The 576,716-nt window shown below is 36.0% G+C and overlaps 1 protein-coding gene, 2 long non-coding RNA genes and 2 pseudogenes across 4 annotated transcripts; 3 read left to right on the top strand and 2 right to left on the bottom strand.

The window, feature by feature from the left end:
- Positions 1–97,454: 97,454 nt before the first annotated feature.
- Positions 97,455–387,780, bottom strand: GBE1 (1,4-alpha-glucan branching enzyme 1). Of its 2 annotated transcripts, none has more exons than XM_086675703.1 (16): positions 387,485–387,780; positions 334,321–334,490; positions 300,749–300,864; positions 259,600–259,725; positions 258,661–258,796; positions 256,397–256,487; positions 252,736–252,945; positions 203,968–204,083; positions 199,538–199,665; positions 195,125–195,223; positions 189,894–190,004; positions 185,821–185,992; positions 150,219–150,403; positions 148,441–148,571; positions 127,622–127,739; positions 97,455–104,480 (listed from the first exon to the last, which is right to left on the bottom strand). In XM_086675703.1, exons 1-16 carry the CDS (start codon positions 387,616–387,618, stop codon positions 104,436–104,438), a joined length of 2,088 nt encoding a protein of 695 aa, XP_086531829.1. In that variant the 5' UTR covers positions 387,619–387,780; the 3' UTR covers positions 97,455–104,435. The 2 variants fall into 2 exon arrangements, with proteins under 2 accessions (XP_086531829.1, XP_025769227.1); XM_025913442.2 differs by lacking the exon at positions 97,455–104,480 and adding an exon at positions 118,851–119,623 and having other exon boundaries at positions 387,485–387,778.
- Positions 387,781–387,866: 86 nt separating this feature from the next.
- LOC147577526 (uncharacterized) lies at positions 387,867–448,212 on the top strand. The gene is made up of 4 exons (XR_015240369.1): positions 387,867–389,064; positions 390,907–391,034; positions 444,024–444,060; positions 445,976–448,212. It is a non-coding gene; the product is annotated as an uncharacterized LOC147577526 (long non-coding RNA).
- Positions 403,532–406,409, top strand: LOC147577527 (zeta-crystallin pseudogene; annotated as a pseudogene).
- A 40,559-nt stretch (positions 448,213–488,771) lies between the features above and the next one.
- On the bottom strand, positions 488,772–490,121 carry LOC112849339 (tubulin beta-4B chain pseudogene; annotated as a pseudogene).
- Positions 490,122–537,144: 47,023 nt separating this feature from the next.
- Positions 537,145–576,023, top strand: LOC147577525 (uncharacterized). The gene is made up of 4 exons (XR_015255851.1): positions 537,145–537,414; positions 538,948–539,042; positions 543,260–543,305; positions 575,396–576,023. It is a non-coding gene; the product is annotated as an uncharacterized LOC147577525 (long non-coding RNA).
- The last annotated feature ends 693 nt before the right edge of the window (positions 576,024–576,716 follow it).

Here is a 576,716-nt window from a genome sequence, read left to right as displayed (position 1 = left end):
AGATAAACACTAAACCATCCTGCACACCCAGAAAACTTATCTGAGGATTAACACAACTATCTGAACCACAGAATTCAGCAGGTATGCAGCACAGAGAAGTGAACTGGGAGAGAAAGAAGCCGTGGAAGATAGGGAGCCTCTTTTGTATGTGGAAAGAGTATGGAGATGGGAGTGGGGAGGGGCAGGGAATATGGGAAAAGCAACCCCCCCCAAAAGCAGATGGAGAGAAAGTGGAAAAGTGGAAACAGCTGCAGGGACTGAATCCAAAAAGGAGAAAGGAGAAAGGAAAGGGTTTAAATTCCATTAAGACTCTATAAAAAGGGGGAGCAGAGAGTCTGAAACTCTGCAGCTCAATACCTGGTAGTGCTCTGGTGGGAAGGGTGAATCCCCAGGAGCAGAGTGAAGTCGAGAGGTCTTTGGGCCACACACAAGAGGAGGTTCCCCTGCTGGGAGGACACCTGGTAGAGGCTGTGTGGATACCCCAAAGGCAAAGGCACCAGTGGACCCAGGAAAACAACCATATTTGCTGGTGCTGGAACAAGGTCATTGGGGGTGAAGCCTGGTGCCAGATGTGTTGTGATTTGTTATAATAGCTGAAAAGCTGCTGCTACACGATCATGTGAACTTTTTCTGGGATGGGCTGGCACCCAGCTGTAGTCTCTAGGCATTGGCAGCAGCACAGTCTGGTGAACTTTCCTGGGTGTGGCCAGTACCCAGCCATTGCGTGGTGAGACCCTCCTGCAGAGGGGCAGAATGGGTCAAAGCCGCAGTTCCTCAGAAATAAGGGGTCAGAAAAAACAGCCGCATCTGAGATAAAACTCAGGAGGGAGGTTCTGCCTGGGGCTTGGTTACAGACTGTGTAAAAGTGGGGAGTGGATGGAAGCAGAAGACAAAGGACAGGTGAGCGATTGCTGATCCAGGAGAATAGACTGGGTAGCTGGTGGCACCATTATCACTGCTTCCGTGCATGCGCATACACACCTACAAACTCCATAACAATCCACCCCAGTAAGCTAAGCAGGTCCATCTAGTGGAGAACAGAGCCATTACACTAAGCCCTGCCCAACTGGGCTAACCTCACTCTTCAGGAACATGAGTCTCTCTGCCTGCTTAGTTTATGGACTATAAAGTGCTTTATAGTTTGACTTCTAGGGGAAAACAAAGTAATTTCAGTTGTATTTCAGTCTGTTTGCTGGTCCATCTATTGAATTTTCTTTTTTTTTTCTTTTTTCTCTTTTTCTTTTCTTTTTCTTGAATACAGAAAGAGAAAAAAATATTTTTATTTTCAATTTTTATTGAAAATATTTTTATTTAATTTTTTCTCCTATATTTTTTAGTTTGTGTAAATTTTTCCAAATTCTATTTTACTTCCATCATTTCATTTTAGTATACTTCGGTGTATTCATTTTTTTCAAATTTTCAAACGATTTCCTTTTGTTTTCTTTCTTTCCCCTTTTTTCTCTAATCTATCAAGCCCCTTTCAACACCCAGACAAAAACACACCTAGGATCTAGCATCATTTACTCGATTTTGTGTGTGTGTGTGTGTGTTTGTTTTCCATTTTTTAATTTTAATATTTTTTTAATTTTATTTTTTTAATTTTAATTTTTTTATTTTACCTAATTAATTTATTTGCTCCCTTCAAAATGATGAAAGGAAGGAATTCACCCCAAAAGAAAGAGCACAAAGAAACAACAGCAGGGGACTTAACCAACACAGATACAAGCAAGATGTCTGAACCAAAATTTAGAATCACAATAATAAGAATACTAGCTGGAGTCTAAAATTGATTAGAATCCCTTTATGCATAGATAAAGGAAGTAAAAGCTAGTTGGGGTGAAATAAAAAATCCTATAACTGAGCTGCAATCATGAATGGATGCCACAGAGGCAAGGATGGATGAGGCAGAACAGAGAACCAGCAATATAGAGGACAAACTTATGGAGAATAATGAAGCAGAAAAAAAGAGGGAGACTAAGGCAAAAGAGCATGATTTAAGAATTAGAGAAATCAGTGACTCATTAAAAAGGAACATCAGAATCATAGGGGTCCCAGAAGAAAAAGAGAAAGAAATAGGAGTAGAAGGATTATGTGAGCAAATCATAGCAGAAAACTTTCCTAACCTGGGGAAGGACACAGACATCAAAATCCAGGAAGCACAGAGGACTCCCATTAGATTCAACAAAAACCGACCATCAACAAGGCATATCATAGTTAAATTCACAAAATACTGAGGCAAGGAAAGAATCATGAAAGCAGAAAGGGAAAAAAAGTCCCTAACATACAAGGGAAGCCAGATCAGGTTTGCAGCAGACTTATCCACAGAAACTTGTCAGGCCAGAAAGGAGTGGCAGGATATATTCAATGTGCTGAATCAGAAAAATATGCAGCTAAGAATTCTTTATCCAGCAAGGCTGTCATTCAAAATAGAAGGAGAGATAAAAGTTTCCCAAAGAAAAATTAAAGGAGTTTGTGACCACTAAACCAACCCTGCAAGAAATTTTAAGGGGGGCTCTCTGAGGGGAGAAAAGATGATAAATACATACATACATACATCATACATACTAAAAGCAACAAAGACTAGAAAGGACTAGAGAACACCACCAGAAACTCCAACTCTACAAGCAACCTAAGGGCAATAAATTCATATCTTTCAGTACTCACTCCAAACGTCAATGGACTCAATGCTCCAATCAAAAGACATAGGGTAACAGAAAGGATAACAAAATAAGATCCATCCGTACATAAGAGACCCACCTTAGACCTAAAGACACCTTCAGATTGAAAGTAAGGGGATGGAGAACCATCTATCATGCTAATGGTCAACAAATGAAAGCCCGAGTAGCCATACTTATATCAGACAATCTAGACTTTAAAATAAAGACTCTATCAAGAGATGAAGAAGGGCATTATATCATAATTAAGGGGTCTATCCACCAAGAGGACCTAAAAATTACAAACATTTGTGTGCCAAATGTGGCAGCACCCAAATATATAAATCAATTAATCACAAACATAAAGAAACTCATTGATAATAATACCATAATAGTAGGGGAGTTTAACACCCCACTTACAACAATGGACATATCATCTAATCAAAAACGCAACAAAGAAACAATGGCTTTGAATGACACACTGGACCAGATGGACTTAATAGATACATTCAGAACATTTCATCCTAAAGCAGCAGAATATACACTCTTTTCCAGTGCACATGAAACGTTTTCCAGAATAGATCACATACAGGGACAACACATACTGGTGTTGAAGAGATAAAAACCTATATTCATGGGAGAAAATGCCTGGTTTGAAGTTTCTGACCATAAGTATTTGCCCTCTGTAACCACTGGTGGCTCTGAAACAGCCAGGAAACTTCTAAGGGTTACCATGTATTAGAATACATTCAGCTGCAGTATCAACCAGAGCTATCTCTTTTAATTTATTTCTGAGGGATCAGTGAATATTGAGCTTAACATTAGGCCTCTGATCACTTCCAATAGCCCCACTGGAGGCAATCTTGGCCTGCACCCTCTACCCAGAGTGTGGGAAGCACTTGCCTGAATAGGACTAAATCCCTCAGGCTTTCACTGGACCAGGTAGGGCGTAAGGGATAGTAGGGACATATGGGAAAGGTTCAGATTTTAAGGCTTTCTTCAGGCCAACCAACACTGTGTTTGGTTGTAAGCCTATCTTTTCAGATGAAGTCCCAGCAACAGTGAGGTCAAACCACATTTGCCTCCAGGCTACTTTTACAAGCTCTTTATACCTGATTGGCATAGTCTTTGGCTTTTTGAGTTCCCTCTGTCTCAGGTATTTCCCGCATTCCAGACCTGTTCCCAGGACTTGTCAGTTTCCCTCATATCAGCTGATGGATATCAGTTTCCCTCATATCATATGATGGATTGACCATCACCATAAATGTCTTGTACCACAACTGGACTCAGTTTGGAGATTAGCATCCCATACCAAGTGCTGGGGGTGGAATGGAACATCTTGGCTTTCATTTGTACAATAACCGTGATCTGAACAAAGCCTTCAAAGAGAGCATTAAGAAGTCTGTCTCATTCCCAACTCCCTAAGAAATTGTTGTACCTCCCGTATAGATTTCTAGTATAACCATGTGCCCAGGGACATCCCCTCATTGTGCCAAGGCTTCCTGCAGGCTAGAAAATTTTGATTTGTAAGAGAGTAAGTGCCTTAAATACCCTGAGTGCTATGCAGATGTGGCCAGACGACTGTGTGTGGTGATGTTATTCATTCCCTCTTCCTCCTCTATGGTCAGAGAGATGGCATTCCACCCGTATCCCATAGCCACACTAACCATGCCTGGATACTATCCCTAGCCTTTTGCTAGAATTTGACAACTTTATTGTTAAAGTCAGAGAGAGTATATTCTCTCATCATGAACATTTCCTGCACTGGGGACTTCTTTGCTGGCTAGGGTTGCTGTTGCTCTGTTTTGGTTTTCCTTTGTGGTAAGGGCAGGTTGACACAGGGCATCTTGTCCATTTCACCACCAATCACCACAACATCCTGGTCTTCTCTCTTCTCACTTTCCTAGGGATTCCACCTCTTAGTGTTCAAATCAGGCTTTGTCACAAGTTCCCAGAACTTACCTGTGGTAGCTTGTACCTGCCTAGCTTGGCAAAACAGTGCACAAAGTCCTCCAACTTATTATTCTGTTCTTCCACCTTGTCTGCTAGCCCCAAATTAAGCAGAGTGGTGAACAACCACACATCCTTCTCTATCTTCCGCTTTTCTTCCAACTCTTTAACTCAAGTTTCAGCTTCTAGGTGGGCATTGGTGGCTAGCCAAACTATGCACATTAGAGGCCAGTCTGCTGCAGCAACCATTCCCTTCTTTGTCACAGTGTCCTATGTGTATTTCCTCAAACAAGTGAATTAGATCTTTGTTTTTAGGGTATCCCTGTACTCACATGGCGGTTCACAAGCATCTGATATATGTGGTACCCTTCCCAGGCCTTCCCTGAGGATCTCTCTTTCCCAAGACCCATTTCTTCAGTCTCCTGGATAGCTCACCAATTATTGGTTTGAAACTCTGGAACATCCTAGATGAAATCTGAAACTGGCCCCCATAAAAGAGGGCATGGAGAGACTGAAGAAAGAGTCAGGTCACTCCAAATTGATAGCTGGAAATTTTAATAAGCAAGGGGACTTACACACAAAGCTTATCTTGGGACCCTCAAGATAAGTAGATCTCTATACCTGCCCACCAAAACTTTTAAAGTTTATATAGAAGTCTTGGGGCACCTGAGTGGCTCAGTCGGTTAGGTGTCTGACTTTGGCTCAAGTTATGATCTCGCGGTTTGTGGGTTCAATCCCCATGTCGGGCTCTGTGCTGACAGCTTAGAGCCTGGAGCTTGCTTCAGATTCTGTGCTCCCTCTCTGTCCCTCTCCCAGTCACATTCTGTCTCTCTCTCTCAAAAATAAATAAATATTATTTTTTTTTAAGTTTATATAGAAGTCTTAACTGGATTTAGTCACATATACCATCCAGTTGATCTCAGCAATATATTGCTCTCTTTGCATATTTGAAACAGCTCCCAATGTAGGACGATAGGTAGAATGTACATTCCAAGGACAGGGGAGGAGGGGAGGAGCCTCTGATTGTCCAGATCCAGCTCTTGGGTCAAATAGCAGTCACATCTTATCATTAACAACCCCCAACATTCTTCCAAGTGCCAAAACAAACTATTTTATTATAAGCTTCCATTTCAATTGTCCTTTGGGGTGTTTCTATGTCTTTGGTTCAGTCTTAATACACTAAATTTATACTTAGCCTTAAAATTGACAAAATATATGGATTCTCTGGTGTGCCTGAGATGAGTGGGATAAAGTGCATATTTATATAGTAGATCATGCATATGGATTGACTGAGATAGAATATGTGCTTAATATAGCATAGGTATAAGAATAATTATTATTATTTTATAACCTTTTGCTCTATCTTTGTTAGGGTTCAAAGTAGGAAAGCCATGGAATTTGAACAACATGAGGAAGGAGTGAGTATAGGGAAAAAAAAAGAAGAAGAAGAAGATGTCTGTGAACTTCTAACATAAAATGTCAGGTTGATAAAGAGTAACTGGATGAGCAGACACTAAGGAAAAGGGGAACCAACAGAGAATGTGTGCCGTAAGCCAAACACATGAAATGCTTTATAAAAGGGGGGAGAATCAATTTTGTAAAATCCTTCTGCAATATCAACTAGGATGAGAATTACAAGTAGCAATGTGGAGGTCATTGGTGGCCTTGGCAGAGCATTTCGGTCTGTGCACTGTTAACATTCTGATTAGAGTAGGTATAAAAGATTAAGAGAAGTTACCTTAATTTATATTAAGTTTACATCTATAAACGACTCTTTCAAGGATTTTTGTTAGAGGACAGAGAAGTTGGAAAGTTGCTGAAGATAAAATGAAGAAGGATAGATGAAAAGATGCGATAAATGATCTCTAGGCTCCCTTTGAACTGCAAGATTCGTGTCATGGTCATGTGAACAATAGCTATGCGAATACACTATTCTGCCTTGCTGGATTTTTTTTTTCTTCATATAGAGTTTTACCAAAGATTTTAATACATAAATATCATTAAAATGGAATCTTATTTTCTAGTCAAGCACTTTAAATTATGATCCACTCTCTTAAACACCTGCTCACTTGTAATACTCTTCAAAACAACTCATTGTTAAACAGCCAAGTTAACTTTCAATATCTTAACTGGTTAAATACTAGCACTTAACTCCTAAAGTATATTTGCTACAAATTGAACATTAAGTAAAAAGCACTCAAGGCTATTTAGGGCTTTAGTGCCTTCTTATAAAGGTATTGTATTTGCAAACAGATAAGGTTTTCATCAGCTATTATGAAAATAATCCAGAGAACAATTGTTTCTAATTGGTATTGCAAGATAATGTTTCTCTTTGGAGTAAGAGCTGAATCAAGACAAAGATTTGGGTTAAAGTAAATGACTCCCTTATCTCCTGGGCCCATTTATTTGTATCTCCCTTTGGTTGTTTGGCCAGGTATACGCAGGGACCCTGAAATGCAGGTTATATTTAATTGACTCTCTCTATCAGTAGCTGTTTGCTTTGGGAGGCAGGTGAGTGTCTGAGCATCACTGCCAGAGTAAGTAGACCTCTAACCACTCCTTTGACTCCTGGCAGTAACTGCATTACTACTTTTCCTTTCCAATTCCCTGCCCTGCTGCCCAGAGATGAGTGTTAAATGCCCAGGGCTCAAGGTGAAGAGATTGAAGCTAAGGCGAAGAGTTATCCCAATTTCCAGTGAATTTGTATTGTTAACAATTTAACTTTTCAACGGATTTTGGAGTAAAGCAATCAACTCTCTGCTGGAGTTGGGCAGGACACAAGGCTGAGTTTGCTGAATCAATATGTGGAAACCTGACTGACAACTTAGGTAATTTGATGCAGGATTTGGGACAACAACTGGAGATAAATTACTTAACACAGTTGGGAACCAAAATTGTGTTCAGAAAGAGATTCGTATTTTCCTGAGAGGAGTGAGGAGAATTGTACTGACAGAGAAGTGATGGGCAAAAACAACTCTTACAACTATTCCATATGCAACTGCGTAAGCTCTGATGAGTATCTTTGAATTGTCTTTGTGGAGGGTGGGGAAGCATTGTGAAATACATGTAAATCAACAATGATAGGAATGCCTCCTCTTTAAAGTATGCAACTACAGAACAGTTAGGGCTGAAGCAGAGGAAAGAATCTATTTTTGGAGAGAAAAATGTGGACTATAAAAGCCATATTTGTGTTTCTCTGAATCATGATGCAGTGCTTTTAGAATTCAACTTGACTATGACAACCATAAAATGCTTTATTAAAATTTATTTGTATGTTTCACTAGCTTGTATTTGTGGATTAAAGGAAGATTCTTCCCTCCACCCAAACTAACATCCCCCTATAATGCATTATGTGCAGTAGTTGCAAAAGCCAAGATGAACACACCTGGCCAACTCTAGGATATGCGAAGTGAAGAAGGAAAGGAGGATGTAGAGAGAGATACACTCAATTAATAATCCACTCACAGGGGTGCCAGGGTGGTTCAGTCGGTTAAGTGTCTGACTTTGGCTCAGGTCATGGTCTTGCAGTTTGTGAGTTCAAGCCCCATGTCAGGCTCTGTGCTACCAGCTCAGAGCCTGGAGCCTGCTTCAGATTCCGTGTCTCCTCTCTCTGCCCCTCCCATGATCATGCTCTGTCTCTCAATAATAAATAAACGTAAAAAAATTTTTTTTAATAATAATTCACTCAGTCACAGCCAGATAAGAGAAGACGCTTCCTTTAACATGTGTGATCAAACATATTTGAAAGGGGCACTTCATTGCTGTGTTGCTTCAGTGGAGACTTGAGAAAAAGGTAAATGCCTTCCAAGGTGTAGCAGAGATTTGTATTTGACTTTTCAGATTTCACTTCCCTTTTTGAACTGAATCTCAAGGTCCTTTTGAGAAATTACCTTCCACAGTATGGTCTTCTGTGACATATTCAGTAGATGACATACAACAAGAGTTAGACCAATCAGCTGCTTTCTCTTGAGCATCCGGACCAAGAGACCAGAGATAATTGGAATTCATCCACTTCAAAAGCTCTACCTTACCCAGATTGTTAGTCTTCCTAGACTTTTGTTGTGCTTCTTGCTTTCTAGCCTCTGGGGCTACTTGATCTGCTTATTTCCGAGTCCTATGCTAAGATGTAGCATTCCATGAATTCTGTAATCCCCCATTATTTGCCCAATACACTTACTTTTGCTTAATTTAAGTGGAGTTGATTTCTTTCATTTGCAACTAAAACTTCCAAAATTCATACACATGGGGCACCTGGCTAGCTCAGTTGGTAGAGTATGCAACTCTTGATCTTGGGGTTGTGAGTTCAAGCCCCATGTTGGGTGTAGAGCTTACTTAAAAAAAATTCACAAACAAGATCCTAAGTAGTCCTAATACTGAAAATTCTATCCTCGCCCTCAATGAACATACACATGTCTGTGTTTATGTGTACGTGTGTGAAAAATCTCAACATGAGCTCTCCAACACCGTTTTACATCTTGGCCACTTCCTTTAATGTCTTAGCAACTTGTGCATATTGTCATGGTTGCAAAACTGACCCTTCCTCTTGGCATCTTTTCTTGGCGAAATTGATCAACAGAGAGTACAATTACAAATGCCAAATATCTATGAATTATTTAAAATACCTCCCACTCTTGCACTCCCTTTGTCCAATACTTTAACAAGTTTTAGTGATTATAACTTCTAAATATCTCTCAGATCTGTATCCAGGACCACCATTGCTCTGCATGATGATAATTTCCCTTCTGAGGTATTGCAAGTGTTGCCTAAAAGTTCTGCTCATATTTAGTTGTGTAAATCTATTCTTCATATATGGCCATCAGGACAATCTTAATGAAATAATAATTTAAACATATCACACTCAGCTTTAAACACTTCAGTATCCTCTCAGAACTGTTAGGACAATGTCCAAAATCTTTAATATAGCCTTCAAGCCAAGTACTCCACCACCCCTCACTCAGCCCTTTGTTTCACATAACATTGTACACATTGCTCTTTCAACCCCAGGAAAGATCTATTTCCTTACATCATAGGCCTCTGTACCTACCTCGACACATTTTGCCTGGTGGTTTCTCCTGTCTTTTCTAATTAAATCTTAAGTATTCTTCAGATGTCAGCTAAATACCCTGTCCCCAGAAACACTTTCTATCCTGACCACCTAGATCAGATCCCTTTATTATGCTTTCTTCAGGACCACAAACTTCTCTTGACACCACTTATCCCAGTAGTGTTTGATTAACTATTACTCCTTTTCTCTCTCCCAACAATACAGTCTAAGCAACATGAGGTCAGGGACAAAATTAATTGTTTTATTCCTTGTTTCCCCAGAACTAAGCACTTGGCAATAAATGAATAGAGTCAATCTTCCCTATGAAAATGTGAATTCCTTGAGGACAAGAACTACAACGTCTGACATAAGTGTTCAAAGATCAATTACTGATGTGTCTTCCATTAGGGTGTAGTAAAGGAATTCCTTACTTTAACCACTGATGAAGGATATAAACATATTTATCATTCACGGTCATGTACACATTTTGGCCACAATCTGATAGTGCATAATCTTAAAAAGTTATTTTCAGATTTCTTTTGATTACTCAGAATCAACAAGCCAGGCATGTGGTCAAAAATCTTTCATCAACAGTTCACGATATTCTTCTTTGACAGATAACATTTCAGACAACCTGAAATCAACTTCAGCAAAACAATGAAATATTTTCCATTAAAAATTGCTTTATTTGAAATGTTTATTAATAAACTCTTAAGATATTTAAGTAAAACCTCAAATCAAACATCAACCTTATCCCAATTAACTCCATAGGTGTGCCTTAGATTTCCTGGAGGCAACCTAGAAGTGTAGATTCAGATCCCAACACCAATATGCACAATCCTCTCAAGGACTCCTTTGCTTGATGAGCTTCATTTTGGTCTGGTTTTATTTTTCAGGGTTTTCCACGGTCCTCAGATTCTGACTAGTGTTGGCAATTGTCTAGTGTTGGCAAAAGTCTCTCTTTCTGGTAGCATTGTTCACACCTGGACTTCAGTAAGATTCAAAAAAAAAAAAAAAAACCCAAAAAATGTTTAAGTAAACCGAAGGAACCTTAATATCCATATGACACATGAAGTCAGGGAGTATATTTCTATTGTGTGTGTTTGGTATATAGTAGGCCTTAAATAAGTACTTGCAGGATTAATAAATACACTGTACTGGAAAGAGACTGATTATCCTCAGTTATATTTTGCTGTATCCCTGGTGGGAGGGTGCTAGAGTAACTTCATTTAATCTTAACTAGAAGAGGTAGTCAATTTTGTCACAAGAAAGGTTTATTTGCCTGTAGATGCTCCATTCTGGGGGGTAGGGGGGCGGAGAGACATGAAACAAAACAAAAAATCAAAAACTAAATATCTAATCTGCTTACCAAGGAATTGCCAGGGATTCAAGCATGCTCAGAAAGCAGCTATATTGTCACTCCCATCCCTTGTCAGTTCAAACCTGCTTTATTGAACTGGTTATTTCCTAACCCCTACATGAAACAGAATGCACAAGTATGCCTTTTTTTCATTAATCTTAGATAATAAAATAAAATCTATGGACAACTTTGAAGAACTAAACAAATGTTGGGGTTTAGTAGTCATTGTAGCTGATCTATAAAAGCTTATGCTGATATCTAGCAACCTGTCATGATTTCATTAGAGGAAATCTTCCTGGAGCTACTTTGGGTCAGCAGGGGCCAGGCATCCAGATCATGAATATTCTTGAAGAAGATATCCAGTAGGCATTCAGGAAAGTGAACCTTGGAATATTTGGCTGTGATGCTATATAGGTAACCTGTGGACTTTATTGGTTAATGTCTGTGTGGCATGAGGGCAGATAAATTATTCATAAACTGGGTTTAAGCTTTGATTTGATCAGCAATAAGTATGTACAGAGGGTACCTTTCAAATGTGAATTGGAAATAACTCTCTTTCCTAGGTCCTTACCAGTGCTGAATTAGATCCAATGGGAAAGCACTAGAAAAAAAGTCTTTTACAATTCTCTAATTTTATAATTCATTGTCAATCAAGATTAAGCACCATCAATGCAGATGCTCTGTTTCATAGACCCCAATAGGTACTGATAAGAAATGTGGAGATGGGCTGCCAGCCATTTCCCAAAGACAGAGGACCAACTCTCTTATAGGAGAAGGTATGGTTGGCAGCAGCCTAGGGCTATTCTATGCAATAAGCCACAAAAGCTATGAATTCACAGCCCCACATTTACCTTTGCTCTTTCCTACCCTAGATAAGGGATGTGGATGGGTAAAATATTCAGGAGGAAGATTCAGAGTTGCAAACAGCAGAAAGAAGCTATTTTTTCAGCAGTTGTTCAAGTTTTGGGGCTTTCCCCACCACCCAAGGCACAAGGTATGGGGTTGGGGGATTGTATAGGGCAACGGTATTACTCTGGAAGGTTTGACAGCCATCTTGTGACATTTGAAGCTGAAGAAGGAAGCCAAAACCAAGGGAAAGAAGTCAATAGATATAGAGGATATTTAGTCCATGATGAAAATGTTTCAGCCTCAGACCACATTGTGCCCAGGTTTATTAAATTATGTGAGTCAATAATGTTTCTCTTTTAGTTACATCAGTTTGAACTGTTTTTTTTTTTTTTTTTTTTTTTTTTTTTTCTGTTTTATGCTTAACTGACCCAAGATCTGCCAAGTATGGTATGTGGTGGTAGAACTATCTTACTCCAAATTCAAAAACACAAATTCACTCACTGAAGAAAGATAAACAGTGTCATCCATTCCAAAAACTCAAAGAAGACCACCAGAGGAAGAAAGTAACAGGTAAAAGTTTTCTGTTCTTTTTCTTCCTTCACTTTCTCACACTTGATGGTAAGGAGGTCTTTTGATGTTTCACTGTGATTATTTTGAAAGGCTTAGGCCTACTCCTACCAAAGACATGAGGACATAGTTGCTATCAGCTACACCTTAGCCTACCCAGGATTTTGCATGTGACCTTAAGAAAGCTCCCTGCCAGGATGAAGCCAAGACCCTAAGATACTGGTGAAGAGGGAACAGATAATTGGAAAAGGTGCAGAAGAAACTAGGGTATGGGAGTTGGAAAGCAGTGGGGAAAAGAAAGTATGTCAGAGAAAGAGATGGTTTTTAAATGTCTATTTTACCTAGGCACAATCTGTGTGCACTGAAAGGTGACAGTGTGAAAAGAAAAGAATGTTGTGTATCATCTACAGTCTCTGTGTGCTTTCTTTTTTATGAAAAATCAGATTGTGTTCCTTCTGTTAACAGATTGTTCCTGCAAAGCCTTTTAAATTGTGCAAGTCATAGCAAAGCAGTTAGAAAATAAACAGTCCTAGAATGTGTTTAAATGTTTCCTCTCCACTCTTTCAGCCATGGGTCCCATTTCTGGCTCCCTTTAGGGGTGTCTTTGCCTGTTTTGTAATAAATCAATGACTGCATCTAAAAGCTACATATAGGGGCGCCTGGGTGGCGCAGTCGGTTAAGCGTCCGACTTCAGCCAGGTCACGATCTCGCGGTCCGTGAGTTCGAGCCCCGCGTCAGGCTCTGGGCTGATGGCTCGGAGCCTGGAGCCTGTTTCCGATTCTGTGTCTCCCTCTCTCTCTGCCCCTCCCCCGTTCATGCTCTGTCTCTCTCTGTCCCCAAAATAAATAAACGTTGAAAAAAAATTAAAAAAAAAAAATAAAAGCTACATATATCATTTTCTCCAGTGAAGATTTAATATGGAAAAAAAATACCTGTTGCGCATATATATATATATACATATATATATGTATATATACATACACATATATATATGTATATATATATATATATTACTTTCTATAGTTGTCCATCATAAAATTTGTGCCAGAATCCATACTTCATCTAGCATCATTTCTCCATGTTTTGGGCAAATTTCTTCTTGTTTATCTGTTTGTATACTACTTCTCCACCCCTCCCTGCCCTTCAGAATTGTGTAATGGGATTTTTACATAGAAACTGTACTAAGAAGGCAAAACTTCATTGTTTGTTTTAAATACTATAATTATTTATGATTAAAATAACTATATGAATATAGTGTACATTAATAGCTCACATTTTACAGACAGATTCTTAAGCAGCTGTTTCTTAAGGAGCCATAGAAATTTAAATTACTTCCAAATGCAGAGACCACCAATTCCTAAAAATTCAAAGTGGTAAGAAAGGAAATGGGGATATATTATCTGCCCTGTGTCTGGAGAACAGTTGTCTTCTCCCGACTTGCCAAGGAGAGAAGTGAACTGAAAAAAAGCTGCTTACCCAAAGCTGCCATGGGCATGTAGATGCTTTTGGAATTTTTCCAAAGATTTTAACCAAATATTCAACCCATAACAAGTATTCCCTGTGGCACTGTTGAAGCATGCTGCATTTACACATTGTAAATGGAAGCCAAATCACATACTTATGTAAAATGACTGGTATAGCAGAAAAACAAGTTATGTATTTAATAAACAATCTCAAGCTTATAATGTAGTGAAATCCACTTGTAATTTCTTTCATTGTTGGTTTTTTTTCCCCCTTGCACATACTGTTCTTTTTTAAACTTCTCTACAAGGCTTTCATAAAAATCAACTTAGTCGATACACCATCACTCCAATTTTCTTTGCCCATTGCCTTGAAAAACTGTACTCCCATTCACAAATATTAGTCATATCGAAATGCATGAAATGCGGTTGTACAGCATTCCTTAAAGCATGGATTTTACTTACAAAATATGCACATTAAAGAAAGAAGCCCGCAATACATGCTTACACTCCAAATAGGCATACTTTCTATCTTCCCAACCTCTATGATACTTTTACACACAAAAGCCATTTATCTGTGTTTTGTCTACCAAATGAAGGTTGTTATAGTTCATCATATTGACATTTACTACCCCATGATTCTGAGTGCCTTAATGAAGGACGATAATGGACATTTTGGCCAAGATTATTGTTAAAAATTAAAATACTGGATATGGCAGTCGATTCTGAAACAGGCAAACCTGAAATTTCACCAACATATTTAAGCTGTCCATTCAAAGATGAATCTATTTATTGTTTCTTTCAGCAGACCCTTTACTAGCTGGGTTCCCTCTTCCTGAATTACCCATTAATTCCTATGACATTTCACTTTTCTTTAATTAGATAATTATCTAACTCCATTTGAGCTATTTGTAAATGTGTTTTCATGCATCCAAATCCTCAGAACACATTGTTTTCCATCAGAGAGGGGAAAAAAAATTATACTGATAATTAATTTCCCCAATGGGACAATGTTACAAGAAATTTTTCTATTATCAACACTGATTGAAAAGAAAACAGGGCAGTATTTTGCCAGTGAGTGCACATTGGCTTAGATTTACAGTGTATTTTAGATTTATTTTTAACCTTGGCTTTCTGCTTGAGCCAAAAAAGATCATCTTTTTCCTGAGGATTTTTCTCCTCTTTGCTGATTAGCTATAGAATGAGGAGAAGCACCTGACGGGCCACATTAAGAAGGATGCTAAGCGGTTTACAAGTCTCAGTAATTAATGACTATTTTTATCACAAAGAATATAGACTGGCTTCTTCCATCTATCTGAGACTCAATGTAAGCCCCTATAAGCCTCAATGCAGCATAATTGGTGCAATAGAGCTGAAAATGAGATGGAGGCTATAATGCAGCTTCAGTAATCCTGCCTCTAGCTAAAATGGAACAGTAGAAGCCCCTGGCAGCCTCCAATGTGGTTGCCACTAAGATTTAAAGCCAACCAGCTGTCTAGTGCTCCTTGTGAAACCCACATCACTGTTTATATCCCTAAATAGAGTTCAAATGTTTTAAATAATTATATTTATGAGAATGATTTACTGTGGAAAACAATTTGTTTCCCAGCCTTTTGGCTCTAATTTGGTGTTTTCTTCGATTAGGAACAATCATGGACTGTGTACTTATGTCAGTTTTTATTCTGACCACCCTGTGCTTATTATGTGCTCTGAAACCTCTTCGGATGAACAAATGGGTTTTGCCTTCTCAGTGTTGTTATTAAAAAACCCACTCTCTTGTAAATCATAATATGCTAATAATAGGTCTGGGGACTCAACTGGGAAAATGAAAAAAGCTACACATTCATGAAGGCATGCTAAGTGAGAGCACGGTAAGTGCTGGATAATGTGTTTTGTTTTAGATTTGTGACCATCTCTTCTATAGCCTGGATAGCACTGAAATGTTCAAAGCAGCATAATCACAAATAAACTCCTGGTAGGTCTCTACAGTGTGACTGGAAAGAACACTCAAAACAAAAACGCAGAGAGGGGTACCTGGGTGGCTCAGTCAGTTAAGCATCTGACTTGACTTGGGCTCCAGTGATGATCTCAGGGTTCATGAGTTCGAGCCCAATACTACCTCTTTCATTTTCCCATTATGTATAACATGATGGTTCCAATGTGAGTTAGAGTATTCTGACAGATGTTTGCCACTAGCCAGTTCACAGCTATAGGAGTCCTTTGTAGGGGAACAAGTTCATGAGGAGTCATGGGGGAGGGTTTAAGAATGACTCCAACTGTTGAACCAAAAATGAAATGAAACAAAAATAAAACTTGAATTCACTTGGCAAACAAAACATCATAAAAGAACACATTGGGCATCATCTGTTATTTTCCTCTGACTATTCCCACAAAGTTAAAGACTTTGGTTATCATGGTCTCCTGTGATATAGAGATGAGCATATAAAATCCCATTCCCTTTAAACATAAAGTTGAATAGTATTAAAACTCAAAGTTACAGCATCTAGGCAATATTACGGAGGTGATGTGGCACCATGGTCAAGATTACCGGATTCTGGAGCTGGATTGCCTGAGAGTGATGCTTATTTCTGAAGATTTTCTGCAAACATATATGTCATATTCCCAAAATCACACACTCAGGAGATAGTTCAGGTGAAGCTGGCATGGGATTCAGACATGCACTCCGCTGGACGCCCCACACTGACTTTAGAAAAGCACTGATGAGTCTGATGGGAGTAATTCTGGTGATGGAAGTACAGGTGAGTGTAGGGACAAGTAGTCAGGAGAGAAGAATTTAACACAGGTTCTGAACACATAAAATGAAAGGTGAACGTAGAACAGATTAGAAGATCAAAGAAAGGGAACTGAATGTTCCACAGCGGTGTCTGCTCCAATGCTTGATAGGAACTACAATACATTAGCTAAGGCACTTATACTAAATCAATGTGAACAACTGCTTCAGGTGAATAATGTACAAGTTATGTTTGCATTTCATTCTTTCCTGTCCTGCACAGCTATGGCACTTTTCATGGGGGGGGGGGTCCCAAAAAACTGCTAAGCCCTCAGTCTCTTCTAACTAGCATACATCCTGCAACTAGTTTGTCTATTTCAAACACACCTGCATTCCTTTTAAACAGATTTTCAATATTATAAAAAGTAAATATAATGTTTTTCTTCTTTATGTAATTGTTTAGTTTGGTGAACTATACCTACTGTCAAAAAGCTACTGGCTGTTCCGCATAAGAATGCTGATAATATGGAACATTATGCCATATACTTGACTTACTGGTCCCTCCAAAGCATTTCCACCAAACATTGTCTATGCCAGAAATTTCTTCCTTACTGTTATATATTATCAAATGTCACATGACTGTTTTGAAAGTTTTGTTTGTTTGTTTGTTTGTTTGTTTTGCAGTTTGGTACTCCTGCATCTGATTTAAAATGATTTCCGGGGCACCTGGGTGGCGCAGTCGGTTAAGCGTCCAACTTCAGCCAGGTCACGATCTCGCGGTCCGTGAGTTCGAGCCCCGCGTCAAGCTCTGGGCTGATGGCTCAGAGCCTGGAGCCTGTTTCCTATTCTGTGTCTCCCTCTCTCTCTGCCCCTCCCCCGTTCATGCTCTGTCTCTGTCTGTCCCAAAAATAAATAAAAATGTTGAAAAAAAAAATTTTAAATGATTTCCTCACCGGATAACCTCGGCTATATGTGACTCAGAACAATTCTCCACATTTTCTGCAGGACTATCGGAGTATTACATGGTTCTGTTGCTACAATATCATTGCATTAAAATAATAATGCACCCCAGATAGAATCCCAGATTATAAATTTTTTAAGGCAAGAAAATAAATCATTTTCCCAACCTTCCTAGGATTGAATATTTTCATGAGTTTATTGTTATTTGTGTTTAGAATACCTCTACACCAAGCTTCACTTACTTTTTTTGCTTATTTCCTCTTCAGTCTAACACTTTTATAGAGAATTTTGTTACTTATTCTGATTACTGCAGAATTAGAATCAGTGGGTTACTGTTAATAAAGGCAAATATCTAAACTAGAGAATTAAAAAACAACAGAAAATTATTGGTGCCTGGATCTTGTAGATGCCTTAAAAGAAAAAGACTTTATTGCTCTTAAAACATTTAGAAGAAGCAACAAGTCTATCTATCACCAATATTGTAGAGAGGATTCTTTTCTTAATTTTTTTTAACATTTTTAATTTTAATTTTTGACAGAGAGAGACAGAGCATGAGTAGGGGAGGGTCAGAGAGAGAGGGAGACACAGAATCCAAAGCAAGCTCCAGGCTCTTAACTGTCAGCACAGAGCCCCATGTGGGGTTCGAACCCATGAATGTGAGATCATGACTTGAGCTGAAGTTGGATGCTCAACCGACTGAGCCACCAAGGTACCCCTGTGAAGAAGATTCTTGAATCAAATGAAAGGATAGAGAAATGGCCCACTAAGATTCCATGATTCTAAATGAACTCACAATAGATCAAATAATTCAAAAAAAAAAGAAGTAATAATTCTTAGTCTATTTTTTATTTGATATTTAGAAATCAAGTTATTGGGTTATCATTGTGAAAAGGCAATAGTCATCAACTCTGGAGAACTATGGAATTGACTTTGAAAGCCAGATTTGATGTTTATTTGTTACGCAGAATTGGGACATTTACTTTATATTTTGGAAGTACTTTTTTGTAGTTGGTAAAATGAGATTAATAATACCTATTACTTAGTGTTAATGTAAGAATTCAGTAAAATAACCTTTTTAATGCTAATAAATTCTCAGCAAAGAGTGAGTGCACAATACATAGCTGCTATTACAACACATAGAGAAATAAAACTTTTAAACAACACTATTACTGAGAACTTTTAAAAAGTTACAAAATGAGGGATGCCTGACTGGTTCAGTTGGTAGAGCATGTGACTCCTGATCTTGGGGTCATGAATTCAAGCCCCATGTTGGGCGTAGAGCTTACTTTAAACAAACAAACAAACAAACAAATAAAATTTAAAAAGAAAGTTGTAAAATGCAATGCACTATGCTGTGTATAGAAAGGTTTATTTATAAACTTATTTTTTTAATCAGATCAATATATTTATTATGTTTCAATTGTGACTTTTTGATTTGTTAATATTTCTTTGTGTGTTTATGTCATCCAAATCTTTATCTTGATATTCTCTGAAATCACTTTAAATGAATCAAGGATTGTGTTTTTTCCTGTTTGCCGGATTTACCTTTTTGAAAAGTTATAAATTCAGAGACCATTAGCAATGATGGATCTGAAGGAAGTCACAGGGCAGTGCAAAGAGCATAGAAGTACTCACTGAGAAGAACCTGTTTAGTACAGAATACAGAAATAAATGTTGGCGTATACAAAATAAAAGTTGTAAATAAATGCAAGGAGAAAATCAGCCTTAAAATTCTAAACACTAAATATAAAATTAAGAAACCAAAGAACCCAGAAAAATTTAAAAATTGGGGTGCCTAGGAGGCTCCGTCAGTTAAGTATCCAACTTTTGATGTTGACTCAGAGATCAAGCCTGCATTGAGCCCTGCATTGGGCTCTGTATTTAGTATGGAGCCTGCTTGAGATTCTCTCTTTCTCTCTCTCTCTGTCTCTAAAATTAAAAAAAAAAAAAAAAAGGATTTATGGGATAATTAGTTTAAACTGGGGATTATACCCTTTTGAAATACTTCAAATTAATTCATTTTTATGTTTGGATTATAGAATTTTAGCATAGAAGAATGGAGATACCATAAAGTTATCTGGACAACCCCTCTGCCTATATCAGGATTGAAGCATTTCTAGAACACAATGAATACAGGCATCACAGAAGTGGACTACACAAAAATTTTGCCTTGATCCTAAACCATTTCGAGAGTTATTTGTTGGACAAAAGCTACTGAATCATAACATAAATTACCAACAGACATCAGTTGTGTTTTATTTACTAAGGCAGTGGGCAATAAAAATTTATTATATTTCATTGATTTTATTGATCATTGTTGAAAAAAAAGGGAAAATTAATGTCTCCAAACAACAGTTATGTTAAATAAACTGCATTCAACCAGAATACAAAACCCAGATTCAGGTATTCTTAATTTGTATTTATTTACTTATTTATCTATTTATTTATTTTTATCTGAGCATAGTTGACACATCATGTTACATTAGTTTCAGGTGTATAACATAGCAGTTCAGCAAGTTAATGCGTTATGCTATATTCACAAGTGTGGTTACCATCTGTCCCCATACATCACTATTACCATATCATTTGCTATATTCCTTATGCTGTGCCTTTTATTCCTGTGACTTATTCATTCCATAATTAGAAGCCTATATCTCCCACTCCTGTTCACCCATTTTGTCCACGCCCCACCCCTCTGGCAACCATCAGTTTTTTCTCTGTATTTATAGGTCTAATTCTGCTTTTTGTTTGTTTATTCATTTGTGATTTTTTTGTTTGTATCTGTTTTTTTTTTTTTTTTTACATATCACTTATGAGTGAAATCATATGTTGCTATTTTCAGTCTGATCTATTTCATTTAGTGTAATACCCTCTAGGTCCATCTATGTTTTTGATTTTTTTTATAATCTCTAAAATTTGTCTCTGTCAGAGCTTAAGTCACAAAACTGCTTTATTAAAAGCGAATCATTTTTCTCTCTTTGATGTCCACATTACTGTTACTTTACTGCTCCAGAACACTACTCATTGTCTAACATACCTCTTTGGTTCTTCAAATGTGTTCTCTAATCTATGGTACCTGAAGCTTGCAGATTCAAAACCAAAATAAAAATAACAACAATAGTTCAAGCCTTTCTCTGTGACCTTCTCACTAAAGATATTTCTTGTTCTTCTTGCTCATTTTCTTCCTTCTCATATAATGAGGGGCATTCTGTAATTGCAAACATATTTTTGTATTATTGTGTTACAACATAATGGGAAACATGGAAGAGATTTCACTAGAGGCTGGAAGATTGGGAGGGCATTTTTTTAGGAGATTTAGATGTTAGGGTTTGATACTGGTTTTGTTGAAGGTAGATAGGAGAGTAATATCACAATGAACCTTGTATCTTCTTGTGGAGTTTGAGACATGTAGTCAACTTAATTTATTTTGACATTTCTTTTTGGGGGGCTAGCGTTTGTTCTTTGATCAACACAAGATGAAAGACTGCATGTTGAATTATGGCTATATTATCTACACAGCTATACTTTACTACCAGCTTATTGAATTCTTACAAACACAAATGAAAAGAACTGTAAACAATATAGAAGATGAAGTATATTGGTAGTGTTTTCAGTAAAACCTACCCAGTACAGAATCCACCCCCATTTACCAGGCAGCGGTATTCATCTGTGCGGTTATACTATTATAACTGTGCTTGGAAATTAAGTGTATAGTACAGGCTAAATCATATGAAGACACTTAGATCTACCTTGAGGGTTAGGCTATGAATCAGCTTTAGTAGGCACTTGTGTTGCAGACAGACTGAAAGGTCACAATGAAAGGAATTTGAGTTAAGTACAAGAAAGCTAAATTCCAAGTTCAACTGAGTTCCAAGGTACTGCATACCTTTTGCTTTGCCTACTGACTCTCACCATATGAGTGCCCACAGATGAACCTGCATATCCACAAAGTTCTGCCTGGCCTACTGGTTGACATTATCTGCCTGGAAGAAAAATCCAAGAACTGGAAACAGAGAAATCTCTCTTCTGAGTTGTAAGGTGGCCTAGGATGGGCATAACTGTTGCAGCCTGACCCTTCCATCCCCTGGGAGAGTAGTGGAGGTTGACACATATAATGAGCATTATATTAAAAGCTCATCCATACATACATCATCTTTAACCCCTGCAATGACCATATGCAATAAGAACTATGTTTATATTTTATGAATGAAGAAACTGATGTTCAGTGCTAACATTTTCCAAATCACACAGCTAGTTTATTTTAAGGCTAGGCTTTGAACAAAGTAGAACTGAGTGCTTTTTTTGTTTTTTCATATTACAGGACATCCTTTCAGACTTCTTCCCTTTCTTTCACTGCTTTTCCATCTATAAGAATATGCTTTTCTAGACTTTCCACTCTTTCTTTTTCTATCACAACTATTATAAAAGCAAGGACAGCACTATTATTATTGAAATAATACAGCTTATAATAACTTGCTGAAAAGAAAAAGTCTAAATCTTTGGTTTATATAAAACAAATTACCCTAACGATCAGGTTTTGTCCTAAATTTGAACAGCCAGATAACTTAAAAACTATTTTTCCCCCAAGACTGTAATGTCATTAATGAAGTTCCTAAATTGATGTAAGATTTCTAAGTGGCTTTGAAGTCATTAAGGAAATATTAAAATATCTTTATTATGGTATTGATGTTGTGTATATTTTCATTGCATTATAATACCTGGGACAATTTTCAATTTATTTATGGTGCATATAGTTATTCTCAGCCAATTCCCTGATTGTGACTTATAAATGAAAGTTTAATAGAATTGTCTTTATTCAAAGCTGCAGGGTCACTGAACTTCTCTACTGCTTTTCTGTACTAAACTATTTACTTTTAAAGTCCTAGAAATTATAGTACGCAGTGAGAAGAGAAATATTCTTTCTACCAGGGTTGCAAAGTTTCCAAATATAAATTGAAGTAGAATCTGCATAAATATTTAAATGCTCCTTGGCCTATTATTATCCTTGTGTTCATAGTATGAGATTCATCTGTGAAAGGAATCAAAGGCTGAATTTAAATTCTCTACCAAGATAATTACCCATTGCATCTAACTCTGAGGGTAAGTTATTAAAGAATCTGGGGTCATCTACTTGTAGAGGACAGACGTTAGCTAAAATCAAGGTGCGACCCTTCCTGTCATATCTTAAGATTAATATATTTCCCTCATGGTCTTTGTGCTTACTTTCTTGCTGCATTAACCAAAGAGTTTCCAGAGTGTCCATGGAGAACTGATGCTTATTTGCATACAGATTCTTACTGTGAAAAGTTACGTGGTCACGATTCTGAAATAATCCTGGTGGCTGAATGTGAACACACCAGTATTCTCTGGTGATGTTTTTAAGAGATTCCGAATGGGTTAGACAGAACTCAGGCTTTTAAAGAATTTCGAATCTGTATCTACTCTGGGATGCTAGCTGCCAGCCCCAATTTCTTTACTTTTAAAGGACTAATCTCCTTTTAAAGAAGGGCATTAACTCACCCAAAAGGAAATGGTGTGCTTGTAATGACAAATGAACATGACTCTTCTCTTCTACTTGATAGAAGGGCACTCATTCTGTCCAAATTGTATATTCTTTTGTAAACAGACTCTCCAGCCCTCTAGCTAGAAGAATCAATGCCCTGTGCAGATGGCGCCAGACCTTTATTCAGAAATGCATGCACTTGATTTATATTAAAGTTTTGATATTTAACCTTCTGTCTAAACCTTAAATCAGGGCCCTAGGGCAAGGACAAATGTCTTCATCTTTTTAAATTTAAAAATTTGTTTCAAACTATAGAAGAGAAATTAAAATCCCAGAATGATTTGAGTCTGTGAGCATAAAAATAGCCCTCTAGCATAGTATGCATTTATAACGAGAGTCATAATCTAAGGATCAGTCTCACAAAATGAGAATGAGAATCAAAAAGAATTAGAGGGAAAAAGTTGTGTCTGTAGAAAGACATGTATAAAGTCCTATGAATATAAAAACTAAGCCAACCCAATTAAAATTCAAGATTATTTAAATACATCTCTATACCCAGTTCTTCAACATACATACAAATATACACATAAAAAATACAATATACCCTAAAATTATGCTATTTAGAATTTTTTAAAAGTAATTACAGGACTTAACTCATACAGCAGCTAGGGAAATTATCGCAGGTTGTAGCTACTGCCACCATAAGAATTGGTTTCAATTCAGCCTTTAATGAGATCAGCTATTTCTATTCATTTTCATGGGTACCTACTTCTGTAATGAAAAGGATTAATTTGAAGTTCCTAGAAATGCATCACCTAGCTCATGTTGGAGGGTCGCTAGTCGGCTGGCCATAAATATAAATTCTTCAAGTAGTAGGTTGACTATTTCATTAAAACTGATGATGTTTTAGTATTTCATATGCAGAGCCATGCAAACGTTGTATAAAGCACGGTTTTAATATAGAATGTATTTGAGGAGGAAAAGCTGTCATGGAAAGGTGACTGTTGGTTACTCGGAGATGCATGAGGTGGGGCCGGGGATGATCTCTTTGTCAAGCAACTACAGAATAATCTCTGAATCTCAGGTGTCTCCTATGGATAGAACAGGCCCCCAAAACACATTCCCACATCTAACATAGCCAATACAAAGGCAGGAGAAGGCCTCTGTGGCAGAGCTACCCTTCAAACGCCTATGATACTAATTTATTTCACCTAAAAATAATAACGATTAGAGGGCAACATTGGCGGTTTGGGAGAAGGCAGTGTATACAGTAGTGTTACCCAGACCTCCTTGGGTTAGTGCCAGATTGGAAGTTGAGATTTCCCTGCAGTCCTTCTCCAACCCTGTAATCAAGGCCTTTCTGATAGTGTTGGCAGTGGCAGCTCAATGTCATGTTAAATGTGCGGGAAGCTGCAAAACTGACATCAGACCCATAAAGCACAGGTTCTTAAGTTGCCTGAGAAGCCTGCCATGATTCAGAACCCCCTGTGTAATGTAAGTTGTGCATATGTAATAATCGAGCCAGGAATTTAGCCCCAGTTCAATCAATTCACTTAGGAGCAAAAAAATAAATAAATAAAAGATAGGCAATCTCGTTTCATATGAAATCAGGGGCAATTGGTGCCCTGGACTTTTCACTTTTCCGGTTACAGACATGATTTCCAGATTTCTATTTTCCAGTAAAAAAAAAAAAAAGAATTGACTAGGATTTTAAGAATTGACCATTAAAAACATTTGAAATGGGGCGCCTGGGTGGCTCAGTCGGTTAAGCGTCCGACTTCGGCTCAGGTCATGATCTCACAGTTCATGAGTTCGAGCCCCGCGTCGGGCTCTGTGCTGACGGCTCAGAGCCTGGAGCCTGCTTCACATTCTGTGTCTCCCTCTCTCCCTGCCCCTTCCCTGCTCATGCTGTGTCTCTCTCTGTCTCAAAAATAAATAAACATTAAAAAAATTAAAAAAAATAAAAATAAAAAAATAAAAACATTTGAAATATCAAAAATTATTTCTAAAATAGTGACTCGCCATCTACTGTTTTAAAGTGGAATTTTTTTAGAAAAATGAGAAAATGTATATTTCTTTGAAAATTATTTCCAGAAGCTGCTTTGAATCTCAACATAGTATTCATCATCTTGCAAGTGAATAATAACCTATGATTCTTGGCCCTGCTGCAGAAATCCCAATTTGAGACCACCGTCTTCCGTGACAGACATAAACCAATGACAAGACGAGATCACCAATAATGATGTCCTGGACAGCAATCAGCCATAAGGTACTGAATCCATCCAGGGTTATTGTCCTCCCCTGCACCAGACAGGTGAGGAAGGAAACTTGTAAATGATGTATGAATCCTTCTGTTGTACCTAACAGACGCAGAGTGTTTATCTTCCTAAATTTTTGTAAGACTCCTGTCACTTAGATATATAATACCCCGGGAAGACAAAGGGAAGAAGAAAAAGGGAAGTTTAAAAAAAATGTATTTTTGAAGCCATTGTACCAAGGAGTGTCGGGGAAAGGGTGACTGCCAAGTTTGAGTAGCTCTTCAGTGAATGTGTTGATATAAAATGAAAACCATAAATTAATTCAGTGAGAAGAAAAGGATGAAAAGAATCCCATCATTATTTCCCTAATACAACCCAAAACACTGACTGACTTTTTTACACTCAAGTGTTCACTGGTTGTTTTGCTAGTGTCATTGTAACTAAAGTCACAATTGATAGAATATTATATGGAATGGAAGACCATTCGTTGTTTTTCAGCTTTACTGAGGTATAATTGACAAATATTGCTTTCTCTTAAATATCCAACTAGTGTGGAATTTAACCTCTAACAGAACACATTTTTCTACCTACAGCCAAGCAGGGCCCTGTTAATTACTAAAGAGGACGATTTACAGATGTTAGAGCTTAAAGGACCTATAAAATTCATCAAACCCAAACTAAAGCTAGAGTTGAGAGAATGGCACCATCTAAATATAGCTTCTAAAGTAAATCATGATTTTATGGTCATGATATACAATGAATAAAGCAAATACACTTTTCTCAGTTGATGATTGTGTACATTCAATATTCATGTCCCCTTATATGTCTATCTTGTTTATTACATGGATGAGAGCAAGGTGTATAATAAGACCTGGTTTGCAACGTTAGACCCAGTTCCCAAATATAGTGCCTCTACTTCCTAGGACTATAAAAAGGCAATCACTTTATCATGCTATCCTTAGTTCCATCCATTAAATGGAATGAATAATTCTCTAGGTGGCTATAAAGAATAAGTGAAGCAACATATGTAGAGTGAGTAGCACATGGCAAGCATGCAATATTACATGTCATTATATTTTTATTTCTACATGCACCAAATATTTCAATGAATGAATTAGTAAAAATCAGCTTTTCCTTAATTCGTACTATGGATCAAGGGTTAGTTACAGTTTGAAAAAATACAACAGAAGATTACAAGAAACTGAAGATCCAGGTAACTATTATTCACTATAATTGAATTTCCATTTGTAATTAAACTTCAGCTTCTTCATAGCTATGAAGATACTAGAATAATAGGTCATAATATTTGTTGTGGACATCTCCACATGTGAAAGGACAGATTATTTCTAATGGTGAGGCACCAGAGTACTTACACTGCACTTCACAATTAGGATCCCGATGTCAGTTTCTGATTCCATATGTGAATACAGCAGAAAAAGCCTGTGCAATTTGAAACTCAGTGTATAAGCTGTATTTTTGTTTTCCTAAATGGTTCCTTTTCTTATACAGTTAGTTATTAGTTTAGAAAATATATTTTGAACACCTACCATGTGCCAAACACAGTGCTAGTGTTAGCAGAAGATATCAAAGTTAATAAATAAGATTGACACACACATTTGCAATTGATTGAAAAATAAACATTGAACAAGATGATTAACCACAGATCCTAGAGTTCATTAGGATTTTGATAGGTAGAGATTAAGGAAAAGGAAATTATGGGCAGAAAGAATAGCACAAACAAATAGCCAGAGAATGAAAACATGAGATTTGATTTATTCTTTCTGTCCTTTGTCAGCCAAAATCCCATTCCTTCTAAATCTAATAAAAGTTTAAACTGACCGCTCATTTGCCCTCTTACCTTCTTAGTTGTCCTTTTCCCATAACATCTTTCAGTTTGCACAAGTAAGTTAAGAGGTTAAGAGTTCTCTAGATCAAGAACAATGACTTGGCAGGGTTTAGTTCTCTAGGACTTTATGTGATACTTGGCACATAATAGTCACTAAAACACATGTTCATGCCAGAATATGAGGAGTGAGGGAAAATGAAAAGCTGTCATAGTGTTATTATATATATTTGGTCTTTCTCCACATTTTGGGCAGAGCTCCTAAAACTCTTGGAGGTTTCTAAGTTATGAGAATGATAAAGCTCTCTTTTGTTATGTTAATGAGCTGACTGATGGATCCCACCTAAGGAGGGGGGCTGGTTGCCAGGAGAACAAACCATATGATTAGAGGGTTGGAACTCTCAGTCCCACCTCTGTACCTGGGCGGGGGGGAAGGGGGGGGGCGAAGGTTGAATAAAATACCAACAGTTTAATCAATCATACATATGTAATGATGCCTCCATAAAAAAGATCTGGGTTTGAGGAGCTTCCTGATTGGTGAACACAGGGAGATGCTAGGAGAGTGATGCACCTGGAGAAAGCATGGAATCTCCACACCCTTTCCCCATAGCTTGTCCTACCCCTCTCTTCCATCTGGCTGTTCATGAGTTATATCCTTTTACAATTAACTAGTAATCTAGTAAATACAATGTTTCTCTGAGTTCTGTGAGCTGCTCTGGAAAATAATAAAACCAGAAGAGAAGGTCATGGGAACTCCCAATCTGTACTCAGTCCATCAGAAGCAGACATAATAACTTGGATTTATGACCAACATCTGAAGTAGGGGGCATTGGCAATTTTGTAGGACTGAGTCCTCAACCTGAGGAATCTACTATCTCTGGGTAGATAGCGTCAGAATTGAGTTGAATTGTACGACACCCAGCTGTTATCTGGAGAACACTTGGTGCTATTTGGGAAGCCCCCAACCTTCCCAAATTGAAATTGGTGCCAGAACATACTTAGAAGCCAAGTTGACTTCTAGAATTTAAGTTTCAGTGACAGGGTGGAAAAAAGCACAGAAACATGGAGCCCTTGAAAAATAAGGTGTTTTAAATTGAGAAGGAGATTATGGTGATTCTACTTTCGATGACAACAAATAGCCACGTGAAGTTTCTGGTCAATGTTTACATTTATATGGCTAGAATTCAAAAGGAAGCCAGGATTTTAGAAAGAGTATATGAGAGTTGTCCACATAATGCCATGTAAAAAAATAAAAAACAAAAAACAAACAAACAAAAACAACAACAATGAGGAGTGCTCTAATAAAAGAAACCCAAAGAACAACTCTTTGGGGGATAGAAAGAAATGAGAATACAGAAGATTGAGAAAAATTAGAAGGACAGCTAGGAGAGTTTACTTATTGTCAGAGAACAAAATAGTAAAAAAAAAAAAAAAAAAAAAGGAGAGAGATCAAGAAGAACTGAGAAAGAGTTATTAGATTTTTGACTTCTGTGATCATTGGATACCATCAAAAATTATTTGGAGGCAGAATGAAAGTCATTTTAACAGAAAGAATGTTTTAGCCCATGCTGGGTACACTTAGTCCCAGGAACATCACATCACAGAATAGAGTCTATAAAAAGTAATATGATATATCAATAGCTTTATGAGGAGTGAAAAGAAAGTATTTATTCAAAGCAATTTCAATATATTACTGTGATTTGCACATAGTGACACCATTTTAATAGTGCATTAGATGAAGATTTTGTACTTTCTTATGACTTTATAATATGAAATTTTTTAGAAGCCTATTATTATTAACATTTTTAAAAGTTAGAAAATTTACACCAACCATCACAATTAAACTACAGTGAGAAATCACTCTTGATTCAGGAATAAGAAGCCTGCATGCCATTTTGGAATCAGTGGTTACTATTTTTATGAAGAAAAGTAGATGGACTTATGAAATACAGTAGGAGGAAAATCAGGCTAGCCACAGGTAATTTAGCCTGCAGGTGGCCTGAATGTTTTGCATTTTGGAAATTGTGTATAGCTTGATAGGGTAGTAGTGTAAAAAGTGAAGAAATGAAAATACATGACCAGCTACCCGGAGAATCTCCCTGATTCAGTTTTCTGTAAGTATGTAATTAGATGTTTAGAATATCACTCTTAACCTTTAAATTATATCCATTCTGTTGAGAGTGAAAGTCAAATTACAAATTGAAGGAACTGGTTAGTTGAGCTAGTTTAAGATAGAATACAGTCGCATTGAGGATGGACTTTGTTTATTGTTATATAATGAGCAAAGAAAACATTTCCCATAGTAATATGAAGGTGTACATTTTCATGGTGAAATTAGATTTATGTCCTGTGAAACCATGTAGAAGTATATGATCCTTCTACCCTTTGGAATGTATATTTATTCAACCATCCACTGATTTATCCATTCAAATAATAATTGAATGTTTACTATCTGTCATGCACTATGGTAGGCTATGGTCATATAGTTATGAATAAGAAACATCTTTTACTCTTAAGAGCTGAAAACCTAGTAGTACATTCTAGATTTTTCAAAAATTGTCAAAGAAAATTAATAGAACAACTTTTGAAATCCAGTATACATGTCATGAAACTACCACTTAAATATTTCATCATATTAACTAATGCTCTTAGTTCTATGATGATATATCTGATCTCATAGCATACTGAATGCTCAAAAACAGAATCTCTTATGTACTCTAATATTTTTTCTTCTACTCGTTGAGGGTTTTTGTGTTGTTGTTTTTACCAGGGGTATAATTTGGATTTGTCCTCAACATGTTTCTGTAAGTTATGTTTATGATTATAATCATGTAATTGAATTAAATTGAATTAAATCATGTAATTGAATTTCACGACTGTGAAAGTGTTTCTTAGATATTGTTTCTGTAAGAAGTAGGTTAACTGCTTTAAGACTCAAAAAGTCACCAATATGGTTAAATTAGCTTCAGTAGACACAACTTTAAACATCTTAAAGTCTTTTCTTACCTAGGCAAGATTACTTCACAGTGGTATCTAAGTTCTTTCTCCACTAAAAAAAAAATGGCTTTCATATAAGATACATTATGTGTATGATTTATTACAAAAGATGGTGAGCTTCAATCCTTGGACCCATTCTTAAAAAACTAACAAGCAAAAAACAACTTTGGTCTTATATTTTTTAAAAAGTTAATGAACATGTATTTACAGGTTTTAACTTAATAGAAAACCTTTAATGCATGCACATTACAAATTATTTCATGATTTTTCACTATAATCAATTTTTTGAATTAATTGACCTACTACCTACCCCACTTACTTCTTTTTTTTCTAATTTGTTTCTTTATTTTGAGACAGAGTGTGTGAGCAGAAGAGGAGCAGAGAGAGAGGGAAAGAGAGAATCCTAAGTAGGCTCCATTCTGTCAGCACGGAGCCCAATGCAGGGCTTCAACTCACCAACTGAATAGTGAGAGCATGACCTGAGCCAAAATCAAGAGTTGGACACTTAGCCAACTGGTCCACCCAGGTGCCCCTTCGCTTGCTTCTGATGGAAGGCTGTTTGCTATGCTAGCCACAGCCAATCCCAAAGATACATGAATATGGCATAAAGATGTTATATACTAAATGCTTATATAGGTGGATATCATTTTGTGACTTTAAAACAGAGAAAATGCTTTTGCTTCTCAGTGTGAAGAAAGAAATGGGAAGTGATCATTCAAATTACAAAGAGACAACTTACAAGGACCAAAACGACTTCATACATGCACATTTGTCAACTACTTTACAGAAATGAATGCATTTACCTTGTCACACAATACACCCAAATTCTAGGAAATAACCAAATGTATTATTTAAACTCTGTGCTTAGGGGAATGCTTTATTTTATAAAAACATTTTTATTGGGAAGAATAAGAAGTTAGAACTTCATAGTCCTAAGGTCCTATTGTATGCTTACTTCTTAGCAGCCCAATACTTCTCCCCGTTGATGGATAAAAAGTTCACGTAGGGGAGCCATGAGTAGGGTAACATGTCTCTGGTAAGAAATGAGATATGATAGCTTGAAAATTGAGTTTTCTATTGAAAATGTTGAGTTATTTAATTCTCAGTGATTCAAAGTACTGGTAAATGTTTTTACTTGGAATGCACATCCTTGAAGGTTATGTTGTAAAAAATGTTCAGAAAATGGGATCAGAACAATGCCATTTTTCTTCCATTAAGAAGAAAATAAAACAAACTAATACAACAAAACAAAACAAAAAACCAATGTGGTTAGATACTCTTTGCTTTATTAACTTATCATGACTTCATTTGTTACCTATGGCATTTTTATGTAAAACTTTCCTTATTTTCCTCACATGTAGGCATTTACTGGTCTTATTTAGTCTCCACTTATTAGCTGACTTACTGACTTAGTTAATTACAACATAAAAACTCAAATAACAGTATATTATCAAAAAAGAAAAAGGAAGAAAAATCCTCAGAAGGTTTTCTCTTGTGAATCTCTTTGGAAAAGTAATAAGCCTCATTGTACTTGGTCATTTGGTCTAGAAAAGATACAGAATTCAAATTATGACTTCTCTTTCCCATTATTCCTTTCCTGCTTTATCCCAGTTGCTGACTTTAACAAAATTGTCATCTTATTTAGCTATCTCCTCCATTTACTTTTAAATCCAATTGTTCATCAAGTTCTGTTGATTCTTTCTTTTCCATCTGTTTCACGATTCTCAAAGTTGCCAGCCAAGCCAAGGGCCTCTTTTGCTGACACCTGGAGTAGCTGACAAAAGTGTTATAGGAATTCACAGTAGCTCATTTCCTTTTGCTGTCCAAACTGCACAGCATTTCCAGATGAATCTTCCTCAAAAGTTATTTTTATCACTTATTTCTGCTTAAGAATAAGTAAAGCAATCTATTGACAACATCGTGTATCTAAATGCCTCTTCTTGTTATTTGAAGTCTTTCATAATCTGTTCCCACTCAACCTGATATTACAGTCTCTTCTAATCTATTTGTAATTAGGTTAGTTTTGAACATATAGTTTCTTTTATTTAATGTTTATTTGTTTATTTTGAGAGAGAGAGAGAGAGAGAGAGAGAGAGAGAGAGAATCCCAAGCAGGTTCTATGCTGTCAGCACAGAGCCTGACGTGGGGCTCAGTCACACGAACTGTGAGATCATGACCTAAACCAAAATCAAGAGTAGGACACTTAACCAACTGAGCCACCCATGTGTCCTTAAATATATAATTTCTTAATGTCAGCATAAATCCTATAGTTTAAAGCAGTGCTCTGCAAACTATGGCCTGTGGATCAAATCTGGCCTATTGCCTGCTGTAGTATGGCCTGTGGTCTAAGTATGGTTTTTACATTTTTTTAAAGTTTTTGTTTAAAGTCCAGTCAGTTAACATTCAGTGTAATATTAGTTTCAGGTGCATAATTAGTGATTCAACACTGATCACAACAAAGTGCACTCCTTAATCCCCATCACCTATTTAACCCATCCCTCCAGCACCCTCCCCACTAGTAGCCATCAGTTTGTTCTCTACAGTTAAGAGTCTGTTTCTTGGTTTTCCTCCTTTTTCACCCCCTTTTTTCATTTCTTTTGTTTCTTAAATTCCACATATGAGTGAAATCATAGGATATTTGTCTTTCTCTGACTGACTTATTTTGCTTAGCATAATACTCTCTAGCTCCATCCATGTCGTTGCAAATGGCTTTTTTTTATATTTTTAAACAGTTGGAAAAAAATCAAAAGACAAACAGTATTTCATGATATGTGAAAACTATATAAAACCCAAATTTCAGTGTCAATAAATAAAGTTTTGGGGCGCCTGGGTGGCGCAGTCGGTTAAGCGTCCGACTTCAGCCAGGTCACGATCTCGCGGTCCGTGGGTTCGAGCCCCGCGTCAGGCTCTGGGCTGATGGCTCAGAGCCTGGAGCCTGTTTCCGATTCTGTGTCTCCCTCTCTCTCTGCCCCTCCCCCGTTCATGCTCTGTCTCTCTCTGTCCCAAAAATAAATAAAAGTTTAAAAAAAATTTTTTTTAAATAAATAAAGTTTTATCATATAAATATATATAATTAGTTATAAGTTATATTAGTTATAAGTTATTATATATATATATTCCTTTATTCAAAACAATGTGTTTAGTAATTCTTATATTCTACTTTGTGAGTAATTTTAAACATGAATCTTTTCAGCAAACTTAGAAAAATGCTTTCATCAAAATGCTACTTTGGGTTTAGTGAAAAATAGCAGGAGAAAAAGGGAAGAGAAGAGGAAAGTAAACATGGAACAAGAGAAAAATTCAGTGGAACAAAGAAGTAGGTAAGCAGGGCAACAGGCAATAGCTCGTATAGATATCAACAGGGGAAAAGAGAATAAGGATTATTAAAGGAAAGCTGGAACAATGTGCCCACATCTAACCAACCCCCGCCATGTTGCCTTTTCTTCCTATTAAAAACAAACAAACCTCTATTTATTAGCTCTTATTTATAAGATTGAATTATATCATGTCAACTAAGCCTCAAAACAACCCTAACTGAGGAAATGACATTATCATAAGTTACAGATGAGGAATTGTAGGTCCTAGAGAAGCTGACCAAATGACAGAATTGTGATTGTAACTCAGGTCTGGTGCTAACGCCCATTGCTAGAATGCCACACTAACTTCCAATATTTTTCAGTATTGTGCTCCTTATTCGAGTGCATATCTAGTTCTTTAGAAAATCATGCATTTTTAAAATTACTGTGGAATACTGTCAAATTGAAACTCAGCTTGCCTCTTACACTTAATAACCTCAAAACCTTCTTGTAAAATCCAGGTGTTGATTTTTACCTAAGAGTCTCTTGTCAGTAAGAGTAATCGAGATTTTGTTGACACAGAGAAATAAACTGAGAATGGTAGGTTTCAAGACTATTGACTGATGATTAAATATCATCCTAATAGTGAATATGTATTGACCTCTTATTATGTTTCTGTCATTCTTTTCTCACAATAATCCTAAAGTGTAGGTACAATTATCATCCCTATTTGCATCAGATAATTGTACTGCAGAAAGCTTTTAAGTAAGTTGCCCAAAGTTACAGAGCTTGGCAGAAGCTGAGATATGAATTTAAGTAATCTAATTCCAGAGCCATAATATTAACCATTATACCAGACTGAAAAATCTTTAAAGGAGTTAAATATGTAAGACTCATGAAGACCTAAATGCATGAGACTTATATTAGTGGATTCCATTTTCAAAAGAAAATGAATTACCTTTGCTTGATAAGACAAGGATTTTAATATATCATAAGACTATTGAAATGTACGCATTATTTTTGAAGATGAAGCAGGACAGCAGCCTGACTGAAAAAACACACATGTGCACACACATATATACCCTATTACAATCGCAGTAGTGTGATTTGCTGTGGTCAGGAAGATCCCATATGGTGCAATGCTTACCAACTTACCAGTAAATAGAAATGCCTGCTGTGATAAACTGCATGCTTGGACCATAGTAAGAGGAGTTGCTTTAGGTTCAAGAAGTATCTCTCCTTCAGGCAACACTCCCAACTAGTTTCCCTCATCATCAGATCTTGATACTGTTAACATAAAATGTTTGCTATCATTAGTGGGCTGTGAATGGTGCATAATGAACAATGTTCTGCGGGAAGCCACAGTTCATGTGGTCCCCAAACACTGATGAGCACAGAGATTGAGCTATCTGTTCAACCTTATTACTGTTGTTAAGTCGATTTTAAGATAGAAGAAGTCTCTAGAATGCAGCGGAGGAATATCACTGCTGCTGACATCACCTTTTGTGGGTAAATTGCCTTGGATATTTTATCAACACAATACACTGCATTTCACAGGAACTGTAGTATTTAAAAAGACAAACATTAAAATTATAATGTAATATTTAGACACTCCTTTCCTGGAGGTCAGTGTGCGGACACGGAGAATTACACCATAACATGAGATACTTAATTACAGACGTGCACATTACCTCTACTAGATAAAATCAGTTTTACTGTAGCAATTCCTCATTTCTAAGAAACACTTTTTTCCCCTATATAGGAAGTCTGACACTAGATTGAATCCTAAAATCCTGAAATCAGATGTAAATGTGTATATTTAGTGAGGTGATACCTGTCCCCAAATGTTGATTTTAATTCTAAGGTTCTAAGGTCCATCTAACCTGGAAGGCCTCTTGAAACGGGGGGGGGGGGGGGGGGGGAGGGCTGAAATAATCTGATATTAGTATGTTATAGAAATCATTTCTAAAAATTTAAATAAAGCCCTTTGAGTGTTTTCCACGGCTGCTAAAACTTGAACATGTTTGTCGGGATAACATGGAATGCTCCCACCTCCTCCTGACAAAGGGAAACATCAATAGTGACAGCAACCATAACGTTTTGCCTTTCTTACTGCCAGAGCCAGCATCCTGTGACGTAGTGAGACTTAAAAGTTCCCAACCTTCAACTCAGTTGATTGGAAAGTTTTCCTTAGAAATAGGTTCTATTGTGGCCCCATAACCTACATTTTAAAGCTCATTATCCTCTGTTTTAGCACTGATAAGCTGACAACTGTAAAACATTCATGAAAACACAATTGCGATCTTGATAAATGCCTCCACTGTGTAATCTATTGCAGCAATGATCTATGCATTACAATTACTTCTTAAAGTGCCAGAAATTCACAAGTACACATTGTTTACACACACGCACACACACACACACTCACACTCTCTCTCTCTCTCTCTCACACACACACACACACACACATTTGTAAAGATATAGTTCTAGGCTTTAAAATGTAGCTGCAGAATGATGCCTTTTTCTTTTATTATCAGAGATTTTTGCTTTCTCTACTCTTAGAGTGATTTAACATGAATAACTTTCTCTTTCTACCCATCAAGCAGCAGTACTGGCCAGGAATGCAAATAACCCTCAAACAGTCAGTCTTGATAGTCAAGAAAATGTTAATTATTCTATGCCCTGTGGTACATTTACCAAACTGTAATGTACTGTTTTCTATTTTCTCATATAAGGTGAAGAAATTTGCATTGGTTTCAACTAAAAGGTTTCTTATATGTAACTACCAAAATGGTTGTATAAGTAAAAAATAGAAAGAATCTTACTTTCAGTTAAGATTTAAAATTAAAAATTAAAAATGTCCTGTGTAGATTCAATAATAAATGAAATGTTCCCCCCTGTTACCTTAATCTTTATCGTATTGAGACACTAAACATATAATAAATATCATGACTTTAGACTGTAGAAAAAGCATCTGAAAATACTTTCCAAAATATACCCCTGCAGGCCTCTAGATGGCAAACTTTAGTAAATTTTTATGATTGTCCTGAATTCACAGTTTCTTACCAATTCTTTCTAAACTGCCTATTGAAATGATTTTTCTGTTTAATAATCTACTCAGATGTATTTGTGCTCTTATGGAACAATGCATGAGAAACTGAATTATATATTTTTTTTCTAAAATTTAAGCCTTTATTTTTGGAAAACCTCATTGTACCAAGATGGTATCCCAGTCTCTTTGGTGCACTGCACAATCTGGAAAAGTTCTACCTGATGAAGTATTCCAACTGGCTTCTAAAATCAACTATTCCTTTATAATTATAAAGATTAGTTAGAGTTTTTACTGTAGAAATTTCAGAGATCCCAAATAACAGTATCAAAAGTCTTCTTAGAAATGAGGACTTAGAAAAGTCTTATGATATGAAGTAGAAGATACATGTATGAATCTTATTAGAACCCTTTCCAACCCAAGCATGCCCTTTACAAAACAAATATATAACACAACTAATTTCCAAAGCATGCATCATTTTGTGATCTATCATTCATGTCTATTTAATTCTATAATCATTGCAATTCCTTTAGTTAAGTTAGAAAATATGTATTTTAATGTCAATTATATTCAAGAGTTGTTATGAGATGGAGGCACCTGGGTGGCTCAGTCGGTTAAGTGTCTGACTTTGCCTCAGGTCATGATCTCAAGGTTAGTGAATTCCAGACCAGCATCAGGCTCTGTGCTGACAGCTCAGAGCCTAGAGCCTGCTTCGGATTCTGTGCCTCCCTCTCTCTCTGTCCTTCCCCCATTTGCTCTCTGTCTCTCCTCTCAAAAATAAATAAACATTAAAAAATAATTTTAAAAATTAAAAAAATTAAAAATTAAAAAAAGTTGTTATGGGACAAACAGAAATAAAATTAGTAGGGGAGTTGATAAATAAAATGAATGCAAGAGGTGGGGCACCTGGGTTGCTCCGTGGGTTAAGCGTTGGTCTCTTAATTTTGTCTCGTCTTTAGGTTTGTGAGATGGAGCCTCCCCACCCCCTGCCCCCCACCCTGCCACCATGGGGCTCTGTGCTAGGCGTGGAGCCTGCTTAAGATTCTCTCTCTCCCTCTTCCTCTGCCCCTCCTCCCAAAAAAATATATTCAAGGGGCGTTGAAAAGGACAAGTCCACTTTGCATATAACGTTATTACCAATAATGTTCAAGTGTAAAATCCAGTTATAGATAGAATACATATGTTAAATTTTCAATGAGGGCTTGAGCTAATATCCTAAAGCTATCACTAGGTATGAGAAAATCCATCACTTAGTGTGCTGAATATTGGAGAACCCCTGTCTGAACTAGAGTTCCTCCTCCATATACATAGTAACTATAGAAAAAAATATTTTAGCATGACACAAATTGACTGACAACAACTGGACATTTATCCTAGCACAAACATCTGACAAAAGCTGGGACAGAATTCTTTTCAAATTTCAACTTCTGGTTACCAGGATGGGTCTCTGATCCAAGAAGTAGTAAGAGTCCTTCTCTAAAGACTATAAAACTAGAAAAAGGAGAAGAAACCTCTCTCTAACAAACCTCTCCCTGAAACTATAACATATACAAAGATTTAAGGTTTATGAGTTAAAGGCAATCACTCTGGGTTTGGATTGGAGATGTGGAGGAGGTTGCTGGGGGAAGACAGGGAGAGAAACAGGAGGGTAGATGCCTGATTCCAGTATTCTTTGTAAAGATGAGCTATTTTCTTATCTTCCCAATCTTCAAGACAGCCTAGAAGCCATTCATTAAGATTGCATTTTAGTTAAGCTTGTTCCACCTGTATTTTGAACACTTGAAACTAACAGAATCTTAAGTAATATTCTTCGTTCTTTGATAGTTACAGTTTGAAGGTAAATCATTTTGGAGCTAAATCTTTATTTATGCAATTATAAACAGAATAAACACATCTTTTAAAATATGACATAAGCAAGATATACCATCTTATAATATCCAGTTATACTAGTTATTATTTACAGGAAGTAAATAAAGTAATAAATTTAACTTAGGAGACTTCAAAACAAAGAAAAGTTTGTGATCATAGAAATGGACAGGTAAGCCAAGCAAATAAAGATGGTAGGATTTTCTTGCATTTACATTATACGTGTAAATGAGTTTTTCAGGGGGATACATACATGTATCATCCAAGAAAAACAAAGATTGAGAATCTTTATAGCTCTTGTAAAATATTTTGATCTAGATTGTGCATGTTCAACTGAAATGAGGTATAAAGTTTGAGCCCTGGCTTGAGCACAGCTTTCCTATTCACAAGCTGGATGTCCTTTAAGAAAATCCTTAAACTCAGTGTCACATTATTTCAAGCAATAGAATTCCTCTTTTTCAACACAAAACCTTGAGATTTGCTCTGTAAATGCTTTTTAGATGCTCATGGATTTTCTCTTAATTTTGGATGGTGAAAAATGCAGATCATTTCCACTAGAGGCTCCTAAAGCCCTACAACTTGAAGAGCACCTGACTGAGAATTAAGTCCATAAACAGAAAGAAGTAGAACAGATAAATAGAGAGACAGTGTCATAAAAATATCACTTGAGCATGTGGATCCAGTTGTGCCTGAGTCAGTCCTGCTCTTTGACTTTGCATTGATATGAGCTAATAATTTCTCATTTTTATCAAACCACCTTGGGAATGGTTTCTTTAGGAACCAAAGGAGTCTTGAAAAATAGAGTCAACTCCACTTTTCTGACTTATGTTTTTAAATGGAGTCATTTATTCTTCATGGCTCCGAAGAGTAGAAGTAGAGCTAGATGATAAGAGAGAAATGAATTGTCTTTTTAGCATCTTCCTAGTCTTATACAGGAAACTTTACATGTTGATGGCTAGATGGAATTGCACATGGAGAAGCAGCATAAAGATCCATCAGATTACATATCCAGATGTTTATGTTCAGAAAAATCTTATTGACATATAACAATTAACTCAATAAGGTCTTCAAAAATTTTGAGAAACTTGGGGTGCCTGGGTGGCTCAGTCAGTTATGCATCTGACTTTGACTCACGTAATGATGTCATTGCTCCAGGGTTTGAGCCCCGCGTCGCATCGGGCTCTGTGCTGACAGCTAAGATTCTGTCAACCTCTTGCTCTGCCCCTCCCCTGCACATGCTCTCTCTCAAAAATTAGTAAAATTAAAAAAAATGTTTTTTGAGAAACTAAGAGAAAACATGTGGTCAATATTGAAAACGTGAAATATCAAAGACATTTATTTTTAATATATAATTAGTGAGTGCAACCTAACATATTTTCAAGGGGAAAATATCGAGGGTTTTTTTCAAGGAGGTAAAAAGACCTGCACTCTGAAAACTGTAAAACATTGATGAAAGAAATTGAAGATGACAAAAACAATGCAAAGATATTCCATGCTCATGGATTGGGAGAAAAAATATTGTTAAAATGTCCATACTACCCAAAGCAATGTACAGATTTAATGCAGTCCCTGTCAAAATACTACCAGCATTTTTCACAGAACTAGAACAAATAACCCTAAAATCTGTATGGAAGCACAAAAGACCTCAAATAGCCAAAACAATCTTGAAAAAAGAAAAAAAACAAACCTGGAGGTATCACAATTCCAGATTTCAAATTACATTACAAAGCTGTAGTAATCCAAACAATATGGTACTAGCACAAAAATCAACACATAGGTCAATGGAACAGGATGGAAAACCCAGAAGCAAACCCATAATTATATGGTCAATTAATATTCAACAAAAGGGGCAAGAATATGCAATGTGAAAAAGAGAGTCTCTTCAACAAATGGTGCTGGGAAAACAGGACCACTTTCTTTTTTTATTTATTTTTTAATTATTTTTTAAATTTTATTAATTAATTATTATTATTTTTTTTTTTTTTAGAGAGAGAGCATGAGTGGGGGAGATAGGTAGAGGGAGAGAGAGAACCTTAAGCTCCACACACAGCACAAAGCCTGATGCAGGGCTCCATCCCACAACCCTGGGATCATGACCTGAGCTAAAATCAAGAGTCAGATGCTCAACTCACTGAGCCATCCTGGCACCCTGGACTACTTTCTTATAGGTACACACACACTCACACACAGACACAATTAGCTCAAATGAATTAAGAACCTACATGTGAGATCTGAAATCATAAAAATCCTAGAAGACAACACAGAGAGTTTCTCTGGCATCAACTGTAGCAACATTTTTCTAGAGTTGTTTCCTGAGGTAAGGAAAATAAAAGCAAAAATAAACTATTGGGACTTCATCCAGATAAAAAGGTTCTGCACAGCAAAGGAAATAATCAATGAAACTAAAAGACAACCTAGTGATTGGGAAAAGATATTTGCAAAGAACATATCTGATAAAGGGATAGTAGCCAGAATATAGAAATAACTTATAAAACTCAAAATGCCCCACCAAGATAATCTAATTTAAAAATGTGCAGAAGAAATAAACAGACATTTCTCCAAAGACGACATACAAATGGTCAACAAACACATGAGAGGATGCTCAATATCACTTATCATCAGGGAAATGCAAATTAGATCTACAACTGGATGTTGGAAGGGAATACAAACCAGTGCAGCCATTGTGGAAAACTGTATGGAGGTTCCTCAAAAAGTTAAAAGTGGAACTACCCTATGATCCAGTAATCACAGTACTGATATTTACCCAAAAAATACAAAAACACTAATTCTAAGGGATACATTCACCGCTATGTTTATTGCAGCATTATTTACAGCAGTCAGTTTACAGAAGCAGTCCAAGTGTCCATTGATAGATGAATGGATAAAGAAGATACACACACACACACACACACACACACACACACACACACACTGGAGTACCATTCAGTCATAAAAACAATGAAATCTTGCCATTTGCAATGACATGGATGGAGCTAGAGTATAATGCCAAATGAAATAAGTCAGTCAGAGGAAGACAGATATCATATGATTTCATTTACTTGTAAAATTTCAGAAATAAATGAATAAACAAAGAGAGAGGGACAAGCCAAGAAACAAACAGACTCAACTATAGAGAGCAAACTGATGGTTACCAGAGGGCGGGGCGGGGGAGTGGAGTGCGGACTTAAATAGGTGATGGGGATTAGAGTATACTTACCATAATGCTAAGTAATGTATAGAATTGTTGAATCACTATGTTGTATATCTGAAACTGTATGCTAACTATACTGGAATTAAAAATAAAAAATGTAATAAAAAAGAAAACCAAGACCACAAATCTCAAAAACAAACAAAAAAAATGGGGGTGGTTTAGATTATTGCAGATGTCCAAAATGAATGTCAGTCAATGAAATAACGGCAGTGTAATAATGACATTGAGGAGAATATTTTGACTGCTTTTACTTGGTTTTCCTTACTCTGTAATATAATTTTGCTAAATTCTAAGTACCAACATATTCATAAATGGAACACTTGGAGAAAAGTTAGCTAAAAACTGGAATAATGCAGGTCAGAACAGAGAAAATTGAGGGGAAGGACACACACACACACACACACACACAGTACCAAAAGACCTCAAGTTTTTGATTTGTCAATTACAAGAGACATTGTCTTGGATAAGTTGCCTGATATCTCTATGACTCAGTTTCCTCATCCATAAAATTAGATTGCTGTAGCACATAATAGTGTGATTATTTTCCCAACAGCCTATCCTAGACACTATCCACCATTCATATGGCAACTGTGACACAGCTTTGTTTATCAGTGACCTTGGGAATTTCCTGGGTGAAATCTGAAACTGGCTTCCTTACTGGGAGGGCAAGGAGAAACTGAAGAAAGAGGCAGACCACTCCAGGTTGGTAGGGGACAATTTCAATAAGCAAGAGAACTTACATATAAGGCTTGTCTTGAGTGGCTTCAAGATAAGGATCTTCCCATCCACACTTCAGAATCCTAAAAGCTTTTATAGAGACCTTAACTAGGTTCAGCCATGTATACTACCCAGATGATCTCAACATCTTACATTCTTAAGGCTATTTCCTTAAGTTTGAAACAACTCCTGGTGTGGATGGTTGGTCTACTTTTTCAGGTGGGGTCCTAGCAACAATGGGATCAACCCACTTTTACCTCTGAGTTACCTTTACCAGACCCTTCACAGCTGATTGGGATAGCTGTTGGCTTTTAGAGTTCCTCTCTGTCTCAGGTCTTTCCCACAGTTGGTATCTCTTCCCAGAATTTGTCAGTTTTGTCCAGATCAGCAATGGATTGTTCAACATATAAATGTCTTATCCCACAACTATTCTCAGTATGGATATCAGCATTTCATAACAGGTGCTGGGGTGGACTTTGCTTTCATTCCTGAAGTAAATAGGACATGATCAGGGCTTTCAAAGATGGGGCATGGAAAATTTGTCTTGTTCCCAACTACCTAAAAATGTGTTGTGCCTCCTCTATATATGTCCAGGGTCCCATGAGTCAGAGAGATGTCCTTCATTGGGCCAAGCCTCCCTGCAGGCTAGAAAAATCCACTCTATAAGAAAGTGAGTGCCTTACAATCTCCAAGCCATTATGTGGTAGCTGCCAGATGACAGGGTTTGTGGTGATGTTACTCATTTTCTCTGCCTCCTGTCTGGTCAGAGAAATACTATCACTCCCTGTATCCCATAGCTACACTAACCATGCCTGGATACTTTCCCTTGCCTTTTGCTGGAACTTGGTAGCTATACCAATAAGCTCAGTGGGAGTATACTCTCTCATCACGAACATTTCCCGAATGCTGCTCTGTTGGCTGAGGTTGCTGTTACTATGGTTTTGCTTTCCTTTGTGTTTGGGGTCAGGGCATTTTGGTACGTCCATCACCACAACTTTTTCCTCTTCACTTTCCTAGGGATTCCACCTCTTAATTACCCAATCAAGCTTTGTCACAAGTCTTTAGACCTTAATGCATGGCAGCTTGCACCCTCCTAGCTTTGCAAAATAGCACACTAAGATCTCTAATTCATCATCCTGCTCTCCTGCCTTGTCTGCCAGCACTGACACTAGCAGAGTAGCGGACAACCACACATCCTTCTCTAATCTCAGCTTTCCTTCCACCTCTCTAACTCCAGCTTCAGCTTTTAATTGGGCACCAATAGCCCACAGGAGAGGCCAGTTTGCTGTAGCATCCATTCATTTCCCTTCTTTACCAGAGTGTGCTATGTGTATTTCTTCCAACAAGAGCATTAGACCAGATGATGTTTTGGGGATGTCCCCATACTCAACTGGTAGTCTACAAGCATCTGGTATATAGGGCTCACCCCTCCCCACACAGAGTGTGAATGTCACCAGAGTTTCCCCCCTCATATGATAGGATAAAAATAGGATAAAATAGATAGGGAAAGGATTAGGACCTGAGGTCCCTGGGTGGGGAAATACATATTTTGGAAGAATGCTGGGAGTGTCTGACCACAGCAAACCCCCTCAAGGGTAAGGTTCCTCTTAAGAATGTAATGGACCCCACCTATTCCCCCTCCAGCTTCCCTCAGGAATTTGAAAGACCTAAGTATGGCTATAGACCACCGCATAGAATGGAAATGAGCCAATCAGGAATGGACAACCCAGCACCAAGAGTTATCCAGCCAATAAGGGTAGACAGAACCTGAGAAGGAACAGGGGGAAGGAAAAGGAGGGGGGGGGGAGTGACCAGAATCTTATAAAACAAGGACCCTTGCCTACTGTCGTGAACATTCACTTATGAATGCCCCCTCTCTCTGAAGACAACTTTCCTACTATCCTTCCTTTCTGATCTTATATTCTAATAAACTTCTGCCTGCTGCTCATTTGTGTCCACCTCTTCATTCTTTGAAGCAGTGAGACAATGAATCCCTGGTATTGTCGTAAAAAATCCTGCAACTCTCAGAACCCTCTTTCCCAAGACCTATTTTTTCAGTCTCCTGGCTGGCTCACCAATTGTTGATTTGCACCCTCAGAAGCCTCCTGGTTGAAATTTGAAAGTGGCCCCCATATAGGAGGGCAAGGAGAGACCAAAGAAAGAGGCTACCCACTCTATGTTGATAAGGTGGTAGGTTTAATAAGGAAAGAAACTTACTTATGTGGATTGTCTCTGGCAGCTGTAAGGTAAGCAAATCTCAATACCCACCCACCAGAATCTTGAAAGTTTATAGATAAGCCTTAACTGGGTTCAGTCATTTATTCCATCCAGATGGTCTCAATAACATTGCCCTCTCAAGGCTACGTACTTGAAACTGGCTCCTGGTGTGGGATGGTGGGTGGAATGTACATTCCAAGGACAGAGGAAGAGGTGGGGAGCCTCTATTTCCCTGATCCAGCTCTCAGGTCAACCTGTGGTCACATGCTCTTGACCTCCCCCAACTTCTAACTATGTTTGGTCTTAAGAGATACACAAACCTGATTCTGGTTAGTTTATGAGGCCCTTCATGGGATTTGTGAACCAGAGAGAGAGGTCATATGGTCTTCAATAGCCAAAGCTGGCATATAACAGCTAAGAAGCTGATGATAGTTACTACCAAAGAAAGGCATCCTGCTGTAAGAAAGAAGCTGATAAACAGAGAGACAGTTGAGAAATAGAGTCACTTTCTTTTGCTGCCTGAGTCATTCAGAATTCAGCTGTGTCTTGTGATACTAGTTGCCTGGTCATTTACTTTTCCTTGGAATCACTTACTTGCCAGTACATTTCTCCTTTCTTACCTCATCTTTGAAAACGGTATCAATCCCTTGCTGCCAAGAGGATTCCTAATCTGATTAACTTTATATATATATATATATATATATATATATATATATGCAGAATATATATATATGGAATAAAGTAAGATACTGAACATAACAAGACTTCGAAAACTTTAAAGTTCTATCGAATGTAAGACAGTGTTACAGTGGTTATTATCCACAAACAGCCTCAAATGTTTAAAGCACTGTCACGTAAAAGGAGAATTTCTTTTTATAAGTAGTTTCCAATGGTAGCACCAGGGGAAATAGTATGGTAAAATTTAAAGAGAGGAAGTTCAGCTCAATATAAGAAAGCAGGTTTTAAAAACTTCTAGTTTTCTTGTGTTCAACCACAAAATTCTGTGTCACTAAATCTCCATGATTCTATTTCGAAGTCTGCACCCATTCTAGTCTACAGCAATATTTATTTAGCTCTATTTTTCTTTAGATAAAAAAACTATTTTTTCAAGTTTTCCATCCCCTTTGTTTAATATACACACAAATATTAAACATATTTAAATTCTCTCTATATATGTATATAGCTTTTAAACCAGTGGCTCTCAAAAAATAGCATAGTCAATGATTGTTGCTTTCTTTCCAGCAACCACTCCCCTTTGTTGTGGCAAGAATAAAGAATTCAGATTTAATGTAACCATCCTTTCCAATTCTTTGTCCACATTTTTCAGCTGAATCTGAATCTTGGGCTGTGATTGTTCAGGACTAAAGAATGTGGCTTCAATTAAACCCACAGTGTATTGAATTTCCTGCCCATAAAAAATGATTAAGGGACAGGCACATAACCTTAGCTGGGTCAATTAGTGTAAAATCAGAAAGTTGCTCTGGACCAATTAAATGGACCATCAGGAATTTTGCTGAAAATTCTGAGTTTCTCTTTCTCATATTGTAGGTATTTAGCCCTAGAATCTACTGGCCATCTTCATGTACATGACCATGGGGAAAACTATCACAGCATAGGGCTAATACCCACTAAAAGCAGAATAGAGGAATAAATCAAAACTGTGTCCTTGATAACCAGGTTGAGTCAGTGAATTAAACCTAATATTAAACTATCACAGAGTTCAACTTTCATATTTCTTTTTAGGGTTTAAGACAATTTGAGTTCAATTGTCTTTAACTTGTAACTGAAAGCATCCTAAACAATGTGAGTGAAGGGAGTGATGAATGAAATGTAGGAAAATGTGCTATGCCCCAAAAAGCCGCTTTGGCATATGAATTATTTTGACCTAAAGGACATTGAGAACCAGTAATTGTAGGAAAACCTCCTTTTGTTTTCCTTTGGTAAAAGATATTTACATTTATGGAGGAAATCTCCATTTATAAAAGTTTCACACTCCTAACTGATCTTTAGAGAAGGCAAGCCTTAAATCTGCATAACTAACCTTACTAAACAACACTTATTTACCATACTTTTCCTGATCACCTTCCCATAACTTGCTTTTCTAGCCCAAGAGCCCCAAACCCTTTTTCCTTTGTTTAGCCTAAGATGGTATGTGAGTCCAAGTTCTAACCACCCCTTTGGGCTACTCAACACTGGGTGCTCCATGTGTACATATGATACATATGTTAATAAACTTGTCTTAGTTTTTCTGTTGTTAATCTGTCTTTTACCAGTGTATGGGCCAAGGGCAACCCAGCCCAAAATACCTCCCTGACAACTGCCTAACAATAATTTAGATAGAGGACCTGCACTAGGAAGAGAGCTATCACCAAAAATATCTACATTATAATATATGCTATGTATGTTAAATAGGGAGGAACCTAGCAAGGTCTTTTTGACCAAAGTTTTCTACCTCACATTGTTTCTCACTGACCTAGCAAACATTTGTCTACCAAACATATACCATTTTCCATCTTTGTGTGAATTGCATTTCTTCCCTTTGACGTCCCAGACTCCTACCCCTTTGCTTTAGTTCAGAGTGACACATACACCTCATTTTGCTTGTCTTTGGAATCTCCATGTCTGTGTACATGGAAATATATTCCCCATATGCACAAAATTAAACTTGATTTCCTCCTGTTTATTTCATGTCAATTTGATTCTTAGCCCAGCTAGATGGACTTAAGGGGAAAGAAATTCTTGTTCCCCAACATGTCTAATTTATGGGGCCCAGCTGGAGAACCTAAGATGATAGAGGAAAAAGACTTTTTTATTCCTCCCTTTTGTGGACAACACTGTCCCCTCTATGTTGGTACAAACTCCATACACCTGCACACTCTGACATTTTACTCTAGTGACATTTACAAAATCCATCAAAGTAAAGGTTGAGACAGCAAAATTTTAAAAATAAACTTAAAATTTTTCCATAAAAAACTCATTCACATGTCCATGGACTATGAATTGTGTGGTAAATATAACCAAGAAAACTAAAATGTCTGAAGCTCTAAATGAAATTATGTAATACTTAAGTGTTGTCAGGATCATATTCCTCCCCTCTCACTCTTAACTTATGCCTTCTCCTCTGAAGAAACTGAAAATTAGTAACAGGAAACCTCACTAAAATGGAGACAGGAGGTTAGCAGAGAGAGCTCTCATGCTCTACCATTTCTAGTCAATTGCAGACTCAACAGGAGACAGACTTAACTTTAAACAGACTTGACCTTGTACATGGATACTACTCTACTCTTCCAGCAGCAGAAAAAAATGCTTTCTTCCCCCACCTCAAAACAGCTCAGCCAATGAAAAGGCACCACACATCAAACTCCCACTTTCCACCAATAGACTTTACTTTATAACAGTCTTCCCAACTTATTCTTTTCTTCTTCATAAAAGCATACCTCTCCTTGTTCCCTTGTGCCTACAGTTTTGCCACAGCTTGTTTGTCCCTGATTGCAATGCTCTTTTAGTCCCAAATAACCCCCCCCCTTTTTTTGCTGATAAAATAACTGGCAATTTTTATTTTTAAGGCTAACAAAACATATACACAGAATATACACAGACTTTTTGCTCATCTGTAACTACACACAGACAGTGAATACTTCCTGAATTCCAACATCTTTTCTTTTCTCTGCAAGAATTGCATGTGGATGGGTATTGGGGTGGAAAGGACTTAATATTTTCCAATTCCCAGAGTTAGCCACATTCCAAGGGAGTATGACTATGTGAGCCAACAAAAGTTGAACTCCTGTAATAAATGTTTATAAGAACAATTATAACAAAACACAACAGAAACTACTGTAATAGATATAAATCTCCTAGTCCACAGACTTAGATGAAAAACAATACAAAACAAAACTTTATTTTTCCATCACTTAATTTCAATCTGCACTCTTCATTCTATCTCATGACAGAAAACGTATCTGTGCTTGCTTTCTGCCTTCTACTATTGTGTCCCTTCTGGGGAGGGGGATGGAGGTTACAGATTCTGAATTCAGAAATATAAAAAATAAAAACCTGTATCAAAATGTTTTCTATCACTGTTTTAATTAGTAATTTCTAAGAATTAATTGAGAATTCTGAGTTAGTCTGATTTCTATATATGTAATGGAATTTTATCTTAATCCAGTCTCAAAACCTCACTTTCCAAAAATATTATTGGTTTAGGGGTTATACTTGGAAAGACAATACTTAAGAAAGCACAATGAGTGGCTGGTGGTGAAATCTCCAACATCAGTGATTAGAGGACAGAAGGCAGACCCTTCACCCTATGCTAATAAAATGATTCAGAAGAGGGGAGAGAAAGGAAGAACTGTTTTTGAAAGAAAGTGTCTGATAACCAGAATTTGCATACAGTTTCCAGAAAACAGGCCTGATAAAGCAAGAATAGAAGATAATGAGCTAGGACATTTCTTCCTCTTCTGCAAGTCTGTGCAACATCATCAAAATTAAACATAACCTGGCCTGGCTACAAGTCAATTGGTAAAATAAATTATCAAAAATATAATTAAGCAAGCAGAGAGGCCTGGGCAAGCTTCTTGGTCTTTTTTTATATCAAAGCTGTAAAAATGGAGCTTCCTGGGGTCATTCCATCAAAATCACTAACAAAGCCTACATCTGGCTTGACTCTGACCAAAGATCTCTCCTCAGAATCAATTAGGACAATTACAAACTAGTCGTGCACAAGGGCACATCTGTGGTTAATTGAGTAAAACATGCTTAATCAACCTTTCTGAGTAATAAGCATGTAGAAAATCAAAATCCCTAGTGTCCATTGGCTCTAAGTCCTGCTACTTAAAATCTGGTTCTTTTATGGATATAAAGAGGCAAATGTTTGAAGGAGGAGAATGAATGGCTCAGAATGACTTTGCTAGCATAAGAGGGTATTAGATGAGTCCTCTTCTTATCACCACTAAATGCTTTCCTGTATCTCAGAAGACTATTTTGTTTTTGCCTTAGCGAGAACACAAACATGTAAATACAAAAATAACCAATCAAAAGCGGCTAATCTGGAAGTCGCATTGGTCAATAAGCTAAACATAAACCTTGATCCAATATTCTAGCTCTTACATTTTTTGTAAGGATGTTAATTTACTATCACTCTCCTACTGATGACATATTCTGAAAATTAAGTTTAAAAAATATTACCAGATTATTAACTTAGCTCAGCACTCCTGTTTTCAAGCTATTCCAAGAGGCAAGGCCAGAGAGTGCCTGCTTTGGCAAGATAGCAGAAAACATAACTCACGCTGGAATCCAGCATTCTCCAAATATAACATTTCAGAGTCAGTCTCCAACATATCTCTCTCTCTCTCTCTCTCTCTCTCTCTCTTTTTAAAGATAGCTCTGTTATAGAAAGAATAGCCAAAAACCGTTTCTACTGGGCATGGGAGGAGGGGCCCAAGAGCTAATTATAAGAGAATTGGGGTAAACGATCAAAGTCCATAGGTAACACATTTCTAACCTTAGCCATTTGAAGAGTGAGTTCCTTGTATCTATGGAAAGACTACCCTCTAATTGTTATCTAATGCACTGGGCAAATAAGCAAGAACTATTTTAAAGAATCCAAACAGCTCACATTCTCCTCCTGCTGGGTACACTTCTAACAAGTTGGCATTAGCACACACCTTTCTCTGAATGGAAGAGAACAAAGAGAAAGAACAAACGAGATATAAAACAGAAAACAAAAATGCCCTAGGGTTGTTCTGAACTCCAGCAGCTCAGACTAGGTGAACAGTGCTTCATCGGCACAGTGGGAACTTCCTAAGCAGGCAGGTCCCATGCCCTAGAAAATGCCTCTGATGTGGATCTCCAATCAAACTAAACAAAGAATTTTAAAGAGAGGATTAGAAAGGGAAAAAAAAAAAAAAGTAGCACGTTTTTGTGGGAAGGATATTATGTTGCCTCATCTTCTCTGGAATCAGTACTCTTGCACCACACAAGTTTGTGGAGCCTTCTCTCCCTGCAAAGCCAGGCTCCAATTATTTATGTTTTCATTGTGTCCCATTACATGAGGCTACGATGCAAAATAATCAACAAAAAGAAGCCTCAGGTGACACAGATGGTAGCACCAATTGTTTAAGAAAAAAAAAACAAAACAGATCACAAGCTTTGCATTAAAAGTACTCTGACAAATGAAATCATCATAAGAAGAAAATAGAACTTTGATTGAATAATAATTCTGAGTAAATGTCAACCTCCCCCGTATCCACATTCTTCTTCAGCATTAAAGATGGCTTTGGAATAAAATGAGAAGGACGTTGTTTCTTGTTTCACATGAATAGAGATTAAGTAATATGCGCTCCTTAGAGAAGCAAGGAGAATTCCTCCAAGGTATGGATGGACTCAGACTTTAGAAAATGAGGGTACATGTATGTGCAGCCTATAAACACCCCATTCTATCCTTCACACATGCACTGCTTCTTCGTGTTTCCTATCTCAGGTAAGTGGACAGAGAGGTCAATAAAGTAACAGAATATCAGAGAAAAGAAGATGCTAACCTAAGTTGAAATATCCCCATTTTTTCATGGTCTGGATGGAGGTGTCAGTGTGTATAAAACTAACAGATACGTAGAGCATTTAGACAGCCTTCTCTGAAATGTTTATGGTCGCGATCTCTTGTTCAGAGTGTCATTTGGATAGCCTTCATATTTAAGATGTCTCTACAACTCTTTAGCTTCTTGCCCTTTATATTCAGCAATGACACAGATGACAGTGACAGTACCAAATACAGCTGTTAAGTTTGATACATAACCCAGGGTTCTTGTAAACCCTGGGTTCAAATGGCCATAACCCTGCGCTTATAGCTGCAGGCACTCTGGGCAGGTCTTATCTCTGAGTTCCACACTGCTCTTGCATACGCAACGTGGTTTCTCTGTTATTCTTTCTGTCTGTCTGCTTCTAGAGAGCTAAGCCAAAGATTTCTCTTTTGTGAGTCTTTTTAGGTTTTGTTGCCTGCCGTTCTCAGTCTGCCCCTCTTTCTCATGCTATCCATAAGCTATTTTGGCATCTTGCTGTCTTTCCTCCCTTGCACGTGACTTGCCTTGTGAAGCTCACTTACAGCTGCACACTTTCCATGCTGGTTGGCAGGCTAAGCTGTAGGATTTCATTTTTAGTGATTGTTGTGGTACTTGATGTCCCTTCTGATGTAAATAGAGCTCCACTGTTCAGAAAAATAAATGGAGCATTCCACTTAAAACCTTGTGAGTAATGGTAGAAAGCTTAAAGGAGATTAATGAATTTGTCCCACTCTGGATGACTTCCCCAAGTGCACCCAGAGTGAAAAGTTGGCATCCATGACCTGCACTACTGCCTCATTTTTCACCATGTCAAAGGGTGGTCTTGGGAAAGGGGATACTGTTTAATAACTGCCCTATGAATTCTCAAGCTATTTCAGCACCCGCAAGCAAAGGTTAGACCTCTTTTCTCACCTATTGTGATAACAGTAATTTGTCAGAAGACTTACAAGAAACGAGGCTGTACTGACAGCTTTCATTTCTGCATCTCTAAGGATTATCCTTGGCATTGAGAATGGTTGTCGTGGTGCAAGATGATGATGTTATTTCAGTCTTCCAAATGAAGACACTCTCCTATGTATCTGCTGTGGGTGGCTGGCTCTGTATTTCCAGTGAGTTATGGTATATGCAGAACAGTTCTGAGTGTTGTAAAGATGTCCATAATTTTTTGAGCTGTAAGGGCTTCCCCAGAGGCCAAATTTATATTCTAATAACATAATCCTCATTTCTCATCTCCCTAAGCAGGCCTTTAGGAAGAGATGATCCCGAAGCCAAATCTACAAGCTATTTATACTTCTATACCATTAGTAATAGGCAATGGCTCTCATACAGCCCTCCATTGTCATCCACAAGGCCATGACCTCATGTACTAGCTTTGGATAGTAATTAATTCTATTAATATCCATATCTATTTAGAAGTACCACAGTTTTGTCCCACTAATAATTGAAAACACATGCATACAAAGCTCTGAGACATGTATCCAACTATTCATATTATTTCTTGTATTTCTCTTCTATCAAGAGAATACTGTTGTTACTGCAGGCAAAAACTCCCAATGATTCTGCCACAGTTATTTAGCACTGCACAGTAACTGATTGGAAGCAGCTCATTCAAGGATTGTGCCAATGCTGGAGAGAGATGACAAGTCCTGCCGATTGCCGCAGTCAGCATTTTTTTGACTCTCTTCTTTACAGATGGTGATGGCAGGCGTGCTGCATCCTGAGACACATTACCAGTGCTTTATGGGAGGGATCCTTAGAGATGTCTAACAAGCCCCTTCTTGTTTAGAAATCCTTGGCAAGGATGTAGCAAAGTCCAATGGCTTTACTATTTTCATCCACCTTCCCTGTCAACTACTAGCAAAGTTTAAAATTATCCTTACCAGCTTCTTGAGTTTTCTGTGCAAGAGAGAACCTTGTGCATAATGGTAGAAGGCTTTAAGGAGATTGATAAATTATTACTACTAAGCATTCCTTCTCCCAAAGCCCTCATGGTAAAGAGGTAAACCCCATACCATTTCTGTCACTTGATCCCATAAGATATTGCACAGTAACAATTCATGAGGAGCCCAGGAGAGGTGTATGAACATGGACAAAAGCCAGAATTGGGAAAAATGCAGTAGACATGAAGGTCATTTCCTTTAACCCTTAAGGATCTGTCAGAGCTAATCTTCCCATAAGGAACTGATCTCTTTGAAAGGAAGTGAGTTTGGGCAAGGGGAATTTTAAGCTTAAGATTTGGGAGTTTGGGTATTAGCTTTGTCATGAATAGGCTTTATCCTCTCAGCCTCTAATTTTCCATATTTTATTAGATATGTTGTGTGACCATCTCAGGAAATCTGTCATTGCCATTTTTCTAGTTGTCAAGTGTGGCTTACAGTTCAGGACTTGCCTGCTTCTGACTTCAAAAGAGCCATATTGTTGAACAGAATGACAAAACACTAATATTTTAAAATATTTCACAGATGAACAGGACCATACATCATAGCTAGGAAGAACATAGCTCCTTAAGGGAAATAACAATAAGGGAACTCATTAAACACCGGGTTTTTTTAGACATAAGAACAACAGCATTTCTTAAACACTTATTTTATGCTAGAAAGAGTTCTAAGTGTTTTACATGTATTCACAACTTAATGCTCATAACAAAATTAATGAGGTATTTGCTATTAGTTTCCAAATTTTATAGAGGAGGAAACAAGCATGGCATGAGTCAGTAATTTGATCAATGTCAAATTATTAATAAGTGCAAAAATGAGGTTAAAGCTAAGCCCTCTGGCTTTAGAGCATGCTACTTTAACCACTACTCCATACAGTCTATAGTCAACCCTAATTATTGCTTTATTATTGCTTTTTTTTTTTCTTTGGTCCAGGGTATTGCTTAAGATCACCAATCATCATAGGTATGTCAGTTACATGTTGTGATAACACTGCATAATAAACCATTCAAAACTTCAATGGCCGATAACAGTGAGCACTTTTTTGTCATGCATCATTGGGATTCAGCTGATATATGACAGCCTTGACAGGGATTGACTGGACCCATTCATTCTTCCACAGGGTGGTTCTAATTCTGATGCCTCTCCACCAGTCTCTTCTTGCATCTTGTGTACCAACATTCCATTGGCTTAATACAAGTCACCGAAAGAGTTTAGGAGTCAGAGTGTGAGGGTCATACCAAAGGTATATGGTAATAGGTATGGACACAAAAAGAGATAAAGAATTGGGTCATTATGTCAGTCTACCATAATTCATAACAAGGAAAATGAATTGGATTGGGAGCTAAATTCTATTATATTCATTTTCCATTCATTCATCCATTCAGTAAACTCCCTTGAGTTTCATATATAGACACTGTCTTTACATCTTAGACATACCAAAATAAAATTTAAAGTTGTGCCTTCAAAAAGGCTTGCAATCATATAGTCAAGTCAATAATTAAAATATACCATAACATTGCCATGAATATTATGACAGCAAAGGCTAAATTTCCAAAGGAAGGTTGTATTTAAACAGAGGAAAGTAGAGCAGAGAGGAGTGACTCTCATAAGATAATGTTTGGGCTGAACTTTGAAGCAGAGGTAGTTAATAAGAGACCAAAAATAAAGCGTCTATTACATTCATCAGGACATCAGGAGATAGAAGATATGGAAGCCAGATCATGAAGGGATTTACATGTCACCCTAAACAGCTCAAACTTTATCCCAAAGGGAATAGGAGCCTATGAAAGATTTTAAATAAATTATTAAACTTTGCATAAAAAGTATAAACAATGCCTGATGATTTTTGATGGATAATTTAGAAATTAATATATAGATAACTAAGTGCTATCATGGAGAGGAAACCTTCTATAATTTTTTTTTTTATTTTAAAGTTCCCAAAGACACCGTCTTATTGATGTCCAAGAATTGGATCAGGTCTTGAATGACTCGTTCACAGTTACAAATAAACAATATGTAAGATAAGTATCAAAGGATCAACTTATTCTATATGTACTGAGAAATACAACTTTCACACAAACCATGCATACTGGAGATAGCAACATTGGCACATTGGCTCCCAGTGGCCAAATTATATGGTCACGCAATAAACATAATCAAAGCCTGTTTTATTGATTTACTGTGAAATTGTAGTGACAGGACTGAAAAACAGAAAGGGAGGCAGACATGGGAATAAGATTTCTTGGTGAGCACAAAATCAAAACAATGGTTGTTAGATGAATTCATTGTTTAATGGCAACAGAAGAGGAAACTTGTTCCATCTCACTGTGAAGTTGGACTTTCCATTTAGATCAGAAAGACTTGAGGGCCCCTTGTTCCAAATTGAAAGGTCAGCCTTGCTAGGGGGTTATAAATAACTTGATGCCTAATGACTACGGTCTTCTCTTCATTTCATAATGGTTACCATTTCCCAAAAGACATGGCTTTTCCTATGTTACTATGATTCACTAATGCCCCTTCTGTGTGTGGCGCCTTTTTCTTAAAATATGTTAATACCGCAATGAGAAGCCATCTGGTCTGTTGTAAGTCTGCTGATCTGTAATCCAATATTGATTTTATCATTTGTCTCCCAGAAAGCCAATTATTTCCTTCATTGTCAACATCCCTAGTGGGTTCCTTATTGTAGCCTCTTAATACTAAAAGAAAAAAAAACAGAAACAAACAAAAAAGGACACTAATGTATACTCAACAACTGTTAGAAAAACATACTTATGCAGTCAAATTGGAAAAAAAAAAGACAATTTCGGTTATTTAATGATGGAACTTCACTGGTGAGTTCTGACCTATAATAAAAGCATATGAGTTTTCTCTAAGTTATTTAGATCAATATATTCATGAAAACATGTTTTTTTATTCACTGGAAATTTTAACTTCAAGTAATGCATCTTTCTAATTATATAGTAAAGGGCAACAGATACCTCCAGGTAATCTTTGAAATAGGAGAAGAAACAATTTGTTTGTTCTGTGATTTCTCATTCTCTTTCTTATACTCTTTATTACCATGAGAAAATATTTGAATGAAACAGGATTTTTGTTTATAGATGACTGTCTTCTGTCAATGTTGAGAAACCCTCCTGACTCCTAAATAATAGTTTGATTATGTTATGTATATTTCCCTGGAAATGAGTGAAGAAAAAGAAAATAAAGTCAGCAACCTCCAAATTGCTCACTGATATTGGCTATTTATGACTTCAACTATATTGCCATGAGGGAAGCAATTAAAGTAAGGTATTGCATGCACCCATGACTTACATATAGAAAGTCAGAAAATAGTTTACACTCCTATAGAAATACTGCTACTTATGTGTGTCTGTTTCTCTTTCTCTTTATTTTATTTTTTTAATGTTTATTTATTTTAAGAGAGACAGAATGCAGGCAGGGGAGGGACAGAGAGAGAGGGAAAGAGAATCCCAAGCAGGCTCCAAGACATCAGCAGAGAGCCCGATGCAGGGCTCCATCTCACAAACCTTGAGATCATGGCCTGAGCCAAAATCTGGCATAGAGGCTTGACCTACTGAGCCACACAGGTGCCTTTCTTTCTTTCTTTCTTTCTTTTTTTTTTTTTTTTTCAAATATGTCATTTAGGGATTGGAGTGTGGAGGATTACCACATTTATTTTTTTTTTAATGTTTTTTTTATTTTGGAGGGAGACAGAGACAAAGCATGAGCAGGAGAGGGGTGGAGAGAAAGGGAGACACAGAATCCGAAGCAGGCTCCAGGTTCTGAGGTGTCAACACAGAGCCTGAGGCGGGGCTTGAATCCACGAAGGTTGAGATCGTGACGTGAGCTGAAGTCAGACCCTTAACTGACTGAGCCACCCAGGCATCCTAGGAATACCACATTTATCAAAATGATTTTGTTTGCAAATGGTAAAAAATACAACTCAAATAGGCTTAATTAGTAAAGGTAACTTACTGTTTTTGCGGCTGAAAACATTTTTCAAGTAGTACTTGAACAATAGCTTAAACGGTATTACTAGAACTTATTTATGTTTTTTTGTTTTCATCTTGTATGTCTCAATTCCTCTTTCTGGGTGTATTCTTCACTCTTTAGTGGCTTTTCTTCTCATCGTCCAAGATGGATGACAGTGGCCCCCAAGAAATCCTATTTTTGCATTCCTATCCAGCAAAGGAGAACATTTCTGCCACAAACCCCAAATAAGAGTCCAGAGACTCATTCTCATCAGACCAGTTAAATCATAGACCCATCTCTGAATAAGTCACTAGGACCAGGGAGCTCATGAGCCACCTATGTACCTAACAACAGAGTCAGCTTCTTGAACACATGGTCTTCATGGGTGCAGAGGAGATATTCATTAAACTCAGGATAGTATACCAAAAAGAAAGGAAATACATTTAGAAGTCAAGTAAATGACTTCATACTCTAACACCAAACATGCACATTAAAAAATCATTACTATATGCAGTCATGTATTTGGGCAACATGAATAGGGGATACAAAGAAAATAATTTCAATGGAAAAAAAAAGAAAAAAATTCACTTGTATAAAGGATTAATGGGAATAATGATAGAATTTTACTTAACTAGATTGAGGTAATTGATATTTACCTTCACCTACATCAGAATTCCATAACCATTTCCATTTGCCTTTAGGGTATCCTGAAGTACCACTGCTAATCATTACCTAACGCAAGCTAAGTTCAACTTTCCTTTTTATCTTCTAGGTAGCCATAATTTCACTGTCCAGTTTTGCTTATTATCTTCTGTTATCATCCTTCTCTACACCAGTGAAATGATGAAAAATAAAAAACCAGGAGGAACTCCAACTAGTCACTGTCGAGGAACAAATGGCTCACCCAACTTCAAGATGCTGAGTTTGCAGTCAACTTAGGAGATTTGGTCATTTAAAAACTAGAAAGCAACTATTGCATGAAAAGTGAGACACATCTCTGCATTGTAATAGTCTACTTGTCTGCTGTTTCCTCCATATTTCACTTTGTTTTACATTGCTTCTACTGAGAGATTTCCACCTTAAATTTTTCCTAAAGTACTACCAATTAACCTTAGGTAATGACTAATCTAAAAGTCTGAATCTCTGTCTTCAGGGTTATTTAAACCTGTTATGTCTTTATTTGTTTCTATTTGCCAGCCAGCATTTATCCTATTTCAAGTGGCACAGAAAACTTACCGGTTCCTGCAAAAGTAAGTTCTTTTGAATGCAATTTAAAAACAAGTTAAAGGGACTTGACACGTCTCCTCTTTATCTCTTTCCAAGATGGATTGCCATTTCCAGGTACAACTTGCCTGGAGTGGTGGGACAATTTCAAGATACCCACCTCATAGCATCTAGACTTTGCCAAACGGAACCATCAAGCTGTTCTGTGCATTAAATAAATTGTACATTGGCAATGAATATTTCTCTAGTCAAGGTTGGTGTTACAGGATTTAAGATGCCGAAACTCAGCAATAAAGTGTATATATAGCCAATAGCCTTGGGAAAGAATTGATTAAATGTGGGTTTAAAATCAAGTTTTACACAATTTCACGAGTGCTTAATGAGGTATTTGGTATTTTATTCTAACAAAAACTTGAATTCTATGCTAATCAACTAAGGAAAGATGTATTTGCTTTAGATTAATACTTTTATGTAATATAACTTAATTTACTTCAAAAGCTCCTGTTTTAATTTTTGCCAACTTATACATAATAAAGGAAAAAAATGTTGTCAGTTACTGTTAACTATCTGAACTAGTAAGATATTCTATTGTTTAATCACAACATAAAACTCTTTATCCATATGTATTTGTTATAATCATAGTTGACTTCAGATGAGTTGTTGATACTAAAGAATGCTTAATTCATTGTGAATATTAAATGAATACTCAAGATAAAGAAAAAGACAATAAATGGAAAAGAAGGTTCCATAGTACATTTTCATAATTAGTATTCAAATTCTTTAATTTGTCCCCTATGATCATCCTACTCAAACTACCGTCAATATTCCAAATTCAGAATAGAAGCTACTGCCTGCAGACTGGTCTTTCCAACTTCACCTATTGACGACCCAGAAGTGTCGCCCACTTCTCCCCTTCAGGAGTGATGCACATATTCCTCAGTTTCTGAGAGCCTAGACTGCCAGCAATTTTCAGTTGAGCCCCTCTCCAAAATTTCCGAAAGCCAGTGGTTCTCAAACTTTAACTTGCATTAGAATTATAGAAAGAGTTTAATGCACAGATGGCTGTGCCCCCAGATTTCTGATTTAGTAGATCTGTGATGGGGGCTGATATTCTTCTGCCTTTCTCATGAGCACCATGGTGATGCTAATGCTACTGTTCTGCGAACCACACTTTGAGAACCACTGCCTTAACCAAGGTCACACCTTCCTCCTTGGAAGCAGCCCAGATCCCTTGGGCATATAAAAACCAGACTTGCTTGCAAATGAAAACAGAATTTCATTTCTATATTCCTCTCTTATGTCCTATGTCCGTTCTCCCCTTATAGGGGCTGATCCTATATGTACTCTAAGACCCAAATTGATCTACTTAAAATACCTATCTAATTATTTAGTGGCTCTCCAATATCTCTAGAATGACATCCAAACTACTACCTTTTGCATTCTAATTTTGGATTAATAAAACTACCTAGCTTCTACTGGCTATTGAATGCTGCTGAGGAAGATGTGTACAAATTCATAATGTTCAGTTCCAAATGAGCCCTCTATACTGCATGATAGTACTAGAATATGTGTGGGTATCCTTCTCACACTTTCCACATTAATGTTTTTTCTATTTTTTTCTCATTTCTCCCTACTTCCTATTTCACCATTTCCTACCACTCTCAGAAAATGCCCTTTCCATCCCCTTACCAATTGCACAAACCATATGCCAACGTCATCCTTCACATCCCTTTCCCTTAAATCCCCAAATCTAGTCCAATATCAAGTTCTGGTGAATCTATCTACAAAATATTTCTCCAATTTTTCCACATCTCTGTTTCTCACTGTCTATTCATTCCCTTGTGCAGGCAAACATTACTTTTCACTCTGATAACACAAAAGACCCAAGGTTTTGTCACATCCAATCTATTCTCTCCTTTGGCGGTGTTTCTAAAACAAAACCTTTCATTTCTCCCTTTTAATGAACTCCGTCTACCATAAACATCCTCATGACCCACCCCCACTCCACACATACACTTATTGATCTTAGAAGAAAGTTCAAAATTCTTAATTTGGCTCACAGGTTGTTTATGTATGTATTCTGCTTATATCTCTTGTCTCATTCTGTATTCCTATATACGGTACAATATACTCCAATTTATGCTGAACAATGTGAAGTTCATGAGCTCTTGCATAAGCTACACTACTAGAAAAGTATGTCTGAGTTCCCAAGGCTATGAAAACAAGCAAACAAACAAATAAAAATGTATGGTAACAAATTTTAAAACTTTCTTTTTTTAAGTTTTTTTTTTTTTTTTCAACGTTTATTTATTTTTGGGACAGAGAGAGACAGAGCATGAACAGGGGAGGAGCAGAGAGAGAGGGAGACACAGAATCGGAAACAGGCTCCAGGCTCCGAGCCATCAGCCCAGAGCCCGACGCGGGGCTCGAACTCACGGACCGCGAGATCGTGACCTGGCTGAAGTCGGACGCTTAACCGACTGCGCCACCCAGGCGCCCCTTAAGTTTTTTTTTTTAATGTTCATTTATTTTTGAGACAGGGAGACAGAGCGTGAGTGGGGGAGGGGCAAAGAGAGAGGGAGACACAGAAACTGAAACAGGCTCCAGGCTTAGCTGTCAGCACAGAGCCCAATGCAAATCGTGAGATCCCACAAATCATGAGATCATGACCTGAGCCAAAGTCGGACGCCCAACTGACTGAGCCACCCAGGCGCCCCTTAGAGCTTTCTAATCCTTGAGAATATATCCTCAGACCCTGAGAGGCTGGTCATGAATCCCAGGTCATGAATCTATACTGTTACAGATGCAATTCTTTAATATATAAACAAAAAAAAAAATTACAGAATTTTAGGGGTAGAATAGACATTCAATAAAAGAAAGTCCAACTCTCTTATTTTCCAAATGAAGAAATCAATGCTCAGAGAAGTTAAACCATGTACAGTGGTTATTAAAGGGGTCAGACCAAGGTTAGAAGGAGGGTGAAAAAAATAGAAGGAAATCTAGAAAATAAAATACCAAAGAACTAAAAAAATAAAAAAATAAAAAGTTGAGGGGGTGTCACTATCAATTTTGAAATTCAATAGAGATAAACTCAATGTGTATGTGAGGTAGAAAAATGGGGGACGGAACCCCAAATGCTCTCCAAGACTGACTGTCTTGTTCAGGGGCATTGTTGTCAATGAGTCCTTGTTAAAGGCCATGGAGACTTCAAATGGGAGGGTTTACCTACATTCTCATCTCTCTGAACACGCTGGGCATGGCTGTGAGAGCTAATATCTCAGGAAAAGGTGTATTTTATATTATTAATAGTATACACACATGAAGAAAACATGCCCATACATACAACTAAATAATAACAATTTTCACAAAACAATGTTCTGATGTTTTCTACCTTATTTCGCTCTATTCTAAATCATCAAGAGAAGGGCTAATTATGACTTGCTTCATTGTTTTCACAGTCCATTAATGGATTATGACCTACAGTTTGAAAAATAATATATACTTAATTTCTCATTATTTAGTCTGGATTTGAGGTCTTCTTTGTTTTCTCTTATCCATAACAGCAGTAATACTTTATAATACCCCTTCATGTATGTTGCCTTCTTGGTAAATTGCATTTGGTCCCATAACAATCCTTCTTATTAAGATTAAGTCAGGCAATAGGAAGAAGAAAATAATGGCCTTACTCAGCTTTGGCTACCACAGTAAGATACCATGGACTGGATAGCCTAAATAACAAAAATGTATTTTTTTACAATTCTAGAGGCTGGAAGTCTAGGATCAAGGTACCAGCATGATCAGGTTCTGGTGAGAGAATTCCTCCTGGCATTCAAAGAGCACCTTCTTGCTATGTCCTCACATGGAAAGAGAGAGAAAGGAAGCACTGATGCTTCTTTTTATAAGAACACTAATCTTGTCAGGAAGCCATTCTTGTGACCTCCTCTGAACTTAATTACCTTTCACAGGCCTCACCTCCAGGAGCACCTGGCTGCCTCAGTTGGAAGAATGTGTGATTCTTGACTTTGGAGTTGTGAGTTTGAGCACATGATGGGTAGAGATTACTTGAATAAATAGAACTTTAAAAAAATTCTAAAAAACAAAGGACTCATCTCCAAAAAGCATCCACACAGGTAGGATCATCTCCAAATACCTACCCCCATGGGGTAGGGCTTCAACATATGGGTTTCAAGGGACACAATTTAGTCCATAGTGTTACTCTTCAAAAAAGAGGTCTTCCAGTCCTAGTGGAAAGGAAAACATGGGGAAAGTAAAAGTCCCATCTGCCTTGAGATCAAAATTCTAGGATAGGTTGTTATAAATACCCATATTAATGGACAAGGGCTTATTCCTCATTTTTAGATTAGAACTTATAAAATTTCAAAACCCTTTGAAGAAGCAGCCTGACCACACAAGGGAGTATGGCGGCATAACATAGTTAGAGAATAGATCTTGAGATGGTAACGTCTTCTTTCTCTACAACCTGGGGAAAGAGAGAAAGAAATCTAGCAGTTTTTGTGTGACATCTCAATGGTCATGTGGTAGATAGCCCAAAGTCAGAGATTTTGATATTACAGTATCGGAAATCTTTGCTAGGATTTCTGCAAGGATTAACTGAGCTGTGTGTCCTGGAGAATAGAAGGAGATCGCTAGCATTCCAGGAATTTTCTTGTGCAGAGAGAGGTGAAATTAAGACACTTCACAGAAGACATAACAAGAACAGAAACTAAATCTGGAAACTAGACAAGATGATCTACATCTGAACAGGAGCTACCCAGAAGCCAACAGATAAAGATAATATAATGCTATATCTGTTCTCAATGTGCCTAAACGTCATCTAGAGAAGGAGTAAAATGAGGGGATGGAGACAAAACCTGCAAATCTGGATATGTAACACAAAGATATTGGAAAAGGCAGAAAAATTGTTAAATTGAAATAGACTCTGATATATTTAATTGCTAAGTTTGTGACTTACAAATGTGACACTGTTATACTTCACTTTTCTTTCTATGCTCACTCTCCATTAAAGTATTCTGACTTGTCATTATAACATAAGAAAATTATAAGGTGATTTCTAAAAATATAACATAGGTTATCATAAGAAGCTTGGGTCAAAAACAATGTGATTTTATGCTAATATTTTTGGAACCAAGTAGTTAACTCCTCACTTCCCTTCATTCCAAAGATGATAATAGATTGAGTTATGTCACATGTAAATATTACACGTGTCGCATGGATTTTCACACAATTCTCATTTATAAAACTGGCGTTCTTTGTACAGTTCTATATAAAAACTTCTTTTGAAAGTCCTTCAAAACATATGAAAAGATAAATGTAAAATAAAGGTTAAATCCAAGATAAACAGTGACCCATTTCTGGATAAATCTGTAACTTAGAATAGAATGAACTCCATTTGGTCATGGAGTACTATAACACTTTAGCTATCTGTGCAACCCTTAACTATTTCTAAGTCATCATTGACTGACTTTATGCCTACTGTGTACTTACTGCTGTGATAAATAGGCACTGAAGGCACAAATTGATAAGGACAGAATTCCTGCCCTGTCAAGGCTGATTGCCTAAATCCAAAAAAGAGAAAAATTAAACAGTTACAAACCATGAATATTGCAATCTGTGGCATGCTTCATGTGCTATGGGAGTGGGAAGCAGGGTCTTTGCTATGCAAGGGGGCCATGTAGGGAATATTACAAAGGACATCTTCACAAAGAGGTGATAACTGAACTAAATGTTATGTTATAGAGAGGAATGTTGTGTTAAGGTTTTTTGTTTGTTTGTTTGTTTGTTGTAATATTCCTTTTCCATACTGGAGAAACTTGGTGGAATCAAGTGAGAATTTTAGAATGGGGAAAATTGGTGCCACAAAAAAATATGGAGATTTATCTTTGTGTGTTGGGTGCTATGACAAATAAGCCACATAACAATTACTTTTAAAATCCATTCAGTAGTTATTTTGAGGAGACTGCAATATAAGCCTATAAATATGAACAAATTCCAATTGTCCTAATATGATCAGAATGACTGCTTGTAGCTTGGAAAAAAATATCAAGCAACGATATCATGTACTAATTCAAATATTTTTTTTTACTTTCATTTTAGAGAGAGACAGAGAGAGAGAGTAAGTGTGAGCATGGGGGAGAGGGGCAGAGGGAGAGAGAGTAAGTCTTAAGCAGGCTCCATGCTCAGCACAGAGCCCAATGCAAGGTTCAATCCCATGACCCTGAGATTATGACTTGAGACAAAATCAAGAGTCACTCAACCAACTGAGCCACCTAGGTGCTCCCATTTTGATTATTTTTGTGCGTTAAAATAATTAGACAGATAAAGACAGGGTAACCAACAAACTTCTTGATAAAAATGGTTCAAGTAATGTTGTTGAGATGGTTGTAGATGCATAATACCTTGACCCAGGTTCAGCCAATCAAATTCACTTTCTCAAGAATGTTTAATCGGAATAGATTCTAATTGGCTTTGAGTTCTGGCCTCTGCAAATCATGTAAAATTAGGACTGGGACAATCTTATTTGCCTACCAGCTTTGGTGGGCAAGCAGTGAAAGTCCAATTGCATAAAAGTAAAGTGTGGAAGAAAGCAGAACTAAAGAGCCACATATACCCAAAGAAAGGGTGGGAGAGACAAGGATTTCTGGGTTGTCTTGATTGCCTTGTTTTCGGTACTTAGTTATTGTCCCTTACAGGTTCCGGCTGCATTTCTCATGCGTGGATTTCCTGAGATATGCCAAGATTACTCCAGGTTTTGCCAGGTAATTATGATTGGATTTTGTTGCATCCCAGCAAATAATACACTTGTGTCTTTAAAAATACATATAGAAGGTAGGTAGTCCCAGACCAAGTAAGAAAAGGTAACAAATTGTTCATAGCACAATATATGCAATATCCCTATCATTTTTAGTTATTGACTTCACTGAATGAAAAGCAATAGAATATAAATAAATTCAAATGCTCTCTTTATAGTCCCCTGAGGCATACAGTAGAACTAAAATCATATGTAATCTTAGCTGAATGAGATGTCTCTGTAATTTTAACCATAATATTCAGTTTAGAGAAAAAATATTCATTTTATCATTTCCATGTTTATTCTTTTGTTAAGTAGATTAAACTAAAATGCTCGGGTGATCCTGGAATTTCATTTAGGATTATGATTCTTTCCATCTGGAAAGAAGGTTAAAAGAAGAGTAGTTGATTAGTCATTTATTTCCAAATACTTGAATATATTGAGAGTCTAATTGAATTTTCAATTATCTAGATGTTGGACATATGTAAACCTTAGAATAAGCAACTGCTGCTTGATAAGTCTAGGTTAGGGTAGCAGTGGGCATAGAAAGAACTTTGAAAAGACAAATGTGGCCTTAATAACATCAACTAATTTTCCTATTGAGTGGCTACCCTCATGATCCTATTCTATTATTCAGGAACTTTGTAGAAGCTCTCCTTGTCACTGGCCCTCTCTAAATTCCCTTTCATATTAACTCTTCAGAAATTTATTCACACAAAAGGGATTGATAGTTGCTCAGTGTAAGCCCTCCCAGGAGAACTGTCACTTTAAGCCTTTAATTAAAAAGAGCAATCTTTTAGTGTAGGATTTTTCAAAACGTAGTCGATAGAAAAGAGAATATTTGAGGAACAAGGAAGCCTCCCAGCTGCCTCTTACCATGCCACATAGGTGACTGTCCACTCTATTTCTCTCCTTAACAAATCAGGCTTTGTTCAGCAGAAAAAGTCTCAAGCAGAAGTAGTTCCTATATTAATTCTGTCTTATTGTAATCATTACCATTGCTACTCTCATTCATCAATCATTTTTGTCCCTTCAAAGTATATATATATTCTTCCAAAAGGAGAAGAGGAAAAAAAAAGTTCAATTGAACTTCATGAAGCATTAAACAGATGATATCAAGGAGCAATGGCACTAATGTCAACTTTTATGAACACATAGAAAATAAAATTAGACAAACGATAGTTCTAACGTACATAAAAGGTAAGAGGTAACTTATTCAAACTTATTTCCTGCATGTTGCTCTCTTGCAAAGGTCCATGAAAACTAAACTCTCAGTACAGATGCTTAAGGCAAATAATGCTGGTAGAGTACTGAACCAGTGAATAGGTGGCTTGTCTACCAGATTGTATTAACTGTAGCAGTAGAGATAAACTCTAATCTACGATTGAGTCAGGCAAGAGCTGGTACTCCCCAAACCAAGACAGCTGAGGTGGCAGGTGATGCCTTTGGCCAATACATCACAGAGCTGTAACCACAAGGGTTGGACCAGTGATCACGACGGTTTAAAAACCCCACTGCCTAAGAGCTGAAGTCTCTCTCCCAAGTCAGAGATCTGTTTCAGTCAGCGTGTAATGGACAACAGGAAACCCCACATCTGTGAATCCTATTGTCTTATGACTATTCTATATAAATGCTTCTTCAGAATAGGCATGTGTGAGTTCTGATCACTTACATTTGTTTTTATGAAAATATAAAAATGTAAAATACAATACATTTAATATATGTGCATCTGCATTGCTTTATCAAGTATTTCCTCTTCATTCATTTCTCAGCAAATAATTTCTGTGCCAGAAACTGTTACATACAATACATACACATGCTTCGACACAGGGCAAAAATCAAGAATGTGCTTTGGAATTAGGGTGACGAGAGCTTGTTTTGGCAGCACATATACTAAAATTAGAATTAGCATGACTAATTCCAATTAATTAGGGTGACTAATTCTGTTGCTGGTGACTGGCTATATGACCTGAGCAAGTTATACTCTCCAAGTCACATTTTTTGTTCCATAAGGTAGATAGCTTGTAAGGTTGTCATGGGAATTAATGAAAACATATGTATAGCGTCTAATGTTAGCATGATAACTAGCATTCCACCTTGATCAATTTGTTTATATTATTACACTTTTTCTGAAAAATAATTCTGGTAATCAGGACACATACATACATTCTTAATCTCAAAAACTTAGATGATCAGGCAGACAAATTAAAATAATATTGGTTTAGATTAAAAAATAATCCTTTAGTAAAACATGGCAGTGGTAACTTTTATCGAAAGCCTATTTGAGTATGGATGCATAAAACTAAAACAGTATTTGTAAATAGTTTCTTCCAAAATTCACACCCTAATTGTAAATTATTAGGCCATTAATCAGTGGGAAATATATCCATTCTTAGTAACAACAACAACAAAAAAAAAGGTGGGAGGCTGCTCAAGAAATCTCCTCACACACAATTCCATAGAACACATCTAAATAAGTCAGCAGTGTGGGTGGGTTGCTAGGAAATGCTGTAGCTTCGAGGACTTATGCTATAGCTTAGAAAACATGGGTCCTGTGGAAATTTAGTTATAAGAATTAAGTGGTCACAGCCATCCACAAGCACATATTTTGAAGATATTGCATGCTGTCACAGATTGTATAGAATATCCTACTTGTAAGCTGTAATAACCAGGTGATTTCTGCCTGCAAGAGATGCCCATGATACAGCTGAAAAGAGGCTCACCATTCAACAGGAATAGACTTTGTCATACTTTGCTCTAGTTGCAGCCTAAAGATCCCTACATTTAAGCAAACAAGCCCAAAGCTTCTGGTACAGGGCTCTGAATACAGAGGTTCCTCAGGGATGTTAGGTAGAAAATTAACTAAACTGATTTATTCCTAAGGAAGTTACTGTCTAAAAGTATTCCTATTCGTACTTATTTTTGAAGAATTTATTTCCCCAAATTATTATCATAGAATGAAGTTAATTCAGAATATATTTATAAGAAAGCATAAAGAAAAAAATGTCTTTTTAAGAAAAAAAAAATCACACTGTTTACCTACTTTTATGAGACACACGTATTCAAATACAGGGCCAGGACATTTTTAGCATCCAGTGGGTACTCAGTCAGTTAGGTTAGATGTTTCTAATACGATTCAGACTAATAGTAAAAGCTCAATATTTACAGGTGCTTTGCAGAAAAAAAAATTAAATAAGTAGAACACATCGCCTTCAACTAAATAAAGTGTTTAGAAGCACAAATACATAACAAACAAACAAATAAGTCAATCCCTAGCCTCTGATGCTTTAAATATATGATCCTTTTTCACCTCCACGAGAATTCCATTTTACAGATGAGGAAACTGACACATCATGAGCCTTTCTTACCCAGAAGGCAGTGCTGGAATGGCAGTATTCTAGCTCAGTCACAACCTCAAATCAATCATCATTGCAAAGGACTGTTGAAGAGATACATAAAACACAGTCCTGCAATCTAATCATGGAAGAAAAAAAGATGACAGAAATGTATTTCCTATTACCAAGACAGAATAAAGAAAAATGATCCAATCAGTGGCATCTAACTTGACTGGTGAAACACAGAACGAGACTGCAGTAGTTGAGTCTCCATATGAAGGTACATAGGCTATACTTGTAAAGGGATTAGGTATTATTTCTTAAAAACAGTGAGTTTCACCTTGATGCGCTGTCATCTATACTGCTTCCTTCCTTACCTGAAGAAAGTTAAAGTTATTACTTTTCCTTAAATAAAATAAAGTTCATAGATGGAATACATTTTTGAAATTAAGATCTGTAATAAAGAATGGATTTTATAGAGCTTCTATAGCTTTGCTATCATTTTTAGAGTACACAATTGAATCAGCTGAAGGCTTGGAAAAAATACACTCCAGGGAGCCATTTGGTATTGGCCCAAAAAATACACTCTGTTTTAATGGGTGGTTTTTGTTGTTGATTTTATCACTTGTTTCTAAAATGCTATGATCAAGCCCTTGGAAATCCTGACTTCTCAGTTTCTTGCATGGATTCTATGGAGTGCAGAATAATTTAAGCTTTTCATCTGAGTTAGAATCTTCTGTAGTTCATCAACCTTATCTGTCACGTATATGTCACTGAAATGAGAAAAACCTTAGAAGGCAGGAAAAAAATTAAAAACAAATTAATGTGGGAAGATGATATAAATCAAGTGGTGAAGCCAAGAGTGAATTATCAAAAGATCTTTCATCAGGAGTGAATACATTTTTCTTTCTCAAGAGGAACCCATTATGTGTTTTTGTTTGCACTATTATACATCAAGTGGCATATTAAAGAAATAGATTTATTAGGATTTAGAATGTGTTTTACTCTGATAGGAAAGAATAGTGGTCCTTCAAATTTAATTTGAAAAGGCTTAAACCGTGAAAGTCTACAAAGACCCTGTCTAGTAATGAATGCTAAGAAAAACAAATAATATTTTTAACTTGAAAGGCATGAATGAATCCTCTCCCATAAGAAAAAAAAATACAAAAACAATTCCATTTTAGAATAAGCATTATTCATTCTATCTAAAATCTTCAGAATTCATTTAGTCAAATATGGCAGTCTGGCATTTTTGTGGTAAATCATGCTCTGTTTACTGAAAGGGGAAAGAAACAATTAAAACAAGGATTTTCTAAGCTTGTTTTTCTTCTGGGGCAAACTGATTGGCTTTATCAATGGGTTCTTCTGACGGGCACATCTATGTAAAACAGACATCTAAGAGTTTGAGATTGCCAAGCAATTTGGGAGACATTCAGAGACAAAGAAAAATTTGCTTTTCTGTGGTAACCTTCTTGTAACTTGCTCAATCACCACACCTATTCTTTTATCAGAGAAATATAAATTGGAGTCTTTCTGGAGAGACAGACAGACAGAGATAGAGAGAGAGAGAGAGAGAGAGAGAGAGAGAGAGAGAGAATATCAGTTGTTGGGGAAGAAATGTGTAGACATTTAATTTGGCCTAATGTACAGGGAAGTGGTAAGATTGGAAGACAGAGACTATCACAATACAGAGAATGGTCAATCAGACATTTGTAAATGTCTTACAAGTCAAGCAGAAAATGGCTTTTCTTTTCCAGGGAGAAGTAAATAGTCTAGAAAGAACCATGTGTGGCATTGTAGGATTAGGGGTATCCTGATGGGACAGTAGATCAGAGGATGTTTTACTGTGAGACCAGCCTATTCTTGACCAACACTCTTAAGGTCTGGTTATATGCTGGCTCAGGCTGAAGGGGAGTCAAAGTTCAGGTACCTGGGAAAGAAAAAAAATTTAGTTAACCATCATTTTGTTCTGACTGCTCAGAGGGGACAAGCTGTTCATCTAAACATGTATGAGGCAAAGAATGAAAATTTGGAGAATCTGTGTTTGGCCTTGTCCTAGGTAAACAAGGGGCCATCTGAGTTCTATGGAAGTCACATCCCATAGGGTGGTTCTCTGTAGGATACAATTTCCTGGAACACAAAGGGTAGGGGAAATTTTTTAACCTCCTCTGTGTGTCACGATCACAGGGCTAGGGCAAAAATTCAACACTGTCAGGCCTCGATGTCACTCTCTCAGCTCTGTCTTTCTCCTTGAACTTGTCCTAAAAAAAGAAAGGCTCTCCCTTATCCTTTCCTGCCAGAAAGATCCTGGAAGAACCAGTTCCTGGTACCAAAGTGCTAGGGCAAGGGTCAGGAAAGAAGAATGACGTTGGCAAGTCTTTAAAGAGGAAAGGGACTAGAGACAACAGTATCTGAGCTGAGAATGGCCTCCTAAAAATGATCATGGTCCCTCTAACAAGATAAAAAGCACCTGGAAGGGACGTATCATATCACAATATCCTCCCAGCTGATCAGAGGGTCACTGCTGGAGTGTGTGGCTTATTTGCCGAGCTCTGAGCATGGGAGGCATTAGTTGCAGCCTCTGGGCAGGCTGGCAGAAGAAAAAGCAGAGTACAAGGAGTTAAGTGTAGGCTTGAAGCCTCTTCCAAGCACATGTTGGTGACCACGTTTGGTCTGAACAAAAAGAACAAAAAGGTCACATCTGACAGCAGATTTCATCAGGGTGAGAAAGTATATACCAGTGATTTTATTATGTCCCAGAGGCTCAGAGTCAGGAGGCATGTGAAATTAAGCGGGTGGTGATTTTTTTTCCCTCCTGGGAAATAAATGCTGCATAAACTTGAGTAAAGTTCATAAACCTTTGAACTCCTTGTGTTTCATTTTCTTAATCAAGAACTCCACTTACCACTTTGATGACTAGTAAAGTTTATCCTGTGAATTCACAGGTGCATTAGAGCTTGAGATAGAAGTTCTTCAAGGTAGAACACCAAGGATTGTCATTGTTACATACACTACTACCATCAAAAGCAGCAAAATGCATCATAAATTATATAATTAACTCCATAAGGGTGAAAAGAAATTAGTTCTGCTCATAAGTAACACAATGCTGGTAACCCGCATTCAATTTCCCTGTTTAGGAGCATTTAGACCTTTTATCACTATTGTGATAAATTAGAAGTAGGAATGGAGTCTGTGTTTTCTGTAATTTTGCAGTAATAATGCCATTTCTGACATACTTTGTCTCTGTCATTAGGTAATATGATTTCCTTCTTAATTACATTTCTGGGTGAAAGTAAAATAACAAAGAACCACACCAATGAATTCATCTCCTTATAATACATGTTGCAGTGTGAGCCTTGGTTAATACTAAAGAGATGGAGAGGAAAGAGGCTCAGGAAACCAGATTCGATTTTCCCTTTCTCTTACTTGTCCTAGTTTACAGAATGTTATTCTGCATTCGATAAATTAAATGTAATTACATTTTACTGTCATCTCCATTTCTCACAATGTTAAAGTGTTCATTGTAGTTTACCAAGGAGCCTTAAATGTGGGTGCACAGGAAGCGGGAATGAATAAAATTATTCCAACCCTGCTTCCTGTACCCCATTATCCAAACTTCATTTGCTGCTGTCCTAGAGGAGGGGCAGTCACACCAAAATTATACCACCAACTAATGCAGATCACCTAGAGAGACTCCAGAAGTCTCATGCACAGTAATTTTAGAGATTTTCCATTATCCTCTATTCAACAGTATTCGCGATACCCATCTCAGCGTTCAGTGAGTGGTTCTGAATCCGAAGCTTCATTTTCTCCCCTAATCATCACACTATAAGGTCAGTAGGTTCTATCCCCCACCAGGTATTCTCTTAAAGCTGCCACATCTTTGTACTGCTTGCAGCATAGACTCTAGCAGCCAGCAACAGCAGACTAGAAAAAGATTCTCTTCTTCCTCCTCATTCTCCACCTGGAAGAGCCAGCTGAGGGCAATACGGTGGGTCAGTCTGACCTCAGCTGAGCCTCCAAAAACATGTATTTAGCACTGCAGTAGATGTGACTAGAAATAAAGATAAATAAATACAGGGCCCAAGCCCTCCAGAAGCTGACAGTGTATTAATCCACTTGGGAAGATTTGATAAGTTTATTCACACTAAACTGTTATTAGCTGACAAGTGTTAGTTCCGTCAGGTGTGATTGCAACAGGTTTCTTAGCAACACACTTTCTCTTTCCTCCGTTGGTATGTAGCAGGGGGAGAGGATGGGTTACTGGCTATTGTGTGGGAACTGCTTCAGAGAAAATCTGTCAAAGGATTATAAAGTTGCCCAACAGAGGCTCCAGAGAACTGGCTGTCATTTTATTTCATCCTGGACCTTTTACAGAATTGGCTCCTTGAAATGTCCCTTCACAGATTCTCTGCCAAACTAAGAGGGCAAGTGTGCAGGGCTGACCTTGGAGCCAGAAGTCTTAGGAGACTCATTTTCTCATTAAGGATTTTATTCCCTTTAAAAGCACCATAATGTAGCTTGAAAAACTACTTTCCTTTAAGAGCTTGTTTCACAGCCTTATGTACTTTTTGGGGTAATGGCCACAGAATTTAGGTTCAACTGGCAGTAAACCCAAAGGCCACCATATCAAGTGTTCAAAACACGAGGAATTTTAGGCTGGAAATAAAGTGGCCTTCTGAGTGAATTTCACATTTCAGTGAGTAGATAGCAATGTGTACTGAAATAAAGCTTTTTGGGGAAAAAAAGTCTAGATGGACTTTTTATGGGACATATCTGTATTTCTGCCTGCTTATCTGTCTATAGATAATTTTATATCTATATACCCAAAATACCATATGTGTATATATACATATAAAATTTCTTTTAAAAAAATTTAACATTTATTTATTTTTGAGAGAAAGAAACAGAGTGGGAGCAGGAGAGGGGCAGAGAGAGAGGGAGGCACAGAATTGGAAGCACGCTCCAGGCTCTGAGGCACAGAGCCCAACACGGGGCTCGAATTCATGAGCAGTGAGATCATGACCTGAGCTGAAGTCAGATCCTTAACCGACTGAGCTACCCATTTGCCTCTACATATAAAATTTCTTATATTAATTTGTGGTTATTTAACAGTGAAACGAAGAAATGAAAACCAGGGGCCAACCTGCTTACACAAAAATTGTAAGATATTTCTTTTATTTGGCCTATAATTATAAAACAATAAAAATATAAAATAGTAAGAAAGAAAAAGAAAACTAGGGGCCAGACTATCAAAAAAAAAAAAAATGATGATGGCCTCTTCTATAGTTTAGGCAGGCCATTGAATACATTTGGGTTTAAAATGTATGAAGTCTGCTCTGTAGGTCAAGGCCTTGGGCGGTTATCTGGAATAAGACTTCTTTCACCTCTGAACTTACAGATTTAATACACTGTTGTTCATAGATACTATCCTGTCTTCCCATGTCCTAATATCAAGGTGTAATTAAGTGGGGAAGAAAAAGAGTATGGGGTATTCCATAGTCTGTGTATTTTGTAACTTGTCATGATATTTTCCACATAATTGCTACCATGTAACATCCAGTAGAAGTTATGAGATGCCGACTTTTCAATGGCTCAAAATAGGAAATAAAGTGTTGTAATGGATATTTATATTGCCTGCCATGTCAAGTACAAAGAAAGGAGATGAATCACCTCGGGAACAGAGAGCAAATGTGTTGGAGGAATTTGTGGGAGTATAAACACTCTGTTTTGAAGGGGACTGGGATGGGTGAGGAGTTGGGATGAGATTAGCAGCTATTTCCAGTTCTTCTTGGAGCCCCACCACCACAGGATTAGAATCTGATGTATAACATGGTGACTGTAGTTGATGACCCTGTATTGTATAATTGAAATTTTTGCAAAGAGTGTACCACTTAAATGTTCTCACCAAAAAAAAAAATTTTTTAAATAAGATAAATATATAAGGTGATGGATTTGTTAATTTGCAGAGGGGAATTCTTTCACATTATATGAGTATATCAAATGAGCACACTCTACACTTTAAATATCTTATAATTTTACCCTCCAATTATATGTAAATAAAAAATTTTTTGAAAGAAAATAATGTGTACTATATCTGAATATTAAAGTTCTCCAGAGGAGAAAATAAAATAATTTTGTTAGAAAGACTCTTCTGATAACTATCTCCTCAAGTTCTGAAGGTTTCACTGAATCTTAAGAGAATTAAGTATTAATTAATCAAAGCCAGACAAGAGGTGAGAGGCTCTGACCTTAATTAAGAGATTCCGTAAAACAATAACATATATCAAAATAAGTAGTGTATGGTAGGCACTCAATAAATTTTTTTATTAAATAATAATATTAATAATAGACAATGTCATTGAGGAATATACTGTGTGTTAAACACTTGGCTAAATACTTAGACTCAGGTGGTTCCAACTCTGAAACATGTATTTTTTTTTAAGTTTGTTTATTTTGAGAGAGAGAGAGAGAGAGGGAGAACATGAAAGTGAGCACAAGTGGGGAAGGGACACAGAGAGAGAAAGAGAGAGAATCCCAGCAGGCTCCACACTGACAGCATGGAGACCAAGCGTTGCTCAAACTCATGAACCATGAGATCACGACCTAAGCCAAATCAAGAGTCAGACGCTTAACCACCTGAGCCACCCGGGGTCCCCTGACACATATTTTTTTATAACTCATTTGACAGTAACACCTGACCTGAACTTTTATGCAGCTATATCTTGTCTTTACTTAGTGTGTATATTCACATGCTTTCCTAAAGAATTGTTAATATGCTTGACTGTGCTGCCCAATCTCTGTGATGGGGCATTGTGTCATTTATTGTATAGACTCCACATAACCTTTCTTTGAAAATAAAAATTTCTTCATTCTAGGATACATCAAGTCTCAAGGGTTTTAGACAACGGTTGTAGACACTAAGTTCTTCCAATAGCCTTTGATTTAGTGTTACTGTTATATTTATTTTGTTGTTGAGAAACTGAAGTACAGAGAGGTTAAGTAGATTTTCTAAGGTCACAGCACTAGTTGGGGTTCTAACCTCAATTTAGCAGTTTATAACCAAGACCTATGATTTCTACCCACTATTTTATACTGCTTCTTATATAGATAATAAGACAGTAGAAAAATGACTAAGTTTAGGAGAATAATGGAATGCCTACATGTAAGCAATAAGAAAACATTTTATAAATGCATAGAAATACTTTCTGCTACATTTTTGACAACTGGTCTAATGTGTTAAGAGCTACAGGCATGAGAAAGCAATAGTAGATAGAAAAGAAAGTTGTGAATGGCAGGGCCTGGGAAACACAGGATGTCAAAAAGGAAACAACTATTGAGGTACATCTTAGGAACATTTGTGTTAGAAGCTTGGAGAAACCTCAAAGGAGCCACTGAAAAGCAGGTTCCACAGAAATCAGGAGAACCACAGTCCCACAGAGGGATTGTGGAGGAGATTGAGAATCTCTGTTTCCTCTTTCCCTTTACCTGAAAACTCCACAGGGATTGCAAGGGTCTCAAGCAGCTCACTACTGGAGGCCTGTCCTCTTACTTTCTTACTTTCTTCCAAGAGACAAACACACTTTGGGTCAAGGAGCACTGTCAGTGTGGAATGCCCCTCATTCCCTATATGTAAACGTCACAATCTGTGAAGGCTGGTGCAGACGTTACTGGGAAAAAGGGAGACAGAAAGAGTTTGCATGAGACTATTCTTCTTGATAGCATCTCATCGAAAAAATGTCTTCTGCTTGTTTTTAATATTTAGGAATATCCTTACAATAGTAAAAAAAGAAAGAGGAGGTAGAGAGGTGGAAAGCAATGTTTTCAGTGACAAAGGAGAGCGAAAGGGCCCTTTGCAATATACTTGGCTACCCGTGACTGCAAACAGCCGCAGAGGGCACGCAAGGAGGAAGCTGAAAAAAACAGATGCTAATGGCCATAAGATAAATGAGTTTTCCAGAGAGTTCTGTTCTATCGTGGTATGGTAAGTTCTGAAGCTAGAAGATGCTAAGGTGAAATATCTGTACAAGCGAGGAAAGGATAATTGAATTTGCTAGTCTCCGTGCTAAATGCTGGCCAAGTAGAATGGATTGCTTAATGCACCATCTGGAGTGGTGTCCAATTTATTCTTGGACTCTCAGGTTCTGACTACGGAATTAGGAAGGCAAGTTTTTAAAACCAAACAAAGATGGTATTGAAGTACAAGGCAATTCATTTTCCAGAGTGTTTTTCTATTATGTCATGGTATTTGAAGATTACCCTTAGAGTGTGCTGAGGACAGTGATGTATTGTGGTAGCCACACTGATCCACAGAAATGTAAGGCCATTTTGTCAAAATGAGATCAAAAGGTGATGTTAAAACAATCTTGCTAACCTCGAGGTAATGTTGGAGTTAATTTATATGTGGAGTTTGGGTGATTTGAATCAGAGACTGAAAAACAACTTCAAAAAGATTTAAACTCGCCTCTCCTTTACCCATATAAAATGCCCTTCTCCAAAGAACTCTGATGAGCTTCTAATAGCAAGTTCTTACAAGGGTGACAAATCAGCTAAATGGACTTTTCTAATCACTGTAAAAATGAAGCAAACTCACAGAGATCAAAACGCCCATTATTTTACCTAAAATTTCTCTCAGAGAAATTACATCGTAAACTATCAAAACCCAACCTAGAACTGATTATAGCATATCAGTGTGTCCATATCACTGTTGCTAGTGGCCTGAAACGTTATTGAAAAGTTAAAAACTAGACATTGCTTGATATCCAACCACATGTCAGTTTTAATGAGACAAACATGACATGGTGTCAGTGTTTTCAGGTAAGCTCTGAATATTCATTTTACATCAGAGACACCTGGAAGAATGTTGCAAGAAGAACCTGGTTATGTTTTTGCTCTGGAACAACAGGCAGGCAAAGAGTAGAGACAAAAAATATGGAATGAGACTTCTCTTAGACATAAGTACTTCAGCACGTTTATCTAATTTAGCTATTTGATTTACTCAAATGTAGTAATAATCTCTCCTTTTGTCTGTTTAGCAGGTAGTTTCCCTTTTTCTGGCTATCAGCAAGTCTATTTTTCTTTGCCAATTAATTCAGGTAAATCCGGCCCCAAATCATCCAGCTCTGAGGGATAGGAAGTAGCCTATACCCAAAGAGTTGTACAATGAGTACCTCAAGGACAGGCATGTGACTGTGGCTGAGTCAGGAAGTTAAAACCAAGACGTTTTTTTTTTTAGAAATAATTGGAAAGAGACGCCAAAGGCTTCTTCCGTATGGTGAGAGTCTGCCTGAGAATGAAGCCAAAACGGAGAACAAACGAGCTAAAAGATGGATAGAAGTGGTGACTAAAAAGAAGAGTGGGAAATGGGAAGAGACTGATGAAGCGCCAAGGGTCACTGGATATATATAGCTCTTGCCAAAGCTAGCTCTTTTCTTCTGGATTGTTCTGTTATATAAACTGATAATAATCCTCTGTATTTTTTGTTATCTTAAGCAAGTTTATAGTTGGGATTCTGTCACTTAAAGTTTAAAGATTTAAATGTACAGAAATTGATACTTGCAGGTGAGGTAAAGTGTAAACTTTTGAATTAACTGAGTCAAAGTGGAATATGAGAAAGCTATAATTTGTCTACCTCAGGGAGATAATCGATGTTACCTATCATGCAGTAACAAAGAATGGTTAAATTATCTCTTGCTATCGAAAGGAGGGAGCCAAGATGGCAGAACAGCATGGAAGTTTTTTGTGTGTCTCGCGTCCATGAAATACAGCCAGGTCAACACTAAACCATTCTGCACACCTAGAAAACTGATCTGAGGATTAACACAACAATCTACACAACCTGAACCACAGAATTCGGCAGGTACGTGGCACGGAGAGGTGAACTTGGGAGTGAGAAGCCGTGGGAAGGGAGGTGCTTTTGCAGGGGAAGAGGACAGAGATTGTGGGGGGAGAATACAGGAAAAGCACCCCTCTCCAAAAGCAGCTGGAGAGAAAGTGGAAAATTGGAAACAATCGCAGGGATTAAACTAAAAAGGGAGAAAGAAAGGAGAGGGTTTAAATTCCATTAAGACTCTAAACAAGGGGAGCGCAAGTCTGCAACTCCGCAGCTCGATACCTGGCAGTGCTCTGGCGGGAAGGACGAATCCCCGGGAGCAGAGTGGGGTCCAGGCGGTTCTTGGGCAACACGGGGCGAAGCAGTTCCACTGCTGGAAGGACATTTGGTAGAGGCTGTGAGGCAACCTGGGCCCAGCAGACCCCAGAGAACGCCCACATTCTCTGGTGCTGGAACAAGGTGGTGAAAGGTGAAGGCTGGTGCCAGAGTGTGTTGTGATTTTCCATAATCCCTGAAACGCTGCTGCTACACTATCTCATGAACTTCTTCTGGGGTGGGCTGGCACCTGGCCGCAATCTCTGGGCTTCGGCAGCAGCAAGGCCCCACAAACATTCCTGGGTGCGGTAGGCAACAGGCCATTACTCGGTGAGACCCTCCGCAGAGGGGCAGAACGGGTCAAAGCTGCAGTCCCTCAGAAGTAAGGGGCCAGGGAATAGAGCCGCATCTGAGACAAAACTTGGGAGAGAGGTACTACCTGGGGCTTGGTCACGGACAGTGTAAAAGAGGGGAGTGGACGAAACCTGAAGACAAAGGACGGGTGCATGAATGATGATCGGCGAGAACAGAGTTCCAAAAGGAGACACAGGCTGGCTGGGTAACGCCATTTTACCGCTCCTGCTCATGCGCATGTGCACCTATGGGCGGGCACCGCAACAATCCACCACAGTAGGCTACAAGTGCCATCTAGTGGAGAACAGAGCTGTTACACTAAGCCCTGCCCAACTGGGCCAACCTTGCTCTTCAAGAACAGAAGTCTCACTGTCTGCTTAGTTTATGGACTATAAAGCTCTTTATACTCTGACTTCTAGTGGAAAATAAAGTAATTTCATTCCTATTTCAATACATTAGCAGGTCCATCTATAAATTTTCTTTCTTTGTTTTACTTTCTTTTTTCTTTTTTTTTGTCTTTTTCATTTCATTTCTTTTTCTTGAATGCAGACAGAGAAAAAATTCATTCTTATTTTCAGTTTTATTGAAAATATTTTCTTTAATTTTTTTCACTATATTCTTTACTTTTTTGTAAAGTTTTTCAAATTCAGTTTTACCTCCATCATTTCGTTTTAGTCTACTGTATTCATTTTTTCAAACTTTCAAACAATTTCAGTTTTTTCTCTTTTTTCTTTTTTCTCTTTTTACTTTCTTTTCTTCTCTTGAATACAGAAAGAGAAAAAACTCATCTTTATTTTTAAATTTTATTAAAAATAATTTTCTTTAATTTTTTCCTACTATATTTTTACTTTTGTGTAATTTTTCAAATTATAGGATACTTCCATCATTTCATTTTAGTCTACTTCAGTGTATTCATTTCTTCAGATTTTAAAACGATTTCCTTTTTTTCTCTTCCTTCCCCTTTATTCTCTAATCTATCAAGCCACTTTCAAAACCCAGATCATAACACACCTAGGATCTAGCATCATTAGTCAATTTTGTGTGTGTGTGTTTAATTTTTTAATTTTAATATTTTTTAATTTAAATTTTTTTTATTTTAACTTTTTCTATCTCATTAATTATTTTTCTCCCTTCAAAATGATGAAATGAAGAAATTCACCCCAAAAGAAAGAGCATGAAGAAATGACAACCAGGGACTTAACCCACACAAATACAAGCAAGATGTCTGAAACAGAATTTAGAATCATGATAATAAGAATACTAGCTGGAGTTGAAAACAGATTAGAATCCATTTCTGCAGAGATAAAATAATTAAAAACTAGTCAGGATGAAATAAAAAAAATGCTATAACTGAGTTGCAATCACGAATGGATACCACAGAGGCAAGGATGGATGAGGCAGAACAGAGAATCAGTGATATAGAGGACAAACTTATGGAGAATAATGAAAAAAAAGAGGCAAAAAGCACGATTTAAGAATTAGAGAAATCAGTGACTCATTAAAAAGGAACAACATCAGAATCATAGGGGTCACAGAAGAGGAAGAGAGAGAAATAGGGGTAGAAGGGTTATGTGAGCAAATCATAGCAGAAAACTTTCCTAACTTGGGGAAAGACACAGACATCAAAATCCAGGAAGCACAGAGGACTCCCATTAGATTCAACAAAAACCGACCATCAACAAGGCATATCATAGTTAAATTCACAAATACTCAGGCAAGGAAAGAATCATGAAAGCAGAAAGGGAAAAAAAGTCCTTAACCTACAAGGGAAGATAAATCGGGTTTGCAGCAGACCTCTCCACAGAAACTTGGCAGGCCAGAAAGGAGTGGCAGGATATATTCAGTGTGCTGAATCAGAAAATTATGCAGCCAAGAATTCTTTATCCAGCAAGGCTGTCATTCAAAATAGAAGGAGAGATAAAAAGTTTCCCATAAAAACAAAAATTAAAGTACTTTGTGACCACTAAACCAGCCCTGCAGGAAATTTTAAGGGGGACTCTCTGAGGGGAAAAAAAATGAAAATATAAATACATACATACATACATAGCAAAAGCAACAGAGATTAGAAAGGACCAGAGAACACCACCAGAAACTCCAACTCTATAAGCAACCTAATGGCAATAAATTCATATCTTTCAGTACTCACTCCAAACGTCAATGGACTCAATGCTCCAATCAAAAGACATAGGGTAACAGAATGGATAACAAAACACGATCCATCTATACGCTGTTTACAAGACCTGCTTTAGACCTAAAGACACCTTCAGATTGAAAGTAAGGGGATGGAGAGCCATCTATCATGCTAATGGTCAACAAAAGAAAGCCAGAGTAGCCACACTTATATCAGAAAGTCTAGACTTTAAAATAAAGACTGTATCAAGAGATGAAGAAAGGCATTACATCATAATTAAGGGGTCTATCCACCAAGAAGACCTAAATATTACAAACATTTGTGTGCCAAATGTGGCAACACCCAAATATATAAATCAATTAATCACAAACATAAAGAAACTCATTGATAATAATACCATAATAGTAGGGGACTTCAACACCCCACTCACAGCAATGGACAGATCATATAATCAAAAATCAACAATGAAACAATGGCTTTGAATGACACACAGGCCAGATGGACTAACAGATATACTCAGAACATTTCATCCTAAAGCAGCAAAATATACATTCTTCTCCAGTTCAAATGGAACATTCTCCAGAATAGACCACATACTGGGACACAAATCAGCCCTCAGCAAGTACAAAAGATTGAGATCATACCGTTCATATTTTCAGACCACATCACTGTGAAACTCAAAATCAACCACAAGAAACAAAGGAACAAGAAACAAATTGGAAAGGTAACACATACTTGGAGACTGAAGAACATCCTACTAAAGAAAGAATGGGCTAACCAAGCAGTGAAGAGGAAATTAAAAAGTATATGGAAGCCAAAGAAAATGCTAATACCACAACCCAAAACCTCTGGGATGTAGCAAAGGCAGTCATAAAAGGAAAGGATATAGCAAGCCAGGCCTTCCTAAAGCAGGAAGAAAGATCTTGGATACACAATTTAACCTTACGCCTTAAAGAGCTGGAAAAAGAGCAGCAAATAAAACCCAAAACCAGCAGAAGACAGGAAATAATAAAGATTAGAGTACAAATTAATGCTATCAAAACCAAAAAACAGTAGAGCAGATCAATGAAACCAGAAGCTGGTTCTTCGAAAGAATTAACAAAATTGATAAATCACTAGCCAGTTTGATCAAAAAGAAAAAGGAAAGGACCCAAATAAATAAAATCAAGAATGAAAGAGGAAAGATCACAACCAACACAGCAGAAATAAAAACAATAATAAGAATATTATGAGCAATTATATGCCAATAAAATGGGAAATCTGGAAGAAATGGACAAATTCCTAGAAACATATACACTACCAAAACTGAAACAGGAAGAAATAGAAAATTTGATCAGACCCATAACCAGTAAGGAAATCGAATTAGTAATCAAAAATCTCCCTAAATGCAAGAGTCCAGGGCCAGATGGCTTTCCGGGGGAACGCTACCCAACATTTAAGGAAGAGTTAACATCTATTCTCTTGAAGCTGTTCCAAAAAATAGAAATGGAAAGAAAGCTTCCAAACTCTTTCTCTGAGGCCAACATTACCTTGATTCAAAAACCAGACAGAGACCCCACTAAAAAGGAGAACTATAGACCAATTTCCCTGGTGAACATGGATGCAAAAATCCTCAACAAGTTATTAGCCTACCGGCTCCAACAATACATTAAAAAAATTATTCACCATGACCAGTTGGGTTTATACCTGGGATGCAGGTCTAGTTCAATATCTGCAAAACAATTATGTGATTCATCACATCAATAAAAGAAAGGACAAGAACCATATGATCCTCTCAATAGATGCAGAGAAAGCATTTGACAAAATACAGCATCCTTTCTTAGTGAAAACCCTCAAGCAAGGAGGGATAGAAGACTCATACCTCGAGATCCTAACAGCCATATATGAATGACCCAATGCTAATATCATCCACAATGGGGAAAAACTGAGAGCTTTCCCCCTAACGTCAGGAACAAGACAGGGATGTCCATTCTCGTCACTGTTATTCAACATAGTATTGGAAGTCTTAGCCTCTGCAATCAGACAACACAAAGAAATAAAAGGCATCTAAATTGGCCAGGAGGAGGTCAAACTTTCACTCTTCGCAGATGACATGATACACTATATAGAAAATCCTAAAAATTCCACCAAAAAACTGCTAGAACTGATACATGGATTCAGCAAAGTTGCAGGATATAAAATCAATGCACAGAAATCAGTTGCATTCCTATACACCAATAATGAAGTGATAGAAATAGAAATCAAGGAATCAATCCCATTTACAGTTGCACCAAAAATGATAAAATACCTAGGAATAAATCTAACCAAAGAGCTGAAAAATCTATACACTGAAAAGTATAGAAAGCTTATGAAAGAAATTGAAGAAGACACAAAAAAGAAAAAAAATGGAAAAAGATTCCATGCTCCTGGATAGGGAGAACAAATATTGTTAAAATGTCAATACTACCCAAAGCAATCTGCATATTCAATGCAATCCCTATCAAAATAACAACAGCATTCTTCACAGAGCTAGAACAAATGATCCTAAAATTTGTATGGAACCAGAAAAGACCCCGAATAGCCAAAGTGATCTTGAAAAAAGAAAACCAAAGCAGGAGGCATCACTATCCTGGACTTCAAGCTATATTACAAAGCTGTAATCATCAAGACAGTATGGTACTAGCACAAGAACAGACACTCAGATCAATGGAACAGAATAGAGAACCCAGAAATGGACCCACAAACTTATGCCCAAATAATCTTTGACAAAGCAGGAATGAATATCCAATGGAATAAAGACAGTCTCTTCAGCAAGTGGTGCTGGGAAAACTGGACAGCGACATGCAGAAGAATGAACCTGGACCACTTTCTTACACCATACACAAAACTAACCTCAAAATGGATGAAAGACCTAAATGTAAGACAGGAAGCCATCAAAATCCTCGAGGAGAAAGCAGGAAAAAACCTTTGATCTTGGCTACAACAACTTCTTAACACCTCTCTGGAGGCAAGGGAAACAAAAGCAAAAATGAACTACTGTGACCTCATCAAAATAAAAAGCTTCTGCACAGTGAAGAAAACAATCAGCAAAACTAAAAGGCAACCGACAGAATGGGAGAAGATATTTGCAAATGACATATCAGATAAAGGGTTAGTATGCAAAATCTATAAAGAACTTATCAAACTCAACACCCAAAAAACAAATAATCCAGTGAAGAAATGGGCAAAAAACATGAATACACACTTCTCCAAAGAAGACATCCAGATGGCCAACCAACACATGAAAAAATGCTCAACATCTCTCATCATCAGGGAAATACAAATCAAAACCACAATGAGATACCACCTCACACCTGTCAGAATGGCTAACATTAACAAGTCAGGCAACAACAGATGTTGGTGAGGATGTGGAGAAAGAGGATCTCTTTTGCATTGTTGGTGGGAACGCAAGCTGGTGCAGCCACTCTGGAAAACAGTATGGAGGTTCCTCAAAAAATTAAAAATAGAACTAACCTATGACCCGACAATTGTACTACTAGGTTATTTATCCAAGGGATACAGGTGTGCTGTTTCAAAGGGACACATGCACCACAATGTTTATAGCAGTACTATCAACAATAGCCAAAGTATGGAAAGAGCCCAAATGTCCATCGATGGATGAATGGATAAAGAAGATGTGGTATATATATACAATGGAGTATTACTCGGCAATCAGAAAGAATGAAATCTTGCCATTTGCAACTACGTGGATGGAACTGGAGGGTATTATGCTAAATGAAATTAGTCAATCAGAGAAAGACAAAAATCACATGACTTCACTCATATGAAGATTTTAAGAGACAAAACAGATGAATATAAGGGAAGGGAAGCAAAAATAATATAAAAACAGGGAGGGGGACAAAGCATAAGAGATATGGAGAACAGAGGGTTACTAGATGGGGTGCGGGAGGGAGGATGGGCTAAATGGTTAAGGGCATTAAGGAATCTACTCCAGAAATCATTGTTGCAGTATATGCTAACTAATTTGGATGCAAATTTAAAAAAATAAAATTAAAAAAAAAAATTATCTCTTGCTATCTTTCAGGAGCCCGGTGATGTACTGTAGCTGGAATTTTAGGTTATTAGGTATAAAAATGTCAGGAAGACAGCTAAATCTTTTATCCTGTGTTCTTAAAGATAAAGCATATGGCCAAACATGGCACATGCCTGAAAGCAGGCATGAGGGGGAAAAATACTGTTCTTATTCATTTATTCATTTGTTGCTGTGAAATTACAGTAACCAAGACAGGTCAGTATTAGTAGAATGATAGACAAATAGATTAATGCAAGAGAGGAAAATCCAGAAGTAGACTTGGATTTTTCACAAGGCACATCCAAGCAATTCAGTGGGGAAATGGAAAGTCAGGGAAAATGGCATAAAGGTATGAAAAAATACTGACTTTGCACCATTATCTCATAATAGTAAAAAATAATTTGAGATGTTCATAGACCTAAAACAGTAAGCCAAAACTGTAACATTGCTTATAAGTAAACAGAGACATATATCTGGGGATCTCATGCAGATAAAGATTTCTGAGAAGAGGAGCACCTGAGTGGCTCAGTAGGTTAGGTGGCCTACTCTTGATTTTGGTTCAGGTCATGATCTCATGGTTCATGAGTTCAAGTCCTGCATCAGGTTCTACGTTGACAGTGTGGATCCTGCTTGGCATTCTCTCTCCTTCTCTCTCTGCCCCTTGCTCTCTCTCTTTCTCTTTCTCTCTCAAAATAAATAATTAAATATTAAAATAAAAGATTTCTGAGAAGATCTTTTCTTTTAAAAAGCACTAACAAAAAAAAAATACAATGGACTTTATCTAAACTAAAAGTTTCTGCTCATCAAAATAGGCCATAAGAAAATGAAAAGGCTAGGGGCGCCTGGGTGGCGCAGTCGGTTAAGCGTCCGACTTCAACCAGGTCACGATCTCACGGTCCATGAGTTCGAGCCCCGCGTCGGGCTCTGGGCTGATGGCTCAGAGCCTGGAGCCTGTTTCCGATTCTGTGTCTCCCTCTTTCTCTGCCCCTCGCCCGTTCATGCTCTGTCTCTCTCTGTCCCAAAAATAAATAAACGTTGAAAAAAAAAATTAAAAAAAAAAGAAAATGAAAAGGCTAGAACAATATCTTTAATGCATATGTCTAACAAAGGATTTGAATGCAAAATATTTAAAGTCTTACAACTCAGTAAAAGAACAGTAAAACTAAAAGTGGGTAAAATATTGAAAGACACTTTACAAAATAATAAGTTTAAGTGGTTAATAAGCACATAGAAAGGTAATTTATATCATTAGTCATCAGGAAGATGCAAATTAAAACCACAATGAGATACCACATCATATCAATTAGAAATAAATTCAAGGAAATGATACCAAATGTTGGCAAGGATGTGCAGCTATTGGTATACTCACATGTCGGGAGATGGCGAAAAGTAGAACCACTTTGGAAATATGTTTGGCATTTCTTGTAAAGCTAAACATTAACTTACCTATGTCAAAGATATTCCTTCTCTGCCCCTCCCCCACTCACGCTGTCTCTGTCTCTCTTAAAATTAATTAAAAAAAATACTTGCTGCACAGAAGACTGTGTGTGAATCACAGTCTGAATTGCAGTGACTGAAATACGGAAGTGTTAGTGACTTAAGACCTTTGCCATTTCTGCCCTAAGCACCTGACCCATTCTGTTTCCTCCTTCTCCCCCAGGAGCCAGTTTAGTATGGGAGTGGGGAGAGAGTTGGAGGAGGAGTGAAAGAACTGAACTTATAACCTCTTCCCCCAGCAAGTGCCTGAGCCTAGTCCAGGATTGCCTGAGCTTGGGACTGGAGGGAAAATGAATTAGAGATGATGCTGAGGGTATTTGTTGGAGGGGTCCAGATATAATATCTGGAAGTGGTCACAATTCACTTTCTCTTAAAAATGAAAATGGCTGGAAGGTGATATGATGGGGGAAGGAGATATGACAGAGCAGGTTTAAACACAGTGATGGAGAAAAATGATATTTTCCCCTGTTCTACCCCTTTGAGTTCAGACTGTTCAATGATCTACTTACAGCATCTGCTTCCTGCCTGCTATGATGATTGAAGGTTTAGTTTTCCATTTTTCGGTCATCACCACCTACATTCCATCCTTTAGTCACCAAAAGGAGTCTACCACAGTATTTGATGCAGCTCATTTACCATTTACATCATCATGACTATGTAAGTATTGTTCATTGCCGATTCAAATGGACTACTATGCTACAAAAGTTTGCATTTTCCCCCAGTTATATCTTGCCTTAACTTTTTGAGACTCAACCAGGAAATCAATAACTATGTTTTTAGCACAATAAAGATGCTTAATAATCTTTGGGAATGCATGTACATTTGCTAAAATACTAGCTGTGCACCAAGCTACTTGTGTTTATTTGTATCGTTTGTTTCAGTGTTTGCTTTTGAAATTAATGTGTTGGGTATTCTGAGTATACGGTGGTTAAGTTCTAGCATTTTGACTATTTTTGGCTTATGCTTAATTCCTGGCCATTTGCATTGGCTTATTGAGTGAACTAAAGGGAGTCTTCCTATATAGGCTACACTGTTTTTAAACAGTTCTGCATCTACCTATTTTCTGTGGCCATAAAAAGTTACATAGATGGAAAGATAAATAGATTGATATAAATATATATAGCAATAAATGTAAACAAGTATTATATATGTAAAATGATTCATGTAAAATTGAGATAAATTACTTCATAGTATTCTAAGGACTTATTGAAATAATTTATATAAAAAGTAGTGCTTGTCAAATAAGTGCTCAATAAATATTGTTTACTATTTTCGGGGTAATGAATATAAAATCATTCTCTCATACGACAGCACATTAAAAAATATGGACACATTCCAATTATTTGAAAAGTACAGATGTTGAGGTTTAGAAGACATGATTCTTAGTTGTATCTTCTACAACCAGCTGACTTTGTGATTTTTATTAAAATGTTCCACCTCTATGGGCTGCAATTTCCCCAAGTATAAAATTAAAATTCTGTTTTACCCTTTCTCTTTAAATTCTACTTCAGCCTTTGACTTCCATTATTTTCTAACTTCAATAGCTTTCCAACCAGGGAAGATAAAACTGAAAAAAAAAAAAAAAAAAAAAAAAACTAAAGGGGAAAATTAGAGGCAAGGAGTAAGTTAAGAAAATGCATTTTTCAGGAGCCAATGATGCAATAGACTCGAGCAGGAGAAGTTAAGCAATAGTTTGGGGTTATTACATTTAACAACTGCTTACTGGACACTCACCATTAGCAAGGCATTTGTGCAGCACTGGACTCATGGCTGGGACACAAAAGGATTCCTGCAAATTTAAGGATTATATCTCAAATAATATTTTCTATTTATTAAAAATATATCTTTAAAGCTATAGGTACAGCACCTTATTTGTACAGCTCTAGCACCTTCAACTCAGACAGTTAAAGGACTTACATGCTAAATTCTAGAATGTGTTTCTCTCCCTCGTGACGTCTGGATACAAGCCCTCTGTCATTGGCTGACTCTGCAGAAGCTGAAAAACCACTTTTTTGAATGAACATTGCCAGCTCTTGCTTCTGGGCTGATTTCTAATAGATTGCCTCCCCTTGTGAATCCCTTCTGCTGCCCTCCTTTGCACTAATGAAAGGAGTCTCATGGCCACTGAATGTATCTGTGGAAAGCTATGTAGATCAGTAGATGAGAGCACATCTGGATTAGGATGGACTTTCTCCCCTGCCATACAAATGCAAGGTACCTCATTGCAGCTTACACACTCTGCTTCCAAGGTGCCTGCAAAGGACCTGGCAATTTGATAGATTTAACACAGTGACACAGGACCACAGGACTGAAATTAGGGCATTAGTTTGGATATAAGCTGTTACCATTAAAAACACTTCACAAGTGGCCACAAAAAAAAAATGTACTTGGGATAAAGTGTCCTAGTAAAGAGTCTGAAACATTGAACAGTAAACCACATTTGCTCCCTTTGGGATTATACTGTACCCGCAATCAAGATTCTGATTAGGACTGACTTCAAATACCCAGTTTTAGGAAGTTCTTATTATTCTCACCAATGGTGGGCAAAAGGGTAAAATAACACATGTTTACTTCAGAGGGCAAATAATTTCATCTGATAAATGCTGTGTTCTCACACAGCTTTTGTACAATAAGTACAAAGCTAAATAAAAATGGAAATTATTTTGCAAGCTTTCCTACAACTTGAAAAAAATGAAAGAAAGATACCTTGGGACTTATTTTCGAGATACAGATTCTTGAAATTCTTTATTCTTTTATCAGCTCTGTTGCCCAACGGGAAATCTGTACAACAGGCATCATATGTCTTTAATAATGAAGCAAACTACTGTAGCTCAAATCTTTGGAGCAGCTAAAAAACCCAATTGTGTGTAGGAAAAGCCAGAAGAGTTTGTTTTACTAGAGCTATAAATTCAGCAACATTCAAGGGCTAGGCTCATTTCAATTGAAGGCAGAAAGGCAAAACTGATGAAAACATTTTAAAGGATAATCCATATGGACTGAGTCTGAGGGAAATTTCCCATGAAGCAAATTCCTTCCATATAAACCCGAGATTTCTAGAATCCTCCCCTTACTTTCTTTTGTTTAGAGGCTCAAACTCCACAGGACTTCACAAAACAATCAAAGTTTCATCCTTCTTAAAAAAGGAAAAGAAAAAAAGATATTTGTTTTTAAAGCTTCTGGTAAAATTTCTCCAAGTGAAATGTTTTCTCTTTGATCCAATTTACATCTGCATCTCAGATCAAAAAGTGTAAAATTGGAGTTAGCAAATTAGATATTAAAGATTTTGCTTCTAATAACACTTTGTTACACCAGACAGCACATTATATGCCTTAGCTGGAGCAAAAACAAGGACTAAAGGCTGCTATTAAACAAAGTAGATACATTAAAGATAACCATAAAAATAATTGTATTTAAAGCTTTGAGTAAACATTTTAGTCATCATTTCCATATGGTCTTCCTGGAGCTTCAAATTGATGTCAGAAAAAATACTATCCATTGAGAGCTAAATTCAACCCAAAGATGTTAATTCAAAGTGTTATAGATTTAAAGAGTATTTAGGCCAATAGTTCACTTTTCTTTCAAAAATATTCATTCAGCTGAAAAAGTGTAATTTTAGTGAAAGAAAAGGAACACTTTTACTACATGTTTTTGTGTGGGAGATCAGAACACTATGAACAAAATGGTACTGATAACAGACCAGCTCTGTCATTAGCTGGGAACAACTAACGAACCCCATTAAAACTTAGTGTGCATTCAGTAATTTGAAGGATCATATGACATCTTGACTAATGGGCCTTCTAGCTCAAGATTCATCACAGATCCAAATTTTACATGTCAGTTGGCAACAAACCTACTTCAGGGCAAAATCCAAATTAATTCAGTGTAAATATTACTAAAAACAATCCCTTCAATTTTAAGAGATTTAACAGAAAAATCCCTTCCACACACAAGTGAGCTCTTTATTTTGTAATTAGCAAATGGTAAGATAGTTTCTCCTGACTCCATCTGTCCTGAAGTATTTAAATAGCCCACATGAAAAAACTCAATGTCTTTATTCCAGAATTTGGTATATTAGGCAAATCCCTTACTAAAAACTCTTGACTTCCTTTTTAGACACAGTTCTAAAAGCCATGCATATTTGATTTTCTAATCTAGAACAGGTTAAAAGTAGAGTGGATATTTAAAAATTTATTTTCCACTAATCTTTGGTTGGTTACTTATATTGTTTGTAAGGGCATTGTAATTAAAGCTCCATGTCTCAAGATTGTTTGTAACATAAGTAATATAAGAAAAGATAATAAATAACTTAAGTTTGAAGGATACATATTTGTTTAGATAGCTGTATATCCAAAAACAATGAAAAGTTTCTATTGACTTAATACAATGGTGCTGATTCCATTTCTCTGTAATTCCTTAGCTTGTCCTTCCAGGGCCATTGGCTACAGGACCAGTTTCTTTCATGTTTTCAAAATGCCTCCAGTAATACCAGGCTTCACATGTCTGAAAATCAAGATGGGTGGCAGGGCAGAGAACATATTTTTCCCTGACTTTTCTCACATAAAGACTCAGTAGACCTGTTTTCTGTCACTCCCAGGAAAACTCCGTCCAATTTCATGGTCATGAGTTACATTAATCCTGGTACCTGAGCCCTGTGGCCAGCAGAAGGCCATCACTGACTGACTTCAGTCAGGGTCATTGAAATAATCGCTGGGGAATTTCGCTGATAAAATCACCTTAACTGCAGAGGAGTCAATACCCATATAAAAATTACATTATTAAAAGGATGAGGGAAAAATGGAATGTTAGGTGGTAATGAACATTGACTGTTACATTAATTTGGACATTTTATGTAAAGAACCTTCTCTTTTCCTTGGATTTCTTCTTTAGTATAATTTGTTATACATGATAAAAACAACCTTTGATTTAATAATTTAAACCCATTTGGTCACAATGACTGGAACTCTTTTGAATTTGTTTACACAAATGAGGAAATATTTTGGATTATGTGAGATACATTGATTGTCTTGTTTTTCCAAAATAGTGCCCTACCTCCTTCGTTGGAAAGTGTTTTGAAGGGAGCAGGATTATTTGTTATTTGTGTGCTTGTACTTTCCTGGCAACAGTGACTTGTTGAAGAATGAGCACCTGATCCAAGCTCAGCCTGTCATAGTTCCCTACATCCCTAGCTAAACTGTGATTCATCCAGGGGATAGACACATGGTTCAAGCCAGATTAAGACATTTTCCCAAGAGCTGTGTACCTAGGGATTGTGGAAGTCAGGGAGGGGTGGTTGCAAACTGATTTCATTTCATCTTTAAAACCCATATGCCCAGAGCTACTGGTGACCACAGCCCCAGTCTTGTGGGTTTCAGGGAAGCTAGAACACAAAGATTAGCAGAAAGAGAAGGTATTAAAGTCTTGAAGGCATTGGCAAAGATTCTCTTCTCTAACAAACTCTACTCGGGCTCCCCTGAACTTTTACAATGAGGCCTCCACTTTTGGGCTTCCATGTTTGTTTCTGCCTTGTCCATTTTTCACAAGAATTCTGCTAAGTTGGTTTAGCTAGAGTCTCCCATTCTCTTCATCTGATCATCCTCATTACCTCATTGAGTTTCTTTATCCTCTACCATCCCCCAGAAAATATCTGATCAACTGGCCTGCCTTTGCCAAGACTCCTTTTAGGTTAGTTTAGCCAGAATCTTCCCCTACCCCTGATGTTTCCTCTTAGCAATTTTCCATACACTGACCCACACTATGTCCTTGCATATAGATTCCCAGTTGCCTATGCTGTATTTGGAGTTGAGGCCAATATCTCTCTTCCATTGCAAGAACCGCTCACAATGGTCCCTATTTCTATCCTAATGGCATCTTTTGAATAAAGTCTTTCTTATCTTTAACAAGTGTCATTGACATTTTTTTTTTCTTTAGCAACATCCAAGCACCTAATTCTAATTGTGTCCAGCAACATTCTAGCCTTTCCTATTTATTGGGCTAGACAGTTTCCAGAAATTCTGTTTTCAGTTACTTCTATAGGTATCTGCTACATATTGCCAATTTGCTTTCCCAAAATGTTGTGACTTACAATGTATTTTTTTCATAAATCAGCATGTATCTGTTATTTAAAAGATCACATAATGAATACCTGTGAAATGCATATAGAATCATAGAAAAGTAGACATAGTAGAAATCAGTTATAGTGGAAGGAGTATAGTCTTCAGGATCAAGCAAACCTGAATTTAAAAATCTTTTCCTCCTGCTTACTAAACATGTACTTTTTGGACAGTTACCTGAGCATCAGTCACTTCAGTTACAAAGATAGCATATTAATGCCTAGTCAGTGTCCAGTTAAAAACCCAACATTTAATAAATATCTTTTTCTATTTTTCAGGAAAGTAAAGATCTAGTCTATTCCTATGTTAACCAACAATTGCTTGGTCTAGAGAATTCACATTACCTACATCTCTGTACATCATTACCTTCATGTTACTAAGAAACTTAGAAATTTCTTTAAAATGTATTTTTGATAATTGGTTTAATCTTCAGGTTTATAAATATTATTATATCTTAACAAAATTAAGTGTGAGTAATTTATATCTATGGAGAAAGAAGAGTCTTTATTTTAAAAATTATTACTTAGAGAATAAGTAAGTAATACTTGTCTCCATGGAATTTCTAACTTCTTCATATTATTCAATTGTTCTTTGAACCATTCATGTGGCTGGCTTTATTTGACTGGTATCATTAAGCCAAGTCCAAGGTGACAAACTGCAAAAGGGTTGGTATTTCTGAAAAGCCATTTTCAATCTTTGTATTCTCTGCTTCTTTAGGTAATACTTTGTTGCAATAAATTTATATATTTGGGGATTTAAGGGTACATTTAGAAAAATGGAAAATCTACATGTGAAATCACTGGCTTTGTGAAGTTCCCAATTATATATTCTCTCTCTCTCTCCATATATATATATGTATATATATACATATATATATATTCATATAAGTTTCATGTGTTAATGGACTTTTATAATAAAATCATGAATCTGTATGATTTATCAGTATTCTTATATCGATAGCTATTTTTTGTAGACTTTCTCAAGTTAATTTGCAAGCTGGATAAGAAATATTCGTTAGTATATATTCTTGAAGTTTGAATTATTTTTAAGGATTTAATGAATCATTTCAGCAAGTTCACTTTAATTCAAAGAGAATACTTTATTGCTTAGCCTTAAATTTTAAATTTATATGTATGCTCACTTCAGGAAAGCACCTTAATTATTTAAAGCTTTCCTTAACATATGCAGATATAAAACAATAGTTTTTTGAAGGCCGAACTATTTTTACATCAGAAGAGACCAGAAAAAAAAAATGGATAAGAGTAGAAACACTGCTGTTTTTCATTTTCTTACATGCTTTGTCAGCTAAAGGTTACTTTTCAGGTCAAGAAAACTTGTACGTTAATCCCTTCTGATGAGAGAATCAAGGAACCATGTTGGGACTTTGGTTTTCTTAAGTAAAAGAATATTGTACTACTCAGAATGGTAGAGACATGCAAATATGATGTTACATTTAATTTAAAGTTTCTTTATTATACTTTAGTTGGGTATAAACATCAATAATCCACAAATACACACACACATACACATGCACACATACAATGTAAAACTTATCCTTATTTTTTTTCATTTATTTAAAATTTTGCTAAACAGGGGAGCAAAGTTTTCAAGTCCTGAATCCTTTTGTAATTCTTGCACTGCCCACACATAATCTGGAAAACCTCTAGGCACGTTTATTCTATGGGGAAAAGGATGAGACATTGCACAAAAGTAGAGATGCAAGGGGCGCCTGGGTGGCTCAGTCGGTTAAGCGACTGACTTCGGCTCAGGTCATGATCTCGCTGTCTGTGAGTTCGAGCCCCGAGACAGGCTCTGTGCTGACAGCTCAGAGCCTGGAGCCTGTTTCCGATTCTGTGTCTCCCCCTCTCTCTGACCCTCCCCCGTTCATGCTCTGTCTCTCTCTGTCTCAAAAATAAATAAACGTCAAAAAAAAAAAATTAAAAAAAAAAGTAGAGATGCAAGGGGAAGAAACTTGAGAAGAAAAAGTTGTTAAAGGAAATTGGGGGCAGAGTGTGAGGGTTGATTTACAGTAAAATTAGCAATTTGATTCCTCTTTCACGTAATCTGTATTATTCCCTAAGAAGGAACACACACATGTATACCCATGAACATGCACCACACAGAGCTCACTATAATTAGAGAAACAGCCACTGGCAATGTGCTATTTTTTTCAGACGGTGGACAGATATATTAGGCATATAAGATATTTGTATTTTCTTCTCTATGTGTATTCTTGAATATGAGGAACTGACTGAGATGAAAGATTGTGGGTATTCTCATAATATATCTCTTTTTTAATTTTTTTTTTACATTTATGTATTTTTTTTTAAAATTTTTTTTTTCAACGTTTATTTATTATTTTTTTGGGACAGAGAGAGACAGAGCATGAATGGGGGAGGGGCAGAGAGAGAGGGAGACACAGAATCGGAAACAGGCTCCAGGCTCTGAGCCATCAGCCCAGAGCCTGACGCGGGGCTCGAACTCACCGACCGGGAGATCGTGACCTGGCTGAAGTCAGACGCTTAACCGACTGCGCCACCCAGGCGCCCCTACATTTATGTATTTTTGAGAAACAGAGTGAGACAAAGCATGAGTGGGGGAGGGGCGCAGAGAAGGAGACAGAATCTGAAGCAGACTCCAGGCTCTGAGCAAGCGGTCAGCACAGAGCCTGATGCGGGGCTCAAACCCACAAACTGTGAGATCATGATTTGAGCTGAAGTCAGAGGCTCAACCGACTGAGCCACCCAGGCGCCCCTATAATATATCTCAAATAGGTAAGGGAACGTGGTAGATTTTGGCATAAATTCAGGATTGGAGCTTTGCTTTGTTGGCATTGTGGGAGGTCTACAAGATGGTTGAGGGTGTAAGTATGTTATTACGTACTTTTGGTAAAAGCAAAAACAGCTAACAGTCTTTGAGAAATTGTTGGTACCAGCAGTGTAGGTATGAGAGAGATTGAATGAAGACAGATTATGGTCACACAAAGGCATGTTGGATTTCAACATTTCAGGGGAGAAACAGCGGCTCCTTGTATCATATCTTAGATACAGGAAGCAATGACTAAGGTATTAATGTGTCAAAAATGTGCGAGAGTAATAGGTAATTGAAGAATAATAGCTATGAAGAGGGGTAGACTGTGGCATGAAACTCAAAGAAAGAAAGGATTCTGCACAAGGGTAGAAGAATAAATATAGGGAAATTGTAATGTTTTATATGATAATGAAAAAGATTTGATCCCTGTTTGGCAGTCACGAAGAGCATTCTGGAAAACATAATGGGTACGCATTCTCTTGACTGAGAGCAGTATCAGGTGAGGCCACTTTCCTGTTATTTGCCAGCCTCTTACATACTGGTTTGACATTGATACATTACCTTTTAATGAATAAATTCATTGAACAGTCAAGGTGATGGGGCTAGGTAAACACACCGAACATTTTATTACTCATTAGAGATATTTGGTCATTTGTAAGGTTGGCATATTGCTGACTGTGTTTTCACTTCCATTTTCTTCACCTAAGTTGTAATACTCAATTGTTTTTTTTTTTCCTTGTATCTCTTATATTTATACATTCCTCTCCATTTCCTTTTCTCACAGTCATTCACAGTTGGAAATTTGTAACAATTTTCTCCAACTTTCACCTCTCTCCCCTTTCAAGTCATTTTAAACTTTTTTTTTTTTTTTTAAAGTAGGCTCCATGCCCAGTGTGGTGCTTGAACTCATGACCCTGAGATCAAGAGTTGCATGCCCTGCCAATGGAGCCAGCCCGGCACCCCTCCCTTTTCAATCATTTTAATGCATCAATCTGATTAATCTTTGCAGGGGAGTGATGTCATTAACTAATTCCACTGCTCAAAACACACAATATTGATTCTCCACTGAGTACAATATTCAGTTCTTTTAAGTCCTCTGCAAATCTACATCTTCAGCCTTGTTCCCCGCCATGCCCACCAAGCACAGTCTCTTTCACTCTGGCTGATGTTCTCTCTGTCCTTTGACATACAATGTTCATGCTAACATTTGTGTCTTTGTTAGTATTGTTTCATCTTCTGTACCTGACCTTTCTCATTGATGACCCCGAATTCTGCCCTGCGCTGTGGCAAAATTAGAATCCAGTTTCAAAAAGAAAAAAAAATTAAATAGTCAAGCCTATCATAACTTCTCCCTTCTCTCAATTTTATATATATAACCATTCTCTTATTTTGTATCTCCAAATATATTTTGAGCTATTTGAAGGAAAGTGTCACGTACTTTTCCTCCTTGCCAGAGTGCCCAGGAACATGATATTGGTAATCTATGGTGAATCACACCTTGCTGTCATTGTGTGCTTAGTATGCCATTGGAAACACAATACATTTCTTGAATGATCGCCTTGACAGTTTTTAAAGAATTTCATCAAATATTGACTACTTAGTAGAATGCTTTTTATGTCACTCAGTTCTTCTTCATATCAGAATTTGCCGAAAGTACTGCTAAAGTCAGCTCGTAATAAAGTCACCACTAAAATTATCAAGGCCAAAGCACAAATGGACTTTGATTATAGGTGGACGTTAGCTTTCAAAAAGAAAGCTTTGACTATTCAATTCTTAAGTTTCCATTAAAAGACACCCTATGACCTCAGCCTTAAGCCCTAGGAGAGTCAATTTAATTTGTACTTCATAACCTAGGAAGGCTAGATTCTAGTTTACTCAGTTCTGTGGCAGAAAGATATTCAGAAGCATCTGAAGGTCAATCACGAGGAAGAACTCAAGCTCAATAAAAGAAATAAAAAAATGAATAATTTAAAGTGATGCATAACACACCATTTCGTTGCAGTTAATTCTATTTTCCACCTCTTTACTGTAAGACAGTCCAAACATAAGAAATTCTAATTCTTTTCATATGCCGGGAAACATTTTTATGAAGAATTAAGTGTGAAAGTGACTTAGGTTCAAAAGTAATGAAATTATTCCTATGCCTCAAATTTATATTGTAGAAAATCCAGACAAATTCAATTTTTTCCATTCAGGTCAGAAAACAACATATTTCAGCATAGACAATAACCCTGCATAAATGTTACGGGGCTTTTGTCCTGGTTGTTGCTACTGTTTTCCTCCATTGTCTTCAGGAAGTTAAAGTCTTCTGAGTAAACATGCTTGTTTCCTCACCTGCAAAATGAAAGAGCTAAATCCAATCAGCCCTCCTAGTTTGAACCACTGCAAAATGAAAATTAGATTATCATCTCAGTATATCAGAGTCAGTGACCTGCATTGCATGAGCTTTTTGTAGGCAAAACATTGAGGAGATAAATAATATATTTAGGTGAAAATTCTCTCTTCTATTGGAAAAACTATTTTTCCACGCAAAAATTAATTGAGCATATTCTCTTGTCACTCTGCAATACATTGCATTATGAGTTGAGAGAGGAAGGAAGGAAGGAAGGAAGGAAGGAAGGAAGGAAGGAAGGAAGGAAAGAAGGAAGGAAGGAAGGAAGGGAGGGAAGGCAGGAGGGAGGAAACCATAGCATATTAGGAATTGAGCTTCAAGGTTTTGTAATACAGAGGTCCCTGACTTGTAATGGTTCAACTCAAAATTTTTCAACTTTATGATGGTGTGAAAGTAATACACATTTAGTAGAAATCTTATTTTGCATTTAAAATTTTGATCTTCCACTCTAGCAATATGCGGTCCAATCCTCTCTCATGACTCTGGGCAATGGCCTTGAGCCACAGCTCCCAGTCAGCCACAGGATCACGAGGGTAAACAAATATACAACCATTCTGTACGTGTACAGCTAGTTTGTTTTTTACCTTCAGTTTGGTATTCAACACATTACATGAGGTATTCAACATTTTATTATAAAACAGCCTTGTTTTAGATGATTTCGTCCAACTGTAAGCTGATATAAGTGTTCTCAGCACATTTAAGGTGGGCTAGGCTAAGCTATGATGTTGGGTAGGTTAGATGTATTAAAATGCATTTTTGACTTAGGACATTTTCTTTAAAAATTTTTTTTAAAATGTTTAGTTTTGAGAGAGAGAGAGAGAGAGAGACAGAGAGACAGTGTATGAGCAAAGGAAGGGCAGAGAGAGAGGGAGACACAGAATCCAAAGCAGGCTCCAGGCTCTGAGCTGTCAGCACAGAGCCCCAATGCAAGTCTCAAACCCACGAACTGTGAGAACATGATCTGAGCTGAAGTCATATGCTTAACCAACTGAGTCACCCAGGTGCCCTGACTTAAGATATTTTCAACTTATAATAGGCTTATCAGGACATAACCAAATCATAGGTTGAGGAAGATCTGTAATATGGTTAAGGAAAAAAGACACAAATACATGAGATGCTCATAGTAATGAACTACAACACTTAAAAAAGAGAAGTCACTAGGAAATGTTACATGTTGTTAGTTTAGGGAAATCGGTGGGTCAAGAAATCAAATTCATTTCAGTTGTTGTATTAAAAACCACTACATCCTATATGGTAGATGCTCTTCTTACGTTATCTTCTTTAAGGAAATTCAAAGTGGGTTTTGAGCAAGAAGACTTTGGCAGGAAAGGAAGATGGAGTCAGATGGGACAGCTGAAGCATCAGCAGGTTAGCAGGAGCAAAGAGAAGTCTGGACGTAGGGGCATATGGAAATCAGTCTAGAGGTGTACACAGAAATTTAAATACCTTCAATCCCTTCATTGCTGCTAAATTATTGTCTTCCTGAGACCCCTTTACCAGCTTATCCACAAAGGTGTAAAAATACTTTTTTGGGTTTCTAAAGCATTGTGTAATGAGTATTCTTTCCTTGCCACTTGACTCAGCACATAAGTAGCAAGTGCCACATCAAAAGCATTTTTTAACCGAACTTTTGATAGTTGTGAACTGCTGTGCTTCCCAGGGGTGACCTCAAGAAAAGTTTAGAGCCTACACTTAAATAACGATATTGTATGCACATATTCATATATAGATGTATTTCTTAGCCATTTCTTGTTTATGCTCAGTCTCTTGGTTGGCGGCCTCAGCATGTGTATCTTTTCTTCTCCCACTATCCTCTCAGTGTGCTATGGTCAGATTTCTTCATTCATAGACCAGACACCATATTCTGGGAATAGAGTAGTTAAATCCAAAAAATTACTGTTATAACTTTGGCAATTATACAGAGTCCTCAGGTTGATTGTGACTTTACTCATATCTTTCTTGAGTATATCAAAGTTCCAGTTTCTGATTTTTAATATATGTACTTCGAATATAATTTAAGTTCTTTGATCAGTGACCATTTAAGACGTGAGTCTATACGTAATAGAATGAATTTCTCTTTATTCTCAGTAGCTCAAAGCTTCATCCCAGTTAGGTTTCCTCTTTTAATTAAGTGTTTCCTTTTTCAGGTGACTCCAAAGCAAGAATGGCAGATTTGTTGATAGAACTGATGTGTGCACATCTATACCAAGCTCACAAACAGATATGGCTCATCCTCAGTTCATGGTTTACCAAACAACATACCCAAATGAAAAAAAAAAAAATATTACGTGGGAGGAAAGATACTGGTAACTTGTTTCTCCCAGCTCATGAACCAAAAGACATGAAGCTATTAGGTTCTCTTAAAAAAAAAAAAAGGCAAAAATCTCCCTTTTCACACAATAATAAGCTTTTTTTTCTTTTAAAGCTGTGGGAAAATCTATTGGATAGAAAAGAAACAAAAATGAAGTTACATTGAATAATGTCACCAATGAGTCCCATAGAAAAAACCTTCCCAAGACAAAAGTAGAAGATCCAAGAGTCTGACATAATTCTCTGAAAAAGAGATAAACACGTGCAGGGCTTGAACAGGCACCCTAGAGTTGTATGAATATAATTACGTATTTGAACTTGAAGATAAAGTATTTGACATTGGTGAACATTCACTGAACACCTGTAAAGACAAATTCTTTTTTTTTTAAACAAGGAATTGCTTGCCACTCCTTAATAAGCTTGACGTTCACTGTCACCCTGTCCTATAGTCAACATATGTTCTCAATTCTTTCATACTGGTTTTACACTTCTCATTCAGACATCCTTTTAAAAATTTTATCCTAACACTAAAATATCACTTTCTTGCTTAACTTTCTGCTAAATCATGATCCCTTGAGAAACACTATTGTTCCTTTTTTCCAATCCAACTTTCAGGTAGCTAAGAACTGAAATAGAAAAAAATTTCATAAAAATTCAACTTATCCGTGAGTTCAAGTCATGTGATCTGACCTACCAGATGAGGTCACCCAAGTACTGAACAATTCCTTTAGATCTGTTTTACCAACTCCTATAACAAATATTATAAACGATTCTCAACTCTTCACTAGTTCTCAACTTGACATTGCATTCTTACTCTTCAAGGTGAAGAGAGGTGCTAATGAAGGCTCCACATGTTTCCATCTTTTTCACCTAAAAATCTTACTTGCTGTCTCCTTCTTTTCTGTCTCTCAAGAAAAATTACCCTTACTCATGTCCAAGTCACGTTCCATCTGTTCTCAACTCTGGCTTTCTCCACTTCTTCTGAATCTACATCTTCAATTTTTATCTCGCTACTGGCCCCTTCTCTGCAGCAAAATGTATACTTTCCTCTCTTAAGGAAAGAGACTATGCTTTTCTTCTCCAGGTGTACTACCAAGCTCTCCTTTCTTCCTGTAACCAACATCTCAAAAGTATAACCCACATTTGCTAGTCATCAAGGTCTACTGCCCACTTCTCAATGTTTTCCTGTCTCTTTTCATCCTACCTCCCATCATTTCATTGATCGTTTTCTCATAAAGAATCACCATGGACATTCTAAATGAGAGATCTAATAATGGTTTTTTACTGTGGACTTGCCTTGCTTCTCAGCACCATTCCTTACCATTGCCTTCCTGTTGTCATTGTTGCTGTTACTTTTGTTCTAAAAACTCATTTCCCTTTGTCACATATTTTTTTTTTTCCTTTCTGACTTGATTCTGTCTCTTGGGATGCTACCATCTACCATTCTCTTGGTTTCTTATTTTCTACATACCAAATATGTGTGAGGGCTTGGTATGTGTTCAACAACTATCTCCTAACTTCATTTACAACCATATTGTGGATGGTATTCAAATTTATATCTCTGGTTCCTAAATCTCTTGAAATATAGATTGAAATTATAATAGCCTGCTCGACCCTTCCACATGGATTAGCCTCAGGATCTAAAATTTAACAGGTTCAAAATCAGTATCCTCATTTGTCCTTAACATCTCTTCCACTAGTTTCCATGTCACTTATTTGTGTTAACATTTTTCCTCTTTGAATTTTTAAAGTCATCATTGATGTTTTATTTTCCTTTCAACTGTTACTCCTGACACAATTATAGGACCCCAACTGGTCACCAAGCCAGGTAATCCTTCCCTTGCAAGGTCCCAGTATATAAGAATTTTGGTCATCATCCTTTAGTTACATGATACTAGTTCCCTTTTTTTTTTTTTTTTTTTTTTTTTAGGTTTATTTTTGAGAGAGAGGGAGCACAAGTGACAGAGGAGAAGAGAGAAAGGGAGACAGACGTTCCAAAGTAGACTCTGTTTTGAGTGCCGAGCCTGATGTTGGGCTTGAACTCACAAACCGTGAGATCATGACATGAGCCAAAGTCAGACACTTAACCAACGGAGCCACCCAGGTGCCCCTAAATGTTACCAGTTCTAAACAAGTTTCAAATTTCAGTTGCCATGGTCTATTGGCCATGTAATTGCATAAAGTATGAACTTTCTGATAGCTTTTTGGTCTATAAATCCTTATGTAAGTAACATCTCTACATCATGATTAGTGGCCAATAACATCACTTCTTTCAAAGTATGTTGGTTATTCATCACTGTATGTCTGGTTTTCCATTCATGCAAATTTCATATAGTTGTGTTGACTCCTTGTCTTCCATGATAAATCCACAGGCTATTTTCACAAAAATGGATCATTGGAAATGGGAATTGTACAAGAAAAATGAAAGTATAGGAAAGAAATGGTAAGTTATAAATGCTGGAAGGAAAATTAGAATCAAATGTAAGTGAAGTTCTGGGAAACAAATCTCTGACTGTGGGAATGCTGCCACTACCAACATTCAAGAGACTCTTGATGTGTAGCTAGATACTCACTTATCTACTGAAGGTGGCTTATTGACATAAATGAGGCAAGTGGTTTTGGGAAAAAGGATAAAGGTGTCCCAGAGGAAGTGATGCTGGCCAAAAAAACTACATTCAAGGAATCCTCAGAGATATTTTATGGCACTGAAAGTTCAAAGCATAAAATATTGGCAGCTGATTTTAACTGATAAAGGAGTACAATTCGCCAAGACATAGAAACAATGTTCTCTCCATATCGGAAGTTATAGGATAAAAAGGCAAGTACTGTCAAACTACTCTTGACGTGGTTTATGCAGAGAAATCGAACACATTCATTGTCAGTGTTTCAAGTGTTTTCAACCACTGTGCATCAAATAAATATTAGTTTTGCTACTTTTTTTTTCATTTTCCTTTACATTTATCACCTAGAGTAAGAGACATTTTAGTGCTTTGACAAAAAATTTGCAAGGTTGTAAAACAATGAAAACTTTCTTCTTGATCACAAGGTGCTTTTGCATGGTTTCAGCTTGTTCAGTCATCTTTAGGATTTCTCATTACTGTGCAAGCAAGGACTGGGTACACGACCAATTCAGTTCCAACAGTGGTTGCTTGTGTCCTGTGCTGTATTTTGGTATTTTTGCTGAGGAACTTCCTCACCCTTCTCAGAGAAGGTCATTAGCAGATGGCAGGAGGGGGGTATTGCCAGGGGCTTCTAGGCATTCTCCTGAGAATTACCTACGTTAGTGCTGTAGGCAGCTGCAATAATCAACCGCAGCTTCTAGCAGTATCTGGGCATCCTCCTGAGAATCACTGGCTTTGGTGTTGCAGAGAGCCAAGTTTATTAGTAGTGGCTTTTCTGTAAGTCTTATATTTCTGGAATTTCTGAAAGCCTGAAGTAATCCTCCTTACCTTTGCTTTACCAGCCCTTTCATGTTCTTAAAATAAATCACTTTGTATTTGTAATACCTGTAGTGATGTGTGTTTTCCTGACTGCCCCCGACTGATACAATATTTGGCACCAGAAGAATATCCTAGGTAAAGAGCCACCTAAAGATGAATCTTTGCATCGGTTACCCTGCATAGTAAGAAATGAAGGTAATAGTGACTCCATCATTAGTGAAAAATGAGATGGTAGTCCATACGATACAGTGAAAAACATTATTTATCATTGGAAGTTACCCGGAATGTAGAGCCCAATGAAAGCAAATATGGGGACTCTAAGTCCAAGTGACTCTTGGAAAATAATGGCAAGATATAGATGAGCACAAGGACTATAGGAAAGATGCTTACTTCTGAGTGCACTAAAATTAAGGGGGAGGGGTGCCTGGGTGGCTCATTCAGTTAAGTGTCAGACTTCAGCTCAGGTCATGATCTCGTGGTTGGTGAGTTTGAGGTCTGTGTCGGGCTCTGGGCTGAAAGTTTGGAGCCTGGAGCCTGCTTCGGATTCTGTGCCTCCCTCTTTCTCTGACCCTCCCCCACTGTGCTCTGTCTCTCTCTCAAAAATAAATGAACATTTTTAAAAAGTTTTTTTAAATAAAAAAATAAAACTAAGGAGGCAAATTCTCAGGGTTTAAATTCTCCAGCCAAAACATTACCAGGAAATTAGCCTGGAATAATCTTTCATCTCTTATGTCCTCAGGACTGATGAGTCCAAATGTCCGACTGAACGTTCGAGGCTACAGGTTGCAAAGTCACAGTGCAGGTTCAATTTTCGACCTCACTAGTTCTCTTCAGCAAAAAGTAGGGCACTGATCTGTGCCTAAGTCAGGATGCAACTGGAAAAAAAGAGAGACCATTGGACTATTTAAAACACAGGGAATTAAGAGCAGGAATTTGGTTACAGTGTCAATGAAAGGGGATTCAAATGCATTTAGGGTGATTGACACATGTTCCTACCTGTGCAGTGGTACTGAAGCTACTCTGGCTTCAGGCCATCCCCGTGTCTGGAGCAGCAATCACATTGGACTTTACAAGCAGTCTCCCAGTCACCAACATTTCTCCCCTAAAGAGTATACTTCAGAGCTTCCTCCCGAGGCACAGTGCTATGTGCACCATAACATAATGGAGCGATTTGGCTCATGTTCTGTAAAAGTGTGGTCAAATCTTAACTATAGTGGAATCATGGGCAAAAGGCTCCTCTGAGCCAACATTTTCCAATAAGTAAAAGGGAAAGGATTGGTATAAGTTGGTAGATTTCATACTTTTGTTTGCCTTGGAACATTCTTTTCAAAAAAGCACTATGTGGAATTACAAACAGGGAAAAGTAGAGTTACTCTAAATGAGAGATATGGTTTACATAGACTTAATGACCCCGAATTCTTTGTCCCAGACCTCCGACCACCTTGTAGTTCTCATGGGGATCCCTCAAAGCACATTTTGAAAACCACTAGAGTAGTAGATTTTAAGGTCCATCCATTCATCTCTAAATATTATTTTTTCTTACGTTGTGAATAATCCTAATGACTATATCATAAGTAAAATAGAATTCAACCTTCTTAACTTAGACACTGAAGGACACTGGTCCTGATTTATCATTCTATCGTTATTCTTTATCTTTTTTTTCTAGTTAGACTTTGAACTAGTAACTCATGTTGAATGAATTAATATGTGTTTAGAAAATGCTTAATGTAATTTCCTCTTCTAATATACTAATATACATTCTTTCTATATATCAACAGCCTTATTCACCTACTGGAATCTTATATATATGAGTCCTAGCTCTTGATTTTTTTCATCAATTTGATCATTTAGTTTCATTGATAAGTGAATCATTTATGTTTGGATTAACTACATGTAACAGAAAAATCTTAAATAGATTAGTAATATATAAGGGCTGATTTTTCTTTTACAAAAAATAAATCCAGGGGCGCCTGGGTGGCTCAGTCGATTAAGCATCCAACTCTTGATCTCAGCTCATGACTTCAAGCCCTGTGTTTGGCTCTGCACTGGGCATGAAGCCTACTTAAAAAATAAAATAAAATAATAAAATAACATAAAATAACATAAAATAAAATTTCTAAGTTTATTTATTTTGGGAGAGACAGAGACAACACAAGTGGGAAAGGGGCAGCTAGAGAGGAAGAAAGAGAATCCCAAGTAGGCTCTGTGGGGCTCGAACCCACAAAGCCATGAGATCATGACTTGAGCCTAAACCAAGAGTCGTATGCTTGAGCTAACCAGGCGCCCCTATAATAACATAAAATAAATGTGGAGTAAAGGTAGTCCATTGTTGTATGATTGGCCTACAATCATCAAGAATCTAGCATCTTCCAACTTTCTCTTCTACCATCTAGCATGTAAAGATGTCTCATGAGCTAAGAGAGATGTAGATCTCCAGCCATTTAATCCACATACCAAGCAGCTGAAGGAGAAGGTAAAGGTTGTTATTAGTAAATGCCTTAATTGTATATTTTCCATTTTAAGGAGACTTCCTGGAAGTTCTACCCAACATCTTTGCTTGGAATTTAGTCACATGGATGGAAATATGATGTCTTTTGGCAACTAAATAATTATTCTATTATTATGGAAGACAGAAGAATGGGCATTGGATAGAAAAGTTATAGACTCTGCCACAACAACAAATCTATTTGCTCCTTTGAGACTACAGTCAGCATACTAAATTGTGAAATTCTATTACTTATTTATCTTTACATTCCTAGCACCTGGCACAGTATCTCAATACACAAATGAACAATAATGAATGAATAACAACCTTATCTTTTTTTAAACTGACATTTGGCTAGCCAGCCAGAAAGTCAAGAAGGGGCCCACATAATACTTGTACTAGGACTATGAACAATACCAGAAATAACTGGCCAAAGGGGACAAGAATCATTTGTTTTTGGGAAAAGGGGATAAGAATCATTTGTATTTGGGAATGCTCCTTCAAAAGAAAGAAACTAAAGCTGAATATTATTAACTTCATTTCTGTAACTGTCAATAAATACATATCATTTTACCCAAATTTAATTTTTACTTTTGTCCAATATTGAGTTTATGTTAACTTTTTATATTACCTTCAGATTTCTAATATAATACATTTTAAGGTACATATGTATATATGTATTATATAGAGAGAAGTTTGTAAAGTACACACAAGAATTTATTGTTTTTGTCACACAAGGAAAATTCATCATTTTTTCATATATATTTTAATATGTTTCACACATTATAATTAGATTTAACATCCTGCTGCCACAATATTGGGTAGAAACCTTCACGAATCTAGAAAATCCAGGTTTTAGATTAATGAAATATCAAGGGAAGCCCCTGTACTTCTCATTACCTCTAAGTGGTTCCTCAGCAACTAGTCGCAGAATACAGAAACGTATAGCTACAGACTATGCCATCAGAACAACAAAAGCCATATTTTAAAAATTTATGCCTCTATCCATCCATCACCTATTGAATCTATAATATACCTACACATCATCTATTTACTTCCTTACCCCAAAAATGATTTCGGTGGTTTACAAATATATACTACGATAAGCAAAATAAAAATGATACTTAAATGTATAGATAACAATAATCAGGGCAAAGGAAGATACGGGCAACAAAAACCGAGATCAATTCAGAAATTAGGTAATGAAATGACACGCATACCAGGAAATCTTACTCTTTCCAGAGGAAGTCAGCCATCAGTCTGGTTCTAAGTTTTCTCATAACCAGAGAAACTGGTTCCAGAGAACTTGGAGATCAGTACAGGTATGCCTCAGAGATATTGTGGCTGCAGTTCCAGACCATTGCAATACAGCTAATATCTCAATAATGTGAGTCAAATGAATTTTGGGGTTTCCCAGTGAGTATAAAAGTTATATTTACATGATACAGTAGTCTATTAAGTGTGCAATACCATAATTTCTAGAAAAAAAAGTACATGCCTTAATTTAAAAAAATAAAAAAAGTACACACTTTAATTTAAAAAATACTTTACTGCTAAAAAAAGCTAGCCATCACCTGAGCTTTCAGTGAGTTGTAATCATTTTGCTGATGGAGGGTCTTGCTTTAAGATGATGGCTGCTGACTGATCAGGGTGGTGGGTTGCTGAAAGTTAGGGTGGCTGTGGCAATTTCTTAAAATAAGACAACAATGAAGATTGTCACATCAATTGACTTTTCCTTTCACAAAGGATTTCTCTGTAGCATGCAATGCTGTTTGACAGCATTTTACCTACAGAACTTGCTTCAAAATTGGAGTCAGGCCTCTCACACCCTGCTGTTGCTTTATCAACTAAGTTTATGTAAAATTCTAAATCCTTTGCTGTCATTTCAATAATCTTCACAGTATCTTTCCTGGGAGTTTTCATCTGAAGAAACCACCTTGTTCATCCATAAGAGGCAACTCCTCATCTGTTCAAGTTTGATCATAGGATTGTAGCAATTCAATCACACCTTCAGGCTTCACTTCTCATTCTAGTTCTCCTGCTATTTCCACCACATCTACAGCCACGTCTTCACTGACGTCTTGAAGGTCATCCGTGAGGGTTGGAATCAACTTCTTCCAAACTCCTGTTCAGGCTGATATCTTGACCCCTTTCTAGCTTTAAAAAAATTTTGTTTAATGTTTATTTATTTTTGAGAGAGAGAGAGAGAGAGAGAGAGAGAGAGAGAGAGAGAGAGAATCTGAAGCAGGCTCCAGGCTCCAAGCTGTCAGCACAGAGCTTGACCCGGGACTCGAACTCACCAACTGTGAGATCATGACCTGAGCCTAAGTCGGATGCTTAACCTACTGAGTCACCCAGGCGCCCAACCCCTTTCTAGCTTTTAAGAAATGTTTTTAATGACATCTAGAATGGTGAATCCTTTCCATAAACGTTTCAATTGACTTTTCCCAGATCTATCAGAAGAATCACTATCTATGGCAGCTATAGCCATACAAATAAACACTTCTTAAATTGTAAGATTTGAAAGTTGAAATTACTCCTTGATCTACGGGCTGCAGAATGGATGTTGTGTTAGCAGCCATGAAAACAACATTAATCTCATGCATCTCCATCAGAGCTCTTGGGTGACCAGGCACATTTTCAATGGACAGTCATATTTTGAAAGGTATCATTTTTTCTTAGCAGTAGTTCTCAACAGCAGGCTTACAATATACAGTAAACCATGTTGTAAAGACATATGCTGTCATCCAGGCTTTGTGTTCCGTTTTATAGAATAGGCAGAGTGGATTTAGCATAATTCTTAAGGGCCCTAGGATTTGGGGGATGGTCAAGGAGTCACCAGCTGAATTCTGCCCGGAAAGCAGCGTCAGCCTGTCCTTGAGGCTTTGAAGCCAGGCATTAACTTTTCTCTAAGTATGCAAATCCCGGATAGCACCTTCTTCCAACGTGAGATTGGTTCATCCACATTGAAAACCTGTAGTTTAATGTAGCCACCTTCATTAATTATCTTAGTTAGATCTGCATAACTTGCTGCATCAGCACTCATTGCTTCACCTTGCACTTCATGTAACAGAGATGGCTTCTTTCCTTAAGTCTCATGAATCTGACTCTGCTAGAGTCAAACTTTTTCTTCTGAATCTTCTTCATCTCTCTCAGCCTTCATAGAATTGAAGAGGGTTAGGGCTTTGTTCTGGATTAGGCTTCAGTTTAAGGGAATGTTGAGGCTGGTTTGATCTTCTATCCAGACCACTAAAACTCTCCATATCAGCAATATTGGTCTTTCATTTTTTAATCATTCATGTGTTCCTCAGAGTAGCACTTTTAATTTCCTTCAAGAACTTTTCCTCTGCATTCACAGCTCAGCTAACTGGTGCAACAGGCTTAGCTTTCAGCCTATCTCACCTTTCAACATGTCTTCCTACTACACTTTATCATTTCTAGCTTTTTAAACATGTCTATTTATTTTTGAGGGAGGGAGAGAGAGAGAAAGAGAGAGAGAGAGAGAGAGAGAAGGGAAGGGGCAGAGAGAGGGGGGCAGAGGATCTGAAGTGGGCTCCACACTGACAGCAGAGATCGCGAGGCAGGGCTCGAACTCATGAACCATGAGATCAGGACCTGAGCTGAAAGTCGGACACTTAAACCAACTGGGCCACCCAGGCGCCCCTCATTTCTAGCTTTTGAATTGAAGAGAGATGTGTGACTCTTCCTTTCACTTCAACACTTAGAGGCCATTGTAAGGTCATTAATGGCCCTAATTTCAGTATTATTGTGTCAGGGAATAGAGTGGCCTGAGGAGAGGGAGAGAAATGGGTGAATGGCTGGTCAGTGCAGCAATCGGAACACACACAACATGTATTAAGTTCACCATCTTATTTGGGCACAGTTCATGGCACCCAAAAACAGTTACAATAGTAACATCAAAATTCACTGATCACAGGTCACCATAATAAGTATAATGATAATGAAGTTTGAAATATTGCAAAAATTACCACAATGTACCACAGAGACATGAATTAAGCAAATGTGGTTGGGAAAATAGACTTGCTCCACGCAGGGTGTCACAAACCTTCAATTTGTAAAGAACACAGTATCTGTCAAGTACAATGAAAGGATGCATGCCTGTACTGAAGGACTCAGTTAAACACCTATCAGGAGAATTCTGAACCTAGGGAAATTAGATTGCCCACTGATGGTTAAATTATGAGATCAAGAAATGATTTTAATGGAACAATGACTCTGAGATAAGCTGACCTTGAACTGAATACATACATACACACACACACACACACACACACACACACACACACACACAGAGAAGATTTTGAAAGAAGAGTTATTGGCCATAGAAGCACAGGAAAAGGAGAGCCATACATTTTCAAGTTATTGTATCCAAATGGTGTTTATTTTTTTAAATTTTTAATATTTACTTTTAAGAGAGAGACAGAGCATGAGCAGGGGAGAGGCAGAGAGAGGGAGACACAGAATCCAAAGCAGGTTCCAGGCTCTGAGCTGTCAGCACAGAGCCTGACGTGGGGCTCAAACTTACGAGCGAGCCATGAGATCATGACCTGAGCCGAAGTTAGACCCTCAACCGACTGAGCCAACCCAGGCACCCCCCAAATGGTGTTTAAACAAATAGAGAGGCTTTTTTTTTTTCAAGATGTTTATTGAGGTTCCTTGAGGATAAGAACTGAGTTGAACAATATTAAATAAGTTTGGGAAACACTGATTTAAACAATGTTAGGCCAGTTTCTTTATCCTAAGAATTCACAGGGTATTTAATATTTAATTTGCATTATGAGTCTATAAGGGGGATTAGGTACATAAGATTTTCCAAAAGTAGTTGACAATTATGGCAGGTGCTAGGCTATGTTTTCATTGTACTGTTCTCCCTTCCAAATATAGAGAGATCCAGCCTCTTTCACAGTGGGCAGGCCAATGTGACTGACTTCCAACAAGGTGGGACAAAAGGGGTATAAACTACTTCTAAGCCTGGACTTATTCTTGCAATTCTTCAGTTTTCTCTTCTTTTCTTGTGACTTTGGAGGCCACATATTCCAGATAGCCAGCATGAATGAAAAAATACACTTCCATTTTGTCTCTTGATCAAGATTTTAGGGTTTATGTATAATTTCAGCCTAGCTTTGCCTAGTCTGCGGATTGTGGTCAAGCTCTTAATTTTTGGAGAACATTTACAAACATTTTATATCTTAACATGAAATGTTTTTCTAAGATAAATCGTTGCAAAATATATACCCGAGTATCTGAATGAATTACTTTGCATATAAGCTTGCTAATAAGTTACATGTGGAAGAAGTTTTACCAAAAATCCTGTGTATTGGTTTCATAATGTTTTTATTTGCTCATTTGGAAGCCACGACCCAAATACTAAGTATAATATCTTGGAGGAAGTAATCCAACACAGACCAACAGGACAGAAGTTTTAGACATTTACTTCCACATAGTCATGATTTTAGACTTTTGCTTTGTCTCTTGGTCAGGAAAGAAGATGGCAAAAAGACAATTGGTCATCACTATTTCTGTCACTTTAGAAAATTGCGGTCAGGCTCTTAGGCTTCTACGCTTGGTCTCTTTTCAGTCTTGGCTTGTCTCCCTGGGAACACAGATGTGATCCGTGGTGACACTGTCTTTTCTCTATAAGAGAGAATTGTCTGTGAAGGTATCTGTCTTCTTTTACACATTTTTTTTTTTTTGTAAATTATTAAGTAATCTACATCTTATTTGAATTTCACTCGTTTTCCCCTAGTGTTTCTTGTTTCAGAATTTTGGATATCACAGTACATTTAGTTGTCATGCTTAGTTAACCAACTCTGGGCCAAGATAGTTTCTCAGACTTGTCTTGTTTGGCATTCCCTTGGCTAGGCAGGTATCTCTGTGATGGTTACTCTTATGTATCAACTTGGCTAGATTATAATACCTAGTTATTTTAGTCAATATAGTGGTTAACATCTGTAAAGAGTTGACTTTATAAGTATGGGGCACCTAGGTGGCTAGGCTGGTTAAGCATCTGACTCTTGCTTTTGGCTTTGTTCCTGAGTTGAAGTTCTGCATTGGGCTCTGGGCTGATAGGGTGGAGCCTGCTTGGGATTCTCTCTGTCTCTCTGCCCCTCTTCTAACTGCTATCTCTCTCTCAAAATAAGTAAAAATAAACAACAACAACAACAAAAAGGAATTGACTTTATAAGATTACCCTTGATAATGGGGGCGGGGCCTCATCCAATCATTTGAAGATCTCAAGAACAAAAACTGAGGTTTTCCAGAAAAGAAGTAATTCTGTCTTAAGGCTATAGTATCAGTTCTTGCTCAAGTTTCAGTTTGCCAGCCTACCCTGCAGACTTCAGACTTGCTTTAAAATACAACTCTTTATATATGCCTTAAATATTATGCAGATATATACACAAGTATATGAAATCTTATGCACACATATAAACACAAAAGCTTGTATGCATGATCTCCTGATATATAATCTATACACACACAATCCCTCAAAATTTTTTTATTTTTTTTCATGATAAGACTAGCGTTATAGATTCAGAGGATTGTTTTTTTTTTTTTGTCATTCTCATTTCTTCATCACATTTTATCAAGAGTACGTGCTATCAACATGACCCCCTGATGGTGCTAACCACAATCACATGACTGAGGTAGTTTTCCAGGTTTTCCCGCTACAACTTATTTTTCCCCTTTCCTTACTCTGTTCTTTAGAAGGTGATCACTAAGTGCAGTCCACACACAAGGGAGAGAGTTGCAGTGGGGAGAGTCAAGCTCTACCTTTTTGAGGGGCAAAATTATTTAGCATTCTCCTGTGCCAAAGATTTCTCTCTTCTCCCCCATTATTTTACTTATTCAATCATTTATTTATTATGAGTATGAACTCATGGATATTTATTTTATACTTTATGCAGTAATACATTATTTATTTTGTTGCTCAAACTATTTCAGGTGCAGCCCTTGGGTACCTTTCAATTGATTCCTGTGTCCCTTTGACATGCTCCCATTCTTTTGATTTGGAGGCACTTCCTTACTTTCTGGCACTACACGGAGCTCCGGGCACATCTTGTCTATTCCCTGCTCCACCTGTAGAATCAGCCATCTCTCCAAGGAGTCCTAGTTCCTTTTACTGGAGAATAACATTAGAAAGTAGGAATTGGGAGCTGGGTTCACGATCTTTTAACTTTTTATTTTGATGAGATTCATGACAAAAATAATTGCTGGAACTTGAACACCATCAGACAACAGAGTGTGGAGCATTACACGGCCGGGTGTGGTTTCAAATGTCACCTCCTTCCCTCACCAAAGACATTCAAATCCAAAGACAAAGTAATGATACAAATGAGAGTTAAATGTTGACCCCTGATCTCGAGATTGCCAAGGATCTCCTGCGGAGGATGGCAGAGTACAGTAGGATGAGCAGGAATGATGACTGGAACAAGGGTGATAATCATCATTTTGCAGTTTAAGAGACTCAGTGATATGTAGAAAGTGCCAGCACAGGGCAGAGTAAAAAGAAAGCACTCAGTACATGGCAGCCAATGTCTTCTAAAAAAATGCATATATTTGGTAAAGAATTAGGCATTCTACTGCAGTTTTGGTATAACAGTGATAGAGGCGATAGAGAGTGACCCTGTGTGTCTGTTGGGACTTCTACATCACATGAGGTTTTAAGCAATAGTTGACAACAAGGCTAGAGCCATTCATGAAATGCAATTACATGCGGTGTTTTTCATTGTTTATATTACTGTTGTGGATGGAAAGTGACACTACAAACTTAGTTAAAAAGAATTCCTACGGATATACATAAAGAAGTGATCGAGGTATTTCATTTCCCTCCTCTTCTTTTTCTAAAAGAAAAACAAGACTCATAGCCAAGGAGTTTGGGGTGAGAAATTCTCAAGAGGGTGTGAAACATTCACTGAATTTCATTCCAAGGTTTGAAAACTTCTTTAGATCCAAATAAAATCACATATTTAGATTTGATGTTCATAATACAACCAGGAAAGCGTCTAAAACTGGGTAGTATCACACATAGTGATTCTTGGGTTCAAGACAAATACTGGAATCGGTGAACTTCATGGGTTTTCAGGTTACTTACAAATTACATATGTATGCCTACATGTCTTCATATAGCCCTATATATGTTGTAAATACATATATGCTGGATGGATTTATTCATGCATTTACAGTTTTCTACTGCCTGTATTACTGGAGACAAGCATGCACAATTTGACCACATCTCAATTTATATCCTCTGCAGTGAAGTAATTTAGGGTGATAGCTTTTTTGCTAGTTTTCTGCTAGGCACTGTCTTATTGTAAATGCCAAATGACTGGAAGTTGCAGATCAATGATTGATATCACTCCCCCTTCTTGAAAAAAAAATTACTATTTAGTTGTGCAAACCTTTATTTAATGAATATGTGTATTTCTGATGAGAATACGGACTTCCAGTTCGAAAAATGATGGGCTAAACTGTTTCTAACCTACGAGCTCTCCTTTGCAATTCTTGTTTCCTCTGGAATTTATTCCTTCCATTAGTGGAGTGAGCAGCAGGGGAAAAGGGAGAGAAACACGGACCCTGGGCACCTGTGGCTATTTCACTGCATATACAGTTTACCTAGTTTACCTTGCCCTACTGGTTACCATAAAGGGGTTGTTAACTTTCCCTCACAAGGCTGAGTTACAGAAGTGCAAAGTCTGAGAGTAATTGGCACACGAAAGGGGCAGAACACTGACTGCCTGGGAATGGAATTCACTGAAATGTCCTCATACACTCAGAGAAAAAGCTAAAATAAGCAAATGAAAGCAGCGGTGGAGGAAGATTGACATTTTGGTCACCTGCATCGGTGGAGGAAATGCAAAACCCCCTTCTCTGTAAAGCAGCCCACACATCCCAGCCTGGGAGAGGGTGGTTAACTTAGTGCAGAAGCTTTGAAGGATAGACAGGTGATGGTGACAGTGTGTCCCTGACAACGAACTCGGAAGATGTCTCCACTGACTCACCATCCATTCGGCTATTGATCAAACAATACCATTTACAAAACTGATGTCCCCCCCTACCTTTGTCTTATTGGTCTAAGTAAGAACTAACAGTCTGTGAGTGCTTTCTAAAATGCGGTACTGAAAGTAAGAGCTATAACCTGAACTCAGGCCTTCTGACCATTATATCACACTGTTCTTTTAAAATACAGTGCAGCTTTCTAGGTGAGACTGTCTACACAGAGTATGTGAGGGCCAAATACCTCTCTCTGGCCCAGCACAAATCATAGGAAAAACTGGAAATCATAAGTAAGGTTCTGAATGACATGCCCTGTAGCATAAGCATTTCTACCACAAAAATACATTTTTTCATGTAAATAAACATTACATTCTCTGCACAGTTCTTGCCAAGGGTTAAAATCCAGATGTAATGTTTTAAATTACAGAGAGACAAAAAAAAAAAAAATACTTACAGCTACTGTATCTTAATTTCTCATACTACCAATTAAGAAATTCTGCCCTAAACTATGAATGTTTCTCTGCAATTCTCTACAAATCACCATTAATAAGATAATAGAGCAGAAAAATTAGTAGGGAGTTCATTTGATTCTTTTCCCCCCGAAGGCTGGCTTTAGTGGGAAAATTTATCTACATTTTAATTCTAACGCATCGTGAATGATAAATGAACTCTACTGCATAAAGGACATGACATTGGTATGCTTAGATTTCTATTTTCTTTCATCAAAACATTCTACCTAGCAAAGTTCATAGCTCAGTGCTTGTCTCTCTGAAAGGAATATATAGATGAATGAAACCCACGACTCTAAAGGACCCCCCGTTCAGGACATGACTCAAATAGGCAAAAAGAAATCATCTCAGAGGTGTGAGGCCAGGCAGAAAGCTGTGTTACCGTTTTGGTTTCTATAGGTATGTCTGCACTGGCTTGTTCTAAACAGGAAGAGCAACAGGAAACCTATTTTATGTTGCTTTCATCACCAGATCCAATGGCTGCAGAACCAGAGACAGTGAAAAGATATTTGCCCTGCAGCTGCAGCTGAACACGAGAGGAAAACATATTACCCTTCATCACTTCCCCCAGATCTGTCTGCGCTCTCTCCTGTATTATTTGAAGAATAGGCTCCTTATTCAGACAACCTCCTGTATGATCCCGAATAGTAATGGCTATAACCCTGATGGTTGACAAATGTTGAATTGATATTGCTAAGGGGAGTGCTCGAGTCAGAGGAAAAAATACGTGCATTCTTTCACTGTTGCCACAAGAAAAGTCCATTTATTGTCACTGGTTATTTTTTGAACTTGAGGAACATGGTGGCTAAATCCCTCATTTTATGTTGGAGATGAATACATCAGTTAAGAACAGGGCAAAGTGAAAAACATCAAATGAACAGGAAAAAAAATATGAAAGGAGCTGACCGTCAGAGTTCAAGTGTTATAAAGTGGGAAACATTCTAGGGAAAATGTTTACAGTTCGAGTTTTGGTTATCAAAGACAGGTATTTTCTGAGTAAGCTAATATTAAAGGGTAAATATTAAGGGCTAATATTAAGGGGTAAATTATTTTCTGGGTAATAATTACTAACACTCCTTAATATTAAAAAATGATGGAAAGAAATCTTTATGTTTTCTAGAACATCAAAGATTAGAAATGGTAAAAACACTTATTCTAAAATAGTCAACAAAGGGGACTCTTGGGGCACTTTGGTGGCTCAATCGGTTAAGTGTGATGCTTGATTTTGGCTCAGGTCAAGATCTCACAGTTTCTGGGTTCAAGCCCCATGTCAGGCTCTGTGCTGATAGTGCAAGCCTGCTTGCGATTCTCTCTGACTCTCTCTCTCTCTGCGACTCCCTCCGACTCTCTCTCTCACAATAAATAAACTTATAAAAAAAAAAAAGGTACAGGACTGTCATTTTTTTTTTTTTTTTATTTATTTTTGGGACAGAGAGAGACAGAGCATGAACGGGGAAGGGGCAGAGAGAGAGGGAGACACAGAATCGGAAACAGGCTCCAGGCTCTGAGCCATCAGCCCAGAGCCCGACGCGGGTCTCGAACTCACGGACCGCGAGATCGTGACCTGGCTGAAGTCGGACGCTTAACCGACTGCGCCACCCAGGCGCCCCAGGACTGTCATTTTTTTAATGCTTATTTATTTGTGTGTGTGAGAGAGAGAGCACACATGGGAGGGGCAGAGAGAGCTGAATTGTTACCTGAACTGAAATCAAGACTCGCTCAACAGACTGAGCAACCCAGGCAACCCCAAGGACTCTCATTTTGATGTGACTGATAACCACATCAGAGAAGTAGACATTATCATAAGGCACACAGAGTAAAATTTTGCATCTCTCTGTTGTGATTGTTGAAAATGTTTAACCAATAAAAAGAAAGAACTTCTCACCTAATTATATAATGAGAATGTTATTGTTACAAAAATTGAGACCTAAAGTGAAATACGGTACATTACAATGTTCTAGAAAGACTGTCTATTCTGATAGGAAAAATAACAACAGCAAAAAGCAACAGCAAAAAACTACATCTATGTTGGACTCTTAATATTTTGTTTGTGTGTATTTTTTATAATTTCTACAATATCCACTTATTGTTCTCTTTTTTTTTGGCGGGGGGAAACACTTGATAAAGGCAACTTATATTACACTGTTAAATTCAAAGTTTACACTGTAGAATCTAAATATCATATTACTAAGGTAAATCACTACAATGAAAACATAGCATTGTTATTATTCTGGTCTTTTTGACTTTGCCACAGAGGTCACGAGGGAAAGAAAATGGGTTTTAGATGTGAAGTAATTTCTGGTTATTTTTAAAGAGCTATGATAGAAAATTCCCATAACTCTTCATACATAAGAAATGAAAAAGAAATTATAAAGAAGAACACAAAGCATCATGGTTGTATGTTGTGCTGTTATCCATAACAGGTACAGTACACAAATCATGAAACTGTTAAGACATTAATAACATTCCTGTAACAGGAAAAGAATCACAGAAGGTTTTCAGTAATGTTCCCTGGTATGTATCGTCATTAACTCGCATCACGGATTCTTTCAGGAAATCAAACTATTACTTTACTTTGAAGTTAAAGCAAACAACATGTTTCAGACCCAGATTCAAGGCTTTACTCAAAAAAAGTTGTAAGAAAGATGGCTAATATATAATAGGTTTAGCTATAAAAGTCTCCTTCGCTAACCTTTTCCAGTACTGAATAAGTTTTTAATAGAAAGACATCCAAGTACTGCTCATTAGTCATGAACGATCAGGCTAAAAACATACAACAACAAAAAGAAGACGTCACTATTAATGTATTAATGTAAAGGCGCAAGATAAGACCTTTAAAAAACGTGAGATACTTTGTCTTATAAATGCATCATAATTTCTCAGTTATGAATGAATTATGTATCAATGATTTTAGACTTGTGTCCTACTATTTAATGAATTGAGTGGCGATTTCATGATTGAGTGTTCCGCTTAGTATGAGATAGTTAATTCAGCTTCAAAAAGTGTTCAGGTTTACAGCTGGAGAGTAGCCTGGATATCTGAGTTAGTTAGTATAATTTCACATTACAAAATAGTACCTAAAGACAAATATTATTACCTCCCATCCCCCATGCCTGGACGATTGTGCACATGTGCATATATGTGGGGAAGGTATCAGAGCTAAGCTAAGGCATTTTAACATTCGTCCTAAATTAATCTTCACAACAGTACAGCAAAATAAACATTAGCAAAGGCAATTTTGCAATTTTTAATTTTATTGATCTAAAGTAAAAGACATTTTGTGAATTGTTACAATTACTATTTCAGGCCTTCAGAAAGACTGAAATATCAGCATCCACAAAGATACTAAGTGAAGCAGAGATCATGAGATAAAACTTATGCAAAATGAAGCATGGATGAGTTTATAGATAAAGAATTTTATGTTATCTTTGATTCAATTCTTAATGTTATATTATTACTACATATTTATTACAGTATTTCTAAACACAATTTGAAAAAAAAAACATAGTGACAATCTTGGCACTTTGTAATTTAAACCAAGAGATACTTAGAACAAATAAAGTCATCAAATATTCATCTTAAAAAAATACTGTATATATTCAACAGAAATAATCATACATGACACATGATTCAAATTTGAACTTTAAGTATCAAATATTGGCATGGAAAGTAAAGCTGTTTAAAGACATTACATATAATACTTCATTTGAGAATCCTAGCTGCTCAGATGCCTGGAAAATATAGTCTAGAATCCTTGAAATTGCAAAAATATTTCCCCCTCTCCTTCGATAAAAGTCTGACATTCATTTGCATAAACCAATATTAAATTTCAGACACCTGATGTTTCGTCTAGACAACTGTATTTTGAAAGGCTTACACACTACAAGCTCTGTGACAATGAGAACAGGAAAACAAAGCACACATCTTCTGGTGAAGCTGAAACCACTTCTCTTCAATTGGGCATATCCACGTTCTGAAGGATGAGGCCCACTCGGTTCGGAATGTACACCTAAGTCAACACAATCGTGTCAGTGCAATGGAAAGAAATACTGAGCATGGTGACATTATATCAAAGGGATAAGATTCAGCCTCCCATTTGCTTCAAGTTACAGTTATCTCCAGTTATAGTCTGCAGGCGCCGGGGAGACAGTTCTACAGTTCCTCAGTCCTGGCAGCAACGTTGAGGCTCCTTTGAAGCAATCACCACTAGAGGGCTCCATACACTTTACAAAACCCAGTGTTCCTCAGACATAGGCAAAGAAAGGACACTGGCTGAGGTTGAGGCACTTATCTGGTGGTACAGGGAGGCTGCCCTAAGGTCACAATGTTATTCCATTCAGGTGAATAAAAGTAATATACAAAACACTGCTCTACACCAAGACACCCGTCTGTCATCCTGTTTTGCCTTCCATCATTTTAAGAACTAATTAAATGTAATATAAGGGATCCTAAAGGTTTTTAGGTCCCTCCCCAATTTAAATCAATCCAAATGCTTGCCACTGCATTTAAAATACAAAACACATCCTCTCCCTGCCTGCAGGGTCCTGACTCCCCTTCTGGCAGAAATACAATAGATCTTCCATCTCAGCTCAGTGTGACACTTGTCTCTTCTCCCCTCACACCAGGCTCCAGCCACAGGGGCCTTTTGGATCCTTAAACAGGTCACATCTTCCTTCCTTTGGGTCTCTCAGAACACTCTTTTTTTTTTTTTTTTTTAATTTTTTTTTTCAACGTTTATTTATTTTTGGGACAGAGAGAGACAGAGCATGAACGGGGGAGGGGCAGAGAGAGAGAGGGAGACACAGAATCGGAAACAGGCTCCAGCCCAGAGCCTGACGCGGGGCTCGAACTCACGGACCTCGAGATCATGACCTGGCTGAAGTCGGACGCTTAACCGACTGCGCCACCCAGGCGCCCCTCTCAGAGCACTCTTTACCTTGCTAGTTCCATATCTCTTGCATCTGAAAAAAATCCCAGCTCCATGGAGTGGTGTCCCTTGCGAACACTAGGTATGATATTTTTCCAACTTCATTATCTCTTACAGCTCCATTTATTTTGTGTGTGTGCATGTGTGTGTGTGTGTGTGTGTGTGTGTGTGTGTATGTGTATATATATATATATATATATATATTTATTCATATATTTGTACAACCTTGGATGTGTTGCTTTTCCTCTCTGGGTCCCAGATTTCCCTTCTTTATGGTGAGGATGCAAACCAATAATGATAGCAGCTAACAGTTACTAAGTGCTTAATGGGTGCTGTGCATTGTTCTACCTGTCTTTTAAGTACTTGCTCATTCACCCTTCACAATGACCCAAGGACACAGTACTATCATTATCTCCTTTTTGCACATGAGGAGATGGGACGCACAGGGCAGTTAAATAATTTTCCCATCCTCACACACTCAGTAAGTGGCAGAGAAAAGAGCTGAATCCAGGTCCTCTGGTTAAAGGGCATTTTTATTTCTTTCTGAACACTTAACACAATTTGTGATTTTGTTTTTCAAGTTTATGATCTGAACTCCCTACCAGACTATGAGCTTTACGAGGGCAGAGCCCTGTGTCTTCATATTTCTAGCTCTTAGTAAGGTGCCAGTAGACAAAGTAGTTGCCAAATGATGACTAAATAACGAATAATGAATAAAAGAATAAATAAAAGTGGGACCAATATGTACATATATCATAAACTATTACTTAATATGCTTCTATCTGAAATACTTCTAATAAAAATGGGAAGTGATCTGATGTGTATCTATCTATGTGCTATTTTACATATAACATGCTTACTGTTAACAAACAGTCAAAATAACATTACAGACTGCTGTTGTCATTGTGACAGTTATCTCTCCATTTCCGACATTGAGAGTATTTTATTATTTCAGTCATTTTATCTTTAAGTGAAAGTCTGACTGATGGTTAAAAAAAAAAGAAGAAAAAAAAAGCTTTTATGGTTTAGAATCAGAATGAAAGAGGCAAAGCAGAAATGGCATAAAGAAAAAAAATGAATAAAAGAAGAGAATAGCTGATTTTTACTGAATGAGACTATTATATATCCAATATATCTCAACTCTGCGAATGAACACAATGTTTTCCCTTACAGTTTTTGTGATAACACAACTCTTAAAAAAAATCAGATATACCAGTATAGTTGGTTAGTTTTGAATAATAAAGATTGAAGCAATTGTAAAATGATAGCATTTTAAGAAATGTATATTATGAATGCAATAACCAGAGAACAGTTTTTCTAATCTCCAATTAATAGTGATTTAGAAAATGATCACCATCATCTGAGAAAAAATTCACAAATGCTAACAGTCACTGACTGGTTCAATTTCTCACAGTTCGATTTGCTTCCAATACTTCCAAAAGAGAAATATTATATCCTTGCAGTCATTAAGTGTAGGGAAACCCTTTACATCAATGCCATAATCTGTTTCCCTACAATTTTCCTATAATTTACAGGTTCAACCAATTCTCTCTCCAACTTTTATCAAAATAGGCATGAGTCAAGAGACACTTCTGCCCTTTCAAGGTTTGCCATATACTTACTCTATTACTCTGTGTGTGTAGTTTGGGGAATCATAGAAAATAGGTATAACTAATTAGTGGGACAGCAGGTTAGAACACAATGATTCTGAATTTTTCTAAGCATTTTAAAATTGAAGACCAATCTAAATTTTTCAGTAGCACCAAAGTTGGACAAAAGATTTTCAGTTCCCTTTACCTGAAAAACATTTCTCTGATATAAGATATGGGCTTCTATGCATATAAGAGGATTCTGATAAGTCCAAGTCTCTTGGGAAAGATGCAATGAATCAAGTCAGGCCTAAATAAATGCTGATAGGTCTCTGCCAGTGTGGCACAGTGATATATCAGGACAGGTCACATCAATCTCCTACTTGAATCCTACACAGTTTTGGTATCTGCTCTGCTTGGTGTATAACCTCGTAGGTAATTTCATTAATAAAATACAATGATAACTATAAGCCTATGATTTAGAAACAACCTTACTTTCTGTGATCTTTTGGTGTTTCAGCCACCCCCAATTTGAGAGTAAAACAAAAGGATGATAGAAGAAGTTCAAGGTTTGCAATACATGCATTGAGTTTCCTGTTTTGGCATTTAAGGGTTAAAAAATGATCCAAGAACTCTTACTAAATGATGCTGGTCATTTTATGTAAGGAACTTTATGATGCCAATTCCAGTCACAGAGACCTCTTAACATTATCTGCTCAAAAACCTTCAGTTGATAATTGTATAGTATCATTAACGGGAATATTATGTAATTATATTTTCCACTGCAGTGTTAATTACTACAATGTGTTTATGTTGCTCTAGAGTCCTTGCAGTACAGGCAACATGAGAGAATTTCCCCAAGCAAGTGATTTTTCTTAACTATGGCTATTTATGGAATGTTGAGTTTTCTTCTTTATTAGGGTTCTGAGTATGTAAATCAATTTTCTTAGTGGTTAGGAAATGACTACCAATTATACTAAAGGTTTAAGATGATCAGAAGTAATCCTTATGATGGGACAATTACAGACATGAACAGTTTGGGGGCTCTATAATTTAGGGCTAAGTATTGACTCTGTAACTCTCATTTTATAATTTTAATTCTAAAAATAGTTTTGATTCATAGAGCAAGGGAAAAGAAATATGAACATAATTTAAGTAGGTTTATACATAAATGTTTACGTATATTTAAATACAAACAATTGATATTTAAGTACATGTATATAAAACTGTTTAGTAAGCACATCACAGATAATATATGCTGATTAACATATATGATGCTGTTTTAGCCATTAAGCCTTAAGGATTTTGTAGTTAGGATCATATTAAGAACATATGAGACAATGTAATGTATGGCCATGAATTTCATTTTTTCTAGCTATACTTATAGTCAACACCTCAGAAGAAATCAGACTGCCACAGTATAATCCAATTCATTTATTAAGAGGCAAAATGCATTATAACCTACCCAGTTACTTTGACTACCTTAGTGATTTAATCACTATGCCAACCACTAACATGGCCAAAAAAAAACCCAAAAAAACAAAAAACACCCCAAAACCCCACAATGGAGCACACAATAATCTACTATATTATGTCATCCGGGCAAAAGTATTATGTTCTTCTAGGATCACAACTGAGCTGCAAAAAAGTAATTACATATTTTTGAAAACAGGGTGTCAAAATTAGAATCACAAAATCTTAAAATAATTTTAAATAAAAAAAAGTTTAAAGATTTTCAATATTTACAGCTGAGGAAAAATAAAAGGTACATCTATGCTGAATTCCCTATTTTAACCAAAAGTCTACGTTTGAATTTCCAAATTTAGAATGAGAATAAATAGACTACTTCTTAATAATAAGGAGCCTAACTGGCAAAGTAATAAATGCGAAAACTATTGCCTTACTCAAATTCACCCTTGAGACTACCTGAGTTACTGTAAAGGAAACTAATTCATTTTTGATTCAATAATCTGTTCTTCCATTTGTACCACAGAATTTGAATTTATGAACCAGAGAAGAGCAAGCAAGCCTCCCTGCTCCCACCACACTGGCTGACATATAAGTAACATCTGAACTCATATAGGTTCCTATATTAGAAACCAAAATATGGAGAAATGATTGTGCTAAAATGGAGTTTCCCAATAATTGTCAGTAAAGCAAATAGAGCAACTCTGCCCTATCACTTCTTGGCATTTGTGAATGCTCTGATCTTAGCAGATATGTTTCAATGGTAGCACACACATGATTCTCCTCTGGCTTCACAGTTTCAACTGATGGAGTACATACAGAAGACGCGGGAATATGGTACCTGCTAATGCTGCAGCATGTATGGCTATTTTAAGATTCCTTCAAGCTCTATTTGTTACTGTCTTTGAAAACAGATTTGACACTTATTCAGGAGATCCTTTGGATGACTGAGTTTGCAAATTAAGCTTTAGTAAATAAATACTGTGTAGTTGTTGTGATGGACAGAAGTTTCATGGAGAAGGAAAGAAGCCTTCTCTTCTGCCCTTTATTCAAGGCATGTGGGAGGCAAAAGTGATCTCTCACTGGTGGTGGAATGAGACCTGTAGTGCCCATAGTCATGTTCAAGAAACCTGACTGGATCCCAGTACCTATGAACCAGTTTAATAAGGAATTCCATTATAATGAGGCATTCTTAGAATAGGTTTGTCTTTTAATGCATTCCTCCCCCCCCCCCCACCCCCCCAGCTCTTCAAAGGATAACTCTGGCATGAAGGAACATGTTTTTACTGGATTTTCTAGTCTATTTGGGCTGCTTTATTCTTATATTAAAGCCAGTGTTGTTGAATTCATCTGGACCCTAAAGACATTTAAATGAGTGTTTCCTGAAGCACCGGTAGTCATTGAAAACAAGATGCTGCTGCTGCAAAGACAGAGCTAATCTTTACCTTTTTGACAGAGTTGGAGAATTCTGATATGGGCAGTGGTTAAGCTACGTTCTCACGTGCTTATGTGGGGCTTATGTGATACTTTCCACTCCGCCTGCTAATTTAGAACTGCACACATCTTATGTGGAAGATAAATTCAATTAGTACATGCAAAATAATCTCCTGACTTTTGCTGCCACTGGTCAGTTGGCTTGTTTTAATTATGACAGGATACTTTTGCTCTTACAAAATTGAAAGGATGGCAAGATATTTTCTGCCCATTCTCAAAGATTAGGAGTCCTTGCCTAAGACTATAATTTCCTCCAAATTGGGAGAAGGTCTTATTAACTGCGTGTCCTCAAAGCATCTAGTAACTTGATGTGCTTAAAATACACACAAAGGTAACTGAAGAGCCCTGACAATAATAATCTAAAAATACATGTGCGATAGCATTTTGCAGTTTCTAAAAACCCTGGCCATGGTAATGAATGAGTTTATGCCTCCTAAGAATCTCTGGCTGTAGGGAGGATACCATTACTAATTCTCATTACACAGATGAGGGAAAATGCAGCACAGAGAAGGTTAAATTACTCAAGGTCTCACAGCTAGGAAATGGCAGACAGGGGGCTTGATCCCCAGTTCTCTGCTGAAACATTGTGGTTTTTTCAATGTGTTACCAGGCCTCTCTCCCCGATAGAACCTCCATTGGATACATTTAGGTAAGCAATTGCATACATTTTGAATCACTGAATTCAAAATTTTAGAATGTTTGCTATATACAAATTTTGCCTGAACTTTTCAAATTCCTTTCAGTCTGGTTTGATTGGTTCAAGTTCAGCGTTGTTGCAGTCAGTTGCTGCTTCTCCATGATTCCTCTTTGCAAGATGAATGATCTTCCCTAATCCCTCAGGGGCCTTTAATTCTTTCGGTTACTGCAGAACTTTAAAATAATTTTACAAATTTATTTCAGAACTTATTTTTTATCAGTCTTTACATGGCAAAACTTAATATTCTGAAAAACTACAATAGTTTTTCTTTGTGGAAAGAATCTGATAGTATCATTAAGCCCTCCCTCTTAAAAATGCATATGTATCTATACTTGTATCTAAAAAGTATCACCACCATCATTGCATACTGTTAGTGTAACACTCAAGTCTCCTGTGGCCATTGAATTTTCCTCAGAGTTAATAATCCACAGCTCAATCTTGCTCATTTCTGCTCTGCTCATTTATTTATGCCACTGTCTTTGACAAGCCAGTCGGCATATAATATGGTGACTTACCAAGTGACATACTTGCACAACTTTAAGAGGTGGGAATATAGTAGAAAAATGAAGGAATTAGGGGTTCCTTATGAATTCTCCTTTTTGACTTATACCTAAATTTTTGAAAAAACAAGAGAATTTAACAGCTATGATAACACTGTCTATACTTTTGTTAGATATATCCTGGCTTCATAAAAGTGAAACAAATCTTAATCTAAGACCTCTCATGGTGAAAAAATTGCAGATTTGAGCCAGAGAGAGAGAGAGAACGAGGAAGAGAAAGAGGACAAGAGGGTGAGAGAAAGCAAGAATGAGTTAGAGCTAGCAAAAGCATGAGAGGGAGAGAGGAGGGAGGTATATGACTGGTCAGGAAAAGGAAAAAAAAAACAAAACAAAGCAACATAATGTAGATGTATGGACTTGAGCTTACTACCTGGACACGAAGTAGACAAAGAATTCTTCTTCCAAATCTAGAGAATTTCTAAATTCTACATTTTTAAAAGAATCTAAACCTAGTAATTTGAAGCAATATTCTTTCAGGTGTTAACAACACAAAGTAAAAATGAGTTATATAATGTTTTCCTCAGTAATATGAAGAAATAAGAAAATCTTATAATTAGAATGAATTCAGTCTTTAATTGACTACAGGGAAGAAAAAGATATATTTTTTATTTACCCTTTTAAGGTGTTTTAAATTACACTTCATTAGACAGTCAATAATGGAGAATTCTGCTTGATGCAAAATATTACACAGAGAGCAACAACAGAAGGGAAGTAAACTGTTGTATAAAAATAGAAAAAAAAATGCCTTCCCCTTATTTTTTGAGGAACATTTTTAATCCTATTAATAAACAAACTTCCCCAATTGTCCACCAAATACCTCCTGCTATTATTTTCCAAAACTGAATTCAGCTCAGTACCACATACACTGCCTCTGAATATTTCAACTCACTTCTTCTCTATCATCCCTGACCCCATTTCTTTTGTTTGTTTGTTTGTTTGTTTGCTTTTGTTTTCTCTTTTAGCAGGTCAAAGACTTGTTGTTTCTTTGGATAAAAACATCACCTTAAAAATAAAGGGTTGGGGCACCTGGGTGGCTCAGTTGGTTAAGCGTCTGACTTCAGTTCAGGTCACGATCTCATGCACACGGTTTGTGGGTTCGAGCCCCTCGTCGGGTTCTGGGATGACAGCTGGGAGCCTGGAGCCTGCTTTGGATTGTGTCTCCCTCCCTCTCTGCCCCTCCCCCATACACACACACTCTCTCAAAAATAAACATTAAAAAAAAATAAATGGTAAAATTGAAATGCAATGAAAAGATCTTAAAAAGCTTACTTACCAAAAGAGAACAGGGACGTTCATTATGTTTAAAAGGTTGAGAGAAAAACTCGGTACTATGGTCCAGTCTCTGGTGCCCTCCATACTCTGCTGCATCTGTATCTAGCACAATTCTGAATGTAAAGCTTTTAAGGAATCACAATGGTTCAGTGGTTAAATGAGACATTATAAAACACGTTCTGAGACGGCAATTTAAAAGCGAGTATTCTGAACACTGTTAAATCATGATTTGTGTTATATACACACTTCTTTTCTAATATTTCAGAGATTCTTATGTTTGAAAGGGGCGCTGGAGACTATCTGGTCCACACACCCATTTGATCCTTGCTATCCTATCACAGCTTATCACATGATCATCCAGCCTGGGACACACTATACATCTTAACAGAGAATCTACTTTTCTCTTAATGTGACCTATTCTATTCATTAGGAATTCACCTCTTTAGTAAGTGGAGATTTTTGACTCCTTGGGACTTTTCAATCCAGAAAAGCCATAGAGAACAGATTCAAAATGCAGTAACCTTTCAAATATTTAATAATAGTTATGCTATCTCCATGTATCCTCTGCATCTATTACTAAATACATACTAAATACAATCTCAGAACCTTTAATACTTCCTCATTTGAAGTGTGTTTTTATGCATTCCCCATCTCTGAATTCATTCCAGTTCTAGATCCTGGTTATCGAAGTGAGGAACACAAAAGTGAACCAAGTGTCCACATGTGTCTGAAGATGCAGAACTAAGTAGGCCTCCTGTGCACACACAGGATCTCGTAAACATACTCCCCGCCCATGCTACAGGTACATTCATGTTGCCATCCTGTGTTCTGCTCCAGTGTAACATCCGATTTTTCATGCTGAGCTATTAGATATGTTTCATTATTGTCTTTGCAACAAAGTAAAAGCTACGGCTATTATGTTCAAATTTATGATCAGATTTTCATTAAAAAGTATCACACTGGGGTGCCTCAGTGGCTCAGTCTGTTGAGTGTCAGGCTTTGGCTCAAGTCATGACCTCACGGTTTGTGACTCTGAGCCCCACATCGGAATTTGTGCTGTCATGCAGAGCCTGCTTCAGATCCTCTGTCCCCCTCTCTGACTGCCTCTCCCCTGCTTATGCTCTTTCTCTCTCAAAAACAAATAAAAAAACATTTTAAAAATATATCACATTAAAAGTACATGTGGGTGACAAACAATGACCATAATTTCTTGCTTCGGGAACCTCTGTCTGGGTAAGAGATGCAGAAGAATTCACTAAAGGAACTGTTGCTGGGAGGGGTGGCTGCATTTCATTCAATCTAGGTCAGCCTGCTCTGACTCAAATTCAAACTGATAATCAGATTATTGGCATTTAATGAGAGAGGAACAGAGAAAGAACAATTGGTTGAGATTCAAAAGATGACAATTGGGCACAGGCACATTCTAAAGTCACTCAGTACAGCTGAAAATGACTTGAGCACACCACATCACTTAATGGCAAAACACAGACAGCGAAATTAAATAACTGGAGACATTGTAAATAAATGGAGCCTTGTGGAATGAAAGGAACTATTAAATTTACAGTTTAGTTTTGCTCATCCTAGTTCATTAAATACTTTACAAATCCTCAAAAAACAAAAAGAAGAAGAAAAACAAGTACAATTTTAGAGAATAACGTCCTAGAATACTTTAAAAACTTTTGTAATAGAGTATCAATTATTAGATTACTAGTTAAAATTACATTATTATTGGTAGTAGTGTCTGCAGACAGAAAGTATCTCACCGAAAGCAGGGGTTCCCATTGAGTGGGCTGATATTCACTGGTAGCTGTGTTATTATAAGGATCTCATTGAATGAGTAATTATGTTACTAGAAGGGACTGGGGATCTATATTTGCTTCAGATGTTGTCTGAAGACTACATTATATTATTACATACATCTGATACTGTATTTCAAATAATATGTATTTTTTGATTAATAAAATGCAGATTCATTTAAAAAGTCATAGGACTTAGAGTAAGGTTTTGCTTATATATATTTTTTTCAATCAAGGATGCTGAAAGAACAATTGTTATAAAATAATCCATTTCTTTTTGACATTGAAAGGGATCATCACACTTAAAATGGCTGGAATCTACTCACTTAATATATATAATTTGTAGCTATAAAGCAAAAGCTTACAAAAGCCATAATACAACTTTCAAAACATCAGTTTGGACCTGTTTCTCTGATCTATAATTTAAAGGAAACATTCTGCTGTGGCCACTTTTGGAATTACCCAGCCCTGTGTCCATATTACTCAGGGAATACAATAACGTCCTTTGGGAAAGCAACCCTTAAACTCCAGAAATGACAATAATTTAAAACACTAGATTAAAAGTAATAATTGTGGAAGAGTCTTAGAATTGTGAATTACTACCCACATACTATTCAAGAATTAAGAAACCCATCTTTTAAGGATGGTGCTTAGAAGGACAACAAACAAAAGCAGTTATTTGAGCAACTGGGTTGATTGACTCTTGTGCTCTCACTTAGGCATTTCCATACTCCTTCTTCCTCACACGCACATGCATATGCACACACACATGCACAAACACATGTGACAGGGCACTCATACAGCACCAGTATCCCTGCAAACCCCCGTCATCCACTAAAGAACATCTCTCTGAAAACATAACTCAGAGCCAATGTACACTTATTTAAAATTATTTTTTAAATATGGCTTCCAATTCCAAATCCACAGGATACTCTCAGCAGGCCTTCTTTCATTCATAGCTACCTCCCAACACTGAACAGAATATCTTTTCATAAAAGCTTCTCAATAGATCTTTGAAACATTCAGGACAATTCTGATTCACCAAAAAAGGCCAAATTACATATTTTATATTTTTGTATTAAAGGAAAGAGGAATAAGTTCTCTTTACTCTCCCACTAACTTACTGGATACACACAATGTATAAGGCACTGTGCATGATAAAAAAATGACTAAGATATAGTCTTAGTTTACATACAACTTGCAGCCTGTAAGGAGAGATGATACGTGCACATGAAATGTCTATAAATAAAGCAGAAAGCAATATGCAATGAGAAGTAGAGCCAAGGAGGAAAGGTAGGATTGATTGTCTATAACGGGTTTTGAAAGCCGGGCTAGGCTGTTAGGATTTAGTTCGGTAATTAAGTATGAGAATGTTGAAGCCTGGTGAGAAAGAGTTTGACAATTAAGAAAATTAACCTAGAGGTCAGGGTAGAATAAGACGGACAAAGGAAAGACCAGGTCAGAGAGAACACTCAGGAGTCTTACAAGGGTCCAAAAATAGTAGTATGGTTAAACCTGGAGAGAAGGAATGGAGAGGGAGGCAAAGATATATCAATGAGATTTTGGATGGAAAAGTAAGGACACTGATGCACAATTTGGGGAGACAAAAGTAGAAGGGGAGAATGTGTGTGTCCAGAAACATGCCACCAGTTTAGTAGCAGAGCTGGGATGAATATACCAGTCGAATGTAATCTAATTACCTTACTCTCTACATCGGGGCATCTATTTTATACAGAGAAGCAGGCAGAATCATTTTGTAAACTGTTTCTTGTTTAATTCTAAAGGTGAGATTCTAAGGATAAAGTGACCAGAATGAATAGGATATGAGAGGAATAAAAATTTAAAAAGCAGATAAAGTGATATTCATGGAAATGATTAGTCTAATTCAATTTAAAAGATTGATGTTAAAAGACTGAATTCTTAACATTCCGTATGGTGTCTGAATATCTGACATTTATTGTATTTGTTCTAGATCCACCTTTATTCATTAGGTTCATTCAGTCATTTTATTGGTGAATACAAAATATTGGACCGAAAACTTTACCTTGCTCAATTTGGCAAATTACAGTAGGAAAAAAAAAAATGATAGAATGATGGAATTATTTTATGAAGATTTTTCTAAAAAAGAGATCAAATAGGTCCCTATCCATTTGAATGTCATTTAAAAATATTATGATTTCTTATTTTAAATTCAATAGCTTCCTAAGTATTTGATGTATCTATCAACAGGTTGACATAGATAAGTTTTAAGCTTTATTGTATAATCTATGTCCTTAAATTTGAACCAAGAAAGAGCCATGTTCTGGAGACCTGTACTAATAAGATTAAAGAAGAGTGAGGGCATGAAGACTCTTAAATTCAATGGCTCTTCAAATACTTCAAAAGCTGCTGTGTTTGCTCAGCCACTTGATAAAGTGTCTGTTCAAAGTATAAGGATTTTGATGTAAGAAGTACTATCATTTATATCATTCTGTACTAAACTCACTTCACTCCTGCTGATGAAGCTAAGGAAATTTATGGTAAGGTACAACCCCCAAGGTTTCAAATTGAGCAACAATGAAAGGGGCTCTCCAGCCACTAGGTGACCATAAAAATGGCAAAGATGGTAAGTTACCATATATCTTTACATCTAAGCCATCATCAATTTTAAGATGAATTATTTTATATATCCCCAATAAAGAGAGAGAAAAAAATCACTACCATGGCATTTATTGTAGGACATACCCCAATGGAAGACGTGCTAAAATGTGGAAAAAAATGCACCCCTTAGAATATATGCATTTATTATGTTATTTTCAGACCTGATTCTTTAATCAACCCACCCACATTATTACAGCTGCAATAACTTCTGGGAGCTCAATGATCCCAGGAGAGAGAATCTACGTCAAAGGCAGGAAACATCCTGTAAGAAATTTAAGGAATTGTGAACAAACATCTGGTAGAGAAAGAACAGGTGCTGGAAAGCAAAGACAAGTTTATATTTTTAACAGCCCAAAAATAACTACCAGCACAGGACTTGGCACAGTGTTCTAACATAATCCTCCCATTTTTATGTTTCATGAATTTAATTTTTTTATTGCCAGCTACATTCCACAAAATCTTCAGTTACACCTGTTGACCATCTTAAATAGACGTCCCTTTATTTTATAAATATTGCTAAATTGAGCCGAGGCAATACTCTGGGTGATACATTACAACTTTTATTTGCTCTCTCTGGTCTTGTTCCAAATACAAAACTAGCAAAGACTTGTGATGTGTAGTTATGTATATTATTAATCTGTATGTGTGTTAATGTGAGGTGTGTGTGTGTGTGTGTGTGTGTGTGTGTGTGTGTGTGTGTGTGATTTAGGCAGTCCCACAATTAATTCTGTGACCTTAAATATATATTAACTTAAAAATTCATTGTTGAAAAGGAATTTTGGTATTTTAATTATTTTTTCAAAACTATTTTATGGCAATGTGGCATTTATGACTACATTACTTTTGATGGAAAATATCCATTTAATTTTTTTTCTTTTCTTTAGTTTAAAAATCCCCAAAGATTATGTTTCTAAAACAAAATTAAAACAGGGAGAAATGTGAAATACATAAAGGAATTTACTATTGAATATAACCAAAGTATATTTTAAGATACAATAAATGCCACAACACAGCATCTCTCTAAGGTAACCATCTTTTTTTTGTTTAACTCTAATTAGTTCATATTAAAGTTTTGGTATCTGTAAAAAGCACCATCTTCATGCATGAGCTACACATAAGCATTCAAGTTTGTGAGCACTGTCTTCATTAAAAGTTTAAATGACAACCACATGTTTTAATTAAGTACAAAATATATTTCTAGTATATTTTAGGATGTGCTCATCAACAATAGGTTTCTGCAATTAACTACAATTCCTTCAAGTGTACTTCCTTGGCTGTAAAATTTTTAGAAACTGTATAATGCAGAATAGCAAATAAAACAAACTCAAAGGATGAGGGGCTTAAATACGATCTACCATATTAATTAATGGAGTGCTATGCTTTTTGAGATAAATTTTCATGCAAATTATTAGTTTATTCTTCAGCATGCATGCTTATAATGACACACATCAGTAAATAGCAAATTGAATGATAATACCAAGTATTGTGTGTCACATATCTCTCTATGCAAACAGGAAAATTATTCTAAATACTTTACAGAATACTTCGACTGACCTAACTAGGAACTTTTTATTTGTCTTGGAAGATTATATAACTTGAAATAAAAAATGTCATTGTTTCTCAATAACTCAAGAAAGAATAATAATGAAAAAATATGCCCACAGTTAAAGTCTAATAATGAAAAAAAAATGCCCATACTTCTAGCCTAACCATCCTCTAAAATTGTTGCTTTTTGTCTGTGACATTAAGGATTACCCAAAGAACTTGTAAATTCAATTATTTGATGAAGCAATAGCAATTATTTAGAATTGAAAAAGAAAAAAATAAGATTTTTATTCACCTTATAACCACATACTTTGTCATCTAAATGAGTTTTGACCATGCAGATTCAACATTTTTTACAAACACATTGTGCTTTTGAACTCAAAATAATTTTGACTTAGGCTATAAAGAAACACCTTTTCCCAAACTTACTTAATACAGCCTTCAATGGAATCCAATGAAATATACATAAATGGAAAAGATAATTGGAAACTTCAAAGTCCCTGAAAAATAATGACAATTATAAGCAGTAAGTAAGTGTCATCTGTGCTGCCTTGCAGACAGACTGGGATAGGAGAAATCATCCTTTAAGAGTAAAATATGGTGGGTTCATCCACATGCTTTGGGGACCAACAATTACTTTTGAATCCCAATTCTGGCAATTGCTAACTGTGTGTCTCTAAGAAAGCTACAGAACTTCCTAGAGGCTCAGTTTCTCATTGGTAAAACAGAGGTGCCATATCAGAGGCTGAGAAGATTCACTGAAGCAATGTATAACCAGTGCTTAACATTGTGTCTAGTGTTGGGGAAGATTCTCAAATGATTAGCTGCTGTTTGTATTATTATTACAGACCCCGGACCATTTAAACTGATGTCATAACAGATGAAAAATGTAAAGAGGGTCTATTTATTCTCTATCTTGCTTTTTACACCCAGTTTGGCCTCTTCTTCCTTAATGACATTTACTTTCATGCCCTTACTCCCTTGACTGTGTTCTCACTAGAATTCTAACACTTTTCCTATTATATAGAAATTTAATATTAAGGATTAGTAAGACAGTACATCAATCTCTTTGAGAACTAAATACCTTTTTATTTTTTTTTTTAATTTTTTTTTCAACGTTTTTTTTTTTTTTTTTAATTTATTTTTGGGACAGAGAGAAACAGAGCATGAACAGGGGAGGGGCAGAGAGAGAGGGAGACACAGAATCGGAAACAGGCTCCAGGCTCTGAGCCATCAGCCCAGAGCCCGACGCGGGGCTCGAACTCATGGACCGCGAGATCGTGACCTGGCTGAAGTCGGGCGCTTAACCGACTGCGCCACCCAGGCGCCCCGAGAACTAAATACCTTTTTAAATTTTCAGGTTTTTTTAAATTGTTTATAGGCTTTTAAATATGTTTATTTATTTTGAGAGACAGAGAGAGGAAACACAAACACACACACACACACACACACACACACACACACACACACACACACACACGCAGGGAGGCGCAGAGAAGGAGAGAGAATCCAAAGCTGGCTTCATGCTGTCAGTGCCAAGCCCAACGTGGGGATTGATCTCATGAAGCTTGCAGTCATGACCTGAGCTGAAATCAAGAGTCAGATGCTCAATCAACTAAGCAACCCTGATGCTCTGAAGTTTTATTTTTTTTAAAGAAAAGTTCTCCTCAAGCTTCTGAGAAAGATTGGGAAACTACTCTGAATACTCTAACTGAAAACTAGCACCTCCCTACGCCCTCCTGTTCATGTTCTAGTTTTTCACCATGCCATTATCAACCTTTAATATACTATAAGCTTAACTATTTCATTTTTCTACCTTTCTTTATTAAAATGCAATATCTTTAAGGGATTTCTGTCTTTACCCACTCCTCTCCTTACTTTCCTACTACCTAAGGCCTGGATTAATACCTGACATATTTATTGAATGGATTTTCTTTTCATTAGATTTTCTTTTCATTATTGGAATATAATTTACATCCTCCTTGGGTTTTGATCTATGAGTGTTTTTTGCCAAACCTGGTGAAATAATTTAATACTACTCTGGTTATTAAAAAAACAAAAAAAAACAAAAACCCAACCTTGATTTTCTTTCATTGTGTTATAGAGTTAATATTTCAGATCTGTACAATATCTCTTCTAATACAATCCCATTTCATTATCTACAAAGTTTTACTTGGACATTTTAAAAGATTTATTTCCTTCTTTTTGGAGCAGTCATAATAGTAAAATAAATGCATGTCAGATTGAGCTAGTTAATTCTTAAAGTGATTGGTATGTGCCCTGGAGACAGCCATTTTATATAATTGTTAGTTTAAGTGGATGATTGATTACATATTTACTAAAGTCAGCATATAAAGACCTGTATTATCAACTTGACTGGTTAGCTTTCTTTATACAGATGACTGAACTTAAGCATAGAACATTAAAATGACTAGCCAAAAACCATACATATACATACATACATTAATACATGTATGTTTGTATATAAAACATAAAAAAATACATAAAAAATAATTTGGCAGGGCCAGGGTAGACACATAGGTATAATATGTTCTACCACTCTATCACCATTGCTACTGAAAGACTGAAAAGTGTATGAACATTAAAATACTTCAACATTTGAAAGCTGATTATTTAGCATTGGTAGTAAACATTTTTTTCTTTATTTGAAGTTATAACTTATGTGTGTAGCTAATGTATATTCCCCTTTCTCTTGTAGGTTTCAGACCAAATAGAAAATCATAATACCCTGGGGCTCACTCAGTGCTTTAGAAAACTAAATGAGAATGGGTTGAGCTAGTTTCCCTAGAAAAACTGTAAAGAAAAGCCTGCAGGCCTGTGTGTGTGTGTGCACGTGTGTGTGCGCATGTGTGTGTGCGTGGGCATGTACCCATATGTGCCCCATCACTCCCCGTTATTCCTGAGCACTTCTGGGCACTCAGCCCATAACTATCATAACTGTATCTAGATTGATGACTGTAAGGGAAAAGATTTGAAGTAAACATTTCCCCACAGGCACTAAAAAAATGAGTGACACAGCTTTAAACACACACACACATGTGACTGCTAATAAATACATTTTCCAGGGGCATAATGAATCTGATACAGTAGTTTGCAATCATCTTTAAAACAGTCATATTGGTTACTCTTACTAGGTAGACATGCAAAATAATACAAGCAAAGAGCAAAGCTGAGAAGTTATTTCCGCAAAGTGCTTGCTTGTACAATTCAAAATGAAATAACAAATGTTTTGGTATGATAGTCAGACATGGGAATGAATTATATAATTCCAATGAACAAAATTTCTGGCAGGTTTTGAATCAAATTCTATGTAGATTTAATTATTTTTTCATAGTTATTTCACAAATGTGAGCTTTATTTGCAGTATCCAATTATTATTAAAATTCCAAAGTGATGACACTATTATGGTCATGAGAGAGTTAATCGAATGCAGTAATGTGATTCCGTATACCCTTTAGGTACATTGAGGCAGCCAGTAGACAAAATGTCACCAGGAGTGAATTTCCTACATTCAAAATTATTAAGGTAAGAAAAGGAAATATATACAATTACATGCTTCTAATATAAATCTACACAGAAGCTCATCTCCCTAAATCTGTCCAAGACTGTGTCTCTTGTGTGTGGCTAAAACAAATCAGAACTCCCATGCTGTAAACCTGGGCCGGTGATATGGAGCTCCCATGCATGTCATAACTTCCACCACTCAGGGAAGAACAGGAGCAACAGATTATCAGGAAAGCTGATGAAAGCAGACCTCTTATCCTTCACTTCTTTGTAAGTGTCTTCTTCTGTTCTATAGGATGCTTAATCCTCAAACCCTTTTATTCTTCAGTATCCTTCAGGATCTACACGTTCCCAGTCAGCACTTGAAGCTGAAATATACTTAGGTTTATATCTTGGTTTAATAAAAAAAAAAAAAAAAATGAGTAGTCATTTTTTTTTCTTAAGAAAGTTATTTTACCCCTAGAAAAGTTTACTTTTTTTTTTTTTTTTTAATTTTTTTTTTCAATGTTTATTTATTTTTGGGACAGAGAGAGACAGGGCATGAACGGGGGAGGGACAGAGAGAGAGGGAGACACAGAATCGGAAACAGGCTCCAGGCTCTGAGCCATCAGCCCAGAGCCTGACGCGGGGCTCGAACTCACGGACCGCGAGATCGTGACCTGGCTGAAGTCGGACGCTTAACCGACTGCGCCACCCAGGCGCCCCGAAAAGTTTACTTTTAAAATGAGTATATTTGTTAAAAAAAAAATCCTATTTAAACTGATCTGTGTTTGAGTATGTTAGAAACTAGGATAGTTTAACACTGTGGAAAAATGACATTTAGTCAGGGTTACCATTAACTCTTACAAAGAAATGCAAAGAAAACATAAAATTATAAGTAATTAGTGAGACACCCTTTACTGATTTTAATGGCATTTTGACAGGGCAACAAAAAAAAGTGAATTATCTGGTGCCCATATGAAAGACTGCTGAAATTAAGGGAAGTAGATTTAAATCACATTTATTCACTTAACTAGGAATATGATCTTGTGAAAGTTATAAATCTTTCTAGTGCTCATATTTAGGTTGAGGATAAGAGAAGTCAAGGTGAATAAAAGCATTCACACACTGTAAAGTGTTATGCAGATTTAATTTTTGGTACTAATTTAGAAACCATGTCCTAAAATATATCTTCTAACCCAACCAATTTTATCTAATTTCAATGGGCTGAACCAGGTCATGCTAGGCTTCTTCTACCTCTCAAAAATCTATGCTTCTATGCTGCTTGGTATTTCCCAGTGGTCATTAAATACCACAGAACTATAGTCGATGTAGGGTACACCTCAGCATAGGAGGGGTGATTAGGGACCATCTTCACAGGGTTGAAGCTCTGAGTGTGTGTGAGTTCTTCAAAGGAAGAGCGCAAAGAAGGAAATAAAATAAAAACTTGGATTTGGACCTGAGGAAACAATAGCACAAAGTGGGTACCGAGGAGAGGGGAATCAAGACAATGCTGCAGCAGATGGAAAAATGGAGTGGGAAAGAAAGGTGAGCCAATGATGACAGAATGTGGAGAGGATTTAGCCAGGAGAAGACTGAATTCCAGGATGGTAAAAACATAGAAATCAGCTTGTGGCAGTGAACTGGGGAGCAGGAAATGAACAAAGTAGGACGTGACAATGTAGATGACAGAGGGGATTTGTACCTACTTCTCTCATCCTTTCCTTTCCTTCCTTTCTTAAAAAAAAATACATTTAATTTTTTAAATTAATTTTATTTTATTTGAGAGAGAGAGAGAGAGAGAGAAAGAAAGAGAGAGAGAGAGAGAGGGCATGCACAGGTGGGGGACAGGGAGAGAGAGAATCGTAAGCAGGTTCCACACTCAGCATGGAGCACAGTGTGAAGCCTGATGAGAAGCCCAATGGAGGGCTTGATTCTACAACCCTGGGATCATGGCCTGAGCTGAAATCAAGAGTCAGATGCTCAACCGACTGAGCCACCCAGGCACCCCACCTTTCCTTCTTTTTATGATCAAATTTCTAATGCATTTTTAGGTCAACGATGATGCCAGTAATGTTGGCTATAGCAGGTAACACTGAGCTCATGGCACGTGGAGGACACTATCACTAAGCCTTTCACATGCATTAATGCATTTAATTCTGACAATAATTCCACAAGTAGGTGTTTTAAAGATGAGGAAACCAAGAAACAGTGAGGTTACTTTCATAACACGAATAAGCTTCAGGGAGAACTTGAATGCTTAGACAGTCTTATTCTACCTTCAGAGCACAAGGTTTTAACCACTATTCTAGTAATGAGAACAAATGTCTCTACATTTGCAAATATAAGAACTGGAAATACAACTACTGAGCCATTGGGAGATAAAAATGTTACAGTAAGAGAACAAACTGAAGAAAATAATGTTTCAGAATCAGAAAAGAGGGCTACCATCAGACAAACATATTTTTTTGTGTTTTCCTTAGCTAGGAAGAAAGACAGAGTGTTGAAAGGGAAGGTACTAAAGGGAAAATAATTGACTATCTCTAAATATAAACTGATGGAGAAAAAAAATTACAGTAATGTTTATAATTTTACAGACAAAATAATTTTCTGTCTTAATGTTCCTGTAATGAAACACTTATTGTGCACCAGTAAAAGGTAATATGATTGCATTTCATTAAGCTATACGTTAATTAAATAATTATTCTCAGTAACATCTAAAGAATATTTTCCTTATTCAATAATTAATACCATATAGCAACCAAAAAGAATCAATTAATTTCACAAATAAACCTCACATACATAATAGGAATCATTTAGATATTTTCCCACCGTTCGGCCAACAAATACTATATTAATAGAATTAGAAATGGTTTTTACACATGGTTGTAACTGAAGCCACTGTTTCCAAGAACACACTGTGTATAGCTCTACTTTTGCCACTCTTCTCTGGAGAAACAGAAACTCTTCTTTCGGTGGTGGCATCCATCTATTTAATAAATACATTAATTGTAGTGAACCAGTAATTGTATCATGGTTTAATTTTAAGAAACCTCTAGAGTATTCAGGTAGCATTTTCACATATAAATGAAACACTGACTATTCAACTTGATCCTGTGAGATTCTCAGAACAGCTTAACAGAAAATGATGAAAATGAAAATACCTCACTTATATAAAATCTAAACAGCATTCTGGCATACAGGAGATATTTTACTGAAACAAACAAACAAACAAACAAAAACAAAAGCAAAAAAGCTAATTTCTACTGAGATCCAGAAGGAAAACGTAATTTAAAATTCAGTATTAGAAATCTATTTTAGACACAGGATGTTCTCTTAAAAAAAAAAAAAAAACTGGCATCAGATATAAAGAAAGGTGATGAATACAATTATACAACTTTTTTTTTTTTTTTTTTTTTTTTTTTTAAGTAGTAGAGAACCATCTGTTTTGGACTACTTACTTAAATACAGGACTATTTTAAAAGAAAGGTTAGACATGGAATTTTTCAGGCCAATGTTTTCTTTTTAGATTTTCTCCTTCTATGGTTGCAATGCTGTTCCCTATGAAAGGAAAAGGTTTACTAAGTGAGATAATAAGTGTAAAGTATTTGCAAAGTGCACTGTACATAGGAAGTTTATAAGGGAGGGTAGATCTTATTATGAAAGTCTGTTCAGCAAATATTCGGACAATATACTCTAGTGTGTTAATTTTGAATATTACAAAATCATGATGTATCTTCTTGACAATATTTGATCAAGTTTCCCTTTATACCATTTAATATCTACTTTAAGGGAAAAGCAATAAATTCTAGTTAACTTTTGTGTTTTAATTATTTAATTAAAGAACTCCAGGGGTTCTTTTGCTATTAGGTAGCTGTTATCTTCCATCCATCCATCTATCCATTCATCCATATGTCTGTCCATCCACCCAGCTATCCAACACCCATCCAGCCATCCACTTCTGTCTGCCCATCCTTCTACTCATCATTATCCATCCATCCAACAAAAATTTAGCTTTATGTGTACCCAATACATTTTCAAAAAAACTTAAAACATTTCTTTAAGTTTATTTATTTTGAGAGACAGCACGAGCGGGATAGGAACAGAGAGAAAGGGGAGAGAGAGAATCTCAAGCAGGCTCTGTGCTGTCAGCTCAACCCCACAAACTGTCAGATAATATGACCTGAGCTGAAACCAAGAGTTGGGGGCTTAACTGCCTGAGTCACCCAGGCGCTCCGAGTACCTAATACGTTTTAGCTAAAGATATAATTGCTAATGTGCGGGTAAAACTCTTAGTCTTACATGTATCTTGGCATCAATTTCCACATACTAGTACCTTTTTTTACAGATTAGTAACAATAATCAACCTGGGCACACATGTTTTTCTGCCCATTAGCAATACAATTATTAGGTAAGTATGTATTGTTTTTAAAGGTTATAACAATGTTTCTGATTTCTTTCTCCCTCACAAATGGACAAGAAATAGAGGACAGAAATCTTGACTGAGCTATTGTTAGATGAATTTCTGGAACCAGAGGAGACCATTCCCGCACAACTGAACTATTAAACAAAAAATGCCAGAAATGCTGTTGAATATCTCAGAGCACTGAGTGAGATGCTACATAGCACTCAGACATTTAAGAAAAAAAAAAAAAAAAAAAAGAAAGAAAAGAAAAAAAAGAAAGAAAGAAAAGACAAAAAAACACACTTAAAACCATTTGTGTTTTAAGGGCCTGCTCATTATTCATTACTGCCTATAGTCTTATGAATATATATTAAGCCAATCTAAAATTGTTACAGCAGTGGCAATATTTTAATCATGCAAAATATTTTCTTACTCTGTGATTCATCTTAAATTCCTGGGTAGAAAAATGATGCTAAATCATAGGCTCTTTATTGCCAGTGGAGGTGGGGATATGCATCTGTCATTATCACTAAATCACAGGGACTGTTGGACAGTGTTTAACAATAAAAAATGATCAAAAGGACCTCTAGATAATGTTTAAATGTATTACTATCATCTTGAAACTAAAGAGGGCTAACCTGGCAATGAATGTACATTCACTTTGAAGCTATAAAAACAAAAGTAGGACCTATATTAAATATGAAATTGTAAGTAGGATTATCTCTGCTCACATAAAAAATAGCATCATTAAATTGTAGTATAGAGTAAAAACACACATACACACACACAGAAAAGAAACATGCTTACATCTGTTCAAAGTCATTGTTGTAGATCTTTTATGAGAAAACCTTGTATATTTTAACACATTTTTCTTTTTTTTAACCAAAACATATATAACCTGGAAAACCAGGTTGAGATGCTCTTATTTTTTGGTCCAGAAATTAACCTTTATATATAAATTCTTGATGGAATGTGACATTTAGCTAATCCAAAATTAAGTCCTTTGTTTTTGTTTGTAGCATAAAGCATAGCTTCTATTAAGCACAGTGTTACATAACCATGCTTCAAAGGCTTCTGTAAACTAAGCAACGCACAGCAACCTCTCTGCCTTCAGCAATCACACTCCAGTGAATCATCCAAGTGACCTTATTTGCTCATTAGAAACTCTGTGTACAGGTTGCAAATGTCAGAGTCTGAATTTACATCTTAAAAAGTACATCTTGCGGCAGTTTAATGAAAATATTTCAAAGATCTCGGGTCAGCTTCAACTATTTACTCATCTGTTCCCTTCGCTTTAAATGTTTTTGGCTGGGATTCACATATTTTTCACAAGCCATACTTCATGATCACTCCTCTTAACATTTCAGGATTGTAACAGTTTAAAGCGCCATGTGGAAAGGAGGCCGCCCATACACTATTGTTTCCGCCCCCGTCTCAGCATGGTGACAAATAATTTAAAAACATTTTATTTTAGTGTTGTTCATGCTCTCGGAACAGTGTGAATCTGCACATCCCAAGACACACACATTACAAATAAGGTGTGGAGGCTTCAAGTTGACTCTGAATGTTATACAATAACCTTAAATTGATGTGATGCCTTGAAGGAGTTTGTTTGGCTTTGGACATGGAATGAGGACACATTCATATTCTACTTGAGAATACAGAAAAATTCCCTCGACTGGAGTATGTACATGTTACTCAGGGGTTATGAGGAAGAATTTCTGGGAAAGAACCTTTGGGGGTGATGGCGGGATGCTGAGGGAAGTTAGGTGAAGACAGAGAAGCTTGCCTATGCTGTGAATTTGTGTATAATTTTCTCATGCTACCTACTGCCCCATAGAACTATATGTAAATTATTTCAAGCATTCTAGAAATAAGTCATCATTGGCAAATACCACTATTGCTACCGCCCCTAACCACACGTAGGCACCCATGAACTGAAAGAAGCACCATGGCATAGTAGAAAGGACATGAGCTTGGCAGTATACTGCTCAACCTTTATCAGCTGGGGGCCGGAGGGAAATTAGGCAGTTACTTAAGGGCCTGAGTTTACTGACCTGCCACACGAGGCTAACATAACCTACCTCATAGAGCTGCTGGGAATACGAAACTGGATACTTATTAAAAATGCCCAGGTTGGGGCGCCTGGGTGGCGCAGTCGGTTGAGCGTCCGACTTCAGCCAGGTCGCGATCTCGCGGTCCGGGAGTTCGAGCCCCGCGTCAGGCTCTGGGCTGATGGCTCGGAGCCTGGAGCCTGTTTCCGATTCTGTGTCTCCCTCTCTCTCTGCCCCTCCCCCGTTCATGCTCTGTCTCTCTCTGTCCCAAAAATGAATGAACGTTGAAAAAAAAAAAAAATTAAAAATGCCCAGGTAGGGCACCTGAGTGGCTCAGTCGTTACGCACCCCACTCTTGATTTTGGCTCACGTCGTGATCTCACAGTTCATGGGTTCAAGGCCTGCACTGGGCTTTGTGCTGAGAGCGTGGAGCCTGTTTGGGATTCTCTCTCTGCCCCTCTCCTTCTTGTGTGCCCTCTCTCTCACTCTTTCTCTCTCTCTTAAATAAATAAATAAATAAATAAATAAATAAACAAACAAACATTTAAAAAACATAAACAACTTTTTAAAAAATGGCCAGCAAACACAAGGTCCTCAAAAGAGGTCCCCTAGCATCCACTCCTTCGTATCACTCAAAATGTGGTATCATCATTTGTGTTATTCAAAATGGATTAGAAAGAACAGTTTGTCCTTGGGGGCTTAGCAGTTTTCCTTTTGATTCAATGCTGATTTGATGACATTCTAAGTGAAGAAATGTGATGAAAGACAATAATGATTCTGATAATATTAATGACATTATGGTTTTTTTTCCTTCTTTCTTTCTCTGCAGCTAAACAATATTAAATCGCAGGCAAATATGACAGATTAAGTAAATGTTTTTTTTATCTTCCGAGGTATGAAATGTGTGACCTGCCTACTTGTCCAGTATATTGAGATCTGAGTTCTGCATCACCCGCATTGCTATTTACTAATTAAAGAATGTTGGTGGTTAAAAGACCAAGGTGAGACAGTATATAAGCAAAGGGTATTCACTGGTTTTTTGTTTTGTTTTGTTTTTAATTTTCTGGAATACGGCTATAGATTCCTTTTGCAGAAACATTACTATGTCCCTTAGCAGTACCATTAAGACCACATTTCAAAATCTTAGTGATACACATCAGACTTCTCTTTTAGCTTTCCGAAATGTATCATCTTATTCTGAAGTGATAGTTAAGGGCATCCTTAAAGTGTTTCTTCTACTTTGCCTGGCATTGTCCCCAAAATAGTTCACCTTACAACAGTTTCTTGGGAAGACAGTCACCACCTATTTCTACAGATTTGAGTGAAAGTTGATGTCTTGCTATTTGATAGACACACAGGATATACAGGTTCAAAAAATGGAACTTGCTCAAGGATTCAGACATGTTACCTATTCGTGGTTTATATTTCACACTGACAGAAAAAGTTCAAATGATGTCTTTAGAAACTTTAAGTTTGTTCTGGCACCAAATCCTACTTTGCAGGGAATTAAAAATTTGATGAATTTCTTGACTTGATTAATATAGCCAATCTTGCCACTGTGGATTCTTCACAGTGAAAATCTGTATTCAATTCACTGGCTCAGGAGTTGGAAATACCGATGGCACAGGACAATTCGGCAAAGTCAGAAAACACAGCATAGAAATCCTAATTTTTTTTTTTTTGTACTTTCCATATCTGAAATGATTCTACAATGCTGAGCTACAATGTCTTTTAAAGGTATAGGACTAAACTCAGAAAGATGAAAGACCGAAAAGAAATGAGACTTGTAAAATGCTAAGGATAATAAAGAGAACTCTTAAAGCTAAGCTTGAAACAATAAGAGCTGAAAGAAAGCATAGATGTATCTGCTGCTGATGGAAGACGGTATGATCGAAACATCAGTAACAGAAAACTGTTGTCTTCCCCATTAACAGGTTAGAGGCAAAAACCAAAACATATATTCCAGAATTCCAGAATTCTAAACATCATCATTGAAATTCTAAATATCATCATTGAAATTCTTCTAAACATCATCATTGAAATTCTATGTACCTCCATTTATTAAAATCCCAAATGAAAACTTATATTTTACATACACATATATATATTTTTTAAGTAAGCTCTGTGCCCAATATGGGGTTTGAACTCCCAACACCTAGATCAAGAGTCACATGCTCTACTGACTGAGCCAGCCAGGTGCCCCTAAACTTATATTTTCTATTCCCCTAACTGGTTACTCCACCTTGCTTTGCTATCCTAAATAATTATACCACTACCATTCTTCCCCTTGTTCAAAATGAAACCTTATATTTTCTCTTCTACATCCCAAGTCCAAACAACTGCTGAGTTCTTTCACAAGAAAGCAGTTTTATCCTATTGTCATTCCTTCAGCTCATGCCCTAATTATCTTTTACTGTACTGTAATTTCTCATAATTAATATCTGTACTTCCAATCTGTTTCCTCAAGAAAGCTCTCTTACACACTGGGTACATGAGAACTTTTCCTAAAGCATACATTCTTATCAAGTAGTTCCCCAGCTCAAAAACCTTCAGTGACTCACTATGAAACTATGGAAAAAAGTCTAAACTAATTAATATGGCACTGAAATCTTCTATTAGGTGATCTCAATCTATCTTTTTGGCTTTATCTCTTAGTATTCCTTTTTAAGGTCATCATTCTCCAATTAATTCATTGTGCTATTCATTAAGCATGTTCTATGATTTCCAACAGCTGAGATGGCCTCCCTTACTTTTTTTCTACAATTTTCTACAATTTTATCCTTTTCTCAATGTCCAGGCTTAACAGTCTTTTCCTTAAATGAGTCAATCCATCTATCAATTTCTCTCTCATACTCTTTATTTTTTCTTTTACTTATCTCCTGTCTTCCCATGGAACCTTCCCAGTCACTTCTCATTTACTGCATTATGCCTTACAACCTAGTTTGTTTTCATACATCTCTTCTCCCCCACTGGCTTAGGGTCAAGGACAGTTGCTTAACAAAGGCTGCAATAGATCCCAAGGGTACTGTAAATTGTAAATGTATTTTGGCTTGATTATAAAAATTATATTTTCACTGTATTTTTATTATATCACATTTTCAGGTATAGAAAGATTTAGTGTAGGAAATTAGCAGTTTGGGGCTGAGAAGGGTCATGTTATGAGTTGCTATACATCTAGTATTTATTTGCATTTCTTTACAGAAATGGTGAGTACATTTGCTTCTTGGAACAGTATAGCTATTCTTCAGTGCAGGTAATCCCATCACATTGATGGGAGCATTTTATATGTTAACTGGGGCACATCTGGGCTAGTAGTCACAGCCACAGCCATCTCTCCTATGCTCTGAAGTCATGTGGAACTGTGCTCTGCTGGGAAGGAAAAGGGCAGGGAACCATCGCTCACCACACTCAATGTCACGGAATAGCACAGGGTAGTGGTAACTGCTGTGGGCTACTTAACTAGATAGCACTGTCCTGTTCTTTACTGTTGGGGAAATGGTCTGTCTGGGTAACCACTTCACTTCCAGAATCCTACTTCCCGAGTCCACTTTCTACTTCCTGGAAACCCAAGGTAGTTCTCTTGATCAATAAGCCAGTTATGGTGATATAATTCTACCTCCTAGAAATGTCTTTGAGGACGTGAGACTGAATTCTGGTCAACAGAAAATAAAAGAAAATTTCCTAAAGTGACTTCATTCTTAAAAAGAGGAAAAAAAAATCTATTTGCCTTATGTTGTGTCTGCAGGTTACGTTTGGAATCATAGCTGTTGTCTTATAACTATAGCAGGTACCATCCTGTGGACACTGCTGGCACCTTGAGAGTTGAAAACAAAAGGAAAGAATGAACCAGGGAAGTTCGTGATATTGTCACAGTGCAGGGGTCACGCTACCTCAGGGCTTATTATGTGGCCAAATACATCTTCCTGACCGTTCGAGTCAACTGAATAGGGAGTTTCTTATACTGTAGCTAGAGATACCCTGACACATCGGACTTCATTGTGGCACGAGGCACCTGCTCAGGTGGCAGATGGTGATCACTGGTAGGACTTCAGGGAAGAAGAACGCTATTTACACGGCCTGCTTCAAAATTTGTGTTGGGTTGTTGCGAGGTCCTGAATCTTTTTTTTTTTTTTTCATGGATCTGGTAAATCATAATGTCCTTAAAACACACTGCACTTTCCCTTTTGCAACATTTACCACACTTAAAATTCCTAACATTTTTATTCTTCACTAGTTTAAAAGCTCCATAAGGGCGGTGAGTGTATCTGGCAGGAGAACTCCTGTATTTACGGGACCCAGCAAAGCGCTGACACACCAGTGTTCAATAAGCAGACACTCGGCAAATATCTGGGAAACGAATACATGAATGGCTAAATGAACATCAGAAACATTCTCTCTGTCACTTCCTTTGCTCACACTCCTATGCCCTGGTTCCTCACTGGTTCAGGCCTTCAAAAGTGAGCTATGTCCTGCATTGGAGGAGACAGGAAAGAGCAAAGGGAAGGAAGCCATCTTTACAGCTATCGTCTCCATCCTCGGTGCAGAAGGGGAAAGGAGATGATTCTCAAAGGCAACTTACAGAATATTTTCCTAGAGAAAAACTACGGTCATCTCCTGAAGTGCATATGGGATCAAAATATCATTAAAAAAAAAATGTTCAGAATCATACTTTTTAGAACCAGGATGAAGCTTAGGATTGATTCAGCATAACAGAGCTGAGCAAAGATTTACCAATCAACTATTTCAAGTTCCTCATTTTTCAAAAGAGGAACCGAGAGCTACTGTCACCAAGATCAGCATTAGTCTTTCTTAGTTTCTATGATGTAATAAATAATTGAAAGCAGACAGTAACATTCACTGGCAACAAAAAGGATATTTTCCTGGCAATGTTGTTCCAACTCGGTAATCAGTGTAGCTCTTGCTTGGATGAAAGTTGAAAATAAAAACAAGGCCTGCTCTCTCAAAAGCGATGATCTTATTGCCTTCGTGCTTTTCACTCACATAGGCCTGCAAGAATTAACACATGCATCACATCTAAATAATACCTAGATGCTGTTATAAGCAGATTACGTATTAAAAAGTGTTTTGGTCTTTATTGATAGCCCTGTTAGCTATTAAGTCAACAAGTGAAAATGCCAGTCCATTATGTTTTTTAACATGTTGCAATAGTGTCATATCAAACTGTAACAATAGTCTCAAAAATGGCTTAAAGTATAAAAATCTCACTAGCTATAGACAACTTCAAACAAAGCATAGATGATTAACATTGTGGCTCAGGTTTTAAGAACACAGTATGTATGCTACATGTAAAATGTGTGTGTGTGTGTGTGTGTGTGTGTGTGTGTGTGTGTGTGCGCACGCGCGCGTGCACACGCGCTCGTACGCATGCTGGATCTGTTTACAAGTGAATTTTCTTTAAGACTTTTAGTCTCCAGACTAATGACTTAAGCTACACAAAATTACATTTTAAAATAAAATGTAACATTGTTATTGTACCGAGATCTCTGAAGTTGTAGTTATCTTAAAAACTTTACATTATTGCCCACCTTTGTCAGATTCAATGGCAACATAATGTTCTTTACAATGTATCTCTTTTTTTTCTAATAAAAGAGAAGGTCTAAAAAGAAATTATATCTACAAGGTCTCCCATGTTATACATCATGTTTTCAGTAGGCAGTGAGAAGCCTTTGCTTTTTCAACACCACCCCCTTGCAGCTCCAGCTTTGAAAGGACTTATTTCCATGCATATCAGCAGAGCCACTCTTGGTAATTTAGCAATGTGAACTAAGACTCTAGAGTAAACAGCATGCCTTTTGGTATTCAACATTGTTCCTGTTGAAAAGGAGCATCATTTTGCTCTCTCTTTTGGAAATTGCATTACTAATAAATGTGATTAGGGCATTCGTGTCATGTAGCCAATCTTAGTGAATATATAAGTACCTTTGTTCAACCATTAAAAAAAAAAAATCATAGACACCAAAGTAAAAACACATCAACAGTAATTTCAAACAGCACCAGTAAAAAGTAAATGGATTATAAGTAACACATACTATATGCTAATTTTTGCAAGGGAAAAAAGCCTGTATAAAATTTGCACCTGTTAATTACATTTTCTAAAACTTATTGAAAACGGGGACTTTAATTCCAGAGGAGAATCAAGCTCATGAAAAATACAAAACAGCATGCAGGTGTAATGGCATCTAGTGAGATGACAAGTTAGAGCAGTAAAGGAAGGAGGGGCGGGGGGAAGAATAAAGAACTCTACATGTTGTCCGAGTAGTCTCTTTATGACAGCAAAATTATTTATATAAAGAAAAACAGTCAAAACAATTAAGATGTTTCTACAGCAATTTCCAAAATGGACTCCATGCCGAGCTTTTGTCATTTATTTTAACCAAATGAAATAAAAATTACTAAATTTAAACAGCAACAAACTAAACAGGAGAGTACACAGGGCATTATGTTTAAGATTTTCATTATCTATCGGAGAGACTTCAATGACATGTTTTGACAACCCGAAGTATGTTACAGGGCACTACACACTGAATAATAAAGTGCTGTTTAAAAGATCTGCATATAGATTTAAATCGATTGCCATTCCAAGCATGTACAACATTGGTGACTAAAACATAACATTTAGAATAAAGAGCTTACCTGTGGAGCTGAAAGCCAACCACATCTTTCTTCCAATTTATTCATATCCCTGTCAAAGTTATTTAGGAACTTATAGCGAAGGAGGTCATCATCAGTTAAATGAAACTGCCTTCTGGCATAATGGTAGCTCTCATTATTTCCTTTTCTTGGGAAGTCTAACCATTCAGGATGGCCAAATTCATTACCTGTGTGGAAGAACACATATAAGCCTCACCCAGTAATATTAGCATTTCTTCCTAAGGTGACTAAATAATTATATCTGTTAAAGTCCTTAAAATCAGTGTAGGTTATAATTTACTATAGCTGCACCCTGTGAAGGATGTACAACCCTGCTTCAAAGACAGCACAGGGCAGCACAAAGGGTACCGACCGCATCTAGACCCAGAATTTCAGGGTCTGGTGTTAGTCTGGCCACGTAGCCCTTGCAACCTTTGTAACATACCTTTTCCTCACGCAAAACTGAGACCAGTTTTATCTCTATCATACTTATTTCATCTCTGAAATAAACCCACTAGCTCTGAGTAACTTCAAAAATCTGTTTCCATAATTTCTGTAATCTGTACAATGCTTTACAATTTCCAAAGGCTTTGAAGGCACATTATATTTTGATTCTCAGTGGGAATCTTTGTTATATCCATCTCACAGATGAGAAATCCAGAGCGTTGGACAGTTAAGAGAATTGCCCAAGCTCGCACAGATAATAAGTACAAAAAACAACTATTGCAAGTTAGTTCTTCTGACTAAAATCCAAAGGTTTTAATGAGGTGCTTTCTACCTCATCTCCACATTAGGCAAGTACGTTTTAAACTTCAGGTGCCGTAGAAACCCAAGTCTTCACTCTTTTATTCATTTTTCCTTATTTCTTTCTCAGATCCATGTGTTACCATTAGATGTATATCTTTAATTTCAACTGCATGTGTGTGTGTGTGTGTGTGTGTGTGTGTGTGTGTGTGAGTGTGTGTGTGTGTCTATGCATGTGCTTACCTAGGACACTTGATTTAGAACATTTAAATATTATTTCTCACTATAATGATGAGAACCAGAAAGTCAATACACTTGAAAAATGAAATATAATAGTAACACCCACATATTCTTCATTCTCAAAATTGAATTTAGATATTGGTTGTCTAATAGATTGGCCCTTATTGTTTTCCCCAAGGTGGATTTCTACTTTACAGTTTTTTTCCCTTAAAAATTAAATACTACTTTCCAAAATTTACTTTCATTTGCCACTTTAATGCTGCAATTTACTGAGTCACAAGTTTCTCCTTTGTGTTAGAAAGTACTATAGCCAATACGAGTGTCCTACTTTAATGAAACTAATACAATGATATTCCAATAAGTAAAAACTAGGAAACTAGGATGCAATTCAAAATGATTTACTGTAGACTTGCTTTAAAATGGTAACCTCGGGGCGCCTGGATGGCTCAGTCGGTTAAGCGTCCGACTTCAGCTCAGGTCACGATCTCGCGGTCCGTGAGTTCGAGCCCTGCGTGGGGCTCTGGGCTGATGGCTCAGAGCCTGGAGCCTGTTTCCGATTCTGTGTCTCCCTCTCTCTCTGCCCCTCCCCCGTTCATGCTCTGTCTCTCTCTGTCCCAAAAATAAATAAACGTTGAAAAAAAAATTAAAAAAAAAATAAAATGGTAACCTCTGCTAAGAAATGCTGCAATTTACATTTAACTGTTTGAGACCAAAGTCATTAAAATAAAAATAATATCCAAACAAATATATCTATAGCAGTTTCATAACAAAGTGTCTACAAACATTTTGCTGAATTCTAGCATTTCAGTCTAAATATTTCTTACTATTTTGCCTGCTATGTGAAGAGGAGGGAACTGGATTTCTGATTCTATGGGTCTATATTTACTTTAGGGTATCTTCAAGTGACATAAGGAATTTTCCTCTGCCGTGCTTAGGAGTCCTGCTTAGGTCTGGAGCCTGATTCACAGCAGTCCATGGGGTACCTGCTTGATCATCCATTTAGTTGGCAAACTCATGCACCTTCAGAATTGTAGCAGAGCACATTCTTTACTGATAAGGAAGATACTGCCAGCCTGGGGGAAATTAGATGTCTAAGTACTAGTGAGATTTCAACTAGTGGAGAACTTTGGAAAGACTAGAAATGACAAGATGTAGCTAAAGTTTAGTAGCCTACGTATTGGATCCAGCCTTTCTATAGGCACAATACTTTTACTTTGGTATGGCCGTGATCTCTGGGTTGACTACCATATTAATCAGCAATTCCTTTAGCCTTTTCTGGGGGAGACTTTTATATCATTGCCAACATGATTATCACACAGAAGCAGCAGCAAATGCTTAGTGTCTCTTATTAACTGTCAGGCACATGCATTGCACATGAATTAATTCATTCCATCTTCAACAACACTAAAGTAGGTAGTATTACTGTCCCAAGTTTATAAGTAAGGAAACTACAGCATAGAAAGTTATTAAGTAGAGGGACCTATGAACCCAGACAGTCTGGTGTCAGCACCCTGACTCTTAACTCCACCATATTGTCAGAAATAAATACCAGGGAAATACAGTGCAAAGAATAACCAACCTCTCCTACATGGACAGATTCCAAGCTAATGGAATGCCATGCACAGATGCATTGGAGCGAGAAGGTGAGATGTAGTGAAGAGTTGGTCTAGCCATGAAACAGGGTTAGTGGCGGGGAGAAGTGGGACAGACAGGATTAGGTTAGATTAGGACAGGCCTCATAAAATTAGGACCTTATATTACAGGCAATAGGGAACTAAAGGCTATTTTCTAAGTTGGGGAATGAGGAGTCCAAATGCATTTATTATTAAAATACCTTGACGGTGTGAAAAAAGACACTGGATATTGGGGATAGTTGAATAGTACAAAAACTAACATGGAATCCAAAATATAAGGTAAGAGATGACAAGAGGTAGCAGGAAGAAGGAAAAGAATGATTCAAATTCATTTCATGTACACTGTTGATGGGAATGTAAATTGGTACAGGTACTGTAAAAAACAGTATGGAAAAGTAGAATTATACTATATGATCCCATAATTCCACTACTGGGTATTTATTCAGGGATCACAAAAACACTAATTCCAAAAGATAATGCACCCTATGTGTATTGCAGCATTATTTATAATACCCTAGAAAAGGAAGCAACCTAAGTGTCCACTGATATATGAATGGATAAGATGTGGTGTGTGTATGTATGTGTGTGTGTATAAAGTATAGGAGTATTATGCAGCCATAAAAAGGAAGAGGTTATGCTATTTGTAACAACATAGATAGACCTGGACGGTGTTATGCTAAGTGAAACAAATCCAACTGCAGAAGGCAAATACCATATGATTTCACTCATAAGTGGAATGTAAAAAACAAAACAAAATAAACAAAAAACCCTCAAATCAACAAAAAAGCGGAATCAGCCTTGGAAAGACAGTAAATAAACTAAAGATTGCTGGGGCACAGTGGCCAAAATAGGTGGCTGGAATAGGAGATAAAGGCTTCCAGATATGGAATGAAAAAAATCACAGGAATAAAAGGTACAGCATAAGAAACATAGTCAATGATACTCTAATAGTGTTGCATGGTAACAGATGATAGCTAAGCTTGTGGTGAGCAGAGCATAATGTATACATTTGTCAATCACTATAACACCTGAAGCTAATGTAACATTGTGCGTCAACTGTACCCAAACAAAACAAAAGGAAACAAACAAAAACACAAATGACATTTACGAGGTGGAAAATAACAGGATTTGATGACTGCCTGATCAATGCAGGTTGTAAAGAAAAGGGAACTCTAAGGGTGGTTTTAAAGTTCCAAGCTCGGTTGACTGAGTAGTGCCAGCATTAACTGCACTAGAGAAAAATGGTGACAAAGGAAGTGTGTGGGAAGGAGATAATGAGTTTTTTGGCATGCTAAATTTAAGAACTGAAGAATACACAGGCATCCGTGGATATATAATAACATTGATAAAAATAAGGTACTGAAATTCAGGAGAGAATTGGGGGTGAGGACCAAGAGTAATTTGTTAAGGCCTCACTAAGAGACAGTAGATGTATACACAAAAGGAAAAAGGCCCGTGGACAGCATCCTAAGGAACTGCCAGCAGAAGATTAATTAGAAAAGACTGAGGAACAATGGTTACCAAAGTAAGAGGGACATCCAAAGAAATATATCAAAGGCTAAGAAGAGTTTCAAAAAGGATGGTCAGTGACAAATGCTATAAACTAAGAAACACTAAAAAAAAAAAAAAAACAAAACAAACCACAAAACGAAACAAACCAAACAAACAAAAAAACAAACCAACCCAGAATTTGCTATATTACCATCCATTTGGTATAGGAATAAAATAATGTAAGGCTGTGCTTTTCCATCTATAGTAAGCTCCAGAGGAGGTTTATAGATTCCAAGGAAGCTTATTAAAAATGTCCATCCTCCAGATGAACATTCAGTACCTGATTCATTACCTTTAGGCACAGTCCCAGACAGGAATCTACATTTTCTTCAACCTCCCTGTACTGAAAGGAGGTGGGCTAAAGGCCACACCTGAAGGAGAACCGGGTAGAGATTTGAAAGTTCTTTACATGTCTAAGTAAAAGTTATGCATTATCATGCCCATGGACACAGCAAGACTTGTGTTTTAATTCTAGTGAGCCGCTTGTATATGAATGTAGGCAATCTAATCTCTCCAGTGCTCAGTTTACTCGTTTGTAAAATAGGATAATATGTTTCATAAACACTCTTTTATGATTCAAACATGGTAAATGAGGTGCCGGGCACAGGGTCTGGCAGTTATCAGCTTCTAATGTACAGAAGCTTTCATGTTACACACGTCTGCGCATTACTGATGCTGCTCAGCAAAGAATTACATAAAGGGCAATACATGAGAGTTATAATAAAGCTAAAATCTAAGTGAGGGAACTGATTCACCCTACTCTACAGCAGACATACAAGTAACCAGGATGAATTCAACAGGCAACTAGTTAGTTGACTCCTCTTATTTTTCATGGTACAAACTTATTCCTTTCTTTAAAGTACTGAAATTCTACACCGATGCAATTATTCGTTTTTTTTTTTTTTTTTTTTTTTTTTAAGTAGGCTTTATGCCCAGCATGGAGCCCAATGTGGGGTTTGAACTCAGGACTCTGAGATCAAGACCTGAGTTAAGATTAAGAGTTGGATGCTTAATTGACTGAGCCACACAGCTGCCCCCTTTATTCATATTTTTCATAATACAAACCAATTTCCCTAAGCCAAGTGTTAGTGACGTTTAAATTATCTACTATTTTAGACATTTAAAAAGCAGAATTTAGTGTGAAAATAATTTTGCTATAAGACACCCATACAGATGTGGTAAACCAGATGGCTATGTTAGGAATCCCCTCTCTACTTTCTTCCTTTGTTATTTCTACCTGTTCATTTTGTAAAACCTCTGAATATGTTCTCAAGGGTTATATATATATATATATATATATGTACATATGTACATATGTATATAGGGTTGTTATATAAAAAATATAATGGTATATATACTACACATATACTATATATAGCATATATATTTATATACTATATTTATCATTTACTATATAAGTATACATAGTATACAGTTGGTTACATTCCACTTAAAATTAACATTTTAGGAACCGTCTAAAACTAGAGTTCTGCTTTAGCTGGAACACTATTGACACTTGAGGCTCCCGTATCTCCTAATTTCTCCCCAGCTTTCTAGAAAATGTGACCTCAGGTTATAGCCTCTGTTGCTTGTTATCTTTTCCAACTGCCTTAGGTAGACTAAGAAGGTGAAAGTATAAATTCTCCACTGTATGGTTTAGTTTCTCTCTTAGAATTCCTCCTTGGCAGTACAGTTTTCATCAGTATAGAATGGGATGGTGTTTGACCAAAACTACTGAGGATGGTATGAACCCATTTCATAATCTGATTAAAAGCTAAGTACCTGGTCCCCAGAAACACACACACACACACACACACACACACACACACACACACACACACACACACTGGATATAGCCTTAAGGGCTTATGAATTCCATTCAAAAACTGATACAATGTGAAATCACATTATCATTTACTTCTAACATTCTAGCATGAAAATCCACATCCTTATAATCTATAACATAAATAAGGATTTAAGAGTAGCACAATTACAATGAGGTAAGGTATACAGATTATTTAGAGGAATACAAGACACATAATATGTGACAATAAATATTACTTTATTACAGTATTATACTTTCTTTTATTATGGAAGTAACACACTCATAGACACATTTTAAAAAAAAAAAACACAATTACACACACACCCACACACATAATCTAAAATCTTATGAAATAACCACTTGCTATGGTCTGAATATTACTGTTCCCCCAAAATTTGTATGTTGCAATCCTAATCCTCAATGTGATAGTATTAGGAGGTAGGGCCTTTGGAAGATGTTTAGGTCATGAGGGTGAAGCCCTCCTGGATAGGATTAATCTTCTTATAAAGAAGACTCCACAGAGCTCCACTCCCTTCCACCAGGTAGGGATAAACTAGAAGTCTGAGAACGGGAAGAAGGTCTTTATTTGACCGTCCTGGGACTCTGATCTTGGACTTCCAAACTCCAGAAAGCAGGAAAAATACATTTCTGTCGTTTACAAGCTACCGGCTCTGTGGCATTTTGTTATAGCAGGCCAAGTACACTAAGATAACACTGTTCTCTTTCAGTAAATATTTTATTTATTTTCATTTATATCTATATCTATAATTGTATATCTGTATCTCTACATCCATATACATAACCATCCTCTCATCTATCTTATCTCCCTATAACTTGTTTTGAAGAAACATAGACTTCTATGCTATTTTGAATTTTAATATAAGCATTCTCCATCTCAAGAAGTATATATCTCTCCAGGATGGTACTTCCTTATGTGTATACAATGCAATTTTATTTAACCATTTTCCTCATGTTAGTCATTTTGGCTTTTTTTTTTTTTTTTTTTTTTTTTTTTTACTATTTTATTCTTATAAAATGTGAGCAATTTTATAAATACATCTCTGTACACTTGCCTGGTATTTCTCTCACAAAACTGAATATGTAGAATAGCTGTTGAGAAGGTAAAAAGCAGATATGATTCTAAGAGAAAACATTTCCCAGGTTTTGAATATGACTAATTATTTGAAGACATAGGCACAAATTAACAAGCTGTTACTGGAAATAATGTTCACCACACACCCACAATTATATTCTTCAGTGCATATGTTTAAAATTCTACTTTAAAAGTATTTTTAATCATTTGAATTTAAGATTTCACTTTATTGTGCTCTAAGACTTGTTAACTTTAAACATTCATCTTTTTAACAGCATATTAAAAATTATTAACAATTAATAAAAAGCAGGTTACATGAGGTCAAATTAAGTACTTGAAAAAATAAAAGACAAAGATGAAAGCAAGACAAATGTTTGGTGTCATAATCCAATTTAGGATTTTTTTTTATGTATTTTAACTTTTCACTTCACTTATCCTTTATAAGTATAAAGTCACTACTTTAAAAAAAACATTGCAATAGCATATTTATATATTATGGAAAATGAAATTGAATTTCTAAGTTAGAAAAAAGAGTCATTTAAAAAATTCAAGATTTAATGAAGACCCTATTCTAGTAGAGAATTGTTTATTAATCTCTATTAGAGACTAATTTAAATTTTCTGAAAATCTCCTGGACAGGCTTCTTTTTAAACCAAAAGATAGAGAAAGTTGCATACAACAAAGAAATAGAAAAATTATGTTAGTGATTGCAGACAAAACATTCTACAGGGTGGCTTTTGAATGTTATCTCTGTTGTAAATGAGCTGACAAGGGGCAAATTAAGTTTAATGTAGACAAACGCAACATTAAATTTCATATTTGGTCCAAAACTGTAAACACAAGCATAAAATAAATGGAAGCAAATCACAGAAAGACTTTCAAAGTGACCTTGGAATAATAGTGAACCATTCTCAGACTGAACAGAGAAAACTGGAAAATGCCTGTTAGTATCTTACACTAGCTCACAGCTCACAAACCTAATGAAGAAAAATACTACCATTAAAACAAGTTAAGAATGTTCTTCTCAGCTATGGTCTACAAATTACTTAGGAAATGTGGCAGCACTTGAGACAGTACAGTGAAATATGGCCACCCAAATAAGCTTATAACTAAGGGCTGCTGTATATAAAGATGGATAAGAAATCTAAATTTATTCAGGTGATGGCACAAAAGGTAATTGATTTGTTTTAGCACAGATAACTTGATGGAATAGTAGACACATAATATGAATAAGTATTTTAATTTAACAAAATAAAAATAATGTATGTATATATACTTCCAAATCATATACAAATGTTATATATATATTCATATATAACATATGTATATATTCCTCCATGAATGCAACAAGCATTTGTAACTTGGAGTTCATGTATTGCTAGGGATTTCCTGATATTTCATGCAAAATGTTGTATGCATATTCATCTGTGTGTGTTTCTGAGGAGAGAGATGTTTCCTTCACATTCTCCGGGAGTCTGAGTCTTAAAAAAGGTATGAACTACTCACTGTATTAGTAACTACAAGAATGGGTCATAAAGTAAGAGTTTCTAAACTATATAAAAAAGAAAAGAAAATGTGGAAGCCTAAATTGAGGGAAGCATTTTTAAAACCTTGAGTTGTTTTATTCAACAGATAAGAAGCTTAGAAAAGTCACATTTAAACTGACTCTAGCACACAGAGGCAATGACTGTGACACTCAGGAACAATACTTCTAAGTCAAAAATATGCATTGCAAGTAACTTGGCATTAACCATCAAAGGATGATCTTTCTGCTTGTTAAATTATGACTATGATCACTAATGTAACACATAGAATGTTACTTATTTCCAAATGAAGGGAAGACAGTAATTTTTTGAGCTGTCACTTGGGCTATTTTGTAAGAGAACTCACAGTTCATGCCATGATTCACTGCACTCACTATAGTAACAGAACTGGGTGCTTCCAGAAAAACTGAAAGCTCTGGCTAATAAATAAGTTTAAAACAAAAACAGTGAAGCAAGTGACTAACATTGCTATAGTTAATTAATGATTCTAGAAAATTCTACCAAGTTCCTTCTTTCCTTTCCATTTCCTCTGTAAACAGCACCATTCATGTCTGGTTAATTGTGAAAAACCTCTAGGCACAAAACTCCTATTGGGATTGCTTTTCCTGTAATTAATTTTTTGCTGTTTGATGTAAAGGTCCAAACTATAAATTGACAAGAAGCCAGCTGGTTCAGTGATGAAATTCGAGACAATACAACTAATGAAAAAAAGCCCCAGCTCTATTAGCTGAACATTTTGATTAGCAGGTTTGTGTGTTTTGTTTCTCTAAACTGTAATGCATACTAATTTTACCTAGGAATTAATTAAAGTCTATCACAGCCTCCATACTGTGGATGTTATACTGAATGAACGTAGCTATGAGAATAAGGTATAGTGCTCCTAAAAATGTAAAAAAAAAATTTAGTTCCTACTCCTTTTAACTGTACTGAAGACTAACTCTTAGAAGGAAGTATCTACTTTCAAATCAAACACTTTGGTCTTCCTCTAGTCTGTTAGTGATTACTCAACTCACCAAAGGATGGGGCACAACATAAAATATTTTTCCAAATATAAAAATAAACTTTCTATTCATTCCTCTGTCCCACCTTTGGTACTGATCAATGTGGTTCTGATGGTTCTGATCTCTGGGTTCTGTGGCAGGTGCCACACCCTTTTTTTTTTTAATCCCCCTCCATAGCATGCTCCACTGCACTATACCTACAACAGAGACTCCCTTAATATTTGTTAAAGTTGGATTTTTCCCTCTACAATTGTTAAAGATCTAACATCATCTCTTTTGAGGCACAGAAATGAAAATATAACAATCAGACCCAGAAGAGGGTATGTCAACAGAGGCAAGCAGAATAAAACTCAGCAGTGGTGCTGGGGATTTACCATTACAGTCCACCCCAGCCTCTGTGCTGTGGATTTTAGGTAACTCATGGTTGATGCCAAGTGTATTTATACATACACTTTAAATAAATATAATATGTGTATAAATACATACGGGAGTGCATGTAAATATGTATATATGGTACAGTCCTAATGAAAATAGTAAAAACAGAGTTCAATGTCCTGAAGACTGTTTTGAAGTCAAATGCTCAACCTAGTTTGGTCTCTAGGTCTCCGGGATCCCCCCGTGGAACCTCTCTCATGCACACTCCTCCTTTAAAAGGTACAAATCACTGATAATGTTCTGAGCTCCAGGACTCGTTGTATTGGTCATATGCTCACCTACAACACAAGATTATATTTTTTAAAAATAATGTTTATAATGTGTACTTATTTAGAGAGTGAGCAAGCAGGGGAGAGGCAGAGAGACAGGGAGAGAGAGGATCCCAAGCAGGCTCTGTGCTGTCAGTGCAGAGCTCAACACGGGGCTCAATCCCACCAACCATAAGATCAAGACCTAAGCTGAAATCAAGAGTCATAGATGCATAACCGACTGAGCCACCCAGGTACCCAGATTGATTATAATTTTAAGAGCATTAAAATGTATCCTGTGCATCAGATAACATGCTTACTGCATATCAGCATGATCCCTGTCCTCATAGAGCTCACAACCTAACAGGGGAAGAAAAACAAAATTAAACAAATATAAATATATATATTTCCTTTTGAGAGGGTATGGAGGACAGGGCTCAAAAAAGTGAAAGGATAAGAGTAGTAGGAAAGGAAAGGAGAGAATGCCAACAAATCCCACCGAGTCCTCACCTCCCCTTGCAAAAAGGAAACCGTGGAGGCACTGAGATGGAGGCAGAGCAAGGTAGAGGACAGGCCCAAAACTATGCCATTGGACAGGCAAAGCGGGGAGTGGCAGTCTTAGAAACCTAATCTGTGAATTCTAGAAAATACTTGTGGTGTTCAGAAATAAAAACTGTCTTTGCATACTAGGCATGTATATGGCTTTCAGAAACATACAGGGTAACTGATGTCATGGGAGTGGATGAAACTGCCCGGGAAGAACATGCAGGAAAAAGAGCATAAAGGGACAAAGCCCGAGGAACACTCACATGGCACCATGGGGCAAAGGAAGAGGGGTCTGGAAAGAAACCTGAGGGGGAAGGGCCAGAGAGAGAAGAGGAAAGTCATGGCTAGGGGTAGTGGGGGAGACTGAAGACTGACCCCAGGGAAGGAGGGTTTTGTTGAGGAAATAGTGGTCAACAGCAACAGGAGTCATGGTTGAACTAAAATCTCAAGTCCTATAGCAAACAGACTGAGTAACAAGACAGAATATTTGTGAATAGAAAGGGAGCAATAGCATGATGTATGCAGTAAAACCAAAGAATTGAAAACTGTATGTTGAGTATTAGATGCTTTATTTTTCCTCTTTGTTTATTCTAGGATATTCTGACAGGGAGTATCTAACTAAATACCTAGGAGTGAATGGTCTGCCTTAACTATATGTAAGCTTTGGACTCATAAATTTTAAATTCTGAGGTATTTTATAGTATATAAAATGCACCATATCTTAAGACATTAAAAAAAAAAAGACTAGTATACTATTAGATTTTCTTAGAATTCCTACAACAAATTTACCAACTAATATTTTGAATAAAATACATGAGAAATTCTAGTCGTTAGTGTCCTAGGTAAAGGGGACGGTGACCTGAGTCAAACACCATACGTGCTCTCCCTTTCCATCTAGTATTACCACCCACACCCCTGAAAGAGGCCAGGAATGGTGCTTAAAGTTAGAACCATTGTAGCAATGCTGGTGGATACCCCCAATCTTCTCCTTGATAAATTGTGCATAAAAAGTCTTGAAGAAAGGGCCAAATGAGCTCTGGGCACTTCAAAAAAAAAAAAAAAATTCCAACTTAAACTATGGGTGGACAATGGTCAAACCCATCAATCCCTCTACTTATCTACATGATTACAATTGGTATAAAGAGTAAATTCCTATCAGCAAGGCACGGGATAGTGGATGAAGTAAATGGTTAGGTTAAGCATTTTGATAAGAAAGTTGTCAAAATAAAACAAACATAAAACACTCTTAACTATCAATGTTCACATGTACAATATAAGGATAACTTTATATTGCATATACATGTAGTAGAATAAATGAAGACACACTTATAATCCAGTCTTGCTAGTTATGCTAAAGAATTAGCATTCTTATACTGAAGGGTAAGGACTTATCTCATCATGCTTTTATTTAAATCAAGAATATGGAAGAACATTTTAAATAAATGAAACGTAATCATAAAACTATATTAAGATAATAAAAGCAACAGTAATTCCTTGAGAACCCTCTGTATACATGGACTCTATGCTAGAATTTTAGAAGTTATTTCAAATAATAGTCACAAAAACCTTCAATATGGGGAGGGACTTTATTCCCATTTTCAGACAATAGTTCAGGAATATAATGTGACTTTCTAAGATTATGCATGTATTAGGTGTCAAGGTTGGTATTCAAAGTTAGATTTGTCTGTATTCTTTCTAAGGTATCTGGCACGAGGTACTTAATTTGAGCAACATTAGCTGGAAATCTGTTATGAATGTACAGACATTAGGGAGGATAATAAAAAAGTATAAAAAGATGTGTAAGAATGCATTTCCAATTTCACTATCGAGTTTACAAAGAAAGTAAATTTATTACTGACTTGTGCCTTGCATGTTCTGCTATCTGGATGTTACTTCATGTTTTAGTTGTTTGGTCTCCATGAGGCCTTTAATATCCTGCAGGAAAGCTTTGGTGCTTGAGTTTCCACTTACACTTAGATATATATTTTTCCTTATTGAAGCAATTATTGAATACTATGATTTTTTTGGTGTTGTATCCGCTGTTTTGTTTTTGCCTGTCTCCTTAATAGACGAAGGATAGATACACCATAATTTCATCTTTTATCCTTACTGCCTAGTTTAAGTAATAGCAGGCATATAAAATACACATTCAAGGATTTATTAAATGTGTTGAAAGAAGAAAATGAAGGAAATCATGTCTGCTTCCTATAGTAGGCTATATATTACTTAGAGTAAGTTTTAGCTTACTTTTGAATACCCAGTTCAAAGCTGAAGGACTCAAATAAAGAAAGTGGGTAACAGATGATTCCTTACTGATTGCAAAACTGGTCTTTAGGAGGGTCATAAGAAAACCCGAGGAAGCTAATAACGATGAGAGAGCTTGGGGCAAGCTGAGAGCAAAATACAGGCTGCTCCCCACCCCCGCCAAGGTGGAATATGTGTGATATTCCTTAGACACTTCTGGCTACACAAGAACAAAGGAAACGGGTTTAAGTGCTTGCCATGTGGAAAACTAAGGCAAATGAAAAATTAAAATTCCTTACTGCCTGCAGTCCATTGACAAGTCCTTGAAACCTGCAGAGTGACCTCCCTCTAGGAGCTCAGCTGCCTGGATGAAGACATTTTGCTGGGGGCAAAAGAGAACCTTGGTTTAACATTGTCCCAATCTCAAGGATCTTGTAAATGTACTTCCTTTATCCCAACTGCCCTGGGATATATGCTGCAATCATGCTCCAAGCTTATGGACCCCCATATGCATCTGAGGGGTCTCATGACTGAGGTTTTATTAAACTATGATAAATGGTGTTTCCCTAGCAACAGTTAGCCCCTCAAGTCCTGGAAACCTCACTTCCAAAATTCCTTAGAGACTTACCCTATCCTTGACCCCCTCCCAACCTGAGGGTATATAATGAGTTAAGTATCAGCACCCCAGTGCAGCTCTTCCTGCCCAAGGGTCCTGTCCCAATGCTTTAATAAAATCACCTTTTTGCACCAAAGATGTCTCCAAGAATTCTTTCTTGGCCGTCTGCTCTGGACCACCCCACAAGCCCCCCACCACCCCAAAACTTCATCACTAAGGGGTGGGGAGGGGTAGAAAAAGCAGAGCCTATCCACACCATGGGGTGGGGGGGATGAGTGGATGTAAATCAGGAGAGAAAAGATAAACCATGTTTTTATAGCCCTTTTATTATCTTACCTAATTGTACATTGGCTACTCTGAAAGCCAAGTCAATAAGAATTTCAAATGGTTTCTGTTGCTATGTATACTTTGACCTACATGCAATTTTTGTGGCACAGTTTTGATTTAAAATAAATAATAAAGGTGTAATCAAACCAAGAATAAAGCAATGAACAAAACAAATAAGAGTAAATAGAGAATAACTGTCACTTTTAGGCAAAAATACAAAATTTTTTTTTTTTTTTTAAAAAACTAGACATTATTTTCTTAAGAAAATTCATAGCAGCAGGTAGTGGGCTTTGCCATTCATTCTGAAACCATTTTGAAGCTGCAGGAAACAGAGGACCCAACATTTTCTGTGAGGGGGGAGAAGCAGGGGAATAAACCACACTAAGAAAGAGATGGGAAGAGCTTGAGTAATGCAATCTTAGCTGAATTCAGATTTTTTGCAAGCAAATTACAAATGCCTTAGGAAATGGTTTGTTAATGGATAGGACTGTAAACAGTGTTAACGGTTTGCATGTGAATAGGGCACCAGCTGAAAGACTCCACACCTTTTTAGGTGGTAGAAAACAAGTCAAGAAAACAGGAATGTGAAAAATAATATATTGGCTGATTACAAAATTGATTATACACATGCGATTTTGTGGCTATTCTAACTTTAGGTGTAGACTCAAAAGTTTAGTAATGGAGTCAAATTGTGCTATTTTCCCCTACAATTTGCCTATAATTGGGATATGCTACCACTGAGTCAGAGTTGGTGCCTTTTGCAAACATCCATAGTAATAGAGATGAACAGATTTCCCGAATGAATTACCGAGAGCTAAGTAGAGACATTTCAAGGCGAAGCATATAACCACAGGAAATGAGACTGGAAAGAAACGGCTCACTGAAATCCTCATGTATGGCACAACTGACATAAATTTAATTCAATCCTGGTCTCATTCCAGGCTAGATGAGCACAAGAACCTCAGGCTCTTTCAAGGCACAGCCTGCTGAAGCTTTCCAAGGTTTCAGTCTCCCCTCCCCACAGCCTTTTTTCTGCAGCCGGCAACTCCAACCCCCTAATAGAGACACTTAACTACCTGCTTAACTTAATCAAAGGACCAGTATCAGTTTGCCTTTGGAAGATGCTTCCATTGCTCCAAGTTCCTGCCAACAGCCAGTTAGCCTTCTCTGCTTCCCTGCTGTCAGCTCTTGCTTCCTCTCAGGCCACTGGTGCCAAAAAAAAAATGAGAAAAAAGTTCCAGAGCAGCATGATGGCTTGCGGGGAAACACTGTGAACTTCCTCCCCCAGTAAGAAGAAAAGTTCTCAGTCTTTGCACTGACTGGCTTCAGGTCTCTCTCTCTCTCTCTCTCTTTGCTCTGGGTAACACTGGTTTTGAATTTAAAATATATATATATATAATGACAAGGTTGTGAATTAGTCTATCAACTGTCTTGAAGGAAATTAAAAGAGAGGGTTCAAAATTACATATGTCATTTTAATGTCTTAAAAGTAATATTTAAATTATCATACACAAATGTCCCAGAGAGGATTGATACAATGTATGCACCACCTCCATCACTCTCCACATAAACCATAACATTTTACATTGGTCTGAATCGTTCTCTGCATTTCCATACAAGTTAAAATTCTAAATGAGGGAAACGATTTGGTAAAGAACATAGAAATGAAGCAATACCCATTAGTAATTTAATTAATTTTGTGTTTAACTTTTGTCATACCCAACAATTTCATGAAACTATTCCATTTAGAAATGCTCATCACTATTATTTGTCCCTGGATGAATAAAGTTTCTGTGCTCTCCTTTGACTTTTATGTCCCAATATTACAGATACTGCTTCAAACAGATGACACATGGTAATATGATCATGGCCAATGTTTCCTGCCTGTACATCTTCTTTCTGGTTAGTCCTTGACTTGTAATGCTTGTTTTTGCCTCCAGAAATCCTGTCTATTCTTCAACAACCAGCTTAAGTATCATCTCCTGTGTCAGAAATATATGTCTCCTTCAGTCAGAGAAACATTTTTTTCTTGTTTTCTTTCTTTTCGTTTTTGTCTTGTTTTGTTTTTGTTTTTTTTTTTTTTTTTTTTTTTAGCTAGATAAACTGCTTTCAAGAAAAGACACATTTTGTAAGTTCCATTTATGGCTCTGTGTCTAAATTTTGTCCAATAATATACAAGCAGAACTGTTATGAGAAGATTGTTTGAAAAGAGCTAATTCAAATGGGAGATACTCACTTTTTGTTCCTCTTCCTTCTTCCTTGTGTGGAAAGCGTGTTTGGTACTCTGACTGGACTATATAGGAAGGGCAGCATTTCAGTTTTGTGCCTTTCATTCTATACAGTGAAATGTTTCTACATATAGACATACAGTTAAGTGAACTTAACGTAATTGTACCAAAAGGCCAAAGGGTGTGACAGATACCTAAGTAAACTTCCATTTGTCAGGTTAGAAAGTATTTGTATAGTGCAGAGGGAAACAATATAAAGTATGCTATTTGCAAAGAACATATTAAAGTCAATCTGAAATAAACATAGTGTATTAAATTTTAAATAACATAAAGAAAACTATTCAGAAATAATGCTATAGTTTGCCTAAAGGGTAAAGAAATATCCAAGAGACTCTAATTATACTAAAAACAAGATTAAACTAAGCAACCAAAATTATGGCATAATAGTTATCTGGGTCCTTCACAAACTGTCAAAGTTTTCTCCAAACTTCTTGAAGTTTTACAAAGAATCATTAAATGTGTCAGGTATTTGGGGGGAAAAAAGAAACTTTTAACATTCCAAGTGACAGATGTCAAGACTCATGAATATTTAAATATTCATAAGTTATCAGACATTCTAAACAACTGTCTAGGAATATGTACATATTTGCTTTAATATTATTCCTGGGATCCATTAAAAAAAACCTTATAGGAATAGTGGGAGCACAGAATGAAACATGCGAAGAAAGTAAACTCTACTGACTTACAAAACTACATATTCTATTGCTCAGTTTTATGCTTTCAAATAATTTTCTGAGTATAAATTATGCCATCCAATAAATAAAGAAATTATCTTTAGAAAATAGGCAAAATTGTGTCATGCAGCAGGGGAAGCATGGGATATAGATATAAAAGACACAAATTTTCGGACTCTGTTTTCCACCTATGATATATAACTTCAAGCATATGACTTTTCCTTACTTGCAACATAGTTAGAACTTGGATTCATCAGGGGTGCCTGGTGGCTCAATCGGTTAAGTGTCTGACTTTGACTCACGATTCATGGGTTTGAGCCCACTTTGGGCTCTGTGCTATAAGTGTGGAGCCTGCTTGGGATTCTCTCTCTCTCTCTCTCTCTCTCTCTCTCTCTCTCTCTCTCAAATAAATACACTTAAAGAAAAAAAATAACTTGGATTTATCAAATACTTATTACATGTGTGACATCACTGAAAACTCTTATCATCATTAAATATTTTAATTGTTACAAGGGCCCAGTAAAATAGGTATCATTACTGTAATCTTTATTTTTGAGATGATAACGATGAGGCACAGAAAGATTAAGTAATGGGCAAAGATGACACCAATAGGAAGTAAAGCAGCCAGGATTAAAATTTAGGCAGAGTGTCTCCAAACCTAACTCTTAACCATTATGTTATACTGGCTCAAAATCAACATTACAAAAAGGATACTGACTGCAGTTTTCACTAAGTGAAATCATGCATGTGAAAATAAGTTAAAACTTTAAAAGTCTAAATAAATGCCACACACATAGAAAATGATGTGGGAGTGCATATGGGAAAAAGGACACGAATAAAAAGGATGCTGTGACTTGGCCACTGGTTGAATGTTAAGAACAAGCAAAAGGAAGGAACAACTAAAATGGATCTTACACTTTAACCACCCGCTACTGGAAAGAGATGATAATACTAATAGTAAAAACAATTCTAAAAAGGCATCAAAATTTGTTGGGGGAGGATTTCAGTTTTGGGTTCAGTGACTTTGAGGAGTTGCAAGACACCACATAGAGATCTTAGGCAGGTAGCTTCAAAATTTGTTTGTAGCTTACAACAAAAGGTTGAATTTTGAGTTGCTGGTTTCAGGACTATCTACATTAAAAAGATCTCCAAAGTCTCAAAGTAGATGAGCTTTCTGAGAAATAAAGAATAGGGAAGACATAAAAGAGGCCCAGGACAACAACTGGGCAAATATGAACATTGTAGGGAGAAACAAGACGAAAAGGAGCCTGTGGAAGAGACAGAGGAGGCACCACTGGTCGAACACAGAAGGCAGGGAAGATAAAACACAAGGAAAGCCAACAGAATCAGGTGAAAAAAAGTTCAGGGAGTGGGTGCAGAAATCTGCAAGCCAATGATGTCTTTGGAAACCAGAGTTTCCCCATTGTATAGAGGGCGGCAAGACACCTGAGTGTGAAATATGAGAAAGCAGGGTTAGCACACATAACTACATCACGAAGTGTCGCAAAGTAGTAGAGGGAAAACAGATATTAGCTTCAAAGGTTAGTAACCTATTCCTCAATTTGTAAAACGTGCATTTATGCATTTATTTATTTATTTATTTATTTATTTATTTATTTATTTATTATTTATTTATTTATTTTTTAGAGAGAGACAGAGTGCCCGTGGGGGGTAGGGGCAGAGAGAGATGGGGACACAGAATCCAAAGCCGGCTCTGGGCTCTGAGCTGTCAGCACAGAGCTTGACACAGAGCTTGAATCCACGAACTGTGAGATCATGACCTGAGCTGAAGTTGTACACTTAACTGAGCCACCCAGGCACCCTGTAAAACATGCATTCTAAAGCAGTGTTTAAATTTGTTCTGATATTTTCTCAGATTCATTTCTTATTTTATTATAACTATCTTAAAAAGTGTGTATCAAAATCATGGTGAAAAGGACTACTAAGTCCAGTCCAATGCTTACTATGGATATTGCATGTTTCCAGGCACTGCAAATGGAAACATTTTATTTAAGAACAATTTAAAAACAAAAACAACTTGGGTGTCACTAATGTGTATCAACAATTTCCGGAGGAAATGCTGCTTGGTATGAAATATCTTGTGCTAACGGTCAGAAAAGAGCAAATATACTGATAATTATTTTTTAAAATGCAAAAAGAATTTTTTCTACCAGTAAGTCATAATAATTATATTTGCCTTTTACAATTAATCTTTCCAATATAAAACAAGGTATCAGTAGGAAAATACTCCTGACTCATAAGAAAACAAGTATTCTGTGTACCCAAGTTTACATTAATAGAAAATATTGGGAAACAAGACTGTTTATACAATTGGATTTCAATGTTAAATGCTAGTGTGTATAATGATCATAGTATTTTCTTCTCTAAGAAACTACTTTTCACAATATGCTTATAATAATACAGAGATATTAGAACTGTTTCTAATTTAAACATGTGACCTACAGTCAACTGATTAAATATGAATGGATATCCTTGTCTTTTACTAAAAAAATGATGTGTGTCTACAGGAAGGAAAATTACAATTTAAAAATTGTCTCTCTTTATCTTAAGCTGTCTTGGCCTTTGATGTTGTATTTGCTCAGGCAACTCTTGCCCTCGTTTAGTCAGGGGCAGCATATACTGGCTGGGGGAGGAGAAAAAAAGCAAAGAATTAAGTTGGAAGTAAGCTGGCAGCAACTGAAGAATTCCTCCCCCACCCCTCACTTTCAAAATCATTTAAAACTTAAACCTGTTCATTTTTAGCTACTTGAGAAATATTTTCCAAGGGAATAAGAACTCATCAATACTGGTTGGGAAAAATAGGAAGCCAAAGTCTTCGTTTTATTTTACACAATAGAACACTGAGTCACACGGGAATGGCTGAGCCGGGACTCAAGTCTTACCTGTCTCTCCTACATGTAGAATGTACACATCAAACCAGAAAACTGAAATGATTATCTTGGAGACAGTTTTAAGAAACAGAACCCAGTAGGCAATGCTTGAGTAGGAGGCCCAGGGGTGACAATGAATAATACAGTATTTAGTGTTTTTCAACCTTTTTGTCATCATTGCCCCCCACTCCACACTCACTCTGGAGCCTTTTCAGACATTTTTTTTTTTTTTTTTCTAATTGCTTCCACCTCACAAAATTTAAATACTACAGATCTACTGTGTATGTGTTTATATGCTGCGATGCTCTGGAGGGCAAAAACTATCGTAATATCTAAGATTATTATTAATTATATTTTGCCCTCCTCTAAAATCAATTTTTACCCCCTTCAGGATGATATCACTCCTACTGAAAATGAGTGAAAAACGCGTGTGTATGAAACCAGGCAGCTAGACACGTTGCTGGAAATGGGTATACATGGTTTCTATGTATAAAAGGTGCACATTGTCTGTGTAAGGTAGTCAAGGAATTGTTTAATTATATACCTTCCAAGAACATATAAAGAGATCCTACCTTGCCATGTGATTGCTGCCCCCTGGAATTTAGTTACATCAAGCTCTCTTCAGGAGCTGTCCCAAAGATCTGGTTCCAACAATATTGAGATCAACTAGCAAATATCATAGTAGTAGCTTTCTAACTTTGTAACCAAAAGAACATGTTCGACTATTTTTATTTATTCTGCTGACATTTATTTGGCCTCATTTGTAGGAGAACCCACATACAGAAAGAATTTAAGTCTCCAAATTAAAAGACACACACAGAGATTACTATTAGTTCATAGAGCTTTCAGAAGACTCTTGCTTTAATAAATAAAATGTCTTTCAACAAGCCAATAAATGGATTTTTTAAAATGTACCAGGGTTATAAATGTTTATATGTTCAGCATGTGATAATTAAGTTCTCATGCCATACTACTATTTTAAGGCTAAAGCTAGGGATAAAATAAGCTGATCCTCAAAACAGTATTTTTAAGTGCACAACACTTTTACATTATAATAAAGAAGAAGGAAAGTTAAGAAAATATAAGATGTGGAGTGACTTTTTAACCACATACCTTAATTAACTTTTTTTATTAAACCATAGATAATTATTGGAATGATAATCCACGATATCTGGATGTTTTCTTTGTGGAAAGGTGCTATTAAGGCTAACTAGTGTGGTGGGAAGGCAAGACCATAAAAATAACTCAGTGTGACAAGCACATATTAAATTTATTTACCCGCATTATCAGTTTGTTACTAAATATAACATGAAACTTTAACTCATGACCCATACATAATGAAGCATGACATCTATATGATTAAAGGATCGAAAAGGTATGGATTATCTAGATTTTGAAACTTTTATTTTTCTCATCTCATCTCCCCATCACAAAATGGTCATCTCAGCAAATGTCAAAATGAGACCTTTCCATGAGAGTAGTTTTGGGTGTGTTGGTGAAGATCAAATACCTATCATCTTATGTTATTGAAAGTAATTCATAAGAGCCCATTTAGACCATGGTGTGCAAACAAAATTGCAAAGCTGTTTCTGGGTGATTACTCCCAAGCTAAAATTCCTCTATAAAAATTGAATGCTGACTTATATTTTTAATAATAATAGTTTAAGATTTTTAGTTAAATGTCAATGGATTTCTTTAATGTGTTTTTAAAGGGAAGATAACTATTGCAGGCATTTCTACAATATAGTTATATAAACTATAGTTATGCTTTAAAGTTACACTATTATTCTTTTCTCATTTGTAGTTTCTGCTTCTACAGGTACAACTTACTTAAACAACTTTATTATATGAAAAAGTTTTCATGAAAGATAAATCAGGTGATAATTCTTTACTATATCACAGCGCTCTTTAACAAAGTGTTTTCAATTATACCCCAAAGTATTCATTTTCTGAACTCTAAATTGAAGAAAAATTTTCCAAATGGTAGTTACAGTATAATGTGAGTTATACCTATACTACCGCATATTTTTAAAACTACATAAATCAGGCACCTGGAGCATTTTTGAGTTATGAAATGAAGTACACAGGTTGATTCAAACTTGCTCACCCAAAGAAACACATCTCTTACATGGTCCACATAGGACAAAAAAAACCCTAAGTGTTTGGTTACAGAGGATGCAGTGAAAATAACTTACCTAAGTAATATAATGTTATTTTTATCTAATATTACATAACTTAGAGAGAGTTGACCATTAAATATCTCTTTCATTTCAGTTAACAATCAGTTTCATTTCAGTTAATAATCTGAACGATGCTAGTATCTGTGTGGCCCTGAAAAATGTCCACTTTATTTTCTTCATAATCTTCAGAAAAATATTACTCAAAAAATGAAGTAAATGATTTTGAGCCCATGCACAGGGGATACATCTAATTTACACAGTGATGTGAACAGTGTGGAAAGAATTTAGACCTACAATTTTAAACCAATTTTAAAGAATTCCGGTAGCAGGAAATCTCGCAGTGTTACATTTAGTTTGAGGTGACTGCCCCTCAAATCTATCTTTCACACTTTTAGTTGAGTAACATATCTAAACTGTGGATCTGACTCTGTCAATCTCCTATAAAACCCTTCACTAGCTCTCTAGGACTTGGCCTCCGCTTCCATCTACAGCCTTCTCTCTTACCACTCATGTTCTAAATTAATGGGTCCCTCATTCAGTTTCACCTTCTTAGCTTTGTGTAGGTACCACTCCAGTGAGGGATCAGGATAGAGAGGAAAGGGATACTTCCAACTCAACCCCTCTCACCACAGTAAGCCTCTCCTGACAGCACAAACCCTTCCTTTCCTATCATTTCAGTGTTCTTCCAGAAGTTGGCTCTGTGCAGAATGTTCAGGGAACAGATGTCACCTAACACACCTATCTCTGTCTGCTTTGTCTGTAAGCGAAGGGGACTAACAAGTGATTTGTAAAATTGGCTCAAAATTTGGAAATAGGTCACTTTCTCCCTTGATTTGTGTTATAGATCACCACACAACATGAAATTTGGTGTGCTGTTTTCCTCTTTGATGCATGTCCTCTGAATGAATGTCTCTGGTCAGAGATCTGCCAATACTACCACCCATCTCAGCATTCATTTCAGATAAAGTAATAATACTGGCTTGTATGGGGCAGTGTGTTTTAGAGGCAGACAGAGCTGGGTTCAAATTCTGACTCCCGTATTAAAGATTTAACCTTTCATTTTCCTCATGTGTGAAATGAAGGGAATCATTCCTACTTCTCAGGGTTGCAGGGCTGCAATTCAGACTTAAATGACATAAGTAAAACATTTAGCATACTGCCTTGCTCAGGGTAAATGTTCAAGATGTAGCTATTTTAAGAACAGTATGCTCAAAGACGCTAATGTGACAATAACATGTCAAATGAAGACAAGTCACTCAAATAATCTGCATCCTGCAAACCCTCAAGGAAAATATATTCTCAAAGAGAAACCTATGTTTCTCTAGTGAAAAAAATAAAAAAGACTATGTTTTCCAAAGAACTTAGAAAACATATATTTACTATTCTTTACTATTAACTGAGATTATTGTATATGGTTCACCTTCCTGCTTTGTTTTGGGAGTGAGCTGGGGTAAGGTAAGACTCAGAAAATGATTTAAAGTTTTAGAGACAAAGGAATTTATCTTTTAAATTCTTGCCTCCTTTTGGCAAGTAGCTGAGGAGAAAGGGTGCCACAGCAGATTATTTGTGTTTAGAGCACTCACAACCACATTCTAATAGATGACAACCACATAGCTCACCAGCTCTAGCAATGCAGAATCAATCACATTTTGCATCCTATGGTCATAAGGATATTTACAATCCGCTTGAATAGTACTGGAAGAATCAGCATTTACTCTTTGATCTAAACAACAACAACAACAACAACAACAACAACAACAACAACAACAAAAACTCTCTGATCGATTCTTTATGGAAAGAAGATCTACGATTTCTTAAAAACCTCTAGAAACCTATGGAAAGTGCTAAGAGACTATGAGCCAAATAATAAAACTTACTACGTAATAAAAGTGGAAAGGAGAGAATTAGTGAAGGTAGCAAATAATTCAAGAGCCTAACACCACAGAAGAACTATTTTGAAGCATGAAGAAAATACATACCATGGGATGGGGTGGGTTGAGTGGGATGCTATTCATTTACTGTCATCTCATTTGGGAAGATTCCATCAATAAGATGAGGTTATCACTTAAATAGATCTTTGGGTTGGATTGGGAGGAGGCTTAATTGAAGACATAAGACTAAATTAGAAATTCAGGGCTAGGTATAACGCCCATTATATATTAATTTATCTTTACTCCCATCTCCTAGGATAACATCCTATTCGTCCCTTCTTAGAAAGACAAGCAATGTGATAGAGGATCCTGGACCTAGCTGATTTTCTGAATTTAGGGGAAGCTCTGGTGAGACACTAAAGCTCATGAAGTGACGCTTTGGAGTTGTTCCAAAATGTTAGGTAATATAGTAATAAAGAATGTTTGATACAATTTCTGTATTTCTAAAAATTGTTAAAGTAGATAGTACTGCAAACTCAACCATCTACAGCTCAACAATGGAGCTGGTGAGGTTTATATACTAGGGGTCTCCTTCTAATCCAGGGCTATGTAAATAGTGAGTCCATTCAGTGGTACGTATATGTTTATCCATGTGTGTTTACATATACATATGTGTATATATTCAGTGTGTGTGTGTCTGTGTGTGTGTGTGTTAGCCTAAGAGCAAAGAATTCAGATACTCATTTTATTTTTTTTATTTTATTTAAAAAAAATTTTTTAACGTTTATTTATTTTTGAGACAGAGAGAGACAGAGCATGAACAGGGGAGGGTCAGAGATAGAGGGAGACACAGAATCCGAAACAGGCTCCAGGCTCTCTGAGTTGTCAGCACAGCGCCTGACGCGGGGCTCGAACCCCCGGACCACAAGATCATGACCTGAGCCGAAGTCGGATGTTTAACTGACTGAGCCACCCAGGCGCCCCTCAGATACTCATTTTAGAAGAAAAAAAAAAAAAAAAGTGCTCCTTTCACCGGGGCTTATTCTAAGATCCAGGCCTACTGTATTATTTTGTTCAATTAGGAAATATGCCATGTGGCCTCCAAGTTGAAATTCCTATTTGTGATTACCTCACCTTGAGGAGATAGAGATGAAAAGAAAAACAAGTGCCTTCCTATACACAGGAATTTTCTTTTTTTATGATGATATGATGATAGACCTTCACTAGGAGAAAGATCAATGTCCTCGATGGTAGGTTCTGGTTTAAAGTTCATAACACATGAGGGATAACATTGCACAGATTAGCATGTTGTCCACAGAAAAAACTTTATTTTACCAACAAGTCTTTGTAATGAAAATAAACAAGTAAACTGATGACAGTAATTAATATCTGCACTTTTCTGGCAGGGATTTGTAGAAATAAACCAAAGAGAAAAGTTCCTGTCTGGTATAAAGAGCTTAGAGGAAAAGGACCAGATAGCAGTAGACCTTGCAGTGGATTCCACCCCACTGCTCTCTATCTGGAACTTTAGGAGGAGGTCAGCCCAGCTGAACAGCAGTTCAGGGAGAACCACTGACACCGACACCACACACACACTGACAACCACCGACAACCACACACATCCCCAAAGAAGAAATGCAGGGACCATATAAGTATCCTACCCTGAGAACAAGGCTGAAAGAATTAAGAACAGAGAGTTAGGTTCAGTTGCTTCTTTGTTCCCCTCAAAATCCAGATTTTTAGTAGGCTCTTTTCCTATTGTAAAGGTGTGATGTACTCAATTTGGTCAATGTGAGTAGGCAATAGGAAAAATGTGCACTAAATTACATTAGAAGCATTTCCCATTAGGCGAACACATAATGTTTCTTGAAAGTGACTCTTCTCCCAGGTTATGATCCCCAGTGAAGATCTGAAGGTTCTTTTGTGAAAAGTAACCTGGCAGAAAGAACACATCCAGGACAGAGGAGGGCATTTAATTCCATAGGGAGAGTGAGAAGAGATTCCATCTGCTAACTTCCAGGGATTCTGGATCTGTCTGTTCCATAGTATGGACCTATCTCTGGCCCAACCTTTTTTTTTTTTTGCATTTCCCTCAATCAGTTGAGTGTATCTCTATGTTGTATCTCCACATATTAAAACCACTTGGTGAGTTTTATAAAAATTATTACTGTTGGAAACTCACACTCAGTGACTCTAGCTCAAATAGTTGGTGTGCGGCTCAGGCTTCACTATTTAAAGCTCCCTAGGTAACTGTAGCTGTACTTCCTTAACTCTTAGCACAATGTCAAACTCATGGTAAGTTCTCATCGAATACCAGCTAAAATTGGTTATCAGTGTGCTGTGAATCAAACTGGAGCCATTGCTTTTAAGTCTATGCCATTTAAAATAGATGCTATTTGTGTCTCTGAGCATTTTAACAGGGCTTCGTGCCATTCACAACTGCTCATATTGAGAATTTTGCAGTTTTTCACAGCTCAGTTTTAGAGATATCTACTAGTCCTGTTACATTCAGTAAACTTGCCCCAACAAGCTAGGAGAAAATGCCAAAAATTAGCACTCCTACTGTTCAGGAGAGTGTGTTTTGTCTTCCTATAACTGCTTCAATTCCAGCGCTTAGCAGGAAGACATTTAAATTTTTATTGTATTCCTATCTATCAAAAAAAATAAGAATTTACAAGTTTGACACTAAACAATCACAGATGGAAGATTTGAAGTAAGATCACACATTTTACACTGAAGTATAATGTAGCTATCAGTAAATGCAGACTGACAGGACAAAATCCACCCAACTTTCCCCGTGACTTTAGGGAGAATGTAGCATCTTCATTGAAGAATGTCCCGCAAAATTTCAAATGTCAAAATACAATATAATATGTTGAGAAAATTCTTCAAATTTAGTAATAGAAATTTCATGACACTGCTGAGAGAGAAAATTGCCAGTTTGTAATTATGCCTCTTTCTCCACAGGTGTCACTCATTACAGAAACCAGAATAACATCATGGTAATGAGATTCCTAAACAAGAAAGTAGTAAAAACACATGCACACATATCAGATGACCCACATTATGGACAAAATATAGTTTGCTCTCTATTGCCATGATTTTAGTTTGTTCATAAATAGAGCAAACCATGTGAGAGAAAAGCAGAAAACGGCTCTGATTTAAATTTTACCTATTGATATAAATATATTGGAGAAAGCTTCTCGATACTAAGCAGGAAAATTCCAGGAGCACCCTCAATCGTATTTGCTTTGCTTGCTTATAGGAAGTCCAAGTCCAGCCTTCTGGTCGTTAACTGACAGTTGGACTCACTACCCACCATCATCTGTCCCAACTATTCTTCTCTGCCCCCAACATCCTTCTTTTGTGCCTTCGATGATTTCTGTTTTATAAACAGAGAACTTTCCCGTATCTTGTACATCATCTTAGAATTCTCTTTACTTCCTAGCCTTAAGAATCACCTGAGACTCTTTTAAAAATTCCAAAGCTCAAGCTATGCCCAAGACCAATTCAATCTCAATTTCTAGTATTTTTTTAAACTCCACACGTTATTCCAATGTGCAATTTTAAGAACCAGTGATTTATTGGTTCTCTATTATATGAATTATTTTCTAATACTTTCAAAACTTGTCCCTCTTTTTGACAGATGCCTGACAAAATCCTTCATGATTAACCATGCCTTCTAGAAAAAAAGTCACACAATCAAAAGGCTGACTCAATTTATAGTCTTGACTACAAATCTGAAAAACATCATTCAATATTACCTGTATATCCTACTATGGTTCCTTCGTATTTGCACACCTGGAGTGATGTATTTCATGCTTCTACTTTTTTCTCACATGTCACTTATTCCTTCCACACTCAGATGATGACCTCACTTGAGAGTATAAAGCTAGCAAGCCTGAACTCTTTGACTTCACACAACTCCACTTACAAACAACTTACACTTCTATCCAGAAACTGACATGGAAATAATGAATTTAACTTGAATGAATGAATGAGCAAACACAGCAACAAGTTCGAGTCTCACCGGTTCCAGATTATTTCTGACATTTCAGTTTATGCATTAACATCTGATGTCATGGGGAATATTGTGTTTTATGATTACAACATCAGTTTTCAGTTTTCTAGACTATTGTGCTGTATTATATTAGTGAAACATTACTAGTTTTGTTGATTTCACTCTGCTAGTTCAGTATTTTTTAAATGAGAAATTTGAATCATTTATGTTTTGAGATATACCCAGAGAGTTATATGCAGCATTAATATTTCAAATTGAATGAAGGTGTACTCATTTAGAAAATGTTCTTCTATAACACTATCCCCAAGAGGAAGAAAATGACAACCGAGAAAGCAAAGCTTCTGTTGCAAGAATAATTCTTACTTTAGTTCAAAGGCTTTCTGAACAAGTGGAATACGAACATGCCAGTGCTGAAAGTGATGCATTCACTCTGCATTTGAATCTCTATCTATAGATGATAAAACTAAAGTAGATGAAGTCAAATCAGAGGGGAAAACAAAACTTCCTTTGAAACAAAACTGGCAGCAAGCTCCCAATAAAAAGATTTGCAGTCCCTATCCTCCCCACCCCCCCCCCCAAAAAAGGTATTTGAAAAGATTTTCTTAAAGCTATTCCATAAGACACCTGATTACCTGAAAATGAAGAAAATATTTGGAGTTAGTTGTTTCAGGTAACTTTCTCTTTACCACTGCCTAGTCTAGGACAGGGTTACAGAGAGCTTTCTGAAAAGCCACAACGTTTTTCACCAAAACCAGCTTGAAATTCAGTGACGGCAACATTTTAATGCAGTTTATTTTTGAAATTTACATTTAAAAAACTATTCAATGATATTATTTCATTTTCAAATTTAGGGTTAAATTTTCTTCATTTACTTTGTATAGCTGATTCTTAAAATTACATTCTGCCAATATTTTAAATCTAATTAGATTTTAATTTATGTTCTACTTGATATGGTGAAATGTTTATATACATTTATATTTAAAATTAATTACTTTCTTTTCTTTTTCTAAACAGTCTTTAATAAAAAATACTATCAATGATATTATTTTGGCATTATATGAAATTAATACTGTGGTAGTTCCCCTTATTATCTTCAGGGGATATTTTCCAAGAGTCTTAGTGGATGCATGAAATCACAGATGGTACCAAACCCTACATCTACTATGTTTTTTCCTATATATACATACATACATACCTATAATAACATTTATTTCATAAGTTAGGCACAATAAGAGATTAACAAGAATAACAAATAATAAAAGAGAACAATTATAGCAATATATTGCAATAAAAGTTATGTAAATGTAGCTCTTTCTTCATATATCTTATTGTACTAACGCTTTTTCCTCTTGTTATGATGTGATATGATAAAATGCCTACATGATGAGATGAAATGAGGTGAATGAAAGTAGGCAATGTGACACAGCCTTAGGCTACTATTGACTCTGACAACAGGTTCAGAAAGAGAATCATCTGCTTCCAGATGGAACTGGGTGGTAAACTGAAACTATGGAAAGCAGAATTGCAGATAAGGGGGGGACCACTGTACCCACATTGAGGTTTTTCCCTAGTGTTGTGATCACTGAACATAGTAGCACATGTACTTGCCTGCCCACACCTCTTTATAGCAATTCCTGATAAGTCACATGGTGAGGTCATGTGACTACTCCCTCTCCTTCAGAAGACTGAATTAGGAAACAGTAGTACTCCCAAAAGACCCAAATAGTCACCAGAAAACTGGGCAAAACATATCCTTATCCTCACTTCTCCTTTGAATGGCTTTAGCAGTTCATCTACATGCAATTAACATATACTTACTGAGGTTATCTTATATGTCTAGCAGATTTTTTTTATATTTATTTTTAAACTATCTATTAAGCATTCTTAAATAACCAATGATTATAATGGTAGCAAAGGTTTATCCATATAGATTACAAATAATCTTATATCTTATTTTTCTAATCTGTATTCTTTCAGTTATATTATAAACAGAGGGGGAAAAAAAAAAAAGTAAACCATAAAGCCATTCAATCATGAATACCGGGTCTTCCTTGCTGAAGAATTCATGATAATTTAAAGTGATGACAACCATATTTTTTCATTAAAATTTTCAATCAATGAATGATCACTCATTTCATTTCCTTAGACCCCGGTTTTTTCATTTATTTGAGGTTTACTATTCCAAAATGACCTAGTCCTACTTAGACTTACTGATTTCATTATAGAGCTTTCTTGTGCCTTTCTATTCTAATCTAACTGAAGTAGCTCATAAATTCTACCGACAATCTTTTAACCCAGTTTCCTACATATTTATATGACATTTTCTACTTATCTCTATCACTGTATCTAATACATGTGGTAGTATAAAGACACTTGTCTGTTTACTTGTCTGTATTCCCTTTTGAGTTTTGAGACCTTGAGGGCAAGAGCTATTTTTCAACTCAGAATATCTTCCACTTAGCAACACTTGGTACATAGTAGATACATATAAACTTTGAAGAAGGAAGGAATTTTATAAATTGTGTTAAAACACATTCTAGAATGTGTTATGAATATGTTAAATTTATAGTTTAAATTGATACATATCTCAAATTTACTAACTTTTAAAGCTGAATTTGCTTTAAGTTAATCTGCCTTCTTTCTCTCTCTTTCTCTCTGCTTCTGTGTACATAGAAATTCTCTGTACAGGCATGTCAGAAAAACATATTAAGTTTTATCTAATGCACAAACTAACATGCAAACGCCATATAAGAGATAATAATAAATATTAACCAATCAATATATATCCTAGAAATCATCCTAGAAATTAAAACTAGCTGAGGTTACCCTCAGACCTCCTCATACATGAAAGATAAGTAAGGTGTTTGGGTAGCAATATTCAATGAATGTCACTATGAATTGAAAACAAAAAAAATATATATTATTTAGTCTTAGTGAGACTAACTACAGAAATGGCTTATATCAACTTGGATATATCCATATATCAACTTGGAAAATGTCATTTGATTTTTAACAAAGAATTCTTACATTTACTGATGTTTTAAAGAGGAAATGAATTAAACATTTTAATAAACTTTTATATTAAACAACGTACCATCAGGCAAAATTATAAAACAATACTCTTAGATGAAATTGGAACATCAGTATCTGGGACCTGTTTATTTAATGGAATAACTAATAATATTAAAAATAGCTAATTAAAAATAGTGAACTAAAAATAGTTAATTTTATTTTTTTTATTTTTTATTTTTTTTTCAACGTTTATTTATTTTTGAGACAGAGAGAGACAGAGCATGAACAGGGGAGGGGCAGAGAGAGAGGGAGACACAGAATCGGAAACAGGCTGCAGGCTCTGAGCAGTCAGCCCAGAGCCCCACGCGGGGCTCGAACTCACGGGCGGTGAGATCATGACCTGAGCTGAAGTCAGACGCTTAACCGACCAAGCCACCCAGGCGCCCCGAAAATAGTTAATTTTAATTGAAACTTAATTTAAATAAAAGTTAACTATGAGCTATGTGCCCCTGGCAATATTCTGAGTCTTGTATCTATATTAAATCACTTTACCTTCAAAACAATCCTCTGTGGCAGGCGCTGCACCATTTTACCACTGAACAAAGGCCCAGAATGGTAATGCGTCCTACACAAGTCACACAGCTAGAAATCTTGGATCCCACTCAGATAGTTTTCTTAACCACTATGATCTACCTCTTCCTAAAAGATATTCATTAATTATACTTTGGTGGCTAATCTACATATTGACATAGATTCTTTTTTTTTTTTTTTTTTTCTTAAATATTCTCAAACTGGAAATCAGAAGAAAGAGACAACTGACAAGCTGCTGTCATTTTCTGGCTGTACAACATTAGTTGTGTCTCTTTACCTTCGTTAATTACAGTTGCAGCAAAATGGGACTTGTGACATTGACCTAGCACACCTTAATACTTGTCTAACTTTCTCTCCAGGTTTCTTTCGAACTAAGAAAGCACTAAGATGATGCATATGAAAATGCTTTAGAAAGTATAGAATGTTATGCCAATATAAATTTACTTTTATTCATATTTATTATTTTATCTCTTGTATGATCAGTGATATAAAAATATAAAACGTATGAAAATAATTTAACCATCCCTGCTCCCCTCTCCTGTATTTGATTCTTTCATATGACTGCATTGGAGAAGAATAAGAAATATAAATGTATTTATTCATAACTAATTAAAAAATAATCTAGCAAATAAAAAATTCACAGCAAATATTGTTCTGCTTTAAACAGAGTGAAAGAATTTGTTGAAATTCAAAATTGTTCTGCTTTAAACAGAGTGAAAGAATTTGTTGAAATTCAAAATTGAAGTATATAAGGCAAAAAAACAAGCAAAACAAAACAAGTCAGCCAAATTGGTATCATTCTGAAAAAAGTCAGTATTGACCTTAATGATTTGTGATGAATAGAATACATATCTAAGTGCCTAATGAATTTATGTACAATGTTTTAATAAAAAAACTATAAAAATGTGTTGTTTTCTTTTCTTAATTCATTCTTCTTCTACTAAAGGAAAACAAAAAAAAAAAATTCCAGAAAGCTAACAAGTTTAAAAATGCCTAAAATATGAATAAACAACCAGATTGCTCCTCAGTCTTAAAAAAATTTCTTAAATTGATCTTTTTAAATATTAATTTCTTATATGCCACTTGAAAAAAAATTACTCTACTTACAACTACAACTGGTGATTGCAGCTAATGAACTACTGCTAAAAATATTACAAGGTAATATTTTATTTATATATACATCTACCTATTTATTACATACATATACATCTACCTGATATCCTTTTTTAGAAAAATGTGGAAGCCTTGCGATGTGCTGCTAGATATTATGCCAGACTAGTTCCTGGCGATATAATAGTGAATAAGATACAGATGACCCCTATTTTCACTGAGTTTTAAATTTACCAAGGGAGTCATATATTTAATAGTTTTTCAAATGTAATTTTGTTAAGTGCCATGAAAGGTAAGGATAGGGTAATATAAAAATGTGTAACAGGGGAAACTGGTGTAGCATGAGGCTTTAGGGAATGCTTCCCCAAGGCAATGAGATTTGCAGAGGAAGGATTTGGTCAGGTATGGGAGGGGGTGTTTGAGTGGAATGATTTCAAGAAAGGAGAACTGCAAAATGTATAGAGCTCAGAGTGGAAGGAGGTTGGTACATTCAGTGAACTGAAAGAAGGCTTGCTTGGCTGGAGCAGAGCAATCGACAGGGAGACCCACAGGAGACCATTCATGCGAGACTTACAGGTCAGCTGGAGGGCACTAGTCATTGAAGCCATTAAGCAGGACAGTGACATGATCAGGAAATGGAAAAAGAAAATATTTGAAGTCATGATAGCTCATAGGGAAAGATTTCATAAAACAACATCAATAATCAGAAATTATAGAGCTACTCGGAGATTATTGATTTTAAAGTTTGCACAGAAATGCTAGATTTAGATAAGATAATAAGACAGATGGAATAAAAAAAATAGGTGTTATACTGGTGTTAAACATTAGAAGCCATTTGTTTTAAGGACACAAGAATAAAACGTCAAAGATCTTAGTTCTACATCAAAGAATAATTTCCAGATTAGATTTGATACCACAAATATGCTCACTTTATAGGCCTTATAGAAAGAGGTGTTAGAAACAATTATGTTTCTTTATTGTTACTATGGGAAGAGTTTCCAAAACAGAACAGATGCTCAGCCTGTTTTAGGAGGAATATATATTTCACAAAGCTTATGAGTTACTGAGATTTGTTAATGTCCTGGCTGTCCAAGACCCATTTTTACCATTATGGAATATACACCAAGACTCAGAGGAAATCATTCTTATTACGAATTTGCATCAGACCTTTCTTATTTAAAAGTTATCAACATTTATTTAACTAGGACCATTAAGCTCCATCATCTGTGGATAGACCATTTTACTCTGAAATTTGCCTGAAGGTTCTGTTATGCGCTTCAGGCTAGAACTGTCTTTGGCAAAGAAGGATAGTCTCAGGTAAAGGACTTTATTAAGTACTTCAAACTACTGACACTCTCTACTCAAAGGTACAGCCTCTTAGTTGACAATGCTTACACAATTTCCAGACTAAAGCAGTAAACTGAGTCAGGTTACTAGAGTTCTTGAATGCAGTGGGTTTCTAGAATTAATGACATAGGACCGAATTAATGACATAGGACTGGCTGCATAAACTCAGAGATGTTCTTTTATTTCGGTTCTCTGTTTGGAAAACTGTTTCATTTCCACACATACAAGGAAGCCCTCTCAGTTTCTATTTAAGCTTAGACTGTAACAACTTAATTAACTGCTTTTATAAATGAAATGAAACATTAAAAAAATCTCACACTAAAACCTCAGCTCTCCTTACATGGTGACACAGTTCTTTACATACGGTCATGGATTCTATCTTTTTCTCAGGATATAATTGAATGAATTGATTGTGCAACTAAGGTCTTACTAGGATGGCTATATTTGTGGACAATGTTCACAGAGTCAGGGAGGACCAGTTGCTTTTAAGCAACTGAGGATGATTTTACTTATGGATATCATGCCTGCAAAGTCCGCTCAGGAAACCTGGCCTGTGGCATGGCTGACACAGTGCAGTCCCTCAGGTCAGGAAGGTCACTTCCAGACAGTTTAGGAATATTAACAAATTTCTGTGATCCTAAGAGGAGAGGAATACACCCAAGGGTACAGTCCATACGGGTGAAATCTGGTGCATAAAGGGTTGGGCTTGCTAACCTCAAGTTAGCAAACAATAGAGACTATTTATTTATTTAACAATAGAGACTTTTAAAAGTCCAAGCAGAGGTTCCTTATAAAAAATTTCCAGATAGAAATGAATTAACTTGAAGCGCTAAGGCTTTTACTTTAGAAAAATAAATCAGCCTCCCACATACACTTCCCGTCTAAAAATGATGAAATCTCCTAAAATTCAAATTCTCAAATAATCGTTGTTGACCAAACAGAACAGAAAATATTAGTTGATTTCTATATTGTAGCATTCAACATCCTTCAGACAACAATGACCTTGGAATACTCTTATTTTTAAAATACTCTTCTATTTTTAATACTAAAATATTAAATATTTTAATAAAAGTCTTCCTATTTTTAAAATAAATACACATTTCATTTTTGTACATCACATATTCTTAGTCTTGGTTTTCACATTTACCATAGAAGCATGCTGGTGTACAATTACCTCAAAGACCAATAATCTTAGCTGAATATGTTATGATATGACAATGATATCTTTCTTATGTTCAATATGTGTGAACACTAAAGTAATAAAATAAATCAAATGATGAAATTCAGAATAATAACGCTAAGCTTTAAAAATAGTTCACGCCACTTGTTGACAAACCATTACATAAAGTGCCAGCTATCGCTGTACTTTGGTATTGTATATTAGTATAACAATGATCATACAGTAATTTAGTTTCTGCAGTTTATATGTGACAGTGTATTAACAAAATAAAGTTGTAATTTTTTATTTTAAACCTGAACAGCCAATTCAAAACATTCTACGTGATTTATGTTATATGTAATATTAGTTAACATTCTGAACACAGATGGGATATGTGTTCAACTCCTACTTACCCATGAAATTGAGATAGCCTTCTCCACCGAGAGCATGAGTAATGAGTCGAATCATTTTATGAAGCTGTATTCCACGATCAATAACTGGAGTAAACGGGGTCAGAACACTCATGTTGGTATACATTTCAGCATCCATCAACCAAAATGCCAGTGTCTTATCCCCAACTAGTGCCTATAGAAATAAAAGTCACTGAGATAAATGCAAAGAATAGGTACTAAGCAGTTTTAATTTGCACTAGAGTAGCATGTGATTACATAGGATGGGAAACCATCTAGGAGAGGGTGTTAGAATTAGTATTAATTTCATGTATTTTCCAATAGTTGCTTTCTACACTGAAGGTGAACTGGTATAATCATGTGAGCTGGTCAGAGATCAACGCATCTATTTCCAGGACTGGTTTTTATTTTTAAAGAGCTTAGTGAAAACTCAGGATAAGCCGCTTAAATATTTGTTATATCTGAACTGATGCTTCGAGTTTTCTGAAATTGGAATAAACATTTATTATAATTGTTGAGAATACTAAATAAACTTTAAAAATAGTTTGCATTACCATTTTATTTATTTTGACAGAATGGAAGATTTTCTTAAAAATCATTTCTATATATTTATATTTATGTATATGTATTTATATACATAAAATATGTACATAAATATACTAAAATGGACCCTATTCTCCTTCAGCAGAGGGTTGACAGCTTTTTCTTAAAATGTAAAATTTGTTTTCTCATGGAATCTGCCATCAAATCTAAAATTAGTTTGTTTTATTTTATTAAAAAAAATTTTTTTTAACGTTTTATTTATTTTTGAGACAGAGAGAGACAGAGCATGGACAGGGGAGGGTCAGAGAGAGAGGGAGACACAGAATCTGAAACAGGCTCCAGGCACTGAGCGGTCAGCACAGAGACCGACGCAGCTCGAACCCACGAACCACGAGATCATGCCCTGAACCGAAGTCGGATGCTTAACCGACTGAGTCACCCGGACGCCCCAAAATTAGTTTGTTTTATATGAAAATATAACAGTTGGTAAATGGGGCAGGTAACTCAGAAACATACTGAGTAGAAGAGAGGCCTCTTAATAATCCAAAATTTTATGGCTAAAAATGGCTAACTAACACAAAATGTTTTTTACTGACAAAAATAATTTATAGTGAAACATACAATAGAGCATAAATTGTAATCTCCTTATCCTATTATAATAATTTTCATTTTTAGAAAAATATTTTTACTTATAAACCTATTTTAATCTCAAATCTATTTTGATTTAAAATGATTTTTCTTTAAAATACTGTTTCAAGACTATCTACTCATTCTGTCAGTCTTGTCCTTATTTTGAGGGCCAAGAAAGAATTAGCTCCGAATATGGTTGCTGGCACAAGAATTCTGAAAGTTTGATTAGATGGTAATTGTCATCTATCTTACTCCAGTTCAAATTATTTCACTTTATCAAAGTAGACTCTTTGTTCTCTGACTCAAAGGTAAATATTTTAAATCTAAACATATGAAGTGGAATGTGTACAGTTATAGACTGAATTGTGTCCTCAAATTCATGTTGAAGTCTTAACCTCCAACGTGACTATATTTGGAGAGAGGGTCTATAAAGAGGTAGGTAAGCAAGATTAAATGAGGTCATAACAGTGAGGCTCTAACCCAATGAGTGGTGTCCTCATATGAAGAGAAAGGGTTACCAGGGATAAGTGTACAGAAGAAAGACCACGTGGGAACAGAAAGATGGCCATCTGCAAGCCTCCGGGAGAGGCCTCGGGAAAAACTAAACCTGCAGACACCTTGATTTTGGACTTCCAGAGCTGGGAGAAACACATGTCTGTTGTTTATACTGTTCTGTGGGATTCGGTTATTGCGGTCCTAGCAGACCAATACATGTACCAATAAAATGCAGTTTCAATCAGACATACAACTCAGAGTGCTGTACAAACTTAGTTCAAAAATAGGCTCCATCGCTAAAACAGTTTGAAGATAACGCATAGAAGATATACACGTTAGTTAATAGACAATACTGGTTCTTAAACAATTTTGTCCTTTTCACTTGTTTTAAATTGCTTTGTTATATTCTTATGTGTGACTGGGTTTATTTCTTTAAGTTATGATTATATTACAAAATTATTTTGATAAATTCTGATTAGATTTTTACCAGGATGTCGATTTTTCTATAGTATTCATCTTATAAATACACATCTTTATAATTTTATCAGATTTAAGATTCAATGTATTTTTGCTTTTAGAAAGAGATACAAAACTTGCATCTCTTTGTACATTACTGACAATTTGTCATACCGGGCAGAATTACATCAGTCTTTAAAGTATGAAATAATTCTTGGTAAATCCATAATTTTCTGTACATTTTGGGAGTAAAACTACGAAAATAGTGTAGGTGTTGCATCCTTAATTTATTTAACCCATTCATTTACTCCTTCGTTCATTTATCTAAAACAAATATATCTAGGGAGCTCAAATATGTTAAAATTGCTAGGAGTTTGCAATATAAAGAATTTATGCTTTATTTTACTTTTCATTATTATATATCTGGTGAGAGTTCCTCCACACTTATTATTACCTGTTTTTTTTTAAATTTTTTTTTAATTTTAGTTCTCCTTTTTTTGGTAGGTATTGATTTGATCTGCTTTACAGCCAATTTAAGTTGAAGAGAAAGCACTGCTCTGATTTGGAAGATACAAAATTTAATATACGTTTACATCATGAATCAGCAAACTTTTTGTAAAGACTGCATAGTACATATTTTAGGCACTGGGGCCACTTTCTCAGTCTCCACCACTTAAATCTACCATTATGCCTCAAAAGCAGCCACAGACAATACATAAGTGAATCAGTATGGCCACGTATCAATGACTTTTACAAAAACAGGCAGCAAGAAGAACTTGGTACATGGGCTTTAGTAGCTGACCTCTGGTCTACTTAACTGTTTCTTAATAATTAAAGGAGACAGCTGAAAATCTACCTGTTTACCTTAAATGGTCAAATTCTGCTAAAATAACAAGATTATTGTTTGAGCTTCAATTTCCTTGATGCACATACTGCAAATAATCTCAGAAATGTTTACTGTCTCCTTTATAATGCATACATGTTGTTTATGTTTATAAGGATTAATATGGCTTTAAATAGCTAAATGGCCTTTGTTCCTACCTTTACTTATGTTTATTGAACGACTACTAGGAGCAGTCACAGTGCTAAGGCTGGATATATAAAGGTAATGGAAACAAATGTTCTGCCTAAAATGTGATGAAAGCATGGAGAATGAGGCCACTATTTTTCCCCATACAACTAGATGAAGACTTCAGGGAGAATATGACATCAGAGTCAGGGCAGGAGGGCTTCATAGGAGCTCCCCAGGTACACTAGGCATTTTCAGGTGTGTGGGGAAAGTACCTGATTGGAACAAGGATGACCTAGTCAGGAATGGGTGGGAATTTTATAGTCCTGAAGAATAAAATGCTTGGAGAGTTGAGCAGAGGATAAAGGTGGAAACTTTGGCTTGGGCCAGAATATGAGTGGCCTTGAATAAGAAGATCTAATCAAAAGATGTGGGTTGACAAAATGAGCTTGGCTCTTTGGAAAATATCTCAGGCTGAGTTAGAAAGGATGGGCTGAAGCCGGAGAAACAGGGGTCAGAGTGATTACTTAGCAAGAGAATTCAGTGATTGCAGGAAAAAAATGATGAAAGCTTGTCAAAAGGCATAAAAGAAAACCTCTAGAAGGAAAACTAAAATTGAAATTAAAATTAACCTGGATCAGAACCAATATTCCTCTTGTTACAACAAAGGAAAACATGTAGGAGAACACTTGCAACTGTCATTTACAATTTTTTAATTACAGTTTTGCTGAGTAAAAATAGTACTGCGTTTTGAAGCTAGAATTTATAGATCTGTAAAATATTTTTTAAATGTTTTCTAAGTCTGAGCAGTTTTCACATAAAGATAGCTATAAATTATATTAACTGTAATAAACCTCAGAAATTTGTATTCGGATATTTTTGTATTAGATATGTTAATAAATACAGAGAGAGACACAATTAATTTATACACATATTCATTTACCTGATCATGGCTCTCTGCATAAGCAATGCATTTTTCAAGGTAGCGTCTGTTTGTGAGTGTGTATACAATATTGCCCATATTCCAATCTTCATCTTTAAACTCTTTAAGTAGCTAAATACAAGAGAGAAAATAATTTGAATAAACCATTATAGTTCTTACTTTATTTAAATCACTATCTGAGGGCATCCATTGCAAATCCAAATTATTTGACATATAGATACAAGTGCACCCACATAGCAAAAATATCTTAGGTTAAACATTTACTAAAATCGCAGATTTTATACAGACTGTCCAAATGACAGTGATGTGGTGTGTGTGTGTGTGTGTGTGTGTGTGTGTGTGTGTGTGTGTGTGTTTGCTTTTGTGCAGATGGTTTGATCAGTGCACTTTAGGATTTTTTCAACTTTTTTCCCCCGTAACAACTGCTACCTCTTGATTAATGACCACAGTGAAGTGTTATTGTGCAATATATCTGTAACTTTCAAAAGGGAGAGATATACTTGCTACATTTTTAGGTTTGAATAAAGAAAATTTTAGCAGGAATAATGTTTTGTTCCATTCTTTTAAGAAAGTGATAACTAAAGAAAAAAAAACAACTTGAAAGTTTAAAGGCTAATTATCATGAAATAATTACCATCTTAGCAGACCACACACCTCTCTACTTCAGTCTCCAATCTGGTTTCTGCTGCATTTTGATGCAAATGACCTTGCCAAGACTGCAAATGACTCTTAGGTAATATTTTCTCTATCTTAGGCAAATATTTGCTATACATGTTGAGTGCTGACTCTATACTTTCCCATGAATGGCTTTTCTTCTTAGTCTACTAGAGTGAAATTCTTGATTGTTTTGTTTTCCCACCTCTCTAGGCATCCTGCAGGCTCCCCCTCTGCCTATCCTATAAAGTTGATGCTCCTTAAAGTTATTCCTAAAAATAGCCTCTTTCTTCTACCCAATACACTCTTTCTGCATGGGCTCATTAATCTGTCCAAAGTGTCAACTGTACTCTGATATGCAGAATTCCAAGACGGTCCCCATAATTCTTGCTCCCCCATATTCACATTTCTGTGCAGTCCTAAAGTGGAGGTGGAACCTTGTAAAATATGATAGATGTCCTCTGAGGAAACCATAAGGTAGCAAGTGAGTAATGTTTTAAGTTATCAAGATTGTGAAAATTTGTTACACAGGAACTAAAGCAAAACTGCTGCAGATTTTGGTACAAGAAATGGGATTCAGGCCTGTTCATATCTTCCTTTGTTGACTTTTGTTCTATGGAAGTCAGAAGTGCTTATCCATGTCTCATAATTTCAGTGTGAATTGTTGGGCACCAGACAGCAGATTGTGTTAGGCAGAATAATGGTCACCCATAGGTTGTTCACATCCTAATGCCCAGAACCTGTGAATATGTTCCCTTACATGGAAAAGGACTTTAGAAATGTGATAAATACATTGAGATGGGAAGATTATCCGGGATTACTTGAATGGGTCAAATATAATTGCAGGGACCTTTGTAAAAAGGAAGCAAGAGTGGTCAGAGTAATAGAGAAATATGAAGATGCTACTCTGTTGGCTTTGAAGATGGAGGAAGGGGCTATGAGCCAAGGAGTATAGGTGGCTTTTAGAAAACTAGAAGCCTTTAGAAAAGGCAAGGGAACTAGACCACCAGAAGAAATGCAGCCTTGTCAATACCTTAATTTTAGCCTAGTAAGACCCATTTCAGATCTGTGACCTAAAGCACTTTGAGAACTATATAATGGCTAATTGGTGTTGTTTGAAGACATTGTTGTGGTAATCAGGTACAGCAACAATTTGACACTAATGTATGGACCTACACAAATATGCCCACTTAAATTCGACTAATGTGCAAAGATAATTCAATGGAAGGATAGACTTTTCAAGAAATCATGCTGGAAGAGCTGGAAATCCACAACAACAACAACAACAACAACAAAAGGAAACTTGAAGTAAGGAACTAGGTCTTACACATTTGTTGCACAAAAATTAATTCAAAATGGGCCATGGACTTCAAGTGCAAAAGTACAAGTATAAAATGTTTAATAGAAAACATAGGAGAGTCAAAGAATTCTTAGTCTTGATACCAAAAAAGGTCCCTGTAAGAAAAAAATGATAAATTGGCCTTCATCAAATTTATTATAAAGAACTTTTACTCTGTGAAAGTCCACATGAAAAGGATAAAAAGATTAAGCAACAGACTGGGAGAAAACATTTGCCAACTTCATATCCAACAAAAGAGTTTAATCTAGATTATATAAAGAACTCTCAAAACTCCAGAGTAAACAAATGATCTAATTAGAAAATGGTCAAAAGACACAAATAGACATTTTATCAAGGAGGATATATAGAGGGCAACTACACACATGAAAGATGTTCATCATCATAAGCCACTAAGAAAATGCAAATTAAAACCACAGTTAGATATCACTACACATCTATTATAGAATAACTAAAACAGGTGCAAGGATGCACAGAAAGTGGATCTCTCCAACATTCCCAATGGGCATGAAAAATGGTACAGTTATTCTGGACAAGTTTCATAGTATCTTAAAAATTTAAATATCCATCCACTTAAACATCCAACTACTATATGATTTAGTAATTGCACTATTTGTCATTTATCTTAGAGCAATTAAATTTTATGACCATACAAAATCTGTACACAAGTGTTTATAGCATCTTTATTTGTAATAGCCCAATCCAGAAACAATCCAGATGTCTATAATGGGTGAATGATCAAAATATGGTCTATCCATACTATGGAGTACTATTCAGCAATAAAAAGGAATGCACTACTGATATGTGCAACAACCTATATGAATTTCCAGAGAATTTTGCTGTGTGAAAAACGGCAATCCCAAAAGGTTAAATATTGTATGATTTCATTTATATCAGATTCTTGAAATGAAAAAAAAATTACAGAAATGGAGATCAGATTAGTGGTTGCCACAGATTAAAAAGTGATTGGGAAAACATGAAGGAACTTTATGGTGATGGAGTATTTTATATCTTAACTATACCAATGTCAGTATCTTGGTTGTGGTACTACAGTATAATTTTGCAAGGTGTTACCACTTGAAAATACTGGTTTTCTCACTGAATCACAACTGTTCTTACAACTGTGTGAGAATCGACAATTAAAAAACTTTCTATAGTAAAAATACAAAGTGCTCAGTAATTTTTGGTGGAATTAATGTATAAATGAATGAATTCAATTAACCACTTATCTCAATTTAACATAAAATGGTAATAAAAGGTAGATAGGTAATAAAAATGATAAAATAAAATAAAAGGGATTGCAGCAAATTTGGCATATTTTAGATAGGCAAGTATTTGTTCAGTAAATGATTAAATATGATTAAATGTGGTATTCCAAACTACTGATTTTGAACAATACAAGTAGAAATAATTTGCTTTTGAACAACAAAAACATGAATGAAATCTAGCATTTGATTTAACTCAGACCCTATCTGGAAATAACAATGAATGCCATATATTCTGAGTACAGCTACCATTTAGATTAATACTCCTGTGTACCTTTTGAAGAAATAATAGTCATTTATGAGATTATTTTTTTAAATGCACAAATTACAAAAGTAGGGGATATCACTGAGCTTTTTATAATATTATTTTAACTTTCTCTTGTCTTACTAACTAGGGTTCCCACTTTGGTGATGCAAAAAGATTTTTAAATAATTACATAAAACAGAAGATAACATCTGCCTTTAGACAATTCACAATCTAAGAAGACATGATGGTCCTAAACATAGGACAGTATACTTTTCCACTTGTATGAGGTACTAACTAGTACAGTACCTTGAGCATACAAGGTACTAAATGTTTTGTAAATTAAATTAAATTAAATTAAATTAAATTAAATATTTTTAAAAAATGTCATCATTGGTAAGAGAAGGAAATACCCACTGTGGGCTATGAGTGATGGGAATAATTCAAGGCTGATGTACCCCCTGAAATATTCTTAAATCTGCACAAAAACTGATGGAGGCTTTTCAGTAGGAGGGGAGAAAAGTAATACTTGGCACTTGTGAGGGGAAAAAAGTCTGCATGGAAGATTGGAAATCCTAAAAGATTGTGGGTAAAGACCTTTAGACCAAGGTGAGAAAATTGAAGACCACACCATTTTTTTTTTTTTTTAAATGACAGATATAAAGCAACTTTCCCAGGTATTAAAGCTAGAATACATATTTGTTTCTTTGATTTTCAGTCTAATCATCTCTGGAAAACATTTGCTTTTTTGACTTGACAATGTTTAGGCATCATTATAAATGGAGAAGCAAAAATTATGTTGGTAAAGATTTAATGTCACAGTTGTATATTGCACAAATTGCCTGGAGAGTACAGGGAAGAAAGTTAAGATAGGATTACAATAATTAGTTCCTTCAGAGCAGGCTCCACGGTTTTTCTATCCAAGGTTAAACACATCTACAGTTCACGGTGTACTAAAGGGCTCATCAGAAAACTGATTATTTGATACAAATATGATTATTTGATACAAATACAAAGCTGACTCCTTATGCATATTCAGCCTGTCATCAGGGACATAGCCACTCAGAGTGTTCTATGTCAAATCTGAGTCTATATAAAAACAATGGTCTTTTAGGCAAATATTAAATAAAACAAAATATAATCGAAGCTACTTAACTATAATAAAATTTAATACAATTTTATTACAAATAATGTGCAAGGTGTCATCTACAATTATGCATTCCTAGTGCTTGGCACACGGTAAGGATTTCTAAATGTTAAATAAAGGAATGGATGAATCCAAATCTGCTGAGGTAAAAACATACTATGAAGCAAGTAAGGGGAATTAAGGAGTAACTTTTACATTGATGAATTGCAGGCAGAAATGGATGCTTGATGAAGTTGAATGTGTTTTATACAGAGAGCACTGAAGTTTCACAAAACTGCAATGATAATGCAAAATTTCATATACAGAGCTCACGTTATAGTAATATTTTCTCCTTGCCTAAATAACACAAGTATGAATACTTTAAACTGGAACTTTTAGAAGTTTGTGAAACATCTTATTAAAAAGCATAAGAATCAACACACTAATGAGAAAATTTTTTAATACTTCAATTATAATGATTATAACATTTATAACTAATGATCAAGTTAAATAAATCAAAGAGATAAAAAATAAACCAACAAAATACATAGTATTTTTAGGGGAAAAAAATGCATAAAATCTTACCTGGATCCATTTATCTGGAATTGCCATAGCTAATCGATAGTCAAAGCCGACTCCTCCCTGGGAAATCGGAGAACAGAGAGCTGGCATTCCTGACACATCCTAAAACAAAGTCATCAATAGTATCAGTTCACATTGTTCAAATTCTTAGGAAATATTCTTTTGACAGTAGAGAATAAATAAAATAAATAGCCCCATAAATAAAAACAGTAAATGGAGGCATATCTTTTTGGAGTGTTTTGGTAGCATAATTGTAAAAGTAGTTAAAACTATAATGGGAGATTTCATTTCCCACTAAGTTTTTGTGTAATTCTTTTCACTGCAGGACAACTTCAATCTCATAGGCGTTTTTTTCATTTTTTTCTTTTCCTTCGTATGACAAAGAGAACAGAAAATAGTAAAACGATTACTGCTAAAACATAGTATCTTAGACTTACTTTTGAGCCACTGTATGCACACTTAGCTCTTGCTTTCAAACACAAAAATACACGTGGCATATATCTGCTGTACTTGCTCTCTGCATAAAGTACTGACATGGAGCGTATTTTGTGAGCATCTAGCTTCTGATGAGATAGAAGACTTAGTATATTAAGAATGAAGCAATAAGATGGCTTTCACTATAGTCAGTCACACTTGAAATGGATCTAAAGGGTATCTAGTGGACCTTCTTCATCTAGAAGACACAGAAACTGAAGCTCACTCAGGTGAAGGGATTTCTAAAGATATGTTTCTCAATGATAGGGTCAGATGGCAGGCACTTCAACAAAGTATCTTCCTCCTCTGTCATGCCACCACTAGATTACTGATAATTGGGAAGCTAAAAAAAAAAAAAAAAAAAAAAAAGATGGGATAAGGAACCAGATGTAGTAAAATATATTATAATAGCAACTCTGGTCTCACGTGAGACATGTATTAGCAATTCTAACTCTACAATATCTTTGAAATCAATTCTTCTCCTTTGCTCCATTTCTACAACCATCATCCTTCTTATTTAATCTTCATTACTCCTTGCTGAGACCATTATGCTCCCAAAAGGAATTCCCATCTCCAGTTTCCCTTCACACTGACTGCTGCCAAAACAACAGCTTATGAGACAGCCTGCTATCACTGCCCAACAATGGCTTTCGATAGCCAACAATCGAACACTCAAATTCTTAAGCTAAAGATTCAATTCAACAATCATCCTTTAAACACTGACAAAATAATTTCCTATTTGATTATCTGCCTCCTTATGTGTTGTTAGAATGTAGGATCCATGGGGCAAAGGTGTTGTTGTTGTTCAGTGATATATGCCAAGAATTCAGAGCAGTAGGAGAGTAACTGGCATGAAGCAGGAACTCAATAAAATTTGATGAGTGGATGAATAAAGGCACTGTCAGGAATTTAAAGGTAAATAAGGCAGAATATTTGACCTTTGGGATTCATAATGTAAGACCTAAATAAACATATACACACTTATTATCGTGAAATGATAATGCCATATAGTTGTTACAATTGTTAACTAAAGTACACAGAAAGCAGAAGGGAGAAGCCTACATCTTTCCAGCATAATTTCTATTATATTTCAAGTACTAAATACATCATCCATTTTGAAATATTCACTCTTCCCTGTGCTTGTCACAAGCTTTTCTATGCATGTCACTGCACAAACTCTTCCTTGTATTATTATCCTTACTTTCTAAAAAGACTATTATACACTCAGAACTCTCTGAAATTTAACTCAAATAGTTTTTCATCTACAACACCATCCCCAAATTCTTCCCACAGAAAAGGTGGAAAAAAGAAATATATAATCTCTCTGGACTTATAAAATACTTTATTAATTGCTTTTTAATGGGAGACAGATACACTTAAATATAGTGCATAGTGGAATACATCTGTAAGAAAAAGAAATATTTGTCAATAAAATCTTGATTCTACTTAATATTTCATAGGTTATAAATGTAAAAGGAGAAAAAAGTGAAAAGGATGCATGCTTAATAGAAAAAAAAAATTTTCAGAGAAGTTGTATCTATTACATATGTCACATTTTCACTGATACAGTAGGTATTTAGCTTGATTCCTTACAAACATTGGCTGTATATGTTTTAAATACCAGGTACTCGTGTTAGGCACTGGAATTATAAACAAAAATGCTTTCACAGAAGAGTTCTCATGAGACTAAGTTTTCCTAAGACTGGTGATAGGCTGGTATTAAAGGTCAAGATATTTTTTTTTTCTCAAGAAACATTAAGGTGCATTCTATATTTGCTCTAAAGGTAGTTTTAGGAAATACTTTGATAGGAAATAGAATCTGCTAAGAAAAATATTTGGACACCACTTGGTCTTGACTTCTAAAACTGAATCCTTAGAAAGCTACTCCATTAATATATATGAGATATTTGCAGTTCTCTTTTGAAAGAGGAGAGTTAATGACTATCCTTTTAAAAATCTTAAAAAGAAAAAAAAGGTAAACATAAAGGCCACTAAAATAAATATATTTTAAATATAAAAAAGTTGATACCTACCAACATAAAATATAAAAATGATTATGTGTTCCAAATAAAGTTAAAATAGTTTTTATTTTTATATTTAAGGATCACTTATGACTATGCCAAAGGGAGAGAAAACCTCAATCAAAAAAAATATTTTAATTAATATACCAAATAGAACCATGGGAAATGGTAGGTATATTCTAGGAAAAAAAGGTTTCAATTTTAATAACTGTCATTGTAAATAAATTTAAATTTCTACTATAGGACTTTATATAAATTGCATTACTTATTTGTTACACCATAGTCCTTTCTTAAAAAAAAAAAGTTCATGAGGATCAATTTCACATTTTGAAGAGACTCCCACTAGACAGAAAAGTGATGTACTGAAATTGAAGTAGTTTTCAATTTAAGCAGAATAAATTGAAGACACATCTTGTTAAAAAAAAAATCTAAAACCAAGTAATATAAAGTAGACTAAAGTCTCAAAGTTTCATTGGTAGAAACACTGATAATCAGACAAGGGCTCCCTAGATGATGAAACTATTTTACTTGAAATGAACGGAGAGATCAATGTAACAATTTTACATTTCATGTATTAAATAATTGCTTCTTTTTTGTCAGTACCCAATTTTGATTTGTGCTGTCATTAATTGTTTATAGTAATTTTTCACTTAAACTATCTCTGCTTTGAATTGCCATAAACATAATCGACAAACTTTTTTGATGTTTGACAGATAAAATAAAACTATATAAAAGACAAAATAAAAGTTTAAAATACACTCTGACATTAAAAGATATTCAGTGCATAAAGTATTAGCAAGATTTGTAAGATATGACCGAATTAAGTAGGTAGGGAGTGTGGAATAATACAGGATAATCAAAATGGTATTATAATTGCGTGTTTTAAAATTCTATATAAAAATTTATTCCAGAAATGTAGGATCCACTGCTCTGGTCCTAGAACATATTTAGAAGGCAAAATGTCTAAAGGAGGTAACTGTTCTCTATCCAGAGATAAACAAGGAATCATTCCACCTAGTTGAAGATTCGGGGTTTTGAGAAGACATGGATAGAAATAAGTCTATACAGATAATAAATACCACAGGAAGAAGGCTGTCATTACCACATTTCATGCCCATGAACTAAATGCCAACAATGTGAAAATACAACTGAACTCTGACTCTTCTAACGATATTCTTGCTATTTTTATATGCCAACCGCCACACTTTTTACAGAACAGTTTTAACATACTAAATTCAATTTTAATAATAATTTCTAGTAAGAGGACTCAGAAAACCAGAGGGATTTTAGAACTAAATCTAAATTAGCATAAGCATTTAACAAACTTCTTAATTTATCACATTTATCACCAAGAGGGGAATTGTCAATTATGCATATACCGAATTATATCATTACAGTGCAGCTTTGGGACAGTTAATCATGAACCTTCAGTAATCATGAATAACTAGTGAACATTTGGCAATCCAAGAGCAATAACGTAAACAAGAAAGGTAATCGCATCAGAACAAGAGAGACTTCAGAGAAGCTTGCAGGCAGCGATCCATGCCATCTCTAATGATTAAACCAGGAATGAAAAAATAAATAAATAAGCAGACACACATTAATATTCAATTCTTTTCTCTGCTGAAGGTCTCACGGTGGAAGGACCTGTCCACTGATTAGGATATTTTACTTTCTAACCATTGGCATTTTCTTTTTTAACAATGGAATGATGACAAGTAATTAGTGCACACTATCTCCTAATAGAAAAACACTGAATTCTAAATAATGTGCCACCCATACAAGATAGCTGCACTACGGTCAGGGTCCAATTTCAATTATGCAATTATTGACAACATGAGATTAATCATTCAAATATTGTATGCCAACAAAATGTTCTATATTAAAGGGGTTCAGAGGGTAGAGATCATTATGGCTTTACCTCAGCTACTGTTATAGAATCGGGATACAATGTGTGAACCAAATGATTTGCCAACATGAGATAAACCAAGGCATCTTCATCAACTTGAAGTCCAAAATATTCATGGTAATCACCTGAAAAAGCTTGACCTAGAGAACAGAAAATCGATACAGATGCATTATGTTAACATGCAAGTCTCAACTCAGCACAAATGCCCCCACCAATTAGTCTATTGAGATCAGTTTTGTTATCATAGCAAAGTGTAATGAGCCTTAATAGCACATAATATTATCATCAGCAAATATATGTTCTGACTTAGAAAAGTACTCCGTATCAAACATTCAGAATTCAGACAATCCTGCAAATCAATTTTTGCTTTTCAAAAGCAAACAAAGCACTTTAACTGAAAATTTGAATTTAATTTTAACATAATTTTGAAGGAAAAACATGAAATGATACCAAAGGGAATTCTAGATTTCAACTTATAGATATATATATTTTTTGCATGTCAAGAGATCCCTGTGAAGTAAAGAAAAGCAAATATGAAAACCATCATAAAATTGAGACAAAATGTTTATATTATTTTAAATATGTGCTTCAATTTATGCCATACAGATTTCCTATGATGACAAAAAGATTTTAACATCCTCCAACTTCCTTTTACCTTCTCTTTCCCCACATCCTAATTTTGGTTGCTTATAGTATGTATCACTTATTGGGGTTATACTATTTGCTTTCTATTCTTTGAATAGTTACTCATTTTTCATTAAATCCAATTAGTGTTCAACACCTGCCTTTCCCCCACCCCCACCCCCCCGCTTCCCTACATCAAATTTTTTATTTTGACTCATTGTTTTTTCAGTTTGCTGGATTCCATGGTATTTTCTGGAAGTTTTATTCATCAAGCTCTTTCAAATTTATACCTGAATGACAATTCAATTATCAATTTTCGAGTCAAACTTTGTTTCCCTAAGGATTTTGTAGACATTGCTGTTAGCAATAGAATAGTATGAGTTCAGCCATTGTTTTCATCTATACAGGTAAATTGCTTTTTCTTCCTAAGATGTCATATGCTGAACTTCTTTTTATCACTGAATTTTATAAATTAAACACTTTGTGTCTTGATGTTAATTACTTTGCCTCATTTTTCCCCCCAATTCATTTCCCTAACTCCACAATTCCTTGGAAGATACCAAGGCCTCAGAAGAGAGAGGTTCTACAGGGAAATGCAGGAGTTGCATATGTAATCTAGAAGGTGTTGTAATCTAGGAGAGACTCCTTTATAAATTTTGCCATGTTTTCCTTTTTCATTCTTTAAGTCAGTTTCTCTCCAAACTGGAAGATATCAGTGAAATCTATCATGTTTTAATAGATACAACTTCTTTCCTAGAAACATTTCATAGGGGCAGCACCATGCAAGATTAAGAGCAGATAGCAACACACTCTGAATACAGCTTCATTTCTTGGCAGCCACTTTTCAAAATTTACAAAGTCCTTGTTTCAGACTGGTTGTTGCTTGGTAATATTTGGCCATTAAAAAATAATAATTATTCTCCATGTTATCTACTAAGCGATTAGGATTCTGTGATCCCATTTCTTTGTGAAACTTTAAATTTTTTTTAATGTTTTATTTATTTTTGAAAGAAAGAGAAAGACAGACTACAAGCAGGGGAGGAGCAGAGAGAGAGAGGGAGACACAGAATCTAAAGCAGGCTCCAGGCTCTGAGCTATCAGCAGAGCCTGACACATGGCTCACATGGCTCGAACTCACCAGCCATGAGATCATGACCTGAGGCGAAGTTGGACACTTAACTGAAGAGCCATCCAGGTACCCCTCTTTGCACAACTTTTAAACTGAAGGTCTCTGATCAATGATTTTAATTACAAATTCATTTATAATTAAATTTTAACTGTGAACACCTCTATCTAAAATATACATATTTTCTACAGTGTTTAATATGCAAATGAATCCACACATTCACAAAGGTTCTCATTTATTTTTTGTTGTTGTTGTTATTTTTTTCTCATTACAATTGCTGTCATGTTAACATCCTATGGGTGCTGCAATAAACTGTTTGCTTAAAAATATTTTATTTCTTTCACTAGGACTTCTAGTGCTGTGTTGAATAAAGTAGTGAGAGTGAATCTCCTGTCTTGTTCCTGATCTTAGGGGAAAAGCTCTCAGTTTTTCACCACTTTTAATATTTGCAGATGACATGATGCTATATATAGAAACACAAAAAACTATTAGAACTGATAAATGGATTTAGTAAAATCACAGGATACAAAATTAATATACAGGAATTTGTTAAATTTCCATATACCAATAATGAATAGAAAGAGAAATTAAGAAAACAATCCCATTTAGAGTGGCAGTAAAAAGAATAAAATACCTAGGAATAAATGTAATCAAGGAGGTGAAAGACCTGTACTCTGAAAACTATAAAACACTGATGAAAGAAATTAGAGATGACATAAACAAATGGAAAGCTATACCGTGCTTATGGATTGGGAGAAACAATATTGCTAAGGTGCCCATACTATCCAAAGCAGTCTACAAAATCAATGAAATTCCTATCAAAATATCAATAGCATTTTTCATAGAACTAGAACAAATAAAACCTAAAATTTATATAAAACCACAAATTACCCCAAATAGCCAAAGCAATCTTGAAAAAGGAAAACAAAACTGGAGCTATCACAATCTCCCATTTCAAGGTATACCACAAAGCTGTAGTAATCAAAACATAGCAGTGCTGGCACCAAAATGAACACAGAGATCAATGGAACAAAATAGAGAGTCCAGAAATAAACCCAGACTTTTATGGTCAATTAGTCTATGACAAAGAAGGCAAGGATATTCAGTGGGAAAAAGACAGTGTGTTCAATAAATAGTGCTGGGAAAACTCAACAGCTACATGCAAAAAAAAAAAAAAAAAAAAAAAAAAGAAACTGGACTCCTTTCTTAGATCATATGCAAAAATAACCTCAAGATAGATTGAAGACCAAAATGTGAGATCTGAAACCATAAAATTCCTAGAAGGAAACATAGGCAGTAATCTCTTTGACATTAGACATAGAAACATTTTTCTAGATAGGTCTTCTTCGTCAAGGAAACAAGAGCAAAATTATACTACTGGGACTACAACAAAATAAAAGGCTTTTCACGGTGAAGGAAACCATTAACAAAACAAAAAGACAACCTACTGGATGGAAGAAGATATTCGCAAATGATGTGTCTGGTAAAGAGTTAAATATCCCAAAAATATAAAAAAACTTATACAACTGAACCTCAAAAAAACAAATAATCCTATTTAAAAATAGGCAGAGGACTTGAATAAACATTATTTCAAAGAAGACATACAGATGGCCAACAGACACATGACAAGATGTTCAACATCACTAATCATCAAGAAAATGTTAATCAAAATCACAATGAGATATCACCTCATACCTGTCAGAATGGCTAAATAAAAAACGCAAGAAATAACAAGTATTAGAGAGAATGTGGAGAAAAAGGAACCCTCGTACACTGTTGTTGGGAATGTAAACTGTTGCAGCCACTGTGGAAAACAGTATGGAGGATTCCACATTGCCCCCCACCCCCCAAATTAAAAACAGAACTACCATATGATCCAGTAATTCCACTACTGGGTATTTACTCAAACAATACAAAAACACTAATTAAGAAGATATACGCACCCCAATGTTTATTGCAGCATCATTTACAATAGCCACGATATAAAACAACCCAAGTGTCTACCCAGAGAAGAATGGATAAATAAGTTGTGAATATATATACATATATACATACAAACAATGGAATATTACTCAGCCATAAAAGAGAATGAAATCTTGCCATGTGCAACAACATGGATGGGCCTAAAGGGTATAATGCTATGTGAAATAATTCAGTAAGAGAAAGACAAATATCATATGATTTCATTCCTATGTGGAAGTTAAGAAACAAATCAAATGAACAAAGAAAAAAGAGATAAACCAAAAACCAGACTCTTAAATACACAGAATAAACTGATGTTGTATGTGTGGGAACGGGTGAATTCTGAATAATGTACAGAATTGTTGAATCATTATTTTGGATACCTGAAACTAATCTAACACTGTATGTTAATTACATATGAATAGAAAAAAAAATAAATGAATGAAACATATTTAAAAGAAAGCTACATAGTAAGGATAGCGTATTAAGTAGATATATTTCACAGAAAGTATTATCTTTTATTTACTTATAAAATGTATTTATTTCTGACCTCTTGCCAAAAAGGGATCAGAAGTCTCTAGAGAAAAGACATACACATTGGAACGAATAAAAATCAAGCTAACACTAATGGTCATTGGAAGCTCTGAAACTGAACCCCAAAGCTGGTTTTAATCTACCAGTAAAAAAACAAAAATCATTATTTGCATCTGTAATATATCAGTTTACCTACCCATTCCATGGTGATGATAGAGCATGGATGTAACGCCATCAAAACGAAATCCATCAAAGCCATATTCTTCTACCCACCATCTTATGTTTGACAGAAGGAATCTTAAAACTTCCCAGCTATAGTATTAGAAAAAAATATATTTAAACACATTGTTTATTGTGGTTTCTTTAACTGTTATACAGTTTGCTAAGAGTATTAATTATAAATTTCTATCTTAGGAATCATGATGTTCAAAGAAATATATCACTTAAAAAACAGAAAACCACTAATATTTATCACATTTGTTTGATGAAATTCATTCTAAGGATTATTAAATTTCGATAGTTGCAAAATCACTTAATACCTATGAAAAATTGAGAAAAAAATGTCTAAGTTGGGTCCAAAGTGCAGGGGCTCTCTTGTTCATACCTATGTCCTCAGTAACCCTATAGTGATTACTCCATAGTAATGCTTACAACAACAACAATGAAAAAAATCTATTACTCATCTCTAAATTTTCAAGATTTTTCATGTAATACATCCAGTACATAGTTCTTCCTTTCAGAAAATATAATGTCATTATCATTAGAAAAACTGCCTTCAATAAGAGACTGTTAAAAACTGAGAACAAACTGAGGGTTGATGGCGGGTGGGTGATGGGTATCGAGGAGGGCACCTTTTGGGACGAGCACTGGGTGTTGTATGGAAACCAATTTGACAATAAACTTCATATATTGAAAAAAATAATAAAAAAATAAAAAATAAATTTGAAAAAAAAAGAAAAACTGCCTTCAATGGTTGTCTGCTTAAAATATTTCCTCCATCTACAATTTGAAACAGATACATTAAGAAAAAAAAAAAAGACTTAAAGTCAACTACATGATAACCAATATCACATTTACTAGAGTATTGTTTTGTGAGAGTAAAGAAAAAGAAATCTAATTACTAACACACACATATATAATAAAGTAAAAAGTTTTACTAGTTACAATCCTACAACCATAAAAACAGAAGGAAAACAAAGAACTGTTATAACTCAATTAAAAACACCACACGAAACAAGCCTATTTCGGACAACTGAAAAGAAGGCATCATCAATTAGTACTTTCTTTAGTCATACAGTTATGGTTGAGTTCTTTATCTTATTATAACTCTGGTTTTAAGACTTTAATACCTCATTTAGCTTAATGACAAAGCAGTTACAGTGAACACAAATCTTTAACCCAGTTAAAATTTATGTATTTTTTTTAAACTGTCCATATATTAAAGATCAATCTGACATAAGTGGAGATTAAGTCATCACAATCAACTTCGGAACAGTAAATCCAAACTTTGGGGAAAGATGAGTGTTGGTAGTAATTAAGTGCTTTAAATAAGCTACTTTGAGTTTTGAGAACTTACTGAAAGTTAAAAAAAATGAAAAAAAAAACCAGAAATACATGTAATCTGGTAGATATGAAAGATAGCCAGGAGGTTTTAGATTGCTAGGTCCAAGCCATGATGAAGGTAGAATTTGCTAATGTTTCTACAAATGCATATTCATTTCAGAGTTAAGTAAAAAACAAAAACAAAAACAAAAACAAAATGTTCAACAAAAAGAAATTAATAAAAACAAAGAGGTATTCTACACCTGAATGAGATCAAAATTACTCTATTTTGCATAGGACTAATTTCTATACACTTTTTGAAGTTTTATTTAAATTAACAAACTTGATTTTTAGAGCCATTTTGGTTCACATTAAAATGGAAAGGAAGCATGTCTATACTTTTCAACCAAGTTGCTATAGGAATACCTCAGAAAGAGGATGTGAAGCAATTTGCAATCATTAACACTTTGTAAACAATATTTTGAAAAGGATATACTTTTCTAATTTGGCTATTCAACTTGTAATGTATATTTTAGTCATAAAGGTAAACTAAAGATATTTTTAGTCAAAAATACCCCAGAGTAGAAACAAAAACCTGTTTAAATGCTATATACCTTGGGTAGATGTATGAAGATACGAATATGCAACCCAAAGATCGCAAGCTGTCCCTGGGCCTTGTCTGTCATGCACTACTATTCTGTTGCCTTGCAGAGTACTTCAAGTTCTTGCTTTGAATGCCTGGAGATGGAACATGTTACTCCGAGCTCTTTCCAGTCTTTACTACTCTGCATTTTCTAGTACCAGCCCTATTTACTAATTTATATCACTGGCTTGGGTTTGTAGACCATTGCTGTCAATTTCTAATATAAATACTACCGACTGAGTGTTTTCTAGGTAGACACAGGTTCAAATGTAAAATCTGTGTCCTAGTGTCTACAAAGATAAAAGAAAAAAGACAATAATAGTGCAATCCAATAAAAATGAAAAAGGGAGGTGATGTGAATTTCATAACTGAAAAGAAAGCATTGCCCAATATCACAAAGTTGATTAAGGGCAGCATTATTAAATGGCCTATTGGTTCCTGTTACTATACTATTTATTCTCTTCTTGACCAAAAACAGTAATAAAACTCCACATAACATATTAAAAGAAAAAGACAAACTTAGTTGTTACTACATGATTAGACAGATTCTTGGCATGGATGAACAGGAAAAGAATTCCCTGTGATAATCTGAAAAGAAATGACAATGGAGCATCTAAATTAACAAAATCTAATGGGTTAAAAAAAGAACTAAATTCTATATTTTATTTTATTTTTTAATTTTTTCTTTAACATTTATTCATTTTTTGAGAGATAGAGACAGAGTGTGAGTAGAAGAGGGGCAGAGAGAGAAGGAGATACAGAATCCGAAGCAGGCTCCAGGCTCTGTACTGATAGCCCAGAGCCCCACACGGGGCTCAAACTCATGGACCGTGAGATTATGACCTGAGCTGAAGTCCAATGCTTAACTGACTGAGTCACCCAGGTGCCCTAAATTCTATACTTTAGAATTTAAAATGCTCTTAACCTGGGGCACCTGGGTGGCTTAGTCGGTTAAACGTCTGACTCTTGGTTTGCTGTTCAGGTCACGATCTCACAGTTCATGAGTTCGAGCCCCACATCTGGTTCCATGCTTACAGTATGGCACCTGCTTGGGATTCTCTCTCTCTTCCTTTCTCTCTGCCTCTCCTCTGCACATGTGCAAACTCTTCTCTCAATCTCCTGAGACAATGTCTAAACAACATCAACAATCCTAGGGGGAAAAAAAAAAATCACTGCAAAGTTAAACTGACAGGAATAAATCAAATTTGTAGTGCTTTAAAAATAATTTATTTTGTTATGTTTTATAAATCATGGATGAAGCATAAAATAGATGTGTTATCTGTAGAGACAGAAAAGAGATATACAAAATTTTATAGGAAACCAAACTAGAACAAAAACAGTAAAGAAATAAAATCTAGAGTTTTATTTTGTATTAACACAATCTCAGGAAATACATTCAGAAAAATAAAGTTGGTGGCAGTAAATGGAAAGCAAGTTTATATACATTTTCTAAAACTAGGATATTAAGAACAGTAAAAACAACAACTAGTTGTGTAAATCTTATAATTATTTTATAAATAATGAAATTTTGTTGATTAAGAAAAAAATGAACTATTAGTTCAGGAAATAGCGGGGGAAGGATGGACTCACATATATTCCTAATAGTTCTGTGGTCCCAATTTGGTGTGTCTTATCATCTTACATGATAAATCTAGACAGACTAATTCACTCTTTGTAAACTCAGTATCCTGATGTAACTAACTTTAAAACACAGACTGCTTGTACAGAATCAGAACTTTAGAGATCAACAAGACAGAGAACCAGGAAGACTGAGATGTGAGTCTATAAAATAAGCAGACCATACACATGAGTACTTTCACAGACACAAATCTGAATTCAAAGTGGAGAAATAGTAGGTGATAGAGTGTTTATATTGTAATTGGAATGAAGATATAGCTTTCCCCCCCTTTTTCTTCCACTATGCAAACATCCAACTTGATATAGACACTATATTTAGCTATTACATAAATATATTTATCCCAGATCACTGAACTTAAATTATAAGAGGAAAGCTATGCAAGGAATTCTCCAGAACCTCCAGGTTCAGTGATTCACTTAGAGGACACACAGGACTCAGCATATAATTGCGCTCACAGCTCTGATTCATTATAGCAAAAGGATAAAAAGTAAAATAAGCAGGGGCGCCTGGGTGGCGCAGTCGGTTAAGCGTCCGACTTCAGCCAGGTCACGATCTCGCGGTCCGTGAGTTGGAGCCCCGCGTCAGGCTCTGGGCTGATGGCTGGGAGCCTGGAGCCTGCTTCAGATTCTGTGTCTCCTTCTCTCTCTGCCCCTCCCCCGTTCATGCTCTGTCTCTCTCTGTCCCGAAAATAAATAAAAAATGTTGAAAAAAAAATTAAAAAAAAAAAAAAAAGTAAAATAAGCAAAGGAAAAGGTGCATGGGCAAACTTCAGAGGAGTCTAGACACAAGCTTCCAAGAGTCCTCTCCTGATGGGGTCGCATGTAATTCTTCCAACAACAGTCACAACACTTGTGAAATATCTACTGGGGAGACTCATTAGAAACTCAGTTCCCAGTGATTTTTTTGGAGGTTGGTGACCTGGTATATCATATCAAAATCTAGATTTTCAGAAGGCAATAGTGTTTAATATAACACATATTGTTTATATGAAGAGTATAGGTGCAGTCGCGGCCAATATCGTAGGCAGGTGTTTCTAAATTAGCAGTCTTCTCCTCCTCCTCCTCCTCCTTCATTTTTTTTTTTTTTTGACATTTATTTATTCTGGTGGGGGAGGGGCAGAGCGAGAGGGAGACACAAGATGCAAAGCAGGCTCCAGGCTGAGAGCCATCAGCACAGAGCCCGACCTGGGGCTCAAACTCATGAACTGTGAAATCATGACCTGAGCTGAAGTTGGACACTTAACCAACTGAGCCACCCAGGTGCTCCTAAAAATAGCAGTCTTAATTGTGCTATAGTAACTCTTTTCTTCACAAAGCAGAGCCTAACATTTATTACATAATTATAAAATACTTACCATAGGTTTTTGGAGATAAACTTCTTCTAAAGTCATTTTATCTCAGAAGTACTCAGATTTCAAAACCCAGTGGAACAATCTAAATACACTTTAAGAATCTAAATATGTGGGTCGCCTGGATGGCTCAGTCAGTTAAGCGTTGGACTTTGGCTCAGGTCATGATCTCACAGTTTGTGGGTTTGAGCCCCGGATTGGACCCTGTGCTGACAGGTCAGAGACTGGGGCCTGCTTCTGATTATGTTTCCCTCTTTTTCTGCCCCTCCCCCATTTGCTCTGTGTCTCTCTTTCTCAAAAATAAACATTAAAAAAATGTAAATAGGTAAGGAGCCCAGGTTGAGGTGCTCTCCCTGCAAGCTTACCTTCCAGTAGTCCCATGGACAATGAACTCATTCAGCATGTACATGAGTGCATTAGTTCACTGAATCTACGATGCCTTTTAACTAGAACACCAGAACAAGCTTAAAAAATAGGTACCAGTGAAAACACAGATTTTTGAAAGATGTCTATTTCTATTTCTACTGTCATATTTTCAAATTCTGCACCCATAAATTCCATTTTTCCTTCTTTTGAGGCAAGGGGACTGAGAAGAGGGGTTATGATGTATTCTAAATTATGACTGAATTAGAAATATTACTCAACATGCCCTGCAGTAATAAATGAACTGAATCATCTCAACTGTATGGTTTGATCAAAGTATGAAAATGTCTGGCAAAGGGTACAATAAAAAATGCAATTCATATTTTCTACCTCAAAATGTCATCAGACAGCCCATAACACAGTTGATATATCCAGTTGATTAGAGTCCCATAAAATATAAAGCAAAATTTAGGAGCACAGTTTTATTCTGGTGTGTTCCAGCAGACTAGGTAGGACTTTGATTTTTAAGATTTCTGCACTGACACAAGGCTTTCAAACTTATTCTTAGAAACCAAAGCCTAGTTTCCAAATAATTAGAAGAGTTAGATGCTAAATTTAAGAAGGTGATACCACCATAATATATACTTTGGGGACCAGGAAGAATGTGTATGAGAAGTAACCTATGTTAGTTATTAGCTTTATATCTTAAACTAATTAACAGGTAAGTTAGAAACCAATACTATGTCATCTACACTGCCAAATTAATTGATTAGTTTACTCATATTTTTTTATTAAGCAAAAACAAAATCGCTATAATCCAGAAAAAGCTAATAAACTTCAGCTTTCTTGTGAATCATAAACCACTAAAAATGTTTAAATCGCAGGTGTCTGATGTAAAAAATGAATATTGGCTGTATAATATATACATTTAAGAATTTCTGGCAATCAAAATAATCATGATTCTAATTGATTTAGATGTCTGAAATATTCAACCTGTAATCAAGTAATGAAAATTTATTAAGGAAATTTTGTTCCACAGATAATTCCAATATTAAGGTTTTTAGAAAATATCCCTAAAATCAAAAACTGTTGATTGTCTCACATTCTGCCAATGAACTTTACGATGAAATAAAACATAGTCCAATTTTCTTGGTGAGCAAGTATAATCAGATATAACAACATTTATTAGCTGAAGTTACACTTTGTAATTTAAACCAATTTGCATACATGTTTTTATTTTTGGTCCTGAGTAACTTTTGAGATTTTCAAAGTAAGCAACTTTGTCCACTGGATGTTATTAAAACTACTGGTATTATATAATTAGTAGGAGATATTATTGAAGAGTAGTTAAATATAAAAATATAAATAAAATAATTTTTTCTTAGTTATTCTAGAAGCTTTGAAGCTGAATAGCTATCGAACAGTACATCATAACACCATGAGACAAAAACAACATTTTTATTTTAATGTGCGTGTGTGTGGTTTTTTTTGTTTGTTTGTTTTTGTTTTTTGAGAGAGAGCACAAGCAGGGGAGGGGTAGAGAGAAGGGGACAGAGGATCCCAAGTGCGCTCTGAGCTGACACTGTGACAGCAGTAAGCCCAATGTGAGGCTCAAACTCAGGGACCATGAGCTCATGACCTGAGCCAAAGTCCAGATGCTCAACCAAATGAGACACCCAAGTGCCCCTAAACCACATGCTTTGATCGGGGTATTTCAACTCTGGCAGTAAATCTAACTTGAGCAGAGAAGGAACTTTAAGACTTTCTTTTATGAAGAAGATATGGTATGTCAAATAAAAGGACAGAGTCTGAAGTACAATAAAAATAACATTTTCAAAAGGAAGATACTCTATTGAGGCTACTGCCATTGAAAAGCAGGTAATATCTACCTATTCTATTTTTTAAAATTAAAAAAAAAAACACCTCACATGTGAATTTAAATTTAATTAATCACTAAAGAAAAAAATGTATTTTTTTTGCTTATACTTTGTCAAAGAAATTATACTTTGTCAGTCAATAGAAAATGATTAAGTGAGAAGCTGGAAATGATCAATATAATCTAATGATCCTATCCAATACTAGACAGTAGTGTCACCAATGATAAAATGTATCTAGATTTTCAGACACTGAGAATTATATTGAGGCTATTGTATACATTAATTTCAAATAGAATTAGGTAGCAAGTAGCACAAAATGTTAGTGAGACAGATTGTTAATTCAACTACTAAAAATCTGTAATAATATAAATTTCAGAACACAGGTGGTTATTATAAAATATGATTTTGAAGTTTTCAATATCACATTATTTTCTGTATTTCAACCCACACAACTTTATTTTATTTGAATTAATATGTTGTTTAATCATATTATATCCACTGAGCCCTAGTTATCTACATTCAATATTACAACACAACATTTTCTTTCCCTGAAGGCCTAAATTGTACTTAGCTTATTAAATATTTTATAAAAATTACCTCTATTTCTATTACCTATAAGTCTAATCAGTTATTCTCTAGGAAATAAGTAGGAAAAGATAGCATATCGTACCTTTATATGCTAAATATCCAATTATACTTTTGCTTAAAAAAATACTTGAAAAATTTCAAGTCTCTTTTTTCTCTCATTTTATCTATATTCTTAACAAGGATGGTTACCTCCTCAAGTAAGATTAGGAAAGGCGAACTTGAAGGGGCTTGTGTTTTTACCTGTGTATGTATGTGCATGTGTGTGTGCACATGCAGGTGTGTGTGTGTGTGTGTGTGTGTGTGTGTGTGTGTGTGTGTGTGTGTTTGGGGAGGAGTACGGGACCAGAGGGACTAGCAGTGAGAGCAAAAGTGAAAGTTTTCAGTCCAATATAAAAGAAAGAGACAAATATAAATCAAATAATAACCCACTCTGATAATAATTACCCTTTGTGATTAAGAAATTAATATTCATATGTTTGTAAATTGCTCTATATTTTTCTGCTTCCTCACAAAGATTGTTACCAAAAGTGATTTTTTCAAAGCATTAATGCCTATAAAATATCCTACTAAAGTTTGGAGAGAACTTAGGACTTTTTCAAAGTAGAGGCTCCAAAAAGTTGAGCAGGTCAAGAAACCAGAAAGCCAAACTAAGTCACTCTCTCTGGTGAAACATAGGTAAGGTATTATGTGAAATTATTACACATCTCATCTGAACAAAACATTGCTCTTCTCCAGAAGAAATCACTATAAATTAGATAATTATATTTAAATACATATAGACAAAAGTACCTAGATACACACATATCCATGTCTTTCAAACAAGATTAAAAAATCCTCCCTTACCTCTAGAATGAAGATAATTTCTGCTCCAGATCAAAACAAGTGACAGTGACTTGAACATATATAAATACACATTATTGACAAAGACTAAACCATAATAGGTAGTCAGCTTTTAAAAACTTATTTTAATAGTAAAAGTTTAGAAACATTAACTGTTCATATGCTTCTGCTTTTTCATTTTTTTCCCTTCTAATTGATTCCCTTTTTTTTTTTTTATGGTTTATTTATTTTTTGAGAGGGAGGGAGAGAGTGGGAGGGAGGGAAGGAGGGAGGGAGGGAGGGAGGGAGGGAGAGAGAGAGAGAGAGAGAGAGAGAGAGAGAGACGCAGAGACAAGGAAAGAGAGAATCCCAAGCAGGCTCCATGCTGTCAGTGCAGAGCCTGATGTGGGGCTCAATCTCACAAGCCACAAGATCATGACCTGAGCCAAAATAAAAGAGTTGGACACTTAACTGACTGAGCCACCCAGGTGCCCCTAATTGATTTGTTTCTAATAAATTAATATTTAAACAAGCTATTATAATACTTGTATTATACACAAATACATTCCTGAACTTGATAATTTCCCACCATCTATTCAGATTTATAATTAGGTATAAAATACTTATTTACTTTTATTTAGCCAGTTTCATTTCAAAAGATAGTTTGAGGCAACTTATAGATAAATACATCTGAACAGCATCAAAAATAAATGAGAAAAATACAGATGAAGGAGAAGAAAGACCTTGCAGATATATAAGCATAGGCATCTGGTAATTAGTTTTCATTTCCAGTCCAAAATAATTATAATTTCATAGACCATAGTGACTACAAGAAGATTTTCCTTGACTATCACCCCCAAATGATGAATATTTTAGGGCAACATTTGAGGAAAATACTGGTATTGTTTATATAAAGATATAAATATTTAGAACACTACGAAAGTTGTTTCCAATATGCAATAATATACTCTAAGACTAAAAATGGATAAGTAATCCAGATAGGAGGTGAACTGGGGACAGAATTAAGGCAGGGTGCAAAAAGAAAAGTACCTAGTTCCTCAGGAAATGTTGTGTGTGTGTGTGTGTGTGTGTGTGTGTGTGTGTGTGTGTGTGTGTGTGCGCGCGCGCATGTGTGTGTGTGTGTATGTGTGTTCTGGGGTGGGAAACCAAGTAAAATAGTACAAAGCTGGTATTAGTCATATTTAAATTTCAACCATCCTTCCTTCAGCAGTTTTCAAATTCGCCTTGAACTTACTAAATAGCATAGAGCTCTCTAATGTGTATTTGTACACATTCTTACAAAGGGAACTGGCTTTTGGTAGGCTGGCTAGAGTAGAATAGAAAGGGGAAATGTAAATATTAAATAGGAAAGAAAAAAGGAATTCAAATTCCCTGAGTCTCTACTGGCTTCCAGACTCCACATATTATATAGTCTCACTTTAATGAGGCTATGATATCAAGTACGTTTTATGGCTGAGGAAATGGAAATTCAGAAAAGTTAAATAAAATACTCAGGGTCACGTGGATAACAGGTACAGATGAAACTGAATCTTTTAAGTAAATCCAAAACCACAATTCTTTTTTTTTTTTTAATTTTTTTTTTTTTCCAACGTTTATTTATTTTTGGGACAGAGAGAGACAGAGCATGAACGGGGGAGGGGCAGAGAGAGAGGGAGACACAGAATCGGAAACAGGCTCCAGGCTCTGAGCCATCAGCCCAGAGCCTGACGCAGGGCTCGAACTCACGGACCGCGAGATCGTGACCTGGCTGAAGTCGGACGCTTAACCGACTGCGCCACCCAGGCGCCAAAACCACAATTCTTAAGTATAATCTTATACTACCACATTCAGCATTACCATGAATATATTAATTCTTGTTTTGGGCAATTTCCTTGGTACATACCCAGTGCTCTAATACACAGTCATATTAATTGTATGAACGTGAACAAGGTATTTAACTTCTCCAGGCCTCAGTTTTTCAACTGTAAAATGGAAGATAATTTTAGCACCCTCCTGAAGGGCATTAAATGAGATAATGGAATGATCATACTATTAGCAGTTTGACAATAAGGAATTAAAGAGAGCTTCTATTAGAAAATAAAAGAAATTTAAATGTTTATTTGTTTAAATAATAGGTTAACTATAAATTAGAATATGCCAGTGTCTTCTAATACTACCTTTTTAAATTGAAAATGAATCTTTGGGGTACCTGGGTGGCTCAGTCAGTTAAGTGTCTGACTTCAGCTCAGGTCATAATCTCACAGTTCATGAGTTTGAGCCCAGCTCTGGGCTCTGTGCTGACAGCCCAGAGCCTGGAGCCCACTTCAGATTCTGTGTCTCCCTCTCTGCCCCTCCCCTGCTCACGCTCTGTCTCTTACTCTGTCTCTCAAAGATAAACATTAAAAAAATTAAAAAAAAAAAAAGGAAATCTTCGTGAAGATAAGAATGTTTGGGCTAATATCAAAGAAAACAAACCTCATATTTTAATTTGGTATTTATTTTTTTCTCTGGCATGGTGTAGTATTTACTTATTGATGCATTCAACAATTATTTCTTGAGTATGTACTTTCTGCCAGGCACCATGCTCAGTGCTGGGGTTAGAATCATGAATGAGAAATACACAATACCCATTTTATTGTTTTTTTAATTTTTAATTTTTTTTATGTATTTATTTATTTTGAAAGAGAGAGAGAGAGTGTGAGCAGGGGAAGGGCAGAGAGAGAGGAAGAGAGAGAATGCTAAGCAGGCTCCATGCTGTCAGCAGAGTCCAATGTGGGGTTGATCTCATGAACCTGAGCCAAAATCAAGAGTTAAACACTTAACAAACTGAGCCAAGCGGTGCCCCACCAATACCCATTTTCATGGAGTCTGAAGTCTAAAGGGAGAGACATACGTTTTCTAAGTAATACCGGAAATATATTTATTTACATAGTGATTAATAATACAGAGAAAAATATGGTAGTATGACACTGTATTTTGAGACGATCTGTTAATCTACTCTTGGGAGGTGAAGCTAGGCTTCTGAGATAGTGGTATTGAAGACTGAGGTTCCATACGATAAATTAAACAGTATATCGCCCACTCAAATTTATGAGAAATAAATTTAGTTCAGAAAAGCTGCCAATCCATGTCTGAGAGACATAGCAGGAATACATTTTATTACTTACTATCAGTTCTCTAGTGTATTATTTATTTATTTATTGCCAGTGTATTTATTTATTGCCAGTGTATTATTGAACATAGTGCCTCCTTTAAAAATTGATGCCAATGTGTGGCCAACACAATCAGATTTTGTAGAAAGGTATCAAATTAGCCGTCAAATAAACAAACAGGTGAGGGTTAAGAAAAAATAAGGTGAACATATTTATGTTATCACTTTGTGACTGACCTACCCACATAAAGCTCAAGTATTCTTCCCTATTGTAATCATGTTTTTCCAGAATTTTTCTCATTTATTTATTTATTTATTTATTTATTTATTTATTTATTTATTCCAACGTTTATTTATTTTTGGGACAGAGAGAGACAGAGCATGAACGGGGGAGGGGCAGAGAGAGAGGGAGACACAGAATCAGAAACAGGCTCCAGGTTCTGAGCCATCAGCCCAGAGCCTGACGTGGGGCTCGAACTCCCGGACCGCGAGATCGTGACCTGGCTGAAGTCGGACGCTTAACCGACTGCGCCACCCAGGCGCCCCCAGAATTTTTCTCTTTAAAGAGAATATCTTTGGAATAGTACTCTTTCTAGTAATATACCTTCCTGAGAAAACCCCATTATATGTCATAGCCCCTTTACCTATCAAATTTCACTCTTCTCTTGACTCCTGCCCCAATTCCTGTCTCCTTCAACCCAGACAGATCTTTCTATCCATCTTGAGACTCTATTCCTTTCCTCCGTTGTTCTCTGGGGCTCCTTCATCCCTAAACTAGCTCTCCGTATGATATCTTTTTCTTTTCCTTTTCCTTTTCCTTCTCTAACCTCTTCTCCTCTTTTTCTTTTCTCTCTTGTTAAGCCTCTTTTCCTCCTAAATCTCCACTGAAGTAGCAAAATTGAAAGCCTATCAAACTAAACCAGCTGCTGTTTGAAATCCATTAAATATATATATACATATATGTGTGTGTGTGTGTGTGTATATATATATATATATATATATATATATGAATCTGGAAAATTAAAGAAGCATTTTGAAGCTGGTTTGCAGCATTTTATGAGAAAATCATGCTTACTTTATTTAATGAAAATTAACAAGACATTTGTATTCACAAAGAAACAGCAGTAAATTAGGAGTCAAGAAAACTGTATTCAAGCCAACTTTTTAAAAATCAGTATAAACATATAATTGCCCTGAATCCTAATGTGATAATTTTTAAAAGAGAGTACTACATTATTTGTTTTTATAATTTCATAATTTTTTGTTAAAGTGAAATATTAACTTAAGCTAAAAAAAATTCTGAGTCTTACGATATATACTAAATAATTTGAATCATTTCACTATATGCTAACAGAATTCAAACCGAATGATTTATCACATCAAATACTGTGTTTTAGACAATAACACAATTCTGGATGACCTGGAAAAATAAACATCCACATTCAAACACAAAACTAAAACTATCGAGCCTACTACCCCTTCCCAAATCAAATATAAGAATCACTGCTATTTGCTTCCTATCCAAACACTACTCATTATTCAAATCCTGACATAGGCATCACAAAATCTTCCTCACAATTTCTTACATTAGTGCTATATAAAAAACAACAGGAGATAAACTGGTTCATGCAAATAAATCTGGTCTTTCCAATTTAACCATAAATGTCTATGTGGTAGGAACCATGTCCTATATTTTTTTTAAATTCATTTTAAACAAATTGACCTGAACTGAATTAATAGGGTGCATAGAAACCTAAGAAACTCAAATAACAAAAAGTAGCATTTACTTTTAAAAATCCAACATTAAAACACTAAAAAAACAAACCAAAAGAAACCAAATTAAACTAATACATATTACTTAAGTAATCCCATTTTCAGAGTCATCGAAATAGGAAATGGAAAAATAAAAATGACAAACTCTATTTCACTGGAATGACTTAAACAATGATTATACTTTGGACACCTACAAAAGTGCCTCTGTAATTTGCATGATGTAGGCTTTTAGCAACATATTTCCATGAAGAAAACAAATTAAGAAATAATTTACTGGGGTGCCTGGGTGACTCTGTTGGTTGAGCGTCTGACTTTGGCTCAGGTCATGATCTCGCGGTTCATGAGTTTGAGCCCCACGTCGTGCTCTGTGCTGACAGCTCAGAGCCTGGAGCCTGCTTCAGATTCTGTGTCTCCCTCTCTTTCTGCCCCTTCCCTGCTGGCACTCTGTCTCTCTCTCTGTCTCTCTGTCTCTCTCAAAAATAAACATTTAAAAAAAAATTGTTGGAATACTCAAATAAAAGATTATCCCCTTCCTTTTCCCCCACAGTTTATAATTCTTGTTTAGGGGATTTTACAACATGTTTACCACTATGAAAAGTAAAATTATTAAATTTTTCATTAATCTTATTGCCTTATCAATGCATGTATTTATTAGAAATTTTAATACACATGGGCATTTATGCAAACATATACCCCAATTAAAAAAAAGAAGTAATTTGTCCAGCCTCTAGTTTAGAGTGGCCTGTCTGTATAGCCTACACTGGAATAAGAATGCTTATGATTAAATATTGAAAATTTCCCCAAATGTTATATAAATCTCTGGTGATGACAACAAAAAGAAGAAACCACAAAAACATCAGTATCCTTAAGGAATCATCAGTTTCTTTTTGTTTGCTCCAGTTATAAATTTTGCATTTGCACATTGCTGCCTAGATTTTCAAAGGATTCTGCAATGACTAATTTAACAATCTACCCATATTGCTGTAATATATCCAAGGACTTTTACCTATATATAATTTATAATATCCATATCAAGGACAGATTAGTGGGCAAAATAAAACTTCCAGCACCAGGAGTATTATTAATGCAGAAATGGGCAAGTGTTGCCAAAATAATACTACTTAAAAACAGACTTCTCAGAGTTGGATTGGTATCCCCAAAGATGTACATAAACAAAGATCCATCTTCAGAACAGTCAATTTGGCCTCACAATTTGGAAGTAAACAAAATGGATTTTTAAAAATTCTAATAATTACAAATATACATTGAATACTTACTAAATGCCAGACCCTACACTAAGTGCTTTGCATGAAGTGCTCAGAGGCCATAGTTTGTTTGCCTATGTCTGTAATTAAAATTCACATTTTCCCAGTGTCAGTATGTAACTTTCACAGAGCCATAGAGCTGACTAGTGAAGAAGGAAGATTTGAACTCATGTCTCTTTCACTGCAGAACCAAAACAGCTTGACTACTAGAAGTATCTGTCTGTTGATAGCAATTTAAATAACTATTTAAGAGTAAAATAAATATATTTTAGAATATAAATATATATTTATATATAAATATATTTAATAAATATATATAAATAAATATAATAATAAATATATATAAACAATATATATAATATATTATATATAATATATATATATTATATATATATTGGAAATAAAAAATTGGAAATAAAAACTCAGAATATCAGGATATCTGGTGAAAAGTTTGAGAATTTAGTCTATGTTTACAAATAGAGCTTTTAAAAAAAAAAGTCACAAAATTATTTTCAAGTCTCATGGTATGGTTTAGGATTCCTTTTCCCACATAATGACACAGAATGAACTGTTAAAACCATCCACTTAGAAATACTTATCTATCTATCTATATGTGAAACTATATATATCTGATATATATAGTTACAGTTATAGTTATAATATTATAGTTATTGCTATTAATGCCCAGGCACTTTGCAAATATAGAGTGTGATGCCAGATAGAGAACAATGACACACAGTCGGTCCAAATTCCCGCCTATTTAGAGTGACACTGCCCTATTAAATCAAGTCTCATCTCACTTGGAATAAAATCTAGTCTGTAGAGCTGGTTACAAGATTCAATATGATCTGGCACCAGTCTAATATGACTTCCTTCTCTCCACTAAGAACCAGCTACAGTGGCCTTCTTTTTGTTCCTCAAGGACAATCAAGCTCATCTCAGCAATAGGAACTTCACACCTTTGCCTGGAATTCTCTGCCCCGGAATGGGACTCCAGCTTAACTGTCAAGTAGATTTCCCTAATTAGGACATCTGAGAGGCCATCTTTGGATGCCAGGCTACTCTAGCAACAACAACATCCTCATTCTCAAATAATTATGTTTTGCTTACCTTATGTGATACTGTGATCTTTTTTCTGTTTTAGTATTTGAGTTTTTGTTGCTATTGTTGTTGTTCCTTTATTTTCTACGTAGCAATTATATAACAGCATGTAGTTTCAAAATTAATTTATTATTTATCTTTGACATAATACATCTATGCTTCTGAAGTAGAGGTGCCCTGTTTTGTTGCTACTGTATCCCCGAGCTTAGCAGAGTGCCTGGCACTTAAGGGACACATGGTAAATATATGTGAAATGAAAGAATAAATGAGAGATGGGAGAGGAAGCCCAGACTTAGACATCAGAACTTCCAGTCCTTTGTTGTGCACATTGTATCACATGGTCCCTCCTGGTTATTTACTCAACCTTGGAGAACCACGCATAGGAAAGAGGGCAAAAAGCATCTAGGCCTCATAGAAATTACAGAATTTACGCTATGCTTTAACTCTTTGTAATTAAGTTTCTCAAAAGTGAAGCTTTGTTTTAATTCATTAACTTTTATGATAGACTTTTAATCATTTCTTACTAGCATTTTCATATTTGTTATCGTTTTTAGTTTATTGTAGGACAGCACAGAGAGTACAGATAAATGGGGATTGCATATAAGAAGAAATTATGTCTTGAGCAAGGAATTTTGTAATGCTGTTCATTTATGATTAGTTTTGTATTGGCCCCTCAAGTTCCTTAGAATTAAATCTGCTATTTTTACCAAAATTAATTCTTGTTGCTAAAAATCACTAAATTGGACACTGGTTGAATATCAGCATGTCATTATAACCACTAACGGTTTTCTGGATCAGTGGTCAACTTTCCACACCAACCATTTATTTCCACTAAGAGGGAATCTGAAACCCATGCACTATGGTTTTCTCCTTTGTAATCACTGGTTATGGGCTATGCCACATAACATCACCTTTGCACAATACGGAAGTAAAGTAACGGCCTGTGCTATGTAGTTAAATATACTATGCTGCTTCTACTGAATATTGTTCTCAAGAGAAATTTTATTTAAGAAATATAAATGCTGAATGTTATTCTCTGATTAAATGAGGCATTTGGGAAAGCTCTTTATTTGGGCTACAGCGTCTTTTTCCCTTTCAGAAAAGCCCTCCCAAACTATATTTTCAATACCTTTTTCAACATCATGCACTGAAAGTCACTGAATAGGTTTCTGATATTTGCTTTTTCATTGGCATATAGAACTGTCACTGTGAACAGTTCCCACTACATTACTCAATGACCCCCAAACAATAAGCAGGACAAGATAGCTGGCAGTCATGATATATTGTGTTAACTCCTGAAGATGATTTCCTCTCCCCTTTGGCTGCTGGCAGTTTGTATGCTGGGGAACCAGAAAGAATAGAACACGACCCTAAGTTTACTAAGGATCTATAATGGATCAAATGCTTTATCCACTTAATTATGTTTAATGTTCTCACTACATTTAGAGCAGAGATTATTTTTTTTTTATTTTTATTTTTTTTTAAATTTTTTTTTTCAACGTTTTTTATTTATTTTTGGGACACAGAGAGACAGAGCATGAACGGGGGAGGGGCAGAGAGAGAGGGAGACACAGAATCGGAAACAGGCTCCAGGCTCTGAGCCATCAGCCCAGAGCCCGATGCGGGGCTCGAACTCACGGACCGCGAGATCGTGACCTGGCTGAAGTCGGACGCTTAACCGACTGCGCCACCCAGGCGCCCCTAGAGCAGAGATTATTACACTCTAATTAGAGATGAGGAAACTAAAAGGAGAGAGGCTACGTGATTTTCCAAAATCACCTGGGCAGATAGGTGAAAGACTGGGACACTGGTCCACGTCTGTCGGACTTTCCTTCTTCTAAAACAATGTTCACAGACAAAAAATGATAATGTCAGATTTTCTTCTCAGACACACCAAATATACCAATGATTACAACCCACAGGTTCCCCTGCCACCCAAAGTATTCTGACATTTTGCTTCCTAGGTTTTTTGTTTTGTTTTTATTTTTTGCTGTCTCATGTTATTTTGCTTGTTACGATTACAGACAAAGTTAATACAATTTTAGGTATAATACAGGAAGCTAATGGTGTTTTACCACAATGTGCCATTTTACCAGCCATCCCAACATGCCTTTTCTCGAGGCTTCTTGCTCACAAATGCTTTCTACTAACTTACTACCACCATAATGTATTTCCTTGTTGACACTGTTGATTGCTAATTTTCCAAACTACTTTAGAAATAATTATAATATTAGAGCAGTTTAATGCAGATGTCAGATATTGTAAGCACAAAAATTTCTCACAAATGAGCCTCAAACAGCTAAAATTTGGCATTCTGCCTTTTCACTAACATAAAAATGTGATTTCAATTCATTCATAGTCAGTTACATGAGGGATAAAGGAGGAAAAAAGAGAAAAAAAAGGATGCACAAAGTTAATAAAGATATAAATGTGAGCAGAGAATGAAATAGGCCTGTAAATAAGTGGAAAGGTCAAAAAAATAATGGCCATACATAGAAATCAGTATTGCTCTCAAGTATTAATTCTTGTGATAATTTACTGATTTTTTTTCAAACAATTATGATGTCCTGTGTTACATGTCTACCCCATTAGTTCAAAATGCACCTTCTCTATCACTAGAGCAACTTCAGTATTAGGCCAGCAAAAGCAAGTCTGAACACGATGTTTCCACATCTCTCCATTACCATCCTGGGATACAATTCTATGAACTTTGTTTGATATAGCAAGTTAATCAAATAAATAATTTGAAAGATGCTTTGTTTTATAGTTACTTGTTAGTCTTTGGCAATGGTTTATTTGATAAAAAGCAGTCTCTTTAAAGATAAAATAGAGGAATATGTAGTTGAAGACAAATACACTTTTGAGAATAAAATATTTGTCGTGTTTATAGATAAAACGCTTGCATTTGTTTCTCGTAATTCCTAACACTTCATAAGCAAAGGCTTCTTTGACGGTTTATGATCTTATTAAGAGAAGAAATAAAAAGTGATTTTGATAAATTCGAGGTGGGATATACATTTCTAATGTGGCTTTTCAGAGACAAAAGTTTGAAAGTGGCCCAGGAACCTCAGAAAGGCTATTATCACAATGGCTGGCTGAAGCAAAAATAACAATGGCTTGTTGATAACACCTGTGATAGCAGGTGGCTCTACTTGAAAAGAAACTACCACTTTCCTCTTCAGTGGTGACCACTGTGTTCCAAAGTGGGTCAGAGGTGACCAGGGTGCTTTCAAGTTCAGTTTTATACTTCTGAAGAACTGGACTGTGAGCACAGACAAGTTTTCAATTTAGCCTGTTGAAAACATATACGTGGTCTGCTTTTCCTCTTTTAACGTATTACCTTCATTCACTAAGTATAGCAGGGGATTTAATTTAGCGATCTTTTGGAATTCAATTCAAATTAAATGATTGGTTTTAAGATTTTGACTACATATATATTGAGTTGTTTTTTTAAAAAAAGGTAATCTTTACAATATTCTCAGTGGAGATTAAATGAGGTTAAAAAAATGAAACATTGTCACTAAAGAGTGATCCCCCCCTTACCTTGTTTACAAATTATTTAGAAATCTAGAAGACAGAACAGCACCAATTCTTTTATAGGACTAGTGTTTTGACACAGTTGTAGTTTTGAAGTATAAAGTAAGGGGCAAATAACAAGAATACAAGTTATGCCTGTACTGGGCAATGGCTAAGACATTCCAGACTAAAATATACTATGATATAATTACAAGTCATCTGGTATGTCACGTTTAGTTTAGAATTCCACATTTAAGAGGGATATACATTTATACTTGCTAAATAAATAAGAACTCAAAACCCTGTAATACAATAGGAAAAACAATTGGGAAGAAAATGGAAATACTTGCTCTGGAAATAGAAAGAACCCCAGTCTATAATATTCAAATACACACACTATGTAGAAAAGCAACTGGATCTGTTGTGTGAACTTTCATGGGTTACAAGCTGGTAGACAGGTTTTTTAACTCAATATGACAAATTTTTTTTCTATTTGGGAGACTGGTCCAAAGATGGAATGGCCTACCTCATGAGATAAGTTTCACACTAAGGAAGACAGACAAGGGCAAGCAGAATGAAGGATACTGAAGAAAGGACTAAAGATTAAACTATGATGCTGAGGCCTCTTTAAAGTCTTGTGTCTACGAACTTTCTAGTATGAGAATTCTCTACAGCGAGACAGCTCGCAGACTGAGAAAGAAAACATCTCAGAGTAAAATAAATACCAGCATATAATGAATAACATTTGTAAGCGGAAGAAATAAATTTAACTAAGATATAGTTTATAAATAACCACCCCCCTTTTTCTTTTTTGATGAGGAGTTACAGAATACCCAAATACAATCACAGTGACAAGTGTGAATTGTCAAAACCAGCATGTACTGAGGAATGTGAGAAAAATCTCAAGAAAGTTCATGTATTGAGGAAAGAGCAATGATCTGTATTAGGCCTAGTAAAAGCAAACACTATTACTAATCTTAATAATATGTATTTAAAAAAAAATTTTTTTAATGTTTATTCATTTTTGAGACAGAGCTGAGCTGAGGAGGGTAGAGAGAGAGAGGGAGACACAGAATCCGAAGCAGGCTCCAGGCTCCGGGCTGTCAGCAGAGAGCCCGATGCAGGGCTCAAACTCACCAGCTGTGAGATCATGACCTGAGCAGAAGTCGGACACCCAACTGACTGAGCCACCCAGGCGCCCCAGTAATATGTATTAATCAGTACTAATCTAGGAGTGGTGGGAAGAAAGGAACGCTAGGTAATGAACCCAACTTTCCAGTTACATAGGGATAATAGCACTTGTTAGACAGGAGTGGTTCATTAGAAATTTACTAAGATTACCTATCTTCTAAGACCATGTTACTATTATAGTGTTAATTCTATGCTCATTTAAGAAACCTTAAAATTACTTATTTGGATTAAAAAACTCTTTGGGGGGCGCCTGGGTGGCTCAGTCGGTTGAGCGTCCGACTTCAGCTCAGGTCACAATCTCGTGGTTCACGAGTTGGAGCCCCGCATCAGGCACTGTGCTGACAGCTCTGAGCCTGGAGCCTGCTTCGGAATCCGTGTCTCCCTCTCTCTCTGCCCCTCCCCCACTCATGCTCTGTCTCTCTCTCTCCCTCTCTGTCAAAAATAAATAAAACATTAAAAAAAATTTAAAAATAAAAAACTCTTTGGAACCAAACAAAGGTAACTTGCTTATTGAATACAAGGATCTTGATAACTTTTTAAGGCATACACTCCATCTACTATTATTAGATCCGCATTTGTTTTATAGTTTTCTCTTACAAATTGAGTGTATTTCCTCTCTAGCTCATTCTAGTCTAAGGGGAAAACCTGAGTTTTAAAGTTAAGGATCAGCTTTGAACCACAATGATTTTAATTGGCATTGATGTTCTAAGACTGCATACACACCAGATGTCTTGATTTCACTAAATTTAAACACAAGTTACTTTAAAAAAAATCTATTTGAAAAGTTATCACCTACATCAGTTTTTTAAAATGAAGCTACAGTCAAGTGCCTGTGAGTGGTAATAGTTAAATAACCATTAACATTTTTATATGCTTTCTCCCAGCCACTTTGTTTCTTTTGTAAAGAGGCTTTTAAATTTTTTTCAAGTTTTTATTTAAATTCCAGTTAGTTAATATATGAGGCTTTTAAAATTTTAATTTTTTTTTTCAACGTTTATTTATTTTTGGGACAGAGAGAGACAGAGCATGAACGGGGGAGGGGCAGAGAGAGAGGGAGACACAGAATCGGAAACAGGCTCCAGGCTCTGAGCCATCAGCCCAGAGCCCGACGCGGGGCTCGAACTCACGGACCGCGAGATCGTGACCTGGCTGAAGTCGGACGCTTAACCGACTGCGCCACCCAGGCGCCCCGAGGCTTTTAAAATTTTAAATTAAACTTTTGATTTTGAGATAATTGTAGACTACCATATAGTTATAAGAAATAATACAGAGAGATCCTGTATACACTTTATCTGGTTTCCTCAAATGGTAACATTTGGAAAACTGTGGTACAATATCACAGCCAAGGTATTGGCATTGATAGTCAAGATACAGAACAGTTACATAACTAGAAGTAGCTCACCTGATGCCCTTTTATGGTCACACCCACTTTCTTCCTGGGTTCCCACCATGATCCTTACCCCCTGGCAAGCACTAACTTATTCTCCATTTCTTTATTCTGTCACTACAAGAATGATATATGAAAGGATATATCATGCATGTGTTAACGATAAGCTTTTTCCTCTTAGCATAATCCTCTGGAAATTAATCCAAATTGCTGTATATACCATGCAGTGTTCCTTTCTATTGCTGAACAGTATTCCATGGTATGGAGTACAATTTGTTTAACCATTCATCCTTTGAAACATACCTGGGTTGTATCTGTTTACTGGGCATTATGAAAAAGCTGCTATGAACATTGGTGTAGCTGTTTTTGTGTGTGTGTGTTGGCGGGGGGGCAATTTCTTTGGGATAAATATTCCAAAGTATGATTGTTGGGTTGTAAGATAGTTGTATATTTAGCTTTACAAGTATCACACTGTTTCACAGAGTGATTATAACATTTAACATTCCCACTAAGAATGATGCCTCTTGACATCCTTGCTAGCATTTCGTGTTGTCACCATTTTTAATTTTAGCCATTCAGATAGGTATGTGGTGATATCTCATTGTGGTTTTATTTTTCAATTTTTTTAAAGTTTATTTATTTTTGAGAGAGAGGGAGAGAGACAGAATATAAGTGGAGGAGGGGCAGAGAGAGACGGAGACACAGAATCTGAAGCAGGCTCCAGGGTCCGAACTGTCAACACAGACCCTCACGCGGGGCTCGAACTCACCAGCCATGAGATCATGACCTGAGCAGAAGTCGGACGCTTAAACGACCGAGCCACTCAGGTGCCCCCTCATTGTAGTTTTAGTGGCTAATGATATTGAATGCATGAATGCATTCTCATCTGTTTATTAACCAAATATATATATATATATATATATATTCTGTCCCTCCACTGATACCACAGTCTTGATTACTGTAACTATATAATAAGTCTTAAAATTGGGAAGCCTGAATCCTCCCATTTTATTCCTCTTTTACAAGACTGTTTTAGCTATTCTAAAACAATTGCTTTGCCTTTTCACATAACTTTAGAATGATCTCCTTTATATGTATAAAAATTCTTCATAAGATTTTGATAGGAATTTATTTTTTATTTGGGAAGAAATAACATCTTGGCTATGTTGAATCTTCTAATCTATGAGCACAGTATGCATTTCCACTTATTTAGGGTCTTTTTATTTCATTTTTTTAATAGTTTTCATCATACAGTCCTGTATATATTTTATTAGATTTGTACCTAAATATTTCTTTTACAGGAGAAAAGAGATGGAACACAGGAGGGACAAAGAAAGAGAAGTAAAGATGAAGGAAGGGAGGTAGGAAGGAAGGGAGAGCAATTATAAATGGCATATTTTTAATTTTTAAAGATCATATTCACTGCTAATATACAGAAAGAGAATGATTTTTTTTATATATATTTTTTTCTTGCATCTTGCAACCTTGCTAAACTTCTTAGATTTTGGAGGATTTTTGTTTGTATGTATGCCTTGAGATTTTCTACATATCTTTTGCAAATAGGGACAATATTATTTCTTCTATTCCAATCCATCTTCCCTTCCATTCCTTTTATTCATTGATTAGGACTTCCAACACTATGTTACATAAGAATGATGAGAGCAGACATCCTTGTCTTGTTCCCAAACTTGGGTGTGGAGGGAGCACTTAGTCTTTAGCCATTAATTATATTATTAGATGTGTGATTTTTAGTAGATACTCTGCCAAATTTAGGAAGTCCTCTATTTCCATTTTTCTGAGACATTTCATTATAAGTAGGTATTAAATTTTATAAAAGCCTTTTTCTGTATCAACGAATATGATGATTTTTTTTCTTGTTAGTATAATGGACTACATTAATTGATTTTAAGTATTGAAAAGCCTCACATCACTTGAATAAAGCCTCTTGGTTATGGTGTACAATTATTTTTATGTATTGCTGAATTGTATTTGTCAATATTTTGTTAAGAATGTTGGTGTCTACATTTATAAGGAACACTGATCCGTAGTTTCTTTTTTATTATTATCCTTATCTGGTACTGATATCAGGGCAATACCTGCTTCATAAATGAATTTAGAAGTGTTTCTTCTTTTACTATTTTCTGGACAAGACTGTGCAAAATTAGTGTGAATTCTTTTTTTCATTTTTTAAAAATGTTATTTTTGAGAGAGAGAGAGAGACAGAGAGAGCAGGGAAATGGCAGAGAGAGAGAGGGAAATGCAGAATCCAAAGCAGGCTCCAGGCTCTGTCAACCCAGAGCCCTATGCAGGGCTCAAACACATGAACCATGAGATTATGACATGAGGTAGTATGAATTCTTTAAATGTCTCATAGAACTAACCATTCAAAACAGCTGTTGATTTTTTTATGTGCGTGCTTTTAAGATACAAATCAAATTTCATTAATAGTTATATGCCATTCAAATAATCTTTTTCATAAGGGAGGGGTTGTGATAGTGGTGTTCAAGGAATAGATACATTTCATCTTAGTTTGTAATTTGAGTAAGTAAAGTTGTTCCTTGTATTCCCTTATTACCTTTTTGATGTCTGCAGAGTGACATAACTTAAAAACTAAAGACAAGGAATTTTGTTGTATTGTATTTACCTGCATTTTTTTTATTTACCCATATTTTTACTTTTCCCACTTTCTTTCTTACTGATATTCCAGTATTCCTTTATCACCTCCTTTCTGTTTTGAGAACTTCCCTTAGCAATTCTTTTAGGATAGGACTGCTGCCCACACATTCTCTTTCTTCCTCTCTCCCAAAATGTCTAATTTCCCTGTCATTCCTTCAGTGTATTTTCGACTGGTTTCCTGGTAATAATCTTGTGATAAATACCTTTATGTATAAAGTATTTTCTTTTCAGTATATAATAGGTTTATACAGCCTTAGAATAAAATGCCTTAATTGGAATAATTCAGTGATCATGCTATAGCATTTTTAAAAAATTTTTTTTTTTAATGTTTATTTATTTTTGAGACAGAGAGAGACACAGCATGAACAGGGGAGGGTCAGAGAGAGAGGGAGACACAGAATCTGAAACAGGCTCCGGGCTCTGAGCTGTCAGCACAGAGCCCGATGCGGGGCTCGAACCCACGGACCGTGAGATCATGACCTGGGCTGAAATCGGACGCTCAACCGACTGAGTCACCCAGGCGCCCCTCATTTTTAAATATAAGTACTAACAAATTGTTTTCCAAAAGGATTGTAGAAAACTATACACCAAGAAAAATGGTGCATAGATATAATCCCTACTCCTAAAGACAGGGTGGACTAGTTCGCATCAGAAGATTCTTACAACTGCACAGTCCATGAATTCAAATGATACCGATGAAAGTCATTTGTTAATTTTTAAACATGACTATATTAGTCTAGGTTCTTCGGAGAAACAAAACCAATAAGATATATATGGGCATATATGAGTGCACTTATTATAGGAATTGGCTCATGCAGTTGTGGAGGCAGACAAGTCCCACAATCTGCCTTCTGCCAGCCGGAGAACCAGGAAAGCCAATGATATATATAATTCAGTTCAAGGCGGAGCTGATGGTGTAACTCCCAGCCCCAAGCTGAAGGCCCGAGAACCATGTGGCTACTGCCATGACTCCCAGAGTCCAATGGCCAAGAACTCCAATATCCAAGAGGAGGAAAAGATAGATGTCCCAACACAAGAAGAGAAAGAATTTGCCCTTTCTTCACCATTTTGTTCCATTCAGGTCCTAAAAGTATCGGATGATACCAGGCCCACACTGGCCGACAAACCTCTTTACTCAGCCTGCTAAATCGTATGCCAATCTCTTCCAGAAACACCCTCACAGACATACCCCAAAATAATCTTTACCAGGTATCTGAACATCTCTTAGCTGAGCTAAGTTGATACAAAAATTTAAGCATCAGAATGACAGAGAATAATGAACTTTGAATAGCAGTGAGAAGTTTTCTTTTGCCTTTGACATTCTCAGTCAACACTGGTTTACTTCCACTCCAGTTCACTTTGATGTTATTGCCTCACTTGTCTCCCATAGCTCAGAAGTTTCACTGATAACATCTCCTACACTGAATTCTCCTTTGTAGAAACAGTTTAGGGATGAGTGTATGCCAAGTTACAATATATATCTATAGAATACGTCACTGAGAAAGTAAGATTACTTACTTACACACCTACTAGAAAAGTTATGACTAGAGCCAGAGATATTTGTGTTCCATTATTGATTTTTACCTTTTAGTAAACCTACTCATCAAGCACTTTCTGGACCTGAAAAACTGCCACATACTCAGAAACGCCTTACCTAATACACCCTTGAAAATCTTTGAACTTGTATATGAGACACTTTACAAACACTGATTCTTTCAATTATATCAAAATAATATGAATAAAATTATAATCTTAAATGATTTATGATTTTATAACAAATATTAAATATATGAGAAATATATTAATATAAATTATATTAATACAAATATAAATTAATATAAACACATGATATTGACACATTGGGCTCCATCATATAAAAAGCAGCATAAATAACCATTTTATGTAGATGTTGAGCACTGCAGCTGAACTATAACTGTGATATTCCACATCTATACTGAGTTGACTCAAATTTATCCATCTATAGATATAGATATAGATATAGATATATGTAATTTTTCAACTTAAACTGAGAATGAACATAGGGGTTTCATGGTCTTCTGCTATATTTGCCCATGTTGACGTCAGAATAAAGAGAAATGAGAATAATACATCTGACATATATTAAATGTACAATTCTAGGCTACTATGCTAATTAAATAAAATTGACAATTTGATCACTTATTTCTATATTTAAGTGCATATTTCTGTATTTTTATATTTATATAAATTGTTTATAAATAAAAACGATTAATTTGGCAGTTAATTATATGCCATGATAGATATGATAATGAGATGGTAGTTTGGAACTTAAAAATCATTTAATACTTAACATATGTTTCATGGGGGGTGGGTAAGAGAAGTACTTGATAAAATTATGACTATGTGGAATTGAGAAAAACTGCACAGCAAATAATTATATACATAATTGTTTGAAAATTATCCTCTAGGTCACAGACATTCACATTTAAAAATTCTTTAGGGACTTAATTAAAATAGAGAGTTATCACTTTTCAAAAATGTGATCAAGAGATTTAATTTTGGCTTTACATGTTTTATTTTGACATTTTTAAATGCATTTTAATGTGAAGAAGCAAAGCATCATTTTACATTTAAAATAAAGTTTTTCTATTTGCTTTCTTTTTAGTAGGTCTCTTAGAGTAAAACCTTTCCATCGTAAGTAAAAAAACAGTATAGTATTAAAATGTCATGACAATAAATATATATATAAATTTATAAAATAAATTATCTCCACACTTAGGAAGAAGTAGACTTTATATATCAGTTGATATATTAAAAATATATCATGATTTCTTATTTTTTAAAAGTTTCATAAATTACTCAGAGCACACATAAAATTAAAACAGAACGATATAAAATATATCAGTTAAAAGTCTATACTGCATGGCAGCATGAGAAGATGAAAATATTTTTGAAATAGAAATAATTTTTAATATCAAAAGCCAAAGGGAATGGGCAGAGCATTTTGCATCAAAATATCTCAAGAAATGTACAGAGTACTACTCTCTCAAGATATATACTTTTAGGTATGATTCTAGTAGTTAATAAGCATCTGCATTGGAGAACAAACACATGATGTGGAAATAAAGTCAAAAGGCAGGTCATTGGGGGCACCTGGCTGACTCTTGAGCTCAGGGTTGTCAGTTTGAGTCCCATATTAGAAGTGGTGCCTACTTTAAAAAACAAAAACAAGGCAGTCCACTGAAGTGACATGTTGTCCAGTACAAAATATTAACATGGGGAGTTTTTCAATGTTACACATTATTAGGCCTATAAATTAAGTATTTAAGAAGGGGAAGTCCAGATTACATCTGTTGAAATGAATAAGGAAAGAGAAGAGTTAAGGGGGCAGGTACTGAGGTGGTAACGGGAAGGCTTTTATGAAGGTTTCCTATGAGGGGAGATAGATATTTGGTCTTGAAATATAAGATACTTCAGAAAGTAGAGAAGGGAGAGCGTTCCAAAGGAGAAGGAATAATTAGCATGTGTAAAGGCACAGACTCAGTGTGTGAGAGGAACTCTATATTGTAGAATTTAGAGAGTTAGTAAGAGGTCAGATATTAATTAATTAGAGCTCCTAGTTTGCCAAGAACCTAGAATTCATCATCTAGTAGAATTACTTTAAATATGTGGTCCTTTCCCCTCTGACATACCTCAGCACTCACCAGATAGGAATCAAGGGGTTGAGAGAGTAGACAGTGGAGCAAACACCCTACCTTGATGCCTCAGGACACAGGAATGACTCATTGCAACTACTGTCTATTGTTTTTAAGATTTGTGTGCTTCTTCCCAGAGATTGGCCAAGGGCATCCATACAATATAGAAGAAATGTCGCCACATCCCTATTACAAGTAACTTTTAAAAATAATGCCACATCTTTTAATATGTGTATTTTCTTAAAACTTAGAATTAGATCCTTTCATCCATCAAAAAGTTGTAATTGAATGTACCCATGAAACCTAGTTTCTGACCTGGAGAAAAATCCAAGGAGTTAGGATTCTGTTGTCACACCCCATGTACTATTTCAAACACATGTGCACATGCACATGCACACACACATACACAACCACCAGGCTCTTCCTGACATAGCTGCCAACTGGACAATAGCCATGTGTTGTCTACTACTAACTGCAATTCTAACTACCTAGCGAACAATGGCATTTTTGTGCTCAGGACCATTCGGGCAATCTAAAGGATCCCAGCTTTGGTCAGTGGGACTAGAAACAATAAGGATAATATCTGAGAAATACTTGGAGTCATATTTGATATAGATTAACTGGCATATGAAACGCTGTTTTCTATGTCTCTGGGTCCCATATTTCTATCCTATATGATCAAGTATCCAGCTGTGACATAATCTATAAGGAGGAGGCAGCCTCAAGTGTGAGAGATTCTTTTTTTTTTTTTTTTTTTTTTAATTTTTTTTTTCAACGTTTATTTATTTTTGGGACAGAGAGAGACAGAGCATGAACGGGGGAGGGGCAGAGAGAGAGGGAGACACAGAATCGGAAACAGGCTCCAGGCTCCGAGCCATCAGCCCAGAGCCCGACGCGGGGCTCGAACCCACGGACGACCGTGAGATCGTGACCTGGCTGAAGTCGGACGCTTAACCGACTGCGCCACCCAGGCGCCCCAAGTGTGAGAGATTCTACAAGCGACAGTAGATCTCCATTTTCACCAGAGCTGTTAGCATCCATCTGTTTAGATGGCTATGGCTTACCACACAATGATTTACCTTTGTGAGTCACACACCAAATCTGCATTTGAGAAAGATCACTCCAGTAAAACTATAAAGAATGTACTTGGTGATGAATTGAGTATATTCAAATCACTTGTCTCTCAAGCTTACTTAACTTATAGTTAATTATACCCCCTGCTGTGACTGATTACTTATTAGATCTTACCTGAAAAAACTATGACTCTGTTATTAACTGGAAAAATGAACTCTACGAAAATTTAAGGGAAATGGAGAGGGCAAATGTCACTCGAAAATCTACTGAGGGAATCCTAGGAGACTGTGCTTCTCCCAACTTTAAAACAGCCCTCATAGGGATTTAAGAGAAGGCCCCGAGTCTAGCAGAACCCTAGCCCTGATCAAATTTTACTTTTTTGCTTAGCTCAAACCTGGGTGGGTCCTCAGAATTACTCAGGAATCTCATCATATTTCCTTAATGAAACAACTCCCCCACTCTCTCACATGACAATTCTACACCTCTTCTCACCTGGAATTTCTAGTACCTCTCCCTTAACTTTTCACTTTCAGTGGCTTGTCCAGCTTTTTATATTTAATTGGAAAAATACAATCAATTAGAAGACATCATCAAACCCTGATCAAATCTACCCCCCTCACTGGTTAAAACCCAAAGACTCTGCCTCCTATTCCATCAGTGAATTGTCCCTGAACTTTTCCAAGAGCAACCCTCCACTGGTACACCAAATCCCATCTTTTCTTCCCTTCTGAAGTGGTTTGCACCTGTAGTTACCCATTCTCTGCTGACTTAGCAATTTCTCCTTCTCAATCAGTTCAATTTCATTGGCTGAAATATTCTTACCTTAAAATAAATTTTCTGATGTTAACCCTCCCTTTTAGCTCCCCGTTAAAGAATAACTCCTCGGGGCGCCTGGGTGGCGCAGTCGGTTGAGCGTCCGACTTTAGCCAGGTCACGATCTCGCGGTCCGTGAGTTCGAGCCCCGCGTCAGGCTCTGGGCTGATGGCTCAGAGCCTGGAGCCTGTTTCCGACTCTGTGTCTCCCTCTCTCTCTGCCCCTCCCCCGTTCATGCTCTGTCTTTCTCTGTCCCAAAAAAAAATAAACGTTGAAAAAAAAAAAAAAAAGAATAACTCCTCATCAAATTTATCTATACTTGCTGCCTTGATTTTCTCACTTGCCATTCTCTTCTTAACCCATCTGAATCAGAACTTTATTTTTTTTTTTAATTTTAATCCCAGGGTACCTTATATTAGTTTCAGGTGTATAGTATAATGATTCAACACTTCTATATATTACTCAGTGCTCATTGAGATAAGTGTACTTTTCCTCCTCATCACCTATTTCACACATCTCCCTACTCACTTCCCTTCTGGTAACCCTCTGTTCTCTATACATAAGAGTCTGTTTCTTGGTTTCTCTCTGTTTTTCCCCATATGTTAATCTGCTTTGTATCTTAAATTCCACATATGAGTGAAATCATACGGTAATTGTCTTTCTCTGACTTATTTCACTTAGCATAATACTCTCTAGATCCATCCATGTTGTTGCAAATGGCAAGATTTCTTTCTTTTCTATGGCTGAATAATATTCCATTTTTTATATACATACCACATCTTCTTTATTCCTCACTGATGGACATTTAGGCTACTTCCATAATTTGGCTGTTATAAACAATGCTGCGATACACACAGGAGTGCTAAATGTAGCCCTTCAAATTAGTGTTTTTGTAATATTTGGGTAAATACCCAGTAGCGTGACTGAATCGGAGTTCTAGCCCAACCATTCCACCAAAACTCTTTTTACTCCAAATAAACGACCATCAGTCCAAATCTGTGGTCCTGGGCCCTGCAGATGCAGTTGGCATTGGTGGACTCTACCTCCTATTTCACCTGCGGATCCTTCCCTGTCTTCTTAGCTGCCTTCTGTTTGTCTTCCTGACCTCTGCCTGTGAGAGTAACTCAGAGCTCAGGGGCAGACCATGGCTCTCCTCATCCTCACTCTTTGAGTGCTCTGATACAACCTCATAACTTGAAATAACTTCCATTAGCAGGTAACTTCTAGTTTTAAACTGCCAGCCCACCAACTGCACACCTGCCCCACACCTCTCCACCATCTACTTTATCCTAGAGTGGGCAGAATTACCTTTTCAATATTGTCACACCATTCCCATGATCCAAATCTTTTAGCAGGTTCCCATCAAACAGAGAATGCATTGACTAAAATAGAAGAAAATCCAAAATCCTTATAGGGTCTTACAAGGCTCCAGGATCTGAAAACTGCCACCAAACTCTCTGGAGTTTCCTAAAATTCTCTCTTGCTTACCATCCTACGTCTCTCTTGCCTTCTCTTGAAGACACCAAGCCTGTTCATCCCCCCACACAGGGACTTCACAATTGCTTTTCTCCTTACGGTTCACACTGGATTTTATACTGAATTTTATATTGTACCCTTCCATTCAGGTCTCTGTTTAAATATCACCTCTTTAGAAATGATTACCTTGACCACACTAAAAGACAGCTGTCATGCAACACAATACTGAACCAGCTAGCTTTAGTTTTCTTCATGGAACCCGCCAATATCTGGAAATTTCCTTTATATGGTCCCTTCCCCACAGGCAGGGTTCTGAGGACTGGTGTCCTACTGTTTTTTGTTTTGTTTTTACTGCCTCATGCCCAGGGTTTAGACATGTTGGGTACACAATGTACTCATTGTGTAAGTACTCAATACATCTTTTGCTAAATAAATAACTTAGTTAAATCAGCATTTCAATATGCCAAAAATATTTCTGATAAGTGATTCTCAACAACAAATTACTTAATCCTCAACAAGTGTCCAGAAAGCCTCCGGCTCCTAATACTTATTTACTCATTTTAAAAAGCTAAGACACTGAGAAGTTCACTTTATATACATATGTAATATACATATTGAACACACTTATGTTCTCTTAACACACTTAACAGACATTTCTAATACAGAGAAAGCATTTCATATCTATTTTTAAAACAAAACTCCCTTTGCTTTATTTTTTTTTTTTAATTTTTTTTTTCAACGTTTATTTATTTTTGGGACAGAGAGAGACAGAGCATGAACAGGGGAGGGGCAGAGAGAGAGGGAGACACAGAATCGGAAACAGGCTCCAGGCTCCGAGCCATCAGCCCAGAGCCCGACGCAGGGCTCGAACTCACAGACCGTGAGATCATGACCTGGCAGAAGTCGGACGCTTAACCGACTGCGCCACCCAGGCGCCCCATAAACTCCCTTTGCTTTAAAACAAATCCACTTGAACAGCCTAGAAATTTATATTCTATCCTATTTTCTGTCAATCTTAGGGGTGTGGAGATTATGAGCTGTAGTGAAGTGAAAGAAACCAAAATGTTAACTAATCTATGATTAATCTGTATGAACTTTCAGATTTTAGATGTGTCTACAAACACACACGTATGTAAATGATGAGAAAACACAGGAAAACAACCTACGGCATATTCATGTGAGCTAGTTAATATCTATGCAGTAATACAATTTATAAGCACATACAAGAATCACGTTTCAACTTTCTCCAGGATGTTAATGCATCCTGCAGAAAAACCTGCCTCAGGTTTGTTCCTGGCATCTCTAAATTACTTAAGTTTAGGGGTGCTTGGGTGGCTCAGTCGGTTGGGCATCTGACTCGGTTTCAGCTCAGGTCATGATCCCACTGTTTGTGGGTTTGAGCCCATGTCGGGCTCACTAACAGAACATATATTAAGGCTTTTAATTTTTTTTTTCAACGTTTATTTATTTTTGGGACAGAGGGAGACAGAGCATGAACGGGGGAGGGGCAGAGAGAGAGGGAGACACAGAATCGGAAACAGGCTCCAGGCTCTGAGCCATCAGCCCAGAGCCTGACGCGGGGCTCGAACTCACGGACCACGAGATCGTGACCTGGCTGAAGTTGGACGCTTAACCGACTGCGCCACCCAGGCGCCCCATATTAAGGCTTTTAAAAAGAACATAGAGATAATTTTCCTTTGGCTCTTCTGAGAAATTGACAAGCATAAATAAACAATAAAAGTCTTCACTTTTTTTGGCTCTCTTAAATATCATAAAGCTGAAATTGCTAAATGTACAGCTGAGATCTATATGGCGGGGGGGAGAAATACAATGAAAATAAGAAGAAAGGCAGCTAGACAAACTTTTGATGCGCTGTTGCAGGAAGACTAATACATAGTATTTTCTTAAATAAGTGTAAATCCTGAAGCAGGTTGTGCTATTATTTTCTGCTTGAGGAAATAATAATAAAGAAGTTTCATTTCTTCAAAACATACATTATAAATAAAGGATACATGTTGATAGGGGTTTGGGAGTGGTAAAGAAGAGATGGAAATATAAAGGTTTCAGTGAAGTACATAATTAAAAGTGATGAGCACCCCTTGGGAAGGAGCTGCACATAGCCTAGACACAGAAGAGCTTGAATGACAAAGCAAATCTACCCTAATTCCCTCCCCTAACTACCACATGTTACTGTCACTATACCTTTATTGGTTAAAGGATTAGTGAAAATTTTCACTTTATTTCAAGGATACAAATTTCAAGTAGGATATTCTTTACAAAAATATAGACACCATTAACAATGTTTATAATATGGAATTTTCACATGCCCAACTGATACAACGGTGTATTTCCTAACTATGAGATCAAAGGAAAAATAGGTAATTTTTAACTATTTTAAAATATAGAATGTGACTATCACAAATTTTAGCCACAGATTATCATAAATAAATGACAGATAAAAAGAAGAAGCCACAAATAAACATTCCAGGGGAATTTACACTGGTAAAGAAGGGGCTTTTACACTGTGGACTGGAAAACACATAGGAGATAGCCATACAAGGGAAATACTCGAAGCAGAGAGAGAAGCATGTGCAGAGGCCCCGATGCAGGAAAAGTACCAGAGTGGTAAGAGATTAATGAGCAATAGAAAGAATATGTTAAGATGAGAGCAGATACAGGTCCTTCAAAAACCTCTTAAGCCATGTTAAGATTTTTTTAATTTTTTTAATTCTCATCAAAGTGCACTGAAGTACTTCAAGGTCAAAGAAATGTGAGAAATAAAGTATTATTGTATAGCCCTTACTAGGAGGTTCAAAATGCACATTAGCTAATTAAACATCCCAAGAATTTTAACTATAAAGAAATGTGTTGAACTTGATTTAGTTCAAGGTTTTCCAAATTTATTTGAGCACTGAACACTCTTCACGTGACACACATTGATATCCTGCTGAACTTTCTTCCTCAGTGGATCATTTCCCACAGTTATACTGGAACAAAGAGCCAGTGAGAAACCTTGATGCTATTGTTACTTCATGAATTAACTGAAAGACTATTTGCTATTACTGGGAATAAAAGGACCTAAAGTATTACTCTGTAGAGATAATGGGTTTCATTGTTGCTCAGCTGGACAAACATTTGACAGTCTGCTCTGGTACGTTCTGAGAGAGTGTGCTAAACAATAGGGTTATAAGATGGATGAGATCTATATTGTCATTTGGGAACACTAGAAAGCATAAATACATTCATTCATTTATTTATCCATTCAATAAATTTGTGTCTAAATGAGTCAAGCATTGTTCTAGAGAGAAACAAGGCAAACATTGTCTTTGCCTTGCTGAAGCTTACATTCATGCTTGGTATACAGGAGAAAAGCTCAATTACAACAACATAATTCAATAACTGACATAAATAAAACATATATTTGCAGGTAAGAGAGCAAGGAGTGAAGGTAGATAATCAAATAAAAGCATTTAACTCAGTGCAGGGAGTAGAAAAGACGATCTTGATTTGAAAAATAATTGGACATAATATAAATAGGAGTTGTAATTGTTAAATGGATACGCATTCAGAGTTTGTATGACACATAAATCTGAGCTCAACAATTTAGTCTGGATGTGGAATAAACCATGGAAGTTTTAAGAAACAAAACTGATTCTTACTATATTCAGGAACTATGCTAAGAATTTTACATATTTTTCACATTTAAAATCTTCCAGCAGCATCATGAGGTAGGTCCCTTTAATCACCACTTTAGAGATGGATGTGGACACTAGAATATTTAAAATTAAGTACGTGGTTTACATTATATTTCTTTTGGACAGTATAATGTATGCTCCTCAGCAGGATTGTTGGTTTCTGTTTTGCATGATTATTTAATGTACACCTTGCCTCTCATTTCCCATTTTTCCCACGGACCCTGCCAGCCCGCAGCCTGACAGCAGAGACAGCGGCCCTCAATGCTTCTCTCACCACCCCTATGGCCTGAAAGTGTTTGCTACGTTTATCCACTTCATTTCATCACTAAGCTCCCTAAATTCTCTTCTTGTACAGGAGATGTGAGATACCTTACTTCTGGAAAGGTCTGGGAAAAGATGGAGAGATAGACTATTTCTGATAGCCTTTCAAATGTAACCGCACAAGTTGGGAGATGAGCTCATGGCAGAAGCAAGAAGGACAAACTGTAGGTCAAGCAAAGCCCATGCTAGCTTATTATAAGGAGACTCTGAATAATAACACTTTGTCAGAGTGCCTGGCTGGCTTAGTCTGTTTTAAGCACCTGACTCTTGATTTCGGCTCAGGTCATGATCTCATGGTTCGTGGGTTCAAGCACTTGTCAGGCTCTGGGCTGACAGCTCAGAGACTCCTTGGGATTCTCTCTCTCTCTCTCTCTCTCTCTCTCTCTCTCTCTCTCTCTCTCCCCCTCCCCTGCTCACTCTATGCCTCAAAAATAAATAACATTAAAAAAATAATAATAACACTTTGTCAGAAAGAAAAAGATCAGGGGTAAATGCTATTCCATACAGGGCACCAAACAACAAGCATAAAGGTATGATCTCCCTACTTATAACCATTGTCACAACATCAATGGCCAGTCAAAACAGAAAGAAAAAAAGGACTGTGGCCCTTCCTGCCTGAATTAATCTAGATACTATTACCAAAAACAGCTTAGCCATTATACTAAAAAACTCCATTACTGGAAAAGAATAAACAATCTGATTTACAATGAACACTCTGAGACTAAAAATCAGAATACCCACCATATAGTAGTGTCCTAAGAAATATAAACATGGCCCCTGATTTAAAAGTTAATTCAGGGGCACCTGGGTGGCTCAGTCATTTAAGTCAGCTCAGAGCCTGGAGCCTGCTTCGAGTTCTGTGTCTCCTTCTTTCTCTCTGCCCCTCCCCTGCTCATGCTGTCTGTCTCTCTCTCTCAAAAATGAATAAACATTAAAAAAAAATTAAAACATCTTTAAAAACAAAGTTAATTCAATAGCTGTTTCATAAAATGCCTTTTTCACCAGAAAATTTAAAAATAATAGTAAGTAGACAGATGTTTTGCTTATCCCACATTGGAAGGGAAAAAAGCAATACACACAAATGAAGTTTTTACAGTAATCCTCATTAAAAAAAAACTGTTGACAGATAACTTTAATTTAATCCTTACAACAACTTTTAAAATTTTAACAATTTTAATGGAAATACTTTGAAATTGCATTTTCCTTCTTCCTGGCATCTTAAAAGAAAATTTTCGAACATGACAGTTTTTTTAATGACTCACGTTCATTATGATTATTCTACACTGCAGTCTAATGATGCCCAGAGAGACAACTGGAGTGTGGAACTGTTTGCTGCTGCACCTACGTGGCCTTACACTGCCGTGGTTTCACTTCTGGTTTCTGACCTTGATGGGTTTTCTCTCCCTCTAACATTGCTCTTGGCTGTGACTTCTCAACACCGTTAGATGTTGACCATCATTGGTCATTTCCACAAATATTCCTAATTCTGTGCTTCTACTAAAAACAAAACAAAACAAAAAACAGCTTAATGTGCTTTTAAAAAACAGTGTGAAACCACACAAACAAACGAACAGACCCACAGAGATTACGGCACGTCCTTTGGCTGATGAAAACAAAATGCTGTTCCTTGTCTTCATGCCTCTGATTCTGTTTCAGAGGATGAGGCTGGCTGGCTAATCTGCCCACAAGAAAATTATGACAATTATATGGTAATAATGGTGACAATGCAATTATCCCGACTGTAAGTCAGACGTGGGGATAAATGTGTCACTAAACCTTCACAATCACAGGAGTCAGGTACATTTAGAATCTTATTTTATTGGGGCGCCTGGGGGGCTCAGTCGGTTAAGCATCCGACTTCGGCTCAGGTCATGATCTTGCTCAGGTCATGATCTTGCGGTTCATGAGGTCAAGCTCCGCGTCGGGCTCTGTGCTGACAGCTCAGAGCCTGGAGCCTGTTTCACATTCTGTGTCTCCCTCTCTCTCTGACCCTCCCCCGTTCATGCTCTGTCTCTCTCTGTCTCAAAAAAAATAAACGTTAAAAAAAAATTTAAAAAAAAAAGAATCTTATTTTATAGAGAGGGATATCAAATTTAGAAAGATTCATTAATCTGGCTGTATTTACATGCTAATCAGTGGTACAACTAGTATTTGAGTCTAGGCTTGTAACTACAGTCAAGACCACTACCCATTCTCTGTATTGCCTCCAAAGGTCAATAACTACATTTACTTTTTTTTTTTTTTTTTTTTAAGAAATCACAACTAAGATGCATCGTCTTAAACAAAGGTTACTGCATTTTAACTATGTAGATTTCTTCAATAAATGTACATTGTTTTATTGAGCCAATCTTAAAAGGCACTTATTTATTTTGTTGATTTGTCTGCTACCAAAATCAAGGAGATATTAATGCAATTTTGCTGAGTGATAATATCATACAATCAGTTTAAATTTATGAAATTCTCACTGTTAATAAAAAAAAGAGTTACAATGTTGTGTTTAATCTATAAAAGTATCATTGCCCTTATCATATTTGATTCACTACCTAATTTACTACTTAATATTAGAAGTTTGGTAGAATCTGATATTGTCACAGCCCAAGGCATATTTTAGGGTACAGAGATAGCCCTGGTGGCCCAGAGATTATAGCCATCTCAAATGTGTGTTCCTTTGGTCTGGTAATTTCAAAATTTTATATTAATTGCTGTTAGTTTGCAACTTCAGGAGCTTTCTAGGTATGATCTGAAACCAGAATACAGGAAGGGTGGGGAGAGATCATGTAAGAGGCAAGACAAAGACACTTCAGATTGGTAGGTGGCAGTTTTAATAAGCAAGGGAATTTACATATGAAGCTTGTTTTGGGCAGCTGCAAGATGAATAGATTCCCATACCTGCCCACCAGAATCTGAAAATTTTGTATAGAGGCCTTAACTGGCTTCAGGTACATATACTGCCAAGATAGTCTCAACAACACCTTGCTCTCTCAAGGCTTTGTCCTTGGAACAGCTCCTATTGTGGAAATGGTAGGCAGAGTGGACATTCCAAGGACAGATGAGGGGCTGAGGAGCCTCTAATTGCCTGAGTACAGCTTGGAAGTCAATCAGTGGTTACATTCTCTTGCTTACCTCTTCCAGCAATTGTAGACATTTAAAAATGGAGAGATTTCAAATAAAGTGTGGAATGCTGACTTAAAGAACTGGACGATGTGGTGCCACAGGTTACATTGTCATGTGGAAACTGGCAGGAGCCCTGGGTGGTGGTCCCCTTAGACACAACCTGTTTGCTCCAGGTTGCCAACAGCACCACCTGGCCTGGCTCCCTCAGTTACCTGCCTGATTTGTGAGCTGAGCCCTGCTTTCCTTCTTCACTAAAACTTGGAAAGTACGTCTCCAAGCTTTCCTTAACAGTCTATATTCTAGGTTACCACACATTTTCAATTACTGTTTAAAATAGTTTGAACATCTGCCCTGTGGCACATAAATAATATCATTATGAGTTCTTTATACATGAAACAGATTCAAGTGCTAACCTACTCAGTTCAAGATCCAAGTCACCTAATTCCAAAACCATCTCCTTCATATTATACCAGATCTTATCTATTTAATTATATATAAACAATATTATATATTATATACGTATGTAACTATATATCATATATTATATAATATACACATATAACTATATATATGTATGTGTGTATACATCTATATGTATATGTATACATATAGATGTACATACATCTATATGTACATATATCTATATGTATATGTATACATACATATAACTATATTTATGTATGTGTGTATACATCTATATGATTGTATGTGTGTATAATCTTTTGTAGGCTCCTCCATTGAATTCAGTTTGAAAGAAAGGCAACCCCACCGAATCAATATGGTACAGTGTCATTTTCATGGAAAACAAATTTGTTAGTGAAAAGCTTTTAAGACAGAGAAAGCATGAAATTGCTTTACTGTAAATAAAATACATTCTATAAAAAGGAGTTATTAACTTTATGTCCATATTTAATATATAAACAATACATATAACATGAAAACTAAAACTAATTTTAAAATTATTAATAAAATTAAAAATATTAATTAAAATTAATTAAAATTAAATTTTAATTTTAAAAATTAAAATAAAAACCAGTATTTAGTTAAAAATTAAAAACAATATTTAGAATGTCACAGAGTGGGTATAAGTACAATGGACAAAAATTAGACAAGAAAAGGAGAGAAGGAATGGTGGGGGACGAGAGGAGTCATTTTACTTAATTATTTTTTAATGTTTATTTATTTATTTTGAGAGAGGGAGAGAGAGAGAGAGAGAGAAAGAGTGAGAGAGAGAGAGATTGCACAAGCAGAGGGGCAGAGAGAGAGGTGAGAGAGAATCCCAAGCAGGCTCCTATCTGTCAATGGCAGAGCCTGACATGGGGCTGGAACTCACAAACTGTGAGATCCTGACCTGAGCCAAAATCTAGGGATACTTAATGGACTGAGTCACTCAGGTGCTCTTGGAGGAGTCATTTTATATCAAGTAGTCACAGAAGGAAGTTCAATAATATATGTAAGTACCAACTGCCTCCAAATTGAATGTTCCTTAACAATGGCCACCACTGTAATCATCATGATTATCATCAGACAACAAAGACCAGGTGAATACACCTGGACATCCAGTTGGGCCCGTTTGCTATCCCTAACACAGAACTAGGAAGAGATCTCAAGTTTTAGAACAGTTAGCTATCATGCTGTTTTGTTTCCTGAAGCACTGAGAGAAAATGTTAACTCTAACTGCCCCTGAGTTTTACTGATGCTTTCAGCAGACAGAATTTTGAAAGGCTACACAGGCAAAGGTCTAATCTTTGGGAGGCATATTATTAGCCTGGAAGGAGACAATGAAATCAATCCTGAGGCTGAGGGCTTCTCTTACTAACAATGAAAGAAAAAAAAAAAAAAAAAAGACAGACTGAAGACCTGAGGTACAACCAAACAGGGATATCTCACCATCACAAAATGTGGAGTGGAAATTCAGGAGTTAGAGAAAAATAGGCCTGATTGGTAATCTAAATGAGTAGGGGGAAACCTCTCAAAGGTGAATAATCTTTGTAATACTTACAAATGTGTCCTTCCAAAATTATGAGATACCTATATTTTCTGAAAATAATTGGCTCAGTGTAACATGGATTATTTATCTGCAGCTTAATGTTAAGGAAATCATCTAGGAAACCATGAAATACTGCTTTATAACTTCAAAACTGCTAGTCCATTCCCTAGGAAATAGACATGTTTAAACAAGTTGTTTTGTTACACACAGACAGGAAATAGATTTTTTTGTCACCTTTTACCTGCTTGTTTATAAAGGTCATTAACAAAACCAGATATTATTATTATAGACTCCATGAAATTTCCACATTTAAATGAATGAATAATCATTGAATAGGGACTTTTACACCATTTTCACTATCACAGACCATTGTCTTAGGCTAAAGAAGCAGCTTTTAGAGCACAGCGTTTTCAAATTTAAGGCAAATTACCAAGTAGAACTGTCCTACTTTTAAAGTGAGTTTGGACTTGAAAAAGTGAATGGTACTGGTGAGTAAGACCTAAATACTCAAGATATTTTCACAATATCCCTATGTACCTAAATTTTAGACTTGTGGGGAATAAACGGGGCAGATAATACCTGGAACAAAGTTCATACAAAGACTGTAAATCCTCACTCCTGTGCTGTGCTCTGCATCGACAGAAACCTTTCTGCTAGGCTGAATAATCTCATAAACCCTGTGAGAGAAGCTACATTTCTACTATTCACACTGAAATCCAGACAGATTAGATTGATATAGCAACTTTCTTAATCTCTTTTAAAATAGAGAATTAGTCTGTCTGAATTTTGAATCTCATTCTACTTTCTTTGAAATAGTAGATTTAACCATTTTCCTTAATCAAGCTGAAATAAGGTTCTGGCTTATACAAAAAAGAAATACTAAAGGGAAAAGAAAATGTACTATGAAAGAAGAAAACAGTTAAGACTTTTTATGGCATATCCAGCATTCACTGAAGCTATTAACAACAATCTTACTGTGAGATTTTAATGTTCTTAATGAAGAATAGAGTATTATTTGTTTGTTGTTGATTGACTGTCTTAGCCACAGTTAGCTGTTTGCTATATCAATGTTCAAAACTGTCTTTTAATCATCTATCATTTGCTTCATACAAATCATTTGTTTGCTTTTTGAAAATTTATAAAGCAAATAGGACAGATAGTTGTCTATCTAAAATGATGATGTATTACCTCAGTTAAAAAAATATATAAATGTTTGGAAACCGATCCAAAGAAATTAAAAACACATATTTTATTTTAGGGTTTGTGCTACATTTAAATATATTGAAAATATCACGTCTGTAAAGGCATGATGCTGGGTAGATATTTCATGTTTGTTAAATAGTCAATAAATGAGCTATTCAGAAAAAAAAGTTAATTTAAAAAAAGTCTATGATGTTAACCTAAAAATAGATTATTTTTTTAAAAAATTGTGATGTTAACCTTAATTTACCTAAAAACTGATCTAATTAAGGGATCAGTAAACTTTTTGATTTGTGTGCCCTATCAGTGAAAACTTGTCAACATCCCTCCATATATGTATACATCCCTCCATTTATGTATTTCCATATGTATGTATTAGTTATTAATTGCTTTTTTTGTGACACTTTAGTAACACGTTAAGTGCACTGTTAACTCATACACACAAAGAAACTAATTTTAAAATAAAGATAAAATAGTCAAGGGTCTGGTTAAAGTTAAAAGTCACCTTGATATGTGATTTTAATGCTTCTCCTGGCTGTAACAGCTCACTAAAATACATAGATATAAATGAGATAATCAATGGCTGGGATTATTAAATTATAAAAGTTTTTTTTTTTTTTTCCCCAACTCCCTCCATCATCCATCATCTTTGCTAAAATTTGACTTGTACATTTCCACTTTCCCTGAAGTTAGGTAACCACAAGAGGATTCATTTATATTTATATTTACAGTTTATATCTATATTTATATTTATTTATATTTATATATTTATAACCAATGGGCTTGCAAAATACTAAAACTGAAACCCTTTTAAAAGTTCACCAAAAACTACTTCCAAGATTTATGTATATGAAAAGAACTTTTTAAAAATATTTATTTATTTATTTTTATTTTAGAGAGAGCGCACGAGCAGGGACAAGGGGTGGAGGGAGAGAGAGAGAGCGAGTGAGCTGAGAGAGAGGGAGAGAGAGAGACAGAGAGAGAAGGAGAGAGAGAAAGAATGAATCTCAAGCAGGCTTCACTCTCAGCACAGAGCCCCATGAGGGCCTCAATCCATGACCCTGGGATCATGACCCCTGCCAAAATCAAGGGTCAGATGCTCAACCAACTGATCCACCCAGGCACTCCTGCAAAGAACTTTTATGAATGAAATTGTGGCAATAAAATCACAATGATGGAAATTTTTTCTTGATATTTTCCCCAAATCCACAGAAATTTCTTTAAAAAACATTATTTCAAATTAATTTTTAAAATATTATCCATACCCTGAAGGGAATGACTTTTTGGTCTATTTTTTCCCAAAATTCTGATTAGCATATGCTCAGGAGTTTCCCAAGCGTATATATTTTGCAATGCATCCTAGGACATATGAATCTTTAAATTTTCCAGATAATGCCAAACTGTTAGTTGCACACATTAACTTTTCTATGCTATTTTCTGTTATTGTGGCCATTTTTACTACCATAAAAAGAGAAATTATTTCACCCCATGACACATGACTTTTTGATTTTTTTTTTTTTTTTTTTTGCTTTTAAGAAACCACAAAGAAGTACATGCCTTTTAAGTTCTCTTTAAAGTAATAATATTACAAGTTTCTAATCATGTCCTGGATACTTAGCTTTTAAAAGTCTTGCAAATCAAGATATACCATACCATATACTCGTTAGCTAATACATCAATGTACAATAATCCTTAAGATTCATCATTAAGAACTGATTTGGTTATGGTATAATATCATATATAAATATCCTAAAATTTTGTCTAGAATATGAGCAACTATGTTCACGAGGGTTTACCCCAGGAATGCAAGACTAGCTTAACATTCAAAATTTAATAAATGGAATTTACTATATTCACAAACTAAAAAAAGAAAAACCATATAAGATACCATAGACCACTTAAGATACAGATATCCACTCTAAACAAGAAAGGCCCCCCCATGAATTTCCTTCCACATTTTAACTTATGGAAAGGACTACCACAATTAAAAACACAATTATTATAGTGTCTATACTAAGGAGTATTTCATTCCATGTGATTATGACGCTAAAAAGCAAACTGGATTTACTTTTGTTCCTAAAAGGAACTCTAGTAACTCAAGATAATAGTAGAATATCTTTCTACCTAATAGTTGTTTCATCATGAACCCATGCTGAAGGAATATGATTACAATACCTTTGTGCCCAAATGTAAATTTCAGAGAAAAAAAGAACATTAGCTCTACTATGTTATCTCCTTTGAGATTCAATATCTTATCTCTGAGAGAAATACTCAACAAAGAAAAGGTACTCATTTGAAGCTTTAGTAATAGTTAAGGCACAATTGTTTAAGCTCAACAAATCTGCAGTTATCTTGTTATTTTATCAAGGGCATTTACACAGTGCCAGAGGAATAAGCAAAACAGAATTTAAAACTTAGACCTCTAAATTGTATCCATTATTTCTTAACTCTAGAAACTTCAGAAACTTATGGATGACAGATTTGTCAGAAAGTTCTCTTTACCAACTAAAGTAAGGACATCCCAACCTCTGTTATGAACTGTCATTAGTAATTTAGCAGGGCTAGAAGGCAGTTCAGCCAAGTAGACAGAAAATTAAAACATGGGCAGCTCTTGATTGGAAATTTATTCATAGCAGGTAATGAAATAGCACAGACAGATCTCTGGTATTACTCGGAGTGAGAGATTTAATTCTGATAACTTTGATGATGGCACTTGAATCAGAGAGTATAAACGGTGACAGGTTATGACATATATAGATAGGATGAATAAGCATCAGCAACATATCTTTACAGAAGCTGATTCTATATAAGATTAATTTTTTTCAAACAGTAAATATAATTATTTCAAAATTATTACAAGTTTTAAAAAAAGAGGCTTAGGCCTTACACAAGCCATGTACCATATTTATATATGCTTTTCCATGGAGTGTAATATTAATCAACAAATCAAAGATAAGCAGGAGAAAAGAACTTGTATTTTAAAATATGTAGCTTCTGATTTTATCTGGGTAAGGAATCAACCCAAAATAACAGGCAGAGTAGCTATTCCATGGGGAGAGTAATAGGTTTCCGTGTGTATACATATGTTTAATAAGTTTATAGTCATTAAATGCACTCATGTACAAAGAATGTTATTTATACTTATTAAGAATAATATTTTTTTTAATTTTGGAAAGCGTGGGTCTTTTTATATTTTCTAATTGTCAACAATGACATTATTACTTTCATAATGAAAGGTACATATTTTTTTTAAAAATTTCTGTTTCAGGGGCACCTGGGTGGCTCAGTCAGTTAAGGATCCGACTTCAGCTCAGGTCATGACCTTGCAGTTCCTGAGTTCGAGCCCCACATCGGGCTCTGTGCTGACAGCTCAGAGCCTGGAGCCTGCTTCAGATTTTGTGTCTCCCTCTCCCTGCCCTCCCCCGCCTCACATTCTGTCTCTCAAAAATGAATAAACATTTAAAAACTTTAAAAAAATTTTGCCTATTTCAGACAAAACTCTCTACCACAGAAATACAGCTGAAAAATAATATTTCCACATAGACAAATATTTCAATATATTTTTGAATTTGTCAAGTGGTATGTTCATTGTATGCTGTCAAAACTTGTTATAGATGGGTATTTTAAAACACAGAACTAAAATTCTTTAATGCTTCTGTCCCTTGAATCTATAACTATTCAATCTATATAGTTTAGAGCAGAAATGATGCTGTGTCAGCTTCTAGATCCAGACCATAAGAAATGGCAGCCTGAATGTCATTTGGGAATTCACTATTGTAAGAAAGTCCATGTAGCTTGTGCAGTGGGCTACAAGAGGCACTGAAGCTCTTTGGCCCACAGCCATGACTGAGCTCCTAGCTGAGAGCCAGCACCCACTGTCAGTCATGTGAATGAACCATCCTTAAACGAAGTGGATGTTCCACCCTTGAATTAAACCACTCCAATTGACCGGACATGCAGAAAGGAAGGGCCGTCCTCTTGATCTATACCCAAATTGCTGGTCTGGAACCATCTCTACACCCAACATGGGGCTCGAGCTCATGACCTGGAAATCAAGAGTCTCATGCTCTACTGGCTGAGCCATCCAGGCGCCCCAACAACTGCTATTATCTGAAGTCACTAAACTTTGAGCTGGTTAAGCAGCAATAAATAACCAAAAGAGCAGGATAAAAATTAAAACATAAATGCTGATTATAAAAAAGGCTTTAGCATTGCAGCAAAGCAATGTTACTGTCACACTGCATATGTTATAACTAATCAGAATAGAAGGAAGAAAATCCTGATAAGTTTCATCAAGCTAATATAAATTTTGTCAATAAAGTTTTTAATCAATTCTATACAGTACTGAGAAAATAATTCAAAGAGCCCTAGAATCTTTACTATTTTGTACATTGAGCAATCTTAAGTATTAAAAAATTATTTGTTTAAATTTGGTGATTTAACTTGTTTAAATTGGCTTTGTAGGGTTTTATCTATATTGTATAATGATGTCATAACCGATAGTATTAACCTACATAGAAAATACTAATTCTCTTAAATTGGAAAATGTAAGTACAGTATTGTCAAACAGAACAACATATAGAATAATAAAATGCATTTTACATGGAACTATATTTACAAAGTACTAAGCCTCTACGACATAATGTAGCCAAAAGAATTAGCCATATTAAAAATTATAAGCCAGAATCATGCTATATATTATTTACCAAAAGCAAGCACCTGAGAAAGGTTAATAGTTCCATAACAAAACAAGTATTAAATAAAATGTTAAATATGTCTTAATTTCTATAATAGAAATGTTTCTTTTTTTTTTTTTTTTTTTCAACATTTATTTATTTTTGGGACAGAGAGAGACAGAGCATGAACGGGGGAGGGGCAGAGAGAGAGGGAGACACAGAATTGGAAACAGGCTCCAGGCTCTGAGCCATCAGCCCAGAGCCTGATGCGGGGCTCGAACTCAGGGACCGCGAGATCGTGACCTGGCTGAAGTCGGACGCTTAACCGACTGCGCCACCCAGGCGCCCCTATAATAGAAATGTTTCTTAAAAAAGTTATGTAAAATCTCTTTTCTTTAGAAAACTGGATGGCTTTTAATGGACCATGGGAGCTCCAGGTATAGAAAAATACACTATAATAAATATTTTATAAAATAAATAATCGTTTTGTAACATTTAAAAAATCCACCTAAAGTTTTTTCTTTAAAGACATAGTTCTACAGAAGAATTGTGTCATAACACAAAAATTTAACTATTTAATGCATTTCTTTCATAAGGCACAGTTCTATAGTACAGAGTCAACTCTTATTCATCCAGATATGAACCAGAGAGTACAATTAATTGTATCTCTTGCCCACAAACTATTTTTACAAGATTTTCTCAATAGTGGAGTTATATCACAGAATTAGCATAGGTTCAGTCCTTTTTACTTGTTATATATCCATAGTATGAAAAGCAATGTTCAAAAAGGTGACACAGATACAAAATACCTTTACAAAGGGAATTGTATTAGCCCCCAAACTCTGCTTCCTCTTATAATGAAAAACCTGAGAACCAGAATGATTAATCGATTTGTTCCAGACCAAAACTAGGCCTGGAACCCTGCCACCCGCTTCTACCTCTTGTGTCTTTTCTAATATGTTATGCTCCTTCATCTGGCATGAGTGATTCCTATACAGTTACAAAATATAAAACAATGTATAACATTCAGGAAAGAGCAAAGGAAAACAATTTCCTCCATATGAAAGTCATCTAATTTATGTTGAAAAATTAGAAACCTTCATTTTGTCAAAGTACTTGCTACAGCAAGATACATCCAGATACATAAACATCCAGATACATGTATGTTTATGTATAATGCAGCATACAAAAGAAAATTCGTTAAATTCTTTCAAAAATATTTATTATAAAAAGTTAGTTATATGTTGATACTCTGCTACTTTTTATATTCCTGACAGCATATTTTCATTATATTTTCACTTATAATCAATAACGGATACAGAGTATTTTTGATATTTTAAAATATTTTGCCCTATGAAGCTATCTAGATTTAATCACCTAAAACACCCTTCTGTTTAAATGGTAAAAGAAGTCAGAGATGTGTTTAATCTTAACTGTTTCAACAATAAACTTTAGCTTACCTTTATGTAACATGATGCTAACAATAGAACTTACCAGGTGTAAGTAGAGTTGTTACGCAGAATAAGGAAAATAAAATATGTAGCTAATATAGCTAAAACACTTGGCATCATACCTGATACATTACATACTAATAAATGTTACTTGTTATTAAAGTTATGTTAATTTAGCTGTGATCAGGAATATGGCAATATTATTAAGATAGCAAAATATGAAGTAACATTTTAAAAAATTGCTTATTTTATACAATATATATTTCTACTAAAAGGAGACTTGCTACAGTTAATTCAACTTCATAAAGTATTATTTTAGATATTAAAGAATTATTCATATAAATCATTTTAAGTGACCATAGAACCAATATATTTTAAGTGGCCTAAGATTGGTAAAACTGAAATTTAATGAAACTTACCACAAATACATGGGCTATTCAAAACAAGGAAAGTCTATATGTATGGTAAACATTCCTTACATAATTTTTAAAAATCAGCTTAACAAGTTGTATACCAGTGAAAGACTACACACACAATGAATTTAGCAATATTCCTTGAAATATTTTTTCAGTAAAAATATTTCCATATTACATGTACCTACCTGGAGTAGATAAACAATCGACTGTCCCAAAGATCATGATTCCCTCTAGGTCCAGAATGAAAATAACAGGAATCTGTTCCATCAAACATATTCAATCCATCTTCTGAATTTTTTGAAGCATGGCTATGCACCACATCTAAGAGGACTGTAATACCCATTGAGTGAGCTGTGTCAACCAGTTCTTTCAGCTCTTCAGGCGTTCCATAACGGCTAAAGAATAAAGCAGAAACAAAATCATATCATATTTAAATCAAAGAACCATTTACTGTGTATCATTTGTTTTACCAGTGCAGTACTAGGTACTTTAAATATGAAAACGCACTATGACATAATACTTGGGTACAAGTCAAAGTGGAATAGTATTTCTTAGTAAACAAATTTTAAGGCATTCCATAAAAAATAATTAAAATCCAGCTATTAGACATAGATTCATATCCCAATGAAAATTCACATTTTGAGTTAGTAGGTAGTAAATTATTTTTCTTTTAAATGTTTATTTATCTTTGAGAGACAGAGCATGAGTGAGGGAGGGGCGAAGAGAGAGGGAGACACAGAATCTGAAGCAGGCCCCAGGCTCTGAGCTGTCAGCACAGAGCCTGATGCAGGGCTTGAACCCACAAACCATGAGATCAAGAGCTGAGCTGAAGTCGGATGCTTAACCGACTGAGCCACCCAGGCGCCCCAGTAGGTAGTAAACTCTGTTTCTCTAAACTCAGAGTTTCTGACTTTCTTTTCCAAGGCTATTTTGCCTGGGGAGCATGGTAATCCCTGTTCATAAACCTGGCCATTCCTGTGAGTATGTATGCTTGGAATGGCAGTCTCTTGGAGTATTTCTTTCAATGTCCTTGGTATCTTGAGTGAGGTCATCCCTCTTGTACCTACTTATTCCCAAACTGGAATGCCTTCAGGTGCCAGAAGGCCAAGAGGATGGGCCATGTCTGTCACCACCCAAGCAGAAAACATGGGTACCTCAAAGGCACACGTGTTTGTGTTAATAGCAGCTTTCTAGTCTGCATGAAAAAGAAAACAAAAATCACTCCTCTACGAGGGAAGGCTTTTCTTAACCTATGTAAAATCTCAATATTGGCCTTCCATAGCATCAACTTTACTTTTTAAGTAACTAATCACCCAGTCACCCTTGTGATTATTTATTATCTCACTTCCTAACTACATCATATGTCCCTTGAGGGCAGAGGCTCTTACTATCTGGTTTCCCATGATGCAGTACAGTGCTTAGTATATCGCAGGTCTCCTGGTAGTCAACTACATTGGGCAGCAAGAACTATCTTTAAAAAATGAAAATGCGATCATTTCATCCTCTACCTGAAGTCATACTTATACTCCCATTGTGCTTAGGATGAAGACTGTGGACATTATCAGGACCTACTGCACTGCCTAATTTGGCTCCTTCCAATAACTTTAGATTTAGGACACTTTACCCCTTTCTCTTCTTATCCCAGCCTTTTTTTCTACTCAATGAACAGCATGCTCAGTAAATAAATAGCCTTAAAATCTCTTTCATTCATTTGTTTTTTCAACAAATACTTATTAAGCCATCTACCATGTGTCACGAAATTGTCTATGCTCTGAGATTCAGCAGTGAACAAAATAAATATCACTGCCCTTATGGAATTTATATTCTAGTTGGAGGATTGGAGGACTACAAATAAATATGCAAAACATGGGGGATGTCAGATAGCATTAACTTCTCTAAAGAAAAAATGAAGCAAAGCCACTGGTGGAAAGGGCAGGTATGCCATTCTAAACAGGGTTATCAGTGAAAGTTTCATGAAGAAGGCAATGTTCAAGGGAAGACCTGAAAGAAGTAAGGAGCAAGGTGTGTGAATATCTAAAAGATAGGATATCCAGACATAAAGGGTATTGGGGACAGAGTTAAGCTAATAAGCTAGGAACACTGGAAGAATAGCAAATAGGCTAGTGTAGCCAGAGTGTAATGATCCAGAAAGAGATGAGCCCCGAGAGTCCACCAAGACCCAGAACACATGGGGTCTTATGGACCAATATAAGGCCTTTGACTTTTGCACTGAAAGAGATAGGGAATTGTTAGTGGATTTTGAGCAAGAGAGGGACATGATCTGACTTTTATTTTAAAGTGGTTAGTCAGGTCACCATGCAGAAAGTAGCCCATGTATATGGAGGAAAGAAGGCTAGGGAAGGGGTGGAAGAACAAGAGGAAACAGAGTGACAAGTTAAAAGGCTACTGAAATAATCCAGGTTATAGATAATGGCAACTTGGAACAGGATGGTAGCAATTGAAGAAGCCAGATTTAGGATATATTTTGAAGTTACAGGTGGTTAGGTTTTATGATAGCTGAGTATAGGTAGGTACAGAAAGGGAAGAGTCCAGTATAATGTAAAGTATATTTAAGGCATAAGAATGGATGAGCCTTGATGAGACCCTCAACGTACAGCATACATATACAGAAGAGAATGGAACCAAGGGCTGAACCCTGGGAGGTCCAATATTTAGTGGTCAGAAAAAAGCAAAGCAAATTAAAAAAAAAAAAAAAAAAAAAAAAAAGCAGTAAAGAGATAGGAAATACACAAAGAGGAGAATAATAGTTTCCTGAAAACCAAGGAAAGAAAAATGTCCTAACAAGGTACAAGTAATTAATTGTGCCAAATGCTGACAATTCAAGTGGGATAATAGCTGATCATTGGACTTAACAGTGTGGAGGTCATCAGTATACTTGACAAAAGCAATTTCAATGAAGAGGAGAAAAGCCTACTCGGAATGAGCTCAAGAAAGGAGAGGAATGAAAGATTTAGAGATCACAAATACAGGTAATTTATTCACTATATTAGAGAATATATAGAGAAACAGGTAAAAGTATCAGTATTTTTTCTCTATGCCAGAAAAACTATCTCTTTATTCCTACTTTACTCCTCCCCCAGTTCACTCTTACTTATGTTTTATATGTCAGTCTCAACATCAGTTCAGATCTAATCTAAACTGATCAGACCCCTCATTCTAGGCTCTTATAGTACCCTGTCATTTTCTTCCTAGCTTTTATTACAGATAGAAATCAGTATGTATGATTATTGATGTCTATATTAAACCAATATGTATGATTATTGGATTGATGTCTATATGCCACAACAGTGTAAGTTCCATGAGATGGAGACAATGTTGGACATGTTCAGGTCAATACCTCTTCAGTTACATAGGACTCTTTGGTGTCTTTCTGCCCAGAGATCCACATTCTTTGGATTTAAGCCTAGAAAGAAGGACAATCCTTCTGTGGGCAGTAATATGTCCTACCAAGAGCCTTCTCAGTAATGTTCCTACATGAGCCAATCTCTTTCCAGTAAAGGATGTGAGCTCTGGCAATAATGACTTCCATGAGGCATGATTTTCTGATTAAGACTTGGGCCTCCAAATGCATGACAATTTCAGCACGTTAACTGGATACTTTTTAACAGAAATCATTTCATGAAAAGCAATGTTGAATCATGGCTAGCCACTAAGGCTTGATGAAAAGAGAGTCTATGATTGTAGTTAAAAAAAAAAAAAATGATAAACTGTTAACCCCCAAATAGATTACAAAACAATATCACATAAAATGTAAAAATTACTTTATTTATTTATTTTTTTATTTTTCTCAAATATAAATGGTTATAATTGAGACTTTCATTTTACCTTGAAGCTGCAAAGAAGCTTGTGATCTGGTAACCAAAACTGGCATAGTAAGCATGCTCCATGATTGCCATCATCTGAATGCAGTTGTATCCTATATAGGCAAAGACCAAGTAGAAATTAAAAGCAATATTAAAAAAAAATAAATGAAAAAGAAATGCACACACACACACACACACACACACACACACACAGCATCTTTGTTCTAAGGACATTAAATTTTACATACGATCATTTACATACAAAGGATTTGATCACTTTGAAAAGTTCTACTTCTTTAACATCTTTGACTTGTCTGACCTTCTAATACAAAATTGGACAGTTAGTTCTTGAGAGTGGTACTCTAACTAGTTATTTGAAATGTCTTCATTTTAACAAGTAATAAATGATATGCAAATATACTCTTAATTTGACTTTAGAATATTAAAGATGGCAATCTACATATGCTAAACTTCAGTTGCACTTATAATATTCACAGTGAAGATTATGAAAGCTAAATAAAAGTAACCAGTTGCATGCCATATACTTTTTATTTTACCTTTTTCTTTATATTTCAATTATTTCTACCATGTAACATAAGATATACAGTAAATCCATGTTTCCACTAGGCAGCTATTACAAAGCCAGCATTAATTCTTCTACCTATACAATTGCTCCAAAGTTGTATGTGTGCACGCATAGCCACACAGAACCTTAAAAGTATTTAGTAATGTGTTTTTAATATAAGCCAATAATCAAAGAAGAAGAAACCTGTGATTTTTAAAATTATAACTAAATGAAATATTTTTTGCATCTTCAAATTTGGCAAAATTTTCAAATATGATTTGACTGGTTTGAAAGCTACATTTCTCTAATATACATAGAAAATACTCTGTCCTCAAAGGCCAATTAATGTCAATATAGTTTCTCATGTACATATTTCAGTACATAATTAATTTTGGAACAACTGCAATGTCACATTCCGAATTAGAGATTCATGGTTAAAGAGTAACATAAACTATACTTCATAATCTGCTGAGAAGTTATTATTCCTGGCTTTTTCATTGTGAAAACAACCTCATTCACTTTATCATATTTCCATCATGATAGAAATATGTGTATAAACTGCTGCTCAGATAGCATAAATCAATTATATATCTTATAACAAAATACAGAGTTTGTAGTTTCTCTATTATAAAATAAAAATCATTCTTATGATCAAGCTCCAATATAGTTTTTATTATTAATTTTATGGTATTACTCATTCTTCGATTCATTTATGTTCTGAGTACTGGGCTATTCAACTTTTGCACAACAATGAGAAGAGAATCCTTGTTCTGTCCAACCTTTTGCAAGATCTGGGTCATAAACAATGTACTACAGTATGAAATGGCAGCACATCTCAAATATAACAATTTAAATATAATCTATTAAATATAATTAATATTAAATTATTCATACATTTAATTAATTTGGATTTCACGAATTTGACTTCACTATCACAGATAATTAACAGCAATGTACAACTAAAAACTTTAACAGTGAGTTGCAAACCTTTCTTCTAGCCAAAGTTTAGACTGCCTACCAGAAGCAGAATAATTAAATGTACTTTATCTTCCTGCCTAGCTGTTGGAGCAGGTGCTAATATGCTGTGAAATGATAAAAAGGCATTACCTATAAAAAGAAAAATAACAAATTTAAAGCATACTGAATCAATAATTCAGCAGTACACTATTAACTCTCCTGGCTGTTCCCATGAAGACAAGAATCTATGTCATTACAGTCCAACATACAAACATCTAGAACGATGTATCTCAGAAAGATGTACCATAAATATCTGTCAAGTAAGTCATCCAGACTGGAGCTATATATACTTAGATTCTGATACAAAATGAGTTCCAGTAACCTTAAAAAAAATATATGATTTTTTCCCCTAACAGACTAAAATGAACATGCTATAATCAATGACCACTTAAATTGATAAAAGTTCTCACCTGTAGAAAAGTAATTATGCTTACATATTTATCTACAATTTGGAAGCCATCAGTTCACATTACTTAAAATTGAAATTGGAATAATATCTTGAATTCTTACACTCTATCTTATTCCATTTCTCTTTTCTATGCTATCACTATTACAGGGCAATTTGAGAAGCCTAAAATAAAATGCATTTCTATTACATATTTAATCTCTTAACACAAAAAAAGAGACACTTGTAATTAGCTTTTCTAATAAGAGAACAGACTCATTAAAATTTTATCTGAATAAAAATCACAGTTATTACTTACCAAGGTCTTTGATTCTTGGTAGTACATTGTATGTAAAATGTTTATAAGAAGCTATTTTTCCTTCATAGGAAGAAATTCCCACATGAGATTCATAAATTCTTACACCTCTTGGCTTCTTTGGTCTGGAATGCTTAAACTACAGAATATAAAATTACATAAAGAATTAGATCAGAAATGCAGGTATGATACTATCTGATTTAGCATGTTAAATGGAATGGTGAATCAACTCAGTCAAACAGTTTGGAACTGTTTTTGCGTATAAAAGGCATTTGGCTACATCCATTAAATTTTTCTCTTAAAAGTAAATTCCTTTTTAGAACCATATTAATGGATCTGTTTGAAAAGAGTAATCATGTAATGGCTTATACCTTATCATTGAGCCTTAAAGAAAACATAAGAGCTTAAAATGCATACATAATTATCAAATGCAAAGCATTTATCAACATGCTCCAATAACTTAAAAGACAGAGATGTGAGTTCAAACATACATAGAAACCTTGAAAATAACCCTAAATAATATATTCATGAGGTATCTTCCCTATTCCTTGTTCCTAAGGGCATTGATCCTGCTTCTAACTCATGACAATGAGAAATATTACCTCACTGAAGATTCCATGATGAAACAGAAATTGTGGCTTAAAAAAAAAACAAAAAAAAACCCAGTATCCCTTACAGGTCAGTATGTAGAGATTTAGTTTTCTTTTTCCCTTCTCCTAACCTCAGTAACACATGATAAAACAAGAACTCACTACTATATTCTACTGGCTACAGATGATGGACTCTGATAATGTGTAGAGCATATCGGGTACACTATGATGTAAAATATAAAACTGGCAGAGAAGAGAGAAGTTGAACATTACTATAAAAGTTATAAAAATAAAAATTAATTTTCCTAGAAATATTGGAACAAGCATTTATTTAAAGATTTGTTGTTCTCACTTTATATGGGTGTTCTGGATCCCAGTGTGTCCAATCGTAATTCACATTTTCACCTTCACGAGTCACATACTTCGCCCATGGTGAAATACGATACAAGATCTCTCCACTTTTACTCCTAATAACTACCTAAAAAAAGAATGAGATGTTATTGCTTTAAAATACTTCGAAAGCTCTAAGATAATGCCTAAGAGTTTATGAGCACTGCTACAAGTAAGAAAAGGAGGAATGGTCTTAAGAATCTAAACTACCACACTGATGTGTGGCCTTAAAAATGTTTAAATTCCATGGAGTTTACTTTCTCATCTCATCTGTTATAGTATATGATTATTTAAGTAGATTCCAACTTAAATATTTTACGATTCTCTGGCAACTGCCAACATTGCCAACCAACCATTAGAGTGCTTAATTAAAGTAAACATAAAATAGATAGTAAAAAAAAAAAACAAGAATATTATTTGGAAGCTACTGTCAATAAATTAATCAACAAGAAGAAATAATCTTACTGTATTAAAAAAAAAGTAATGAGCTATATTGCCATCTCTTGCATTTCTTTTTCATAGCAATCATAACATTTTCAAAAAGCTAAAGGAGAAAAATGGATTTTGATTAGCATTTGTATTGTGCACAGGCACATATACATACATACATACATACATACATACATACATACATACATACACACAGATACCACCCTGCAAATATTTTCCACCATTTTCAACTTCCTCTGCACCCTATTCCAAGTATGCTTTACCATATTAAACCAATAATTTCCCCCTTTAAACATCCATTCCTATATTTGCCAATAGAATCCCTATTATTATCACTAATAAAAAAAAAATCAATAAAATGCAAATCCACCCTTTTAGAGAGGATACTAAATAAAGGACCTTGAATTGATCAACAAGGTTAGATAATAAAGTGAGTCACATGAGCAGAGCTTCCAAGTGAATGAAATGGTACCTTTTAAGAAAGTTTTTTAATTAAACCTTCTAAAAGATGGTATACGATGATGAAAATTGTTCAGATTAGGAGCTATAACATTAGCATTGAGAGAGAATATATTCTTCAGTCTTCTTTAATAGTAAAAAGTCTAGTGTGCATAATTATTAGAAATTAAATATTTGTATAATACTTTACAGTTTAGAAAGGACTTTCATCATCATATCTTACTAGATTCTAGAGAAACTTTATAACCTAAATATTATATGAGATTGAATTGCCAAAAGTCCCAAAGTCACCGAGTAGCAGAGCCAAAGCTGAACACAGAGCCTCTGATACGCACTTCCTTACTCTTAACAGGTAACCACTGCACTTCCTACAGATACTAAAAAATAAATAAATAATAAATCCTGATTTATGATGGAGGGGGCAGGTTAGTGGTGAAAAGGAATATCTAACTTAGACGAACAAGATTCTTTTTCCTTCATTATTATTATATCCATTATTATTATATCCATTATTATTATATCCACATTATGTTATTATATCCATTATTATTATATTATTATTATTATTATTTCCTTCATTATTATTATTAATATATATATATTAAGCCAATGACAGCCAAATATTTCTATCATTCAAATCATTATCACCAAAAAATGAATAGGATTAATCCACTTCAGTAGTAGTTCATCCCAAAAATATATGTCCCTTGAGCCACATGAATTTCTGGTATAATATATAATTGTAATATGTTTAAAGCATATTACTTTTTTCTCACTCATCAACTGAGTACAAGCTATGGGAAAGTAAAATATTAGAAATCGGTTTTCAATAAATAGCACTTTGCCTAATCCACCCATCTGTCTTTTCTCTCTTTTGTTAAATGGCTCCACAGTCCCTGCAAAGGATGATCATGAACCCACAATTATTTGTAAAGGTATCTGTTGGCAGAGAGAATGTTTGAAACTTTTTAAAAAAAAATTTTTTTTTTCAACGTTTATTTATTTTTGGGACAGAGAGAGACAGAGCATGAACGGGGGAGGGGCAGAGAGAGAGGGAGACACAGAATCGGAAACAGGCTCCAGGCTCTGAGCCATCAGCCCAGAGCCTGACGCGGGGCTCGAACTCCCGGACCGCAAGATCGTGACCTGGCTGAAGTCGGACGCTTAACCGACTGCGCCACCCAGGCGCCCCGAATGTTTGAAACTTTAAGTAACTGGCATCAAGAATCTCCTCATGCTAAACATAATTTTCATTCTTTAGAACACTGCTTGTACACGTCTTTAGACAACATCATTAGAACAATGCTTGTACACATGCCTTCAGAGGCTACTGTGTGATGTATGTTGAAAGGAACAGTCCCTCTGTGGGTCTCTAATATTCCTACATATTTTGCTGGGTAGGCCAAGAATACAAGGCCCTGACAGTTACTGACAAAAGCCATTTCTCAGAGTTGTGTTTGTAGCATGCTACCCTGAGGAATGAGATAATGTCTGCCTTCAAGATACAGAATAGGCTTGCTTATTGCTTGCTATAAAAGAATGGATTCCCCAAGATGAATGTTCCTGAGCTATGATGCAAACCAACTGTGTCAGCAGCATCCATCTGGACCGTGTGGTGTCACCCATGGGATTTGAAAACAAAGATAACCAATGCAAATATGATGCTCATACTGTTTACTCTGCTGTGACTAATAAAATCATTTGTCTCTGACCCAGGAGTCCTGTGCATTCTGCCAGGTTCCATAAAATAGTAACAAGTAATAAGCTTGTAGGTAGGGTAAAATCAAACTCTACACCTGACAAAGGATTATTTAATCATTCACTGAGTGACCTCAATATCCTTGTTTCCAAAAGTTCTATTTCTTCCCTCACTAATAGTCTATTAGTATGGTTACTTAGGGTAGAAAAAATTTTAAATATCCAATTGCCTCTTTCCTTTTCAGCAACAGAATTATAACCCCGGTACTTCAATGACATCTAAAACAAAGCTTGTCATTAAATCTGAAATACTTATCTGTGATCATTATGTAAAATCTCTTCTTTAGGCCCCTGATATGGAGGCTTCTTTCTTACTTCAGTTTTTCCTAAGCACTCACCTGTAGAAGCCACCTCACCTTCTTGTTTTTTTTTTTTTTTTTTTATTTGCTGTCCTTAAATTGTTGTGGTAATCAGCTAAGAGTATTATAAGAAATCTAAATAAATCGAACTTGAGAGAAGTTCCAACGAATAAGGAATATAATCTTTCTGAACTAAGTTTTGCACACATTTGGGGAGGTGCAATACCTAGATTTTGGCTCTCATGAGTTCAGATTCAGATAAAAGGATTTTTAGATGATGAGGTAAGACTTTACATCACTTAATTTATAACCTCAAAATAGCATATGGTATATAGCAAACTGAAAAGAGATAGCCAGATTGATCTTTCAAGGATAATAAGTCTAACAGCTGAAGTATAAGAATTCTCTTGAGACTCTCAAATTAAAAGGCTTATACACTGCTAGTATAAGTGTAAAACAGTATAAAAGCTCTGAGGAGCAATTTGGCAATATGCCTAAAAAAATTTTTCAAAAATTCTCAATGACTCAGCAATTCTAATTATAGAACTTTGTCATGGAAGTAATCAGAGATGTGTCCAAAGAACTATATCCTTGTCTACTGACCTTCATGTTACTTTTATTGGCAGAGTGAATGACTGAAGAATGTATAGCTGTAAAAACTGTAGCAATGAATTATATTGAAGGTTGTAAGAATATTCTTTCAAGTTACGAAAAAGAATGGGCTGCATCTTCCAAATGTAAATGCATACAAACCCATGGACTGAAGTATTTAAACAAATAAAAAAAAATATTTAGATAGTTGGCTATGGATAGATTATTAGCAGCTTTTGTTAGCAGTTTCTATATATTACTTCATTTCATTTATATAACTTTGTTGATCAGAAACAAATAAGGACTGTCAATACATTTATACAACTGCATATACATTTGTAGAGCTGTGCTAGTCAAGTTGCATATTATGTACCTTAAATATATTGACAGTGTCAGAAATAAAACTCCAAAAATATATCAAATTACTTTAAAGGAATATGCTAATGAAGATAATATTGTGATGAAATTTTTATAGGGCAAATAGATACTTTTAAAAATTATAACATTTTCTTAGATTATAAAATATTAGCAGTCTCATTTTTTAATAAGCCAAATTATCTCTTTGACTTATGGGAAGCTGCCGTCAAAAGATGTTACTAAACAAACAAGTGTATAAAAGAAACCTCTACCTGTGCAAAAGCCAAATTGACTTACTGACTATATGCAGTCAAATTTTATTTAGAAAATGTCATTTAGAACTGACATAAACAATGTAAGGAAGTTTGGTAAAATAGAAAAGATCTTTAAAAAAAAATGTCGGCCACCTGGGTGGCTCAGTCGGTTAAGCATCCGACTTCAGCTCAGGTCATGATCTCGCAGTCCGTGAGTTTGAGCCCCAGGTCCGGCTCTGTGCTGACAGCTCAGAGCCTGGAGCCTGTTTCAGATTCTGTGTCTCCCTCTCTCTCTGATTCTCCCCCGTTCATGCTCTGTCTCTCTCTGTCTCAAAAATAAATAAACGTTAAAAAATAAAAATTTAAAAAAAAATTTAAAAAATGTGTGTGTGTGTGTGTGTGTGTGTGTGTTCATTCATTCTAGGAGTATCTGTTGAAATGCTTCTTGCCAGAGAATAATGTTCCTATGGACTGAAGAATTACTGACATAACATGCTCCTCAGGTGGTCAACAATTGCTTATAAAAACGGTGGAAGTGTTAGCGTACTCTGGAGAATGGTATTGAATGTAACTCTGGGTTTCATGAATGAATGTGTTGAAGACCAAGAGAAAAGACAGACATGTTGAATATTATAATTCAATTTGCCCAAATTATACTACTAAAATTACAACTATGTGATACGTGGTAAACTTTTCCTTAAAAAAAAAAAAGTGTACAAGGAGGATTAATTTAAAAGATATTTATAAAAATAACCATTTAGTGGGGCACCTGGGTGGCTCAGTTGATTAAGTGTCTGACTCTTGTCATTGGCTTAAGTCATGATCTCACACTTCATAAGTTCGAGCCCTGTGTCGTTCTCTGCGCTGACCATACAAAAACCTGCTTAGTATTCTGTCCCTCCCTCTCTCTACCCTGCCCCCTCTCCTGCTCTCTTTTGCTCTCTCAATATAAGTAAATAAAAACTTTAAAAAAATAACTATTTAATGGGGTACAGGTTAAATAACCAAGCAAATTTACAAAGCAATGTTGTCTTCACTTTTAAATTATCTCTAATTTATAGAACATCTAAATTAATACTATATATAAAAATATATAAATATAATAAAATATATTGATATATTACATATTATGTTATGTATTAATATATATGGAAATATATATTCTTATAGTCATACCAATGTGTAATGCTGAATATCAGTATTCTGTCTGCATGTGTTTAAAATGTTACTCAAATATATATATATGTATATATAAATACATATACTTGTACAGAGAAAGAAAAATGTACATACATAGAAAATATATTGTAATTTATTCTTAAGTAATTTTTAGAAGTGCATGGAATAAAAATAAAAAAAAAAACCAGATTTTTAGAAAAGGTAATCACCATTCATAATTAAGTAGGAAAATAAGTGATATTCCAGAGGAGAATGTGATGATTCTATCAGTGAGCAGAATCCTGAGGAAATGTTTTAATGTATACAAATAATATAGTATAAATAAATATCATCTTGGGGCACCTGGATGGATCAGTCGGTTAAGCGGCTGACTTTGGCTCAGGTCATGATCTCGCGGTCTGTGAGTTCGAGCCCCGCGTCAGGCTCTGTGCTGACAGCTCAGAGCCTGGAGTCTGTTTCAGATTCTGTGTCTCCCTCTCTCTAACCCTCCCCCATTCATGCTCTGACTCTCTCTGTCTCAAAAATAAATAAACATTAAAATATATATATATATATATATATATATAAATAAATAAATATCATCTTAAACACATAGAATTATTAAAACTTTAAAATAGCTGAATATATTTTCAAAAGCAGCTTCTACATCTCATTTTAATTCAACAAAAATTTTACTACTAATCATTGTTGAAAAATGATGTAGGAGTATACATTTTTTTTTCAGTTTTGTTTGTTCTTCCTGCTTGGATCAGTTTTAAGATTCACCAAGATTATATAAGAATGAATCACTTTGCCATTTTGGGAGGTTCAAAAATGGCCCCTCAAAAGATGTTCACAGCCTACGCTCTGGAATCTGTGAATGATACCTTATGTGGCAAAAAAAAAAAAACCCAAAAAAACAAACAAAAACAGGATCTTTTCAGATATGATAAAAGGATCTTAAAATGGAGACATTAACCAGATTATCCAAGAAAGAAATCACATTTATCATTATAAGTGGGAAACAGGGATATCTACGAATAGACAGAAGAGAAAAAAGCAATGTGACCAAGGAGGCAGAGACTGAGGTGTTGCAGGCACTAGTCAAACAGTGCCAACAGCCACAAAAAGCTGGAAGTGACAAGGAAGGAAGTCTCCCCTAGAGCCTCCGGAGGGAGTGTGGCCATTCCAACACCCTGATTTCAGACCAATGATACTGACTTTGAGCTTTTGGCTTCCAAAATTGTGAAAGAAGAAATTTCTACTATTTAAAGCCACGAACTTTGTTCAGCAGCCACAGGAAACTAAATTAGGAAGAAAACATTAGAAGCAATCACAGTTTAAGAATAAAATGGAATGTATTTAAATTTAGCTAAGCTTTGTCAGTGCTAGAAAGAGTTAAAAGATGAAGTTATTTTAATGAATAGTCTAACACATTTTATCTTATTAACTGCCTACTCCCAAAAAATATACCAATGCATTTCAGTAACCTTCACTAAATGAGGTTTAGTCTCCTTGACAATTCCCAGGAAAAGTAAACTCCTTCAGAATAAATGCTGTTGAGCTTCAGAACTGATAGGAGCCCACAAAAAAAAAAAAAAAAAAAAAAGTAAATTTTTAATACACAGCTTTTATTTCTAGTCTACTCCCATGTAATTATATTCAGAGATTGAATAAAAAGAACTATTCTACATGATGGAAATAAAAGCTCTGAATTCACCACAAGCAAAAGTTACAGAGCTATTTTTTCTACCTTGTATCTGATATATTTGCTTCATTAAACAGAGATGAGACTATTTCAATAATCAGTTGCCAATAATAATAAAAATATTTATTGAAGAAATTGCATTCTGAATTTTCAATTAGGGATCTTAGAAACACTACCTGATATTAAACGTATTTCATTGTGAATTTTGAGTTTATATTTCAATTAATTGAGGGAAAAAACAAGATATCAATAAAAGTATCAAGGTAGTTTTCCATTTATAATAAACCTATAATATGCAACTATTTTATAGATGAACCTTCATAAAATTACATATATTTGATTGGTAAAATTATACAAATCAGGGTTATATATGAGCTATAACTGACATTACCATTGTTTATAAACTGAGACCACTATGGGTACCAAATAAACATTAACTTTGTTATTTGAGTTTTTAAAAAGATCTTGTTAATTTTATCTGAATACTAAAGTTCATACATGTTAGATATCTCCATTTTTTGTTTGATAATTTATATCATAAATTTATTCAATCAAACAACCTTACATAAGCCATGTGCATACACAATCATCATAAAAATTTATCACATCCTAAAAGACACATGCACATTGAAAGTGAGGGTGTGGAGAAACATTTATCAGGCAAATGGATGTGAAAAGAAAGCTAAAGTAGCAGTACTTACATCAGACAAATACACTTTATTTTTTCGATATTTTTTTAAGTTTATTTATTTTGAGACAGAGACAGCACTGGTGGGGGAGGCAAAGAGAGAGGAAGAGAGAGAATCTTAAGAAGGCTCTGCGCTGGGGCGCCTGGGTGGCGCAGTCGGTTAAGCGTCCGACTTCAGCCAGGTCACGATCTCGCGGTCCGTGAGTTCGAGCCCCGCGTCAGGCTCTGGGCTGATGGCTCAGAGCCTGGAGCCTGTTTCCGATTCTGTGTCTCCCTCTCTCTCTGCCCCTCCCCCATTCATGCTCTGTCTCTCTCTGTCCCAAAAATAAATAAACGTTGAAAAAAAAAAAATTTTAAAAAAAGAAGGCTCTGCGCTGTCGGCACAGAGCCCAAAGAGGGGCTCAAACTCATGAAACCGCGAGATCATGACCTGATGTGAAACCAAGAGTCGAACGTTTAGCCGACTGAGTCATCTAGGTGCCACTCTTTTTTTTTTTTTTTTCAAAATAGACTTTAAAACAAAGATTGTCACAAGAGACAAAGAAGGACACTCACATATAAAATTTAAGAAACAAAACAAATGAACGAAGAAAGAGAGACAAAGAAACAGACTCTTGACTACAGAGAACAAACTGATAGTTACCAGAGAGGAGGCTGGTGAGAGATTGGGTAAAATAGGTGAAGGGAATTAAGTGTACTCTCATCTTTATGAGCACTGAGTAATATATGGAACTGTTCAATCACTGTAGTATCCACCAGAGACTTGTATAACACAGTATGTCAACTACACTGGAACTAAAATTTAAAAAAAAATAATAACAAAAAATTATCATATCTTTTGATGCACTTTATATCCACATTGTTCAGAGACTGAGGTAAATGGAAAAGAGATTAAATGATTAGATTAAGTCTCTGGGCTCTTATGTTATGCAGTATGAGACAATATACAAAAGACAAAAACAAAACAAAACCAAACAAAACAAAAAAAAACTGTGATATCCTTCCAAGTAGCTGTACTAAGAAAAAACAGAAATCAGTTGAATTTTGAAAGCAATAACCTACTGTTTAATTTTCATTGACTCTCATGATTTTAGCTTTGTGTGGATTTTTTAATCTTAAAATAATGCATTACAATTCATTTTGTTTTCTTTCATAAGAAACAAGAAATCTTTCCAATGTGGAATCCAGTAACAATGCTTGAGTAGAAACAGTTAAAGTATTTCTGTCAAAAAATGAAGCCACTATTAAAAAAAAATGTTTTTAAAAGAAAAGATTAAACATACTGGCTATGGAAAATAAATCTGTAAACTGACACAAAGTAGCATCTGATCAAATTATATCAAACTTTGACATCAATGACACCAATGTACAGAACAAAAAGAGACTATATTTGAGGTATAACACTAATAGCTACTTTGCTCCTGATTTAGCACCAGCTGTAGAATGACAGAGATATAAACATCCATTTCTGTAATACTTTTACATGGGAGAGAAAAGACCTCAGAATTTTATAAAAAAGAAATACATGAAGATCAGTAGTTGCTCCTTATAAAAGCAGGTTTTTATTTAGAATGATTTTTAAAGGGACAGATGCTGTTGTACTTAAAACAAGGAGTATTACTCCCAAAGGTTTCCACCCCAGATCCCCAACCTTCTAGTCTAGTTAAGAAGTATTACAACCATAATATTTTTTTCTGTCTCTGCCTTTGACTGAGGCAAATCTTTAAAGAAATAAAGAAACAACGAAGTAGAACTGATAAAGTGTTCGCTTCATTTCAAGTACATTACCTGAACAAAAACCTTATAAAGTGAGGTCACTATAAAAAGACAAAATCCAAAGGGATTATGCGAGATTTAGGAAACAGGCATTGAAAAGGATACCCCTGAGCAAGTGAGAATAACTACTCCTAAGTGAAAAGAATAGGAACAATGCTGAAATGTTGTAATCGGGTAAAGATTGATTAAGTGTCTTAGACTAGAAAACAAATGAATTACACATGATATAAAAATATAGGATTTAAACTTCCAAGATATTGAAAGATCAATAGAGTAATAAAAGAAAAAAAGCTATGAAAAGGGGAAAAAATCAGTGAGTTTTCATTACTGAAAAAGTGTGCTTCAAAGAGACTCATCCATGTGCAGTGAAGGCTAGAATTCTATTAAGTAAACAGAGTTATAATCTGGTATAATGCCAATACAAAAAAATCTGAGAAGTATTTTCAGAAGTGCTAGGATAGGGGAGGGTACTATCATAAGATGAGTTAAAGTTCTCTTTAAAAATATTAAGTATAATTACAAAAGTCTATATGGTAATAAACTGAATCATTTGAAAGAAAGAATATGATTCTTAAGCCATCACATGAAGTGCTATTGCAATGAGGTAAACTATAAAGTGTGGGAGGAAAAGAGAAATAATTCAGTCCCTAGAAGGTATGTAGAGAAATTCCAGAGATATAGATATCTCTGGATAGATATAAAGTTCATAATAGATGATAGATACACATAGATAGATATACAGATAGATATAAAGTTCATAATGGTAAAAATTATAAGATTTGAGAAAACATACAATTATATATTTAATACATATTGAGACAAATATCTCCCAGAATGTAATTGATAACTACTAAGAAAACAGTTAATGATGAAAAGAATTCTTCCTGAATATTTAACATTCTTTATATGCTAAGCTATCATAATAGAGATTACAACATTAACAGTCTTTTCTCTCTTTTCACCCACAGAAGACATGTATTTTCCTAGGTACACATGCTATCAGGGGAAGAACAACAAATAAGTATGTATAAATATTGATAAGGAAATAAGTATTCCCATCAAGAAATGAGAAAGCAATCAAACAGATGATTAAATGGGGGAATAGAAAACTACATATGAAATGGAACTCAAGATAAACACTTGGATAATTTCTTGTCAGCCGATTTTATAGCATTTTTAAAGTTTTTATTTCAATTCCAGTTAGTTAATGCACAGTGTAATACTAGTTTCAGGTGTACAATAGTGATTCAACAATTCCATACATCACCCAGTGCTCATCTCAACAAGTGTACTTCTTAATCCCCATCACCTACATAAGCCATCCCCCCAACCGCTTCCATTCTGGTAACCATTAGTTTGCTCTCTACAGTTGAGTCTGTTTCTTGGTCTCTCTCTCTCTCTCTCTGTCTCTCTCTCTCTCTCTCTGTCTCTGTCTCTGTCTCTGTCTTTAATTTTTATTTAATTTCTAGTTAGTTAACATACAGCGCTATATTGGTTTTAGTAGAATTCAGTGATTCATCACTTACATACAACACCCAGTGCTCACCATAACAACTATCCTCCTTACTACCCATCACCCATCTAGTACACCCTCTACTTACCTCCCTCCGTATTAGTTTGTTTCCTTCTTTTTCTCCCCCTTCCCATATGTTCATCGATTTTATTTCTTCAATTTTACTGAGTGAAATCATGGGGTATTTGTTTTTCTCTGATGGACTTATTTCACTTAGAATTACACTCTCTAGCTCTATCCATGTTGTTGCAAATGGCGAGATTTCATTCATTTTTTGTGGCTGAATAGTATTGCTTTGTTTACATATACCACTTCTTCTTTACCAATTCAGCAGTCGATGGACACTTGGGCTGCTTCCATATCTTGGCTATGGTAAATAATGCTGCAATAAACATTGGGGTGAATGTATCCCTTTGAATTAGGGTTTTTGTATATGTTTCGGTAACTGCTGCATAATAGGGTAGTTCTATTTTTAACTTTTGGGGGCACCCCCATATACTCTTTTCCACAGTGGCTAGACCAGTTTGCATTCTACCAACAGTTTAAGAGGGTTCCTTTTTCTCCACATCCTTGTCAACACTTGTGGTTTCTTGTGCTTTTCATGTTAGCCATTCTGACAAGTGTGAGGTGACATCACACTGTAGTTTTGATTTGCATTTTCCTGATGATGAGTGATGATGAACATCTTTTCCTGTGTCTGTTGACCATCTGGGTGTGTCTTCTTTGGAGAAATGTCTGTTCATGGCTTCTACCCATTTTTTCATTGGATTGTTTTTTGGGTGTTGAGCTCTGTAAGTTCTTTACATGTTTTGGATACTAACCCTTTATCGGATATGTCATTTGCAAATATCTTCTCCCATTCTGTAGGTTGTCTTTTAGTTTTGTTGACTGTTTCCTTTCTGTGCAGAAGCTTTTTATTTTGATACAGTCCCACTGGTTTAATTTTGCTTTTATTTCCCTTGTCTCAGGGGACCTATCTAGGAAAATTTGCTATGGCTGATGTCAGAGAAGTGACTGCCTGTGCTCTCTTCAAGGATTTTTATGGTTTCAGATCTCACAGCTAGATCTTTAATCCATTTTGAATTATTTAAGTGTATGGTGTAAGAAAATGGCCCAGTTTGATTTTTTGCATGTAGCTGTCCAGTTTTCCCCATATCACTTATTGAAGGGACTGTGTTTTTCCCATTTTCCCATTCTTTCCTGCTTCATTGAAGATTAATTGGCCATATAATTGTGGGATCATTTCTGGGCTCGCTATTCTGTTCTATTGGTCTCCGTGTCTTTGTGCCATTAGCATAATGTCTTGATTACTGCCACTTTGTAATATAACTTATAGTCTGGAAATGTGATACCCCCAGTTTTGTTTTTCTTTTTCAAGATTACTTTGGCTATTCGAGCTCTTTTGTGGTTCCACACAAATTTTAGGATTTTTCATTCCAGTTCTATGAAAAATGCTGTTGGTATAATGGATTGCATTATATACATAGATTCCTTTGGGTAGTATAGACATTTAGAAAAATTATGTTTTCATAATCCATGATCATGGACTATCTTTCCATTTGTTTGTGTCATCTTCCGTTTCTTTCATCAATGCTTTATAGTTTTCGGAGTACAGGTCTTTTACTTCCTTTGTTAAGTTTATTACGAGGTATTTTATTATTTTTGGTATAACTGTAAATGGGATTATTTTCTTAACTTCCCTCTCTGTTGATTCATTATTGTGTATAGAAATGCAACAGAATAGGGGCCCCTGAGTGGCTCAGTAGGTTGAGCATCCGACTTTAGCTCAGGTCATGATCTCGTGGTCTGTGAGTTTGAGCCCCGCATCAGGCTCTGTGCTGACAGCTCAGAGCCTGGAGCCTGCTTTGGATTCTGTGTCTCCCTCTCTCTCTGCCCCTCCCCTTCCCTCAATCTCTGTCTCTCCCGAAAAAAGAAAAAAAAAATTACAAAAAAAAAATAATGAAATGCAATGGATTTCTGTAGATTGGTTTTGTGTCCTGCAAGTTTACTGTAGTTTTTTGGTGGAGTCTTTTCACATAGAGTCTCATGTCATCGGCAAATAGTGAAAGTTCTACTTTTCCCTACTGATTTGGATGTCTTTTCTTTTTGTTGTCTGATTGCCATGGGTAGGACTTCCAGTACTATGCTGAATAAAGTGGTGAGAGCAGACATCCTGTCTTGTTCCTGACCTTAGAGGAAAACTCTCAATTTTTCCCCATTAAGGTTGATGTTAGCTGTGGGATTTTCAGATATATACCTTTACCCTGTTGAGGTATGTTCCCTCTAAACCATTTATGAAGGGTTTTTATCCTGAATGAATATTGTACTTTGTCAAATGCTTTTTCTGTGTCTATTGAAGTGATCATATGGTTCTTATCCTTTCTCGTATTGATGTGATATATCACATTGATTGATTTGCACTTACAACGTTTTGTAGGTCATATAATAAGGCAAAGTATCAAAGCAAAGGTGGTAACAGTAAAGAAGGGAAGAAGGAGTGGTGAATAATAGGAGTCTTCACAATTTGAAGGCATACTCTGCCAAAGTGCAAATACTTCTATTAAGTATAACCAAAAATAATACCTACTTTAACAGTCATAAAATGCAATTTCCTTCCTTTTTCTGGCACAGCATTAAAGGATCAAATACTAAATAAAAGCCCTATAAAAAAAAAAAAAACAACAACTGATGTCTACATAATTTAGAGGACAAAAGCATGAACTACTTTTATTAAAAAAAAAAAAAATACTCCTAAGGAAAAATGACAGTATTCAATTCCCCAGACTTTATAATCATATTTAAAATCTAGTATGCCCGGATTGAAGGGCAAGAGAAGGTTATAAAATAAGTGTAAGATATTTCATAGTACTTGGATATAAGGAAAAGAAAGTCTGCTAATGCATTTAAAGTATTTCTAGAATTAGTGTTGACATAAAGAAAGCAATCAGGCAACAGATATTTATGGACAGTCTGATTTTCTAGATACCTGTGTGATTCACCTCTATAAGCACTAAAACTGAAAGAGGAAAATAATATATATTTTTTAAAGGTAGCTCTCTAAAATGTATTATACATTCCCTTGTGGCTTTAACAGAGGGAATTAAACACTTGTTGAAATTGATTTGTATATGCTGAACTGTGACATGTTTGAAATATGAACATTTTCCTCCTGAATTCAGTAAAGAGAATATTAGACTTTTTTATATGTGTCTTTGGCAGCAGCTTTCAACCCTGGATGTGTGTGCAATGAGGACTACCTGAGGAACGTTTTAACATAAAGATGACCGAGCCCTATTTATATCCAGTTACCACCACCACTACCTGTCGCCCTTGATTCTGATTCTGTGGTCTGCAGTCTCATGCCTTAGCAGATAAAAGCCAGACCTGAGAAAGCAAAAAATAAAGTGGATACAAGAACCAGTGTCCCACTGATGAAAGGACAGGTTTTTATTCAAAAACCGAAGGAAAGGAGAAGGGGAGGAAGGAAAACTCACATTAGAGTTATATGGAACGGATTCTCTAAACCTTGATAGTAACGAATACCTTTTACAGATGATAAAATATATTTTGCAATGAAATTTGTCTCAATCTCTACCTTATTTTTTAAAAAAAAAAATAATGTTTTTATTTATTTTTGAGAGAGAGACAGAGAGACAGAGCACAAGCAGGGGAGGGGCAGAGAGAGAGAGTGAGAGAGACAGAAACTGAAGCAGGCTGACAGCCCAGAGCCTGACACAGGGCTCGAACTCATGAACTGTGACATCATGACCTGAGCTGAAGTCGGACACTCACCGACTGAGCCACCCAGGCGCCCCTCAATCTCTCCTTTAGATTTCTAATTTATTTCTTATTTGGTAGTAATTTATAATGTTTTCTCATTCTTCATAGTCCAGTCTCCCTACTAGTTTCTTATTCTCATTTTGTAAACTTAATCTCACTTCCATTACTAAAGACATCCATGCCGGCTCAAAATTTATTCATTTGTGGTCCCGAGAATGTCTATGAATGTCTTCATACCATCTACTTTTCCTATGTTTTCCACTGTAGCTAGGAATGGCTTTATTAAAGGGTATGGTAAGCCTATTCAAGTTTCTGATCTTATCCTATAGTTGTTACCCATTATTTAAAATATTTCACAATTTCTCTACCATGTATCCACACAAATCATTTTTGCAAAACAAAATTTATCATTGCTACTTTAAATGTCATTAGTAAAACTGGGTGATTGTCTTTTCAACACTATTTTCTTGGGAATTCTATTTATGATTTTTTTTTTAAGTTGTAGCAGATATTAGCTCTTCAGTCAGTCAAACCCCTTTCTGACATTCCTTCCTGTAACATAGAGGATGTCAAGCTTAAAAATCACATTTTCCACACTCCCTTGCAGCTAGGTTTTTGCACCAAGAAGACACACCTATAGGTGCTTTGGGAAGAAGAAACTAGTGCATGAGATAAATCATGAGAAGATCTATCTTCTTTGACTAAACCCCAAATGATGCTTAAACTAATCAAGTGCCATTTTCTCCATAGGCATGAACAGTGGAAAACTCAAAGGTAATTGACATGCCACAATTAAGTAGCTCACACATTCATTATTTTCATTTGTACCTCTCTACACATAATTACATACACATTCAGAATCAGCCTGTTGATGAAACACAATCACAAAAAAATGTTTGACCTGGAGGTAGTTCTTTGCTCCCTGCATTTGGTTTCGAAGTTGAAATTTAAAAATTCAAATTTTGTATTCAGACTTGATTATCAAATGAAAAGAAACAGATGTTGACAGAACATCAGAATGCTAGGAGGCAGAGAGAGGATTGAAAGGTGGAGATAATCTGTACCTAAACTGGGATTGATGCAGTACTCTTTCTATGAAAAATTAGAGGAGGATGTTCTGACCTAAGACAGGACATGACTTTAAAAGAACACATCAAATTTGGAATATGACTTTAAAAGAACACATCAAATTTGGAATATGATACATACCAGAATCAAAGTAAGTTTGAGAAAATAAGTGGAATAAACAGGCTCATAAGAGGAAAAGTTGGAAGTAAAAATTGGCAACTAGTGGCGTAAAGAATTGGAGAATGGACCAAACTTCAAGATTAGATGGGCAAAAATAGAAAACTCCTAAGATGTGTCAAAAAAGTGCCAGCACTAAGACAAATTTCATAATGGTTCCCAAACCTGGACCTAAGACTGATGCTGCCTGGGCCCCTGTGGCCAACCTGAAGTCCTATAAGTTTTGGCAAGCACCCTTAGCCCACATGATTGATGAACTAAACCTTTTTTTGTATGCTTATAGATCATGCGTTATCTCCTACAAAGAGAAATTTGACATGACACCAGGCTCTCCTGCACCGCCCTGGACACCAAAGAACCAGACCCCCTTGCACAACCTCTGAGCACCGTGATAAAGTCTATAGCTGGCACCATTGAGGCTGCAAGTAATCAAGAATTGTCACAGACCACTGCACTCCCTTAACCGATTAACTGCCCTAAATCCCTTTCAAAATCTCTAGGCCAGGCAGAAACCTCAGAGTTGGCTTTTGGAGAAAAGTCCACCTTCTCCCCAGGTGGCCAACCTCCTGAATAAAGCTCTTATTCCCTTCCAATCAAAACTCATCTCTTGAATATTGGCCTTTTGAGAGATGGGCAGCCAAACTTGGGTTTCGGTAACAAGGGAACCAAAAAGCTTTGAAAAGAAAAAGAAAACACCTACAAGATTAATTTTCTTCAGATGTTAAAATTACTTCTGATATAGCCCTGACTCAGGAACAAATGGAATGGATTGCTCCTCAGCTGAGAAGCAAGTGTTTATGAGACAGCTTATAGCTGTTGCTCAAAGAAAAGACCATGCTTATGGGAAAGCTTCCAGTTGCTTTAATCATCAACCAAATATTTATTAAAAGTAAGCACAGTAAAATTATCTATTTGTTAGAAATAGTGTTTCAAGATTTAAAGGTGAGTGAGGTGTTACTTTCATGTCTGACTTACAGATTCATTTGAAAGAACAGTGTAAATATTCACATGAACAAAGACTTGCAAAAATCACCCACTTGCAATTACCAGTGTAAGACATTATGAATTATTATTTCATTATTACTATTATCACAAACCTCAACATGACTGTTTATGAATGTGACTTCTTAAGTCAATGACATAGAATTAATTGGCCATCATACACTAACAATATTTAGCATAATGATAGAGTAAATCCGGTTTAATTAAAATATGCAAATGTCAATGACATTGTTATTTACAAAGGTAACAAATAAAAGGCATTACCTGTATATTCTTCAACTAACAGTATTTTATTAAATCCTGATGTGTATAGGAAATCAGGCCTATTCTGAGAGGTTGTTTTTGTTTTTGTTTTTAAGTTTATTTATTTTGAGAGAAAGAGAGAACATGCAAGTGCATGTGCAGGGGAAGAGCAGAGAGAGAATCCCAAGCAAGCTCTGCACTATTAGCACAGAGCCCAGCTCGGGGCTCAAATTCATGAACCATGAGATCACAACCTGAGCAAAACCAAGAGTTGGATGCTTAACTGACTGAGCCACCCAGGCACCCAAAAGTCTTTTTCTCTTAAATTCAGGTGCAGTTTACAATCATGTTTCATTATAGTTATAGGTAACTATAACTATAAATATAAAACTATAACTATAACTATATATATATATAAAACTATAACTATATATATAGTTCTGAAAGTTAATTTATGAAAATTAAACAAATGAAAAGTATCAAACTGATATTAGACGTGAGACTTTTTAAAAAATTTTTTTAATGTTTATTTATTTATTTTGAGAGAGCAACCACACATGTGAGGGAGAAACAGAGAAAGGGAGAGAGAGAATCTGTCAGCGCAGAGCCAGAGGTGGGGCTCAATCTCACAACCATGAGATCAAGATCTGAGCCAAAATGAAGAGTCAGACACTTAACAGACTGATCCACCCAGGCGCCCCTAGATGTGACACTTTTTTTAAAGTAAAAGAACCTACTTTGACTCTTGCAAAAATTATCTTTTTACATGACACGTAAGCAGTGTTCTTGTGATATGGTAATGGTTAAATGAAAAATCTCTAAACCAGAATCCCTTTATATTTTGTAGGCAGAGTTTCAAAGGAGTACAAAACAAAATCTAAGACCATATCCACCAAGATACTCAGCGCTGGTGAACAATTTACAGGTTAAGTCAGAGCACTTCCTAAGGTGCTGATACGGACAGAAAAGAGTATAGAAAAAAGAAAATGTTCTTGTAAACAATGGTAGTGAAGGTAAAGTCTTCATTTTAGTGAAGCACAAAAAACCACAAAATTATTATAAAATTAGGTTAGCTATTAACCCATACAGATTTGTGTGACATATATTAAGTATATTAATAAGTTTTTATTTTTTTATGATAGTTTGTTATGCCAAGGTAGAATGCTATTAATTTCTAGCTTTAGGCATCACTTCATTAATATGGGTATAGAGTTGATTCAAGTCAGAAAAATACTAATGTACCTTCTCAGATTTGTAAGATATATTGAATGGGGGGGGCGTTAAGTGGGGGAAAGGAGAAGGAAATTGGAAAACAATAAGCATGGAATAATCATCTATTTATGATAATGCAAAGCATATAAATACAGAGAAGCAGAGTGACAAGCAGAAAGACAGCTTATAAATGCCTAGAAACAGATCAGAAACAACACCCACAAAACCTAAAACAGTAGACGGTAGGAGATGAGCGATTTTGCTGTTTTCTTTCTCCATTTCTTGTTTTAAGTTCTGTTTCTTAACAGACATTATAAATCATGTTTAATAATTTTGCTTTAACAAAAAAGTAAAATCAACTCTCTAAGTAAAAATGAAAACATTTCAAATATGAAAATAGTTTCCCTGGATGCAAACACATATCATCGAATGGTCTATAGTTCTCAAGCTTAAACAAATAAATATATGTGCATGTGCAAACAGAAGTTTAACTTTTTTATTAATGTTATAAAATTCCAAAAGAAAACTATTCCAAAGAAAAATATTATTTTTACAACTTTATGCTCAGAAAATTTTGTAAACTGAAAATCTGTAAAGAATAATTTAATTACAATTAAATGCCATACCTTAACTTTCCAAAAGAGGGAGATATAACTCCATTTGCCACAAATGTATCTATTTGATACATAAATGATATATTCAAAGACACAACTTATTGAGTTACTTAAAAAAATAATTTTAAGAAAAACCTTTAAATTATGTGTTTATTTTAGCCTTATGATTTTAATTGCCTAAAGAGCACAGTTAAATCTATGAAAAATATCATGATCCACAATAATAAAATGGAAGCTGTTCCAACTCTCTTATGAAACTCTCCGTAAGAGGTTTTTGTAGAATAAAAACAAGACAGAAATCTTATACTGTCTGTAATTTGAAAAAACACAAATTCAGAGACCACAGATGTTATAGTTATTAAAAATTGTGAGTTCTTATTGTTATTTGAAAATAAGATTTATTATTCAGAAGAACCAGAGACAGAATGCTGTTTCCTGTAGTTGTTATTAAAAATATGAACATTAAGTGCTGTACCTGGGGGCTTCCTACTGAAAACAATGTTCACAAAATTTACTTTATAAATTAAATCAAATCTTTAAAAAAGGCACTGCATCTTTTGAAAAAAAATAAAAAGAAGAACCTAGTTTATAACCTAGTTTCTAAATCAAGAAAAATAAAATCAGCCAATGAATTAAAAAACTCAAAGTAAAAAAATATTTGAGTTATAACCAAGAAGACATGACAGTGATGTCAGAAAGGATATTAGCATTAAATCGCAGATATTCAACTTGATAACAGCAACAGTATCACTTTCTGAAAAAAAAAAAAAAATACATTCTAAAAAGAATGTGAAATTGTTCCAGGTTATACACACACACATATACATTCAAATAAGAAATGTAAGTAAGTAAAAACAGTTGAAAACAGGGCACCTATTTATTCAGAATGCTATTTACCATATTTCTTTATTTTATCCACTTTCTATGTAATTACAGTTAAAAATAAATGGTTTGTTTCTCTTGATCAGCATGTGGCCAAATCACCAAGTTTCCACACAATTAAAATAAAGTTTGAGCTAGCTGATTACTATCGCTCTCCCAACTTCAACATAAGTCAGTATATTGCAGAGGAGAGACTAGAAGATTAACATTTCGGTTTGATTATTGTTTCAGCCACTTATGACATTGGACAAGAAACTTAATCCAGCTAACATCCACTTTCTTCAGCTAAAACTGGGAATAATTATAGTATCTATACCTCATAGGCCTATTAAATAAGGTCTATACACCAGAACAAGCTGTTAAGCAAATAAAATGCTTAAAATAGTACCTTTAACATACTGAATACTCAAAATAATACTTTTCAAAATTCCAACTAAAATACTCTAACAATTTAAACTCATAAAGGAAGAATGGTATCCATTAGAAGACTATTCACAGTCAGGAAACATACTGTAAATAAAAGTAACCATACTGATAATATTTTCTTATTTATACTTTAAGCAACAACAGACAATCTATTTTATGATGAGTATGAGCTGGTATTTTGTAGGCACAGACCTTACTAACATGAAGAGGTGCATGATTTTGGGCAAGTTATAACTTCTCTGAAATTCAATTTTCCTAACTAAATCAAGCATGTTTGACGAAAATGACCTCAAAGTTTCCTTCTTGTTTGCAAGCTCTAGGATGCTCATTACAAAGAGAAAGTAATACTGTGTGTATGTGCACACACAGGTTTACATGTATACAGATAAATAGAGAATAACAGGATAATGAGAGTAATAAAAGCAGAATCTGTAAGTTCTGAGGTTATGTAAATAGGTGTTTACTCATAAGGGTTATTTCATTAAAGAAGGGACTTCTAAGCCATTTTGAAGGAGGAAATGGATGTGGAAAGGCAGAAACAAAGAAAATGGGCCATGGAAATGGAAATGAATAAAATAAAACAGGAAATGAATAAAATAAAATAGATATTCAAAGGTGGAAACAAATTCAATGAGAATAACAAAATGTGATTCTAGATGATTACACAAACCTCCAAATAAAAAACTGGCAAGCTGAACACAAGAAAGTTTAAAACAGCAACAATTAATTAACTAATGAAGAAAATTGAAATGCCATACTGAAGAGTTTAGGATTGAGTAACAGCTAAAAAAGTACTTATGTTTCCTAAGTAATCTTTCAGAAACCAATAGTATGATATAAATAATAATGACAGATCATTAGATCATTTTTATCTTTTAAACGTATCTTCACAAAGTCATTAGGTGGGGCTGGTAAAATATATTGAGCAAATAAACTGGGGAACCAAATATAAAATCAAATAGCTAATTACTAATAGTGAAACAATACCCAAAGTGCCTGACTGACCCCAGCCCAAAGTTACTTCTAAAAGGCCTGTAGTTCCAAACTTGCCACCCACCAAAATCATCCGAAGCTGTTTAAAAATACACATCCCTCTTCCTCTGTGATAGTGATACAAAGCTATCTTTGAACACTACTGTCTGCTGTGGTGGAAAGGGAAAGCCACTGAAGTAATTCAGACAAAAGGCAATAAAGGCCCAAGCTACAAGTGAAAAGGAACAATAATCCAGAAATCCCACATAGGCAGAATCAGCTAAATTTCTCAACTGATTGAATGTGACAGTAATAGAAAACAAGAAATAAAAGAACTGTAAGTTTACAGTTTTAGGGTACCAAGAGTATGGCAGACCCTTTGAGAATGATAAGGAGACTGGAAGATTATTCTGCCTCACAACTGAAAAAATTAGCTTGTGTCCTTATATTAAATGTCAACTGTATACTTGAATCTCATCAGATTTACCTCACTTAGATAGTTTTGATTCATACATGTAACTGAAAGATATATGTATTTTCACAATATATTCAGAGATTTTTTTTGCTAATAGTAAGCGACTTAAAGACTGTATGTGCTATATGAATGTTTATGTATGAAAATACTTTGTGTTTATGTATAAGTTTACCTTTCCTCATCCCCCACCCTAGCCCAGAAGAACACAAGCACTGTTAAAATCCAGAACTAAAAAGTTAAACTATATTAATCTCATTATTTACTCTTCTAGATAAAAATGTTTTTTAGCTAATTAGGCCAGCAAAACAGGGCTGCCTAATAAGTCTAAATTATAAAAATCCCTATTTTCAAGTATTTGTTATTTTCAGAGTTTAGTCTAATTTTAATTAGTATCCTACATGTAAGTCTAGTAGAAGTTTTCTCATAAACAAGTAAGGATCATTTACAAACAATATAAAGCACTTAAAGTAAAGCAAACATTTGCTTGGTAAGTATACAATTTACATGTGTGAACTACTGTTTAATAAATTTGAATCACATTAAAGCTAAAGATCCTTTTGCAAAGGCATCTTCCTTTTAGAATACATTCCTCATTACTCATTGGCCTAAGAAATTTGCTTTATCTGTATATTACTTTTAAGTTATGATAAATTAAGACAACTTTTATATTTTTAGGCAAATTTCAGTGTAGTTATGTTTGGACAATTACATAAAACACAAAAAATATTGTACTACATGTCAAGTCAATATATAGTTGATAATCTTCAGGAGTTATAAAAGCAGAAACAGCCAAATTTGTTCTTGTGACTTGTTAGAGGTCACTGAAAAGACTAAGGGAATTGTCTTCACCGAAATATGAAAGGCTCTCTTGGTTATCGAATGGACAAAAACGTGTGTGCAATATGAGAACAGTATCCAAATTCATTCCAGTGCTCACAGTTTAATACATTTCCTATGATATGCTTTTTCACATTGATTAGATCTTATTGATCATTCACAACCAGTCCTTGTATTTGATTAGTTTCAAAACAACTAGCTTTTCTCATTTCCAATGGTTCCTTTCTTCATTAAGGATTCTCTATCCATCTTCACTGTGGTAGTTTCATTTTGGTCTCACCGTCTCCTTGATCTCTCCCATAACATTTCATTAAGATTTCTTTTAAAGTTGTACAGAGATTTTATACATAGTTTCAAGATTCTTAAAATGTAAACTTTGAATAAAATGAATGCTCAAAAAGCACATAAAATCCTTTATAGGAATAAGTGCTGGGCAAAGCACGCGCCTTTTACAAACACTCATGAATTTTTAGACATTGGTGGGTGAGCCCATGAACACAACAGCTGAATCTCAGGAAACAGAGCATTTTGTAAGGAGGAAGAACAATGCTGATTTACAGACTCATCAGGTACTGCCTTATTTTAGATTTATAAAATATTTGGCCTGCACTCACAAAATCTGCAAAGATGTTGATTACTGAAATATGGCTCTGAGCACTTGCATGCAAAATACATAGCCGATATTACAGAGAATTAACTCAGTACCAAGCATTGTTGTAAATGCTTTTATACCCTCATCAAGTCTATGGGGTACTATTATTAATCCCAGTTTAGGGGAAGGAACTGAGATATAAGAATGATTAGCTGAAGGTACCGCCATTAGTAGGTGCTGGAAACAGCAAGTGAACACAAGCAGTCTGGCTGGAGTCCATATTTATGTGCATTATGCTTTTACCATGACTCAAGAGAACATGGAGAAATTTATCCTCTGAAATAAAGGTAGTACTGGCATGGATGTAAAGCCCGAACCATCTAATAGGCAGAGTTCACAGGAGTAATGTCACATGGTATCAGGACGCAGATGTATTTGGATATTCAGGTGAGACATGGTACTATGATGAATAATGTTATTGGGCAGTATACTCAAAAAGATGATTTGTTCTATAGATGGATTATGAAAGGACAAAAATTTAAATAATTAAATATGTACCTTAAGAGAATAAAAACAATCACCATATTTCCTATTTATTATAAATACGAAAAAGAAAAACAGAAAACTGACATCTACTTGAGTACCATTTATGTGAAAAATTTTTGAAATACAAGTTACATTTTTTTTAATGCAAACTTGGGAATACCCAAACGGCTCAGATCTGTAACTTGCTCAAAGCCATAAATGGCATATAATAAACTTATATATTTTAAAGTCCTTTATCCCACCTCTATATAAAATAATTCATCATGACACCTAGTTAACAAAATAGTAAATGAACTCTTAGTAAACACTGACTTAGTTATTCCAACTTCCTCCCAGATGCTTTGCTTTTAAGAAAACTGCTATAGCAGGGCTCCCAGCACTGGCTTAATATAAAGTAACTACATGAATCCATACGTCCTAATCTTGTATTATGGGAAAATGGCTGAGGAATTCTACAACTGTGATTATATAAGTGTCACCAATTAGCGTCATTTGACATGGAGCAGTGAAAGAGCATACTTTGGGTAGTAAGAAAATAGGGATTTAATGGAGAGTTTCCCTGCTCAACAAAATAAAATATAAATCCTGTTCAAGCACTCTCTTATCACCCCTTGCCCATATTCTTCAAAATCATAATTAAAACAGTTGTATATAACTAATCCAAAAAAAATCACATTTTTTAAGGGACTTTGAGATCTACAAACAAACCCAAAAAAAGAAAGACAAAGAAATAAGATTTGAGGATGCAATCCTGTTTTTTAAAGCAATATCAACTAGAGGCAAATGCTACACAGTAACAGAGTCCTTTGAGCAGTTCTCAGTGTGGGCCTCACACTAGCAGCACCGGCATCATCTGGGAACTTGGCCATTGCAAATCGTCAAGTTCATCTCAGATCTACTGAATCAGACACCCTGGGCAGTGTCTTTTAACAAGCCCATGCTAACATTTGAGAACCAGTGCTTTAGGGAACTGTTACACAGGTTGTTGTGAACATGGCAGGTAGATGGCATGGAATTGGGGAGTGGAGAGTTTATGGGGGGAGACAGTATTTGCAGTGTGATCACCATGGTACCCACCCACTGACAGCCATGCAATTGAGGGGAGGGAGTTGAGAGAAGGGTAAGACCACTGAGCAGAGGAGGTGAAGGAACTGAGAGGCCAGTAGGCTAACAGGTCTCCTAGGAGGGTACTGAAATCATCAAAATTATTTTTCTTTAAAATATTCTCTCAGGGCACCCGGGTGACTCAGTCAGTTAAGTGTCCAACTCTTGATCTCAGCTCAGGTCATGATCTCATGGTAGTCGAGCCCCACATGGGGCTGTGCTAACAGTATGGAGCCTGCTTGGGATTCTGTCTCTCCCTCTCTCTTTGCCCCTCCCCTACTCTCTCTCTCTTTCTCTCACTTTCTTTCTCTCTCTCTCAAAATAAATAAATAAACTTAAAATACAAAAATAAAATATCCTCTCATGGGTACAACTGAACCATTTTAAAGTGTTTCTGTCCTATTTTATGATTTTTCCCTGAAATATCTTTTAGTAGATCAATTTAAGACTATAACTCTTTCTTTAGTAAGATTCAGTTTACTAATGGTTGCCTTTAAAATATTTAACCAGTAATGGGGCGCCTGGGTGGCGCAGTCGGTTAAGCGTCCGACTTCAGCCAGGTCACGATCTCGCGGTCCGTGAGTTCGAGCCCCGCGTCGGGCTCTGGGCTGATGGCTCAGAGCCTGGAGCCTGTTTTCGATTCTGTGTCTCCCTCTCTCTCTGCCCCTCGCCCGTTCATGCTCTGTCTCTCTCTGTCCCAAAAATAAATAAACGTTGAAAAAAAAAATTAAAATATTTAACCAGTATTAAATTAAAAAAAAAAAAAAACTTGACCTTTAAAAAAATAATAATAAAATGTTTAACCAATTTACCAGTTCTAAAAAGCAGTTTTCTTTCTAAAGCTCTAACACTATGTAAAAAAAAAATTAAGTCCTTTCATTAATTACAATAATTTTACAGATAAAGGCTGACTCATACATTTTCCTTCTAATCTGATGTTCCTACAAATTTATTTCAGAAAAGGATGAATTCAATATGTATATTTAAAAGTGCTCACCACCAAAACAAAAAAGAAATGATTAGAGCCAATACCTATTTAGGTTTGTTAAAAAGGGAAGGAAAATGATTCTTCTTAAAGCTTAAATTGTAGGTATCTCAAATGTACCCATCCAACTGTCCTATGAATCCTCCATTATAGAGGCAGTCAGCTTACATGCTCAATTTTGCTATTCGAGAAAACGAGGTTAGAGCCCGGTTGCTGCCCAGTTGGAAAATCTGCTCAGTATGCTTTTACATCCCACACTGCTATATTTACATGCAGTGTTTTCATTAAAATCCTACTCTTGTGCAGAAGTTGTTGTCAAATTAAAAATAGCACAGCATTAAAACTGAGACTAACAATTCATGATAATTTGGACATCCTTCAAAAAGTGGAAACATTTTAAGCCCCACATAGGATTGTCTAACAAATTCCAGATCGCTTTAGGATTTTACTTTCACTTTATTTGTTTAATGTTGGAGTTTACAATGATCTAAAGTATGTCATTATAGTTGTACACTATTAATAGTAGTTATACCCTTGAGTGTATATTATTATCAGCTGTACCCTCTAAATTCTTTTTTTACTATTAAGAACACCATTCTTTTTCTAAATTATAATGATTGAACTCATGAAAGTTTTAAAACTTTTTTTAAGTCTTAAAGGATAACATTATTTACAGTTGATCTGGGAAGTATAAAAAAATACAAAGTAAAAACTAAAATAAAATAAGATAATAAATAAAAGTTTCTAGCGCAAGGTTAATTCTTCCATTTCCTTAAAAAGTTCCTTTTAAATGGCTATGACAGTAAATGCTAATTGCATTGCAAAATCAATCCTCCATTTTTTTCTTGAAGACAGAACCTGCTGAATTTTAGCTGGACAAATGGCCCTCAAGCTAAAACCACATTTTCCAACATTCCTTGTAGCTAGGATGGCCAACGAAACTAAGACCTGACCAAAGGGATGTGTATAGAAATGATGTGTTCACAACCTTAAATGGGAATGCCTTGACCTGTTTTCCTCTTTCTGTGGGAAACACAGAGATGGCAAATATTTTTTTATCGTGTGAGTAACACACCTGGCAACAGAAGACCGATAGGATGTAACAAGGAAACCCATCACAGACTATCCATAGAACACCTACTGACCTGAACTTTTACTTTAAAGAGAAATGAAATCATCTATTTTGATTAAGACACTGCTATCTTGGTGCTTGGCAAAGCCAAATAACCAATATCTTACCTAATATGATAGCTGAGAAAGATTCCTATGTCCCACTGAACCAAACCTTAATAAAGTCAACCCAGTGTAGTGCTGGGCCAGCAAAACACATTACAATTAAAAATAAATAAATAAAAAGCAACAGCATGGTGGAACCTCACTTACCATAGCCGGCTCACGTCACACCTTATTCTGTTTCTTTAACCACATTAATTACAGACTTCTCCAACCATCCTCTGTCTACCCACACCAGCTTTATAACGACTGGGTTTCTTTCATGCTCTATCCTCAGCTTTTCTTGGTAGATATATTAGTCTCTTTGTTTTTTGACTCTATAACGACACTGATGGCCTTCCAGGTACCATGTATAGTCTCACCCAACCACCAGATCCTTGCTTTCTGAAACTTGTCCCTTCATCAGAGCCCAAGCTGACAGGTCTAGCCAGAGAGGTATGACATGGATGTATGTTCACACCAGGTATAGGACTAGTCTAGATTTAAAAAGGACAAAGTAAAATCCACCTTACTTTAGAATGTTTTGGCTTACATAGCTATAAAACCAACTACACACACACCTATCAACACACATCTACACACACACACGCGCGCACACGCGCATACATATGTACGCAGTGGCTAGCAACATCATAAGATGAAACCATTTCAATTTGTGTGCCTATCTTCCTTTGAAAATCTTCATTGTAGGGGCTCCTGGGTGGCGCAGTCGGTTAAGCGTCCGACTTCAGCCAGGTCACGATCTCGCGGTCCGTGAGTTCGAGCCCCGCGTCGGGCTCTGGGCTGATGGCTCAGAGCCTGGAGCCTGTTTCCGATTCTGTGTCTCCCTCTGTCTCTGCCCCTCCCCCGTTCATGCTCTGTCTCTCTCTGTCCCAAAAATAAATAAACGTTGAAAAAAAAAAAATTAAAAAAAAAAGAAAATCTTCATTGTAAGCTGCCCTCACATTGATATCATGATGTCATCTATTAGTAGTCATGATTCCATCAAATACCTAACTTGCAGGGCCCCTGGGTGGCTCAGTTGGTTGGGCCAATGACTTCGGCTCAGGTCATGATCTTGCAGTTTGTGAGTTCGAGCCCTGTATCGGGCTCTGTGCTGACAGCTCAGAGCCTGGAGCCTACTTCAGATTCTATGTCTCCCCCTCTCTCTACCCCTACTCTGCTCACGCTCTGTGTCTCTCTGTCTCTCAATAATAAATAAATGTTAAAAAAATTAAAAAAAAATACCTAACTTGAAATGTATATATATTATATACAAATACATGTATATGACTAATAGCATAAGTTCTATTGAATGTTCCTAACAATTAAAAAAAGATATGATTGTTTTTTTTTGTTCTCCCAAATTTATTACAGTCATTGCCACTTGCTCATAGAAAAACATGTACTGTAAAAACATATCAGAATTTGCAAAGGTTTATTATTAAAGCCAAGGGTTATGCTTGGTAGTATTTTTAAGTAAAGTTCTCAAGCAGTCACAGGAAGTATAATTAAACTAGCAAATTATAGCAGCATAGCATAATGGTTAAGAACACAACCTCTACAGTCAGCCTTCCTGGGTTTGAATCCCAGCTGTACCAACTATCAGCTAGCTATGTAACTGGGCAAGTTATGTAATCTCTTTGTGCCTCATTTTCCTCATCTGAAAAATGGGAATAATGATTATAGGACATTCCTGATTGGGCTGCTATGAGAAATGAATGAATTAATATTTATAAAGTGTTTAACACCTGGCACACAGTAAGTTCTATAAAATAAATAAAGGAATCTTTTTATAAAGAAACAAACTGACTATATTTATAGCCTAGCTTAGGCTATAAATTCTTTACAATCAATCACTGCATATATTAAATTATGAAATAATTGTTTTACATATTGAATTCTTAGAAGGAAGAGTAAAACATAGGAGAAAATAAAAAAAAAAATCAACAGGTTTATAAGATTCTTTCTCTTGTGCTTGTCTCTGAAGGTGACCTTTTTGGGAAAACGTATGTTATTTGTTCTCTGAGCTGTGTATGATTAGTTTCTTCATCATACACAGACAAATTAGAAAGGCTGCTGTGGTGCCCAGAAATCATTCGTTAAACAAAGTCAGAATTAATGATAAAATTGAGTTCCCTTTGTGTTTGATTTTCATCTATCTGCACTCAATTATAAACGAGCTACCAAAGAACGCTACCCATTAGCTGTTAATTCATAATGACTTCAGAAAGCAATCCCTGTAACTGCCAGTAACATCTCACCAACCACCTCGTCCTCTACAGGGCTTTAGCTTGAAAATGAAAAGGGAAAACAAAACTACATCATCCACGCTGCTCCTCATCCCGCCATGGAAAACTCCAATGCACAGAAATCAGGCTTAATGCAAACAAGCTGTAGTAAGATTTCATCTATATATCTAAAAAAGAAAACAGAACTGGTTTGATAATTTATTATAGCTTAAGCAAAATAGAGATATAGTAATAGTACATCCCACATTTCTATTTCATTGTATCAAAAGTAAATATTCCTCAAGGTTAGAAAAAGTTTTCAATGAGGAAAATATCTAAAACAGAGATGAGATGTGTCTCACCAGGAGAGAAATAACATAGAATGATTAGTTTGGGGTACAATAAGAGTGACATTATCCCATAACTGGACTTTTCCCTTTTCGTAGTACTCGTCTAAATATTCGGACCTCTGGCACATCCCATAGTAAATCCATTTTGTAGCCTCCTAACTGGTTCTGAACAATAAAGAAAAAGATTTGGGCACCATCTGTTTACTCACAGGTGATGTAAAATGTTAAAACAACATTTTGGGTCTTGACCTGAAATAATTTGAAGCCCTAATTCACAAATTTATATACATTTAATTTTTTCTTACTTCTAAAACAGGAGGAAAAAAAACCTTAAAATTAAAAAAAATATGTAATAGTTAAAAACAAAATGAAAAAGAAAGAATCAGCAGTTACAATGAAAATGGTCCAAAGGAGAGGGGCGCTTGAGTGTCTCAGTGGGTAAAGCATCCGACTTCAGTTCAGGTCATGATCTCATGGTTCGTGGGTTCGAGCCCTGCGTCAGGCTCTGTGCTGACAGCTCAGAGCCTGGACCCTGCTTCAGATTCTGTGTCTCATTCTCTCTCTGCATCTCCCCGACTTGTGCTCTGTCTCTCTGTCTCTCTATCTTTCAAAAATAAATAAATGTAAAAAAAAAAAGAAAGAAAGAAAAGAAAATGGTCAGGAGGAGAGAAAGGCTGGAGGGCAAGGAGGTGAGATAATGGTGTAGGTCTCTGGAGTTGGATGGTTATTGCCATTGTATGTTTCACTTAATTTTAAGTTTTCTGACAGACAAGAGAAAAGGGGGAATCATCATGAGATAAAACCAGAGGACATGGAGGGCCTTGTATGTCAAGCTAAGGAGTACAGAATTTAAACTAGAGACCAGTATTGTTCAATTCTCTCAAAACAGAAAAGCTATTAAACATAATCATACATGAGAGCACAACTATAAAACAGAGAAAGGATCTCCTTATTTCAAGTGAGTACTGGGGAATCTGAAAACTCCCCAGGTCAGCTTCTAGACACAGTATAAAAATCCAGGCTATAACCAAATCAAGGACTGGGAGAGTTCATCACAAGTTTAAAGCAGATAATATGAGCAGATTTAAACTCTTAGAATGATGACTGTAGCTATAATATGAAAATGGACTGAGGAAAAAATGAGAACCACGAAGAAGATGAGTTACAAGGATAAGACCATTTCAGGAAAAGAGTAAGAAATAAAACCATGTGTTAACGTAGATGGTAGTGGCGTTTTTACAATAGCAAGGATATAGAAGAAATCTAAGTGACTACCAGGAGACAAGGCCAATTACATGCACAGGAATGAGAATAAAATAATCAAGATTTTTATCAGTAACACTGGATATAAGAGAACTGCATCAATGTCTTCAACACACTAAAAGCAAACCACTTTGATTCTATTTTTTTTTTCAAAATTTTATTTAAGTTCTAGTTAGTTAATATATAGCATAATATTGGTTTCAGGAATAGAATTTCATGATTCATCACTTACATATAACACACAAGTGCCCTCCTTAATACCCGTCAGCTATTTGGCCCATCCCACCACCCACCTCCTCTCTATCAACCCTGTTTGTTCTCTATAGTTAAGAGTCTCTTATGGTTTGCTTCCCTCTTTCCCCCCACCTTCCCTTAGGTTCATCTAAACAACTCTGAATCTATATATCCATAAGGAAATTTTAATCCTTAACGAATATAAAATACATAAGACCTCAAGCCATGGCTGAAAGAATTTCTATGGAATGTGCTTAGGAAAAAAGTGTTAACAAGTAAACTACAAAAACAATGACTTATGACAAGTTTTGAGTTGGCAGGTAGTATACAGCAAATGGATGTATTTTTTTCCAACAGAATAACTAGAAATGATCCCTCAGAAACTGCAGAAGATTGAGACCCTATCATACGTCACGACACACTTGAAACTCACATCAATTTATATGAAATACTGATACCAATATACAGTTCAAATTATTTCTAATGGTAGAGGAGATTTACATTGCTTCATTCATAGGTCTTAAGTTTAAATGTGCCACCACCCAGTTATTTGTACTATTTTATTTTTTATTATTAAGAGTAAGGGAGGATAGAAACCAATGAAGGGGATGTGGGGATCTGGAAAGAGCACATGCATATGGCAGTAGGTTCTTCTTTCTAGGAATCCCTACCACACAAGAGAAAAAAGAAAATATTCAGGGTCCACTAATAGTGGCAAATTTTTGTTAATTGAAAATGAAGTTATTTTTACATGTTATAGAAGAGAGAGTATGAATATTTATGAGGGAAAAATAAGATCACTAATGGTCAAAATGGGGGGCGGCAGAGTTAAAGAGTAAGTTGGTCATTATTAAAAATTGAGACTTAAAAAAATTTTTTTAAATGTTTATTTATTTTTGAGAGAGACAGAGACAGAGTGTGAGTGGGGGAGGGGCAGAGAGAAAGGAAGACAGAATCTAGAACAGGCTCCAGGCTCTGAGCTGTCAGCACAGAGCCCAATGTGGGGCTCGAACTCACAAACCGTGAGATCATGACCTGAGCCGAAGTTGGATGCTTAACCAACTGAGCCACCCAGTTGCCCCCCAAAAATTATTGAGATTTTTAAGAAATGGATTTAAAAAAAAAAAGCAGAATTAAAGAAAAAAAAAAGCAAAAAAGTTTAGCAGTTATGTTATCCTGCACATTTTCAATGTATAATCTCCTCAAAGAGATTCTCCATTTTTTTTTTTTTTAAATCTCCCTATACATATGATATTCTCATCAGTCAAACTGGTCACTGTCTCCTATATAGAACTGCTAATTCCTGCTAAATCTTGCTTGACTTTACATACTTTTATTCTCTAATTGACCCCAGACAACTATTCATTAATCTGCATCTATTAACTCCCACAAGCCCAAACTTAAAATGCATCTCTTCCCATAATCATTCCCTGACTATTAAACATATGACCTTTATTCTTCTCCATCTGTCCACTTCCCCCCAAATTTATCTCTAACTCTTTGTCCTCTCTCCCTGCCATGTTCTCTCTTGGGTTCCTTCTTGGCCCCATTAATATTTAGCCAAAAATGAACAGAACTAAACCACTAACAAAGAAAAAAAGAGAAACAACCATATATGCCATTTACTTACTCCTCTTTTACTGCCACGACCATCTCAAAAAAATATAAGCATATTCCTCTACTTCCTTCCCAGCCACAGAATGCTCAAGCCCACCCATTTGTTAATGGAGAGTTTTCTCAAAATGGACAATAAACTCAAGGTGCAGGCATTTTATCATTTGTCTCTCCACATACATCTGGAAAGACACTACAATACATCATGTGCAGAAAACATGAAACAAAATATATGTTAACTAATATATTAAGAAAAAGAAAGAGCAAAATTTGATAAAGAAATTAATGTGGAACAAACTCAAAGTAGAAAAAAACACTCCCACTTTCTACTTCACCCATCTGCTCTAGGCAAGCAGAGTTAGTCTTTAGACAGGCAAATAGACTCCTCTGGAAATTTACACATTTATTTTGTGTTTTGTATCAACATTTTAGAGAACTTCAGGGAAAAAAAGAAAAGAAAAATGAATCAATTAACAAGTCTTTATTCTCATCTACAGAGGAAGACCATGTCCTGGTATGCTATTTAGGTTTATTAACATTCATATTGTATTTTGAAAACACAAAGAATTAGAATCTTTGTGGTAAGGGAAGGAGTACCTAATTCTAACTACGCATTCTCTCACAAATTAGATGTTTCAGGTTCTTAAAGGTTGATTACGTTGAACCAGGTAACAAATGAAGTGAGTAGAGGATTTTCTGTGGGTCATAAAGAGGAAAATCTTTATCATGTATAATAATATGTAAAGACATCACAAGCAAGAAATAATCAGTTTGACCAAAATCTTATAATCATGGCACACCATGAGAATATAATGACCCCAAGGCCCCAGAATTATAAAATATTCTTCTATCCAGCAGAGGTACTGTATTCTTCTTTAATTTAAAAAAGGGTGTTTAGAGGTATGAATTAAAAATGACAAGCCTAACAAATGCCTGTTGAAATCACAGCAAAGCAACACAAAAAGTATTAAAAGAGAAGGAGGCAACAAGAGACCAGTAATTTCAACAAAACTTTGAAAGACAGAAAGTAGCTTAAGGGTTAAAAACCAAGGCAAAAAATTAAAATGGGGTATTGCAGAAGAAGAACCTGAATACAGCTGGTCAGCTTGCTTCACAGCACCTCTAGGAGACTTGGCATCTGTGGGCTCCTAATACTATGGAAGAAAGTAAGATGCAGTGTTAAATAAGGGGGCCGTGGGCTCTGGAGCACACCTCCCTAACCTGTACAGATAAATGTATATCCCTCCAAAACACCACCTCTTACCCCTCAAACAGGAGACTAGAGGTTCATGCTCTAAAAAATAATGAACTAGGAAGTCTCCAGAAACAATGAGTACAGCAGATGACAGAACTGACTCACATACTGAAAGTAGGAAGATTGTCTCAGTAGCATCTTTCAAGGTGGAACCCTCCTCCACTTCCCCTGTCTTCATCCATGAATGCCAAGAACCAGGTACACTCCACACCCCTTCCATCCACCCCCCCTGTAGGGGACTGGAAGATTCATCTTTGGTTAAGGGGTGAGGAGGGGTGGGAGATCCCATAGAAAAACCACTTACTGTTAACAATTTAAAGGCTGCCTCACTTTCTTACTACCCAATAGTGAAGCTTACCATGAATAAAGCTCTGTTCATGTGCACAGAATTTTCAAAAGTTTTTTCCTGCCTCATTCTAAAATATGATTATATAGCCATGGATCACCAGGCATTTGGAAACAGCCTGCAAAATGAAAGACAGAGACTAAAAGAAACCCAAGAAAATAAAATCTAGGGGGAAAAAAAATAAGAGAAGAAAGTCAGGAAGTAAGAAGCAAATTTGAGGAAAAAAATAAAACAAAATATCTAATATTATTAAAAAGATACAAGTATACTCAAGGAAAAAATAAAAGAAAATATCTAATATTATCAAAAAGATAAAAGTATATTTGGATATTTAACAATAATAGAATTTATGAAAAAGGGAGGGAACAAAAACATGTTATTAGAAATGTTAAAAATGTGATTATTAAAATGAAAGTAGTTGAAAGCTAAAGTAATTACTCCAAGTGGAACAGAAAGACAAAATGATGGGCAACTTGATAGAAAAAGATAAGAAAACTTAGGAGACTCAATATCCAGGAATTAGAAATTCCTGAAACAGTGAACAAAGACTGTGGGGACAAGGAAATTGGTAAAGAAATAACACAAGAAAATATTCCAGAAATGAAAGGTAAAGTCTTTATGAGATTTACCTTCTTCCCTCCCCCACCCCCACCCAAGGATTTTAGGAGTTGTATGCCAAGAACTGGGACAAAGACTAATAAATACATATTTTTTTATTGTATCTGATAAATAATTCACATTCACCCCTTTAAAGTATTCAGTGGTTTTTAGTATATTCACAAGGTTTCATGGTATGCAAACATCACCATGACTTAACTGCAGAACATTTCCATCACATTAAAAGGAAACCGTATACTCCTTAGCAGTCAACCCCCATTCTCTCCCAGCTCTTGGCAACCACTAATCTACATTCTGTCTCTACGTTTTTGTCTATTCTGGATGCTCATAAAAACAAAACCATACAGGGGCGCCTGGGTGGCGCAGTCGGTTAAGCGTCCGACTTCAGCCAGGTCACGATCTCGCGGTCCGTGAGTTCGAGCCCCGCGTCAGGCTCTGGGCTGATGGCTCGGAGCCTGGAGCCTGTTTCCGATTCTGTGTCTCCCTCTCTCTCTGCCCCTCCCCCGTTCATGCTCTGTCTCTCTCTGTCCCAAAAATAAATAAAAAAAAAAAACGTTGAAAAAAAAAAAAAAAAAAAAAAAAAAAAAAAAACCATACAAAATTTGGCTTTTGTGACTGGCTTCTTTCACTGAGCATAGCATTTTCAAGGTTCATTCATGTATCAGTACTTCATGGCCAAATAATATACCATCGTCTGTAGATAAGTTGATGGACATTTCTACTTTTTGGCTATTTGAATAATGCAGTGGTGAGCATTCATGTACAAATGAACACTTCCTTCTTAAGCAAATATTCAGATACAAAAAATTTTTCACTAATTTTTCACTAATTTCACACCACATCCTTGCCCCATACTCAATGGCATCCTTCTGTCTAGTAAACTCATTCCAGATCTCAATTATTAGTTTCACTTTACTTAACAAATCTTATATTTTACCCCCTAAAACCCAAACCTTCTACAAATTATGTATCTCCTTTCTATTCTTAGAGAAGATCACTTCAATACTCTCTTTCACAGCATCCTGAAATTGGGGATAATAGTTTCCACACAAAAAAAGCAAATACAAATATAGTATAAGATGATTTGATAAATCTGAGACTCCAGTTTTATTTCCTGTGTATCACTTTTTTTTTTTCCTTCTTTTCTCTGTGAACCCTTAGCCTAACAGGCATTGTAAAATAATGGTTAAGACCATGGGCTTTGCTGTGAGACAAGCCTCAATTCAAACCCACAGGTGAGTGTACTTATGTAGGAAATAAGAATATAATAACAATACCTTCTCACATGTTATTACTTTATGAGGATAAAATTAAATATGAATGTAAAGCAATCTCTTTTTTTTTTTTTTTCATTGTGTCTTATCTAAGAAAACTGCAAACATAGGTGTTGGGTTTTATTCCCCTTTCTACCAATCATTGCGTAACATCTTAATATAATTAGAAAAGCATTATGATCTGCTTTGAATTGTGCTCCCCTCTAACCTCACATGTTGGAACCCTAATCCCCACTGTGATAGTATTGAAAGATGGAGCATTTGGGAGATAATTAGGTTTAAATGAGGTCATGGCATGGGGTCCCGATGATGGGATTAAAGCCATGTGAGGACACAGCAAGAAGGCAGTCAAATGAAAGCCAGGAAAAGAACTTCCATCAGAACCCAACCCAGATCTGAACTTCCAGCCTCCAGAACTGTGAGAAAATAAAATTCTTTTGGTTAAGCCACACAGTGTATGGTATTTTGTTCTGACATCCCAAGCTGAATAACACATGAATCCTCTGAAAATATTAAAGGTCTAGGATCAAGAAACTTCTGTTCTAGTTCATTTTGTAACAGACTGGGAAGGAAAAGTTAAAATACACAAACATCCTAAACACTAAAAAATGAGAAGACAATTCTCATTGCCATTGCTAGTCATTTGAGCATTAATTAGAATGAGAAAAGAAGGGGCACCCCTGTGGCTCAGTTAAGTGTCTGACTTCAGTGGCTCAGGCCATGATATCGTGGTTCATGAGTTCAAGCCGCACATCAGGCTGGCTGCTGTCCACAGAATCTGATTTGGATCCTATGTCCCCCTGTCTCTGACCCTCTAACACTTGCGCATATGCTCGCTCACTCTCTCTCAAAAATAATTTTTTCTTAATTAAAAAAAAAAAAAAGGAATGAGAAAAGAAAATGGGAATCAGAAGAAAAGAACAAGAATTCTTCACTGGAACCCACCTTCCAAAATTACTTTCCCTGATCTCTTATTTTTTCTTGACCTGAGGTCTTTACTGACCTCCTGAACTACTTTTTACTAGTATGGACAGATCCACTTCTCACCTAGCTCTCTGCCCCAGGATGCTGACTCATGTGGACCATATTCTCCAGAATACTGGTTTCTCATTGGGTTTGGTCAATGTGTAGCCCCAGTTAAGAGGTCAGAGAGAAGGAGAAGAATGAGACATGAGCGTATTTGTTTCCTTATTCCCTGGCTCCTTCCCTGTAAGGTTGCCATGGATAAACTATGTGTCTCACCAAAGCTCAGTGCTTCTCTCAAGATGGCCAACTCTTTTTCTGTGTTCCAGTAACTGATTCCTTATTCCTTATGGCTTAGGCAGGGTTGTTACCTGGCTGTTACTTTGGATGCTACTAGGCCCCCTCATCCCACTCTCCTTTGAACTCTGGAGTGAATCCCCTGTATGCTCAACTTTGAAAACAGCCTTTTGGAAAAATAAACAAACAAACAAAAAACATTGTTCAGGAATGCAGTCTTCTACTCTTTCCTTATATCTCTAGAGTCTTGAAAGTTTAATTAGCCTTATATTAATTTTTTTTTTAATTTTTTGTAATGTTTATTTATTTTTGAGAGAGAGAGAGAGACAGAGTATGAGCAGGGGAGATGCAGAGAGAGAAGGAGACACAGCATCTGAAGCAGGCTCCAGGCTCTGAGCTGTCAGCACAGAGCCCAATGCAGGGCTCGAACTCATGGACCATGAGATCATGACCTGAGCTGAAGTCGGATGCTCAACCGACTGAGTCACCCAGGCGCCCCAGCGTTATATATATTTTTTTAAATATTTTCTATTTGGTAAATTCACAAAACATAGAAAGGAGACATTTACATGACCACATAAGCAGTTAGTATTTTCTTCCAAAGCATTCAATTGAAAAATGTTTTACAGAGAAAACAAAGCTATTATCTCAATGGTAGGTAACATTTCTTTTTTGTTAATGGTTACCAGATAATTCATAAGAGAAACATCCTCAAGTGAGTTATAAAGGTCAATCCCTTGTGAACTGAAATAAATTTTCAAGTTCAATTTAAAACAAGAATTTTAATTACCAAGATAGACTATCTAGGGATACTTCAGATAGAAAGGCCAAAAACCTCAAGTTAGTTGATTTTTAATAGAGAACTTAACCCCTCCTCCAAAGAAAATTTGATACATCATTTCCCATAAATAAAAAACTAATTATATCACCATATTGACATTATAACACCATCTAAATGTTTCCCCACCATTTGAAACATCTAAATACTATGAGTAATATTTTGGACCTAAATTTCCAGTTAATTATCTTCACTGAAATTTTAAGAGAATAATAATGAAGAAAGATTCCACAACAGTTTACTTGATACTTGTTGAACATTTATTTACATTAGATGCTGATTTTCAAAGCCAAGTGAAAAGGTAAAAGCTACTTTTATTTATTTATTTTTGAGAGAGAGACACACAGAGAGAGAGCATGTGCACACAAGCAACGCAGGGGCAGAGAGACAGGGAGACAGAGAATCCCAAGCAGGCTCTGTGCCGACAGCTCAGAGACCGACAAGGGTTTGAACCCATGAACCGGGAGATCATGACCTGAGCTAAAATCAAGAGTCCAATGCTTAACTGACTGAGCCACCCAGGTACCTCTACAATTGTTTTTTTTTTTTTTTTATCATAGGATCATTTCATCTCATCAAAGTCAATTAAATTTTTGAAAGAGTAGTATAGTACATAGAATCCTGGACAAAGCATCCTAACCTGCTTCGGCTGCTATAGCAAAATACCACAGACTGGGTGGCCTACACCTAAGAGAAATAGAATCCTCACAGTTCTGGAAGTTGGAAGTTTGAGATCAGGGTGTCAGGCTGGACGGGTGAGGGCCGTCTTTAGGGTTGCAGACTTCCTACATCTTCACATGATGGAAGGACTAGGGATCTCTCTGGAGCCCCTTTCATAAGGGCAGTAATCCCATTCAGAGGGCTGCCCCCTCATGACTGAAGCACCTCCAAAGCCCTACTGACTAGTACCATCACATCAAGCATTAGGATTTCAACATATGTTTTCTTGGGAGGATACAGACATTCAGATCATAGCAAAAAGTATAACGGATTTGGAGCTGGATGGGAAAGGCAAATGTTTACCATTTATTGCTTGTATGTATCAATAATCATTCATTCTCGGTAATCAATTACTTTTCCCCATGTATAAAAACGACTTGTCAAAATTAATTCAGTCACCATTTAACACAAGAAGTAGGTAAGGTGTCAGAACTCATAAAGTTTTCAAATTTAAGAGGCCAACAAATTTAAAAAGGAAAAAAAAATTAATAAGTTCAGTTCTTAAAAATAAAAAAACAAATGTCCATAGGACCTAAAGTGACAATGACACCAGTATAACAGTTGCCTTGCCTCAGAGTTTTCTAAAATCAGGCCACATAACTATACAGGAATCAAGCTCTTTGGCTTATTCTTTCAAGGACTGGGCCTAAAAGTGGCTCTAATATTTAATAAATACTTCTTGAGTGCTTGCTCTGTGCCAAGCACTGTTCCAAGAATTAAGAATAGACAGTATTAGGAAACAAAACAGCATAGGCCCCTATTCTTGTGGAGTTTATACTGACTTGGAAGGGATTATTTATATTAAATGTAAATCCCTCTTATTGTATACAGTAGCTACTTTGTCTCCTTTTCACTATAGATTAAGAAGAACCTTGGCTGCTATCCCATGTTAAAAAGTCTCTTTATTCTAGGCAATATACTCTTCTGGTAACTATATTATGTGTGGCAATATTTCAGTAATTTTCTGATATACTTACAATTTCATGATTTGTAAGAGAAATAAAATAAAAAGACGACCAAAAAACCAAACCAAAACAAAACAAAACTGCAAAACAACTACACAATACATTTTGGTTTTACTTTAACTGAGTTAATATTGTTAAATAATGAACACCAATAAAAATAATAATTTAGTCATAGGATTTGTCATGATAAATGCTTTGAATGCAATCATATGTCCAAAGAAGGGAAAGAAATAAGGGGACATGGAAACATTATATAATTTTATTAGCATGGGATAAACTCAAGTAAATGTTAGAGGTGTTATATAACCAAATGCCTGAAATCTGTAATCCAGGCTATCAGACCCATCCTTCCAGCTTCCCTTGAGGCGACAAGAGAGGAGAGCTGTGTGGGTTCTGTAAACCCTGAATACAGAAACATACAGTTAGGCAAAGCAGTGGGTATGTGGAGGACACTCAGTCTGCCTCTGACAAGGAGGTCCCTAGGCCAATCCAGGTAACCTTAATACAGAAGAACAGGAGAAACAAGAGCCTTGATGTTCAAGACCAGAAAGAAGAACCACCAGGAAAATCATGTCCCCCAAATGCATAGATCTCCAACACACAGTATTGCCTCCCACATTCATGTGGCTCATCATAAAATCAATTTTATCAAGACTCTCTTTACAGGTAAAAATTGTCTACATTTGCTGCTCTGAAGACAGTTTTCATTTTTGTATCAAATTTTCTTTTTTTCAAGTTAGACTTCTGTAATTACTCAATCAATCCTTATATATAGTTTCCAAAGTTGATAATAATAGTTAATAAGTTTAATACCTTACCAAACATACAGTTCCAATATAACACAATGTGTTGATGACTTCTCATAAATTTTCCTCTATTTGAATATTTAGACTGTTTCTCCCATAATTATCATGCATCAGTTTACATTCTAATATTTTCAATAAAACTTTGAAAACAGAACAAAAAGAAAGTAAGTTCACATAAAAACAGGAGGGTAGAAAGTACCTTTAATTTGGATCCATGAGGTACAAGTTGAGATTTATTCTGCTTTGGTGGGATATAAAGCTCCCACTTTCCATAATCCAGTTTCTTGTATGGATATGAAAATGGATTCCAATCATCTAAAAAAAAAAAAATAAAGAAGATCAGTTAGCAACAGCATGGTAAGACTAATATTTAATGGATTTCAAACAAAGCATAATATGCTGCCTACTTGTACAGAATTAAATTGCCTAAAAAATGTTAAGTTTTCTAAGGTGTTAAGCAAAATACTCTACTAACCTTTTAGAAAAAAGCAGGTTATTTTTAATTTATTTTTAAGGAATGTATTTGAAAGTTTCCCTTTTGCATAATAAAATTAAAGATTACAACTTTTTCAATTGTTCTTCCAATTCTATCAATAAATAGAATGTAAAAGAAAATGATGGGATCTTTTCTAAGAAAAACCATCAACAAAGGGAGTTAATATGAAAAAACAGAAATGCATTCTTGGTGATTAGACAAGATACATATTATAGCAGAGTAAAAATGATGAAAAATAGGGGCGCCTGGGTGGCGCAGTCGGTTAAGCGTCCGACTTCAGCCAGGTCACGATCTCGCGGTCCGTGAGTTCCAGCCCCGCGTCAGGCTCTGGGCTGATGGCTCGGAGCCTGGAGCCTGTTTCCGATTCTGTGTCTCCCTCTCTCTCTGCCTCTCCCCTGTTCATGCTCTGTCTCTCTCTGTCCCAAAATAAATTAAAAAAAAAAAAGTTGAAAAAAAAATTTTTAAAAAATGATGAAAAATAATTAAAATCATATTACATATATCAAAATCCACAAGTGTATGACAGAATTAAGTTTAAAAGGTTGTAAAATATGGGGGGCAGAAGAAAGGTAGATAGATTGCTGATCCTGGAAGAAAGTCAAAATGAACAACAACAGACCCATGCACACATGGAAACAAAATCAGTAAGTAAAGGACACACTATTCAGTAAGTGGTACTGGGACAATTGGCTATCCTTATGAAAAAAAAAAAAAAAAAGAAAGAAAAATAGATCTCTACCTAATATTATGCCCAAGAATCACTTGAGCACGGATTGATATTTCAACATGATAGGCAAAACTGCAAAATGCTTACAAGAAAATACAGAAAAATATATTTATAATCTCAGGTTTAAAAACTGTTTTTTTAAACAATATACAAAAAAAAAAAAAATTAAGAACAAGCCTGATAAATTCAACCAGCAAAATTATAAATGTATCTTCACAGACGGATGGATAGACAGAATGACAAGACAAACTGCCAACTGGGAGAATACATTTATAATGAATATACCAAGAAAAAGAGAACATCCAAAGTATAAGAAAAATGTCTATAACTCTCTAAATGTCTATAAAAATGACAAAAACACTCAGCAGAGGACACACAACAGGCCAAGAAACATGTAATAATGCTCAAGCTCACTCATAATTAGGGAAACACAAATTAAAAGAACAGTGAGACGCCATTTACCACCCACCGGATTAGCAAAACTTAAGAGTTTGAAAATAACAGATAGTCAGCAAGGATATAAAATAATGCTGCAACTGAGAGTATAAATTGATAAACAACTTGGCATTATACAGCAAAGTTGAAGATACGTTCACTTAAAAGTCCAGCAATCCTACCCCACCTAGGTAATAGCTTAGAGATATATGCACAAGATAGCATTCACAAATGTTCAGTGAAGAACTGTTTAGAATAGCAAAAAATTGAAGCTATCAAAATGTAAGTCAGACATAGAATGAGTAAATATGTTGTTACAATTAAACAATGAAATGCTATACAACAATATAAACTAAATGGAACAGAGCAAATATATATAGCAAATAAAGCATAAAAATTAATTCTAAAATGGTATGGAAGAATACCATTTAAATGAAGTTCAAAAATACGCAGAAGAGTATTATATAACATTTATAGATACATGTGCGTATAAAAAAAATATCAAAAGGAAAATGAGAATGTTAAACATCAAATTCTACGGGGGATTTCCACTGGGTAAAGGAAAGTGAACACAGGAAGCTTCAATAATATCTGTAACATTCTCTATCTTAAGGTAGGTGGTGTATAAAGAGATGCTTATTATATTATTTCCTATTTGTTTCTATCTAAATTATTTCATAGTTCTAAAAAAAAATAAGCAGCACTGTGATGCCATGCACTGTGGTGCTAGACATTAGATTCTCAATGAAGAAGGTAATAAAAACATCAGGAAGCTTGTTTTATGCCATGATTTCCTTCTCTACAACACCAATGCTTTCACCACAACAGTTCTAAATATCTTCACCTCCAGCCAGTGAATGTTGGTTGGGGATAGAGTGGGTGTAAGAAACAGTGTTTAAATAAAGATCTTTCTAAACATTTCCCTACTTCTCATCCTGAAGACATTCTGAAAATGTCTTAAGGTTGTTTATAATTAAAAAAAACAGCTCAACAGGCTCTGTGTTCTTATAGTTTCCTGTTCTTAAAATCTCAAATCCATCTGACCTACATACAGTGTGACATTCGTTTACCAAAGCAAAGAATTCAGGGCATAATTCGGGGAAAAAAAAAGCTTGAAATATGAATATCTGGGTACTGTAACACTTCACACATTTACTGAATTTCTTTTTAAGCTAATCACTTAAGACAATTAATAAACTTAAGACAAGCAGCAGATCTTTTCCTGGTTAGTTAGATCTGAAAATAAAGGGTACAGTTCATTAGTTCATTCATTCATTCCTTAAATATGAACTGAATGCTTAATATCGGCCCCACTCAATGCCAAACTCAAAATTAGTGTTCAGAATGACAGTCATATCTCAAGAAAAAGTTAAATTAAGTAAGAGTACACCAAAATGAATAATAGAATTTACAATGGAGAGTCACTAAAAACTCAACTACAAATAAGATTTTATAATTTTGAAAGTGAATCTTCAATTATATGGGTAATTTACAAATGCAGATTTATGTAAAAGCTGTTTTTAGTAATGTGAAAATCAATGTGCTTTTGAATATTACTTTTTGAATTTCCGTTGAACTAGTTATTCAACTTGCAGTCACTTAAGTTTTAAGATCTCATTAAACAAGTATTAATATTTGTATAAAGAAAAATACTTTTACTGATTCACATTTTCCTTATATAGTATCTTAGAGATATAAATCTTCTAAAGCACATGCTGATTATTTGTAATTCTACATTGTGAAAAAAAAAACTTGTTCTGTCATCTTCAAGGGTTTCATGTTATTAGCACCCCTCCAACTCATGGAAACTCAGGTGCTTATTTTATTGCAGTTACATTTTTCTTGCCAAACCCACCCTTCAAAGCAAAATTTAGAGCATCTTCACATATGCCCCCAAAGAAAATCCATGCCACCAACCGCCATAAGCAATGTAGAATATATCTAAACATTTCATATGGGAAAGAGACGAAAGTTTACAAAGCATGCATGCGTGAAACAACTTGAGATGTTTTCATCAGACAATTCTCCACACAAATCCCTCTTGCGCCACACCACTGAGTCAGATGAGTCTGTCATTTTCTTGACTCTTTCTCCAATTACTGTTAGCCCTGAATTTTCCTCACTCATCTCCTTCATTAGTGTGGCTTCTTTTCCATTGGAAACATGGACACCAATAATACTTCCCACTTCCATACTATAACACGCATATGAAAGACTGTTACTCCCTAAAATGGGTTTTCCAAAATAGCTAATAAGATGCTTTTCTCCAGAAATAGATCTAAGGCCAAGAAAAAGAATAATAAAAAAAATGGATTTGGACCTGACACTTAGTTAAGAAAGAAGGAACCAACATTAAGGCACATCTAGGAATAACTGAAGGAACCAACTGTGAAAGTACACAAATTAAAAATAAATTAATTACAAATTAAAATAAATAAATAAAAAGTAAATATCAAATGACCAATATAAAAACTTTAAATAAAATTGAATATTTTATTTGTAAATTGAATTTGCTTCACAAAAATACAGAAGGCAAAAATAACAGAGGCTGGAAGACAAATTTTAGGAAAATATTTCCTTTTGTGAAATGAGTCAGGAGACTTTATTCCTAAACATAACTGAAAATAATAGCAACAACAAGAATGATTAATGATTCTAAGCCACACCAGAGATAGTTTTAGAACCAGATTACTCAAACTTTTCTCATTTTAATCTTGCAAGGTTTATATTCGGAGTACACAAGATGGAATCAACTTTATTTAAGCAAATGGTTTGTATCCCTATGTAGGCCTCAGGATAGGACCAAAAATATCCTATTACCACATTGGACAATTATTTGCTGCTCTATCAAGCACAGAACTAACTTTGAGAGTTTTGCAGTTCAGTGATTCAGTGGTTCTCAAACTTTAGCTCATAACCAGAATTACCTGGGCTTATTAAAACAGAGTTTTTGATTCAGTAGATTTGAAGTATGGCCTAATACTTTGTATTTCCAACAAGTTCCCAGGTGATGTTGATGCTACTGGCTTAGGGACTATATTCAAAACAACTGCCTGGTTCAGTAGGTATGTTCAGTTGTGCTCTACTCCTAGCTTTGTGAGTGATTTTCTAGATTAAATTAAGTTTATGGACTATCAAATAATGCTCTAAATCAATAGGTCAAGGAAATTCTGAAATAGGAAATGTCATTAATAATCCTTCAAAATTAGTATTACTCACATGAAATTTAGGATTTAAGATTTGGAAATAAATAGGGTTGTAAAGCCCAGAAAGAAGGCTAGTGAGATAAAGATTATGGAACAGAGCTAACATATTAAGGACCTTAAAAAAAATTTTTTTTTAAGTTTATTCAGTTTTGAGGGAGAGAGAGACAGAGTGTGAGCAGGGGAGGGGCAGAGAGAGCGGGAGACAAAATCCAAAGGAGGCTCCAGGCTCTGAGCTGTCAGCACAGAGCCCGATGTGGGGCTCGAACTCACAAACCGTGAGATTGTGACTTGAGCTGAAGTCAAACGCTCAACCAACTGAGCCATCCAGGCGACCCTAACATATTAAGGAATTTTAATGTATTAATGTCAGGGAACAAAAATTAACAAATTTAAATGTGAAAAGATAACATATATTAAGACCATTACTCAATATACTGTTATTAATGTCTACATATAATGTTTTCTACAATATTCTCATCAAGAGATTGCTTGGTTAAAATGTTTGCCCCACTGTTCACTGACCATGAATAAAAATTTGGAATTTTTTATCTAGAAAAGTAGCATTAAAATTTTAAAATGCTAACATATTAACTCATTTTTCTTTCTATGCCTCATTTCCTTCCATAATGTAGACAGACACTGCTAAGTTCAAGGATTAGAAACACCCAAAACAATTTGTTTAATTGTTCTAATTTTGGTAAAATTTTAAGATCATGTTTCCTGCCTGCATAAATTATTGCATTATAACATTTTCTAGGACACTTAATATTTATCAAGTTATGATAACCTGACACGTTTTTAAAGCAAACAGTTTAATAGGTATTTTATTATTAACTGGCTAAAATTTACCATCATATTTGATAATGCAAAAGATTCTATTTGTCCATAGACTCAAAACAAGCAGACTAAATTTAAATCGAGATATGGAAAAGAAACAATGTGTGATGCATAGTTTAATATGAACTGCAAACACACGTTCGGCACAGGCAGCCAAACATTAACTTAAGGTCACTGCATCAGGCTCACTAACTCTATATTTATCTCAAACCCAACAACCTTTCTTTTTCTGATGTAATAATCCTCACATAAAATTCTTAAATGTCAACCTCCCTCAAATATTCCCAAACTCTTTAACCCACAGTGAAGTATTTCTCTTCATCAGCACTTATGCACCTCATTGCTATAGAGTTCTTGAGTTTCACACAAAATTTCCTTATGCATGGTTGAAATCATTCCAACTTACCCTGTAGAGCCTTACACCTTTGATGCGGATGTCAGTGTGCTGAAGAACATGGTCCACATTTAGGCCAATCCCTGACGCGTAGACTTCACACAGCAGTGACTTAAGATCCCTGGTGAATGCAGCAGGTAAAGCTAATACAAAGCCACTACTGACCTGTATGGCAGATTTCAGTCACTTCCCATCTGAGTGCATAACAGTTATACACTTACGTCATTACAGTTGTTCGATATTTGGAATATGACCTCCTTAAAGCAACTAAACACTCTTCATCATCATACAATGTTATTTAATTATTTCAAGCTTCGTATCATGCAAAGTTTATGTAGATTTATGCAAAGTTAGTTTGTCAAATGGAAGTTCTAGGGACTTCTCTCATGCCAAGAAAGCATCTACTCTGTTCCCAAGAAGTCATAATGTTGAGAACTGAAACTTCCCATGGCATTGCCTTTACCTAGGATTATGAGAGGAATACATAGCCTCTGTAGGTGGAAGACAGTAGTCCTTTCTGACATACACCCCTGCCAGATCTCCTTTGAGATCTCCTCTCCTTTGTTTTTTTCTCCTCCAGGAGATGTCCTTTGTTTTTTTCTCCTCCAGGTAATTCTTCCCTTAGTTGGGTAGCTGGGAATCATCATTCTTCAAATTCTGCTTGCAGCTGGTACCCTGGGAATAATCTTATTAAGACCTCCAGCATTTATTTCTTAGGAGAAATGCTCTTAACACATATTAGTTTAGGTTACCTGTGCTTTTCAAAAACAAAATCTAGAGTAAGTCAGAATGCCTCTAACTTCAGAACCAATTGAATATTAATACCTTATTATAAGGAACAATGTTCAGTCCTGTGGAGCTTTCTGGAAATTAGAGAACAAATCAAATAATCTAGAGCTTCACTCACTGAACTGTTTTTAAAGGTATGCACAGAAGAAAAGGGCTCCATAATCAAAACATGCATGACAAAAGTGACTTCATTAGAATTAATGTTTCTTTAATTCTAATTACAGGAAAGGTATATTATGACACATTTTGTGAAAGAAAGAGGATGATAAAACTGAATATGTGTAGTTTCTTGTGATTTTCAAAAGTATGAAAATATAATCTCAAAAAATGAATAGAAGCGATTATGTATATAGGAAGGAATAATACTGATGAGTAATTTACAGTATTATATTTTTGACTACAAAATGAGGTAAGCAACTCAAATAATTAAAAAACTTATTGTCAAAAAGGGGGATAATAAGAAAAAAATCCCTTAAAGTAGAAACTGAAATAAATGAACCTATGTACTGGTATTTGGAGGTGGGGCCTTGGGAAGGTAACTAGGCCATGAGGGTAGAGCCCTCATCAATGGGTTTAGTGCCTTTATAAAAGAGGCACTAAACACCACATCTGTTAATGTCTTGATCTTGGACTACCCAGCGTCCAGAACTATGAGAAATAAATTTCTGTTGTTTACAAGCCACTCAGTCTATTCTGTTGCAGCAGCCCAAGAGACTAAGACAAAGCTTATCTTTACTTTTCTATATACCAAGAAATTTCCATAGTAAAAATTTAAAAACTAATCGTGTAAAGTTTCTGTGCACAAATACTTGCCTAAATCTCTTTCCTTGTTGTCAATTATGAAAAGTGATCTTATCAAACAATGGGGTGTAAGTGTTTTATTTATTTATGGTTCTAAATTAGATTAATAAAAACTACTTTCTAGATAGACATTTCCAGTTCATATTTCCACCAGCAGCATATGAGTATGCTTAACTACTCCTATCCTCATCAACACTAGGGATTATAATTTTAACAAGGCATGCCAGCCTCACTCAGGCAGGGATTACTAAGAGAATGAGGCCCTAATGCCCAAAGGATCCACTGTATACAACAAACTAATTTCTCTTCAATACATCTGGAATAGTACTCATGACCATACTCAGGAGAATTTAGAAAATAGGCATTTGAATCATTTTCTGTGTTCTGTGGATCAGATGAGGAACAGGCATGAGAAAAGTTGCCTCTCACAATTGTCCTAGCTACAACAGATAGCTTTTGATACAGTGTTTTCATTTCTTTTAAAAACAGGCTGCAATTAAAACTTTTGATTATTCTTTTCTCTTATTGTTATTTGGGAGGAACTGAGTGGTGTGTGTTATATTTTCTTTCAAGCTTTTTCATTTATTTCTAGTTTTATTGAAATGAAATAATGCGGTGTACTTTATGGCCTAATACAGTGGTAATCACTCCAGTGATTTATTTACCAATCTATTTATTTTTAGTAATATAAACCATTCAGTTATCTCAAAATAGATTTTATGGAAAACTCCATGAAAACTACATAAAACATGTGAAAGCAAAGTTGCTCTGCTTGAAGTTCCCCTGCCTAGCTGGGCTGGGTCCCCTCCTCACCAATTACTGCTTCGCTTAGAGCCCACCACTCAAGTTCTAAAAACACTCAGTTCTAAAAAGTGTTCTGATATATGTTCTACCTTTGTTGATATTCCATATCCTTGAAAATATGTAATTTGTTTTAAAGTTTCAATTTATTTTTAGTTTACTTGATTCAGTACAAGTTAAGAGTACACTGAATTCTATCATGGCAATTGGGTTTGAAAACCTATTCAATTTCTAGCAACTCTTGCCATCTATACTTGACCAAGAATAATTGTTACTTGGGACCTAAGGGTAATGGCATTTATCTTTGCTGTGACTCCTATTATTGATTTCTATGCCATTTTACCGGGGTTTGGTTTTGGTCTGGACTTGACTATCCTTTTATTTTATAATCTTTAAGTGATAGTAAAGCAGGGAGACATTAATAGTTAAATAGTTAAAGCCATGAAGTGGTACAATATTTGCTTAAGAAAGAGCATAGAAAAGACAAAATATCACCTGGGTGCTCATTGGGATGAGCACTGGGTGCCAATATATGGAAGCCAATTTGACAATAAATTTCATATTAAAAAAGAAAAGAAAAAAAAAGACAAAATAGGAAAGGGAAATAATGGAAGAAAAATACTAATGCAATATGATCAATCATCAGAGGCAGCAACAGCATTCCATGGGCCAAGAATGGCCCTCAATTATGTTTTAATTGACCAGTACATTGAACTGTATCCCTCCATGTCAACAAATATCGGAAGCTGAGTAGGGAGGCTCTCAGAGAACACACACTCCAGCTCACTTTTATATGCTTATCACTATGGGTCACAACTTAATCCATTTCTGACTTCCCTGGCTTCAGCACAGATTTGAATTTAGGAATCTCCTCTACACCTTAAAATTTAATCTTTTATCTTAAGATATTCTACCTAAACTGGACTCTGGGGGGCGGGGGAGTGCATGTCAGAGGTCTACAGTAATCAGACAAGCAATTCTAAAGTTTTCCTCTGAACCCTATAACCACCTATGAAAATACACCAGTGAATGTAAAATAATATTTACTAATATAGCTAGCAATGTTACAACCCAGGTGTCTGTGATCAACTGATTTTTGACAAAGGAGACTAAGATCATTCAAAGAAAAAAGAATAGTCTTTTCAATGGATAGTACTAGGACAACTGCATCTCTACACACAATAGAATATATTTGGACCCCTACTCCAAAACATGCACAAAACTAATTCAAAATGAATCAAAGACTTAAATATAAGAGTGAAAACTATAAAGTTCATAGAAGAAAACACATGAATAAATCTTTGTGACCCAGTTCTTAAACATGGCACCACAAGTATGAGTAACAAAAGAAAAAAATGGTAAATTGTATTTCTCCAAAATTAAAAATTTTATGTGTCAAAGGACACTATCAGGAAAGTGAAAAGACAACTCACAGAATGGGAGAAAATATTTGCAAATCATATATCTAACAAGGGACTTAAGTCTAAACTATGCAAAGAATATTTAGAACTTAATAATAAAAAGACAACCAAACTTCTTAAATGAGCAAAGGATATAAATAGATCTTTTTACAAGGAAGGCATAGAAATGGCCAATAAGCACATATAATGATGTTCAATCTCCTTAGTCATTAGGAAAATGAAAATCAAAACCACAATAAGATATCACTTCATTCACAGTGGGGTGACGACAGTCAAAACCAAGGATAATATTTATTGGTGAGGGTGTGGGAAAATTGCAAACCCCATTCACTGCTGGTGGAAATGTAAAAGAGTTTGAAAGTTCCTCAAAAAGCTAAAGACACAAACATATAGTTACTATTTGACTCAAAAATTCCACTCATAGTTATATACCCAAGAGAAATAAAAGCATACATCCATACAAAAACTTGTATATGAATGTTCATAGCAGCATTACCCATGATAGTTAAAGGTAAACACACACATATCCATTAACTAATAAATGGATAAAGAAAATTTTGCATATCCATTCAATAGAATGTTACTCGGCCATAAAAAGGAATGAAGTACTTATACATGTGACAACATGGAACCTTGAAAACATTATGCCAAGTGTAAGAAGCCAGTCACAAAAGACCACATATAATTTCCCTTGTGTGAAATATCCAGGGTAGGCAAATTTATATAAAGTATTGGTTGCCTGGGGCTAGGGAAGGGATGGGAAGATTGTGAGATGATACCTGTAGGGTATAGAGCTTTTCGGGTGATGAAAATTTTCTAAAATTGACTGTGGCTATGTTTGCACAACACTATTTTCAATACACTAAAAACCATGGAATTGTATGCTTTAAATAGTTAAGTTGTATAGTATGTGAATTCTATCTCAATAAAGCTGTTAAAAAATAAGAAAATATTTTAAAGGTCAGGTAGCCTTTATCTTCTCATTTCTACTGAGCTTTTGCCCTACACTAAAATCAGATTGTATCAGAGATATCGTAAAGGGAAAGACCATGCAGGGAGACATATATAAAAATTTAATGCTGAGAAGATAGCTTGGTCAATAAGTAGAATAAAGAGTCAAGCTGGACAGTTGAAGCCTTCTCTGAAGAGAAAATGATTAAATATTTCAAGGCTTTGCAAAGATAAACAACTTGACCATATTAGAAGATGGGGAGGGGGAAATAAGTATATCTTCTCCTGGAGCCCAGACTAGCAGTAGATTTATTGGTGATTACCAACGTAAACATACAAACTGCTGCTGATGTTAGAACTTATGCTGGACTCTAGAAGAGTCCTATAAGGAAAAGAAATCTATAAAACTATCATAAAACCCACTCTCTTAAAAAAAAAAAATGGTTTGAGCAGAGGCTGTCACAAATGATACAGGGATGGAGAGTTTTATTGTGATAGAAGAAGTAATAAAAGTCATTACATTAACAAAAAATAGGATGACTTGGTGACACTGAGGGCAGCAACAGTAGTTATGGGTTGTCCTCAGAGCCTGACATTCAATATATAATTCAATTACCTCAACAGTCCTATAAAGTAGTACAGATTTCATCTGATGGATGAGGAAACAAGCTAAAAAAGAGGGAGAACAATAAAGCCAAAGTCCCACAGCTATTAAATGACAGAGCTAGGATTTGAATCCATGTTAGTTTGACTACTGCTTCTGTGTGTACTCTTACTCTGTAGGACATTCATAAACCATCTGGACCCCGTCCAGCTTGTCTCTCCATTAGAAATCTGCATAACACACATTGCGCTCTTAACTAGATTTTATGTTTGTACTATGCATTAAAGCTATTCTTTTGGAATCTTATGCTTTAAGAAATAACTTCTGCATGTGGATTTTTTAATTAATAGAAAGCTCAACAGTATATGTTTTCAAACCTTGAAACTGTTAGGCAGGTCTGTGGCAGTTATCAGAGAAAGAGATGCATCAGTCTGTCAAACACAGGGCACTCTGGACCACAATGCCCAAACAAGTCACCATTCCCAGTCAAGCAACTGATAGAGCACATGATTCAGGCTGCTCTTTAGACTAATTCAATGCTAACTGTCAACAATAATCCTAGCATTACCCTCTGTGTATAGCCATATGGAAGACAACTGTAGAATTAAAAGAGAGTGACAACAAGAGAGAGAGAGAGAGAGAGATTTCCCCCTGGGGCCTACAAGGTGTGCAGGAGCAGAGAAATCAGACAGTTGGATGCAGATTTACAGGGCAAGTGTGGTAGAAGGCCAGTATTCAAAGAAAAAGAAACTTTCAGGAAGATAGTGATTGGAGAGCCTAGATCAAGGGGTCCAAAACAGACATCAAACAGATCTAATCACGTCAGAAAGCATCATGGATCTAGACGTCTCATTCAGCCTGGAGTAACTTTCATCATGGAGTCAGGAACAGGGAAATGTTGCTATAGCAATCTTGGCACCTTTTTTTTTTTCTTTTGCCCTTTTACACAATGAATTTTGATAATGCTTTGCAACAATTCCCCCGTCCCTCATCAGCAGCCTCATCCCCCACCAAAAAACATCTTGATTGCTACCCCATCATTTTCCCTAAGTATATCTAGACCCCTAAAAACCACAGCCACCCTAGAAAATCCATAAATACATGTGTGACAAATAAATGTTACTGTTGTTACATATAGAATTTGGGATAGTGTGTTACACAGCATTACTATGGCCACAGCTGACTTGTGCACCTAGGAAGAGTGAGCATTACCCCTCTGAACATCCCACAAGTAGCCTAAACGTGTATCTGTTACAGCACTTATTACATGTGTCTATCATTTATTTTTATTTTGCAAGTGAACATAGAGAATTCCTTTAATAAGACTTCATTATATACTAAGATTATAAAAAATTATCTCTATTTACCAAGAAATAGAAACGATTCAGAAGCACAAACATCTAAGTAACTCCTTTTTATTAATCTTTTCAAATAATAGGTATCACTAACTAAATTATGAAGAATTAAAAGCAAAATTGTATTAATTAAAAGAAACATGAATGTGTTTACTCGTATTTGAAGAATAGATCTTGATTTTCTCCTTTATGTTCTGAACTCTAAAAATATGTGTAACTTATATAATAAACATATTTCAGAAGATCACATTTTTATGAATGATAATATTTAATTATGTATTAATTATAGATAATATACACGTAAAGAGAAAAGTTACAAAACTGTAAGGTTTTAAAAAGTATATATGTGTATATTATATAAATATATGTAAAGATATAATTAATCTGAAATATACAATTAAATATCACCATTCAAGGGGTACCTGGCTGACTCACTCAGTACAGCTTGCTCTGGATTTCAGAGTTGTGAGTTCAAGCCCCATGTTGGGTGTAGAGCTTACTTCAAAAAAAGTATCACTGCTTAAAGCTGATTTTCTAAAATGTTCAATAGGCTGTTAATCTGAAGATTCACAAAATGCCTAATTATCCCTATCTACACACAAATAGCATCTAAAATAGACCTCTATGTGTGATATCTACATTTATAACACACATAACACATAATTCATTAGGCTACGCTCCTTCTTTTCTGAAATCCCAAATCCAAGAAAATTGAATCACTTTTAAATGAACCAATGTGTTTATTAGATCTGTGGGGTGTAAGAAAACTTCAATTGCTGCTCTGTGTCATGCTGATATAGGCATAAACTCTCAGGTTAAACTTCCCTCTTTGTAGTACAAGTTTCAATTTGGATTTTAAAAAGCTTGAGGCCATCAATTTTCACATCTTTCCCCACTCCCATTTCAGAAATCAGAGAGCCAATTTCAGGAAAATACTGGCAAGTTATATGGAGGTTTAACATGTTCAAGAATAAATCTGACTTCCATTAAGGCAATTCCATTAAAATAAAGCACATTGAAACCACTTACTATTACCAGGTTTTCTGGCTTCTAATTTAATAGTCATTTATCTAAAGTCAAACAAAGTGAATAATCATGTTTTTTTTAACTACTGTACTGATCAGCTTCAGAAACTCTAAAATTTGAAACAAAATCATTAAAATGTTTCTGTCACTTTTAACTACCTCCAGCTCTGCCTTCTTATCCCATTACACTCTTCCCCCATCACTAGAGGGCAAGGCCACTGTACCACTTTTTTATTTTTTTTTAACAGACTAAGCTCCCTCTATCCTCTCTTGATCACTGGCCATTTGTCCATATACAAACCCTTTGAATCAGATAGAGAACTATTTGCTTTCTCTGTGCCTGCCCCTGGTCTCTCCTCATTTATGGAAACTGCTGTCCTACCTTGTACTATGTGGACCCAGTTCTCTGATATCAGGTGGACACTCAGTATCAATGAAGGTCATATGTACATCCCTTCATCCTATCTCTATGTACATGTTTTCTCTCTAAATTCCTCCTATTAAATAGGTTCCCAAAGAAATGAATGAACTAGATTTCATTATCAATCAAGTAAAACAATAAAAGCTAGATACAGAAATAGCAATAAAAAAGTAATAAGGTAGATATCTCTCCAGCTCTAGTAGTGGATCAGGCACATAGGAGAAACTCAATATGTGCATTAAACAAATAGTTACCAAAACTAATCATTGTTTTATAGTTACATTTAACATGCATTTTTAAAACTACAATAGTGATACTGTTCATCTTAAAGTATGTACTAAATGTTGGCTAATAATTCATTTCTTTAGCCATTATTATTTATCCTAACCGAATGAATATCCTCAAATATTCCACAAGAGTAGCATGATCATAATTTTAAATGATACAATTTTTTTTAATCATCTCTGATTAAATCTATGAGATTCATCTATAAGAGTCATCTATGATTCTCTTTATTGTCCTGTTTTCCTGTATTAGATGTTATAATAGTTGTTTGGGTGATTAAGCCCAACTTAAATAACTGAATTGATACTTACCAAAGACCCCCTCTTTCCCTAAGATAGTACACTCAAAAGTCAGGTGGTTCTTCTTCAATACCTACTACTACTACTACACACACACACACACACACACACACACACACACACACACACACTTCAGTACATTAATATATACTTCATACACATATATTTATACATTATTTATTTTTATTTATGGAAACAAAAAGCTGTGTGTGGTGTATATGCTTGTGTGTGTCTTAAAATAAATGACATAATATTGAATGTTATGTCCTGTAACTTGATTTCCACCTTTCCCTCATTCACCATATTCAATCCGGTCATATCATCCAGCAAACTTTTTTTTTTTAATTTTTAATTAATGTTTATTGATTTTTGAGAGGAGAGAGAGAGAAAGAAAGTGGGGGAGGGGCAGAGAGAGAAGGAGAGAATCCCAAGCAGGGTTCACGCTGTCAGCACAGAGCCTGACATGGGGCTCAGTCTTACAAACCATGAGATCCAGACCTGAGCCAACATCAAGAGTCGGGCACTTACCCAACTGAGTCACCCAGGCACCTGGGCCAACAAACACAATTTCTTAAAGCTTTCTTCAAAACTAATTTCAAAATCACCTTGAAAGGTGAAATTCATACAATTAGAAACAATCCAGTGAAACTGTATGTGAAAGATATAGTCTAAGAAGCTGAGATTTGAAAAGTGGCAGCCAAAAATTAAAAATGAAAGTGATCTTAACGATATGAAGTTTGACTCTTCAAATACTTTGAAAAGAAATTAATATGAGTTCTCTTTCAAGTCAGGCAACTTCGAATTTTCTTGTTTCACAACTCAAAGGTAAAGAACGTAAACTGTTTAATTACTTATACTATCTACTGTCATATATATACACATATATATATGGAATTTCGATTCCATATATGTCACACACCCACACACTCATACACTCAACACTGATGTCTTAAAGTTTGTATGTAAAATTATCCCAAAGGTATAAATCAGCTTCTGGAGATATAAATTTCAGAAGTACACCACAGTAGTTATATGTAATTCAAAGGTATGAAATTGGGAGCCTTAATAGAATGATATGGGTAGAATACTGGTAGATAAACCTTTCAAATACTATTTACTACATATGTGACTTTGGGCAGATTATATAACTTCTTGAGTTTGAATTTCCAGGTCTGTAAATTATAGGAAGAACTCTCTGTTAAGCAACATTTCCTACACTACAAAGAAAAGCTGCAAATGGAATTCACTTCCCATGAGGTCATGGTGCTCAGCCCTTCTCTAGTTCAGTGGCTACATCACAGGAACAAAACAGCTTGAATGCAATCCCATCTCTAGCATAGGTTAGCTTAGTGAGAGTGCCATAGTCTAAGTCTCAGTGTACTCATCTGGATTGGGAGGACAGTAATCGTATCTACCTCAATGGGCTATGGGGAAAATTTGTGAAAGTCTTTATTGAGCACTTATTGCACAGTTAAGTGTCCACTACATTTTAGATATTATGAAGATAATACAATAATACTGTATATATCCATCTTTTCCTTGAAAACCCTCTTCTCTTTTTGTGTTATGATAGGACACTCTTCTCTTTCTGTGTTATGGTTGGACACTCTTCTCATTTTCCTACTGAAATTTCGTCTCTCATGTCTTCATCATCCTTTTACCCCTAACTGTGAGCTTTCCAGGGTTCTAACTTCAACTCGCTATTAATATTGTTCCAAAGACTTCTAAGCAAAATACTGAAATATTTGGTGAAGGGATGAATCCAAATTCCATAGGAAAGGAATTATCCTGGAGAAACTTAAGAGTAGATTTTACTAGGTACAGTCTACTTATTCCATAGAAAAGAAATGTTATGCTTTCAATTACCACCAATACCACCACCAGTGAGCCTAGCAAGAGAGTCCACAGCTTCAAAATGTAACCTGGCAAGGGCATATTTTGACAAACTAGACAATAATATTCATATTCTCCATTTAAATTGGAAAATGCCAGACAAAGACAAAAATGAGTTAGTGAAGAAATATTTATTGTGAATGTACACAGTGTCAAGCCCTATGCTAAGAGCTCTTACATACACATTTTCATCTGATCTTACTTGCTATACAACACTGTACATAACAGGCTCTTCTTACATGGCTGATGATGAAGGTGTGGGAAAAAAAACAACAAAGTCTAGATGGGGATAATCTATATGCTTACAACAACAATGAACTCCCATTTTCTGTATGCCTAACATGGCCATGCTTTCTTACTAAGCCTCTAAGAGTGAATGAATCTTTATCTTCATTGAGAAAAGATTAACGACTATATAATGTGGCAATTACCTTCTGGGTAATAATGGTATATTTATAGGAGATTGCAGTTTGTGATTACCTCACCCTGTAGAGTGGAGAAAAAAGGAGAACAAATATGGACTATTTTCTATAGAAGTGTTTCCTTTAAAAAAGAAATGAAAGTTACAGTGAATAGACTTACCTTTGACAGAGTTTATTTTGATTTAATACGTACAATTAATCTGAGAGACTTTTGTGCTAGTCAGCATGACCTACCTATTAAAAAAAAGTTTTAATTCCCAGGAAGAATAAAGTTATAAAGCATCTGAGTAGATCTATGATAATGCCCCTCTTCTGACTTTGTAACCTTTAGAAAAAAGTTGACTGACAGGAACCACAAGACTGGTGACAGACCAGAGCTGCAGCAATTGGTGTCAGTTCTGTCCCCTATTTCTACTCCTCCGGCTTTTCTCTCAAGTGAGAGAACCAGCATGGCCCAAAACATAGCCCAAACTTCAGTGTCTGCTCAGAACAAGGGGTAAACAATGTCCTGAAATTAGGGGATGCATTTCCAGGGCTCAGAACCATGGTGGAGATTAGTAGCTGACTACATGTTCGTCTTTATTTAACTTACATTTTTTTTCGAATGCTTTGGATGAAGAATACACAATTAGATAAGACCGAAGAATGAGCTTGGAGCACTCTAATTTCCTCTAATTAACCTAAAACTGATTCTGTTATCAGGGTTCATAAATCTGGCACAGATATGTATGTATATAAATGTATAAATATGTATATGTGTACATATACACATATATGCTCATTTGCTTTTCTACTTTGGTAACTTTATTCTTCAGATACTATAACTTCTAGAAAAGTATTATCCACTGAACAGTATTATGGATGAGAAACCAACCCATCAGGTGATAACAATAAAACACTAGAAAATATGATTCATGCTGATTAAGGAGTTGTGTTGATGAGGTATTAGGAGGTTTCAGGAGGCAGAGCCCACTTTTGGTCTCAGTTTTTAGTTTGGTTTGATTAGTTTGGTTACTTTCTCCATCAGCAGAAAAGTAAACCGTACTTTGATCCAATATACAAAGTTATAACATCCTTTCAGAAACTTTCTTTATATGTTCACTGTAATTGTTCAATTAAAATGTACCTTTTTGGGGCTAAATCTTATAAAGAATCCCTATTAAAGGCAAGTCCTGAATACAAGTTAAATACAAACTAACCATAAATTTAATTTAAGATTTTAAACCTATTTCTAACTTAAAGAAAGGTTAAAGCAATCTACTTTTAATTAAATATATCTATGGCAACTTAATTCCAAATCTTAAGGTTCTGCAACCCAATTTCTCATGATAAAAATATTACTAAAACTCATCTGCACTGAATGACAATCTTCCATTCCTCTCGGCTCTCTGAATCCATTATCTCTCTCATGGGAATGAATGCTTTGCTATGACTGATGATGAATAAGATATATAGGACAAATGATGCACTTTTTCATTTAAAAGACTAAAAAGGAAATTCACTTTAGTCTCCTTTCTGCCTAGTTTCATTAAAATCTAAATACAGCTATTCTAAGAGATTTTTTCTAGCTCACTTCAGTTTGACAAAAAATGTCTCATGTATCATTTAAATCAATTACAGATTCTCTGGAAATATACCTCAAAAGTTTCACTTTCATACTTTTGGTTTAAAAATACACACAATCACCAAAATAAATAAGCAATAAAATAAATCCTTTAAAAAAGCCACTATCATGAAAGAGTACATTATTTATTACTAAATTATATTCTAAGAGCTGTTTCAACTTTAGAAACTACTTAGGAAAAAAATCTTTATATAATTCTTTATTTCCTGAAATATCTTTATAAAGTGCTATCTTAGAATAATATCAAAATCTCAATTTAATTTTATGACTAGGTGACCTTAGATAATTATTGCTAGTTAAAAGGACACCAGCCATTTCCCCTGCTAGATGAGAAGGTTATGTTCCCCCTTTTGCATTGGTGAATTTCCACTATTTAGCACAGTGTCTGCCACATAGAAGGTGTTCAATAAATACTGCTACTTCTAGGGAAGGAAAGTAGGGAGGGAGGAAGGTGAAATTGTTGAATTTCAATTCCACACCCTAACTTAAAGGACTCTAGCAGATATCTTTTTTTTTTTTTTTAATAAACCTACTTTAAAAAAATCACTATATACTCACATACAACTATGTATTTAGTGAATTGGAATATTATTTGGGAGATTCTACAATGTTAACAAAGTAAGTACCTTATTTTAAGATTATATTCTGTAATTTCAGGGGGAGAAAAAAAGAAAACTTGGATTTTACTTGCCCAAATTTCAGATGTAATGGTAATAGTATAGACGTATTTTTATACTATTTTAGAAGCCTTGGATAAATTGCTACAAAGTTCATTGTTTGCTTTTCAGTAGATTAAGAAATAAAGTTCCAGGCGCCTGGGGGGCTCAGTTGGTTGAGTGTCGACTCTTGATTTCAGCTTAGGTCTTGATTTCATGGTTCGGGACCTAGCTCCACATTGTCTCTGTGCTGACAGTGCAGAGCCTGCTTGGGATTCTCTCTCTCCCTTTTCTCTGCTCCTCCCCTATGCACACAAGCACTTTCTCTCTCAAAATAAATAACTAAACATTAAAAAAAAAAAAAAAAAAAAAGTTCCATCTTCTTTTCCCTAAGAACCCAGACCCTTTTGTAAACCTTCAGCTTCTTAATGTTTAAGTTACTAGCCTTGTTCAGCGTTGTTGATATTAAGGATAGATCCAAGGAATAGAAGAAGGGAGGGTGGGAAGGAGGGAAGAATGAAAAAAATGGAGGGAGAAGGGGAAGAAAGGAACAAAAGGAGGGACAGGGAAGGTGCAAGCAAGGCAGGAAGGAAGGGAAAAAGAAACCAATGCACAAAAAATGTTTTCTTCCTCTCTGAATGGAAATGTACATAATACACTCATGTAGTTATTTAAAGAAGATGGGATTACTTAGAAGCAAATAAACTCAGAAATGCCTCTAGTGATTTGAGTTCCCTCTAAATCATATTAAGAGAACTCTGGGTAGCTATGTCCTGGTGATTCTCCATTTCTCCATGCTGAGAACCACCTTAAGATCCTTCCGAATTTCTTAGACCTGCTCGAGGCCTTGGAGGCTGACGTTAGTAGACGGCAATTCCGAGACTCCCGTGCACTCCAGCTGCAAGTTGGGACTGGCCAATGGAAGATCTTGGCATAAGAGAAATGAAGATATTTAACACCCACTCCACCCCTGCTTCATTCTGGCCATGGCTGCCTTTTCCCTGGCCACAGATCCCATGATCAGACTCCTCGTTTATGACTCCAGCTCTATGTTCCAGGAACCATCCCCTCCTTTCTCATACCTACGGCAAAAGAGCCAACAGCTTCCAATTCTAGTTGTTCCCTTAACCCTCACCAGCCTTCTGTAAGGAGCCCTTCATGAAACTCTCCCCAGTGACAACCGAACATACCATCTGTGTCCTGCTCTATGACTGATACAGAGGCTAAAATCTTGTGACTCTCCAGAAAAACTCTTAAATAGAAGCAAGTCTATGAATAACTACCACCTAGAGATGACGGCCTTGTTCACTGGAGCCAAGCACACTTATCAGTCAACTGAGATAGCAAGAATACAGAAAGCAAATTACAGTAGCCTGGGTTAAAAACAAACACACAAACTTCTATAATGTGCCCAGAGTTGTGAATCCGCACATAGTTCATTCACCTCAGTCCTGATCAAGCTCTGTTGTCACTTATTTCCCCCTAATTAGGATGAATATATTTAATAAACTTCTTCATATATGCATCCATAAAGCAATGTCTAGATTAAGCATGTATCTGCCCAGCATGTCTGTTTCTTTTTTTTTTTTTTTAATTTTTTTTCAACGTTTATTTATTTTTGGGACAGAGAGAGACAGAGCATGAACGGGGGAGGGGCAGAGAGAGAGAGGGAGACAAAGAATCGGAAACAGGCTCCAGGCTCTGAGCCATCAGCCCAGAGCCCGACGTGGGGCTCGAACTCCAGGACCGCGAGATCGTGACCTGGCTGAAGTCGGACGCTTAACCGACTGCGCCACCCAGGCGCCCCCCAGCATGTCTGTTTCATGTGGTAAATATATCGGATGTATTACACTGATATATGTATTTATATATATATCAGTATATATACATGTAACAGTATAAAAATATCTGTTTATCATATAGGCATAATTCATTTACATTTTTAATGAGTAATTTTTAATTACATGGACATGGTTACTCATATAACAATAGCCTTTTAAAAATATCTTCCTAAATGTTGCATTATTATTTTTACAGAAACAATTAAAGCACTAAGTGTTTAGTGATACCTCTGTAGGCTAATTCAGAAGTTTAAAACTAATGAACGTTTCTTAAATTATAGTAAATATTGTTCATTGCAGAGCCAAGTAGAAAATTGGATTAAAGGCTTGCCCACAGTCCCATAACATGACCATGTAGGACTCTTGTTAGTCTGTCCGGCCTGCCGTAACAGGTGGCTTAAACAACAGACCTTTATATCTCATAGTTGTGAAGTCTGAGAAGTTTAGAATCAAAGTGACAGAAGAGGTGGCTCCCAGTGAGGGCCCTCTTCCTGGCTTGTAGACTGCCTTCTCGCTGTGTCTTCACATAGGACAAAGTGAGAAAGAGTGCTCTGGTCTCTCTTCCTGTTATTTTAAGGGCACTAATCCCATCATTGGGTCCCCATGATCTCCTCTAAATCTAATTACTTCTTAGAGACCTCACCTTCAAACACCATCATACTGGGGGTTAGGGCTTCAACACATATTTTGAGGGTGGTGGGGGAGACACAAAAATTCAATCCTTAAAAGCCACCTAAAGAAGATTCTTTCCAGCATCATGTTTAAATTGAGCCTTAATTTTATTTTCTTCTGCTGAAAGCCTTGTTTCATATCCTAAAATTTTCTAACTTCCCAGATGGTCTCTCCATTCTACCATTTTCCTCCCAGGGAACCTCCTCCCAGGGAACATCATGGGGTCTTCTTCACCTGGTCCCTTGTTAATTGTCTATCTAATGACAACTTCTCTTTCCACTTTACTCTTTGCTAAACCTGAGACACTTGTTCCTGCATATCATGTCTTCCTCTTTCTTGATTCATTCCCTCATTTAGTGGGTATCCATACATAATTTCCTAAGGAAGAATGCTTTGAAGATAAACTTTCTGTATCTCTACATATCTACGAATGCCTCAACTCTGCCTAGGTATCCAGCTGCAAGTTGGGAGTGGCCAATGGAAGATGCTGGCATAAGAGAAATGAAGATATTTCACACCCATTCTACCCTTGCTTCATTCTGGCTGTGGCTGCCTTTCTCTCTGGCCACAGATCCTGTCATCAGACTCCTCGTTTATGACTCCAGCTCTATGTTCCAGGAACCATCCCCTCCTTTCTCATACCTATGCCAAAAGAGCCAACAGCTTCCCATTCTAGTTGTCCCCTTAACCCTCACCAGACTTCTGTAAAGAGCCCTTCATTAAACTCTCTCCAGTGACAACCGAATTTCCTCCACCCCAGCAATCTGAAATAATTAGTTTCATTGTTCCTTACCTTCCACTGTAAATGACATGCCCATCTGATTCCTTCCTAGGTGACATGTATATAGGTCACTGCTTTTAGGGTGCACATTGCCTACTATGTGCTAGGAAAAGAGTATATCTGTGACTTCACCATGAAGATAGAAGGGAAGAGATGAAAAGGAAGAATATAAGATATTACAACAGCCACTAGCATATAAATAATACAAATCCTCAAAAAAGGAGGGCAATGCATCATCAACATTAAACTCTACCCTAAGACTGTGACCCAGAAGATCTGTTATTTACCATGGAATCTTCATTTTACCAACATCCAGGTTACTCTGCTTCAAGTGATATATGGACCACATACTCGGAAAACTTGTTTGAGACTTAACAAAGCATGATGAAGATGAAATTGATCTCTAGTAGAGGAAACATCAAAATCCTGTTTAAAATAAAGCAAAACTGGGGTGACTGGGTGGCTCAGTTGGTTAAGTGTCTGACTTCAGCTCAGGGCATGATCTCAGGGTTCATGAGTTCGAGCTCCACATTGGGCTCTGTGCTGAAAGGATGGAGCCTGCAGCCTGCTTCAGATTCTAGCTCCTTCTTTCTCTGCCCCTCCCCTTCTTGTGCTGTCTCTCAAAAATAAATAAATATTAAAAAATGTTAAAAAAATAAAATAAAGCATAACAATTTTGCTACAATACAGAGAAAGAATATAATAATATCTCTCATTGTTGAGCGTTTTAGAACTTTGAATAAAATAACTGAAATTCTGTAATACATATCTCTTTATCACAAAAAAGACTTAAAAATTCACAAAGTTGGTAAACTTAACTTTTTAAAGAAAATGTTTATTTTTGAGAGAGAGACAAGGAACATGAACAGAGGAGGGGCAGAGAGGGAAGGAAACAGATGATCCTAAGTGGGCTCCATAATGACAGCAAAGAGCACAATGCAGGACTTAAACTCATGAATTGTGAGATCATGACCTGAGCCAAAGTCAGGGCTACTCAGGCGCCCCGGTAAACTTAACTTTCAAAAAAAATTATTGAAAATACTTGAACAGAAACAAAGCCATTGTACTGAACCATGGGGTGCTTTAAAATATCTAATATACAATGTGAAAAGTGTACTGTATATTTGTGTAATTCAGCAGGCCTAATGGAAGAGAGACATTATTCCAGCAATGAGAGGCCAGAGTGGAAACCAAGCTACCGATTTCCAACAAAGAACCTTAATACAGGGAACTGGTTACACAGGAGGTCAAAGAACTAAGAATTCAAATGGAGATTAGCAATAACAGGAATCTGGTAACACCCCTAAGGGAGAGGCAGGATTACTCAAACTCAGAAGCCAGGGCCATCCAACAAAAGGTGGCAATAAGGCAACCCTGCCTGGCAGGAGCTGAGCTCAGGACAGAAAATCAACAAGAGCTACAAGGCATACCTGCTGCATGAGAAACAGCCAGCCTCACTTTAGATAGAGGGGTAGGCAAGGGATTGGCGGGGTGGGGGGGCATTCCTTGGCTTCTCCCTCCTCCCACCCTCAAGCTATCCATTAGTATCTCCCATCAAGCCAACTCAAGAGAAGCAGAGGCCAAGGGAGCTGGGGAAATGTGGTGCAGAGCAGGGTGGGGGAAAGAATCTTTGGGCAAATAATCAAGGCACAGTAAAATACCTGAAATTGGTAAGAACATCAATAACCAAGGCAACTCAAGAGAATTGAAAGCACATATTCATATATAATCTTGTACTCAAATGTTCATAAAAGCATATTCACAATAGCTAAAAAGTAGAAACCACCCAATGTTCTGCCAGTAAGGAATGGATAAATAAAACATGGTGTATCTATATGGTAGAATATTATCCAGCCACAAAAAGGAATAAAGGACTGTTACGTGCTACAAAATTAATGATCCTGGAAATCATTATGCTAAGTAAAAGAAGGTGGAAAGAAAAGGCTACATGTTGCATGATTCCATTTATAGGAAATGTCTGACACAGGCAAATCCACAGAGGCAGGAAAGAGATTAGGTAGTTGCCAGAGAACACAGGGGTAAAAGCATTTGGGACTAACTGCTAACAGTTAGATGTTTCTGTTTAGTAGGATAGAAATGTTCTGGAATCAGACAGTGATAACAGTTGCACAATCTAAAAAGTACACCAAAACCACTGAGGTGTTTACTTTGAAATGGTAAATTTTATGATATGTGAATTATAGCTCAACTTTTAAAATGTTAAAAAAAGAAAGAAAATAACTAACTAAGAAGTGGGAGTATGTAATAAGCCTACAAAATTTCAGTCAAAAGTCATTTAGTCTCCTCCGTTGTTGGGCAGTGGCATTGCACAACTGTATTACTATCCAAGGGCATTGACATTTGCTGAGAAAATGTGGTATTTTCAGGTTCCTAATTTCATAATGCATCTGAGGTGCTTCTGCCACTGATTTATAAGCAACTAAGATGGCTAAGTGACTTTTTCAGGAACCCATGATGAAAGGTGGGTCTCTGTCAGTCAAAATTAAAATTAGTAAGGGTGCCTGGGTGACTCAGTTGGTTAAGCTGCTGACTTTGGCTCAGGTCATGATCTCATGGTTCATGAATTCGAGCCCCACATAGGGCTCTATGCTGACAGCTTGGAGCCTGGAGCCTGCTTCGGATTCTGTGTCTCCCTCTCTCTCTAACCTTCCCCCGCTTGTGTTTGGTGTCTCTCTCTTTCTCTCTCTCTCTCCCAAAAATAAACACTAATTTTTTTTTAATTAAAATTAATATTTTCAGTTTCACATGAGGGACTGCCAAGCAAAGTTTTCCTTGTTAATTTTTTTTAAGATCTATAATACAATTTGAATATAAAAGGAATAGTTTAGTTGTGATCAAGAGGCAGAGATGTTGATAGATGTTATCATCGGTCGCACTTGGGGCCACATGTGACTGTTTAAAAAACAAAACAACACTTCTTTAAGGAAATATCTAACTTGATAAAAGAATAATATTAATTATGTCCCTTCCTTTTATGTAAGTGGTGAGTTCAATAAAGTCACTTTAATGGATAAAATTATAAAAATTTCAAAAGACAAACACTGAAGAACAATCATAAACCAAGTAATCTTACAAACATTAACTGTAAGGGAAATACCAAAACTGAAACCTAACAAAAAGTATTGTATAACCCAAACAGCATAAATTTTTAACAGGATATTTATGAAAAAGCAACACGAGGCTAGAAAATTATCATTTATGTCACAGAGTTCAACATCTACCTTCTAGCATTAAGGTTTCTAACAGTATTTTCCTAAAATCCCAGGAGGTAAGGATGCTTCCCTATAAAAATAATCACATTAGACATTATAACAAAGCTCTCTGATCCAGCATAACTGGGACAAAAGTTGGTACATATTTTGAAAATATTGGTTAAATCAGAGAATAAAATATGTATATGCATATGTATACTACACACATACACACAAACAGTAAAATTTTTGTTTTAACTTAAAACAGAAATATAAATATTCACTCATATTCTGATGTAAGATTAAAGGCATATCTTCTTAGGTCCTCTGATTAGGATTCTGTAGTATCTTTCTTAAATGAACCTACACCTACAATGCAACATTTATATTTCCAATTCCCTTTGGATCATAATGGAAAGAAAGCTAAAAGGTACACACAGAGTAATCTGCATATGAAATTGTTAGATTTATATCATTTTCTCACAGTTCACTTGTGCATACTTAATTCAAAATCATTTTTTTCCAACTTGTCCTTGCTGAGATTTTCCCAATACTTAATAATTTTCTTTGCTGTCACACTTACAGTTCATCACTTTATATAATGTTATATTGCAGAATTATAATGAGAAGAATTGGCATTCACAGGATTTGAATGGGGTGGGAAACTGGCTCGCTAACAAGCACTCAAGGTAACTGGCAGGCGCAGAACTGCATACATGTATAGACTACAGTTTACTATCAATGCATGCTCACTATCCTGGGGAAAGTTGTCATTATCATTTACAGTGAGCCTGTCAAGCAGAAGTAAATTCAGTGTGTTTGGTAAGTGGACATCAGCTAAGTAAACCTCTACTCCATGTAAAGGGAACAATCTATCCATGAAAACAGATAAAAGGGGTGAGAGTATCAACATCAGGTTGGAAAGCTAGAGAAATTCTTGACACTTCCTACAAAAAGCCTTGGCTGATTAGTTATTTTAAGTTTAGATATGTCAAAGAGGCCATATCTCATCATGGTGCTGAATTGGTTAATAGTCCTAAAGCCTTCCACCTCTACCTCATAGTTGCCACCCTTTTGCCAAAATAAACAATATCAAGAGTCCTCAGACCAGAAATTTGCTTTTTAAAAACATCACAAATCTCTAATAAGCCAAACTTAGGAGAAGCCACATAACAAAAATGCATTCACAGAGAACCCCTTGAAGTTCCACTTGAATCCAGAGGTCAGTAGAGATTCCAGAAAAAAAACCTTCTCAACAGTCAATGTAGACAAGCCAACTCTACTCTGCTCCAACCCCCCTCCCCAAAAAAGAGAGCCTTTATGATAACTAGAATATCAAAGAATCCGTAAAACTCTATAAAATTTACACTTTATGTGTTTGTTTGTTTGTTTGTTTGTTTGCCATGGGGTCATTCATACTATTATTCCCAAATTTTCATGAGCTTCCATCAATAAAAGAGGATTCTGCTTCCATGCCCTATTGACATAAGGCTGGGCCAAATTATTTAGTTAATGAAATGGAAGTGCAAATCACATTTGTCACTTCTAAACTGAAGCTTTGAAAGCCATAACAGGTTTCCTCCATTGTACTTTCTCTCTGTCAGGAGTTCAGCATGTCCCACACAGGGGCTGCTCCATCACCCTTGATCCTGGGAAGAATTTGACCCTTGGGACTGAGCCACAACTGATAATTACAGCCTTTGTTGTTGCAAAGCATTAAGAGGTTTTTTTTTTGTTTTTTTGTAACATGCCACACTACAGTGAAAGCTAACATTTATTTGAAGGAAAAGAATACAAAGGAGGTTGACATCAGAACTATACCTTCTAACCATATAAGGCTTCTAAACCAATAAATAATCATGAATTTTCAGATGAGTGTTTCCCCAACTGTGATTATGTGAATCAGTGATTATGAATCAGTTACTTAAAATTTTTTTTTCCAATCTATTACAGACAAATCTTATGTAAAATGTAATACAATGTATTATTAGAAAATCAAAAGAAGACTTTCAAAATTTATGGCCCAATTTTTGTATGACCATTATCAGATTCACCAGAAAAAAAAAAAAAAATTACTCAAACTGCTACTAAAATTTCTAAGTGCTTACAATCCCAATTTCTGGCAATATATCACTGAAAAAGAATTACAGTGCATGGAACCACACTGGCCCACACACTTTGAGTAGCAAACACTGTTTCAGAGCATGTGGAATTAAGAAATATAAAGGCTTTTTGTGATGACGGAAACTTCTGGGGAATTATATAACTGAAAACAAAATTATAGATAAATTTTGTCCAGGAAACAGGAAAAATCCTCCTTAATATCCTTCCTACTCTGTAAAACTATCTGTGGTTCCTTTTTTCTACAGGCATGAAAATCAGGGTTGTTTTTTTTTTTTTTTTTTTTTTTTTTTTAGTCTATCAGTGATAGACATTTAGGTTATTTGAAAAGTGCCTAGCTCCCAGACTTAGTAATTTTAAATGAAATGTTTTCAGTTATAGCAAATAGAACCCAATTATTTTATATTGACATATGTAGTTTACTACCTTTTTCTCTACTTATTATCATCTAGTGACTGGAAAGCGCCTAGTTTTCTTCAATTATGTAGCAAGCTGCAATAAACCTGGTTTGGTTCCAAAACTGCAAGTATATTTTAAATCACATTTAATTTTCTAAAGAATGAATCTGTGCTGTATTGAAGATGATTCAAAGTTTTAGAAATTCATCTCGAACCTTTAAAGTAGTTTCTGGCTTGCCCAGAAATACTTTTTTGGGTGGTAAGACTCCAATCTTGATGAATGTCATTATACATCCACTGTCCTGGGCTGCTGCTGCAGCTGCTTAAAAAGCTAGTTTGTAAAAAATGACTGAAAGGAAGAGAAATGATTGTTTCATTTTCTCTCAAATAAAGAAAAATACGTGTAATATATTTAAAGTGAAGTTGCTTTCCAAGTTTTAAAAATGTGGATAGCAAAAGCTAAATCCGCCTTGGTTTGGGCAAAACAGAGACTAAGTCATTTGACTCTTGCAAGAGTCAACTACCGTTTGAAATTAGTAGTAATTTGTTTAATAAGAAAAAAAAAAGACCATTACAAATGGGAGAGGTTTTTTTCAATCTCATCAATTAACATTTCTATTGCACTGAATAAGGTATAAAATGTTTTCACATTACAATCTAGTTAGTATCTACTGCAACCCAGTTTAAGCAGGTAAGACAAATATCATCACTTTATCCCCACTGAGCCAAAGGAAGAACCATGTTTCCAGAGCTCAATTATAATTTCAAACTCTTTTTTTTTTTTTTTTCCTCCATACCAATTCTGGGCAATTTCTTTCTTAAAGATCATCTGTATTTGACTATTCTAAGTAGTTGTACCTAAAATATCGTCAAATCAGTTGGCAAAAAAATACACCAGAAAAACAAATTATTTACCAGCAATTTTTTGAGCAAGACCAGAAAAGGAACGTAATGTGGTACATTTCTAAAATGATCAGAAGAGGAGAAAAATTCATCATACTATGCTAAAGTATTTTGATTACAGATATAACTTTTCATAATACAGAATTTAAGTCTAGACATTAATTTTAAATTCTTCTGAAAAAATATCAAAAATGTCTAGTCATTCAGACAAAAACTAAATGAAAATTTTCCTTTTCAGGTCAATTTAACCATTAGTAGAAATAAGGTTTTTGTTGCTGGTGTCTGATGATCTTTTTATTATGTTATCTTTGGGGGCTGAGAGAAGAGGTAGGTACAGAAAAGCAATGTTAAATTACATTTACACTTTGGTGATAAAAATAGAAACAAAATTTGTTACTTTTTAAATCTCTGACAATAGGTAAAGAAGCAATTGGATTTTTTTAAGGTGATATTTCAAGTACATATACAGAAAGTTAAGCTGTGTTACATTACATGACAAAGTAAGGAACAGAATTCTAAAAACTGATCAGTGTTATTATGGTTAGAGATTAATTCTATAGGACCTTTTGAGTTTATTGCTTTTTAACCCATCACCTGATAAATAGAAGTACAGTCATGAATACGGTTAAATGTTTTTTAAGTGTTTTTAAATGTTTTTCAAAACATTTTAATATGATCAGCAAACTACCAAGAACATTTTAATTAATCTTCATATGCATTTTTTAATAAAAAAAGATACTGTAACTATTTAGCTAATTAATATACATTTTCTTTTCCTTTTGGTTTAGTACAAATTTATATATTAGAAGACATAACAGTAAAATTATCTAACCTATTTTTGATCCTGAGAAAAAGCTCAAAGAAAAAATGACTTTCTTCTTGCTCAACTCTCCGAAAGAAAGAAAATGTAAATAGGAAAAAAAAATACATTGAATTCTTCATGTTAAAAAAAGGCATAGTTAGTTCAGTTATTTAAGGGTATATTTTCAGCTATGTTGTCATTATCATCAATATTCTGTGCTCTACACAGTCATATCAAATTAATGCTCACTACTCACAGGTACATTTTTTTTCTCAAAGAAATATTCTTTAAGTGCATTATTAACCCCCAATTTTGGTTCTACTCTGAATTTTCCAACTTTCTTTAAAAAGTCAAAGCTCCTTAGTGAGAAAACATTGAAATATCATGTATACAAAGACCCTGAGACTATAACTTTGGGCAGAAAAGCTATTCTTTCAAGTAGATAAGAAAATAGATCAGTCATTTAAATTTTCCCAGCATACTGTCTATTCCTATTTTCTTTTTTTTTAAGTTTCAAAAACATAAATATTAACATATATTATAAGAAAAGAGCAATAAAAATAAGTTTCAAAAAAAACTAAGTAATATATTACATAAAATGAAGAAAATCAATCTTGACAATTGAAAATAAGTTGAATTATTTGGGGTTTTGGCACTATGATCCTAAGAACAATGCGTATCAATGGTGTTATCTTTGATTCTATTCCTATTTTCAATCACAATTTCATTTATATCAGCTTTCCCATCTCTCCAGTAAAAATAAATGCTCATTGATTAAATCTGATGTTCTTTGCACTCTTGAACACTAAATAAATAAATATTGTTTGATAAAAATAATTCACCAAATGCTATCCCAAGGATATGGAGAAATTTTAAATTATGTGATACACCTTCACAAAGGGTAGGGTTTTCAAAAATCAACTTGAACTGAAAAAAAAAAAAAAATTAACAGGACATTTTTACATTAAAACAGGAAGTAGGTAATTTTTAGTTTTCTGTTTACAAAATGTTTTCTTAATTATTCAACTTTTAATATATAAGCATTGAATTCTAAATAAACTTAAAATACAATTCTCCAAATGCACATATGGTCCAACTATATTGATAAGGAACAATTTCCAATAAATCAGCATTAGTCCTTATGATAGTTCCCAAATCTAGTTTTCATATAGTTCCTTTCCCACGTTTTTGTATTTTCAAAACCTAATTAGTGGGTTTAATCATGAATATGTGGGAGGGGGTACCTAATGCAAGTGCCAAATCTTCACTGAGGTTCTTATAGTAGTTTTGGTTCTCTGTGTAAAAATTTAATTTTAACATTCTCAATCAATACTTCTCAATCTTATAAATGGCTGTAGAAAGAAGTAATGAAATAGAATGCCAAAAAGGGTCTTAACAATAAGTTAATATCTAAATGGTCTTTTAACAAAAAACTACTAGTCAAGGCATTTTTATGGGGTAAAACCATGTTTGTATATAAGAAAAAAAATTAAGGACTATTTTAACAATAATTTAACTGAGAGAGGTCTCTTATCTCCAAAATATATTGCATGATTATCGTTAGGCGAACAAAACTAAACTGAGTCAGCAGATCACAGGGTCTTTCTCAAAACTTTCCATGAAGTTCTCAATAACTCTCAAAAAACAGGCAGCTTATATTATCTAATTTGGGGAACTACAAGTTCTTAAACCTGTGTTTTATGATAGAGGAGCCAGCTAGTAGATACATGTGGCTATTGAGCACTTGAAATAAGGTTGGTGCAACTGAAAAGCTGAACTTTAAATATTATTTAATTTTAACTAATTTATTAAATTAAAATTTTAAAGTTATTACTCAACTCAGTTACTAGAACTTTTAATTATGTTTGAAAAAACCTGGGTATGTATTCTTAAATTGAAAATTTTATTAAAGGGGTACCCGCAGGGCTCAGTCAGTCAAGCGTCCAATTTTGATTCAGATAAAGATTAGTGGGTTCAAGCTCCGCATTGGGCTCACTGCTGTCAGTGCAGAGCCTGCTTCAGATCTTTGGTTCCCCTCTCTGTCTCAGCCCCTCTTCTCTCTCTCTCTCTCTCTCTCTCCCTCTCTCCCTCTCTCCCTCCCTCCCTCCTTCTCAAAATATAATTTTTTTTAAAAAGTAAAGAAAATTTTATTAAGTCCAAATATAGATCAAATATTCCCAATGAAGAAATATCAGAGCTAAAAGAGTACAGAAGAACAAAAATACCTCATTAACAAAATTTATATTGATTATATTAAAATATTTTGATACATGGGGCTAAATAAAATTTATCATTATTAGAATTCATTCAGTTGTCCTTCTCTTACTTTTTTAATATAGCTCCTAAAAGTTCTGAATTACATAAGTGGCTTACATTATATTTCTATCAAACAGTACTACTTTAGACAACATATATAAAGCCAAAAGTTTTTAAAAGTCAGCTTCTTTAAAGTGTAATTTACATGCAATAAATTCACTCTTTTATGAGTACAGGTCTATAAATTTTGACAAATATATGCAGTCATGTAACAAGCAGTACAATTAGGACATAAAGTATTTTCATCACCCCCAAGAAGTACCTTTATGCTCCTCTGTACTAAGCTCACAACTCCTACCTCCAAACTCTGACAACTCTGTTTTCTGTCCCTATGGCTTTCCCATTTCTAGAATGTCATATAAATGGAATATATAACATGTAGAGTTTTGAATCTGGTAAAATCAAGTTTTAAATACTCCAGCACTCACACGGAATTAAAGGATGATTATCATTCTGATACTTCCTTATATTAGGAACATTTTGCCAAGGCCTATTTTTCGTTATTCCACTTCCAGAACTGAGCTTTCTTTCTTGTCATTAATACAGTGATTTATTTATACTGCTAGAATAAAAGTGAAGAAATTGTATTATACTTATTTACATATAGGTCCCTCCTCCCACTAGACTGTAAACCAGAAGCCTGACTTCTAGCCCAGCTATGCTTTCCATAGGGTTAACTGTCTAATGAAATTAACAGCACACATAATAAGGTTGAGAGGTATTTGTTAATTAAAAAAAAAAAAAAACAAAAAAAAAAACTGAGAGTGTATTATAAAAAAAAGGAAACTAAAAGGAATTCAGTGATGAAGTTTGCCCTCTAGATTAGATGTCTACTTTTATTGAGGTCTCAAAAAAAGAATATTGGGCTCTAGAGGATCCAAGAACTACAATGCCAGCTAACCAGGTGCAAATGCTAGTGGAGATTTAACTTACACCACTATTTTTACCCAGATTGCTATTGATTTTGTGAGGGCTTGCTAACAAAGTTGAATAAATTTGGAGCAGTCTGCCTAGTACTGTTTTTCTCATAAACTCTGTTACTTCTGGTACATGATTTTCCAGAACATAAAAGTTTTTCAGAAACACATGGATCACATTACAGCAGAGATACCAGCACCACACGTGGAAGTGAAGATTTCACAAAGTCTGTGGTTCTATCTGAAGAGTCAGATACTTTTAATCATTAACTTTCATAGAGTTAAACATATGAACTAGAACAAATCTATGTTTCAAGTAAATAAATAAAATAGTGCAACTGACTTTAAATCTTTCGAAACACTTACTGAAGTCTCCAGTGAGAAAAACTCCTTCTGCTCCTGGGGCCCATTCTTTGCAGTACAAACCACCATCAGCACATCTGTGGACACCAAACGATTCATAACCTCTGGAAAACTTATCAATACCACCTTCGTTCTCTCCGATGTTGTTCAAAGTCTCATTAAACTTCTTATACCTTTAAAAAAGTGCAAAAGAAGGAAGTTAGAAAATAAAACTGTCTTCCAAGAAAACTACAATAATTAAGCAAATGTGTTACTCTTATTCAGAAAAAGATTAAAAAAAAAGATATTAAAGAGGAATAACGTGAATAATTTCACTTATTGGTAGCGGTTACCTCAGAGGATAAAATCATTCTTATCTGAAATAAAATGAACGAATCTCACATTTTTGAAATAATTTCATGTATTTTGGTATAAGAGAGAAAATATTACTCTATATTCCATGAAATTTTAAAATCAACATTATAGCAACTTCTACGTCGAAAGAGGATAATGAAGGAAGATCCCTACATGTCTCTCTTGTAACGCCTAAGAAAATAAAAGAAAAGTAGTCAAAAGCCAGCAAGATAAATAAAATGACCTTCCAGTAGGGTTTGGCATCCTTTTCCTGTTAAGGGGTAGATAGCAAATTGGTCCATTTCGCAATCACTTACCCATCTCTCTGAAGCATGAAAATTGCCACAGACAATATGTAAATGAATGGGTATGGTGGTGCCAATAACACGTTATTTGTCAAGCAGTTATTGACCAAATTCAGCCTGTGGGCTGTAGTTTGCTGAGCTCTGCCCTATAGTAACTAAGCATGGAAAGAACATACTGCATCAGGTCAAACTGTAAAAGCTAGTGGCCACAAGAAGAAACCGAAGATTCCTTTCCAAGCAGGACCAAGAAGAGTACATGCTGGTTCCTGACTCTCTCCCAGGTCCCAAGCCCATAAAGCTACACCAAAAACATGCTGTTATCTTCACTAACACCAACAAATCTAGGGAGAAGCTGGGACAAAACAGGTAAAACTGGAGAAGTGAAACATGTGGTAGGTACTTTCTGTCCGAAGTGAAGTCTCCAGAACAACAAACTGAGCAATTAATAAGCTTCTCTGCACTTCCCCAGACCCTGAGGGGTGAGCAATAGAACCCCAGGAGGAGGGCATGAATCCAGGTAGGGGATACACAAGGAATATATAGCATGAGAAGCTGATTAATAAAGGACACTCCAAGTGAGCTGAACAGAAAATGAATCTTTCCAAAGATTTGGAAATTCTTACGAGTATTTCACACTGTATTTCAATTTAATTAAAAGTGAACTGAAAAAAAAAAAGAGAGAGAGAGAGAGGGAGAGATGGGGATTATATGATGAAACAATAGAATGAGAATAAAATGAGACTGTAGAGACCTAATGAAACAAAATAAGGAACAAAATCTATCATTGGTAAATAATCAGAACTGGTAAGAACCAAAATGCACACACGGTAAAAATGCAAATTATTCAATGAGTAAATAATTGGAAATTTATATAATCAAATAGAGAGAAGACAAAGAAATGGAATAAATTAAAGAGAAGCTAAGAGATACACAAAATCAACAAAAAATGATCTAAAGAAGGACAGCTAGTATAAGGACTCTGAAGAACAAAACCAAATAAAATGGATGCAAAAAATATAAAGCTGGAAAATTTTTCCTTAGGAATTAAATCTGCGTATCAAAAAGAGCATACTGTGTTTTAAGAAAAGTTTGGAAAAAAAGCACACAAACACACAAGTGCAACATCTCCCAATTTAAGCTACTGAAATTCAAAGGATAAACAAACAACTCTTCAGACAACCAGGTACAAAAAAGGAAGCAGCGGGAGATTTTGGGTTTTGTTTCCTTCTATTTTGTTTTTTCCAAAGGAACATTACATTAAAGAGCAGAAGATAATGCCAAGCCCACACATTTCAGGGAAGGAAAGGGAGTAACCTAAGGGTATTATAGGAGGCAAGTTCCTACTCACACCTAAGGAATTCTTTAAGTAGTGTCAAATTAAAACTAATCTTAAATTTATGACACTAACGAACTATGGTTGAAGGAGGAAACAAAAACAAAACTAGGCAATTAAAAGATTAAACACACACACACAGAGGAATTAACTGTCATTGCAGCAGTGTTGCTGAACCCTGAGTCAGTAAATACAGAACGATGGCAAGGCGATTGTGCAAATGTGTGAATGTGATAACAAAAAAAGAATCTCAAGGGATAAATTAAGTTTTATTATAAAAACAAAAAAACAAAAAAACAAAAACAAGATGAGTGAAAAGAAAAGGGAAGAAAATACAGGAGTAGTCAGACCCCCGTTTTAAAAGAGTAATTGATCACTAAAACTAAGGTTGTCTTCATTATAATTTTTAATCTTTTTTAAAAATATTTTTAATGTTTATTTATTTTTAAGAAAGAGAGAGACAGAGTGTGAGCAGGGAAAGGGCAGAGAGAGAGGGAGACACAGAATCCATAGCAGGCTCCAGGCTCTGAGCTGTCAGCACAGAGTCAGATGTGGGCCTCAAACCCAGACCCCAAGATCATGACCTGCGCTAAAGTCAGATGCTTACCCGATTGAAGCACCCTGCCTCCCACTGGCCACTCTTTATTTTTATTCAAGTATAATTAACACACAGTGTTATATTAGCTTCAAATGTGTAATACAATCATTCAAGAATTCTATACATTACTCCGTGTCCATCACAATAAGTGTACTCTTAAATCCCTTTACCCATTCCCCCCACCAACTACCTCTCTGGCAGCCACCAGTTTTTCTCTATATTTAAGAGTCTTTTTATTTGTCTCTTTTCTTCTTTATTCATGTGTTTCTTAAATTCCACATAGGAGTAAAATCATATGGCATTTGTCTTTCCCCGACTCACTTATTTCACTTAGCATTCTAGGTCCCTCCATGTTGTTGCAAATGGCAAGATCTCACTCTTTTGTACGGCTGAGTCATGTAATATACATATACATATATATGCATAAATGTGTGTGTGTGTATATATACATACATAAAATGATATACAAATATCACTTTTTATGTATCCACTCAACTATCAAAGGACATTTGGGTTGGATCCAGACCTTGGCTTTTGTAAATAATTCTGTAATAAACATAGGGGTGCATATATCTTTTTGAATTAGTGTTTTCATTTCCCTTGGGTAAATAGCCAGTAGTAGAATTACTGGGTCATATGTAACCCTACTTTTAATTTTTTTGGGAAAACTCCATACTGTTTTCTGCAGTGGCTGCACCAGCTGCATTCCCAGCAAAAGTGTAAAAAGGTTTCTTTTTCTCCACCCCTCACCAACACCTGTTCTTTCTTGTTTTTTGTTTTTAGCCATTCTAACAGGTATGAGCCTTTCTGACAGGTATGACAGGTATCTTATTGAGGTTATGTTTTTCATTTCCCTGAAAAGTGATGTTGAGCATCTTTTCATGTGTTTGTTGGCTATCTGTATGCCATCTTTGGAAAAATGTCCATCTAGGTCCTCCACCTGTTTTTAAATTGCATTTATTTCTTCAGTGTTAAATTGTAGAAGTTCTGCATATATTTCAGTTATTAACCCCTTATCAAATATATCATTTGAAATTCTCTTCTCCCACTCAGGAGGGTTGCCTTATTGTTTTGTTGATGGTTTCCTCTGTTGTGCAAAAGGCTTCTATTTTGGTATAGTCCCAATAGTTTAATTAGGTTTTTGTTACCCTTGCCTGAGAAGACAATATTTAGAAAAATGTTTCCATAGCCAATGTCAAAGAAATTACTGCCTATGCTTTCTTCTAGAAATTTAAGGTTTTAAGTCTCACATTTAAGTCTTTAATCCATTTTGAATTTATTTTTGTGTATGCTATAGAAAAGTGGTCCAATCTGATTATTTTGAATGTAGCTGCCCAGTTTTCCCAACACCATTTGTTGAAGAGACTTCTTCCTACTGTATATTCTTGCCTCCCTTGTCATAGATTAATTGACAGTAAAAGTGTGGCTTTACTTCTGGGCTCTGTATACTGTTCCACTGATCTGTGTCTATTTTTGTGTCAGCACCATACTGTTTTGATTACTACAGTTTTATCTTGAAATCTGGGATTGTGAAACCCCCAGTTTTGTTTTCCTTTTTCAGGACTGCTTTGGCTATTTGGAGTATTTGTGGTTTATACAATTTTTAGGATTATTTGTTCTAGTTCTGTGAAAAACGTTGTTGGTATTTTCACCAACAACATCTTGGAATGTTGTTTCACCAACAACATTGGATGTTTTCACCAACAACATCTTGGGATCAGGGATTGCATCTGTAGATTGCTTTGGATAGTACAGACATTTTAACACTACTGGTTCTCCCAATCCATCAGCACAGAATATCTTTCCATTTTTGTCTGTCACCTTCAATTTGTTTCATCAATGTTTTATAGTTTTCAGAGTACAGGTTTTCACCTCCTTGGTTACATTTATCCTTTAGGTATTTTCTTTTCTTTTCTTTTTTTTTTTTTTTTTTTTTTTGGTACAACTGTAAATAATTTACTCCCTTTGTTGGCCTTAGATGTGAACTCCAGAAAATAACATTTTTGAGTATAAAGACATTGTATATAAATTTCACCTCTTTCTTTCATTTCACTTCAGTTTGTTTCAAATAATTTAACTTAAATTTAACATATGTTTTTCTCATGTTTCATTATATTATTTCTAGCTATCAAGATATTTCTCTGTTCTCCTACATACACATAAGCATATAAAAATATCGGGAATAATGGTCTCCAAATATTAGTGACAACTTTTTTCACATGGTTTCTTTTTACTTTCTCCCTTGCATTGTTCCAATCGTTTATAACAAAGGAGCAACATTTAAATAAAAACAAATGAATTTTTTTCTGAAACTCTATAATCTTTACATCATTAAAACATCTACAAAATTCTATATAATATTCCTTAGGAATTTTACTTGCATGTACAACTATGTTTATAAAATTGTGGGAATTGAAATTATTTGAAATAGATATATGGAACAAAATCAAGTCCCTGAAATAGCCTTTGGCATATGTAGAAATTAAATATCTAATGAAAGAGTATTTCAAACCAGTAATGAAAGGATCTCTTATCTAATAAAATATTGGAACCTATAATCATTTTTAAAAAGAGGATCTCTGAAACCAAAATAACTTGAAGAGAAATCATGGTTATAAACATTAAATTAAAAACAAATAATACCAGTAGTTCAGAGAAAAAATTACAAATGTCCCAATAAACATATGAAAAGATGTTCAAATTCATACATAACTAAAGAAGTACAAATCCTGACTTAAAAATTGTACTTTCTACCTAAAAAAAAAAAAAAAAAAATCAGTAAATATGATAGTCTGTGTGAACAGAGTACAGTGCAGAAAAACATTCTCAAATACGGTTTGGTGGGATATAAATTAGAGAACTATATGGCATCACCTATGAAAATTTCAAAATCACTGAGTAATTCCAGTTTTATGAATTTACCCTATGGATAAATAGAACAAGGAAGCAATGACATCTATGGTGTACAATGATGATAATTATAGCACTATTTATGACACAAAACCATGAAAAATACCCTACCAGATCAACAATTGGGAGACTAGTTGAATAAATTGTGGGACTTCCAAACAAAAAATTACACAAGAGTTATAAAGAAGAATGAGGTAGAGAGAAATGGGCTGATAGGCAAAGGTGACAAAAATGTACTGTTTAGGGAAAGAAGTTATAGAACAATATTCTGAAAAGCAGTTATTTGCATAAAGAAAATATAGATCTAGCTACAGGGTCTGTTCCTCAGCTCCAGGGGTTGGGGAGAGGCCTTAAGCCTTCCTAACACCGCCACAGTAACCACATTTGCCTCAATGACAGAAGTATGCCACATAATCTGATCAGTGGACTGAAGTGGCCTATAGGAGTGGTAGATGTGGGTGGAATATTTTATATATGACCCCAAATTATATTGTTAATTGAAGTAAATTTGACACAATAGTACATTAGTTTCAGGCATACAACGTAGCAATCAGACAGGTCTATGTCATACTATGCTTACCATAAATGTAGCTATCATCTGTGACCATAAAACACTATTGCAATACCACTGACTATATTGCTTATGCTGTAACTTTTATTCCATAACTGGAAGCCTGTACTTCTCACTCCCCTCTATCCATTTTTCTCATCCTACTACTCCTCTCTCCTCTGGCAACCACCAGTTTGTTCTATTTCTGCTTTTTGTTTGTGCATTTGTTTTTTAGCTTCCACATATAAATGAAATCATATGGTATTTGTCTTTTTCTGACTTATTTCACTTAGCTAATACCCTGTAGGTCTATCCATGTTGTAAAGGGCAAGATCTCATCCCTTTTCATGACTAACTAATATTCCAATGTGTATGTGTATACACAGCACCTCTTCCTTATTCATTTATCTACTGATGGACAATTAGCTTGCTTCCATAACTTAGCTAGTGTAAATAATACTGCAGTAAACATAGGGTACATATCTTTTTGAATCAGTCTTTTTGTTTTCTTTGGGTAAATATCCAGTAGTGGAATTATTAAGTTGTATGGTATTTCTATTTTTAATTTTTTGAGGAGCCTCATTACTGTTTTCCACAGTGGCTGCACCAATTTGCATTCCCACCAACACTACACAAGGGTTACTTTTTCTCCACATCCTTGTCAACATTTGTTATCTGTCTTTTTGATACTAGACATTCTGACAGGTGTAAGATGATATCTTATGGTTTTGATTTGCATTTCCCTGATGATGAGTGACATTGAGCATCTTTTCATATGTCTGTTGGCTATCCATATATCTTCTTCAGAAAAATTTCTATTCAGGTTCTCTGCCCATTTTTTAATCATTTATATGGGGATTTTTGGTGTCGAGTTGCCCTTCTGTATTGTATATATACTTAACACACTCAAATACACACACATACATGCACACACACACATGTACATGTGCATGCACACACGTCCATGATTTTATAAATATAAAAATTATATTTAATCTGTGATTTGAAACAAATCAGCTTTTAACAAAATGGCATAAGCCCCATCTTACTGACGCCCTTAGCCCAGGGGACACAAACTGAACCGCCCTCAGAAACCAGATAGGTATCACATACATGAGGAGTTGCCCCACATAAGAAACATGAAAGCTCAATCCTGATGAGAAAAAATGAAGTTCACCTTAGAATACGGAAAACAAAGCAGAAAGGAACTCTGGTGAGATAGTGACTACAAACCCCACTGAAAAACAAAACCTTCTATTTAGTAGCTACAGCCTATTGTTACCATGCATGATTTGCCAGACCAAATAATTGTTCAGGGACCAATAAAAAAAAAAAGAGAGAGACAGATTTTTCTATGAACTCTCCCTAATTTAAATATTGACAATGTTTCAAAACTCCTTAAAATACTGACCTGTACAAAACAAACAAATAAACAAACAAACAAACTAGGTCTATAGATATGATGAGGTACCAGTATGCAAACTCCCATTCTTTAAGTCCTGTGAGAAAATGTGTGTGGTGGGGCGGGGGGGGGGGGGGGGGGGGGGGGGGGGGGGTTGTTGGTTTTTGTTTTGTTTTTGGTTCTTACAAACATCATTCAGCCATCATTCTTGGTGTATGAAAATTCTAATCCATATTAAATCACACAGTGACAACATTCAATAAAATGGTCAAACAATTAAGGAGCAATCAACAAAATTAATTTGGAAAATTACTGATTAAAAAAAGACACAAACTCGGGGGAGGGGGGGTTAAATAAATGTGGTAATAATTTTCTTGTTAATGTGAGTCAAATCTCTTAAAAACACACTTTAGATTTATTTAAGGTTTAAGTTTAAAAAATCATTCCATTAAATGTTGAAAAAAAAAAATCATTCCTACGAACTTTCATAAGATATGTACAAATGCCCCATTTATTAAAAATTCAACAGAAACAGGATTATAGCGTAATATTACTTTAACCAAATATCTTGACTTCCCTCAAGGTCAGCCCTATAGCTTCTGATACAGAAATACACATTCCACTTTGAAATCGCTGCAGCTCAAAAAAGAAAATGCCTGAGGATACAGCAGACTCATCATACCCGTGCCCTCTGCTACTACACTCATCTCTCTTAATATTTTGCTTGAATTTATAGGATATTTAAAAACTAGGTCAAATTCTTAGTAACCAAAGAACATAAAATAAAGTTAGTATAGCAACTAGCATTCTGTACAGATATAAAATGCTATAAATATCATCAGATTTGATCTCTACATTGATGTTTTTAATGCTTTTTACAAAGGAAGAAACGGAGGCACAGATAAATATGTAGTTGTCCAAGGTCAAGAACGTAACAAGCAATAGAGATGAAATATCATTCATCGCAAAAGGTATACTTAGTAAGGAGACAACAATCTTAAGCTAAGTGTCACATTTTCTTTTTAAAAGAAGTCCTTAAAGTTTCATTCATAAGACTTTTTTTTTTTTTTTTTTTTTTAATTAAGAGAATCAGTTTAGTCTCTAGAAACAAAGACTAGGTTATATCCAAACCCTGTTACATACCTTGAACAAGTCACCTAACCTCCCTTTTCCTTAATTTCTTTGCGTTAAATTGAGGAAAGGAAACAATGAAATCGCACTGGGAGCCATCCTCACAGTGCCCAGAAAGTGCTCAGTAATTGTTGGTTGCAAATTTTCTCTACCTCAGTGAGGGGCAATGCTGTAGGAAACTTTTTAATTTATCTTTTTTTTTTTTTTATTGGCAGCACTTATTTACATTTTAATATACATGTTAATTATTAGAAAACATTAAGGATTTTTCCCTCATATTCTAAAAGTGTTTGAGAATCTTCACCATCTTTTTACTGCTATAAAAAATTACAAATACAGGCATACTACTAACATATAACACACACTAAGTACTCCATATGGACTTGAATACATGGATTATGGAAAGTCTGGGAAAAAAAAAATAAGTAGATTGGATTGACTAGCGGTGCGGAGGGGAAGAGTTATTTTACAGAAGTAGCAAGAGATACATTTAGAAAAAAAAAAAATGAAACAAACTGAAATCTTTGCTCTATTGGAAGATATTTCATCCTAGACCAGTACTGAATTTCTAATTTCAAGCAGAGTTGTGAACATAAGAGATAAGTCAAGGGAGATGGATTGTACCTTATCTAGAAATGTCTAGGATGTAGAATCCTTTTTTACGTGTTTCTGAGTGGTCCTGAAACCTAAGGAACCCAGGGGGGAATTCCTTCCCAGCTAGCTTAATTTTCAAGATTTTAGATTGTTGTTTGTTTCATAGAGGAGACATGGATTAGAGGCAAGAAAAAGCACAGAAGTAAAAGCTCAAGAGGTATTTAAAAAAAATTTTTTTTTAATGTTTTATTTATTTTTGACACAGAGAGAGACAGAGAATGAGCATGGTAGGGGGAGAGAGAGAGGGAGACACAGAATCCGAAGAAGGCTCCAGGCTCTGAGCTGTCAGCACAGAGCCAGACGCAGGGCTCAAACTCACAAACCACGAGATCATGACCTGAGCCAAAGTCGGACGCTCAACCGACCGAGCCACCCAGGTGCCCCATCAAGAGGTATTTTTAATAGCTAAAAAGAGGAAAAAATAAGGTTAAAAGAGGGAAGGATGGGATTTTTGAAAGAAAAAAAATAGCTTCTTGAATCAGCCTTTAAGAAGACTTCAAGGTGTTTGGTAGAAACTTCCTTCTCTGGTGAAAACTATCCAGAATATGCAAAATTATCCATATATTAAAACTATCATATGAATATTCAGGCATCTGAGACTTTAAAGCGAAGAGTTTATGTCTCTTAATCAAGGATAAAAATTCCACAGCCACAAAAAACACAATGTTTTTACTACAGAATAAAAATCTTTATTGTGTGCTAACAATCCAGTTACATAAAACAAAATCCTTCCCTTTAGAAGTCCATCAATCCAATGGAAGAGTGTTTGACTCATGACAGGAGTGGGCTGGGATAAACAGGCACTGACAGAAGAATAAGAAAGACAACAGAAGGAACTTGTAGAAAAGGAGGGTAGAGAAGGCTTTAGGGAGTAGCTGGCATTGATGCTGTATCTTGAAAGAGAAGTAGTATATTCTGAAAGCCAGAGACTGACAGAGAAGGACATTACATGTGTAAGAACTAGGAAGTCCTTGCTGATATGACGACTAATAGCTGAGCGCAGCCAGAGTGACAGAATGGGAAGGGATCTAGTGGCCAATCAGGATGGAAAAGACAGTTTTCAGCTAGACAGTAAAATAAAAACCATTGAAGACTTTACAAAGGAGATAACCGATACGATCAAACACAGGTTTTAAAGGGAGGAGTTTCAAGGATGAATTTTGTTAGGCAGAGTCCATAGGTTCACGAAATCTTTATTAAATAGACTCAATATTAAAGGCACAGGGATTTGTAGACTCTTCTGTTATACAAGACTGCTCAATGAAAAGAATTTTAAAATTGGTATTATACTACCTGTGGTTTCTTATTTTTAAATGTTGTTCCTTATTTTTAAATGTTTAAAATGTCATTGATCAACAAATGTGTAAATTTCCAAAAACTCCCATTTAAAATCTCAGTCACACTCATAGGGCACCTGGTGGCTCAGTCAGTTAAGTGTGTGACTCTTGATTTCAGCTCAGATCATGATCTCACAGTTCATGAGTTCAAGCCCTGCATCAGGCTCTGCCTTGACAGTGCAGAGGCTGCTTAGGATTCTGTCTCTCTCTTCCTCTGTCTCTGCCCCTCCCCTGCTCATGTGCTCACTCCCTCTCTCTCAAAATAAATAAAATTTTAAAATTAAAAAAAAATAAAATCTCAGTCATATTTCTAAGCTCCATCCAATTTAGTGTATGTTCAACTTCATCTATCAGGAAACACTAGATGATGTTTAAGTAAAGGGGAGGAACAAGGAGTGGTGAAATCCATCTATTTATTCCATATGTATAACTGAACATCTAGTATATATCCAGTGCTATGCTAGTCACTACAAACACAGAGATGAAAGACATCACAAAGCCCATGACTTTAAGACATTATTTGGTATGTGTGTATGAAAAGAGTAAAGCAAAAAACAAAGGGTGAGAAAGCATCACATAAGGCACTATTAAAGGCTTATAACCAGATAACAAAAGTAGCTAGAATATAAATTCCACAAAGACAGGGAAAATTATGTTTTGCATAATGATGTAACCGAGCACCTAAGATATTAGCACATAGTAAGTACTCAATGAACAAATTATGTAGTGAGCACTTATTACTTGTCAGACTGTAGCTAAGCAATGGTGGCACGATGGTTAGATTTAGGTTTAAGATTAGAATGATTATGCTGGGATTTGAATCCCAGTCCTACTTCTTACCAGCTATAACTAAGACTAAATTTCCTAATCTAAGAATAATAACAGAACCTACTTCATAAGGTTGCTTTGATAATCAAGTGGGTTAATATATCTAAATATGCTTAGCATGATACCTTTGCATGAAATAAACACACCACCAGGATAATAAATATATTAAATATGATTGCTACATTTGAGATCAACAGAAAAAAAAATCTTAAAATATAAGAGAGTTACAATGCACTGTAACTGTACTATACTCCCTTATTCACTCAGTCCCACTGGCCCTCCAGGTTTCATGCACTCCTTTGACTGGCCTTATGGAGGATATGGCTTGCGAGCCACTACCAGTAGAGGTCAGATTCTACAACACAGACGTATAGAGGAATAAAGGTCCCACAGGACAAACTCTGACCAGTAAGATATAGAAAATGGGAAGGAATCCTCACAGAAATTCTTCACCCTTCCTCCTGAAGATCCTGTGTGACCAAACAGCCAGCTTTGTAAGGAAATACATTATCTCACATTAGAAGCTGATTCATCAACTTGGTGCTATATCAAGATCAAACATATGGAATCACAAAAGTAAATAGCAAACCGGGGGATGTGATAACCCAATAAAGACACCAACTGCCTCCAGGAGCCAACACACATCCCCCTCAGCAGTCAGCACTATTTAAGATGAATATAAACCATTCTGTGCTTTAGAACCGATCAAGAGTGAGTGGAAGGCAATGACTTCCCATCATCTCACTTCTACTCAAACTGATAGCATCATGCATGTCTGTGGTTTTTATTCAAGTAGTTTTTCTCACTATTATAATCCTTACCAATGCCTATGTTCATAAGACTTGGGCCTAGATGTTAATTAAAGCAATTATTTCACATATGCAATAAGCCTAAGACTATAAGTGGTATGGACCACCTACTAGGTGCCAGGGATGATGGCACACCAGAAAAGACAGACTTTAGAAACAAAAGATTAGGTTCAATCACTAGGCCCATTAGCAAACTGACCTTAGGTTTTCTGCTTCATGATCTCAGAGTTTCAGCTTGCCCATTAATAAAGCAGAAAAATAGTACCATTGATATCAGGGTTGTGCTTCTGTACATTTGACCTTTGAACAACATGGGTTTGAACTGTGTGGGTCTACTTATACTGCTGATTTTTTTTCAATAAATACAGTATAGTACTGTAAACGTATTTTCTCTGCCTATAATTTTCTTAATAAAATTTTTTTCACTAGCTTACTTTATTACAAGAATGCTGTATATAATATATGCAAGATACAAGATACATGTTAATAGACTACTTATAATATCAGTGAGGCTTTCAGTCAACAGTAGGCTATTACTAGTTACATTTTGGTGAGTCAAAAATTATATGCTGATTTTCAACTGTGCAGGGGTTGGTGCCGCTAATGTCTGCAACATTGTTCAAGCATCAACTGGTTAACTAACTCACCAAAAAAAAAGTTATTTAGTGGCATGTCTCATATTTCTTTTTTTTTTAAGAAAAAAGAAATTAAGGGATTTCCAAGTAGAAAGAGAAACCAATAAAATTTTGAAAAAAATGAAATAGTTCTATTATGCTAATTACAATACAATCTAAATATTAATTCATTTAAAAGCAAGCATTAAGTGTGTTATTTTTAACCTTTTCAAAAAATCGTATTCGTTTCGTACCATATCCAAAACACAACCTAATGCACTGAGCCAATCCGACAAATACATCCTTAGATCACATTTTTTTTTTTAATTTTTTATTTATTTTCTTTTTTTTTTTCAACGTTTTATTTATTTTTTTGGGGACAGAGAGAGACAGAGCATGAACGGGGGAGGGGCAGAGAGAGAGGGAGACACAGAATCGGAAACAGGCTCCAGGCTCTGAGCCATCAGCCCAGAGCCCGACGCGGGGCTCGAACTCACGGACCGCGAGATCGTGACCTGGCTGAAGTCTGACGCTTAACCGACTGCGCCACCCAGGCGCCCCTCCTTAGATCACATTTAAAGACAAACAATTGATCTCTTATTTTCTGATGTTGTAGAATAAAAGCTATGTAAATGACACTTTTATTCTTTCTTGACCTAAAGTTAAGTGTAATTTGGCTACTTTGAGTTTCAAATTAATAAAATAGATGTAGAAAATTATGATTATATATAAGTCATTAAATCTTTCTTTTCAGGGAGGGGGAGAATGAGGTCATTTCAAAACTGTCAAAAATTAACTTTTAAAAGTTAGAGTTGCTACTATTTAAAATAGTGTCCTAAAGGTAAACAGTGGTTGTTATTCATTGAATGTTCTCTCCTAATTCTGGTTCTGGGCCATAAGAGTGAAGGGGGTGGGGGAAGTTGTTGCTGAGATCCTCCCGATTCTAATCGTACAAAACCCAAGTCACAAAATGTTCTTATTCAATGAATGAAGATCTAGATATATCTCCTTAGTTGTATTACTTAGCCTTATACAACTCCCTATTTATTTTAATAATAAAGTACTTATCTCTAGAATTCTGCATTTAGGATAATGGAAATGACATTTAATGCCTCAACTTAAAGAACTTACAATATAGCCATTAATGTAAACATATTTTCACTTCTAAACAGATTAATTAATTAGAATAAATTAACAAAACGTAGCTAGAAATTAATTTTAATCACCGTGCCTTGTCTCTTGGTCACAAACAAATTAATAATATATTGCCCTTGCATTTTACCAAGGTATGATTAATGGTCAATATTAAAATTTCTGGGGTCCTCTGGCAATGTGAAAACCTGACTGCCTGACTAGAAACAAAAATCATCGGAATGTAATAAATCAGCATTACTGAAGGTAAGCCCTGTGAGACGGCCCATCTGGTCAGGCCTGGAAGTGTCAAGTGTTGTCCCACGCACTTGGAGCAGCCAGCCTCTTTATCAGCCACTCTCTTTCCAGTCACGCTCCTGCTCACGTCTTTGCTACATGCTCTGCTGATTACCTTGGAAAAGGGCAATGCTGTAACTGTTCAACTGACCTTTCAGTTTATTTTCTCTCGTGTAATATGAAACATGAGCTAAAACAGTCTTAGTCACTGATTTTCTAGGAAGAAATCTAACTCAATGTTTCAACCGCTCTTGGTCAAATAACATTGTTCTGTGGGCAGGTTTCTCTTCTTGGAAAATGGACATGGTGAAGACCACAGGTTTGGGTTAGAGAGAAAGGGGTTTCAGGCTCTTTGTGATGTAGACCGTAATCTACAAAATAGCTATGCTCCTGAGAACATAAGGCCAACTAATCTGCTGAGAAGCAATTCCAGTCTTCCAAATCACCACCAGAATCTTCTTCTTCATGTGACTCACTGTATCAATAAATAGATTAAAAGCAATAATGGCTCTGTCTTTTCATCTCTTAATATTGAATGTCACTGTTACGCGAACACTGTCAAAAATTCTATACTCACTAAAATAGAGAGGGAGGTTAAGGAGTCAAAAGACACAAGTTCTAAACGGATTCTAAGGCATTAGCCACATGAACCTCAGGAAGATAACTACCCAAAGCTTTAGATTCCTCTTCCGTAAAATTGAAGAAGCTGAACTGAAAAGTCCCATCCAGGTCTAAGAACCTGTAATCCATACTCTAATCTCCTCTGATTCAACATTGGGTCCTAATTCCAACCAAGAAAGGAAAAAATACACTTCAATACAAAGGTGATTTGGACATCTCCCACATATACCAAAAAGCATATATTTTACCATGCACAAGAGACATAATTTTAAATATATATTTTTTCCTTAGAGTAAAATGCAACATATAAGCTGTCTATGAAACATAAAATGCACAGCAAATAAAACAAGAAAAATAATCTGGCAACAAAAAATAGTATAAATAAATTGTAAATATCACAAATCAGAAATGATAAATGACTAACACTTCATAAAGTCTTTACTATGTTCTAGGCACTGTTAAATAGTAACTTATTTAAACCTTCACAATAACCCAATGTGAAGGGTACTACTGTCATTCTTACAGTACAAATGAAGAAACAAGAATTTAAGTTATTCTGTCAGGGTCACCCAGATTTTAAGTGGGTGCAGCTGGAATATAAACCCAAGACTTTGTTTCCAATGTATCTGACCTTAACCATTAGCCATAACATACTCAATACATTGTATGGTTTACAGTTTTCCAATTAATTTGGACTTGGTACTAAATTTAAATCATTTGTTGCTTAGAATTTGGCAAATGATTTTCATAAGCTAAACTTCTGTAGGAAAAAAAAAAAATTTGTTATTAAGTAAGAGTGATATAAATGGTTAAAAATAAAATCACCAGAAAACTCACATGAAAAAAAAAAATAAAACTGGCTTTATTTACACTGACTAAATAAACCCACAAAGCATTTTTTTTCTATTTTATTTTTTAAAGACTAAAACAGAACAGAAATCACATTAGTGCTGATTCGAATTGCCCAGAAAATGTTATCTGGGGAGTGGGTGTACCTGTTACAATGAACCTGAGTTAACCAAGCGAAGCAAAAATGCATAAAGTACTATTTATACCCCTGATATATGTTTCAAACTGGATGGTTATTATATCAATTGTAAGATAAAAACTAACAAGCATTATTATTTTATTTTTTACTTAAAACACTGCCAAAGATCAGAAAGCTTAAATACTGGCACTTGGCAAATCAACAAACCCAATCACACTCTTGAACTTATTAAATATAGCCAGATAGCCATGAACTTTATCCTTGTGAATGTATATTAGAAACAGGATAAATGAATCAATTTTCACTTTGACAATGACATAGAACACACTATATTAATATATATCAAAGAATCCAAGAAGATATATATATCTCCAACAAAAAAATCCACATCTTTTGGACTAAATAGCCATGAAATATCAAAGGTCTATCAAATACCCTGACAGTTCTTTGCCTTTACTGAGGGAGACAAAGGTTTCAAAATTCTGTCAGCTACAAAACCCAAAGATCAAAGAGCTTTCACAGTGACTTCCAACATATTGGTAACATCTCTTTTAAGTTAAAAATCAAATTCTCTATCTATCCATCTATCTGTATATGTATATGTAACTATATTGTATCATATATGCTTACATATACTTATGTTTATATATTATGCATACATGTAATATATGTATTATACTCACAAGTACACAAATTTCTTTTTTTCTTTTTTCTTTTTTTTTTTTTTTTTACATCTAATAACCTAAAACAGACTGAACAGAATAGGACTGAAAGCATGGTACAACTTTGACAAGTAGAGTGGTCTGCTGTACTGTTAACGTGTCCCAGTTTATTATCTCACCTAAATTATATATTTTCTTTTAAATATTTCTAAATTGAGATTAAGTATTTAATTATGACCGAAAAACATTACTCTATACATTTTATAATAAAGCATGAATGTAAAATAAAATTTATAAATTTCACTTACCAAACTACCAAGAGTCCCTGTACCAAATTAAACTACTATAACCATATATATTTATAAATAAAACCATACAAATTAAACTACTGTAAGCAGATATGAAAGAAAACCCAATATTAAAGTCCATTTAAGTTCGATTAAATCTGTTTGCTAATAATGCCACCGTGAATCTTCATTTGGTAGCTTATTTGACATCAGTAAAATGGAAACTAAATTCATCTAGGACTTTTATTGCTTATGGGCCACTGTTTTCCAATTTGATGTTCCTAAAATGCTCTGGCCAGATCACAAAGTGGTATTTATAATTAATGTGGCCTATTCATAATCAAAACTACTGGAATTGTGAACTCACACAGATTCCTCATTGCTCATAGGCCAACCAGTCCCAAGCCTGGGTTCACAAAGAGCTCTAGCCAAACTGTCCCAAAGGTATAATCATACAGTTTTGTAAATTTTGTAAATTTCCCTGCTGCCATTTTTCTTCACCAGATTATGGACACCATAAAGCCAAGGATCATCTTTTGTTTAATTTTACATCCTCAACATCTAGTATAGCACCCATTAAGGAATAGGGATCGAACAAATGGTTCCCTCAGTTATGTTTCACCATGGGGCATTTATAATCACAGACAATGTCTTAACAACCTGGGGAGATTTCAATGATAAGTGTTACTTATTACTGAGCACTTACTATGTACCTAGCATTGTGCTAAGTTCTCTACTAACAGTATTTCATTTAATTCTCAATTCTATGTGTTGAGAATTCTACATTATACAAATGAGGAAGAACCCAAGGATCAGAGACTAAGCAATTTGATCAAGATCACTCAGCAAGTTATTGCAAGAACCTGAATTTAAGTTTTTAATTTTAATTCCAGTATAGTTAACATACAGTGTTATATTAGTTTCAGGTGTACTATACAGTGATTCAACAATTGTATACATTACTCATTGCCCATCATGGTAAGTGTTCTCTTAACTCCCCATCACCTATTTCCCCCATCCCCCACCCCCTCTCCCTCTGCTAACCATCAGTTTGTTCTCTCTAGTTAAGGGTCTGTTTCTTGGTTTGTGTATCTGTCTCTGCCTCTCTCTCTTTTTACTTTTGTTTTGTTTTGTTTTTTGTTTTGTTCCTGAAGTTCCACAAATGAATAAAATCATGTGGTATTTGTACAGATCTAGAATTTTAAAAGATCTATTTAATTTTATGTTAAGATATCTTTAAAAAGTCGTCATGAAAATACAGTAGTCCCCCTTTATACACAGTTCCGTTCCCCATGGGTTTGTTACCTGCTGTCAATCATGGTCTAGATGATGCTCTTTCTGACCTCAGGAAATCAGTAACAACCTAACACTATGTCACAATGCCTACGTCATTCACCGCACTTCCATCTCATGTAGGCATTCTATCATCTCATATCACACAAGAAGAATGGTGAGTACAGTACAGTAACATATTTTGAGAGACCACATTCACATAACTTTTATTATTGTTATAATTGTTCTATTTTATCATCAGCTATTGTTATTAACCTCTTACTATGCCTAAATGATAAATTAAACTTTATCACAGGTATGACTGTATAGGAAAAAGCATGGTATATACAGAGTTCGGTACTATCTGCAGTTTCAGGCATCCACTGGGGTTCTTGGATCTGCCCCAGCAGATAAGGGCAGATGACTATATGATTTATAACAGTGGTTAATCTTTTGGCTGTACATTCAATTCAATTTCAAATTCTCTATAAGAATTCCCAAAGTTCATGTGGAATAATTTAGCTGTTAGGATTAATATTCATACATAATATCTTCAAATTTTTGAGTACCCCCATGAAAATCACAGGTAAGGTTTTACTGAATATGTATGCTACATCACACATATAATGTAAGTATTAAATCTATATTTATTGACATAAAAAGATATTCACAGTACACTCTTAAGTGAAAATAATAAAGATTAAAAGGTCTTTGTTGTTTAATTATAAATGCATAGAAAAGTATCTCAAGATTATACATCAAAATGTTAACCATGATCTCTGAGTAATGAAGTTATGAATATTTTTTCTGTATTTTTTGTCTTTATTTTTCTTTTTCCTACTATAAAAATGCAAAGACAATAGAATATGAAATAAATTATGAAAGGACCTACAATATAATTATCAAAGTTTATTGCTCAAAAAAATTTAAAAGTTCTAAGGTAGAGCATATTTCATTTAATTGTCTAATTTAACAAAAGTTTAAAAGACTACTTGTCAAACAGCAAATGAGGAAGAAACAGGGAAGACAACCAAATAATGAAAACTTACATCTCATTAGCTCTTCTACCATTCAAATCATTATAATAGAAGGCGTAACTCTCCTAAGTCAATAATATGATCTTCTACCCCAGATCACTCTACTGAAATGGAATATATAAGCCCCTTTAAAGCCTTAAAGCAAATTGATTCTGCCTATACACATTTCTCCACCTCCCTGTAATCCATTTATTAATTCTCCTACTTTAAGTCTGAAAAAAAAAAGGCAAAAAAAAAAAAAACAAAAAAACAAAAAAACAAAACAAAACAAAAAAAGAGCTAAATATGATGCTGTCTTCAAGGAATTCAGTTTGGTAGGGTTCCCCAGTATTATTATATACATGCTTTATCTATATAATATATATAAGCTTATATATATTATATGCTTATATATATGTATGCAGTAATATTATATATATGCTTATACAGCATCATTTCCTCAAGGATATAACCTACCACAATCTTCCTGATACTTCCTTACTCACTCTCAAAATGCCAACCTCACCCACAGCAGAAACTGACACACATTCTCCCCATTAAATAAAATTAATGATTTTTAAAAAAGAAGACTGCACTATCAAAGGTGCTATATTTAAATAAAAACTACCACCTGTAGAACAATAGAATAAACCATTCAATTTTATCACCTTATTTTTTTTTCTTTAAAAACAGTGCAATACATCTTAAATTACTTCACTGCTTGTGCACAGACAGTTCCAGTGATAGATCTATTTTATTATTGTTTGCTTCAATACCTATTTCCCTCCTTTCTTCTTACTTCCAGCAACATTCTCAAAACCACGCTTACAAACAATAAATACTAAAAGCAGTGGCACTGAAGCATGACAAACACATTCTCTTCTAAGACTGGTTACCACCAGAGCACAAAAGTCCCTCTCTGCACCCTCAAGAGTAACATTATTTCTGTTTTAAAACCCCAGAGAAGAGGGAGGCAGCCACGCAATTATGTATCTGTAGCCACTCTATCTGCACTGCCTCCTGCTTATAGACAGTGTGCAGTACTATGAAAAAGCATTAGTCATTCCATCAGTCTTACAAATCAACTCCAAAATCAAAGCCTGAGCTTTGGTTGTGCGTTTGCTTGTTTTGCTTTCTCTGTTTTATTCCTCATCCCTGGAAAACACTAGGTTTCAAGTTCCTTCCCTTTAACTTGCTACTAGAAAGAACACCTAAACTATAATTGTACCCCATCAAGAACTGGGCAGTTCAACAACTGCTGAGAAAAGTATGTTTGACATTTTTCTCCACAAGACTCCGTTCCCAATTCCTGTAGTGGTTCAGTGAACATGGCTATAATTGAGAGAAGTCCAAATGCAAGGAAAAGATTCATCTCACAAGAAATATATTGTGTATATATTTAAAATATTTTATACAACTCAGTTTAAATGAAACTAGATTTGTTTCCAAATTCACACTAAAAATAGTATTTGCCAGCATTTTCTTATTAACATGCTAAATTTAAAAGATGAAAATGCTTCCAAGTATGATATGTAAATTATGATAGTGTTCACTAATTATTTCCTGCAGTTCTATGATATCAAGATGGGACTTAAAATTATCATCTTTAACCAGAATCTCCCACTTTCCAAGATATTTCTAGTCAATAAAAAGAATCACAGACAGATTTTCAGGACAGAGAAAATGTTTTCTCTTGTTCAAGGAAAAAAAAAATAAAAATAAAGCTAAAAGCCTCAACCAATTACAAAATAAGTATTCCAAAGTTCTATGTCCAGTTTCCCCAGCTCCTCTACAGAATGCCAAAATGCCTTTGCAGTCTTAACACCCTAGGTTAGCAAACAGTGCTTTAATGATCTCACATGTGCACATGAAAACGTGGGGTCTTCCACCGGAGGGGGGAAAAGAATCTCATTCATCAGAAGCAAAAAATAATTTTTCTGAAAGTATAAAATACAAACTTAAAACACTCTAAAACCAAATAGCAATACTGATTTTAGATATTTGTGTCACGTAAATTCTCTAAAGGCAATGAATGCATTTGAACTTACATATAATTCCCAAACATGTGTTTCCATAAGGGTTGTCCCTCCTGCACCCATCTCAACTCGGATCCTTTCCACAATCAAGATTTCTGAGATGCTTCCCAAAATGTCTGTTAACTAAACCCTATTTCTGGAGATGGGGCCCACAAATAGCCTTCTAAACAAAACTTTTTCACATCACTACTATGCATATAAATGTTTTAAATGCTTACTGATGGGTACATTGCTTCTTAAATAAGATTACTTAAACTGATGACCAAGAAGATACATGTTTGCCTCTTTAAAAGAATAAAATATATTAATAACCCAATTTTACACAATGTACTAATTTTGGTAAAATTCATTTATTTTTCATAAGATAGTATTTCTTCTTTCAGGGTAATAGTCTCTAACAATAACTCCCCCTTCAGGATATTTTTTGTACGAAAAATGACCTTGACAGTATCCTGAGACACATCAGTATTGAGAGTATATATGAGAAATACCCCTTCTCTAAAGTAGGCCTTTAGTTCCTTTTTAAGAACAGTAAGATGTTCATTTCTGGACAGGAAGAGGCAGAGATCACTCAAAGGGTTATACATAGAAGTTGCTAAGCAACATTGGGCTTTACATAAATTGTGTTTAAAGTCTGTACCAACAAAGGGATTACTCCAAATGCCCCAGCAATACTTCCCAGAGTGTATGATGCACACTTACCTTTGGGCACCAAACGATGTTGCCCAGCTAAGATATGTGGCCTTATCTTGGTGACTTTGGGAAGGAGTGGCAAGAGAGAGAAATATCAATATTGGTGATGGGGTATTGGTCCCTTTTGCTCTCCTTCCTAAGGCAGAAATGATGCCTATGGGGAATCCAAATCAACCAAATTACCAAACTGAGGCAGTTCAATGGGCAAGATCCTTGGTATTTTTCTAATGAAAATATGAAAATGTAAACCTACTTAATTCCTAGGCAAAATTCCCTTCAAATAGGAATTATCCTCTTTCCTTGATGCAATATGTGTAACATCTTCTGAAAAGAGACTAACAGATTTTACCGTTATTTGAGAAAGAAAACCACAGATTATAAATCTATCATGAGAACAGGAAAAAATCATTAATTATATGGTATTAGAGAAACTTTAAGCCAATAGATGGGAATTTGATCAAGGCATTCCCAGAACAAACTATTTTTTATAAAGTATCATCAATCCAGACATGTTAACTTCCTGTACTTGCATGTTGACAAATAAGTAATTTTCAGTCCCCTGCCATTGAGCAATCATCGCATAATATTAACGCAAATATCTCAATGTAATTCTTCATATGATAAGAAACTTTAACAACAATTTTCAAGCTGAAGTACAAAAGAGAATATGAATGTCATTATAAAGTAAGACTCCCAGCAAAAATAGGAAAAAAAAAAAGTAGGCAGTATATTTTTAAGCTCCTTTTGGAAGATAAATTCATGCTGAATAAATTGAAGTGACATTTGGTTTCTCATAATTCCAGCCTGTCCTGATGGCCTCCAAAGTAACAGATTCTCAAATGTAGCCTTCTTTTTTTTTTCCCCACTAAAACTGACACCTAGCAAGAATTGTCAAGAAAAAGATTATTTTTAAATATTCTCATATTATGATTATTTAGAATATTAGCTAATTATATAGAATTATGAATTAACCTCCCAAATACCACAGAGTCACCACTAAAAAATTAGTTTCCTGCCAGTACCTATTTTGTGTACAGTTTGGCTGTTAAATCATAAACATTATAAACACTGAAAATGAACCAAAAGATATAGTACTGAGAGGGAAAAAAGGATGATATGAAAGCATTCTGAATTTAAAAGGTCTCACTGAGGAAGAATCTGCCATTTACACACACACACACACACACACACACACACACACACACACACACATAGAAACAAAAACATCCTGTCATTCTAAAGATAGCTAAATGTATTCAAAGTGATTTGAACTAAGTAAAAAACAATGCAAAATTTAGTAATAATGGAGTAGGAACTCTATAGGTGGGGGAGAGGAAGAACTCTAATCATGCTAGAGAAATTGATTTATTCCAATGATACTCATATGCTTTCTAATTACCTTGGCCATAGACCTATTTCAACATAGATAATGAAAATAGTATGAAACCACATCATCCAATTTTTCCTCTGAAGAGCAGAAACAGGCAGGTATTAACAGAAAGGGAACTAGAAACAGTAAATCTGGCTAGCAGTGAATCACCAGGCCAACCTTTTTAGTTTAGCCATATATTGCAATGAAATATATGACTGAAATATATTCTAATTATTACTTGGCCATGTGGAGGGAGGCGGGAGGAAGGAAAGAGAAAGAAATAAGTGTTCCTCACCAAAAAAGAAAAAAAAAAAAAGGCACAATGGAAAAAAAAAAAAAAAACGCTACTGTATACTATGATCAAGTCTAAATTCTAATATGAAATCAAATTATTACTAATGACCTCTTATGCAAATATATATATATAGTAACGAGCTGATTAAATATTTATCATTAAAAAGGTGAGTAAATTCTTCAAAGTGTTCAAAAAATGACAGATATTTTCCCTTTGCCCCTCCAAATTTCAGTCCAACCTCCTCCACCTTGCCTTCTCACCCACAAGAAGCTGATATATGTCGGTTACATCAAAGGGAACTTGTGACATTCTCTGCAGATAACTGCTCTCAATTTGAAAAGCAGCTCCTAGCTTCTACTACTAAGTGCTAGTAGAGATTAACCATCTAACTATGACTATGAGATCTGAATTGTCCGAGTTGAACTAGGTAGTATCTGATCCCCCAAACCTTCCATTCTGGACATGCAGAATGGAATCCCATTACAAAACAGAAGTGGTATATACAAGTAAACTAAACTTCACGAAACAAGACCCCCAAGGCACTTGGCTCCTGAATGTTTGGCCTCAGGACAGGTCCCAATGGCCAAGAAACAGAAGAGGAATAAAGCCTGGGCTTGGAGAATGAGTGCATGTGCATACTATGCCTGCATAAGTTAGGAGCTTACTACAATTCTATTCAGCAGTAACCTTCCCAGTGGGCAAAACGAGTTTGTCCATCTGGTTTTCTACTTTGAATGGAATAGGAAGTAACTAGAAGTACAGTTTGACACTAACTTATAGGCTAGTAACTACAGGGTCTAGCCAGCAAGGCCTAAGTTTGGAAACAGAGACATTTAAAAATCAGTGACAGACAGGTATGTTGATTGACTTCTAGGAATAATACTGAGACTGATGATATTCGTGTCAGTCAGCCATTTTCCTCAGCCAATACAGTCCATGCTCATGTACAAGGTTGCTAGGATGGCAGTGATGGACGACTGCATTCAACACCATGGTCTTCCCCTCACCAAGTCTAATCCAGATGCTACCTATGCTGAGTATGCAGCCAGTCAAGAGCAGGCTGCCCCCACAAAAATCCAAGGATGTCACTGGTCTGAGCTGATGAACTATTTGGTAGTGCACTAATTACACTGGACCCATCACATCAAGGAGGGACTCAATGAGGGGCAGTATTTTGTCCTCATAAAGATAAATATATTCTGGGTATAGAATTGTCTTTGATGTTTCCACCAGCATTACCATTCATGGATTTACCTTATACTTTATCAGTTGTCATTTTGGATGAAACAACAGTGCCTCTGACAACAGGATATACAATATAATGAGCTAAATCTTAGGCAATTCACCAGTATTACTACACCCTCTATTACCCAGAAACAGCTGACTTAATAAAATGGTAGAATGACCTGCCGATGATTAGGTTATGACATTTGGTAGGCAATAGCCTGAGAGGGTGAGGTACTATCTTATAAGATTCAGTGTCTGCTTCCAACTAGCAGCCAATATATAGTATTATCTCTCCATAGACAGAATATAGGTCCTTGAATCCAATGGAGGATGTGGCATAGCCCCTCTCATTATCATTATAAGATACAGGAAGAATTTTGCTTCACACCAACCTTAGGCTTGGTAGGTGTCAAGGTCCCAGTTCCCAAGGGAGGGGGAATTCTTCCACCAAGAAATATTGTCATACTTTTGATTAAATGAAAGCTAAGACTACTCTCTGGCCATCCTATACACCATTAGTCATGGAACCATGGAAAGATGAGGAAGAAAATGAGTTGTAGTCTCACAGTGGAGTTCAAGAGGACTATGTTTAAAATCAGGGGATATACTGTCCCAAAAAGGTATAACCCAATAAAAACAAAACTACCAAGGACTCAGACCCTGCAGAAATGAACCTTGCAAAGTTTCCCCATAAAGGTTCACCTTGCAATCAACCCCATCCAGCCAAGGTGGAGGGTGAAGGATAGTAGACAGAGGTAGGTATGATTACAATGGCCTGTAGCAGCTATATTTTATATTACTTATTTATTTTTTCTATTTTTTTTCCTCTGTGCTATCTTATATGAAGAATACTAGTGGTAGTCAATGCTTTATATTTCAGTGAGGGTAGGCCAGTTTGACATCACCTAATGGGGGCATAGATGATGGGACTTTGTGCACTGCCTACACTAGGATCACAAACATTTCACCTTGAAAAAAAGATAAGAGTACAGGCTGAGAGGCAAAAGGAGCAAACTGTTCCAGACATGCTTCGTTTGCCCCCTCCAGGCCCATTCTGCATCATTCTGCATACGGTTCTGCTCCAGGACCATGACCTACATGGACCGTATCAACAGATTTCTGGCCACCAATAAGGTTTGGCGACTGGAGAGATCCAGGAAGAGATGGAGGGGAGGTGTATCAGGATAGTTACGTTCCAGGCTCCCTCCCTACAACTGAGTTTACCATGTCCCCTGACCTAAGACCACTGCTGTTCTCAAGATGGATGTCTCTATATCATATTTTCCTTCCAGATTACATTAACTTCCCCTTCCCTTATTCCTTCAGACTACCTATGGAAGTAGCTCAGAAGCTAAGCCCCCAGTCACTGAATTATCCACAGAGGCTTCCCTACTGCCATATCTTTATAAATATTCATTTTATAAATAAATCAGACTTAGATTATGCTGCTTTGATTGACATCTATTTCCTGTGGAAACCCTGACAGATATGTCTAAAAACTCATCTGTATCCCCCCAAATAAACATTAATCTCTGTATCCAATTTATAGGAAATAATGGGAAAAACAAAAACAAAACAATAACAAAAGACCTTTAGACATACTGCTTATAACACCATGAAGATAACTGTCTGCTTCATATGTTTATTGCTGTAAACCCAGCACCTAACACAATGTCTGATGCGTAGTAAGTATTGAAATATAGTTGTTAAGTCAGTGAATATACATATGAGAATTGCATTGAGTCAGGTCAGTAAGCAAAGTGAAATAGAAAGTGTACTAGTAAGCAAGATAAATAATTAGCAGTCACAAATAGGACATTAGACTACAGTATAGTACCTTTTATATTAGGCAAATATATACAGCAAGCCCATTTTCATCTAAAATAAATAAAATTCCACATTCAACTATATATATTAAAAAAAAAAAAAAAACTCAAATAAATGTGGCCTTAAATTCTTTCCATTTATTCCTAACAAAAATCTTGGAACTATCCTCAATTCCTCTATTTTCTCAAATCCAATCTATCAGGAGGCCCTTTTGATTCAAATTTTATAAGTGCTCCATAATCTAATCACATTTGACCACCTTCACTGCTAAGCTACTAGTCCTAACCATTCTCTCTCTCACCTGGACTATGTAATAGCTATAATCAGTCTGCCTGTTTGCATGCTTGTCTCCTAGAATCTATTTTCTATCTCCTAAAATCTATTACCCAGATATTTGGCTAAACATTATTTCTGTTTATAGCTGTGAGGATGTTTCCACAGGAGATTAGAATTTGAACCAGTAGACTGACTAAAGAAAATTGTTTTCCCCAATGTGAGTGAGCATCATCTAATTCACTGGGGTCCTGAACAGGGAAAAAAAAGATGAGGAAGTAAAAAAAAAAAAAAAAAAAAAAAAAAATCTCAGCCTAACTACTTCATCTTTTCCTGCTCTGGGAATACAATTTATAACGTCTGCACTTGTACTTCTCAGTCCTTTAGAGTTAGACAGAAATTTCCACCACTGGTTCTCCATGTTTTAGGCCTTTGGACTTCTACTGGAACTGTACCACTGGCTTTGCTAGGCCTCCAGCTTACACAGAGCAGATTGCAGGACTTTTCAGTGTACATAATCACATAAGCAAATTCTTCATAATAAAGCTTTTATTTGTTGCTTAGAGAATGTGTGTGTGTGTTGATCTATTTTCCTGGAGAACCCAGAACAGTAATAATTTTAAACCATAAGATCATATCATTTCTCTGCTCAAAACTCTCTAGTGATTCCCCATCTCACTCACAGTGAGAACCAACCAGTCTTCATAATAATCTACAAGTAGTTGCATAATCTGAGCCTTATTCAATTTATCTTCCTATGTCATTTCTTAGTACTCTGCTCCTAGCTCACTGTGTCCCAAACAGACTGTTCTACTTACAGTTTCCTAAACACTTCAGGCAAACCCCTAAGGGTTTTTGCACTGGCTGGTTCCTCTGCCTAGAACATCCGTCCACCCAACATCTACATAACTAATTCCCCTTCACATCTTTGCACAAACACCAGATTCTCAGCAGCTTCCACCTTAAAAAAAAAAAAAAAAAAAAAGCCTATTTAAAACTGCTGCTCTGGGGGCACCTGGGTGGCTCAGTCCATCTGATTCGTGATTTCGGTTCAGGTCCTGATGTCACAGTCATGAGATTGAGCCCTGTGTCAGTCAGGCTCTGTGTTGAGCATGGACCCTGTTTAAAATTCTTTCTCTCTTTCTCTTTGTTTCTCTCTCTCTCTCTCTCTCTCAGCACCTGGGTGGCTCAGTCAGTTAAACGTCCAACTTCAGCTCAGGTTATGATCTCACTGTTCGTGAGTTGAAGCCTGGTGTTCGGGCTCTGTGCTGACAGCTCAGAGCCCGGAGCCTGCTTTAGATTCTGGTCTCCCTCTCTTTCTGTCCTTCTCCAGCTCGTACTATCTCTCTCTGCCTCTCAAAAAATGAATAAATGTTAAAAAAAAAAAAAAAAAAAAAGATTCTCTCTCTCACTTTCTTTCTCCCTGCCCCTCCCCCAGTTGTGCATGTGCATACTCTTTCCTTCAAAAAATAATAAAACAAACCTGTTGCTCCATTCCCGTGTTGCTTATACTTTTCTATGTTTTCTTTTTGCCATAGCATTTATCATCCAATATTTGTTGTTTATTGTATATCATCTGTCTCCTCCAGCCATAAAGTAAGCACCTTAAATGTACAGATTTTAGTCTGTTTTGTTCACTAACAGTACCTAGCCTACAGTAGACACTAAATAAATTACTGAAATGAATTCTGTTTCTTTACATGAACAAAGGGTGGGTGTTAGACAGATTTGACTCTCTTACCTAGTCATCTGTTTCTCCAGTCATCTGTTATGTTACTAAATATAAATAAGATTTTATGTAAGAGTATTAAGTATAATCAATTTTTAAAAACCTTGAGGATGGAAACTCTAGTTTATTTATAAAGTTTTCCAATTTAGGGGCATCTGGGTGGCTCAGCTGGTTAAGTTCCCAGCTCTTGATTTTGGCTCAGGTCATGATCTCATGGTTCCTGAGACCAAACCCCGAGTAGGGCTCTGCACTGAAAAGCACAGAGCCTACTTGGGATTCTCTCTCTCCCTCTCTCTCTGCTTCTCCCCCACTTGCACACACACATACTCTTTCTCTTAAAATAAATAAATAAACTCAACAAAAAAGTTTTCCAATTTAACTTATTCTTATTTTAACATACAAGTCATTCAACTCCAGAGTTATATTTTTAAATAGGACATTGATTTTTATATATGAGTGGATGCATGTGTAAAATAAAGACACAAAATTCCATAAATTAATTTTCCAGCTAACAATAAAAATAATCACTATTCAAAGACAAAGCTCAAGTCAAAAAGCTATAGAACTCCGTAAGTTTCAGAAGTCTGATACTGTGTAAGTTGTTTAAAGTGAGTGCCCTCTTTTCAAATTAATATGGAATTCTTTATTTTTCTACGTTTAATTAACATCAGTCATTTGGGGAAAGGGGAAAATTTCATAGACTCAGAAGTGTTGAGCCAATATTTGAACACTGTATTAAGTTAAATTTTGCAGGATTACCAGTTTAAAGCACAGAGTTTATCATCTACCACCTGGCATGTGTGAGTCTTACTAAGGCATCTAGACTGCTTGCTAATCCATGCTAATCAGATTCAAAAAGTATGATGTTTTTACTGTACCAGCCAACATGATGTTTTCTAGATATCCAAGTGATTAAAATCATTAGTCTGGGTTCTTCAGAGATACAGAACCAATAGGAGATATATAGGTATTTATTAAAGACATTTATTGTAAGGAATTGGTTCCTGTGGTATACAGACTGAAAAGTCCCAAGATCTACAGGGGATAAGCAGAGAACCAGGAGGCCAATGGTTCTTCCAGTTCAAGTCTGAAGGCCTGAGAACCAAAAGAGCTGTTGGTGTAGTTCCAATCAGGGTTCAGAGGCCTGAGAACCAGAAGAGTTCATGGTGTAAGTTTTGGTCCAAGTCCAAGTCTGAAAGCTGTAGAAGACTGTTTCAGCTCAAAGACAGGCAGAGAGAGAGAGAATTCTCCCTTATTCCATGTATTTTTGTTCTATTCAGGCTTTCAACAGATTGGATTAGGCCCATCAACATTGGGGATGGCAGCTGGCTTTACTCAGTGTACCAATTCAAATGTTAATTTTATCCAGAATGTCCCTCACAGACACCTATAGAGTAATATTTAACTTAATATATGGGCACCCTGTGGTCCAGTTGACACATAAAATCAACCACCATAACATCACTATGAACCATATTATGACAGAGATCAAGAAAACGGTCATTGCCGTATCCTAAAAATGTGAAGGTTTTTCAGCTCTCCCTGCAAGTTGAAGGCCATCTGTCTGTGATTGTCCTTACTAACCAGCATAGAGAAAAACAACACCGCCACCAGATCAAGTGCTGTGTACCAAGGACTGTACTGATACTATATTTTAGAAAGCAAAACAACTGGAGCCACTCTAATTAGATTTACTTTAGTCCACAGTTGTTCACTGAGATCATCCATCAAATCAGCAAACCGAAAGGGAACGTTATAGGAATCCTGTATCTTTGCTGTATAATTCAAGTCTCTGAAAGTGACCCTACTTGCTGCAATGTTTCCAGGGATGTATTATGATTAGAATTTCCTTTTTTGTTAGTGAGGGGCAGTTCTAGAGGCTTCCACTTGGTCCTTCCTAAATAGTCCTCACACCACAAGGGGTCAATGTGAAAATTGTGTCAATTCCCTAGCCTGTTGCAACAATGTACTCAGGAAACTGGAAACTAACTAAAGGATTTGTTTGGCAAGCCATTTGGACCCACAGTGATGAAAATCACATGACCTACAGAAGTCTCAATTCTGATATGCCACTGTGGCATTTACAACCCCAGGATTAATCCAGGTTCTGTTTTTATTAATTCTCAAAAGTCTGGGCTTTTTCCTGATAAATAGCAGGTCTCCTTGGGAAAATCCTGAAAGACTTAAAATGCATATATATATATATATATATACACACACACACACACACACACACATATATGTATGTATGTATTTTATATCTATCTTTTATATCTTATGTCCTTTCTCAAGGGAAATAAGCCTCTCTTTTAATCAAATGGCTCTAAGAGAAGCTGTTCTTCATATTTCAGTGACACAGGTCAGGTTTCTACTCAACATACTTAGAATTTCCCCAATTATATAGATCAGGTAAAAATTTAGTAATCTACCAATGTATCCTATTTGTAAGGATGCTATGATCTATTAGCCACACCACATAACTCTACATTTCAAAATAATGACTGCCACTCCACACTTGAAGCTCCTTATGGCAATTATAATTACTTAATCAATGAAGCCTACACACTCTCAAAGCATTTTGCTACCAGATCCCATAATCCTCAGTAAAATCAATGAGTCTAGTTCAATGGCAGCTTATCTTAATAATATTTCCAAGTCTTTAGCTACTACCAGATATCTGTTCCCCTCACCACTACACTTTTAAATTATTAATCAAAGTTGTGCCCTCATCGAGGGGAGAGTGACATGGTGGATGAGACTGTACATGATTAATCTATTCTACCATTCCCATCTTCCCATGCCTCTCTTCTCCTTCACAGCATAGAATGTTTAGGCACCTTAATCTTATTATATGTTAGCTGTTGCTGAGCTCAAGTTCTAGTCAAATAATCAAGCCAACTGTTGGAGCCATTAAACTAAATCCACATTAAATCCAGATTCTTATTAAGAATACTCATATAGATAAATTTGGCTCAATCTGAATATACTCTTATCACTATGTTCCATCCTCCTTAGTCTACTTTTCTTAGAATTCAACCCAGTACACTATTTCCACATTGCTGCAGACATAAATTAGCTTGCTACCTAAAATGCCAATCATTCTTATAAAAGGCTAGGAACTGACTCAGCTATGGGCCTAAAGGAATTGAGAGGCATGCAGGTATCTTGAGAAGAACAGTATTCTTTTCTCTATGGAAACAAAAATGGTCTCCATACCTCTAGTTTATTCACATTGATTTTAATACTTGGAAATCTTTTGAATCAGTATTTTTTTCCCATTTACACTAACACCACCCCAATCTAAGCTTCCATAATCACTCACCTAGAATGCAATTTCCTCCTAAAAATGTAATTGAAAATGTAATTGTTACATACCATTCAGCCAAAGAGACTATAATAAAAACATAAAGACACTAAAAGGTTATAAGCAGACTTACTACTTCTTTTTTTTTTAAGTTTTTTTTTTTTGTAACATTTATTTATTTTTGAGAGACAGAGAGAGACAGAGCAGGGAAAGGCAGAGGCAGAAGGGGAGACACAGAATCTGAAGCAGGCTCCAGGCTCTGAGCTGTCAGCACAGAGCCCGACAGGAGGGCTCGAACTCACGAACCGTGAGATCATGACCTGAGCTGAAGTCAGATACTTAACTGACTGAGCCATCCAGGCGCCCCTAGAAAAAAACCATTCTTGTAGATATAAGATGGGAAGTGATAAGTATAAACAGGAAGACAAGTTCCAAATTGGGTCAGACATTGATGGTGGTTTATACCAGAGTGTTAGCACTAGTGACGTAGAGATGGAAAACAATGGTGAGATTCAGTAGGAAGTAAATGAACTGGTTGGGGGAGGGGCAGAGAGGAATCAATAATAGATTTTTACTGAGTAGATATATAGTATCATTTACTAAAAAGAGAGAGATGGTCATCACCAAGTATGACCCTATCAGAGAAAAGATCTGAGTAGAAATAGAAATCTTGAAGTAAATGAATATACACATTAAAGCAATACTACAAAAAGTGTGATTTGTGGACCAATGCTGAGCTGCCAACTGGGTATTACTGGTCCATGATGAAATAAGCAGCGAACTTTTATAGCAATTGTAGAAAGTATTTTCATATCTTTCAAGTATAATTTAAAAACTGAGGCTTTTATTTTAAAGTTAATTTTTCTAATAACTTTTGTTGAATTTATGAAGACTCTATTAAGTTAGAAAATCTTTAAAAATAAAAGAAGACATCCTTTTTCATAGGTTGGAAAGCACTGATTTAAAGCTATGGTAGTGGATGCATTCACTTAAGGAAATAAATCTAGAAAAAAAAAAAACAACTCTAACTTTTAGGGATTGGGGATGGTTATGTATTTTGTCCTTGTTGCCCTCATCAGCTTACAGCATCATAAAAAAGAATGGTATACCCTGGAACACAATTCCTAACATCACTTTATCATCCATATCTCCTTATCACCATCAATAATATTTACTGAGCATTAACTTCTTGCCAGGCAGTCTTTATATGGATTATTTCATTTAATCCTCACTAAATCTCAGCAAAGCTAGTATTATTACCCCTATGTCATAGAGTCAAAAATTAAGGGCTAGGGACATTAAGTAACTTGCCATGTCACTTAACTAATACATCAGGAAGCTAGGATTGGCGTTAGCTAGCTCATACTCCCTATTTTCAATTCTAAACTTTATCTTGCGGACTTTGGTTTGTTACTGCAGCAATTTCCCTTTGTTACAGTTGGGTCTATGTTTACTAGGAAGAGTAATCAGAACTTTGGTAGTCTCCAACAGGTAATGGCATAGTTCGTGATTGCTTTGTTTGGGGTTTTTGTCTGTATTGTTTTGGCTTTTCTTAAGGGTCTGCATTACAGAAAGGTGGACACCAGTTTAAAATCAAAACAAAACTTGGGGCACCCGGGTGGCTCAGTCGGTTGGGCATCCGACTTCAGCTCAGGTCATGATATCGCAGTTCGTGGGTTCGAGCCCTGCATTGGGCTCTGTACTGACAGCTCAGAGCCTGGAGCCTGGTTCAGATTCTGTGTCTTCTTCTCTCTCTGCCCCTCCCCCACTCATTCTCATTCTCTCTCTCTCTCTCTCTCTCTCTCTCTCTCTCTCTCTCTCTCATTCTCTCTCTCTCTCTGAAAAATAAATAAGCATTAAAAAAACTTAACAAAACAAAACAAAAATGCTCCCTGGCTGAAAGTCTCATAAATTCTCAAATGGCTGATCTTGAATCAGCCTGCAAACACCATCATTTAAAAGTATATAATATATAAGAGCATAATATTAAGTTATTGTCAGCTATTATCACTTTACCTCTAATTGGCTGATCAGCCAGAATATCAACTAAAGGTCACAGAACAGAAACAGAACCGAGGGAAAGCAAACAGTAGGAAAGGGAACAGAAAAAAAGACTCAGTTATCACAATGAGATGTCTAATATGTAATGAATGCATATGTGTCTCTGAAATTACGAATTAGCTTTTATTAAGATATTGAAATTATACTGTAGGGTCTGCACCCTTCATCTATGCATCTACTCGAGAAGCAAATACTTCCCTAATATACTCAAAAACATACACCAATTCTACTATCCTGCACTACACAGAAACATCAAAATAAAACACCAAGAAATCTAGTATAAATTATTTGCATCCTTTCCTTTTTTATAAGTTAAATGTGCCTGGGGCGCCTGGGTGGCTTAGTCAGTTAAGCATCCGACTTCGGCTCAGGTCATGATCTCACAGTTCATGGGTTCGAGCCCCATGTCGGGTTCTGTGCTGACAGTTCAGAGCCTGGAGCCTGCATTGGATTCTGTGTCTCCCCCTCTGTTCCTCCTCTGCTCACACTCTGTCTCTCTCTCTCTCTCAAAAATAAATAAAATATTAAAAAAAAAATAAGTTAAATGTGCCTGCAGATTTGTAATGACTAGGCAAGGAGGAAGGTGAAAAGAAATGGTTTAAGGTCATGTCAAAAACATTAAAATGAATGCTTAATTATTTGTATGACAACCAGTTGTATCTGTTTAGTCCAGAGTTAGCACTATATTTATTGCTACTTTTTGTAAGAAAATCTAAAATGCAGTAAACGCTCTTAAAATATCTTTTCCTTCTAGATCTTACATAGACTTCATTTACAATGTTCTTATTTTTCTCCAAAAGAATTTCATTATAATTATTTCAACCTAAGGAAATAAATAGCTAACCTATTCCTTCCCAGTCTACTCAATGAATGAATTACATCAGCTTATAACAAAGCCTCTGCCTCGCTTCCCAGGAACCCTGAACATTTAATGGTCCCAGTCTTTCCAATTTGAAGGTAACAAATTTCTTTGCACTATTCCTTTTTTGCCTTTCACAGTATACAAAATCAATGCCCCCCCCAATCTACCACTCCCTAATTTCAATCATGTAGACTTCATTATTAAAAATGATTATCAAATGATCAACAGCTGCCTTAGAAAATTACAATGAGCTTCTGCTGTATTGCCAAAGAGTGCTGGACACATACATACACACACACACATTATTTAAAATCTAAAAACCGACTGTACCCAAAAGATTCCATCCCAAACACTAAGAGCTAGAAAATCTTAGGGAGTTGTTATGGACTGCATGCTTGTGTGCCCCTAATATTCATACACTGAAATCCTAACCCCTGTGATGGTAGTAGAAGATGGGGTGTTTGGAAGGTCCTGACAGTGAAGCCTTCTTGAATGGCAGTGCCCTTATAAAAACAGATTGGAGAGAGCTCACTGATTTTCTCTCTCTTCTCTCTTCCAAATAAGGATACAAGGAGAAGACTGACATCTGCAAACCAGGAAGAGTGTCCTTACCAAACACTCCATCTGCCGATGCCTGAATCTCAGACTTCTCAGCCTCCAGGACTTTGAGAAATAAATTTCTGTTGTTTAAGCCACTTTGGTGTTCTGTTATAGCAGTCCAAACAGACTAAAAGAAGAATCTATCAGCCAAACCTGTCAGTCACTAAACAGAGGTATAGGCCTCTAATTGTTCAGCCAAAAGATTGTGTCTTTCTTACACACACGCGCGCACACACACACACACGGATGGGGTGCGGAGGGAATGCCAACAGACCCAGATTTAGAAAGTTAAGGGGAAAAAAAAAAAAGAAGATCATGGAGCACCCAATCTATTTGTGGCTCAACCACGATTTTACTCTTCCTGAGGTTACAAATGAACCTAATTAAAAAAATAAGGTAAAATAAAATAAAACCACAATGTAACTAATAAATAACAATTAACAATACATCTGAAAACATCTGTATGTTTCAGTACACCATATGAAAACATCTCTTCATATCATAAAATATTAAGTACCTAAAATTTGAGTATTTATCACTGTATTTTCAGCCTGAACTTCCCATTAATGCCAAAATGGAAAAATAGTTGTTAATAATAGATAATATTGAGTAGTGTCATAAGCTTGAGAATTATTTCATTCAAGAAAACATTTTTTTTTTTTTTTTGCCAAAGAAAAAGTACTCAGACCTGGAGTGAATCACGAGGTGACAGAGCCTCCGTTGTATTTTAAAGTGTAAATTCTGTTTTAAGCTTTTCCACTCTACTTGAGAAAGAGCAACGACAAAATTCCCAAATGTCAACACAGATGGAAGTTGAGAGGCACAGCAATGAAATTTAAAATGCAAACTATAACCCAAAAAAAGAAGTACTGTTTCTTTCTCCTTTTTAACACTATGATTACTATCCCCAAAGAGAAGACTCCCCATTTTCTGCCACATTTTGACACAGATATCAGCACAATGAATAGGAAAACCTTTATTTCCACTCGGATGAGACATGAAATAAAAGCCATTTACACACGCAAACACACACACACACACACACATATGATATGTATCTACATACAATGTTAAATACATATTTATAGCATAGCAGAGTTCAAATGTTAGTTTAGGCTGAGGTCTGTCTCTATATACATATACCCTACAATCACTTGAAAAGCTTGATATTGTAATAGATATTTCAAAATCTACCCTGATATAAGCCAGAATGTCTAATGATAAGAGAAAAAAAAAAAAAAAAAGGCTTTCTCTTGGATACTTCTGTTTACCAGACTTGCCCCATTAAAAACCTAAATCTCTCTAGGGTATTATTACTGAAATCAAACCCAAAAGCACCTTCAAGAGCCCCAACTTAGAATGCTCTTTTATCACAAGCCAAAATCAAGCCTAAATCATGATCATTTGGGATGGCAATCAAGATAATTTGTTTCACTCACTTTTAAGAGACCTTAAGAGGAATTTGCTACCTATGAAATGAACCTGAATGCCCCCACCCTTTTTTTACATCAGTGAAACAGCCTCTTATTCTAGTGTTAATACTATTGTTTGAGAACGTTTTGTGGATGACTTTAAAAGTTCAGGTAGAAATAAATAAATAAATGTATGTATGTATGTACGTATGTTTAAGTGGAAAGTTAAAATTCTATTCATTAAGAAAGCAAAGTCTAGTTTGCAATCTAACACAAGTTTGAAACAAAAATTAAAAAAAAATAGGCATGTTTTGTCCTTAGTATTAAAGCGAAATAATATTTTTGTAAGCCAAAATAATATCAACAAATAGAAGGATTACACATCCCAGCATTTGCTATGCCGTAAAAAAGAAGACATTCCTAGGAAATCTATATAAAATTTCAACAGTGAAGGTGAATGAAGCCAGCAAGGATGGAAATTACTACTGGCCTGGCTGGAAAAGCATGTTGGGCCTGAGGCGAAAGAAGTTTTTTAAATAGGAGAATGTTCTGAAATAGAAAGCATGTTAAATAGAATTGCCTGAGGACTGTTAGGAAATGAAAAATTACACTAACTGCATTGGGAACAGCAACCTGATAAAAGCACAATGCACAAATTACAATCTTCTTCACGAGTAGTATTAGACGTGAGAAAGGTTAAGCTGTATGTGAGAGAGGTTTTCCCCACCACAGGCCACTACATGATAGAAGAATTATTTTCAAGCGTTTCTAGGGACCCTTCAACAACTATAGCAATAAATATTTCTAGATTTCTAATATTACAGAACAAGCTGGACCAGACCCCCAGTCAATATCAACTTGCAAAGCACCCCCTGAGTAAAAACCTCTATTCTATGCTCTGTGGAAAACACCTAAAAGACAATAATGTGTTTCCTAAATATATTCTTCTCTTCTTAAATTCAAAACACACAGGCAGCATCCCAGGGATGCACAGTGAGTCAGCATGTACTGAGCAGCTATAATGTGGAGAAAACAGTAGTAAAGAGAGAAGGAAAATAGCATTCCATGGGAAGAATCTGCTTGGTACTTCATGACGACAAATACTTTTATAAATGGTAATGATTTTTATTGTTGCAAGGGTAACTATTAAGTATGCAAAGAGAGTAAGAGCAAAATAAAAAGTATAAATACTGAAGAAACTACTGTATAGAGAAAATAAGAAAAGCAAGTCATGAAGAAAAGGGCATAAAACACAAAACACTCATGTTCGTGCATGCACACACACCCACAATACTGTCAATAGCTCCAAGAGTGATCAAGGAACAAGCTTTCCAACCTTTCTCTCTTACAAGCAGAGGACCAACTCTGGAATAATGCAAGTCATAATGAGTCACTGCAAAAAGCAAGATTCTTAGGACAACAAAGTTAGGAACAGATGTCATAGGCTGAGTCAAAGTAAGGCTGGCACATCCCGAAAGGTCTAGGACCGTTACAGCACAGAGGAGCCACCTAATCTCACTTTATCAAGAAGGGCCAGATTTACTTTGGCTGTTTATTTTGTTTTGTTTGTTTTGCTTTATGGGATAGATGTACTTCATTTAGCAAATAAAAATTATATACATAAGAATCACCTAAATGAAAAGGGCAATATGGACTAGCCATGTCAAATAACTTGTGGAAAACTTGACTACCTAGTAGATCCCAATTAATTAAGTACATGACATGTCTCTGTTTATATTTATGATATCATCCATTTATATTTCTGTTTAAGTATTAGTTATTTTAAAAGGTCACCAGTCGGGGCGCCTGGGTGGCGCAGTCGGTTAAGCATCCGACTTCAGCCAGGTCACGATCTCGCGGTCCGTGAGTTCGAGCCCCGCATCGGGCTCTGGGCTGATGGCTCAGAGCCTGGAGCCTGTTTCCGATTCTGTGTCTCCCTCTCTCTCTGCCCCTCCCCCGTTCATGCTCTGTCTCTCTCTGTCCTAAAAATAAATAAACGTTGAAAAAAAAAAAATTTAAAAAAAAAAAAAAAAAAAAAAAGGTCACCAGTCAATAATTGCTGACTCTCAAGACACCTGGGTGGCTCAGTCGATTGAGTGTCTGACTTTGGTTCGGGTCATGATCTTTCAGTTTGTGAGTTCAAGTCCCACGTTAGTCTTTGTACTGACAGCTCAGAGCCTGGAGCCTACTTCAGATTCTGTGTCACTCTGTCTCTGCCCCTCCCCTGCTCGTGCTCTCGATCTCTCAAAAATAAAGAAACATAAAAAAAATTTTAATAATTGCTGACTCTCTCTTAAGCAAAATCAGAATCACAATGGGAATACTTCCCTCTTTTATCAACAACACAGAGCTGACTGAACCTCTCTCTCTTCTTAATCTTTCCCTTTCATTATTTTTATCAGTCATACCAATTCTTTCCATAAAAACTCTTCTTCCAAATGTATAATCTAAACTTGCACTCTAATATGTTAGCCACTAGCCATACGTGGCTATGGAACACTTGAAAGCTGTGAGTGCAAAATATAATCAGATTCCAAAGACTTGGTATGAAAAGCACATGTAAAATATCTCATCAGTAATTTTTTTTAATGTTTATTTATTTATTTTGAGAGAGCAAGTGGGGGAGGGGAAGAGAGAGAGGGAGAGAGAGAATCCCAAGCAGGTTCCGTGCTGTGAACCCATGCACAGAGCCCAACTTGGGGCTCAAACTCACAAACCGTGAGATCATGACCTGAGCCGAAATCAAGAGTTGGACACTTAACCAACTGAGCAACTCACGTGCCCCTCTTATCACTAACTTTTAAACTATATGTGGAAACTATAATATTTTAAATACACTGGGTTAAAAATATATATTCCAAAAATTCATTTTTATCTGTTTCTATTTATCTTTTCCCATGTGGCCACTAGAAATTTTGAAATTACATATGTGGCTTATATTATATTTCTACAGAGTAGTGCTGATCTAGGTGAGACACTTAGGGTGTGATCAGGTGGAGAAACTCAGCATTCCTGTGCATTTCTGAGACCTTCCTGACTGGGTGACACTCATCAAAATGCTCCCCTGACTCATTCAGGAATGGATGCCCTTACCTTACTTAAGAATTGCTTCATTGCCTCTAAAAATAGTCCACAATCCCTTCCAAAATGGGCTTATCTGTTAAAGAAACATGCTGATGTGTTATCAAATACGATTTATAAACCATTTTAGAGGCTTCAGTTCTTACACAAGATGGCAACTCTTACACAAGCATATTTTGCAACTGAGCCATTTTTGCAAGTAAACTTTCACTTAAAAGCAATAAAAGCTGTGTAGCAGTCATATAACTTCATCATAGTTTTAATGTGGATTAATGTTTTAGCGACCACATTCTGTGACTCCTTCCAAAAATAGCTCAAACTTTGTCCACATTCATTAAGACTCAATCCTTCTTTTATAGAGGAATAATTTTAAGAATTTCAGGCAATTGAAATGAACCCCTTTGTGGTATATACTCCACTTCCTTAACAGAACAGGATATGCTTTCATCTGTCTTATACTGAATTTTATGCACAAGTATCTACTATAACTGCATTTATTTGTTCATGTCCCCAGTTAGAACTCCTGTCAGGTAGGAAGCCTACCTTACTCATAATTGTTCTACTATCACATAGAGAAATGCCTGGGACAATGAGGAGGTCAAAAATAGATTTGTTAAACAAATTAATGAAATAGCCTATGACTCAGATGCTTATGTATACCCTGGAACACTAGTGTGGTGAATAATTTTCTCTATGTAGTCCTCTTTTATATCTTATCCTGAAGACCTATATGCAGCATTGAAACTCACAATGCAAATATGAGAAAAAGTAACTTTGATAATGATAAAACTCCTTTTACCAACAGTAAATAGAAAAATCATTGTGACATTTAAAAATTAAATAATCTGGGGGCGCCTGGGTGGCTCAGTCGGTTGGGCAGCTGACTTCCGCTCAGGTCATGATCTCGCTGTCCGTGAATTCGAGCCCCGCGTCGGGCTCTGTGCTGACAGCTCAGAGCCTGGAGCCTATTTCGGATTCTGTGTCTCCCTCTCTCTGACCCTCCCCTGTTCATGCTCTGTCTCTCTCTGTCTCAAAAATAAATAAACGTTAAAAAAATTTTTTTTTTAAATTAAATAATCTGGTTAACTATATTAGTGTATATGGATCACTTATTTTCAAATAATTAGAAAATATAACTTAAATATTTATAGAATAAAATTTGGCCCATTACTAACACAGTTTTAAATTGAGTTGGGGTCATGTTCTGCCTTGCTAATCAAAATATCCGTGAAACAGCAGCATCAGCACCTCCTGGGAGCTTCTTAGAAATACAGATCTCAGACTCAATACACATAAAATTATGTATACATAAATTGTAATAATTATTATTGTGATGATGATAATTTATTATCAGTAGAGCTGGCAGAAGTCTCTTTTAGATGTTCAGTGCCTCATATTCATCATAGTGAGTAATCAGTGTAGAATGAACAAATCCTCAAAAGTTCCACTTTACTTTTCTGTTCAAAGATGGGTAAATTTTTAGCTATCTTACTCAAATTTCACAAATTTTGCCAAATAAACGTACTAATAACTTTCATCTCTCAACATCTAAGCAATTCTGTCTCGAAATTGACATGCTCTGATTTCTATTATACTAATAGCACAATGAATCTGACAAACATCAAAGTAAATATTAAGATTGAAATAAACCAAAGGGTAATTTCAGTTAGATAAAAAGTCACTAATCTTAGGAAATATTAACATTACCTTACTTAAGATTTAACATATTCATTCCTAGAAGTAAGAGCATAACAAAATGGTTTTGAAGATTTGCTTATTTAAGTCAAGAAAATAAAATGAATGAAACTTATTTTTAAAAGCAATATTTTTTATAATATTGAACTGAACAATATGTGGTACTGACAAGCAAGTGGGTTCTAAGTGTAAGACATGAAATAAGAACCTTAAAAAGTCAAATTAAAATTACAAATTCAGTCTATATGTTTAAGATATAAATTAAGAAATGTTATGGCATAAGAGAAAAAATACGAAAATTAAATATTGAAAAAACTGCAACACAAGATGACAAGTGTCATCATTCATATATTTCAGTGAGACCTAACTAAAACACCAATTTATTTTGCTCAGGTGGCTCTTCAATACAAGTCTGTCAGTTCATGGTCTTAAAAAAGAACCAAATATCCATAGGCAATAAAATATACATTTCTGTTTGAAATGCAAAATGGCAAAGATACCATGGAGAGTAGTTTGGCAAGTTCTTATAAAAATACGCATACACGTGCCATATGACCCAGCATTCACGCTCATAGGCATTTCTCTCAGAAAAGTAAAATCCACATGTAAATATTAATACCTTAACTTTATGAAAATATTTTTAATAGCCAAAACTATTGGAAATAATCCATATGTCCTTCAACAGGTGTACACACTATGGAACATACATACCATACTACAACATACATACAGTGGAATACCATTCAGTGACAAAAAGAAACTATGGATCTGTGCAACTTGGGACAGATCTTAAGGGCATTATGCTAGTGGAGAAAAAAAAAAAAAAGCTAATCTCCAAAGATTACAAAGTGTATGGTTTAAGTTTCAAATCATTCTACAAATGAAAAAGTAAATGTTATAGCGATGGAAAACAAACGACTGGTTACCAAAGGTTAGGGATGAGCAGGAAGACAGACAGGGGGAGTATAAAAGAACAGGGAGTTCCATTTTGTCCATGGATGGACTAGATCCATATCTTCATAATGAAAGTGGTTACATTAACATGTACTAGTGATAAAATTGCAAAGAAGTGGATACACACAAATAAGCGCATGTAACAAAAAACTCATGAAATCTGAATGAGGTCTGTGGATTGTATCAATGTTCACTTCCTGGTTTTGTTTTTAATTTTTATGTTTTATATATTTTTTGAGAACAAGAGAGGCAGAGCACTAGCGGGGGAGGGGCAGAGAGAGAGGGAGACACAGAATCCAAAACAGGCTCCAGGCTCTGAGCCATCAGTACAAAGCCCAGCACAGGGCTCGAATTCACAGACTGTGAGATCAGGACCTGAGCCGAAGTTGGACGCTTAACCAACTGAGCCACCCAGGTGCCCCAACTTCCTGGTTTTGATACTGTAATATAGTTATGCAAGAATACTAACACAGGGGCAAGCTTGAGAAAGGAGCCTTCTTTGAACTACTTTGCAACTTCCTATGAGTCTATAATTATTTTAAAATATTTCTTTTTTAAATTCAGTCTAGTACAATTTGCAGTTATCTAAATTCACTCAATTTTTAAATATCCTCTAACCTTTCTTTCCTTTTTTTTTTTTTTTAGGCTCATTGTTTTTTGTTTGTTTTTCATGTCTTCTAACTTCAAAGGTACTTTGGACCTGCCACAACAAAACTTATTTTAACACCCTTGTTTCTATGTATTTCCTGCTGATGTGTTATACTTGTGAGTAGAAATTTACCTAATACCACATGGATAGCATATAGTTTTCAATTACGGGCAACTTAGGGAAGTGAAGCAAAAAGAGTTAGTTTCATTACATTCATATCTCTAGCAAGCACAATTTTAAAGAACAACCATAATATTGCCAACTGAAATGGTCAGGAAAATGAAAGACTCCATGTGTAAACAACAACAGCGTACAAATAACAAAAGTATCAGGGATTTTTAATGCAGAAATATAAGAGCTGGAAAAAAACATGGAAATGACAAATGAACTCATTTGTGAACTTCCAGAATTCTGAGATAATAATCAGTCCTCTTGAGAGAACACTGTAAAACAATTAAAAAACAATAGTAATTCAGACATTAGTTACTCATGATCTACAAATAATAGTACAGAAAAAGCATAGATACTAGGCCTATAACCTCTTAGGAGAGAAAGTTAATATGACTCTGGACACAGCAATGGTCTTCTATTCTGACAACAAAGAGGAATCACACTCTTCCACAAATCGCTCTTTAGTCCTTATTACCAAAGACAAAACCCTAACCTTGCCTATGATGATAAAATCCTATATTTATATGAAAAGTCCATGCTAGGTATGTTGTGAAGAACAACAGTAACAAGCTTTCAAAAGAAAAGCATAGGAAGGTATAAGATTAAAGCCCCATAAACATGCAAGCCGTTAGATAATAAATGACAATTCATGTTTTAAAGATTGAGCATAAATTGACATCTTTAACTTTCTTTCTAACCTCACAAATACTATATTCTCCAAAAGACTTGAAGATATATCAGATCATTTTGTTTGCCATGTTTTAATGTTTATTTATTTATTTTTGAGAGCAAGAGAGTGTGCATGCATGTGCATGAATGGGAGAGGGGCAAAGAGAGAGGGAAAGGGAGAATCCAAAGCAGTCTCCATGCTGTCAGCACAGAGACCCACACAGGGCTCGATCTCATGATTCATGAGATCATGACCTGAGCCATATCAAGAGTCAGACACTTAACTGACTGAGACACCCAGGCACTCCAGTCAGATCATTTTTTCATGAGCCCAAGAATATATATATATATATATATTATTAGCAATTGATTAACTCATTTCCTCTCAAAATACTCATACTTTTTAAGAGTAAAATATCTGTGAAATTAAAAGGAAAAGATGGTGGTGTTCCCAAGTCTTGAGGCCAGCTGAGGGCACCTAATCAGCTCATCTGGGGCCAGAGCAGTCAAAAGTCTCTACATTCCCCTAAGAAAATAATCCAGAAAAATACAGATCAGGTTTAGAAAAGTGAAAGCCATGACTCAGGGGTTAGTGATATTGAGGATAGCTGTAGACTTTTCTTGGGAGAAATGAAAACACCCGGGTTCTCTTCAGAGGGTTTTATACACAGATGTGATATTAGGGAACTACAACACAGTCTCATTGGGTCTTTTCATCTTTAGGCAGAAATAGTGTCCTTTTTGGAGCAAAGGACAGAGCTCTGGGATGTTCTGATAGGTGAGGCCAAAGGACTTTTCTCAGGAAGGTGTATAACTAAAAGCCTTGAGTATCTAGGCTCACTTTCAGTCAAGCAAGATCATGGAACAGTTCTGATCAATAATTTGTAAACTGAAAGATGTAGATAAAGTTTATAGGAAAATTAACGTATGCTTGGTTACAATGGACAGAGTGAGCGGGCATGAACGTGTGGGCCTAGATGCACCCAGCCATCTTCTAAGCATAAGAATATAAAGACTATGTGCTAAAGATAATAGAGCAGAAAGATAAAGGATGGGTCAATGCTAAGGCCCAAACCATTCATCTTCACTTTCTTTGTGAGAAATACAAATTTCTATTTTAATTATGCAGTCTGTGGGATTTTCTGTTAATTGAAAGTATGCTGAGTTTTCTGTTACATAGACCTAAATGCATAACTGGTTTTATTATGTTTCTGTAACAAAGCATGTACCTGTATCATGCAGTTATTCATAATTAAATATAACCTGTGGCTAGTTGTTTATAATTTATGAAAATGAAAATAAATTAGATTGAGGATATTGAGTAACACATGATTTCACTGGTAAAAGAAATATTTAATTCTCACTTGATAAACATTTGGAAAACTTCAAGGTTACCTATATAAGAAGTGTATCTGTTACCTATACCAAGAAGTGTATACTTTGTTTCTGATTATTATATTTTAGATTTCAGACCTACAACACATACCCAGAGACTGTGACTCATTGTAATTTCTATTCCATGTATCTACCAAGACACCCATGAATATTCCATTTCTCTGTTTTACATATCTCATTGTAAAATCAAACATATTGAAAATAACTGAAATCATCAAATAAAGAGAAAGCACAAGGAAAGATACTGAATTTAAATTTTATTCTTATTAATAGATTATGTTAAGATTCTACTGAAAAATTCTTTCATTTTCAAGCTTTTAAGCTGCTATTATTATATTTTTTTCTCATTTTCAATGTTATTCCTGCGTATCGGTAAACTTGATATGACCACTCTTCCAGCCATCCAGAGTTCAAGACGAAGAAAATTCCTACAGTTGTTTGATGCCCAAGAATATGAACAGTTAGCAGTCAGATGAAAGAAGAGAAAAGATGGAAAAGGAAGATCAAAAGAAGGGTGATTCTGAGCCTCTGCAGGCTAGCATTTACCTCTCTCTCTAAAGAAAGCTTTATGCTCATTATATCCTGGAATTATCTTGCCTTCAGCTTAAACAGGCAATTGCATTATTTCCTCTCCAAATGAAGGATCAAAGTTTAAACATATTCCTTTCCTTGTATACTAGATTATGATTAAAATGACCACCTCCTCACCTCATTCACATAATGGCTCTACTGGGAAAAAGAAGGAAGTCCCTAAAGTAAAGATGCCATCCAACAAAATGAAGAGTTGTGGAGAATTTCTGGTCGTATTATTTACCTGATAGTTGATTTCAGGATACAGCATTAAAAAAGCTAGCAATAAGATCTTTTCAAAATAATATCCTAGTGAATATTTAAGATGGAAGGCTATTTTGCTTACAATATTATCATCATCAAATAACTATCATTTATTTACAGAAGATCTTTAATATACTTCTAGTCCTCAAGACACTCCTAGAAGGTAGGTCCCGTCCATATTTTACAGAAAACGAAATTGAGGTTCACAGAGGTTGATTAATTTGCCCTCAGATTCAAAGCTCTTAGGACACATGAGAGTTCAAGTTCAAGCTTCATCTTGCTCTTATACTTTGCAACACATACACAGCAATATTTTTATATACTTTCCCCTTTTACATATTAGGAAACTAAATTTAGAATCTAAATTATTCTAATCATTTAAACATCAGAAAACAATCAGGTTTTACAAGTTAGTCACTATAACTTAAACAGTATCAAATAAGATGCAACATAATTGCATAATAAATTAAGGAATGTAGATTGTATAATAATGTATGCTTACTGTGGAGTTTTACCTTTTATTCATGTATTTAGTTCCTGTTACTCTAAACACAAAACAGAAATATGCTGCTTTTGGTTGTTAAACACAAAAGAACCCTGGATTCAAAACAGTGGTAAGCATCTACTGATGGGTAGACATCACAAGAAGAGAATGTACTCGTTAGTAAAAAATAAACTTACTTTAGAAGGAACTGGTAGCAGCAATTCTCTCGAATGAAAACACTTTCATGTTTTCTTTTAATATCTATAAATGTATAATTGAAGTTTAATAAATGCTTTCAAATAACAGCAGTATGGTATTCTTATCAGTCTAAAACTATAGTACATTTCACTGGGACTATATTAAAATCTCGCTGACTAACTAGGGCCAGCTTGGTAGGAGCCGAACGAAATCCTCTAAGAAGTTATCACATCAAGAGTCATTTCCCAGGAGGTGTTACAGCAGGCACCAGAGTCTACCCAAATGCTCCACCAAGTCATTTTAAGGCACTTTGAAAATGAAAAGAGGTCAAAGCCTCTTGCCCATCACTGTAGAAAATTCAGGAGTAACTCTGGAGTTAGTATAGATCTCAGCTGCAAAGGGCAAATAAATCTACTAGTACAGAAGAGTGAGCCAGATACATCTTGTAATCTTCAGATTTATCCCTGCCTTCTAGAATCACTGACATTTGACTTTCTTCAGAGCCAATAACTTGGCCAGGCACTGAGAAAAAAGTGCACCATGCAGCTATGATATAAAACTTCTATGCTGTGAGAATCAATTTGGTGTGGCTGCTGATACACAAATCCAAAGCACTTTCCAACTCTGATTAGCTACCAGTGTAAAAACTAACTTCGTTTCTAAAAAATAGAGATGTTCACTGTAATTGTAATGCTTAGTATACTTGGGGTCACAAAAACCTCTCCTCCCATTCTTAGGCACACAATTTCACATCAGACTTTCTCAAATTGAATATCCCTTCAGTGATTAAACCTTTAGTCTCTGTGTTGGGGCACCTGGGTGATTCAGTCGGTTAAGCATCTGAGTCTTGATTTTGGCTCAGGTCATGATCTCACAGTTCATGGGATGGAGCCCCAAGATGACAGCGCAGAGCCTGCTTAGGATTCTCTCTCTCCCTCTCTTTCTGCCCACCCCCCCCCCCAATCACACAAGCACACGCTCTCTCCAAATAAATAAATTGAAAAAAAAAAACAAAAAAAAAAAAAAAAAACAAACTTTAGTCTTTGTGGAAGTATCTAATTCATAATGATTTTCTTCATTTTCCCCAGTTACCTTTAGCTCTTTACTTGAACATGTATTTCCCCTTTCCCCCAGATTGTCATACATAATCCCCTGGTAACTGCTGCTGCTTCTCTCTTTATCCTAGCATTCCCAACAATTTTTAGCTTAAGGTAAGTTGACTGAGACTCATTGGTATAAAAAAGGAAAAAATATGGGGTGCCTGGGTGGCTCAGTTGGTTAAGCATCCAACTTTGGCTCACAGTTTGTGAGTTCAAGCCCTGCATCGGGCTCTGGGCTGACAGCTCAGAGCCTAGAGCCTTCTTCAGATTCTGTGTCTCCTCTCTCTGCCCCTCCCCTGCTTGCACGCCATCTCTCTCTCTCTCTCACTTTTTCAAAAATAAACATTAAGAATAAAAAAAAAAAAGAAAACAAAAAAAATAAATAGAGGCAGAACACATTCATTTAAATTCTATACTTTTTCCTATAAGTCAAGTATGTTTCTACAGATTGAGAATAGTAAACAAACAAACAAAAAACAATACAGGAAAAGTGCCCACCCAAGGGAGTCAACAATCTAGTGGGGGTACAAAAGAGCAGAAAGACAACTATATTACAGTGGATGAGCATCTTTAAGATGAGGGTGTTCAAGATGGTAGACAAGAAATGAGGCTCCTTACCTAGCCTGGAAAAAGGTGTAAGGATAGGGTGAAGTCAGGGAAGGTATACCTCTAAGCTGTTTCCAGAGGCACATATAGGAGGATATAAGGCAGAAGCAAAGTATGCATAAAACAGAACAAACAGCATGTACAGCTGGAAATATGTCTAGACCAAAACATTTGGCTTCCAACACAGACTATTCTGGACAACCTCAAACTGATATCCTTTATAAACATGTGTTAGAAGATCTATTTAATGGAATAGAGGGTTATATTAATAAAGAATGTACAAAAGGGTTCACTTATTAATTCATTTCCACTAAACTAAAGGAGTCATTTCTGATAAAGATCAAAAATGTTTCCAGTTCTTAATCTCTTTTGCCAATTATTCAGTGATTTTCCTAGACCCCTAACTTCTTGTGAACACACACAAATGAAAATATTCAACATTAAAAAGGAGTACATGTGTGAAAAAGATAGCATGTTTTCAATTGATTCTAGTGATATTTTAGTACCCCTTGTGGAATGGCCATCAGACATCTCAGCTGCCTCTCTATCCCTAGGCTCCCTCTGGTAACACAGAGCAGAATGAGAAGGAAGGTCCAAAGATGAGTCTCAAAAGGTAGACAGAGACCATATGACATAGAATCTTGTACATCATGAGAAGTCTGTGTTATACCTTAAAAGCTATGGGGAATTGAAAAAAAAATTGAAAAAAGGCAAGAACTATAAGGCTATTTTTGTAAACCAGGCTAGAGAGGCTACTACCACCTTGAGTAGGATGACGGCAGTAGGATTGTAGAGTTGGCATATAGTTGAAAAATAGGAGCCATCATTGATTAGACTTGGAGATAAGAAGAAAGAGAAGGTGAGAATTAAGGTTAAGTTTTAAGTCTTAGGCTTGAGCAGTTAGTAGATAAGGATACAACACACAGGGACAGGGTATAAGGGACAAACGTTTGGATTGAAAAACCCTAAGTTTGGCTTTACGCATGTTGAGTTTTACTTCTAGGACATCAAAATGTAGGTATTTATAAATACGACCAAACACTCATATGAGGACTTTAAGACACAGAACAGATGAACTCAAGGGAAGGGAAGCAAAAATAATATAAAAACAGGGAGACAAAACACAAAAGACTCAATATAGAGAACAAACAGAGGGCTACTGGAGGGGTTGTGGGAGGGGGGATGGGCTAACTGGGTAAGAGGTATTAAGGAATCTACTCCTGAAATCATTGTTGCACTATATGCTAACTAATTTGGGTGTAAATTTAAAAAATAATAAAATTAAAAATAAATAAATAAATAAATAAATAAATAAATAAATAAGACCGAGACCAGGAGAGAGACTGGGGGCTGAAGATAGATGTGGGCAGTGTCAGTACATAGATGGAATACACGGATGGAGGAGAATGTTTAAGGAAAGTATATAAAGTAGAAACACATAAAAGGACCTAGGGAAGAGTCCTGAGAATCTCTTGTGTTAAATAATCAGAAAGAGATAGAGGAAAAACCATCAGATGTAATAGAGGAAAAGCAAAAGATTTTCATGTCTTCAAAAGTGGCACAAAATGTCCAATGCTAGAGATAAAGAGGAAAGAGGTATCCGCTAAATTAGCAAAAAGTCACTGTTCATGAACTTGTTGTAAAAGGTTCTAGAAAGAAAGATTAATCCCACCTGCAGTACTACTAACCCATGTAAACTTAAGCCAAGCATTTGACCAAATCTTGGGTTCTTCATCTGTAAGACAGGAAAAACAAAATTCTTCCTGCCTCATGGTTTTGTTATCAGGATTAAATTAAAATCTGAAAATATTCTATAAACTTTAAACAGAGGGTATAGATAAGTGTTACTGCAACTGTGTTGATCTTCAAGCTGTTCACAAATGTCACTTTTATGTTTCACACACAAGGCTCAAAAGTCACATTTGACTTACACTGGCCGATCTAATGTATCAGCAGAAGTGACCCACTCATAGACAAAAGCTGTAAGAAAAGGTACATAGTTCAACATGTCCCCTACAGCAAACATTATAGAAGCATGTTTCAAAACGAAGACTTCATCATCCTAAATTCTTGAGTGATTGCCACAAGGAGAGCCTGACTCATGTTAGCATGTAATATTGGCACAATTAAATGCTATTCTTTAAAACACTAAGATTTTGCAATTCCACCACTGCAACTAATTGCAGTATAAATGACAGGTGAAAAAAGCAGGAAAGCCAAGAGGAAAATCCCATCTTAGGAGGTAATCAATGAGACATTATAGGGGCTATCACACGCACTAATGAACTAATTTTTATTTCATGTAACAGAGTAATTCACTAATCCTCACACTGGATCCAACATTCTTACAGTTACAGAAAAGGTAAACAAGAACAACAAATGTACATAACAGAATTTCTGATGAAGATACTTTGGTTGAGAAAAGATGAGACAGCGCATCAATGAAAAGAAACTGACTCCCCCATCACCATTCCTAAACACTGTTGTTTGTACCCTAAATTTTCTGCACTCCTCAGTAAGTTCTACTTTGCACTTGAATGTTTGACTGGTTGTATATTTGTGTTAGGCCAAAGACAAAATGCGCCAGTGGGTTATTAGAAATAAACAGAGAATAGAAGCAAACTTCATGAGGGAAGGATGTTTTATTCTTCAAATGTTAGCAGTAAAAGTTACTACTGCCAAATGCCAAATGACTATTTGATATGCCTAAATGGAACATGTGTGCTGGAAAATGGCAATTACTCCAAACCAAGACCAGAAGTAGAATCCAGGTCAGAGTGAGGCACAAGGGCCCAGTGGACCAGCCTTTTCACCAAGAATAGTGGTTTGCCCCCACTTTTCTTTATTGTGGCCTTTGTCTCTCTCATTAGTTTTGACAAACCATGAAAGAGCAACATAACTGCTTCAGTCCCAATGGAGTTGAAGTCAATTACATGACAAGGGATGTTTGTCTGCTGTGATCATTTTTTTTTTTTTAAGGAGGTGGGGGAACAAAACAAAACATTCCCACAACTCTCTCCTAGAAAGGTCTTAAGTGCCATTTACAAAGCATACAAATAAATTAAGTATCATCATCAATAAACACATCAAAAAAGTCTGACCACCATCTCTTTGCTCTAAAATTTTTTGACTATTTCTAAATCAAATTCAAGTTTGAACTATGAAGATGATGGACTCAGTGACTTTGAAAGTATAAACTGTAAATACTGAAAGCAATTTCACAAGGCTGCATAAGGTTCCAATCATCTGATCAACTGAGCGACAGCTCAAGGTGACTACTTTGAGGAGGGCTCATTCTTTAGGGTATACAAGCTCTGGAATGAGATGTTGTATTGAACTTGTCACCTCTTATTTTTTGTTCATAGGGACCCCTTAAGAAACAGTTACTGGATTGAATGCAGGTAGTAGGTGACAATACCAAGTCATGAACCTAAGTGGGGTTTTTTTTGTTTGTTTTTTTGTTTTTTTCCAAATTCCAAATCAAACCTGTTTCATTACCCCCAACACTGCTTCTTGGCCATAACTAAATGGCTGTTTTCTATTACTTGAAAATTTGACCATGCGTATTCTGTTGCCATGGTAGTTTTTGCCCTGGAGTCTCTCGGCTAAAAGGGCTGAAACCATAAATCACAATGTGCTTATCTCACAAATGAAACTACTATAACTAGTATGACAACTATTTCAATCTTACAAACTATACCTTCGAAGTTGAGCTGCCTACTAGAATTATTATCCCGGCAACTCAATTGTGCTAAACCAATGTACTGTAGGATGTTAGGAGACAAACTGAAGCTAAAGCCCCTAAACGGACCTCCAGAAGTTTGGCTCTCCTGGCCTTTGTCCCTCTTCGGGGTGGCAATGCCAAACACGGGCAAACTTTGCTGACAAATGTCGCTGTAAGTTTCCTCTTCAATGTGGGCCCACGGAGGGTAAATAAAGTGGCCAAGGTAACGTTTCATCTTCTCTGAAAGGAAATATTAACAAGGAGCAAGAGCTGCCTGAGAGAATCGTGGATATAAAATCACAATATTTGCAATGAAATAAACGAAATTGTAAACGCACGATTACACACGCCGAGTGTTACGCACACGCTAATTCACAGTACAACTCTGTTGAATGGAAAGGTCACAAAACCTGCAGTGGCTTTGCCTCCCTCAGTATCCGCACCTGAGGAAATCACTGCTGGGAGCCAAAGCACGTACTCAATGGCGCACACCCGCTGGTTCGAAAGGAAAGGAGAGGGGATGAGGCAAGTTTATTCCGCGCTTCTAAATCTAGTCCGGGGACCAGAGTTGTCATCAACCCACCACTCCGCAAGACACAGGACCCAGCGAAGTCACCCCGACGCCCACCATACAAAGCGGCTACTCTCCAAGGTCGGGGGCGGGCCAGCGCAGGGCGGGGCGGGCTGAGAGGCGGGCCCGGAAGGGGGCGGGACCTGCACGCACCCAGCCGAGAGGCGGTTCGACCCCGGAGCCCGCGCTGGGAAGGCAGCCAGTCCCACTCTGAGGAGAGAGGGGGGGATGGGGAGGGGGAGAGCCCTGAGCGGTATCAGGCGGTACCTGTGCTGGAAGTCCAGGGCGAAGGGCTTCAGGTACGGGTCGAGCTCCAGAAGTCGGGCTAGTTCCGGCACATCCGCCAGGGCTGCAGCCAGCGCCGCCTCGGAGCACTCGCCCCGAGCCACCGGAGCCGCCATCTTCTGCTGCAGCCCGAGTAGCCGAGCCCGAGTGGGTCGATTGGAACCTGAGCGGGAACTGGAGCTCTAGTTGGGAGGAAGGCGGCGAAGGCGGAGTCGGAGGAAGCTGAGGCGAGCTTCGGAGTCCCGGGGCCCTTTATAGCCGGAGAGAACGGCCGCCTGCCTCCCCTCCCTCTCCCCCCCCCCCCCCCCCCGCCTGGAGGGGCGGAGCGGGACCCGTGGTGATTCCCCGACTCTGGTCCGGGGGGGGGGGGCGGCGGCGAGGTGCCGAGAGACCTCTGCCCGCTCCCGGCGCTAGCACCTGAAGGCCGCAGAGACCTGCCCTTTCCTCCCCAGCCTTTTTCCCCCCCGCGGGACTGAGGCCATCCTGGCAGGCCGGTCCCGAGCCGAGGTAGCTCTGCCTTGCCCTCCCTAACCTCACCCGTATTTGGCTCCAGAGTTAGCCCTCAGCTTTTCTTCCTTTAAGCAACTCCCACTGGCGGCATCCTTTTCAAATATGATGCGTGCTTTTCTTGAAGGCGACCTTCTCAAAGTTCTGAGAATTTCTTGTTAGGGCGGTATTGCAGACAGATTAAAAAAAAAAAAAAAAATCACAGTAAGGAAAGGGAACAGTCAGTATGGACATAGTAATACCTGGGAGGATCTTCACACCACTGCCTAACCAGAACGCCTGTAGATTTTTCCAGTGTCATGAATTAACCAAAAAAGTCCCGATCCTGGAATCATCCCACGAATACTGTGATGTGCTGGGACTATTCTCTGGGTTGCCAATGGCTGAGAATTGAAACCATGTCAAGAACTTTGCCCATTTCCCATACCTCAAAAACAAACAGAAAAGAAAGGAGAAAGAAAGAAAAAAAAAAAAAAAAAGACCTTTTTGTCTGTGTTCATAATTGCAACAAACGTTTCTCAACGATTGAACTATCCTTGATGAGACAAATAGTATTATAGAGAAAAACGTTAAATTGGACTTCAGCTGTACCCCTTATTGGTGAAGTGCTTGTGCAAGAAATCTCTTTTCCTCTTGGCTTATGAATGGGGGACCCTACGTAAACTTCCCCAGTGGGAACTTCTGTTTCTCCATACCGGTTAACTGGCTTGTCAACGATTCTGTTTTGAGAACACAATTTTATGTACATCCAGAGAATTGGACCCACCAACCCAGGAGTTTTCAAACTGCTTTGAACCTAGGAACTGGAGACTGGAGGATCTCTTTCCCAGTTAAGATTTGGGTGTGGAGAATCCTAGGGACTATGGAGAAGGAAGAGTGTGGATCATCACTGGCCTTGAATTTTAAAACATTCAAAACCTTTTTTGTGCAGGCATTAATAACAGACTTGATGAGAGATATCTAGCAACCGAGGACCTCAGAGTGAAAGAGTGAGGAATCTGACAACCTTCAGAAAGGCATGTCTTAATTTTCCATGAAGATGGCAACTTGCAAATGTTAGTAAAATAGAAAACGCTGTAAAACGACACTATAAACTCAGAAGCAGGACACCCAATAGATGCACAAATCTGTATCTCCAATCCTAACCTTTTCTCAGAAATCCAGGTTCATATCACTATCTGCCTACTGAAATTTCCATTTAGCTGGCCAGAAGACCTAAGCCAACTATCTCCAAAATATACCCTAACGCAGTCTTCTCATCCTTTGTTCGGTCACTCTTAACAGGAGCAGCCTCTCCTTTGGACTAACACATCTAGCCCATTTCTTCCATCTAACCCACATCTCTTCCATTTTTTGTCCCTTCTAATCCATTCACTAGTGTTTGTCAAACTTTAAATGTGCATATGAATCGCCTGGGGATGTTGTTAATAGCACTTAGTCTCATTCAGTTCTGGGTGGTGCCTCAGATTCTGCAATTGTTTCAAGCTCAGAGGTGATGCTGCTGTTCCCGACTGGGGGTGAGGTTTGAGTTGTAAGGCTCTACACAAGAATAAATCAAACAACTTAAATGACATGCTGATTCACTCCGAGTTAAACATAAACTTCTTACCATTCCCTAACTAGGCTTCTTAATCTGGTCCCTATCTTTCCACCACTTTTCTCATCACCTTTTCTCATCTTTTCTGGCTTTACTATTCTGTAGAAATAGACTTTCCTGGGACTCACTCAGCACTTTGTAGCCTCTGAGACTTTTTATTTGTCCTTCTCTCTGTTGGGAATTCTCTTCATGACTCAGCCAAACATAACTGATTTCTTCCCAGCATTCCTTGAGATCTCAACATAAATGTCCACTCATCTTAAGCCTCTGCTTCCACTAAAACTTCAGTGTCTGTTAGAGCATGTTCTCTCCTACACAACAATTAACAAAACTTAGGTGTTTCTTTTCCTCTCTTATGTATTGGTCTTCCCCTTTAGAATATAAACTCCAAGAGAGCAGATACCTATTCTCTCTTACTCACTATTGAACAAGTATTTAATGAAGTCCCATGTTGTCAACCCGTTCAGTTTCCTGGGTGCTGGGATTAAATTGTAAACAAGACGAGTTTCAGTTGTCATAAAGCTCACACGAGGTGGAGTGTTGTGTGCTTGTCAATTAACATATAAGAAATACTTCTCAAAGCACAAAATGCCCAATAATAAATGCACTGTAGAGAATTAAAGTTAAGCAATAATGTCTGCTTTAGTTCTCGTGGTTAAGGAGGGCCATTCAGAACTGACATTGAAGCTGAAGTGTGTAATGACGGGGAAGAAGCCATGAGACAAAGAACATTGCCAGTAAAGAGTTTGTGCAATGGGGAATGACTTTAGTCACAGAAAGAGACAATTCTAGTGTACCTGTTACATAGTGAGAAGAATACCAAGAAGTAAGGTGTGAGAGCTAGACAGCTGTTTGATCATATAGGGCCTCTAATTTAAGTATGATAGGATGCTGTTGAAGGGTTTTGAGCAGAAAACTGATTTAATTTGATTTACATTAAAAAAATATTTTCTTTATGGAAAATAGATTACAGGGATAACAAGAATGGAAGCAGAGAGACTATTAGGATGCCACTGCAGTGCCTAATTAGATATATATTCCTTTAAATTTATCCATTAAAATGTTCTAAAACTGGATGAGGCAAAGGTTACATAATTCTATAAGTTTACCCAAAAATCATTAAAGTATACACTTAAAACAGGTGAATTTTATGGTGTAAACTGCACTCCATAAAGCTAGTTTAAAACTTTCTTTTACATAAGACTGTAAGAATCTCCTTACAGTGTATATAATAGCTAGCAAGTTTTGGTATCCCAGTCTCCAAACTAATATGCATTTATTTCTGGATTAAATTCTGCAGAGGCAGTAGCCAACTAAACTGCCCCTCTCCCACCTTGTGAAGCCTTTCAGAGGATCCTGGAGGAACAGATTGTCATTTTGTCTTCAGACTTGTTCACCATCTAACCTCTCTAGACTGCCAAATGGTGAGTGTTCAATGTGATGCTGGTTGTCACTGCCTGAAAATCAGAGTTAAGCAAAGAACTTTTTTTCAAGGGCAGTACGTAATAGTTTTTAGATGATAATGATTTTCAATTACTTTTGTGGTTTTGTCCTTATAAGTTGGGTGAGAATCAGTGACCTAAAAGTGAAAGGCTCTAACTTTTGTGACACATCCCCTAAGTATCTGGTCCCCTCCATTAGAACTTAAACAGGGGCACCTGGGTGGCTCAGTCAGTTGAATGTCTGACTTTCAGCTCAGGTCATGATCCCATGCTTCATGAGTTTGAGCCCTGGGTCAAAGCCCTGGGTTGGGCTCTATGCTGTCATCACATAGCCTGGAGCCTGCTTCAGGTTCTGTGTCTCCCTCTCTCTCTCTACCCCTCCCCTGCCCGTGCTCTGTCTCTCTGTCTCTTAAAAGTAATGTATACATAGATATATGCATATATACATACATAATATATATGTATATATTAAAAAAAAAGAACCTAAACAATTTTCCTTGGTCTCAGACTTATCCAAGCAAAATGGCAGTTTTTATTTCACTCAAGTTACAGGCTTCCTTTAGGCCTTTATATTATATCTCTAGTGATTATTTTATATATTTGGAATTTTCAGTACTTCTCAATTGTTCCTTATTTGAAAATTTTGCAAACTTTTTAGGCATAAAATCTTGTAAGAAAGGATCAGATACCTGAGTTCATCATACTGGACTTATTCTGAAAGAAGACTATAGTGGTTCTTTACAATAATAGCTAATAATAATAACACACTGCTTTCCACAGTCTAGACACTTTTAACCATTATATGGTGGTGGTGGTGGTGGTGGTGTGTGTAAAACCCTTAGTTAACCCTATGATGAAGGTACTTAAAGATGAAGAAAATTGTTTAAGGTAATGCAGCTAGTAAGACTCAGGATTTGAATCCAAATACAGCTTTTACAGTCTGTAGTCAAACAGGATCTGAATCCAGATATACCTTTTGCAGTCTATAATTTTAAGAATTATTTTATCCTGCCTCTCAGAAAGATGAATATGAAGACAAATATGTAGAAGAGTTTTTTTTTTTTAAAGACTTTAAGACCAAAATTAGACAAAATTTAAAACACTGTGCATCTTGCCACTTTACCTGAATGAAACCCAGGTCCCTGGAAAACCTAACTAGTCCACAATAAAACAAAGAGCTAGGAAATAGGCAAAAAATAAAAAGTCTTTTTACATATAAAATTTAAATCACAAAAGCCCATGGATTACACCCTCATGCAGCTATCATTACTTATTATGGTGCCTTGAATCGTGGCTCCCCAAAATATATGTCCAGGTCCTAATCCCCAGAACCTGTGAAAGTTAACTTATTTGGGAAAAGGGTCTCTGCAGACATAATTAAGCTAAGGATCTTGAGATGAGGAGATCATCCTGGATTATCTACATTATCTGGTTCTTAAATCCAATGACAGTGTCCTTGGAAGAGATCTGCAGAGCAGACACAAGCAGAAGAGGTAAGTGGCCATGAGGGCAGAGATTGGAGTGACACAGACACAAGTCAAAGGTCAGTAGGCTCCAGAAGCTGAAACAGGCAAAAAATAGATTCTCCCCTAGAGCCTCCAGAGGAAATGTGGCCTTGCTGACAACTTGATTTCAGACTACCCATCTCCAAAACTATTAGAGAATATATTTTTGTTATTTAAATCACATGAGAGAAGAACTGCTTTAGGACATTAATTGGCTTATTTATATACCACCTATTCAACAAAGGAATTCAAGGTGGCTAATAAAAATACTTGCAATAAGTAAAACAATACTTGGAAAAAGCAAAAACAAAAAGAATAGAGAAAATCTATGACATTTGAGTTCAGACCTTGGTTCCCAAGTGCCTAGTAGCAAAACCAAAACGGGAAAGATATCAAGTGTTTATAATTCTATAACCTTTGGAGCACCTGGGTGGCTCAGTCAGTTAAGTGTCCATCTTCGGCTCAGGTCATGATCTTGCAGTTCCTGACTTGGAGCCCTGCATCAGGCTCTGTGCTGACAGCTCAGAGCCTGGAGCCTGCTTCAGATTCTGTGTCTCCTTCTCTCTTTGCCCCTCCCCTTCTCTCTCTCTCTCTCTCTCTCAAATAAATAAACAATAAATTAAAAAAAAAAAAATTCTATAAGCTCAAAATTGTGCCTTCTAGTTAGAAATGCCTCCATAAGTGATAGGAATTGAGAAACATTTTGAACCATATACTTGGAAACCAATTTTAGATAAATACGAAGGCCTTCCCAGATTTTTTGTGGACAACAGTATGATAAGACAAGGACACAGACTTAAGAGCCAAGCTGCCTGAGTTTGGATCTCAACTCTCCTGCTCACTAATATGTGATCATGGGAAGTCAATCTCTGTGTTTCAGTTTCTATTTCTACAGGGTGGGAATGATAATAGTATTTGCTTTCATATTGAAAGGATTAAATGACTTAATACATATAAGATATTTAAAACTGGACATAGCATATAATAATCACTTAATAAATGGTAACATTTCTGCACAAGCAATACTATAGCAAAGAAGAGTAATGTTTTTCATATACAATGCTCTCCAATAACCTAGATTAGTACAAAAGTAAGAAAGCGTTAAAATCTTGAGGATAGTTCACACATACAGGGGGAATAAATATAACATCACTGAAACCTGACTTGGAATGTGATGGACACTAACACTGAGTCGCACTTTTCAAAAGGAAGCCTCTGATCAGAGACCAATATGTTCCATACATCAGTGCTGGTAAACAAATGTCTGTGACCTATCCACAAACAAAAAATACAGAAATCAGGAAAACATGTTTAGAAAGTTCAATATCAGTTTGAAAAATATAATCATAAGAAATTGGGCTTTATATTTGGTATTTAAATTTTTTTTATTTCTTTAGAAAAATATTCTAGTTGTATTGTATGAAGCTTTCAATCCATGACTGATTACAGGGGAAAAAAAAGAAAAAAAACTTTCCTTTGATTAGCCTTGTGCTATATACAACCAGAACCATTCTCAGAAAATCCTTTATCTGTGCAAATGCCCCAATGGGTACATACTAGACACTCCCAAATTCTCAGTAAACAAAACAAAACAAAAACAGAATAGGAATTGGAACTGACTTGGAACATTTTAATGAAATTATACTTATTTTACATATTCAAAGTCAAAGCTAAATTATTCAAGTAGAGCCAATCTATTGAAACTGCATTGTAAAATAACCATGCCAAATTATTTAGAGACGAAAGACAAACTGTGAAGTATGAGAAAATTGACTAAAATAGGACCCTGTTATTTTTTTTTTTAGGTAGAAATGTCTTCAAAGTTGCATAGGTTGAGCCAACTGACAATAAAGAAATAGGCAATGGATGACTCAAAAAACTATAAAAAATGTCCATTTACTATACAAAATAATCTGGGTGCTTTACTACAAACCCAACCATGCTGTATTCTTCAGGACATGAAATTCTAACATTCATATGTTAATTTTTCACACTTTGGACTTTGAATACAGCCAAATTCTGGTCTCAGCTCTATCATTTATGAGCCATATGACCTTGGGCAAGTCACTTTTAGAAACTGTTTCATTTTCTATAATATAGATATAATAAAACTTGTCATTGGGAAGATATGACATTAAAACGACATCAAGACCATGACAAGAAGGATAGCAGACCAGGGTAACTCAGTTAATTCAGACGGGAGGAGGCAGAGTTGTGCTATTGTGGCTGTGTCTAATGAAAGTCAGGGCAGGTAATCTTACCCAACTCTGCCTTCACTCCAGTAGGATTTAGTGCAATGCTGTAATTGCCCCCACTTAAAAGACAAAGAGCTCTGATAATTTTGAGGTGAGTGAGTTGTAATTATAATGGATTGTAATGCTTTAGAATACTGCTTCTGTTAAAATTGATGACAATCATCTTAAAAATGAACTTTTGCAATATTATATTTCTAAATCCCATATTGCCTATACTGTGTTTTTACTCGAGAGAATTACCTTTAAAACTACACTATTGGAGAAAAAAGGAAGCTAACCTAAATAAAATTCAGAAAATATTGTTTTGACTAGATTCTTGAAGGCTAAAAACAAAAAGAATTGTACATAAACACTATATTCTAGTTGATAAATTTATTTTTCACAGCAGTATGGACTAAGTATTCTAAAGCTACTCTGCATGTATACTGCAATTGGTTGAGCAAATAAGTAAATAAATTATAGATAATGGGAGCCGGATCTCATTCTGTCAGAGATAGAAGCTACAAATAAGCAATGGGGGAAGGGGAGAATAAACCCTGTGGTTCTGAAGTTAAAGTCAGAGATAGTGAAATGAACTCACCTACCCCCTCAAACACACACACACACACACACACACACACACACACACACACACACACACAGATATTTTTAACATGTATACACATGGATTTGTATTACACATATATTTCTTAGCTCTGTCTGCTGAGAGGACATGAAAGCAATAACATCACAGTAACAACAAGCATACCCAGCACCGAGATCTTAGATTCTGAAAACCATTCTCCAACAAAAAGAACCAGGGGTCCTTGGATAAATGGCTGATTCTAGGGCTGGATAGAAAAATCCAAGATAAACCTAGAGAATTTAATAGGACCAGAAGGAGAGTGTTAAAAAGGAGAAGAAAAAGAAGAAAGATGAGGTGGTGGAGGAAGAGGAGGAGGAGACTATGGGATCATGTCAAAAGGGCCCAAGGAGCAGGGTGCCTGGATGGCTCAGTCAATTAAGCATCCAATTCTTGATTTTGGCTTCGGTCAAGATCTCACAGTCATGATCTCACGGTTCACGAAATTGAACCCTGCATCAAGCTCTGCACTGAGCATGGAGCCGCTTAAGATTCTTTCCCTCCCTCTCCCTCTGCCCCACTCCTGCTTGTGCTCTCTCTTTCTCTTTCTCTCTCTCTCTCAAAAAAATACAAATTTAAAAAATAATTTTAAACAATAAAAGGACACAGAAACCAATTTGAGAAAGTTTCTCAAATAGTCAAAGCAGGATCCATTGAGCAGCAAAATAAATATTTAGTATTGGACTGTTAGTAGCATAAGCATACCTCATTTTATTGTACTTCACTTTGTCACACTTCACAGATACTGCATTCTTTGCAGATTGAAAGTCTGTGGCAATCCTGCATCAAGCTAGTTTATTGGCAACATTTTTCTAACAGCATTTGCTCACTTTGTGGCTCTGTGTCACATTTTGGTAATTCTCACAATATTTCAAACTTTTTTTATGATTAATATATTTGTTATGGTGATCTTTGATCAATGGTCTTTGATGTTACTATTATAATTGTTTTGGGGTGCCATGAACCACACCCATATAAAATGGTGAACTTAACAGATAAATGTGTGTGTTCTGTTTTCTCCATTAACTGGCCATTCCTTATCTGTCTGTCTCTCTTCAGGCCTCTTTATTTCTTGAGACACAACAATATTGAAATTAGGCCAATTAATAGTTCTACAAATGGCCTCTAAGTGTTCAATTGAAAGGAAGAGTCACATGTCTCTCACTTTAAATCAAAAGCTTGAAATGGTGGGGCGCCCGGGTGGCGCAGTCGGTTAAGCGTCCGACTTCAGCCAGGTCACAATCTCGCGGTCCGGGAGTTGGAGTCCCGCGTCAGGCTCTGGGCTGATGGCTCAGAGCCTGGAGCCTGTTTCCGATTCTGTGTCTCCCTCTCTCTCTGCCCCTCCCTCGTTCATGCTCTGTCTCTCTCTGTCCCAAAAATAAAAATAAATGTTGAAAAAAAAAATTAAAAAAAAAAAGCTTGAAATGGTTAAGCATAGTAGGGAAGGCATGTCAAAAGCTGAGCTAAGCCAAAAGTTAGGTATCTTGTGACAAATAGCCAATTTGTGAATGCAAAGAAAAGGTTCTTGGAGGAAATGTAAAGTGATACCCCAGTGAACACACAAATGATAAGAAAGTGAAACAAATAGCCTATTGCTTATATGGTGACTGTTTTAGTGGTCTGGATAGATCAAACCAGTCACAGTGTTCCCATAAGCCAAATCCTAATCTAGAGCAAGGTCCTAACTTTCTTTAACATTATAAGAGCTGAGAGAGGTAAGAAAGCTGCAGAAGGAAAGTTTGAAGCTACCAGAGGCAGGTTCCTGAAGTTTAAGAAAAGGACCTGTTTCCTTAACATCAAAGTACAAGGTGAAGCAGCAAGTGCTAACATAGAAACTGCAGCAAATCATCCAGAAGATCCAGGTACAATAATTAATGAAGGTGGCTACAGTAAACAATAGATTTTCAGTGTATTGAAAAAGATGCTTCTGGTGGAAAAAGATGTCATCTAGGTCTTTCATAGCTAGAGAGAAGTCAATGCCTGGCTTCATATCTTCAAAGGAGAGGCTGACTTCCTTGTTAGGGAGCTAAATGTAGCTGGTGACTTGAAGTTGAAGCCAATGCTCATTTATCATTCTGAAAATCATAGGGTTCTTAAGAATTATGCTAAGTCTATTGTGATTATGATGTATAAAAGGAAAAAACAAAGCTTGGATGACAGCACATCTCTTTATGACATGATTTACTAAATATTTTACGCCTACTATTGAGTCCTATTGCTCAGAAAAAAAAAAAAAAAAAAGAAAGAAAAAAAAAGAAAACTATTCCTCTCAAAATATTACTCCTTATCAACAATGCATCTGGTCATCTAAGAGCTCTGATGGAGATGTACAAGGAGATTAATGTTGATTTCATGCCTGCCAATATAAGATCTATTCATGCTTCCAACCCATGGATCAAGGAGTAATTTTGACTTTCAAATCTTACTATTTAAGAGGTGCATTTTTATAAGGCTATCACTGACATAGATAATGATTCTTCTGATGGATCTGGGAAAAATCAGTTGGAAACTTTAGGGAAAGGATTCACCATTCTAAATGCCATTAAGAACATTTGTGACTCAATGGAAAAGGTCAAAATGTCAGCATTAAAAGAAATTGATGCCAATCTTCATGGATGACTTTGAAGGTTCAAGTCTTCAGTGAAAAGAGGTAATCACAGATGTGGTGGAAATGACAAGAGAATTAGAATTAGAAGTGGAGCCTGAAAATGTGATTGAGTTGCTGCAATCTTACGATAAAACTTGAACAGATGAGGAATTGCTTCTCATAAATGAACAAAGAAAGTGGTTTCTTCAAATATAATCTACTCCTGGTGAGATAATTTGAAGATTATTGAAATGACAACAAAGGATTTAGAATATTAAATAATCTTAGTTGATATAGCAATAACAGGGTTTGAGGGTTGACTCCAATTTTACAATAAATTCTATTGTGGGGAAAATGCTATCAAACAACATCAATGCCACAGAGAAATTGTTCATGAAAAGAAGAGTCAATGCTGCAAAATTTGTCTTATTTTAGGAAGCTGCCACAGCCACCCCAACCTTAAGTAACCACCACCCTGATCAGTCAGTAACCATCAATATCAAAGCAAGACCCACCAACAGTAAAAAGACTACAACTTACTGAAAATTCACATGATGGTTAACATTTTTTAGCAATAAAGTATTTTTGAATTGTCACAGACTTTTTTTTAGCTATAATTCTATTGCACACCTAATAGACTACAGCATAGTGTAAACATAACTTTCGTATGCATTGGGAAACCAAAAAATTCAGTGGACTCACTTTATTGTGATATTGCTTTATTGCAGGAACTAAACCTGCAATATCTGTGAGCTATGCCTGTAATAGTATTTATAACTCAAAGACCAAAGTAAATATTCACAAGTACATCATAATATACATAATTTATTGACAAAATAATGAGGGAGAAAGGAAAGTGCTTCCTTCAGAAAAATTCTAAATAATTTATTCTCCCTCCAAGAGGTGGAGCTTAATTTTCTTCCGCTGGAATGTGTGCTAGACTTTGTTACTTGCTTCAAAATAATAGGCTATGAAATGAGAAAAACAGGAACTTTACAGTGCAGAAACTTGTCAGATTCCACCTTAAGTGAAAAAAATTGACACCACTGGTGATAAGACCTGTTATGATATAACCCTTGATAGGGTTTGATAAGAAGCACATTTCACTTCTGATATTCTTCCAAAAAATTTTTAGAACTTCTGATAAGTAAATATCAGATAAAACTGAATCAACGATGGTCTCCAAACACCTTATGAATATTCTTAAAAATTATGAAGGATGTAGGGCACCTGGGTGGCTCAGTTGGTTAAATGCCAGACTTCAGCTCAGGTCATGATCTCACAGTTTGTGAGTTCAAGCCTCATGTTGGTCTCTGTGCCGACAGCTAGGAACCTGGAGCCTGCTTCAGATTCTGTGTCTCCCTCTCTGTCTCTGCCCCTCCCCTTCTTGCTCTCTGTCTGTCTCTCTCTCTCAAAAATAAATAAACATTAAAAAAAATATGAAGGATGTGAAGAGGAAGGAAAGACTATGATACTGTCACCAGCTGAAGAAGGCTAAGGATACATGATGACTGAAATTTAAGTGGTATCCTAGCTCTCTTGATTCAAACTATACTACAAAGCTATATTAATAAAAACAGTATTGTACTTGCTCAAAAACAGATACGTAGATCAATGGAACAGAATAAAGAGCCCAGAAATAAACCCATGCTATATGATCAACCAATCTATGAAAAAGGAGACAAGAACATACAAAGGGTAAAATACAGTCTCTTCAATAAAGTATATTGGGAAAATTAGACAGCTACATGCCAAAGATTGAAACTAGACCACTTTCTTACACCATGTACAAAAATAAACTCATAATGGATTAGTGAAAGACCTTAATGTAAGACCGGAAACTATAAAACTCCTAGGATGAAACATAGGCAATAGATTCTTTGGCATTTGTCCTGTCAATATTGTTTTGGATATGCCTCCTCAGGCAAGAGGAAAAAAAAAAAGAAAACACAAATAAATGGGACTACATCAAACTGAAAAGCTTTACACATTGACAGAAACCATCAACAAAACAAAAAAGACAACCTAATGAATGGGAGAAGATACTTGCAAATGATGTATCTAATAAGGAGTTGTTACTGAAAATATAAAAAGAATTCATACAACTCAATAACAGAAACAGCAGCAGCAGCAACAACAACAATAATGAGCCTGATTAACAAATAGAGGACCTGAATAGACATTTTTCCAAAAAAGACACACAGATGGCCAACAGGAATGTGAAAAGATGTTCCATATCGATAGTCATCAGAGAAACCCAAATCAAAACCAAAATGAGATACTACTTCACACATGTCACAATGGCCGTTATCAAAAAGATAAGAAATAATAGGTATTGGTGAGGATGTGGATAAAAGGGAACCCTTGTGCACTATTGTGAGAATGTAAATTGGTACAGCCAATATGGAAAACAGTATGGAGATTCCTCAAAAATTTATAGCAATCCAGCAATTCCATTTCTGGGTATTTATCTGAAAAAAAGAAAAGAAAAAGAAAACACTAGTTTGAAAAGATATGTATACCCCTATGTTCACTGCAGCATTGTTGACAATAGCCAAGATATGGAAGTAATGTGTGCCCATCGATAGATGAATGGCTAAAGACATTGTGGTATATATATGTGTGGTATATATATATATATATATATATATATATATATATATATATATACACACACACACACAATTGAATATTACTCAGCCATAAAAACGAATGAAATCTTGCCATTTATGAAAATGTGGTTGGATTTAGAGGCTATTGTGCTAAGTGAAATAACCTAGAGAAAGACAAATAACATATAATTTTGCTTATATGTGTAATCTAAAAAACAAAACAAATATACCAGCAAAACAAAACAGAAACAGATTCATAGATACAGAAAATAAACTAGTGATTGCCAAAGGGGAGATCGGTGGAGGCATGAACAAAATAGGTGAAGGGATTAAGAAGAACAAACTTCTAATTATAAAATAACTTAGTTATAAAATAAATAAGTCACAGGGATATAATGTACAGCAGAGAGAATATAGTCAATAATTTGCAATAACTTTGTGTGGTGTGGCAACAGATAGTAACTAGACCTATAATGATAATCATTTCATAATGTATAAAAATATCATCACTATTTTTTACACCTAAAACTAATGTGATATTGTATGTCAATTTAATTCAATTTAAAAATAAATAAAGATTAATGAAAAAAATATATAGTTCTGACATATAAAAATTTGTGTTTGACATTAATTAGAAGTTCATACACACATATATATGTACATACATACAGTTAAACTGATATCTCCTGGAATGGATCATGGAATTTAAGAATGTGAAATATTAACAAAATCTACAAGTTAGTTAATAGCATTGTACCAGTGTTAATTTCTTGGTTTTAATACATATGTTTGTATAAGATGTTAGCACTGAGAAACTTTCATGAAGGTATATGATAACTCTTTATACTGTCTTTACAATTTTTCCATAAATCAGAAACTATTCCAAAATAATTCCCCTTTAATCTATAATATCTACATTTCTAAAATCTTAACATTTGTTAATTTTGGAGAGAAAATACATACAGGTTTCAAAAACTATTGTCGTATTTATTTTTCTGTAATTTTATTTTTTCTAAAAGAAAAATACTGCAATATTAATTTTCCCCCTTTCATTCAATGATCTTTAGTGCTTACACAACCTTAGTTAACATTACATAAAAATATATAATAATGTTTTAATAACATCATAATAAAAATTCTGACTCTAGTGAATTAAGTGTAATGGATTTTTGGAGCCTCTATTAACTCTGAGTTTACAAGACTGCTGCTTAGTTATCTAGTGGCATAGTGTTCTGAGAAATTTAAAGGAACTGCTACAAGTGCCTAATTAATCCTTACAAAGTTGAGATAATCTGATTCATTAAAAGAACAATGTGTGCCTGGTACTGAACTAGAAATTTTTAATTACCATTTTGTACTTTGCTGATAACTTGATCTTCAGTGAAAAAAAGTGACTGTCTCTAGGTGACGTATCAAAAAGTTTAAAGCACAAAACTTCAGGAAATATAAGAAATCTCGGATAAATGACCTAGATTTTCCGAATATATTTTTCTCATTTTGAAGTCATTTTCCTTACACTGTATGATTCTTAGGACAATTTTAATAGAACCCCTCTTTCTAACACAAAATTTTCATAACATTGAGTCACTTAAGCATTGAATACCTTGAAGTTGCTTTCTAATTTAATTCTTCCACTATTTGCTTCCATCTATTTTCTTCTAATGTTAAATGTATCCTATTTTCAAGATTTTTTTTTTAATTTTTTTTTAACGTTTATTTATTTTTGAGACAGAGAGAGACAGAGCATGAACGGGGGAGGGTCAGAGAGAGGGAGACACAGAATCTGAAACAGGCTCTAGGCTCTGAGCTGTCAGCACAGAGCCCGATGAGGGGCTCGAACTCACAGACTGAGAGATCATGACCTGAGCCGAAGTCGGACGCTTAACCGACTGAGCCACCCAGGCGCCCCAAGATTTTCTTTTTTATTAGCAGTTGTAGTAATCCCTTTTAAACTTAAAAAGACTCACAGTGTTCCAAGATATTACAGTGAAACAAAAGTTAGTTACTTGATAGTAGATTTAATACTAGGGATTTTTTTAAACAAACATCTGTCTTTACATAAAATTAATAATCTACATGTGAATTTACCTATATCAAAACATCTTTTGAGAACTTTTTCAGAGATAATTAATCTTGTAGATATCTTTGCATTACTTCCCTTCATGAACACCTCCTAAATTAACTTTCATGTGGAAAAGTAACAATTTCTAGGCCAATCATATTAAATTATTTCATGAGAGAGTTTATCATTTCACCTGATTCAATATTCTACTACTTATACTTTTGATCTAAAACCTGTTTGACAGATAAAAGTTGAAACTCTTCCTTAGTGGGATGAGGTTAGAAAATTCTTTAAGATCTAAGAATAGTTCTAATATAAAAGGATTGAAGGGGGGCCTGGGTGGCTCAGTAGGTTAAGCATCTGACTTCAGCTCAGGTCATAATCTTGCAGTCTGTGAGTTTGAGTCCTATGTCAGGCTCTGTGCTGACAGCTCAGAGCCTGGAGCCTGGTTTGGATTCTGTGGCTCCCTCTCTCTCTGCCCCTCCTCCACTCACATTCTTTCCCTCTTTCAAAAATAAATAAACACTAAGAAAAAGTAAAAAGATTGTAGAGGCCAAATTTGAGGTACACATTTCTATGAAGTTATCACTGCCTATTAAATAACAGATACTTTTGCAGTATCCAGGTCTTTTTTTCTTTCTTTCTTTTTAACTTTTGTTTTCTTACTTTTTAAGTGAACAGTATTTAGAATTGAATTTGGTGCTCATTAAAATTGATACTCCCCCAGAGTAAAGTAGTTTAAATTAAAAAGATATACATATGTATGTGTATAAAGAAACTTTGATTCAGTATTTTACCATAAACTGGAATTTCTGCAGAACTATATATAGATTTCTTAATATTCCCATGGCCCATCTCTATTATTAAGTTCAGCTGGGACTTCAGCTTCAAATGAGATGTAGTAATAAGTACTAGATTTACCCTCCTGTGTAAAACAACAACAACAACATCAAAATCAAGGTGCTGGGCATCAAGCAACCGAAGAGAGTAATCCCTGAGAAATAGAAAACATCTGAGGTGACCCCTACAAATGTAGGGGCTTTCTGCCATGAGAGATTTCCAAGTTATGGTTCAGAGATGAAGAACACAGGAAGAACCTAGCCTGAGGAAGTGGAAGTCCAGAGAGAAAAAGCAGCCTAGAGTTTACAGGGCAACACCATAAAGGAGGGACCTGCACAGAAAAATAACCCAGACTCATGCAGAATGATCCTGCTGAATATTCCACAGAGAAGTGATCAGTGATTGTATTTGACGAGACTGCCAGAGGTAGTAAAAAGCATCCAAAAGGATTAAAGCAAATACTGCACAATATTGACACAGGCCAGGAAAAGTACCTGTTCCATACAGCCATACCAGAAAAACTCATAATTCATGTAGCATTGGGTAGGGTACTCAGAAGAGTCTTGTCTTAGTAGTGGGGGATAGTTAGCCCTATACTGGGTACTTTTTTGGAGCCACCTAACGAGTCATAAAAGCAAGACCATAAAGGATCTATTTCCAAGTAACCTTACTGCATACAAGAATGAAGCTTAAGGTAGAATCTGAGTGAGCCCTTGCAGAATTTGCTTCCCCTCTCTGGAACCAGGTCACCATGGCAACTGGACTGAAATTGATGAGAGCAATTAGAGTTTTTGAATTTGGTGGACTGGAAGTGCTGAAATTCCAGTCGGATGTGGCAGTATCAACTCCAAAAGACCATCAGGTTCTAATCAAGGTCCATGCACGTGGTGTAAACCCAGTGGAAACATATATTTGTTCTGGTACTCACAGGATAAAACCACTCTGACAACCTATACTCCTGGTTCAGGTGTGGCTGGGGTAATAGAAGCTGTACGAGATCATACATCTACTTTCAAGAAAGGTGATGGAGTTTTCACTACCAGCACCATCTCTGGGGGTTATGCCAAGTATGCTCTTGCAGCAGATCTCACTGTATACCCACTGCTAGAAAAACTGGACTTTAAACAAGGAGCTGCCATCGGTATCCCATATTTTACTGCTTATTGAGTTCTGCTCCACAGTGCCCATGTGAAAGCTGGAGAAAGTGTTCTGGTTTATGGGGCTAGTGGAGGAGTTGGACTGGCAGTATGCCAGATTGCTAGAGTTTGTGGTTTAAAGGTTCTGGGCACAGCTGGTACTGAGGAAGGACAAAACATCGTTTTGCAAAATGGAACCCATGAAGTGTTTAACCACAGAGAACGTAATTATATTAATAAAATTAAGAAATCTGTCGGTGAAAAAGGAATTGATGTGATCATTGAAATGTTAGCCAATGTAAATCTTAATGATTTGAATCTTCTGTCACATGGAGGGCGAGTAATAGCTGTTGGCAGCAGAGGTCCTATTGAAATAAACCCACAGGACACCATGACAAAGGAATCTGGTATAATTGGGGTTGCTCTCTACTCATCAACTAAGGAGGAATTTAAGCAATATGCAGCAGCCCTTCAAGCTGGAATGGAAATTGGTTGACTGAAACCTGTAATAGGCTCTCAGTCACTATTCATTGGAGAAGGTGGCCCAGGCTCATGAAAATATCATCCATAGCAGTGGAGCTACTGGGAAAATGATTCTTCTCTTAGAATGATTAAGTCATGTATTTCTTGTGTAATTAGAAGTTTCCTGCCCCAGTTTTACTTATACTACTTTTGCTCTAATTAGCATTCATTTGATTTAGTGAGTTTCTTATATTGAAAAACAAGATTTATCTTTAGAGATCCAAGCATTGGAGTACAATTTATTTTATAGTTCACAATATGCTTTATGCCTCACACCAACTTCTAATCAAGGAATCATCATAGTGGGAAGTAGAATGTTATAGCCATTTGGCATTGGGTACATTACAGAAATTCCTGGTACTTGATAATTAATTCCATACCTTGGACTAAAGCAAGCTAATTCAAAATAAGACTGCATGATTTCCAAGCCTACTTGTCCTTATAAAGGATCTTCAGTATATGTTTAGCCCAGAACTATATTGGACTCAAGATTTTCTAGACTAAACAAGACCCCTTTTCCAAACTAATCTCATTGGCAAAGTAAACAATGTCCACACGAATTTGTTTTTTTAAAAAACAGTTTTCTAATATTTACCCAAATATTAGAACATTCACTATGTTAATTGTTGATTACTAATTATCCATATATTCTGTGAAGATAACAGCCTTATCTTTGTTATAATGTGATAGTAGGTCCATAGTCTCTCCAGACAGATACTTCTTGATGATTTGATTTTCAAAGTAGATTTAGAATTATCTGTGTGATGGGAATCATATATTTTTCTTTAAATTACTAAACAAATTTGACATATTAAGAGTGAGTGGCTTTTGTTTTCATAGCATGGTAACTTGCAGTAAATTCTGTAGAAAAATAAAAACTGTGTTTATCTATTTCATCCTTATATAATACTTGCCTTACCTCACATCTCTTTTACATAGTTCCTAATGATTAATTCCTAACAGTGTTCTGTGTTGGAAGTCTTTATCTAAACTAAATAAATGCCATTAATGTTATGTGCAAAAAAAAAAAAAAAAAAAAGAATGAAGCTTAAGAAATATTTATAAGAATGGGTGCTTGGGTAGCTCAGTCAGTTGAGCATCCGGCTCTTGATTTTATCTAAGGTCATGATCCCAGGGTCATGGGATTGAGCCCCACATCAGGCTCCATGCTGAGTGTGGAGCCTGCTTAATATTCTCTCTCTCCCTCTGCCCCTCTCCCCTACTTGTATACACACACACACTCTCAAATTAAAATAAATACATAAAACTGCTTTAAAAAAAAATAAAGAATATTTATAGGCATAAGAAGACTCAGAAAGTAAAATCCACAAGGTCTGTCACCCAACCAAAGATTTGGAGACATGCAATGAAGCAGAAAGATATGATCCATACTGAGAATAATCAATCAATCAAACCTGATTTAAAACTGACATAAGTGCTAGAATTAGCAGACCCAAAGAATAAACACAGTAATTATGCCTTCAATACATGTGTCTCAAAAGTTAAGTAGAAATATTGAAGATAGGAAAAAGACCCACATCAGACTTGTAGAGATGAAAACTACAATGTCTAAAGGAAAATTAAGGGTATTGAAGAAAAAGCAATAGAAACTGTCCGAAATTTAAAACAGAAAATATAATTTTAGAACAAGTGCAAAGCTCAAGTGAGCTCTGGAAGAACTTCAAGCAACCTTTTAAATATGTAACTGGATCCCTGAAGTAGTGAAAAAAGAAGGGGCAAACAAAACAATCTAAAGAAACAGTGGCCAATGTTTTTCAAATTTCATGAAAATTAAACACCCATATTCCAAGAAGCTAAATGAGCTTTAAGCACAAAAAGAAGTAAAGAAAATCGCATCAACACACTTCATAATACAATTGCTTGAAACCAGTTATAAAAGGAAAACTCTTAAAAGCAGCCAAAGGAAAAGAGATATGTATACAAATAAAAGTTAGGAAGAAAGCAGAATTCTCACTGGAAAAATGCAAACAGTGGAGGAATATCTTTAAAAATGTAAAAGAGAAGACAGAAAACCTAGAGTTTAATACTCAGTGAATATATTTTTCAAAAATAAATGAAAAAACAAGGGTAGTTCAAACATATAAAAGCTGGAAAATAATTTTGAGGACTTACACTACAATAAACTGAAAAGAATTTTCTCATGCAGATGAAAAATGATACCAGCTGAAAGTATACATCTAAAGGAATTAAGATTACCAAAAAAGGTAACTATGTGGGTAAAAAAAAAATTTTTTCGGGGCGCCTGGGTGGCGCAGTCGGTTGAGCGTCCGACTTCAGCCAGGTCACGATCTCACGGTCCGGGAGTTCGAGCCCCGCGTCAGGCTCTGGGCTGATGGCTCGGAGCCTGGAGCCTGTTTCCGATTCTGTGTCTCCCTCTGTCTCTGCTCCTCCCCCGTTCATGCTCTGTCTCTGTCTGTCCCATAAATAAAAACGTTGAAAAAAAAATTAAAAAAAAAAAAAATTTTTTCCTATAATTTAAATTTCTTCAAAAGATAATTCACCACTTAAACAAATTCATTGTGTTTTATAACATGTATAAGTAAAATAAATGAAAAAATACTGAAAGACCAGGAAGTAGAAATGGAAGTAAACTATTGTCAACTTACATGTACATATAGTGATATAAAATCACTTAAAATGGAATATGTTAAGTTAAAGATGTATACTCAGTATACATCAGTATAAACCTCAGTACAATCAATAAAATAAGAAAATAAAGAAGTATAACTAATAATCCAACAAAGGAAATGAAATGGAATCACTAAAACAGACTGAGTCCACAAGAAGACAGAAAAGGCAGGAAGTGGAACAAAGAGCAGAAAGGACAAAAAAAAAAAAAAAAGGAGATGATAGACTTAAATCTAAATATATGAGTAATCATACTAAATATAATAGGTCCAGACATTCCAATTAAAAAGAGATTGTCAGATTAGAAGACCCAGATCAATGCTGCCTATAATAAATTCATTGTAAATATAAATATACAAAAGAGATGCTATGCTAAAACTATTCAAAATGAAGCTGAAACAGCCATATTAATATCAGACAAAGTACATTTCAAGGCAAATAATATTACAGGAATAAAGAAGATCACTTCATAGTGATCAAAGGGTCTACTTATCAAAAAGACATAATAATTCTAAATCTTTGTGCATCTAATACCAGATTTTTGAAATACATAAAGCAAAACTGATAGAACTGAAAGAAGAAATAGACAAGTACAGCATTACAGGTAGAGATTTCAATACCTTTCTCTCAAAATATGATAGAATAAATAAACAAAATCAGTAACAATATGGAATTTTTGAAGAACATTATCAACACACTGACCCACTGGACATTGGTTAAATACACACTCTTCCAGTGCACATGGAAAATTTTCCAAAATAGACTATCATGGATAATAAGAACAAGTCTCAATAACTTTAAAAGATTAAAATTATAAAGAGTTTGTTCTCTGACCACAATGGAATTAAATGAGAAAACAAGAGAAACATATCTGGAAAATCCCTGAATATTTGATAATAAATAACACACTTCTAAATAACACATGGGTTAAAGATGAAATAGTAGAATTGTAAAATATTTTATAATAAATTACAATAAAAACACAGGGTCTCTGGATACTATAAAAGCAGTACTTAGGAGAAAATGCATGCATAGCTCTAAACACCTGTTGGAGAGGAAAAGTCTCAAATCAATAACCTCAGCTTCTCTTTTAAAAATTAGAAAAAGAAAAGCTAACTAAACCAAAGTGAGTAGAAGAAATTAAAAGACCAAAATAGAAATCAATGAAATAGAAAACAAAATCAATAGGGGCGCCTGGGTGGCGCAGTCGGTTAAGCGTCCGACTTCAGCCAGGTCACAATCTCGCGGTCCGTGAGTTCGAGCCCCGCATCGGGCTCTGGGCTGATGGCTCGGAGCCTGGAGCCTGTTTCCGATTCTGTGTCTCCCTCTCTCTCTGCCCCTCCCCCGTTCATGCTCTGTCTCTCTCTGTCCCAAAAATAAATAAACGTTGAAAAAAAAAATTAAAAAAAAAAAAAAAAAAAAAAAGAAAACAAAATCAATAGACAAAACCAAAAATAAACAAACCTAATTCATTGAAAAGGTTGATACAATTGGTAATCCTATAACCAGATTAATTGAAGGAAGGGAGAATAGAAGTATGTTACCAATATACCAATATGAAGAATGGAAGCAGGGACATCACTATGGATTCTGCAGATATTAAAAAGACATTAAAATATTATTATGATAAACTTTAGCCTATAAATTCAACAACTGAAACAAAATAGAAAAAGTTTTTTAAGGATACAAACTACTAAAGCTTATTGAAGAAGAAATAGATAATCTATAAATATATATGTATATATGCATGCATAAACACAAATATGTGTGTGTGTATATATATATATACACACACACACATATATATATATATATATATACACATATATATATACACATATATATATGACATTCAATTTTACTAAGTAAACTTCCCATGAAGAAAGCCCAGATGGTGTCACTGATTAATTCTATCAAACCTTTAAAGAAGAATTATACCAATTCAACACAAACTCTTGCAGAAAATTAAAGAATCGGAAATACTTCCAAATTCATTCTATAAGGCCATCATGACCATTAAACCAAAACCAGACAAAGACATCACAAAAAAGAAAACTAAACATGAATATCCTTCATAAACCTAAATGAAAAAAATATTTTTAGGAAACTAGTAAATAAATTTCAACCATATATAAAAGGGATAGTGTATCATGAACAAACAACTAAGATTTATCTAAGGAATGCAAGGTTGGTTTAACATTTATGAATTAATATAATTCACCACATGAAAACAATAAAATGAAAAATCATGTGATCATTTCTATAAGCACAGGAAAACAATGTGACAAAATCCAACATCCATTTCTGATAAGAATTCCCAGCAAACTGTGAAGAGAAGGGGCCTTCCTCAACCTGACAAAGGTCATCTACAAAAGTTTTTCTGCTAACATACTTAATGGTGAAAGACTAAATCCAGGGACAACACAAGGATGTCCATTCTCATCCCTTCAATTCAATATTGTTTTGAAAGTTCTGGACAGTGCATTTTGGAAAATAAATAAGTTATCTAAGTTGGATAGAAAGAGAAAATGCCCTTAATTACAAATTCTGTGATTGTCTATATGGAAACCTGTAAAATATCTACTAGAATTAACAAGTGAGTTTAATTAATTACAGAATATGAGATCAAAATACAAAAACCAGTTGTTTCTGTACACTAGCAATTAATGAGAGGTAGTTGAAATTTTAATTTTTAATTTTTATTGTTATTTATTTATTTGAGAGAGAGAGAGGACACAAGGCAGAAAGGGGGGCAGAGGTAGAGAGAGAAAGGGAGTGTTAAGCAGGCTCTACACTCAGCGTGGAGTCTGACTTGGGGCTTGATTCCGTGACCCTTGGATCATGACCTGAGCCAAAATCAAGAGTCAGACACTGAACTGACTGAGCCACCCAGACACCACAAGAGGTAACTGAAATATTTAAAAGATTGCAACTGAAAGAACATTAAAAAATATGAAGTACTTTGGAATAAATCTGGTAAAAAATGTTCAAGTTCTGTACACTGAAAGCTATAAAATATTGCTTCAGCAAATTAAAGAACACTTAAATGTAGAGACATATTAGGTTCAATGATAGGAATAATCAATGTTGTTAAGATGACAGTTCTCCCCTTACTAATCTATAGAATCAATGCAGTCCCAATTAAAATCCTAGTATACATTTTTTTTTTAGGAATTGCTAAATCAATTCTAAAAAATTCACATGGAAATTCAAAGGACTTGGAATAACCAAACAAGTGTTTAAAAAAAAATAAATATTACCTGATTTACAATACTTATTATAAAACCATAGTATAAAGACAATGTGGTCTTGGGGAAAAGACAGATAAATAGGCTGTTGGGACAGAATTGAAAGTCCAGTAATAGACCACACCAAGCAATTACTTGATTTTTGACAAAGGTTTAAAGGAAATTTGATGCAGAAAGGATAATCTTTGATACATGAACAATTGGATTTTTACATTTATTCCATATAATCCATACTGCTAATTAAATACAAAAGTCATAAAAGAGAATCATAAAACTAAATTGTAAACCTAAACTGTAAAAATTATAGAAGAAAACATAGGAGAAACCATTCTGACCTTGGGTTAGGCACAGATTTCTTTCTATGTTTTTGAGGTTATTTATTTATTTATTTATTTATTTATTTATTTATTTATTTATTTATTTAGAGAAAGAGAGAGAAAGCATACATATGCAAGCTGGGGAGGGGCAGAGAGAGGGAGAGAGAGAATCCCAACCCGGCTCTTCTCAGTGTGGAGCCTGACACAGGGCTAGATCTCATGACAATGAAATCACAACCTGACCCTATATCAAGAGTTGGATGCTTAACAACTGAGCCACCCAGGCACCCCTAGACAAAGATTTCTTTTATTCAAACGCAAAAGCTTGGCCCATAAATAAATATATTGATAAATTTAACAATAAAATTATTATTTTTTTTTTATTCTTTGAAAGACACTCTTTAAAGAATGAAATGACAAGACCCAGGCTGGAAGAAAATATTTGCAAAACATTTATCTTAAAAAAGACTATAGCTAGAATATATAGAACTTACAAAACAATGGTAAGGTAGTTTGACTCCTGAACACACTCTTGGCTCTACTGTCCCCTGGACAGTACAAAGAGTGTTATGGAATTACCAAGTAGACCAACTAGGCTGCAGTAGTAAGATCATATAGGGAAACTAGGCAGCAACATCATGTTAAAGCATGAGGCATGCTGGAACCAGGAAGTAACACTGAAAATGGTGGAGAAAAGTAATGCAGGATTACACAGGACTGTGGAAATGATTTAGTTAGATTGTGTACATAGTATGATCAGTCTAGCAAAGCTGTTCAAAGCACAGGGTGTAAAGCTTGCTGTGCCTGGAGTAGAGGTTACAGCATGTAGTCCTACTAGGGTATCAAGATCTTTGTTCAGAGAATGTGTTTTAAGGGACTTATTCCTAATGGAAACTAAAGTACTATATATACATGTGGAATCATGTTTGAAGACTTGAGACAAATGCACCCATTGAGGGCAGATGCAGAAAATCCAAAAAAGAAGACAAAGGAGACAGAAGTCTTAAGGTAAAAGAAAAATAATAATATTTACAGATATCAAGGGAAGAAAAAGTTTCAAAACACACCTCACTGAAAATTATAGAGAAGTCAAGAAGGGGACATTAAGAATCGATGGTTAGATGATTAGTTATGACCAGTAAGAGTGTAGTACTGGTAGACTGGTGGGATAGGGAATGGATACCCATGGGGACAAACTAGATTTGGAAACAGATTGTCCAGGTTTAAACACTGATTTCATCCTAAAAAAAAATTGCAACTTTGGCCAAATTTCTTAAGCCTTCTGTCCCAATCAAATGGGGATAATATAATAATAATTACATCATAAATTATAAAGATAAAATAAAAAGTTTGTCACATAGTGTACAGTAAAACTAGCTATAAAAATCATATATTCATTTGAGAAGTTGAGTTATGTAAAGCAAAAGATAAATAGATATAGTTCTCCTTTTTCTAGGCCACACTAATTATGGAGAAAATTAAATATTTATGCTACTATAATAACAGATACCTCGTCCTAGGTCAGAAATGGTTTTTTAATTGGGATTAGAATTCCACCCGCTTTCCTTACTTTCTGCCCTTAACTTCTGAATCAAGAGAAAGTATTTCTTAATAGTCCCCTTTTGTAAAATATATCTTCTGTTGGCTATCCCTGATACTCCCAACCCTATACTCTTTCTTTCTTCAGCATGTATGCCACTGATTGCTAATTACTGACCTCTAAAATGAGATCATGCATGCAATGAAGGTATAAGAAAGATGTACTAAGAAGAACATACGGAACATAAGTATTCTTAAATTATATCACTGTCAAGATTTATTCATAAGTGATATATTTTCCATTATTATATTTATAAAAATATATTCATTAGAAGAATATATCTGTGAAAAAATATATTCATTCTTGTGATTATACTATTTTATGACCTCAATCTTTTTTGTCTACACCGCAGTCTTCCACTCTAGCAATAAAGAGGGCAGAGACAAAAATAAATATTTTCACAAAGACTTATATAATCACAATAAAATCTGGTCAACTAAAATTAAATAGTCAAACAAATTTGGAAACTAATAAGTTAGTGAATTGAATTCTGGCAAATTGTGTTCCCTGCTTGCCCTTGCATTCATTGAGATTTCTTTTTATCCTTGTAAGGAATTTCCTCCCTTTTTATTTAGACTAGTTTAAGATGAGTTTTTAATACTTGCTTTCAAAAAAACCTTGACTAACATATACTCCCGTATCTGGCTCCTTTCCAAATGCATGTTTCACATCTTCCCTTTCAATGTCAAACTTTTTAAATGAGTTTATAATAACTTCATTACTTCCCTTCTCAGTCATTCCTAGTGGTTTCTACCTGTACTACACTGCCAAAACTAATCTAACCACGGTTGCCAGTGAGTTCTACGTCAATAAATCCAGTAGAACAATTACAGTTTTTATTTAACTTGATTTTTCAGCAACATTTGACATTGTTTCACCCTGGAAATTCTTTCCTTCATTTATTTAATATTTTTTTTCTATATTTTCTATTGATTTAGCTGTATCTTTTTGTACCTTTGTCATATCTTTCTTACCTGATCCTTAAATGTCAGAGTTCCTCTGGAATTTCTTCCTCACTACTGTTTTTTTGTTTTGTTTTGTTTTGTTTTTTTTCCTTTTTTTCTCTCTGGTTTTCCTTTTTTTTTTTTTTTTTTTTTTTTAAAGAAATGTTATCACCACATACCCAGTTACTCAAGAGAGAAAATTGGGACTCATGCAGTCATCCTTGATGGTTTCCTTTTCTTTACCCCTATAAAAGAGTCTACCTTCAGATTGCTCTTAGGTTAACCACTTTTCTCAGCTTTACTGCCAGCCACCCTGCTCTGATTCCCACCATCACAGTCCCACCTGAACTTCCTACAATGTTTTTTTAAGTGATCTACTGCATCTAACTGATTTCTTCTCTAAACTATTCTTTAATCTCAGCTACAATGTTAAAAAATTTAAATCATAAAATGAAATAATTCTTACTTAAGACCCTTAACAGCTTTCTAATATTTTTAGAATGAAGTCCAACAGGGATTCCCACAGTGCGGATGGTTCCCACCTGTTATCTTCAACCTCATCCCTTACATGCTTCCTTCTTTATATTTCATTCACATTTGGTTTCCTTTGGCATTAGTAAGGTACTATTAGCTCTTTAGCGTATGGGCCCTCAAGTGGACTGACTTCCCTGAGCCTGGGTAGCCCATCCCATTCCCCACTTTCACCACATTAATATGCACTCATCTTTGAAGCCTTAAGTAAGTTGTCATCACCTTGGCTCTTATCAAACACAAGGCTGGGTTTCATGACATCCTTCCCATCTCTTTTGTAATATCTATTACACATACAATTATTTAATATCTGTATTTTCTTCAATATTAGAAATTCCCTAAAGACAAAAGCCAAAGCTATTTTATTGCTGTGTCTCTAAACCTAGCCCAGGCCAGGCTGATAACAGATGTTAAAAAAATATGAAATGAATGAGTGACTTTTTTCCAGAATCCATTGTGTGACTATAAACTATATTATATTTGTAAACTATATTATAAGCTTTTCCTTGAGATAAAGCAAATGTTTTTCCTAAACCAAGGTGGTCCTTGCATTGATGGCTTGAAGTTGTAACTATACACTGTGAATAGATAAAAAGTCCATTTGCCCCAAAATATCTTACCTGGTAATCTATCATAATTCTCTTCCTTAGTATTTGTCCTAAAACTGACCTGCCTTCACCCACATTCACTTGGAATCCCTAATTATGGGATGAAGTATTAATTGCTTTCCAAAAAGTCAGTGTGAAATGCATATCGTTTTTTTTTCCTGGGGGCAGAATCCCACTTCCCTGTCTTCAGCCAATTGGAAGGTTTATTAGATTTGCTAATTGTTAAATGCTACCCTTGAGGATATGAGAGAAAGAACACATAGCTATTACTAGGGGCTGTAAGCTTAACCCAGAAAAATAGGGCCTTTCTGACCTTTATGTTTTGGAATGCTAAGTAAGAAAATTGGCCATCAGAAAGAAGGATGACAATGAAGACTAAGTTCCTCACAAGTTTGTATAACCAGCCCAAATGCCTTTAAAATGGATATGTATTTTGAACTAATCCTTTTAATATGGAATAACAGGGTAGTACCTAGTTATTGCGCCTTGGGCCAGGTTTCCCTGATAGCTCTGTCATTGGCCAACTGAAGGCAGAATAAATGAAATTAACTCTCCAGGAATAAATGGCACCAAATTCCATGACATAGATTGGAAGGAACCCAAACACAGGCTTTAAACTGCATCTTAAAATGAAGGCCAAATCAGCAAAATGACCTGTACATAAATACGATTTGAAAAAAGAAAAATGAAAGAAGGCAGGTAAGTAAAATACAATGGTGCTCAGTAGTAGACAGTAAAAGTACTACAAGGGAAAAAGGCATATCAACATACAGAATCTTACCACATTTCATCAATTCTATGGTATGTTCCTTCTGTATATTTCTCATCTATGAAATGAGGATGTATTTTACAATTGATGATGTGTCAAATTCAAATGGAAATATGTTTTCTTTCTTAGTGGTGCATATAATGATGTGTCTTATAATCAATGACATCTTAGAATGATTGATTGAAATACAGTATTTTCTTATAAATATATCCTGGTGGTACATGTTCATTGCCATATTTTCAATTCATGTCATAAACATTTTTATGTTTGGCATAATTGCCACATATAGCCCGTGAAAGAGAACAGGAAACTTATGTAATGGATATATTTGATGGAGAGTTACAACATGACAAACCTCCACAGATAGCAACAATCCAGAAAGGACAATAAATTCTTGAATTTGAATAGATAAGTAAAGACCCTGTATTCTACAGAAACAAGTCATTAGATTTATACATAGAGAGGAGGGAGTGTGAGGGGTGAAGGTAGAGAGAAACAGAGAGAGAGCGAGAGAGAGAAGGAGAGAGAAAACACACATGATATGCAGATATGTAAAAGCACCAACCAATATAATTTTCTTCTATTTAAAGATGACAGGAAAATCTCTGAAGTTAGGTAACAAAACTTTCTTTCCCTTTTTCTTTCTTTCTTGCTTTTTTTTTTTTTTTGTTATTGTTGTTACTTAGGACTTTCTTTTTTAAAGTTTACACTGAGTGATAATTAGTTGAGTTGGAAAATGCCAAATGAAAGTGAAAATCTAACACAGGCTGCATATGAATGTCTTCTCAGGAAATTCTTGTAGATTTTTTTTCCTTGTCAAGCAGTGTATGTCGGTGAATTGTACCTAAAGAAAGATGACTATCAGACTGGTGGCACCAAAACTAATCAAAATATTTTTTTTTTAATCAAAATATTCTCAGTGGTGCTCAAGAATAGCAGAGAAAGGTAGAGGGCTTTATGCTAAAAACAAAAACAAAAACAAAAAACCCAAAATACAAAAAAACAAAACAAAAAAACTAATCCTTGCACAAAAAGCAAGAACTAATCACAAAGAAACCTCAGAATTGCCTTCCCATAAATGTTCTTTACAAAGCAGTGCATTATTTTACAAGTCACTATTGATCAAAAGTTAGTTTCAATAAGGTATTTCTATCACTGGAAATGACTATTGGACTCTTATTTATTTGTATAAGTTTTTCCTGAAAAAATACAAAGATTTTAAAAATATTTGTTCTTGGGGCACCCGAGTGTCTCAGTTAGCTGTTTGACTCTTGATTTCAGCTCAGGTCATGAACTCACTGTTAATGAGTTCGAGCCCCACATCCAGCTCTGTGCTGATAGTGCAAAGCCTGCTTGGGATTCTCTGTACCCCTCTCTTTCTGCCCCTCCCCTGCTTGCACATGCACACACATGTGCTCTCTCTCTTTCTCTCAAAATAAATAAATAAACTTAAAAAATGTATTTGTTCTTGCATGTTGCAAAAAACTCCTCAATTCAGAAGAATTGAGAGCAAGTTGAAACAGATTCTTCCTCTTCCCAACCACATCAGATTAAGAACTGACTATAAGCCTTATTTGTTGTTGTTGTTAAGTATAATTAACATACAATATTTTATTAGTTTCAGGTGTAAAAACATATTTCTTTAACATTTGCAACAACGTGGATGGAACTAGAGTATATTATGCTAAGCAAAATAAGTCAGTTGGGGAAAGACAAATACCATATGATTTCATTCATATGTGGAATTTAAGAAACAACAGATGAACATAGAGAAAGGGAAGCAAAAATAAGATAAAAACAGAGAGGGAGACAAACCATAGGAGACTCTTAAATGCAGGTAACAAACTGAGAGCTGCTGGTGGGTGTTGGGTGTGGGGATGGGCTAAATGGGCATTGAGGAGGACACTTGTTGGGATGAGCACTGGGTGTTATATGTAAGTGATGAATCACTGAATTCTATTCCTGAAATCATTATTACACCATATGTTAAGTAACTTGGATTTAAATTTTAAAAATATAAGGGAATTATAAAGTATAACATAAATATAAATTAATGAAACAAATACAAAAAAACCATATTGCTTTAACAATTCTATACGTTATTCAATGCTCACCATTGTAAGTGTAGTCATCACTTGTCACCATAGAACATTATTACAATATTGTTGACTATATTCCCTATGCTGTACTTTTCATCTCTGTAACTTATTTATTTTATAACTAGAAGTTTATATCTCTTTATCCCCTTTATCTATTTCATCCCCTCACCTCCTACCAACCTTCCCTCTGGTAACCATCAGTTCACTCTTGTATTTAAGGGTGTTTTTATTTGTTTGTTTGTTTGTTTGTTTTTTTTTTTTTTTTAGATTCCTCATATAAGTGAAATCATATGGTATTTGTCTTTCTGTGTTTGACTTATTTCTCTTGGCAAGTCCATCATCCGTATCCATCCATGTTGTCACAGATGGCAAGATGTCATTCTTTTTTATGGCTGAATAATATTCCATTATGCATATAAAACTTCCTTATCCATTTATCTATCAATGGATACTTGGCTTGCTTTCATATCTTGCTTATTATAAATCATGCTGTAATAAACATAGAGATGCATATGTCTTTTCAAATTAGTGTTTCTGTTTTCCTTGAGTAAATACCCAGTAGTAGAATTATTTCTATTTTCTTTTTTTAAATTTTTTGAGGAAACTCCATACTGTTTTTCATAGTGGATGTACCAACTTACATTCCCACCAATAGTACCATAAGGGTTCTTTTTTCTCCACATCTTTGCCAACATTTGTTATTTCATTTCCTTTTACTTTTCTTTCTTTCTTTCTTTCTTTCTTTCTTTCTTTCTTTCTTTCTTTCTTTCTTTCTTTCTCTCTTTCTTTCTTCCCTTCCCTTTCCTTTCCTTCCCTTCTCTCCTCCTCTTTCTTTCTTTCTTTCTTTCTTTCTTTCTTTCTTTCTTTCTTTCTTCCCTTCATTTCCCTTCCCTTCCCTTCCCTTCCCTTCCCTTCCCTTCCCTTCCCTTCCCTTCCCTTCCCTTCCCTTCCCTTCCCTTCCCTTCCTTTCCCTTCCCTTCCTTTCCCTTCCCTTCCCTTCCCTTCCCTTCCCTTCCCTTTCCTTCTCTCCTTCCTTCCTTCCTTCCTTCCTTCCTTCCTTCCTTCCTTCCTTTTTCTGATTCTAACCATTCTGACAATTGTAAGCTGATTCTTGTGGTTTTGATTTGTATTTCCCTGATGATTAGTGATGTTGAGCCTGTGTCTTTTTGTGTCTGCTAACCATCTGTAGGTCTTCTTTGGGAAAATGTCTATTTAGGTCCTCTGCCCATTTTTTAATGAGATTATTTGGGGTTTTGTTATTGAGTTCCATAAGTTATTCATATTTTTTGGATATTAACCCCTTATTGGATATATCTTTTACAAATATCTTCTCCCATTCAGCAGATTGTCATTTTCTTTTGTTGATGGTTTCCTTCACTGTGCAGAAGCCTTTTGTTTTGGTGTAATCCCAATAGTTTATTTTTGCTTTTGTTTCCCTTGCCTGAGAAAACATATCTAGAAAAATGTTGCTAAGGATGTTGCCAAAGATATTACTTCCATGTTTTCTTTTACCAGTTTTATGGTTTTAGGTCTCATATATAGGTCTTTAATCCATACTTCTAATGTTTATTTATTGAGAGAGCATGAGCAGAGAAGGGGAAGAGACGGGGACAAAGGACCCAAAGCAGGCTCTGTGCTGACAGCAGTGTGCCTGATGTGGGGCTCAAACTCAAGAACAGTAAGATCAGCTGATGTTGGATGCTCAACCAACTGAGCCACCCAGAGGCCTTGGTCTTTAGTCCATTTTGAGTTTATTTTTGTGTATGTTGTGTAAAAGTCCAATTTCATTCTTTTCCATGTAGCTGTCCAGTTACCCCAGCACCATTTATTGAAAAGAGTCTCTTCCCCATTGTATATTCTTGCCTCTTTGTTATAGATTAATTGACCAGATAAGTGGGTATATTGCTGGGCTCTCAATTCTGTTCCATTGACCTCTGTGTGTATATTTGTGCCAGTATCATATGGTTTGATTGTTATGGCTTTGTGTAGTATACCTTGAAATCTAGGATTGTGATACTTCCAGCTTTGTTTTCTTCTCAAGATTGCTTTGGCCATTCACAGTCTTTTGTGGTTCCATAATGAATTTTGGTATTATTTGTTCTAGTTCTGTAAAAATAAATAAATAAAATAAAGTCCTGTTAGTTTTCACCAAATAAGCTTTATTTTTTTTTAATTTTTTGTTTAATGTTTATTTATTTTTGACAGAGACAAACAGAGCATAAGCGGGGGAGGGGCAGAGAGAGAGGGAGACACAGAATCCGAAGCAGGCTCCAGGCTCTGAGCTGTCAGCACAGAGCCCGACGTGGGGCTCGAACTCCCAGACCATGAGATCATGACCTGAGCCGAAGTTGGACGCTGAACCGACTGAGCCACCCAGGCGCCCCTCACCAAATAAGCTTTAGAAAGAGACTCTGTTTTAGAGGTGTGGGTCACCAAAAAGAGAGTGATAGTATCCACTGTCCATTATCCCTAATGTTCCAGCGTTGGTTTTAAGGTTTAACACTATCAAGATATGGTCCTATGCTCACAGTGGATGTGGCAGGTGATTGCTTTGCTGGTCTTAACTCTTCCTGGGCTTTGGATCTGCTGCTTCCCTGCAGTTTATTTGATTTTTTTCTAACTATTTTTCAAAAGAGTAGGATCACCCTATAGTAATGCACTTTGGGATAAAGATGGCAACATTCAACTTTTGTATGCAGTTTTAACCTAATTTTTATCATTGGAAGAATGAGCTGCTCCTCACAGATCCATTTTCCAGAATGTTTTAGGTGAGAAATGGGGAGAAGAGGGATTTCTTCACATTGGCTTATTTCCTCCTAAGTAGCATTTGCAGAACATGAGCCTTTATTTGTTGCCTCAATTTGTTTATTTTGCCCAGTTAAATGAAGTTTATTTTGTTTTTATTTATTTTAATTATGAAATTTGTTGTCAAATTGGTACCATGCAACACCCAATGCTCATCCCAACAGGTGCCCTCCTCAATGCCCATCACTCACTTTCCCCTCCCTCCCACCCCCATCAACCCTAAGTTTATTCTCAGTTTTTAAGAGTCTCTTATGGTTTGCCTCCTTCCCTCTCTGTAACTTTTTTTTCCCCTTCTCCTCCCCCATGGTCTTCTGTTAAGTTTCTCAGAATCGACATAAGAGTGAAAATATATGGTATCTGTCTCTCTGTATGACTTATTTCACTTAGCATAATACTCTTCAGTTCCATCCACATTGCTACAAAAGGCCATATTTCATTCTTTCTCATTGCCACGTAGTATTCCATTGTGTATATAAACCACAATTTCTTTTTTTTTTTTTTTTTTTTTATTTTTGGGACAGAGAGAGACAGAGCATGAACAGGGGAGGGGCAGAGAGAGAGGGAGACACAGAATCGGAAACAGGCTCCAGGCTCTGAGCCATCAGCCCAGAGCCTGACGCAGGGCTCGAACTCACGGACCGCGAGATCGTGACCTGGCTGAAGTCGGACGCTTAACCGACTGCGCCACCCAGGCGCCCCAAACCACAATTTCTTTATCCATTCATCAGTTGGTGGACCTTTAGGCTCTTTCCGTAATTTGGCTATTGTGGAGAGTGCTGCTATAAACATTGGGGTACAAATGCCCCTATCCATCAGCACTCCTGTATCCCTTGGGTAAATTCCTAGCAGTGCTATTGCTGGGTCATAGGGTAGATCTATTTTTAACTTTTTGAGGAACCTCCACACTGTTTTGGAGAGCAGCTGCACCAGTTTGCATTCCCACCAACAGTGCAAAAGGGTTCCCCTTTCTCCACATCCTCTCCAGCATCTATAGTCTCCTGATTTGTTCATTTTAGCCACTCTGACTGGCATGAGGTGATATCTGAGTGTGGTTTTGATTTGTATTTCCCTGATGAGGAGTGACATTGAGCATCTTTTCATGTGCCTATTGGCCATCTGGATATCTTCTTTAGAGAAGTGTCTATTCATGCCTTCTGCCCATTTCTTCACTGGATTATTTGTTTCTCAGGTGTGGAGTTTAGTGAGCTCTTTATAGATTTTGGATACTAGCCCTTTGTCTGATATATCAGTTGCAAATATCTTTTCCCATTCCGTCGGTTCTATTTTAGTTTTGTTGTTTCCTTTGCAGGGCAGAAGCTTTTTACCTTCATGAGGTCCCAATAGTTCATTTTTGCTTTTAATTCCCTTGCCTTTGGAGATGTGTCAAAGTAAGAAATTGGTACAGCTGAGGTCAAAGAGGTTTTTTTCCTGCTTTCTCCTCTGGGGTTTTGATGGTTTCCTGTCTCACATTCAGGTCCTTTATCCATTTTGAGTTTATTTTTGTGAATGGTGTGAGAAAGTGGTCTAGTTTCATTCTTCTGCATGTTGCTATCCAGTTCTCCCAGCACCATTTGTTAAAGAGACTATTGTTCTTCCATTGGATATTCTTTCCTGCTTTGTCAAAGATTAGTTGCACATACTTTTGTGGGTATAATTCTGGAGTCTCTATTCTATTCCATTGGCCTATGTGTCTGTTTTTGTGCCAGTACCATGCTGTCTTGATGATTACAAGTTTGTAGTAGGGGCTAAAGTCGGGGATTGTGATGCCTCCCACTTTGGTCTTCTTCTTCAATATTACTTTGGCTATTCGGGGTCTTTTGTGGTTCAGTACAAATTCTAGGATGGCTTGTTCTAACCTCGAGAAGAATGCTGGTGCAATTTTGATTGGGATTGCATTGAATGTGTAGATTGCTTTGGGTAGTATTGACATTTTAAAAATATTTATTCTTCCAATCCATGATGATGGAATGTTTTTCCATTTCTTTGTGTCTTCTTCCATTTCCTTCACAACCTTTCTACAGTTTTCAGCATACAGATCTTTGACATCTTTGGTTAGGGTTATTCCTAGGTATTTTATTATTCTTGGTGCAGTTGTGAATGGGATCAGTTTCTTTATTTGTCTTTCTGTTGCTTCACTATTAGCGTATAAGAATGCAACTGGGGCGCCTGGGTGGCGCAGTTGGTTAAGCGTCCGACTTCAGCCAGGTCATGATCTCGCGGTCTGTGAGTTCGAGCCCCGCATCAGGCTCTGGGCTGATGGCTCAGAGCCTGGAGCCTGTTTCCGATTCTGTGTCTCCCTCTCTCTCTGCCCCTCCCCCGTTCATGCTCTGTCTCTCTCTGTCCCAAAAATAAATAAACGTTAAAAAAAAAAAATTTTAAAGAATGCAACTGATTTCTGTACATTAACTTTATATCCTGCGACTTTGCTGAATTCATGTATCAGTTTTGGCAGACTTTTGGAGGAGTCTGTCGGGTTTTCCATATATAATATCATGTCATCTGCAAAAAGTGAAAGCTTGACTTCATCTTTGCCAATTTTGATGCCTTTGATTTCCTTTTGTTGTCTGATTGCTGATGCTAGCACTTCCAACACTATGTTAAGCAACAACGATGAGAGTGGACATCCCTGTCATGTTTCTGATCTCAGGAGGAAAGCTCTCAGTTTTTCCCCATTGAGGATGATATTAGCTGTGGGCTTTTCATAAATGGCTTTTATGATGTTTAAGTATGTTCCTTCTATCCCAACTTTCTTGAGGGTTTTTATTAAGAAAGGGTGCTGAATTTTGTCAAATGCTTTTTCTGCATTGATTGACAGGATCATATGGTTCTTTTCTTTTATTAATGTGATGTATCACATTGATTGATTTGCAAATGTTGAACCAGCCCTGCATCCCAGGAATGAATCCCACTTGATCATGGTGAGTGATTCTTTCTATATGCTGTTGAATTCAATTTGCTAGTATCTTATTGAGAATTTTTGCATCCATATTCATCAGCGATATTGGCCTGTAGTTCTCTTTTGTTACTGGGTCTCTGTCTGGTTTTGGAATCAAAGTATGCTGGCTTCATAGAATGAGTCTGGAAGTTTTCCTTCCCTTTCTATTTTTTGGAACAGCTTGAGAAGGTTAGGTATTATCTCTGCTTTAAATGTCTGGTAGAATGCCCCAGGGAAGCCATCTGGTCCTGGACTCTTATTTGTTGGGAGATTTTTGATAACTGATTCAATTTCTTCGCTGGTTATGGGTCTGTTCAAGTTTTCTATTTCTTCCTGTTTGAGTTTTGGAAGTGTTTGGGTGTTTAGGAATTTGTCCATTTGTTCCAGGTTGTCCACTTTGTTGGCATATAATTTTTCATAGTATTCCCTGATAATTGCTTGTATCTCTGAGGGATTGGTTGTAATAATTCCATTTTCATTCACGATTTTACCTATTTGGGTCATCTCCCTTTTCTTTTTGAGAAGCCTGGCTAGAGGTTTATCAATTTTGTTTATTTTTTCAAAAAAACTAACTCTTGGTTTCGTTGATCTGCTCTACAGTTTTTTTAGATTCTATATTGTTTATTTCTGCTCTGATCTTTATTATTTCTCTTCTTCTGCTGGGTTTGGGGTGTCTTGCTGTTCTGCTTCTATTTCCTTTAGGCGTGCTCTTAGGTTTTGTATTTGGGATTTTTCTTGTTTCTTGAGATAGGCCTAGATTGCAATGTATTTTCCTCTCAGGACTGCCTTTGCTGCATCCCAAAGCATTTGGATTGTTGTATTTTCATTTTCATTTGTTTCCATATATTTTTTAATTTCTTCTCTAAGTGTCTGTTTGACCCATTCATTCTTTAGTAGGGTGTTCTTTAACCTCCAAGCTTTTCGAGGTTTTCCAGTCTTTTTCCTGTGGTTGATTTCAAGTTTCATAGCATTATGGTCTGAAAGTGTGCATGGTATGATCTGAATTCTTGTATACTTATGAAGGGCTGTTTTGTGACCCAGTATGTGATCTACCTTAGAGAATGTTCCATGTGCACTCGAGAAGAAAGTATATTCTGTTGCTTTGGGATGCAGAGTTCTAAATATATCTTTCGAGTGCATCTGATCCAATGTATCATTCAGGACCCTTGTTTCTTTATTGATCCCGTGTCTAGATAATCTATCCATTATTGTAAGTGGAGTATTAAAGTCTCCTGTAATTACCACATTTTTATCAGTAGGTTGCTTATGTTTGTGGTTGTTTTATATATTTGGGGGCTTTCATATTCGATGCATAGACATTTATAATTGTTAGCTCTTCCTGATCAATAGACCCTGCAATTATTATATACTGCCCTTATTAATCTCTTGTTACAGCCTTTAATTTAAAGTCTAGTTTGTCTGATATAAGTATACCTACTCCAGCTCTCTTTTGATTTCCAGTAGCATGATAGATAGTTCTCCATCCCCTCACTTTCAACCTGAAAGTGTCCTCAGGTCTAAAATGAGTCTCTTGTAGACAGCAAATAGATGGGTCTTGTTTTTTTATCCATTCTGATACCCTATGTCTTTTGCTTGGAGCATTTAGTCCATTTACATTCAGTGTTATTATTGAAAGATATGGGTTTAGAGTCATTGTGATGTCTGTGGATTCATGCTTGTAGTGATGTCTCTGGTACTTTGTGGTCTTCGCAACATTTCACTCACAGAGTCCCCCTTTGGATCTCTTGTAGGGCTGGTTTAGTGGTGATGAATCCCTTCATTTTTTGTTTGTTTGAGGAAACCTTTATCTCTCCTTCTACTCTTAATGACAGACTTGCTGGATAAAGGATTCTCGGCTGCACATTTTTTTCTGTTCATCACATTGAAGATTTCCTGCCATTCCTTCTGGCCTGCCAAGTTTCAGTAGATAGGTCTGCTACTATTCTTATGTGTCTACCTTTGTAAGTTAGAGCCTGTTTATCCCTAGCTAGTTTCAGAATTTTCTCTTTATCCTTGTATTTTGCCAGTTTCACTATGATATGTCATGCAGAAGATCGATTCAAGTTAACGTCTGAAGGAGTTCTCTGTGCCTCTTGGATTTCAATGCCTGTTTCCTTCCCCAGATCAGGGAAGTTCTCAGCTATGATTGGTTCAAATACACCTTCAGTCCCTTTCTCCCTCTCTTCTTCTTCTGGAATTCTTATGATATGGATTTTGTTCCGTTTGATTGCATCACTTAGTTCTCTAATTCTCCCCTTAAACTCCTGGATTTTTTTACTTCTCTTTTTCTCAGCTTCCTCTTTTTTCCATAATTTTATCTTCTAATTCACCTCTTCTCTCCTCTGCCTCTTCAATCCAAGCTATGGCCATCTCCATTTTATTTTGCACCTCATTTTTAGCGTTTTTTAATTCATCATGACTATTTTTTAGTCCCTTGATCTCTGTAGCAATAGATTCTCTGCTGTCCTCTATGCTTTTTTCAAGCCCAGCAATTAATTTTATGACTATTATTCTAAATTATTGTTCCCTTATATTGCTTAAATCGGTTTTGATAAATTCGTTCCTGTCACTAATTACTAGAGTTTCTTTTGAGGAGAATTCTTCCATTTCATCATTTTGGCTAGTGTCTGCAGTAGCTCCAAACTGCAGGGCACTTCCCCTGTGCTGTCCGGAGTAACTTGTGTTGGTGGGCGGGACTGCAGTCAGACCCGATATCTGCCCCCAGCCCACTTCTGGGGCCACAGTCAGACTGGTGTGTACCTTATCTTCCCCTATCCCAGGGGCAGGACTCACTCTGCAGTGGTGTGGCCCCTGTCTGAGCTACTTGCACACTGCCAGTCTTGTGGTGATGCTTCTATGGGATCTGGCCAAGGTCGTATTAGCCGGGGTGGATCCGCAAAGTGCACAGGGATGGGAGGGGCAGGCTTAGCTGGTCCCCTTCAGTGGTCCCCTGCGGGAGGGGCTCTGCAGCATTGGGAGGAAGGCAGGCCTGCCGGAGGGATGGATCCACAGAAGCACAGTGTTGGTGTTTGTGGGGTGCAAGCAAGTTCGGTGAAGGGAACTGGTTCCCTTTGGAATTTCAGCTGGGGGATGGAGGAGGAAAATGGCGCTTGCCAGCACCTTTGTCCTCCCCCATCCCCCAGCTCTGTCCTTCCGGGACTTAACAACTCTCCCTCCCAGCGTCCTCTCGCACTCCCCACTCTCAGAGAACGGAGCTGTTGACTTTAAGAATTCCAGATGTGGGGCGCCTGGGTGGCGCAGTCGGTTAGGCGTCCGACTTCAGCCAGGTCACGATCTCGCGGTCCGGGAGTTCGAGCCCCGCGTCAGGCTCTGGGCTGATGGCTCAGAGCCTGGAGCCTGTTTCCGATTCTGTGTCTCCCTCTCTCTCTGCCCCTCCCCTGTTCATGCTCTGTCTCTCTCTGTCCCAAAAATAAATAAACGTTGAAAAAAAAAATTAAAAAAAAAAAAAAAAAAAAAGAATTCCAGATGTTAAGTCCCGCTGGCTGTCAGAACTCATGCAGTCCAGCCCCTCTGCTTTTGCAAGCCAGACTTCAGGGGCTCTGCCTTGCCCAACAGGCTGCCCCTCCACTGCCCAGCTCCCTCCCAACAGTCCATGTAGTGTGCACCGCGTCTCTGCTCTTCCTACCCTCTCCCATGGGCTTCTTGTCTATGCTTGGCTCCAGAGAGTCCATTCTGCTAGTCTTCTGGCAGTTTTCTGGGTTATTTAGGCCAACGTGGGTGGAATCTAAGCAATCAGCAGGACAAGGTGAGCCCAGCATCCTCCTATACCACAATCTTCCCTGATCTCCTTGTGAAATGAAGTTTAGAAATACTAGGAAATAAAACATTTATTCTTTTTTTCAAAAAAATTTTAATATTAATTTATTTTTGAGAGAGAGAGAGAAAGAGAGAGAGAGAATGCAAGTTAGGGAGGGGCAGGGAGAGAGGGAGACACAGAATCTGAAGCAGGATCCAGGCTCTGACCTGTCAGCACAGAGCCCCAGTCGGGCCTCAAACCCACCAACCATGAGATATGACCTGAGCTGAAGTCGGACTCTTAACTGACTGAGCCACCCAGGTGCCCATAAACCTTTATTGTAATCAGTAGTAGCCAACCACACAAGATTGTCACTTTGTCTGTTTTATTTTTTTTTTAATTAAAGTACTTTTCATCCATAATAGCTTGGTATATATATTCTCTTTTCCTCATCTCCATCAATAAGATAATATCAAATAAGTTTAAATATGCCCTATACAGATGGAAATTTTAAATTTCAAATCTGTTAGCATCAATAAAGAAGTTTAATATTTTTAAATTTTATAGTTTGATATTTTTATTCTAACCAAAACTTAGTAGGAAGGCAATTAGTAGTAAAAAAAAAAATCGTAGCTAATTCACAATAGAATTCTTTTTTTTTTTTAATTTTTTAATGTTTGTCTATTTTTGAAGGATAGAGAGACAGTATGAGCTGGAGAGGGCAGAGAGAGAAGGGGACACAGAATCTGAAGCAGGCCCCAGGGTCTGAGCTATCAAGGCAGAGCCTGACACAGGGCTTGAACTCATGGGTTGTGAGAACATGACCTGAGCCAAAGTCAGACACTTAACTGACTGAGCTACCTAGGCGACCCATCAGAATAGGATTTTTATGACATCACTTTTCAATTTGCTAAAGCTAACATAGTAGGGTGAAGTTTATCTTTAGTCAACTTTTGTAACTTTTACTTGGCAATTCTGGAAATCAAACTCGTCTTTTAAGTGTAACACCACTTCTGCATTAGCTTCTTGGATTTGTTGAGCTAATGTGTCATCGGACCTATTCCTCAAACTGTTATTTTTCCATTTTTGAAGAGTAATGTTCTTGGCCAGCTCTGTATGATATAGACTAATGATTGGACTCCCCATCCTTTAACTGTTGTATCTGTAACACATTCCTTAATCGGCAAAGTCTGCTTTTGACAATTGAAAACATAAACATAACGGATAGGATAATGATACACACAAATCAATTAAATTGATTTGAGCTTGCAATGTTGATGCATCATTTAGTTTTGCAGACAGGTATCTTTAATCAGACAGTACAGGAGCTACTTTTGGCTCCCAGAGAACTTTTTTTAGGGCACTGAACCTCAAATACACTTTAGCACTACATTCATTTTAATAGTCAGTCGTGACGCTTGGATTTACAGGTGCTAATATTCAGTTATAATTTTGTCAGCAATTTAAAGCACTTTGTGAATTTTGCTTTTGAAAAGAAGAAAGAAATGTATCAGCCGTCACAAATCTCTCATACCCTGATACCCTATTCCCCCACCAAACCACAGATCTTTTATTAAATTCCACTATGCCTCTGTAGGAAATGTGAATAGTCATTGAAACTGGTTCAATGCCAGGATTTGAAAGCTGATACTTTGAAGAATGTACCCAGTATATATTAAATGAACACCAAACTCCCTGGCAATGAGAGAAATAATATGAGACGATGACACGGTTAAATTTAGAAACAGAATTCAAAATATCCCCTGGGTTTTCATTTCAAGGTCATTCACAGACACATTCTCATAATCCTGTGGAATTTCATCCCAGTTGGAATCCATTTCACGTGTGATGTAGTCTTTTATTTTTCAGTCTATTAAGATTTTTCCATATATACAAGAAAGAAAAACAGTATTTATTAAGTACCTACTATAGTCCTGAGATTATGCTAAATGCTTCCCTGTATATCTAATGATTACAAGAAGAATAATATTAGCTGATTTTTTTTTTTTGGTGGGGGGATACCTACTCAGGGAAAGACAGTTTACTAAGCAATTTTGCCTCTTGGTTATACTTTTTTCTCACCAAAAGTTCATGACTTTTACAAATGAAGAAATTGATGTTTACAAAGGTTTAAAAATTAATCCAAAGTGGCTGCTACTTTACTAAATGGCAGAGCAAGATTCGAACCTCAGTTACTTTGTCTTTAAAGCCCATATTCTCAAAAGAATGACAATACAAAGGTTTTGGAATCAGACTGTGTTTTAAATGTCTTCATTTGTGAATTGCTAATAATAATAATAATAATAATAATAATAATAATAATAATAGTACCTACACTAGAGGATTCTAGGGAGAATAAAATTAGTGAATAAAAATAAATTTTTTATAATGATAATGCCTGGAACATAGTAAACATTCAAAAAAACATTAGCTATTAGTATTTTTGTTTAATGATAAAAATAATTATTAGGTTGCTATATTCTAAATGTTAGTAATCTTTTCTTTATATATTTTTATCTTATTATTAGAAATACAAAGCATTAAAAATTCAAATATGTATATTCTCCTGTCATTCTAGCTTCCCAATACTTTAAGATAAGAAAGTTTGGGGATGCCTGGGGGGCTCAGTTAGTTAAGCATCCAACTCTTGGTTTTGGCCAAGGTCATGATCTCATGGTTGTGGGATCGAGCCCCATATTAGGCTTATGCTGAGTGTTGAGCCTGCTTAAGATTCTGTCTCCTTCTCTCTCTACCCCTCCTCTGTTTGCACTCTCTTTCTGTGTGTGTGTGTGTCTCTCTCTCTCAAAATACACATAAAATAAAATAAAATTACAAAGTTTGAAACATTTATGCTAAGTATTATTTAATAAATTTAGTATTTGGGGGATCTATGACCTATTATGTAAAATCAGCATGCCAGAAAAAATATTTCAAAACCCCACTAAAAGCAACGCCCACTAAAAGCTTTGCTATTTGATCCTCAAACCACTATTTCATTTTCAAAATGTTCATCATTCCAGAGGAAATAAGAAATTGAGTATAAGACATCATGTGAAACTAACCGCTATTCATTGTTCCCACCACACAGATAATGTTCTGAGAGTCACACACTGCTGTATTTTTTAAACCATCCCTAAAATTCTTTTCTCTCATATCCTTAATGGACTGGGAAAATTGTTCCTGTATTTTAAACTTCAATCTATTTCTCAATTTATTAGTTATGCATTATCTAATAGTAGCCAGTCAAAAGGTATTTTGGCAAAACACTTATCCATAAAATGACTGAGTTTTTAACAACGCCTTGACGAAAGAACTTTAAAGGCTGAAATCAGTCTCAGTTTAAAACAGCGATAACGGTATTTACCTGTTATTCCCTTCTTTAGACCTTTGTTTCCCAGTGAGGCAGATTGTTTGCCAAGAGCTGACCACTCTTGATGAAGTGTTTTTGTAGCTGACATCACTTAACCTCTCAAAATAGCAGTTTTATCCAAACTTACAATTAGTAGAAGGCTTTTGAAGTGCACTGAAACCTTAGCAAGGCTTCTCAGCAGGAGTTGGATCCTGAGAAGGCTTCTTTTACTAGACTTGGTCAGAAAAAGTGTCCTATTAATATTACTTTCTAGTCATGGTTGTGTTTTAAAGAAGTCAACACTTAAATGAGCTATTCAATCAATAATAGTTGCCTTTACAACATTAAGGTTGGTGCTGCAAGTACGATGTGGAAATCATTAGTGCTCTTCACCAACTCTTTCTGCTCTGGCTACCTGGTGGGATTTTCTTTCATGATTTCCCCTTTACTTGGCTTCCTCAGGTGAGCCCATGTGACTAGCTCTGGCCAAAGGAGTCATGAACACGAGTAACATGGACCACTTCTGGGCCAGAGCATTTAATTGACAGAGTTAGATCCTCATAAATCGTCTTTCCTGCTGCCACAGCATTCCAAGTAATAGCTACAACATACACATCAGCCTGGTCTCTGAAAGACAATGAACAAAACCCTCAACTGATCTGTACTGATTGTACACAGTAAGAAAAAAAAAATAAACATTTGCTGGGTTAACCACTGAGACATTTAGAGTTGTTTGTTACTATAGCATAATTAAGCCTATCCTGACAGATAAGCACAAGAATTACGAATGAAAATTTGTGGCCATTCTAAAGGCAAGCTGGCATTTTTAGAATGTTACATGTATAGTCTTTAATGATATACTTATTCTTATTGCAATAAGCTGCCAATTTTGTTTCATAGGAACTTATATATCCTAAAAGTGGATCCATGATTTATGCCATCAATACCTAATACTTTAGTAGTCACTATGAAGCAAGGAATCTCAATGAGTTTTTGTACTATCTTAAACTTTATTGTAAATATACACATGATTGTAACTAATATATTTTTTCACTTAGAGGAAGAAATAGAATTAATTGTCTTATAAATCAATTATTCCTTATATTCATTCGAAGCGATACTTCTTTAGATCATTTATTTTTCATGATAACTTGTATTGTGAAAATCAAAGTGAAAAAATGAAACATAATTACAGACAAATTGCTATTTGTCTATTTAACATTCTATTGCACAGGAGCACCAAGGTATGGTTACTCTCTTTGCTTTGATCAGAAGTAGTTCTGTCAAGATTCTTCATTTCCTGTAGTAACCCAATTGTAATTCATGCATATCTAAATCTTGCATGAGTTATTTTATATTTTTACTATATACCATATCCTAAAGTGACAAATCACCTATGTTTAGAATTTTTATGAAAGGAAATGCTTAAAAAATGTTTCTTAATTTTGTAAACATAACACTGAAGTTAGTAGAAAAGTCACACAGTTCAGCCTATTAAGTACCTCCCATATTTTAATGTATTTCAGTCTTATTTCCTCTTTATTTTAGGTTTTGCAGGCCTAACAGTGCCAGTAATTTCAGTCCATTCTGTTATGGCATCACTCTTAATCCCCAATCCTTTTCATGATCCATTTTAGGTACTTCTCCAATATTGGGCTATCACACATTCAAACAATGACCAAGTTTCAGAAATGACAGCTTATGATGATGTGTGATTATGTTGTGTTCAGAAAAGAACTTAAGCTTGTTGATTCTAAAAGGACTCATATTCTTTAATTTTATAGTTTTATAAGGCCTATTGGCTTAGGTATATTTTTTATAATAACCTAAACTAACAGTTTTTCTGAGAAAATATTTTGAAGTATTTAATTTTTCTTTCTCATCCATGCAATAACATGGTATTTTGGTCTGCAAAATGGTGTAAAATCAAATTTCCTGAATTAATGGACTTACAAAAATTACTGTAGCTCATAGCAAGGTGCACACTATGAAGCAAACTATCTTTTGGTTTTTAAAAAATAAAATCACTCCATCTTGGATGAGGCAACATAAGGTGTATGAAATTAATTGCACAACTAAAACTTGAAGTAAATTACTAAAATTTAGTTCTCTCATGGAAGGGTAGACAGCGATTTCCTTCAGAATATGTATCTGACTTTGGTTCAAATTCTTCTGTTATGCTGTACAGATGAAAGAAAAAACTATTTTTGTTCTAAATGATAGCATTAGATACTGAAACTGAACCCACGTGACTGGATACAGATTTCAAAGGATAATACACATCTGTGCACTAATGCATGCTCTTAAAACTCCACACCACAAGGTCAAATGAAAATACCAGTGACTATTTGCAATTCACTGTTATGTGACAAGACAGATGATGACATCTAATATTTTTATAATTTGTTTCTATGTAAATTTAAAATGTTAAATACAACACAAAAGCTATGTTAGCATATTGACTCATTTCTACTTTTACCTACTGATTAAAAAAAAAGAATCTCCCATCTCTATTATTTTTGAGTATAAATAATCCATGTGTATAAGAAATGACACCTAAGGTATATTCAGTTATCAACTACCTAGGATTTTGGAAAGTTGAAGTAACATAGATAGTTCAAAATTCTATGAAATAAAAACTTTATCATATGTTTTGAGTGGGATGAATTCTATTTTATTTACATAGCATATGCCAAATATAACCAAAGGAAGCAATTCAGAAAGGGCTAGGGTAATCAACCATGTAATACAATATTGCCATGGACAATCTACAAAATAGAGAATCTATGTACAAATAGTCATGAATGATAACTTTAGTCCACCTATTTTGAAACAATTTTGAGGTATTTATTGTAAAAGCATAGTATAGGAAATGTTAAACCATTAATGCAAAATTTAAATGTACAAATTAAATTGTAAAAGGTGAGGATGGGGGAAATTAAGTAGGAAATATCTGTTAGCTCAGTCTTTAGCCATATAAAAAGCCTTGGATATCAATCAAAAGATTGACAAATGAATATTTGCATGTGTTAATTTAAAGTATATATTTGCTCATGTATATGTAATTTTTTTTAATTTCCATATTTTCCAGAAATTTCAGTTAATCAATCAATTAGATTGCAGTTGTGTAAGGATAAGAGGGTGCCTAGTGCATTCAGAAATGATGATAGAGGAAAATAGAAGCAGTTGGGAATAAAATTTAGGTTCCAAGCAGAAGTGGATTTGCCATGTTGTTGATAAGGCCCCAGCTTCAAAAGCCCTGAACTAGAATGAGGCTCTTCCACAGCCCTGTATCTAACTTAGTATTCATGATTTTATTATTTTTTAAGTTTATTTATTTATTTTGAGAGAGAAAGAGGGAGAGCATGAATGGAGAAGGGGCAGAAAGAAAGGGAGAGAATCCCAAGCAGGCTGCACACCATCAGCACAGTGCCAGATGTCGGACTTAAACTCAGGAACACTGAGATCCTGACCTGAGCCGAAATCAAGAGTCAGATCCTTGTCTGACTGAGCCGCCCAGGCACCCCTTGTATTCATAATTTTAAATTCTTTTTTTCTGAAACAAGGCTCCCAAAATTATATAAGCCTGATGTCCCATAAAGCTTGGATTGGTTCCTGGCTTTAAGTTTTTGGCAGTTTAAGAAAAATGTACTTGATCATACAATACTTAATAATAGGGAAATTTCCAGTTAATCAAGACCAGTTAATCAAGTAAATTTCCAGTTAATTTCCAGTTAATCAAGTAAATATTTCTTCTAGTTGATATGCTCATACAGAAATTTACTATTAAATACTTCATGTAAAGTCACTGAAAAAATAAAATAAAGTTATAGTCCCTTGGAAATCATGTCACAAATGGCAATATATCACAGAGATATGGAACATTATTTTACCTACGGTGTTTCTTTGTATAAGCAGCAAGGGCATGCTATTAAAGCATATTGCACATACTGTTCTTTTTTCAGGATGGCACAAAGGAACCCTGGAGTCAAGTTTGCTGGAAAGTTTGTTATGGGGTAGGGGGTGAAGAAGAATAATAGCAAACTCAAGAGGTAGGGCAGAAAATAAAATAGAAAGAGATGAGCTAGAAGAACAAACACATTGTGTACAGAAAGGATATTATCCAGTCACAGTAAAGTAGAAAGATGAACTATCTTGTGGAACTGCAAGATTCAACAAGTTGTGTACAATTTTCCATTACCATCATGCATAAAATGAGAGCAATAAAATTAAAGCATTAATAGTTATATGGAAACAAGATTTTCAGTACAACGAACTGACAAGATGATATGAAGGTAATTGGTCATGAGAATATTTAGCAATTGTAATGGTTGTCTTTAAAAAATTGCTTTACCATAATTAAATTACAAAAAGTAATTGTTTCATTGCAGCATATTCCTATATACCATATTAAAGAAAACAATAACTACTTCAAACAGTATGAATATTATTTCCCAACAATTATTATTCAAGTCAGGATTTCTTCATTGCTGTGTTACTGATGCATTGAGGGTGTCTGACATATACCAGCTTCTCAATAAATATTTTTAGTAAATTAAAAAAGCACTCATGACACTAGAGACATTTAAAATGTAGTTTTGTTATGAAAGGCATAATATGAGTATACATATACTTACTGTACACAGTAATTATTTAAAAAGGACTCTGTGTGTAATAAACTATATATACATAACAAAATCACAACTCTATATTATAAATTTAATATATTATAAATTTTTACCTAGTCATTATAAACATAAGTTGCACTATACAACCAAAAATTCGCTTGGAGAATGCTCACAATAAAAGGTGATTCTGATTGTTTGCATCACTTTACAGAACCATCCAAAGTAGGGGCGCCTGGCTGCCTCAGTCAGTTGAGTGTCTGACTTTGGCTCAGGCCATGATCTCACAGTTCTGACAGCTCGAAGCCTGGAGCCTGCTTCGGATTCTGTGTCTCCCTCTCTCTCTGACTCTCCCCGGCTCACACTGTGTCTTCCTGTCTCTCTCAAAAATAAATAAACACTAAAATAATAATAATAATAATAATAATAATAATAATAATAATAATATAACTATCCAAAGAAGCTGATAATCTGGCTTCATTTTCTTGCACAGCAAGTGGAGATATTTAGAATTATTTGCTAGACTCTAGAAAAGCACTAAAACTTGGGACAATTTTTTATAGAATTAACAATCGAGGTATCTAACATTTAAGAGCTTCATCAACAGCTTCACTTGGGAAACTCTAGAGAACTGTTTCTTAATGATAACTTTCTTTTTCTTTGTACCTCCATACTCCCAAAAAATAGTCTTGAAGGGTAAGGGAACTCAGAAAAGAACTAAAACTAAAACTACTTCAGAAGTGTGTGTAGAAAGCAGAAATGTAATGTCACAGTCATACTCATCTGTCCTGGCAATAATTGGTGTTTATGCTTATTACATGGTAGTGTTTATCTAAACATTCCCTGGCAGAATCAGTTTGTGACCCTCTATTCTGTATTTGAGTCCTTGTCTAGTGCCAGCAGCTTTGAATTCTGCCTTAGACATTGTAGAATAAATTAAATAAATAAGTTAAAGGTATGGAATAAGCTAAAGTAAATAAATAAATAAATAAATAAATAAATAAATAAATAAATAAATAAATAAATAAAATAAAAATGAATCAGTGCTGAAATTCAGAGACTTTTAGTTAGGATAATGATTTCCTATTTAAGTTTTTATACAGTAAAGATTTATTTATCAATCCATCTGTTTATCCTTCAGGCTACAGACAAACTCTAGATATGATCAACAAAGAAAGAGTAGAAAGATAGAAAGTATTCTTTATCATTTGTATATCCCATTTACTAGTTAAAACAATATATCATTATGTATGTTTGAGTGATAAAAACACATTAATAAATTACCACTTGATCAGCCATTTGAACTTTTGAATTTAGTTACCTCATTACTAAATTTACAGTTTGGTAAAGTGATTCTTATGCGCACACCAGTTGATTTACTATAATTTTCTAATTTTGAGTTATGGAGCATGATAAGCTATGCGTTAAGTTATATAAGTAGAACATAATTATTCTTGCCTATACAATAATTAAAACTTTGGGAAATATTTTATGGACATTTTAATTACCATTATTTTAAGGAAATTATAGATGTTTGGGAATAAGAATAAACAATAACAAGAGGATTTTCTATATCTGAGATAAAATGTTTTTGGTTTAAAACAAAGAAGAACTAGAAGTACATCATTCTGTATATTATTGACCATAATTGTTGAATCTTAAAAGGAAAGATCAGGCTCTTAAAGAGAATAATCAGTGAAAGTAAAGTGCTGCTTAGGTGCAAGAAAAAAGATAAAGCACAAGAGCAAGTATAGATAGGGCAGGGAGCACACACATTAGAAATAATCTAAGGGCTAAAAGTAGGTACTTTCCTGAAGCAAATACAGAATTAATCAAAAGACTGACATCTAATTATAGGAAAGTCCTGGGATAACAAATATAGAGGCCTAAGAAAAATAAGAAAATTAGCATTTAATCTGAAAGGGTTAAACCTGGCCTTGATTATCTTAGAAATTGAAATGGAAATTTTCCTCCCTGACTATAATGAATCAGCCCTCAAGTCTGAAGCTGTTCAGGACCAAGGACAAAGACAATTCAATACAGCCACATAGATTTTCTCATCTCACTTGTCTGAGAATCATATATAATCATATAGCTGGAAATGACTTTAGAAATCATCCATCCCAACTCCTTTACTTTACAGATAAGAAAACTGAGGCACAAGGTTATTGGTAACTTTTCGAGTCACTCTATTAATAAGGGGTAAACTTCAGTTTAGAATCTAAGTCTACTTTTATACCTGGTACAGTGTTCTCTGAATCATACAAATATATAGAATCACATGTGCAGAAGATTGTGAGTGCTTGTTTTCATATTAAAAAGTAATTCATAGTTGGCTTTTGTGGATGTATTTGTAGGTGTGCTCTCACATGCGCGAGCGCATGTGTGTGTGTAGAGGTTAATATTCTAAATGAACGGAGAGACCTTTTTCTGAATACCCCACTCTAATCACAAGTGACTATGTTTCAGACCAAACATCTAATTTTGGTGTGTTCATTTGGAAATGGTCAAAAGAAAGCTGCCCAAATTCAGAATATCTCCTCGGTTTTTCCTTTGGTTAGCAGCATTTTATTTTTATTTTATTTTATTTTATTGTATTGTATTTTTATTTTATTTTATTAATTTTTTTTTATTTTATGTTATTTTAGAGAGAAAGAGCAAGTGGAGGAGAGGGCAGAGAGAGAGAGAGAGAGAATCTCAAGCAGTCTCCATGCTCAGCACAGGGACTGACACAGGGCTCAATCCCATGATCCTGGGACCATGACCTGAGCTGAAATCAAGAGTCAGACCCTCAACTGACTGAGCCACCCAGGGGCCTCTGGTTAGCAGTATTTTAAATTTTTTTTTTTTCAACGTTTATTTATTTTTGGGACAGAGAGAGACAGAGCTTGAACGGGCGAGGGGCAGAGAGAGAGGGAGACACAGAATCGGAAACAGGCTCCAGGCTCTGAGCCATCAGCCCAGAGCCTGACGTGGGGCTCGAACTCACGGACCGTGAGATCGTGACCTGGTTGAAGTCGGACGCTTAACCGACTGCGCCACCCAGGCGCCCCGTGGTTAGCAGTATTTTAAATAGTTACTTGCTATTTTGTTCTCTTTATTCTGCAATTTTCTTGTTTGATATCTGGGACCTCTTCTATATTTGTCATTTCTGGGTGTTCTATGTTTTTTGCATTGTTTTTAATTTGTAAATAGTTATGCTGACTTATTTTTTTCTTCTTTTTATCTGAAGGTTTGGTCAAGAAGAGTTAGAATTTATAAATATTAAACTATTTTTGAGATTTTATGAGAAAAAAATCAATGAGGGAAAAGTCTACTTTTAAGCAGAAATATCAAGAGGAATTAAAGGTTAAGTTCAAGTGATAGTATAAGATCCAGAGGTTTGTTTTATGACCTATACAGTCATTCAAATAGTAAAACAAATTGGGAATTGAAATATGAATCCTAATTTGGAAACATTTTTTTAAGAAAAACTTTTACCTGCTTAGGTAATATTACAACTACTTGGTATAGTGTAAAGATTATGAACTTTGGAGTCTGAATGACCCATTCTATAATGTTCAGAATATTTCTTAGCTTCCCTCAGTCTCAGTTTCTCTTTTTGAAAAATAAAAATATACTTTTGGATAGCATTAAAGCACACATGTAGGCATATTAATTCTCCCTGATGCAGACCCCTAAATAGCTGAAGAAATCTTATGTATGATCTAGAGTTAACTATTATGAATCTGCCCAGCTCCTGCCATTGTGATAAACTCCAAGAGCCAGGGGATTAAGTCTTATTTTAGACATAGACTCCCCCCCCCCAAAAGGAATCTGGTAGAATCTTAGGGGGTTTTAGACTTTCTCTTGCCCTAAATAAGAATTTGTGCCTTTTTCTCTGTGGATCTCTAATTTTTTTATTCTTCAGCCCTTGCTATCTCATCATACCTTCCTGTGGGTTTTTGGAAGGGATTTAGCTGTTGAAATATACCTGACTATTGACAAAGAAGCTTTCCTTCATTTTATACAGAGTACCATTTCTGTTTCTACATGTCAAGCTATTACTGACTGATAGTAAAGAGACACTGTGGAAGTCACACACAGTTCACATACATTCCATAGATTATAATAAAGTTAAATAAACATTAAAATTTTAAAAAAATATGCATCGTTTTCTTAATGAAGAGGTTCTGGGAAAATCAAACAAAAACCTTTAATAAGAAAAAGATACAAATATATATTATATGTCCATAAATGCTAATATTTGCTTCTGTGTACTTTACTCACATATCAATTATTATATTGAAACAATTTGAGACAAAAACTTTTGTGATTTCCCTTGATTATAGATTGCATACGTACATAAACTCATTAGAATTTCCCCATAGATCTCAGTTCTCTTCTTGAACTTCACAGGTATAATTGTTGAAAAGTTTGTTTGTTTGTTTTTTTCTTATATTCAGCCAAAATCTGTTTCCCAGAACCTCAACTCACTGATAATTTTGACAGTCACTAAGTCCTGGGAGTCAATAAAAATGGGGACACATTTTATCTTCTCTGGAAATACAGACAATCTAGCTGATAGTTTTGTGCTTTAGTTCCCTTTTCTGTAAAATGGCAATAGCAGCATATATATTATGCTGAGCGTGAAATGTAGTAATGATTTTCTACATGTCAGTTCATTCCATCCACTCCTCTTTTTTCCCTGCCTCAGAAAGTATCTCCTATTGTTGAAGATGGAAATGGCTGAAACAATTAATAAACAAAATGTCAGTATGTAATTAAGCATTAAATTGCTGCTGTATTTAAAATATACATATTAATTTGTGGGACATATAATATGCATGTTGTGGATTTAATTTAGAAATCAATACTTTTGTTGTTGTTGTTTACTTATTTATTTTGAGAGAGACAGAGTGCAAGCAGGGGAGGGGCAGAGAGAGGGGAAGGCAAAGAGAATCCCAAGCACTGTCAGTCCAGAGCCTGATGTGGGGCTCAAAACCACAAACTGTGAGATCATGACCTGAGCTGAAACCAAGAGTTGGCCTCTTAACTGACTGAGCCACCCAGGTGCTCCAGAACTCAATACTTTTTAAAAATGTGATTATGTTCCTCTGTGATACTTGGATGTTCTTCTGTGTTTTTTCTTTTTTCTTTTCTTTCTTTCTCTGTCTATGCACGTGTCTTTTAACTACTTCTCTCTCTCTTCTCTATATCCAATCAATGACCCAATCATATTGATTATATCCCAGTATTGTTACACGTTTGAGCCCCTATTTTCTCTTCTAGTTGTTGCTCTAGTCCAGACCCTTGTTAACCCTTTCCTGAACTATAGCATTCTATTCCCAACTGGTCTATTTGGCACGAGTTACGTCCTTCTTCAGTTCATCCTATATATTCTAGCTGGTTTAATTTTCCTGAGCAAAATTCAGACCAAGATAATGCATTGCTCAAATACTCTCAATATTTCATATTTTTTTCATGTTCTTGAATTAAGTTCAAGTACCTTTTCTTGGAAATTAATATTATCTAGATAAAGCTTCACTCTGACTTACTCCTGTTTTACACTTTCTTCACTACCCTGCTTAACAAACCCTAAGGCCCTGCCAAATTTGATATTTGCTCCTTTCCTTTTGCACTTTATAACTCTTGCCTTTGAGCAATGGTTACCTATCATCTCATATTGTCCTTCCCTCTTTCTATACTTTTTACCATCTTTAAATGCTTACACCAGATATTACCTAAATACCCCTCTCTTATTTGTGCTCCTACAGCTCACCGTGACCATTTTAGAACACTTATAATCTTTTGACCTGTTTGCATGAACATGTTTACTCTCCCCAGCTGTATTATAAACTGCTTGAAAGTTGTCTTTATGTAAGGCACCTAAGTTAGAGTTTTAAACCTGTAGATGACAAAAATATTGCTTTTGAAGTCTCCAGAGTCACTGCGATTTGGAACAGCAGAGTTTGTTTCATAAGGAAGGACAGTCTTTGAGTTGGACAGCAGGGAATTTAAGGGAAGACTTTTCCCAACAGAAGTTTGTATAATGGAAGGCAATTACCCTGAGTAAAGACTTGTGTTGAGGGTAAAGTTGGAAATAAATCCAAGTACTTATAAAGGAGTCTCATCATAGAGATCTTGAAAAACAGAAGAGTTTAAAAAGGCAAACGATGGTAAAATAAAAATATTATATCAGGAGTCAGGAGACCAGTCACAATTTAACTTCTGATAGGTTAAGACTTTAATAATGATTTTTATGAACCTCAGTTGCTAGTGTGTGAAATTAACAGATAAGATTCAATAGTTTCTAGTCTCTTCTAGCTTTAAAATTTAAATTTCTTTAGCCTATAAAGAAATAATGGGCTACATTATGTTTTTGGGCAATTAGTGGCATATAAAAGCAGTAGTTAAGGAAGATAGGAAAAAGATCAATGAAGATTTAAAAAAACTTTATAAATATAATATTTTAGCTACTTTATTCTATATAAGTAAAAATATTTAATAACTTTGGAGACATCTGTAATCATATAAATAATGTGTTACAAGTTAGTGAGTGTATATCCTAATTTTTGTCAGTTTACCATTTACTAGTTGAATGTTCAAAGTCCTTAATTTAGAACCATAATAGTCTGAAGGGGTCACAACTGTTATGCAGACCAACACTCAAATTATCCCAGACAAATGAGGTTCTATCTTTGATTTTAAATACCTCAAGGCAAATGGCACAGTCTTTTCCTGGCTCAAATAGATCCAATTACCTCTAATGACCCCGTTACAGTTTATTGAGTGTCTGTGATCCAGGTGCTTTTGCTGAAGCCTAGAGTAAAATTTTATATCATTTTGTGAAACTCCTGGACAAAATGAATAAAAATTACTGAGACCTTTTCTTACAAAACCATTTTTTTAAATGTGAATATTATTGAGAACCTACTGTGTGAAAGAGATGTGCTAGGCCCCACAGAGAAGCCAAAGATGAGTAAGACAGCCTTTGATCTGAGGGAGCTTGTAGTTTGCTAAGATGCAGGAAATATGCAAAATAGAGCTTCTGAAGGACTGACAGGTGGCATTCAGTAAATGACAAGTCAAATAATGCAGAAGTTAGACTATGGTGTGTACTACCAGAGAAATACAAAAAGCAATGGGAACTCGGTATCCTAGATTATATATGGAGAGAGAGGAAGACACAGAATCTGAAGCAGACTCCAGGCTCTGAGCTGTCAGCACAGACCCCAACACGGGGCTCAAACCCACGAACCATGAGATCATGACCTCACCCCCAGTTGGACGCTTAACCAAGTGAGCCACCCAGGTGCCCTAATGTTTGTTTTTACAAGTCACAGATTTTTGGGATGCTTGTTATCTAGCATAATTGTAGCCATCTTTGACTAATACATGCATTATTTTGTAATATTTTGATAGCTATGTTTCCTAAATAATGGTAAAATATAAATGGGGTGTTAGGAACAGGAGATTTGTTGTAATAAGTTAAGTGTTGATTAAATGTCTCAAAATAAATATATCTCAATAAAGGTAATAAGATTTTAGTAACTAAAAATATAATCTTCTCTAGAAACCATTTTATTCTCATTGGACCCACAAGAAAGTTGAATCTGAAAAAGAGATTAGGATACACAGTATTTATATAAGAAAACTGTAAATCATTTGAAAGTTTCTGCTTTTCAAACTAACATTTATACATGTCCCCTTCTTAAATTAAAGCACAGCATGAAAAATTGCTTGTAGGGGCCCCTGGGTGGCTCAGTCAGTTGTGCGTCTGACTCTGGCTCAGGTCATGATCTCATGGTTTGTGAGTTCAAGCCCCACATCAGGCTCCGTGCTAACAGCTCAGAGCCTGGAGCCTGCTTCGGAATCTGTGTCTCCCTCTCTCTCTGCTCCTCCCCCACTTGTGCTCTATCTCTCTCTGCCTCTCAAAAATAAATAAATGTAAAAATAAAAAAAATTCCTTGTATATTTATACCATTCATCACCTGTGCATTTTAATCCCTTTGTAATTTAGTTACGAGGGATCATGATGCAAGGCATAAATTGCCTTTGTTCTGATGGGGACTTATTTGGAATAAGTGGCCAAAAGATGTAACTATATATTAAAGTTTTGTAACTTTTAAACTATGTATAGATAGGGGCCCATGGGTGGCTCAGTTGGTTAAGTGCCCAACACTTGATTTCAGCTCAAGTCATGATCTCACAGTTCATGAGATTGATCCCTGTTTTGGGCTCTGCACTGACAGCATGGAGCCTGCTTGGGATTCTCTCTCTCCCTCTGCTTCTCTCTGGCTCACTCTGGCTTCACTCTGTCTCTCAAAATAAATGAATAAACTTAAAAAAAAAAAAAAAAAACTATGTACAAATACTTGGCAAGAAAAAGTTGCAATGTCATATAAGGATATACTTAGGAATTATAGACCCAACTGAATAAATTCCTCAATTCTAATGGATGGCCTATGCAATTCAAATAAGCTCATCTAATTTTTTTAGCATGAGTATGTGTGTGTGTATATATATATATATATATATATATATATATATATATATATACACATATATATATGAATATAAAGTTGTGTAATTATAGAGTGAATATTTCCATTTCAGATGTCAAAGACATCCTGTCAAAAGCCAAGAACTATGAGTAAGTGGATGAAAATACTTTGCTTCATAAACAAGTTGGCCTATTTTTTTTAGCCTACTTCTTTAAAGAGACAATTTCCTTTTATAGGTAAGATAGTAATTGTTGAATAATTAAAATATATTTCACAATAAGTCAGTAAGACATAAAGGACATCAGGACCATTTTGTTTCAACAAGACTAAAACCGTTTTCTACATATTTGTCTATCAATATGTAAAAAACTCATTAAGTAGATGTTTTATTATTATGCATCTCTAATTCAAATTTCTCAGTTGCAGGAAGAAAACCTTTTTGAAAATATTTTGAATAGTTCCTTAGCGAAAGATTTTTGTCTACTAAGATTTCCACTTTAAAGTTGAGGTTATGATGTAGAACTGATTTAATATAGGTTATATTTAGTTAGTTGGTTAATTCCTGGATGTAAAAAGAAATAATTATAGCTAGACATTTCACTTTTTTAAGCATACATAGTTTTCTTGGATTTGAAACATCATAGTTACTTGGGATTTGTTTTTTTTTGTTTCCTTGCAAAATCGTAATAAGCTACCTCTATCCATCTTCCAATTAAGTACAAATATCTATGTAGTTTTGTAATTAGTTATACATATTTTTTAAATAAATCTTTCAGCACCTAAAACAACATAATTAGGGACAAAGAATATCAACTTAACTAATGAACATAGAGTTGAAAAATAGAATTCTGAAAAATTAAATGAACTCTTGCTTTGCATGTCAGTGAAAACCTTTTGTTATTTTCTGGCAGGTATCTAGATAGACAGAGGCTTTCCCATGTATTTACAGAACTGTGCAAAACCCAATTAGTTCTTTAGCTTTACCAACATCTGTTCTTTCCTGAGAAATTATTCCAAATAATTCTTAAGCAGAAAGTTATTCACATTATAAAAAGTTCAAGAATACTTTAGCTTAGTTTTATTTTGGGCTTTGTAAAGGCAGACAGAAACTGTCACAGACACCAGCTTTAGATAAAATCTACAGTACATTAAGCCTGGTGCTTCACCCACATTATAAAGACCAATAGCCAAGCTAATGGAGAGAAACTGCATGTACAAAAAGTCAAAAGAAGAAAATAGATGAGAAATAAAATGTCAGAAGTGTATGAACATGTTTACATTTCAGATTGCATGTAAATCTAGCATTTAATTTATATAGTTGCTGCATTGTGCTGTATTGTTTCAAGTGTAATAATCATCTTCTTGACTATGATGTAAACTCCTTGAAGCAGGCCTTGTGTTTATAGTCCCTTTGTAGTCCTTAAAAGAGCTAAGCCTAGGGCGCCTGGGTGGCGCAGTCGGTTGAGCGTCCGACTTCAGCCAGGTCACGATCTCGCGGTCCGTGAGTTCGAGCCCCGCGTCAGGCTCTGGGCTGATGGCTCAGAGCCTGGAGCCTGTTTCTGATTCTGTGTCTCCCTCTCTCTCTGCCCCTCCCCCGTTCATGCTCTGTCTCTCTCTGTCCCAAAAATAAATAAATGTTGAAAAAAAAAAAATTTAAAAAAAAAAAAATAAAAAAAAAAAAAAAAAAAGAGCTAAGCCTAATGCTGAACAACCATTAAATTATTATTGATAAATTGATTAAGATCATAATTCAAATTTGATAGGACAATGCAGTGTTAGATTGTTAATTGCAAACTGCACAACTGTTAGGAATTCAAGTTGAATTGACACGAATAGCTTTAGGTTACCCCGACATTGTTTATTTATTTCTAATTTTAAGATTGCTCTAACTTTATGGCTAATGACTAAAATTTGTAAAACAGTTTTCACTGTAGTTAAAAAATATTTCCCATGTAAATGTGGTCTGTGTACTTCTTTTTTATTATATTTTATTTTTCCTTTGGTTTTGTGCAAAAAGAAAAGATACATTATATGCTCTTTAAGCATTGCTTTCCTCCCTTTCAGACACACATTAAATCTGATGAAGTGAGAAGACTCCCATTTTGATAATCCTTTTATCTTCACTCTCCAACTAAAGTTAAGGAAGAAAGAACTATTGGCATTCAATAAAGAATGATGGGAACCCCCGCTTTCACTTGCTCTGACCCCACATAGGAACAGAAGTAAGTCAAAGAAAGTCATAATGACACATAGTTTTCATTGCTATGTGATATTTCAAAGTTAAAGGAGAGAGGTAATACAGAGGGTATACTCTCTCTTAGACTCATATCTTTTCACAAGGTTCCCAACCAGGATATGATTATAGAAGGACTATCCTCTCTTCTAGGGACCACACTGTATTTGTAGGAAAATTCTAGTAGACGTTGACATTGTGATTCTGTGTATTTAAGTGTTGTAGCTTTGTTTTAGGCATAAGTGATTGAATCTGGCTGTAACCCAGCCTGTATCAGATTACTTCACTGGAGTTGAGTGGGTTTAGAACTCACCTCTCCTCTCTTTGGGTCCTATGGTGGGAGCTGCACACTCTTGTTGAGACAAAGATGACCTAAGATATGTTTCTAAGTTGTGAGTTATTTTTACACAACCTTGTGATAAGGAGTATGATCTTTACAAAAGGAGCAATGGTCTTTATTAAATAGGTTGTCTAAGAGTATTACTGGAGAAGGGTGTCTTTGGTGACTGTATTGTTGGTTATATCTGACTCTAATTCACGGGATATTGCTTTGAGAAAACTATTGCTAATAGTCCCTAGACTATCAGTGACATTTCCTGTGTTACTAATCATAGAAAAGCTGCCATAATTTCAATGTACACATCTTCCTTGACTTATGATAGGGTTATGTCCTGATAAAACCCTGATAAATATTGTAAGTTGAAAATATCATTAGTTGAAAATGCATTTAATATACCTAACCTACTGAATAGCATAGCTTAGCCTAGTCTTTTGAATGTGCTCAGAACACTTACATTAGCCTGCAGTTGGGCAAAATCATCTAATGCAACGCCTATTTTATAATTAAATGTTGAGTATTTCATGTAATTTATTGGATGTTGTGTTGAAAGTGAAAAACAGAATAGTTGTGTGGGTGCAGCATGGTTGTAAATGTATCAGTTGTTTACCCTCATGATCCCATGGCTGACAGAGCTCCGACTCACTGCCATTGCCGAGCATCACTAGAAAGGATTGGACTGCATGTTACTAGCCTGGGAAAAGATCAAAATTCAAAACTCAAAATAAAGTTTCTACTAAATGTGTATCAATTTCACACTATCATAAAGCTGAAAAATCATAAGTCAAACCATTGTAAGTTGGGGACCATCTGTACAGTAAGTGGCATATAACTAACATTCTTGTTTATATGTGAATTTCACATGTTTTATCTTTTGGCTTATTGGACATAGGTCAGTGAAAAGTAAGCATTGTTAGCACTAGGGAGTTTTCCACATGTTATGTCTTTAAACTCAATGAATCACTGTAACATCCAAACTGGCATTGTACTATTTATACTGTCTAATCAGGAATATAATTTCACAACATCGAATTTGCAGCACAACCATAGCATTGCAATTTAGCACACATTTTGTTAATGTGCTTTGTATCCCATTAAAGTCTCATCTTCACAGCCCAGTGCCATATGTTACCGGGTCTAGAGTAAACCTCTTACTTAAAGAGGAAATAAATGGGAGTAAAATTACAATGTGACATATGCTATTGGTTACCTACCAACAACCAGTCCTCTCTTCTTCCCTGATCAAACCCCAATTTTGTTCAAGTTTGGGAAAAATGTGCTCAGGAAAGATGAGTTCACTTCTAGCTCAGGTATGAAATATGAAGGATATCGCCATAGTATCATTCCCCTTTCAACCAGAGATTCATTTGGAATTTGTATGTAACTGAGTTTTGGCCAAGAGGACATGAAAAAAAGTCTGTTGCAAGGCTTCTGGAAAAAGTATTTTTCCTGATAAAGAAATACGCGTTAAGGAGAAAACTCCTCAGTTCCCTTTCCTTTCCAGCCTTTGGATGTTGTTATGAGGATTTAATGCATAGAGTTACTGCTGCCTAAGGGGTTGGGGATGAGGAAGTTTGTGACAGGCAGAGCAAGGCAAGGTTACTTGCCAGAGGTTAGAACGAGCTTAGGTACTTTAAGGCATTGTTAGGCTGCTGAGCCAATGCTTAGATCTGTTTCTCGCTGGACTTCCTCCTGAATGTCATAATAAATGTCCTTATTGTTTAAGCCACATTTAGCAGGGTCTTCTGTTACTTACAGACAAAAGCATTCCAGCTGATAAAAGAAGTTAGTTAAAAGAATGCAGTTCGTACCATTGTGGTTGCTTTTCTCACAGGCAGAGGTAAGGCAAAGAGAAGAGCATTTCTGGTTTACTAATGAGCTTTTTGTAGATCTGGTAGTTTACAGCTTGAAATGTATTCCCCCCACAGAAAATGTTATAAATGGTGTCCAGGTTCCCAAGGTAAACCCATAAGGCCTATTTAATCCAATAATACCACAAAATCTGTATGGTCTAGGAGAATTGAATCACCTTGAAAAACAATGTTTCCTTTGGGATGAAAATGTATTCAAGAAAAAAAAAAATGAATTCAGAGATCCAGCTTGGCAAACAGAAAATAATTACCCCAACATTAACAAAACTGAGGACTTCTCTTCGTTATGGATAGAGTAGTGGGAAGATTTATTAACCCATATCCCAAAAGGCAGTGGTAATACCTGTTGCCTGAGAGTCAGCCTGAGAGGGGTCAAAGGAGCAGGATAGAAGCTTGGCAAGTGGGAGGGCTAAATGTTTTCTTTCCCCTCTACCTCTAGTTTCAGGAATTTACCTGCCTGTTTCAATTGCTATGCTACTATTTCTAATAAAACAATTATCTTCCTTCTTCTCCCTGGAGAGAAAAGTTATCCATAACTTGTGGCATACTCGGGCAGAATTAAGAGTGTTATATTAATATTGTTGCTTACCTGGTTCTGTTCACTCTGAACTGCTGGTTCTAGATGCAGAACTAGATGCAGTTCACTCTAGAACTGCTGGTTCTAGGTGCAGCCTCCCAAAGGCTAATTGTAAGATATTGTCTACTACCTAAGGTATCTCTATATGAGTAAAGCTATGGGGGAGGGTATTTAACTTGGGATCAAGTGGCAAGACATTCTACCAATATTAAATTGTGTTCTGTTTAAACCAGTGAATGGGGAAGATGTGAGAAGTCTGTTGCTTGCTTCTCCCTAAAACTCAAGAAGTTTGCCAGATTTTGTGTTCTGAGTTCTGAACTCCTTGCTTGTGGAATTCTTGACCACTTTCATGTGGCAGGTCCAAGAACTGAAGTGTGATCAGGACTCCAAAAGACAATTTCCACCCTGTCTTTGTTGGTTTGTGTTCTCTTTAAGCCTAAACTTGTAGAGAAGAAGGCAGACAAACTGGGGAGGAGATAGGCTTTCCAGGAGTTTTCTCAGAGCTTAGAACATAAATGAGGATATAGAGGCCTTTCGTTGAATTACAGAAATCTGAGACCTGTTCCCACCCTGAACCCTTGAGATGTGTCCAGATCTTTGATGGGCAGTACAAGGATGGGGGGGGGGGGATTAGTTCTTGTGATAGGCAATAAAAATAATTATAATAAGAATATATCCAGTCAATCACATATAAATTAAATATGAAAGGTGATGTGTCTGATATGTCTCTGAGGATTTCTCTGCTTTTTCCAATTTTCACCAAGTTCTGTGAATATGAGCATGATTTCTAGTATACCACACTTAAAGTCTCCTTTATGCATAACCCAATATCATATGGGTTTCTTATGCACACAACTCCTTCGAGGATTGCTAGAGATTTTTAACTGATAATAACCACAAGAAGTAGGAAGTAGGGATTAGGAAAATGATTCCTTTTTTACTATTTTAATATTAGTTTCCTTTACTTAGACCTTCACTTCTATTCTCCATGTCTCAGTCTGTTCAGGCTGCTGTGACATAAGTACCATAGATTGGGTGGCTTATAAACAACCAAAATATATTTCTCACAGTTCTGGAGACTGCAAGTCTGAGATCACAGTGCCACCATGGTCAGGTCCTGGTGACAGCACTCTTCTGGGTTGCAAACTGCCAACTTCTTGTTGCACTTTTACATGATGAAGAATAGAGAGAGGAAAAAAAATGATCCCATGATTCTTATAAGGGTACTAATCCTATAAGGGTTCTACTGTCATGACCTCACTTAATCTTTATTACCTCCCAAAGGCTTCACCTCCTAATACCATCACATTGGAGAGTGGAGTTTCAACACATGAATTTTGAAGGGACACAAACACTCAGTATATAATACCTTTAACTCTAGGAGCTGTTAAAGAAAGAAACATGAATTTGTTCTGTGGAGTTTTGAGAACTGATAAAAAAAGATCAGTCTTACTCTTGTATCTTACAGAATTATGTTTTATACAGTAAGGTCAAGAAATACATTCTCACGAAAAACATGTGAGAAAATATTAGTCTGGGTAAAGTTCCCCAGTGAGGCTTCTCCAGGATCCATTTTTCTCATGGGAAATATATTTGTATCCCAGCAAGGGTCATCTGCCTGTCTCTGGTGGAGCCTGGCAGGCTGGGGAAGTCCTCAGTGGGGTTTACCAAGTATAATAGTAAAATAATAGTCTATTGCTGTATAACAAATTACTTCAAACTTAGTGACTTAAAACAAACATATTTCTTATTTCACAGTTTTTGTGGGTCAGGAGTCTGGACAAGGCTTAATGGGTCCTCTGGTTAGCGGTTCATAAAGCTGCAAAGTGCCCATTGGGCTATGTTTTCATTTGGAGAAAAACCCACTTTGAAGTTCATTTAGTTTGTTGGCAGAATTGATTTGCTTGTAGCTATATGACAGAGGCTGGCTTTGCTGGGTGTCATCTGGAGGCCACCACAGGTCCTAAAGGATGGTTGGAATCCCTACAGGCTACCCCCAGTTCTTGGTCACATATACTTCCTCAACATGACTGCTTACGTCATCAAGCCATCAGTGAGATTTCCCCGTCTCTCTGATCTGCTTAAATGGAGTTTTGTGTAATGTAATATAATCATGAGAGTGATATCCTATCACCTGTCCAAAGTTCTTTGGCTAGAAGCACATCACAAGTCCCACCCTCACTCAAAGATGAGGATTTACATAAAGGCATGGACACAAGGAGACATTAGGTGGTGGAAATTATTGGAGGGTCATCTTAGTATCTGTCCACCACACCAGGTTTCTTAAACCCTAACCATATCCTAGAACTCTAAACAATAGCATTATATGACTGTAAAAATTATTTTTAGCACATCTCCTGGATCTGGATTCTGGGCTCAATTTCTTACTATGTCATTAGCATCATCTTGTACCGTCATATTTCAACAATATAATCCTGAGCAGTCTGTACACAAATACAAAGTATGCCAGGAAGACATGGGACATGCAAGGCTTTGCCAGGCCCACAAATCAGCCCCGCTTCTGAAAGCCAGGTAGAGAGGGAATACCAGAAGGGTCCAATCAGTTCATTGCACTTTTCCCACTATAGAGTTACTATTGAATATGATTGGTTCTCTAGTGATGGCTTATTAGATGGTTTAGATATTTGTGCAAACTATGCTCTTGTTCCATATTTGAGCCCAAAGTTCATAGCTTTCAGTCACTATTTCTACAGTCATAACAGCCAGGACAGTTGTAGCCTTGCCTCTTTAAGGAATCCTGCTGATCCCAGATCAAACATATTTTTCTCTTCCCTCCCAGTGAATTTCCCTTAGGGGCTTGGGTTGTCAGTGGCTTTCAGAATTTAGTCAGGGTGACCTCCCTCCATTAAATAGTTTTCCTTACTTTCTAGCCTCAGGGAGAAGTGGTTCAAATTTCCCCTCCTTCGTTCACCAAGAGTTCCTTATGTAAATTGGTGCACCCACTTCTGAGGCTCTGATTACCAAGAGTTAGGTGCAGCCCTGCTAAATCTAACAGATTTGTTCAGTTAGGAATGACTGTGCCTTACATTTGTATAACTGCATAACTACACGGAATAGAGAAGAATGGCTTTAGGATGACTTTTTTACCTCTGCCTAAACAGAGAAGCATCTGGTACTATGCTCAGTAAAACAAATTAAAGCTCTGCCTCACCAGGCATTCCAGGCACCCCATTATGCTGGTATTTTATTATACACATCTTCAAAGCAGTATTTAAGTACTGAGTCTTTATCAATTGAGTTCTATGGGAAGTTTTACTCTTCTCCATTATGCTGCCAAATGCTGACGAGATGTGACAATTCTCTGTCATTCCATCTCCAGAAATATTTGTCTGTTTTCTTTATGCATGTTGTGGCTATAGGACAAGTGTTTTAAGGTCCTTTTGTTGGGGAAAGTCCCAACTGGAAATACCTGCCCCATAGGGCAGAAACAAGGAGGCCATGGCATTTCTTATGTAGCATGTTAAACAGCCATCCCAGGTGTTACAGTTTATTTTTTTCACATGGTACAGTATCATGTGGATTATACAAGCACATGAAACTTGAGATTTCTCTAGACCATTTATGGCTAGGTATAAAGAAGTAAAAAGTGGACGTTAGGTATATGCTTTTCTCTGGTCTTTGCTATTTGTACTTTGCTTTCTACTTATGCCTCTCCCTGAAAAACCATATGCACCTAAATTTAAGATTTATGTTTTCTCTATTTAAATCTATGAACATATGAATCCTGTGATAACTTTTGAGTACTGAAGTTAAATGAGTTAATATTTCAGAATTAATCTCGGCTAATAACTTCCTGAAAATTTCATTAAAGAAGAGGCAAAGACCCAGTATCTTGAAGTGAAAAAAAAAAAAAAAAAGATAGAAAAGTAGGACAACTGTCTGAGTTTGGGATGCCATCCCTTTCCTTGTAAGAACTGTACACTAGAGGGGCGCCTGGGTGGCGCAGTTGGTTAAGCGTCCGACTTCAGCCAGGTCACGATCTCGCGGTCCGTGAGTTCGAGCCCCGCGTCAGGCTCTGGGCTGATGGCTCAGAGCCTGGAGCCTGTTTCCGATTCTGTGTCTCCCTCTCTCTCTGCCCCTCCCCCGTTCATGCTCTGTCTCTCTCTGTCCCAAAAATAAATAAACGTTGAAAAAAAAAAAAAAATTTAAAGAACTGTACACTAGAACTGAGTGACTGGGGTGTATCGAATGGACACAGTTGTTAATTGTGGTCTTCCTAGCTATTGTTAACTATCCTATTATTGGCTGAACTTGGGCATAAGAGATAGTCACAGGAAGCATTAATTGAGTGGAGCAGATATTTTAAACTGCTACATTTTGAAGTGATTAGTTACACAGCTGTAGATAGATAATATAAGCCTCTTACATAGTACTATCAGGAGAGCCTCTCTAAAGAGATGATATTTGATATGACCTGAACAAAGAGTAAGAGGCTATTTGATACTTAGGATGTTAAGTGTTCCAGGCAGAAACAATAGCAGATACTGACCTTAAGGGAGGGGAGAACTTGAATTTTCAAGGGACAGAAGAAAGGTGAGTGTGTGCAGAGCATTATGAGTGCGATTAAAGGAGGATGAAGTAGGGAGAGATAAGTAGAAGCCAAATTCTTTAAAATATTGTAGGTCCCGGTAAGGAATTTCAATTTTTTCCTAAGTGCAGTAGCAGCTATTAAAACGTTTTAGTCATATGAGTGGGGTGACATTAGAGTGGAAGGTAAAGGAGTTGAGACTTCTTGATATACTTGATCAAGAAGTTTTGTTGTGACAGAGGAAATGATCTAGGGTCAAGTGATATTTTTCTTTTTACAAATAGGTACAACTAAGACTTGTTTGCATGCTGATGGAAATGGTTTTAGAGTGAGGAAGAAATTAATGGCACAGGAGATCGAAGGAATAATTGCAGCACATTTGTCTTTAAATAGGCAAGAGGGATGAATTAGGATGTACCCAAGAGTCTATTTCTCTCAGTAGAAGCAAAAACAGAGAAGAGGCCAGATACATGAGGACATTGGCAGTTAGATTGATGAATCTGTAAAAATGAGGTGATTTTGTCTGATTGCATCTATTTTCTCAATAAAATGTTTGATTTAATTGTGGGTTAAAATTGGAGATGTAGCAGGTTTGAAGAAAGATGCTATAGATATTTGTGTTGCATGTCTGAATAAATGGAACACTCAGTTGCTTTCCATTTCAAGGGGAAAAAACCAACAAAAATAGGAAAGAGAAAAGCAAGCTGATATGATTCATTTAGTCCAAAAAAAAACCCCAAACAAACAAACAAACAAACAAACAAACAAAAAACAAGGCTGGTGGCAAGGAGGATACAAGGGAAAGAGAATGAACTAAGAGAAAAGTTTATCTTATTTTATCCTCCTTAGAATTCTAGAATGTTAGAGGGAAGCCTAGATCAGTAATATTTAGGCAAAAGCAAACTCTGTGAAACTTTTTTTTTTGGGGGGGGTGGAGTGGGGTCTTTTCTGTTCTTTTTTATTTAGTTGGTCCAACCAACTAGGTATTTATATTTGTAAAATGAACTGATAAGTTCTGTTTCTATCACCAGTGGATCCAGCATGATCATAACTAAAAACTTGGGACTTTGACTCTGTTGAGAGGCACCAATAATTATCTGGTGGGATTCTTTCATGCACCAAAATAGACTAAACAATTACTTTATTTACTGCAGTATTCTAGGTCTAGATGTGAGTGAATAAGACAGATTTAGCCTGCTGTGTCCCTATTCTTACATTCATTTAGCATGTAGATGATAATCAAACGTGTTTTCAACCTTTCATCTACATTACACACTTCTACTATAAAACGTGCATCTAAGACATACCTAGAGACAGCATAATGTAGTGTTCAGAGTGTGGACACTGAGCCTGACAAAGTTTAAATCCCTTAAACTCTCTGTGCTTTGTTTCCTCATCTGTACTGTGGACAGAGTGATAGAACAGATCTCATTCAGTTCTTGAGATAATTAAAAGAATTTTTCATATAAAATGCTTAGTACAGAGCCTGGCACATAATAAGTGTTATATAAGTGATTCCTGTTAATTAATGTGAATGCATCTTCTTCATAATATTGAAAAGACTGAGACTTTTGAAATAAATTTATTTTAATATAAACCAGACAATTTAAAAATGAAATGGTGTGATATAACCTATTCCCCACCCACACAGTAATGTAAGGACTTCTAAAGCAGATGTTTTTTGGGGCACCTGGGTGGCTCAGTTGGTTAAGCATCTGAGTCTTGATTTCAGCTCAGGTCATAATCTCACGGTTTGTGAGATCGAGCCCCACATCGGGCTCTGTGCTGGCAGTGTGGAGCCTGCTTGAGATTCTCTGCCTCCCTCTCTCTCTGGCCCTACCCCATTCATGCTCTCTCTATCAAAATAAATAAATCTAAAAAAAATGAAGTAGATGTGTTTGTACATATATATCAATTTATTTGCATATTCCACTGTTCCTGTGGGAATGATGTGTTCATGGGAGGAATCAGACACTGGTTTTGATATTACTTTTATTCTGATAAAGTTTATTTTCATATCACAATTTTGGAACTCTATTTTACAAGTTAGTGTTAAAATCTCAGTTAGTGCTGGAACTAAAAATGTCAAATCAAAATCAAGCAACCCTCACAATCAACCATTGAATAATTTAACATATATCTTGTTCTACAAAAGCAAATCACATGAACATAGGAAGTCTTCCCATTAACACTATCCTTCCAAGTATGATAAATGCTTCAATGATATTTATGCCTTTAAAACCTGCCATTCCCCCTCCCCCATTGATGACAAGGTACATGTTTCCATTTAAGCCTATACAGATCAATTATTTAGCTTTTTGCAGGTTTCTTTTTAAACATAATTACCTTGAGAAAGAAAGATGAGTTCATGAAAGCTTCTAAGGAATTTATGCAAAAAAAAAAAAAAAATAGGTGCCCAAGTTCCTTTTCATTTTTAGAGGGCTTTTTTTCTTTATATATTTAAAGACTACATTGTGTAGTCATTCATTCCGTAAATTAAACCTTTTGATTTAAGTAGCATTATGCAAAGCTAGCTTATTGTACCTATTTCCAAATACACTATATTAGTGAATGCTTTCTTTTTCTTTGCCCAAATTGCCAAAATGTGTCACAACAAAGGACATCTTAAATGTTACCAAAATAGAGAGTTTTGTGTAAGCTACGATAAGCACAATATATGGTATAGTCATTCCAGGCACCCAAAGAGATGTGAAACTTACGAGATGGAAAAAAAAAAAAATGAAAGCACTGTGAAAAAGTTAAAAGCACAATAATATGAATGTCATGGAAAAGTCACCTAGGGGCACCTAATCATTGAAGCACAACTACTAACATGAAAGAAAGTTTGATGAAACTAGGCTTTGGGGAATTTTTCCCAATCCCACCCTTTTCTTGCACCAAAAGTAACCATTGGCACTTCAGATTCCCTGGGGTCTTCTACATTGGGCAAGAGATCTGTTGGAATAGATCCTTAGAAACAGAGCAGAAGAAATGCAGTAAAACTAAGTTGCTTAGATATTGCAGACTATTTTGTCACTATTTTTGAACTGTGACTAACCCTCCCTCCATTCTCTTAATTGTATTTAAATAGTTATTTACATGGGACATCACAAAATCCCAGTGATAGGACAGGATCTGAAGATATGAAATAGAATTTATAGAGCTAAGATGTTTCTGTATCTCTTTATCTACTCTTTAACCACTGTATTTAGTAAACAGAAAGTTAAAAAAAGGAGGAAGGAATTTGTTTATAGTGAGGAAGTTTGCACAGGGCCAGTGAATCAGGGAGAAAATGAAAAAGGGAGTTGAGTGTGGAAAAGAAAAAAAAATCTCTTTCTTCTAAGAATTTAAGAAGAAAGTGGACTTAGATTATGTTATGCATTCTACAGTGTTGTCCATTTAAAGGTGCTTTGGTTGAGTCCGTATACTTTCAAATACTTATATACTGTATAGACACAGAAAATATTTGAGAGAAAACACTTAATGGCATTGTCAGATGGCCATTATTAAAATAAAAATGCACTTCTAGCTACATAATTTTAATCATAATACTTTTGTGTCTAAATATTATAAATTAATGTAAATTATATTTAATATAAATCTAAATATAAATATGAGAAAAAAAAGAAACATAGATTATTTATCCATGAAGGCAAGGAGACTGAGGAACAATCTAATATTCATATATATTTTTCATATATATGTGTGTGTTATGTATATGTGTTTTAAATATATATGTATATATTTATTTTTATTATAATTTATTCTCCTGGGTGGTTTGTTCATTTGCTCTACAGTATTTACATTTCTAAACTCTCTTGGAGTTCTCACATCACCTCTGCTATTCATTACCTCACCTCCTTTAACTCTCAGAGACAGTGATGAGGTCTTATTTTGAGAAGAGTGTGAGAGGAAAATATTTAAGTTCAGAACATGATTTACATTGCCCTTGGGAATAGTGTGATAGTGAAAAAATATAAATTCATAAACAAGTCCCTGATGGATGTTCAGATCCATTTAGGATCTTCAGAATTTTTTGTTTTTTACAGATTGTACATATATGTGATTTCAATATAGTTTAACAATGATCTTATAAATGTGTGAAACTAATTTTGCCTTGAAAGTTGTTTTTGTCTACAGAGAAAGAAAAAGCATTTGAGGATGAAAATAGATACTAGGTATGGTGTAACCTGGGTTCTACAAGTGAGCCTGGGGTCCTTTATAGTAAGTAATACACTTGTTCATGCTAACTTGAAGGCAATGTGCAAATTTATACCCCCCCCCCAAAAAAAAATCCATTTTCAGTGAGGTCTATACAACTGACAAATGGAAGACAAATGAAAGAGAAAAGTTGTAGCTTCTGGGGCCCAGCTTGCAGAAATTTTGATACGCACAGGCCTGAGAATGGCTGAGCAAGGCCTTCAGTGGCCAGAGCAACCCCCCTTCCCCAACTGCCCTTGGCCAGTCTTCTTTGGTCTTAAGCTGTATCTGTTTACCTTAGAGTATAATACACAGTACAAGTGTTACCATTTTCGGATAGGAAAACATTGCCCTAAGGAGCTATGACTTCCTGGGCCTGAGAATTGCTTTGCATTTCTTTTTGTAAAGGATTAGTCTTTGATTGTACTGCTTGCTGTATCTGTGCCTATGTCTATGTCTGTATTCTTATCTATATTTCTTCATATATTTCTTAAGCACACACCATATACCATACACAGTACAAAAGAATCAAAATCTGATTTTGATGCATGTTATGCAGACAAGCAATGTATAAAGTGAAAACACAATCTGCAACAGATAATGACAAGACGCTTTGTCTAATTTATACAATATTTTTATTTGCTATGAAGTGAATCTTCTGATTTTTTTAAAAAAATGCATCCCAGGAGATAGTCGGAAGATGGTAGCATAGGAGGACTCTGGGCTCACCGCACGTCCTGCTAATCACTTAGATTCCATCTACACCTGCCTAAATAACCCAGAAAACCACCAGAAGATTATCAGAACGGAGTCTCTGGAGCCAAGCGCAGACGAGAGGCCCACGGAAGAGGGTAGGAAGGGCGGCGAGGCAGTGCGCGCTCCACGGACTGGCGGGAGGGAGCCGGGGAGGAGGGGCAGCCTGCAGGCCAAGCAGAGCCCCTAGTCTGGCGTGCAAAAGTGGAGGGGCCGGACAGAGTGTGTTCCGACAGCAAGCAGGACTTACCATTTGGGAGGTCATAAGTTAACAGCTCTGCTCGGAAAGCAGGAAGGCTGGAGGACAAAGGGAGGGAGAATTGCTGAGCTCAGTTTGGCGGGGAACAAAGGCGCTTGCCAGCGCCATCTCCCTCGCCCATTCCCCAGCCAAAATCCCAAAGGGAACCAGTTCCTGCCAGGGAACTTGCTTGCTCCCTGCAAACACCCAACGCTGTGCTTCTGTGGAGCCACCCCTCCAGCAGCAGGTCTGACTCCCTCCTGCTGCCACAGGGCCCCTGCTGAAGTGGATCACCTAAGGAGAAGCGAGCTAAGCCTGACCCTCCTGACCCCGTGCACCTTGCCTACCCACCCCAGCTAATATGCCAGACCCCAGCACCACAAGCCTGGTGGTGTGCAAGTAGCCCAGATGGGCCATGCCACCCCACAGTGAATCCCACCCCTAGGAGAGGGGAAGAGAAGGCACACACCAGTCTGACTGTGGCCCCAGTGGTGGGCTGGGGGCAGACATCAGGTCTGACTGCGGCTCCGCCCACCAATTCCAGTTATTCAAGACAGCACAGGGGAAGTGCCCTGCAGGTCCTCATCACTCCAGGGACTATCCAAAATGACCAAACGGAAGCACTCCCCTCAAAAGAATCTCCAGGAAGTAACAACAGCCAATGAACTGATCAAAAAGGATTTAAGTAATATAACAGAAAGTGAATTTAGAATAATAGTCATAAAATTAATCGCTGGGCTTGAAAACAGTATAGAGGACAGCAGGGAATCTCTTGCTACAGAGATCAAGGGACTAAGGAACAGTCAGGAGGAGCTGAAAAACACTTTAAATGAGATGCAAAATAAAATGGAAACGACCACGGCTCAGATTGAAGAGGCAGAGCAGAGAAGAGGTGAACTAGAAGATAAAATTATGGAAAAAGAAGAAGCTGAGAAAAAGAGAGATAAAAAAATCCAGGAGTATGAGGGGAAAAGTAGAGAACTAAGTGATACACTAAAGAAATAATATATGCATAATTGGTATCCGAGAGGAGGAAGAGAGAGGGAAAGGTGCTGAAGGGGTACTTGAAGAAATTATAGCTGAGAACTTCCCTGAACTGGGGAAGGAAAAAGGCATTGAAATCCAAGAGGCACAGAGAACTCCCTTCAGACATAATGTGAATCGATCTTCTGCACGACATATCATAGTGAAACTGGCAAAATACAAGGGTAAAGAGAAAATTCTGAAAGCAGCAAGGGATAAACGTGCCCTCACATATAAAGGGAGACCTATAAGACTGGTGACTGATCTCTCTTTTGTAACTTGGCAGGCCAGAAAGGCATGGCAGGAGATCTTCAATGTGATGAACAGAAAAAATATGCAGCCGAGAATCCTTTATCCAGCAAGTATGTCATTTAGAATAGAAGGAGAGATAAAGGTCTTCCCAAACAAACAAAAACTGAAGGAATTCGTCACCACTAAACCAGCCCTACAAGAGATCCCAAGGGGAATCCTGTGAGACAAAGTACCAGAGACATGGCTACAAGCATAAAACATACAGACATCACAATGACTCTAAACCCGTATCTTTCTATAATAACACTGAATGTAAATGGACTAAATGCGCCAACCAAAAGACATAGGGTATCAGAATGGATAAAAAAACAAGACCCATCTCTTTGCTGTCTACAAGAGACTCATTTTAGACCTGAGGACACCTTTAGATTGAGAGTGAGGGGATGGAGAACTATTTATCATGCTACTAGAAGCCAAAAGAAAGCTGGAGTAGCCATCCTTATATCAGACAAACTAGACTTTAAATTAAAAGCTGTAACAAGAGATGAAGAAGGGCATTATATAATAATTACAGGGTCTATCCATCAGGAAGAGCTAACAATTATAAATGTCTATGCGCCGAATACAGGAGCCCCCAAATATATAAAACAATTACTCATAAAAATAAGCAACCTTATTGATAAGAATGTGGTAATTGCAGGGGACTTTTACACCCCACTTACAGAAATGGATAGATCATCTAGACACACGGTCAATAAAGAAACAAGGGCCCTGAATGACACATTGGATCAGATGGACTTGACAGATATATTTAGAACTCTGCATCCCAAAGCAACAGGATATACTTTCTTCTCGAGTGCACATGGAACATTCTCCAAGATAGATCATATACTGGGTCACAAAACAGCCCTTCATAAGTTTACAAGAATTGAAATTATACCATGCATACTTTCAGACCACAATGCTATGAAGCTTGAAATCAACCACAGGAAAAAGTCTGGAAAACCTCCAAAAGCATGGAGGTTAAAGAACACCCTACTAAAGAATGAGTGGGTCAACCAGGCAATTAGAGAAGAAATCAAAAAATATATGGAAACAAACGAAAATGAAAATACAACAATCCAAACGCTTTGGGATGCAGCGAAGGCAGTCCTGAGAGGCAAATACATTGCAATCCAGGCCTATCTCCAGAAACAAGAAGAATCCCAAATACAAAATCTAACAACACACCTAAAGGAAATAGAAGCAGAACAGCAAAGGCAGCCTAAACCCAGCAGAAGAAGAGAAACAATAAAGATCAGAGCAGAAATAAACAATATAGAATCTAAAAAAACCGTAGAGCAGATCAACGAAACCAAGAGTTGTTTTTTTTGAAAAAATAAACAAAATTGACAAACCTCTAGCCAGGCTTCTCAAAAAGAAAAGGGAGATGACCCAAATAGATAAAATCATGAATGAAAATGGAATTATTACAACCAATCCCTCAGAGATACAAACAATTATCAGGGAATACTATGAAAAATTATATGCCAACAAAGTGGACAACCTGGAACAAATGGACAAATTCCTGAACACCCACACGCTTCCAAAACTCAATCAGGAGGAAATAGAAAGCTTGAACAGACCCATAACCAGCGAAGAAATTGAATCGGTTATCAAAAATCTCCCAACAAATAAGAGTCCAGGACCAGATGGCTTCCCAGGGGAGTTCTTCCAGAAGTTTAAAGCAGAAATAATACCTATCCTTCTCAAGCTATTCCAAGAAATAGAAAGGGAAGGAAAATTTCCAGACTCATTCTATGAAGCCAGCATTACTTTGATTCCTAAATCAGACAGAGACCCAGTAAAAAAAGAGAACTACAGGCCAATATCCCTGATGAATATGGATGCAAAAATTCTCAATAAGATACTAGCAAATCGAATTCAACAGCATATAAAAAGAATTATTCACCATGATCAAGTGGGATCCATTCCTGGGATGCAGGGCTGGTTCAACATTCGCAAATCAATCAACGTGATACATCACATTAATAGAAGAAAAGATAAGAACCATATGATCCTGTCAATCGATGCAGAAAAGGCCTTTGACAAAATCCAGCACCTTTCTTAATAAAAACTCTTGAGAAAGTCGGGATAGAAGGAACATACTTAAACATCATAAAAGCCATTTATGAAAAGCCCACAGCTAACATCATCCTCAACGGGGAAAAACTGAGAGCTTTTTCCCTGAGATCAGGAACACGACAGGGATGCCCACTCTCACCGTTGTTGTTAACATTGTGTTGGAAGTTCTAGCATCAGCAATCAGACAACAAAAGGAAATCAAAGGCATCAAAATTGGCAAAGATGAAGTCAAGCTTTCACTTTTTGCAGATGACATGATACTATACATGGAAAATCTGATAGACTCCACCAAAAGTCTGCTAGAACTGATACATGAATTCAGCAAAGTTGCAGGATACAAAATCAATGTACAGAAATCAGTTGCATTCTTATACACTAACAATGAAGCAACAGAAAGACAAATAAAGAAACTGATCCCATTCACAATAACACCAAGAAGCATAAAATACCTAGGAATAAATCTAACCAAAGATGTAAAAGATCTGTATGCTGAAAACTATAGAAAGCTTATGAAGGTAATTGAAGAAGATTTAAAGAAATGGAAAGACATTCCCTGCTCATGGATTGGAAGAATAAATATTGTCAAAATGTCAATACTATCCAAAGCTATCTACACATTCAATGCAATCCCAATTAAAATTGCACCAGCATTCTTCTCGAAACTAGAACAAGCAATCCTAAAATTCATATGGAGCCACAAAAGGCTCCGAATAGCCAAAGTAATTTTGAAGAAGACCAAAGCAGGAGGCATCACAATCCCAGACTTTAGCCCCTACTACAAAGCTGTCATCATCAAGACAGCATGGTATTGGCACAAAAACAGACACATAGACCAATGGAATAGAATAGAAACCCCAGAACTAGACCCACAAACGTATGGCCAACTAATCTTTGACAAAGCAGGAAAGAACATCCAATGGAAAAAAGACAGTCTCTTTAACAAATGGTGCTGGGAGAACTGGACAGCAACAAGCAGAAGGTTGAAACTAGACCACTTTCTCACACCATTCACAAAAATAAACTCAAAATGGATAAAGGACCTGAATGTGAGACAGGAAACCATCAAAACCCTAGAGGAGAAAGCAGGAAAAGACCTCTCTGACCTCAGCCGTAGCAATCTCTTACTCGACACGTCCCCAAAGGCAAGGGAATTAAAAGCAAAAGTGAATTACTGGGACCTTATGAAGATAAAAAGCTTCTGCACAGCAAAGGAAACAACCAACAAAACTAAAAGGCAACCAACGGAATGGGAAAAGATATTTGCAAATGACATATTGGACAAAGGACTAGTATCCAAAATCTATAAAGAGCTCACCAAACTCCACACCCGAAAAACAAATAACCCAGTGAAAAAATGGGCAAAAAACATGAATAGACACTTCTCTAAAGAAGACATCCGGATGGCCAACAGGCACATGAAAAGATGCTCAACGTCTCTCCTTATCAGGGAAATACAAATCAAAACCACACTCAGGTATCACCTCACGCCAGTCAGAGTGGCCAAAATGAACAAATCAGGAGACTATAGATGCTGGAGAGGATGTGGAGAAACGGGAACCGTCTTGCACTGTTGGTGGGAATGCAAATTGGTGCAGCCTCTCTGGAAAACAGTGTGGAGGTTCCTCAGAAAATTAAAAACAGACCTACCCTATGACCCAGCAATAGCACTGCTAGGAATTTATCCAAGGGATACAGGAGTACTGATGCATAGGGGCACTTATGTTTATAGCAGCACTCTCAACAATAGCCAAATTATGGAAAGAGCCTAAATGTCCATCAACTGATGAATGGATAAAGAAATTGTGGTTTATATACACAATGGAGTACTACAGGGCAATGAGAAAGAATGGAATATGGACCTTTGTAGCAACGTGGATGGAACTGGAGAATGTGATGCTAAGTGAAATAAGCCATACAGAGAAAGACAGATACCGTATGTTTTCACTGTTATGTGGATCCTGAGAAACTTAACAGAAACCCATGGGGGAGGAGAAGGAAAAAAAAAAAAAAAAATAAGAGGTTAGAGTGGGAGAGAGCCAAAGCATAAGAGACTCTTAAAAACTGAGAACAAACTGAGGGTTGATAGGGGGTGGGAGGGAGTGGAGGGTGGGTGAGGGGTATTGAGGAGGGCACCTTTTGGGATGAGCACTGGGTGTTGTATGTAAACCAATTTGACAATAAATTTCATATATTGAAAAAAAATGCATCCCATCTTTCCTGTGATGTAATCTAGGTAAGTTTAATATCCTTGTGTTGTCAAAAACCAACCCATGTGCTTCGGAGCCAAAGTATACATGGAGACAGAATTTGGGATAAAGAGGAACAATAGGTTTATTGGTTTGCTGGGCAGAGAAGGTTGCAGCAGTTTATGGCCTTCAAAATTTGCAAGCCCTCCTGGAGGAAGGGGCTCGGGACATTTATAAAGAAATACAGATCTAGACAGTTTCGAGAGGAATCATGTATGTGCTGCAGCCTCCCAAATTTGTGGTTTTCAGGGTGGTACCAGGTTTCTGAATCAAAAGGCTAAGAGGAGATGGGAGGAAGGGAGGTTTGCAGGGAAAAAGGTTACTTTGAAATCAATCTTCACTGAAGCATTAGTGCAGCCATTTTGATTTTTGTTCAACTTTACACTTTTAAGCAGTTTTACTTGCTCTTCTTCTAAATATGAAACTTTATTCTTGGTCTTTTCTATGAGACTGGATTATCTGTTACTCTAAATATTATTGATTTAAGAGATCCTCATCTGGGTATTTCTAAGCAAAGAACCAAAATATCCTGGTATTTCTGTTTGTGAAGATTCAAAAGCAATGAAACAAGCATTTCCCTTGAATGCTGTTATTCACAACAAAGGAGCTAACTGCTTAATTCCAGGGGTCTGTTATTATTTGTAAACTGGTTCTTAAATAAGGATACTTACAGATGCCTCTTGCTCCAGATGGTACCATTTAACTGCCTCTGTTACTCATGAGTGGTTTTCTGGTTTAGCTTTAAACAAATACTTAACACAGCAATTCTGTTATCAAGAATTCTCTCTTAAAATTGGAACAAAATCCTAAAGTACTGCATGAAGTGACAGCAAAAGCAATTTCCTTCAGCATGGGACACATGGGTTAAAAATAAACAGAGCATGAAGGTATTGGTGGTGATAAAAAAAAGAACTGTAGCCAAGAGGAAAGGGAAAAGATCTCTGGACTTTGAAGATCTGAGTGCAAATCCTTTCTCTGCTACTTAATAGCCTGGTACCTTGATAGGTCGTGAAAAGGTAGGATAAGGTCATCTCTTGCACAGGATTTGAGGACTAAATAGAATAATCAATAATTTCCCACATTATATCTGATATTAATAGATGTTACCAGGGGGGGAAAGATATGTTTTGTGACTCTCCAAAAAGACATATGTATCACTGTGTTTGCTAAGCTTGTTTGGCCCTCAGCCAGCACTCTTGTTGGAAAGATATTCATTCTACGAAACACATTTTGTGAAATACTACTCCACTCTCCAAAGTGCTGTTCAAACGGAAGCTGTTAAAATTTAGATATAACAGTAGACAGTAATCTGGGACCTGTATTTTACTAATTTGTGTTCTGAAGAGCTTGCCCATCTTATTCTCAAAATAAATCCATTATAAATAACATTTAAAAATAAAGTAGTTAGTGGTGCTTGGGAAGCTCAGTTGGTAAGCACCTAATGCTTGTTTTCGACTCAGGTCATGATCTCCGGGTTTGTGAGTTTGAGCCCTGCTATGGGATCTGCATCAACAGTGCAGAGAGTGTTTGAGGTTCTCTCTCTCCTTCTCTCTCTGACCCTCTCCTTTGCGTGTACGCATGCTCTCTCTCAAAATAAGTAAATAAACATTTAAAATAAATAAATAAAATAAATTAAAAGTTTTGAAACTTAATACATCAGATATTTAAAAATAAACAAACGAAAAGCAGAACAAATCAAAAATTTTTTTGTGTTCACAGGCTCAGAGAACACTTCCTATATTTCTCCACTTTATGTTTAAAACATAACCTGATATTATTTTTCCTTCTTCATGGAATTTTTACTTTAGAATTTTATTGGTACAGCTTAAACTGAAGCTCTGTGAAAAACTTAATGCTATTTTTGCATTAATTTTAGTAATACCTAAAAAGTAGGTGAGTATTGGAGAAACAGTCTAAGTACTCTTAACCTTGGATTCAAATCCTAAGAGCCACTTGTTCTGTGGTCTCTACAATTCACATACGTCTTCAGCCTCACTTTTCTCATATATGAACTGGGTATATTAATAGCTGACTTTCAGAATATTTGGGAAATACAATTAAGGAAATCATCAGATGAAAGCAATTGATGTGCAACTGTTACTTTTGAATGGTAATAGAAAATCACACATTTCCCTATTTAAATGAAGATGTTCATAGCACTGGGAATTAGACCACAAATTTCCAATTTTTAAAAAATTAGAAAGAGATTTATCTTTCTTAGAATGATTCTAATCTAAATGATGCAGTTTAGTTTCAATTTATGTTGCAAAGAATAAAACAAAATATCTAATTTATGCTGCATATCTGTATCTATGAGAATCTTTCCTTACATATCCCTTTCATATTTCTTCTCTGTGTCCCATTGCATGCTTTGTGGTTAGTTAGCTCTTATATGGGATTTGAATTTTAGTAGTTATGCTTTTAAAATTCTAAAGTCTCTTCTTGTCTCTTTTTGTGTTTTTGATGGCCTTAGGAATAAACTAAGTATATTAATTATTCTCATTTTAATATTACTGTCTGCCTCTGGTACTGACACTTTCTTCCACTTTCAGTGCCTGTTTCATCAGTCTGGTGATCACTGGCACATATGAAAATCATAGCGAACGCTGGTTCAGATTCTAGGGGCTTCACTTCACTGAGGTAAAGGAGAGGAGGTTCATAGCTGATTGTTGTGTTTTAAGACCCAAGAAGAAGTTGCCATTGCAGCTCAAGTATTTGTCTGTTAGCAACTTAAAGTCACCTAGAATAAAACACGAGCACCAAGTCTGGTGTCTCCAGTAGCAATGCCAATTCCAGATTTCTTTTTAGAAACCTGTCCTAAGTCTTTATCTTGGAGACAAATACTATGGCAAATCTGAGAGTGAGGGGCTGGTATGGCTGGTATACCCCCTTGATTAATGTACACCACCATTTGCCATTTTTCTGCTTCTTAGTCTAGTCTGGAGTTCTGATGGGAATACTTACTTCAGAGCAAGTCTCTATTTTTCCTATATTATACTAAAGTTTTCTCAGGTCTGTTAAATTTTCTCATCTGTGTCCAATTGCTTGGTATATTCAGAAGTTCTTTAATTTTCTGGTGAATACTGTGAATGCATTCTAATTTTCTAATTGCTTCTTTCTCTCCAATAGGATTTTTTTTTTTGGAGACAGGGAGAGGTAAAGTCCCCATCTTAAATGGATAACTTTAAAAGACTAATGTCTTTTTAAGCCCACATTTTTCTCCCTTTGAGTCTATACATGGTCACAATGAGAACTTCTCATTCTCCTTTTTAAACATATTTGACTATAACCACCAAAGAATCTTCTTTCTTAGCTTATGGTTTGGTTTAGTTCTTCAACCGAAGAAGTCCTTCAGAGTTGAATGTACTTTATTTATTTATTCATTTGCTCATTCATCAAATATTTGTTAAGCACATCTTACCTACCAGATGATGAAGAAGCACAGACAAAGCCTCACTAGCAGAGAGCTACACTCCTTTTCTGCAAACACAGAGCAAGCTTTCTTTATTTTTGCCCACAAGAAGAGATGTGCCTGTACCTTTCTGCTTATTTTAACTATTAGCATAGCATATGTTTAGTTTTTGTTTAAAAAATTACTTACTCTTTGTAAAATAAAAATCTTCACTATAACTTGGTAACTGAAAAGTATATTGAAGATTAAATATCAAACTTCAAATATAACAGAAAATTAAACTGACGTTTTAATTTCACCGTCAATACCATGTATATTCCAGAGACATTCTAATAAAATTGTTGCCATCATGTAGGATATACCTGATGGCCCTTAGTGCAAGTGGCTGTTTTTAAATTAAATTATCTGAATTTATTTTTATAGGTCTCCCAAGAAATGTAGAGTTAAAATGCATTTTGGTACTATTGAAGAAGGAGCTTCCTGATGTTAAAATGGGATGGTTTCCAAGGTTGTTTATGGAATTCCTTCCGTGCAGAGCTTAGGGAACAATGTGTCCTCCTATGTCTTTGGTAATTTAAATGTGATTATTCTTGAGGGCCAGAGACTAGACAAAGTAGCCTCCTAAGGTCCCTTTCAATCTTATAACCTGTGCACAGCTCAGCCTCATCATCCCCACTAAGTATTTGTGAAAATGCCAAATGTACATGAAATTACACTGTATATATGCAAATGAGTTTGTAGGTCCAGAAATAGCTTGTTGATCCTGGAGGTCTATGCCTTTCCAACTGGGACACGCACAAGCCCAGGAGTTCAGAGTGTTATGCCATGATATATCTGAAGCTGTGGGCTGCACATGGTCCATCTTCCTGCCATGTCAGTAATGCTAAAAATATTGGAGTAAACATTTTGGATTTTAGTTTTATTTTTATTATAATAAATATAGATATCTTATGGAGTAGAAATCACAAATTTTTGCATTGATTAAAAAAATAAGACGTAAGTTTTCAAAATGATTTCAGACTACTATGGATTGTTCTCCCAGTGCCTTCCCAGGGACACTCATTCACTCTCCTTTCCTATACCTTAGTGGCAGTGGTCTCAGGGCTCCTATGTAGGTGAAATGTATGGCCTAGAATACTGGTTGCATTACCCGTATCATTATCACAGCATGAGTCACAATGTTTTTTTAATGCAAGCAGTTAATGTATCAAGATTCAATAAAATTTTGCTTTAAGACTAGCAGATTAGAACTTGATCTTTTTACAGGTTGATAAAAGGGAAATATAAACCAGCCTCATGATTATATCTATATCTCTTTTTATACACATTAGTTATTTGTTTTTAGAGATTCAAGTATTAACGTCTGATTGAAAGTTAAATATCAGAATGCATCAAGCATGCAAAATTGTTCTTAGAACCTTTACAGGTGACACTGTCTGTGGATGGTTACTAGCCTAGCCCTAACAACATTCTTCTTCTCCACTCTGACTATACTCAGATTCTCTTTTTTGTGAATCTCTGAATTATCATCTCCAAACTTTCAAAACTGAAACTCTAAATGGTATTAAAATACCCTGAAAATCATGAAGAAGTTTGCGATAAATCACATGCATATTCAAATTACACAAATGACAGCTTTATTTTTAGTTAATTTTCATTTATGGATGCCTCTCAATTTTCTATCAAGTCCTGGATAGACAGAGCCATGAATTCTGGCATTTTTTTTTTCCATTTCTGGCATCTATTTTGGATATTTCTACAAATAGAGAAATCTGTAAATACAGCTCCACTTGTTAACCTCACACATTTTCCCCCCTCACTAAAATCCCTAACGTTTAACTCCAGAGACAGGGCCAAGGTCAGACACTGAGGGACGAGTGGGCATGTTATTTTTCTTGCTCATCCTGTTTCACCCTTCTCTTCTCTTTAGAAGACTGCTGGGGAAAAATTATTATTGTCCCTCTAACTTTCCTTTTATTCCTCTGGGAAACATCAGACAGATGGGATGTAAGCCAGTCCTCATATTTCTAACCTTTTGCCAGTAGTAAAAAGACTGAGATGTGTGCTGTCCTGCCCAGTTCATTTTTAAGCAGTCCTCTCCATGGGGCTCAGCAAAAATAATTTCATGAATGAATTTTGGCATTCTTGATTTGAAATCATGAATCATGGACCTACAAAAGCAAATATCTGAAAATCAAAATGATCATTCAAAACTTAAAGTTGGAAAACATCATTTAGATCTAACCACAGCACTTCTGGATGCCTTTTACAAAATTGCTATCTAAGGTCATTCAGTCTCTTGGACATTTTCAGTAAAAAGTGTCATTTCAGATTCTTTCAGTGAAAATCCGTTGCTCCAAATAGGCAATCACATTGGCAGATTTCACTGCGAAAAAGTGTGGTCTTGGGCACCTGGGTGGCTCTGTCGATTAAACATCCGACTTCAGCTCAGGTCATGATGTCGCGGTCCATGAGTTTGAGACCCGCGTTGAGCTCTGTGCTAACAGCTCGGAGCCTGGAGCCTGCTTCAGGCAGCCTGTGTCTGCCTCCCTCTCTGCCCCTATCTCACTCATGCTGTCTCTCTCTGTCTCTGAAAAATGAATAAACCTTAAGAAAAAAAAAAGTGTGATCCTAAAATTGATCCCAAATCTGCCATTTTATATTTTGTATTGACTGGTTTGGTAATGATCTCTGGAATAAATGCTAAAGTCTTATCTTCTCCGTGGTGTACTTCAAATATTTGAAGGAATCATATCTTATATTAATCTAGTGATTTGCTAGAGCTGGCATTCCCAGGTTATAAAGGCTAATGTTTAAATTTTCAGGAAGTTTGCAGACTGGTGGTTAAAACTAGCCATTATTAAAAATTAAATTATACTAACTTGAAATTAAAGAAATTATATTTAAAAATAATATATAGTGCATCACTTACTATTAGTTTACTTTTATCTATGATTGAGGCCATTTATATCTATAGCAACATGATAAAAATACTATAAATTGCTGTGTTACTGCATATCTCTTCCCAATCCTGCATTCAGTGACACCATATTGGTAGCTTAAAAATGGCCATGGGGGGAGCATTTACACCATAGAAATTAACAAATGCTAAAAAATAGGGCTTTTCTCTTTCATTTTCTAGAGACCCAGTTATCATAAATTTAGACCATACTACTGCCTCATCTCTGATCTACCTGAACATTTAATGCAGTTCCTTTTATCATCTTATAACCTTTCAAAATTCATTTCTCTACAATTTTATGAGCAGCTCTGTTCTCCCACATTCCTTCCTCCAGATGTCCATTAGTTTCTATTAGTACCCAGAACCTAACACAAAGTCTAAATGCATTTTCAATACAAAAAAAGGCAAAAATTACAAGTTGCCCCATGCACAACACAGGATTTTTGTGGGGCTCCAACAGTATAAATAAAAAAGAACAATGAAAAACATAATGTGTTACAGAAAAAAAAAATATTAGGGGTGCCTGGGTGTCTCAGATAGTTGAGAGTCTAGTAGTAATAGGTCTACTGCAAGCTTCAATGATCAGAACAACTGTCAAATAGTATTCTTAGTCTTGGCGCCTCATTTTCATAACAACAGGGATAAATTAGAGTTAAGTCCTCAGAAGGGTGCCCAAAATGGTAAGGAACTTGGCTTTGATTTTGTTATGCTATAAGAGACTTAGCTTTCTAACTATGGTTGTTTTTTGTTTGTGTTTGTTTTGTTTTTTTGGTTAAACTAATACTACTTATTTGTTTATATTGTGATTCACTAAAATTATTAAATATTATCTCATAATTAGGTAATACATACATTGATAACTACGAGTGGGTCCTCCAATAAGCTGGCTTTCTGTGAATTAAAAAAATTTGGTATTATAAGTAAAACATTCTTAAAATTAGGTTAGTTTCCATCTTCATATTCTTAAGATAATCCTCCATATATTCAGAAAAAGTAAAAGAAAACAACAACCTTTTATAAGTGTGGAAACCCAAACCTTTTGTAGCAGAATAAGATCTATCAGAACCTATTCCTTGAAGTGTCATCATATATAATGAATAAAACTAAAAGTAAATATGATAAAGCATTGTCAACTAGATTAATGTATTATAGAAAGATAGAGACATGGAACTGGGGCAGAAGTGAAATGAAGAAGACAAGGCAAAAAGTACTGGGGATTGTGGGATGAGGTTTCAAAGGTAGATTAGGCTGAGAGTACTGCAGATGTCATATATATTATTAAAGATAAGGAACATATTTTGTATGTAGCAGGGGTCACTAAAGATATTTTTTAAAGTTTATTTGTTTATTTTGAGAGAGAAAGAGACAGAGAAAGAGCTAGCACATGACTGGGGGCAGAGAGCAAGAGGTTGAGAATCCCAAGCAGGCTCCACGCTGCCAACACAGAGATAGATGCAGGGTTCTAACTCTTGAACTGCGAGATCATGACCTGAGCAGAAGTCAGACACTTAAATAACTGAACCACCACAACACCCCTCACTGAAGATCTTTGTTTGTTTGTTTGTTTTGTAATTTACATCCAAGTTAGTTAGCATATAGTGCAACAATGATTTCAGGAGTAGATTCCTTAATGCCCCTTCTCCATTTAGCCCATCTCCCCTCCCACAACCCGTCCAGTAACCCTCTGTTTGTTCTTCATATATAAGAGTCTCTTACGTTTTGTCCCCCTCCCTGTTTTTATATTATTTTTGCTTCCCTTCCCTTATGTTCATCTGTTTTGTCTCTTAAAGTCCTCATATAGGTGAAGTCATATGATATTTGTCTTTCTCTGATTGACTAATTTCACTTAACATAATACCCTCTAGTTCCATCCACGTAGTTCCAAATGGCAAGATTTCATTATTTCTGATTGCCGAGTACTACTCCAGTGTATATATATACCACATCTTCTTTATCCATTCATCCATCAATGGACATTTGGGCTCTTTCCATACTTTGGCTGTTGTGGATAGTGCTGCTATAAACATTGGGGTGCATGTGCCCCTTTGAAACAGCATACCTGTATCCCTTGGATAAATACCTACTAGTGCAATTACTGGGTCGTAGGGTAGTTCTATTTTTAATTTTTTGAGGAACCTCCATACTGTTTTCCAGAGTGGCTGCACCAATTTGCATTCCCACCAGCAGTGCAAAAGAGATCCTCTTTCTCCGCATCCTCGCCAACATCTGTTGTTGCCTGACTTGTTAATGTTAGCCATTCTGACGGGTGTGAGGTGGTATCTCATTGTGGTTTTGATTTGTATTTCCCTGATGATGAGTGATGCTGAGCATTTTTTCATGTGTCAGTTGGCCATGTGGATGTCTTCCTTGGAGAAGTGTCTATTCATGTCTTTTGCCCAATTCTTACTGGATTATTTGTTTTTTGGGTGTTGAGTTTGATAAGTTCTTTATAGATTTTGGATACTAATCCTTTATCTGATATGTCCTTTGCAAATATCTTCTCCCATTTTGTCGGTTACCCTTTAGTTTTGCTGATTGTTTCCTTTGCTGTGCAGAAGCTTTTTATTTTGATGAGTTTCTGATAGTTCATTTTTGTTTTTGTTTCCTTCGCCTCTGGAGACGTATTAAGAAGTTGCTGCAGCCAAGTTCAAAGAGGTTTTTGCCTGCTTTCTCCTCGAGGATTTTGATGGCTTCCTGTCTTACATTTAGGTCTTTCATCCATTTTGAGTTTATTTTTTTGTGTATGATGTAAGACAGTGGTCCAGGTTGATTTTTCTGCATGTCACTGTCCAGTTTTCCCAGCACCTCTTGCTGAAGAGACTGTCTTTATTCCATTAGATATTCTTTCCTGCTTTGTCAAAGATTAGTGGGTCCATTTCTGGGTTCTCTATTCTGTTCCATTGATCTGAGTGTCTGTTCTTGTGCCAGTACCATACTATCTTGATGATTACAGCTTTGTAATACAGCTTGAATTCCGGGATTGTGATGCCTCCTGCTTTCATTTTCTTTTTCAAGATTGCTTTGGCTATTCAGGATCTTTTCTGGTTCCATACAAAGTTTAGGATTGCTTATTCTAGCTCTGTGAAGAATGCTTGTGTTAGTTTGATAGGTATTGCGTTGAATATGTAGACTGCTTTGGGTAGTATTGACATTTTAACAATATTTGCTCTTCCTATCCAGGAACGTGGGATATTTTTCCATTTTTTCGTGTCTTTAACTTCTTTCATAAGCTTTCTATAGTTTTCAGTGTATAGATTTTTCACCTCTTTGGTTAGATTTATTCCTAGGTATTTTATGGGTTTTGGTGAATTGTAATTGGGATTAATTCCTTGATTTTTCTTCTGTTGCTTCATTGGTGGTGTATAGGAATGCAACCGATTATCTGCATAGATTTTATATCCTGCCACTTTGATGAATTCATGGATCAGTTCTAGCAGTTTTTTGGTGGAATCTTTTGGGTTTTCCGTACAGAGTACCATGTCATATGTGAAGAGTGAAAGTTTGGCCTCCTCCTAGCCATTTGGATGCCTTTTATTTCTTTGTGTTGTCTGATTGCAGAAGCTAAGACTTCCAATACTATGTTGAATAACAGTGGTGAGAGTGGAAATCCCTGTCTTTCCTTAGGGGGAAAGCTCTCAGTTTTTTCCCATTGAGGATGATATTAGCATTGGGTCTTTCATATATGGCTTTCATGATCTCGAAGTATGATCCTTCTATCTCTACCTTCTTAAGGGTTTTTACTAAGAAAGGATGCGGTATTTTGTCAAATCCTTTCTCTGTATCTATTGAGAGAATCAGATGGTTCTTGTCCTTTCTTTTATTGATGTGATGAATCACATTCATTGTTTTGCAGATACTGAACCAGCCCCGCATCCCAAGTATAAATCCAAGTATAAATCCACTTGGTCGCAGTGAATAATTTATTTAATGTATTGTTGGATCCAGTTGGCTGATATCTTGTTGTAGATTTTTGCATCCATATTCATCAGGGAAGTCGGTCTGTAGTTGTCCTTTTTAGTGGGGTCTTTGTCTGGTTTTGAAATTAAGGTAATGCTGACTTCATAGAAAGAGTTTGGAAGTTTTCCTTCCATTTCTATTTTTTGGAACAGCTTCAAAAGAATAGGTGTTAACGCTTCCTTAAATGTTTGGTAGAATTCCCCTGGAAAGCCATCTGGCCCTTGACTCTTGTTTTTTTTTTTTTTGGAGATTTTGATTACTAATTCGATTTCTTTACTGGTTATGGGTCTGTTAAACTTTTCTATTTCTTCCTGTTTCAGTTTTAGTAGTGTATATGTTTCTAGGAATTTGTCCATTTCTTCCAGAAAGCCCATTTTATTGGCATATAATTGCTCATAATAGTCTCTAATTATTGTTTTTATTTCTGCTGTGTTGGTGGTGATCTCTCCTCTTTCATTCTTGATTTTATTTATTTGGGTCCATCCTTTTTCTTTTTGATCAAACTGGCTAGTGGTTTATCAATTTTGTTAGTTCTTTCAAAGAACTAGCTTCTGGTTTCATTGATCTATTCTAATTTTTTTTTTTTTTTTTGGCTTTGGTGGCATTGATTTCTGCTCTGATCTGTGGTGGTATTATTTTCATTGGCTTCCATGTACTTTTTAATTTCCTTGTCAATTTCTTGGTTAGCTCATTCATGCTTTAGTAGGATGTTCTTCAGTCTCCAAGTATTTGTTATTTTTCCAAATTTTTTTTGTGGTTGATTTTGTGTTTCATAGCATTGTGGTCTGAAAGTATGCATGGTATGATCTCTTTCTTTTTGTACTTGTTGAGGGCTCATTTGTGTCCCAGTATGTGATCTATTCTGAAAAACATTTCATGTGCACTGGCAAAGAATGTATATTCCACTGCTTTAGGATGAAATGTTGTGAATATATCTGTTATGTCCATCTGGTCTAGTGTGTCATTCAAAGCCATTGTTTCCTTGTTGATTTTCTGTTTAGATGATCTGTCCATTGCTATAAGTGGGATGTTGAAGTTCTCTGCTATTATGGTATTATTATCAATGAGTTTCTTTTTTTCTCAACGTTTTTTTTTTTTATTTTTTTATTTTTGGGACAGAGAGAGACAGAGCATGAACGGGGGAGGGGCAGAGAGAGAGGGAGACACAGAGTCGGAAACAGGCTCCAGGCTCCGAGCCATCAGCCCAGAGCCTGATGCGGGGCTTGAACTCACGGACCGCGAGATGGTGACCTGGCTGAAGTCGGAGGCTTAACCGACTGCGCCACCCAGGCTCCCCTCAATGAGTTTCTTTATGTTTGTGATTAATTGATTTATATATTTGGGTGCTTTCACATTTGAAGCATAAATGTTTACAATTGTTAAGTCTTCTTGGTGGATAGACCCCTTAATTATGATATTATGCCCTTCTTCATCTCTTGTTACAGTCTTTATTTTAAAGTCTAGATTGTCTGATATAAGTATGGCTACTCTGGCTTTCTTTTGTCGACAATTAGCATGATAGATTGTTCTCCGTTTACTTTCAATCTGAATGTGTCTTTAGGTCTAAAGTGGGTCTCCTGTAAACAGCATATAGATGGGTCTTATTTTCTTATCCATTCTGTTATGCTATATCTTTTGATTGGAGCATTGAGTTCATTGACGTTTAGAGTGAGTACTGAAATATATGAATTTATTGCCATTATGTTTCTTGTAGAGTTGGAGTTCCTGGTGGTGTTCTCTGGTCCTTTCTGGTCTTTGTTGATGTCGTTTTTTTTTTTGTTTTGTTTTGTTTTTGTTTTTGTTTTTGTTTTTTTTGTCTTTTCTGCCCTCAGAGAGTCCCCCTTAAAATTTCTTGCAAGGCTGGTTTAGTGGTCATGAACTCCCTTAACTTTTATCTGGGAAAATTTTAATCTCTCCTTCTATTTTGAATGACACTTTGCTGAATAAAAAATTCTTGGCTGCAAATTTTCCAATTCAGCACATTGAATATATCCTGCCACTCCTTTCTGGCCTGCCAAGTTTCTGTGGATAGGTCTGCTACAAACCTGATCTGTCTTCCCTTGTAGGTTAAGGACTTTTTTTCCCCTTGTTGCTTTCATGATTCTTTCCTTGCCTGAGTATTTTATGAATTTGACTATGACATACCTTGTTGATGGTTGGTTTTTGTTGAATCTAATGGGAGTCCTCTGTGCTTCCAGGATTTTGATGCCTGTGTCTTACCCCAGCTTAGGGAAGTTTTCTGCTATGATTTGCTCACATAACCCTTCTACCCCTTTTTCTCTGTCTTCATCTTCTGGTACCCCTATGATTCTGATGTTGTTCCTTTTTAATGAGTCATCGATTTCTCTAATTCTTAAATTGTTCTCTTTTGCCTTAGACTCCCTCTTTTTTTTCTGCTTTATTGTTCTCCGTAAGTTTGTCCTCTACATAGCTGTTTCGCTGCTCTGCACATCCACCCTTGCCACCGTGGCGTACATTCAAGATTGCAGCTCAGTTATAGCGTTTTTTACTTCACCCTGAGTAGCTTTTACTACTTTTATTGCCACAGACAGGGATTCTAATCTATTTTTGACCCCAGCTAGTATTCTTATTTTTGTGATTCTAAATTCTGGTTCAGACATCTTGCTTGTATCTGTGTTAACTCCCTAGCTGTCATTTCTTCCTGCTCTTTCTTTTGTGGTGAATTCCTTCATTTTGTCATTTTGAAGGAATAAAAGGAATTAATAAGGTAAAAAAAATGAAAATTAAAAAAATTAAGAACAACACACACACACAGAAAAATCAAATAGACGATGTTAGATCCTAGGTGTGTTTTGGTCTCGTTATTGAAAGGGGTTTGATAGAGAAAAAGGGGGACAAAAAGGAAAACCTTTGAAAATTTGAGAAAATGAATAAATGAAATAGAATAAAATGAAATGATGGAAGTAAAATACAATTGAAAAATTTACAAAAAAGTAAACAGTATAGTAGAAAAAAATAATGAAAAATATTTTCAGTAAAAATTGAAAATAAAAATAAAGTTTTTCTCTTTCTGTATTGAAGAAAAAGAAAAGAAATGAAAAAGAAAAAAAAAAGGAAACTGAATAGATGGACCAGTGAACAGACTGAAATGCCATTGAAATTACATCGTTTTCCTCTAGAACTCAAACCTTGAAGCACTTTATAGTCTGTAAACTAAGCAGGTGGAGAGATTTATGGTGTTCCTGAATAGTGAGGTTGGCCCAGTTGGGTGGGGCTTAGTTTAACAACTCCGATCTCCCCTAGATGGTGCTGCTTAGCTTACTGGGGTGGATTGTTGTGGTGCTTGTAGGTATGTATGCGCATGCACGGGAGGGTTGAAAATGACGTCACCCAGCTACCCAATCTCAGAATGGAACTCTGTTCTCCCTGATCAGCAATTGCACACCTGTTTTTTGCGACTGGCTTCAGTCCACTCCCCACTTTTACCCTTTCTGTGACCAAGCCATCAGGCTACTAGGCATCACCTCCCTCCTGAGTTTTGTGTCAGGAAACTGTTTCCTAACCCCTCATCTTTGAGGGACTGCAGCTTTGACCCACTCAAATCCTCTGGGGGAGGGTCTCACCATGCAATGGCCAGGTACTGGCCACACCCAGGAACATTCACAGGACCGTGCTACTGCCAATGCCCAGAGGCGGTGGCTGTGTGCCAGTCTGCCCCAGAAAAAGTTCACGAGATCATGTAGCAGCAGCATTTCAGGGATTATGGTAAATCACAACACACATCTGGTACCAGGCTTCATCCTTAACAACCTTGTTTCAGCACCAGCAAATGTGGTTGTTCTCTGGGGTCTTCTGGGATCAGGTGGCTGCACAGCTTCTACCAACTGTCCTTCCAGCAGTGGAAACACTTCTCCCTGTGTGACCCAAGGACCTCCCAGACCCCACTCTGCTCCCAGGGATTCACTCTTCCCACCAGACCACTGCCAGATACTGAGTTACAGAGTTTCAGACTCTGCATTCCCCCTGTTTATAGAGTCTTAATGGAATTAAAACCCTCTCCTTTCTCCTTTCTCCATTTTTAGTTCAGTCCCTGTGGCTGTTTTGACTTTTCCACTTTCTCTCCAGCTGCTTTTGTGTGGGGGGGTGCTTTTCCCATACTCTCCTCCCATCTCCATCCTCTCTCTGCAAGCAAAAACAGGTCCCTGTCCTCCGTGGCTTCTCTCTCCCCCAGTTCACCTCTCCACACCACATACCTGCTGAGTTCTGTGGTTCAGGTTGTGAAGATTGTGGTGTTAATCCTCCAATTAGTTTTCTAGGTGTGCAGGAGGGTTTAGTGTTGATCTGGCTGTATTTCATGGATGCGAGATACAAAAAACTTTCCATGCTGTTTTGCCATCTTGGCTCCTCATTTTGAGGACATTTTAAACCTGAGTAATCTGAAAAAAATTATATTTTACAAGATAACATTGGCAGTGTTGTACACTGTATCAGAAAAGAGAGAAACTGAAAGTCAATGTGGCCAGTAATAAGTGCATTACAATGCAATAGCCAGATCAAATTGTATAGCCTTTTTAAGGAGTGCGAGGGGAGGTTGAAAGAGAAAACTGCAGGTTTAGCCAACTACATGGGATAATAGCTAAAATCATAAAACATAAATAAGCATAAAAAACAAATACAACCACCAAAGAAGTAACTATAAAGAAAATATACCTTGGTTAGAGTCTTAGAATAAAATAAAAATAAAATAATTCAAGAAGAAGAACTGGGTCTATAATGTCAAATATTAAGAATGAGAAGACAAGTAGCACACGTATTTTTGAACTGTATTCTGCATAAGCTTCTTCATAAATATGCCATATTATTTTAATTAACATTTTGAATTATTTACACTTACTTTAAAAAACTATATTATTATTGTAAATGGGAAAAAACATTAATAGAAGGTAATTATAAAATAAATAGAAAACTACTTATACCAAATACAAGAATATTATATATCCCTGAAAACTGACTTTTAGACAAGTGTTTTATGCGCTATATTTCAGGAAATCCAGGACTAGGAAAAGCCACTCTATATATACAGTGAAGGAATTGAGTTTGGGGGAAAAGAATTTGATTCAAGAGACAACTGATAGTTTGTGACCAGAATGACTATATCAGCTTGTACTTGAAGTCACCTATAGTATCTGGGATGGAGGATGTAATGTTGAGTGACAAGAACTGTGTGCTTCTTGATGCTCAAGTTGGATTTTGGATGTTCACATAGAATATCTGAGAGATGGTAACTTTCTCGTTTCAAACATGTTGCAGAATTTTGCTTTCCATATAGTTATATCTCTAATAATGTGATTTTTGGGGGCGCCAGGATGGCTCAGTCAGTTAAGAATCTGACTCTTGATTTCAGCTCAGGTCATGATCTCACGTTTCTTGAGATTGAGCCCTGCATTGCTGAGGGCTCCACGCTGACAGCATGGAGCCTGCTTTGTATTCTCTCTTATGCCCACCCTCTCCCTCTCTCTTTGCCCCTCCTCTGCTCACACTCTCTCTTTCACAATAAATAAACTTAAAAAAAAAATAGCATAACTTTCCATCTCTGCTGCAAGATGTTTCTTCTTAAAAAAAATAAGAAATGTAAGCATGTTCTAATAGAGGACTAAACAGGTAAATATAGGGCAAAACAATACTTCTAGATTTGACATAACTATATTGAAAGATAATGCTCTTCTTTATTTAGTGTTAGAGGATGCAATTAGAATAAAATTTAAAAAAAATTAAAAACACCTCTTTTCTCTTTTTAAAAATTTTTTTTTTTCAACGTTTATTTATTTTTGGGACAGAGAGAGACAGAGCATGAACGGGCGAGGGGCAGAGAGAGAGGGAGACACAGAAACGGAAACAGGCTCCAGGCTCCGAGCCATCAGCCCAGAGCCCGACGCGGGGCTCGAACTCATGGACCGCGAGATCGTGACCTGGCTGAAGTCGGATGCTTAACCGACTGCGCCACCCAGGCGCCCCTCTTTTCTCTTTTTAAATCCAAGTTGCTTTTGGTAGGAAAATAACCTCTCTTTTTATAGCCACTTGTAGCATTGAAGAGAGAAGGGATTTTTCGTGGCAAAAGGATATGCTGGAATGTACATGTCCTTCCAAATGTTAAAAACTTATTTCGATTTGCAAAGAAATTGTCTTTATACAATGAAAACCTCTCAGGAAGTCCAACTGCTTATTTGTTTGTTCTTTGAAGCGAGACAAATCATCATTAAAAAGGTTCAGCTTCAAATTAAGACCTTTTAGAAGCTTAGAGGGACTTGCTCACAAAAGTTCAAATCCCTTAGAAAATGGCTCATTGCTGCCTCAGAGAAAGAGAAAAATAGCTACTGATGAGATTCAAATCATTCTCTATCTTCTCTTTCATTAATTTTAAACATAATTCATAGGCCATTATGCTCTGGAAATCAAAATAATTATTCCTCATTGTAGCCTACCATTTTTCATCATTATACACACACAATGTCCAATTTCACCCCACTCATTCAAAATGGCGCTTAAAGCAGGCAAAAAAGATTAACTCCAATACTTACATTTGGCTTTAATTCATAGCTTTCTAAAGAGTTTTACTAGTCTAAATATGTATTTACACAATAGAATGTGATGAGTCATTTCTAAAATGTAAACATACTAGTTTAAAAAATTGCTTAAATATGTATTTCTGCCTGAGCTTCTCTCAGGATATTCCTATGAGATTCACAGCAATAACTCCCTAATATTTGAATCATATCACTTCTCAACACATTACAAATAATTAGAAAAGAGTGGGCAAGGGGTAGAGGTACCTCTCATGGTAGTCAAAATATTGTAGTCTTTTGTCTTTCTTGCTGTTGGATAGTCAGAGGGGCCTTGTTCCTCATTTCAAATGGGATCACCTTCAATCTAGTCTGACTAAGTTTTTTATGAGGTTGCCGTTTACAATCTCTAACAATCAAATACCTGGGCAGATGTTTCAGAGAATAATAGTGTTCACTTTCTATAAAGAAATATGCAGCTCAGCACTTGGGCTTTTGTTCTTGGCGAGACATACATTTCACTGCATCATCAGTGAACTCTTTAATTTTAAACAATCTGCAGCATATTAAAAAACATTCCAAATCTTATTTTCTTTTGCTGGTGAAGGTGTTCATCTGGTGGCCAGTGTGAATATCATCTTATGTCTAAGGTTTGTGTCTCTGCCTTAATATGCCATTACTGGTACCAATTTTGGTCCAAGACGAAGCAGAAGTGAATTAGGATGGTAGGGTCCATAGATATGGACATAGAAAGATAGGAAGCAGAGTAATAAGACTTATCTGGTCTTTAATCTCTATGTTATTAATGACACCCGTTTCTACCATAGGGTAGTCTAATCTCAACATTGCTCCAAGCAAACTATTTTGTAAATGCCACAGGTAGTATCTCTGTCTTGAGTGTTCTCTGAAAAGTTCTATATATATCTATTTGACTTATTTGAAGTTGGATGACTCCCCAACTCCCATTTTCTCTCCTCCCTCAGCACCCCCCTCCAACACTTTATAAAGTAACATCAGACACAGGCTGGTTTTTCTGGGAATCAGACTTTGAGATGCAGAACTTTAATGGAGTAATTTTATTTGGGAATGTTCTCTATATAAGTAGCCATTGAAGAGAGAATAAAGCAAGACTGAGCAGAAGGAGAAGTTGAACTGAGAGACACTCACAACAAAGGCCTCAGAGAGTCTCATGGAAGCTCTGGAGCTGGGATGTCCCTTCAGATCAGTCTTGTATTGAGAAAGGGAAGGATCAACTAATGCCTTGGTTAGGAGTCTGAGGATTCAGTGTTTAGGATTCTATAATCATCAGAACAACTTGGTATTATATGTCAAGTTTGTTCACGAATTTATGAGAAACTGTTTTTGCAGAAATACTTATGTTGATACTTCCAAGACTTCAGGCCTCTGCCTCCTTATCTGGAGGGTGGTGGAATTTAATAGTTCTAAAAAAACATTTATTGTGTACTTGTGACCCCAATGTGTGGTATAGATGTCATCTCAATTCTGAAAGCCAGGCATTATATTTTTCCTATTTTATTTTATTTTATTTTATTTTATTTTATTTTATTTATTTTACTTTATTTTATTTATTTATTTATTTGACGTTTATTTATTTTTGAGACACAGAGAGGCAGAGCATGAATGGGGGAGGGGCAGAGAGCGAGGGAGACACAGAATCCGAAGCAGGCTCCAGGCTCTGAGCCATCAGCCCAGAGCCCAACGCAGGCTCGAACTCACAGACCGCGAGATAGTGACCTGAGTTGAAGTTCGATGCTTATCCGACTGAGCCACCCAGGCGCCCCTATTTTTCCCATTTTATAGATGAGGAAATTGATTCTAGTGTGATGGAGTGAACCAAGGTTCACACAATTAGCAGGCTTGCATGCAAACATATTTTCCTGCTCAATGGAAAATTGCATTGTACTTTTTTATAGACTTTGAGGCGATAAGGAGAAGGGGGAGGGAGAGAGATTGACTAAGCAATGCTGGAGGCTGACAAGTCCTGCAGTCTGCAAACTGGAGAATCAGGAAAGCCTGTGATGTAATTTATTATGAGTCTGAAGACCTGAGAATCAGGAAAGCTGATACTGTAAATCCCAGTCTGAGGGCAGGAGAAGATGAAATGAGATGTTTTAGTTCAGGTACTGAGCAGGAAAAAAAAAGGGATGAATTCCTCCTTCCTCTGTCTTTTGTTCTATTCAGGCCTTCAATAGGTTGGATAATGCTCACCCACACTGGGGAGGACAATCTACTCACTGTACTGGTTCATATACTAATCTCATGCAGAAACACCATCCCAGACACACCCAGAAATAATTAATCTGGGTACCCCATGGCCAGTCAAATTCACACTGGTTAATAATAAAATTAATCATCACAATGATAAAATTAATCATCGCATATTCATATTTGGAAATATCCATTCTTTCAGGCCCCTAGATACTGTGGTAATTGATGCTAAACACTTGAAAATTTAATGTGCCTTAAGAAGATTAAGACATTTTATGATATCAAGGATAATAATGCCAAACAAGAAAAATCAAATGCCTAATGTGTTCCAGTCCTGTGTCAGTGACTTTAGACAGATTATTTTACAACATGAAGACCATTATTATTCTCCTTATATTTTAGGGGGGAAATTTAGAGAAGTTAAATAACTTTCCAAAGGCAATATTACTAGTAAGTGGCAGGTCTAGAGTTAAAATCCAAATTAAAATATGAGTTTTGATCCACTACTCAAGTTTCTCAATGATCTTTCTGAAATGTAGAAATGTCAAGATGTAAATTGTTCACATGTTGGTTTGTCATGGAAACTTCAATTGGCTCTTTCTGATGTCACTGTAATTTATTGAATCAATTCATACCCTTCCCTTCCTTTCTGTGATGAAATGGTTTGTCTGTCACTTTTCTTAACTTGGAAATTCCATTTCTTAGAAACTCTTCCCTGTATAAGGTCAGAGTTGGCCAAAATAAAAACTTGTATGAAATTTGGGATATGAAAGTTAAGCAGCAGACACTTTTCTCTGAAGTTTGTCAAGGTTAGTTGTGACAAACAATTACAGAGGTATTGACAGGTCCAGGCTTGTCCTCTCTCAACTCTACTTTAGGTCTAGTTCTTCCTTACTGTTTATGCTGATGACCAACAGCAGCTTCAGTATTGTCACTAGTTTCTTACATGGGTATTCAGAAAAGCAAGAGCTTCCCATAGACTTTGCTGTTAGGTTCTATTTCATGATCTTGTTTCAGTAGCTGGATATGGCTGGCCTCTCAGAACTATCAGTAATTTTTCTGATCCTTCAAATTTCCCTCTTGGGTCTTCACTTCCCAAATATCCCCCACATTTGTGTGAGTTCTAATTCTTGTAATCCCTTATCTCATGTCTAATTGCTGTTCTGCTTCCTTTACTGAATGTTGAGTGATACAGAAATTAGTACCTGGGAGTAGGTGCAAACATAACAAAAACCTAAACCATGAGACTTTGGGGGCAAGGGGTGAAATTTAAAAATATTTATAGAAACTCACAACGTTTTTAGGAAAATTTCACTAGAAAACACAACATGTAGTCAGAACCACAAGGGCAGTTTAAGCCAAAAAAGGGACTGTAGGCTCCAAATTTCTAGGCAGAAAGCATGTTGAAAGAACTTCTCAGATTAAAATATGGGCATTTTTTTTAATGGAAAAGGAAAGGCATCTCAGAGGGAGGAGCCAAGACACCAGATAGTGAAGCCAGCCAAGAACAGTGGATTAGGGAACCATTGCCAAAAAGCAAAATGGGACGAATCAAGAAATGTCTTCTGCCTCTCATGAAATTGGGAGATCTGAAAACATGTTCCTAGTCTATTTTATTTTACTCGTTTTTCATTTCTCTCCTGTCCTCTTCTTTTTCTTTCCCTTCCCTACCCTTTTCTTCCATCTTTCCTTTTGTTTGCCCACTTGTAGTTTCAGAATTGCTATGAACTCATGACTATGATTTCCATTCTTCTCCTTTGTGAACAGAAGTGTCTATTAGAGTTGTTTTGTCCCTGTGTCACCATTGGATGTTGGTTATGCAAGGGCCAGATAAGTTGTATTTTTAAGTCCAGAGGTTTTTAGGTTAAAAGGAGCATTAGTACATACACCAACTTTTAATTCAAATAGAGTTTCATTTTACCTTGATCTCTTTAACAACCCCATGGAAGAACTTTAATTCATTTAACTTCTACTGATGGATATTTATCAAATTTTTACAATTACAAATAAAACTACAAGGAATATACTTGTAAAAAAAAAAAAAGGGGAGTTGTATCTGGTAAGCCTCATCCATATCTGGACCTAATTTAAATGAGGACATCTTGTACTTTGAGCCACCTGATGCCATGATTGAATAAAACGTTGGGTATCTTGTTTGGAGATGAGTGCATTTTGCATCTGTAAGGAATGTGAGTTTTGGCTAGGCAAAAATTTCTCCCAAGCCTAAACATGCCACTCCTCTCATCAAGAAGTGGAATCTATTACCCTCTTTTTGAATCTGGGCTGGATTTGTGAACTTCAGTCAACAGAATGCAGAAGAAATAATGCTGTGTCAGTGTTTGACCTATCCTTTAATGGGGCCAGCAATTTCTACTTTGCTTTCTTGGGATCCTGAACCACTATGTAAGACATCTTGTTACTCTGCTGGAGAGAGAAGTTCAGCACTTCTCAGCCATTCCAATCACCCCAGCAAATATGGAGATGGAATCACCTGGGAGATTCCAACTCCAGCAAAGCCCCTGGCAGAATGAAGCTTCATGAGTAACCCCAACCAGATGGAGCAGAAAAACAGCCTAGGTGATTCAAGTCAATCCACAGAATTGTGAGAAATAAGAAATTGTTACTGATTTCAGCCACTAATTTTGAGGTATCTTGTTATGTAGTAATTGATAACTGAAAGATTTATAAATGAATGAATGAGTGAATGAAGGAATGAAAAAATGGATTAAGGAGTCAATGACTGATTAGAACAAAATCTCTGTAAATGGATGTAGGTTATATTACCTAGAATATCACTGGATGTGTTATCACAAATGTGTGTTGCCCTTTCCTCCCACTTAGCACTTTCTGTGAAGTTTTATACCCATGATTGCCTATGGACACCAAGATGCTATGGAAAGGTTCTGAATCCTTGTATGTGTTGAGATAAATATGACGGAAAAAAAAAAGAGAGAGAGAATGCTGTTGACTTGCCCCAAAAGTTTAGATTAGAACAGTTTTTTTTCTTCTCTACCTCTTTTCAGGGCAATATCATGCTCATTACTTAAAAAACAAAACAAACAAAACCCACCAAAACAAAACAAAACAAAACTCATTTCTACCAAATGTTGAATTTATTTTAAAAATGACATAGAGAAACCTATCCTTAATAAAGGAAAAGACCTGAAAAGTAAAACTTTTTAAAATTTTTTTATTTATTTTTTAGAGAGAGAAACAGAGTATGAGTGGGGGAGGAATGGAGGGAGAGGGTGACCCAGAATCCAAATCAGGCTCCAGGTTCTGAGCTGTCAGCACAGAGCCCAACGTGGGGCTCACGAACCACAAAATTATGCCCTGAGCCAAAGTCGGATGCTTAACTGACTGAGCCACCCAGGTACTCCGAGAAGTAAAACTTTTATACTGTGGGAGAAAAGTAACTATAAGACAACAGCTAAAACAAATTCAAAGGATCTAATATATTAAACAATCAAAATGTCACTGAAGGACTTCATATCAGCATCCTGTAAATAAATACAAAACATGGAATAGAAGCAAAATGAGAGAGAGTCTTAGTGACTGGAGTATGTAAATGATAGAGATAAGGAAATCCTTAGGAGGGAAATAGATAGACTTTATAGATACTACTAAAAAAGCAATAATGAGGAATGATTTAACAGAATTCAAAGGTTTCAGATCATTTGAGAGACTGTAACAGCAGATGGTAAATATAGTTCAATTCAGACAAACATAAAAAAAAAAAGATGCGTAGCAATAGAGAACTACAAAAAAAAGGCTGTGGAAACACATTTCAATGGACTAATCACCCAGTACGCCAACCAGAAAATATCCAAAAACTTTTAATTATCAGCTTGGTGCAAAGAAACAGTCTTCTATGATGAAGGTCAGAATATAAAAAAGTGTTTCAGGTTTTTAGTCTTAACTATTGAGGGAGGGGTGGGGAAGAGGGGAATGAGAAAAATACTCAGAAGTGGAGAAAGATAAAGATATTCTATGAAACATGAGATTCTTAGTCACAAACTCCAGAGGATTTAATTTTCTCCATGGAAATAAAAAAGCATTTTGATATGGTGTTAACTTATTTAATAGGGTGCATTTTGGTACCTTATGTAAGAGACTGTCTAAAAATAACCAGCACAGCTTTTTTCCAAGTGGAAATGGATTATACAGCCTGTAAACTACCAGTTGTTTACACTGATGGTCTTCGTGACAGAGGAGGATTCATATACATTTATATGGTCAAATTGGCTGGAACATTTCAAGGCATCTGTTTCCATGTGGTTTCTGTATTCAGACAGGCACTTCTCTTAGAGGAAGCTAAGTGGAACCTTCACACCCACCCTCTTAATACAAAAATCTCTTATTAGGCTGTTCTCCCAGGTTCCACAATATACTCAGAGAAAACAGAATTGGTCTTTCTAACAATAGCATTTTCAGTATGTTATTAGGTCAACAATCATTTTTTTTTTCTTTTTACCATCAACAAATATTTCGGAACAAAATGAGGCAGGCTCATGTAATCTTGTCTTTCGTTAGAGACAATTTTGACACTAACAGGATTGTTATGGGTTTCCGAATTAACCTGTGATGTCACAGTGCTTTTGTATGTAATGGTTTTGGACTGAACATAAAACTATCCTATAAGGAATATCTAGAACTAAGACATTGAGGAGGAAGATAGAAAACAATATGCCTTGGAGTTATGGAAGATTTTAAGGTAGGAAAACTGATTGGACGTCTATAGGAATATCTCTCTAGGTATGTAAAAACACAGTAGTCAACAAAATATGTTATATATGTTTAAATTTGACTCCTGTCTAAAGTCCAGAGATTAAAGTTGACAGTCTTTAAAGAACTCCTCTAGGGGGTCCTGTGTGACTCAAGAGCATCCAACCCTTGGTTTCAGCTGTCATGATTCCAGGGTTGTGGGATTGAGCCCAGCATCAGACTCAGTGCTGAGCATGGAGCTTGCTTGAGATTCTCTCTTTCTCTCTCTCTCTCTCTCTCTCTCTGTCTCCCTCCCTCCCTCCCTCCCTTCATCCCTCCCTCCCACTGTGACCCTCTCTCCTACTTGTACGTGCTCTCTCTCTTGCTAAAATAAATTTTAAAAGTAAATAAAGATCTCCTCTAAACTGATTCTTCTTTATTTTTTATTTCTTTTGATAAGAGTTTAATTGCCACTAGAATTATTTTCAAGTTATGAAGATAAGGGTATTTTTTTTTTTAACTATTCAAATGCTTTAATGGTGGCGTCCATACAGCATGTGGTGTCAAGACAGGAAAAAGAGCAAGTGCACACAGAGACATGGTTATCAGATAACAGGTTGTGAGTGAATTCTGAGTTCACATGGCTTCCACATGCTTTACTAGCTATCAGCTCTAGGCCACCTCTTCCTCTGCCTCCTCCCCAAACTCACCTTCCTTCTCAGCCCTGGAATCCTGGTACTGCTGGTATTCAGACACCAGGTCATTCAAGTTGCTCTCAGCCTCGGTGATCTCCATCTCCTCCATGCCCTCACCTGTGTACAATGCAGGTGCCTTCACCTGTGTACCAGCGCAGAAGCCCTTGCACCTGAACATGGCTGTGAACTCCTCTGAGATACACTTCAACAGTTCCTGGATGCCTGTGCTATTGCCGATGAAGGTGGCAGACATTTCTAGCCCTCGGGGTAGGATATCACAGATATCTTCATGTTGGGGATATATTCCACTAACATTTAGCATCTGCTTGTCCACCCTCTTCATGGACATGTGGCCCCTGAACATTGTAACCATGGTCGGATAGAGGTGGTGGCAGAGGTCACAGACAGCCATCACGTTCTTGGCATTGAACACCTTCTGGGTAAACTTAAGCAACCTCAGGGCCCAGTACCATTGGCTGCCTCTGCTGATCAACGGGGCGAGGCTGGACATGAAGAAGTTCAGGCAGGGGAAGAGGGCCATATTGACAGCCAGCTTGCACAGGTCAGCATTGAGCTGGCCAGGAAAATTCAGGCAGGTGGTGACCCCACTCATGGTGGCTGACACCAGGTGGGTGACCTCCCAATAGGTGGGTGTGGTCAGTTTTAGCGTTCTGAAGTAGATATCATAGAGTGTCTTGTTATCAATGCAGAAGGTTTTGACTGTTTTCTACAAGCTGGTGGACTGAGAGGGTAGCATCATAGGGCTCCACCACCATGTCTGACACCTCGGTAGAGGGCACCATACTGAATGTGCTCATGATACTGTCTGGGTACTTCTCTTGTATCTTGCTGATGAGGGGGGTACCCATCGCAGACTCAGTCCCCCTACCCAGGGAGTGGGTCAGCTAGAAGCCCTGCAGACAGTCATCGTTTTCAGCTTCCTTCCTCAGGACATCCAGCACCAGGCCGACCAGCTCTGCACGTTCTGTGTATTGACTCTTGGCCCAGTTGTTCCCAATACCACTCTGACCCAAAACAAAGTTTTCTTTCCTGAAGATTTGCCTGAAGGGTCCTTAGCGCTTGGAGTCCATGGTGCCCAGCTCCCAGTCCAGGAGCACAGCACAAGACACATACTTGCCACTGGTGGCCTTGTTGTAGTACACATTGATCTGCTTCAACTTCAGGTCACTGTCTCCGTGGTAAATGTCTGTGGTCAATGCCAAGCTCGTCATTGATCATTACTCCACCACCATCCCATCCCCCCCACCGAACTTGGCGCAGATCTGGTTGCTGCATTGTCTGGTCTGCAGTGCACTATCTCCCTCATTGCGGCAGCAAGAGCCAAACATTGGGCGGCAGAGTGCTAAGAAGATTGACTTTTTAAACTTCAAAATGAACTTCCCTGCTATGACTGACTGTATTTCCTAATATGAAGAATTATAAATTTTCACAATTAAAGCATAAGCTTTTAGGATACTTTGATTCTGGGCGTTATGCCTCATCCATCTGCCACATAGGCCTATTCCAGTTGACATCCTGATAATTGCTAGCATGCATACAATCTACAGTTTAAAACTTATTACTTATCATAGGGAAGCTGACCCAATATAAATGTGTTTTAAAATTTAGTCTTATCTAATAAAAAATAGAAATGGTCAATAGAAAGAAATCTAATTTTAAGAAATTTAAAATATATTTGGAATTACTGGAGATTGCTTTCTTTTTTAAACTTTTTAAAAGTTTACTTAGAGAGACAGAGAGAGTCAGCGGGGGAGGGGCAGAAAGAGAGGGAGAGAGAATCCCCAGCAGGTTCCACATCGTCAGTCAGGGCAGAGCCCAAAGCGGGTCTGGAGCCCACAACTGTGAGATCATGACCTGAGCCGAACCCAAGAACTAGACGCTTAAGGGACTGAGATTGCTTTTCTTTTTTTTTTTAAGTTTATTTATTTATTTTTAGAGAGAGAAGGAGAGAGGCAGAGAGAGAGGGAGAGAGAGAGAATCCCAAGCAAGCTCTCTGCTGTCAGCATAGAGCCTGAGGCATGGCTGGAACCCACCAACCATGAGACCATGACCTGAGCTAAGACCAAGAGCTGGATGCTTACTCGACGGAGCCACCCAGGCACCCCATGAGATTGCTTTCTTAATTAAAAAATTAAGTTAGATTAAACATTTTTTTGGTGAAATTCTCTCTCTGTCAGTTGGCATGTTGGCACAAGTAAACCCTCCTTGCTTTCCCCACTAAAAAGACTGTGGCCATGATTTCACTAAAGGCAACTTTCCTATCATTCTTGTTTTTTTGTTTTTTGTTTTTTGTTTTTTGTTTTTTTTTTTAATCTTCTGTGCCCAAAACAGTGCTAGATGGTGGGCTAGCAAATATTTGTAGAAAAAAGGCATAAACTGTAGTTTAGTACTTTTCTATGGTTTTAAATAATGTTACAAAGGCAAAAATAATTGAATAAAAATGGAAATGACTAAATATTTTAATTCACTTAATGGTATATGTATATTCCACTTTTGTGAGAGCAAAGAGAGGGTCACAGAATAATCAGAAGATGCTAGGCAGCTACATTTTTGAAAAGATCAAGTGCCATTGAATTTGCAGAGTAACAGAAAGTTATATTTAGAAGTAGACTTAAAATATGACAGTTCATGACATGGTATTTATTAAGGAACACACTTCACATATGGGAGTTGACTTTTTGCTCTAAGATGCCTTGCCTTACACCTCCTTTATATAGAACAAACAAAAATGCTTTTGTACAGGACAGAATGACAGGGTTTCTCAATTCGGTTCTCTGATGTAGTTATAAAAAGGCTTTAAGTAGTTATCCACTGCATAAGTTGCCATTTCAAAGTTGATATAAGCTAATATAAAATTGGCATCAATACTGCATCATGTTACTGAAATCTATTTTTGTTTTTTTGTTTTTGTGTTTGTTTCTTATTTGAACATACCCCTCGTAACCATCCAGTGCTTTCCTCATGGACCACCATCCTCATGCTCTCTTTGGCTGATGGTCGAAATAGCTAGGTGTCAAAAATAAATTTTTTTTTTGCATTCTTCCAAGGATGATTTATTGCTGGGAATATGGTTGCTCAGCTAGAGACCATATTTCTTGGACTCTCTTACAGCTAGATGTGGTCCTTTAGTTATGGGTCTTAAAATATTGGGTATGTGAATTCTTTATACTTTCCCCTTCCCATGAGCTGCAGTATGGTCACTTTGGGGATTCTAATCAGAGAAAATTCCATTTGTATTTTTAAGCTTCTATATTTTGGAGTATCTTATTAGAGCAGCTTAGCGTTCTCCCTAACTAATACAGTTGGGCCCAGCAACAGTTTTAATGCACTTTAGTCCCCAATGAAACCAAACTCATTATATTAGATGCTGGCACTTTCCTTTGAAAATGAACCTCAGAACATTTAATTTTGTGTACTGAAAGGTGAATCATATGAGAGGTAATATATTCATTTAAGTGGTAGTCATATAAAAACCCAGTTTGTAGTGACTGTTGGATAGAATTTCAGGCCAAGTTGGAGTGAAAATATTTAGGATATTTAACAATCATCAGGTGCTGTGTACAAGTAAATTCCATTTTATAGGATACTGGGAATTCCAGCTTTACACGGTGCTGCTCTCTAACAGTGATACTAAAAAGTAAAAGCCAAAAGGAGACCTTGCACTTTTCATGATCTTCACTGCATTTACCCTAAGGACTCTAAATGACCACTAGGCTTCTAAATCTTGATGTTACCTATCAATTCTACCTTGCTTTGTATGGATTATCTCTTCCCTGACTTTAAATGCACTGCTATGAAGTTCATTTAATGCTGTAGGCATTTATTCAACAGATGTGTGTTAAGTGAATGAACAGATATTTATTGAGAGTTTACCAAGGGTCAGGAACTATTCTATTACCCAGAGATTCAATAATGAATGAAAGAGACAAAGTTGCTGGCTTCATGGAGCTTGTATTTCAATTGGCAGAGATAGAAAATATATAAGTAAGTGAATAAATAAAAATATTCAGATATTGATAAATAGAATGGAGGAAATAAAAGCAGAGTGCTAAATAGGGTGTGACTCAGGAGGAGTGTTCTTTAGATAGGGTGCCCCCAAATTCCTCTCTGAATAGGTTGTATGAAACTGAGATATAGTTGATAAAGAGAAGGCAGACAGGGTTAAGAGTGTAGGCAGAGAGAAAAATAGGTGCTAAGTACTTGGGGGATTTACATTCAGTTTTGATGCCATGTATATGGTACTTATCTAATTATTATATAATAGCATATGCGTGATAGAAAAGTATACATCAAAAGAATCAACAGTTCTACAGAGAGCTTAAACTAAAATATTCAGAGCTTTATCTTCACCTGATTTAGTATTGGAAGTTGTGTGAATCAGGTATGCAGGCTTTATAACTGCTGACAAAAGATTATCATCTAAAATAGATTTAGGGGTGCCTGGGTGGCTCAGTTGGTTAAGCATCCAACTTCGGCTCAGGTCATGATCTCGCAGTTCAGGCTTTCCAGCCCTGCATCAGGCTCTGTACTGACAGATTAGAGCTTGGAGACTGCTTCAGATTCTGTGTCTCTCTCTTTCTCTCTGCCCCTCTCCACTCACACTCTGTTTTTCTCTCTCTCTCTCTCAAAAATAAACATTAGGGGCGCCTGGGTGGCGCAGTCGGTTAAGCGTCCGACTTCAGCCAGGTCACGATCTCGCGGTCCGTGAGTTCGAGCCCCGCATCCGGCTCTGGGCTGATGGCTCAGAGCCTGGAGCCTGTTTCCGATTCTGTGTCTCCCTCTCTCTCTGCCCCTCCCCCGTTCATGCTCTGTCTCTCTCTGTCCCAAAAATAAATAAACGTTGAAAAAAAAAAATCTATAAAAAAAAAATAAATAAAAATAAACATTAAATAAATAAATAAATAAATAAATAAATAAATAAATATATTTAAACAAGGGGTCTTGTTCAGCATAATAATTTATTTTACTTATATTATTTTAATGCAAAATTTAGTTTTCAGTAAGTATTATTTTGTAAGGTTTGACAGGTATAATTAGGATGTAATTGCCTTTAACTAAATAAGTAAAATCAAAATAAATACAAATAAAATATCATTAATTGATATAACTTTATTTTCAATTGTATGGCAGGAATGATTGCATAATAAAATTGAAGTGGTCTGAATGTAGATGAAAAATCGAATAGGCATAGGTGTAATTAAATAACAGGGGTGCCTGGGTGGCTCATTTGGTTGAATATTCAACTCTTAATTTTAGCTCAGGTCATGATATCGCGGCTCATGAGATGGAGCCCCGAGTTGGGTCTGCACTGACAGTTTGGATTCTCTCTCTACTTCTCTCCCTCCCTCTCTGTCTGCCTCTCTGCTGCTAGCACATGCACTCTCTCTTTCAAAATAAATACGTAAACATTAAAAAAATAATTAAATAACAGAAAGTAACTTAGCAAAAGGAAGAAAATGTGAGGACTTTCTTGATTAATGCATATTAGAAATTGTTGAAAAAAATACTGGAAATATAAAAACAATTTTTCCATAAACATCTCCAAAAATCTTCACTTTAACACTTCTAAGCATAAGCCTATTAAAATATGAGAAATGCAATCAATATCTTGCAGAAACCAGTAAGGACAATTTCACTGCTGAGTAGAATATCTGTAACCTGGAAAACAATTTAAGGATTTAAAAAAAAAAAAAAAAAAGACTCCCAACAGTTCTTTTAATAAGTTCAGGTAAATTGGAAATCAAGTATGCAAGATGGCTCTTACTCTACCTCTATATCCTGTCTGCAATGCATGAAAAAATCAAAATAATATTTGCCATAATACGACAGGAAACAATCTATGAAATTTAATGTCCCAAAGAAGATTCAGCATGCCTGAACAAGAGTACAATGAAGATAAAGTTCCTATAATTATGAAACTTATGACCATTAAGTTATTTATATTGTATATATTTGCTGCATCTTTTTGGAAACCTTTAAATGAGCAATGTAAGAAAACAATTTTCTGGGAAATGACTGAGATAACCACAGATAAAAAATTAAAATGAATTATTTGGCAACTACTGTATAGTAACATTAGGTATAATTCTACTGTTGAAATTGCCTCTGTATTATAAACAGTTATAGAACACTTTCTCAAATGATTAACATCTATTTCCAAAAGTGTAGTTACGGATAATATGCATAGTTACAAATCATCATGAACTTCCATCAAGATTTAATCCAAGGAGAAGTATTCAGACAAACAGATACCTTTTAATAAGTTCCAGCTGTGAACTTCAAGGCAATCATAAGAGATAAACATAAAGAATCCAGGCATAATACAAAATAAGTAAGTCTTATAAAACCGGAAATCTGCAGAGTTCTAAATCCTCAGGAATCCATAGGATGTCCACAAATGCTTTTAGAGGGCAAGACTTTCAGAGCTAATATAAAATCTGACTCATTATCTTTCTGTAATTTAGTATTTCCACTTATAAGAATTCTAAATAGAGGGTAGCTAGAATAGCTGCATTAATCTAAACTTCTTTTCCATCAAAAGTTCATTACAAACGCCCTTGGCTCTGTTCTCATCCCTTCATCCTTGCACATCTCTCCTGCATGACTTCAAAGAGAACTTTCCACACAGGAGATAGAAAAGGGAGGCTAGAGGATGAGAACAGGGCCACCTCTGTTAAGAGAGAGGCTTAATTAAGTACATATTTGAAGAGTGCCTTTGACATGAAAAAGCAGTAAGAAAATTCAGTACTATTAACACCAAATGAGAAGTGCTTGGTCCTGGGAGCAAAGCCTTATAGAGATTAAGAAAAAGTTTATATTTTCCTCCTCCAGGCAACTATTTTTCGATGGGGTTCTTTATTGATCTGTCATCCTAAGAGAGTCTGTAAATCTAGCATCTGCATATTGATTTTTGGTTTGCATGGAGGAAGAGGAAGCAGAGAGTAAAAGATACATCTTTCTTAAATCTGAATAAAACTACAGAATGCATACTTCAAATGTATACTTTTTTTTTTTACAAAAGGACTTATATGTAAAATTTGGAGTAGAATAATTTGTATAATAAATGAGAATCTTTATTATCATTTGTTACTTAATAGAAATTTAACTGGTATGTTATTATCAAAATGACCAATATTAACATAACAGCACATGAAAATTGGAAACACTGTATTCTACAGATATAAAATTCTAAAGTGAGATGTGAAATCAAAATGCAAATCATCCAAAAATAAGTAAATAACTGGCTAGAAGTCTCTAGAACCCTTAATGAAAGGATTGAAAAAGAAAGTGAAGTAAGAAGAGAGTATTTGTGCAGAGATTTCCTTCAAGACCTGGTTCTGGATTCTTAGTCCCACTAACAGGACTCATCCAAGGATGAGGAGTGGGAGTCCTCCTTTCTCTACCTGAAACATAGAAAGAGGAGCTTTATTAAAGTGCTTATTGGAGCATGGATATGCCCTCACAGTTGGGGGGATCCTTTGATCTGCCAGCTGACAAATGCCTTTACATTCTTTAGTGCAAGGTCATGGCTTTCTGAGGTGGCGGGGCTGAGAGAAAGAAGAGGGTTCATTTGTGAGATACGTGCATTTTCATGGTAGGGCAAAAACTTCATGAATTTTTCCTGTGGATTAGATGTAGATGACAAGAGTGGAGCCATCCTGGAGCTGTTTTGAATTCTATTCAGCTGGACTTCCAGGATGGACAACAGGACTCTAACTGCTAGTCTCTGTCTAAAGTAGAGATGAGAGAGATGCAGGCATCTGAAGAAATGTTATTGCATAAGTAGTCACAGGTATTGTAGCCAGAGGAGGCTAGCCTCCAAAAAGTCCACAAAACCTTTAAACACCTGCCAGGCCAAGTTCCTGCAATGTCATCTTGTGAAAGTAGCTGACCAAGTAAGAACTTCCCTTTCCCCATTTGGCTTCCACTCTTATTAATTTAAGAGTGGTATTTACAGGAACAGGTGAGTACAGGATGGGATGAGTGAGATAGAAAGACTGCTTTCCTGTACCCTCTACCCCCCAAATAGCCAGTCATTAACCAGCCCTGGGTGAAGAGAGAAGATAGGATAAATCAAGGTCAGAGTTTTGATTATTGGGGACTGAACAGTGCAATTTCTGACACAAGGCTTTGTTTTTGATATAAACTGACTGTACAACCAACGTATAACTATCAAAAACTAACAAAGGGATCATGAGAACTTCAAATGTTTCATCTAGTATCAAGTGAAAACTATTCCTAATGGTAAAGAAAAAAGGAAATGGGATGAAAGGATAGTTTTGGTTTCAGTTTGCCCCATGAGTCATGCCTACTAAATAGCAACCAAGCTTAAAATCTTTTATTTCCCAAAAAATCTATAGCTAAGAAGTAACTGATTAAAAATGGGGCATATCTTCTATTTTGCTATGTAATCAAATTAGTCACCATAGGACACAAACTTATTATTCTTTAAAGTTAAAATATGAATTTTTTGTACTGTACAGTATTGAAAAAACTCCACATACTGTATTGAAAAAATCTACATATAAGTTAATCCATGCATTTCAAACCCATGTTGTCCAAGGGTCAACTGTAAACTGTTTTCCTGAGTTCTGTGAACTGCTTGAGCAAATTATCAAACAGAGGAAGGGGCCATGAGAACACAGTGATTGTAATTGGTATCTGAGGTGGTAGAACGCAGTCTTGTAGGATTCAGCCCCTTTACCTGTGAGATTTGACACTAAATCCAGATGGATAGTGTCAATTAAAATATGATTTTAAAACTCAGAGAGAGAAGTTGAATAAAAACTTCATCAAAGCCTTCAGCTTTATCTTAAAATATTGTAAACAAAAAGTTCACCTGTTTATAATTATATCTAGAAAGCCAAGCAATTATTTAATGACACACCAATAATTAAAAGACCAGTCATAGCACATACATAGTAACTATTTTAAAGTTTGCTTAATTTTTGAAAACAGAATTATATGTTAGACAAATATAAGTTTTCCAATAGAATGGAGACCTGGCAGCCATTATCCAAGTAGAAGATATGCAACAATTTTGTGGAGGGTTGACTAGATGGCCCACTTGAAAAAAGTCTTTCAGGGTTTGTATTTGTCTGAATATTTAATGCAGACATTAATAAGGAAATGTCTATTAATGGAAACCTAAATATTTACTAATTCTGCCATAATGTTTTGGTTGCGAACTCTTAAGTCAACTGAAATTTCTCTGCCATGATCTGTCAAACATTAACCTTTTTTGTGACTTGAATGGATTTCTTTTATTGGAATCAGTTTGGGCAATAGCACTTTGGTTCTATTAATTAACTTTCTAGAAAAATGAGTTTCTATTTTTTGCTTTAGAGTCAAAGCCTAGGACAAAAGGGGATGTTATTGCAATAGTAGTAAAGAGACTGATAAGGCTTGAGATGCAAAGAATAGTTTTCAAAACACTGGTTCTGTGCAATCTTTAGTTAGTAAATAACATCTGTGCAAATAGTTACTTAGGAAACTTGTATTATTTTCTTCTTTTTGAAATTTTTTTCCAGACTTATCTAAAGCTTAGAAAAATGACTGACAAATGAATCAGTTTTGAATCTGTCAGTTTCTATTCACACTGTCTAGATCAGACCTTCATCTTTCAACTGAATTTTGACAATATCTTCTTTTCCCTTTATTCACTTCCCTGACTTTGATGTTGCTCTCCCCTCATGGACCCTCCACAGCATAGACAAAATATTATTTTTTTAACGTTTATTTATTTTTGAGGGAGAGAGAGAGAAAAAGAGAAAGAGAGAGAGGGAGGAAGGGACAGAGAAAGAGGCAGAGGGACACACAGAATCCGAAGCAATCTCCAGGCTCTGAGCTGTCAGCACAGAGCCCGATATGGGGCTCCAACTCACAGACTGTGAGATCATGACCTGAGCTGAAGTCTGATGCTTAAGTGACTGAGCCACCCAGGCATCCGTAGACAGATTATTTTTTTAATGAAAATCCGTTGACAATTCTTTTTTGTTCAAAATAAATTGTTGGTCTCCCATTTCCTAAAGGAGTGTTTCTCAGCATTAAAAGAAAATGTCTTAACACACATATTCATACATAGGACAAACTAGGTTAGGAACAGTTAGCTTCAGTCAAATTAGCTATTTGCTCAGCTTTTTTTCCTTCCTACCCACTCAACAAAGCACATTGAAATTTAAGGGACCAAAAGGGAAAGTAGAAGTATAAGCTTTTTTTTATTAAAAGGAATAATTTCTGAGTTCAATCTATTGATATTAACAAATTACTGATATAATAGAATATCAGTATACTTAAGTTCAAAAATCCATTGGACTATAGGATAAGTCCAAACTACTCAATATGGTATCCATTTTCAGCTCCTTCCTCAGTCCTAGCTGCCTCTGACAGGGAAATAATGCAAATTACACTGGAGGGGATAATTTTCTGGGAGGAGGGAACATATAAGAATAGGAGAGGCTAGAGAACAACAGACTTTTTAGAATTTAGTTTATCTAAGGTTAGTCCTATCCATGAATCTTCTCATACATTTTCAGGAATCTCTTAACTAGGCATTGTTATATTATTGACAGCCATTCAGTTTATAATTCTGATAAAATAATAGAATTTAATATACAGATCTAGGACATAGTTGTTAAACTTCTTAGTAATTCAGGAGATTAGAACTTCATAATTTGAATTTCATAGTCATGTACATTTTTTACTAGCATTATGTTAATCTTTACAGTGGTAGAAAGTCACAAATAACTGGATTTCAGTTATTAATACTACATTTGAATATCTTATATGTTTTTAACAAATGTTAATAATTCTATACCTAGGATATTTACAAAAATAAGATTAATTATTTTATCTGTAGGTAGAGTAATTTATCAGATATGACAGTTGGTGAATTACTGTTTTTAAGATCATTTATCTTTTAATGTTGTGTTCTAAACTGAGTGAAATTTTCCATTTTGCTATCAAAAAAACACTTTCCTTAGCTAAGGATTCAGTGACACTACTGTGTCAATATTCTGTGTGCGAATTTTTAAGTTATAAAAAAAAAGTTCACATTGTTAAATTTCACACACATCTGTCTAGTATATATTTTCTTTTTTAGTTTCAATTTTCTTTCTAACCCGCATTTCACAATTACACGCTACTTTGAGCCTACTTTTTAATGAAGTTCTCCGTCTCCCTAACTAAATATTGGTTTCATTCGAGAAAGGAATATGCATTCTATCTCTTTGTATTCCACATATATAGCACAGTGCTTTGGGGATACTAAGGCAAATTTAGTTTAAAGGAAACTAATTTTGAGAGGAAAATTTTGAGAGGAAACTAATTTTGAGAGGAGATTTTTTTTTTTCGAAGTGACTCAACATCATTATCAACAAAAGTTTGGGTGCAAAAATATCCTATATATGGGTATATTTTGTAGCACTTTCCCTCAAAGAAATTACAATCTGTTCATAGACACAAGCTGCATACCCAAGGCTCATTCGTTATGTTTTTATTAAAGCACAGGGACAGGTCCCATGGGCAGGAACATCTGCACTGGGATTGTGAGGCATTGATTATATGTTTTCAAGGCTAATTTATAAAAGAATATAGACCTTAAAAGTTGGAAGAATTCCAAAAAAAAGATGTGACCAATCTATATAGTGTTATCAGAGAAATTTTTAGGTATCTGGGTGGAATTAAATAATATTCCATTCAATTTTAACATTTGAACTTATTTAATTCTCTGAGGTAGGACTTCTCTTGGCAAATATATATGTGAACGTATCACTAATACCATTTTGGGAATTAGCCTCACCCCTTTTTTTTTCCATTGCATGGCCATACGTTCTTTTTTTTTTTTATTTTTTATTTTTTTATTTTTAATTTATTTTTTTTATTTATTTTTTTAAATTTATATATGAAATTTATTGTCAAAATGGTTTCCATACAACACCCAGTGCTCATCCCAAAAGGTGCCCTCCTCAATACCCATCACCCACCCTCTCCTCCCTCCCACCCCCCCATCAACCCTCAGTTTGTTCTCAGTTCTCAACAGTCTCTTATGCTTTGGATCTCTCCCACTCTAACCTTTTTTTTTTTTTTTTTTCCTTCCCCCCCCCCATGGGTTCCTGTTAAGTTTCTCAGGATCCACAGAAGAGTGAAACCATATGGTATCTGTCTTTCTCTGTATGGCTTATTTCACTTAGCATCACACTCTCCAGTTCCATCCACGTTGCTACAAAAGGCCGTATTTCATTTTTTCTCATTGCCACGTAGTATTCCATTGTGTATATAAACCACAATTTCTTTATCCATTCATCAGTTCATGGACATTTAGGCTCTTTCCATAATTTGGCTATTGTTGAGAGTGCTGCTATGAACATTGGGGTACAAGTGCCCCTATGCATCAGTACTCCTGTGTCCCTTGGATAAATTCCTAGCAGTGCTATTGCTGGGTCATAGGGTAGGTCTATTTTTAATTTTCTGAGGAACCTCCACACTGCTTTCCAGAGCGGCTGCACCAATTTGCATTCCCACCAACAGTGCAAGAGGGTTCCCGTTTCTCCACATCCTCTCCAGCATCTATAGTCTCCTGATTTGTTCATTTTGGCCACTCTGACTGGCGTGAGGTGATCCCTGAGTGTGGTTTTGATTTGTATTTCCCTGATAAGGAGCGACGCTGAACATCTTTTCATGTGCCTGTTGGCCATCCGGATGTCTTCTTTAGAGAAGTGTCTATTCATGTTTTCTGCCCATTTCTTCACTGGGTTATTTGTTTTTCGGGTGTGGAGTTTGGTGAGTTCTTTATAGATTTTGGATACTAGCCCTTTGTCCGATATGTCATTGGCAAATATCTTTTCCCATTCCGTTGGTTGCCTTTTAGTTTTGTTGGTTGTTTCCTTTGCTGTGCAGAAGCTTTTTATCTTCATAAGGTCCCAGTAATTCACTTTTGCTTTTAATTCCCTTGCCTTTGGGGATGTGTCGAGTAAGAGATTGCTACGGCTGAGGTCAGAGAGGTCTTTTCCTGCTTTCTCCTCTAAGGTTTTGATGGTTTCCTGTCTCACATTCAGGTCCTTTATCCATTTTGAGTTTATTTTTGTGACTGGTGTGAGAAAGTGGTCTAGTTTCAACCTTCTGCATGTCGCTGTCCAGTTCTCCCAGCACCATTTGTTAAAGAGACTGTCTTTTTTCCATTGGATGTTCTTTCCTGCTTTGTCAAAGATGAGTTGGCCATACGTTTGTGGGTCTAGTTCTGGGGTTTCTATTCTATTCCATTGGTCTATGTGTCTGTTTTTGTGCCAATACCATGCTGTCTTGATGATGACAGCTTTGTAGTAGAGGCTAAAGTCTGGGATTGTGATGCCTCCTGCTTTGGTCTTCTTCTTCAAAATTACTTTGGCTATTCGGGGCCTTTTGTGGTTCCATATGAATTTTAGGATTGCTTGTTCTAGTTTCGAGAAGAATGCTGGTGCAATTTTGATTGGGATTGCATTGAATGTGTAGATAGCTTTGGGTAGTATTGACATTTTGACAATATTTATTCTTCCGATCCATGAGCAGGGAATGTCTTTCCATTTCTTTAAATCTTCTTCAATTACCTTCATAAGCTTTCTATAGTTTTCAGCATACAGATCCTTTACATCTTTGTTTAGATTTATTCCTAGGTATTTTATGCTTCTTGGTGCAATTGTGAATGGGATCAGTTTCTTTATTTGTCTTTCTGTTGCTTCATTGTTAGTGTATAAGAATGCAATTGATTTCTGTACATTGATTTTGTATCCTGCAACTTTGCTGAATTCATGTATCAGTTCTAGCAGACTTTTGGTGGAGTCTATCGGATTTTCCATGTATAATATCATGTCATCTGCAAAAAGCGAAAGCTTGACTTCATCTTTGCCAATTTTGATGCCTTTGATTTCCTTTTGTTGTCTGATTGCTGATGCTAGAACTTCCAGCACTATGTTAAACAACAGCGGTGAGAGTGGGCATCCCTGTCGTGTTCCTGATCTCAGGGAAAAAGCTCTCAGTTTTTCCCCGTTGAGGATGATGTTAGCTGTGGGCTTTTCATAAATGGCTTTTATGATTTTTAAGTATGTTCCTTCTATCCCGACCTTCTCAAGGGTTTTTATTAAGAAAGGGTGCTGGATTTTGTCAAAGGCCTTTTCTGCATCGATTGACAGGATCATATGGTTTTTCTCTTTTTTTTTTGTTAATGTGATGTATCACGTTGATTGATTTGCGAATGTTGAACCAGCCCTGCATCCCAGGAATGAATCCCACTTGATCATGGTGAATAATTCTTTTTATATGCCGTTGAATTCGATTTGCTAGTATCTTATTGAGAATTTTTGCATCCATATTCATCAGGGATATTGGCCTGTAGTTCTCTTTTTTAACTGGGTCTCTGTCCGGTTTAGGAATCAAAGTAATACTGGCTTCATAGAATGAGTCTGGAAATTTTCCTTCCCTTTCTATTTCTTGGAATAGCTTGAGAAGAATAGGTATTATCTCTGCTTTAAACGTCTGGTAGAACTCCCCTGGGAAGCCATCTGGTCCTGGACTCTTATTTGTTGGGAGATTTGTGATAACCGATTCAATTTCTTCGCTGGTTATGGGTCTGTTCAAGCTTTCTATTTCCTCCTGATTGAGTTTTGGAAGCATGTGGGTGTTCAGGAATTTGTCCATTTGTTCCAGGTTGTCCAATTTGTTGGCATATAATTTTTCATAGTATTCCCTGATAATTGTTTGTATCTCTGAGGGATTGGTTGTAATAATTCCATTTTCATTCATGATTTTATCTATTTGGGTCCTCTCCCTTTTCTTTTTGAGAAGCCTGGCTAGAGGTTTGTCAATTTTGTTTATTTTTTCAAAAAAACAACTCTTGGTTTCGTTGATCTGCTCTACAGGTTTTTTAGATTCTATATTGTTTATTTCTGCTCTGATCTTTATTATTTCTCTTCTTCTGCTGGGTTTAGGCTGCCTTTGCTGTTCTGCTTCTATTTCCTTTAGGTGTGCTGTTAGATTTTGTATTTGGGATTTTTCTTGTTTCTTGAGATAGGCCTGGATTGCAATATATTTTCCTCTCAGGACTGCCTTCGCTGCGTCCCAAAGCGTTTGGATTGTTGTATTTTCATTTTCGTTTGTTTCCATATATTTTCTAATTTCTTCTCTAATTGCCTGGTTGACCCACTCATTCGTTAGTAGGGTGTTCTTTAACCTCCATGCTTTTGGAGGTTTTCCAGACGTTTTTCTGTGGTTGATTTCAAGCTTCATAGCATTGTGGTCTGAAAGTATGCATGGTATGATTTCAATTCTTGTAAACTTATGAAGGGCTGTTTTGTGACCCAGTATATGATCTATCTTGGAGAATGTTCCATGTGCACTCGAGAAGAAAGTATATTCTGTTGCTTTGGGATGCAGAGTTCTAAATATATCTGTCAAGTCCATCTGATCCAATGTCTCATTCAGGGCCCTTGTTTCTTTATTGACCGTGCGTCTAGATGATCTATCCATTTCTGTAAGTGGGGTGTTAAAGTCCCCTGCAATTACCACATTCTTCTCAATAAGGTTGCTTATGTTTATGAGTAATTGTTTTATATATTTGGGCGCTCCGGTATTCGGCGCATAGACATTTATAATTGTTAGCTCTTCCTGATGGATAGACCCTGTCACTATTATATAATGTCCTTCTTCATCTCTTGTTACAGCCTTTAATTTAAAGTCTAGTTTGTCTGATAGAAGTATGGCTACTCCAGCTTTCTTTTGGCTTCCAGTAGCATGATAAATAGTTCTCCATCCCCTCACTCTCAATCTAAAGGTGTCCTCAGGTCTAAAATGAATCTCTTGTAGACAGCAAATAGATGGGTCTTGTTTTTTTATCTATTCTGATACCCTATGTCTTTTGGTTGGTGCATTTAATCCATTTACATTCAGTGTTATTATAGAAAGATATGGGTTTAGAGTCATTGTGATGTCTGTATGTTTTATGCTTGTAGTGATGTCTCTGGTACTTTGTCTCACAGGGTCCCCCTTAGGATCTCTTGGAGGGCTGGTTTAGTGGTGACAAATTCCTTCAGTTTTTGTTTGTTTGGGAAGACCTTTATCTCTCCTTCTATTCTAAATGACAGACTTGCTGGATAAAGGATTCTCGGCTGCATATTTTTTCTGTCTAGCACCCTGAAAATCTCGTGCCAATTCTTTCTGGCCTGCCAAGTTTCAAAAGAGAGATCAGTCGAGTCTTATAGGTCTCCCTTTATATGTGAGGGCACGTTTACCCTTTGCTGCTTTCAGAATTTTCTCTTTATCCTTGTATTTTGCCAGTTTCACTATGATATGTCGTGCAGAAGATCAATTCAAGTTACGTCTGAAGGGAGTTCTCTGTGCCTCTTGGATTTCAATGCCTTTTTCCTTCCCCACTTCAGGGAAGTTCTCAGCTATTATTTCTTCAAGTACCCCTTCAGCACCTTTCCCTCTCTCTTCCTCCTCTGGGATACCAATTATGCGTATATTATTTCTTTTTAGTGTATCACTTAGTTCTCTAATTTTCCCCTCATACTCCTGGATTTTTTTATCTCTCTTTTTCTCAGCTTCCTCTTTTTCCATAACTTTATCTTCTAGTTCACCTATTCTCTCCTCTGCCTCTTCTATCCGAGCCGTGGTGGTTTCCATTTTGTTATGCATTTCGTTTAAAGCGTTTTTCAGCTCCTCGTGACTGTTCCTTAGTCCCTTGATCTCTGTAGCAAGAGATTCTCTGCTGTCAGCTATACTGTTTTCAAGCCCAGCGATTAATTTTATGACTATTATTCTAAATTCACTTTCTGTTCTATTATTTAAATCCTTTTTGATCAGCTCATTAGCTGTTGTTATTTCCTGGAGATTCTTCTGAGGGGAATTCTTCCGCTTGGTCATTTTGGATAGTCCCTGGCGTGGTGAGGACCTGCAGGGCACTTCCCCTGTGCTGTGGTGTATAACTGGAGTTGGTGGGCAGAGCTGCAGTCAGACCTGATGTCTGCCCCCAGCCCACCGCTGGGGCCACAGTCAGACTGGTGTGTGCCTTCTCTTCCCCTCTCCTAGGGGCGGGATTCACTGTGGGGTGGGGTGGCCTGTCTGGGCTACTTGCACACCACCAGGCTTGTGATGCTGGGGATCTGGCGTCTTAGCTGGGGTGGGTAGGCAAGGTGCACAGGGGCAGGAGGGGCAGGCTTAGCTTGCTTCTCCTTAGGTGATCCACTTCAGGAGGGGCCCTGTGGCAGCAGGAGGGAGTCAGATCCGCTGCCGGAGGTTTGGCTCCGCAGAAGCGCAGAGTTGGGTGTTTGCGCGGAGGGAGCAAGTTCCCTGGCAGGAACTGGTTCTCTTTGGGATTTTGGCTGGGGGATGGGCGGGGGAGATGGCCCTGGCAAGCGCCTTTGTTCCCCACCAAACTGAGTTCTGTCGTCAGGGGGCTCAGCAGCTCTCCTTCCCTTTGTCCTCCAGCCTTCCCACTTTCTGAGCAGAGCTGTTAACTTATGACCTCCCAGCCGCTAATTCGCGCTTGCTGTGGGAACACAGTCCGTCAGGCCCCTCCGCTTTTTGCAAGCCAGACTCGGGGGCTCTGCTTGGCCGGCGAGCCGCCCCTCCGCCCCGGCTCCCTCCCGCCAGTCCGTGGAGCGCGCACTGCCTCGCCGCCCTTCCTACCCACTTCCATGGGCCTCTCGTCTGCGCTTGGCTCCGGCGACTCCGTTCTGCTAATCCTCTGGCGGTTTTCTGGGTTATTTAGGCAGGTGTAGGTGGAATCTAAGTGATCAGCAGGACGCGCGGTGAGCCCAGCATCCTCCTACGCCGCCATCTTATCCCTCCGAGCTCTGCATGGCTATACGTTCTAATGAGAAGTCATGCATACTTTGTAATGTGAAGTTTTATGTTTACAAAAAAATGAAATTCAGGACATATGAGTATTGCAATCAAATTTACTGCTACATTTTCTTTGGCAGTGGAAAAGTCCAAAGGCCAACAATTGGACAAAAATAGTGGTAAAGTCCACAATTTATAAAAATTAAGGAATGGTAAATTATTTCAATGGCAATGGGCAATATTTTAACAGTCTTGCACTATCATGGCTAGGCCTTGAAAGTGAGACAACAAAAACCTCTGATTTCCAATTTTGGTTTCATTAAATCCCAAGAGGAAACAAGTTCTGAGAGCTCTCACTCAAGGTATTATATCACTTGAACTCCAGCCTCATTCTATTTGACTTCAAAGCCCATATTCTTTCTGGTTTACCATGTTAAAATTAATCTGGTCATTTGTGCATGTATATACATGTACACACACATACACATACACATACACACACATGTGCACACACAAAGACGCTTAATTTTCTAACAGGTTTGGGTAATGTTTTAGGCACAAGGCATTTCTGTTAGTTGATCAACACTATGTTAAAAATTACAATATGAAAAAAAATTAAAATAAATAAATAATTAATTACATAATGAGAATTCCTATCTTAATTGTTCCTGTTGCATCTTTGGATTTCTATAGTCATAAATAATATTTATTCATTTATTCATTCACTTATATATTCTGCTAGGTGCGGAGGATGAATAAGGAAGTCTCTGTGTTCTAGTAACTGTCTTGTCAATTGGGAAAAATAAATATATAAACAAATATATGCCACAGGTAATTAAGATGAAAGTACTTTTAGATCCAGTGAAGAAATAAGAGAGGAGAGTGGACAATCATTATGTGTGAGTTATAGTAAACTGGAGTCTCTATTTTGTGTGTTTCCCATCTTGTTATAAGCTCCTTTTCATAATCACAGGTTACAAAGGTCTTGGATGGTGTCCAGCATGACCTATCAAATGATGAATTTAGTTTTTATTCTTGTGTCTTCCCTTAGTATATACATAATTCTGTCATGTACCTTGAAACATTTAGTTTTTTACCATTTGTTTAAATGTTCTAACTTAACTAGAATAGTACCTCCTAAAGCCAGAGTTTTTATTTTCTAACATAGAATCTAACATAAATTCTAACATAGAATCAGAGTTATATAAGGCATCCAATGAATTTTCATGGAGTAAATGAAATAAATCTCTTTATAAAACACATAAATATATATGTATATGCATATGTATTATATATGTATACATGTGTGTATGTGTAACCACATGCTTACCTACATACAAATGTATAATGTATGTACATATGCATTTGTATGCTGTGTGTATATAATACAAAATTATATATGAGGGAGAAAGTTACATAATTAAACAAAATGTAATCTAAATTTTATCCTAAAAATGATGATTGTAAGATAGATCAGGGAGTAATAAATTCATTTCATATATTAAGAAACCAATGCTCAGAGAGATTGTTTGGACAAGTTCAGATATAAAGCCAGAGCTAGGACACAGGTTTAGTGATCCCCAAATCAATGTCCTTCCATTTTACTATACTAGTAAATGCACTAACACAGGAAATAGGAATAATGACACCTATTTTTTCCTTTCACCCAAGGTACTCAGCATGCCTTGCTAATTGTATCTACAGTTAGAGAAAAGAAAGCTCATATACCTCCCGAATTTTGTCTAATTCATTCTGCAGCCAGTGGCTGGGCCCAAAATATAGCCCTTCCTTCATTTTGATCAAAGATCATATTGGCTATGCCAACCTATTAGTGTCTAGAGAAGCTGTGGGTTAAAATTTTGTGCTTCAAAGTATAAAAAGCATCATTTCTGTTTTGAGATGTTATTAAAAAAAAAAAAGATTCTGCATGTAGGAGGTTCATTCAGCACACACTCCTAACATACTTTTAAATCTATCTTAAAATAGAAGTCTGTCTAGTTCTTCTGGATATCTTATAAATTGCTAATGTCAATGCTAAGAATGTGTTATTTAGTTGGAACTTTTAAAAGCAGTACAGTTTATAAGTTAAAAATTATTATTACACAAGACCTCATTTATGTTAATGTAATGTCATGTTTAAGCAGTTATGTTTTTCACCCTCATATTAATCTTGGGAGGCCATATGTATAAAAGATACTTGGTGTACTATAGTCATTCTTTAATTTAGTCCTTTAGAGTAGGTGATGATTGCAATCAAGTGTTTATAGATAGTATTTCTGGCAATAAGTGTATATATTCTAAGGTTAAGTAATAATGCACCTAATTAGAAATAACAACTATAATTCTAAAATTGTAGGAAAAGATATACATACTTGAAAGTTTCTGTTGAACATGCTATGAAATGTGTATATCAAAATAACTTTATAATTTTGCCTTTTGAGTGTTTTACTCAAATCTTTTATCGTATCTGAATTAATTCAACTATTGCCTTTTTATTGTGTAGGTACTTTGGGGTAGGCAGACTTAAGATAGATTTTCTCTCTTCAGAAATTATCACTAACAGTCAAATACTTAATTAGATCCCCAAGGAGTATAATTTGGTTATTTTGGCAAAAATAATGAGGTAGTCATTTTTTGGTTCAGATATTGACACTATTATGTTGTCTCATAACTTTTGGGATACATTTGGGGAATTTCCTGTTGGTAAGTTGGGATTTATTGATCTGTCTTCAACAACATTTAGTGACTTTCAAAGCTGACCCCCATTGATACAATCCTGTATCTTCTATTGAAAGCATCCATCCCAACATCAGCCCCTACTTTGCAATATTTTTCCAATGTGAGCGCATTTGTCTAATCTATTTAAAAACCTTAATTATTGAGTACCTTAAATATGATGACATTGTGTTAATTGTGAGAATACAAAAATAAACATCACATGCCATATTCTCAAGGAGCTTATTATCAGTTAGAATAGAGAACATCTTCAGTTCAACTATTGTATAAAAAATTTCATGGCAAATAAATTGAGGGTCATGTAGAGGAATAGCAATACATAAAATATACTGGATATAGGATAGAGAGTCAGTATAATGTATAGATTTTGAATATTGCCTCTCAACCTATACTGCATTAGTTTAAATCTCAATTCAACCAGCTTAAAGTTGAGTGACTTTGGGCAAGTTAGTAGAACTTTCTATCAGGAGTTTATTACATTTTATTTCTTCATAGTGATACAACTAGTGATAATAATAAAGCATATATGTACTTCAAAGGCTTCTTGTGAGAATTAAGTACGTTAATATATGTAACTATGCCTAAAACATAGAAAGGATATATGAGTGTCAGCTAATAGTAGTAGTAGTATACTAAAGAATAAGATCATAATGTAAATGAAGTGCTTAGCAGAATGCATGTTTCATAGTAGCTAATTGAAAATTTTAGTTTATCATTATCATTATGATATGTGCTGAGTTGCTATGCTATGTTATGAGGAAAGTAAAACTGAAGCAAACTGAACCCCTGTATGTATATAAATACACCTGCAAGGTTAGTAAGGACTGATATATTTGTACAACTCTACATCTAATTGAAAGAGAAATCATGTTATGTTGTGTTGTGTTTAAGGGATGGGTTTTGAAAGTTATGTGGAAAAGGGAATAGTCTAGTATATTAATACTTAGGTAAATCACAGGGTGAGACACACAAGAGTGAATGAAAAACACACCTGATATTACTTCTGTGTTCTGGCTGTGAAAAAGGACTAATCTTAATGTTAAACGTCAGTCAGTTGCCAAGTACTGGAAAAATAACTCCATTTATTCCTAGTAAAATGACATAAGGGCTATTATAGTAGGCTGAGTGAAAAAAAATGCCCTACGCCCTAGAACTTCCTCTTGCTACCAAAACAGAAAACAAAATAAACACTGTATCCCAAGTAAGAGTGCATATATTTGTGCTCCCATCAAAGATTTGAAAGATGCATGCCTGTTAACTTGCCAGTTTGGCTTGCACCAAAGTCAAATGAGTTTTGTAGAATAACAGTGGATTAACACATGCATATCCACTGACAATTCTAATTTCAGTAGCTATTCTAGATAGGTTTTCTTTATTTGAGCAAATCAGTACAGTATCTGGTAATTGGTATGCAACTATGGACTTTGCAAATGCTTGATTTTCTAAGTGGTTTAGTTCACCTGAAAGAGATATCAGTACCCCTACACTCTGACTTCAGGACTATGTCAACTTTCCAGGTTTCCTTTCACAAACTTATCTGCAGAGATTTTCTTTATCCTATTATTTCTTAACAACATTGTGCTGGTATGCTACTTTTGTGATACTACATTTATTGGATTTGGTGAACAGGATCTAATAAGTAAGTAAAATATGTGGTAAGACACATGCATGCCTGAAGGTGGAAAATAAACCCACTGGAAACTTGGCAGATGGGAACTCAGTTGTCAGGGGAAGTACTTTGCACTGTGGTAGCAAGGGGAAGAATAGGTCAAGGGAGACATTGTGTGACATATGCATTTGACCTAAGCCTCAAAGAATGGATGGGATTTGTGTAGTGATAGGGAAAGGAGGACATTTTAAGTGCAGAGAAAAATATGGGAATGAAAACATGGAAGTTAGTAAGTACAGTAGCACAAGACCTGTTTTGGAACTAGAGTACAATAACTGGAAAAAAAAATGTGGCTGGAAAGGCAAGTTGGGCTTGAATTGCCAAGATAAGAATTTTGATGTTTATTTTTTATAGTAAAATTTGCATTTGAATTACATAAAATGTTTCAGTGGACCTAATAATGTACAAGAGGATTCTGGACTGTAGGAAGGGGTGTTGTGACATGAATGCTCTATTTTCTTTCCCTTTCCCCAATCCACTGACCTCAAAAGTCTTATAGGCTGAGTATTATTGATCCCAAGTTTAGAGTTGTACCTTTAAGTGAACTATTAAAACAATGTAAAAAACATGGTAGATTTATTTACCTAGACTTTTAAAATCTCAAATAGTAGGAAAAAAAGAAAAATTCAAAATCACAATTGCATGAATGGTCACGTCCACTGCTATGGCAGATAATTTGCCTTTTAGTTTTTTACTCTCTAAACGACCAATCCCATAGCAAGAGAATAGATTGAAAAACATTGATTAGATATCTAATTTAGAAATGGTATGAAAGAAAGGAAATTATTGATATTTGCACTTTATTAATTTTTTTTTTTCAGTTAGTGGGTTAAATAAAAGATGTTACTGGTTGACCCTCAGGAATACTGAGTTTAATAGACTTCTCATGGTGGCAGCAGTGAGAGTAACAGTAGTAGTGGCAGGGCTGGTATAGTAGTAATGCTGTACATTGTATTTTTTAGAAACTGGCATGTCAGGGACAGTTCTATCAATCCTTCCAACTACAACCCCATGAAGTAGATACTATTACCATCTCCATTTTACAGATGATGAATCTGTGACAAAGAAAGGTCACTGATTGATCAAGGTCACATAGATGGAGGAAAGTGTTAAACCGGGCAACCCAGCCAGTGTGGCCTCAGAGGCTGTACCCTTAATTCCTGCACAGCTGGTGAATAGTTGTGGTATGGCTTATCACTCATAAAAACCTAAGAAGACTTGGGTGTAATTTCTCAAAACAAATCACAGTTGTTTGTTTTAATAGATGAAAACAATTAGCCTATATTTAAATATGTGATCTTTGCTTTATTAGCATTTTCTCTAATTCCAGTCTTAATGAATGGTAAAGGTAAATGTGAAGTATCATCATTTATCCTTTTTTCATTAGTCACAACAGTTGCTAGTCTTTTTTTAAATTTTTGTTTAAAAAACATAAAATTTATTAAGGCATAATTTATAGACAACAATAATTACCAATTTTGAATGTCTGATCTGATGTTTTGAAGATGCATGTACATATTGAAAAATATATATAACCATATATAATATGTAGCATATTTCTACTACCTCAAAAATTTATCTCATGCCCTTTACCACTCAGTCATCTCTCTAATCTCTCATCTCTGATGACTGCTGATAGGTTTTGTTTCCATAGTTTTTCCTTTTCTAGAATTTCATGTAATTATACAGTATGACGTTTTTTGTGTCTGTCCTCTTTCACTTAGCATAATGCTTTAGCTATTTATCAATGTTGCTTGCATCAGTTTTATTTATATAAAAGTATGCAATAATTTATTCATCCATTCAAAAGTTGATGGACTTTTGGGCTCTTTCCAATGTTTGGCTATTATGAATAAAACTGCTTTGAACTTTGTGAGCACAAGTTTAACCTCTCTCTTTCTCTCCCTTTTTGTTTTAAAGTTAATGACTTATTTTGAAAGTCAGAGTAATTTTGTGGTGCCTGGCTGCCTCAGTCAGTTGAGCGTCTAACTCTTGATTTCAGCTCAGGTCATGATCCCAGGATCCTGGGATCCAACCCTGCTTTGGGCTCTGTGCTGAGTGTGGTGCCTGAAAATTCTCTCTCTCTGTCCCCGTCCCCCATTCATTCTCCCTCTCTCTCTCAAAAAAACAAACAAACAAACAAACAAACAAACAAAAAAACAGAAGAAGTCATGTTTACTTTGAAATTGTACCATTATTCTCAAGTTGAGAATTTTGGTTGATTGTTTCCAATGTTGTATTCTTTGTTAGTTGTCTGATTTGTTAGTTACCTACACTAACAACTTTATTTTAGACTCAAGTGTTTGGCATCATGTCCAATTATGTTAATAGTTTTTGTTCTTGACACTTCATGTTAATACCACTGTATTTTTACAGGTATGTGATCATTGTATTTTGTTTTTTTCATTTTTGCATGTTCAGATATTTAAGCCACACTTGTAAATCCCATTTTAGCTCTGTCATATAAGATAGGTAGATCTGGATCCAGTTGATCTCCCTATTTGGTATATGTATAAACTATGCCTAAAGGCCACTGGTCCTGGGCCAGAAGGAAGGACGACCAATTAGTAAATGAATAAATTATCTGTCTGTTTATAATTGAATTCCACAATCTAATTTTGTTTAAACAAAGCCTTACACCTTAGTCCTGAGCTTAGCATATTAGCCATGACTGATCTTTGGTTCCTCTTGTGCACTGTAAGACATGAGATTCTAATATATTTAGAAACTTAGGTAGTTTTATTTATTGCTCACTATAATGGCAGATAATCAAGGCATAACCTTCTTAAATAAGCAATTCACTTTCAGAATTAAAGTACATGCAGAAGAATAATTTTTGAATTTTCTAATTATTGTTCTTTCCTACAGATAATGAGTTAAACTTTTTGTCAGCTGTGATTTGTAGTCACAGCATTCATTATATTCTGATTCCTGTCTGTATACCTTACTATATTCTATCTTTCTCAAATAGGACATTTCCTGAGGATAGCATTAATAATCATTCTCATTAAAAAACAATAAAACTCAGCGAAAATACTCTGGATTTTATTACTGAGAGAATCTTAACTAGACTGGTGATTTTTAAAAACATTTAACATTCTTGTGATAATTAAAAATTTTCTTTCAGTACAATCACATCTCTTAGCATTTCTCTCTATGTAAGCATTTTTGATATTTTTAAGCTAAAAATACAACACAGTTCTGCCATATAATATCATATTTATTACTAAATGATTCACAATATTAACTGCACTTTTTACATTGGAAACCAAACATATTGCAGAAATCTAAGGTCATCTATAAAGTTCAGAAGGCTTTTTGGAATGGTAAAATGCTTATAAACTTTAAGGAAAATGTCAATTTTATTCTAAGCAATCAAGTAAAAAAACTGAAATAGGGATAACACATTTTAAAAACTGAAAAATAAAAAAGGAAAACAGAAAAGACTGATTTTTTTGGTGTGATGTTGACATTGGAATAGTCCTATGAAGTTTGTTGTATGTTAATTTTTTTTCCTTCTTCTTTTTTTAATTGAAAAAAGCACACATATTATTATCATATTCAAAAACAGTTGCTTCACCCACAATTATATGGTCAATTAATCCTTCACAAAGCAGGAAAGAATATCCAATGGGAAAAAGAATGTCTCTTCAACAAATGGTGTGGGGAACACTGGAGAGCTACATGCAAAAGAATGAAACTGGACCACTTTCTTATACCACACACAAAAATAAAGTAAAAATGGATTAAAGACCTGAATTTGAAATAGGAAACCATTAAAATCCTAGAGAACACAGGCAATTAACATCTCTGACATTGGCTGTAGCAACTTCTTTCTACATATGTCTCCTGAGGCAAAGGAAACAAAAGCAAAAATAAACTATTGGGACTACATCAAAATAAAAAGCTTCTGCACATCAAAGGAAAGAACCAGAAAAACTAAAAGGCAACCTACTGAATGGGAGAAAATATTTGCAAATGATATATCTGATAAAGGGTTAGTATCTAAAATATGTAAAGAACTTATAAAACTGAACACCTCAAAAATGAATAATGCAATTCAAGAAATGGGAAGAAGACATGAATGGACCGTTTTTCCAAAGAAGACATACAGATTTACAAAAGAACACATGAAAAGATGCTCAACATCACTTATCATCAGGGAAATGCAAGTCAAAACTATAATGCAGTATCACCTCACACCTGTCAGAATGACTAAAATCGACAACACAACAGGTGTTGGCAAGGATACAGAGAAAAGTGACCCTCTTGCACTGTTGGTGGGAATGCAAACTGGTACAGCCACTCTGGAAAACAGTATGGAGCTTCCTCAAAATGTTAAAAATAGAACTACCCTGTGATCCAGCAATTGCACTGCTAGGTATTTACCCAAAAAATACAAAAACACTAGTTCAAAGGAATACATGCAACTCAATGTTTATAACATCATTATCTATAATAGCCAAATTATTGGAAATAGCCCAAGTGTCCATCGATTGATAAATGGATTAAGAAGAGGTGGTGAATATATACATATACATATATATACATACATATATATATATACACACGTGTATATATATGTATATGTATATATACATATATATGTGTATGCATACATATGTGTATGTATGCATACACACACACACCATGGAATATTACTAAGCCATAAAAATGAGTGAAGTCTTGCCATTTACAATGATGTGGTTGGAGCTAGAAAATATTATGCTAAACAAAATAAGTCAGAGAAAGACAAATACCATATGATTTCATACATATGTGGAATTTGAGAAAGAAAACACATGATCACAGGGAAAAGAAGAGAGAGACAAGTCAAGAAACAGACTCTTAACTATAGAGAACAAACTGATGGTTACCAGAAGGGAAATGGGTGGGGGAATGGGTTAAATAGGTGATGTTTATAAAGGAGGGCAATTGTAATGAGCACTGGATGTTGTATAGAAGTGTCGAATTGTACACCTGAAACTAGTATTAACTGGATGTTAACTAACTAGAATTTAAAAAAAAACTTAAAAAGAAAAATAGTTGCTTCATCTTTGAATTTTTGGTTGATTATGGCTAAGCAAGAGATAGTTTTCTTCAGAGAGATAAAATGTGAGTTAGTATCATAAATTAAAAACAAGGTGGACTGAGAAGGCACAAAAAATGCTTTAGGTCGATTAATCTTACCTGAAAACATTTAAACTGATGAAAAGAACCAAATTCATGAAAAACAAAACAAAACAAAACAAAACAAAACAACCCTTATTCCGATTTCCATAGGCATTTTGTAGTTTCTGGTATAATTACTTAAAGGATACAGCGTATATAGTTTGATTTCTCACTGAAGAGTAAGGCATTGAATGTTCTTTGACAGAAAATTTAGAAGAGCAAATGAATTTGGATTTTTAACTTTGCTAGATCCTATGAGATTTTCCATTTCCCTGTTCCTGGCTTGCCTATTTTTTGTTCCATTTTTTTGTTTGCTTTTTAATTTTTTTCCACACACCTGTGAATGAAATGACTATCTTTCCATACACTGAAATTATTCAGCATGTACTTTTCAGATAGTTGTTATAGGCCTACAGTGCACAGAGGTAGATGTGGAGAACACAGTGGAGGTGATAAGGAGGTAGGAGAAGATGAGGGAACGTGTGGGAGGAATTTTGGCATCAGAGTCAGAGTTCCTAGGTTTAAATTCATGCTGCACCCTTATGAGCAGTTCGGGACAATCTCATTAGTCTACAGGAAAAAAAACAAGACCTGGAAAAAAAATGTTTGAGAGGATTGTGTCATGGTCTCACTATGAAAGTTATATCAGATATTGTGTGATGGTACCTTGTAACTTGATATGTACTATTTGGGCTTTAGGGGGTGTCTGAAAATGAGTACTACAAAATTTGGAATTCCTAATAAATATTCCCAGATATCTAATGGCTTCTCCGCAACATAAACTTTCATGGTGAAAAAATTCTTATGAAACTCTTGGTACTATGTGGATAACTCTGTTTTAACAAAGTACAATTATTTTCTTTATAATTTCTCAAATATGAGTTGACTGCAGGACAGAGAAATCTATTCTCCCCCTACATCTCTAGAAGAAATGTTCAGTGTTACCTGGTTCTTTCGTTGACTGATTGCATATATATTTCTTTTCTTTTTGTAAAGTGTATGTGAGGTGAAAACAATCTGGATTAAAGTGTGTACTTTCTTGTATAACTTTTATTTAGCAGGCAGTGCTGGGCAAGGCTGGAACCAAGTTTTGTGGGACTGGAAGCATGATCAATTTGGAAGGACCTTGTTGGAGGAAAAGAGTGCAAAATTACCAATACAAAAATAGATATGAAAATGAAATTTTATTTAGAATGAGAGAACAAATTAGAACAGGTCATGTCCCTTTCTCCTCATATCTTTTTAGGCTGTTTACTAGAAATGCTTTATGATTACAACTTGAATTCCCCTCCTCAGCTGAATCTTTATAATTCCCAGTAACTCCTAGTAGCCATAGAAGCCTGTGCAAGGAAGGGATCTTGCAGGTTTATCTGATAAACCTGCAGGTTTATCAGACTCTGACTGTGGGGAAAGATCCATTTAACTGCATTTGTTGTTTCTCTTCACTAAGTTTATCAGGGCAACCTACACAACGCTTTAAAAAGCACAAGTCTCTCTTCCAAGGATTATAGCCTTCTTGATCAACTCTCCCTGCAGTGTAACTGCTAAGTGATATCAGGCAAAGGCCCTCAAAAAATTCCTCTTGTAGGTAGTTTTCTGTGTCTAGGAATTAAAATAAAACTTCCCAGAGGCTAGATCTAGAGGTTACTTTCAGTGACCACCTGCTTCTTACCTCATCAGTGATTTTTATTTGTTTTGTTTCCCTGTTTCCCTGTCCCTCAAGGCTGGGCACCCTTCATTGTTTTTGAGTATCTTCGTTCCACTGCATGGAGCAGTAGCCCTCTCATACTTGTCTACATCTGGAGGGGGCTTTCAAAACTACTCTATTGGGGTATTATTGTTTAATTATCTGAGGTGATTTTACTGTATAGCAAAAGTTGAGAGCCATTGTCTAAGATCCCCATGGCCTGTATTGTTTTTTTTTAAAGATCTACCAGCCTTTTTTATTTTTATTTTTTTAAATAGAAATGGCTAAAAATCCAGAGGTGAGCATGCATATAAGACCCCAGTAATTTGTGTACTTTTTTGTTGAAAAATAAACAGGCTGCTGGATTATTCCACATAGTTGAAGAGAATTGATATCTTATTGAATGATTCTTAAATCAGTTTGGATATTGTATATATTCTCTTAACCATTGAAAAGATGCAGAATCTAAAGATTAATTTCATTTTAGGTCTCTGAATTTGTTGCCTTTTTCAATTTTATTCAAACTAGATGGCTGGACTTATCAAGCTACAAGTTTTTTATATTTTTAAGGTTTCTTAACATTTTATCATTTATAATTCTCCTATTTGGGGAGAGTCAGTGGCAGATCATAGATGAATGTGGAATTGGGTAAACCTGGAGGAGAAGGCTGGAAGCTGTTCTATAAAGTGGAATGGCTAGAAGATGAGGCAGGCTGAATGGGAAAGTTGGTGTGTGGTGCTGAACTTAAAATCCAAGGCAGACATTGAGTCCAACTGAAGGATAGAAGCAATGTTCTGAAATCTGTAGAGATCTATAGAGGGAATGGGTATACAGAGTTACCTTCTGGCACAAAACTGGCATTACAGTGATGTGACCAAGATAAAGAGAGATCTTGGTAGGTGTTCCCAATAGCTCTAGAAGACCTGAGATGTGATGTTGAACTCAGTGTTTTTGTTTCTGTTTTATCGAACTTCTTTAAAAAATTTTTAAATGTTTATTTATTTTAAAGAGAGAGAGAGAGAGGGAGAGAGGCAAGGAGTAAGCAGGAGAGGGGCAGAGAGAGAGGGACAGACAGAATCTGGAGCAGGCTCCAGGCTCCAAGCTGTCAGCACAGAGCCCTATGTGGGGCTCAAACCCACGAGACATGAGATCATGACCTGAGACAAAGTCAGACGCTTAACCAACTGAGTCACCTAGACAACCCCAAGTTTAATCAAACTTCTTTATGTGAGTGGATAGGTAGGACAGAGGCCATGCTCCTCCCTAGGGTAAGGCACGGTTCTGTAGGAGCTGAAACCAAAGCAAAGGGTTACATCCTTTGGTGAGAAATGTGATCAAATTAAGATGTTGTGACCAGCACTGTAAATAAATTAAATTGAGTAGAATTGGTAGAAAATGCTGTGGGTATATGTAGATTCACAGAACTTAAATAGATAAACTTGGACTCAATTTATATGTGATGAATTGCCAATTAAGTATAGTTAAGATAGAAGGGACATGTAGCAAAGGGAATTCTGATAATTTTGGTACTTTTAGTTTTAGAGTAACCTAATAAAACCTAAGAGTTGTGGGCAGGGTAGTGGGATGCTAGGAAATTATTACAAGGGTCAGATCTGGAGGTAAGGGAGAAAGTGGGAGAAGTATACTATTTTAAGACATTCAAAAGGAGAGTACTGTGGACGTAGGGCATGGAAATAGAGTGTTTTGGGAAAATTACAATGCATCTTGGTGGGAAAAAGTGTCTTCTTATTTTCTTTTTACTTTTTTTAATGTTTACTTAATTTTGAGAGAGAGAGAGAGAGAGAGAGAGACAATGAACAGGGGAGGGGCAGAGAGAGAGGGAGACACAGAATCCAAAGTTTCCAGGCTCTGAGCCATCAGCACGGAGCCTGATGTGGGGCTTGAACTCACAAACCATGAAATCATGACCCAAGCTGAAGTCGGACACTTAACCTGCTGAGCCACCCAGGCACCCCAAGAGTTTTCTTATTTTTAAATGTTAATGAAGAATAAAGTCTGGTGAATGAAGCGTGAGCAGGAAAAGTGAAGGTAGCCAATAATGGAAGGAAAAGTAGGATAAGATTTGCACACTCCCAACAGGACAAGGAATAATACATGGCAATTTGGTCAAACCAACAACAACAACAACAAAATAGATAACAACAATATAAAATAAATAATAAACCTGAACTAAAATGAGAAAATAAAATTGTTTCAATCATTATATAACAAATCATAACAAATCCAGTACATCTATTGAAAGAAAAAATTGAGAATGGTCTTTAAAAAAATTCCAAATCACCCACAATCTCAGTTAAATACTACATATAAAAATTATTAAGACAAAGTAATAAATTATGCTAATGTAAAATGTATATCTTACTGTGTGCCATGTAAAAAGAAAACCACTGATTTTGGAAGTTGTATAACTCTAACCTGAGTGTTACCCACTTGTGTGTTTAGTTGGTTGCCTTATATATTCTTACATTTGCTCAACACATACTTATTAAATTTTCAACATTCTCCAAGTATTGGAAAAAGTGTTTGAGTTACAAGGTAAAAAAGAAAAACAGGGTCTCTGATTTCAGGGAGCTTAAATTCTAATGAAAGAAATAAATAATAAAGAAGTTTAGAAAGCCAAAAATCATTGTATATTATGATACAGGTTATGTGGGAAAGAGTCCGTGTGGTTGCTGTACAATAACAGGAGGTGACATAATACAGAAAGTGTGGTCAGAGAAGGTGACTGTGAGAAAGTGATATTTAGTCTAGTTCAGTTCAACTTCTATGAGATACAAGATTCAGAGTTTTTACATTGAAATTTTATAGCCTGTTTCCTATTTCTCAGTCATGAACCTTTAATAAAACTTCTAAAGAGAGTTATTTCATTTCCCTATATAAAATGAGGTTCTGATCTTTACAGACTTATAATGGGCTCATCCACTTAATTATAATATTTGGAATTAAATCAGACTATTTTATTTGCCTTTAAGTTTAAAAATACATCTGAAAGTAAATTGAAGGAAAAGAACCTCTAAAAATTTTTCTCTAAACCAGTCTTCTAAAAATAACATCAAAAAACCAAGTAATTAGCTAAATAGGCTTCATATTCAAAGAGAAATTACCAATTAACCTTCCTCTGGCCCCCTATCAGGAAAGACAGCTAGAGAGTTGAAAAGTGAGGAATTCCTACAGAGGGAGGATCTGATCCATTTTGAGGGATGCCCTTGCTGGAGGCAATACTTACTTGAAAGAAAATCCCAGTCACTGATTCCACTTAAGTTTAGGAACCTCTTAAGGGCTGAAAGGGAGAGTTCTGTTTGCTGAGAGGAAAACAAACAAGACAGGGAGGGGGCTTGGTTGACAAAGCCTGCCCAGAGTCAGATAAGTTTTGTGTCAGTGGGTTTAGATTTGGCGCTGGATATAGCCAAGAAGATTATGTTTTATTTTGGGCTCAACATTAGTGAGATGTAATATGCAAACATTTTCTAAGCTGTATAACCTTAATTTGCTGATAAGAAGAGGATGTACTATTTTGCATTAGAATCTGAAGCCTTTCAGGAATTCGGTACTGTGTGCTGTGCTACTGGCTCTCCTTGGTAGATTATGCTGTCTTTATGTCACTTACAGAAATAGCACATACTAAGCAATCCTTACTTACAAATAGAAAATTGAAAGCAAAGATCTGGGTGTTCTCATTTCATTGCACCCATTTTCACTGTATCTACCACTCTATTTTTGTATTTAATGAAGAAGTTTACAACCGTTTACTTACAAATGTTCTTCTCTAGATTATGAACTCTTTAAGAGATTTTGTTTATCTTTGTAATATCAGTGCCTAAAAATGTCTGACCTACTTAGAAAACAAAACTGGGAATTCAACCATATTTAAAATGCATAAATCCACTCTAACTCGGGCTTTTGCCCCCACCTCTCTGACAAAACTATTTATGTTCTCCAGTAACCTACAAGATGTCCAATGGTCAATGCTTTAACTATTGACAGCATTTGGCACCATTGGCTATTCCTTCCTCCTGAAAATATTTTTTTGTTTGCCTTCTGGGACAACATGTACCTTTGTGTTACTACTGGAATGACTCAGGGCTCAGTTCTAGGATTCCTTTCCCATCACCTCTCCCTGATGATCTCATCTAGTGTCCTACAGTGAGGCATCCACATTTAATCTGCACTCCAGGCCTCTACCTGGAACACCATATCATTTATCCAGTAGCTTTCATGTAGTAACTTAATTGGCAGCTCAATTTAATCTGACCAACATCAAAGCCTGATTTTTCTCCCTTGAGCCTATTTTTCTTCAAGTCTTTCCCACTTTTTAATTTTTTTTCTGTGTATTTATTTTTGAGAGAGAGGTGGTGGGTATGGGCAGAGAGAGACAGAGAGACAGAGAATCCCAAGCAGGCTCTGCACTGTCAGTGCAAAGCCTAATACAGGGCTCAGTCCCACAAACCATGAGATCACCACCTGAGCCAAAATCAAGAATCTGTCACTTAACGGACTGAGCCACCCAGGTGCCCTAAGTCCCCCACCTTAATAAATGACAACTCTATCATTCAGGTGCTCACACCTTAAATCTTACATTCCTTCTTTGTCCACTAGGCCAATATTTAATTTGCTAGAAAATTATTTGTCTCTATCTCAACATATATTCAGAAACTATTTTTCATCACTTCTGTTACTACTTTCCACCAAGCCAGTGTAATCTCCCATTTGTATTATCACTAAAACGTCCTGATGACCCTGCTTCCACACTTGGCTTCCTGTAAACTGTTCTTCATGTAGTGGCAGGCATGATTCTGTGAACTTAATCCAGTTTATGTCACTTCTCTGACCAAGGTCTCCCGTGGCTTTCCACATCACAGTAAAAGCCAACATGCCTAACAGCTCCTGAAAGACTCTGTGACCTAAAACCCAACTTTCTCTTTGGCCTTACTACACTTTCTTTTACTCTATCTCCTCTTGTTCAGTAAAGACTAGCCTTCCAAAGCCTCCTCCTCCAGGCCAAATATATTCTTTGCTTCCACCTGAAATGCTCCCAGCCCCAAACAACCTCATGATTACTTATTTCTCTCTGATCGTTGTTCAAATGTCACTTTATCAGTGGGGACTTCCTTGAGAGTCCTGTTTAAAAAAATATATAGCAATCATTCCTTCTTTCTTGCTCCCCTTTTCTCTATTTTTCACATTCTATAAAGTTTGCATGTTTTATTCTTACTATTTGCATTTCTCTGCTAGAGTGTAAACTCCATTTGGGAAAGTTTTTTTGTTTTTTGTTTTTTGTTTTTTTGTTGTTGTTTTTGTCTGTTTACTACATTACTTCTTCAGCACATGGAGAAAGTTTGGCATACAGCAGGCATTCAATTAATTATCATTAAATGACAGAGTTTATTTAGGTGTTTGGAACATTTTATTTGTTTAAATTACTGAAAAACTCTGTTTCTCTGTTTTGTCTATCAACATAGTATGTAGTTCCAGCCTACAGAGTAATCAAGTTCATCATTAATGACGAGTAGGATAATTAATACCATTAATTGAAATGCTGGAAACCCAGGAGTGACAGTGAGAAAAAGTGGGTCAGAATTTAGACAACTCTTTTTCCTGAGGGTGTGGCAGAGGCTAGCAAACCTAGCCCACGTAGGCCCCAGAGGCTGACCTTGGCTCTCTGAGCATAGGTTCCAGTGAGTGCAACATTCCAAGTTTTAATTGTCAAAGTTGTTGACCCTGGCAGTTGATGCAAGGAGGCAGAGGTAGCATTGCAGAGGTGAATCAGGAGGTAGGTAGCACTCTATGTTGTGGCGAAGGAAGATAGAATTTAGCGCGCTCTAGTGTTTTCACCCTACCAGTGGCCCACAGGAGAACAGGATGTACAGAGGCTTCCTGAGGGAGACTAGCAAGAGTCTGGTACCATGGGTTGAGCTTTAGAATGGTGTGCTAAAGAACCAAGAAGGGAGATAGGTCAGAAGAAAAGAGAGAGGACTTAGTGCTATCCTGTTCTAGAGTCTTGGACAATAGAGGATGAAATGAGCAGAGGGGGCTGGGAGTGCTAAGCTCTGAGGATGTGAGGTTTATCATTTGTGCTCTGGAATTTAGGACATATTGATGAAGAGATATAGGAAAAAGAAACATAGAAGTCCTAATATTCAGCCAAGGCCATTAGTCCTGGGTCAGAGGACAAGGCTTTATTCTAAGTCTCACCAGACAAAAGTGGGGATTGGAAGGGGGGGGGGGGGGTGTGGGGAATAACTTAAGCAAATATGTCCTATTTCCCTTGCAATTAACTCAGTAGTATCAAAATATTTATCAAACATTTCCTCTATACCATACACTGTATATTCATTTTCACTTAATCTTTACAATATTAACACTTAGTTGGCATCCAAATTTAACAGAAAACTGTCAATGTTGTTCCCAAAGTCATGGTGTGGAAGTGCACAGGTTTGAAATCTGAACTCAGAATGGTTAAACTACAAAGCTTGTGTTCCTTTCACTATTTCTAAGTCGTTCTCAATCCTAGCTGTCCATTAGATTCTCCTGGGCAGCTTTTAAAATAACATATCCAGACACTATCCCCAGATATCTTCATGTCATTTGTCTACAGTGAGACCCAGGTATGAGTATGTTTCTTATTTTGGCAACCATCCCCCTGACTTAAAAGTAGAGTTGGGATTGAGGACCATTGTTATACAGTATTGTGGGGTGGGTGGTGGATGGGGGAAAGATAGAATTTAGTGTACTGTAATGTTTTTAAAGTGTGGTTTAGGATCAACAGCATCAGTCTCATCTGAGAACATATTAGAAATGTAAAAAGATTGAATTACAAACTTCAGGGGTAGGGCTCAACCATCTGCATTTTAAGAATGCATGATAAAATTTGAGAACACTTGGCAAATTAAGGGTCTTGGATTTGAACCTAAGAAGACCTAGGTTTTAACTGTCTTTCAACATTTAACAGCTATGCACACCAAATCAAGTAACTTAACATATTTAGATCTCAATTTCCCCAGGATGTAAAAAAAAAAAAAAAAAAAAAAAAAAAAAAAAAGGTAATGTTATTTACTCCTCTGATATATAATGCGATATTTATGTAAATCATCTGGCCCATACCAATTGTTCAATAAATAGTAACTAATACTAAGGGGTATGTATTTCAGAAAGAGTTATGAGTCAGAAATGTATCCTATAAGTGGAAGCTTTAATGAGCCCATCTTTAAAGATTTGGGGAAGACAGCTATGAGAATATAAAGCAGGTAATCCAGAGTTGCATGAGTGTATTATGCTTTAAAGGATTCTCAACCACTAATATTGAAAAATTGACAAAAATATCTGGCTTACTTAATACTTAAAGAGTTGTCTTTCCGAACAGAATTGAAAATACTTATTATGTGGGGCACTTGGGTGTCTCAGTTGGTTAAGCATTCAACTTCAGGTCAGGTCATGATTCTGGGTTCCTGGGTTCAAGCCCCGTGTATGGCTCTGTGCTGACAGCTCAGAGCCTGGAGCCTGCTTTGAATTCTGTGTCTCCCTCTCTCTGTGCCCATCCCTTTCTCTCTCTCTCTCTCTCTCCATCTCTCTCTCTCTCTCTCCCAAAATAAGTAAACATGAAAAAAAAATTAAAAAAAAGAAAATGCCTATTATGCATAATACGGGATATACAATGGCTATATAATAGTCACTAGCATTTCCTATTTTTTTCATTTGGCTAGATAAAAATATTGCTGACTTGCTTTTAGTTTCACTTGTTTAAATACTCTGAATGTTTAGATAATAGATTTGATCATGCAAAGTACTGATGATACATGGGTTAGATTTGAACTTTGGGCTTAAGTACACTTCCTTTTTGAGCCAAAGCTCATTACGTCCACATTATCCATTAGAGATCCAGAGTTTAAAACCAAGTGTCTTACCAGAAGGAAGTCACATGGTGAAAATAATGTAAGAATTCCTGACACCTTAAATTAGATCTACCTGTTTACTCCTGGAATGTTTTTATATAGTTCAGTGACAAAAACCTGTGTGTGTCTGTGTCTGTGTGTGTATGTGTGTGTAAAATATCTTTAAAATGTTACCAAAGATTATTGTGGACAAATAACATGGGAAGGTATGCATTTAAATCCATCAAAAAGGAGAAGAATCTCAATTTTTCATTTAAGCAGCTTTCAATAATTAATCACTGTGATATTTATAATGTCATAAGTTCTATCTAAATCAGTACTCTAAATAAAGCAATTAAACCTTTGTGTAAATACTTGTACTTTTCTTCTGAAAAATATTGGTCACTAATTTTCTCTCTTATATTTGTAAAAAGAGATACTTATAGTTTAGTTCTACTATGGTTAACCTTAACTTGTTAATAGATTATTAAAGATTTGCAATTCTATTTACTCTACTAATTAAAAAGTGAGGTTACCATAGTAACTAGTATGTATTGATACCCTGCTTATGTAGCCTCTGAAATTCAGAGTAGTTTTTCATCTGATTCTGCTATTAGCTACACAAATTTCACGTGCTCTCCTGCACTTTAGACTATAAAAGAAAATGCTTTCTTTACTGATTAATCAAGTATGAGTATTTTTAGACAATCTGTTTATAATATAGAGCAAGTGTGTCTGATGTTTGGGAAATTTTAAAGGTAGAAATAATTTAAAGGCACTTTCAAAAAGACTCTAGGAATAGTACAGAGGTGGTGGTGGAATATTTGTTTAGGTAACTGTGGACTTAGGATTTAGTTTCAGAAAATGCTTTGAAGTAAAAAGGATCAGTCATTTGATGAATATGTTGTTCTGAGGAATTCTTCTACAGGAGAGATCACATCTTGTTACTGGGAAACTATCTTATTAACTCAAAACATGTAAAGAAAAAGAAATCTTGCTTAGCTCCTAATAAGGTTTGCTACAAATAATATATGTGATTTTTTGCACTGAATGAGAGGACTTGGAGTTCTGGAAATTTAACACATTCTTCATATGGCTTGTTTCATTGCTCTCAAATTTTTCTGTATGCTGTTGCTTCTTCTTGGAATAATTTCATCATTTCTGCACATCTCCATCCCTACATTGCTCCTAATATTTCTTGGCTTACCTTTATCTGTTCTTTAGATCTTAGCTGAAATGTCATATTCTTTGGAACTATTGTTCTGACTCTGCAAGACTATGTGAAGGCTCTTCCTACATGCTCATGTAACACCTTTTGAAGATAGTTTCATGCCTAATTGTAATCACTGGTTCACTTCTCTGTCATTCACTCTCTGACGTCTTCTTGAGGAAAAGATAAAGGTATTACTATGTGCTATGGGCTCAAAGACCCACTTAGTGCCTGGCCTACAGTTTAAAAATATATATACAGGGGCGCCTGGGTGGCGCAGTCGGTTAAGCCTCTGACTTCAGCCAGGTCACGATCTCGCGGTCCGTGAGTTCGACCCCCGCGTCAGGCTCTGGGCTGATGGCTCGGAGCCTGGAGCCTGTTTCCGATTCTGTGTCTCCCTCTGTCTCTGCCCCTCCCCCGTTCATGCTCTGTCTCTCTCTGTCCCAAAAATAAATAAAAAAACGTTGAAAAAAAATTTCAAAAAAAATATATATACATTATATTAAGTAGCTGTATTAGTTTCTTAGGGCTCCTCTAGACAAAATACCACAAACTAGATGGCTTAAAACAACAGAAATATATTTTCACGAGTTCTGGAGTCCAAAGCCCCAAAACAAGATGTTGGCAGAATTATTTACTGTTGGAGGTTCTGAGGGCAAATTTATTCCACAGTTCTCTCCTAGCATTTGGCAGTTACTGGCAATCATTGACATCCTTTAGTTTGTAGACATAGCACTTCAGTCTGTGCCTTGTCTTTACATGGTGTTCTCCCCTGTGCATGTGTCTGTATTTCTTCTTCCCTTCTCATAAGGACACCAGTAGTATTTGCTTAGGGCCCACCTTAATTCAGTATGACCCTAACTTGATTGTATATGCAAAGACCCTATTTCCAAATAAGGTCACAGTCACAGGTACCAGCTGTTAGGACTTTAACATATCTTTTAAAGAACACAATTTGACCTGCACCAGTAACCATCTAGTATATTTTTACTTTAGGGTCATGTTGATATAAAAATGTGATCTTAATCATGGACAGGCCAGTTACCAAGCTGCTAACTCTCATATCATTTAGTCACTTTACTTATCAGGACAACATTCATAGAAGGAAAGTACTAATTTCAATTATTTCGATGCTCTTAATATCCAGACTTGATAATCTCTTAAAGGATTTTATTTATTGATAATAAATTCTTTGAATCAGTTGCCAAGTATAGGAACTAGTCTGCTCTATGGGCACATCTTAAACAATTCTAGAAAGGATAAATTCATATGTAGTGCTTTAGAAAGAATTAGGCCCAAATAACTGTGCTGTATTCAGAGCATATTAATTCTTATGGGTAACTCAATATCTTGTATTTCTCATTTGGGTCATCTTTATTTTATACTCACTGCAAGGCATGGGGAGAGGAGGCAATAGAAAAAGTTAGTTTTTGGCATTTAGCAATTAGTTGATTAACATGCAGATTTATTCAAAGTAATATAAAATATGCATCTATTATTTTTGTTTCATCAGATTGGCTTATTTTTAATTTTAATAAGATGCAATAAGAATTAAGCGATTTAAAATATATAACTTAATACTGAACTAGTTTCTCAGTAGTGATGATTGCCAGGTCACACATGAGGTTCCAGGGACATGCTCAGCTACAAGGTCCAACAGACAGCAGGCAGAGGATGGAATCTGGAAACCAGCCCATGCTGGCGAGGACTAGAGAGGATTGCAGAATCCCAGGGAGAAGAAATCAAAGACCCAATATGGCACTAGGGAAAAGAGGGGTTCGGGCATGTGTCTGTGCATGTATGTGTTATATACCTGTTTGCATGTTGTATATAGTCTTGGGTTAAGAGGTTAATATGATTTGGGATCCAATTGGGACTGAATGTATGCAGCTGGAAATGTGTATGGATGCTGATGGGTCTGTGCATTTGGTACATAAACGAACGTTGCTGCTACTGGTAGATGTTGCATAACTGACACAAGATATGTCTCCTAGATTCTCTATATTACTAAGATTTTACTGTTTTATTTTAAGAAATTCTCACAAGGGTCTTCTTATTTTTACTATTCTGCTAGGCCAGCAGGGGGAAGTCACACATTACTTTTTGGTGGGCTTTTGATACATTTCTTCAGACTTTTTTTTTTTTAAAGGTCTGTTTTCTTGCAAAGAAAGAAAGAAAGAAAGAAAAAAAGAAAGAAAGAAAGAAAGAAAGAAATTACTAAGACAGAGTGTTTATGGTATGATTCGCATAAGCACACTAGTATCAATTTTTAAAGAGTACCCTTAAACTTTAAGTTTCTTATTTTTTAATTAAAAATGAAGCGCCCCAATATTCCTAGTAAAAAGTAATTACATTGTTGATGATATTCTTAATGCTTTCAAATTGCTAATTCCATCTGTGACCTAAGAAACTTAATTACTAAATTTGTATGATGCTGTAAAAAGTAAAGGAAAATCTATTAGTCAATTTTTAATACTAAAAGTAAATGATTTTAATATCTGCCACTGTATTCTTTATCTACTTTTTTTTTTTCCGTTTAAAAATACCTGGGGAAGAAGGGAAACATTTTAAATTTCAAGATATAAACAAGAATAGCTCTTTGCCAACACAAAACAATATGGAGACTCTATGGCTATTGTTTCTGAGAAGAGCTGATTGCCTCATATTGTCTGCCTTCTATAGGAAAAACATTGTAATGCTTCCAGGACTGGTAATGGGATGATCTAAGTCAATTCATTGTGCAGTTTTGAGTGACATGGAAGGATAACACCATTATTCTTTGTATTTTAGTCTCTGTACTTAGTTAATCATGTTCACTGTTCCATCAGCGATTGTCACTCGCTCATTATGTAAAAGTTGAACATCTTCATTTAATGTTATTGTATTGTTTCTGTTTACTACAGCTGGTTGCAATAGACTCAAATGACAATTTCACAGCTACCATAAAAGGTCACAAAAATAAACATTCAAAATAGAAACATCTTACTTTGCAACAAGTATACAATCTAAGTATGAGTAAGATGTCTAAATTTATGAAAATTGGAATGAGTTTATCTCATTATATGTAAACTCATCTATTTGAAAGATACTGTACATTTTTAAATTTTTTTAAGATAAATGGTTAGGTAACATTTATCTTTGAAATCATAAATTCTCAATCATTATGGTTCTTCTATGTTGTTAATTACATATAAATGTTTAAAATATTACAGAGAAAGATAATAGAAAATAATGATCACATACTTAACAAATATGAAAAAAATATCCAGGAATATAATTATGAAGTAAGATTCAGGTCAAGAAATAGAGCAAAAAAAAAAAAAGAAATTTAAAATGGCTCTGACTAGAAAAACAAAACTATAATTTGTTTGTTGCACATTTTGGAAATTTTTATTTTTCTACACACACACACACACACACACACACACACACACACACACCAGCTAAAGTGCAGAGGAAAAACTTTGCAGTGGGAGAGCAGGCAGAATAAAAAGGTGACAAGGTAGCCATACCACCAAATTTATATCTGTCATCACCAGGACTTCTTTAACAGTGTTAACACAAGAGGACATCTAGTAACTTGCTCTCAGAAGAATATTGTTCACTACTGTTGGATTCAAATCACAAATGGCTAATAAAATAGGAATGAGGTAATTGTTTTATTTCATTGATAGGAATAGTACTGAATTATGAGCCTTTCCTCTCACCTCTGGGATTGAAATTTTAGCCTGGAAGGAGTGTATTATTCCTAAAATTTTATGAATTTTAAAATTATGAGAACAAAGCAGTTATATGTTAAGTTTAGTGCAAACCAAACCTAAATTATTTTCATTCATTAAAAATAATGAAAAAAATATCAATAACCTTTAGATATTGGCAAAAAGACATAGAATAAATGGTAATCTTAAGAACCAAATGAGGCATCTAAATATAATGAAAAATCTTGGGGAGAACAATTAGGGGAGGTTACTCTAGTCAGATTATATTTTCTCTAACAGTAAAGTTTATAACTATCATATTTATTTTCTAATCCACTCCTCCAAGCAGAACTGCCATATAATAGGTACTAAATGAATATTTTTTGAATGAATAGGTTTCCTTCCAATTTATGTAGTGCTTTAATTTGGAAATGTAATACCAGGAAATCACCCCATTTTTAGCTCTGCTGATTGGAGATTAGAACTGGTATTACAATAAACATGATATATAGTAGAACCAAATGCATTGATTATATATTACCCAAGACTCACTTAAATTTTTTGTATTTTATGTTGTTACTTGTGATATCTTTTTGTTAACATGCCTCATGCTAATTTAGGAGCAGTTACATAGCCTTACAAAAAAATATTAAGGCTCTTGGCTTAAAATGTTCACTTGCATTAAATATTATGTAAATTTATATGTTGGGATTAAGTGGCCTGAAGTTCAAGTATGTAAGATAAAATGGAAATAATGCAGCCTACTGCAATCATATTGTGCCAATATTCAGGCAGGGCACAGAGGAAAGACACAACAGGTTTTGAAACCAATCAAATTAATCACAGCCTAAGCTGAGAAATAGAGAGGGAAAGATTGCTGCTCATCAGGTCATGCTGTGCAGATGAAGGAAACAGATCTGGTCATCTGATAACAAGGCTATAGATACAGAATTGGGGAAACTCTTCCCAAGTAACTAACTTCTAGTGATGTGTGGGTATTTCTGCAGCTTGAGAGCATGAGTTGAATCTCTCTTATAACCCATGGTATGTTTTTAGATAAGAGCTCTAAATACAACCCAAACCATGCAAATCTCAGATCAAGCCACAATTTATATACACAGCAAACAATACAGGAAAAAGAGGTAAATAGTGTGAAAGGGAAAACCAGAGGACCTGAGTAGAAGCCCTTGAGGTATATGAGTCACAGACCAATAGATAACAATTGTAAGCTTCTGCTTTTCGTTATAGTGTCATGTTGACCCCTTAAAAAACTTTTTTTTGGTGTCTGATATTCATCCAACTCTACTTCAAGGAGATAATTTAAGTGTCTCGAATGCTGGCTGAGGGAACATGTAGGAAATGGAATAAGGCCAGCACTCTTCGCCTATCAGCTCCAATCTGCTTTCCCCTTGGGTTCAGTGGTGCCATTTAAAGAAAGCTCTGAATGACACAATGTGTTTGTTAATAATAAGTTTTTACCTGTATAACAAAGCAGTGGTGACTAATAGTGGACTCTAAGAATTTGTGATTCTTAGATTCCATGTAACTTTGATTAAAATTTCTGATCTAATATTCTCTGTGTGACTTTGAGCACATTGCTTATTCTTTTTCCTCAGTTTATTTATATAATGGAGATGTTAACATCTACTTGATATGATTGCTATATAGATAGTGAAGTGATATGTGTTAACTGTTTACTGGAGTACTTTACAGGTAGAAGATGCTTAATTGGCTAATAGTATTTCTGTAGGCCACAAGATTCTCTTTACTATTTAAAATTGTTATCGTTTGGAAGTGGATGATTTCAAACTTTGGTGACATTAAATACATTTTCATGCTTTCTACCTTAAAATATGATATAAAATAAGTTACCACTAAAGAAATGTTGGTAATTCACAAACTTTTCAGTCTTCAAAGTCTGACTATTTTGGGGCACCACATTACATAAGCCAAGAAAAATACTTGTTTTGTATTTTAATGATTGAAGCTGATATAATAACTTTTTAATGTAATGTATTTTCATGGCTCCTGTCACTGTGAAAACCAAGTATTCAAAAGAAACACATTTAAAAAAGAAATGGATATATGAATGCTTTTGGTCCTCCTCTCTTCTAGCCATGACAGACAAAGTGAGAGATTAAAGGAGAACTCAATATTTTGAGAAATGACACCTTGAATTAAAATGGCACTGTTCTCTTCCTTTCTTAGAAGTACCTTTTATTGTAAGAGCCAAACACTTGTTATGAGTTGAATTGTGTCCCCTAAAATTTATATATTCAAATTGTAACTCCCAGTTCCACAGAATATGATTTTATTTAGAAATATGGTCATTGCAGATGTAATTAGTTAATATGAGGTCATACTAGATTAGCGTGGGACTCTATTTCAATATAATTAGTGTCTGTATAAAAAGGAATAATTTGGACACAGACATGCACACAGGTAAATCACCATGTGAACATGAAAGCAGAGATTGGGATGATACTTCTACAAGCCAAAGAATGACAAAAACTTCTAGCAGGCCACCAGAAGCTAGGAGAGGCATATGGAACAGGTCTTCCCCATAACCCTCAGAAGGAATCCTGTTGACATCTTGATCTTGAACTTCTAGCCCCAGAACTGTGAGACAATAAAATTTTGTTGTTTAAGCTACCTAGTTCGTGGCACTTTGTTATGATAACTCCAGCCAACTAATACAACTCCAGACTATTTCCTGAGATATGAGTTTTGGAGAATTGTATATAAATCTATTTTAGACTTCTATTGCTATGAAACTAATGATCATAACTTAGCAGCTTAAAACAACACACATTTGTCATCTGACAGTTTCTGTGGGTCCAGAGTCCAGGCACAGGTGAGCTGGAGCCTCTGCTCAGGTTCTCACAAGACTGAATCAAGGTGTTAGCCTTGATTATCATTCTCATCTAAAGGAGTGACTGGAGAAGAATCTACTGCCAAGCTCACTCAGGTTATTGGCAGAATTCTTTTCCTTGTGCTTATAGGACTGAAGTGTCCCCCAAACCCCAATATACATGTATATATATCAAATATTTTGCTGTTGAATGGGAGCTATTTTTAGTTCCTAGAGGCTATCTGCTGCTCACTTTTGGATATTCTTCTCTATAGTCAGTTTACAACAGGACTCTTTTTTCAAGGCTAGCAGGCCAGTCTACTAAGACAGAATCTTACATAATGTAAGATAATCATAAGAGTAATATCCCATTACTTTTGCCATATTCTATTGGCTAAATAAATTCACAGCTTGGGCCCACACTTAAGGGGAGGTAATTGCACAAGCAAGGAACTCATTGGAGGTTACCCTTGGGTGATTTGATCAAAATACCTAAAAAAAAAATATATGTATATATATATGTATATACATATACATAAAATTTTTAATTTTATTTTTACTCTTTTAAATATATTTTTAGTAATGAGAAAGTGTAATCAGCCTTGATACACACACACACACACACACACACACACACACACACACACACATTCAACAATGGAAGCAGATCAGTTGTTCTATTAGAAAATAATCATAGCATTACAGAGGTTGCAATTCTATAATAATCAAATTCTGCAAATTCTGAAGATAGAGATATAAAGCTATATTTACCTGGAGGAGGTGAACTAGTACAAGTATAGTCAAGATATCCTAGGATGTCCCCTTACATTCTTCAAAAGATCCTTTGGTTTTGCAATTTCTCTCAATTTATGATTGACTATATTACCATTTCTCATACACAGAAAAGATACACTTAAACACTTTTGGAGTACACTTGAAGTAAAAGTAAAATGTTTGTAATTATATGCGACAGAAAAATAAAAACATTTTAAATTCTAAGTATGAAAAGAAGGAAAAATAAAATTGACCAGAATTAGTGATGTATTTTTAATTAATTAATTCTTCCAATGAGAGATACAACTAAATATATTTAAGACATGCTCAAAGATGCTATTATAGATGAAATTTGGGGATTTTAATTAAATATAGTTGGTAAAATATTTTCAAAGTCCTAGATTTATCTATTCTGAAAAATATTATATATTGCAATTCAGTTATAATTTAGATATGTAGTACAAGTAAAATTGCATTCCAGTTAATACTACATTTTTCTAGGTACCCCTTCAATAGATAAAAGGGAAATTATTTCATAATTTAACTCAGTGATATGTCATTTGATTCTATGATAAGATGAAGTACTATATTCTCTTACTTTTGTTTCTTTAATCTTACAAAGTTCTTCCTGAAGTTATATATTGATTAGATTAAATAAACATTCTGCGGAGTTAAAATTAAAGTATGTCTATCATATAAGAGGGTTGGTCAGCAGGGATTGGTTTCTAAATTCTACGTCCCCAGACAGCCATCAGGCAGTCAGCAGAAACATGCATTTTGAAACCATGAAGTCTTCAGTTTTTATCTCTGACATTACATTGAGATTCGACAGATGGAAGCCCAGCAGCAGACATGCAAAATGGATGCCAAATGAGGCACATATACATAGCAGAGTGGTGCCCTACCCAGGTGGTCATCTTCTCCTTTCCAAACCTTTAACATGGCTTACTCCAAACTTGACTATGCTGTAGCGATATTGACACATTCTTCAGTCATTGGTGAATGTCAGTGGGCTCTTGGCTCTCTGCATTAGGAACTTTAGCACGCTCTCTGCTCTGTACATATGTCCAAGTTGGCAGCCAGTTGGCATGGCTGCTGATGTGTCTCTATCTGTCAGATCTCCTCATCACCTCTGGGACAGAGATAGACGATATGAGTATGTCAGCAAGAATGTTACCATTGGCTGTGAAAATATGTCCAGGGAAATAAAAATTAGGAGGTATTTTAGAAGTGACTTGGCAAATTATCTTTATCGCCTAAACCAAGGATCTACTTATCTTTTAGAATACAGGAAAAATTTAATTAAGGTAGGAAAAAAACTAATAATAATTTTAGCCAAGAATTTAAATAGTCTTCAACAGTTAATGGATAAAACACACCTTGTGCAATTGAGCCAAAGAGAGTATAAATCAAGCTTATGAAGGACTAAAACAGTTCTTCTAACACAATATCAGGCAATGTATTTAAAAACAAACCAAAACAAAAAACCCTACTAGCCAATCTTTTCAACTGGGTAAAATTACAATAAAAGATTACATGAAACAGAATTATACAGATCTTCTAAATGTTCTATGTAATCAATTTTCAGACATTTTTAGAATGATGTGTATGTTTCTACATTCACATGCACATGTCTGTATTTCCCATTTGCCCTACACACTGCCCATCTAACACACAGCACCAAAACAATTTTGCTACAAATTTGTCAGTTAACCCTGAAATAATTGGTTGAACTGGTTCCATTTTAAATTAACTTCTCCATCATCTTTTCATTTAAGTGATGATATCTTTAATTCATCTATGCATTTATACCAACAAATATTTACTGAATTCACTAACACCTGTCCAAACTTTTAAGCAGTTCCTCTGATTATGTGCCCTAGTTAATTTTATAAAATCACTCTCCACTCACTCACTCATTCACCTGAGGCAAAAACTTGAGAATCATCCTTGATTTTTCCCTTTCACTGACATTTCAATGCAATCTGTTTTTAGTCTTCTTAATTCTATTTTGTACATACCACAGATTAGTCATCCTATTTCAGGTGTCAGTAGGTATTTTTCCCTATGTTTTCAAGTGACCACGAATAGAACTATAGAGCCCAGACTTTGTGAAATATACTAATGTCACCCTGTCTCATGATAGTAAAGATAAAGTTTCCACAAAAAGGATAAATGTTATAATTTTTAATCATCCTGCAGAGATCAATAATGAAACAGCAATTAGAAATAGATACTGGGATTATTGTTGGAAGAAATTTTTCCTCTTGTATCTGAATGGGGGTAGTGGACAGTCACGTCTCATTTTTAGATGTGGAAAAGTTGTCAAAATGCTCTTTTTAAAAGTAAACATCTTATTTTACTGTCACCCCTAGATTAGGAATGGAAACCTTAACCTTGGCTTTTTGTAGTGGCCTTGACAGCATAAAAATAACAGAAAAGAGTAACCTGAATCCAGGACAACATCTCTGCTCTGTTGCAGGTCAAGGGGATTTATCTGAGTTCCAGTTTGATGAATCATGGAAAAAAGCCAAGAAAATAAGCAAACAAAGAAAAATGAATAGGAATATAATAATTCTTTGGGGATCCTGGGGCACAAAAAAGGAAGAGAGGATTGGATTTACCTAGGCAAGTTCTGGCTCGGGATCCTGCCAACAGTTTATTGGCTTCACTCCTATGTAATTGCAATATAATTTAGTGGTTACAAATATGAGATCTGGTGATAGAATCTGTGGGTTTGTGTTTGAATCCTCCTAATCATTATCAAATAATTTAACTTCTCTAGGTCTCAGTTTCCTCATATAAAAAGAGAGATAATAATAATGATAATACCCATTTGTGATGGTGTGATGAGGTTTAAATGAGATAACACAGGTAAGCATTTAGAATATCCTTAGACATAGAGTAAGTGATAAATAGATTGAAGAGATATATTATCTATGATTGTAATCCAGATCAAATAACTGAAAGTGTGACTTATACTGACTTTACTTCCACATTCTATCTTGCCTCCAGGTTGCCTTCTCTGAACTATCCTTCACCATTGACAACTGACAGAATGTGTTTTTTAAAACCAGAATTGATTATGTCATTCCCCAGGTTAGCTTTCTTCAGGCACTCTTTATACCTTTCATTTTAGACCAACATTTCTCACCATAGAATTTAAGTAGGGTGACCATACGATTTCTCATTTAAGCTTAGGAATAATTACTTTGGGGTGATAGGCATAACTGAGGTTTATTACAGGTAGACAGGGACATATCATTATTGTGGATATGAAGTCTTTTTGTGATCTTGTTTTCAACCTCAGCAGTTAGTTTCTGGTCTTCTGCTGCAGCCACTCAGACTCACTAGCAGCCTGTAAGCTATCATGCTTCTCTGTGCCTTTGAACATGGGGCCATGACAGTCTTCACTTTCTTCTCTCCATTCTCTTACCATAATTATGCTTGTCACTGTAAGCCACTGAAGAATCCTGGAAGTCTTTCTGGATTCACAAATTCTAAGTCATTTGTGTGTCTGTATATAATATGTGGGTTTTCTTTATCATTATAATAATGAAAAAAAGAGTTGCCAGGTATGTATCTTCTATGCCAGTTACAATAGTACCAGAGTATGTGCTTTTTCTAAACAATCCTGCAAAGTAAACATATATTTTCTGTTGTTCAAAGATTAAAACAAAACAAAACAAAAACAAAAACATAAACAAAAACAAAGCCCTGGGAGGTTAAGTGACTTGCTGAGTTTGATAAGTGGCAGAGGCAATATTCAAGTTCAGACTGATCCGTATCTAAGCCCATCTTTTCACCGAATTGCCCTCTCACCAAAACAGTTACTACAAAGAATTGCGATGAACATATGTATCGTCTCTCCATCTATGTTACATATTTCTTGAAGGTTAATACTATTCCTTACTCATTTTTTTCTTTTAAAATTTCTTATAGGCACATGATAAGTATAGGCACATGCTAAGCATATAATAAATGTTTGATAGATGAATGGATTGCTAAATTTTGACCGATTCAATGACTCTGTAAACAATAACCAGCTTTTCTCAGTTCAAAGTCATCCTTCCCAAGTTTTCTGTCTTCAGACACATTCTTAAACCTTGGAGTGCTAAAGTTCTTGGGGCTCAAGGTTTTGAAACCTGAAGCCAGCACTGGATTAAAGTAATTACACAAAAAAATCAAGGCAAACTTACACATACAGCAAGGCACAAAGGCTTTATAGGAGGATGATGGATCAAGTTAACAAAACATTTACTATATAATACAAGAGGAGTTTTATGTAAAGATTGCCTCTACTGTTTTGTCTCAGAATTAACCAGAAATATCCTTTTTCAAAAACTTTCTAAAATCATTAAGGAAATGGCAATTGTGATAAGAATAGGAAGAGGAAGAATGAGAGACAATTTTGGAGCATAAGGTTACTGTGGAGGAGGCCAGATCTTAATGGGATTTTAAAGCAGGGGACTTTGGCTAGCTAGATGACAGTATGGCAAGACAGACAGTATGGTGGCACTGGGAGTCTGGTAATTGAGGAAGGGAGTATCAGGTCATGAAAGAGGCAGTGGCACAGAAAAGTGTTTAGTAAGAAGCACCATACATAACCCTCACTGTTCAATTTTGTTTCAGACTAGTCCTTACCTCCTGTGAAAACCCAGGGGCAAAGTGAATCTGCCATTTGACTCATATTCCTGTCAACTTCAGGGTGACTGCTACAGACACAGGTGGGACATCTCACTGTAGAAAGAAACTGTGCAAGGGTACTTTATGACATGAGCAGCTGTGCATGCCCACAGTTTGGAAGGGCCTGTGCAGATCAGTCACCTTTAATGTTTTGGGTTTAAAAATATTGAATTCTTACAGAATATTGTTCTGTCTCAACAAGATAGAGGAATCCTCCCAGTCTTTATGTCTATTTCAGTTCTATCTATATTTACCTATACATAGAAAAAGCCATGAAAACCCAATGAGATTCAGTCCAACATGGAGAGAATCACAATTTAGATGGCTCAGAGATGACTTCCATAAATTAATGCTCGGAGTCCTGAAGCCTAGATTCTGTTCTCAACCCTGCCATGTGACCTTGGGTAAATCTCTTGGCCTTTTAGTGTTTCTAGTTCCTTAGGTTTTAAATAAGGACACTGTAAGAGAAAATCCCAAAGGTACTTTCAAGTTGTTTATTTATTTATTTTTAATATTTGTATTATTCCTAACAAAGTTAGAATTGCTAAAAGAACATGGAATTCTGGAATCAGCTAAATCTGAGTTAAAATCCTTAAACCACCACTGAGTGACCTTGGGAAAGTTATGTATCCTCTCTACAGCTAATTTGTCATCTGGAAAATGGGAATAATATTGCTGACCTTGCAGGCTTGCAATGACCATCAAGTGAAATTAAACGTGAAGCTGACAGCATATCACCTGCTGCATGGAAGATATTGATAAATGGGGGTAATTATCAGAAGATTTTTATAGGCAGAGGGAAATATCATTTCCTATGAGAGACATGTCAGATGGGACTCAACTTACTGTTTGCATTCCTCACCCGTAAAGGTGTCCGTGAATTGAAATTAGCATTGTGTGTGAGCCTCATGGGATTCAAGTGTTGCTAAGGCAACCACTAATTTCCAAATCAGGGTAAATAGTTTCACAGAATGTACAGTTTCCTTTAACAAATTGGATTCCATTGAAGGGCACACCTTTTCTTCCCCTGCTGCTCTGTAACCAAGTTAGGGCTGTGCACCTGCAGCTCTATGTGCCAGGGGCTGCTTTCATCTTCTGCCAATGACACTCTGAAGGGGAACAGCCAGTAACAGAGATCCCTGAGCTCTGTCAGCTTTACCCAGTCTTTACCTTTTGTACTTTGTCAAGTTGTAGTCACATTTCTTGACTCACACAGTAGGGCACTGAAACAGCTCCTTGGCACATTCATGTAATAGACTTCCAAGCAAAGATGCCATGCGGTTTGCAGCCATCTCGTTCTGCCTTCTCTTCCCCACTCTGCAACTATCCTTATTTCCCCTACTCACTCATATGAATTCCTGCAGAGAATGAACCTATTATTAAGCCGGCATTGCCTCTCTTGCTATATTCTTGTGTTAAATTAGTCCTCTTCATTGTTGCAAATAATAGGCAACCACTTATATATCAATGAAAATTCACTGCACTGCTGTGGGATTATTTCAGTCCTCAGTAAACTAAACATTCCTGCCATTGTTTATGGGAAGTGATTTTAAGTCTCTACTGCTTCATTTTAAATGTTTTCTTTTGGGTGAGGTGGCCAATATTCTGCATGTACTTAGCATATTTTCTCCTTTAACCCCTTGGACTAGTGGCTACTGTAACAGGGACATCCTTTTTGCAATAATTCATAGTGTTGCCTTCTGCTTTTGAATATGCCAGTAGGAAAGCATGAAGAATATAGTAAAAATTGATAGAAGTATGTTAATTGCCTTCCTTAAGAATATGAAAAAAAAATATGATTATTTAGTCTTTTCTGGTCAAGTTTTGAAGTCAGAAAAAAACCTCACTAGCTTTTTCACAGCTCCTTGAGGAAAAGGCTTGACCAGTCACTTTCACTGAAATTGTACCTTATGACAGCCACACTGCTAGACCTCTCATGCATACTATCTCCTTTAGAATTCAAAATAACTCTGGAAAGTACACATTATTGTGTCCACTTTACCAGTGTGGAAACTGGAATTTTAAAAGATCTTACATTAAAAAAAATTCAATTTGGAAAGCTCATGGATCCTTGTAGTGTACCAAAATTGCTGATATAATCCACAAAGCAAAACATTTCTTGGCATGCTAGAATATACAAACTATATTGTACATAAACAAAAATGTATATATTTAGCTTAAAGAATAATGATAAAGTGGGCACACATATATATGCACTGCTGCCTTAAGAAAAACGACCTACCATCCTAATGTGCCTGTCCTGGGTTTATTGGCCCTTAGATCTATACTCTGTATCTCAAGAGGGAAGGACTTTGCAGGTTACTTGACCCCAGTTCCCTTCCACCTGTGGTAGGGCAGTGCGAACCATTGCAGGAGATGGGAAGGCAGGAGGAAGAAAGAAACCAGGGCATTTTGTGTCCCCGACCTTGTCTTAAACACACATGTGGGGTAACTGTATATTCTCAATGGCTCTTGAATAGGTCCTGTGGTTCCAGTCTGGGGTCTGGTAATACCATCTCCCCTTTTTTCTTTGGCCTAGAGATGACAGTGGAATCCTGCTTTTTCTAGTGTCTGCCCTACCTCACTCTCTTGTATTTGGTTTCTCAGCTCTTTAATCACTGATGTAAGTAATTTCTGATTAAATTTCTTGTAATACAAATTCTTGACATGGTTTCATTTTTTAATGTTTAGATCCTGATTAATGGACTTTAATGCCCTGTGTGCTCCTCCTTGATCACACTTCCCATGGAACCCCAGAAATAACCACTATTCTGATTTTTAATTTTAGTATTTTCTTGGTTTTCATTCTTGGTTTTGTAACCTATGTGTCCTTAAATTATATATATTCTTTTTTACTTTTTCAGTTTTTCACTTTATTTATTTATTTTGAAATGTTTATATATTTTGAGGGAGAGAGAGACAGAGACAGAGAGAGAGAGTGAGAGAGCATGTGTATGAGTGCATGAGCCAGGAAGGGACAGAGAGAGAGGGAGAGAGAGAGAATCCCAAGCAGGCTCCATGCTATCAGTGCAGAGCGCAATGTGGGGCTCAATCCCATGAACCACAAAATCATGACCTGAGCTGAAATCAAGAGTCAGATGCTCAACTGACTTGAGCCACCTAGGTGCCCCCAGTTTTTCACTTTATGTAAATGGAATCACACAGTGTGTTGTCTTATATTACTTTCTTTTTCTCCCTCAACAATGTTTTTGAGACTTGTCACAGACTTTGAGTCTGGAGTTCTCTCTTGTCCAGCAACAGACCAGACACAGAATTTAATACAAGAGAGGCTAATGTCTGGGAGGAGACAGGAGCCCCAAGTAAGGGTTCTTGCTCTGTATTTATTAGGATCAGAAGGCTTACAAATGTGATGGGTGTGAAGAAGGAGACAGTGAAACAGTGATCATTAACTAATGTGTGTGAGAGAAAAGGGTTTTAAAAGATATGCGGTGTTAGGAGTTTGGGTCAATACAAAACAAAATCCTGGTGCCAAGCAGATGGTTGTTTACAGCAGCAGCAGGCACCAGGTGCTGTGTCTGTTGATCTTAACTTGCGTAGGGGATAAGACAGATAGACAATGCTACCCCAAGGTTGACAAGGCACTTTTTTTGCTAATTAGGAAAAAAAAAAAAATTAGAGCAATTTCACCCTGCTGTGGCAGTCTTTCACCCTGTTTACCTGTTTACCTATTCTTGAATGCTTTCATCCTATGGAAGCGGCTTCCTGCTCTACATTTTTGTTCTGTTCTGGGGGGCGCTTTCACTCTGTGACCACTTTCTGCTCGAAGCCTTGTTAACCCATTGGTGCAAGTTTAGGAAATTCCTAAACTTATTCCCCACAGAGACTCATGCATATTAAACATGATTAATATTCTCTGCAGCATAGTATTCTACAGTATGAAATTGCACCATTTATTCATTTTACTGTTGAAAGACTTTTGTCTGTTTCCAGTTTTCACTCTTATGAACATGTTACTGTGAACATTTTGGTATGTGTTTTCTGGTACCTACATGCAAGAGTTTCTCTAGTACAAAAAGTCTACAGGGCCATAGATCACATAAATATTCAGGCTTACTTAATAATACCAAACTGTTTTCCAAAATTATTGTACAAATTTACCATTCTAGCAACAGTGAGCAAGTGTCCAGGTTATTCTAAATCCTAGCCAGCTCTCAGGTTTATTGAGTACTAAAGATTCAAATGAAGACAAAGTCTATATAACATATCTAAATAAGCTATTTTCTATACTTTCTTACAGAGGGATGTTCTTGGATTGATAATTTTTGCCAGTCATGAAAGTAAATGTAAGTGTTTCTGTGGTTTCTTGCTTATTTGTAGATTAGAAAACTCCCATAGATCATTACAGTCAACTTTTCGTGTTATAGAGGTTAGGTGATTTGCTAAAGGTGGCTAGCTAGAGGAAAAGAGGATTTATATTTGTGACTCTCTGTAGATTATGTTTGACTAAGCCGCCAAGATGAAGAGAAACAGTAAGGGGAATACCATTCCAGATTGAGATTCTAGGCCACGTAGTCATAACCTGCTGAGGAGATCCTCCAGCAGGTTGTATAACTTTTATAGCCCAATGCCCATTGAGAGAGCAAAGTGAAGAGATGAAGAAAAATATTTCTTTAGAGAAGTTTGTTGCATTCTGATAGTATTCCCGCCACCCATAGGAGAAGGGAATAAAGTGCTTTTCTGTCACCTTGTACTGAATCTGAGGAACGTCAATGGAATGCCTTGGAGAGCTCTACTTGGGTTGCCTGCACAATGGATGGCACCAACTCCAATCCTAGAAAATCATAAAGGCAGATGTTGTAGATGGGCAGTTGCTCTGATGAGAGTGAAGAGAGGTGCTGCACTGGAAGTCACATTCACTCCATGTGTTGTCAAGTCAGTGGATCTATGGACTGAAAGTGAGCTTGAGAGATAGCTTTGTGCTAGGTTTGACTTAAAGGACCATGGCACCTGGTTAGAGAGCTGAGCAGCATGGATTGTCTGAGGTTGAGGATGGAGAAGTAAGCAACACCACAAAGAGAGTCATTACTATGTCAGGTGAGCAACATTTGGAAGTTCCAAGAGTGTGTGGATAAGGAGTGGGTGGTGTTTTACAAAGAACCTACAAAAGAAGTCCATAAAGGAAATATTCATTTTTCAATATACACCAAGACTAGCGAGCACCAATTCCAGATCTGGTTCCAGTAACCAGTAAGGTAAGATCTTTCTTGCTCTTTCCCTGGCTCTGCCTCTTACCCTTTCTAGTTCCTACAGGAGCTGAGGGACGGATGGTGGGAAGAGGAGGAAGAGCACAAAATGAGGAAATAGAGAAAAAGTCAACCACATGTCCTGTGGGGTCTAGCATGAAGAATGCTAGTGCTGAGACAGAGCACAACTTCAAAATTAAATGAATTTCTCAGTTTTGCTATTATAGTTACTAGACAACTTAATTACCTGAATTAAAATGTTTTGTGAATAAGAATGACAGAACTTTTGAAAGTGAGGAGAAAAATCATAGGGAAAAAATGGCAGTTTGAGTATAAATAGTTACCTCTTCTCTATCTGAAACTCCCCCCATATCTTCAGTGAATATATATATATATATATATATATATATATATATATATATATATACATATATATGTATATATATAAAATACATATAATATATATGTATATTTAGGTATAATAAATATATATATATATAATAAATATGTAATAAAATATAAACATATAAATATGTATGTGTATACATTTACATATTTTTAAAGGCATAAACCCACTAACAAGGTGAATTAGAGTGGAGGCAGTAGCAGACCCAGCAGTAAATTTTTTGAGGCTGCAAACCAGCAGAACAAGATGCAACAGACAAGGCAGAACTCAGAAAGCTGAATCCTCCACAGTGGGAGAGCTGACAATCAATTTGATTTAATTAAAGAATTACTAAAAGGCACAGAAGTTTGACTAGCGCTAGTGACATGTAGAAGGGTAGATGAAGTTGGATGGAGTAGAATTGTTGAATGTCTGTTTAAAAACTGTTAGAATCTTTAGGTCCCCTCCAGATTGTTCCATGTCCTTCCTTTATTCTTCCATAGCCCTTTTTTTTTTTTTTTTAATTTTTTTTTCAACGTTTATTTATTTTTGGGACAGAGAGAGACAGAGCATGAACGGGGGAGGGGCAGAGAGAGAGGGAGACACAGAATCGGAAACAGGCTCCAGGCTCTGAGCCATCAGCCCAGAGCCTGACGTGGGGCTCGAACTCCCGGACCACGAGATCGTGACCTGGCTGAAGTCGGACGCTTAACCGACTGCGCCACCCAGGCGTCGGACGCTTAACCGACTGGGCCACCCAGGCGCCCCTTTCCATAGCCCTTTTATATTATTCTATATTTCCAAATAATGTACTTATATTCTCCTTCATGACTTCTCACTTTCAGATAGTATCTTTTGACTTCCAGCTATTTACTTCCCCATACATTTTTTATCCCTGGCAGTTTTGTGGTCATTTTCGATGATTTATATATTATGTTTACATTATAACTATGTAAATGCTATTTACTACTAAGCCTTAGTTATTTTTCCTGAAAACATTTTTGTTTCCCATGGCATTAATAAGTGACTTACTTTTTCAATTTTTGATTACTTTTGTAGGCCTATATCCAGAAGAATAAAATGATGAATCATACAGGATATTCAGTAGGATAAGAACATCCACATTCAGAGGACTAAGGCTTTGAGGAAAGTCTGAATTTGGGAATCGAGCAAGAGAGTACAGAATTGGAACCACTAGGCAAGTCATACTGATTGGGGAGGTTGGATGTCATTTCGGTTCAATTTAATCTAATATGGTATATTCTTAGCACTGAGTTAGGCACTTAGAACACAAACATACTCATTTTCAATACGGTCCATGCCTCCTCACCTGTCACATTAAAGTGCTGACAGAGAGATAACCGCAAGTTATATCACAATGTATTTGAAGAATGGTATGAGAATGGAGGTAATGATAATGAGGAAAAGCTTTGCAGGATCATAATGCTTGATATCTTTCATGGGACAGGTGGGGATTAAGGAGAGATAGAAGAGAGTGAGGTTTCAGACAAAGTAATTATTTACAGAATTGTTTGGTATAATATTTTAGAGAAAATATTTTTCAGTGTTGTTTGTTGAAGATGAATTTGGAGGAAATTAGATCAGTTTGGAGCTATTAAAATAGTACAGGCAGAAAACCATGAGGGCTTAACCTAATACTTTGTCCAGAAAACAAGAAACTGATTTGAAAGCTAGTATAGCATTCAAATTAATAGGACTGTGTTACTATCTGGATGTTGGGGGATGTAGTAAATTCTTGGGTATTATAGATGCTTTTGTTTGGGGCTACTAGATGGATAAACATGCCATTCACTGAGATAGGCACATAGGAAGTAGATAGATTTGGGTGGGAGATAATGACTTTTGACCTATTGAGTGTATATTATTTCTGGAAGATATGTATGAAGAGAATGATGAGGTAAGATAACATGATGAGTTATCAGTGATGTTTTAATTCCTTTTCTTGGAGTCTGTTGGTATTCTAGCCCGGGAAATTTAGAGTATCCCTTCTATACTGCCACATGAAAAGAAATGATTACAATAAAGCAGATCAAGAGTTAATTCTTAGGTTTGGTTTCCACAAGCCTAGGACTTGCCATAGAGAAAAGATTTCAAAAATCCTCATGAAAAAAAAAAATAGATATAAAAAGATTCCTCTTCTGTAAGTCTCCTTTCCTCTTAGACTAAAGAAAAGTCATGGACTCCAGGAAGGGACCTCTCATATTCAACTCCACAATATGGAGATTTGGCAAGTTACAGAGTTCATTCATAACATGCAAGAACAAGGGCAAAAAGAAATCTCCTGGTATGTCTAGGCAGATTGGCTAGGCAGAGGGCTTCATGGAATTTCCCATAGCCCTGACTGGTTTGGGATCAGGAAGGTATTTTCCATGTGTCCTAGAGTGGCTCGTACATGGCTGAAAATGTGCTGAACTTAGTGAAGTTGGGGGAGGAGAGGTTGCAGCACTTATTTTTGTGGTCTGATGAACAAAGTACAAACTGGGAAAAGGGACAGCTTAGCAAATGACAGGTGGGTATGTAAGCACATTGTCCAAAACCCTACTGTGCCTCCAGAGTTTATAAAGCAAGTCTAGGGAGAAAGCAGATTGCTCCTTCAACTGATTAAAATCAAGTTTCCATTTTCAGGTGAAATAGGCTTTCAAAATGTAAGTTCAAATTATTGAAAAATAAAGAAAATCCATCAAGTTAGTGTCTAGCTTTGTAGACTGGGATTTATATATGTTATACACAGTAAGCAATTGGATATGTTTTCCTGGGATATGATTGATAAAGCTCTTTTGGAGGTATTGAGTTAGAAGTCATCAATATATCTGTAGTGGTTGAAAACCTACCAATAATCAGATTACCTTGGTAACATGCAGAGCAAGAGAAAAACAGGTTAAGGGCAAAAATCTCTGAAGAACGCCCATATTAAAACAGGTAGAAGGAGTAGTTTATGTCTGAAAGTTTAACATTGCTGGCCTTGAATTTCAATTCGAAAGATTTATCATCTAACATGTCTTGGTTTCATGAGAAATATTATATATTGTTAAAATAAAATGTCTTTCTTGCCTTTCATCATCTACATAATTAAGCTAACTGACTTCTGCAATTCTTTGTTTTATATTAACTTTGATTTCTGTTGGAACAGAGACTTTGAGTGTTGGTATATATTAACATATCAATGAGCTTTTATTAAAAAAAAAAAAAAAAACAGTGTTTCCCTACCACCCCCCCCCCCAAAAGAGGAAAACAAGGGAAAAGAAAATGCAAGAAATAGTATTCAAATAACACAGATGAGATTATAGGCAAGCTATGATTCATCATAAGTAGCTGTATTATAGAGTAGCCTGAAAAGTTAGAGCTTTGGTAGCTTGGTAATTTCTGAGCCTTTATTAGAGTTTCAATTGTCTTCAAGTAACCCATGGTAATAAATTTCTTCTGGTGTGCATGCTGGTATTTTTGAGCACGTTAGAGGTATAGACTCTTATTTAGAATGAAGCTGAAGAGGCTGCCAACACTTCATGTGTCAGCCTTGGTGGAAACTGATGTTCATGTGTTTCTGTCAGTTGTCACCTGGGATGAATTTCAGTTGCCATTGTGAATACAAAGAGCTCACTATCCCATTACAAATTCCCATGAGTTATTTAGTCCTGTCTTTCTTTTTCTAAAGGTTAAACTCTTATCTTTCTGCTAAAAAGTTAGATAATTAACATTCTCACTTACAATGCTTCCATAACATCTGTAGATTATGCACCATTAATCAAGTTCCTCTGCAGGCATGATTGACTTTTACAAAGAAACTTGGGGAATAAATCCTTTCTCTTTAGTAATAACTTTGTTGTTATTATGGTTTAAAAAAGTCCCTTTCTGAGAAACTCAATTTAGAGTAACAGTCTCTAGCTACTTAAAATGGGTATTATAAAACCATATAACAGAAATAAGAGTAAATGATGTATTTTAGAATCTGTAAGAGTGCTGACATCTCTGCATTAAAAACTTTAGAATCTGTGATTTCCAAAGTACTGCATATTTATACAATCATTTGTATTGACATTTAAATTCTCCATTTTCAAATGACAGAAGCAAAAATTAAGCATATATACTTTATTAGTATTTCAACTTGAATTTAGATTTCATTTGTATAGAAAGGATAATAAAGAAATCATATTTTAACATTGTAGAATTTCTGTGCCTGAATTATTTGTCAAGAGCACCTGCACAAGGCAAGTGCTGGACATTTATAGAATATATGTCCTAGAAACAATTTGTTCATGGAAAAAATCTGTTTTATATCTGTGATGTTTCCTTGACATTTTCTTTCTGCTATAGGTTTCTTATAATACCTCCTTGATCTGTCTGAGGAGATAGATTGTGGGAATTTTTTGGAAGCTTTAGAGATCTATTAAACATAGAAATAAAACTTCTTCTTTTCCATTATAAGACCTTGTTTTCCATTCTCTCCCTCATGTTTCCTTTTTTCTTTTCCTCCTAAGTGAGCCATAGGAAAAAACAAAACAAAGCTCTTTGAAGAAAATAAATTAACATAAGATTTTGTTGTTGCTGTATAACAGAAAACATATATACATTGGGTCAATAAAACTAGATGTTGTATATTATGTCAAAAATATTAATGAAATATCTTGACCTAAAAGGCTCTTTTCCTAAAGTTTGAATATAACACAAATTTTCACAGAAAAAGATTGACAACATTGACATAGAGGCATATATATATATATATATATATATATATATATATATATATATATTGTTAACTCAGAAGTAGACATAGAAATAATTTTTTAGGCAGCAGACCCAGAGTTTTCTAAGAAAGAAGTTATAATTAAAAGAAAACAGGGGCACCCGGGTGACTCAGTAGGTTGAACATCTGACTCTTGATTTCGGTTCAGGTCATGATCCCGGGCATGTAGGATCTAGCCCTGCATTAGGCTCTGTGCTGAGCAGGAGCTTGCTTAAGATTCTCTCTCTCTCTCTCTCTCTCTCTTTCTCTCTCTCTCCATCTCCTGCTTGCATGCACTCTCTCTCTCTGCCTAAAATAAAAAAAAAAAAAAAAAGAAAGAAAGAAAACAGGGTGGTGCCAATAGATCATGATCAGTGTACTGATAACATTATAGAGTATATGTATCTTCTAAAAATTAAGAATTAATCTGATCTTTATATTAGACTAAGATCTTAAAAAGGTGATACATAGAATAATTAGCCATCAAGTAACTTGTCTTTATAAAAAATTTGCTCGTGAAAATCATTACATTTAGTATTCACATAGAGTTTGATTTCTAATCATATTGTACCATTCACAATTACCTATACCTTTAAATACCTTTAAAGATATTAAATTAGCTTACAAATTAGCTTGTATTGACCCTTACTTCTTCCCTTTCTGGTGAACTTCTACTCATTCTTAAAGAGTCAAGGAAAATGTTTTCTCTATGAAGGTTTCATAACCCTTTTATTCTGAAATAACCCTTTTCTTTATTATGATCCTTTATTATTTGGAACACAGCGTAATTAATCACATTGCATCTTACCTTTTTGTTTGTGTGTTTTGTTTCTCCATGTTAAATGAGATCTCAGCAAGGACAAGGGGCCATATTTCAGTCATCATATTCCCAGCAATGAGCTCAGTGCCTGACACTAGCAGTCATAGTTTAAAAATATATTTAAAAAGTACAGAAATGTATATTCTTAGTGATAGAAACAAAAAGGGGTGCAGTTAACATTCTGAGCTTAGGAAATGCTTACTTCTTTCTTCAGCTATGAACAGCCTCCATGCATGATTTATTATTGCTTCTTAATGGAAGAGTAAATTAAGAGTAAAAATGAGTAAGAACAGAGATTTAAATTGCAGATTGATAAAACTGTACAATTCAAACATTATGAGAAAAAAAGTGACATAAATATTTAATAAACTTTCACTTAAATGAACCATCATTTAGAAAAACTTAAGAGAAAAGATCATCAAAAATCAAGCATTTGGAAAAGGAGACTGTATTTCTAGATTTATTTTATGTGACCTTTTGCCAATAAACACAGTGATGTCAGAATAAGTGTTTAGGATATCAAGTACCAGTTGTACCCAGAACAAATGACTGAGCATTCTTAAAAGGGTGTTGTACTAAGAGTTCAGCAGATGTAGACACAAGTATTCTACTTCCATATTTATTCTTATGCCTTTGAATTTAAGTGTTTGTTTTCCTTTTATTCTTAAGTATACTGAGAGGAAACTTGACGAAGGAGATAGAGTAGAAATTGTTCTTCTAATGAAACGTCTAGTGTAAGTACACATAATATCTTAGTTCTAATCCTTCTCTCCCCCCCCCCCATTCCACCTCTTTGTCTCTCTCTGTATATATATTCTTGTTTAGAATTTTTTTGGTGAATTTTTTCACTACTCTATCCCCAATCATTGGAACAGTGGCTGACACATAGTAGGAACTTATTAAAGATTTGTGGATGGATATATATTTCCATATTACCAAGGTAGGTTACACACAGAAACAGAAGACATGGTCCTTTTTTGGTATCTGGTGATACCTAGATGATTAGAAAACCTGTAATACATATACTCTGGTTAGTTTCTCTAAACATTCTTTTTGCTAAAATTAGAAATGCCTTCATTCTGTTCTCCTATAGTATTTGATAAAAATAAACTAATTATAAGACCTTGTGACTAGGGCCATATTGGTCTCCATCCCCAAAGTCCAGAGGCAAAATTGATATGAACATTGCCCTATTTCTTCTACTAAATCAGTTCGAACATTGATTGTAATATAATAAAACATATTTTCTAGAAGATATAAATATTTTCAATATGTATTGTCAGAAATCAAGTGTTTATTGATCTTTGAGCTCCCATGGCAAAGAAAATGCCTATCCTTAATAATAGTGTATAAGATTTATGGGTATCCAATAATTTTAACATTTAAAATTGAAATTTATAGAGTTTAGAAAGTCATTATTCCAGGACCTTCCATTTTAAAGTGATAGAATGAGATGTAGAACATTTAGGTGACTGAGCAAGGACACATAGTTAGATAATGAGCCCTCAAAAAAGAATTCATTAGTTCTGGTTGGTATATAATGCTGGTTTCAGTACACCCCTATTGCTCAGTATACTCCATAATTTAATGAAATCCACATATATCCAAATGTAATAACTTAACCATTATTATAAGGTAGAATGAAATATCTTACTATAGAGCAAATCAGAGAAGGAAGCCATGTTTTTCTTAACAGAGAAAACCACAACCTCTGTATAGTGTGCATATTGTGGATAGCTCCATCATGTGGAAATTTTGAGAATTTCAATGTAGATGGTCCCAGATTTCACAACCTCTAGACATTATGGTAGGCCATGATCTTCCTTGAGTTGCTCCAATTTCTCTGGGTCTTCAGTTGGATTTTTGTTTTCAATTTTTTTTCTAAAAATTTAACAGAAATCTCTGTTTCTGAACAGATAATTCTTCAGAATCTGTTTCTAAAGGTTATTTTGTGCCACCTTCAACTGACTGGAAGACTACATGTTTGGAAGACTGATGTGAAATGTTATCTTTGGATGTTGGAGATAATTCTTTAAAGCACTGTAGTGTTTGGAAAATGGTGTTTGAATCAATAAATAATTAAAATAATGATGATCTTTTGGGGAACGTATTTCAAACTGAATCATTGAGTTAGTCTTTCAACATTTCAAAATACCAACCAGAAAGGCAGACAATAGAACATATACAAATTAATATCTTGGTCAGGTGGAGAAGTTAAAAAAAATCCTTTAATAGAACTGAAAGTGTAGCTATTGATTTCTTAGGAGATAGGATTGCTAAAGGCTGAATTGCTTCTATGATTAAATCACAAGCTTCAGCTCTGGCATCAGTGTTTCCTTCAGTCAAAATCACAGAGGATATCTGCAGATCCCTAGAGCTGTTTCTCTGAGTAAACTAGTAAAACATAAATATTTCCCTGAGGGGTTTTGATCCAGTGCTAGATTAGCTGCCTGAAGTTGATCATTTCAGTTTTTCTTGGAGAGATCTATAGAGGCTAGTTACCTACTTGACTTGCCCTTCTGTAGCTGAGAATTAAAATGGATAACAGTCAAAACCTCTGCATTTATTTAGTGCACTGCAGGGCAAGATGGGAAAGCAGGTTCCTAATGTATCAGCTTTTTATGTTTTTTACCTCCTGGGTTAGATATTATTGCTTTTGGTGATTGAAAATGCTATATTTTAGAAAGGGAAGGAAGTTCTGTATTTAGAGCTCAGAATTAATCACAAGCCACTCTTTAATCTCATGAGTAAAATAAACCACAATTAAAAAAACAACCTTGTAAAACAAATCACACACACACACACACACACACACACACACACACACGCACGCACACCTCAAATCCCTAAAACCCCAAACGTAACTTTGTAATAATGACATGATTAATGGGGTGGGGTGGGAGAACAAGTAAGTTTTTAATCAAATAAGTTTACCGGACAAACTAAAGTTGAGGATATACAAACCCAAGATAATTTAATTTTCTCCAATCATTGCTTCAACAATGCTTCACTGATTATCCTTTTTCCAACCCATAATGACATCTTGGGAAATCTCATCACTTTCCCGTCACTTTCTATTATTAAAAAGTCTTGTTCAATCTAAAACTTCAATTTCATCATCTTCTGTCCTCCCAATACTGACCAAGGAGTGTTTTCATTTCCAGGGCTTTGCCCTTGCACTCTTATTTCTGGATTTGATTACCCCATTGACAGGTGGGAGGAGGCATTGCAGAAATAGGCAATAATCTTTTAACCTCACTGGTACATTTTCCCTGCTGTAAATACTTGTAAACATAGGAATGGTCAGCTGTGGATGTCCTCTGACAGGCATCACAGGCTGCTTTTCCAGGCACAAGTGTGATTCTTTGGGAGCTATGAGATATTCCTTCCCATGTCACAATCCCAGAGGCAGGAAATTCACTGGCTGTAGTTCCTCTAACTGCTTTTCCTGTCTTCCTTCCACCTCCAAAGGCTTCAGCCCTGTTCTTACCTCACAGCCCTTCTACATTCTGTGTTCGGCTTTCACTGGTGGGGGACCAGGGAGATAACTCAAACCTGACTACCTTTTCTAATTTCTACTTGACTCATAGAAATCTGCTGCATTCTCCATGGATATGCAGGCTCTTCTATTGTTCCTATCTCTTCACATTGTCTTTTCTAGACTATTTATATTATAATAATAATAATAATAATAATTATTATTATTATTATTATTATTTTGACTTCTCATATAGGCCCCAGAAAAAGACTAGTGAGTTCATCGCATAAACTGACTTCCTTCCAGGAAATGCAATGCCAGTCTCCCATCTAGAAAGTGTTACTCCTTACTTGGCTATTGGGTAGGATGACCATACATTTCATTGTCTATACCAAGTTGCTTTTGACAATAGAAGGGTCTAGAGGCATAAACCAGGATATTCCTGGGCCAACACAGGGATATGTTACCCTATTAATGGGAAGATAGAGAGTACTTTTGTTTGTAGGCCTCCCCCTTGTAAGCAGAGTAAGCCATAGCACTCTCTTCCTAGGATAAAATTTCAAAACTAAGGAGATTCACCTCCCACTTTCCCTAGTATTCACTTTAATGGGGTGGATGGGGCGGGGGATAGGGCAGTGGAGGTTAGTGGTGAGGGTTGCATAGTGAATTTGGCTACAAGCAGGGTGTTTGGCTTTGAATTTTTTGTGCTTCAGTTTAGAATGTTAGGTATTTGATGCCCCTTTGTTCTTAGCTTCCAATCCTTCATATCAGTTATAGGCAAGAGGAAACAAAGCGTAAAATCACCTCAAATATAAAAATGTAATTGTTAAAATCAGATATTTCAGGAATCATGATTTAATATAGGATTAAAGCAACCCAATTATTTTCAACTAACCATGTGGTAAGTTGTGTGGTTTTCCTTTTTTTTTTTTTAAATAAATCATTTTATTTTTATTTTTATTATTTTTTTTAATATATGAAATTTATTGTCAAATTGGTTTCCATACAACACCCAGTGCTCATCCCAAAAGGTGCCCTCCGCAATACGCATCGCCCACCCACCCTCCCTCCCACCCCCCATCAACCCTTAGTTTGTTCTCAGTTCTCAACAGTCTCTTATGCTTTGGCTCTCTCCCACTCTAACCTCTTTTTTTTTTTTTTCCTTCCCCTCCCCCATGGGTTTCTGTTAAGTTTCTCAGGATCCACAGAAGAGTGAAACCATATGGTATCTGTCTTTCTCTGTATGGCTTATTTCACTTAGCATCACACTCTCCAGTTCCATCCACGTTGCTACAAAAGGCCATATTTCATTTTTTCTCATTGCCACGTAGTATTCCATTGTGTATATAAACCACAATTTCTTTATCCATTCATCAGTTGATGGACATTTAGGCTCTTTCCATAATTTGGCTATTGTTGAGAGTGCTGCTATGAACATTGGGGTACAAGTGCCCCTATGCATCAGTACTCCTGTATCCCTTGGATAAATTCCTAGCAGTGCTATTGCTGGGTCATAGGGTAGGTCTATTTTTAATTTTCTGAGGAACCTCCACACTGCTTTCCAGAGCGGCTGCACCAATTTGCATTCCCACCAACAGTGCAAGAGGGTTCCTGTTTCTCCACATCCTCTCCAGCATCTATAGTCTCCTGATTTGTTCATTTTGGCCACTCTGACTGGCGTAAGGTGATATCTGAGTGTGGTTTTGATTTGTATTTCCCTGATAAGGAGCGACGTTGAACATCTTTTCATGTGCCTATTGGCCATCCAGATGTCTTCTTTAGAGAAGTGTCTATTCATGTTTTCTGCCCATTTCTTCACTGGGTTATTTGTTTTTCGGGTGTGGAGTTTGGTGAGCTCTTTATAGATTTTGGATACTAGCCCTTTGTCCGATATGTCATTTGCAAATATCTTTTCCCATTCCATTGGTTGCCTTTTAGTCTTGTTGACTGTTCCCTTTGCAGTGCAGAGCTTTTTATCTTCATAAGGTCCCAGTATTTCACTTTTGCTTTTAATTCCCTTGCCTTTGGGGATGTGTCGAGTAAGAGATTGCTACGGCTGAGGTCAGAGAGGTCTTTTCCTGCTTTCTCCTCTAAGGTTTTGATGGTTTCCTGTCTCACATTCAGGTCCTTTATCCATTTTGAGTTTATTTTTGTGAATGGTGTGAGAAAGTGGTCTAGTTTCAACCTTCTGCATGTTGCTGTCCAGTTCTCCCAGCACCATTTGTTAAAGAGACTGTCTTTTTTCCATTGGATGTTCTTTCCTGCTTTGTCAAAGATGAGTTGGCCATACGTTTGTGGGTCTAGTTCTGGGGTTTCTATTCTATTCCATTGGTCTATGTGTCTGTTTTTGTGCCAATACCATGCTGTCTTGATGATGACAGCTTTGTAGTAGAGGCTAAAGTCTGGGATTGTGATGCCTCCTGCTTTGGTCTTCTTCAAAATTACTTTGGCTATTCGGAGCCTTTTGTGGCTCCATATGAATTTTAGGATTGCTTGTTCTAGTTTCGAGAAGAATGCTGGTGCAATTTTGATTGGGATTGCATTGAATGTGTAGATAGCTTTGGGTAGTATTGACATTTTGACAATATTTATTCTTCCAATCCATGAGCAGGGAATGTCTTTCCATTTCTTTAAATCTTCTTCAATTACCTTCATAAGCTTTCTATAGTTTTCAGCATACAGATCTTTTACATCTTTGGTTAGATTTGTTCCTAGGTATTTTATGCTTCTTGGTGCAATTGTGAATGGGATCACTTTCTTTATTTGTCTTTCTATTGCTTCATTGTTAGTGTATAAGAATGCAACTGATTTCTGTACATTGATTTTGTATCCTGCAACTTTGCTGAATTCATGTATCAGTTCTAGCAGACTTTTGGTGGCGTCTATCGGATTTTCCATGTATAATATCATGTCATCTGCAAAAAGCGAAAGCTTAACTTCATCTTTGCCAATTTTGATGCCTTTGATATCCTTTTGTTGTCTGATTGCTGATGCTAGAACTTCCAGCACTATGTTAAACAACAGCGGTGAGAGTGGGCATCCCTGTCGTGTTCCTGATCTCAGGGAAAAAGCTCTCAGTTTTTCCCCGTTGAGGATGATGTTAGCTGTGGGCTTTTCATAAATGGCTTTTATGATGTTTAAGTATGTTCCTTCTATCCCGACTTTCTCAAGGGTTTTTATTATGAAAGGGTGCTGGATTTTGTCAAAGGCCTTTTCTGCATCGATTGACAGGATCATATGGTTCTTATCTTTTCTTTTGTTAATGTGATGTATCACGTTGATTGATTTGCGAATGTTGAACCAGCCCTGCATCCCAGGAATGAATCCCACTTGATCATGGTGAATAATTCTTTTTATATGCCATTGAATTCGATTTGCTAGTATCTTATTGAGAATTTTTGCATCCATATTCATCAGGGATATTGGCCTGTAGTTCTCTTTTTTTACTGGGTCTCTGTCTGGTTTAGGAATCAAAGTAATACTGGCTTCATAGAATGAGTCTGGAAGTTTTCCTTCCCTTTCTGTTTCTTGGAATAGCTTGAGAAGGATAGGTATTATCTCTGCTTTAAACGTCTGGTAGAACTCCCCTGGGAAGCCATCTGGTCCTGGACTCTTATTTGTTGGGAGATTTGTGATAACCGATTCAATTTCTTCGCTGGTTATGGGTCTGTTCAAGCTTTCTATTTCCTCCTGATTGAGTTTTGGAAGAGTGTGGGTGTTCAGGAATTTGTCCATTTGTTCCAGGTTGTCCAATTTTTTGGCATATAATTTTTCATAGTATTCCCTGATAATTGTTTGTATCTCTGAGGGATTGGTTGTAATAATTGCATTTTCATTCATGATTTTATCTATTTGGGTCATCTCCCTTTTCTTTTTGAGAAGCCTGGCTAGAGGTTTGTCAATTTTGTTTATTTTTTCAAAAAACCAACTCTTGGTTTCGTTGATCTGCTTTACAGGTTTTTTAGATTCTATATTGTTTATTTCTGCTCTGATCTTTATTATTTCTCTTTTTCTGCTGGGTTTAGGCTGCCTTTGCTGTTCTGCTTCTATTTCCTTTAGGTGTGCTGTTAGATTTTGTATTTGGGATTTTTCTTGTTTCTTGAGATAGGCCTGGATTGCAATGTATTTTCCTCTCAGGACTGCCTTCGCTGTGTCCCAAAGCATTTGGATAATTGTATTTTCATTTTCGTTTGTTTCCATATATTTTTTTAATTTCTTCTCTAATTGCCTGGTTGACCCACTCATTCTTTAGTAGGGTGTTCTTTAACCTCCATGCTTTTGGAGGTTTTCCAGACTTTTTTCTGTGGTTGATTTCAAGCTTCATAGCATTGTGGTCTGAAAGTATGCATGGTATGATTTCAATTCTTGTAAACTTATGAAGGGCTGTTTTGTGACCTAGTATATGATCTATCTTGGAGAATGTTCCATGTGCACTCGAGAAGAAAGTATATTCTGTTGCTTTGGGATTCAGAGTTCTAAATATATCTGTCAAGTCCATCTGATCCAATGTGTCATTCAGGGCCCTTGTTTCTTTTTGACCGTGTGTCTAGATGATCTATCCATTTCTGTAAGTGGGGTGTTAAAGTCCCCTGAAATTACCACATTCTTCTCAATAAGGTTGCTTATGTTTATGAGTAATTGTTTTATTCATTTGGGGGCTCCAGTATTCGGCACATAGACATTTATAATTGTTAGCTTTTCCTGATGGATAGACCCTGTAATTATTATATAATGCCCTTCTTCATCTCTTGTTACAGCTTTTAATTTAAAGTCTAGTTTGTCTGATATAAGTATGGCTACTCCAGCTTTCTTTTGGCTTCCAGTAGCATGATAAATAGGTCTCCATCCCCTCACTCTCAATCTAAAGGTGTCCTCAGGTCTAAAATGAGTCTCTTGTAGACAGCAAAGAGATGGGTCTTGTTTTTTTTATCCATTCTGATACCCTATGTCTTTTGGTTGGTGCATTTAATCCATTTACATTCAGTGTGATTATAGAAAGATATGGGTTTAGAGTCATTGTGATGTCTGTATGTTTTATGCTTGTAGTGATGTCTCTGGTACTTTGTCTCACAGGGTCCCCCTTAGGATCTCTTGTAGGGCTGGTTTAGTGGTGACAAATTCCTTCAGTTTTTGTTTGTTTGGGAAGACCTTTATCTCTCCTTCTATTCTAAATGACAGACTTGCTGGATAAAGGATTCTCGGCTGCATATTTTTTCTGTTTAGCACACTGAAGATCTCGTGCCAATTCTTTCTGGCCTGCCAAGTTTCAAAAGAGAGATCAGTCACGAGTCTTATAGGTCTCCCTTTATATGTGAGGGCACGTTTATCCCTTGCTGCTTTCAGAATTTTCTCTTTACCCTTGTATTTTGCCAGTTTCACTATGATATGTTGTGCAGAAGATCGATTCAAGTTACGTTTGAAGGGAATTCTCTGTGCCTCTTGGATTTCAATGCCTTTTTCCTTCCCCACTTCAGGGAAGTTCTCAGCTATAATTTCTTCAAGTACCCCTTCAGCACCTTTCCCTCTCTCTTCCTCCTCTGGGATACCAATTATGCGTATATTATTTCTTTTTAGTGTATCACTTAGTTCTCTACTTTTCCCCTCATACTCCTGGATTTTTTTATCTCTCTTTCTCTCAGCTTCCTCTTTTTCTATAACTTTATCTTCTAGTTCACCTATTCTCTCCTCTGCCTCTTCAATCCGAGCTGTGGTCGTTTCCATTTTGTTTTGCATTTCGTTTAAAGCACTTTTCAGCTCCTTGTGACTGTTCCTTATCCCTTGATCTCTGTAGCAAGAGATTCTCTGCTGTCCTCTCTACTGTTTTCAAGCCCAGCGATTAATTTTATGACTATTATTCTAAATTCACTTTCTGTTATATTATTTAAATCCTTTTTGATCAGTTCATTAGCTGTTGTTATTTCCTGGAGATTCTTCTGAGGGGGAATTCTTCCGTTTGGTCATTTTGGATAGTCCCTGGAGTGGTGAGGACCTGCAGGGCACTTCCCCTGTGCTGTGGTGTGTAACTGGAGTTGGTTGGCAGGGCCGCAGTCCGACCTGATGTCTGTCCCCAGCCCACCGCTGGGGCCACAGTCAGACTGGTGTGTGCCTTCTCTTCCCCTCTCCTAGGGGCGGGATTCACTGTGGGGTGGCGTGGCCCGTCTGGGCTACTTACACACTGCCAGGCTTGTGATGCTGGGGATATGGCGTATTAGCTGGGGTGGGTAGGCAAGGTGCACGGGGGCAGGAGGGGCAGGCTTAGCTCACTTCTCCTTAGGTGATCCACTTCAGGAGGGGCCCTGTGGCAGCAGGAGGGAGTCAGATCTGCTGCTGCTGCCGGAGGTTTGGCTCCGCGGAAGCACAGAGTTGCTTTGTCCTTTGTCCTCCAGCCTTCCCGCTTTCTGAGCAAAGCTGTTAACTTATCACCTCCCAGACGCTAAGTCGCGCTTGCTGTTGGAACACAGTCCATCAGGCCCCTCCGCTTTTACGAGCGAGACTCGGGGGCTCTGCTTGGCTGGCGAGCCGCCCCTCCGCCCCGGCTCCCTCCTGCCAGTCCGTGGAGCGCGCACCGCCTCGCCGCCCTTCCTACCCTCTTCCGTGGTCCTCTCGTCTGCGCTTGGCTCCGGAGACTCCGTTCTGCTAATCCTCTGGCAGTTTTTGGGTTATTTAGGCAGGTGTAGGTGGAATCTAAATGATCAGCAGGACGCGTGGTGAGCCCAGCGTCCTCCTACACTGCCATCTTCCCTCTCCCCAAAAATCAAGTTGTGTGGTTTTCCAATAAAAGGATCCTAACACTCTTAAGACTGTTGTCTTCTCAATAACTTCCATTCTACAAATATATCATCTATCTCACATAGCATTGATTTTCTCCTCTTTACTGGATAATTCTCCTCAGCCTACATATATCCCATAATACATTATCTGTCACCTTACCAAAAACTCTGTTTGATTCCACCTTCTGTGCCTACTACTATATATTTTCTTTGCTCCTTTTCATTTCAAAAACTTCTCAAAATAATTGTCTATATGTTTTTGAACTTACTTTTTATTTCTTTTCAACCTTCCAAGCTTTATTACTTCTTCCACACTAAAATTGTTCTTGTTGTGGTTACCAGTTGCCAAATCTAGTGCTCACTTATATGTCCTTATCTTGACCTCCCCAGAACTCAATAGTGTTCACCTCCCTTCTTTTTTTATTTTTTTTTTAAATTTTTTTTTTAACGTTTATTATTTTTGGGACAGAGAGAGACAGAGCATGAACGGGGGAGGGGCAGAGAGAGAGGGAGACACAGAATCGGAAACAGGCTCCAGGTTCTGAGCCATCAGCCCAGAGCCTGACGCGGGGCTCGAACTCACGGAGCGCGAGATCGTGACCTGGCTGAAGTCGGACGCTTAACCGACTGTGCCACCCAGGCGCCCCACCCTCCCTTCTATACATTTCTTTATTTGGGATCTGAGACATAAACACTAGTGGCTTTACTTTTACTTCAATCATGGCCTACTTCAAACTTTTTAAGAACTATTCCAAATTTTCAAATTATAGAGTGATTCAGGGATCATTTCTGAGCTCTTATTAAGTAATCTATTCCTAGAGCTAAAAATATAATCTTTATATAGGTGATTTTCAAATATGTCTCTACCCCTGTTCCCTCCAGACTTCTGGTATAACCATCATCTTCTTAATATCTCCACATTTTTAAAAAAATGTTTATATATTTTGGAGAGAGAGAGCAAGCATGAACAGGGGAGGGGCAGAGAGAAGGGGAGGCAGAGATCCAAAGCAGGCTCCACGCTATCAATGCAAAGCCTGACATGGGGCTCGAACTCACAAACCAGGAGATAATGACTAACTGCGCCACCCAGGTGCCCCTCAATATCTCCACTCTTAATCATCTTAAACATTTTGTCCAAGACAGAGTTGTTGTTGTTGTTGTTTTAAGTTTATTTATTTTGAGAGAAAAAGAGAGACAGACAGAGAGGCAAGAGAGGAGAGAGAGAATTGCAAGCAGGCTCTGTGTTTTCAGAGCAGAGCTAACATGGAGCTGGGTCCCATGAATCCATGAAATCATGAACTGAGCTGAAATCAAGAGTCAGACACTTTACTGACTGAGCCACCCAGGCCCCCCCCAAGGCATCCCCAAGGTAGAGTTCTTGATCAATTTCCCCTCCACTCTATATTCCTCAGATCAGCTATTTGATACCATAAACATCCAAGAAAAAATCTTGATACAACCTTGATTCTTTTTCTTCTCCTTTATCCCATCATATCTATCATATCTATCAGCATAGCCCAATAACTGTTATTCCAAAGTTTATAATAACTTGTCCAAATAACTTCAATCTTGAATGCTAACACTATAGTCCAGATAATACAGGCTGTCTTCAGCTAGATTATATCCTGACATGTCTAATCATCTTAATAGGAATAGAATCATTTTTATAAATAGAAAGTTCTAAACTATTCATTTTCTCTGACATCACAATATGGATAATTTAATGCTCTCTAGGATGACTTTTATTTTAACTTCCTAATTTCTGCAAATTTCCAGAACATATTTCTTTTTTATCTGAGGAGGATGGCAAACAAAGCCTATAAGCAAAACTCTAAAACTCCCTAGATCTAGGTTTAGTCTTGAAAATCTTTTGAAAAATAATGGTTAACTCTAATTTACATTTCATTGTAATACTCATACTTTATCTTATTTATACTATTAAAAATCTCTTGGATGCCAAAAATGTTATGTTTTTACTTAGTAATTTTATTAACTTGAGTTTTCACTCTGACTGTAATGGAGAGGAGTGGGGTAGGGGACAAACCTTTTCAAACATAAACATATACAAGATGGGAACCAAAGGTGTGTATGTATAATGGACATTGTGGTTCTTTCCCCAAATCTATTCTTTTGTCTCTAGGTAATTCCCTATACAGCTTCCGAAAAGCCTAAGATTTTTTGAAGGAAAATTGGCTTTATCTCTTGATCTAGAGTTAGGTCAAGTGGCTCAAACCTAAGTCCATTAGTATAAAACTATCCCTTAGACATAGATTCAGGAGAAGGTATATGATTCACTATGGGTTAATGAGACACGAGCAGCAATTTGCTGAAAGATTTCTAGGACATAAACTATGTCTTCAAGAGAATTTCTAAAAGTAACTGTTCGTTTCTATGGGCTTAGATTAAGAAGCAGGTAGGCTTGGGAGTTCATAGTAACCATTTTGAGCTGGATAAGTCAACCTTAGGGGGAAGCAGCAATTCAAGGAGGCAAATCCATGATACGGAAAGAAACTGGTTCTTGATAAGATCATCCTGCTATGGAATTAAGTCACTTCTGAGGCTCCCCGTACCTCCAACCAGGAAAACAAATGTATCTAATTTTGTTGTTTAAGCCAGTTTCAGCTTTGTTTTCTGACTACCTCTTTTTTTTTTTTTTTTCTTTTTTAAGATTACGGAATGTCTTTTTTTTTTTTTTTTTCCAACGTTTTTTATTATTTATTTTTGGGACAGAGAGAGACAGAGCATGAACAGGGGAGGGGCAGAGAGAGAGGGAGACACAGAATCGAAACAGGCTCCAGGCTCTGAGCCATCAGCCCAGAGCCTGATGCGGGGCTCGAACTCACGGACCGCGAGATGGTGACCTGGCTGAAGTCGGACGCTTAACCGACTGCGCCACCCAGGCGCCCCCTGACTACCTCTTAAGAAGTACAGTGATTTAGAAGAAAGAGTGGTCAGCTCTGCTTCTTTCAGCGTTTCCCAAAATTTGAGAAATGAAAATTATTGCTCTTAAAAGAAATACAAGCACTAAAGAAAGGGAGAAACTTGATAACTTATAACCCCCTTTGAGTTGCAACGTTTTTACCATAGCCTCATTAGTGTGTAAAAAATAAGCATCAATAAATCTGTGTTCATGTGTTAGTACAGACATTATTATAAAAAAATAGTAATTGCTTTCCCTTAGTCCTTCAGATACCTTACTTTAAGATTTGTTTGATCACTGAATGGGCTATCCAGAAAACTGATCACAAGATAAAAGCAAAACTTAATCAAGAGGATGCTATTACCAAAGAAACAAGAAATTGTAAACTGAAGTCAAAAAGACATTTTAACTTTAACAATATGATAAAAGGACAAGATCATTGAAAACACACAAGAATTAATTTTCCTACTTTATTGGCTTGGTTTACAGGTGAGATGTGTCAAGATCCATTAAAGGCAAGCATTCCTTATCATGTGATTTCACTCATATGTGGAAATTTAAGAAACACAACAGATGAACTTAGGGGAAGGAAAGGAAAATAAGATAAAAACAGAAGGAGGCAAATCATAAGAGACTCTTAAATACAGAGAACAGACTGGGAGTTGTTAGAGGGAAGGTGGGTAGGGGAACGGGATAAATGGGTGATGGGCCTTAAGAAGGGCACTTGTTGGAATGAGCACTTGGTGTTATACGTAAGTGATGAATCCTGGGTTCTACCCCTGAAACCACTACTACACTGTACGTTAACTAATTTGAATTTAAAAAACTAACTTTAATTAAAAAAATAAGACAAGCATTACCATTGCTTTCTTCACCTCAACACTCTTCTCCAGTCTGTTTGAACTTTATATACTTTTAGGTAAGAAAATGAAATCATATTAATATTCATATTTCTTCCTTAAGATGCACATTTTAATCTTTGAGCCACTCAGAACTCAAAAAAAATTCTTTCAATAAGAAAACTGGATGTTGAAATAAAAATTTTAGACTTTTAAAATGATTATCTCCATTTTGACAGTTAAAAATTTAGGATTCAACACTTTGTATTTCTAGTTTGGCTCTCCTATAAGGTCGACCTGTACTGGAATCTAGAATCAGACGCTTAACCAATGGAGCCACTCAGGTGTCCCCTAAAAAAAAAAAGTCCAATTTTAACTACACAAGGATCATAGTAAAAGGCATTTCTAAGAAAAAAAAAAATTCCTGTGGGTTACTATTTCAAAATGTTGATATTGAATGTATATAAACCAATGGTTTCCTTCTCAGTGTTGCTTCTCTTAATCTGCTAGGTATTTAGAATTTTAATCTTAGATATCTCATAATATGTCTTATGCAAAATATTCCTCTGTGATTATGGGTCTCTCCACTGATGCTCTTTGGGACTGCTTTTTGATGCTGTTGATTATCTCTTGTACTTGTAAGCTATAGTCCGCTTAGTGAACTAATGGCTCTTCTTGATTGGGTCTTGAAGCAAATGGATAGATCAGATCTTTTATATTTTTTTCACCCTGTCATTCAGCCTCCAGAAGACTAATGTACCAAACTGCAGGTATATGTAGTCAGGGAAGTTTCTTAAGGAAATTATAACATAGGAGAGAAAAAACTTAAGTTCTAGTTAATTGGGGCTTCCCTTTGAACCTGGTATCCAGTTCAAATACATCTTTACAAATACATCTTAATAAGAAGGGAGACTGCCATGCCCTCCTTTCTAGATCTCTAGTTTGTTATATTCTTTACTTACCCTTTCAAGTTTCTCCATCTGAAATTTGATATTATTTCTCTCTGAAAATGCTAACTTTCCTAAGATTTTGAGCCTATAATGCTTATACTGTTCCTGAGTCCTACAGATTTAACAGGGCTCCCAGCTTTGGTTAAGTGAGCATGTATGTTTGCAACTTCCTAGTCTCCTAGGTCACAGTCTCAGGGAAGAAGGTTAAAGTAAATCTTTCAACTTTATGTTTCCTTTCCCCCTTCACACCGTTGTTCTCACTGTTAGACAAACTGTTAAGAAAACTAATCTTAGAATTACAAACTTTTTTTTTCCTTTTAAATACAGCATCATCTAACCCTATATTGAGGAAAGAATATTTCTTCTATTAGCAAAGCTGTGCACTGCCAGTGGGTCTGCAGTCTTGTACAATGGAGCACTTGGGGTCTGGCATCAACACAAAGAACCACAGTAGCTTTTAATGGTTGCTTTCTCTGTTGGATGGAGAATGGCATGAGTCTCAAATTAATTCCTGGGATTTAGATTCTCCTCTGATATGAAAGGGTGGGGTTGCAAATTCCTGTCACCACATCCATGTGGGGGTTCCTTTAAAGTCAAGCCAAAAGTTCATTAAATTTTAAAAATTTCTTTGCTTTTGTTTTGACTTTAAAAGGTTTTTGACCTTAGGCAACTTATATAATGCCAAGCTTGGTTTTATAATTTAGTAAATGCCAATTATACAAGTTAGTTATTCTTCAGATATTAGGAAACTTTTAGTATATTGCATTTTGCTTGTACCTCTAACTAAATATTTACCAAAATCTGCCTTGTTTTATAATTACAAAATTAGTCATGTATTAAGAACCTTATTCAAATAAGGCAATGTTCTGTGAAGCACTGTGAAAGAATAGAAGGATATACACATATACATTTTCCTCTCTTCTAGCAGGTAGTGATATCCTTGAAAGAAGGGCCTTATTGATTATTACATCTCCTATTACATGTAGGACAGTGTGTTGTTCAAAATAATTCAGAGATTATTCACAATTACAGAGGATGAGAAAACTATTTTCATAAAATTTGCAAGGCTCTTACTGAAGTATATATCACAATACATTGATCTTTCTTTCAAATGGATCAGAGAATAATTCAGTTCTTTGACTCTTGTAGTGTAATCATAGACCTCAACATTTTAACCAGGACCAGAGATTAGTGTGGCCTTTTTTTTTTTTTTTTTTTTTTTTTAATCATGGCTTGTTGGTTGTAATCAAGTTGCAGGTTCATTACGTGTGATCGATTAGAATTATATCTTCCCAGGACTTATAGGTGAGGATTATTTTCAAATTGTTTAGTGTTTGTCTCTTTGTCTGATATGATTTGTTTGTCTGATATAAATTGTTTGTCTGATATGAATTATTTGTTCGATATGATATTGTTTGTATGAATTGTTTGTCTGATGTGAATTGTTTCTTTGTCTGATAAGATATTTTCCAGACTGTGTGTGCTTAACAAATATTAAATGATAATTCTTTATTGACCTAACTGGTCTTGGGGAGTTTTCAAAATTTTCAAGGAAGTGTTTTAAATGCTTTGTGATCTTTAAGATTTTAATATAGAATTATGATGACCTTTTCAAAGCAAGAAAGGAGAAAGTTGCTCCAATCTGAAGCCAAGCAGTTAAAACTGAAATGATTGGTCTCTTTTGACACAGAGATGAAGCTTTTGTTAAATAATTGACACACTGTTAATTCCAACTTGTATTATGTGCTGGGGATGGTATTACAATAAAGCACAAAATGGCCTCTGTGGTATAGAGTGGAGTGGAGAGTCAAAATACTGCATGGAGAGCCAAACTAGAAAACTTAGGTTCTCCCTATATTCATAATGTGAATTTTGATGCCAATTACGATGCTCATAAGTTTCTGGTGGCTTCAGCACTGCCAAGACCACAGGAAGGTGGTCCTATAAATAGCCCTATACCATTCGTAGTTCCTATTACTGTTGTAACAATTTACCAAAACATAGTGATTGAAGACAACAAGAATTTATTATCTGACAGTTCTGGAAGTCAGAAGTTCAAAATCCAAGTATCAGCAGAGCTGTATTCCTTCTGGTGGCTCTAGGAAAGAATTCTAGGAAAGAATCTGGTTCCTTGCTTTCTCCAGTTTCTAGTGGCCAGCTACATTTTTTGGCTCATGACCCCATTCCTCTATTTTCAAAACCAGCAGTGTAGCATTTCTGAGTCTCTCTCTTGCTCTGACATTCATGTTTCATTCTTATAAGGAAGCTTATAAGCACATTGAGCCCACCTGAACAATCCAGAATACTCTTCTAATCTCAAGGCCCTTAATGTCATCACATCTGCAGAGGCAAAGTTTCTGTCACCATATAAGGTAATAATTCACAGATTTTAGAGATTAGGATGTGAACATCTTTGGGGGTGGGAATTATTTTGCCTATCACATGCTAAAAATAAAGATATAAATTCTTTTATTTTTTATTATGTTTTTAAAGTTTATTTATTTATTTTGAGAGACACGGAGACAGCACTAGTAAGTGAGGGGCCGAGAGAGAGAGAGAGAGAGAGAAAGAGAGAGAGAGAGAGAATCCCAAACAGGTCCTGCACTACCAGCTCAGAGCCCTATGTGGGACTCGAATCCACAAAGCCATGAGATGATGACCTGAGCTGAAACCAGGAGTTGGATGCTTAACTGACTGAGCCACCTAGGTGCCCTAAATTCTTTTAAGGATAATTTTATATTATGATGCTATTTTCAGTGTAGAAGAGCAGAAGATTGTTTCAATATCAACACAATAAATGTAAAAATTGAGCAAATATGATGACTCATGTGGTGGAAAAATTGGGTTTTTGACTGTTGTGGGTTTTAATCATGTCAGTGCTGAGTATTTACTGAAGATTTTGTGATCTACAATTTCATTATCTAGATAATAAGCTTGTAATGCTTACCTCACAGGATTCTTTGCAAAGCCTTATGCTGTGTTATCTATCCACATCCAGCATGGTCATTTCTTGACTTCTAATTGATTAACTATCTAAACCGGAAGAGCTGAAGTTTTAATTGTTAATTCAGTCAGTACATTGTTTGGTAAGTCATGGGCTGTTCATTAAATACAACTAAAGATAGTATTTGGAAAGTCTTTAGTATGGCCCTGAGAAGGAGGCACAGATGTTCTATCCTGTGCTTTTACCTACTAGGATAAGACAGACAAAGGAAAAACGATATCTGATTTGGCTAATTCCAGTACTTTCTCGAAAGTTTTGGCTTCAAAGCCTTCATCAGAAAGAAATGCAAAGCTGAATGTTTAATATCAGAGAGTATTAAGTCTAATATGTCATGGGTTGGTGACTGGACATTAAGCTAATTAATGTCTTCAGTTAAATAGATTCTGTTGAAAAGTAAAACAAATGAGAGCCAATAGGTGTTTTAGTCAATTAATAAATAGACTGTTGTTATATCCAGAAGAAAATGGGTGAAAATTGAATTCTACATGATAAAATATTATTAGTTTTAATGTTAAGACATATTGGCAAGTACTTCTGTCAAAGTTTTTTTTTACCCCTAATTTTTCCCCTCTTGGGTTTGTTATGTAAATACGTGGATTCCAAGTTCTCTGCATTTCCTTTGAGTTTATCTGAAGTCCTGATTTAATACTATAATGTTATTGTCACTAGATATGAAGAGTTATTAGACTTACTTTGGAAATATGCATCCTTTGAGTGCCTTCCTTAAATATTCTAGAAAATTATTTTTTAAATTATTTTGGCTGGTTATGATTTGTCAAGATAAAATAGGCTACAATTGGAGAAATATACTGCCATATTTCTAATTTTAATAATGCATAAAATCATATGTTTTAGGAGATTTGATTTAGTGCTTCTTGAAAAGGTTAATATTAAATGATACATTTTGATTTTGTTACCCCATTGGTTAGATAAAATTACTATTTTTTTTACGTTGAATACATTCGTGTAAATGTGCCATCAAATAGCTAATAAGGTATAAAGAAATCATTTAGCCTTTCTTCAGAAAGATATCTAAGCTGGTGAACTATAAAATTTTGAGTTCTTCTGAGTGTCACTTGGAATTCCGGGGGATGTCTCTCTTTTGAATTCAGAAATCATAAATTGAATATCTTGATATACTTGAGCAAGCGGGAAATGAGCACTGCTTTTGCAATTGACTCATAGATGTGATCCTAAGCAGAAGGGCAAGGATGAAGAGGGTAAGAATGAATAATAAATGTATTTGAAAATGAGATTTAACATGTAGAGAGTACCAAAATTTTTCCAGTACTCTAAAGATACAGTTGTTGTTTTTTTTTTCTTTTACTGGGCTTCCTAGAACAGAGTTTGTGACTGATAAATTATTTCATTCATATTAATTATTATAATATCTTAAAACAAAAATAAAGACTTTAGAACTATTTATTGTAATAATATGCTCAAACAGCTTTATATTTTACAAATCTCATGTAGAAAACCATATTTCCCCCAAGACTGTCTTCCACTGATATTTGTAGTTAATATATTTTAAAATTTTTCATAGAAATTTACTTTGTTAACTTGACATTGGGGTTAAGTTATTTTAATTGCAAACAAGTGAAAATGAAATCAGAAGTGTGCTTTATGGAGTGGAAAATTTCCTTACAACTTCAGCTTCTTTTTTTCCTTTCATTTTTTTTCTTTAAGAATTCTGAAGAATTCCAGCCTCCCTACTGTTGCTTCTTACATAGATTCATGTTGAATATGTATTTCCCAGCATCTAGAGATGCTGATTCAGTGTAGTTGGTGACAGGTGTCTCAATGACAAAGGCAGGAGGCCTTTAAAATCTCCAGTTTGGGAGTGTCAGGATGGGTATGACATAGGCCCATGCTGACAATCTAAAATGAAGGCTCTTGGCATAATTGCTTTTCATTCAAAAGTTAAGAAATGCAGCTGCGTCCTCTTCACCTCCAATTCTTGCAATCTCTATGCATGGAATGGAGAACTGCCTCCTTCATTTCTGAATTTCTGTTCCCTCCTTCTTTAAAGTAACGGAAGATCAATGAACTTAGTGCTATTCTGGTTCTTACTAAACTTAGCCCGGCCAAAATAATCCATTTAGCTGGAAAATAATCTAATATAAAGAGAAAGACTCTGTGTTCTTATTTATAAAAGAGTGAGTATCTCTTTTCCTTTCAGTGACAGGGGCACACAGGCAGGCAGCACAACCCCAGGCAAAACAGAAAAAGAAAGGAGAAAGCAATACCTCTCTCCAGAAATGACTCACAATATTTATTCAGATGACAGGAGGAATAAAGTAGTTGAAGTTTTATAGGAATCTATTAACTTTTGTGCATGAATGGTGGGTTAATTGAACTATAAGAATATGCTCACCCATGAATTGGTCTTAGCCCTGTGAGGCAAACTGTGTGGATAAACACACATATGTTAATCATTTTTAAAAATAAACCTGATTTAAGATAAAACAATAGTCTGTCATGGGTTGAAAATGAAGGTATAATCAATGTCATTCTATATTTCTTCACATTGATTAATTACTTACATATTTTCTGCCTGAATTTAACCACGCACATATACAACTCTTTAGGATTTGGTAAGGGAGCTTTTGTCACAGTGGCTTCCTACACAGTACTTTGAGTTGTTGAATAAAGGCTCTCCATAAATGAACATCATTATAACCTCAGGGCTTCTAGATAATTTCAATCGGTTTTACAATCTACAGCTGGGGAGTGTAAAAGGAGACACCGATGGCCATAGGAACAGCCTTGACAATTGTCAGCTTACCGTACACCCAGTGCAGTACCTCTGAATTTGATCACTGTCAAGAACAAATCATAGGTAAATGGATACCAATTCTGATAATGAAGCAAACTGAAATGGCCCAAGACCTTCTTACTAAATTTAAAGGAAAGCAGCATCTGAACCAAATAGCTATTGCCCAGCCAACATTTTTCTTTTTGATTACACTATATAGTAGGGTGGAAAGACAGGTAGTTTTAGGAATGTGTTGAAGCTAGCAGCGAGGTTAGCATACAAATTCATAACAAAGCAAAAAATATCCTCATGTGGGAATCTGAGGAATAAAACATGAGATAATTAAAGGTATATAACTATTTAAGTCACCATTATCATCAACAACCCGTGGGTGGGTTCAAATTACTAGCTTCTCCTGAAAGAAAAGCTCTTACCTTTGAGCAGCACATTATGTTTTGTGTTATATGAAGCAAAAACTCCAGTGTAATTCTTGAATGTTATTTTCAGGTGGTTTCTTTCCTTCCTTTCTTCCTTTCCCTTTTTCTTCCTTTCCCTTTTTCTTTCTTTCTTTCTTTCTTTCTTTCTTTCTTTCTTTCTTTCTTTCTTTCTTTCTTTCTTTCTTTCTCTTTCTTTCTTTCTTTCTTTCTCTTTCTTTCTTTCTCCTTCCTTCCTTCCTTCCTTCCTTCCTTCCTTCCTTCCTTCCTTCCTTCCTCCTCTCCTCTCCCCTCCTCTCCTCTCCTCCCCTCTCCTTTCCTTCCTTTTTAAATTCTTTTATTTGTGGTTCATAGATATGATATCTTAAGTATTAGGACATGTGATTATGAAAAACCTGCAGATGGAACTGTTTATTTAAGTAGTATATACAGATTTTGATAAAGTAAATCCAGAAAAATAATATTGTTCGTGACCTAAAATGATTCTTGAAAAGGCCTTTGAAGATTTAGTGTAAGCTCTCCTCTTGGTAAATATATTATCCTGTTTAAAGATAGTGAAACTCTTGGGGTGACTGGGTGGCTCAGTTGGTTAAGCGGCCGACTCGGTTTCGGCTTAGGTCATGATCTCATGGCTTTGTGGGTTCGAGCCCTCCATGGGACTCTGTGCTGACAGTGGGAAGCCCACTTGAGATTCTCCCTCTCTCCCTCTCTCTCTCTGCCTCTCCCCCACTTGCTCTGTCTCTGTTTCTTTCAAAATAAATAAATAAACTTTAATTTAAAAAAGGATAGTGAAACTCTTAATTTGCTTTCATTAAGATGTAATATCATTCAAAATGAACTAAGCCATAGGTTGCTTAATTAGTTAACTCAAGGCTACTGTATGTTTCAGACAGCAGGTCTACAGGTTCTCCTCTTCCCTGTGTTTTTCCCATATTCTTCAAAGTGTTGATCCCTTTGGACTATGACATTTGAGGAATGCTTTTGTACCCTGTGTTTTATCAGTGTACCAGCTGTGGAGTGATTAGTGGATCACTTTAGGACATTACATACTAATTGCTAAAATGATTAAGGCTCTTTCCTCTCCTGTACTCAATCCCTTAACCCATCATTTTCTACTTTTACAATTTAAGTACAGAGTATAGAAATTGTGATTCACTAACATGCTCATTTAGCTGAAGATAAAATTTTGTTTCTGAGATAATCTGCATTAGTTTTCCCTGATTTCTTGATTCCGAAATGGCAAATCACCACTCTTGGCCAAATGGATGGAAAGAGAAGGAAAAGGGGGAAAGAGGGGGTGAGATTTGCTAATTGTGGGACTGACTTGGGGCTAATCTGTCTATTTCACCTAGAACTGCACTGAAATCTAAGCACATGAAGACGTTGCTGGCTTTCTGTTCCATGAAGGATAAACTTCACAGTACCTGAACACTAAGTAACATTCCAGACAGATGGAGACAAGACAATTACGTATTTTTAAAAAACTACTTGAGGGCGCCTGGGTGGCGCAGTCGGTTGAGCGTCCGACTTCAGCCAGGTCACGATCTCGCGGTCTGTGAGTTCGAGCCCCGCGTCGGGCTCTGGGCTGATGGCTCAGAGCCTGGAGCCTGTTTCTGATTCTGTGTCTCCCTCTCTCTCTGCCCCTCCCCCGTTCATGCTCTGTCTCTCTCTGTCCCAAAAATAAATAAACGTTGAAAAAAAAAAAAAAAACTATTTGAAAGTCCATTTTGTTGCAAACAGTCTTTTTACACAGAACCTTTTCAGAATCTGAATATCAGTGTGTATGTAACAATCCTCATAATATCATATTCATCTCCAGAGATAAGAAAATACTACCACATTCTTGAGAGCAAAAAGAAAATTCTGACTGATAAAATGGTTAAATAGGGCTTGATAACAATTTATTTCTGACCTTTTAATGCCTTCTGTTCTTAATGATTTTCTGTCATTTCTGTCTAGTCCAAACTTGAAACTCAGTCTCAGAGGTACTTAGCTTTATGTTGCCACTTAGCTTTCAACTTCCATTTTCAGCACAGAAAGGTAAATCAGTAATTGTCACTTTGGCTTCTTAAGGTTTGTCAGGCACCCGAATGGGATTATGACATAGATCTGAAGGGTATTTCATATGACTTTGACTTTAATTTTGATGTAATCATAGAAATGTCTTAGGACTTCAGGAACTTAATCATCCTGTTAGCCTTACCTCTTCCTTTGCTTGGGTGTTTGGCTCACACTGCTTTGGTCCTTTCTGTCCCCTGACCTGTGGAGAGGTGATTAAAAAAAATAAAAAGAAATCCAGGGACGTCTTCAATGAGATGTCTCCTTAGCTGACAATCATCTCTTTCTCAATGCCTTCTCTTTCTTTTGTCTTCTTTTCCATTTCTTTGGTAATTTGTTTCAAGGGAGATACCATTCTCTAGTTTGGCTCTCAGTGGAACAGTTGTAGAGCTGGAGAAACCACCCTCTGAGAAGTTGGTGCTTTGTCCTTTGCTTCAAGATATTTTTGAGTCTGATGTTTTTTTTTTTTTCTTTTTTTTAATCAGTTGGAACCCAGAATAAGACTGCAATCTATCTAGAGATCTTCTTTGGAAGAGGGGATAAATGGGAAAAAGGAGTCTCAAAGAAATGGTCTGTGGAGAATTTCTGTCTTGAGAAGGTAAAAACCTGTTTTGTATGCATTTATCCAGACATATTTGTCTACAGATCTGTGGATATAGATTGGTGTGTGTGTGTGTGTGTGTGTGTGTGTGTGTGCGCGCGCACACACGCATGTGGATTAACCCAAACTTCACTTAAAGAAAGAAACTGAATTCAAACTGGCTTAAACCAGGAAGTGTTTAAGGATGACTGGACTCAGAAACCCCACCAGTTTGCTAATTATTTCTTGTTCTGTCTTCTTCACCCTCCCCCTTTTTTCTCTTCTGGCTTGCCTCTGCATCTATGTGTTGCCCTTATTTTCTCCTGCCAAAGATTATCTCTCTACATATGATGGGAAAGGTGGCTAGTGGCAGCCCCAATCCAGAAAGAAAAGGTATTTCCCCCCAGAATTCATAAAATATCTTATGAGAAAGTATTCCAATTAGGTTGGAAAGGTATTCCAACCAGTAGTAGTGACTGACTGTCCTACTGTATTGGATGGGAGAAGGACAACTCACAAAAAGAAGATCGGTGTCTTGCTACCAGAAATAGGGGTATAAGAAAGCATGTTTGGAAAGCCATATTAATTAGAATATAGATTTATGATATTGCTACATATATAGCAAACCAAACAATCAGCATACTTAAAGGGATTGATTATTTATTTATTTACTTTTTTGTAAAACTTATCATATATGCACATATGATATTATCTAGCTTTTTGCCTGTAATGTATTTGGTAGTTATATTTTATGGCCTAGATATGAGAAAATTGAACTGATTCTTATTATCATCTTTACTCAAATACAGAAAACACATTTTATTGAATATGTCCTATAGATAGAAAATGGTTCCAGGAGCTACCTTTTACTTTTTTTCCTAGCAAGTAATAAGCACACTTTGCATTTTCATGGTGGTTTCATATCTATAATTTTAAGAATTCTCAAACAGATATTTTTATTTTTTTTAAAGAGGCATGAAGAGGTTAGGCAACTTGTTTATGATCACCCATGCTAAGTTTTACCATGTTTTTAAACATCTGTTCATAAAAAAATTCGTATGAGATTTCAAAAATATATATATTTAACTTCATATTATATATAATAGAAAAGTACCTTAAGATTACTGTCCTGGGCAATGATTGCCCTTGAGTCTTATTTCTAGACCTCATCGATACATTGTTAACACTTAGATCAATAAACAATTATTGTTCTTTGTGAGATGCTGAGAGTAGATTTGGAGAGTTTGTAGGTAAAAAGCATACTTTACCAGGGCTGTCAAATGTCAAACTGACAACTAAAATGTATTATCTGTCTATCTATCTATCTATCTATCTATCTATCAATCATCTATCTATCATCTATCTATTATCTATATCTGTGAGTCCAGAAAGATCTGTATGTATCTATCAACCAAGTCATATAAAATACATTTGAATTTTTTTTTTCTTTCTACAGATTTCCACAGGGAGCAGGGCTGATATTACTGGCTCAGCGCCTCATGGTGAGTTACAGTTATAATGGGGACAGCAGGCTTCTATAACTCTGTTTAATAGAAAGCAGGGTACCTACCAGCAGAGATTTTCTAACTCTGCATTTAAAATCCCCCCAATAGCTATTATTACTTCTTAAAACCATTTGAGCATTAGTGCCAAATCAAGTGGAATAGTTTCATTTAAATAATTTAAGGGGCTGACTGATATTCTCACATTGACCATAATAAATAATATTATTAATTTCAAGAGAGAGAGAAGGATCAGAATATTGTGATTTTGGTTTTCTTTCAACTGAAAAGTATTTTGAAAAGGATTAAAGAAACAGATTTTCCTCCTCTGAGTTTGACTCCCTGTGTATCCCACCTCTGGTCCTTTCATAGAAACCCCCACCCATTGTGTTTAGCCCCATTTACCTGCCCCTGCAGGGAGGCGTCCTGTGGAGGGAAGTTTTAGTCTTCTGTGGAACAAGCTTATTGATCAGCAGGGTTTGCTCACTCAAGTGTAAGGACATTCTGATTCTTTTCCCTTGGGTTTTCTTTTCCTTCCTAAGAAAACTCTATGAAGAATTCTTTCACCCCTCTTATTGTGTTTCCAGTCAATCTTTCATTTGATATGATGTGAAAAAAAAATAAGCAAAAAAAAAAAAAAAAAACACATCTTAAGACTTATCTCCAAGTAAAAAACTGTCTACCTACAGTAGCTACTCTCCTTTGTTTACATTATCTGTATTTTCTCTGTGTATCATCCCAGGTAGTCATCATAACTCCATTTTTAAGACTGAAATATTGAGTATCTTTTTAATCGCTTCTGTGCTGCCAATAAATATTTAAATACCACTATGTTTCTCAATATTCCGATCATAAAAATTATTTGAAAGTACACATTTCTAATTTTCTCCTTGAAATTTGGATTTAGGATATCTAGGGTAGGGCTTGGAATCAGTAATTGTAGTATTTCCAGGTGATTTAAGTATTGGAAATACTGAATTATCTCCTAAGTTTGACAATTTAAAGACAATTACATCTCTTGATGTTGCAAAATGAATATCAGCATTAGTTATTTCATTTCTTCTTCCTAGTATTTTGGGCTTCACATTTCCTGAAACTACTGCTGTCATTTCCATTGAATCCTTTCATTTTAGAACTGAAGTTGCCTCTGCTCAGCTCTAGTCTTCTTTGAGGTGAAATTTGAGGGTCTTTGGTCACTTGTGATAGACTAGAGGAGAGGAGAAAGAGCTAAAAGGAAAATTACTATGATATGGCTGATCTAGCTCTAACGATGAG

This window comes from Puma concolor, chromosome C2 (assembly GCF_028749965.1).
Source record: "Puma concolor isolate L17-30 chromosome C2, mPumCon1.1.hap2, whole genome shotgun sequence".
Classification (NCBI taxonomy): Eukaryota; Metazoa; Chordata; class Mammalia; order Carnivora; family Felidae; genus Puma; species Puma concolor.
Note: the sequence above shows the minus strand (reverse complement) of the source record. Positions and strands in the feature narration are given on the sequence as shown.

Excerpts from the sequence above, each read along its gene's own strand:
- GBE1 (XM_025913442.2), bottom strand. The coding sequence starts at position 387,618 with ATGGCGGCTCCGGTGGCTCGGGGCGAGTGCTCCGAGGCGGCGCTGGCT. Across the intron at positions 259,726-300,748 it reads CTCATGGATCCAAATTAAAG|GTAGTTATTAGGAGTAAAAG; the intron begins GTACTTTCTACC and ends TTCTTTTTTTAG. Across the intron at positions 190,005-195,124 it reads TTCCAGATAAATGGATCCAG|CTACTTAAAGAGTTTAAAGA; the intron begins GTAAGATTTTAT and ends TCTTGTATTTAG.